At 36.8% G+C, this 576,716-nt stretch overlaps 1 protein-coding gene and 1 long non-coding RNA gene across 3 annotated transcripts; one reads left to right on the forward strand and one right to left on the reverse strand.

Moving 5' to 3' along the window:
- The first annotated feature begins 2,221 nt into the window (after positions 1 to 2,221).
- ADCY8 (adenylate cyclase 8) lies at positions 2,222 to 384,917 on the forward strand. Of its 2 annotated transcripts, XM_007488342.3 has the most exons (18): positions 2,222 to 4,061; positions 76,321 to 76,470; positions 169,744 to 169,874; positions 179,772 to 179,883; positions 196,171 to 196,298; positions 227,042 to 227,200; positions 240,477 to 240,747; positions 259,720 to 259,917; positions 276,295 to 276,395; positions 296,781 to 296,982; positions 298,581 to 298,670; positions 304,364 to 304,536; positions 324,974 to 325,055; positions 336,400 to 336,558; positions 351,407 to 351,553; positions 372,840 to 372,932; positions 374,796 to 374,910; positions 384,340 to 384,917. In XM_007488342.3, the coding sequence occupies exons 1-18, from the start codon at positions 3,096 to 3,098 to the stop codon at positions 384,825 to 384,827; spliced, it is 3,765 nt and encodes a 1,254-aa protein (XP_007488404.1). In that variant the 5' UTR covers positions 2,222 to 3,095; the 3' UTR covers positions 384,828 to 384,917. The 2 variants fall into 2 exon arrangements, with proteins under 2 accessions (XP_007488404.1, XP_007488405.1); XM_007488343.3 differs by lacking the exon at positions 259,720 to 259,917.
- LOC103092418 (uncharacterized) lies at positions 346,435 to 472,467 on the reverse strand. Its single transcript, XR_008917501.1, has 6 exons — positions 472,070 to 472,467; positions 444,266 to 444,382; positions 393,335 to 393,658; positions 391,244 to 391,422; positions 354,625 to 354,709; positions 346,435 to 348,347 (listed from the first exon to the last, which is right to left on the reverse strand). It is a non-coding gene; the product is annotated as an uncharacterized LOC103092418 (long non-coding RNA).
- Between the last annotated feature and the right edge of the window lie 104,249 nt (positions 472,468 to 576,716).

A 576,716-nucleotide genomic window follows, 5' to 3' on the forward strand; every position in this document is an offset into this window, starting at 1 on the left:
ATCCCAGAAATGTATAATTTAAGAAAGGGGAAACAAAGGACTCACTTCTCCTCTTTCCATATTAGAGGTAGCATTTTGCTTTAGCAATTTTCTAATGTACTTATACAGTATTTTGCATTGATGGGTCATTTGTGGAAGAGTTGTCACCTACTAGATTCTAATAAGCTCCAGAAGGCAAATAGGGAATCTTGTCTCCTCCCACAAGGTATTCTGCATATAGTAGATGCTTTAAAAATATACTTGGGACATGCATACACACAGGAGCACAACACAAAATAGACAGCCCTAGAGAGTCCAAGGGGACCCAATCCTCTTTTCTTCAGGACCCCAGAGAAGGTGAATTGCTCACTTAGGTAACAGAAAGGCCATTCCTTTTGGAGAGGAGGTGGGACTGATGTGTCAGCTAGGCGGTCATTTTTGCCAACAGGGGATAGGGAAAGAGCCTGAACCTGACGTTAGGAGGCATCAGCTGATTGTGTAGTCTCTGGCTCCACTGGTTAGGCAGTGGGAGACAGCAGCAGGAGCAGCAATAACAGTGGTTGTAAGCCACTTTACCAACAAGATCTCAGAATCAGGACTGCACCCTCTGCAGCAACCAGGAATTATTAGGGTCTCCTTGGCCACCCACAGGAGGGCAGGAAAACTGCATTCCTGTAGCCTCAGGTATCTGGGCTGAACTTGGATCTCAGAGGCTTAGTTTGACACCCTTCAGGAAAAAGCTGGAGGAGCTAGTTGAAATGCCAGTCTTGATATTCCCGGCTCCTCCCTTTGAATAGGAACTAACTTCTGAGAACATGGTTGTCTAAGGAAATGTCTTAAGCAGTTCAATGTCTGATCCCTTAGGAATTTCTTTCAAACCCCCTCTCCTGGATTTCCCTTGAAATTTTGGATGAGTAATAAAGTGATGGTCAAAGACTGTTTATATTTTGCTTTTTATGTGCATTGTTAGCTGTTTATGATTTGGGAAACTACTTTTACCCATACAAGTCAACACCCTTTCATCACACATACATTCTCTCACACACACTGGGTTATCTAAAGCATTGAAAGATTAAGTGACTTGTCCAAGGTCACACAGTCCATATGTGTCAGAGGGACTTGACCCCCGATTTCCCCTTGAGTTTTCATGGGGTCTAATCGTTAAGTCTTCAGAGGGGTATACTCCATTCGAGGCTGGGAACATATTTACTGTTTCCTGTGGTTCCTAATGGAAACTAGTGCTTTTGTGTTTTCCAAGAGATGGAAAAAAGAAAGTTGAATGAGGGGGCCAGAGCATGAGGAGACTTTTGTTGAACTATGAATCCTTCCTTCCACTCTGACTGGGGAAAGAGTATCTTTCAAGAAAGATTGGACACCAGCTAAAACCCTCCAAACTTCACATCTTGCAGATAATAGCTACTGTTGACACCTAAAGGGAAGGTATGGAATAACAGCCACTCACCAAATGAGAAGTTGAATTTTAAGGAATGGAAAGATAGCCTGGGAGTCTTTACTCATTGATCGATTTCACTCTGGAAGCAAGCTCTAGGTGCATTATATTTCTTATCTTCCACTGATGCCTATGTGGGCTCTAAAACAGATTTGGGAAGAATGTCAGCCTTCTTTAAGTCCTTGATTTACTTTTCCTGTGTGTACCTTTTTCATTTCTCTATGGTTTTTTAGGGTGCCAAGGGTGATCAGTTTCCTCAGACTTCGTTGAATAATGCAAATGGTGCATTTTCCCTTCAAATGTTCTTCTAAAGTGGCATATTTAGGGGCACACTTGTTCCCCAGTGCTAGAGACATCACCCTTGTTATCCCCTAGTGTCTTCTTTTTCTTCTCCCTACTACTTTCACCCTCTCCATTACCCAATCCTTTCTCACATCCTATTCTCAATCTCTTAAGGCCATCTTCTAGGTAAATGAATTCTGGAGGGTCCTAGTTTATTCTCTCTTGGGCCAATTTGCTTAGAAGACAATCAAGGCTCTTACCCCCACTCCCTTCTTGCTCCTCCCTCTTTCCATTCTTCCCTCTCCCACCTCCTTTTTCTAGCTTAATGAATCCAGGAGTATCGAGTGAAAGGAAATAGAACAGGTAGACTTGAGTTCAGGAAACTACAAGTGGAGTCTACACTTCTTATGAACTAGTCTGGGTTGTGAGAACCTCCTTTATCCTCTCCTCCCCTCCTCCATCCTCTCCTCCCCTCACTCCTCCCAACCCTAGGAGGCAAGTCTCCAGACCTAGGATATCCCTAACCGCTTTCACCCAGAAAGAGGAGAGCAGGGAAAGATACTGAGGAGAGACCAGCTTCCATCTTCCTCTCGCTAATTAACTGCTTTATGATTTACTAGTCCAGGGCCCATCTCCCTTCCGATCCCTCCAGTGGGACGCACAGCCACCCCCTCCTTTACCTCCGTCCCCCATACTCCTCCTCTCTCCTACCCATCTGGTCAGCCCGGTTTCCCATCAGCACTCAATGGAGTTCTCTGAGGTGCGTTGCCCCAGTGGCCGCTAGGAACTTCGCACCATCCACCGGACACCCCCCGAAAAGCCCCCATTTTTCAAAGGATGCAGCAGCGCCGTGGGCGTCTGGGAGACCACGGCTGCGGACAGACCAGCCTGGCGCACAGCAGAAGCAGCAGAAGCGGCGGCGGCGGCGGCAGCATTCAGGCACCGGGGTGGCTTTCGGGGAGCAAAGGCTTCACAACTGAGACAAGCCCTGGAAGCAGTGCCCCGGAGAGCCCCGGGCTCCACAAATAGCCCCGACTGCCTCGCACCAAAGTGGGGCAGCTAGAGGTACAGAAGGAGGAGGAAGAGGGAAGCACAATTCTTGGCGCTGGCGCACACGGCGTATAAAGATAGGGGCTGCGTTCCTCCAGGCTCCCCTTACCCCTACTGACTGGATCATGATCATCCTCACTGGCGTCACATTCCGAGGACGAAAGGACAGCTGTAGGCTAGACTAGAAGAGCTTGGCGCCCTTTCTCAACTCCGCGGGTTCCTTTTTCTTTCTTTCTTTCTTTCCCTTTTTTTTAAATAGAGAGGAACTCCCACCCCCGGGGGCGCTCCGCCACCTTTCCCTTCTCCTCCCCCCAGTTCCCCAGATCCTGGCGCGATGGAGTTATCCGATGTACGCTGCCTAAGCAGCACCGAAGAACTCTATACCATTAACCCGACACCCCCGGCCAGCGGCGGCAGCGGGGGGAGCGGTAGCGGCCCCGGCGGTGGCTCGCGACCCCAGAGGCTGCTGTGGCAGACTGCGGTGCGGCATATCACCGAACAGCGCTTCATCCACCAGAGCGGCGTCTGCGGCGGGAATGGCAAGGCTAGCGACCCGGGCGGCCCCAACCACCACGCGCCCCACCTCCAGCAAGCCCCATCCCTCCCCCTTTACCCTCTGGGCCAGCCGGGGCGGCTGTGCTCGGTCGGGAAGGGCGGTCACAACAACGGGGGTGGCCCCACCAAAGTATTCCCTGAGCGGAGCGGCAGTAGCGGTGACCTGGGCTTTCTGCACCTCGACTGTGCTCCTAGTAACTCGGATTTCTTTCTCAATTGGGGTTACACCTACCGAGGGGTGATCTTCCCTACCCTGCGGAACTCCTTTAAGTCCCGGGACCTGGAGCGCCTCTACCAGCGCTATTTCCTAGGGCAGCGGCGCAAGTCTGAGGTGGTCATGAACATCCTGGACGTGCTAACCAAGCTGACCTTGCTAGTGCTCCACCTGACCCTAGCATCGGCCCCCATGGACCCTCTCAAGGGCATCCTTCTTGGCTTCTTTACAGGCATCGAGGTGGTCATCTGTGCTTTGGTGGTGGTCAGGAAGGATACTACTTCCTACACGTACCTACAGTACAGCGGACTGGTGACCTGGGTGGCCATGACGACTCAGATCCTGGCTGCAGGTCTGGGCTACGGGCTCCTAGGAGATGGGATTGGCTATGTGCTCTTCACTCTCTTCGCTACCTACAGCATGCTGCCGTTGCCCCTCACCTGGGCCATCCTCGCAGGGCTGGTCACATCTCTAGTGCAGATCGTTCTGGAACTAATTATCCCCCGGTTGGCGGTGAATTCCATTAACCAGGTACCTCCCCCTTTCCCTTTCCCTGTCTCTGGCTTCTGGGGATTCTCGAGGTTATTTATGAGTGTATTCTTCACTGAGTGACGGGATGGAGCAGATGACCTCTAAGATCATCCTTCCATACCCGAGATTTTAGGCTTCTAAGAGTAATGCTTATTCGACCACTCCTAAACCATAGCATTCCCACCTCCGCCCCCCTTCACCCTTCCTCCACCTCTGGTTTATCTTTTGGCCCGCCGGAAAGAACAGAGGGGAGGTGCCCTTATTCATAATCTAATCCAAGAACAATAGAGATCATTAAAACAACAACAACAACAACAACAAAAAAACTGTGAGGTGGTTTACTAGAATATCTTTATGGTTTCTTCCAAGCCAAAATTCCTATATATATGAATGTATTGAAGTATTAGCTGTAGAATCCGAGAATCCTATTCAAATATTGATCGGGTTAATTATTTATCTGAATGACCTTGGGCATGTCACTTCTTTCTGGGCCTCAGTTTCCTCATCTGTAAAATGAAGACATTAAGCCCCTTCCATCTCCAAGTTTATGAATTCAGTTTCACTTTACTTTTATTTGTGATGTCCTTTTATACATTCTCAATCTACAATCCTAATATTACAATACCCCTCTCGATACCCCCTCCCCAATATTTTCCAACTGGGGAATACTTTTAGAGAACTAGACCTTCAAGAAATACAAATAAAGTAATAATAGTAATCTTTATATGTGTATTACATCTGCTTTCATGTTTATTTGTCTTTAATGAGGACCCTCCCCCTTTACTGGGTGAGGTTCAACTTTTTGATTTTTGAAGGTGGGGGGGGTGGTAGGATTGGTGTTTCCTAAGAGGGAAGTTTTATCTCAACGAAGTGAAATACATTCAGGCAAAAGGATGCTCATTCTACAAATCTCCTTCTTTAGCACATTCCCTCTTAACACAAGGTTTCTGCAAAGTAGTTGAGATATGGACCAAAGTTATCACTGCATGTGTAAAGGGAACTAATGGTGAAAGATTTCTTCACTTCATTCAAAGTAAACCTAGTAAAAAGAACAACTTTCCAACTAGTCCTTTACCTAGTACCATATTTGTAGTTGAAGAGTGGAGGGTGTTCTAAAGTTAAGAAAACCTTATACCTATTATTTTTCTATTAGAAGTCTGTACTTTTCCCATATTTCTCTTTTACTCCATTAAAATTTTTAAAAGTTCATTTTTTTTCCATGTGGTAATTTGGTTACATGGTACTTTGCATGCTTTTATTGAATAGACACTGACAAAGTGCTTAACATAAAATTCATTCAGTTGAACTGAATTCGTGTTTAGATCTTTAGTGCTTCAAAAATGCTTCACTCATCATTGATCTTCAGGTTATGTTGTCAGGTTGAGATTCTATTTCTCCTCTGATAACATTTGCCCTCATTGCTTATCTGACTGGTTGTTTTTAGAGTACTTTTTAGGGTTTAAGTGTCTTTCTAGTGGGAATATAGAATTTATAATATATGTGACTGCAATCACTGGATATGACTTGGATAGGTTTGTAAAACTGATATTAAAGCTTATATAAAACAATATAGGGGATAATTTATAGAAACCATAATTAACTTTCAAAATTATTTTCTGATTAATTTTCTATTCCCTTTGGGGAGTTATGAGGGAAAGGAAGAGAATACTTTAATTGACATTATTACAGTGTTTTCTTAAATGTCCTCATAGTCCTGTCACTTTGTGAATATAGATTCCAATAGTTTCAAATTGCTCTTTCTTTATTCAATATTCTGACATACATGACACTAAACCAATCATTGTGGTATGTATATTATAGAGACCAATGAAAAGATGGAAAGAGAGAGAGACAGAGACAGAGAGGAGAATGACTGTTGTTATGACTGTTGTTTCTTCTATCTGGTTATATAGCTATAAGCTATTATTTTGAAAAACTTTTTTTTCACATTATAGTCTTTCATAATAGTTGCAAACATTTTAAAGATGTTGCATTAAAACATTGAATAGCATTGAGAATGTGATTTTTTAGGTGCTTCCATGTGGCAAACTGTGAATAGTTTTAAAGTACAAAATATACAAAACTGTATAGTGTGTTTTATTTATACTGTGAAATAAATCCATAAAATCAATCAATCTGTACTACTTATTTTTACTTTCCATCTAAATATTACAGGTAAGGGGCTAAGATTACCAACCACCTTTTCCTTTACTTCCCATTCCAGACAATTCTTCAGTGAAAATTAAGGAATGTATTATGGTCCTTGGCCCATGAAATCCATACTAACAACTTCATTTTATTTATTTTTTGCTTAAAAATGCACATTAATTGATTGTTTAGCATGTAATGGCACCATTATTATTCTCTTAGCTGTCTGACTGCCCTTAACATTTGAGGAAAGTCTAGGGAGCTCTCCCCTTACTGTTGGTGCTGAATAGTCCTCTATCTCTTGCTTTGTAAAATTTTCCCTTTAGCTCCCTCTAGTGTTATCAGTGTCTTTACAAAATGTCCCTCCCCTGTGCTTTTAAATAGACTTGGAGTATTCATAATTTTTTGACTAATACTTTTTATTTTTAGCCATATTTTCTCAGTTCATCTTCTTGTCTTCTGTAATGCTCCAAACTTTTAAATGCACATTGGCCTCCTATAGTAAGAGGATAATTATGAATGTGGCATCTTCCTTGACATTTATAGCAGCTTCTTTCAGGTTTCCCCACCAAAGATCCTTAACCTTTTTAATGTATCAGGGACCTCTTTGTCTAATGAAGCCTATGGACACCTCAAAATAATTATAAATAAATAAAATGCAATTATCAGAATTAGAAAAGAAATTAATAATATTGAAATAGTTAAATATAGCTAGAGAGAGAAGAGAAAAAGTTCACTAATTGTAGGTTAAAAACTCCTATTATAGACTGTAAAATATCTTTTAGAAGTACCTTTTGCATATGATAACATTATCAAAAAGCCAGTGACCATATGATTAATAAATAAGAAAAAAAACCTCTGACTTGTTATAAAGCATGTATACTTAGAAGAGCTATGATTTTGCTAGTGAAATTTCTCAAAGAAAGTGGATTTCAAGATTCATCACTGCCATAGTAGATACTCTTCTTGAATTGTTGTTGCCCCCCACCTTTGTTCAATAATTTTGTGGCCCACCTGATCATGACACCATCTGAACTTCAGCTAGATTGGTTCTCAGATGGGTAACACAAATGAATTTGCCATTGGGTTATCTATCAGTTTATTTTCCTCTGGCATAGCATAAACACTGTTAGGAGCCTTGAGAGTTGAGCTTTAGTGGAGAATATAATTATATGTGCACACAAACATTCATGTAAGTGTGTTGAATGCAAACACCATAGGAGTCCAAATAGTAATTTCTGGATAATAACCCTTTGAGATATGCTCTGTTTGCTTGTGGATATCTATGAAATTTTTCACAAAGGAGGAACATGAAGGTAGCAACATATATGCTGCATGAATGAACATTTTACTGATGGAGCTAAGAAAAGACACTCTGTTAGATAAATGACTGCAACCCTGGCAGGAGGCTATTCTGCAGTAACTTCATCATCTCTCTCAGCAGGGCACAGGCTTATCATCTGACAGCCACAGACCCTGGGATCTCATCCTGACTCAAAATTAATTTTGACTTCCATTAAGAGAAGTGCTCATATTTAACTTAGCATCTTTAAAAAATCAGGAAACATAAAAATGCAGTTCAGAGTCAATGCATTTTAACAGCTGTTTTATCTCTCTGAAAATGCAGTCTCAAAATGCACAAATAATATCAATAACTGCTTCTACTAAAGTCAGTCCTGTGAGAAGTTTCTTCTTCCCTCCCACTCCAACAAAGAAATGAGATTTGTGACTGTATAAAATAATGAAACTGTAATTCTCTTCCTGTACAAAATGTAGAAAGAATAGGTCTTAGTGTTCTCTCTGATGCATAGTGTACTTTGCCCAAGTGAGTCAGGGGTAGAAAATGCTTCCTAAAAAAGATCACACAGGAACCCAGGAAGAAGGTTTATGTCTCCCCCTCCCCACTTATAAGTGAAAGATGAAGATAACAAAGAGTTTTTTCTTTGGGCAGATCTACCCTTCCTACCACTTTCTTCTTCTGCCGGGTGGAAAAAAGTGATTTAATTCCCCAAGGGTGTAGACAGTTCAAAGGGCTCCTTTATTTCTCTGCTCACCTGAACTCTGCCATTAGTTGAAAAACTGATGCTCCCCTGAGCAGCACTGTCTCCTTAAAGGTGGATCAGTTTCATGCCAACAAAGGAATAGAGTGTACCTGATACAATCCAAGGACAAACATTTCTTTGCCCTCTTTCTGCTTCTGTCACTGACTTCCTGTTCATCCTAGACTAGTAAATTGCCTTCTTGTTTTAGTTTATCCTTCTGTCAATTCATGACACAAAGACTTCTTATGAATATACACATAGGCACTAGGGGCTGATAATGTTGACTGGGCTATTACAAGAATTAGAGAAAATCTAAACATTGTTGCCATCATTATTAGTAATCTTTTAATTGCTGATGAGAATTATGAACTCTCTGGTATTTGACTGTTACTTAATTATCATTCAAAAGCTTTTTAGTGATGGAGTGGGGGGGAATCATTTTTACAGGTTGGACATTGATATGCACTGATAGTCACATGAAAAAACAATGTTTTGGGGGCTTTCCTTTGGTGGACATAAAAATGTACTTCATTAATCTTCCATACATCTTGGTAAGGTTGATAATAAGGTAACATCAGAGTGGTGAAGTGATTTGTCTTTGTTAAGACAGGCAAGTAAAAGGCTCTCCAAATAGGACAGGGCTAGTTCTTGACAATATCAAATTACATGGGGACTTAAATTTAGCACATAGCTTCTAATCTCATCTTTTATTTCCCCCTCCCCATCTAAATTTAGTCCCATAAAACAATTAAAAGGAAAAAGAAAAGACTCGGTTGACCTACCCTAGTAATGCTTTATATTATTTCCTGAACAATTTTTACATCATTTTTTGATCCTAGATTAGACCAAAGAAATTTGTGAGTATTTGTATGTTGAGCATATATATTACTTATACTGTGAATCAAGATGTGACTTGGCATAGAGATGAAAAAAGTGGAGACACAACCAACTTTTTTTTAAACCCTTACCTTCTGTTTTAGAATCAATATTGTGTATTTATTCTAAGGAAGATGAGTGTTAAAGGCTTGGCAACAGAGTTTAAGTGACTTGACTGAAGTCACATAGCTAGGAGGTGTCTGAGGTCCCATTTGAACCCAGAACCTAACATCTCTGGGCCTGGCTGTCAATCCACTGAGCCACATAGCAACCCTGATAACTAACTTTTAAAATCATTTTTTAAGGAAAGAAAAGGCCAATTTGAGCTTAATAAGTGTCTGAGATACCTTACTCATTCCTACTCATATCATATATACAAAATTCTCTACTTTGCTTAACAAATGTCATGTTTGTTAAATCACCTCAATTTGGATTTTGAAATAGTCTCTTCAAAAGAAAAAAAACTGAAATATTCCACAGCTGAGTAAGTCCAGGCCCCAGTTGAATTTATCACTACACTTTATAGAGTACATTTATTTGAAAAACCTATGGCACTCTGCCTGTACATTTTTCTTCAGCAAATTCTTAAAGGTTTTTAAAAATGATTGCAGCATCCCAGCATGCCAGAGGGAACAAAAATACCTCTCCAATAAACAGATTTGAGTGTCAACCTTCCCAGGGGGTTCCTATGGATGCCAGAGAATGGAAATATTATTCTTTTGCTGGTAAAAAATATCTTGAAACTATCCTTTTAAATTTTCTTTGGTGGGGGCAGGTTGGAAGGAAGGACTTTAGCTTATGATGACTTTTAAAGCATCTAGTTAAATCTCCCTAGATCAGTCTCTGACACCTTTGCCCTCCCATTTCCTAATGAGTTCAGATTTCATAGGTTTAGGGCAACTCATAATCTGATGATGCAGTTTGCTTTCCTCTTGATTGAATTATCAATTTATTTTCCTTCATATCCGGTAGCATCACCCAACTGATATCAGTGGTTCAGAGCATAATTATATTTGAATTGGGGGTTGAGCAGGGCTCCTTGTGTGAGGGGAAGTGTAAGTGTGTGTGTTGGGGGAGGAATGACACTTTTCTCCTGGAGCAGCTGCAGCAATGTCCTGTTTAATAGAGCAAATGCATTAGTCATATTTACACTTTGATGATTGATGGCATTTTAAGAGCTCATCAAAAATGAGTGAAACCGAGCATAAAAATGAAAGATGCACCAAAAAAAAATCACTTATCCCAAACTCAGTGCATCAAGGAAGCACTTGCAATCAAAGGTCACTACAGTGATCAAACTGATGTGACATTTTGTCATTGTCTAAATGCTTCCTGTGTCCACAATATTGTCATTTCATTAATCCAAATGTTTTTGGTCTGACCCAAAGTATATGCATGATACAAAGGCAATGAACATCTCAAACAAAGGTTGCCTTTGGGGAAGAAACTAGGTACATATTGACCCAGTGAGGGACCCATAGGTAGGATCTTATTAGGACTCTGTGGATGAGTTACATGCCAGTTCACTTGACATCCTGATTATGAAGTGTGGCTTCTCCTTCCCTTCCCCTTCCCCCCCCCCCCACTGATATTTAAAGCAAGAGGAAATTCAAAGTTGAGAGGCAAAGGATTTTGTGGTACAAAGGTTTTGACTTCAGTCAGTAAGAATGGATTATGCAAATCATTCCTTTTTCAGTATTTTTAGAGATATTCTGAGAAGCATAGGATTCATTGGCCTAAAATGCAACAATAGAAAATGGAAAGCCAATGTGAGAGTGAGTGAGCAATGCTTCCCAAGGAAATATAATTGGATTTACACACTCAAATTCTATCATGTGAGTTTTGTTTGTAAGGAACTATTTTAAGAAGTCAGGTTACTTAAGCAGCACTTCCTATGTTAGTTTTTCTCGCTGCAAAATTTTTCACAGTTGGCCCTACTGAGCAAAGGAAGAATGCCAAATAGATGAATTAACCATTTTGGTGCCAGACTAGCTGAAGAGACACTGCAGCATCCCTGTAAGAATAAGATCTATTAAAAAATCAACAGCTATTGACTTTTCCCAGCTGATGTTCTATCTGGGTCTTTTAATGGATTGTTTTTAGATGAATTTGAATTTGCTGGCTTCTTTGTGAAATGTGCTTTGGAAATTGAGTAAGAATGTATGTGACTCAAAACCTGTATCTCACTTATCTGGGCTGCATATTTTCCTGTCTGTATTGTTCACATGTCAGATCGTTGGAATTTTATAGACCTTGTTCCTGTCTGAGCTCAGGTGTTTCTAATCATGCAACTGTCTTGCAAGCAAAATTCTCTTATATCACTATTAGGAGATAAAGTTCTGAAGATAACATTCCAAATTTTGGCAAAGACATGAGGCTAAATCATACTGCTTTTGTTCTTCCCCACAAACCACCCTGGCCACTTTGGGATTAGTAATTCTTTAAAAATCATTCTCTATGGAAAGGTTATATAGTATCAAAGAAAAAAATTAAATCATACTTCAAGAACCATTCTGTTTTGAAAACAAAAGATTCTTTTTCATATTAGTTGATTTTATGAACAACTAGAAAAGGTAATTCAATGTTCTTTCTTTGTTATTTGTGATTACATTTGGATCACTTAAAAATGTGAAAAGATAAGGGAATTTAATTAAAATATTCCCCTAGCCTGTCTTAGAATGTGGAGGAAAAATGAACTCAGAGAACCTATTTTATGAGTAGATTTCTTCACAAAGGGTGGTATAGTGATGAGATTGACCTTGATGTCAGTCATATCTGTATTTAAGTATTGCCTCTAATATACTACTATAGAATATGGGTAAGAATGGACAAATTACTTAAGCTATTAGTACTACAGGAAGCTCCAAGATTATATAGTGTAGATGAGTTATTGATTTGCATTAGTGCAGAGAAATTCTAAATCTGGAATTCCCCATATCCAAGAATTCACAGTTATGAACAAAGAGGGAAAAAAAAGAATAAAGTACAGGGACTCAAGGTGTTTATCCCAGAGAAGAGAAAATATTTGAGGAACATGATAGCTGTCTTTAATAAAGTATGATTCTAGAAAGGCATAATGTATGACTAATGGATAGAAGATGTAGGAAACAATCTTTGGATCCATATAAAGAAGAAGTTAATAGTCATTGTTGTTCAAAATGTGTTTCTTTCTTTCCTCACAAGTTCCTTATTCCCAGAAGTCAAGAAGAGATTGGATGGATTGAGATTATGAGAAAAACATTTATTCATTGGCCATGTTATATATATATATATATATATATATGTATATATATGTATATATATATATATAATGCACCTCCTTAAGTTACTTCACCCTAAGAACTGCCACTCTGTTTCATTTATAGCTGCCTTTTATGACAGACATTTGAGGGAAAACAACACAATTGGCATCAAAGACCAAGATTTTGCAAGTATTTGCAATAAAGAGATCTGTGAGCTATGTCGTAGAGAGAGATTCTGGTACCAGGTGAGAAATTAAAGTCAGTTACCTCAAAGATCATTTCTAACCCCAAGAATCTATGAAACTAAGAGAAGAGTATATTAATCCTAACACAGAATGATAGCAACCTCCTCTTTGTTGGACAGAAATTTCAGGAAAACAAGTGTGGTATGTTAATGTATAGAAAGCATTAAGGAAGAAACATGATTTGAAGTTAGTGGGAGGAGGAAACAAAAGGACCTGTGGATGTTTATTTTTATTTTATTTTATTTTTTAGGTCCAAATTTTCTTCTTCACTTCTACCTCTCCCTCTCCCCTTGAGTAAATAAGAAATGTGATTTGAGATCATGAGAAAAACATTTCTTCATTGGCCATATATATATAATGCAATGCACCTCCTTAAGTTACTTCACCCTAAGAATTGCCACTCTGTTTCATTTATAGCTACCTTTTATGACAGACATTTGAGGGAAAACAACACAATTGGCATCAAAGACCAAGATTTTGCAACTATTTGCAATAAATTATGTTAAAAGCGTTTGATAAGTCTTGATGGATGTAAGTCCTCTTTCCTCCTTCCCCTACCAGCACCCCCGTCCCACCTTCCCCTGCACCTGTTGGCCAGAACAAAAGCAGCTATTTCACCTGATAGGACACTGTTACTTCCCATGCGGTGACCTGACAAATTCATGATGGATTGCTAATCTGAACTATACTGTCTGAACCATGCTAAGAACAATACAATCACGGGAACCAACTGCCTCCCCACTGAAATAACCAATGAGATTAATCCCAGATTACCTAATCCCTGGACTCCTAACTTTCCCAAACCCATAAAAACATTTCTCCTTGCCCAAATGAGACCCTTGGCTAGCTCTCTTAGCTTTGGGTCTCCCCTTTTGTCTTTGCTTTGTCTAATAAACCTTGCTGAATATCCCACTTTGTTCTCATATTGCCTCTTGTGTCAGGCCCGGACAGCTAGGACTGACAGTTCTAACTTGCTGACTTAAAAGTTTCTAATATATTCTGTGTGCAACCATTATTTGTCTTAGTTTAATTCTTTTATACAGTGCTCATACATACCCTAGGGATCTCTGAGAGACTTTCTTGACTTTGGAAGGGGCTAAACAGATACTTTCATTTTGTAAGGATTAATGACTTTCCTGAAGAGGGGGTTGAATTTTCCTGAACTTTCCCTCTTTTCCAAGTTAGACAGAGTCTCACTACATATATGACTGTTAACATACTTCCAATCCTTTCCCAAAGGAGAATTCCTCAAGAAAATAAACAAATGACCAAAACAAAACAAAAAAATTCTCTGTATTTTCACTGGATAGTTCCCCATACCTAGAATGCATTTCCTCCATTCATCCATGTTTTATCATCTCAAATTTTTGTTAGAGCTGCTCAAGGATCACTTTTTGAAGCCTTTCCCAATCTCTCCCAGATGTTATTGCTTTCCTCACATTCAAATTAAATCTATTAAAAACAAACTACACCTGTGATTCATATGTATAGGGTGTTCTCAGTGAGGAATTTCCTCTTTCAAGGCAAATTGGAGCCTTCTTTCAATGGAAGAGTTGCCTGAATTACAGAGCAGTCAAGTGACTTGCCTAGGGTCACATAACCTATATGTGATTCCAAAACCAGTTCTTTACCCAATATCCTAGCTAACTCATTTTATTTTGTATTGTTTGTGTGTATATGTTGACATCTCCAGCTAAAATATAAGTAATTCAAGGGCAGACACTGTCTCATTATTGTATCGGCCATTTTTTAAAGGAACCACTGGACTGGAAAAGGACATATTTTGTCTCAAATAGGTGAAAAGAATAGTCTACAAACAATACTATGGTGAATTTGGTCTTGCATTCTTTCAAAATTCTTATGATATTCTTATGGGAAGAGATGCAAATATTTGTATGAGCATAACTTCCCCATCATGATGTATCTGTAGCACATTGGAAAGAACATTGTATTTAAAATCAGACAATCTTAAATTCTGAATCCTGACTGGGTCATTTATCACCTGATTAGACTTTAATTATGTAGCTTAACTTCTCTGGACTTGCATTCTTAATCTGTAAAGTGAGGTGGTTAAATCAGATGACTTCAAGGTTCTTTTTTCTAGCATTAATTCTATGAATTTCTGAACTAGACCTAATAAATGGAATTTACCATGATATCTATTTCAGCTCAGTATAATTTGGTTCAATTTGATAATTATTAATTAAGTGACTACTTATAAAACTTTGTGTTTAGGGCAAGGGATATAAAGATGACAGAAGACTCAATCCTTGGTCTCTAAGAATTGGCTTATCTAGGGGAAATAAAACAAAATACAGAAATAATGATAATAGAAGATGTAATCTTTTTCAATACAAAATAAAGGTTCAAACAATAGGAAGAGGATATTTGAGAAGAAAGAAATTGTCTTATGGTTGAGGGGCATCAAAATTTATTAACAATTAGAGCTGGACCCCTGGAACCAGAGGATTTAGAGCTAGATGAGGAAATTGAGGTGAAGAGAAATTGTGACCCTCCTGTCAAGGTCATACAGTTAGGAATCAACCATTTATTAAATGCCTACTATGTTTCAGGCAAAATTCTAAATTCTAAGGATACAAAGAAAGACACAGTCCCCAAGGAGTTTGTATTTTCATAGTGGAAGTGACATGCCAATAACTATGTATATATAAGATGCATACAAGGTAAATGGAGGGTATTCTTAAAAAGAAGGCATGGAGTGGGAGATGCAAAGATTGGGAAAGGCAGACTAGGAGAATCTTCGTCAAGAAGGTAGGAATTGAGTGTTTTGTTTGTTTATTTTTTGAGATTGGTTCACCAAGGCCAGAAGTGCAATGGCTACCAGTGGCCATTCATAAGTGATAGACACAGGAGTTTTAATCTGATCTTTATTTAATCTAGACTAGTTTACCTCTTTTGAAGCAGTCTAGTGGCCCTCCTCTCATTGGGAGAGGAGAGGACTTATCATAACATGAGTTTTAACCCTACTGAAGTATAAAATTCCCCAACTGAAGTGACTCAGCAGCCTCAGTCTTTTCTATTATTAGGAATTGTAGACCTGTACCATTATACTCAATTTGAGCTGAATTAGAGAAAGCAAAAGCCAGGAAATAGAAAAGGAGTATTCCAGACCTAATAATAGTGTCAGGATGTATTTGAATCCAAGTCAATTGCCTTCATATATAGACTACTTTTCACTGACCAGTTATCTATAAGAGAAAGTGTTCAAGAAGAGGCTGTATGCCTACTGTCAAAGATATTATAAAAATAATTTAAGTGCTTGCTAGGGGTTTGATAAAATTGCCATGGAGGTGGCTTAGGACTTGAAGAACCAGTGATTTTGTGATCCTCTGAAACATATTCTATGAAAGGACTTATGCTCAATATCAATGACATGAAAGCAATAGGTGTAGAGTAAAAGTGACTAGGTAAGAGGGTGTTTTATCAAAGCAGGAAAGCATTAGCCTGATATAGGCAGTCAGAATTCATTCCAGGCTTTAGAAAGCAGAATGTAGGATTGAATGGACTATCACCTTCACAGGAGTGAGATTTGGATAGATATGGGTAATCTATAGTTACTGGGAGACTGGTCTAACCCCAAATACTCAGAAACCTTTGAGATTCATTTTTGAATGAAGTAGCTATTCACTATCGGTTTGCAGATGATATTTTTTAGGACTTTGGGGTTAGAACTGGAGGTTAGGAATAGAGAAAGAATGTTGTCATTGAAAAAGGATGTGGGGTCCAAAACAAGTTGAAAGTATATTTGGGAATTTGGAAGAGGGGAATAGAGGAATAATACTTGTTAACTGAAAACAAAATGAACCAACAAAAATAAAAACTTGGATAGTTGATTCACAACTCTTTCAAGAAAAAGAAAAATCACTTTAATAAAGGAATAAGGACACTTAAGTTCTATCTTCCAGGACTGACCTTTCCAACATACCTAGTCCTTCTAAAACACAACTTTCTGTATGTCCTGAGACAAGTCTCCGACTTCTGTAGGTCTCAGTTTTCTCTTTTGTAGTGGGAAGTGGTTGACTAAGTGCCCTTGCAACTTTAGACTTCTATGGCTCTAAAGATAGTCATTTTGATTATGTAAAGTTCACTCCAAAGGGTGAATTTGCCCCCAGTTTAATTGTTTCTCAAATCATCTACTATGACAAATAGTTTAAAGGTATTTTAGATCAAAGGAAGAACAGTCATGGAATGGTAAGTGCTCAAGTGCCCAATGTTTTCAAGATTGTGAAAACTAATTCTACAAATACTTAATCTTCTAATATTTTATTTTCCTAGTACAAGCATTCTATTAATTCTTGATTACTCCACTTATTGGTCAATTATCCCAAAATGAGATTTGATTTTATTGAATCAACTCACAAGCTTGTTAGTTACTGGTTATGTTTTCTGTATGGGAGGGAATATGTTCAGATTTCACTTTGACACTGTAAAGCCATTGCTAGCCACTTCCTCTCCTTTTTTCCTGTCCCATCTGTCCATCCATCTCTAGGTTAAGAAAAGGACAGTATAGGTCACTAAAAGGAAACTTTCTCCCCCCTTGGATGTTATTAATTATGCCTCTGGAATTAGTCCTCTGTACTGTTAATAGATAGTCATTTTGGAGCAGAAACCAGAATTGTGAAATCCTATTACATACATAATAGAGAAGTCATAAGTATAGTGAACTAAAATATGAAAACATAAAAGACAAATTGTATGAACATGTCTGTCTCTGGAACAGGGAGGGTGGGAAGGGAATGGGACACTTATGGATGGGATTTATTATGAGGATATGAAGACAAGTAGGCTATATAGAAGATGTTAGTGATTTCATTTATGTACAGTCTTTTTCTTTGTATATGAAAATGGTTGTTTTATTTGGTTTTGTAAAATTTGAAATAAAAAGGAAAAAGCCATAAGTATAGACTATAGAGTAGATGTAAAGAATTCATGCATATTAATTCAGATTACTTATTATTGTTTAAAAACAACTCAAAACAAAATGATGCTAAAAGAAAAAGAGTTTGCTGACTAAGCTAAATTAACTATCTTCCCTGAGTAGATTTACGAAATAATTGCTCATGTTTTCCTGACATTTTAATTTGCCTTTGTACAGATATAAAGTTGATATTCATTAAAAAAAAACTTCCTGAGCAACTAAAATATACAAAATATTTTGCTAGGCACTAGTACTAAATAAGACACAATCATTGCTTTTGAGAAATTTCTAGCCTAGCAGGAAATTTTTATATGTAGAGCAATGTAATATTGTAAAACAAACTAAACAATACAAAGTGAATACAATACAAAATGAATTACTAAAGTAAATGCAATTCATGGTAGTTTGTTTACAATAAAGGGAAGATATTAAGGAAGAGTGAAAAGGGAGGGAGAGAGAGAGAGATAAAGGTGGGGAAGAATATGACTGCAATGACTGCATTGAACATACAAGAAATCAGTACAACCCCTTCATTATTATAATAGGAAAACAAAGATCCACAGAGGCTAAATGACATGCTCAAAGTCCAAAAGGTAGTAAGTAGTAAAGGATTCAAATTGAGCTATTTTGAAATGGGAAGGTCACCTCAACCATCTTTGAAAGAAAAAGGTGGGGTCACTAAGTCAGCCTTTCACTCACCAACAGTGACTTTCTAAAAGGAAAGCAGTCTGAGGTCTCCTGCATGAGTTCCTCCAGGGTTGAGTTCCTCTTCCAGTCTCTCCTCAAGTGTCTGTCCTCCAGTCCAACTCCAAGTCAGAGTATGCCTGCCCAGAAGGCAATTAGTCGATTCTAATTCCTTACCCAAGACCTCCCACCTCATAATTAAGTGGGAGATTTACACCCTTGGTGATCAGATCTAACATGGGCAGATCTTTCCACTCAACTTCAAGTACTATGCTTACATTTCTGGGGATTAAATCAATAAATAGGCAGAGGATTACAATTCAATCTTCACAATCAAGGAAGAGCTAAGTACCTTCATTGTTACAATCAGGGGAGAGCTAAATCCAGTCTTCACATGTGGCAGACAAGACTATTTTTCAGATATTTCTTAAATTAAATGATAATTGCGAATCCTGTGAAGTTTGTAATTCTTTGTGTTTTCTGGGTGCTTCCTGAAGGAGATAGAAGGAAAGCTTCTTGAGAGCAGATAACATTGAATTTTTTGGTTTATCTTCAGTCTTTTATGATGCTTTGCACATAAGAGATAATCATTGTTTGTTGAATAGAATTGAATGAAAATGTCCTTAATTATGTGGTTTTGTGTCTTAATATACAGTAATTTTTTTGGTCAATGTGCCATCTGTCACTGAGAAAAAGGTATATTCATTTCTATTCCCATTCAGTTTTCTCCAGATATCTATCATATCTAGCTTATTGAAGATTCTATTTATCTTGTTGATTTCTTTCATATTAATTTTTTGACTAGATTTATCCAGTTCTAAAAAGGGAAATTTAAAAATTCCCCCATTATGATAGTTTTGTTGCATCTATAACTCCTTTATCTTTTCCTTTAAAAATCTGGTTGTTATAACTTATGTTTCATTTAGATATATTTCATTTAGATTTAATTAAAGTGACCAGTACTTTGTCTATTTTTTTGTTTTTTGTTTCAAAGTACCAGCTTCTAGTCTTATTTATTAAATCAAAGGTTCATTGACTTTCAATGTTATTAATTTCTCCTTTGATTTTTAGGATCTCTAATTTATTCTTTATCTGAGGATTTTTAATTTGTTCTCTTTCTAGTTTTTTAATTTGCATGCCCAATTCATTGACCTCTGCCCTCCCTAATTTGTTAATATATGAACTCAAGGATATAAATTTTCCCCTAAGTACTGCTTTGACTGCATCCCATAGGTTTTGAAAGGATGTCACATCATTGTCATTTTCTTCAATGAAGTTATTAATTGTTTCTATGATTTGTTCTTTAGCTAACTGGTTTTGGAGAATTGTATTGTTTAATTTCCAATTAATTTTTGATTTACCTCTCCATGTACCCTGACTAATTATAATTTTCATTGCATTTTGATCTGAGAAGGATACATTTATTATTTCTGCTCTTTTGCACTTGTTTGCAATGTTTTCATGTGTGAAGGTACCATGTGCTGTTGAAAAGATGGTGTATTCATTTTTGTCCCTATTTATTTTTCTCCACATATCTACTAATTATAATTTTTCTAAGTTTTCATTCACTTATCTTACCTTTCTCATTTATTTTTTGGTTTGATTTATCTAGTTCAGATAGAGGAAGGTTCAGGTCTCCCACTACTATCTGTTTTCTATCTGTTTCATCTTTGAGCTCCACTAGTTTCTACTTTAGAAATTTGGATGCTAGGCCATTTGGTGCATACATATTGAGTACGGACATTTCCTCATTGTCTATACTGCCTTTTATCAGGATGTAATTACCTTCCCTATCTCTTTTAACTTGATTTATTTTTACTTTGGCTTTGTCAGATATCATGATTGTGACTCCTGACTTCTTTTCATCAGTTGATGCCCAATAGGTTTGGCTCCATCCTCTTACTTTCACCCTATGTGTGTCTACCTTCCTTATGTGTGTTTCTTGTAGACAGCATATGGTAGAGTTTTGGATTCTAATCCACTCTGCTATTCGCTTGCGTTTTCTGGGTGAGTTCATTCCATTCACATTCAGAGTTATGATTACCAGCTGTGTATTTCCCACATTTTGATTTCTACTCCTAGTCCTGCCTTTTCTTCTTTCACTATTTCCTTCTACACCAATGTTTGTTTTTAATCAGTCCTCCTATTTCCCACCCTTTTTAAAACTTCCCTTTCTACTCCCCTCCCTTCTTCCCCCCCTTATTTTCTTTGCAGTCTTTTTAAAACTACCCCCCCCACCCTCACCGTCCCTTGTACTGCTTCTCTACCCACCAGTCCATTTGTTACCGTTCTACTCTCCTATAGGGCACGAATCTATTCTCTGCCCCAACAGATTGGATTGTTCTTTCCTTTTTTGGTCAATTTCAATGCACGTAAGAGTTGAGTATTCCCTCTCTCCAACCTCTTTACCCTTCCAGTGTATTGATGTTCTTCCCCCTCCCACCATGAGCTTCTTTGTGACATATAAATTTAGCCCCTTTTTGTTTCTTTTCCCATTTCTTTTAGTATTAACCTCTTTTTAGCTCTAGTTTTGTATATATATATATATATATATATATATATACACACATGTATATGTATTTATGCATCCATATATCTAAATACTTATTTATGTCTTGTCATTTCATTCTATACAGTTTGTCACTGTTCCCTCTAAGTGTAATTCTTCTAGCTTCCCAGGTGATAACAATTTTTAAGAGTTACCAATGACCTCTTTTCTTATAGGGATATATATTGTTTTAACTTATTGAGTTTCTTTAAAAAACTTTTGTTTTTTTGTTTTGTTTTGTTTTTCTTTTTTCCCTCTTTTTAATTACCTTTTGATGATTCTCTTGAGTTCTGTGCTTGGGCACCAAATTTTCTGTTCATGTTTGGTTTTCTTTACACATTCTTGGAATTTTTCTATTGTGTTGAATGACCATACTTTCTCCTGTAAGAATATAGTCAGTTTTTCTGGGTAGTTGAGTCTTGGTTGTAGACCTAGTTCCCTTGCTTTCTGGAATATCATATTCCATGCCTTTCAGTCCTTCAGTGTAGATGCAGTCAGATCCTGTGTTATCCTCACTGTGGTTCCATGGTATCTGAATGACTTCTTCTTGGCAACTTGAAATATCTTTTCTTTGGTCTGATAGTTATTGAATTTGGCTATAACATTCCTGGGTATTGTCAGTTGAGGATTAAGTACAGGAGGTGATATGTAGATTCTTTCAATCTCCACTTTTCCCTTTTGTTCTAGAATATTGGGACAGTTTTCTTGGATAATTTCCTGTAGTATTATGTCCAGGCTTTTTCTTTTGTCATGATCTTCTGGTAGACCAATGGTTCTTAAATTGTCTCTCCTCGAACGATTTTCTAAATCTTATGTTTTATGAATGAGATGCTTCATATTTTCCTCAATTTTTTCCATTCTTTTGATTTTGTTTTATAGTGTCCTGATGCTTTGTGAGGTCACTTAATTCAAGTTATTGTATTCTGGTTCTTAAAGACTGGATTTCATCCCTGGCTTTTTGGTCATTTTTCTCCTTCTGGTCTGATTCTTTTGGAGGTCATCTTTCATTCTCTTTACCTTATATCTCATCTCCTTTGCCTCATCTTTCATCTTCTTTGCCTCATCTTTCATCTCCTTTGCCTCATTTTCATGCTGGTTGATTTTGGTTTTTAAGACACTATTTTCTGTTTCCATATGACTTATCTTAGTTTTAAAGTTCTTTCCCCAATTGTCTTCAGCCTCTCTTAGTTGTGCTTTGAATTGCATTTTGAGTTCTTCCAAAGCCTGTATCCAATTTGCTGGAATTTCTGCTTCATGGTTTGGTAATCCCTCCTCCTTTGTGTCGTTTGCTCTTTGTTGCCTGTATAGAAGCTGTCGATTGTAATTTCTTTTTTCTTTCTTTTTTTTTGCCCATGTTTACCCCTTATTTACTCCCTGTATTTTTCTGTGTTCTTGCTCCTCTATTCTTTTTTGGTTTTGTGGTTTTCTGACAGTCACCCCTCTTGGATCTTTGTTAGGAGATCTCTCCGTGCAGTCTGTGGGGGATGGCTGTTGGAGTTTGAGCTTCCCTGTCCTCTGAAGATTTGATGTGATTAAGTTCAGCTGGGTTGGGCTGGATGTGCTCTGAGGCCAAAGCCTCCTGGAAGACTGGAGCAGTATGAAGGGTCTCTGCCTCTGTGACCAGACTGCCAGCTCTGTGCTCCCTCTCCAGCTCCTTCCCCACCACCTGTGTTCGATGTTCTGAGCCTGGCACAGCCCTGCCCACAAAGTACACCCCCCAGACCAGCACCTTTGCCCGTTCAGAGGTTCCTACTGCCACTGGAGGCTTATTGCTCTAGGTGGGCGGTGGGAGGGGTCCTGGGACCTTCCTTCTGCCTTCCCCTTGAACCTGAGTGTTCTCAAATTCTGGCGTTTGGGGGGTGTACCTTTTGAATCCAGTCTAGCCAGGAGGGTTCCTTGGCTCTGTCTTGTTGTTAGGTTTAATTTTCTGTCCGCAAATGCATTTAGTTTGTAATTGGTAAGGAAGGGTATTCAGAGGTCTGAACTTTTGTTGCTTCTATGCCACCATCTTGACTTTGCCTCAATTAATGTTATTAATACAATAAGTATTGTTTGTAAAAGGCACTGCATCTGTCTATAGAGATAAACATTTAAAAAAAATGATTTGGTTCCTGTGTCTCATTTCATCTCAAAATTTTAATGGTTATTGACCTCAAGAAGTCTTAAATTCTACTATTACAGTGTAGTTTGAATGCACTGTGGTGTCATAAAAAATTAAATTAAATTAGGGGACATGGTTTTACATGTCCTGGCTCTCCTGTGGAACCCTGAACAAGTCACAGAATAAGCAAGTAAGCTGGACAGGTTCAGTTAAATGGAATTATGTCTGGATATCAATTCATATGTCAGTAAATTATGAACATGATTTCACAGTGTGAAGTGATAGTCAAAAACCTTATGATGATCTTGGTGTCTTTTCAACATGTCCAATTCAAGTTCATTTCAGTAGGCATTTATTAAATGCAAAAAAAATTATGCTAAGTTCTGATGGTAAAAAAAATTAAAATAGCATAATCCTTGCCCATGGGAATTGATATTTTAATAAGGAAGTAAAAATAAGCATGAATCAGTAAAATAAAATTTACGAAGTGATAAATGCATAGAAGTCTAAGTGGAGGATAGCATTCAGTGTTAGGAAATGATAATTCCAATATATAGGTACATACGTATGTGTTTGGGTCAGAACATATATGCACTATCATTAATTTATCTTGGTGACCTATTTTTATTTTTTTTAAATCGTTAACCTATTGTGTATTGGTTCTAAGAGAGAAGAGCAGTAAGGGCTAGGCAACCTGGGTAAGTAACTTGCCGAGGATCACCTAGCTAGTAAGTGCCTAAGACCCGATTTGAACCTATTACCTCCCATCTCTGGCTTCCAATCCACTGAGACACATAGCTGCCCCTGTGCTCTATTTTTGGAAAGATATTCATCATTGGAAATATAGGCAAAGGCTATCACAATGGTGATGGAGAATAAAAGCCTGCCATATTTGGATCAATTAAATGAACTGGAAATGCTTAGATTACAGAAGAGAATAGGAGTGAGATAACTTTTTAATCAATATTTGATGAGGTAATACCGAGGAGGTAGATAGCAGTTATTCTGCTTCAACTCAACAGAGAGAACAAGGAGCAATGTGTCAAAACTGCAGAGAGGTAGATTTCATTTCATTATACATAATAACTCTGCAGTGTTCTATTCTGATTTTATTCCTTTTTTTTTTTTTGGCATGTGAGAGCATCCCTGGATTCTCAGAGACTCTCAGAAGAATATAAGTCCTGACTGGTTCTATCATATTTGAAACACTTTGAATCTAATTCCAGCAGTAGACTGAATTTGCCTTCTGAGGACCAGCCTAGCCAAGTATGGAGAAGCACATCTGCATAGTTGATAATGAAGTTGGCCACTTCATTATTAATTCTGTTGCCATGTCTTCCCATGAAGCACAGGTGGTAAAGTGAATAGACTACTGGACTTGAAGTCAGAAAGATATGAGTTTGAATCCTGCTTCGGATGTTTATTAGCTATATGACTCTAAATAAATCACTTAACATCTAGTCTCAGTTTCCCCATGTATGAAACAATGATAATAAAAGCATCTAATGAGATGATATATGTAAAGCAGTTCACAAACTTTAAGCCACTAAAATTATGATTCTGGTTCTGATAATCATTCTACAAAATTAATGGCATCCAGAGCGGTCTGATTCTGCAGTGATGGCAGAGCAGTGGAAAGGAGGGCAAAGGGTGCTAAAAACTATATAATTTTTACAGTTTAAGAAATGTTAATTTTTGGCACTCTCAATGGGAAATTATTGTTCAATGGGCATACTAATAGAGCAGAGGTTCTTTACCTCTTTTGTTCAGGGACATTTGACTAAGCCAGGCTGGTCTTTGGAAAACTTTAGACCTGCTCGCAGAATAATACTTTCAAATACATAGAACAAACTATTACATTATAAAGGGAAAAATTATATTGAAGTAGAGTTTTCACATTACTAAAGGGGAAAAAGTTCACATATGCCAGGTTAAAGATTCCTCAGTACTAGAGGAACTATATGTTATCATTTTTGACATTTTCACTGTAAACAAAAATCAGAAGGCAGACAGAAGTTGTAGCTAAATAGAAGCATGGCTCAAAGGTTCTCCTTATAGCAAGCTCAAAAAGAAAAGGGGGAAAAAAAGGTCAGCCACATTTCTTTTGTCAGAGGATTACAGAAGTCTAGAATTAAAATTGACCTTACTAATCATCTAGTCCAACCCTTATCCCAAAAGAGATTCCCACTTTAAGGTGCAAAGTCTTGAAGCTCCAGTGAAAAAGAAATCCAACATTTCTAGATACAGCCAGTTCTACTTTTAATTGTGTCAAATGGTTAAATATTTTCTGACTGTAAACCTAAATTTGTCTATTTACAACTTCTAATTACTGCTCTTGGTTTTGCTCCCCAGGCACAAATAAACCAAATTGAATGCCTCTGTCACATGATGGCCCTTCATATACTTGAATGAAATTATCATGTTTTTCTCTGATTTTTCTCTTCTATAGGTTAAACAACCGTGATTCGTTCAAATGATCCACTCTTTTTTTGGGGGGTAGAAAAGAACTCCACAAGTTCTGAAATTAGAAGAACTTGGTTCAAATCTTACCTCTCTTCTTATTACCTATGTGACCATAAGCAAGACACTTAATTTCAGAGGGCCTCACTTTCCTCATTTGCAAAATGAAGTGATTATACTAGATGACCTCTTGAGTTAACTTCCAACTGTAAATCTATGATCCAATGAGAGTATCCATGCATTCCAAGCCCTTCACCATTGGGACTCTCCTCTTCTGGATGATCACTAGTTTTTCAATGCTCTTACTAAATGGCAGCATTGAATAGAATGTCAGATGTGACCTAACCTAAGATGTGAATAGGAGAGCTATCACATCTCTTTTCTTGGAAGCTATAGCTCTTAGTGTAGTCCAATAGAGTAATTTAGCAATTCTGTATGCCACATCACACTATTTATTCATATTGAGCTTCTAATCCACAAAAAAATACTTGATTATTTTCAGAAAAAAATCTTTCCAACTCTACTTTTCCATCTTGTACTTGGGAAATTTGTTTTTGCACACAAATATAAGACTTTACATTTGCTTCTATCACCCCCCCCCCATTTAATTAGATTTGACGGAATCTCAAGAATATTTTCAAGATTTTGATAGAATACTAATTCTAACATCAAGTGAGTTAGTTATTGCCTCCAGCTTATAGACATCAGAAAATTTGATGAGTATGATATATCTGCAATATTTTTAAAAGTAAAATAATTATTTTTATTTTGAACTTAATAGACATTATGTAATGTGATAATCCCATCTTTCAAAATATAAACACTATAATTGTATACTATTATGAACTTCTCTTAGAATTCTTTTTCCTGTTATATTTTTGCAGCGTGTATATTTTTCCCTGTAATTTAAGTTTAATATTAGTTTTAATACTTTCTTGCTTGTCTGTTCCCCCTTCTGAACATTATTCTGTTTACTCTTTTTTATGATGTATTGGTGCCATTTTCTTTCCTTAATTCCCTTTTTTAGTATCACTATCATTGTTCTTTGTCATTACCCCCTTCCTCTCCTGCAAAATGAAAAATAAAAACCCTCCACTTGTGAAAGATAATAGTTCCAAATTCAGATATTACTTGCTTCTGAAAATTTATGTCTCATTCTCAATCTAATCCATCGTCTCTGTATCAAGAGATGAAAGTCATGTCTTGCTACCAGACTTTTTGCACTGATGATTGTTCTTTTATTTTGTTATCTCCCCTTGCAATGTTGTAGGCATTGCATTAATTGTTATGTTCTCATCATTCAGTTCACAAAAGTCCTCCAAGGTTCTCTGAATCTGTCCCTTCTATCACTTTCTACAGGATATTGAATTTCATAATTTATTCATTCCATAGATGATGAAAATTCATTTTGCTTCTACTTTTTCTACAACAGAATGAATTTCTTTCAAATATCTTTGTCCATGCTACTTTACTGAAATTGTTATTTATGATATGACCTTTTCATTTAGGTGCTCAGTGTAGTTAGAGTTTGTCTTGGCATATGGTATAAGGTACAGGTCTAAATCTAATTTCTGCCAGACTGCTTTCCAGAAATTTTTGTAAATAATGAGTCCTTATTAAAGCAGTTGGTAATCATAGTCTTATGAAATGCAATAATAATGGGTCATATGTACCTTGTCTGTTCCTTTGGTCAAGTTTTTTTTTCTTAAACCAGTTCATAATTGTTTTGATGATTAATATTTGTAGTATAGTTGAAATCTGGCTCTACTCAGTCTCCTTATTTCCTATTTTAAAAATTATTTCCTGTCAGATATTGATTTTTTATTCATATGAATGAATTTTTTATTAGTTCTACAAAGTAATACTTCAGTAGTCAAGTAATACTTCAGTAGCTTGATTTGAATGATACTGAATTTGTAAATCAATTTAGGTAATATTATTCTTTTTATTATATTGGCACATCTCAACTATGAACAGTAAATATCACTTCAATCATATAGTTCTGTATTTTAAAAGAATATTTTCTAGTTATGTTCATATAATTCCTGCATGCTTCCTAGAAGAAATATGCACATTTCAACATAAAAAAGAAGAAGGGGGCAGGTGGGTAGCTCAGTGGATTGAGAGCCAGACCTAGAGATAGAAAGTCCTAGATCCAAATCTGGCCTCAGCCACTTCCTTGCTGGGTAAGTCACTTAACCCCCATTGCCTAGCCCTTATTACTCTTCTGTCTTAAGATCAATCCTAAGGCAGAAGGTAAGGATTTCTTTAAAATAAAAAGAAAGAATTGTCTGTGAAACTGTGAACTTCCACATATTTTAAAAATGCATATTAAATATAATGGTAGATTGACAAAATTCTGGTGTTTTTGTTTCCCTTTTTGAACCAAAAATCTGTATTATGATTTAGTAGTTTATTATTATACCTATATATCATAATTCATTCCTACTTCTCATTTTTTGTGATTAAAAGTGTTGCTATAAGTATTTTGGTATAATTGGTATCATCTTTTTTAATGGCTTGGATTATACATATTGGGAACCTCTGGATTAAAGGAAATGGAAATTTGAATTACTTTAATTTTTCTCATAATTCTATATTGTTTTCTATAATGATTGTATCAGTTCACAGTTCCACTAACAGAGTATAGGTATGCTTGTGGAAAGCTCAATTTCAAAAAAACATTTTAAAAGCTGACATTATAAAGTGCTTATACAGTGTTGGCAAAAAAAGCATAATTCTTTTTCTCACCACAACCCTGTGAGGTAGTTAGTTTCTCAGGTAAACTAGAATTCACCTTAGTTTTCCTTTAATGAAGATTTTTTTAAATTTATGAAATTATTATATTACTACTAATATACTCCATTCTAAAAGGATATACATCTATTTTAATTGATTGTGTCATGATTAGCTCTGGTATCCTTTTGTGAAAGTCACAGATGTTTTTTAAAAGGGGAATCAAATAAGAGTATTAAGAGTTGCTTCAAAGAAGGGCTAGAGAGGCTTTTTTTTTTTTAGAAGATGCAATTCATGCTTTTATTCCCATATATCCAAACCTCCACCTCCACCTCTCGGTATATAACTGCTAGGGAAGTTAGGTTTAAAGATACCAAAGGAATCTTTTTTTCTAGTTCTTTCTCTCTTGTATCAGTGCTAATTAATAGGCTATGTCATAGTTAGTTATTATTGTATAGAATTCAACTACATATATGATCTGATGTTTGAAATAGCCAAAAAAAGTTGTGATAGTCTTTAAAATTAGGCCAAATAAACTAAATGTGTCATTTAAAGGTTGATTTATTTTTAAGATAACTGTCTATATTTGGGGATGCCTATTGCTAGATGATGGTCCTAACAGAATTATGTAGAAAGGAAACATATTACTTTTAAGATTATCCCTTTCAATGCCATGCCATCTTTCCTTTAAACTAGAGAAATCAAGCACAAATTTCCTGGCATAATTTGGAAAGATTTACCAAATCAAATGAGATAAAAAGAGAACATAGATAATGTTAACATGTTTTCTAAATCAATATTATGTCTACAAAGTTTAATGGCTCTATTTAATGGCCTTTCATTTCTATGTGTTTGACATGACTAATTTAAATTGGTGAATTACTCTTCTACCCTTCCTTTGCCCATTTTTCTATGCTAGTCACTTCCTTTTCTTAGTTTAGTTGGAAGTTATACCAACACTTGTGATTCTTGCGTGCAGAAGTTAATCTTATATACATATACTTCTTCCCACAGCTTTTAATTAAAGACTCCTGTTTCATCTTCTCCAGCCTCTGGAATCCTTTGGTCCCAACAAAATATTCCTTTTTTACTGGAATTTTCTAATTACAAATCTTTCCTCTTTAATTTACTCACAAAATGTTCTGCCCTTGTTCTTCCTCTATGCTATAGACACTCACTTGTTCTCTCATTTCCTAATGTTTTACTTTATCCAGTCCTCTCACTTTACTGCAATTATTTTCTTTGATACTTAGTCTCAGTTTATTAGATTTCTCACTTTTGCAGCCCAATTAATCTTCTTACTTGTTGAGAATATAATCTAACTTTACTTTTATTTTTTATTTTTTTTAAATAATATTTTATTTGATCATTTCCAAGCATTATTCATTAAAGACAAAGATCATTTTCTTCCCCACTCCCACCCGCCATAGCCAACGCATGATTCCACTGGGTATCACATGTGTTCTTGATTCGAACCCATTGCCATGTTGTTAGTATTTGCATTAGAGTGATCGTTTAGAGTCTCTCCTCTGTCATGTCCCCGCTGTAGTCAGGCAGTTGTTTTTCCTCTGTGTTTCTACTCCCACAGTTTGTCCTCTGCTTATGGATATTATTTTTCTCCTAGATCCCTGCAGATTGTTCAGGGACATTATACCGCAACTAATGGAGAAGTCCATTACGTTCGATTATACCACAGTGTATTAGTCTCTGTGTATGTTCTCCTGGTTCTGCTCCTTTTGCTCTGCATCACTTCCTGGAAGTCGTTCCAGGCTCCATGGAATTCCTCTACTTTATTATTCTTTTTAGCACAATAGTATTCCATTACCAACATATACCACAATTTGTTCAGCTATTCCCCAATTGATGGGCATCCCTTCATTTTCCAATTTTTGGCCACCACAAAGAGCGCAGCTATGAATATTCTTGTACAAGTCTTTTTTCCCCATTATCTCTTTGGGGTACAAACCCATCAGTGCTATGGCTGGATCAAAGGGTAGACTTTATTTTATCGCCCTTTGTGCATAGTTCCAAATTGCCCTCCAGAATGGTTGGATCAGTTCACAACTCCACCAGCAATGAATTAATGTCCCTACTTTGCCACATCCCCTCCAGCATTCATTACTTTCCTTTGCTATCATGTTAGCCAATCTGCTAGGTGTGAGGTGATACCTCAGAGTTGTTTTGATTTGCATCTCTCTGATTATAAGAAATTTAGAACACTTCTTCATGTGCTTATTAATAGTTTTGATTTCTTTATCTGAAAACTGCCTATCCATGTCCCTTGCCCATTTTTCAATTGGAGAATGGCTTGATTTTTTGTACAATTGATTTAGCTCTTTATACATTTGAGTAATTAAACCTTTGTCAGAGGTTTCTATGAAGATTTTTTCCCAATTTGTAGTTTCCCTTCTGATTTTAGTTACATTGGTTTTGTTTGTACAAAAGCTTTTTAATTTGATGTAGTCGAAATTATTTATTTTACATTATGTGATTTTTTTCTATGTCTTGCTTGGTTTTAAAGCCTTTCCCCTCCCAAAGGTCTGACATATATACTATTCTGTGTTTACCCAATTTACTTATTGTTTCCTTCTTTATGCTTAAGTCGTTCACCCATTTTGAATTTATCTTGGTGTAGGGTGTGAGGTGTTGATCTATTCCTAATCTCTCCCATACTGTCTTCCAATTTTCTCAGCAGTTTTTATCAAATAGTGGATTTTTGTCCCAAAAGCTGGGATCTTTGGGTTTATTGTATACGGTCTTGCTGAGGTTGCTTGCCCCCAGTCTATTCCACTGATCCTCCTTTCTGTCTCTTAGCCAGTAACAAATTGTTTTGATGACCGCTGCTTTGCAACATAGTTTAAGGTCTGGGACAACAAGGCCCCCATCATTTGTGTTTTTTTTTTTCATTATTTCCCTGGATATCCTTGATCCTTTGTTATTCCAAATGAACTTTGTTATGTTTTTTTCTAAATCAGTTAAGAAATTTTTTGGGAGTTCAATGGGTATGGCACTAAATAGATAAATAAGTTTGGGTAGGATGGCCATTTTTATTATATTGGCTCATTCTATCCATGAGCAGTTAATGTTTTTCCAATTGCTTAAGTCTAGTTTTATTTGTGTGGAGAGTGTTTTGTAGTTGTGTTCCGATAGTTCCTGTGTTTGTCTAGGGAGATAGATTCCTAGGGATTTTATTTTGTCTAAGGTGATTTTGAATGGGATGTCTCTTTCTAGTTCTTGCTGCTGAGCTGTGCTGGAGATATATAGAAAAGCTGATGATTAATGTGGGTTTATTTTGTATCCTGCTGCTTTGCTAAAGTTGTTGATTATTTCAATTAGCTTTTTGGTTGATTCTCTAGTATTCTTTAAGTAGACCATCATGTCATCTGCAAAGAGTGATAACTTGGTCTCCTCCTTGCCTATTTTGATGCCTTCAATTTCTTTTTCTTCTCTAATTGCTACTGCTAGTGTTTCTAGTACACTGTCAAATAGTAGAGGTGATAATGGGCATCCTTGTTTCACTACTGATTGTATTGGGAATGCATCTAGTTTATCCCCATTGCAGATGATATTAGCTGATGGTTTTAGATATATACTGTTTATTATTTTTAGGAACGACCCTTCTATTCCTATGATTTCTAGTGTTTTTAATAGTAATGGGTGTTGTATTTTATCAACGGCTTTTTCTGTGTCTTTTGAGATATTCATGTGGTTCTTGTTGGTTTGCTTGTTGATGTAGTCAATTATGTGGATGGTTTTCCTAATATTGAATATTGCATCCCTGGTATAAATCCTACTTGATCATGGTGGATGACCCTTCTGATCACTTGCTGGAGTCCTTTTGCTAGTATCCTATTTAAGATTTTTGCATCTATATTCATTAGGGAGATTGGTCTATAATTTTCTTTCTCTGTTTTTGACCTGCCTGGTTTTGGAATCAGTACCATGTTTGTGTTGTAAAAGGAGTTTGGTAGAACTCCCTCTTTGCTTATTATGTCAAATTGTTTGTATAGTATTGGGATTAACTGTTCTCTGAATGTTTGATAGAATTCACTTGTGAATCCGTTGGGTCCTGGGGATTTTTGCTTAGGGAGTTCTTTGATGGCCTGTTGTATTTCATTTTCTGATTTGGGATTATTTAAGAATTCTATTTCTTCTTCTGTTAGTCTAGGCAGTTTGTATTTTTGTATATATTCATCCATATCACCTAAGTTGGTGTATTTATTGCCATATAATTGGGCAAAGTAATTTTTAATGATTTGCCTTAATTTCCTCTTCATCGGAAGTGATGTCCCCCTTTTTATCTTTGATTCTGTTAATTTGCTTTTCTTCTTTCCTTTTTTTAATTAGTTTGACCAGTACTTTGTCTATTTTGTTTGTTTTTTCAAAGTACCAGCTTCTTGCCTCATTTATTAAATCAATAGTTCTATCACTTTCGATTTTATTAATTTCTCCCTTAATTTTTAGGATTTCTAGTTTGGTTTTCTGCTGGGGGGTTTTAATTTGATCTCTTTCGAGTTTTTTTATTTGTATGTCCAATTTATTGATCTCTGCTCTCCCTAGTTTGTTAATATATGCACTCAGGGATATGAATTTACCTCTTATTACTGCTTTGGCTACATCCCAAAAGGTTTGAAAGGATGTCTTGCCTTTATCATTTTCCTCGGTGAAATTATTAATTGTTTCTATGATTTCTTCTCTAACTAAATGATTTCGCGGTATCATATTGTTTAATTTCCAATTAGTTTTTGATTTGGTTTTCCACGTACCATTACTGATCATTATTTTTATTGCCTTGTGATCTGAAAAGGCTGCATTTATTATTTCTGCTTTTCTGCATTTGTATGCCATGTTTCTGTGACCTAGTGTATGGTCAATCTTTATGAATGTGCCATGTGGTGCTGAGAAGAAGGTGTATTCCTTTTTATCCCTATTTATTTTTCTCCATATGTCTATTAATTCTAATTTTTCTAGGATTTCATTCACTTCTTTTACCTCTTTCTTATTTATTTTTTGATTTGATTTATCTAAATTTGATAATGCTTGGTTCAAGTCTCCCACTAATATGGTTTTACTGTCTATTTCTTCCTTCAATTCTCCTAGTTTCTCCATTAGTAATTTGGGTGCTATATTATTTGGTGCATACATGTTGATTAGTGATATTTCCTCATTATCTAAAGTCCCTTTTAACAGAATGTAATTACCTTCCCTATCCTTTTTAATCAGGTCTATTTTTGCTTTGGCTTTATCAGATATCATGATTGCAACTCTTGCCTTCTTTCTGTCAGTTGAGGCCCAGAAGGTCTTACTCCATCCATTAATTCTGACCTTTTGGGTGTCTACCCGCCTCATGTGTGTTTCTTGAAGACAACATATGGTAGGGTTTTGGATTCTAATCCATTCTGCTATTTGTCTATGTTTTATGGGTGAGTTCATCCCATTCATGTTCAAAGTTATGATTGTTACTTGTGGACTCCCTGGCATTTTGATATCCTTCCCTAATTCTAACCTTTCTTCTTCAGCTCTAACTTTTTAATCCAGTGATTTATTTTAAATCAATCCCCCTTGTCCCCTCTCTTGATATATTTTCCTTTCTAGTCCCTCCCTTTTTTTCCCTCCCCACCGCACTCTTCTTCCTTCCCTTTTTTATGTTCCCTCCCCCTCTACCCCCCTTGGTTTTCCCTTCTTCCTACCCTTGTTGGGTAAGATAGAATTCAAGATCCCAATGGAACTAGATATTCTTCCCCCTCAGAGTTGATTTCCCTGAGAGTAAGGTTTAAGTAAAAACTCTCTTCCTCTCCTTTTTATAGGAGTTCCATCTCCCCTTTCCGTGTGAATCTTTGTGTGAGAAAGATTATTCTATTTGGTCTTTCTTTTCCCCCTATTTACACATTATGTTTCCCCCACATATTAATATACATAGATTGATATAAATATAGTCCTTATAGAAGAGAGTTTGAATAAAAGAAAAAGATAACATTTTTCTCCTTTTCCCTTTCCTTCATATTTACCTTTTCAGGTATTCCATGCTCTTTGTTTTTCGATATCGAACTTTCCATAGAGCTCTGGTCTTTTCTTTGCAAAAACTTGGAAATCTTCTATTTTGTTGAATTCCCATACTTTCTCTTGGAAGTATATAGTCAGTTTTTCTGGGTAGCTCATTCTTGGTTGAAGGCCCAGCTCTCTTGCCTTTCTGAAAATCATGTTCCATGTCTTATGGTCATTCAGTGTAGAACTTGCAAGGTCTTGTGTGACCCTGATTGGCATTCCTTTATATCTAAATTGTCTTTTTCTGGCTTCTTGTAAGATTTTTTCTTTTGCTTGAAAGCTTTGGAATTTGGCAATTACATCCTGGAAGTTGTCTTTTGGGGATTTAGTGTAGAGGGTGGTATGTGAGCTCTTTCAGTGGCTGTATTGCCCCCTTGTTCTAGAATCTCTGGGCAATTTTCTTTGATTATCTCTTGTATTACGATGTCGAGTTTGCTGTTTATTTCTGGCTTTTCTGGTAGTCCAATTATTCTTAAATTGTCTCTTCTCCCTCTATTTTCCAAGTCTATGATCTTGTCGGTGAGATATTTTGTGTTCTCTTCTAATTTCTTGGTCTTTTGGCTTTGCTTTATTAATTCTTGCTCGTCTTCTTCCAGTTGGCTGATTCTGACTTTTAGAGCCTGGTTTTCCTTTTCAGTTTGGTCAAACTGGTTTTGTAGATGCGTGAATTTCTTTTGCATTATTTCCGACTTTTCTTCCCAGAAGGCTTCCATCTTTTTGATCATTTCCTATTCAAATTCTTCATGGGTTTGTGGAGAGTTTCTGTTTCCTTTGGAAGGTTTCAGAGCATTTGCTTGTGTTTCCTCTTCTATCTCCTCTGTATTTTGTATTTTTGCTTCATAAAATGTGTCCAAAGTCGCCGCCTTCTTCTTGTTTTTCTTGGAGTTTTCAGGCTTTTCTGTGCTGTTTGCCATCTCTATCTGAGTGGGGAGGTCTAGCTTTTCTTATCTCTGTCTGGTGTTCAGAGGCTTTAGCCCTAGGCATATTGTCCGTGGGTGTTATTGCTCTCAATTCCCTCCCTATGCTTCTTCGTCGCCTTACTCTCACACTCTGAGCCTGGCTTTGCACTGAGTCCTGCACTCTGAGGGGGGAAGGGTCGTGGCTTCCCAGAGCTCCGAGGCCTCCTGATAGGATTAACTTCCCCTGTGTTGGATTTGGTGTGTCTTAAAGCAGGGAACTTCCCTGAGACTCGGATGGAAGGATCCAGCCAGGGGGCTACAGGCTTCCCTCTGTCTCTCTCTGTTTCCCTGGTGTCTGGGTGCCCCCGCAACTGGCTCACGTTATTTTCAGGGTGTGGCCTTCAGAATATCTTTGGGGTCCTTTTGCTGGCTCTTAGGCTCCCACTACTGCCTTGGAATCAGAGCTCTGGGTTGGGGGGGATGGGTCCTGGGACCTTCCTTCTGCCTTTCCCTTAGATCCAAGTGATCTCGGGTTCTGGCTTTTGGGGGGGCCGTACCTTTTGATCCAGGTCCAGGAGGAGGGTTCCTGGGATCTATCCTGGTGTTTGTTTTGAATTTCGGTGTCCTAGGAGCATACAGTTTGAGATCGGTAAGGAAGGGGTTTCCAGAGATCTGAACTTTAGCTCTCTCTAAGCCGCCATCTTGACCAGAACTCCTCCCTTTTATTTTTTTAATAGACCAGAATTAGTCTTTTGCTCTTTTGATGATTATTAGAATATGAAGAGTTTTTGTCTTGCTACTTATAAAATTTATTGGTACTATAATAATAAACATTGACATATCTCTTGTTGATTTACTCATGTAGTTTTCTTTGGTTTTAATGTTCTGTGGAATAAATTTAAATTTATTATTTGTTATATTTTCAAACATTTGGACATTTAGTTTTCCTATATGATATTTTGAACTATGATATACATTTATTTTTTATCACAATTTTTTTCCAATTTTTAACCTTATTTTAGGTATGGAATCTTTAATGTATAATTCCATCTTGTTTTCTTAAAAAAAAATTGCAGTTGCTCTAGCAAGTTAACATGCTACCTCTTTTTCCATTTTCTTATCAGCATTTAATTTGATCACTTTAGCCTGTCTGGTACTTGAATAACATTTTCAGAATAATATTTAGCTAGATTTGTCCTTAGTCTATGAAGAAAATTTGTTTCCAAGACCATACTCTTTCTAAAACAAGTCTTTCCAGCTTGATCATATCCAATGGAACTTCCATAGTGTGATGAGGGTTAAAGTAAAATTTTTTACAGAATAATTATCCTCTCTAAGCCATTGTTGTCCCACCAGAAACTATATTTGGATTATGTGTATGCTCAGGCTTAGAAACTAACTTCATGCAGATGTGTAGGGCCTTTCCATATGATCTGTCTTATTCATCTTACCTATGAATCTATTCAACTCCTTAACTTCTTTCATATTTGTTCTTTGGCTAAATTTATTTAGTTCTGTGAGGGGAAAATTAAAGTCTGTTGCTATTGCTATGTTGTTACCTATTTTCATATGTATCTCATTTATTTTTTCCTTTAAGAATCTGTATGGTGAAACACTTGGTGCATACAGGTCTACTATTGATAATGTTCCACTATCCATAGTAACCCCCTTCCCACCCTATTCAAGTTATTCATTCCTCCCAAATTTAAAAAAAAATAGTTTTCCATGTTTACATATTACATTTTCTTTCCTTCCCTTTCCCCCTCATGGATTCAATAAGCATTTCCACTGGGTTATATAACTGTTATCACTTATACCTATTTCCATATTATTTATTTTTGCAATAAGCAATCTTTTAAGACCAAAACCCCAAATCATATATCTATATAAACAGAGGATGTCATTTGTTTTTCCTCTGTGTTTCTATTCCCGCAGTTTTTTCTCTCAATGTGGATACCATTCTTTCTTATAAGTCCTTTGAGATTGTCTTGTATTAGTAAAGTCCATTAAATTGTATTGTTCCACAGTGTTTCACTTTCTGTGTATAATGTTCTCTTGGTTCAGCTTATTTCACTATGCATAAGTTCTTGGAGGTCTTTCTAGCTCATAGAAATCCTCCAGTTCATCATTCCTTATAGCACAACAGTATTCCATCACAATCAGATACCATAGTTTGTTTAGTCATTTTCCAACTGAGAGACATCCTCTCATTTTCCATTTTTTTTCTTGCTATAAAAAGAGTGGCTATAAATATTTTTGTACAATTATTTTTCCTTATTATCTCTTTGGTGTACATGCTCCTAGTGTACAGAATTTACAGCTGCTCTTTCTGTTACTAAAAGGAAGTAGAAATTGAGGAAGTGCCCATCATTTGGGGAATGGCTAGGATAGTGTCTGTGTGTGTGTGTGTGTGTGTGTGTATGTATACATATATATATATATATACATATGTGTGTGTAATTGAATATTCTTTCAGTGGATGAAATGATTAAATGGAAGTTTTCATGGAAATATGGAAAAAAATGTATGAAATAATATAGAGTGAAGGGAATAGAACAAGAAGAAAGTGGAGTATAACAGTATTTTAAAGAAAAGTGATTTTGGTTGCAGCTCCATGGCTCCATGGAAATAAAGTGCCAGAACTGGAGATGGGAGGTCCATCCTGTGTTCAAATTGAACTTCAGAAACTTCTTAGTTGGTTGACCTTGGGCAAGTCACTTAACCGCATTTGCCTAGTCCTTACCATTCTTTCCACCTTGGCACCAATACGATAACTTTGGAAAATTTAAGAATTGGGATTAATATAATGATAAACTGATTCCAGAGAACCATCGAAGACGTATATTGTCCACCTCTTGCTAGAGAGGTGATGGAAACAAAGTTTAAAATGATTCATATATTTTTGGAAACCAATGCTAGATTTTTTTTGTTTGTTTCACTAGGAATATTTGTTACAAAGGTTTTGTTTTTCTTTTCTTTTACCCAATTTTGGAGAAAGGTATAGAGGTAAGTGGAATTAATTACAGCTCTTTAAGAAGAAAAGAAAGAAGGTACTGAAGCCTTTTTTAATGAAGAAAAACAAAGAAAAAATAGTTCTAAAAATAGACAGGCAGAACAGTTTTGAAAGTTACACATTTAATTTATTATATAATTAAAAGCAAGAACAAGCTGAATGTAACCAAGACTCATGGCATATGTACAATCTTCTTTTCCTCTTTTACTTTGTATTTGAAAATGCTCCTTTTATTTAAGTGTTTGTTAAATTCAAAATAAAAACAATCAAGAAATTAAACAGGAGAGTTGCCTAGGACATTGAGTAATTAAGTGGATTATCCATGGTCCCACAGCATATATTTGAGAATCAGAACTTGAACTCAAGACTTCTTAGTTCTATAGCTGTTATGCAATATTGTCTTTTTGCTAGAGATATTAGATTATAGACTTGTAACTAGAGAGGACCTTAGTGGTACAACAAGAAGAAGAGAAACCTAAGGATTAGAAACTATCAGGGACTTGACCAAGGCTGTCCATATAGCAAATGACAAAACCAAGTTTCAAATCCAGATTCTCTTTCTCCAAGTCTGTCACTTTTTCTTCTATGCTTGTGGATCCAGTTTACCACTCTAGATAAATTATTTAAGGTTAGCTGGCACAAAGATCTAAGAATTATTTTGTGCTTAATGTAAAATAATTGGGCCCTGGAAGGAAGATGAGTCTAGGAGATGACCTAATTTGACTTTCCAGTTTCTAACTGCTAAAAGTTCTATTCAATACTTTTCTGTTCTGGGGATAGTAATTAGGAATCATAAAATGTTAGCTCTGGAAAGAATTTATAGAGTATCTATCCTAAACCTCTCATTTTGCAAATAAGAAAAATAAGGCTTAGAGAAATGTAGATCAAGTTCATAATATTTAGAATTAGAGGAGCCCTTAGAAAGCATTCAGTTGAACTACTTCACTTTACAGTTTATGTAACTAGGTGATATAGTTGGGTGGTGCAGTGGATAGAGCTCTGTACCTGGAGTCAGGATGACTCATCTTTCCTAGTTCAAATCTGGCTCCAGACATATACTAGCTGTGTGACCCTGGGCAAGTAACTTACCCAGGTTTAGCCCAGTTTTCTCTTATATAAAAGGAGCTAGGGAAGAAAATGGTAAACCACTCCAGCCTATCTCTGCCAAGAAAATCCTAAATGGGATCATGAAGACTTGAACACAACTAAAATCAACTAAGCAACAAACTAAAGATTATAGGTAAAGTAACATATTAAAATCAAAGAGAATTTATTAAGTGCCTCCTCTGTTTCAGGCATTGTACTAAGCTCTGAAGATACAAAGAAAAACATAATCAGTAAGTAGTAGAATTAGAATTTGAAGCCAGGTATTCTCACACATATTTTGGTTTTATTTTATTATGCCATGCAGACTCTTTCCACAAGATGATACATTTAATGATAGAATTAGAGTTAGAACTGGGCTATCTCCATTCTTATTCCAAGACAATATCCTCATTTAGTAGCTGTGTCTCTGTTAACTTGGATTATTTGGTCTTAAATATATGGTTTCCTTAAAGTAACAAAATCAATTTAATTAACTCTAATTAGTTTCATCATGCCTTATATGATACCATCATATCATAGGGATAGTTTCCTTTTGTGAGAGGGAACAGCTTCTTCTTTTGTATATTGATGCTATAGAGTGGCAATGGTAAATATTGCTACTTCACTGAAATTGTTTGAGTTTTTTAAATATCCATATTGTTTATTCTTTGTACCTTTTCTCCTTCCATAAGATGAGAGAATGGAGATATGAGCTGAAATTGCTATAGAAGAGCACTGGGAAAATGTGAAAGGAGTCTTTTCTTTCCCGTATTAAATAGTAGTTTATGGAAAAGATATTATCTCTTTTAAAAATAAGGAGTTGGTTTTTCTAATAAAGACTTGTTTCTTCTAGAACAAAGGAAGTCTTCTCATTGATAACTCACATAGAAATAAGTTCTTTGTGCTTTGGGAAACATGGAATCATAGTGCTGTAAGACACTTTTGTATACTCCCTTCCAGACTTAAGATAGCATCTAAAAACTTCAGTATAATAGGTGTCTAATAATAGAAGTCTAGAAAAGACAAATAGGCAATGTTCCCTCACGGTTGACCCCATGAAATAAATTCCATTGTTTAAATGATCTCAGAAATGGAAGGGACCACAGAGATCATAAAATGCAATATGTCTAAGACTCTATTCCCAAGCTTCATCCCCAGAAAAACTTAAGAAGGAAAAAACATAAAAAGGGAAGACACTTGTCTCACTATTTGCAGGAAAAGGGGACCATAGGAGTATAACACTGCAAACAGTGTCAGACCTTTTTTTAAGTTGGCTAACTTGGCTGAACTTTTTTTCTCATCTTTTTTATTGTTTGTTATAACACAAGATTAGATGGAGACTGATATGTTATAAAATGAAAGCAGCGTTAAGGCAAAATGCCAGAGGGGTTTATATTTCATATTGGAGGTGACAAGGAGCCACTGGAGTTTATTGCTTAGGAGGATGACATGGTTGCATCTATACTTTAGGAAGATCACTTTGAAGGCTGAGAAGAGGATGGATTTGAATGGGGAGAGTTTTGAGGAAGGCAGACCAACCAGCAGGCTATTTCAGTAGTCCACTTATGAGGTGATAAAGCCTGCCCCAATGTAGTAGCAATGACAGAGGAGAAAAGGAGAGACATCATATATAAGAGACATAATAAAAGGTAGATATGGGAGGTTAGAGAAAGTGAGGAATTTGGAATGACACACATGGGTTGTGGATTGAGTTACTAGGTAGATGATGGTACCCTCAATGGCAACAAATGGGACCCTAACTGGGAAGTTAGCAAGAAGGAGATCTGAGATGATATAAAAAGTTTTGTAAAAGCTATTGGGGCAAATGCGTTATTGGGCAAATGGGATTGAGGAGATATAAAAGCTTTACCATGCTGTGGTGAGATTATGTAACCAACTTACAGTGGACTGAGGCAGCACCACTTTTTTACTTTCTCCAGCATTGTTTAGTACAATTAGAGTCAAAACCAAGACAGTAGTTGGTGAGAGTAAGCCAAAGCTGGAGCTTGGCAAGGCAAGCAAACATATCAAAAAAAGCTTGACATTATTTGCAGTATTTCACTCCTATGGTCCCCTATCTGTGCAAATAGTGGGTCATGTGTGCTTCCTTTTTTATGCTTTTCCTTCTTAAACTTTTCGTTGGGACCAAGCCACAGAAGAGAGTCTTACACTTTGGATTACCTGATCTCTGTGGTCCCTTCCATTTCTGAGGTCATTTAAATGTGTGGTCCTATGGAATTCCTTGGACAATGACTGGACAAAAGGGAAAGACATTCAAGAGAAGCAGACAACGTAAGTTTGGAGTAGTTCACCAAGGTATCAAGATGAGGAAGGGAAGAGAGAATTGTCAACATATAGGCAGGTGATAGTATAGGAAATGATCATTGTGAGAGTGAAATGATCATTGTGAGAGTGAAAACATGGCATAGCAAGGAAGAGGGAGAAGTGGAATGATGATATTTATGATCAGATTTCAGAATTCATGAATATGGATGTGGAACATTTGTGGATCATGGTAGGATCAAGGGTATGACCATTGCTATGTAAGGCTGTTGTGGGTTGGAGGAGTGGATCATGGGAAGTAAGCAAAATGAAAAACTAGAAAGTTATTTGAACTGGTAGCAACATGCATGTAGAAGTCTCATAGTATGAGGACAAGGTCTCTATGGAAAAAAGAAGACTGTAAGGCGTTCACTGAGCTCATTAATGGAGGAAGGAGAGTGTCCTGAGGCCAGTCAGGGAAAAGTCACCAATGTCCTCACAATAACTCTCTGAAGTATGTAGTATAAATATGATTCTTTTTATTTCATGGGTTTAAAAGTGAAGCTTTGAGGTGATTGACTTTCCCATGGTTACACACCCCTATGGTAATGGGGTGGCTAGCTGTCTCAGTATATAGCATGCTGAACCTGAAATCAGAAAGTCTTGAGTTCAAATGTGACTTTAAACAAGTCACTCAACCTGTTTGCCTTGAAAGCAGCTAGGTAGCTCTTTGGATAGATCACTGGGTCTGGTGTCAGGAAGACCCGAGTTCATTTCTGGACTCAGACATTTAATAGTTGTGTGATCTTGGGCAAGTTCCTTAAGCTCCATTTGCCTTAATCCAATAGAGAAGAAATGGCAAAGCACTCCAATATCTTTGCCAAGTATGGTCTCCAGGAAGAATCAGATATGACTGAATAACTGAACAACAACACATGGCTAGTAAATAGCTGAGGTAGAATTTAAATTTGCCTCATGATTTTAAGCCTGATGTTCTCTTCACTGTATCATGCTAATCCCATTACAAGAAACTCAGTGATGGATATTTGTTAAATGCCTACCAAATACAAAATATTGTTCTAGTCACATGGAAACAAAGACCTAAATGAACTAACCCCTGCCTTCAAGGATCTTGCCTTTACTGGGAGGTGGAATGACATAGACAGATAATTGGCTTTTGCTTCTGTTTTGACACTCCATTTTCCTTTGGGAGAAATTAAAATACAAATAATGTGATGAGGAAGAGAGTGATGGAAACTGGAGGGGAGTAAGGAAAGCCAAGTGTAGAAGGTTATACCTGAAATGGCCTTTGAAGGAAGATAAAAGAATTGTGAGAGGCCAAGCTGTGGAGGGAATGCACCCTAGATATGGGAGATGGCTTTTCTATATGTACAGAGATAGGAATGAGTTTCAAGTTTCAGGACCTACTAATAGATTAATTTGCCTGGAAAGCAGAGTATGTGAAGGGAAGTAAGACTAGAAAGGTAGATTGGGTCAGATAGTGAAGGACACACACTAAAAAGCTTGAATGGATACTAAGCTCAAGGCATTTAAGCACTGATGATTTATCTTGGCACAGCTGTGGAAGATAGATATTTCAAGGAGGCATTGGAAACATGGAGACCAAATTCAACATTATGACAATAATCCAAGTGAAAGATGATGAAGTCCTAAAAAAGAGTGTCAGCCAGATGAGTGGAGAAGAGCTAGATAAAGAAGATGTAGTGACAGTAGAATGAATCAGTTCAATAGCTGATTGAATATTGGGGTAAGGGAGAAGAAAGGCATTTCTAAATCTTTTGAAAACCCACTGATATTATAGATCTTTTATCTATGAAACTCAGCAAGTGATCCAGTAGATAGAATGCTGGGTCTGGCATCAATAAGCTTCATCTTGAATTCAAATCTAGCCTCTGACACTTATTAGCTGTGTGACTGCAAGTTGCTTAACCCCGTGGGCCTCAGTTTCCTCATTTGTAAAATTAGCTGGAGAAGGAAATGTCAATCCACTCCAGCATCTTTGCCAAGAAAACTCCCCAAATAGGGGTACAAAGTCAGACATTACTGAAATGACTAAATAACAACATATATCACAATATTTACAGCAGCTTTTTTTTTTTTTTTTGTAGTAGCAAGGACCTGGAAACAAAGTAGATGCCTCTGGATTGGAAAATAACTAAACAAATTGCAGTGCACAACCTTCTAGTTTTTTTTTTTCAAACATTGGGAGCATATCAGCAGAGTTTTACATTTATCACTCACTTTTGCCTATATTGATGAACCCATTTCTTTTCTAGTCAAACTTTTCTGATTATATCTTTTACTTTATTTCTCTGGCACGATTTGTGTTTTTTGGTATGTCAGAGCCTATTCAAATTCAAGCCTAGCATTTATATGAATGTTAGGGAATATTACTATTTTATAAGAAATAATGAATACGAAGAATTTAGAGTAAGATGAGAATACGTGGACTGATACAAAGTGAGGCAAGCAGAATCAGGGAAACTATCCACTATGACTTTTTGTTGTTGTTCAGTTGCCTCCAACTCTTAGTGACCCCATGGGCCATGGAGTTTTCTTGATAAAGATACTAGAGTGGAAATGTTGGAAAAAGAATGCCAAAAATTGTTTTTACATTTAACAGGGAAAAAATAAGAAATTCAATGAAGGAAAAAAGATACTAAAATTGTTTGCCATTTTCTTCTCCACTGAATTAAGGCAAATAGAGGTTAAGTGAATTGCCCAAGGCCCCACAGCAAAAAGTTAATACATTTTCTAAGGCTGGTTTTGAACTTGGATGTTCTTTATTTCAGGGCCAGTGCTCTATCTACTGAGCCATCTAGCTGCCTTACACTATGACTACATCATAAATATAAAGAATATAAAATGAACCTAAATGGCCTAAAATTATAGTGACCAAGCTTAACCCTTGAGATGAGATGAGATGAGGTGAAAAGAGAACTTCCCTCCTTTTACTGACTAGGTCAGAGACTATAGGAATGGAATTTTGCACACTGTCAGATGTGATAGATCATTTGGCTACTTTTGATGAACTCTTTTTGAAATCATTGTTCCAATAGCTACAGATCATTGTCACAGGGGATGGGGAGAATGATCAACTGTGATGCAGAAACAAGATACCTCAATACAATTAAGATGAAAATAAATAAGATAAAATTGTCATATAACATGAAATATGAACATTACTGATAAATATCATCATCATCATTAGTCCCCGACTCAAATCCTAATCTATTGTCTCCTCCCATTGTAGAGAAAGGACCCTGGAACCTTAAAGCCTGCATTAGAATAGCAAAATGTCTTTGAATCCTATGGCTGAGAAAGCACGGATCCTTTCATGGACTGGGTGTCCCTATACTCTAAACCAACCTGTTTAATTAGACTCATCAGCCAAAGGTTAGCTGCCTGGATCATTTTTTTTTTTGTTTAAACAACTCATGAAAACTACTTTTAGGAAGTAGGCAGGTGACAATTTGTGTTAGTATTCACATTGATGAAATTACAGAGCTTTTGAATTATTGAAGAACTATTTCCTTCTTATGAGGAGGCTAAGACTTGGATGCTCTACTCCAGTAACCACTGTTCAGCCCACAAAGTGAAACAGCTTTCTATTTGAGGATTTCTAAAACTCTGGGGGCCAAAGGGAATGAATAGCCCCAGTGACTGTACATCAGCCAGGGAGTGACTTCTGAGATTACTAATTGACTAGGAAATGCCTCAACTCTTAGAGAAGGGGTCAAATCTGCCTGCAGGTAATTAGCGACTGAGAATATTAACTGACAGTTGCTTTCTGGACCTTCTGACAGGATCTGGTTCTCTTACTCCATGTCAGGGATGGCTCCCCTAAGAGTCCTTGTTTTCTGCCATCTCTCACCTAGGAGGTCTCATTAGGTAAGGTGAACAGGATGTATAACAAAAACCAGTTTGGAGGGGGTCTGATTTCTCCAGGATTCTGACTCTGAATCCCTAAATCTGTCTATTTCAGGGAGCCTCAGAAGCCATATGATCAAACTTGAGAAAGAATCCTTTAGGCAACCTGCCTGATAATTAGCCATCCATTCCCTACCTGAAGATCTGTATCAAAGGAGAAGCAAATGAATGACTAAATATGCATGCAGTGATCCTTTTCATAGACTTGTTTTCTTTCTTTCTTTCTTTCTTTCTTTCTTTCTTTCTTTCTTTCTTTCTTTCTTTCTTTCTTTCTTTCTTTCTTTTCTTTCTTTCTTTCTTTCTTTCTTTCTTTCTTTCTTTCTTTCTTTCTTTCTTTCTTTCTTTCTTTCTTTCTTTCTTTCTTTCTTTCTTTCTTTCTTTCTTTCTTTCTTTCTTTCTTTCTTTCTTTCTTTCTTTCTTTCTTTCTTTCTTTCTTTCTTTCTTTCTTTCTTTCTTTCTTTCTTTCTTTCTTTCTTTCTTTCTTTCTTTCTTTCTTTCTTTCTTTCTTTCTTTCTTTCTTTCTTTCTTTCTTTCTTTCTTTCTTTCTTTCTTTCTTTCTTTCTTTCTTTCTTTCTTTCTTTCTTCCTTCATTTAGTCCTTCTGTTTTGGAGTCAATACTGTGTATTGGCTCCAAGACAGAGGAGTGGTAAGGGCTAGGCAAGGGGGGGGGTTAAGTGACTTGCCCAGGGTGACACAGCTGGGAAGGGTCTGAGGCCAGATTTGAACCTAGGACCTCCCATCTCTAGGCTTGACTCTCAATCCACTGAGCCACCCAGCTTCCCCTTGTATACTTTTAAAGTTAGGAGAGGCATCTGGGTGGCACAGTTCGATGGCTAGAGCACTGGACCTGGAGTCAGAAGGATCTGAGTTCAAATTCAGAAAATCACTTACCCCCATTTGCCTCAGTTACCTATAAAATGAGCTAGAGAAAGAAATGACAAGCCATGCTAGTATTTTTGCCAAGAAAATCCCCCAAAATGAGATCACAAAGAGTCAGACACAACTGAAAAACTACAAAACAACAAAGTTAGAAGAGATGTTTGACATGTCCCAACTCAATCTACCAACAAAGCAACATTCCCAGCTGGCTATCCATTTATTTCTTAGATATTTAACATTTTTTCCTTATAAATTTAGTCCTTGTATCTAATACCACCTGTGAAATTAGAATCTGTTACCCCAAAAAACTACAATTCTCAGCAAAAACTATGATTCCCAGAACCCCACTCACTTCCTGCCGTTAAGTGCTGAGTAGACATCATAAATTGGGTGGAGTTCCGTGTCTTTCCTTCCTGTTGGTGGTTTTGGGGGAGCGGGGATTTTTCAGCAGGTAGAAAACTTAGTCACGTGGTTCTATTTTGTCAGATAATAAAGTTTATATAAATGATACTTGAAGTATTGCACATTAATTTTAATCTTATACATCACAAAGGCTAGATAAATCTATAAGTATATGTTCTAACTAAAGGCTACTGGATCTGTATAAAGTCACAATTAACATATATGAAGTGGGTCTCCATGTACCTGTTATTAAGGTTAATCAATATGACTCAAATGAATGGATATTTATTTACTGTCCACTATATGTGAGGCTCTTCTGGAAACAGACAATTAAAAAGAGGCAGTGAGATATTTTGTTTGTCTGTGAGTCAAAATCTAGTAAGAAACATCAATTTTTTGAAACATCAATCAATCTTACCTTCCATTTTGGAGTCAATACTGTGTATTGGCTCCAAGGCAGAAGAGTGGTAAGGGCTAGACAATGGGGGTCAAGTGACTTGCCCAGGGTCACACAGCTGGGAAGTGTCTGAGGCCAGATTTGAACCCAGGACCTCCCATCTCTAGGTCTGGCTCTCAATCCACTGAGATACCCAGCTGCCCCCAGCGACATCAATTTTAATAGATATAATGGGAAGAGCACATATGGCCTGGGTCCCTGGGGGGGGGGTCTATATTATTTTATTGGCTTGGGTCACTTGTGATAATTTTTAAAAATACATTTTCTGTTAAAGTCTGCATGTAAGATATAATCAAAAGCCCCATGTGTGGACAATGAACACACCTGTTTGCCACAATAAATGGGGCTTTTTGAATCAGTTTTTCCTTCGTGTGTCACTACTATCATCCTTCAGTCAAATGGGTTCATTGGGGAGGTAGCATTGTATAGTGGAAAGAGTACTGGCCTGGAATCAGGAATTCTATCTCTGCCACTAACCAGCAGTAAGACCTTAGGCAAGTCCCTTACCCTCACTGAGGCTCACCTTCCTCCTTTGTTGGGGATCTGGGTTCTATTATCAATGTATGACCTTTAGTAAACATTTCCAGCCTTGGATTCCTCACCTGTAAATTGAGCATTTAGACTAAATGAGCTTTAGTGTCTTTTATAGCTCTGACATTATATTCCAATTCAACAGAAAAAATATTTATTAAATATGTGGTTACTACTCAATAAAGGCAATAGAGGCAGTTAGGTTGCTTTGTGTGGGTAGAGTGCTGGGCCTGGAGTTAGAAAGACTTGAGTTCAAATCTGGTCTCAAATTTTATTAGCTGTATGACCCTGAATAAGATAATTACCCTTTGTTTGACTTAATCCATAAGAAAATGGCAAAACACTCCATTATCTTTGCCAAGAAAAAAACAATGACAGCATTGGTGTGCCATGGTCTATTGGGTCATAAAGGATCAGACACAACTGAACAAATGAACCAACCACTCAATGAAGACTTTTTTCTTTTAAAAATTATATCAATGTGGTTTCTTTTTACATTACAAACATTTCCAGGTCACCTCCCCTCCATGAGAGCTCTCTTAGTACAAAAGAAAATAGTTATGCAAAACTAAAAACATGGGATTCTCATTTGAAAGTGTATGCTACATTCTAGAACTGTGTCACCCCCAATCACTCTATTTTAAGGAACAATCTATTTTTCTCTCTACCCACCAACCAATTAAGAACAACAACAAATTCTTTACAACAAAATGCACAATTAAAACAAAATCCCTCCTTGGAATTTCACCTCTCTCTCTCTCTCTCTCTCTCTCTCTCTCTCTCTCTCTCTCTCTATATATATATATATATATATATATATATATATATATATATATATATACATATTGATATAAATATAGAAAAATAGATAGATAGATAGATAGATAGATAGATAGATAGATAGATAGATAGATAGATAGATGATAGATAGATGTCTCTTTGCATCTGAAATCCATCGGCTTTTTCTAACAACGTTCTAATTTAATTTGTCTAGAATAATGATGATCAATGTATTTATACTTATTCTTACAACTTTCAAAGTTGTTTATAATGTTATTATAAAAATTGTTCTCTTGATTCTGCTATTTTACTGTTCATCAAGTTATATGAGTTCAAAATTGTTCATTTTTACAATATTGATTTTATGGTATAAAATGCTCATCTCATTCTTCTCACTTGTCTCTATATCGTTTTTTTATAAATCTTTCCACATCTCTTTGAAATCACCTATTTCCTCAATTTCTTATAATATGGTAGTATTCCATCATATTCATATACTACTATTTTTTCAGTCAGACCTCAACTGATGGGCATCCCTTTAGTTTTTAGTTTTTTTGCCATCACAAAAAGAGCTGTTATAAGTATTTTCATATATGTTTCATCTTTTCTTGTTTTTAAAAATGTCTGTTGTGCATGGTACTGTATAAAGAGCAAAAGACTGAGGGTTAGAACACCTATCTGGGTATGAGTTCTGTTTGTGTCATCATGGATGAGTTGTTTTTCTGATCATCTTTTTTGTGTCACAGTTTCTGTATCTATAAAATGGAAGAAAATGTTTCTTATTGTGAGGTTAAAATGTGGTTCATTCTCCCATCTCATGTAATAATCTCCCTTAGTACATGAAATTGTTGTGTATTTAATCCTGTTCACATAATACGTTGTAAAACACTGTATACATGTGGAATATGGTAAATGAATTGTTGATGCTTTATTATACTTAAATGACTGCCTCTATTTTCTCATCTCTAAAAATAGAAATAATAATAGCACCTATCTTCTATAGTTGTGAGGATACAAAAATTCATGAAGTCCTTTGCAAAACTTAAAGAAGTATGTGAATGCTAGCTAATGCGATTCTAAAAATCAAGACTATTTACTATTTCATAACACTGAATTAGATTTTAAGAAGTAAATATAAAAAATTGCCAATGCCCACTACCTCTGAGATGTAAAAACCCCACATAAAACTAGCAAACTTAGTGTCCTCTTTCCTACTTAGCAAAAGTAGGCAGAGGTGCCAGGGTTGATAACAGGATTGACTGAACCTGATCCAGTTCTGTGACATATTTAAACCTGCTTGTTGAAAATATACGAAACATATTTTCTCTTACTCATGACTACCAATTGTCTTAAAACAGGAGAAGCATTAACTATTCTATTCAGTTATAAAAAGAAGAGAAGAAAAAATGTTAATTTTGACATTGAATGCAAATAGGAATCATTTGTGAATTTGCTAATTGTTCTTCCTTATGGGCTTTTGACAGTGTTTGCTTCTTCAGTGTAGATACATTAAATTTTTTTTTTACCTTTACCTTCAGTCTTAGATTCAATATTGTGTATCAATTCCTAGTTAGGAAAGCAGTAAAGGCTAGGCAATGGGAATTAAATGACTTGCCCAGGGTCACATATCTAGAACATATCTGAGCCCAACTTTGAACCCAGGACCTCCCATCTATAGACCTGCTTCTTAATCTATTGAGCCTCCCAGCTGCCCTAGTGTACACATTTTTAAAAGACTAGATTTTTTTTTTACTCTGTAGAACTTCATACTTTGCATATTGTAAGCATTCAATATTTGCTGAAAATAAATAAAAAATCCATTATTTGGAAAAATATTTTCCTTTCCTTCAGCACTTTTCTTGAGAAACTGCTGAGGGGTGTGGGGCTTTATGTTGTTCTTGCTTTTAAAGTATTTTACTGGACTGGATGATTTTATTTTGAACAATGAATCTCAAGTCTTGGCTACACCATCAAATACTTTTTTTCTTTGACATTTACTATTAAAGGGCTTTGTAATCACTTAATTAAGAACAATCCTAGTGAGAGAATAGTGACTATTTGTATAGTTGTTAGAAATTAATTGTTTATTATAATTAATATAAAATGCTTTTCTATTTTATAATGTTATGATTTTGGAAAATATTTCTTACCACTGCAAATATTTTGGGGATACCTGAAGAATGAGTCACAAAAAAAAGAACCTGATATTGGCTAAAAGGATGATTGAAACTTAGCCACTTTCTAAGTTCTAGACCTGTGAGTCATTGTTGCTCTTCAAATGGACTAAGAAGTAGAGACATCTGTCTCTCTGACCTTGAGGAAGAACTTAAGGGAAAGTGAGTAGTGGCAATAGATCAAGGAAGCAGGTGGACTGAGCCCTAGGGTTCCACAGGAAGAGAAGAATGTGGGACACAAGGAATCAGCTCTTAGGTCTAGAAATGTCTCCTGATGTTTAGCTGGGGGAAAGGCCTGGGTGTTCTCAGAGTACCCTATGGGTGATAGTGGAAGGGGACAAAATCCCAAATGAAGTAGACGAACATTTCAATTGTAAAAGAATTTTTTCCTTAAATTCTTAAATTTATTATATCTCAAATAAATTCTCTTTCCTTATGAATCCTGAGCAGCAAATGTATTGTAAAAGAAAACAACCTCATGGGAAGTGGCTATTTTTAGCTCAGAAACTAATGATGAATCAAGATGTTTCTGCAAACCCAATTACCCAATAAAAATTGCCATAGTAACCAACACATTACATGACATATTCTTCACACACTCACAAAAACTTCCTTAAAAATCCTTCTGCTCCCAACTATACTGCCATTTCTGATACAAAAGAACAACGAAGAACGGTGTAGAAGAAGCATGGAGAATGGAGGGTCACTGTGATTTAGTCAAATGATTGTAGGTCAACACAATATCAAGACCTCTTTCCCATGTCAACCAAGCATGGCACAGAGAAAAGAGTACTGGATATGGATTTTTTGAGCCCAGGGTGTGCCCCTTAATTATGGTGTGACCTTGGACTAATTATTTAACCTATCTGGGCTTCAGTTTCCTCAACTGTAAATTGATGAAAAATTGGAATTTGAGCATCTTTTAGATCCTTTCTATTTCTAAATCATTCCTCTAATAGTAACTTCCACCTTGATGTATATGAGCTCATCAGAGAGAACATTATAAACTATATAAATTGTGATTGTCTCATTATATATGCTTTTCTTGAGCATATTTCCTTTCTATGAGGAGGTGGGTAGCATCTTTTGTAATTGTGATGGGTCATTGCATTGAATGGATTTATTGTCTCTAGAAATTGTTTTTCTTTAAAATGCAATTATTGCATCCATTATTCTGGTTCTGCTCAATTCATTCTGTATTGACTCATATATATCTTCCTAGGTTTATCTGAAATGACTTCTTTCTCTATCTCTTAGAGCATAGGACCATATCCTTTTTCTACAGCCAATCAGGTTATCATATCTCTCTTGTTCCAGCTAAAGGTCTCTAGTTCTTAAAATTGACAAGTCACAGTTTCTAGCCCTTCATCATCTAGTAGCTTTCCACCAGGTACTATCCTGTCTAGCAATATGAATCCTAAAATGTGGCTCCTAGAACTGAACTGGTACAGATGTGGTCTAAAGAGGGCAGAATACCATGCGACTATTAGTATTATCAGTTCATTAGCCCAGGATACTTTGCCTTTCAAGGTAGCTAAAGATGGCATTAGCTTTTTTAACTGACATATCATACTATTTGGTAATACTGATATTGGATTCCACTAAATTTCCAAGACCTTCAGATTAGTAGCTGCCCTCTCTCTGTTCTATCATCTTTTATTTTACAAAGTTTTTTTTTTCAACCCAAGTATAGCACCATATTCAAATTAATATAATTGTTGTTATTAGTTTTTAGTCTGTCAAGATCTTTTTGGATTCTGACTGATGTTCAATGTGTTTGCTATCCTTCCCAGCTATGTGTCACTCTAGAAACTGATACTCATACTACTAATATGCATATTCCAGTTTTTGGTGATAGTACAAGGTCAAGCACATATTCCTAGGACTTTCCATTGGAAACCACTAGCCAGGTTAACATTGAACCATTAATGGCTACTCTTTGAATGGAGACCTTTAATTATTTCTAAGTCTACCCAATTTTCCCATTATCTAGCCTAGTTCTTCCCATTTTTCCCATGTGAAAATCTATCGGATGCTTTGCTTAAAATCCAAGTAAACTGGATATATACCTTGTCCTCCTAGTCTAGTAATTCTGTTTTATTTAAAGGAAATGACAGGATTGCTCACCATAATCTACTCTTCATGAAGCCATGCCCTTCTTTGATCGCTATTTGATTTTCTTGATATTCTTTAACCATTTCTAACATGTTGAAAAATTATCTAGGAAAATGAAGCCACCCAGATTGGCCTTTAGTGTGCAGGCTGCATTCTTCTCTCCTCTCATTTCTTGTTCTGTCTTGATACCTGTTGTAGTCTGACACCAGTGATATCATTTTTGTCTTCCTAGAGTAGAAAGGACAATTAACATAGTAGAAGTTTAACAAATATTTGTTAGGTTGGATTGGGGTCAAACGAATAAATAAAATATCTCTTTCACAAGACATTATTTCAAATACTTAGCATCATAGGATTATAGGTCTATGGCTGTAATTGATGTTCCTCAGAAGTCCTATTTTGCAGCCCCTTCATATTAAAGATGAGGAAACTGAGTCCACCAACATTAAATTACTTGTCTAGAATTGTACATGCAGTAAACATCAGAGTTAGGATTTGAACCTTGGACCTTTGACTCGAAATACTGTGCTCTTTCCATTTTACCACGTTGACTCTCCAGTTATCCCATCCCCTCTGAGGCTTCTACAGGACAAATATTCCAGTCCTTCAACTGATTTTCATTTGATATGATCTCAGTCCTTTTTTATTATTCTAATGGCTCTCCTATGGATGTTATCTAACTCGTCAATGACTTTACCACAACATGGTATGTGGAAATAAATACAAGAGTATAAATATAGTCTGACCAAGGGAAAGTCTGTAGCAGGACTCTCACTTCCTTAGTCCTGGACACTGTGTGTCCCTTAATGTTGCTGAAGATCTCAGTAGTAGTAGTAATAGTAATTGTTATTGTTTTTGACATTTTGGCAGTATTTTATTGTGGTTGCACCTTGAGATTTCACACATTAGGTCCATCCCTTCAGGGAGGAACCACATAAAAGCATATAAGAATGATGAAGGGGTCTATGGAGTGAATCTCTCAATCCCAAAACTTGTCCTATTCTTTCTGCCCATCTGTCAACCAGATAAGTCTATAGCAAAACTATCCTAGACTCAAAAGTTAACTCCATTCCCATATTAGTAGCTTTTTAAAAAGGTGGTCCTAGAAAGATTCACAAACTTCCAAGAAGGATCTCTTTGGGTTACGAATAGTTGTAGTTGTTCTGTTCATTGTGGAGTTGAGGAAGAGCTAAAGGAAAGGTAGGGAAGTAGGGAATTCAGTAAATGACATATTAGTGACCTGAAAGAAGGGTCAACCAACAAAGAAAATTATTCCATTTTTACAGGCAAAATCAAGTCCATAACCTCATTTCAGCTCTTTCCGTATAAAGCACCCTGAGATAAATCTGCTGACACACCATAGATGGAAAATTATTTGATTTAAGTCAGTGTCCACTTTTGGCTCTAAAGCTATTTTATTTATTTAGCTTGGCTTTCATGAATATATGGTCCTCATTTCTATGTTTACTTTGAAAAAATTCCTGCACAAAGGAAATCCTATTGTCTTTATTAAATACAACAAATGAACTCTTGGGATTTTAGAGTTAAAAGGAACCTCAGAGAGCTCCTTACTTTTTACACGAGAAACCTGAGACCAGGGTAGGAGGAAGTGATTTATTTAAGGTCATACAGTTTTGAAGTAATGATAGTTGGAATTGAAGGTAGCTCTTGGAAACTTGGTCTTTTGATTATACCATTACTTCTTTCATCTCTTAGGAATTTAATTCTTAACATATTATTATTTCCAGAAGAAATACTTTGAAGAAGAAAAGATTTTATTTACATAAATTTTGGGTTTTTCAAATTATTTTTTATAATCAGCAACAATATGCCATCTTTTCTTCTCCCTCTTCAATTAAATATGAAATAAACATGTATAGTGAGGCAAAAGACATTCTCCATTGAACATGCCATAACATAAATCTTAGACACAGATATAAATATTTGTATATTTACACATATATTTATAAGTGTATATGTACATAAATAAATGTATGCATACATCCAAATATAATATATAGATTTTTATACAATAAATTATGGTATACTACTGTGGTATAAGAAATGATGAAGGGAATTATTTCAGAGAAATTTCAGAAATTGTGTATTTACTGATTCTGATGGAAAACAGTGACAACAATTATGTAAAGAAAAACAACTTTGAAAGATTTAGGAACTGTGATCAACAAAATGATCAGCTATGGGAAAGAAGAAAGAGGAAATGACTCTCTCTATGATCCCTGATGATGATAGGATTCAAAGATTACATGTATCATCTCTCACTATTAGAATGTGAACAGTTTGTCTTTTTTTTTAGTACCTTTGTTTTATTAATTTTTTTATATTTCTCTTAAGTCATTTTAAACTGCAGCTTTTCTATGCAGCTCTGGGCTTTTCTTCAGAAATTATTTGAAGCCTTCTATTTCAGTAAAAAACAAACAAACCATTTTTCCTTCTCTAAGATTATACTTAGTATGATTGGTTATTTTATTCTTGATCATGAGCCTAAATTCTTTGTTGTCTTGGAATATTGTGTTCTAATTTCTCCTTTTCTTTATAATGATGAGTGTGAAATGAGGTATGATCATGATTGTGTTACATTAGTACATGAATTCTCTTTCTGGTTGCTTGAAATATTTTTCTTCTTTGACTCTGAAGCTCTGAATTTTGACAATAGTGTTCCTGGGAGCCTACATTTGGAATTATTATCAGAAATTAACACTGTATCCTTTATACACCCTCTTTTTTCTCTATTTCTAAGAGGTCTCAGCAGTTTTCTTTTAAGATTCCTTGAAATAGAATGTATAGGATCTTTTTTTATCATTTTTTCAGTTAGTTCAATGATTTTAAATATTTTTTCTTCAATTTGTTTTCCATTTCAATTGTCTGTGCTATGAGATACTTTGCATTTTCTTCTTTTTTCAGTCTAGACTTTGTTTTAATATTTCTTGTTGTCTCATGGAGTTATGGCTTCTATTAGGTTGCTCTTGTCATAAGGTTTTGTAGCCATTGTTAATTCTATTTCTTTTTTTTCTTCCACAGTTCTTGTTTCTTTTCTATTTTCCCTCTAGCACTCTCATTTTATTTACATATTTTTTAACATTTTAAAACACTTTTTTTCATCTCTTCTAGGAACCCTAGTTCCATTTGAGCATAGGATATTTTTTTGAGACTTTGCTTATCAACATTTTAGAGTTATTCTTTTCTGCATATATGTCTTGAACATCTCAGTCACCATAATGTTTATTTTTTTTTTGGAGTGAGATTCTTTTATTGTTTGTTCTTCCAGACTCCTTTCAGAGTGTGGACTTTATATTAGAAATGGTCTCTACACATTTCCAAAAGGAAGGCCTATACTGGTCCTGCTTCTAATTTCTTGGGAAAGTGAGTGTTATATTATAGTGACAACTGGACCTGTAAGCCTTTAGTGCTCCCAAAGTAGCCTGATCTAGGACAAAGTCTCATCACTGTCACCCTGGTCTGAGATTTCCAAGTTTCTGATCTGGGAAGAAGACTGAGAAACAGTAGATTGCTTCTGGAGACAGCCACTGTCAGTCATCTGGGAAATTCTGCAGGTTCAGAGTGACAAAACTGTATACATCCTTTGAGTCTGTGTTTTCTGCCCTTGTTATTCCTCTGCAAGCTTCAGTCTGGGCTAGAAATTTCAGCTAAGACCATACTGTCCTCCTGGAGTTAGAGCCATACAGCTGCTGCTTGCTTCTGAACTTGCTCTTCCTGGTAAAAAGTCCAGGGGCCCAATGGCCTCTGGCCATTCCTCATCCCATAAATAAAGGGACACAGGTCTTCTCAGGCTGCCCTGAGTTTTTAACTTGGAACTGAGTAGTGGAAGATGTGGTTGCCATTTGGGACATATTTATGCAGCTTATTCAGGTTTAGGCCTTTCAGTACTAGATCTAAGCACCCTTCTTGCACTAGTACATAACCTTACTCTGATAGAATGCTACAAAGAGCCTGCTCCTAGTCAGAATCAGTCCCCAGGGTATACAAACCTCTCAATCTGACTCCTTTTGCTGACACAGATTGGGAAAAAAAAAAGACTCTCTCTGACTTTTTCTTGGATTTCTCCATCAGGATTGTGAAGATGGGATATAGTGGCACATTTTTTTTAGTTCTGTTTGTAGACTTATTTTTTTTTTTTAATTTGTTGGTGGAGGGGGGCAGCAGTTTGAGGTAGAAAGCGTTTGTCCTACTTCTTGCTACTCTGACATTTTAGTTCATCTTGGTCTGTTAATTGTTCAAGACATTCCTCCCTTCATTTATATATTTAGGTAACATGACATGGTGGATAGACAATTGGTCTTGTAATTAGGAAGATCTGGCTTCAAGTTCTGACCAAAACATACTGGCTGTATGACATGGGGCAAATGACTCAATCCCCCAGTACCTCATTTTCAGAGGAATTATTTCTCTACCTAAGAGAATGGAGTTTCCCCAATGTACACTCCTTACCCTGATGAAATCATGTATCCACCACCCACCCAAATTTATCCTCTATCACACAGCATGACTTCATGCATAATTCATTTCATTTTGTTTGGGGGCCACCTATATCCCTGTGATTTATCAAATGGGAAATTCAGGAAATTTCACCCATGACATACACTGAGAAATTTGCTGAACTTACTGGCCCCAAGCTTTTCCCCTTGGCATGGAGATTCATGTAATTACCTTTCTTGTTCAAGTTCCAAGCTCAAAAGAGCCAAGTGAGGGTCATTTCTATGCACTCTGGAGAAAATAAGCATCCTGGGGTGAGAAAATCAAAGAGGAATTTCAGATTTAGTGGGATGAAGGAATAAATATATTCAGTGGCAAGGACATGGAGAGATTAAAAGGAGGCAGAAAGAAGGGAAAGAGAACTTTGAGAAATTATAAGGTGTAGTGCTTTTTCATTCAAAATGCCAGACTAGCTCTGGAAGGTGGGAGGGAAAAAGAGAAGGAGACATTTTGGATCATATAAAACTTTGGAAAACTTATATGGAAATTTGTTATTAAAATGAAATTTTTTTTTAATTCCAGATAAATAAATATTTTTAAATGTCAGATAAATAAATAATAATTTTTAAAATGCCAGCCTGGATAAATAAAAAAAAAGTCAGAATTAAGGTTACCAGAAAAAGTATTGACAGTCTTAGTTATGTAGATGATGATGATGCCACTCTGATTGCAGAAAGTGAAGAATTAAGGAGCCTCTTGATGAGGATTAAAGAGGAGAATATAAAAACTGGCTTGAAGATTAACATGAAAAAACCTGAAATCTTGGGAACTGGTCCCATTACTTCCTGGCAAATGGAGGGAGGAGAAATGAAAGCAATGTCAGATTTTATATTCTTACATTCAAAGATCACTGAAGACAGCAGTTGCAGCCATGGCATTAAAAGATATTTGCTCCTTGAAAGGAAAGCTATGGCAAATCTATACAACATAGTAAAAAGCAGAAACATCACTGCCAACAAAGGTCTGTATAATCAAAGCTGTTTTTTCCAGTAGCAATGCATGGCTATGATAGTTGGACTATAATGAAAGCCAAACCTCACAGACTTGATGCTTCTATATTATGGTGCTGGAGAAGATTCATAAAAAAAAAAACAACAAAAACCTCACCTCTCATCTTAGAATCAGTACTGTGTATTGGTTCTAAGACAGAAGAGCAGTAAGGGACAGGCTTTGGAAGTTAAATTATTTGTCCAGGGTCACACAACTAGGAAACCCCTCTGTAGTCCTGGCTCTCCATCCTAGCTGCCCTCTGGAGACTTTTGAGAAACCCTAAATCAGCAAGGAGATCAAATAAGCCAATACTTAAAGAAATTAATTCAGACTCTTCAGTGGGAGGCCAAACACTGAAGCCGAAAGTACTTTGAACACATGAGAAAACAGTACTGACTGGTAAAGGACCTACTTTTAGGAAAGATGGAAGGCAAAAGGAGAAGGAGATGGCATAGGATGAGCTAGATAGACAGTGCTGTGGAAGCAACGAACATGAGCTTGGACAGACTTCAGGAAATAGTAGAGGATGGAAGGACCTGGAGTGCCATGGTCCTTGGGTTCACATAGAGTTGCACATGATTGAAGAATTCAATAAGAGATGCTGTTAAAGCAAAGTTTTGAGGAATAATATTACACTGTACCACTCACAGGCTCTTCCTGCTCCACAAACATGAGTAAAAGACAGGAACTTGTGATATCTCGTAGGGAATGCCTGATAAGATGTATTCTCTTTGACAGATCCATTATTGATCTTTCTTTCACTGACAACATTTGAAACCTGTCCACATCTTGTCATCATATTGGCTTCTCTCTCATGCTTTTAAGTGAATGCCTTTAGGCAATACTTGGCACCTTCTGTGTTCTTTTCCATCCTGTCATTACAGAATCAGAAAACACTTACCCAGGATCTATGGGTATTCTATTTTTATCTGTTTCACTATTTACCAAAGAATCTGTTATCTGGGGATCAATATGCTAGTGATGAGTCTCTTCTACAATGAGCTATTGGTCAACAATTGGCAGACAGTGTGTTACTAGGAGATTACTGGGAACTTTTACAGCTTAGTAGGATTTACTGTTGTTTGTATTCAGCCATCATAGTCTTCAAGACCCTCAGAATCACCTTTATACCAAGGTGAGGCATCAAAGTAAGATGATTGTGGAGGACAAGATAAATGGATGAGAAGCAAAGAATACCTGGATCAGTTGAATGAAGGAGATCATTTGAAGCTGTATTCATCACTCATAAACAAAAGAACCCTCAAGGGTTTATTGTATACAGAACATGGTGCTGTAGATACTAGGGGATTTTCTTTTTTTAATCTTAACTAAGGAACAATATGATTTCTGCCTTCATAGAGTTTAGAGTATAGTTGGGAAGGCTTCAAGGCAGATAAGATTTTTTTTTAAATATTATTTTATTTGGTCATTTCCAAGCATTATTCTTTGGAGACAAAGATCATTTTCAACCCCCCCCCCCATCCTATAGCCAATGCCCGATTCCACTGGGTATCACAAGTGTTCTTGATTCAAACCCATTTCCATGTTGTTGGTGTTTGCACCAGTGATTTAGAGTCTCTCCTCAGTCATATCCCCTAAACCCCTGTAATCTAGCAGTTGGTTTTCCTCAGTGTTTTTACTTCCACAGTTTGTCCTCTGCTTGTGGATAATGTTTTTTCTCCTAGATCCCTGCAGATTGTTCAGGGACATTGCATTGTGTCAGTCTCTGAGTACAATGATTTTCTGGTTCTGCTCCTTTCGCTCTGCATCATTTCCTGGAGGTTGTTCCAGACTCCATGGAATTCCTCCACTTTATTATTCCTTTTAGCACAATAGTATTCCATCACCAACATATACCACAATTTGTTCAGCCATTCTCCAATTGAAGTGCATCCCCTCATTTTCCAATTTTTGGCCACCACAAAGAGCGCAGCTATGAATATTCTTGTACAGTCTTTTTCCTTATTATCTCTTTGGGGTACAAGCCCAGCAGTGCTATGGCTGGATCAAAGGGTAGACATTCTTTTATCGCCCTTTGTGCATAGTTCCAAATTTCCCTCCAGAATGGTTGGATCAGTTCACAACTCCATCAGCAATGAATGTCCCTACTTTGCTGCATCCCCTCCAGGCAGATAAGATTTCATCTGATTCTTTAAGAATGAGTATAAAGCATTATATAGAGGAATAATGATCATTCTGAGAAATAAAGAATGAAATAAAAGGTGAGTGAGAAATTGAAACCAGAACAGATTTTTTTATCATATTTAATAACAATGGTAATGGTGGTGGTGATTATTGTGGTAATAGTGGTGATTTTTCCAATGAATCACATGTAAAATTATTATTATATACATAAATGTGTATATATACATATATTAATTATTTATAATGAACACACCTATACTTAACAGTATAGATCTTGCATTTTTCCTAATACTCATAGAATATAAATTCTTTGAGAGTAGGGTCATATTTTGTACAAGATATATGTAATCTTGTTTGTAGATAGTTGTTTTCAAGTTTTCTCTTCTGTTAAAATGTGAACTTCTTGAGAGTATAAACTGTTTTTTGTCTTTCTCTGTATACTGATCTCTCAGCTCTGTGACTGACAAATAGTAGGTGCTTAATAAATGCTTATTGACTGACTGTTGGTGATAGTGACAGCAGTGTCCTCATAGCTAGTAGCCCACATTTATACAGTACTTCATAATTTGCCATTCACCATGTAAAATAAGTAGTGACTTTTTTTTTTAATTTCAAAGAAGAGGAAATTGAGGCATTGAGAAATTAAATTAGTTTCCCCAAATTACACAGATGCTAAGTATAAAAGCTAGGATGGAGAAATAGGTCTTCTCCCTCCAAGTGCAATGTTCTTTCTACTATACCATGCAGCCTGGAGTATGGTAGGGGGAAGGGTGTGAGGGAGCATGAATTAAAGCTGGAAAAGTAGGTTGGAGCCAGATTGTGGAAATTCCTGAGTGCCAAGCAAATGGGAAACCACTGATGTGACATTGTTTATATCCTTGTTTGTTTACTCTGTTATCATTATCAACTAATGGTAAGTAGCTCACTAACTATTCACTTATGGATTAAATATCCTGAATTTTTAGATAAATATGACAGCATAAATAGAAACAAAAGTCATTAATAATCCTGTATTAATTTTGTTTCCTGTACATTTTTTTCACGGTTTTCTTCTTTTGGTTTATTTGATATTATTTCCTCCTCTTTAAAATCTAAGCAATTTGAATTTACCAAGTGATAAGAAACATGAATGATGTGAAAAGATCAATTTCTCCAGGAAAAGAGAATCCACTATTTCAACAAAATTCAATGGCAACCATCCATCGTAAGGTTACCATCTGGCCATGGCATATAGCCAAGTTTTTCTGTGGAAATGATGACAAGTCTTTTGGAAGCCATCATCTTTGGCATTTAGCACAGAGCACTGAGGACTATTAAACACGGTAAAGTGTTTCACTGGTCCAGTTTGATGATGATGATGATGATGATGATGGTGGTGGTGGTGGTGAAGATGGTAATTATGATGGTGGCTGTGATGGCAATAATACATTTCTAAAACATTTTACCTTAACCAAGAAATTCAATTTGTTTTTCATACTGGTGGATGAAAAATTAATTTGAGCACTGTTGACATTTTGACCTCTATTTTTTTAAACCCTTACTTTCCATATTTGAATCATTACTGTGTATTGGTTCCAAGGCAGAAGAGTGGTAAGGGCTAGGCAATGGGGGTTAAGTGGCTTGCCCAGGATCCCACAGCTAGGAAGTATCTGAGGTCAGATTTGAACACAGGACCTTCCATCTCTGGGCTTGATGCTCAGTCCAATGAGCCACTGGGCTGCCCCTTTGACCACTATTTTTAAAGTGCTTCTATCAAGAAAATGTAAGCCCCTTGAAGTCAGGGGCTGCCTCTTGTTTTCTTTGAATCTTCAGCATACAGTATGATTCTTTCAAAATAGTAAGTACTTAACAAATGTTTGTTGAAATTAACTGAATTCCTAGCTCTATGTTAAGCCCTAGAAATAGAAACGAAAAATAAAATATGACCCTGCCTTCAAGAAGTTTACATTCTACTGGAGCTGAGGAGAATGCAAGATATATGAAGATAAGTATAAATGTGACAATAAGTGGATAATGAGATGATGCCAACAGCTGGAAGATTAGGAAAGTCTTCAGGAATTTATATATGATCTAAGCCTTGAAAGAAGCCAGAGAATTGGAGGTAGTGATGAAAATGAAATGCATTTCAGTTTTAGGGAACAATCTGTGAAAGGGCACAGGGGTGGAATTTGAGGAACATCAATTAGGTTAATTAGGTTGTAACTTACACCTCCTGGAAAGATGCAAGAGGCAAGGAATACAGAGAGAACTGAGCATGGGCATGGAGATGCCCCACTATAATCCTTTTGTTAGGACACTGAAGCTGATCACTTCACTTCTGGAGTTCTTATCTACAGGAAGTTAGGCTGGTAGAATGGATATTGAACTAAGTCCAATATCCATACAGTGAACCCACAGGAGTGGGGAATGGGTGGTAGCAATTATGTTGTCCACAGAGAGGTTAGAATAGAGCAGATCATATACCCCTGTGATTCTAAGTGGCAAAATTTGGTGCATAGATCAGAACTTCACTTCCAGCCTCAGCAAGATGAGTGGTCTCAGTGTTGGTTGGCTGATTTTTAAAGGACAGTGATATGTCACATATAGAAATAACTATAATTTGGTTTTGCTTAGTCATTTTTCAGCCATGTCTGACTCTTGATGACCTCAGGATTTTCTTAGTAAAGAAATATCCTGGACTGGCTTGCCACTTACTTTTATATCTCATTTTATAGATGAAGAAACTGAAGAAAATAGGGTTATATGACTGGCCCAAGGTCACACAGCTAGTAAGTGTTAAATCTGAGGTCTGATTTGAACTCAGGGAGATAAGTCATATAGCTATTAAGTGTCTGAGACAGAATTTGTACTCGGGTCTTCCTGACTCCAGGACTGGCACTCTTATCCACTAAGCCAGTTAGCTGCCACCAAATAACTATAATTAATATAAATATATTAATATATATTAATATATATAAAATATATATATAAATAATGGATTAGATAAGATAATAAAAGAGAAATATAAATACAGTGATATTTGAAGTTTGAGGTGGGAAAATATTATTTGTTACTGAGATCAAAGAAAATAGTTCTTTGGAGATGGGAAAAATAAGTCACTCTTTTCCACAAAATAATTCATCAAATTTTCTTTGATAGCCATTATCATTTCTAGACTTTATCTTCTCCGGACTAGATGTTTCTAGTTCTTGCAATTGATTTTTGGAAACACTTGTTTCCAATTCTTTAACTATCATCCTTAAGTCTGTGGATGAACTTAAAATTCTCAATATATCTTATAAAAATGACAGTTTCCTGTTTTTCATTTAATTTTGACTTCAAAAGTTTCCTTTTTACAAACATTTTTCAATTTTGTATAATCAAAATAATCCATTTTATCTCCTGTGGGTGCAACTACTTATTATTTGTTAATAATGACTTCCCCTATCCCTAAATCTGACAGGTAATTTCTTTCAAGGTCCCCTAACCTGTTTATATCACCCTTTATGTATACATCATATACTCATTTTGAGCTTATTTTGATATATTATATAGAATTTTGGTGTGTAGCTAGTTTCTTCCAGACTCCTTTCCAGTTTTCCCAATAGTTGTTTGTTTTTTTCAGACAATGAGTTTGTACTCCAGTATCTGGAATTTCAAGAGTTATCAAGCACTAGGACTAGGCTGTTGTGCTCATTTGCTTCTGTACATATTTTTTTTATACCCTTACCTTCTGTCTTGTTTGGCTCCAACAAAGAAGAGTGATAAGGGCTAGGCAATGGGGATTAGGTGACTTGCACAGGGTCACATAACTGGGAAGTGTCTGAGGCCAGATTTGAACCTAGGACCTCCTGTCTCTAGGTCTGGCTCTCAATCCACTGAGCTACCCAGCTGCCTCCTGCTTCAGTATGTTTAATACTTAATATATTCCATTGATCAACCTTTGCCTTATTCAATATTAAATTGTTTTGATGATTACTACTTTGTTTGAGATCGGGTACTGCTAGACTGCCTTCACTTTTATTTATTGATTCCCATGATATTCCCTTTTGTTCTTTTAGATAAATTTTGTTAATATTTTTTTCTAGCTCTGTAACCTAGGTATTTGGTAGTTTGATTGTCATGGTGTAAATGAGTAATTAAATTTTTTTTATTATATTGGTTGAGAATGTCCATAAGGAAATAACATTTTTCCAATTATTTAGATCTTTTTTTGTGTAAAGAACATATTTTGTTATTATATTTGCATGGTTCCGATGTGTCTTGGCACATAGACTTCCAAATGCATGATTCTGTCTTTAGACATTCTACATGGAATTTCTCTCTTGTTTTTAGTTGTTGTTTTTTTTTGTACTATATAGAAATATTGATGGTGTATGTGTGTTTATTTTATATCTTGCAACTTTGCTAAAGTTGTAAACTATTTCATCTAGTTCTTTAGGTGACTAGAATTCTCTAAGTATACTATTACATCATCTGTCAAAAGTAATTGCCTTGTTTTCTCATTGGCTATGTTTATTCAATTTATTTTTTATTCTCATGCGATTGCTAGTATTTCTAGTGCAGTATTACATAATAATGGTGATAATGAACATTCTTGCTTCACCTCTGATTGAAATGGAAAGGCTTCTAGTTTATCACCATTACAGATAAAGCTCATTCTTAGTTTTAGATGGGTGCTGTTTATTATTTTTTTAAAAGTTCCAGTTATTCCTGTATTTTTAATAGAAATGGATATTGTATTTTGTTGAAAGCTTTTTCTGCATTTGTTGATGTCATCATATGACTTGTTTTTGTTATTGGTCATGATATATGAGCTTTGTGGCACATTAGTGTAATCTCCTTCCCAATATGTTATATAAAATTTTTATATCAATGTTCAGTAGGGAAACTTTTCTATAGTTTTCTTACCCTGTTTTTACTCTCCTTGATTTAGATCTCAAAACCACATTTGAGTCATAGAAGGAATTTGATAGGATTTATTTATTGTTTTCAAATAGTTTACATTATACTTGTATTAATCTTTAAATATTTGGTAGAATTTGCTGGCATATCCAACTCAAATCAATTATTAATATGTCCCTAGAATTCAGTTCTTAAGAGAATCTATCCCATTCCTCTTGAGCTGTTTCCTTTATATATATATAATCTAAGATTTCCACTATTCAATAAACACCACTATCCCAAAATGCCTGATAAACTTTTGCATCCTGTGATTTGTCACTCAAGAGACTCAGGGTGTTGGCGAGCTTCAAGCTACAGGGCATTGAAATCCTGAATTAGGAAAACAAGTTATAACCCATTTCCCTACATAGACATGAGACAATTATAGAATGAAATAGCCAGCTGTCCTAGAAAAAGATGAACTTGGGAAAAATAAACATTCAAATTATTGAAGTAGTTAGTGCATGAAGCAGTGAAACTGAGCCTAGAGGGAAAGTAAAGGCAATAACAGATCCAAGAGGTGGAGGTAATTAACCAAGTCCTGAATCTCCTCCGAGGGAATGAATTGATTCCCCTTAATATTGCCTCATAATTAGATCTATCATTATTTATACTTTGTTAACAAAGCAGAGATTCCCCTAAGGACCGACAAGGATGACTGATGATACTTTGAAGGGTAAGGACTTCAATGTGACTTTGATAGAGCAGTTAGACCAACTTTTTTATCCTTCAAGAACAAAATTTCTTTCCTTAAATTCATAGAGGATAATGGGATTTAGAATAAGAAAGATCAAGAGAGAAAACATAGTGTATCAAGTGAATGTTGGATTTGCAGTCAGAGGACTTGGTTTGAAATCTTGCATGACCTTGGGCAAGTTACTTAACTTGTTTTCTCAAATAAAGGGATTAGATTGGATGACTTCCAAAGTTCCATCTAGCTTTAAAATGTAAGATCTAATCCTAGCCCTTCAACCTTACAGATGAGAAAACTGATCCCCTGGAGGAAAAGTTTGGAAATAGCAGATTCTGAATTCAAACACAAGTGTTCAGATTTTAAACAGAGGATCCATTCCAATGTACCAATGTTGCTTGAGAACTAAGTCACTTAACCAAATTCTGTGGCGAGAATCAGATGTATTACCCCTGATTTACTAGACTTACACTCTTAATGCTTGGCTACAGACCTCATTGCATTCTGATGGCTAAATTTGTTGTTGTTGTTGTTGTTGTTGGGATGTTGCCATCAATTTCATTGTCCTGAATTTCATGTAAAAAGTTCTTAGCTCATCAAAATTTTTCTGTGATCTATTAATTCACTAAATGCAGTGTGGTGTGGTAAATAGTGATAGAATTGGAAATAATGAAGAACTGGATTTATATTCTCTGACACATTCTATGTATCTCTGAATACATTTCTTTTTTAAAATTTGCTTGTTTATTACATTAAAGTTCCCAGATATGTACTTCTCTGTCTTTTCCCTCTCTTCACTAAAAACAGCATCATTTGATAAAATAAAATAAGCATATAGAAAACTATGTCTCCCTTTTATCCTATTTATCTTTCTTTAGAGGGGGATGTGCACAAGTTTTTATCAATTTTTCTGTTTCTGTATATAATAGTTGTCTTGATTCTTTTCATTTCACTCTTGATAATTTCATGTAGTTTTTCCCTACATATTTTTTTAATTAACCTAATCATCATGCCTTATGGTGTTATAGTATTCTATCACAATCATTTGCCACAATTTGTTTAGTTATTCTCCAACTGATGGACATCCCTTCAATTTCCAGTTCTTTGCCACCATAAAGAGAGCTGCTCTAATTATTGTAGAATGTAGAGGGTCTTTAACGTTTGGCTTGACCACCTTAGGAAATAAACCTAATGGTGGTATTGCTGGGTCAAAAGGTATGCAGTTTTAGAATTCTTTATGCAGAATTCCACATTGCTCTCCAAAGTTCACAGATCTATCAATATTGTATGTGTCCTCATTTTTTCTAAATGCCCTCCAACAGTTATCATTTTGCTCTTTTATAAATTTAGCCAATCTGATAGGTGAAATATAGTCCTGAGTAATCTTCTTAATCTCTTTAATTCTTATTTTACTCATCTGTAAAATGAAGAGAATATTATCTACAGCTTCATAAGTTTATTATAAGGAATAAATGAGATAATCCTTAGAAGTCTAATTTAAAACTGTAAAACACAAAAATGCTAGTTATTATTACTGTGCAAAAACTCAATGAAACAGGAACCAGGGGAGCTGGAATGTAATTCTGGGTCTGCCACTAATGAGCACTATGATCTCCTTGTTCCTCTGGACCTCAGTTTCCACCTGTAAAATGAAATGGAGTTGGACCAGATGGTGTCCTCAGTTTTCAAATTGTATATGCTATGTTTCTAAATACCAAAGAGTGTTCTGTTTTCAGAGGCCCCATACCATTTTAAAAATTAGCATCCTATTTATCTGAGAGCAGGCATACTGGTAGAGCAGGACAAATGCTGAGTAAATTGTAGTGTTGAGCCTAGATTATGCCACTGTGGGATTCTCTCTAACAGAGAAAGAATAAAAAATTCATAGCTTGTCATTTGTGCAGAAATAAAGCTGAAAGCAAATAAACACATTGCAGGCAAGTTTTTAGCAAAAGACAGAAGCCCCTTTTCCACAGGTCAAACAATGTAACATTTGTTACTGATTGGTGTCACTTTTCCCATTCTATAGTATTGACTGTGAGCCAAAAAAATAACCAGAAGCTAATGATGTCTCCTTAACCTTTCTTCCATCTGGCTTGTTCTCTTTTGAATGTTTCAAAGACTCCATCATCTTTGGTCCTCCTTTTCTCCCTTGTTAATAATGTACTATACATCATATTTGAAAATGATGCTAATGTCCTACCCTCAACAATAGATAATGAAGTTTGTCCTTCTAGCCATCATTTGAGGAAAGCATAATGGCTAAAGCCACAGCCATTAGATCCTATTCTATATATTTTCCCCCTGGAATCTCATTTAACTTACACCATTTATACTGCTCTTTTCCAAGTTCAGAAGAGACTAGCTGTTAGCCTAAGCTGTTAATAAGGACATTCGTTAATCTCTGGTTGTTGTTGTTGTTTAATCCTGGCAATTTTTGTATTGATAAGCATGGACTTCTCCCTGCTTAGCAGGGTTTATATTACTAACTCATTTCTCCTTGACTTGCCTCCATCATGGAACCCACTAAACAACTACAATTACCTTAAAAGGCCATTTGGGCTAGGTTAGATTTGAATTAATGTTTTTTTCCTAATTACCTAGGTAAGTTTGTCTTCATAGAAATAACTTATTTAGCATTTTAAGTTTTATGAAGTAAATGCATCAAGATTATCCTATGAGGTAAATAACATTATTTATACATATATATTTTTAATGAGGCACTAAAATCTAAACAAGTGAAGCAATTTACTCTACATTTTACAAAATTGGATTTGAACACGGTCTTCCCAACTTCAAGTCTAAAATAATTTCCATGACTGCATACTGCCTCTTGACTGGATGTTTCATCTGTGATAACTCTTAACTTCTTAAAAGCATGGCTTTAAGTTCTGATAGATTTTAAAATGGAGAGATCTGAGTTCAAATTCCATGTTAGATACTATGTGACTCCAGGAAAGTCATTCAACTTTTCTGACTCAATTTTCTCTTTTGTAAAATGTGGATAAAATCACTATTTCAAAAAAGTTATAGATTTCAAGTGAGATAATAGATGTAAAGCAATTTGCATACCTTTAAACACTAGATAAATTTTAGATGTTGACTTTATAGGTCACACAGGGTGGCTAGTTGATGCAGTGGATAGAATATTGGACCAGTATCAAAAAGGCCTGAATTCAAATCCAATCACAGATACTTAGTAGCTTTGTTACCCTGGGCAAGTGACTTAACTCTGCCTCAGTTTTCTCATCTCTAAAAATGAGCTGGAGAAGAAATGGCAAATCACTCCAGTATCTTTCTCAAGAAAATTCCAAATGGGATCATAGAGTCAGACACAACTGAAAGACAAACAGACAACAACAATATGCTCCATAACAATCAGGAAAGGTTTTGAATGTGGACCTTAATGATAGAATGTGTGACTGTCAATTAAGAAGCAGTTTAGCTCTATTTGTAGAATATTCTTATGAGGAGAGTCTCATGAGGGTGATGATGTTTTGGGCCAAAATAACTCATGAAACCATTTACTAAAGTGTGGAGGAACTGTGATCTACATCAATGAAATCACCAAGATCTCCAAGAATTGGCATCCATTTGTTCCACTCTATGAGATACTTTCAAGTCTTTACTTTCACAGAGCAGTTTTTTTTCTTCTGGTTCTTCTCTTAAAGACATTTCTTCCTTGCGATTCTTAAGTTCCATTGGATTCAGTCTGCAGTTTACTATTTTTTTAACCTAAATTTCCTAAATCTTTCTTGACTTAGGGGTTCTGTCTTATATCCCTTTTTATAGCCTATAGGAATTTGCATATATTAGTACTTTACCAATCAATACATGTTTCATGAGTGAGCTTGAATGGTTTCAGTAGGCAGTTAAGTAGATTCAGAAATCTTCTCCAATCTTACTTTTTTTTTTCCTTTTCAAACTTTATATATTCTCTGTCTCTGGTTTTATCTGTGCATATATATATATACATATATGTATGTGTGTACATATATGTATATATATATGTACTAGGTATACACGCATATGTGCCTTTTTGTATTTGGATATATATAACATGTTTGTGTGTCCATTGTATTGCCTAAATTTTATCTAAAGTTCACCATTTTAAAACCAAATCCTTTAACTTCATCAAATTTTATCTTCTTTCAGATCTATGGAGAAAGGAAGAATTTAAAACCAAGCAAGAGACAGAGAACATTATAAGATACAAAATGAATAATTTTCATTATATTAAATTAAACAGGTTTTATACAAATAAAACCAATGTGACCAAAATTAAAAGAGAAACAACAAACTGGGGAAAAATTTGTATAACAAATTTCTTTGACAAAGATCTAATTTCTCAAATTTTTAAAGAACTAAGTCAAATTTATAAGAAATCAAATCACTCTCCAGTTGAAAAATGGTCAAGGGATAGGAATAGGCAGTTTTCAGATTAAGAAATCAAAACTATCAATAATCATATGAAAAAATGTTCTAAATCCTCTTGGTTACAGAAATGCAAATCAAAATAACTCTGAGATACCACTTATACCCAACAGAATGGCCAATACTACAGTAAAGGAAAATAATATATGTTGGAGGGGATGTGGCAAAATTGGGCCACTAATGCATTGCTGGTGAAGTTGTGAATTGATTCAATTATTCTGGAAGGCAATTTGGAATTATGCCCAAAGATCTTTAAAAGAATGCATGACCTTTGATCCAGCAATACCACTACTTGGTTTGTATCCCAAAGTGATAAAAAAAAAATGGGAAAACATCTGTTTATACAAAAATATTTTTAGCTGTGCTTTTTGTGGTGACAAAAAATTGGAAAATGAGAGCATATCCCTGAATTGGTGAATGAATGAACAAATTGTGATATATGATGGTGATGGAATACTATTATGTTAAAAGGAATGATGAATCAATGGATTTCTATGAGAAATGGAAAGAACATACATGAACAGATGAGGAGTGAAATAAGGCGAACCAGGAGAACATTGTATACAGTAACTGAAACTTTGTGGGATTATCAAATGTCTTTGCTACAAATAGCAACGCAATGATCCAGGACAATTCTGAGGAACTTATGAGAAAGAATGCTATTGATATCTAGGAAAGACCTATGGGAGTAGAAATCTAGAAGAAAACATATGGTTCATCACTTGTTTATATGAGTATGTGATTTGGGGATTGGGTTTTGAAAGATTACTTTAGTATAAAAATGAATAATAAGAAAATATGAATAATGGAAACATGCAAAAAATTTAAATTAAATTTAAAATAAAAAAAAAAGTTAAAGAATTGAAGGAAAAAAAACACCTTCTCCCAGCTATTCTGTCTCTGGTGGCAGTGAGATAGCTTATATTCTAAATTGGAAATTTCTTTTCCAAAAAATTTGTAATTATACTTTTATATCATTTATAATCCCTCTCTTTCTCCTCTTCTATTTCCCAAAGAATTTCTCCTTATAATCAAAATTAAAAAAAAAAGAGGGAGATGAAAAAAGAATTAGAGATGTCTTTTATCTTTCATTTGGGGCCAACTTTGTTCTTCATGATTTTGCAGTATTCAATTTTTTTGATTTGTTGTACTTTCTATTTATATGACTATAATCATTGTGTATAACATTTTCCTGGCTCTGCTTGCTTCATCTTGCATCACTTCACAAAATTCTTTCCATGAATCTCTGTATTTATCATGTTCATTGTTTCTTATAACACAGTAATATTCCATTACATTAATTTACCACAGTTTGTTTATATCTTATCGAATCAACAGACATCTACTTTGTTTCCAATTCTTTTCTACTACAAAAGGCAGTTCTATAACAATCTTAGTGTGTAGTAAGCCTTTCTTTTGCAGTGACTTTGTTCAGATATATACCTCACAATAGAACCAATATATTTAAGTAAATGGAAATTTTCATAATTTGCTTTGAATAATTCAAAATTACAAATTACTTTCCAGAATGATTGTACCAATTCCCAGATCTACCAACAATTGAGCCTTTCTATAATTTTTCTAACATGGATTATTCCTGGTCTTTGTCTTTAATGCTCATTCCCTGAATATTGATTAGTTTATGTCAGTATAACTTTGTGCATCTCTGACTCAGTTAAACCCAATTTATTCATGAATCAAAAGACATCTCTAGTAATGACATTTTTGTCCTTTTTGACGATGAAGAACAATAATGAACCAATACAAATATAAGCAAAAAGAAGACAATCCTTACCCTTTGGAGTTTATTTTCTAAAGAAGGACAGCACATATAGGGGAGCTGGAAAGAGGACAGGTACCCATCAGGGGCAGCCAGGTGGCAAAGTATAAAGAGTGCCAGATCTGGAGTCAAGAAGATTCACCTTCATGAGTTCAAATCTGTCCTCAGCTAGGTGACTTTGGGCAAATCACTTAATGCTGTTTGCCTCTGTTTCCTCATCTGTTAAATGAGCTAGACAAGGAATGGCAAACCACTCAAATATCTTTTCTAAGAAAATCCCAAATGGGGTCACAAAGAGTCAGACAAAACTAAACAGCTGAGCAGAGTAAAAACTAAGAGAGGGCCTGCGAAACTATAAAGTTTTCAAGTCTTGGCACAGTACCTGGCATGGAGAAGGTACTTAATAAATTGACCTTCAAGCATTAGCCTGTGTGGAGATGCTCACTACCTAGAAGTTTGTCACCAGGTGGTAAATATTTGGGGTCTTAGAAAGACAAGAACATTTTTCTTGGACAGAGAGAGGTCATGATCTGAGCTTATGGAAAGGGAGCACTTAGTGATGAAATCTTTTAAATTACTGAAGCACCAATCAGCACTATCTCATAATATTCCGTTCCACTCTGTCAACTATACACACACTCAGCAATGAATTTCTCTCCCTGAATATATAGGATCAAAGATTTAGACCTGGAAGGGGCCTCAGAGCCCATCTAGTATAATCCTCTCATTTTACAGGTAAGAAGATTGAGGCTCAGGAACATTATGTGACTTTCCGATAGTTTCACAGGTAGGAAGCATCAAGGCAAGTTTAGAGGGTTCTAATTCATGTCAGTATTCTTTCTAGTGTACCATGTCAGCTTTTTACCATATAGAAACATTTGACTGAAAAACATGGAAAATGACCTGTGAAATGTGGCTTACCTCCTGTATTTAATAAATAACTTTATCCAGTTTTTTCCAGATTAAAGTACATAGAATAATAGGATACAAGCTAGAAAACACCTTAGAAACCATCAGACCTAAACTTCTTAGTTCAAATTTGGAAAACTGAGGCAGAGAGGTTTAAGTGAATTGTTTAGGGTCACATAGGGTACAAGTGATTGACTACATTGACACATTGTCCCGACATGAAATAATGTTGTGTGTGTGTGTGTGTGTTTTTTTTAATAAAGCACAGTATAAAAGAATGAAGTCAAATTCCTCTACATCCCAAACAATACACAGTTTGGGTGCAGAGAGCCCAGAAATCTAGCCTATAGCTCCTGTCTTGTTTGGCCCTGCCAATTAGGAACTGATCTGACCACTAATGTATCCTTCAGGAAACGGGTGCCACCCAACTAGCAGAAGGATGCCTTAAGAATAGCAATGACTCTTGGTATAGATAGCATAATGGAGGCATGGAAGCTCTCTTAGTTTTCATGCTGTCCCTCCATTTTTTCAGATATCCTGTAAATAGCTTGTTTTTGTACATAGTTTTCATGTCATCTCCCCATTAGACTGAACTTGAGAAAAAGGACTGTCTTTGGTTTTTTGGTATCCGTATTGTTTAACAGTTTTTTGCACATAGTAGGCACTTAATGTTTATTGATTTACTGACTGACTAATAGACTGACTCTTGGGGAGACTTATTTCTCCTAGAGTCAAGGTAGGTTATAATTTTCCCTATATTGCCTATATCTATGAAGGATTTTCACCTTTGGTGGAAGCTTTTGGTGAGGGCACTAAACAGAGTAGAACTACTATAGTTCAAGATCTAAATAACCAAAGAGAATTTTTGAATTTAATGTTAGTGAATGAGTATTTATTAAGCACCTACCATGTGCCCAAGTTTAGGTGTCAGGAAATAAAAGTCATAAGGAACTTGACAAATAAACTCTAGAGAATCAGAGCAAAATATAATGGGAAGAGTACTAGACCTCAATTAAGCAGAGATTTAGGTTTGAATCCTGTCCTGACACTTAAAATTTATGTGACCTTGAACACAAATCTCAATTTACTTCTCTGTAAAATGGAGATCATAGCATTTTTACTACTTCCTTCATAGGACTGTTATGACAAATGTGCTTTATGAACCTTAAAATGTTAAAGATGTGTAAATTGTTATGCCACAAGAATAAAAAGCAGGATAGAGTAATTAATAAATGGTGAATTGTGAATACTGTAAGTCAAGTGGCAATGGCAGAGGGTACTGTGGCATCAGGAAAAGGGCAGATGGGAGGTCACGATTAGCACCTAGGAGAGCAGCATGACAAAGTAGAAAGATTATGTCTCTGGAAGTTTGGGGAACTCAGTTCACTTCCTGGCTCTGCCTTTAAGTTGATGTGTGAATGTGGCCAAGTAACTATACTTTTTAAAGCCTCAGTTTTCTCATCTATAAAATGGAGATAATACTTATACTGCCTACCTCATAGGGTTATTGCTGAAGAAAGCTTTTGGAAGCTCAAAAAAAAAAAACATAGAAACAAGAGCTAATATAATTTCTTGAAAACCAACCAGGAATGGATAGGCTGGAAGCTCTTAGTAAGTAGTGGTAGCTAGATGGTACAGTGGATAGAGTACAAGGCATGGAGTCATGAAGACCCAAGTTTAAATCCTGCCTCAAACATTTACTATGTACCCCTAGGCAAATTGTTTAAATTCTTTTTGCCTTAGTTTCCTCATTTGTAAATTATAACAGGTTTATATAATAGGGATATATAATAAAAATATATACTATATATAATAGGATATACTAAGGACATAATAATAATACCTACCTCCCAAAGTTGTTGAGATAGTATTTGTAAAGTGCTTAGCACAGAGACTGATACATAGTAGGTGCTATACAAATGCAAATTATCATTTCTATCACTGGACTAATTTTTGCATCTAAATATCCAAACTGTGGAGGATGGAAAGATTGGAGAAGAGGTGAAAGGCAGAAAAGGAAACTCCGAATAAGTTTCTGACACTTGCTATGTAAATGGATAAATTGTCTAATCTCTCTGAACCTTAGTTTCTTCATTTGCAAAATGAATTTAAAATATCTGTAATATCCCAAATTATTGAATCCCAAATCCAATAATCACTTTAAAATTCAAAGGACCAAATATAAGCCTTATTACTGCTATTACGACTGTAGTTTACCACTACTACTACCAACACTACCACTACTACTGTTATTGTGGTTAAGGTGTTCTGACAGATCAGAAGAGAGAATAATTTCTAACTGTAATGAACAACTATATGAGTCTAGGACAGAGATGCCTTGGTAAGTGCTTGATAACTGGATTTCTGGAAAATATACATGTACATATATCTTGTACACTTGTTGTTTCATTATTTTTCAATCATGTTCTACTCTTTGTAACCCCATTTGGGAGTTTCTTCATAGAAATACTGGAGCAGTTTGTCATTTCCTTCTCTAGTTTATCTTACAGATGAGGTGGGAAAATTTGCCACCCACACAATATGTATGTACACATAAACACATGCACACATATACACGTAACCTGCATTATTAACATTTATCCCTCACTTTATGTCCAGAAAACTCAACAGCACTATAAATCAGCCCTTAATTTGTAGTATTTGCTGATTTCTCATGTAAAAATACTCACATTGAAAATTTGATAGTATATTCCCATAGGCACATGCCTATTTGGGTGTCATGTTTACAATTAGAGTTTACCAAATGTGTACATGACTACTCTGGATCCAATAAAGCATGATACAATATAATACTCAAATATAGAAATTAAAGGTCTTGAAGAACCGTAGGTTACATATGAATGAGTCATTTACAGCTTCAAGTAGTACTACTAAAGAACACTGGTCTAAGTATTGGACTGGGAGCAATCATTGTGAAACACTATAGAGGAAAGCTAAAAATAATTTTGAAGAGAGAGTAAATTAAATTTATTTTCAGGATCCATCCTGAGAGTGGGCCAGTTTTATTTTCATAGCTATATTAAAAAGTTTCTTGACATTGAGTTGCTACATTATATGTCTTTAAGGAATAAAAACTCTGTCTGTCTGTCTGTCTGTCTCTCGTTCTGTCTGTCTCTCCCTCTCTTCTCTTCTTCTCTCTGACTTTCTCTCTCCCCACCCCCATCCTTATTTCTCTCCTTTAAAATAAATGCTATTGAAGACATCTGACCAAGGTCATGTTTACTCCTCTATTTCAGATAGTGGCTCAGGTGGTCTTGTTCATGTGTATGAACACAGCAGGAATCTTCATTAGCTACCTGTCAGACAGAGCGCAACGTCAAGCTTTCCTGGAAACCCGAAGATGTGTGGAAGCAAGGTTGAGACTAGAAACGGAGAATCAGAGACAGGTACCAAATGGAAAACCATATATTAAAATTACGTTATTATTGTCTTTCTCTCCATTCTATGATTTTTTCCCAGCTTCCTTTGAAAACCAACCCTGACCTCAATAAGCAGCTTAAAGGCTTCCTTTTATCCTAAGAGTCTCTCTACCCTGACCCTTACTGATGGAATGTGTAAGCTCCTTGAGTTTAAGGACTGCTTTGATTTTGTCTTTGTCTTTGTTTTACTAAAACCAAGAACAGAACCTGAGACTTAACTAGATGTTTAGTAAATGTTAAATGATTAAAAGAAATGAATATGATTTCAGATTTTAAGTAGATCTATTGTTAATTAATTTTAGCTAACAAGTCTTCCTTCTATTATTCTCTCTTGTCTTCCATGCCCTACTAAAGGTTTGGTTTATTGAGTATAGAATGGTAGAGTTAGAGTAACCTTAGAACATGCAATCTTAGAGTTCTTAGAACAAAGTTAGATTAAATCCAGAGAGGTAAAGGAACTTACCCAATGGAATAAAGTTAGGACAAAACTGGGATTAGAAGCCAAGCCTTTGAATTTCTAGATCAATACTCATTCCAATGACTTTTGCTTTTGTATTTGTAAAAATAAGATAGAACAACCCTGTATTTTAGCGAGAAAAACCATGGCCTCTAATTGTGTTTAAAATGCAAGATATATATTCCTCTTCATACTATTTACCTTTTTCTTGGAGATTATAAACCAGTAACTGGTTCCCTATGTCATGTAAAAGTTGTTCTAATGTAGAAATCAAGGTCTTTAAAAGGTCAATGAGTACTTGGTCACACATTTGGTCTTCAGAAATCCATTCTGATTTTGAGAGGAGATGACTTTCCACCCCAGATTGGAGAAATGTTACTTTGTGAGTGACAAGGAAAATAATAGATTCATTGAAGTTCAATGACTAGCTAAATGGTATCTCTGTTGTGCAAACCCTAGCATTTCACTCAGGGTTTGATTTACCTCAGGAATATTTTTACTTTATGACCTTTCTTTTTTTCAGATTGTAGGATTGTGAAATCAAAGTTTTACATAGTTTTGATTTTGTAACAAAAACACCAAAATATAAAAATATCCTTCCTATCACAATGTTGCCATGTTTAAAATACTTCTAGAAAGAGTTTGAAAGGTTAAAGATGGAAGGTCAGAACTAAAAAACAAGGGAGTTGGACCCTAGAGTCAGGAAGAGTAACTGAATTCAAATTGACTTCACACACTATGTAATCCTCTGCAAGGGTCTAAACCTCTGACTCCTCAGTTTCCTTGTCTGTAAAATGTGTATTATAGCATTTACGTCTCAGAGTTAATGTGAGGCAAAAATGAGATTTTATTTTTAAAGTATTTTGCAAAACCCATTTTTATTTTTTACCTTTTTAAAGGGTAATATAAATGCTAGCTATTATTTTTATTTTTAATAAATAAATAAATAAGCTATTATTATTATTTTTAACATTGTTCTCATTATTTTTATTCAAAAATCATAGTTATTCAATTTTAAACCTGGAAGATCACTTAGAGATTGAACACTTTTACAAAATAGTACCCAGAGAGTATAAGAAATGGTACCAATCCTATTATGTTATAGTCACACTGCTTCTGTTTAGTTCTATGACTTATCTATGAATATTTCAACACCTCTACAAAAATATATTACTTCATTGGTATGATTGCTTCTTCTATACATGCTGTAGATAATTTAAATAGACGATAGAGATCATTTAAACAATGAAAAGAGAATTGCCTTTAGAATCAAAGGAGTAGAGTTCAAATCTCATCTTTGATGCTGACTACCTATGTGACCTTGCTCAAGTCTCTTAACTTCCCTGGGTCTCAGTTTCCTCATTAGAAAAAATGAGAAAATTGAAGTACTTGGACTTTGAGAATCCTTAGGTCTATATTTACATGATATAGTCTGAATGATACTGACTTCATTAGATATGAGGCTGGAAAAAAATATGAATCATCTGGTGTCCAGTCCTATAACGATGAGCCTTTCTGAACTTGGGTCATAGACTTTCCCTCAAATGAGATGGCAAACAGAAAATTTATCATATGCCCTCAAAGCTTTTACAGTTTGCTATAGGGCCTATGAGAACTTGGATTTGCTGAAAATAGCTTCTTAAAATCTACAATGATCTCCATGATGAAACAAATTTTAATAGGCAAATCTATGACTTGTTTTTTAAAGGCGTGGATCTTTGATTTTATCAGTACATGGATCTCACTATGGGAATTCCCAATGATTCAGATCAGCAAATCACTTATAATTTATGATTTTACAGAGCCTTTTGGAGCACTGAAAGTTTGGAGAATTGCTTATGATCATTAGCTAGTTTTGTGTTAGAGGCAAGACTTGAGCCTAGGTCTTACTGATTTATAATGTTTACTTTGACTATCCAGTACACTAAACGGTAAAATTCAACATTTATAGTTCTTCTAAATTTGATAATGTACAGGTATATCTTCCATATTATGATTGTCCCTATAATAATTTCAATATACTCCTGGTTGGCATGAAAAATTAAATGGGAATTGTAGGGGGTTTTGTGGACACTGCAGATGACACAAGAAAGTCAGCAAACAAGACAAAAAACGTTTAGAAACTCAGAAATGCATTAAACAGCCTAGGACAAAATTTTATAATATGGTACTGTAAACATCTCATAAAAGAAGAAGGGAAAATTCAGTCTTCTCTCATACAAAGGGAGGACCAAAATATTTTATGTGGGTTTTCCAGATCGCAGAGGTACTGTGCTCCTAACTCCCATACCGTGGAAAGGATACCTGTATTCTGATAGTTCAGGATATTCATGTTCTCATCAGATGATACTCTGTCTACCAGATTCTCTTCATTTCCCACCTGGATGCACTCCTTTGGATTATATGTACCATCCTGTAAGATCAAATCAGCCTTCCTACTCCCACTTCATCAGCACCCTTTTCCCCAGAGACTTCCCTGAATAGAGGATGGAGGGGAGAACTCCTCTCCAAATCTGCATTTAAGGAGGGCTCCCTCCTATGGCTGACCACTTCTTCATTTTCCATCCACTATACTCTTTTGCTGCTTAAATCTTTATACTTAGCACAATAGCTGGCAAATAGTAGGTGCTTAATAAATGTTTATTAACTGACTGGCAGTACAGATTGCTATCCATTCACGGCTTTCATAATGTGATATTTTTGTCAATATCCTTCCATAAATATTTCATAGAGGTGCCATCCAACATGCTGGAGGCCTCCTCAGAGCCTTTTAATATTTAATGGATAATATTTCAGCTTAAGATGGCTACTTGAACAGAGGCTGGCAGCCCAGCTCACACACATCTAATACAGCAAAAATCTTTTTCTTTAAATGGCATCAGCCAAAAATATAATAAAAATTCCGGTGAGAAACTACAACTGGTAAATTCATCTACCCTCCTCCAAAATGAACTAGAATTCTAGAGCCAGTGGAAAGGGGGACTCATCATAAAATGGAGTATCAGTGTAGGCAAACAAGAGAGAAGCCCTATAAGAATCTCCAGTTACCTATAGCCACCAAGAGGATGAACCAAGAGAGCCCACAGGAAAAAAGTCAGGATCTTCAGATACCCAGAGCATTCGTTTCAGAAACCACTATCAGAAGCAGTGAAGAGTATGGGTCCAGTGGTACTCAAACAGGGACGTCCTAGTCCATGGTTTCCAAAATTCCTTTCACTGTCATTTGAGGTGTCACAGAAGGCTCTGAAGGTTTGGAGCTCTGAATTGCAAAGATATAGGAGGGTGGAAAACCTATCAGAGATTTTACTTGGAAAGTAAGGTTTAGCACATGAAGCCAGGTGACATGGGTTAGGTACAAATTTCACCCAAAAATTCATCAAAAAGTAAAGTCTGGCCTTGACATAAAGATTCAGTTTAAGAACCAGGGTTAAAGATACAGTAGGACTTTGTTGTACATAAATTCAATGCACACAAATTGAGGTATATGGGATTAGAAGTAAAAACAAATAAAGGCAGAAAAAATACATAAAATAAAAATGTTTAATTACTTGCTAAATCTGCACCATTTCCCCAAGTGCTATAAAGTCTCACAGCAATTCACCCAATCAAGCTCATTCTTGCTCTGAGAAGCATTAGTGTGAGTCATTACATTGTTTTGCTCCAAATATTAGCTCTGGCATCAGTCTTTGTTTGGAGTTATTACTTGTAACAAGTCACGTCCTTGTCAGAGCGGTACTTCTCTTTGTTTTATTAATGCTTTTTAGTTATGAATAAAGGCTCCAAAGTACAAGAGTAGTGATGCTGGTAGCTTTGAGAAGCCTAAGTAAAGTCATAAAATGCCTAGGTATGTTCCATGTAAGAAATACTTATTAAATAATGTGGTTTGCTATTATGCACACTTGTCAACTTACTCAAAGAGTCTCAGAATGTATCGGTCACATAAAACAAGATCCTACTCTATATAAAGAGAAGTCCCAACCTATACAGACAATTACTCTGTATCCAGAGAGAACCAAAAATCCAACTTTGAAGAGAATAACCCCACAACAATTGCAAATAGATCTCCACAGTAAAAAGTCAAGAATGGATTGTCCACAAAAATACATAGAAAAATTAAGAAAGAAATGCAAAAACTGTAATAAAATCTCTAAAGAATATCATAGAGTAGAAAATAGTAAATATTACTTAAGTTTAAAATCTCTGAACATTAAAATAGACTCATCAGAATATTACTTCAAGAAACAAAAAGAAGTATTAGAACAAAATCAAAAGTTTGGAAAATAGAATAAAAGACAAGGTATTGGCTATCAAAGAGCAACTTACTGGAACAAAGTCTAAAGAGGAAGAATTTGACAATCATTACATTCATCAAAAATAGTGACCAAAAATGAAGAAGCTCAGACATTACTTCAAGAAATCCTATATTGTATATACAACTCATATATCCAAAATGATTAAACATGGGGGCAAAATAAAGGTGGGGTTCATTGATAAACTCCTGAAAAAAACTCCTTAAGGACAATTCCAAGGAATGTCATAGCCAAGATCCTATGCTTCTAGAACAAAGAAAAATAATATAAGGAGCAAGCAAGAATTCAAGTATTAAGCAACCATAGTTAGGATCATGTGAGATATGATTTCCTATAGAAATAAGAGGATATCATGAACTTTATTATTCCCCAAAGCAAAAGATATTTTTACAATAAAGAGTTTTACTTTGGAAAGCTGAGTATAATAGTTCCAAGGGGTGGGGGATCAGTATCTAATAGAATAAAGAACTTTTAGATATTCCTGAAGAAAAGACCAGTACTAAGGAAGAACTTTGAAAAGCAAGCACAAAAAGTGAAAAGAAACCTAGAAAGATAAGATAATTTGAAAAATTGGAAGTGGCTCTGTGATGAAAAATGTATACTAGAAGGAAGAAAAAAGAAGTAAACATTAGTATTGTTAAAGGGTATTATTAGTCTGAAATAAGATAAATTGACAAGGGGAGGGAAAGGGGATTGTTTCTATATTAATGATTTTCAAAGAGTAAAGAAAAGGGAAAGTAAAAGGAATATACTATTATTATTCTATTAGGCATTTTAGTTTTATGGAGTCCTTTGGGATAATAAAATGTTATGGACTTGCTAATGGTCACATAGCTGGAATGTATTAGAAAATGGAAAAAATGAATATAATGTTGTGGAAAGGAAGATGAAGGAAGTGGATATTTTGTTGTTCAGTTGTTTCATTCATATCCAACTCTTCATGTCTCCATTTGGGGTTTTCTTGGCCAAGATTTTGGAGTAGTTTTCAATTTCCCATTACAGCTCATTTTATAGATAAGGAAATGAGGCAGTGAAGTGAAGTGTCCAGGGTCACACAGCTAGTAAGTGTCTGAAACCAGATTTTAACTTCGAAGGAGTTTTCACGAAGTTAGGTCCAGTGCTCTACACTATGCAACAACTAATTCAAAAGAAGATTACTATTTCTCATAATGAAAAATTTCTCATAGTGAAAAATATGAGAATAGTATGGAGACCTGGAGAAAGTGGAAGGGGGAGCTAGCTTCAGAGGAGTGTCATTGTCATTTCAATTAATTCACATTTATTAACTGTCTATCTTGTTACCTAATGGGGAGAGGCAGGCACTATCAGGCACTGTACTAAGCATTGGAGGTAAAATAACAAAAGATAGTACATGCTCTTAAAGAGCTCACAAACTAATGGGTGAGACAAAAAACAAATATTTCCTGTATGAAATGCTGGTTTTTGGTGTGTTAAGGTCACAAAGTGAATTTATTAAAATATTTTGGATAGCAATGAAACCTCTGGCTTGCCGTATATTTTTTCTTGTGGCACTCAGAATTTTAATCAATCAATAAAATGAGATAATTTCTCCAAGTAAAACATCATTTATTAATAAAGACATGAATTCTATTAAAAAGTCAGGGTCCATCGTGTGAGGCACCATGGGAAAGATCCTGGAAAAGGAAGCTGATAGAGTCTTATACCAGTTGTATCATTCTTCTGATTGACCTCACAGTGTGTTATTTACATTTCCCCTGGCAGCGCCAGCTGGTGGATGCTTTAATGTGGAAGTGGACTTGGAGATCTCAACTTCTCCCCTATTACTTCACTATAGGGAGGAGAAGGACTATTCCTTAGATGGGTAAATCCCCACAGCTTCACTAACCTAGGAAAATGTAGCTAATCACCTTTTTCTGGTACTTTAGAGAAATGGAATGGCACCTAATTTATGAAACCCAGAATCCTCTAGCAGTCTTTGGCTAGAAAAATATGTTGTCTGAGCCAGGTTTTCATTGGCTATTTCCCCTACTGTAGATCAGGTCACCTCAAAATTCAGATGATATGTCCAGCAAAGATAAAAAGACATGCTTTTGCAAAGCTCATGGGGAGTCTGGATTCTCTCTCTCTCTCTCTTTCTCTCTCTCTCTCTCTCTCTCTCTCTCTCTAAAGAGTAGAGGCCTCCACTCTACCATGATAAAATACTAAGGTCCTATCCTAGTTAAATGCCTTGGGACCTGGGTGTAATTACCTTAACGAGAACTGAATTGCCTGACCTTCAGAGGTTGGGATTTGAGAAAATAAATGGATTCATATAAAACTATTGCTCATAAATGATGCAATTCAAAAATTAATTTTCAGTTCAACATTAATTTTTCTCATCCTCAGTCTTGTATCTTTTCTTATATTTCATATCACTTCTTATGTGTAAATCATTATTTCTAGTGTGCTTCAGTCTTCTTGTATAAGACTACAGCCATGAATCTTTCCTTTTTATTATATTTCTGAGATCATAGTAGTTCATTATTAAAAGCTATATAATATTGTTGGATAAATAATGGTGGACTTGAGTAGTAGAAAATGGCTTAGGACCATTAAAATATTGCTCATTTAACTTTTTAAATTTTAATTTTAAAATAAAAAACATTGCTCAGTTTTCCAAATGTAATTAAACTTTTCTTTTTCCTTATATTCAGTTGTGATTTTAGGTCACTGTTCCTCTGCAGAACCTGTCTAAGGTGTATATGTGTATAGTTGTGTGTATGTGTGGGGAGAGGAGGGGAGAGGGAAAGAGAGAGGGAGGGGAGAGAGAGGGAGAGAGAGACAGAGACAGAGAGACAGAGAGACAGGAGTGAGAGGGAGGGAGAGACCATTCAGATTCACCACCAAAAGGTAATCTCTCTTCCACTGGAGAGTGTACAAAATATTTTCCATTGCCATGACAAAAAAGAATGATATGACTTTGGTGAGCACTTTTCTTCCTATGTTATACCTTGCTTGATATTGATGACAAAGACTGCCATTTTCATAATACATTAAGGTTTACAAAGTACCTAACATTCATTATCTCATTTGAGCCTCTATGAACCCCAGGTGGATAGTATCATTATTGTCTTGCAAATGAGGAAATTGATGCTCTACAAAGCTGTAAGTTACTCTTGGTTACCTATTTTATAGACATCTAAGTGTTCAGACTCAAGTCTTTTCTTATTCCAAGACCAAGGCTTTGTTCCTGCTGCCTGAGGTTACTTGAAGATGTCTCTGTTTGTGTATATATGTCAAGAAATCCAGTATAATCTTAAGATATATGGGAAAGACATTTTATTGGAGAAGAGACTTTAAGGGAGATCCCCTCCCTTTACAAAAGTAAAGTTGAAGTTGTAGTACTTCAAGCAGATGGTTGAGGCATTTGATATTCTGCTCAAACTATAGAGTCACCTTTATCAGGCATGTTCTTTGTCATTTGTGCCCACCTATACATCTTCCAGTGACTGACTTGCTGAATGAAACCACCATGTTGATCATGCAGCAGAGACTCAACTTCAAGTTTCTCCCCAGGAGCTCAATAGCTTCCATCCTCAAGATTGGCACCCCAGTAGCACTGTAGATAGTTCACCTATGCCATGGTCAAGATGCAAAGCTAGGTCCTAATTAGTGACTAATGAATACCATGAATTCTTTTGAGGTATTCAAATTCAAAATCCCAAGTAAAATGTGGTGACTGGTTCAAGCCCACTGGAAATATGCAGTGCAGATTCAAATAATATCACCCCTTAATCAGATAAATTTATCACGCTAACCAGGACCTAACTTTACTTCAAAATCTGATGCCTTTTATTGCCTTTTATATGGCTGAGTCCCTTTGTACCAAACTAGTCTCCTCAGGAGAAAGTTCTCTTCTTTTTGTTATTACTGATGACTCTTCCAAGGACCTAGTTTGATTAGATCAATGTAGCAAGTCAAAAATGAAATGAGAAACTAATGCTGGGAGTTTATAAGAGTATAAAAATAAACTCCTCTTCTCCCAATTCTACCTTTCAGCTTTCAGTAACCATTCATCTAAACATTCATCACACTATTCCCATATGTCAAAAAAAGCTTTCTTTTCTCAAAGTGTTTACTTTTAAATACAGAAGTTTTATTAGCTTTTAAAGGAAAATATCATCTTTCCTAAATATTTTAATAATTTTAAGCAGTATCTTAAATTTAGGAAACTTCATTCAACATTGAATCAATTTCTCAGTTCCTTACGACTTACATTTCTATCCATCTCAATTCCTTTGAAACTACTGAGATTTTGCAGACCAAGAAAACCTGTCAGTAGAAGGGGAAAAATTCTTATTTGTTTTGATATATAAAAATATTCCATGATAGACTCAAACAAATATATGATTAAGCACATTAACAACTATATCATATTAAGCATATAACTAAAAAGCAAGTAGAGTGCTAGGGTTTGAGTCAAGAAGACTTATTTGACCTGACACTTAATAGCTATGTGACCTTGGGCAAGTCATCCAACCCTGATCTCTTTAGCTCAGTTTCCTCATCTATTAAATGAGCTAGAGAAAAAAAAATGGCAAATCACTCTAGTATCTTTGTCAAGAAAACCCCAAATAGTTGTTACAAAGAGTCACACATGACTGAAATGACTCAGCAACAACATATTAAGTCAAACCTATGCTTTTTCCAGTAGCAGGGTGACTGTGAGTTAGAAACAGCACAGAGCTACAGACTCGATGCTTTCAAATTGTGGTGCTGGAGAAGACTTTTAAGAGTCCATAGGATAGAAGGGAAATCAAGTATGCTAATATGTAAAAGAAATTAATTCAGTCTATTCACTGGAAGTCCAAACATTGAAGCTGAAGCTTAAGGACTTTGGCCACATAATGAGAAAGCAGGAATTGTTGGAAAAGACCCTGATATTGGAATGGGTTGAAGGTAAAAGGAAAAAGGAAATGGCAGAGAATGAGATGAATAAACAGTGCAATGGAAACAACAAACATGAACTTGGACAGACTTTGAGTGATAGAAGAGGCTGGCATGTGGTAGTCTGTGTGGTGTTACAGTTGGTCACAATTGAATGACTGAACAACAACTTTTATCTAAAACATTAATATGAGAAAATGGTTAAAACATGATTCTGGAACTTTCCATCAGTACATTTGAAATCTTCAGTATAAATAAAGATAATGACAAACTTTAAAAAGGAAATCATTAATAATGCATTTTGCCTTACTAAATTACTTTTAAATTAAAAAATAATCAGCACAGTGGGGTTTTGAATTCTTTATATTTCTGAATCAATTCTATTACTATGAAGATGTGACAAAAATGTGCCTATTTATTTCTGGTATTTTGTTAAAAATACCCTTGACGTATAGGTAATCATTTTCATATAGATTTTACAGCAATGAGGAAGTTGGTCAATAGGTCAGTGGTTCTTGATGTCTTTTTAGTTGCCTGTTCTGCTAAAAATAACATATATTGTCTTTTCCTTTCCTTTGGAATCTGCTTGAAATATCTTGAAAATCAATCCCATGGATCTTTAAAACAGTCTTTTCCAATATGGCTTTCTTCTCTGTATTTGGTGTGTTAGAATTAGTTCTTCCCTGTATAATTTTTGTGAGTGCCTTTAATCCTTCCTCACAAAGTCCAATGAACACTGGAAAAAAATTTAGAGTCCAGTTTGATAATTCCACTGGCATTAATTATGATGGAGATTGCTCTACAATAAGACTTGTTCCATTTCATGTCTATATATCTGTATTTCTTCTAGTTTCATCCATAAAGCCTCTTGGATGATCTAGTTTATCTGATTCTCATCCAAAGTTTTCTGAGGTTTCACTTTCCCCTACTGTTTTTTTTTTCCTGTTTTGTGAAATGATATGGAACGATCATCTTCCTTCTCTAATATTTTTCAAATAAGCTTTTATGTCACCTGGTATACTATTTCCATACCTCTCCATTTGGCAGGGAAATGAAGTGTGTTCTGGTTGTAGTAGTTTGTGTGTTCCTTTGGTTTTAATATAATGGTTATTTTACATCAATTAAATTTTCCCAAATATTCTGAGCCACTGTCTTTACTTTTATCCATTCATCTTTGGTCAGTGTTAGCAACCTGCTTAAATAGGTCAGGTTGAAGTTATTGATTTTGTTTTCATGATTTCCTCTTCTTTAGCCTTTTAATTTATTTTTCATTTAAATAATTTTTCTAACAAGTTGATCTGACCAAACAGTTTCTGAAACAACATCTATTTCAGTATTCATTTCAAATCTAAGATATTAATTTCTTTTTTGTGATTATGTTTGATGCTTCTCATTTTTACTGCCTTCTGATTCTCTTCTTTTTAAAAATAATTTTTCAATTAGCAATAATTTATTTACTCTTCCTTCTCCATCCCCCAAATCCACTGGGGAATGGAAAAGGAAAAAACAAGAAGATAGTTATTATAGAAATATTCTCCCTCTGAATTATCTATAATCTTTGCTCTCTCATTGTCTGAATCCTGAATCATATTTGCCAACTTTTTTTGACATTTTCCTTATTACCTATCTTTCCCCTTAAGGCATCTGCCATTAAGGTATAAGTTAACTTTGTTTAAACATCCTGTGAAACACTTTGCAGATTTTTTTTTCTATTTTGTTGTCTGCAATAGATATGCATGGTATATTAGCCATGACTGTTCTTGTAGTTGTCCTCTTGCCTACCTTCCTCATTTCAATGCAAGCTGAAATGACCAAGTAATTCATTATGTTAGCCTAATGACAGCCATATTTAAGCTAGATATTGGTAGAAATAACAGATCCCAGTACAAGAAAGTTTACCTAGCTTCACAAAATGATGGTTTCTGAGCTTGATTGTGCATTCATATAATCTGGGCTACCAGGGAGGAAGATGCTGGAAGATCTCTTGAGTTCATGAGTTCTGAGCTGTAGTGGAGTATGCAGCCATGGTCCACTGAGTCTAGCACCAATATGGTGAGCACTTGGGAATGGGGGGGGGGGCACCAGACAGCCTAAGGAAAGGCAAATTTGCTGAGGGGAGGGAAGGAAAGATAATGGAATATAGGAAGAAGGGAAGGAAGGAGGGAAGGAAGAAAAGGAGGAAGGGGGAAGAGATGATTATGATATGTAAAAAAAAAGGAGATATATAGAGAGTTCATGTTCTTGTTCTGTTGACTACTGACCTCCTCTAAAATTCCTTCCCCTCATGGAGAAATGTCCAATATAGTGCCTGGGACAGCTAACATAAGAGAGATTTTTCAGATGAAAAAAGGTCAAGGGGTCCATTCCCTGTTATTAATTTTATTCTCATATTCAGGACATTGCCTCTGTAGTTAAGTTACTCAAGTGATTCTCAAATGGAGTCCATATGACTGGGTCATGATGTATTCTTCCCTGTTTTGGAAACTTGTTTTGTTTGATTCTTTTCCTTTCTCTGTTTTGTGACTTTTTTCCCCATACACTCACTTTTGAGCTTTGTTTCCTTGACTCTACTTACATAAATTTGTATTATAACTATTACTTTTAGGTTACTTCTATATTCTGGTTCTATGCGCCATAATCAGTAATATTTGGGACTGTAGCAAGATCTGACCAAAATCCACTGCACCAATGAAATGATCTATCTTGTTTCCCTTGGACACCAAATAAAATCAACTCAATAAACTCATTTATTTATTTCTCTGATGGGAACTTTTGAGCCATCATTCAATTTTGCTATAACTTTTTATAGCTTCTAGTTTTATTTAGAGCAAACATCAAATATGGATGTGTTCCAACTTTTCTGGAGCATCTGATTCCAGACATTAGTCAATAGACATAGTGATGATATATTATTAACAGTTAAATTAATGCTCATTGATATTTTGAAAGCTTTGTGATTCCTCATAGTGTCAGCCCCCTTCTCTGTCACTTAGCTATTCATCCTTCATTTTCAGAGGACCAGTGACATCATAGAGTGATGTCTTGACTTGAATGTGAGTTTTATTTAAGAGTGGAATTGTTACACAAAGTTATCAGCCTCACTTTCTCTTCCAGAATCATCCAAATCCAGTGACAAGATAAAAGTCAATATGACTGGCCATGGCCCAGGATGCAGTGGATGACCTTGGTGCTTTTGATATCTCACAAAGCTCTAAGCACTCTATAGTTACTATTTCAGCTGACCTCTGTTATAAATAAAAATTAGTCTAGGAGACTTTATTCAAAATTCATAAATACTTATTAGTAAAGAAAGAAAAAGAGATATAAAGGTTTCCAGCCTTTCAAACATAAGTAGGATCCAGTACCAGATTCCAGTCCAGCATGGTCCTCTCTACATCATTGTTTGTCAGAAATTATAAGCCAGATAAAAAGCTGCAAGTATGGCTTCGAGAAAGAATCAGACCAGAGACAGAGACAGAAACAAAAAAGTTACTAAGCTTCCCATGCTGGCTTTTCAAACCTAAGCTCCTCCCTCTGGTCCTTCCATTGGCTAACAGCTTTCATATATCATGTGTCTGGCCTCTGTGTTGCTGTCATGTCAAGCCATCAGGCCATCAGTCATATGACTGACAGCCATGGTGAGTGCTTCCATGATTGGATTGGGTTAGAAGTCCCCAGATATTTAATTCATATACTTCATAATGTTAAAACAAATTATTCTCAACCACCCATTCTTCATGGGGAATTCTTCAAATGCTTGCGGTAGATACCCTCCTAACTCACTGATGGGTTTGAGACCTGTCAATTACCTTCAATCTGGTTTAGCCTACCTATTAAGGTGATTTTACTAGTTTGTGGTCATTACACATGCTTCTTGGAGCCACAAGTGAAATTTGGTTGAAAGTTGAAAACCAAAGATAGATTAGCAGCCCTGAGAAGGGCTCAGCAAACCCCAACACCAGAGGTTCTACTCCTCCTTGAATACCCAATACACACTACTCTATCATCATCACTGCAGAATCTGAAGAGGACCATGAAGGAATAGAGGGAAATTTTCCATTTTCATTAAGCATGTGGTAGTCATTTTTTTGGTGAAGATCTTTTCTTAATATAGATCAATCAGTCCTCTGACAACACAGGTAGTTCATCACAACATTTATGTTTTTTCACATTAACAGCAAAATGAAATTTCTTCACATCACTGTGAATATGTTTTCTTACATTGAATTTTGGAGAACTAACAGCAGTAGATTGGATAAGACAACAAGGTGTTATAGATAAATTCATGACTGAGTTCAAGAAGACCTGAATTCAGACGACACCTGTGTTACCCTGGGCAAGATGTCTAACTTCTTAGTGACCAAGGCAATTTTATAAGAATCCAAGTTGAAAACAAAGTACCTGCCTATGTTGATGAAGGCAATTCTTCTCGTGGTGCTCCAGTTTAAAAAAATAGTGAGCCAGACAGAATTCAGCTTGGGGAAACAATGAAATGAGCTGGAGAAGGAAATGGCAAACCACTCCAATATCTTTGCCAAGAAAACCTCAAAAAGAGATCACAAAGAGTCTGATATGACTGAAACAAGTAAATAACAATATAAAAAAAAGACAATGCAACTTCATTTTATCCAAAGTACAAAGAAATGCAATTGGATGGCAGATTCTATATGGACTTTAAGCTCACAGATTTTTGCAGACTGGACATCAAAGAACACAGAAGCAAATAGTTATGAAACTTTTTTAATACTTTTGCTCTTCCTTGAAAAAACACTCAAAGAAAAAAAGTTTAAAAAAATGGATTGGCTCTATGATAGTATGTGTGAAAGACTCCCAACATCATTAAATGTGGAATCACAAAAAAACAGAACAAAATTTATGAGTTAGAAGTGATCTCAGGAGATACTGAGGCAAACCCATGCATGAAAAAGAATAACATCTATGATATAGCTATTTGCTTGAATATCTCCAATGAGGAGGAACTCATTACCTTGAAAAAACAACTCATTCTGCTTTTACATAGTTTTAGTTATAAGGAAAGTTTTCCTTATATCAAATTTAAGCTGAACTTCTATCCATTAATCCTATTTCTGCCCTCTGGGTTAAAGCAGAACAGGTTTATTCTCGCTTTTCTTGGATAATTTTCAGGTTTTCTCCAGACCAACAGTTTTTAAAAGCCATTGTCATATGCCATGAATTTGAAGTTTCGCCATCCTGGATGCCTTCCTCTGAAGACTTCATGTTTTATGTCTCTCTCTCTCTCTCTCTCTCTCTGTCTCTCTCTCTCTGTCTGTCTCTCTCTCTCTCTCTCTCTCTCTCTCTTTCTCTCTCTCTCTCTCTCTCTGTCTATCGATCTGACAATCGACTGTCACATATCTATCTGTACCTAAATACATGTTTTGCAAAGTATGTGTGGGGTCGTTTGTGTGCATGTGCTTCCAGAACTTAAAATTTCACTATGAATTTTGGTACAAGGTTTATATATACACATAAGGTATGTTTATACACATATAAAACATGCAAAAACGATATAATATTGATACATATGTGCACATTGGTATGCATGGATATATGTGTGTTTCTCCCAAAATTCTTAGTATGGATTTAGCTTTAATAAATCAAATCTAAACTGAGGCTTTTCAAACATTCTTTCTCTGTGTACAAACCACACAAAGACATATACCTAGATTATTTAATTTTTCTTTTTGTATTTTCAGCAACTAGCATAGTTCCTGGCATGTAGTAGGTGTTTAATAAAGGACTGTTGACTGGTTGCTTTTCCTACTCTACTTTGAACTCCTCTGTACAACAGAACAAATGCCAGCCAAGCATGTCAAGTGCTTCTGCGGGAACTGGGCCAAGTCAGACAAGGATACTGCCTTTATAATTTATTCATCTGCTCCTGATACTGTGTCAGAATGAAATTCGCCATGAATGCTTTGTGTGCAATTTTCAGCCTTTTCAGGAGTTTTTAAGAAGAAAATTGAATTGAGGCACAGAACATATATGTATGTATATATATGTACTTTTTTGACCCTCTTGGCATTACATATCTATTTGATGATTCCTAGCAGTTTATTAGGCAACCTTGATGCAACACTATCCCATGGAATGATACTTTTCAGTTTGCATATGACCGTATGTAGTAGATAAATGAATAAGTGGGAAGGAAGGGTACTTCTATTACCACTACTACAAGCAACCTCCAATTTTTATCCTCCCCACCCCCTATCCCCTGAGCTCGCATTTCTTTAGAATTTTCATTATGACCATGTCTGTTAAGGAAAAAGAAGAAAATATTCTGAAACAAAACAAACTATAATAATTATTCCTCTGGATATGCCTCAATCATTCTGAAGAATAGCTGAACAAAATCTCCATGAAGCTAAGGTAGGCAGAGTGGATAGAGTGCTAGACCTAGAGCCAGGAAGACTCATCTGTCTGGATTAAAATTTGACCTCAGACACTTATTATCTGTGTGACACTGGGCAAGACACTTAACTCTGTTGGCCTCAGTTTCCTCATCTATAAAATGAGCTAGAGAAGGAAATGGCAAACCACTCCAGTATCTTTGCCAAAAACAAACAAACAAACAAACAAAAAACCCAAATGGCATCACAAAGAGTCAGATAAAACAAAATGACTGAACAATAACAACTGTTTTTCTCGAGTATAATAGTATTGGCAAGAGAAGAAAGAGAAATGGATTTTGAGTCAGAAGACAGATTCAAATCCAAGTTCCTGAACATAATAGTCCTATTAACTTTGGGCAGTTCTCCCCTCATTCAACCTCATTTTCTCAATTGTACAGTTTCTCAAATGTAATTCTCAATTTGGCCTCAGTTCTCAATTGAGGGGCTTGGTATCCTGATTCCCAAGGTTTCTTCCATTAACACAATCTACGAGATGATAGCTTCATATATCCGTTGTTCCATTTACTATGTAACCTTGGTGTATCTTAACCACTGTGAGATTCAATTTTACCTGTAAAATGGGAATAATAATATTTATGATACCTACTTCATTGTTGGGGCAGGTCAAAGGTTCTGTCTCAAATTTGCTCAAATTTGATTATGTATATATGAAGAGAAGAGAATCACATAATGAACAGAAAGTTAATCTCAGAACCAGGGACACCCAAGTTCAAGTTCAGTTTTCAACTCATACTAGATATGTGTCCCTGTACAGCTCACCAAACTGCTCAATTCTCTAAACAATACACTACGGCTACTTAGATACAGAGTGGTCGAGGAAGTTTCCTGATCTGGGAGTTCCCTATACTAATTAAACTTTAGTTCTAGGCTCTATCCATAGATATTGTTGTTGGTATTGTTGTTTGTCCTTCATTTTGAAAGAAGACCAATGACATCATGGGATAATGTTTTGACTCGTTAATTTGATCTAGGGAAGTATAATTTCACAAAGTTGTAAGCCTCATTCTATTCCAGAATCATAAAAATCTAGTGGCAGAATAAAAGTCAAGGAAGCTAGTCTAGCAATGGCCATAGGTATATTAAATGACCATGGCCTCTTTGGTATTCAGACCAACCTTTAAATACGCCATAGCACCTGCTTTAGCTGTCTTCATGGCCACTGGAAGAAACTGTTCTTATCTGCCTTTTCTAACAGGGGAGGTCTTCACTTGCTTTGGGTGGTGCACATCCCCCTAATCATCAATGGGTTTGAGATCTCTTGATTACCCTCAACCTACTTTAGCTGATAGACAGTTTTACCTGGGTGAGGCCACTGAACATGTTACAGCATTTGGGTGAAAGGTAGATAGCAAAAACAGATTTGCAGTCCTGAAAAAATTCTAGTCCTCCCTTAATATCCCATATACCTCAATTCTAAAGGCAGAAACTGAAGGTTTTGTCTCCCTCAATTCTACATATGCCATCTTGCCTGGTTTCAGTTCCATGGAACAAGCTTCCCCACACTGGTACCTCCTGATCACCCAAACCATTTACCTGACTCCTGTGGTTTGTTGTCTCTCCCATTAGACTGTAGCCTCCTTGAAAACAGGGACTATCTTTTTTTTTTTTTAATTATATACCCAATGCTTAGCACAATGCCTAGTATATAGAAGGCACTTAACAAATGTTGATTGGATTGATTTAGGTTATTATAAATCCCCTTGGTGAAGGTCATTATACAAAATTACATTATAATGAATTGTATTCTGTACTAGATTAATCTATGGCAATATCCAAGGGTTGCTCTGGATCTCTCTTTGGCCTATAAATTCATTCATATATACAAATTTAGACATGAGAATGAAGAAAGAGTCATTCCAAAAAACCCAATGGAGTTCTGCACTATATTTTAAGTTAGCATTAATTTAATATCCTAAATGTAACATTACTTATATATGGGGACCTAGAGTGTTTATTTTCTTCTAGAAGGTTTATTTGAATTGTGAGTATTCTAGACAATATCTATATCTCATATACTATCAAAAACACAAACAAAGGGGGCAGTTGGGTGGCGCAGTGGATAGAGAGTCAGGTCTAGAGACAGGAGGTCCTAGGGTCAAATTTGACCTCAGACACTTCCCAGCTGTCTGACCCTGGGCAAGTCACTTAACCCCCATTGCCTAGCTCTTACCACTCTTCTTCCTTGAAGCCAATACACAGTATTGACTCCAAGATGGTAAATAACATTAAAAAAAACAATCAAAACCATAACTACCTCTTACCTCTTATCAAAGCTAATAACCATTACATGGATTTTAAAACTGTAAACAACTTGGGAAGAGATATAAAAATTGCTAAATTACACCAATAATTTCAGGAGATATTAATAGGATCTTTACAATGGCAGATTTAGAGTTAAGGAGATCATATTTAATATCAAATATGAGAGATTTCCCTTTCCTTTTTACCCTGCATTTGTAATTTTTTTCCTTATAAGATGAAAGAAATATCTTAATTACCACTTTTGTTTGATAGATATTTAGGATAATTAATTAAAATTTTAACATAATATATTAACATATAGTCTATGGATCATTCATGTATTGAGTGACAATGTATGTAGAACATGGTCAAATTTATTCACCCACCATTAAATTAAATGTTAGGAATACAAAATGGAAAATAAGACAGTTCCTGCCTTCAAGGATCTTACATTCTATTAGAAAATATATTGTTATCAGTGGCAAAGAATTATTTATGATTGGGAATAGGAATTTCCAAATCATAGAATCTGAGTTGGAAGGAACATTTAAGAGAATTTGAAAGTGGAAGTCATTTAGTCTGATTTCCATCAAGACTGTCATATTGAATTAGATATTAACCTTCTTTTTGAACTTAAGGCAGGATGAAAGGCAATATGGGGATGACTAAAGTAGCAGATTTTGACTTGATGCAAGTAAAAATTTTGTAATATAGTTATACAAAAATATATTTGTCTGTCATGGAGTACAAGGTAATGGGATTGAAATTCATCATGTATGTTGCTACAATTCATGTTCAGATGTAGCTTGAATGAAATGGCCTATGAAATCCATTCCAATTCTGAGAAGAGTTGTAGTATTCCTATAATATAACATTCCTTTAGTGGCCATCCAATTTCTGTCAAAAGATCTCTGATGATGGGGAAATCATTCCACTTTTAGACCACTCTAATTATTAGGACAATTTTCTTTATGTTGAGCCAAAATTTGTCACCATGTCATTTCCACCCATTGTTTCCATCTCTGCTCACTCCAAAAAGAATCAGCATTCACAGTATCACTCACATCTGTTCCCTTCTTTGCATTCTCCTTGCCTTTCCTCATCTTAGGCCCTGATTTCTCCTTGTCTTAACTAATTTTAGTAGCTTCCAAACTGGTCTCCCTGTCGCTGCCTCTCTTCCTATCTTTAAATAATACTACTACTTTTAAAATAATCTTCCTAATATGAAACTCTCATCATGTTATACCTATGTTTATACCCAGTAGGTAGTCTAGTAGATAGAGAACAGGATATGAAATCAGGAAACCTTGATTCAAATTCTTTCTGTGTCTTGAGGCCAGATTTGAACTCAAAGAAATGAGGCTTCCTGATCCTAAGCTTGGTGCTCTAGCCATTATGCCACCTAGCTGCCCTGATTTAAAATGGAATCAATCATTAAGTGCTTACTTTGTGCAAGACATTGTTCTTTCTAACTTTTTATGAACTCAGTCTGATAAACTTGGATTATAATTACTTCAGTACTTGCTTAATCCCTATATTAAAATATAACTTGCTTCATCATTTTTTCATCTTTAAAAATTTCAATAATTATTATAATGTCTTGCCACAAAGTAGGAGAAGATTAAGGGTTTCTTGAAATAAATTGTCATGAAATTAGATGGAGGCAAAAAACCTTATAACATTGAAGGAATACATTGTGGGAAAATAAAGTCAAGAACTTTTTCATTTAAAATACTGTGGTATAATATAGTAGGAAGTGGACCAGATATGGGATTTGACTCGACACCTTCATGCCTTTGAGCCTCAATTTCCTCCTCAGTAACATATTCATATTACCTATCCTGTAGAATTGTTAGGAAAAACATTAATCATACTCCAAAGCACCATAGAAATACCACTATGACTATATAATAAATTAATGATGAGAAATTAAAATTTAAGAAAGTCATAGAAAAATCCCAACCTGCTGTTTCTCAAAATGTCAAAGGCAAGTGAGAAGCTGAGAGAGTATAGCAGATGTCAATAGCCAACCCAAAGAGAAGGCACTTCTGAACTGAGGGTATATCTAGAAGAAATCTGATTTCCGCAGAACTAATCTGATCAAGGTTCAGCTTAAGAGTCTCATGTTAAATTCCTTTGGACAGACAAGTAATTTGCCAAGGGAGTTTGGGTTAACAAAGAGGATGGAGAAAACTTGGAAATAGGAATATTGAAGGGAAATTTTTAATTATATATTGATTTTCTAATTTTCATAGATAACGATGAAGTGAAATGGCCAATGATATAATATGACACAGTTGAATACTGTAGAACAGGATTAAAATTTTTCTTCTAAATTACCAGGTTTATTGTAGTAACTTCTATTTTCTTGACTCACACATAAGAATGGGTAGACAGCAAACACTAGTAAAAAGATATAGGGGTGCACCGGAAACCATTTGCAAGCTAAGAAGCTGATGGTTAAATTTTCAGAATATTCTCCCTCTGTCTCTGCTTCTCCCTTACCTTTCTCACTCCCATTCCCCACCTTCCCCTCTGTACCTACCTTTTCCCTTTTCTCCCCTTTTCCTTTCCCTTTCTCCTCTTCCTCTCTCCATCCTCCTCATCCTCTTTTTGTCACTATCTTTCTCTCTTTATTCTCTTTCTTTGTCTCTTTATTTCTTATTTTATTTCCTTGCACTATACCCTATTGCAAATTTCCTTGCAACTTGCACTGTTTGTGGACAGATGCGACTATTTTGTCTGCATTCCTGGCAATCCCTTCAAAGGTAAGGATTTTATCTTCAGCTTTTTATTTCTGTCTTGACTGGTTTTAATATCAGGGGTATTCCTAAAGGAGGTATTTAATAAATTGTCTTCCCTTTAAGAGACTGAGTATATTTTCTAACTCTTTACCTCTGGATATCCAAGCTTTAGCTGATTAATATTAACTTACACTTTAATAAAGCTTTAAGATAGGCAGCATAGTGTAGTGGATAGAATATGGGACTTGTAATCAGAACAATTTGGGATCAAATCTTGCCTCAGATTTCTCAGATATCTACCAACTGAGGGATCCCAGGTGAGTTAGCTTGTTTCCTCATCATGAAATCTGAAATAATAATTGTTCACAGGGTTATTGGAAGGATCAAATGGGACAATACAAGGAAAGTACCTTGCAAACTTTATGGTGCTATGGAGTTTACTGTATTCTATAGTCTGTGAGCTGGTGAGTGACTATTGTCAAAAGTTTTGTCACCTAATAAACAACCTTTTCACATTAAGCTACAGAGTTGGTGAACCTTTTCCCAGTTTGAGTGCCCAGAGGGCAAATTCAAGCTGTCTGTTAGCCCCCAATCCCCAGATAGAGTTGAGGGAGAAAGTGCCTACTTTGTGTGGCTAGACAAAGGAGTGGAGCATGCAAAAAAAAAAAAAAAACCATCCTCAGGCACTGGGAAGAGGGGGGTGGGGGGATGGTGCAGCTTCCCTAGTGCTGGCTGTGCACAGGTACCACAGCTTTGCCAGTGAGGACCTAGGCTGATTTTTAGATCACAAATCTGAAAGTTAGACCCTGTCTTCTAAGCTTTTCCAGCTTGGCAGGAAGTACTAGGGCAGTGATGGGGAACCTTTTAGAGATGGAGTGCCAGGCTCACACTACCCTGCAGACTGTGCTGTGCTCATGTCCCCAGACCACATTCTTGTCTTTTCCCCCACTCAGTGCTGGGAATCCCCCCCTCCCCTTACTCCACCAGGGGAAGGGAGGAAGCACTCCCACTGGATTCCTGGGAAGGGAGGCTGGTGATCTAGTCAAGCTTGGGGAGAAGGACAAGCAAGGGGTGCAAGTACTCTACTCTGCTCCCTTCTAATTATGTGAGCTATGATCCTCTCCAACCTAGTTCCTCTCCAACCTGTGTGAAATAGAAATTGAGAGGACCTTGAAAATTTCAAAGTATACCCTCTTTAGCCACTATTCAAGGAACTGGAAACCATTTCAAATGCCATGTTTGACTGATAAAGAAAGAGGCAGCCAGAAAAAAAAAGCAAAAAAAGCCCCAGCTTACATGAAAACCCCTCATTTATAGGAAAAATATAACCCTCAGGTTAAATGTCATCATCCTGACACATTCACCCCATTGTTCTAGCCTTCTGTGAGAGAGTAATATTGAAGAAAAACCTGCAAGCCGAGGCAATGGATGGAAGTTTGAAGGGCTGTCCATCAAGGAGCATTCCAGAGGAGAATGTGACTGTGAGAAGGCAGTTAAAAGAAACACCCAAACTGCTGGAAAAATCTCTTTTCCTCCCGGCACTTGAAGGAAGAAGAACTGAGAAGATCCTTTCCTTGTTGGTTACTGATTTTCTCTCTACATTATCAAGAATTGACTCAAAAGATCCTTAAAACTTTAGCCACATTAGCCATGTCCCTCATCTAAGATTATAAGCTTATTACTCAATTTAGGATTTACTTAAGATCAGGGAAAGTCCTAACCCCTCTTTCTCCTATCCAATTTTCCTTTCCTTCCTCTTCCTTAAAATAAACCCTTGTTCAAATAACTTTAGAGAGTGAGTTATCTATCAGATATTCAGGCAACTTTCTCAGTCTGAATCCCAGTTTGACTTCGACTGAAGAGACTAACTGAAATGGAAGGGAAAGGGAGGAGGGAGACAGAATCTGATTCCGCCTTACCTCATTGTCATGTAGGCTTGCCCAGCAATCTTATATTACTACAATCCATCTAAAAAAACAACCACCTAATACAATTTAGTACCCCAAAAAGGTCTTACTCTATTCCCAAACAAAGTGAAAACTAAATAAAAAAGATGTTTCTACAAGTAGCATGTGGCATGATGGTGCTTGCTGTTATTGGGTCTATAATATTATGTATAGTGCTGTGACCAACTTGGTGATTATTGGACTTATATCCAATTCTACTTCCTTCATAATAGTATGCCTTTTAACAATGAAACCATGATATGGCAAATCCTCACACAGATATATGTGTTCACCATGGCCGCCATATAGACTTTCACGTATCTGAGAAACATTTGCAAGTTCTTGAGACCAAAGAAGGCAGCCCAGATTATGGTGGTTGATACAAACCTAGAACAGTTAGTAAAAACTATGTGTGAGGAGTTTCTGAAGAAGCAGGGATTGGATCAGGCTAAGATGGGAAATGTGCAGGCAGATAATGGACTTAAAGAGAAGGAAAAGAAAGCTAAGGGAAAAAAATAAGACAGGAACACATGACAGTGGAAAAGACAAGAGCACTGATAACAACAGGGAAACTGAGAAAATATTTCCATTAAAAGATAAGATTTAAGATAATTTAAGATAATGCAGGAGTGTTTCATTCTAAAGTACACAAACAATTTACAACACAAGAACTTGATTCCATCCGCCCAAGATTTCCAAAGTTTGTCTCTGTTTAAAATATTTGAGCCAAGTTTTGATGATACAGAGTTCCTTCTCCCAGAATTATTTAGCCCCCACAAACACAGACAATTCATTAAGAAGACTAGGACTGATAATACCCTTACTAGTTGGCCTGCAGAGGAACAGAGGGAGGATTTTGATTTTTTAAATCCTGCCTACATGACTTATCTCAGAAAGTATGGAGATGATCTGATCCAAACTATAAAAACATTTTGCTCTAAATCTAATGCATGGGGAAAATTTGACAAATTAGTGCAAGAGAAGACTGAGCATCCTGCAAACTTTATAGTTCACCTGTCTGAACCATTATGGGCATAGAAAAAGATTCAGAAGAGTCTGTCGCTCATGTAAGGAGACAATTCTTTAGGGGTTGCACATCACACCTAAGAATTTTTTTTAAGAACTATTTTCCCAAATATGACACCATTACTCTGTCTGAAATTTGAGAAACTGTATCCTACTTATTTGACAGTCATAATGACCAACAGAAACAAATGACAGAATTGAAACAGAAATTTCAAGACACTGAGGAAAATTTAAGACAAAAAGCAATTCAGGAAATTTAAAATTTGTTTAAAATCAAGACATAATCCAGATCCTCATACCAACAGAGGAGGGGACAAAGAAAAACTAGAAAGTGTTTCTTATGCCACAAAGTTGGACATCTAATAAAGGATTGATATTTGAAAAAGAAGTATGAGGCAAATAACAAAAGCACACAGGGAAAATCACATTACAAATCTAAGAAAGACATGCTATAAACATTAGCGATTAAGGACAGATGAAGAAGTGACTGATATTGAAGACATGTGTTTAGCTATTAAATTAGAAGCTAAACCCACGTATTCAGATGTAGTATCTCATGGGAAAAAAGATTTATGAAGCCAGGATCATAAGTTATTGAGTTTGATACAGAGATAGAAAAAAGATATTGCAGGATAGAGCAATCAATGAGGGATTTGATGGAGCAAAACAAAAACAAATACAGAAAAAAGAAAATACAAGGGTGAAACAGAAAACTAAATTTATTAAGTCTGTGAGAAATAATTGTGAAAAATCAAAAAAAATATTGAGTGAAAAGCAGAGACAAGTACATGAATTAAATGAAGAGATGGAAAATCTAATTGCACAGATGCAAGCTGATATTAGAGACTCAGACAGAAGGAACATAGTAACCAGTCATGAAAAAAGCAGGAAACAATTAAAAACATATTTAGAAAACTTTTTCAGTGCAAATTGGGCATAGGGATTGAATTTTGGACAAAAAGGATTCAGAAAAACTCACACAAACACAATCAGGAGTTGTTGAAAGAGACAGTGAAACAAAATTTCAATTCCCTACAACAAAATGACTATAGGAAAGGACAGACTAAGGTTCCTATTGCAAAAACTGTTATTGGAGCTATAAACAAGATAAAAAAAAAACTCACAGACAACCAGAAAACCCCACATGAAGGTGCTGCAAGGGCAGGTGCACTGGGATCCTTGGGGGCACTGAGTCATTGGCATGCCTGCCCACAGAGAGGTCTATGCATGCCATCTCTGGCATACCTGCTATAGGGTCATCATCACAGTGCTAGGGCTTCAGACCCTGTTGTCATATCCTTCAAGAATCTACCTCCCTTTTCTGTAAGATATAGAAGATTTGAATTATGGGACCCTTAAGGTCCAATCTTGTTTCAAATCCTTTGATCCAGTAAGCTAAACTATAAACTCTTGAGGACAGATGTAATTATTTTGTCTTTGTAGATCCACTTTTAGGAAAACTTCCTTACACACAATAGGTACTTCATAAATGCTTCTTAAATTGTATCTTGTCATCTCCAAACCATAATGAGGCATTAGAATATATAACTCCAAATCATTATCATTACTTACCAATAAAGTTTCATACTATGGTCTTCTATCATGGGACCCTACCCTACCAAACTAATTGGTCTACAATCAAGAATCACCTACTCATCAAAACTGACTACATACTTTCAGGGGAAAGTATGGGCATTTAAAAAATATAATATTCCCAAATATTCCTAAAGAAAAGACCAGAACTAAATAGAAATGTTGATGTCCAAATACAAAATTTAAGAGAGCCATAAAAAGATAACCAACAAGGAGGGGAAAAACATTTTAAGGGCTTTAGTAAGGTCAAATTGATTATGTTCCTATATGGAGAAATGATATCTACAAGTCTTAAAAACTGTTTTCATCATCATAGTAGCTAGACGAATTATTCATTGGCAGAGGTTGTGATATTAAGTTGTTTAAGATGATGTATAAAAAATTGGGGGGAAGACAAAGAAAGAGGATGGTTCTAAGAGAAACTTGGAGAAAGAAAAATGTGAAGAATTATACCACATAAAGAGGCACATGGCAGAGGTGGGGAAGACAACTGTTATAAGAAGGGGAAGAAGAGAATGGTAATAGGTATTACTTAAACCTTACTCTCAGTGGAATCAGTGCTGAAAGGGAAGAACAGCTAGATCTATTGGGGTATAAATTTCTATACAATACAAGAAAGTTGAGAGGAATTAATGAAAACAGGGAGTGGGGTGGGGAGTATTAAAAAAGAGGGAAAGGTGGGGGGGTGGCAATTAATAGACCTTAAAGAGAAATAAGAGGAGAATAATAAGGGAGGGGATGGGAAGGAACATAAAATAAGGATGGGGAAACAGAGGACTGATAAAAAGCAAAACACTGGTGTAGAAGGAAATAGTGAGAGAAGAAAGGGCAGGACTAAAAGAGGAAATGAAAATGAAAATGATGGGAAATACACAGGTGGTCATCATAACTCTAAATGTGAATGATGAATTCATCCCAAAATGGAAGCAGTTAACAGAGTGGATTAAAACTCAAAATCCTACCATGTGTTGTCTACAAAATACACACATGAGTCAGGTAGACACAGGGTAAAGGTAAGAGATTGGAGCAGAATTTATTGAGCAACAACTGAGAAAAAGAAGGCAGGAGTCACAGTCATGATATCTGAAAAAGCCAAAGTAAAAATAGATATTATTAAAAGAGATGAGTAAAGTAATTACATCCTGAGAAAAGACAGTATAGACAATGAAGAAATATCAGTACTCAACATGTATGCACCAAATGATATAGCATCCAGAATTTTAAAGGAGAAACTATTGGAGCTTAAGGAGGAAATAGTAAAATTATACTAGTGGGAGATATCCACATCATTCTTTCACGATTAGAGAAATCAAACAAAAATGAATAAGGAAGAAGTCTGAGGTATGAATAAAATCTCATAAAAATTAGAATTAATAGCTATATGGAGAAAAGTAAGTAGGGATAAAAAGAATTCTACATTCTACATTCACAAAGGTTGACCATGTACTAGGGTATAAAAACATTGCAAACAAATGAAGAAAAGCAGAATTAACAAATACAACTTTTTCATATCATAATGCAATAAAATTATAATTAGTAAGGGTCATGGAGAGGCAAATAAAAATTAATTGGAAATTAAATAATCTGATTCTCCAAAACTGATTGGTTAAAGAACAAATAATAGAAATAATTAATGACTTCATTGAGGAGAATGAAATTGGAGAAATAACATATCAAAATTTTTGGGATACTGAAAAAACAGTAATCATCAGCATTTCTAAACTCAACAGCAAGAGTTAGAAAGAGAAACTCTATTTAAAGTTATTCTGGACAAGATAAGATACCTGGGAATAAACTTGCCAAGACAAATTCAGGGATTATATGAACATGACTACAAAACTTCCCACAAATAAAACTAGATTTAAACAATTAGAAAACCATCAGTTGCTCATAGTTAGGATGAGCTAATATAATAAAAATGACAATCATGCCCAAATTAATTTACTTATTCAATGCTGTACCTATCTAACTTACAAAACACTTTTAAATAATTAGAAAAAATTATTACAAAGTTCATCTGAAAGAACAAAAGATCAAGAATATCAAGGGAAATAATGAAAAAAAAATGTGAAGGATTGAGGCCTAGCATTACCATATCTCAAAGTATAATATATAGCAGTGATCATCAAAACTATATGGTACTGGCTTAGAGATAGAAGGGTGGATCAATGGAATAGACTTGGAGTAAATTACAGAAGCAAAATAGTGTTAGAAAAACCCAAGGATCCCAGCTTTTGGGATAATAACCCACTATTTGACAAAAAAAAATGCTGGGAGAATGGAAAACAGTATAGGAGAAATTAGTCTTAGATCAATATCTTCCACCCTATGCCAAGATTAACTCAGAGGGGACAAATGACTTAAATATAAAGAGGGAAATTATAAGCAAATTAAGTGAACATAGAATAGTATATCTGTCAGATAGATCTATGGGAAAAGAAGGATTTTAAAATGAAGCAGAAGATAGAAAACATTATAAAAATAAATAATTTTAATTATGAAATTAAAACATTTCTGTTCCAACAAAACCAATGCAACCAAAATTAGAAAGGAAGCAACAAATTGGGGGAAAATTGTTATGATAAAAACTTTTGACAAAGGTCTCATTTCTCAGATTTATAAGGAGCTAAGTCAATTGTACAAAAAATCAAGCCATTCCCCAATTGACAAATAGTCAAGGGTCATAAATAGGCAATTTTCAGATAAAAAATCAAAACTATCAAGAAGCACATGAAAAAGTGTTCTAAATCTCATAATTAGAGAAATGCAAATCAAAACAATACTAAGGTACCACCTCAGACCTAGAAGATTGGTCAATATGATAATAAAGGAAAATAATAAATATTGGAGGGGATGTGACAAAATTAAGACAGCAATGGATTGCTAGAAGAGTTGTGAATTAATCCAGCCATTCTGGAAGGTAATTTGGAATCATGTGCAAAAGGCTTTAAAAGAATTCATATCCTTTGATCTAGTAATACCACTGCTGGGTTTGTACCCCAAAGAGTTAATAAGAAAAAATACTTGTACAAAAATATTCAAAGTCATACTCTTTGGCTTGGCAAAAAATTGGAAAGTCAGGGGATGTCCATTGATTGGGGAATGGCTGAACAAATTATGGTATCTGATGGTGAGGGATGTATATATGGGTATGCGATTTGGGGTTTAGGCTTTTAAAAAATCATTCTATAGCAAAAAATGAATAGTTAACATAGTTAACTATTAGTAATAGTTAAATATTTAACAAGTGACAACATTTGTACCACCCAGTAGAATTGCTTGTCAGCTCTGGGAGGAGGGAGGGAATAGGGGAGGGAAAGAAAATGATTCTTGTAAACATGGAATAATATTTTTTTCAAAATTAATTAAATTAAAAAGAATTACAATAGTTTTTATTATTACTTAGCCTTAAATAATGCTTCAAAATTTGTAAAGTTTCATATATGTTCTTTCATTTGATTCTCACAATATAATTTTAAAGCCTCTGAAAAATATGCATGTCCCATTAGACTCTATATACTCCTACTTCCCACTTACCACCAGTCTTCACTTCTGGGTAAGTGGGGAATCAGATTTCTTCATTGTTTTCCTTCTTTTCCTATGCTACTAAGATGGTCACACTTGAATATTCTATGATTCTGTGAAATTAAAAGAAACATCTGATGTCACTGCTGGTGTAACAACCTATACCTTCATTCCTTCCTTTTAGTGCCATGGCATTGAGTTAGGACAGAATCATCCACACAAGGGACAAATGGAGGTTAATTCCTCTAAGACCATCTCTCAGTATTTATGCACCAGAAAGAGAGATGCCAGATAATAGTATGAAAGTCCCCTGAATTCACATTGCTCACCCTCTAAATTTAGTAGGTTTTTTCCACTCTATTGGATTAATTATTTTGTCTAAACCTTCTCACCCTGGAAATACCTTCTCCTTGAGATCCATTTTTCTAAGTGGTGAGTCCTTAGCATTGGCCAAAATTTCATGAGGTATTCAGGCTTCATTCATTTCATTCCCGGATCTACTTCTTGTTATAGAGACATTTCTACTTCCTCACCATAAGCCTTATTCCCTTCCTTGCTCTGTTCAGATACCCACTTTCCCTTTTTTCTCCCCCAATGCTTTTCAAGCCCTTTTTTATGTATTGCCTTCCCCCATTAAAATATAAGCTTCCTGAGGGTAAGAATTGTCTTATTTACTTATATTTAATCCCTCAGCATGTTACACATTTCCAGGTGCATTCATTGTAGGTACTTATGTCATTTTTCATAGAAGCATTAATTTAACTTTTCTGTGCGACTTGGGTTCTACTTTCATTCTTTTATTTATATCTCCATGCTTAGCACTTAGCACAATGCTCTGCACATGGTTAGCACTTAATAAATGCTTTTTTAATTTATGAGGGTACATGGTACATCAGGGATGAGAGTGCTATCCATCTGAACTCCATTCAGAAGGAGTGTGTGTGTGTGTGTGTGTGTGTGCAGGTGTGTGCATGTGCCTACGCTGTGGTTACAGAGGTTTCTCTAGCCTAGTTTTGTTTGGTTAGTTTCAGATTTAGTTTCCACAGTGTGACATTAATTCTTCTCAGTCTGTTGACCTATATTTAATCATTTTTCAGGTCTTGTCATTTTTACCTTAGAAGTTTCTTCACTTTCCAAAAAAGTATTTATTCCTTCTTGTCTGAATTAATTATTAATTATTAATTAATAATTATAACATACATGTAAGTATTTTTACATATACTTATTTTACATATATATTATATGTATATGTATGTAGCTATGTATATATATTACTATATATAATGTTTATGTGTGTGTTTAAGAGAGATAGAGAGACAGAGATTGTGAGAGAGACAGAAAGAAAGCAAATCTGCAGTACCAAATTTTAGTGATATACTAGATCTGTGTGGGGACTCATCAGATCTGGTCTGGAGGAGGGAGACCAGGACATTGACAGGACCAGAGAAAATTCCATTCCAACTGGAATTGCTGGGTATATTTAGCTTGGAGAAGGAAGAACTCAGAGGTGCATGAGAGCTATCTTCAAGTATTTAAAAAACCCAAACTATTATGTGGAAGAGACATTGTTATTCTTGGACTTATTTTGGTTGGCCCTAGAAGACAAAATGCAAATTAATAGGGGGGACATTTCAGAAAAAGAAGATTTATTTAAAGATAGAAATCTAAAAAATAGAAATGGGCTAATTTATACTGGGTAAATAATATATTGACAATACTGAAGCAGGTTTTAAGTAATGACTGGATGGTCATTTCTTGCAAATGTCATAGAGTATTTCTATTTAGGAATAATTTTAACTAGATGAACTCTTGAGGTCCTTTCAAATTCTGAATTTGCACAAATTAATCAACAAGTTTTGACCCACTCTGTAGGTCATTACATACAGTGTGAGTGAAAAGAGAATGAAAAAAGAATTAATGTTTAGTCTCAATGATATGGGGGAGGGGGAATCTAGTAATTATATACTGCAAAGCTTTATTGGACAACAAATTGCTTTGCCCAGTAATTAAGGAGAGTGCATTATTAAATGTCCTCAGCATGAGAGTATTATAGATTTTCAGAGCTGAGAGAGATTCTGTTCATCCATTTAACAAATCCATAAATCAATACCCAGAGGAGATAAATACCACCACCTTCCTTGGCACAAGTTCTATTCTTATGATTTTGCTATGTTCTTATCCTCTCATCCGTATCTGTTTGCCTGATGCTCTTTTCTAGTTCCTAATATTCCCCTTTGGAATTCTTATTTTGTTGTCAACAAATTCTCTTTCATACACCCATTACTTCCTTTTAGCTTCTCATCCCACTGTTAGAGAGGTGCTCTCCTGATCTCAACATCAATGCATTTGAACAACAAATTGAATTTTTCTTCAATACCTATCCTCCCTGTCCTTTTAACTTGCTTATTCCTTTGAGTGGTACCACCATCTTCCTAAGTCATCTGGGCTTGAAACCTTGGAACATTTGTAGCTCTTTAGGATTAGAAGGAAACTCAGGGACCAACTAGTTTAAGCCTCTTATTTTTTATTTGAAATTGATGCCAAGAGAGCTTAAGGAACTTGTCCAGTATGAACAGAAAATACATGAGAGAGGTTGTATTTGACATGTCCTCCAACCTGACTTCAGAACCAATGATTTTTCCACTGTCCCATTCCACTGACCCCTCCATCCTATCAGTTTCTAAGACTTGTCATTTCTACCTTTAAATCTTAAATCTGTCCTTTCCTTTTCATTACTTTGCATTCAATAAAAAAGTTTTGTGGATAGCTAGGTGGCACAATGGATAGAGTGCCAGGTCTGATCTAGGAGAACCTGGGTTCAAATCTGGCCTCAGATACTTCCTAGCTATGTTACCCTGACAAGTTACTTAACTTCATTTGCCTAACCCTTGCTCCTCCATCTTAGAGTTGTACCTAAGTCAGAAAATAGGGTTAAAAAAAAAGACCTTTGTTACTTTTTGTTTTAATGTGACAGTTCTGACCCTGGTCTTTCCATTGTCTACCTCATTTTTCACAGCTGCTAAAATGATCTTCATGTTGCATAAGTCTAATAATGACATCTCCTCAAAACACACATTTGTATAATATATTTATGTATGTGTGTGCATTTATGTAAAAACAAACATGCAAACATATATGTGGTTGCCTACATATGTGATATGCATTTATAGCTAATTATACACATAGAACTCTGATCTTTATCTTTTACCAATCAATTTTAATACAGATCAATGAATATCAAAATTGAAATGGAATTTGAAACAGTCCCCACAGAGACCTCAAAACATGGACTGGTAGAGCATTGAACAGAAGACAATGGTTAGGAATGCAAGGAACCTCAGGAGAGAGAATCTTAGAAGATAAAATATTAAATGATTCTGCTGACAGGGATCTCAGAAGTCATCCAATCTAACTTCCTAACTTTAGAGATGAGGAAATTGAGGCTCAAAGAGACTGATACCTGATTTGCCCACTAGTGACCTCTCTAGTCTTGTTTCTGGGAGATAACATCAATTATCATCTGAATGTCTTGACTAGAGACCCAGTGGGATGGTACTGCTGATCTTCTCTGAGGTTTTTCCTATCCTGAGTTGACAGGATGAATTTTGACTGAAGAAAGAGAGTCTGTAATTGAAAACATGAATCATCACAATTACCAAGAGCTGAAGGGTTTGCATGTTGTCATCTTCTTGATACTGAAACCCAGTTATGGAAATGAATTATGAAAGTTCACATTGCTATTTAAATAACATTGAAGCCATTCTTCATTAGCAGGCAGAGCCTTCAAAACTGAGGCACCGACTGAGCAATTCACCCCAGCTTAGAAGACAAAAAAAGAAAATTGTTCAAGATGGAATGATTAGTTGGTACTTCTTTGGTTAATTTAACATTTGTCAAATACGTGGTCTATGCTAAGGACTGGGATAGGGAATGTTGGGAAAGGAAAACACATGATCCCTTCTATGCAGTGTCTGCTGGGGCGAGAGCCAGGCTAGAGAGCTATTCAGCTTGCTCTTAGTCCAAAAAGAGAACTCTAAAAGGAAGGCTCCTTTAGGGGCAAATGGATTTCATTGCAAGCCATAAGATGTGCCACTAGGAAGCAATGAGTTGATGCAATAGCTAGAAAGTCATTCTTCTGAGTCAGTGAGGTTTCAATTTAAATCCAACCCCTCCCCACCCCAGACATTTTTTTTACTATATAGTCTTGGACAAGTCTCTTAAACTCTCAGCCTCAGTTTCATCATTTAGAAAATGGGGATAATCATGGCATCAATATCTCAGGATTTTGATGAGAATAAAATGAAATCACATGTGTAAAACACTGCAAAATTTAATGAGTTATCTCAATGTTAGCTATTATTATTATTGTTATTTTAAAAATGAAGAAAAGCTAACTTTACTACCTACTTTGTAGCTATTTGTCTAGCAATTTTTAAAAGAGAAAATCAGTGGGACTGGGGACATCAAATTCAAAGAACGGGAGCTTAGCTAGATATAAAAATCTGAGCTATCAGCCTTAGCTTTGATGGAATAATCAAGCTAAGTGGGAGAAAGGAATGGGAAAATTTAAACCAAAGGCAGTCTAGGTCAAGCTCATGAAGACAAACAGAAACTTTCAGTGATTGTAGAGACAAATTTTCCCAAGGTTAACATAAAGTAAGTAACTTAAGAAAATCTTTTGATTAAGTGAAGCCTCTGAGTAGGTCATCCTGAAGTTTTGCAGAATCCCAGTTTATTTAGCTGGAACCCCAGCGTAATTACTCGCATATAATAGGCACCTAGTAAATGTTTATTGACTATGTGACATTAAAAAAAATGGCATCTGAATTGTGGAACATACAAGAACTCTCCCATGCATGAGTTGCCTGAATTTGGCACTGAGGAACAGGATAAGGCAAAGCTTCTTTGTTAATCTTTTGTAGGTGGGCACATTCTTACTGCTTTGCAGATCCGGCTGACCTTAAAGAAAGATCCAAGTGAACCCCTTTCATGGTAGAACAATATGATGGCTACAGTCTAGTATTCATGGGTAGCTTTCCTGGAGGGACTGTGTTTATATTCTCTTATGATATGTGTATCCCTGAGGAAGTTTTTTTCGTGCTGGACCATGTTCCTGAGTTACCGAAGGTCTTGGAGTATAGAGAACATCAAAGAGTTTGTTGCTAATTAAAAAAAAAAAATCTTATAACAAAGTTTGTTGAAACTTCATCCTTGAAAAAACCTTCTTGAACTTTCCCCTATTCTATTAGACATGCCTTTGTCATAGGACAAGTTAACCCACAGCACTGAGGGGATAGGTCACATTATTTTAAAAAAGAAAATTTTCAGGGTATTTTGGAAGTGCCTCTAATAGATCATCTTCTGATACCTTATCCTAATTAAGATGTATAACCTTAGATTCCCAGATGTTGAAGTTTAAGTTGTAATGAATCTTATCAGGGAAGGGGATAGGAAAAGCATTTTTTAAAGAACCTTTTAAGTGTCAGGCACTCAATAATGGTTATTTTTACAAATATTATCTTATTTGATCCTCACAACTCTGGGAGGAAGATGCTGATATTATCCTCATTTTGCAGTTGAGGAAATTGAGGCAAAGGGAGGTTAAATAACTTACTCAGTCATACAGTTACTTTTGAGACCAAATTAAAACTCAAGGCTTCCTGACTCCAAGTCTAGAGTTGCTAACCCCCTCTCTGCCTCCTTATCAAATTTGAAAGATACAAACCAAGTGACAGCATATAACTAGCATCTAAAGGTCAATCTATCCAAGTCCAATGGTGCATATCTCTAGAGTGATGGCTACCAGGGTGATGCTTTATTTTTAATTTTAGGTACACACACACACACACACACACACACACACACACACACACACACACAAACCCACTCATGCAGAGTGTTTAAATAAGAGCTTTACAGACAAATTAGGGTCAGTTTGATGAGGGAGTCAGTGGGTCACTTAAGCCCCACTGCTTCATCCTTGCCACTCTTCTGCCTTGGAACTAATACTTAGTGTAAATTCTAAGACTGAAGGTAAGGGGGTTATAAAAATCTACAACCTCTTTGCTGAAATCTTTTAATGAAGATAAATGCTTACATTTCATCATGCACTTCCATGTTTTCCCATAAGCTGTCCTATATGCTTGGAATGCACTCCCTCTTCACATCTACTTCTTAGAAGCCCTAGAGCCTTGCTGTGTATCTTATTTTATTCTTTATAACTTCCCTATTTCTGTGTACTGTTTACTTGTGTCAGCATTGGCTGATATCTGCATGGGAAATCACTTGATAAATCTTTTAAAGGTTTGGTTTTTGTTTGTTTGTTTTTTATGTTTGTTTTTATACTTCTCTGTTTATCTATCTATAAGAGACCTTCTAGATTTAAAGAATTTTTAATTTCTTCAAATATTAATTTTTGTTGTTTTACTACAATTGGAAATAAGACTAATGAAAATTAGAAAAAAAATTGAATTCTTTTAAAGTTGCATTATTTAGAGGTAGTGAGACGTAAGATAGTAGGAAACACTGAATTTCTATCAGAAAGCTTAGATCTAATTCCTGTCTCATCTATATACTGTCTCTGATTTCAAAACAAGTCACATAGTGAAATTAAGTACAAAATTATATCTTAAAAGAATTGATGAATGACCAAACAATGCGATGTCCTAGGAAGAAAATGTTACTTGTCCTTTATAATCTGCTCCACATATTACCACTTCAGCTTTCTTAGATCTTGCTTATCCCCATATACCCTATAATCCAATGACATTGGCCTCCTTACTCCTTGAACAAAGCACTCCTTTCTCACAATTCTAGGTGTATTTTCTGTCTGTCCTCCATGTCTCAAATGCTCTTCTCTTCAACTTTGCCTCCTAACTTACCTGGCTTTCTTCAGGTTCCAACTCAAATCTCATCTTCTAGAGGAAACCTTTCTGATTCTTGTGAATTCTAGTTCCTTTTTTCTTTTGATTCTTTCCACTTTATTCTTTATATAGCAGGTTTGTACATAATTACTTTATATTGCTCTCCCTATTAGATTATGTATGAGTTTAATATAAATTGTAACTCTTATCCCATTTGAAAACCATTTTGATCAGTATCAGCCTCACGCTTTGACTGGGCATGCACGAGTACAGTGGGAGGACCCCAGAGGTCTAGGGGCACTCTGGATTTAGGAAGAGGCTGGCTCCCAGTCTCACATGATTCCTGGCATCTGCCAGTCTGAGGTCCAACTGGTCCAACCAGAGAGTCACAGGAGTTACCTTATAAGAAATGGGACAGAAGAGGCCCTTGGTCTTTTTTCAGGGCTAGAGACTTTTGTGAACAGAGCCACTTTTTGCTGATGGGGGCAGTATGGCAAACAGATTTATTAGAAGTGGTCAGGTTATCATGTGATTCTCTCCCTCTCTCTTTAATTTCTCCAATAAATAAGTATAAATTTATATATAGGGTGCAGAGAACAATCAGAACAATTATGAATTCATCAAGACATAGGGATGGCATGTTACCTTTCTTTATATATCCAACACTTAATATGGTGCCTGGCACATTGTAGATACTTAATAAATGTGGGCCAAATGACTGAAAGGCTTTTTGGAGGAAGAAGCCAGCCTCCTTAAAGGGTAGTTAGTAATTCATCAAGTCAAGATAGGGAGAAAGGATATAGGATCAAAGATTTAGAGCTGGGACGAACCTTGGAAGGCAGATTCCAATATCTTAATCTGTTTGTTTATTCAAATTTTTATATTTTTTACCTAACAAAAATTGATTTTTTTCTCTCCTATAATCCTTTCCCAGTGGAGGAAAAAAAAAAGAAGAAAAACCATGTCCTTGGATGAATATGAATAATCTAGCAAAAATATCTTCTTCTTTGACCATCTACAAAATTATGTTTTATTCTTCACCTTGAGGCCTTCATCTCTCTGTGAGGTGTGTGATGTACTTTAGCATCCATCCTCTGGCGTCATGGTTAGTTATTGTATTGATAAGAGTATTTAATTCTTTCAATGTCCATTGTCTTTACAATGATGCAGTTATTTTATAGAGTTTAAGTGATTCTACTCACTTCTTTCTTCATCATTCCATGTAAGCCTAGACAGATTTCATGGAAACTTGATAATTTCTTATGGAACAATAATGTCCTTTATATTAATACACGATGATTTGCTGTCATTTCTCCATTGGTTGCCTTCCCCTTAATTTCTAGTTCTTTGCCACCATTCACACAAAAAGAACTATTATAAATATTTTTGAATATATGGGTCTGTTTTCTCTTTCTTTGTTCTTTTTGGTCACTCTTCTCTTTCCTATTACAGCTAAAGAAACTGATATGAAGAGATGTTAATTGATTTGCCCAAGGTCATGCACCTAGTATCTAAGGTAGGATATGAATTGAGGTCTTTTTGACTCCAAGTCCAGTGTCCTATCCATTGAACTATCTTGACAACACAGTGAAGGAATAGATGTAGGAAAACATAGTAGAGATTTGGCCAGAGTGGAATGCATGGAGGGGAAGAATATGAAATGAAACTAGAAATATAAAGTATCATTAAATAGTAGAAGATCTTGAATTCCAGAAAAAGACATGCAAATAACATATTCTTAATGAACATAGTTATTGATATCATTCTTCTGTTTCCTCCTAATAAAAGATATTCTGGTGTTGGTTATAGTCTCTTTTACTGATTTTGTTAAATTTCTGCCTCCAAATATTTTTTTCAAATCTGGTTTTTGTTCCCCCCCCCCCCCACTATAGCTTAAAAGAACAATAACTCACATTGGGCTCTTCTCTTGAGACTCTAGACAGACAAAAAATATTTACTGAGTAGAATGCAGAGAAGTAGGAGATTTCTGGGCTTCAATAGACATAGCGGATTATGGGTGGGGGGATTCCTGCACTGTGTAGTGCACATTAATGAGTAGACCAAGAATGCACAAACAAAAGGAATGTCAAAGGAGGAAAGACATAGCCAAGCTCCAGACAAGTGAGATCCCTCTTAACATTTTGACCCAATTCTTACAAATGTTTCATCTTTAAAATAACCTTTGCAGTCATCTTAGTAACCTGGTCTATTTTGGCAGAAGCATGCCCCAGATACATATTTTAATTCATTATCACCTAACTCTTTTTAAAGGACCTACCAGGTTTAAGTCTTTGTCAATTGACTTCCACAAGAGTAAATCAATGTCTAGGAAGCCTTATGAACTCATTGCTTACTAAATCTTTTATTTTTGGCCTTTTATGTCTAAGAATTATAAAATTAGGTTTTTCAAAGCTGCAAAAGCCTTAAGCCAATTTTAAAAAATCAACTTCAGCAGTTTGACTGACAGAAATTTGTGAGTCCTAGTTATAATACCTATCCCTCCTTCCTTCTATAACCACAAGTTCCTATAACTTTTGGTGCATTTGGTAGGTGGAATAGTTTAAGGTGTTTATTCCATTCTTCTCTTTACCCTTTTTTCTCCCTTTACCATGTATTTGGGTTTCCTTGCTGACTGTCTTTAAGGGTACAAACTGTCAAATTTTCTGTTTCCACTTCTTTTTTTCTCTTTTCATATCTAAATTTTATTTTATTTTTCCCCAATTACATGTAAAAATAATTTCCAACATTTTTCAAAGAATTAGTCTCAACCCACGTCCTCCCAATGATATGGCAATGTCATGCAAATTTTACATTTGCAATCATGTAAAATGTTTTTTTCTAGAATAACCCCTTTTTTAGAAAGAAACTCAAATTTAAAAATATTAAGAAAAATAAAAAAGTTTTCTTTGGTCTGTATTCAGACTATAACAGTCATTTCTTCTTTGGAAGCAGATGGCATTCTTTTTAATCACAAGTGCATTGAGATAGTTTTGGGTCATTGTATTTCTGGAAATTACTAAATTATTCACAGGAGTTCATTTTACACTATTCCTGTCACTATTTTTTGGTTCTGCTTATTTCACTCTGCTTCAGTTTCTGAAAGTCTTTCCAGGTTTTTCTAAGCTACTACTGCCTGTTATTTTTCTCAGCTCAATAATATTCTATTACAATCATATACCATAACTTACTCAGTCATTCCCCAGTTGAGAGGCATCCCCTCACTTTCCAATTCTTTGCCCCAGCAAAAGGATCTGCTTTAAATATTTTTGTACATTTGTTCCTTCCTCTTATTTTTTTTTATCTCTTTGGGATACAAATCTAGTAATAGTATTACTGGGTCAAAGTGTACGTACAGTTTTATAATCCTTTGGTTTAGGTCTGAATTGCTTTCCCAAATTATTTAATAATTTCACAATTCCACAAACAGTGCATTAGTGTTTCAGTTTTTTCACATTCCCTCCAAGATTTGTCATTTTCCTTTTCTATTAATAGCCAATCTGATAGGTATGGGGTGGTAGCTCAGAGTTGTTTTAATTTGCATTTCCATAATTAATAGTGATTATAAAGCATAGCTTTAATTACTTTGAGAACCACCTGTTCATATCCTTTGATCATTTACCAATTGGTGAATTACTTTTATTCTTTTATATTTAACTCATTTTTCTATATATTTGAGAAATGAGGTCTTTATTAGAGATTTGTAAACATTTTTGCACTATTATGATCATTGTGTATTTTTCTCTATCCTATTTACCCCAGTTTATCTTCTGATCACCACCCCTCTCAATTAGCTTTCTTTTCTATAAGCCCCCATCCTGCCATTTTCTTATTTCCTTTTGTTAGATTTAAAATAGTTTTGAGCATTAAATAGTTGTAGATAAGAGAGTGGGAGCCATAAAATGTGATAATTAAAATGTTTGGGTGCAAGGGATATATATAACAATTATGACCTCTGAAATATGTTTTCTACCGTGTCTTGGTTTTATATAAATATAAGATGGTCGCCAGGGAATATATTCCCAATTTATGAATATGCCCAAGCCAACTGGGTTTTATAGAGAAATTTAATTTATAATACACTGATTAATCAATAGAAAAAGAGAGAAAGTAAGAAAGGAATGAGAATGAAGGGCCTCAAGCCAATAAGGCCTAGACCTCAGTCCTAAGAGATAAATCAGTCAGTTGGCTTTATCACTCACCCAAGATCTCTCTAGGTAAGGCTTCTCATGCCAACCTCAGGCTCCACCTTCAAGAGAGCCTCCTTTCAAGAAATGTTTCCAGAGAATCCTCCTCCTGACTCCTCCTGAGTTCTCCTTCCACAGCCTCCTTCAAGACCTCTCCAGGAGCTCCCCCTCCAGGACCTCTCTCCTCTCAGACCTCCTTCAGAGCATCCACCTCTTCAGAGCATCCCCCCCTTCAGTCCTCAGACCCCACTATCTTTAAGCAAACAATCTAAGTTCCCTCCCCTCAGTTCTCACATCTACCAATCACTGTCGATGTCTCCCCTGTGCCAATGGTGGCTCTAGCTTAACCCAGGACCGCCCAGAGGTCTGCCCCCTTTGCACATGTCTGTTGAAGGTCATATTCTCAAATAATTAAATCTTGATCTTTGCTGCAGCCCTTCCTAAATCCTGTTATTCTGAGTAGGGTGGAGATTGTAGTTTCCAAGACCTGGTTCTGTCATTCCAAGTATCTCTATTGTATCAATTCTAAAATCAATCATGACTCAAAGAACTTCCTGTTCTATTCTTAAGCATAGGTCAAAGCCCTTTCCATTGTTTAGCAAAAGGTTTCTGTCCTAAAGTAGTCTTAAGTAGGGAGGAGAAGGATCCTCCCATGCCAAAGAGTTTCACATTCCAATAGAGTTCTTACTATCAGTAGGAAATTTTTTTTCAAGTATGAAATTTCCCAATGGGGAAATTTCCAACATTCATAAGTCTAAGAAATTTTAAGGTTTAAACTTTCCCTCTACTATCCTGTAGTGTATGATTAATTTCTATTCCAATCTGATTGTGTATGTTCTTCCCTCATTGAACTAATTCTGATGAGAGTAAAATGCATGTTCCCCTTCCCACCTTCACCATCTTCCTCTCCACTGTAAAAGCTCGTTCATGCTTCTTTTATGTGAAATAATTAACCCCATTCTATTTTCCCTTCCCTCTCCTCCCAATGCTTTCCTCTTCCTCATGATTTTATTCTTTTTTATCATCTCTTCATATTGAACTCATACCCTTATCCTCAGTCTATGTATGTTCCTTCTAATTGTGCTAATAAGGATAAAATTCTTTGGAGTTATAAGAATCCTATCCCTGCATAGCAATGTAGACAGTTTAGCCTTACTGAAGTTCATTTGATATCTCTTTCCTATTTCCTTTTAATGCTTCTCTTGAGTCTTGCATTTGAGAGTCAAACTTTCCATTCATGTGGGGTCTTTTAATCAGGAATATTTGAAAGTCCCCTATTTCATTGAATAGCCATCCCCCCCCCCACATAGGATTATGCTCAGTTTTGCTGGGTAAGTGATTCTTGTTTGAAGTCCTAGTTTGTTTACCATCCTGAATATCCTTTTCCAGGCCTTCTGATCCTTTAATGTAGAAAATACAGAATCTTGTGTTACCTGACTATGACTCCACGATATTTGAATTGTTTCTTTTGGGCTACCTGCCATATTTTCTTTTTGACTTGAGAGTCATAGAATTTGACTATAATATTCCTGGGAGTGGTCCTTTAGAATCCCTTCTACATGGTGATTGGTAGATTCTCTCAATTTCTATTTTGCCCTCTAGTCCTAGAATATCAGGATAATTTTCCTTGAAAATTTCTTGAAAGATGATGTATTAGGTCTTTTTATTAAATCATGGCTTTCAGGTAATCCAATAATTCTTAGATTATCTCTCCTTAATTTATTTTCCAAGTCAGTTAATTTTTGAGTAAGATACTTCACATTTTCTTCTTTTTTTCAATCCTTTTGATTTTTTTTAAATGTTTCTTAATGTCTCATGAAATGCCCAGTTCTAATTTTTCAGGCATGATTTTCTTGAGTGAGCTTTTGTACCTCCTTTTCCATTTGGTCAACTCTATTTTGTAAAGAGTTCTTTTTCCTCATTGAATTTGTGTACCTGTTTTTCCATAGATTCAATTTTTTCTTTTAAGAAGTTCTTCTCTTCAGTGTATTTCTAAATATCTTTTTCTATTTGACCAATTCTATTTCAAGAAACTCTTTTCTTTATTAGATCATGGTGCCTCTTTTCCTAATTGGTCTTTTTTGTTTTAAGAAATTAATTCCTTTATTATTTTTTGTGTCTTTTACCAAGATATTGACTCTCATTTCTTTTTCTCATTCTTCTCCTAACTTTCTTGTTTAATTTTTTAAAATCCTTTTTAAGCTCCTCTATTACTATTAATTTGTTTTGAGCTTGAGAGAAATTCATATTTTTATTTGAGGCTATTGATGTAGTAGTATTGAATTTGTTGTCCTTTGTGTTTTTGTTTTGGTCTTTAAAGCTTCCTCAGAGGGGAGAGAAGCTTTAAGGTAGGAAGATAGAGACAGGATAGAAGTTTTAAATACCATGAGGGGGATGATGGAGTCAAATTAGAGATATGAGGTGGCAGGAATGAGTCTTTATTAATTTTCCATAAGCCACAGCCAAGCTTTGATCAAAGGACCCTTCCGAAGGCTTTTACCAGTCCAGAGATCCACATTTAATACCACACAGGTCGGAGAGATGAAAGAGAGATAGAGAAGATTTAAAGATGGAGCTTGGCCAGAGGCCAAGCTCCTGCCAGGACAGCCATCAGCTAGCCTGAAAGAGAGAGAGAGAGAGAGAGAGAGAGAGAGGCAGAGCTTGCTGGGCTAAATATAGTCTTTGATATGCAAATATACACAATACATAGGGATGATTCTCATTGGTTAATGACAAGGTATAGGTGTGGTTTCTCTTAACCAGGTGAGCACAAAGAAATCTGTGTTCCCGCCTAACCTGGGGGAAGCTGGGGTCAAGGGTCAGAGGCTTTCCCAGGCATGTGCAATACTGAGCATGCTCAAGACTGAGCATGCTCTCTTCTAAGGCAATCTATACATACCAACTGTTCCCCTTGCCCATAGCTAGGGGTGGACTGCTACAGTCTACCCTATCACCAAAATAACTTTCTATGTTGAGTTTCTTTTTTGGTGTTGTTTACTCATTTTCCAGATATTTTCTTTTATTTTAATTTTATGAACTGAAAAAGTTAGGTTGTGTAATTGTGGTGAAGGAGGCACTGTTCAAAGCTTCAAGTTCTTTGTTCAGCTGCCTTCAGTGCTACCTCTGGAGAAACATTATCTTTCAGTTCTTCCAAGATGGTATGTGTAAGGAGAGCTGTGCTTAATACTCTTTAGGCCTGTTCTATGGTCCGGGATAACCCTAAGCATTCTTTTTCCCTTTGGAACTCTGACTAGTGTCCTCTACTTTCCTGTCGCCACAAGCTCTGTTGTGTGCCACTATTCTTCTTCCCCCTGAAAACCTTCCCCAGGACTGCATTCTGGATCTACAAATGAGCAGTGTGACAGGAGTCTTGCACCCAGAAACATCAAAGTGACCTTTTTAATATATTTCTGAGCAGCTGTTCAACCCCATTCCTCCTTTTCATTAGCTCATTTCTTAATATCATTTATCCAAACCACATATGTGCAGTTTAGGTGGCATAATGGATAGAGAGTAGTGCATAGAATCAGGAGGACATCTTTCTGAGTTCAAATCTGGTCTGACACTTATTAGTTGTGTGACTTTGGGAAGTTAACTTAACCCCTCCCCCCCAGTTTCCCCATGGAAAATTATCTAGTGAAGTAAATGTTAAACTATTCCAATATCTTTGCCAAGAAAACCTCAAGTAGATCACTAAGCATTATATGACTGAAAAATGACTGTGCAAACCATACAGTTTTTTTTTGTTTTCATCATAAAGTGAGTGCTACATTTGCTTAATTGGTGGCTTCCTGTATTTTACTCTTGCCCATTGTCCTATGTCCCATTTTTTTCACACAAAACTTCCCAACTAAAAAAAAGCATATCCATCTGCTCAAACTTTATTGTATCCACAGCCATGTCATTTTTTTTCTTAAAAGATAAAGGAATATTTCAAAGGAGAGTCATCTTCAGGCAAAGATTGGATAATAAACTTATTCCTGAAAATATAACAAATTGATGAGATTACAGATTCATTCCAGAACAAGGCATGATCCAACTATTTATGGTACCTAGCCACATCAAGAGGTTATCAGAGAAGTGGATAATTCCAGTATCATTTTTCCCTCCATGGGACAGAAGAACCCTGCTCCAAAGTCTTGTTACTATTCTTAGTATGTTACTAGAGATAAAAATAGGCAGCTATGAACTCTGGAAAGTAAATCAATATTGTACCTTAATTTTTAAGTTACAAACAAGTGTTTTCATAAATCAGCACTATAAGAAAGAAGCCCTTGGAATTTTTGAGGGTAAAATAAAAACATGTTTCTAATGCTTTTGGGGAAATTATTGTCTACTGGTTTTGGGGGCATGTTACAGAACAAAATTGACTCATTCATTGTCTGGCTCTTGTTCTTACTTAACAGCTTCCAGAACAGTTTAAAGCTTAATGGATTTAACTCTGTTAAACACTAAGTAAATGAACTAAGCACAATTAAAATCCTGTAGAGATAGAAAATATGTGTTTTATAAGGTAGTTTTCTTATAATAAAAAGATAATTATACTTGATGATAACTATTTTTAAGATGTGTATTTGATGCATCTAAGAAAAAGTGATTGAAGAGAAGGTAGTCTGGTTCTTTATTAAGAAAGATAATGAAAAATGCAATGGCACCCACAAAATATTAAAAGAACTAGAGAAAGCTTTCTAGATCACTGGGTTGATATTCTGCAAAGGATATATGGGAAACTATAGGTAAGATGATAACATCAGTGGAGAGATCTATTATCTTGCATGCAATATAGCCAAGACATAATGGAAAATGTAACAAGATTTATTAAAGCAGATAACTTTTGCACACTTCTAGTGATTCCAGTGGATACAAATAATGTTTCCAGAAACAAAAAAGTGTTGTTTAACAATGTCTTGGGTAAGAAACTACAGAGCATGAGGATAGGTTGCATTTTTCTTTTCCTTGCCCAAGGGACAAGAACATTTCACTGGAAAACTGGAAAAATAGCTTTTAAAAAAAGGTTGTTTCTTAGAATTAAATGAAAACTTTTATAGCAAAGCTTAAAATTGAGGAATGTCAGAGTGTAGTCAGAAATGGAGCTTATTTAACAATGGCTGGTAAGAATGACTTATGGTCCATCTAGCAAAACTAATCAAAGAATATAAATTAATGAGATGGGGGTGCCATCTATTATACATATTTACATATTATTTAACCCCAAGTTATGTTCTATAGGTTATAGCTAAAATGAAGAATATTCATGAAAGTAGGCAATAGAAAGAAAAAACATGCCTTTACACAAATGCCTATAGATTATGGATAAGAAAAAAGGAACTAGAGACCCTACTATAAGAAGGCAAATTTGACTTTATGAAACTTGATAGAATAAGACTCATGAATGAAATATGTGTCTGAATAGGTAGAATTTATTCAGAAAAAAACAGATGGATAAAAAAGGGGAGATGGGATAGCTGCATGTATTAAGAAGGGATAATAATGTGAATAAATCCAGGAAGGATTAACAAAACATAACTGAGAACATTGATGTGAAGATATGTGGTCATGGAAACAAATAATATTGTTATCAGGGCACATTACAAACCTCCTAGTCAGAATGAGGAAATAAGTGATGAATTACAAGGACTAGATCACAAGACCAGCACAGCAATATAGTAGCAAGGGGAAACTTCAATAATCCAGAATCTGCTATTTTTATCTCCTCCTCCTGCTCCTCCTTTTTCATTTTCTTCTTTTTCTTCTTTATTGTTCTTCTTTTTCCTCCTCTTTCTTTTTGTTTCTTCCCTTTCTCCCCCCAGAATCCAAGAACAGATAAATATCATCCCCAATAACAATATCTAATACCTTCCAAAGGTGGCTGATAAAAAAAGGGAAGATCTATTCTGATTCTAATTCTCTCAATCAGGGAGGAACCATTTGCTGGATTGGAAATGTAGAGAATGTTATTGTATATACTTAAGGTTCCTTCTTTAAGTTTGTGATAGAGGAATAGAGAGGGTGGCTAGTCTGATTTGCATATTTTAATGGGTTCAGAGGAAGAATTGATTAGGTAGGCATGGAATAAAATTATGATGGAGAAAAATAGCCTCAGGAGGGGGTGGGAATCTTTCAATAATTAATTTCTGAAGATACAAAGGGAAAAATTCCAATGAAGAAGACCAGTATCTGAAGCAACTAATGTGGATTCACAGGGAATTTATAAACCAGCTCAAATTTTTTAAAAAAAAGTTAAATGAATAAATGGAAAACAAGGATAAGTAATAGAAAATTTATGCAAAATAGTGGTAATGTCTTTTAAAAGTGTCAGAATTCAATTCTGAAGGACTTATGACAAAGAACTAACCTTCAGAGAAAGAACTGTCAGAATCAGATGCAGATCAAAGCATATTATCTTCCACATTAATTTATTTACAGTTTTATTTTGGGGTTTTGGTTTTACATGAGTATTCCCTTACACCAATGACCAATGTGGAAGTTTGTTTTGTATGATAACATGTATATAATACAGATAAATTGTTTACTATTTCTGAGAGGAGAGAGGGAGACGATTTGGTTCTTATCATTTCAGAAAATATATGTTGAAAACTGTTATTACATGTACCTGGAAAAATAAAATATCTTTGAATTAAAAAAAAGTGTCAAGATTGCTAAAGATTAGAACAAAATGAGGCTGCATAACGGAGAGGAAGAGAATGAGGATTTATTAAGGGTCTATTATTTGCCAGTAAATATAGTAGGTATTTACAAATATTATGTCATTTTATCCTAAGTAAGCACTATTTTTTTCCATTTTATAAATGAGAAAAGGCAAATAAAGGTTAAGAGATTTACCCAAAGACATATACAGCTAATAAGGATCTGAAGCTGGATTTGAACTCAAGTCTTCCTGAAAAAAAGGGGACAGCACTTCCATCCAGTAGCCACCTCACTATCTCAGGAATAAGACAACAAAAAAGAATTTCGGTTTTAGTTTTTAGGTATGTTGGTGAAAAGAGGAGACCCAAGGGAAAAAAAGGAATATGACTTTTAGGGTGATTAGTAGAAAGATGACTAATAATAGATAAAATGCAGAGCTGCTCAGTCTTGTTTCTATATTCACTACCAAGGGCAGTTGGGTCACACAGTGGATGGAATGCAGGCTGGAATCAAGAAGACCTTAGTTAAAATCTAGTCTTGGACACATATAGCTGTGTGACCCTGGGCAAGTCACATAACCCTCTATGCCTCAGTTTCCTCATCTGTAAAATGAGCTATAAAAGGAAATGATAAACCATATCTTTGCAAAGAGAACCCCCAAAATGTCATGAAGAGTCCGATGCAATTGAAAAACAAGTGCCTTTTCCTCTGGGAAGTCTTCCTTGGTAACTTACCAGCCACTGTAATTATTAATATTTTGTAGAATCGAGGTTGCACAGAGGATAGAACATTGGACCTAAAGTCAGGAAGACACATCTTCCTAAGTTCAAATCTGGCCCCAGACACTTACTAGCTGTGTGATCCTGGACAATTCACTTAATGCTGTTCATCTCAGTTTCCCCATATGTAAAAAAACCTGGGGAAGGAAAATACAAACCACTCCAAACTTTAAATGGAGTCAGGAAGTCAGAAGACACAATTGAATAATAAATTTTCTACCAAGGAGAATGAATGACCTTTGCCTTGTATATAATGAAACAAAAATGCTTAAAGGGAATTGACCCTCAAGATCAATAAGGAGATGGAGAGACAGAACTCAACAAGAGACTATCTAGTTGCTCTTCATAAATTCAAGTCACACATATCAGATAAATTGCATTACCGGTTCCTGAAAGACATGGTAAACACAATTTCTAAGTCTCCTTTTGATTTTTAAGTCTGTGAAAAATGGAAAGATACTGCAGGCCCAGAGAAGAGCAAATATTGTTCCCAATTTTCCAAAAATAGAACAGAACAGCAATCTATATGACAGTGAGATTGACTTTGATTTGTGAACATTTTAGAACTGATTATGAAAGAGATTGTCAGTGAACCATCTGGAAAAGGAAGTGGAGAGCACAAAGGGACAGTTAGGGTCATCAAGCACAGGTCACAACAGATGAATCTCATTCCTTTTTTTGATGGGGTCATAAAACTAGTCTATTAGGGGAATGCTGCAGAAATATTTTTACCTAAAGTTTGGGAAAAGGTGCGAGAAGCATCACAAATTCTTTTTTTTTAAACCCTTACCTTCTGTCTTAGAAACAATATTCTAAAGCAGAAGAGTAGTAAGGCTAGGCAAATAGGGTTAAGTGACTTGCCCCGAGCCACGTAGCTAGGAGGTGTCTAAATCCAGACTTGGACCCAGGGCTTCCCAACTCCAGGCCTGGTGCTCTGTCCACTGAGCCACCTTGGCTGCCCCATTTCATGTTATTCTTATGAAAAAATGGGATGGTGTGAAGTAGATGACAATACAATTAGATGGTAGAATGCTCTCACTGGAGGAATGTTCAAGAGCAGGAAAGCTATCTTTTATTGACCCTATCAATGTTGTCTGGTCTCCTACAATGTAAGACTTCTTAATCAGTGAATTGGATAAATAATAGCTTATATTTATAAATTGCTTTAAGGTTTGCAAGGTGCTTTACAAATGCTATCTCATCTTCTATCCACAAAGAAGATTTATCCTTCTAACCCAAGAGGAAGATGTTTTATATATGAGAAAAACTGAATCTAAAAAAGATTAATAATAATAACCAACTTTTATATAATATCTAGTCTATGCCAGTTACTGTGCTGTCTGTCAACCTGAAATAAAAACTTGCAACAAAAAGGGTCTTTAGTGAGAGCATAGAAATTGCAATATGTGTTCCCCAAACTATATAAGAGTGCCCATTTGGAAGCAGAAGGTGAAGGGTTTAAATACCCTGCATCAGAGTGGAGTGATTAGGAGGGGCCAGCAATGGGGAAGAGTGACTTAACATGTGATCAGATCAAAGACTCCAGGAGAAGCAAGTTTCCAGTGATATTATAAAACCTGTTGCAACCATCAGGTCAGGAAGGGCAAGTATCCCCTTCTGCTAATTGTAGTTAACACCTCATTTGGTCCTCAGGACAACCTTGGGAGATAGATGTTGTTATTATCCTCATTTTAAAATGGGATGAAGAAACTGAAGTAAATAGAGTTTAAATGGCTTGCCCAGGGTCATAGCCAGATTTTAAGTTGGGTTTTGGGAACTCCATATTTAGCACTCTATCCACTGCAACAGCTACCTGTCTATGATGGCATCTTTATCAAATTTACTTATGACACAAAACTGGAGGGATAGCCAGTGCACTGGGTGATCCTTTAAACTCTTAACAGGTTAGAGTATGCAATGAACCTATTTAGATTAAAAATTCTATAGAGATAAATGTAAAATCTTGAACTTGAGTACTCAATCAACTTCATAAATCCAGAATGGAGGTTAGCCAGCATAATGCTCTGAAAAATACCAGGAAGTTTTCAAGCTCATTTATCATGAAATGTGATATGATAACACATGCTAATATGTAGTTCTTGGGCTACATTAAGAGGTGCATAACTTGCAATAATATTAAAGAGATGCCAATCCATTTCTGCCCTAGGAGGACGTGACAACCTGGAAAAACAAAAACCCACCAAAGCAGTTACAAAAGATCTTGTCTTTAATCTGGACAAGGGAAACAATGCTCTTAGGACCACCACAGAGTCACATACATACAATACTACACAGAGCCAAGCTCATGAGAATGGGAACAATGTCTGGGGGGAAGGGAAATACCTTTAATGAGAATTTCCTTGGGTTTCTGTTTATACCTGATGGAATATAACCAAATAGAAACTACTGACTGGTTACTTAGGGACTTGGGAAAGAAGCTGTAGCCTGAGGTTAGGGTGCCCGGAAGCTGCCCAAATACAATAAAAGAAACTTAGAAGATAAAAGGGTACACTTGACTTCATCCACCCCTCCTCTCTAAAGGAGCCCAATGGGTGCTTGATGGCCCATTGGTCAGTATGGGGTAAGAGTCATTCTGGAGGTTTCTTGAAGGCAAATTCCCATGGGACAAGGGTAAATTTGGGACTTCATAAAAGCAAGGTTGTCTGACCATCTAAAAAATTATTGTTTAGTTCTTAGTATCACTTTCCTCCCAATGCTTCAGTCTCTTCAATTCACATACCCTCAATTTCCAGTCCACTTAAATAAGGAACAAGAGTAGTCATACCTTAGACACCCCTCACTCCTAATTGAATTTAACCCTCTCTCTCAAAGGCTGGTTTTCCTAGTTAAGATTCAACTGCTTAACCTGCTTTTTCTCTAGTCCTCAAATTTTGTGTGATTCATAGTAATTTCCATGACATAATTAGACATAACTACCTTTTCCCTAGCTTACAGAAGACAACTCTTGCTTACAAGGTGATCTGATTTTACTGTATATTCTTCAGAGAGGGTAGGAAAAAATCTGTTCTCAGGTGAAAACATGATGTCTGGAGGTGACAGTTATTTATGATTCTTTGACATGGGGACTGATTCTACTATGAGGAATAATAAAAGAGGAAGAATGCCATAGGTCTGTGTTGGCGAACCTATGGCACACATGCTAGAAGGGGATGCTCACCTCCTCCCTCTTCATGTCCTGAGAACATTTCTCCCATCACCTGCCTCTGCCAAGCAATTGAATCCTATCCTATCTAGGATAAGGGGATGACTCATATGTAGCATGAGAGTTGCAGTTTGGGCACTCAGTCTCTAAAAGGTTTGCCATCACTGCCATGGGGGAATCACTCCTTACTCTCTGTAGGGGTCTCTATGCTTTGATTGTATATACAAAGGTAATATGTTAGGGGGTTTTCTGTGTTAGATCTGCTAGAAACAGCAAAGCCTCTGATTAGTAGTTGAGAAAAGAAAGGTAACTAAATGACACCAAAGAGGTGTAGAGGAACCAGAACACCAATTTTGATCCTCAAGTCTCCGTCCTGGCTTTTTGACTTCCTGAATTGAGACTTAGTATCTGTGAGAACAAGCTCAGAAACACAGGAATACATTAAAGTAACCAAGGAAGGAAGTGTGGATATGCACCAATGATCCTAATCGATAACTTAGAAATGAAAAGGAATCCATTAAACCTTTTATTCCAATACTAGTCATTTGTCCTTTCACCAATTCATTCACTATCTACTTTATGTAGAGCACTGCCAATCTGGGGAAAAAAAACAAAAAACAGAACCACCAAAGCAGTTCTTGTGGTTGTATTTATACTTTATGGAGAAAAAGCAGAGAAACAATTGAGTGGCTACTTTAAGGCTTGGGAAAGAAGTTGTACTCCTGAGGTGGGTACCTAAAGAGAGACCTCAATACAATTTCAGAAGACCAGAAAGGGTACTTAAGGCTTGACTACCTCTTTCACTCCTATTCTGGGTGCTCAGTAGGTGCTTGATGGTCTATTGTTCAGTCTGGAACAAAAGGTTAGTCTGGGAGTTTCTTGAAGGCAAGCTCCCCTGGGAGAAATGAAAATTTGGGATTTCATTGAATAAGGTTGTCAACATCATATATGCCTAAGAAGATTCAATATATATCAGGTCTTCAAGTAACATATATATATGTATATATATATATATATATAAAATGTATAGCTCTTCTCATGGTAATCAAAGATAAATAGAATGGTGCAATTAAAACTCTTACTATTATGCCTTCAGTGACCTACTTAAAAACAAAAAATTAAACCTTCTATACCATGTCAAAAAAAAGTATATGTGTATATATATATATATATATATATATATATATATATATATATATGGGTGTGTATAGTTATTGCCCTAAAAGAGATTATGCTCTAATAGGGGAAGAGGATACAAAGATCGTTATGCTATACAATATGACATAATAAATGTATTAGAGAGTTGCAAAATAGTTTCTAAAAAAAGTCTTTATTAACTTGTGGAGAAGGGTAGGGAATTGAGAATCAAGGCACACTTCACAGGCAACAGTGGAATTTGAATTTGGCTTTCTAGAATGGGTAAGAGTTCATAAGGTAGATAGGAGGAAGAAGGAGATTCCAAATATAGAAAATATTTTAAGCCAAAGCATGTAGTCAAGACTGTGAAATTTAGAATCAGGAAAAAGGCTGTTCTATCTCAGCAGGAATATACAGTAGATGACAGCATAATATGTAATAAAGCTGGAAAGGTAGAGAGGTCCTTGATTGTAATGTAGTAGACAATACTGAAGAGTTTTGAGCAGAGGTCTAACAAGACCCTATCCGTTTAAAAAATGTAAGACAACATCAACTGCCCAAGAATTGTCTTGCTAGAAGATATATCAGACAAAGGCATTATTAAGCTACAATTTTTACATTATAGCTGAAATTTATGGGGAGCCCTTCAGATCCAGATAATAAATCCTGATGGTTTACTAGGCTTTAGAGGCATATGAAATCACAAATTGTTGAGATTGTTGCTTGGAAGAAAGGCTTAATTTTCCAGGATTTCTTCTTCTTCCCCAGCTCCACTAGAATATTCCTAAGGGCCCTTTTTTTCTGTTTGTGGGAAACATTTGCACATTGGTTATGCAGTTTATATATGCATATATTTAATGGACCCACTAGGTATCAGTGACTTAGAAGTGGCATGGGACATTGTACCCCCAAGTTGTAGAGGTGTTTCAGGCCAAACTGTAATCAAGAAAATTCCTTTGCTTCCTTGCATTATTCTGACTTACTAACCTTGAAATGTCTAAGAACTCCTGATAAGACCCCCACATCCAAGAGGAAGTCCCTTGAGAGAATCATTCTTCTTGGATACTCCCATAGGTTTTGAAATGGATACAGAGTTACACCTTCAGGCTATGCTTTGATACCATCAGGTTGTACCTAAGACATCTATTTGTTGTCTGTGTCCCTATAAATCACCCCCTATGTCTTCATAAGACAGCACTCTGATCCTGGTCAGATGATGCCCCCCCCCCACTTGTGTCTGAGTTCCTACCCTCCTCAAGTTACATATCACTTGCTGTAAAGAATATAAAAACCCCAGAATTGACCTCTAGGAGATGGCTTTCCATCAATATTGTCTTCCCAGCCAAATTAAACATTACCTTCAAAATTAATAAATGTTTTTCTTTTTATGTTTAAGCTAAGTTTTGGAGTCTTGCATTCTTGCAAAGAGTATACATCCCAAACTCCAGGGTTTCACTTTAAGGCTCCCACAACAGAAGGATGGCCCAAGTTAGACCAGAAGCATTGGTTTGAATGCCAGGCTCTTCTTTATATCAATATTACTAGCTCAGATGTTTTATACATAACCAACATTTTTGAAAATTACTTGATGGTCTTCTTATCAAAGGCTATTATGAAAGTACTAAAGATGTTCTGAAAAAATAAAGTATAATAATTCATATTTTTGTAATTAATTTTGTGTATGTCACAACATATCAACAATTCTTTTGGCTCAAAATGATTTTCCACTGAAGAGTATAATGGATAGGTTATTAAAAAGTTATATGGCAAAAATAATTTATTTCATCAGTTGTTAGGAAAACCCTTTCAACAACCCAGATTATAAATTTTCTCTGAATCATAAACTCACAGAAAGATGTCTTGGGTACTGAGATGCTTAAGTTGTATACCCAAATTCTTATATTTAATCACATTATCAGTATTAAAGGTGGGATTCAAACTAAATTCTATGCCAAAGCTAAGCTCAATACTCTATACACTATATATACTACCTTGCCTCTTCTAATATTGCTAATTAGCTATTGCTGATAATATAAAGCAAGAGTTCTTTACTAGGAGTATATAAATGTGGAGTTTAAAAAAATTTTTGATAAAAAAAATAAAATGGCCTCAGGTCCCATATAGCCCCTTTATACTACAGTAATGGTGACAAAGAATAGGATTTAATTTATATAATATATCATAATATGTATAAGTATTTTATTTACATTTTTTATTTCGAACTCTACATCATTATGAAACAAGTACTTCAATTATTATTATGCCTATGAGGTAACTAAAAGTCAGACAGTATGAATGACTTAGTGATGATGACAGAGCTACTAAATAAATACAAAAGGTAGGATTTCCTCCTGATTAGAGAAATGCAAATTAAGACAACCTTAAGGTATCACCTTACACCTAGAAGACTGGCCAATATGGCAGCAAACAAAAGTGATAAATATTGGAGGGGATGTGGCAAAATTGGGACACTAATTCATTTCTGGTGGAATTGTGAGTTGATCCAACCATTCTGGTACTCAATTTGGAACTATGCCCAAAGGGTGCTAAAAGGCAGCCTGGCTTTTGATCCAGTCATAGTACTGCTGGATTTGTATCCCAAAGAGTTAATAAGGAAAAAGACTTGTACAAGAATATTCATAGCTGCACTTTTTTTAAACAATATTTTATTTGGTCATTTCAAAACATTATTCATTGACAAATGAATAATGTTTTGAAATGACCAAATAAAATATGTGTTCTTGATTCAAACCCATTTCCATGTTGTTGGTATTTGCATTAGAGTGTTCATTTAGAGTCTCTCCTCAGTCATATCCCCTCCAACCCTGTAGCCAAGCAGTTGCTTTTCCTCAGTGTTTCTACTCCCACAGTTTGTCCTCTGCTTGTGGATAGTGTTTTTTCTCCTAGATCCCTGCAGATTGTTCAGGGTCACTGCATTGACACTAATGGAGAAGTCCATTACGTTCGATTGTACCACAGTGTATCAGTCTCTGTGTACATTGTTCTCCTGGTTCTGCTCCTTTCGCTCTGCATCACTTCCTGGAGGTTGTTCCAGTCTCCATGGAATTCCTCCACTTTATTATTCCTTTTAGCACAATAGTATTCCATCACCAACATATACCACAATTTGTTCAGTCATTCCGCAATTGAAGGGCATCCCTTCATTTTCCAATTTTTTGCCGCCACAAAGAGCACAGCTTTGAATATTCTTGTACAAGTCTTTTTCCTTATTATCTCTTTGGGGTACAAACCCAGCAGTGCACAGCTGTACTTTATATGGTGGCAAAAATTTGGAAAATGGGTGGGGGTGTCTATCGATTGGGGAATGTCTGAACAAATTGTGGTATCTGGTGGTGACGGAATATAATGAACTGGAGGAATTCCATGTGAACTGGAAAGGCCACCAGGAATTGATGCAGAGTGAAAGGAACAGAACTAGAGCAGTATAGAGAGACTGATGTATTGTGGCACAATTGAATGTATCAGACTTTTCTACTAGCATCAATGCAATGACCCAGGACAATCTAGAGGAATTTATAAGAAAGAAATGTGGGAACAGAAACGCAGAATAAAAACATGATTGGTCATATGGTTTGATGGGGATGTGATTGGGGTTTTCTTGTTAAAAGATCACTCTACTGCAAATATGAATAACATGGAAATAGGTTTTGAACAATGATACATGTAAAACCCAGGAGAACTGCTTGTCAGCTCTGAGAGAGGGGAGTAAAGGGGAGGGGGTCATGAATCATGTAACCATGGAAAAATATTCTAAATATAAAAAAAAAATTGGATTTGACCCTAGGCCTTCCTAAAGCTGGGTCTGGTACCCTTGCCACACCTTCCCTTTTTCATTATTTCTTATTTATCTTGTATATGGATTGTTTATATTTCTTTGCTCATTAGAATGTGAGCTCCCAGAGGATGAAAACTATATTCTTTTTTTCTTTTTGTATTTTCATACTGGGAGAGTTTTAATTGTTAGGAAGTTTTTGTTTTTTCCTAATATTATGCATATTTTAGCATTTTTGCACTTTATGTTCACTGTCCTTACTTTTATATCTAAATAAAATTCAATAACCAATTATTAAGTACCTGTTATGTCCCAAGCACTATGTTAAGAGCTGGGGACACAAAATAAAGAAAAAATGTAGTCCCTTCCCTCAAGGATCTTATAATATAATGGAGGAGACAACATGCAAACAAGTGTAATTCAAAGTAAGCTATAAACTGGATAAATAGGAAATAATTAAAAAGAATGAAAGCACTGAAATTGAGGAGTTAGAGAAGGCTTCCTGTAGAAGGCAGGATATTAGTTGAGACATAAAGGAAGTCAAAGAAGCCAGTAGTTGGAATAGAAAGCGGACAATATTCTAGGCATGGGAGACAGCCAGAGAAAATTTCCAGATCAGAGAGGTGGAGTGTCTTGTCACTAGATCAAAGAGTATGTGTCAGGGAGTAAATGTGGAGAAGGCAAGTTTATGGAGGGTTATGAAGGCCAAATTGAACATTTTTTATTTGCCTTTAGTGTGTGATTTTTAAATCTCCTCCATCTTGTTTGGTCTAGCAGCCAAAATTGTTCACACCCATACTACATGGGCATGTGCTAGTTAATGACAAATCAGAAATAACTAACTGCCCACCTGGGCTGTCCTAAGCCAAGCTTGAGCCATCATTGGCACATGTGAGGCACAGGAAGTGAGGTAGAGAATAGCCTCTGGAGTTCACTCACTTCCTGTGGACAGGGCTAGGTGACAGTTCCTTCTAGGAGCTTGAGCAGGGAGGAGGCCCGCAGGCAGTTTTCTTTCAGATTGGTCACATGAGTGAAGGACTGATTCTCTTCTCTACCTTGGCCTTCCAAGGCCTAAACTCCCCCTGGCTCTGACAGAAGGTTGAGTTAACCTCTTTCCTGGTCCCCTTCTTTTCTTCTCTCCCTCTCTTTCTTTCTTACTCCCATTGTGATTAAACTACCATAAAACTCCGTTCTGACTTGAGTTTTTCATTTAGGATTTTCATAAGTAAAATCCTTGGCGACCTTAAATTTGTATATATCAGTCTTTTAAAAGTGATTTCATTATCACAGTTTGGCTGACCATGAAAGTTTAACAAGTCCCCTCAATAAATTTCCTGAATTTTCTTGCCTTTCACTCTACTTTGTCCTTACTCAGTCACTCCATTTTAACAGCTAACTGGGCTTAAAGACACAGCTGCTAGAACAGGTGAGTATAAAACATTTTTTTCTCTCTTCTCTTTTCTCCTTAAGTTAAATTGGAATCAGCAGTTTTTTCCCCCCTTTTATTCTTAAGGGGCAGCTGGATGGCTCAGTGGATTGAGAGCCAGGCCTAGAGACAGAAGGTCCTAGGTCCAAATCTGACCTCAGATACTTCCCAGCTGTGTGACTCTGATAGCTAGATAGCTAAATCCAATTAGCTGACCCTTGTTGATTAGCAAGGAGGAAACTCTGGAAAACGGAGCCCTTGCTTCAATCTCTCCCAACAAAAACAGCTGAGTACAGCTAGTGAGCCAACTTAAAGTCCATTTTCCTGTTTCCTGGCCTCTCTAGTTTTAAAAATTTAAGTGGACTTTGCTCAAGGAGAATAGCACATGGTCCTAGAAGTTTTAGCTTGAGGGCTAAAGAAAGATCTCTGGGGATCTCTCCCATACATGCTATTGAAAAGGAGTCCTAGCTCCACACTTGTTTATGGTCTTTTCACTTATAATCTCTCCCCAAAGCGTCCTTTTTGAAAAGCCTCTGCCTTTAGGCACAGGGCATTGTCTTGCCTCCTCTTTTACTTGTGACTCCCTCCCAGACTTTTAAAAAGCCTAATCTAAGAGAAAAGGAAGGAGAATTTACAATAGAATAGACCCTTGGCAGTAGGCAGTAAGGAGAGCCACCTACTAACAAGAGGGAAAAGTTACCAGTGACTTAGTGTAATTGACTAAAAAAAAAAATGTCAATGTAGCCTGTACATGATTTATTTAAGAATTGGCTTGTGAGCTCCATAACCAAGTTTATGGATTTACTAATAGGTGTTTCTCTAGGTTGTTTCTCCAAGTCTCTTCTCATAGACTTTATGGCTATATGAGATCCTTGCACTCCTCTTCCTTGGGATAGTAATTGTTGGAGTTGTAATAATATATCTAATTTCCTATAACAGAGCCCTGGAAAATACCTTACATAAGATAGAGACACAAATAGGATTATGTCAGTCTCCCCCTCAAGACCATGTTTCCCAACCAAACCAAGTGCTTGTTCCTTCTATTACTCAACAATTTGTGGAACAAAATACTTTTATTACTCAACGATTTGTGGAACTCGAGAAGCTTATGGAGGAAAGATGGGGGGAGATGGTAGCTTCTATACAAAGCATTAAAAGAGACTTAAGGGCATCATGTAATAGGAGTGATTTATCTCTCCATTCTCCATCATTATCAGATTCCCTGTCCCACCCTGCCCTACACAATTTGACTCCTAGTTCTCAAATAGCAGCCCCCTCAGACCAACCAGCTCCTCTCCCTCCTGGCCAACCAGTTCCTCCCCCCTCCCCTGTCCATGCCTCCTGCCCCTCAACCCTATCCCCCCCCAATTCCTGATGCCTATCCTGCCCCCTTAGTCCCAGCCCCTCCCCTGGCCCATGCCTTCTACCCTGTCCCCTCAGCCCTCCCCCCTGCTCCCCCTGTTCCCTTGGCTGACCAACTGGTAGCTCCCCTGCCTCCTGTTCCTAGCCCATGTCCAGCCCCCACAGGTCTGCCTCCTATATGTCCCACGCCCTGTCTCCCCCCTCAGCCTCAGTCCCTTCCACCCATGCCTTTTACTTGCCCCCTCAGCCCTCCCCCCCACTCATGCTCCCATCCCCAACTCCCTTGGCCAGACACCCAACCATTCCAACCATTTCCCTTCTCTTACCTTTGTGACAAGGAAATCACTTTAAAAGACTGATATATATTAATTTAAGGTCGCCAAGGGATTCAGCTATGTAATTCCTAAATGAAAACTCAAGTCAGCAGTCAACCTTTTATGGAGTTTAATTACAAACAGGAGGAAGAAAGGTATTAGAGATAGAGAGAGAGGGAGAGAGAAAGGGGAGAGAAGGGAATAGGGCTTAAATACCCCTTCTGTTTAGGCTGGGCCAAAAGGCCCAAGCCTTTAGATAGCTGAGGCAAAGAAAAGAGATCAGTCCCTATCACTCATGTGACCAAAATGGAGAAACAGTCTCAGGGGCCTCCACCTCCAGCTTCCTTCAGAGCAAGCTTCTCAGATCACCACCTCTCAGAGCAAAAACTCTCCAACCAACCCCCCTAGTCCTCAGACCCCGCTATCTTTAAGGAAACCATCCAAGTGTCCATGACTTCCCTGTGCCAATGGTGGCTCTACCTTAACCCAGGACCACCCAGAGGTCTCTGGCTTTGCACATGTATGTTGAAGGTCATATTCTCAAATAATTAAATCTTGATCCTTTGCTGCAGCCCTTCCTAAATCCTATTACCCTGAGTAGGGTGGAGATTGGAATTATTAAATTTTGATCTATGCTGCAGCCCTTCCTAAATCCTGTTAGGACTGAGTAGGGTGGAGATTGTAATTTCCAAGACCTGGTTCTGTCATTCCAAGTATCTCTATTGTATCAATTCTAAAATCAATCATGACTCAAAGAACTTCCTGTTCTATGCTTAAGCATAGGTCAAAGCCCTTTCCATTGTTCAGCAAAAGGTTTCTGTCCTAAAGTAATCTTAAGAAGGGAGGAGGAGGAACCTCCTCAGCCATTGGGGTTCACATTCCAATAGACTATCAGTAAGAAATTTTCCAAGTATGAAATTTCCCAATGGTGAAATTTCCAACATTTATAAGTCTAAGAAATTTTAAGGTTTACAATCCCCCTTGATGATCATTGGGAGACTAGTCTCCCCATTGATCATTTAACATAATCATTTTATAGTTCTAAATTCACTTCTAACTAAAGATATACACAATATTCAATTTTCTAAGAGAAATTAGAATAGTGAGAGAGGAAATAGAAAAGAAAAGAAAGCAAAACCAATGTTTTGCTAGGCGCATTGACAGAAAGCCAAATTAGGGCCAGTCCCTTTTGGCATAAATGTGTACAGTTACAATAAATGTTCAATCAAAAGTTCAGTCCAATCAATCACATCCAAAGTTCATTCTTGATCTTCTTGATGAAGGGTAGGTTTTCGGCATCTTTCTGCAACAGTTCATTCTCTGGATATAAAAGTTTCAAGCTTCTTTCTTGAAGATCTTTTCTCAAACAGAATCAAAATCTTTGAATTTTTTTTATAACAGTAAAATCTTAAACAAAATTCTTGGATTTTTATAAAAATACAATCTCAAACAAAAAAAAATTCAAAAATAAAAAAAAATTCTTAGATTTTAAATTAAAATACAATCCCCCCTGAAGTAAGTATTTAAAAAAATATCAAGTTTAGCTCAAAATGCAATGTTCAGTTATGGGGGTGTACGTGTCAATTATCAAAAGAATAGAAAAATAATCAAAAAACATAAGAAAAATTCAAAATAGGCCTCGTATAGGTCCAGTTTAAAGTAATTTCTATCCCACAAGTATGTAGGACAGAATGCAGTAATATTTCACTTAGCCATTTGTAGCCAAGACTACAGGAAGTTGCCATAATATAAGAAGAAAAGAATTAGAATTCTATTTTGATGGGGAAATGTCATTCCCTCATCTGATTTTTTTTTCCATTCAGGGATATAGGGAGCCAGCATGATAGTCAAGCTTTGTACTTGTTTGAGTACTTTGTAAAGAGTATAGATACAAGGAAGTCCTATGACTTAAACATAAGTTAAGCGTTGCAACCTCGAGTCTCACTTTAATATTTCTTTTGTGCTCTATTGGCACTATCTAGGTTTAGTCTGTGCTCCTTGTTTTTATCCCTTTTCCACTATTTGATAAAAACTGCTGGGAAAATTGGAAGACAGAATGGGAAAGATTAGGCTTAGATCAACAGCTCACACCCTACACAAATATAAACTCAGAATGGGTGAATGACTTGAACATAAAGAAGGAAATTATAAGTAAACTATGTAAACACAGAATAGTATACTTGTCAGACCTTTGGGTAGGGAAAGATTTTAAAACCAAGCAAGACTTAGAAAGTATCACAAAATATAAAATAAATAATTTTGATTATATCAAATTAAAAAGTGTACAAACAAAACTAATGTAACCAAAATTAGAAGGTAAGCAACAAATTGGGAAACAATCTTCATAACAAAAACCTCTACTCAAATTTTCAAAAAGCTAAATCAATTGTACAAAAAACCCTCAAGCCATTCTTCAATTGATAAATGGGCAAGGGACATGAATAGGCAATTTTCAGTCAAAGAAATCAAAACTATTAATAAGCACATGAAAAAAAGTGTTTTAAATCTCTTATAATCAGAGAGATGCAAATCAAAAGAACTCTGAGGTACCACCTCACACCCTGCAGATTGGCTAACATGACAGCAAAGGAAAGTAATGAATGCTGGAGGAGATGTGGCAAAGTCAGGACATTAATTCATTGCTGGTGGAGTTCTGAATTGATCCAACCATTCTGGAGGGCAATTTGGAACTATGCCCAAAGGGCACTAAAAGACTGTCTGCCCTTTGATCCAGCCATAGCACTGCTGGGTTTGTACCTCAAAGAGATAATTAGGAAAAATACATATATAAGAAATATTCATAGCTGTGCTCTTTGTGGTGGCAAAAAATTGGAAAATTAGGGGATGCGCTTCAATTGGGGAATGGTTGAACAAATGGTGGTATATGTTGGTAATGGAATATTATTGTGCTCAAAAGAACAATAAAGTGGAGGAATTCCATGGGGACTTGAACCACCTCCAGGAAGTGATGCAGAGTGAGAGGAGCGGAACCAGGAGAACATTATACACAGAGACTGATACACTGTGGCACAATCGAATGTAATGGTCCTCTCCATTAGTAGCAATGCAGTGTTCCTAAATAACTTGGAGGGATCTATGAGAAAGAACACTATCCACATTCAGAGGAAAAACTGTGGGAGTAGAAACACAGAAGAAAAACAACTGCTTGAATACATGGGTTGAGGAAATACGGCTGAGGATGTAGACTCTAAATGATCATCCTAGTGCAAACATCAACAACATGGAAATAGGTTCTGATCAAGGACACATGTAATATCCAGTGGAATTGCGTGTCAGCTACGGGAAGGGAGGGGGGAGGGGAGGGAGGAATAGAAAATGATTTTTGTAACCAAGGAGTAATATTTGAAATTGACCAAATAAAAAAAAAGTTAAAAAAAAATAAAGAGCAACTTTTTTCTAAAAAAAAACAAAAGAATTTCAGAGATTCTAAAGCTCAGGTTGTAGTGAGGTTGACCAGAAAATCAAATGCAGGTAAAAAGCACTATTTTGTTTAGCTATATTAGGGATGTGAGGAGACTTAAGGAGAAGCTAGGTGTGGCAGAATAGATAGAGTTCTGGACATCAAGTTGGGAAGACTCATCTTCCTGAGTTCAAATCTGTCTTTAGATACTTCCTAGCTATGTGACTATGGGTAAATCATTTTACCCCATTTGACTTAATTTTCTATCTATAAAGTGAGCTGGAGAAGGAAGTGGCAAATCACTCCAGTATTTCTGCCAGGAAAACCTCAAGTGGGGTCATGAAGAGTTGAATATGACTGAAAATGCCTAACTGTTGCCAACAAAACAATAAATAAGAGTAGGATCCCTTCTGGGCCTTGAAAAAAGGATGAAAATGTATGATAGGGCCGAGTTACTTAATTTTTATTTTGCTTCTATTTGCTTACCAAGGATAATGATCTTTGGAGTAGAAAAGACGATACAAAAAATAATAGGGAGTTGAAAACAAACATCTGTAGGAAGGTACTAACAGTAATTATGCTGTTTTTTAAAAGAAATTTAATGGGTGGAAAATGATGTATGTGCTAAAGTACTAAATATAGTTACTTATTTTCTCAGGATTAATTAGACTATTTTACCTGAATATTTTGTCAGCCTATGTTTCCTTTCTTTTTTGGTGTGATTTACTTTTTCACTGTGAATTTGAATGATTTTTAACTTCCCTACAACATTAGATACTGCCATCTCCATAACAGTCTTGGAAGTATGCTCTCTAAGGATTACTATGTCTACAGATTTTCTTGGTGTAATATCCTTTCTTAAAATGCACAGAATTAAAACTACAATGAAAGACAGCAACAAAATACCCATGTATCATTTATGAAGTTCAGTATTTTCCTGACAGAACTAAAAGTTTGAGAAATCAACTCAGTCCAGTTTTATCTGACCAATATTAGACAGTATGAGCCATTCTGGTAACATTAGTAACATGCTTGCACACAAGATCATTGAAGTCACAAAATGAAACTACATCTAAATTGTTGCTTTTTACCAAATAATTAGCATACCACTTCAGGCAAATCATGAATTAATTTAATGGCTTAATCCAAATAATATCAATTGATCTGTCAATCTCAACTTGAAGGAGTTGTCTAGTGAAGCACTCCAAGAATCCTTCAGACTTTGCTGCTTAACATTTTTTTCATTTAATTTTTCTCTTTATGACCCCATGGATTATACTGTTCATGGAGTTTTCTCTTCTTCCTTCCTTCCTTCCTTCCTTCCTTCCTTCCTTCCTTCCTTCCTTCCTTCCTTCCTTCCTTCCTTTCTTTTTTCTCTTCCTTTCTTTCTCTCTTTCTTTCTCTTTCTTTCTTTCTTTCTTTCTTTCTTTCTTTCTTTCTTTCTTTCTTTCTTTCTTTCTTTCTTTCTTTCTTTCTTTCTTTCTTTCTTTCTTTCTTTCTTTCTTTCTTTCTTTCTTTCTTTCTTTCTTTCTTTCTCTCTTTCTTTCTTTCTCTTTCTTTCTTTCTTTCTCTCTCTCTTTCTTTCTCTCTTTCTTTCTCTCTTTTTCTCTCTCTCTCTCTCTCTTTCTTTCTTTCTTTCTTTCTTTCTTTCTTTCTTTCTTTCTTTCTTTCTTTCTTTCTTTCTTTCTTTCTTTCTTTCTTTCTTTCTTTCTTTCTTTCTTTCTTCCTTTCTTCCTTCTCTCCTTTCCATAAATTTTTCAGTTATATAATCCAATTAGACTTCTTCTTTTCTGCCCTCCCCACTCCTAGAGCTGGTAAGCAAATTAACATAGGTCATACATGTTTTATCATGCAAAACAGATTTCCATATTACTCATTTTTGTAAGTTAATAATATCATAAATCAAAATCCCCAAACATATACACAAATAAGCACATGATAAATTATATGCTTTCATCTGCATTCCTAATCCCAACAATTTTTTATCTGTAGGTGGAGAGCATTCTTTTTCATTAGTGCCTCAGAATTGTTCTGGATCATTGTACTGTTGAGAGTAGCTACTGCTTAACATTTTAAAAAATAAGTTACTTGGATAAAGACAAAAATGTTGTGCTTATTAAACTTGGAAATGTCAGAAAACTTGGAGGAATAACTATCAGACCATGTAACTGGGTAAGTTTCCAGAAAGATCTTGGCAGGCAAGAATTTGTGGGTCAAATTATCTAGGATGAAACTTAATTGGGATAAATATATAAAATCTTACACCCAGTCTCAGAAAAAGCAAATTCTTGTGTACAGTGTGGATGATGCATAGCTAGAGCATGTAAGAAAAAGTCTGGTGTTTGGGGGTAAGTGAAATCTCATTATAAATCAGTGCCAAGGCAGCCAAAAAAATACTAAGAAGAGCTACATGACCAGTTGACCTCCATTTCTGACCGTGGATCTCTCTAATGACATCTTTTCCACTGATTCTCTTGCATAGCACCTAATTGATAACATCCTAAAGTCTATTCATCATCACTATTTTTCTTTGCTTTACGCTTTTTGTGACCTATAGTTTTAGTACATTAGAAACACTGTCATTCTGTGATTCACAGCCAGATATTTACAGATGAATTTGGGTGTTGAAAAAAATGGTCCATTCTTTCAAGGGAGAAGCTTTCATTAAAATTATTGCACAATTTCCCAAGTGCAACATAGCCTACTTTCTTCATCCTTCCATTCCAGGCCCACTTTTTTGTCCATCTATGTCTGTATAAGTTATATTTACTTATGAACCAGCTCAATGGATTATCATTTCAATTTGAAAAATGAAAATAATGATATTTCACATTTGCTCTACAGTTTATTATGAGAAAGTACTTTCATATCCATTATTTCATGCAGATCAGAGTTGTTTTTTTACCTGTATCTATACCCTCACCATTTAGCACATTGCTTGGCACAAAATGAGCACTTTAATCAATGTTTGTTGATTATGTTAATAATTTAGTGGAATAATGTGAATGAGGAGGAAAAAGAAGTTGAAATACAGGGTCAACTATGTTTCTCTATTTGCTAACTCTGTCACTTCAGACAAATTGAATATCTTCCCTAGTTTTCATAACTCCCAATTGAATTTTGAAATACTTATAATGTACTAATCTAACTTTCTGTCTAAACTACAGTAAGGTATGTTTTAGAGTACAATATCAGGCCACAAACAGACTCCTTCATGAATCCGCCCATCTAAATAGTTAAAAATTCCTATGCCCTGCTCCCTCTCCCCACACACATATCTCCATTTAGCTCATCCTGACTCCTTCCCAATCCCTGACTTCCTCTATCTCTCACTTCCATTGTGGCTTCTGGAATCTCAGATCTATTTTTAAAGTGCTCACTTAATCCCAGATCTCTTCCTCTCATATTTTTCTCCATTATATTGCTAATTAGAAATCTAACTTCCTTCTTTATCTTTTTTCCATTCATTTATCAAGCTTTGAGACAAATTTAGCCTGAAAGTATCATATTCATTTCTTTCCATGTTCATCTCCAGCTTCTTCACCCTCCACTCTCACTCAGCAACCTCCTTGATGTTCACTCCCTTCATCTAAATTTCCTCATAAAAGATCTTGTGATCTTTTGTTGTGAAAGGCATCATATTATAGGGGAGAGATTGACTAGATGTCTCGTGAAAAACTAATGTTTCAATCCCACCTCCAAAGTTTATGACTTCTGTCACTAGTCAATTACTTAACTTTTCTCTACTAGTTTCCTAATCTCAGAAATTGGAATAATAAAACCTATAGTACCTAATTCATTGGAGTGTTGGGAGATTCAAATGCTGTATTAGCTACTATTATGTACATTCCTTCCTTCCTTGATACATTCATTACTAGGTTCATGGATTTCTAGTTTATTCTGACTCTTGTCTTCTCAGTGATTTTATTGTTAATTTTTATACCCTTCAGACTCTCTGGTCCTCCAGTTCATTCATTTTCTCATCTCTCTATACTCAGAGTGTGATTATGGGTAGGAGTGTGGTTAGGGTGGAGTGTACCGTGTGGTCAGTGAAGACGAGTACCTCTGGTATGAGGATTTGCTACATAAGTCGTTTATAGGGCTGCTTTCCTGCTTTGGTTTTAACTTGCCACCCAGCTCTCACCTATGTCTCTAAGAAGCTTTAGCATGCACAGCAGCCACATCCTAACAAGCCATCATACCAGATGGACTAAACTAGGTTGAGGATAACTAACAGACTTCAAACCTATCAGTGAATTGTAGAAGAATGATGTCTCTCATAGGCATGTGAAGACTTCCCTCAATAGAATGGGTGTATGAAAATAATTTGTTCCAGTGGAAATGAAGACAGTAGAAGAGGGCACTATTGAGTAATTAGAACTTTGTTAGACATCAAGGAAGCCTACGTCATCCACTGTATCCCAAGCCATTACCAGTCATCCTGACTTTTGTCTTGCCACCAGGCTTTGATGTTTGGAAGAGACAGTGAGATTGATGAGTAAGAAACTCTGCCTCATTTAAATCTATTTTATGCTGGAGTCAAAGGACCTTAACCCTAGTGATATCATTTTAGTCATCTTCTAATATAAAGAAGTACAACCAACCAACCTATACCTAAGACCTCATCATCATTGAAATCTTCTCCTAATAAGAGTCTTGAATTCTAAATTTTCCTTCTTTGATCACAATAGTTGGTCTCTTTCTATTGCCACATTACTTCTTTATTCGTCCTTCCTGCCCACTTTAACTTCCTGTCCCTTAACCTTTCCCTGTACTCCCAGCTCAATACAAATATTTTAGACTTACTTTTCCCTTTTCACAGTTTGGACCCTAACTAATTCAACAAGGTACTCTCATGACCTTTGAAGTCTCTTGTCCCTTTGTGTTTCAGTTATTGCATACTAATTCTCAACCCTCCATCTTATTTTCTACCTTTTCCTCCCAATTTGCCAGATGTTCCTAGAGAAAATACAGAATTAGTTCTCTACAAATTCTAATGTTTAAATGTTCTTTTTGCTGAATAGCAAACACTGAATTGTCTCTGCTCCATATCGCAATCATCACAATAACTGTTCCAAACATTAGGTCTCCTTAAGCAGAGATCTCCTTCCTTAGCAGATGACTTTGCCTGTTAATAGGGAAAAGAGCAAGAATATCTATCTTTATCTCACTATCTTCCTTTCCTCCACACATGAGAATCTCTTCACATTTTAAAAGTGTATCTATCCTTTCTTCCTTTGTTCCAATTTCAAAAAATGATTTTTTTAAAAGTTGAATCTTGCAGATTGGTGTGTGTGTATGTTTGTGTGTGTGTGTGTGTGTGTGTGTGTGTGTGTGTGTGTGTGTGTGAGAGAGAGAGAGAGAGAGAGAGAGAGAGAGAGAGAGAGAGAGAGAGAGAGAGAGAGTTCATTTAGTGGCAGCAGGTTCAATGAAATAAAGTATTTTTGTTGTCCTAAAAAAAAAAGTTGAATCTTTTCCCAGGTGTTCTTAGGTCTGACCCTTTCATCACCTACATGGCATTCTCTCCCTTATATTTTCCACTGATCCTTTCCCTGCTACCTACAAATAAACCTAGGCCAATCAAGATGGATTTTTCTGTCTTTATCTTCCTGGTCCTTTGAACCATTTTTAAAACCATAGATAACTATCTTTTTCTGAATATTCTTTCCACCATTGATTATCATAACATTATTCTCTCTTGGTTCTTTCCTACTGTTTCAATTTCCCATCTGTCTATGGTGATTCATACTCTTCTTCCCACTCCCTGAGTATGGTTGTCCCAAAAGTTCTGTTTTCTATTGCTTCACTTTGTGTCTTGATGATATCATCTTCTCTCAAGGGTGTTTTAAACAATTCTGCACAGATAATCAAATCTATATAGTCATCTCTAGTCTTTTCCATGAATTTTCATATTACATCACTAATTGCTTGCTTGATATCTCTATCTGGATACCTTATGTAAATCCCAAATTAAATATGTCTAAAACTGACTTCACCATCTCCCTGCACCCACTCTTTCACTTCCCTCAAACTTCTCTATTTTTATTCATGGTACCATCCTCCCAGCCAACCAGACCTGAAACCTTGTAGTCATCTTTAATTCTACCTCCTCCCATAATGCCCAGCACATTAAGATTAGGTATTTTAAAAGGAGCAAAGCAATATTATTTTCTAAAAGATATAGTGCATTAGCTACCAGATAGTAGCTTTTAAGAGTCTAAAGGATTGTGTCTTTTGCCAATCCCAATCAATTATATTTCCACATCTTGATCATTTGTCTCCCTTCCACCCTTACAAATCATCACCTTATTTCATGCTTTTGTTCATTGTCATCTGGATAATCTCCTAATTTTTTTTTTGTTTCCTCCATTAAATACTCTTCAAAATGGATTGGTTTCACTATGTAACTCCCATGCTTAAGAAATTTCAGTGGCTCTTTATTCACATGATGAAAAAAAAAATCCCTGCCAAGCTCCTTACTCTCATAATTGTCCCTTCCCCCTTTCTTTTGAACTGTTCAGAGGCCACATTAAAAAAAAATATATATATATATATATTTTTTTTTTTCTCCTTAGCACCTACCATAATGTCTTGTGACTAGAATAAATTTAATAATTTTTTTTAATTACACTGAATCCTGACTTTACCATTCACCATGTAAATTATCTTTCCAAGCTTTATCATCATCTAAAAAATCTAATATTGGTACATCTACACTTTAATTTGAGTCTTTAATGTAATGTTAAACAAAGGCTGTCCTTTAGGTACTCCATTAAATTCATATATTCACTTTGGCATTAAAGTATCAATGAGTATTCTTTGGGTCTAATCATTAGGTCAATTATTGAATTTCCCAAATGCATTGTAGTCTACCTCTCTCTGCCTTGGTCAGAAAGATGACTTGAGTGAGTTCTGTCAAATGCCCCATTACAATTCAGGTATATTCTGTATTTGGCATTTGTTGATCTGTGAATCTTAATACTTGTCAAAAAAAGTAATGGACTCTGAAATGACCATGATCTATTCCTAAAAAAGCCATGATGCTTTTGACTGATCATCAGCTCTGACATGATTTTTGAGAAGAGCTAAATTCTCTTCTGTTTTCTGACTGATTTCAAGTTCCTACTCTGTGCCAAAGATTTATCCTCTCCTATTTTTCCTAGACCATGAAAAATATCTATGGCAAAGAAAACAGGAAAAAAGCCTTCTCTCTTTTACCATATTCTCATGCCAGGTCCCCTAGAAAATGGTTCTGTCCCTTCATTAGTATTCATCTTGCCTTTAATTTTTCTAAAAAAAATTTTTTTTAAAGAAAGAAGTCCCCTTTTTGCTAGTATTCTTCACTTCATTCTCAGTTCATTCTGATTTTGCACATTTTTGTGTACAAGCATGCATCTTTACAATACTCATCTTTCATCACATGCCCTTGCTTTTACCTCCAACAATAAAAAATAGTACATTGATGTTCATTGTTCTTTAATATGGAATCTCTTTCAAAAGGCCTCTAACTTTCTGCTTCTAATTCCCTAATACCTTTTTCCTCATTGGGATCATTTACTTTTGTCCCCCCCCCATGTCATTTTTAAGAACTTCCTATCCCTCTAAATAGGGTTTCTTATCCCTTTTGTGTATCATAGACCACACTGAAAGTTTATTGAAGCTTATGGATACCATTTTCAATATAATGGGTTTTTTTCCTACATTCACAAATGAAGGAAATGTTAAATTTTAGTCAGAGGTTAGTGAAAATAAAGATTTTCTCCCCCGTCCAAGTTCAGAGATCTCCTAAAATCTATCTATGGATCTCACATTAAAAACTCCTGGCCTAAAATTTTAGTCTATGAGATCTCCTAAAACGTAAGTATCATATAGAAGATCCTTGCTTTTGTTCTCCTTTGGAAGGAATTAAAAGTTATTGTTGGACTAAATATTTTTGAATTTTAAGGTAAAATTTTTTGACAATTTAAAAATATTATAGCTCAAGTCAAATTGACTTTCAATAGTTTTATTTTCAAAGAGGTGGAAAAAAGTGAAAGAAGAGGAATGTAAAAGAGGGTAGAGAAAATTTATAGTCTAACACCCTAATGTTGCCCTGGTCCCTGGCTCAACCTACGCAGGGCTCATTAAGCCCTCAGCCAGAGGACTCAGTATTGAATTAAAAAAAGAGTTCAACCCACATGGCCTCCTCCAAAAAGGGGAGGCCTCTCTGGAACTAATCTCTCCAGAAGCCAGGAAAAGAGGCTCAGCTTTTCACTCAATCGAGCTGAAACTCTAAAGGGAGAAGATCCAGGAGGAGTCTTGCCAGAAGCTGTCCAAGAGCCACAGTCCCCCAGTCCAAGCTCCTCCATGCTCAAATTTCAGGCCAAAGACCTCTTAGACAAGAAATTCATCACCTTTTATACTCCTTTTTTAACATCATTTCCTGTCCCTTCCTCCACTTTACAGGGACCAATTACTGTGTATGTCACTTCTGAGTTGTCACCCAATTTAGCAAGTGGCTTGCAGACCTCCCCTACTTAGTGTTAAGTAGGAGTGTTTTCAGTTTTTGTTGATTAGTTTAAAAATAGGCAAGGGGAGAGTCAATGCTATCTTCACAACTTTATCATAAATTCTAAGACCAAGAATAAGTTTATGATTTATGCCAGGTTATAATCTATTTAATTTGAATAACAAAAGTTACAGTAGATGTCTTGATAGGTGAAGCTTCCTACCACCACCATATCATGCCTCCCTCCCTGATTTTGTCATGCTTTCTAAAATTATCATCCAATTACTTTTTCTATTTTGGTGATTTGTAGTATGCTCTCATGATGGTATTACTTCTGTTTTTTTTTCCATATGTTGTTTCTCACATAAATGTTAACCACCATGCTTCTCTCATTTGATGCTTAGATTCCTAAGATAAGTATATTTACAGTGCTATCTGACTACACTGTTAATTTGTTTGATTCTATTCCTTTCAAATCCAGAAAAACCCATCTGGAGACATATTCTGGGCATGAGGCCACCAAATGTCACTGATATTAAGTAATCATGTTAGATCTCTACTTCATCTTGTTTATTATACACATTTCTCTTTTTTCCCCCTTAAACCCTACCCTCCATCTTAGATTCAATAATATGCATTGTTTCCAAGGCAGAAGAGCAATAAGGACTAGGCATTTGGAGTTAAGTGATTTGTTCAGGGTCACATAGCTAGGAAGTATCTGAGACCAATTTTGAACCCACGACCTCCTGTCTTAAGATCCAGCTCTCTATCCACTCACCCACCTAGCTGCCCCTCTTTACATTTTTAATAAATATTTGAGACAAAATAGCTGCTATCTTTTTCTTTGGCTACTATGTCCTAGAAATTTCCTGGGTCTCTCCACTACTCTTCTGGTTATTGTCTGTGGTTTCAAGCTTCATGTAGGGAGTTTTCCCCCTTCCCTATTGTTAATTTAAACTCAACAACATAAAATATAGAATATACATATTTATCTTCCTTGGCCAAAAGCCTATAATTTCTGTATTTTAAGTTATGATCAAAGTTCTGATCAAAATCCTCTGGAATAGTAGTGGTAGTAGTAGTAGTAGTAGTAGTAGTAGTAGTAGTAGTAGTAGTAGTAGTAGTAGTAGTAGTAGTAGTAGTAGTAGCAGTAGTAGTAGTCATAGTCATAATCATAGGGATGTAATGATTAAAATTAATCCTACCAATTTCAATAGTGTTGGTATAAAAGAATCACCCTTAAAAGTTTAAATATTATATAAGTGAGATGTGAATATTTCTCCATCCAACATATTAGCTCTCTTTGCCTTCTCTCCCTAACCTTTTTGCTCCTCTTTGATCAAATGCAGTCCAGTGCTAGTCTTGTCTCCCTAATTATATTATAACTTCATTAAACATTATAGAGAATATATTTTTCTCCTTTTGATTACCACAGTGCTAGGCCTAAAGAAGATTTAACAATTATTATATGGAAAAGAACGAAAATTATTCCTCTACTACTAGCTCACCTAAAAAGATGTGTTCACTCCTTAATTGATTCAAGCCTCTAGGTTTTGGTTCAAACAACATAAAAAGACACAATTATTAAGCAGCTGCTACATGATAGGCACTGTGTTAAGAATTTTACAAATATTTTCTTATTTGATCTGCATAACAATCCAGTGGCATAGGTGCTATTATCATTACTATTTTAAAGGAGAGGAAAAATAAAGGGGACAGAAGAAGGTCAATTTCCTAAAATCACACCAGTAGTATCTGAGGTTGAATTTGAACCCATGTCTTCCTAGCTCAAGGATCCACATTCTATTTTTTTAAAAACCCTTATATTCTGCCTTAGAATAAATGCTCTGTATTGGTTCTAAGGAAGAAGAACAATAAGTGTTAGGTAATGGGGCTTAGTGACTTGCCCAGGATTGCAAAGTTGGGAATTGTCTGAGGCTGGATTTGGATCCAGAATCTTCTATCTCTACATTTGATTTGTCAATCCACTAAGTGATTTAGGTACCCTTCATGCCAATTTCTATTAATTACATTGTTTAGATCCTAGGTCTGAATTATTGGATAATTGATAATAAGAAAGCCTTCTTACTGCCCCACACATATCCTTAGCCCATTAGCCAAAGTACTTTTAGGAAAATCATCCCTGAGGAGTCTAGGTATTTAAGAAACAAATTGTTATTTCTTTTCAGAAAATAGTGAGGGAGAGCTGCTTTTCCATAATCAGTTGTCAATAATTGTTTCAATTGCTAATTCTCCTAAAAGCCCTTAGAGCAACCAATTGAAAAGCTGAAATCAGCATTTTGACAATGAATGTGAAAAGACTTGCTATTGATGTGCCCCCTTAATGCATCCCAAGGATGAAACAATGACCAACAATGTAAATAAATCACAACAGGGGGTTTATTAAACAAACTGCAGTTTGGGGTCAGCACTCTAAAAATGCCTGGAGCCCTGAGTCTGGGGCTTGAAGGTCCTTTTATACATTGGAGTGACCAGGAACTTTTGTGGTAGAGGGAGTGCACAGGAATTCCTGGGGTGGAGGGAGTGAACAGGAACTTGAAGGGAACTCCTGGGGCTGGGGTGTTATCAGTTACTGGCTTATGTCAGGAGGAGGAGTGATAGGTCTATGGGTGAGGGGGACTGGGAGGGGAGAAAGAAGTTTCAGGAGCTTGTTCTTCACCATATGTATCATTTATTAAAAGTGTGAAAAAAGATTGTTCACAGTCTCACTAGGCTTTCTTGCTTTTTTCCAAGTCACAAAATCACAGAAAATTCCTGTCAGAAAGAACTTCAGACACTATCTATTTCATAGTCCATCTCAGAAATGAATCAAAATCCCTTTATAAATAACGGATAACTGACCCTGGCTTCTTTTAAGTCCCAGTTAACATTCCACCAGTTATAAGAAGCCTTTCCTGATCCTCTCTTTCTCCTCCAGTGCCTTGACAATTGATCTTGTCCGTAGTTGTTTCCGTGTTGTCAAATCCTACTAGTCTTTGAGTTCTTTGAGAATATGGATTGTTTTGGTTTTTCCTTTTCCTTGTATATTGACACCATAGTAAACACTCAGAACAATAAATGTTTGCTGACTTCATCATCTAACCCTGTTTGAAGATAGATCTTCAATGAAGGAGGGATCCACTATCTTCCAAGTCAACCCATTCTTTCATGGCATTACTGTTCAAAGGTTATTTGTTTTCTTTTTCTTCCCATCTGCCAAGCCTCTCTTTTAGTAAACTTTATCCATTTCTTGAAATTCTGCCCATTAGTCCCAAGGGAAAAAAATTATAATCAGTCTTTCAGCTTTTCAAATACTTGGGATTTATGTATCAAGTGTCCTATACTTCAAGCCCTTTCTATTTCAGCTTAAACTATTTTATTTGCTTTCAAGTATTCTTTTTTTATTTATTTTTTAAATGTTTTAATTATTTTTTTCCATTTGAATTAGTTTATTTAGTCAAGTTAGAACTTTATTCCTTGGTTACAATAATCACATAATTTCCCTCCCTCCCCTCCATCCATTTTTATGTCATTTTTATTATGTTAGCTCTTCCCACCCATGAGCATTCAATGTTTTTCCAATTGTTTAGATCTAGTTTTAATTGTGTGGAGAGTGTTTTGTAGTTGTGTTCATATAGTTCCTGTGTTTGTGTTGGCAGATAGATTCCTAAGTATTTTATATTGTCTAGGGTGATTTTAAATAGAATTTCTCTTTCTATTTCTTGCCGCTGAAATGGGTTGGAGATATATAGAAATGCTGATTACTTTTGTGGGTTTACTTTGTATCCTGCAACTTTGCTATAATTGTTGATTGTTTCGACTGGCTTTTTGGTTGATTCTCTAGGATTCTTTATGTAAACCATCATATCATCCAGAAAGAGTGATAGCTTGGTCTCCTCATTGCCAATTTTAATTCCTTCGATTTCTTTTTCTTCTCTAATCACTACTGCTAGTGTTTCTAGTACAATGTTAAATAATAGAGGTGGTAATGGGCATCCTTGTTTCACTCCTGAACTTATTGGGAAGGCTTCTAGTTAATCCCCATTGCAGATGATGTTTGCTTATGGTTTTAGATATATAATCTTTATTATTTTTTAGGAATGGCTCTTCTATTCCTATACTTTCTAGTGTTTTCAATAGGAATGGGTGTTGTATTTTATTTATCAAAGGCTTTTTCTGCATCTATTGAGATAACCATGCGATTCTTGTTGGTTTACATGTTAATATGGTCAATTATGTGGATCGTTTTCCTAATATTGAACCATCCCCCTGCATTCCTGGCATGAATCCTACCTGGTCATAGTGAATAACCCTTGTGATAACTTGCTGGAGTCTTTTTGCTAGTATCCTATTTAAGATTTTTGCATCTATATTCATTAAGGAGATTGGTCTATAGTTTTCTTTCTCTGTTTTTGACCTATGTGGCTTTGGGATTAGTACCATTTTTATGTCGTAAAATGAATTTGGAAGAATTCCTTAAATAGTTTGTATGATATTGGTATTAGTTGTTCTTTGAATGTTTGATAAAATTCATTTGTGAATTCATCTGGACCTGGGAATTTTTTCTTAGCGAGTTCTTTGATGGCTTGTTCAATTTCTTTTTCTGATGGGGCTGTTTAGGTAATTTATTTCTTCCTCTTTTAGTTTAGGTAATTTATATTTTTGTAAGTATTCATTCATATCACCTAGATTACCATATTTGTTTCCATATAATTGGGCATAATAATTTTTAATGATTGCTTTAATTTCCTCCTCATTAGAGGTGAAGTCATTCTTTTCATCTTGAATACTGTAAATTTGGTTTTCTTCTTTCCTTTTTTTAATTAGACTGACCAGTACTTTGTCTATTTTATTTGTTGTTTCAAGATACCAGCTTGTAGTTTTATTTATTAAATCAATAGTTCTTTGACTTTCAATTTTATTAATTTCTCCTTTGATTTTTAGGATCTCTAATTTAGGCTTCATCTGAGGATTTTTAATTTGTTCACTTTCTAGTTTTTTAATTTGCATGGCAAATTCGTTGATCTCTGCCCTGTGACTGCGAAAATATGGGTTTCAAGACTGTGAATTGCCCAAACTGTAAAGATAATTTTTAGTGTCTTGATTTTATATCAAACATAAGTGGTCACCATGGGAAAAATTTCCAAATATGAAATACCCAAGTCAGCTGGGTTTTATGGAGATTTTAATTAATATAAATGAAGGAATTAAGAAAAGGGAAAGAGACAGAGTAAGAGGAAATACTAGGAAAAGGCTAGGGCCTAGGCCAATGTCCTAGGCCTTTCTCTTTAAGAGAGAAACTAAGTCAGGCTTTAATCACTCACCACAAGATCTTTCCAAGCAAAACTCTAGTGTTCAGAGACCCAGCAGCCTCCTCTGACTCCTGACCTCCAATTCAGATACCAAAGCTGAACTAAATCAAACTCCCTTGAACTGGTTCAAACAGCTCCTTTTAAAGAGAAATTTCTCTTGTGTCACCTCCCCTAAATTTTCAAGTCTACCAAACACAGTAGACTTTTCCTAGGATAGCACATTCGTAGTTTTTAGTTCTCACCTTCTCTGGGTAGATTATATCTTCTGAGTACTTCACATCTCTTTGTTAAGCTTGCCCCTTTCAAGTTGCCTGACCTTTTAGAGATTAATTTGACCTTCATAGGTACTTAGCACCCTTTTGTATTAGATCTAAAAATAGAGCTAGCTTAAGGGCTTTTGCCTCACTATAAGTATGAGTTAAGTACTTTTTCATTGTTCAGTAAGGAGTTTACAACTTTATCTTCCCCTAAAGTATGCCTAAGTATGGGTGGAGTAATGTTAGCATTCTCAATACATTCCTGACCAAGTACCTCCATTGTTTAAATGGGGAATAACCTTAACCATAACCTTAAGATAATGTTCCAAGGTAGAGTCTGAGAAATTTTAAGATTCACAGTCCTTCTTGATTTGTTAATATATGAACTCAAGGATATAAATTTCCCCCAGAGTAATGCTTTGGCTGCATCCCATTGGTTTTGAAAGGATGTCTCATCATTGTCATTTTCTTCATTGAAGTTATTAATTGATTCTATGATTTGTTCTTTAACTAACCGGTTTTGGAGAATTGTATTGTTTAATTTCCAATTAATTTTTAATTTACCTCTCCATGTACCATTACTAATTATAATTTTCATTGCATTGTGATCTGAGGTTGCATTTATTATTTTCGCTCTTTTGCACTTGTTTGCAATGTTTTTATGTCCTAATACATGGTCAATTTTTGTGAATGTACCATGTGCTGCTGAAAAGAAGGTGTATTCCTTTTTGTCCCTATTTATTTTTCTCCACATGTCTACTATAATTTTTCTAAGATTCCATTCACTTCTCTTACCTCTTTCTTATTTATCTAATTTGGATAGAGGAAGGTTCAGGTCTCCCACTAGTATAGTTTTTCTATCTATTTCATCCTTTAGCTCCACTAGTTTCTCCTTTAGAAATTTGGATGCTATGCCATTTGGTGCATACATGCTGAGTACTGTCTATTCTGCCTTTTATCAGGATTTAATAACCTTCCTTATTTCTTTTAACTAGATGTATTTTTACTTTGGCTTTGACAGATATCATGATTGTGACTTCTGCCTTCTTTTTATCAGTTGATGCCCTATAGATTTGGCTCCATCCTTTTACTTTCACCCTACGTGTATCTACCTTCCTCATGTGTGTTTCTTGTAGACATCAGATGGTAGGGTTTTGGATTCTAATCCACTCCGCTATTCACTTGTGTTTTATGGGTGAGTTCATTCCTGCTTTCAAGTATTCTAATAAGGCATAGTATCATGGCTGATTGGATTTGGTTATTAAAGAGTTATGGTAGACTGGTGTCAACCTTGTAAAACACAGAACCACCAAAGTAGTTAGAAAATAGCAAGTCTTTTATCAAGAAAAGTTAGTCATTGCTCTATTGGCCACCACATAGTCATGGGCAAGATACCTCACAAAGGGATGCTCTGGGACTCTGCGAAAATGCATCTTAAAAGGGAATTTTCCAATGATCTGAAGAATTTTGGGTCCCTATACACTCAGGGGAATTAAGGAAAGGAAACACACTGACTGGTTAAGAAGGCTCCATAAAGAGGCTGTACTCCAAGGCTGGGATACCAGGGAATGGCCTAAAAGAGGTCAAGAAACAAAAAGTGTTCTTAAAGTTTGAGTATTTCAATCACTTCTATTCAGGGTGCTTAATGGATGCTTAATGGTTCATTGTTCTGTGTAAGAGACAAAGATCAATTAATCTGGGAGTTCCCTGAAGCCAAATTCCCAAGGGATAAAGGTAAATATAAGAGGGGTTCCATAAAACAAGGTCATCAGTGGCTTATTTTATAAGTCTCAGTGCATTGAGTAGTGTAGAATAAATTCACTTGTAAAAAGCAGTTTTTAAGACTGACTCTAAGATGTGAATAATAGGTATTCCAAAGATATTTTTATCATTTAAGCTTTGGGAATATTGAATATACAGTAGGCTAGTCTTTATTCTCTTTTTCTGTATCACCACAAACATTTGCATGAAATAAAGATCTTAACTTCTAAATAGACATGTAGACTCCAGCTACACATTCTTCTCCTTTGAGTCTTACCTAGCAATTGATGAGTGTTGGAACTATTTTCATGGCTTGATGGGATCTTTTTTATGGGATGAGAAAGGAAAGGAGGCAGAGCCTTGATGCACTTTAAATTAAGTCAAGATCCTCTTTTAATGCAAATAGTATAGGCCTATGGAGAGAGAGAAATCAGAAAATATGAGCTATTAGGGAATTCTCTGTAATACAGTCTTCCTGTGTTTTGATTTCCAAAGCAAGTAAAAGCTATATTCCTTCTCAACAGGAACTATAAATTTGTACTTAAAGTGTGTTTGCCCTCATTTTTATTCATATAGTGTTCTCAGTATAGTAGGGCAGTATTTAATAAATCAGTGAATCATGTTAAGAGAAATGACAGGAGAAAGAGTTAAGGGTTGGTAAAATAGTAATACCTAGTGTCATATAATATAGAACTACCATCACAACAACCATACTGAAAGTGAAGCCAGAAAGAGGCCAAATGGGGTAAAGTACAAAGATATTTGGATTTGGAGTCCAAGTACCTACATTCCAAGTCTGACTTTGCCACCTTTGTTTGACTCAGTTTCCTAATCTGTGAAATGAGCTGGAGAAGGAAATGGTAAACAGTATCTGTGTTGAGAAGAAATGCTCTCTCAGGAATGACAGGCTCCAGTGATTATCTTTAAAAATAGAGAAATGTATTAAGTTGAATTCAAGTTGAATGATCAGGAGGCAGGTACAGGTTCCTCTCTGAAGAGATGGAGTTTAGGATTCTAACCCTCTAGAAGTTTGTAATCTCATGGGAAGTTCTAGTATCACTTCAAATATGGATTGTCTGGATGATTCTGGAGCCACTCATAATTTCTCAGCACCCCAGGTACTTCTTTAAAACTATAATTGGTAGAGTAGTTTCCATTTGGGGAATTCCACATCAAAAGTTCTTAATCTTTTGTGTGTGTGTCATGAACCCCTTTGATAATCTGTCTAAAGACCCCACTTCATCTCAGTATATTATTAAAGATTTTTTAAAGATTCATTGGGTTACAGAGAAAACCATTTATATTAAATCCAGTTAATTTTTTTAAAACCTTACCTTCCATCTTAGAATCAAAATTGTGTATTGATTCCAAGGCAGAAGAGTGGCAAGGGGAGACAGTGGAAGTTAAGTGACTTGCACAGGGTCATATTGCTAGGAAGTTTGTGAGGCCAGATTTGAACCAATGACCTTCTGTCTCTAAGCCTAGGTCTCAATCTACTAAACCACTTAATTGCCCCCTGAATACAGTTATCAAAAAAATTGAAAACAAATTTTTAGATCCAAAGGATAATTTATTTTGTTTTAAAGATTAAAAAAAAAAACTTAAGACAAGTTTTTGAACCCCTGCTATATAGGGCTAGACTTTTAAGCCAAAACCCATGATGTTTTAAAATATGTGTGCATATATGTATTCATGTTTATACATGCATTTATGTATGTATATATGCATGTATGTGTTATGTGTTTATATAAATCTTAAAGATACTATCACTAATTAGACTCATATCTTTGGACAAGTGATTTCACTCTCTAATTTTCAGTTTCCTTATTTGGGAAATTGAGGATTTAAATTGGTTCAATACAATTCAGCAGTCGTTTATTAAACATTAAATCCCAGAAACTGCACTAAGCCTGATAATACAAAGAAAAAAAAATAGAGCATTTTCTCTTGGAGCTTATATTTTTTTAGGAAGGGGAAGAACCACAAATATACAGAGAAGTCAATATGGAATGTATAAAAACAAATACAACATAATCGATGTCAGGGGAAATATTTCAATAACAACCAAGAGAATTGGGAACGACCCTCTTAGGACCCATTGATCTTTGAAGAGAGCTAGGTATTACAGACTGATTTCAGACATCTTATATCGCTAATAAGATCCCATGATGCCTTTTCTCATCAGTTACTGATTGTGCAGTAATGATGGAGGGGAAAAATAGAATCCAGGGTATATTTTTCAGAAATGACCAGGGTTGGGGGTGAGGGAAAAATACTTTTATGCAGTTGAGGATGAAGTAATATTATTTTTTCAAAACTCAACCCAAATGTCACCTCTTCTTTGAAGCTTGCCTCCATTCACTCCAGTTATTAGTTTCCCCCTCTTCCTCAGATGGTCTTATATTAATATTAATAATGTAAGTTTACCATAAAAAGAACTTAGTCATTTTTCATTGTACTCTGAGTAGACATGGCAGCTCCTTACTTAATATTTTTTAAATTAAATTGATTTTTATATTTCAGGAGGTCTTCATTTCAGGGAAATTTAAGATTGTTCTTTAGGGGTCAGAGGGGTGACTCAGTGGATTGAGAGCCAGGTCTAGAGAAGGGAGATATGGAGTTCAGATGTAGCCTTGGTCACTTTCTAGCTGGCTGATCCTGGGCAAGTCACTTAATCCCCATTGCTTAGCCCTTACTACTCTTCTGCCTTGGAACCCATAAAGAGTATTGATTCTAAGATGGAAGGTAAGGGTTTAAAAAAAGGTTATTTTTTATGCTATTGTATAATTCTTCCAGAAGTCAGCTACATGTGATCATTATTTTACCTTTATTTTAACGATGAAAAATAATAACCACAATAGCAACATTTTAAGTTTTGCAAAGTACTTTGCAATCATTATCTCATTTGATCCTCAAAACTACCCTGGGGAGTACATGCTTTTGCTGCCCCCATTTTATATATGAGGAAACTGAGCCTGAGAGAGGAGTTAAAATAACTCTTCCAGAGTCACACATTTAATGTGTCTGAAATAGGTTGTGACCTTGGATCTTCCTGACTTGAAATCTAGTGCTCAATCATCTATACCAGCTAGCTGCTGCTACCTAACATAGACATCTTAGGATATTGTAACAAGTTTTTCATAGAATCCATTTTAGAAATTGGAGTCTAAAATGGTTATTCCTGAACTGAAACCTGTCCATCAGTTAGCCCCAGACAAGTCATTTGACCATGTTTGTCTCAGTTTCCTCATCTATAAAATTAGCTAGAGAAGGAAATGGCAAATCACTCTAGTGCCTTTGCCACGAAAACCCCAAATGGGGTCCTAGATTGTCAGAAATGACTAAAAATGACTACACGACAATAAACATTTAATTAAATGCTTATTATGTGCTTGGAATTTCACTAAGAGTTGGGAAATGCAGGAAAGGGGAAACATGGCAGGAACTCAGAACTCAAGAAAATCATATTGTAATAGAGGACACAAGTCAACAACTAAATAAAAAGAAGGTAATGGGAGTATGGATGAGAGAGAATCTTAGAAAGCAAGGGAGAGGGGGTTAAACTGCCTAAAGTACTTGGCCAATGGAAAGTAAGAGTAAGATGTAAATGATAAAAGTGATAAGAGTAATAAAAAAGATGAAAGTGATAAAAGATAAAAATGATGAATAAAATTAAATGAAAAAAAAACCTGGTAGATACTGACTACCAAGTAAATTTTTATAATAATAATAAGGGTAACACCACCACCAACTACCTCTTATACTAGCACTTAGATGTACCAGGCATTGTCATGTGAATTTTAGATATACTCCACCCTGCTTAGTTTAACAAAACATTAATGTCTACACCCCTACTTAAGGGTTAAGTATTGAGAAGGATGGCCTATGACAGGCATGTGCTAGCCAATGACAAATCAGAAACAACTGACAGACCCCTGGGCTGTTGTAAGTCAAGCTTAAGCTACCATTGGTACATGTGAGATGCAGGAAAGTGATGTAAAAATGGCCTATATATTTGGCGTCACTTCCTCTCTCTGGCCAGTTTTCACGGAGAGGTGGCTCTGGCGGCAGCATGCTGAGCATCTTGGCATCTTGGCGTGGTGAAAGCTATTGTCCTGGTTCGATGATGAGAGTCCTTGATACACTACTGGGGAAGCTTAGTAATCTAGTTCAGGTGAGGCATATTCTCTGAGTTCTCTCGAAGTTTAGGCTGATTCTTTTCTCCTTTACCTTCCAAAACATTATCCTCTTGGGAAACCCTCTAATCTTCCGAAAAGACCTTATGGTGGAGGTCTTTGAACTCCCCCTGGCACAGGCCAGGCAGGAGAAATCCTATACCCTTTCCCTCTCTCTTCTCCTTAATTTCTTCCCTCTATATTAATTAAACCACCATGAAATTTCCAAACTGACTTGGGTATTTTATTTGGGATTCCTTCCCTGGGGACCAATTAAAATTAGATTAAGTCACAACCCTAAAATGTCCCCTTACAGTCATAAGCACTTCATAAGTATTCCCTCATTTTAGGCTCATAATGAATGATTCTGGGAGATATTTCACAGTTGAGGAAACTGAGACAAATAGGTTAAGTGAATTGCTCAAGGTCACACAGCTATTAAGTGTCTGAAGTGGAATTTGAACCCAAATTTTCTTGAAATAAAGCAAAACACTCTATCCACTGTGCTTCTTAGGTGCCTCCTCAGTTCAGAATTGAACTTGAAACTCAAGGTTCTGCACACTGTAGCATCATTTTACCTTTCCAACTTTATCTTTATATTTGTTGTTGTTGTTGTTCTTGAGTCCATTCTGTAGTGTCTGACTCTTTATGACTCCATTTGGGATTTTCTAGGCGAAGACATTGGAATAGTTTGCTGTTTCCTCCTCCAAATAATTTTTCAAATAAGGAAACTGGGGCAAGGATTAAGTGACTTGCCCATGTAAAGGATAATTTTAGCATTGTGACTTAAAATCTAAATTTAATTGGTTGCCAGGGAAAATCCCAAATAATAAAATACCCAAGTCAGCTGGAAATTTTATGGTGATTTAATTGATATAGTGGAGGAGATTAAGAAGGAAGAAGGAAAGGGAGTAGGATTTCTTCTGCCTGGCTAGTACCAGGTGGGAAGATTAGGAGATCTAGAAAGTAAGGTTTTGGAGTGTGAAGGAGGAAGGAATCAGCCTGAATTCCAAAAGGGCTCAGTCCAGATGCCTGAACCTGAATCAACTCAAGGGCAAACTCACCTCCAAACCCAGACAAATAACTGCAACCACTCCAAGATGTCAGAATGCTTAGCATGCTGTCAGCCAGAGTTGCCTCTCCAGGGAAAAAGAGCGAAGAGAGCCAGTGATGTACCTTATATAGATGGTTTTACGTCACTTTTCTGCATCTCATCTATACCAATGATAGGTTAGCTTGGCTTAGGACAGCCCAGGGGTCTGTCCGCTGTTTTCTGCACATGTCTGTTGAAGGCTATTTCCTCAGATAATTAAATCTCTGAGTATGGAGCAGATATTGCTGACCTTGTTAAACTGAGTAGGGTGGAGAAATATAGAGTTCCCACGACTTGATTCTGTTAAACCAAGTATCTCCAATGTTACTAATCAGGAAATAGCTAAATCAGATCTTCTTAAGTACGGTCTGATTAGGGTGGAAATAGTTTTAAAATTCACACCCAGAGTCACACAGCTAGTAAATGTCTGAGGTCAATTTTGAACTCAGGAAGATGAGTTCTTCTTGACTCCAGACCCTAGACTCTTATCCACTCCATTATATAGCTGAGTAATATGTTACTACTCTATGTTTGCTATATTGGACTAGTCACTGACTTTTAAACACATGTTTTAAAGCCTTTGCATATTTCAAGTACTGTATCCTACTTCTGTCTGGAACACCTTAAAACTATGTAATTTTATGCCATTCTTTAAAGTCCAATTCAAATGCCACTTCCTCCAAGAAACTTTCTGTAATTTTTTTTTCCTTTCTCCCATTTAAATATAACTTTTGCCTCATAAAATTTTACTTAGTAATTTTAATTCTTTGAGAACATTATGTATTATAACAATCTGTGCTGATATTTTGTTTTCCTATCTGAATGTAAACTATTTGAAGAAAAGGACTGCTACTTTTCCAGATTTTTCATGTATCCCTCTGTTAACCAAGGGCATGATATACTGTGAGAAGCAGATAATAAATAACCAATCCTTTTCTTTATAGCTTTTATAAGACATATGTATCTAATATGTGAATATATATGTAAATTTAATTCATTAAACTTTTATTAAGCACCTACTATGTGTCAGACTCTGTGCTAAGTGCTAGGGATACATATAAGGAAAAGAATACCCCTGCTCCCAAGGAGCTTACAATCTAATGGAGTAAGAAAATATGCAAAAGAAAGCTAGAAAGGGGGGGAAGGCATCTTATTCCATGAGAGAGAGAGAGAGAGAGAGAGAGAGAGAGAGAGAGAGAGAGAGAAATGGGGGGGGAAGATTATGACTGCATTGAACATACAAGAAATCATGATTGAATGAATGTTAAATGTTCAAATTTGATCTTTGCAAGAGAAAAATAATAAATAATCTTAGTTGATCTCAGGGATCATGGAACGTAAAGGATCAGAAAATCCTAGATTTGGAGATGTCATCTGGTCCAAACCCTTCATTGTAATGATAGGAAAACTAAGACCCACAGAGGCTAAATGACATGCTCAAAGTCCAAAAGGTAGTAAGTAGTAAAGGATTCAAATTGAGCTATTTTGAAATGGGAAGGTCATCTCAACCATCTTTGCCTCCAGGCGGGATTATATATTAATAACCTAACTATAGATAACTAGTTTTCCATTCTCTTTTTAAATATCTTTCTGAATACTGGTCTCATTTTCCCTCAGCAGCTTTTCAACATTCACTTTCTCTTATTGTTGATTTCTTTTCTATCCAACTTAGATCTTTCTTTCTACTGTTTTAGCCCACTACTTTAATTAGATAATACACATTTATTTATATGGTAACCCTGGGAATAAAGGTGGAGATGAGCATTAGGAAGAGATAATAAAAAGTGAATAAAAGGCAATGTCATTGCCAAAGTTTTAGAAATATGGGATGATAGCTTGTCATAGTAGATAGGGCTCTCAGAGGTAATCTAATTTAGCACACATAGTCAAAAATCCTTGTGCAGTCTAATCAACAAAAGCTATTCGATCTTTGCTTGAAATATAAAATACCCCTCTCTTTTTTGGTGAGGCATGGAACTGTCTTCATACAGAGACTAGGAATGCATCCATATGAGAATCCTCTAAAGAATTAGAGATGTTTAACCTGGACAAGGGAAGACAAGGATAGAAAATAGGTTGTCAAGTCTTTGAAAAAATCAGTAAATCAAGACTAGATTTTATTCAATTTTCTGTAGTTCCTCAAGGAATCCTCAATGTCCCCAAGTCACTCCATTCCAGTTTTACCTCTGTTATAACAATTTTGTTATGATAATAAAGTATTCCAGAGAATTTGACAAATACTACTAATGGTTATAAAAATAATAAAGTATTCAGAGTCTATGTACAGTTTAAGGTAGTATGAAGAAAAAGGAATGATGTTATGAAGTTACCTTGGTCTTGGGGTTAGAAGACCAGAATTAAAAAGTCCCAACTCCATCTATTAGAGAAAATCATACTGGTGCTATTTACCTCGAGGTGTTAGAAGGATCAGATTAATACTGATGCAGGATCACTTGGAAATGTATCGAATCATGTAGTGGTTGTTTGTGACTTTAGAAAGCCCCGGATTTGAAATTGGGAAGCCATACCAACTCAACAGAAATACATAACTGCAACACTATGGGCATGTCCTTGGATGGTTCATCTCAGAACCTCCATATCAGGAAAGGGCCCAAGACAGCTATGCTTCATTACTTTCCAGAGTGCCCTCTTTGCTCTCTTTATTACATCCTTTTTCTGGGTATCTTTGTCTCCTTGCTCATCCTTCCCATATACCTTTGGAGCTTCCTTTTTCATGCTGACTTTCCCAAAAGGAAGCCCCTAGAATACTTGGGACAATCTTTCTTCTTGTATTTGCATCCTAGTGTTTAGTACTTTACTTAACATATGCTTATTGATTGACCACTTTGATCTCCACTTTGAGCTTCAGATTCCTTATCTATAAGCCTTATCCTCTCCAGAGATTATCTAAGATTCAAAGGAAGTATTCAAATTAAAACAGTTTGAGAAACTTTAAAATGATATATAAAAAAGAACTGTCAGAGAAGGATAGGGACTGGACCAGTTATTTCACTAGAATAGAATTCCAAGATGAGTTCCTTTTTACCAATTCCGTCTGCATCTTCTCTTCAATTTATAGTCTTAGAAATTCATCTAGAGTATTAAGAGGTTAAGGGACTTGCCCAGGGTCAAACAGCCAGTATGTGCCAGAGACAGAACTTGAACCTCTATCATCCAGCCTTCAAAATCAGCTTTTTAGTTACTATGTTATGCTGACTTTCCATAATAAAGTACTGTAGTATTTTATTAGTAAAGTTCTTTTGATATTTCAGTGAGGAGAATAGAATTGTAGAGTTGATAGGAACTTGAGTCATCTAACCAAGAATATCTTCTACTTGTCTTCCAGACCAGAGGTGTCAAACAAATGGCATGTAGCCAACAATACTCCCTCAAACAGATTAAAATGTAATTGGGAAATTAAGTCAAGTTGTGACTTTCAGGGATCCTTAAATCAGGATCAGTGGACCTCATTTTTATTTGTGTTTGACATCAATGCTCTAGAGCAGCTAGATGGCACAGTTCCAGACTGAGAATCCGAAAGATTCATCTGGCCTCAGAAACTTAGTAAATGCATGACCATGATCCTTTTTTGCCTATAAAATGAGTCTGAGAAGGAAATGTCAAATCATTCCATTATCTTTGTCAAGAAAAGCCCTAATGGGGTCTGAAGAGTCAGACACAGTTGAAATGACTGAACAACAAACTATGGGTCTTCACAAATGATCATCCAGTCTGTATTTGAATATCCCCAAGAAATGAATACCAGTGATAAGGGTGAGCAGTGATGGAGACAGGACCTTGTGCTATGAAAATGTATAAAAGCTATGCTTTTAACCAGTTAACAAATATTGCAAAATAGAATGTAGAAAATTATATACTTTTCCTATGCTTTGCCCATGATATATATATATATCACCCTGTGCTTTTGCTGTGCCTTCCTCCTAGCCGATGAGCGCTTGCCAACATTCCAAACTTATAGAAGAGGGTACTCAATATATTTCAATCATCAATATGTGATGTTAAGCAGGACATGGGAGGAATAGAACACATGCACACTGAGTATCTTTTCTATTAAGAGGAAATCTTTATAGTTAAGGGAAATTCCCCAAACCCTAAGCATGCCCCCTTTCTTTTTTTGTGTCCTAAAGTTCATCACCCTTAAAGCACACCTCCTCCGGAATAGGTACCCACCTCCCCAATGCTCATTTTCCATTTTTTTTTAGCCTGGAATGCACTAAAACACCCAAGGGAGAAACATTCTGAGAAAAGGCAGAGAGTTTCCAAGAACAGGAGGAGGCAATCCCCTAGACTTTCTATAAATCTAGCAGCCTGAATACCCACAACAACTGCAACCATTCTATCACTTTAAAGGTCAATCCATCTCCTTGGGCCATTCTACCACTCTGTCTGTTTCCACTACCTCAGTCATGAGGTACTGCCTGTATCATCCTTAAATAAACATTTGTTAAATAAACATTTTCATGCCTTAAGATGAATTTAGTCTGAGCTGCCAATTCTTTGGGCCAGAACCCATCTTAGCTCTCCCATAACAAATTTTCTATCCCACAACAACCTTATCTGAAAAGACAATCTGTTATATTTTTGAACTGTCCCAAATTTTGGTGATTGTTTCTCTTATGTCTGGTCCCTATCTGAATACCTATAACTTATAATATTTAGAGCTGGAAAAGAAGGTAGAGGTCATCTATTCAAGATCTTTCATTTTTTAATTGATTTTTATTATTTATATTTATTATTTTATAGCTGAGTAAATTGAGGTCCAGAGTGGTAAGGGTCTTATCCATTGTCACATAAGTAGTAAGTTGCAGAGTTAGGTTTCAAATTGATGTCCTGGACTACCAATCCAAAATTCTTTTTTTAAAAAAAATTAATGGTTTTGAAGTTTTATTTTGGTTCCATTTTTTTTCTTTTTCTCTAACCATTTTTTAACCATTGAGAAGGCATGGAAAGATTCCCATTATATATATATATATATATATATATATATATATATATATATATATATATGAAGTAATGTAAAATATAGGAAGAGGGTAGTAAGAAAAGTCAAAGGAAAAAATATGCATTAGTTTTCAATCTGAGTCCATCAGTTCTTTGTCTGGAAGCAGATAGTATTTTTCATCTTGAGTTCTTTTAAGTTGTGGTGGATAATTGTATTGATCAAAGTAGATTAATATTTTTCAATTGGTAAAATTTAGTTTCTCTCTCCCTTATCTCCTCACTTGAAAAAAAAGAAAAATATAACATTGGTAATAAATATATATTGTAAGCAAAAACAAAAACCTCATTGGCCATTTTCAAAAATGTGTGAATTATCTCTGTCAGGAGATGGGTATCATTCTTCATTATTGGTGCTCTGTAATCTTGTTTTGTAATTGCAAGGTTCTTAGATCTTTCTAAGTTATTGGCCAAAGAATTCTTTCTATTGTATTGTGTTCGTGCTTCTTGAATTTTATAAAATAGACCTAGTCATTCATCTACAGGTGAGACCAGCCATTCCAATATTTGAAGATAGTAATTGGTCAAGTCAAAAGCATGAATTCAGAACCTAAAATGTGATAGGTGCCAAGAATATAAAACAACTCTTTCTTCCTTCAAGCTGTTGAGGGTAAATTTATAGGATTGAGACTGAATATATTATTTAATGGTCTCCAGGGATTTAAATTCTGAATCTCAATGAAATACTCAAGTCAGAATAGAATTTTATGGTGGTTTATTTATAACCAAAGGAAGAAATTAAGAAAGAGGGAAAAGTGTCGAAGATCTATTCTGGCCTGGCCTGAGCCAGGGGGACTTCAGAGGCCTCTGCCAAGGGGCCTTCCCAGAAGATTAAATCTAGTTTGGCTTCCAGCCATGAGACTGGAACCTTTAGAAGGGCCAAGGGAAAGGGAAGTCAGCCTTAACACTCATTATCCAGTTGCCTAAGGGAATCAGTCTCAGCTCTCCACGCTCCAGCCTTCCAAGTCAAGAATCACCACCAAAAGCCTCCAAAGACGCTCTCACAGGAAGTGACATGAAATATAATGGCAGTTCTTTACATCACTTCCTGTGTCTCACATGCACCAATGTTAGCTTAAACTTGGCTTAGGAAAGCCCAGGGGGTCAGTCAGTCATCTCTGATTTGTCACTTGCTAGCACATGCTGGTCATAGGACTTCCTCCCCCACACCCACTCCTTAAGTGTGGGTGTATACATGCCTGGTTGCTAGAATTCTAAAGACTAAGAAGGGTGGAGTAAAACTAAAATTCACAAAGCATATGAATATATGGAAAATATATGTGAAATTAATACAATGTGTAGGTTAAAGGGAGGCACCTAAAGCTGGGGAGAGCAAGAAAGGCTATAAGAAGTGACCTAGAAGGTGGTCATTGAAGGAAACTAGGAATTCTAAGAAGCTGAGATGGGAAGGGATAGTATTCCAAACAGGAACAGAGTGAGGAGGTAATAAAGGGCAAAACATGGAAACAGTAGATGGAATATTGCATTCAGGAGAGAACTAGAAAGCCAATCTTTTATAGGTCTATAGAGTGTAGAAAGGGGAGAAATTTATATTAAGGTTGGAAAGAAAATTGAAGCCAGGTTGTAGAGGGCTTTATAGTTAAAAAAAAAAAAAGAATTCCTATTGAATTTTCTCTCCTTGAAGCTAAGCATCCCCAGTGGCAGCATTCTGATATGAAAAGGACCATAAGTTAGGCAATCTACATTCAAGTCCTAGCGCTAATAAAAAACCAGCAAGTCCAAGAGGCAGACATAAAGAAGGATTGCATTCCAGTAATGAGGAGTGCAAAGGAGCAGAGATGGGAAGAATATCATGTGTAAAGAACAAGCAGGAGGGAAAGAGGAAAGAAAGAAAGATGTTTCCTTCTTTGTTCTTTTGGTCAGCCAGTGGTATGACTACATCAAAGTCCAAAGGGCATGAACTGCTTAGAACTTTTGTGTATAATTTCACATGATTTTCCAGAATGACTGGACCACCTCAGAGTTCCACCAACAGTGTTATCAGTGATCCTGTTTTCCTGAAGACTCCAACATTTGCCATTTTAAAAATCATATTTTCAATCTGATAGGTGTGAGGTGTAAACTACTAATTGCTTCATTTGCATTTATATACTTATTAGCTATTTAAAGCATTTTTTCACATGGCTATAAATAGTCTGAGTTTACTTCCTTGAGAATAGTTTGTTTAGACACGTAGAGATCATTTTTCAATAATAATTATTGCAGTAGCTAGAACATATATATAGCATTTTAAGGCTTGAAAAATGTTTTATAATTATCATCTAATTTGATCTTCACAATACCTGTGTGTTGTAGGATGGACTATTATAATAACATTTTTATACATCAGGAAAAGGAGCCAAATAAGAGTATAAGTGATTTGCCTCTGTTCACATAGCTATTAGTGTCTGAGGCCACATTTATACTCCAAAATTCTCAACTCCAGTTACAGTAATCTACCCACTATGTCACGTAGCTACCTAAATTTATTAATTGTGGAATAACTGCAATGCTTATAAATTTGCATAAGCTTATTATATATATTTGCAAATGATACCTTTATCAGAGAAACCTTCTGCCGGGGTTTTTTCCCCAGTTAATTATTTCTCTTCCAATCCTAGCTATATTTAATTTGCCTGCAAAAATTTTTTTTCAGTTTTATCTATGTTTAAAAAACATTTTTTATCTTTGGAAATTCTCTATATCCTTTATATAGTCATTAATTATTCCTGTATCTATAGAAATTATAGATTACTTCTTATTTTGTGACCTTTTATCTAGCTCACATATCCTTACTTATCTTGATAAAAGATGTGAAGCATTTGGGTATAATTAATTTCTTCAATAATTCCATTCAATTTACCCATCAGTTTTTAACAAATACTGAATCCTATCTCCAGTCTTTGTGTATATCAAATCCTAGGTCACTAGGTTCATTCTCTTTCATAGGATATATGCCTAATATTTTCTACTGATCAATCTATTTTTTGACTAATTCCATGTGGTTTTAATAATTACTGCTTCATAGTATAGAACTGGTACTTTAAGGGGTCTGATCTTGACGAAGTATAAATGTCAGGCAGAGAAGCATATATATTCAATTCCAAAACAAATAGGGAGCCATTGGAGTTAAATAAGCGAGAGGGTTGGGAGTAGTAATGACATGATCATACTCGTATTTTAGGGAAATAATTCTGTCAGGTGTGGAAAAGATAGATTGGAAGTGTGAGTAGCTTGAAGCTGGGAAACCAAGAGGGAGGCTATTTAAATAGTCCACAGAAAATTCAAGAATACCTAATTGATTATTGATAATATGACATAGGCAAGAACATTGATGCTCAATTCCTATGCAATAAGATATTTCATTGAATAATTTATTCACTTACCTTCTTCAAAGTGCTATATGAGGTAGACATGTATATGAGATTACTAGATGAGAAGACAATTAATATCTGTTATGTCAATAAAGTTTTTAGCTTCTTGACCAAAGACATAGTTTTCCCTCACTGATACATCAGTGATCTCAGCTTATAAGCCACTCTTTATAGGGAGGCTTTCTTTATTATCTGATTGGAAGAGTTCTTTCCCTCTTCCTCAGATTCTTATGTATAGATTTTTATTTTGCATGTTGCATCACCCTAGTACGATAAGCTCCATGATGGCAAGGGATGCTTTATTTTGTGTTCTGATTGTCTAGAACAGTGCCTAGAACCTGGTAGGTAATTATTACATGCTTACTGGATTGGATAGGATGAACTTAGAGCAGGTTTCATTTGGGAGCTTTGTCAAAAAGAAATTGAAATATCGTTCTTCACTTTATTTACTCCATAAATTTTTCTGTAGGATTGCCAATGTGTCTTGTTTCACAACATGATGAACAAGGAAATGTGTATTATATGATACTATAATTACAACCTATTGCTGGGAGCCATCAAAGCCACGCTGTTTGACGTGGTCACACGTAGAAATCAGGGGTTGCAAAGTGGCCCCCAGGAAGGATGAAAGCAGCCACTCAGCCCACCTCTGTGTGACTTCTCTCACTAATATCCCTTATTATTGGGAGTGTTCCCCAGGAGAAAATAGATGAGAGCAAAATGCTTGAAGGGTTAATATAGATGTCCTACTTTGTCCCCCCAGAAAAACACCAGGTGATCCCCTTATAAAATTAAACCTAAGGATTCTTATGTACCCACTTAGATAGGACCCTCTTTTCTAGGCATAAAAACTTCTGGCAAATTCCCTACCCCCTGTACATGCCAAGAACAAGCTTTGCTGACCTAAAACTGGACCATGTTGATTCTACCCTCTAACCCCACCCTTAGCATCAATGTTATGTTGATTATCCCTTAGGCTCACTTTTATTGTTAGGATTTATAGAAACATGTATTTTGAAAATGAAACTCTATGCCAATTAAATATGTAACCATGAGGGTATAAAAATAAAACCAAACCTGAAACAGGACAGAGCAGTTACTGTGATGCCTAAGGTAGAACAATTTCTCATGAAGCCTGACTACAGGTTGAAGCAATAATTGCTTCCCATTCATTATCCTCTGATGCCATCCCACCTCCAAGAACGCCATCCCCTGTGGGAGGCTGGACCACCCGCAGCAACCTATATCATATTACCTGCCATTTTGGTGATGGAGAGGGAAAAAGAAAGGAGACAGTTTTGGACATAACTAATGAGAGAAATTGTTTCTCTTAGAAACATCTATTATACTTTATTACATATTTATAATAAATACATTATGTTACATATTATATTGTTTTACACACACACATATGTGTATATGGCAATTAAAATGAAATTGTGGAAGCCATGGTCTAATTAATCCAACCTTTGCCTATTCTTTTGTTTCAGGAGAGATTAGTACTTTCTGTACTGCCTCGGTTTGTTGTTCTTGAGATGATCAATGACATGACCAATGTGGAAGACGAGCATTTGCAGCATCAATTCCACAAGATCTACATCCATCGCTACGAGAATGTTAGGTGAGAGATGGACCATGTACATGGACAGACACGCATAAGTTTGGGAAGTATTTTTTGTGGAGTAGTAGGTAGAGCCTTGGACTTGGAATCAGGAAGCTTTGGGATCAAGTCATTCCTTTGATATTCGCTAGGCTTGTGGTCCTGATTGCTCTTCTCTAAACCTCATATTTCTTCTCTCTAAAATGGAAATAATAATTATCTCATGCAGTTGTTTTGAGGTCCAAATTTGATCATATATACACATTTTGGAAAAACTTAAAAGGGTTATGTAAATATCAACTATTTTTCCATGCTGTCATGCATAGGAATTTGATTTATTTTTATGTTTAATGGCTTCTGCCTAAGATTAATGTTAGGGACCTTTTCACTTGCTTTGTTAATCCTTTAATTTAGAATTCATGTGAGGTCCTGATATTTCTTGGTTGAATAAAGATCTAATAACTTTTGTTTATGTATGTATGTATTTTTAGATCAGTAGAAACTTATCCATACAGATAAGCAGTTCATTTGTGACTTAAAAGTCAGAGAATTTTCTGCAGGTATTGAATGATTTCATGACTTGTCCATACTAATATAGGTAGTATATGGCAGAGGCAAGACCTGAACCAAGATCTTCCTGGCTTCACGCTTCCTGGCTCTACTCATTAAACTATACTACCACTCATTTGTTAGGATGACTTGTGACCTCTCTCGAATTTGTTTAGAACTGTTTGTTTGTTTGTTAGAGTTAGTCTTATTATTCACTTATTATTAAAATGGTGGAAGAAACATCAGTCTGTGATTTTGTCAATAAGTCCAAAATATAGACCAGAAAGGTTAATATTTATTCCCTTTGTATGCTAATTAATCCTCCTGTGTGATTAGATAAGCCCAGTACTTCTCATCTTAACTCCCTCCTTTTGGTAAAATAATTTCCCCTCTTCTTACAAACAGACCTCTTTTCCCAGTACCTGCTTTATTACACTTGGCACATCTCAATTTGAAACGCCTTTGTTAGCCAAGGTCTTTTGTTCTTTACTGAAAAGTGACCTCTTTGTGCAGATCACATCCAAGTCAGAAGCAAACTCCTTGCTTCAAGAGCTTAACGCAGAAATAACTCTGTACATAGTAGATAACCCACATAAGCATATATATATATATATATATATATATATATATATATATATATATATATATATATATATATATAGTGTGTGTGTGTGTGTGTGTATACACATGTATATTTGATAGTTATGGGCACCAATGAATCAATCTGGAGAAAGTAGTACTCAGAGGATTATTTTTGAGAAAATGAAAAAAAAGTATTGTCAAGTACTTGATACCATAAAAGAAGCACAATAGGGGGAAAAAAACAGAATGAAAAACCTATTCCCCAACTTCAAAAGAATGCATGCCCAAATAGCTCAGGACAACTGGGTTTCATAAATACCAGCTTCTTTTCTTCTATCATCCATTTCTGGAGCGCCCCTTGTTCCTGCACAGCTGAAGCTATTCAACCTTCTTGTTTTTAATCTCTGAGCTGAGCTCTCTGTGATTGAGCCCCTTTTGCAGAAGTTCACACTGCGCTAAATTAAAATTTAGTTTACTGCCCTACATTTTTCAGCTTCTTCAGTGATGGGAGCTGTTTCTAAGGGAAAAGAATCCACACGGAGCCCAAGCTGCTGGCAACGGGTCTCTCCCCTTCTTGCTATTTACAGCAGCAATGAATGCCAATGGTGTCTTTAGGTATTGAGGAATTGAAATCAACAAGCGGGTGTAAAGCGGCTCCTTCCCACTTGAAGGCTGTTTGGTGTTAAAAATACAATGATGTACTCTGTATTTGAGGAGCCTGGTCCCTCAACCTGCATCTGGGAGCCAACCTACAATCGCTGCTGAACCTACCTCTCCACCATTTTCAAAACAAGTCTGTGCTTTCACCCCCAAAATTATTCTTTCTTTTCTTTTATGTTTTATTTTCTCCTTTTCTTGGGGGTGGTTGTATTGATGTCATCATCCTTTTCTAATTGTTTGGCTCCAAATTTTAACTTTATTAGTAGAATCTTTCATTCTTTCATCTCAATTTTGCATCTGTATGAAGTAAATAGAGATGAAATCATAGAAGAGAAGTCAGTTTTTCACAATAGTGAGAACATTCAACTTTCTGGCATTGCCAATGGGATGGTAAAGGTGCATAGGGACAGATATGAGTCACAATGAACTGCCTTGGAAATTAATTGATTCTCCATTCCTGGAGGCCTTTAAAGGAAAACAGAATAGTTGTCAAAATTATTGTAGAGTGATCAGTTATGCTTTGAACTATGTGAACTCTTAAAATTCCTTCTAATTGTAAGAGTCTCTGCTTCTATGACCTTGGACAGGTCCCTGATAAGAGGGTTTTAGAATTTTAAAGTTGGAAGGTAATAAAACTTTCCATTCAGCTTTATGCTTAGAAAATAAACACCAGGGGGCAGCTGAGTAGCTCAGTGGATTGAGAGTCAGGCCTAGAGACAGAAGGTCCTAGGTTCAAATTTGGCCTCAGACACTTCCCAGCTGTGTGACCCTGGGCAAGTCACTTGACCCCCATTGACTAGCCTTTACCACTCTTCTGCCAATACACAGTATTGACTCCAAGATGGAAGGTAAGTTTAAAAAAAAAAGAAAGAAAGAAAATGAACACCAACAACAGGTAACTTGGCCTTTGTTTAAACACCTTCAGTTGAAAGAGAAATGCTTCTTCACAACATAAGAACAAGGCATGAACTTGTGATTTCATTAGTCTAGGGAGCTCCCACATGGGAAAACTCCTTCTATCAAAGTAGTTTGCCACCTTTTAGGTAACTTAACTATGTAGCTTAAGATTTGCCTGTAGCACCTATAGGATAAGGGATTTTTCCAGGGTCAAATCCAGAATGTGTCTGAGTCAGCTTTTGAACTCATGTCTTTCTGCCTTCAAAGTCAGCTCTCTCTACTTCTACATGTTACATCCCAGTTGTTAAAGCTATCCCATTCCATTTCTCCCCATGTCAGTCTACTTAGCTGTAAAGGCAAGACATGAACTAGATGTTCATCATCAACTAGATAAGAGTGCAAAAAACACTTCTAGTTCTGTGTAACACTAATTTTGAATTGATTTTTATAATGTCTGCATTCGGGTAACTTGCAAAACAGTGGTTTTAATGACTTCTTCCCCCATTTCCATTTTCTTCATTTATCCATTAACATTTAAGGAACTTGTCTTTTTATGTATCCGTGTGTGTGTCTGTGTGTCTGTGTGTGTGTCTGTGTGTGTGTGTCTGTCTGTCTGATGGAGTTTGCCCAACAATTCTGTTTCTATCTCTCTCTCTCTCTGTCTCTCTCTCGTTCCTTAATCTTCTATAGTTTAAAAACATGGGGACCTCCAGCATATTGGTTGCAGTTTGCAAAGTGCTTTGCAAACACTGTCTCATTTGATCCTCACCCAAACCATGTGTGTAAATGGCACAAACCCTTTAATATTCTCAGTTGAGTGAGGAAAATGCCAGAGCTCAATAATGTAAAAGGCTAAATCTCAAACTCAGGTCCTCTTCTAAAAAAAAAAAAAAAGGATTTTGGGCATGAAAACCTAGTTTCCAGTCCTGGCTCTGCTATTACTAACTGGGTGGCTTTTAGGTAAGATAGTCTGATTTGGTGGACCTTGAGATTCCCCCTCTGTAAAATAAGATAACAATAGCAGTTTAGGAATAACAATGAGGATGCTGATGACAGCTGACAAATGCATTGAGATTTTGGTGTTTGCAAAGCGCATTATCTCTTTTGAACTTTCCTGAGAATTTGGAACTACAAATATTTTTGCCTTTCTTTTAGAGATGAGGAAATTAGGCTTCAGAGAATTTAAGTTACTTGCCCAGGATCACACAGCTACTGCATATATGAGACAGATTTTGAACTCAAGTCTTCCTGATACAAAGTCTAGGACCCAGAGCCATTATGCTATCTATCTTCCACATAGCACTCCTTCTATCAAATTCACACTTTGTAGATCATAAAACAACCAAAAGATGTCTCTTACTACAATACAGAGTTACCTTGCATGTGAAATTCAGTAAATGTTTCTTTAGCACTTCCCCTGCATAGGACAAAACCTAAAATCTTAACCCTCATGGAGCTTACGTTCTCTGGAGGGCTACAGATAAATAAATGTAAGGTAATTTGAGGAGGGAGAGAGATCAGCATCAACAAGCAATCAGGAGAAGAAGGCTTCATGAAGATGATGTCATCTGAACTTTTTCTTCAAGGAAGGTAATTTTGATAGGCAGAGAGAATGCAATCAAGGCACAGATATTAGAAGGGACTCTTTCATAAATAAAGTGAAATACATTTAATTATCCTTAGAAAAAGATGGATGTCACTAATCAGCACAGACTCTATTGTGAATTATTATACTTTGGACTATCACAAGCTTAAAAGATGCTAAAACATAAGTCATTGGGTTGCTGTTTTTTGCATTTATTTTTAACAATCACATCAGAATTTATACATGTGAATGAAAACTGTTCTCTTTGAAACAAACATTTTCTTAGAAAATTATCCAAAGATGCTACCACCTCTCATAACTTTTTTAGGCTCTTCCCCTTTGAGACTTAATCTCAGTGTCTCAGTCCTATAATCTTTCACTTCTGGGGTCCTTTGACCTCTAATGGGTCACCCATTACCATTATACCCAAAGAATGGGTGTAAGAGCATTCAAATTTATTTTCCTTTCAATCATTAATATCTTTAAAAATATATATATATATACATATATTTCTTCATATCTTTTTTTAAGAGAATGTCTCTCGTTTGTAGGTATATATTCTTCTCTGGTTGTTTTAAAAAAAAATTTAATGAAAAAAACAGTGACCTATATTATCTTCTCTTTGCTTTTATTTCTCAATAGTCAAACCCCCATAAAACCCTTCTTTGAAGTAAAGACCTACAGACAAATTGATTGTGTGAAGATATATGCCTTGTTTTTTATCTGTAGTCTCTTTACTGAGTTAGTCATTGAATTGATTAAAATTATGAAGTCTTTCAGTTTTACTTTCCTTTAAAATTTTGTACTCATTGCATATGTAGTTCTCTTGACTTAATCTTCTTATTTGGTTCTATATCAGTCCTTGAAATCTCTAAATAATTTATGTTGATCACTGCCCACTCCTTTATTCTCATGCGTCTCAACCCAAATCCTGTCCTTCTATAATTTCTCCCTCTAGGGTTACCTGACCCTCAAACTGTGTTCTCTGGAATATCTACTCCTAACACTGTGCTCTTTGGAATGTCTGTTATTATAGGTAAAAAAACCTTATTTTCATCTTAAATATTTTCCTTCTATCTTCTGGCTCTCACTGAGATCATTTCTCTGTGTCACGGTCTTCCTGGATACTCTTTCTAGCACTTGTTGTACTTTCCCTTGTTCCTCCCCAATTCACTGGTCAAGGTGGGCCTTTTGGAATACCACTTGCTCCCCAAAGCTATTAGCAAACTTTCTTTCTACTACTGTCACTTAGTAACCTCTCCTCCTTTAAGGTTCACTCAATTTATATTTATTTTTGGTTGTTAGTCAATGAATCATGTTCAACTCTTTGTGACCTCATTTGAGATTTTCTTGGCAAATAAACTGAAGTTTGCCATTTCCTCACCAGCTCACAGAGGAGGAAACTGAGGCAAATAGGCATAAATGATTTGCCCAGGGTCACATAGCTAATATAACTAGGTCTGGATTTGAACTCAGGCCCTCTTGACTCCAGCACTATCCACTGTACCATCTAAATGCTTGTTTATTACTCAGTCAAAATTCTGGTAGTCACTGTATACTGATCTTCAAGACATTCATCTTCTTTCCACAATTGGTAAGTGCTTAATTTATAATCTTTCTTCTCTAACTCCTGCCTTCATATTAAGGTACTTCAACATGTATTTCAATGTTGCCTCATCCTAACCTTTCAGTTCATCAGCATATTCATTTCTCCTAACATATTCCTCCACCCCACCTAGAAACATATCCTAGATCTTGTGATCACCAACAAATATGCCTCATCTATCTTCCTTTTCCTAATAATAATATATTGTCATTTCAACTCTCTTGTCACCACAAACTCTGTGCTTTGTCCTCATGGTGACTTCCAATCACTTGACCCTCTCAGTTCTTTCCTAAGCTATCATTTCTGCACTGACTTTATTCTTTTCTCTTCCTGATCTTGGTGAGCCAGTTTAGCACCAAACTTTTCTCTTCTCTCAAATCTTTTGCCATTTTATCCTATTAAATATCTTGCCATGCCAAACCCCAACTTTGGATTACTCTCAGGATTTTCTCTCTTAGCTTCTACTCATGTGCAGTCAAATAAATCTGGGGGAAATGATGAAACAATGCTGACTGACAGTCTACTGAAGATTTATGTTACAAATTGCAACTGAATTCTCATCAAAGAAAGGCCCTCAATTCACTATCCTCCTTAGTACAGTCATTTCCCCACATCTTTTAATTCCTTTTCAAAACATCCGTGGCTTCCCTTTCCCCCATTTTCTCAGCTGAGAACCTTGCTTCACATTTGTCTGAAAAAACTCAAAATCAATTTATCTCACATCTCTTAAATGCCTTTTGCCACTATCTCTTTCTTCACATGATTAGATGGTGCTTCTTGCCTAGGCTAACCCTTCCATATGTGTGTGTGCACTCTTCCATCCTGTCTTCTCCAGTAGATTGTTCCTTCTGTGGTCCCTGTTTTCTCACTGATCTTCAAACTCTCCCTGTGCTACTTCCCTGTGACTTATAAATATGCCCATGTCCCCTCTGTATTAAAAACAAATAAGCAAACAAAAAATAACAATCTTACTTGATTTGTTTGTCTCTATTATATAGTTCCCAAATATCTACTCCTTCTTGTGACTGAAATTCATTAAGAAGACCATCTAAAAAACTCAGTCTCTCCAATTCCATTTCTCTCTCTCCTCTTATTTCTCTATAGTCTGGCTTCCAACATTATTATTCAACTAAAAGTGTTCTCCTTAAAGTTGCTAGTGATCTATTTGCTGTCAAATCTAATAGCCTTTCTCAATCCTCATCTTTTTCACCTCTCTGCAGCTTTTGACACCTTTAATTGTTCTCTTCTCATTGATATTCTATATCTCTCTAGAATCTCTCTAGGATCCGGGACACTCTCCCTCTCTGGTTCTCAGTCTCCTTTGCCAGATTTTCATACAGTTAATGTTGAGTGTCCCTCCAGGGCTTTTCCCTTGGGTATTCTCTTCTCCCTTTATACTATCATGTTTGTTGACTTCATTGAATCAATTATCATCTCTATCCCAATAATTTTAAGATCTACTTGTCCAGATTTAAAACTTCTCCTAACTTACAGACTAGGATCTAAAACTATTTGACATGTCTAATTGAATGCCTTAGAGACTTCTTAAACTCACTATCTCTGAAATAGAACTTACTATCTTAACCCCTAATCCTTCCCTCTTCTAATCTTCTCTGTTACTATTGAGATCATCACAATCTTTTTAGTCACCTAGGCTCACAAGCTAGATGCTATCCTCAACTAGTCAATCTCTTTCATCTCTCATATCCAATATGTTGACATCTTGTTGATTTTACATTTGTAATATTTTTAATATACTTTCTCTCCTCTGACACTGTCACTACCCTCCCTCAAGCCCTTAGCACCTCATCTCTGAAATTCAGCAATAGCTTAATGGTTGATCTCCCTGAGAGAAATCTCTCCCAATACTCCACTTAAACATGGAATTAATCTTCTTAAAGTACAAGTCTTATCTTATCTCCACCACCCTTACTCAAGAAATTCTAGTGCCTCCTCATCAATTCCAGGATCAAATATAAAATCTATTTTGCATTCAAAGTCCTTCACAATTCTATCCCCTTCTGTCTTTTCAGGATTCTTATACCTTGCTTATCTCCATATATCATATGATCCAATGATACTGACCTTCTTATTCCTTCCACAAAATACTTTCATCTCTTGACTCATAATGTTTTTTACTGTCTATTTAGTTCTCTTCCCTCATCTCTGCTTCCTATCTTCCCTGGATTCCTTTCTTTGAAGGAAGTCCTCTCTGTTCCAGAAAGCTTTTGGCTGGCTCCCTTCAAGTGCTAGTGTCTTTCCTCTTTTGATTATCTCCAGTTTATTTTGTCTATATGTGGCTGATACATGTTTATTTCTATGTTGTTTCTCACACTAGTCAGTAAAATCATTGAGAGGAGGGAATATTTTTTCTCTTTCTTTACATCTCGAATGCTTAGCAGAGTACCTGGCATATAGCAGGTGCTTAATAAATACTAGTTGATATAAATTTTCCATGGTATTGTAATGTACCATCATCTTCATCCTGTGGCCATACCACAGGGAAGAGTGTACTAACTCAAATCCTTTCATAAATCCCTGATGTTGTTAGTGAGAATGTTTCCCCTACCAATGTAATCCATACACCTAGCCAACTGTATGACTTCTGCCTCCTCATCTTTTTTGTAAATCTTCCTTAAAGGAAAGAGCCAAGATGGTAGCCATCTCCCAGTCACATTAACACAGAGCATGGATGGTGGTAACCATAACTGGAGCATGGTTAATCACATTTTTACTGGAGAGTGATCATATAATAGGATAAAGAGGGGCATAGGGCAAATCAACAGAAGTCTTAGTTTTGATGCCTGCTGCTAGTTAGCCATGGGCCAATCAGTGTTCTTCTTCTGAACATCAGCTTCCTCATCCATAAAACAGTGATAATTATATTTACTCTGCCTGGTTCACAAAATTGTGATCCCTCTGTGACATCTCTCTGGCTCTAATTATCTGTGTGGCTTTGGGCAAGTCACCTCACCTCACTGGCCTTAGTTTTCTGATCTATACAATAATTCTTCTTGATCAAAGGCTTTTAATTTAGATTTTAGAAGGTCTGTAAACTTAGAATTGGAGACAAAATTACATCTTTAATTTTACTTAATTCTACCTGAAATTTAGAATTTTTTTTCGATTATTTAAAAATATTATTTTGGGCAGAGATTCATAGTCTTCAACAAAGAGTCCAAGGTATTCATGACACACACACACACAAAAATTATAATTTTAATCCTATGTGCTCTCTAAAATTCCTTCTAGTTTTAAAATCCTTAATCTTAATTGTCCTATAGAGATTTAAACCATCATTCTAAGTTTTACTGTTTGCTGACTTGAGTAAATTAATAAATAGAAAAGTGCTCAAAATACTTACTACAGATTAGGAATACCATCCTAAGCACTGGGGATACAAATATAAGCAAGCAAGACCTTCCAAAACAACAATGAAATTGGAATGTAGAAGAGGATGATGAGTTGGTATATGGTGGACAGACTGATTTGGCAGTGGTCTGGAATTGCTTGGTGACTTGTGTTAGGTTCACCCTGCAAAGAAAGAGCTTCACCTCTCTAATCTCAGGGTCCTCAGGGAAGAGTCCTACTTGAAATAGGAGAAAGATCTCCATAGAAGAGACAGCATGGTTTGGAAATAGCTTAACCAACCAACTAGAATTATATAGCTTTGTTAAAATTTCACTGATTCTCTCCTTAAAAACACAAAACAAAAAAAAAATTTAATGGAACTTACTTTTGGAACAGAATTGGTGAGTCTTAGAAACAGCTCACAAATGCTCTGCCAGCAACAAGAATGGGAACTTTCAGTATTCATTTACACTTCCTGAGCCTGTGAATTGACCTCCTCCTGAATTAGACCTGGTTTAAATCCTGGCCATTCATTCATTCCCCCTTGGCTCCCTCAGCAATGCAAAGCTAGTATCTCAAACCCACAGTTGCTTTGTTTGTTTACATGGTGTTGATGTGTATCCCAGGATGGATTAAAATATTAATATGTTTTCTCCTCACCACCACCCCCCTTCCCTTTTGTGTTTAGTATTCTTTTTGCAGATGTTAAAGGATTTACCAACCTTTCCACGACCTTGTCAGCACAGGAGCTGGTCAGGATGTTGAATGAACTCTTTGCCAGATTTGATCGACTAGCCCATGTGAGTTGAATTTAATTCCCTCTCCATCTTCAGAAGGAGTATGAGGTTGCATGCTTAATTAGGGAGGAGAGGCATTTCAGCTACCATCACCAATCATGCTATCTATCCACATTCTGTCCTCTGAGCATTGACAAGAGACTCTCCGATCTTTTTGCTGGATCGATGTTGGTTAGTTAATGACTCTTGTTAGAAGATTTGCTGTCTAGTTTTTGCCCTTTTTTAGGCAGCTGGTTGAGTGACAGTCAGTTAAAGGCATCCAGGAGCCATCCAGGAGCCATTTCCTACTGCTTGCCTCCCCCCACCATCATTTCCCTGTCTATTTGGCTTACTGCCATCTATACCAGGAAACAGGAGGAGGCTTTATTCATTGATTATTGGGTGCACTCTCCAAGCCAATTCTGCCATTTGGAATGAAACTGCATTTTCTCAAGGTCATATTAATCCCCTAGATTTTCTATAGCTATAACCCAATTTTTCACTCTTTTGAGACTTCTCCTATTTTAAATATCTGCTTTGGAGCCAAGAACACCCTAGCTTTATTCTTCAGCTTAACTGGTTCAAAGTAATCTTAAATGGTGGCTTGATAGAAGGAATCTTGTTTGAAGATAGCTCAGATATCATTTAGTCTAACTTTTATCATTTTATAAATGATGAAATGGAGGTAAACCCAAAGAGAGTAAGTTGCTCTTTCAGTCACACAGGTAAAAAGTTGAGTCATAATTTGAACCAAGGCCCTCTGACCTTAGATCCACTGTTGCTTCCATTATAACATGAATGATCCCATTCTTTTTATCACTGAAAACCTAGATTCTGTGACCTAAGATCATAGAAATTACATTGGAATCTGACAACAACATTGAGTTGAAATATATTAATATTTAAGGGAATTCCTTTTATAACCATACCCAAGGGAATATGTCTATGGCAACTTCAATAATTCTTTATAAAACAGGTTGTCTCTAATGTGGCTTATTCTATAATGTCAACCCAATGAGCCCACTTATCATTCATTGTATATTTTCTTTCACAAAAGTGATTTCTACTGATGTGGTAAAATGCTTAGGCAAAACCAGTCAACTTGGAAAATTCCTCAATATCTTTTCATTTAAGAACTAATTCACTTTGAGGTCACATTGGAATTCTAACCTAGAGAATCAGAAGGAGCTTCCATTTTGTGATTCAAGCAACAAGATAAAGGGTAGCATACACTTTGCCACTTCTTCCTATTGCTTCCAGGATAAAATGCAAACTCCTTTTCTGGGCATTTCAAGACCATCATAGTCTGACTCCAACCTAACTTTTCAGATTGATTTCATATTGATTTCCACCACACTCTCTAGATTCCAACTAAATTGGTCTAATTATTGTTCCCTATACATAAAATTCATATTTCCCACCTTCACACTTTTGCATAAGATGTCTCTTTATATTTTAAAATTTCTACATCCTCACTTCTACCACCTAGAATCAAGACTCAGTTCGTGTTCCACCACCCACATAAGTTTTTTCTTGATCTTTTCAATTCTTGGTACTTTTCCATTCCCAAAATGACCTTGTATTTATTTTTTACTGATTTGTCTGATTTCATGTTGTTTTACCCAAAAGACATCAATCTACTTTGAGAGTAGGAACTAGGTTGTTGTTGTTGTTTTTAATCTGTGTATCTATATTGTCTGGCACAGTTCCTGGCCAATGGTATGCACATGAGAAATGTTTCTTGACTTGAAATTTAAAATGGATGAGTAGAAGTAACATGGCAGGTTCCATTAATATCTACTTCTCTACTCTTTAAAGTTCCACAGATCACCTGCAGGGGGGATTCTGGTTCTTCACTAAGTTAAATAATGCTTTAAAAGTTTGGACCAAATCTCCCCAGAGACTAGACATTTAACAATTTTAAAATATTCTACAGGAAATTCTTGGATTCTTCCTTTCTTCAGATCTCAGCAACACAGAGCCAATAGTATTGTTCTTTGCACTCAGTAAATGCTTATTGGGAAAAAGACCTAGTTGATTATTTAATTAATACTTTGATGATTAAATAGGTTTGTGAATTCATTAATTTGGGATCCTCTCCAGTTTTGCAAATCAGTATTCCACTTTATCATGTACAATGTTTGCTGAATAATCACCTACAGAGAAATTCCCCTCTAAGGCAGTGGTTCTCAACTTTTCTAATACCGTGACCCCACAATACAGTTCCTCATGTTGTGGTGACCCCAAACCAAAAAATTATTTTATTTTGGTGGCTTCTTCAAAACTAATTTTGCTACAATTATGATTCAGAATGTAAATACCTGATATGCATTATGTATTCTCATTGCTATAAATTGAGAGGTTGAGAACCACTGCTCCAAAGGCTTCTTAAAAACAATCCTTACCTCCATCTTAAAATCAATACTGTGTATTGCTTCCAAAGCAGAAGGGCAGTAAGGAGCAGGCAGTGGGGGTTAAGTGACTTGCCCAGGATCACACAACCTGCAAATGTCTGAGGTCAAATTTGAATTCAGGACCTTCCATCTCTAGGCTTGGATCTCTATCCACTGAGCAACTTAGTTGCCCCCACTCTAGGTCTCTTAAATACATGGATACCCCAAAGAAGCACACGATGCACTACCCATCTGTTATCCCCTCCACTTGACACATGATCATCTGACTTTCTTTTTTGATCAGATGTCTTTCTGACTGTATCATTTGTGACATTTCTTCTGTGTAGCTTTTCACTGATTACGTGTTGTAGTTTAATACAACTTTAATTTCAGAGGAAATGGTGGCATCCCTTGACTCTCATGTAACTATCATTATAAGATACTCTTTTCTTGGGCCTTTGTTTGACAGTCATTAAAGGTGTGTAGTTTTCCAATTGCGATCTATCATCCTCCTCTTTCAATTATCTGCTTAATTCAGAGGCAATTTATAATGTCCATTCAAAATATATGTACTGATGTACTAATGCAAAGACTTCTTACCAAATATATAGCAGGGCCTAGAGAGTAGAGTGCTTTATCTATTTAGATGCATCTTCTTGTACAGATAATTAGGCCAAACTCTTTTGAGTGATTGTGGAACTCACATGGAAGGCTTTTAGGCTTGCTTCGGTTAATACAAATTAGACTATATTCAGGAATATCAAGTAAATAAATAAATCTTTCCTGCACTGAACAGAGAATATGAAAATATATTTCCTGCAATGTATATAAATATGTGAATGTATTAAAAACAATCTAGTTCTACATGACTTGGGACATTTTATAAGTTTTATTCCTCTTAGATACCATTTACCTTTCAACAAAAAGGCTACAGATAAATAAATATATAGATATTTATATAGAATATATAGAAGTTTATAGAAAAATAAATAGAGAGATAAAGATAGATAATAGAGATAATAGAGATATGGATATAGATAAAGATAATAAACTATTCTTTTTTTTCTCTAAACCCATTATTGGTTCCAAGGCAAAAGAATGATAAGGGCTAGGGAATGGGGGTCAAGTGACTTGCCCAGGGTCACACAGCTAGGAAGTATCTGAGGCCAGATTTGAAATCAGAATCTCCCATTTCTAGGCCTGTTTTTCAATTTACCGAGTCACTTAGCTGCCCTCCAAAGACTATTCTTTTAAACTTTTTATTGATTCTTTTGGTTAGAGGCACAAATCATAACTCAGATGAGTCATCACTGAGTCAGTCATGCGTTCTGGTCCTATTGGTGATAAAACTATAAAAGCATTGAAATGGGTGCAGAAAAGTCTGCATTAATCAAGCGAGAGATAGGGACTAGACATGGCATTTCATTTCTATAGGGAACTCTCAGACGAGTGAAGTCCCTCTACCAAAGCAAGTCAGCATCTCTCTGCGATTTCCATTCCTGGAAATGTGCCTGGAACACCAAGAGATGAAGTGCCTCGCCCAGAAGCCTACAGCGAGGTTTTGTTCAAAGCCAGGCTTGAGCTCCCTGCTTCTTGTCTCCAAGGCCACGTCTGGGCTGCATAGATGACTAATACAATACCCGTGTATGTAAGCATTGACCTAGGGGGCTTCTGCACTCTAATACTTCTACTTGCTTGCTCTCTTTCTTAATGCACAAGTAGCTTCACTGTATAAAACTCTACCTTCTAGAGTAGACAGAAGAGTGGAGTAAATACAGTGTGTAGATGCAATAATGGAGCCCTGAAGAGTCATGTGGGCATGGGCTCTCCTAGGGCTCCTGCATGTACTATGAAGACATCCCCTTCAGTGCAACGTGATGTCCGAGCCCCTGACACGGCATGGGGAGATGGGGAGAGGATAGGAGTGAGAAGGGGCAGAGAAGGAGCCAATTTACATGCTTTTCTGCTTCACATTGCTGTTGTTACAGGGAGGCACGCCCAAGAGACGTGCCTTCTGGAGAATGGAGCTGATGAACCAAAGTTGTGTGTGTGTGTGTGTGTGTGTGTGTGTGTGTGTGTGTGTGTGTGTGTGAGAGAGAGAGAGAGAGAGAAGGAGACAGACAGACAGACAGACAGACAGAGACAGAGACAAAAAGAGTGAGAGAGAGAGAGAGAAAGAGAGTGAGAGACAGAGACAGAAAGAGTGAGAGAGAGAGAGAGAGAGCAAGCTAGGTGGCACAGTGGGCGAAATGCTGGCTTAGAGTCAAGAAGATCTGAGTTCAAATTTAGTCCCAGACACTTGCTACCTCTGTAGCCTTCTTCAGATGACTTAACAGTTTGCCTCAGTTTCCTCTTCTTTCAAATGAACTGGAGAAAGAAATGGCTAAACATTCCACTATCTTTGCCAATAAAAAACCAAATAGGATCATGGTCAAGTCAGCTACAACTGAAACAACTGAACAAGAACAACAACAACAAATATAATATTTATATATGTATGTGCATACATGCAAACACTCTCCTGCTTATATATGAATGGTTTTTAGCAAAAAGTTTGAAGTGAAAAAGTAGTTAGTCCTTCCATCCCTCTGGGTGTGTACTTTAGTTAATTTCTTTAGCTCTGGAATAACAATCAGTTCTGGTTATTTTTATATAATTATACAACCTGATTTCTACTCCTGTTCATTAGTACATTAGATTACACACACATACACACACATGTATATATACTTGTGTGTATACACAACACATGCATGTTGTATATTACACATGCACACAGATGTATTTTCTCTCTATGTGTGCATGTTTGCTAATGAATGAAAGCAGAAACCAAGTGTGTAATTGGACCCATGACTATTTCTTTGCTAAAGAAATGAACTAGAGTACAGTTCCAATCCCAGGGGAAGGAAGGAGTGACTGACTACCTACCTTGCACACTTTGCCAAAGGCAAAGAAAACCATATTATTTCCTTCAGGGCAGGCATTGGCCCCTCATCCATCCCAAACTGTCCTCTCACTTTAAACTCTGCTAGAAATCATTCATGGCAGTGATATATACAGTAGGCACGTGTGCATCTCACTCTTTTATGCCTGGCTTATAATGATAATCAGAATCAAGGAACAAAATGATTTTTCTTGTTCTGTCTTATAAGGAATATTGTGATTTTTTATGTCGTACTGGAGGTACTTTTTGGGTAAAGAACCTTTAGTCTCTTCTCTGATTCTTTTCTCTGCTGGTGAAGGTGACAAAATGTCCATCTCCTGAATTGAATACTTTTTTTAGTCAACAAACAAGAACCCCAATGGGATCTTATATTTGCTGTTCCTTTCAATCAACTGGAATATTCGATGCTGTACCAAAGAACATCATTTGCAAAATCCTGCTCGCCCTTGTTGATACTTTCCTCAAGGATGCCCTAGATAAAAATTCAAATCCGTCAAAATGGAAAAATAGACATAAGGACTAGTAGCTATTAATAATTCACTATTAAAATTTTGATATTAGTAAGGTCCTTTATTTTGATAAACATTTCTTATTTTTCCTTTTTTCAAGTATTGTCAGACTTTCTAATACCCTCAAAATTATATAACCTCCATAATGTACCATTTTTGTGGATACTTGGTCTATTTCAGTTAAACTTCTTTATTGCTTTATATTACCTTTTCTAATGCTATTTCTGCTCTCCTATGGAGCACAGCAGAGACCATAATGTTATATTTGAATTGTCCCAGTTCCATTTCTCTGATGATGGATAAAGTAATTTATTTTTAGAAATTATTTAGATCTTTCTATTACTTATTTGTTATCCTTCTAGTTTTATCTTTAAATGTCATCAGAATGGACTGGGTTGAATGGACTGGGTTGTCTTTCACAAAAAGGTCTATAGTTTTGGGGTTTTTTATGCCAATCTTCTTGAAAGTTTGATTATATGGCAGTACTCTTCGTTACCTCCCATTATCTTTCTCCATAAGATTTTACTCATATGTATTCTAAAGCATTTATTACAATACCTGGCACATAGAAAATGCTGTATAAATGTTAGCTATTATTATTAGTATTATTAGTATTAAATTAATGTCACCTTTGGCAGCTCTTTCCATTTGATAAGTTAGTCAAGTATTTGCTGACTAAAGCAATTTCTGAGCTCTTTTTAGTTTCCTTGTTGAGGTAATTCACTTGTATTAGTCAAACTTCTTTAGGAAACTGGTGATAGACCATATTAAGTTCTATTGGTTACCCCATTTCCCATTTCCCATTACCCCATTTCAGTATTAGCAACTAATTTAAATAGGTCTAGTTGGAGTTGGATTTTATGTCCCTTCTTATTTTTGTTTCTTCTATTCTAACACAGACTTTGGTCTTTGTTCTAACAAGCTGAGGTTCTGGTTACATATAGAGAGCTATAATTGAAATAATTAACTCATTAGTAATAGTCATGCCCTTTGTTAAAATATAATCAATTTTGTGCTTTATATTGTTGATTGCCCACCATGTCCAGTGCCTCTTGACTTTCTTCTTAAACAGTGAGCTCATGATGTATCTTTATAGTCTATAAGTTATTTTTGTCTCTTATTTCTCTCTCCTGAAAAATTTTATGATATATATTTTTGTTTTCATCCCTAAATAACCACCTTTTCATTGAAGCCACCCAGGATTGAATCTTATGTTGATTTAATATATAGGTTTTTATCAAGTTATTTGTGGTAATGGATCTTTCTCTCTCTCTCTCTCTCTCTCTCTCTCTCTCTCTCTCTCTCTCTCTCTCTCTCTCTCTCTCCCCCCCCCTCTCTCTCTCTCTCTCTCTCTCTCTCTCTCTCTCTCTCTCTCTCTCTCTCTCTCTCTCTCTCTCTCTCTCTCTCTCTCTCTCTCTCTCTCTCCCCTTCCCTCCCTCCCCAGACTGGTTTTTAGAAACAGATCAAATCTCTTGTTAAAAATATTAGATACAATATTAATGAGCACCCTGCAAAAAAAAAAAAAAGAGTGACCATGATATTTTAGTTCATTTTTTATAAGAATCACTGGAGGGGTGAGCTAGGTAACTCAGTGGATTGAGAACCAGACCTAGAGGTGGGAGGTTTTAGGTTTAAATCTGGCCTCAGACACTTCCTAGCTCTGTGACCCTGGGTAAGTCACTTAACCCCCTTTGCCTAGCCCTTACCACTCTTCTGCCTTGGAGCCAATATACAGTATTGACTCCAAGACAGAATGTAAAGGTTTCAAAAAAAGACTCACTGGAAGTAGAGATGCATAGCCAGAAAAGACTATTTAAGGGTGACATAGTAATTGTTTTCAATATATGAAGGAATAGCAATAAAAAAAAGGAATATATATGTTCTGTTTGGCTCAGATTGCTGATGTGGGGGCAATTGATAGAATGTGTGGAAAGACTAAATTTATCTTGTTTCAAAGATAAGCTTCCTAACAGCTAGAACTATCCCATAGTGGAAATGACTGGCTCAAGAAGTAATGGTTTTGTCAGCCCTGCAAGGCCTTTAAGCAAAGACTAGATTATCACTCATCCATGTTGTAGAAGGGATTGTTATTCAGACATGGTTAGGATTAGACCTTCAGAGGTTCCTTCCAACATGAAAGTTCAATAATTTTGTAGCTGATCAGACCCAAAATATTGAAGAATGCTTAAATATCAGGAACTATGCTAGAGTGAGAGAGATATTTGCAAAGTATGTATGTCAATCCTTATTAAATATATTGGTGGCATAAAGCTAGGTGGAATGCACAATACTTTCAGTGATAGAGTTGGAATTCAGTAAGAAATTTCAATCATGTAGAAAAATGCATGGAAGCTAAAATTAAATTTAATAGGAATTAATATAACATGAAATGTTAGATTTATATTAAATTATATTAGCAGGAGGAGAAAAAAATGATTGGAAAACAATCCAAGCCAAAAATAATCTCTGGATTCCTGGAGACTGGAAGGTTCAGTGTGAGTCACCAGTATGACATGGCAACTAAAAATGTTAATGCAATCTTGGGCTTCATTAAAAAAGGACAGATTTCTAGAGTTAGAGGAAGGATAATCTCAGTCTATTCTTCCTTGGACAGACTACATCTGAATTTGTATGGCCGGTTCTGGGTATCATATTTTCAAAGAGTAATTGATATTCTGGAATACCTCCAGAGAAGTATACAATATGGATTTGGAACAATACTATATGAGATCCAGTTGAAGGAAATAGGCTAATTTGTCCTGCAGAAGAAAAGGCTTAGGGCAGACTTGACAGCAATCTTAAAAGTATTTTTAAAAATTTTCATGTGGAAGAGAGATAAGTTTTATTCTGATTGGACCTATACAATAGAATTATAAGCATTGGTTAAAAATGCTACATACATAGTCTTGGTGCAAGGGGAAAACTGGAATGGGTTTTCTTAGGGTTAAAAAAAGTTTACAAGTCATTGCAATATTCAAATAAATATTCCTGTGTATGCTTTGTTAAATGTACTGCCCCAAACTGATAGCTCTTACACACACACACACACACACACACACACACACACACACACCACCTACAAGCACATATGAACACAGACCTACAAATCTTGGCTTATATTGAACTTTTCCACAATGTCAAGTACTGCTTGCACCATTCCATTCAAGAAAGTGAATCAAAATGACTGAGCAGTCTGAAGTTTCCATCTAATTGAGAAAATGTTCTAAATCCATATACTCACGATCATTTAGCATGTCATTCTATTAGAGTTAGAAAGGTGGGTCACTAGATTTTATCTTGTAGAATAAAATCTACAGACATTACTTTAGAGTCAGGGACTCTAGGCTTAAATCATTGCTCTGACTTGGGCCAGCCCACTAAACCTCTCTGAACTTCCATTATCTCATCTGAAAGAGGATCCATGAATAACTAAGTGTATCGCTACCTTCTCAGTGTAATCAAGAAGCCACATTCAGGATGCAACCAGAAAAGGAGCTTGTAGCTTCTCTATCACTTTTCAGTGCTTCCTATTCTATTTTATAATATGTTTAGCTGTTGTATAATAGAATTGGGATCAAAAAGATTGCAACAGGTTGGAATTCTAGGCTGAGCCTTATATAATGAAATCGGAAGCAGTATAAAGTCCTGCACTTAGGATCAGAAAATTAACTGTGTGATTTGAAAATAACATATGTGAAATGACCCAGGGTTTCTTAGTGGGACTAAATTTTACTATATCACTAATATATACTGCTATAATGCAACTAAGATGGACAAAGATGGTGAATACAAGAAATATGGAAAGATCTTTATGAATTCATTTAAATAGTTAAAAAGGTTGAAACATAGGAATGGAGCATAAAATAACCAGGATATGGAATTTATAATAAGGTTCTCTAACTCCAAAGACAGGAAGGTTGTTTGTTTTTTTCCTTCTTCTATACCATCTTCTTTGTTTAGAAAATCTCCCAAGTAAAGATTCTGCCTTGATATTTTTTTCATCTTGTACCTGGAAGAGAACAGCTCTTCTTTTAATGCACTGACTCTCATATTTTCATCTAAGTGCAGCTCAAAGCCAGAAATCAGACATGGAGGGAAATATACTTTCAGTCTCATTTCAAGATTGGCTCTTACGGTAGACAAGAGTTTGCCTCTAGACCAAAATGTATTCCACTTAAAGGTCTCCGTAATATGACTCTCTTCTACCTTTCCCACCTCATTTTGTATTACTTCCTTTTGATTTATTTTTTGGCCAAACTGTGTTGCTATACATTAGTCATACGTGACATCCCATCTTCATACTTTCTCATAGGTGATCTCGCAATCTGAAATTCAATCTCTTATCATTTTACCATGGGTAATCCCAATTTCTGTTGTTGTTGAATCATTTTAGTCCTGTCTGACTCTTATGATCCCATTTGGGGTTTTTCTTACAAAGATACTCAAAGAATTTATCATTTCCTTCTCTGGTGTATTTTACAGATGAGGAAACAGAGGCCAACTGGGTGATTTGTCCAGGGCCACACAGCTAGTGAGTATCAGGAGCCAGATTTGAACTTAACTCCCAGTCTGACATTCTCCATTGCATCATTTAGCTGCCCAAGGTCATCTCTAGCTACCTTCAAAACATAACTCAAGTATGTCTTCTTACAAAAGGCGTTTCCCTTCTCATCAACATATTAATGATCTTTCCCTCTTATAATTTAAATTATTTAGAATCAAAGATCTGAACCTGAAAGAGATTCAGAGGCCATCGACTCCAACCTTCTCATTTTACATAGTAGTAAATTGAATCAATCTAGGGAGCTTAAGTAACATATCAGAAGCAGAATTTAAACTCAGATCCTTTCTTCCAATCCACTGCTATTTTCACCAAGCCATACTGCCTTACATATCCTTTGATGTATTTATATGGGAAATTATTGCGTCCTTGAAGGCATTTTTGTCTTTGTATCCTAGGGCCTAGCACAATTCCAATAATGTCATAGAAATTTAGTAATGCTGTGCTGAATTGAATGGAATTGAATTGAATATGGGCTATTCTTTTCTATAAATGTAATAGCTCCAATCTATATGTTGTTTTTTGGCTACCCAGGGTCTCACTGGAACTTTACAAGGCTCCTGTGAGTTAGACATGGCAAGTATTATGATCCTCATTTTTTCCAGCTTAGAAGTGATGTTTCCTGTTGCTCAAGTTTAACCAGCATGTAACTGACAGAAAACGAGTCAGAACTCATTCAAGAGATGGGATGTAAGTAGATGGCAGATTGAAAAGTAGTTCATATGCCTCAATCAAGTCTTTTAGTTCATTGGCTGAAATTCACAAGATGAGGAGTTCCTAACCAGTGGTCTGTGAACTTGCATGGGAAAAAATACTTTGTTTTCACTAACTTCTAACTTAAATTCATTATTTTCTTCAATTATGAATAGAGTCAACAAACCATAGTGATTTTAGTAGGCTTCATGACTTTGTTTACAAAAGAAATATTGAATATTTTCATATATTAAAATTGTTGCATATATTTCACAAAATCTTTTATGCTCACCTTGACTTTTTCTAGTTACTAGATTATACCAAATAAGTAGCAGTCATCCTGTCTACAGGCTGTGTATTTCATTATAATTGATTTCCTTTGTCATCCTTTATATTTTATTTTATGCATTTAAAAATGTCATTCCGAGAAGGGGTCCCTTGATTTCCCAAGACTATCAAAGGTATCCCTGACACAAAATAGTTTAAAAATCTCTATATTGTACAGGTATCCATTTCATATCTCTAGGGATAGGGATATGGTGCCCTTGTAATCTGGAAAACCCATGTAAAATCTTTTGGCTTTCCTTTAGTACCGGAGAAGTCTGTAGTTTTTCTTTTTCTTTTATGAATGTTACAATGCCTTATTGTAAAATTTAGGTTAAGTACAGGCATGCCTTCTACACGACAGGGAAAAACTAACTTTTTATTTAATTTAACTTTAAAAAAGAAATTATATTTATTTATGGTATTAAAATATAAAATACATTGATATTATACAACACTACACATATATTTTATACATTTCTGAGTTTCTAGGTTCTTTTCTATATCTGGTACTAGCCTTTGTGTGTTGTCTACAACTTCTGCAAAACTCCCCCAAAATACCAATTTAATTTCTCATGGCAATCCGTGATACACTGAAACCACAGGAATGTCATGTTGTGGAAGGGAAACCTGTATTCACAGCTATATGAATACAAGCACACACCCACACATACCACACATACACCAATTTTTTAATACCCTTTTTTTTTTTTTAACTATCATGGCCAGTTGGATCAGGGAAATTAAATTTGGGAAGAGTTCAACAGAATTTCCTCCAAGAATTAATTAATCTTTTTGACTTGAGACATAGCACAGAGGACATCGAACTTCATGTGTAGTTTCTATACATATTTTTCACCAAAGCTCATAATTTTAACAAATGAACCATTCTCATGTATAACAAGTATTACTACTATGTAACTAGGAAGTAAATGTATCTCATTTTAACACAAGGTACCACGTTTGACCCTATTATACCTTGACTACAGATTGTTTGGACTTTTGTGATTTCTATTTCTCCAGAAATCATTAGCTTGAACATTTTTTCACTTCTTTCCAAGGTGACTGAGCTCAACATTGTTACTAGCTAGCTAGATGGATAGATCAATAGATAGACAGACAGACAGATAAGATGGTTCTTATGATGACAACTATGGTGAATAATAGACAAGTGAAGAGATGAATAGATAAGGAGTGAGAGATAGAGACAGATACAGAAACAAAAACAGAGATAGATATTAGAAATATCTGATATCAAATTAGATACACTTACATATGTTAAAGGAATAGTGAAATGGACCAATAATAAGTGTCAGGAGTCATTTAGATATGTCTCAACTTTTACAAACACATTATATTATAAAAATACTTGGGCACCATAAAAGTTTCCATCATATTTTATTTCATGATTACAAAACACTTTAAAATCTTCTGTTTTATTTGAAGCTGCATGAATCAATTGGTACAAGAATTACCATAATTTTATAGAAGAATCCAAGGCCCAGAACAGTTAAGTAACTTATTTTATGCATTTAAAAATGTCATTCCTAGAAGAGGTCCCTCGATTTCCAAGGCCACATAGATCATTATGTAATTAATGCTCAGAGTCAGGTTTTAAGTCTAACAGCAGTGCTCTCTTCATTTTACTACATAGTCTCTTGAAATAGAGAAAATATACAGAAGTACACAAAGCATGTGCTTATACATTATGAACCTCCTGGAAATCAAAGATTTTACAAAGTCTACAGCTTCTATTATGATATTTTAAAGATAATTTTGGGACTTGCTTATGTATATCAAGTTTTAGTTTATTTTTTTAAGTTCTCATCTTCTATCTTGGAATCAATACTGTGCATTGGTTCTAAGGTGGAAGAGTGGTAAGGGCTAGGCAATAGGGGATAAGTGATTTGCCCAGGGTCATCCAGCAAGGAAGTATCTGACACCAGATTTGAACTGATGATCTCCTGTGTCTGAGTCTGACTCTCTAGCTACTGAGCCACTTAGCTGCCCTCCAATATAATGTTTTTTAAAGATCTTTCACCCAGAACTTTTTTCTAAGTAATAATATGAACTCTTCAGAAAAATTACTATGGATGTGAATATTAATACTAATGATGGTAAATTTTTATATAGCACCTACTATGTGCCAAATACTCTACTAAGTGTTTTTCAATTACTATCTCATTTGATGCTTACAACAATCCTGGGAGGTGCTATTATTATCTTCTTTTTATAGATGAGAAAACTGAGTCACATAGAGATTAGTTGACTGGCCCAATGTCAGAAAGTTAGTATGTGGGACTGGATTTGAACTAAGTTCTTCCTAACTCCAGGCTAGCTCCTCAAGATCACTGAAGAGCATCAGAGTCTGACCTATAGAAGGACATCCACCTATATCTTTTAAAATCCTTTTTACACATAAAACAACTTGCATTTATATATTTAATATATGTAAGAATTGTACCTAAAACATTTGCCAAATAGACCAGTTGCTATAAAGTAGTTGCTGGAGGGAAAAAGAAAAAAATTACTTCAGGGGGGAAACTTAGATTTGTTTCTAAGGACAAAATCCTAGAACATGGTAAGGCAGCTATCAGTGGAGGATTAGGGTTATGGGATCATTGATTTAGAATTAGAAGAGTATCATGTGGCCACTTCATACTCTTCTCCCCCCAGCCCCTTATTTTACAGATTAGGCCCTGAGATCCTTGGAACTGTGTCCAAGGTCACATGGACAGTAAGAAGAAGGATTTCAATGTGGTTCTCTACCTCTAGAGCAGCTAGGTGGGCTCAGTGGATAGAGCAATAGACCTGAAGTCAGGAAGATTGATCATCTGGAGGTCAAATCTTGCCTCAGACACTTACTAGCTATATGACCCTGGGGAAATTACTTATACCTGTTAATCTCAGTTTTTTCATATGTAAAATTAACTGGAGAAGGAAAAGGAAAAGCATTCCAGTATCTTTGCCAAGAAAACCCCAAATGGAGTCAAAAGTGTCAGACATGACTGAAAAAAATCACTAACTCCAGACGAGTATTCTCTCTACTATATTCCACTTTTGGAATAGCCTGAGAAAGAGCTCTCTTGGATATGGGGTTGGGGAAGAGTGTAGAAGGGAAGAAAACATCTTGCTTATTTTCCGATTATTGATTTGACCCAATAAAGTAATGCAAACATTGTCAGTGTTCAAAATTATAGTCCTGGAACAAAGCCCTCTTGTCCTACTCTGATTACATCTCCTTTGTGCAGGGAGGTGACCTGAAGACAGAAGGCATATGACCAGTTCTCAATGCTGCTAGATCATCTGTGGCATAGTGGCAAGAGCATCAGATTTGGCCCCAAGGATCAGGGATTTAGATACCAAAAGGCACCTACTTTGATGACTGACCTTGAGTAATTCACTTCCTCTCTCTGGGTCTCAGATCCCTTATCTGCAAAAGAGAATACAGTAACCCTAAGATCTATTGTGGATGGCTAAAACTATGGATATAAGGGAGTACTTGCTGACCCCATATATACGTGCTCTCTCTCTGCCCTCCTCCTTGGCTCTCCCTAGCTTCGCATCCCTCCCTCAGCATAAGAAAACTTAAAAAAAAAATGAAAATGAAAGCAGGAAAAATGGATGGGCAAGAGAGACTAGGTGATTCTCTCAGCTTTGAGATTGACCATGAGTTACTTGAATTTGCAGTATAAGAAAACCATGCAAGAGGGAGGAGACTACTATAATCAGATCTATAATAACTACCTCACCAAATTGATCTTAAGATAAGGGGTTTGGTAATTTTGGTTACTGCTAAAGTCCCTTTCAACTCAAAAAATAGGATTTTTTGAACTGTACAAGACTGGATCAGTTATTATCCTAGCCAACCTAGCAGATATTTCCCTAGGGGTGAGAGGTATTAATGGAGAATCTTTTTGGCAGCAACAGTTAAAAAAAAAAAAACTTCGATGCTGCTGGTACAAAGCTGTCAAGCTTGACCAAGTCACATTATGCTCCAGCCAGGCAAGCTTCCAGGTCTCCACTAGTATATAGGGTCAGCCCTAGCTACTCAAAATCCCAGAAGCATTTTATTAGATAGCTATGGCCCTCCTCAAATCCCATTTTGATTTCCCTGTCCTCTCATCTTAAGGAGAACCCTTTATTGGAATCTATTTATTTATTCATTAAAAATCAATATCTATTGAATGTCTTCTATTGTATTAAGTGAAGTATACCTCTAGTGATAATAAAGGGCTACCAAATATCCATATCCCTTGAGCCAAAGATCCCATTGCTAGATATATATCCAAAAGAATTTCAAGATGTAAAAAAAAAGAGCTCATCTACAATAGCAAATTCATAACAACCCTTTTTGTGGAAGCAGAAAACTAAAAATTATATAAATGTTTATTATTTTGGGAATGGCAAAATGAACTTTGTTACATGAATTTGGAATATTTTAGTGCTGTGTGGAACAATTGAGATGATGAATTCAGTGAAACATGGGGAAAATTTTATGAACCAATTGTATAAGCATAACCAGGAAAACAATATACTTAAAGATTACATTAATGTAAATTAAAAAAAAAAAAGATCAAACCAATAGAGTGCAACTATAATGACCAGGCTCCTTCCCCAAAGAAGAAATGGGAAAATATAGCTTCTTCTATCCACTGCAGAGGTCGGGTACTATGGGTGTGGAACATTGCATAATACTACAGTGCAAGAAAAGAATGTCACTGGTCCTGGTTTCACTAACATGTTAGTAAAGTAAATTCAGTGTTCCTTTATAGTAAAAGTCTACAATATTCCTTCCTTTTATTCTCAATAATTCACTAAGGGGATTCTAAAAATTTAAGTCCTCTGCTAATCAATTTCTCTCCTTTCCCACTGTGTCAAATCCAGGAGCATCATTGTCTTCGGATTAAGATCTTGGGGGACTGCTACTATTGTGTGTCTGGACTCCCTGAACCTCGACAAGACCATGCCCACTGCTGTGTTGAAATGGGGCTCAGTATGATTAAAACCATCAGGTAATTTGGACTTTGCTCTTACAGATGTCTGATGTTCTGCTCAGTTATTTCTGGGTAGCTTTTAATCCTTTTCATTTTTATTTATCTTTTGAGAAATAGGCACTCTCTTACATACTACCTACCTTCTCTCCACTCCAGACAAATCTGTTTTAATTCAGTACACTTTAACAGCAATAAAGCAAATAACACTGTATTAATATATACATGTACATAGAACATAGAATATTAGATGTGGGGTTTCAGTGTCATCTTGACCTTCCCCTATTAAATGAAGTTCTTTGCTAAGATTGTCTAAATTGTCATCCAACTCTGTAGTAATTTTTAATGGACCATTTTCTCAGCAGCATCCTGAATATTATGAACTGGTCTCAAATATTCAAATAAATTGTTTTGCTCCTAGAATAATTTACTTTTCTTCTGCTTTCTCACAAATGGTGAATCTTGGTCATTTTCTTCCTAAAGTCAAATTTCCCTAATTCAGCTGGGCATCCAAAGGCTCACAGTCTGATTCTGAAAGGCTCATTTGGCAGAGAGTAGCTGATTACCAAAGAAAAAGGAATTCATTTGAATTCGGCAACATCTTTTATGTGCATGAGAGGCAAATATGGACTAGCAAAGAGAAAGTGCTAGTGTTGGAATCAGGAAGATCATGGTTCAGATACTGCTTCTGACACTTATTAGACATGAGACCTAGAAAATCCCTGTGATTTATCTACCAAGAAAGAACTGGATCACTGACTTCCACTCTTCAATGAAGTTGACAAACCAAAGAAATTACAACTTCTTGGCACTTTTTTCCCTGAACCTGTGATGTTTTTGGTATAGGCAACTCAAAATATGCCTTCTGTTAATACAGGTACATACCTGCTCTTTAATTTGTAGGTCTAGAGACTTGCTTGACATATTGTCTGAAGATAGATAAGACCTAGAACATACTCTCAAAAATCTTACTGTCTGATAAAGTATATATACAAAATAACTGTGCTGCAGAGGAATGGTAAGTTCCATGCAAAGGAAATATGTAAGAGCACTTATAAAGAAAAAGAAATCACTTTCAACAAGGAGAATCACTTCAGAAGTAGCCATTTAGGTTTAGCCTTGAAAAAAGAAAGAGACTTCAGGAGGCAGGAAAATGGGCACTCCAAGCCTGCATAAAGATGCATACAAAGGCAGAAAAAAAAATCTAGGATAGCAAGAAGACCAATTTGCAAGAATATTGTATAAAGTGCATTAAAGAGAGATGTGTTGAATGGATAAGTTGAAGTTAAATAATGGAGGGTCATAAATGTCAGAAAAAGAAATTTATACTTTAATAGGAAATAAGCTGTTTGAAGTTTTAGAATAGACTCATAAAATCCCAGATTTAGAAGGGATCTAAAGAGATCATATAGTTCAACCAATTCTAAAAGAATGATAAGATCTGGCTGATGCCATAGGAAAGTGACTTTCTCAATAGTGTGAATGCTATACTGGAAATAAGGAACCAGTTAAGATGATGTTTATAATAGTTTAGGTGAGAAAAGATGGAGGCAGATGTATGGCAGAGTGGATAGAAAGTCAGACTTGGAGTTGGGAGGACCTGGCCTAAGACACTTCCAAATTGTGTGATCCTTGGCATATCACTTAATTCTGTTTTCCTAGTCCTTGTCTTTCTGTCCTAGAGTTATTATTAGGACAAAAAGTAAGGGTTAAAAAAAAAAAGACGAGATGAAGGCTTGTACTAGGCTGGTTGAAATGACTCAACCTTGATGAGCTTCCTGACCTCTGTATCATCTGTTTCACTAGGTTGCTATGAGGATAAAATGAAATGAAATAATTATTTACAAATTTATTTATTACAAAATTATTTACTGTACCATATAAATAAATGTCTATTGTGACTATCATGATAATTATTGTTATTGAACAGTGGATATATGGGGAAGATATTGAGGTAGTAATAAAAGGATTTGGTGCCTGAATGTTAGGGAACAATAATAGAATGGTTTAAAGATGAATCCAGTTTCCAACCTCTATCTATAAGACGATGATGATGACACCCTCAGAAACAAAAATGAATAAATTAGTTGGTCAACAAATATTTATTAAACTTTTACTATGTGCTAGGTTCTGAGGGCATAAAGAAAGTCAGAAATATGGTCCCTGTCCTCAAAAAGCTCATGTTTAACAGAGGAGACAAAAATATAAATAATGAGGTACATTTATGTAAGTTCCCTAAGACTGAAATCTCTTGAACTTACTAGTACTGAGAAAAAGCCATTTTAATATAGAAAATCAGGTGTATGTGTATGCTGGGGATGGAGTAGGGGATGAGTTCAGTTTTAGGAATGTTTAAAGACCTCATTGAGGCAGATGTGTTGGCAGGATACCCAGAAGAATGTGTCCAGTAGGTTTTGGGAATCTGAATCTTGAGTTATGGGGAAAATGGTAAGAAACAGGGGCACAAATTTGGGAGTTTTCTTATGTAATGGTGATGCTAGAAGCCATGGGGATAGATTGTCCTAGTGGTTAAAAGTGTAAAGAATAAATGGAGTATAAGTGGAGAAAGTATAAAGAAGATTGCCATGAATGTTCATTCAACATCTATTAGGTACCTACTATTTGCAGATCATTGAGTTGGATGTTGTTCATAATGCTTACACTCTAGTATAGGTATAGGAAAGATTGGAAACTATCATGTACTATATAATAGGTGATAAGAGCAATAGAGATCTGCAAAATATAGTTATTTGCAAAGGCTCAAACAAACATAGCAAAAGTATCTAGTAAATAATTTGTTTCTAATAAATAATTGTTGAATTGTAACTTTTTTTTTAACCATTCAGAGGGATCAGGGGATATTTTATGTGCAAAATAACATTTGATTTGGGGACATTAAAGTATAGGTATGAATTCAACAGATGAAGTAGTCCCAGTGTCATCCTTAACTCTTCCCTCACACTCACACCTCATATCCAATCTGTTGTCAAATGTTTCTGTTTTTCACAACATCTCTTGTATGTGTATATATGTATGTGTGTGTCTTTCTTTCCATTCATACTGCCACAATTCTAGCTCGAATTCTCATTATTTCTTGCTTGGACTACTGCATGTCTCCCTATTTCATCTTTCCCTACTTCAAGCTGTTCTCCAGCTGCCAAAGTGTTTTTTTGTAAAGCATATCACCTCCCTCATCAGTGAGATCCCATGACTCCCTATTGCCTCCAGAATCAAATATAAATTCCTTTACAAAATATTTCAAATTTTTCATTTTATTCCTTTTATTCTGTCTTTTTTATCTTTTTTGTCCTGTGCACCACTCCACACACTCTACAATCGAGCTACACTGGTGTCCCAAAGGTATGTCAAATTCAACAAGTCCAAAACAGAACTTTCCCTGACAAAGTCTTCCCTACTCCAACTTTCCCTATTTCTGTAAAGGGCATTGTCATCCTTCCAGTCACCCAGGCTCAATGATCTCCAGTGGCTTATCATTACCTAAAGAAATGAATATAAATTCTGTAGCCCAGACCCAGACCTGCCCCCTTCCAGTCTTCTTATACTTTACAAACTTCCACATATTCTACAATTTTATTCCACTGGTCATCTTGTAGTTCCTCAGAAATTACACTCTATCTACCATCTGCATGTCTATTCATTGTTTAGACACCCATGCCTGGAATGATATGTCCCATCATCCTTATCTCCAGTTTTTCTGGATCTCTTCAAGATTCAGTTTAAGCCCCACCTTTTGGAGGAAAATATCTAAAAAACAAAATCATAAGCTGATTCTTCAGGTTGTGAGTTTCCTGTTACTTGAGCTGCACAAAAAGGAAAGCTATGACATCTTGTCAAAAATGGTTGGGGTGTTTCTGCATTGGTTAAGTAATTTACTAGGTGGCCCATGAAGTACCTGTGATTCTATAAACATCACATTTCAAATAACTGAGCTAAATATTCACAAGAGAAAGGACTGAAGTGAGAATACTAGATCTCAATAGAATGCCCATCTCCTGCTTTCTGTGACAGATGACTTCAAAGAGCTTATTGACAGAGTGGGTTAACACTGTTTGTTGAGCCAACAAAACTGGAGCAGATCTCTTTCCCACACTATAATTAGCCCCAGTACAATCAAGATGTATGAAAAACACCCTTCATTTAGACCTGGAATAGATTCTAACCATCATGAGTAGGTGTTAGAGGTGAGGATGCAGGAGGAGTCATAAACAGAAGGGAGAAAAGAAGAAAAAGAAAAGTACATTTTTAACATATCCTTGCTTGGCCAAAAAAAAAAAATAGGGAGAGGGACATATTTGAAACACCATAGCCCCGTGACTTCCACAAGCTGTGGTGAATAAAGAAGCAAGAAAGTGGCCCTGTGCCAAGTAATTAAAAATTAAGTTTGGACAGGGTGCTCTGCAAGGCTCTGGATTTACAAAGATACAACCCCCACCTTCAAGGAACTTGCAGTATTCTCAGGGGAAATAAGACAGAGGCATAAGTAGCTGGATCCAGCCCTGACCTCTCCCCTGATATCCACATTTACTTTTACAGGGTATCTCTACATGAATGTCTCACTGGTATGAACTCATTGTCCAAAAGTAAGCTAATCGTTTTTTTTCTTTCTTTTCCCCCCCTTCTTTCTGATTTCATGATTTCTTTCAGTGCTACCCACTATTCACCAGGTCACCTATCATTGTCAACTTGAACCCATCTTTGACATTTTTTCTTCCTCCTGATAGTGAATCAGTCACCACATAATGATTAATTCACTTCAATATTCTGCTCATCCATTCCTTCTTTATTTCTACTCCTATCACCCTAATATAGAATCTCATCACCACCAGTTTAGATGACTACAATAGCCTCCTAAGAACAGCACCATAGTGCTTGAAGAAGCAGTTGCCAGATTCCTTCTTTATAAAGGATGATGTTCCCTTATACAATAGCTACCAAGCTTGGGCTGAGAACAGGGTAGGTGATTTGGGGAGTACTTCTATACAGTTGATAGTCAGTTTGGAGGGGAGAGGAAGGCTGAAGTAGAAACAGGACCTGTGGTTTGGGGAGCGCTGCTATTCCTAGGACTTTTAGACTCAGGGTCCTGGACTGTCTCCATTAGGGTCTGAATGGAGGTGATGGCTATGGTGATTTGCCTCATATCTATAAGAATTAAATGTTCAATAATTCAGGTATTATTTTTTTATAAAATTTATTATCTGACAAAATAGAACCATATGACTAAGTTATTCTACCTGCTCAAAAGGGTCCAGTCCACCAAGGCTGCCAAGTGGAAGGAAAGAGAGCACTAGGCGGAAAAAGGGAGAATTTATACCCAGCCTACGTCAGTACATAATAACAAGAAGTGAATAGGGTGATGGGAATCATAGTTTTTAGAGTAACAGATTCAAATTACATATTCCCCCTGAGATCCTTTGGAAGAATTGTCTCCCCAATGGATTGGGTAAACATAACCAAATTATAAATTAAAGTAATTTGAGGATTAAAGGAAATAAAAGAAAAAAGAACAAAACCAATGATTTCTGCATATCCCTGGCACATGTTCCCTCCTCAGTTTCTCTTAGGATGCATTATTATTAGTTCAACGTGGTTGGCCTCTTTTCCCTGGTGGTAGCAGTTGGTCATAAGTTGCTTTTGATGGTAGCAATAATGGTGGTCCTACCCTTTATGATATCTGCAATGTATAAGATGTGAGCAGGACTGGTAGTCTAAGGTGTACTCCTCATCTTGGTAGTCTAAGGTGTACTCCTCACCTAGAGTCCTGGGCTCTGGACTGGCTCCAGTAGGGTCTGAAAGGAGGTGGTGGTGAGTTGGTTAAACAATACTCATCATTCTTTTCTCTAGTTCAAGGTATATTGCTTTTTCAGGTAGATTGACTTGGCCACCCAATTATGTAATATAAAACTCGAAATAGGAGATGGAAGAAATAAATCTTTGGAGGGTCTTAAAGTCCAGGATAGAGTTTGTGTTTTATTGAAATGTATTAGTAACTGTTTATATAGCCAATAAACTCTCCCTGAGAGAGTAGTATGGCCATACCTGTGTGTTAGGAAGATGACTAAAGTCAGGAATATTTTGACTAAGTCCCATAATTAAGTGCTGGAGATTTACATTCTAAGGGTGGAGTCGTGGTAGCCCTTGTCAGGAATTGTAACTAAGTCAAAATCAAGGTCATTACCTAGCAAAAGAACATTAGGAAGAAGAGAGTAGAAGCAAAGTAAAGTGAACATATTAAAGTTGGTTCTGAGGATTAGGATTTAACAATTAGAACCTTTTAAACCAGTGTTCCTATTGTCATTTTAATTTATTGCTCAACACTCTCCACCTCCCTTCCACTAGCCATTGTGTGCCCCCATGTGGTGGTTCATAGAGTAGCAGTCCTGTATTCTCTCTTGGAATTCCAAAAAGGTGGGTTCCTGTGTGGGGTCTCCTCTACTCTCAGAATTTTAAGGTACTATGGACCCTTTGACCCTGATGGACTGTGACTTCTATTACTGTCACATGTGAGTCCTCATCAATATGCCAGACCAGACTTGACTGTATTTAATGAGAAGGTTTAATGAGAATAGTGGGTACAAAACTAACCAGGGTACACTCTGAAGGAACACAAACTTGGCATACAAAATAGTGAGACTGATACATAGAAAGCACATGTGGCAAAGGGGTAGCACACTATGCCTGCTTATTTTATTTATTTTTCTTCCTCCATCAAAGGAATTTTCCCTAAGTGGAGCCTCTGTTGGGCTGAATATCAGTGCCTTGCTAGAGTACATAACCAGCTATCATTCTGCCTTAAAAGGTGACAATCCTTCTGGCCTCAGACACTTCCCAGCTGTGTGACCCTGGGCAAGTCACTTAACCCCCATTGCCTAGCCCTTACCACTCTTCTGCCTTGGAGTCAATACGTATCGACTCCAAGATGGAAGGTAAGGGTTTAAAAAAAAAAAAGTGACAATACTTAAAACTGCTTCTTCCCTGATGTAGCTCTCCTTTCTGTACCTATGTCCATGTTTGTCCTCAATATATCTGCAGGTTTTCCGAACTGGGAAAACCAAGTATCAGTTCTAAGGCAGAAAAGCAGTAAGGACTAGGCAAATGGTATTAAGTGTATTGCCCAGGATCTCAAGGCTGGGAAGTATCTGAAATCAGATTTGAACCCAGTCTCCCATCTGTAGACCTGGCTCTCTCTCCACTGAGCCATTTAGAAGCTCCCAAGATAAAGTTTTAAATGTCTAAACACAATGTTTCTTGCCCTGTAAGCTCTTTATCAGGGTAAACCTCTTAGATTGGGTCAAGAAGGGAATAAATGATTGATTAACCATATAAGTTAACCATGCCTCTGGGCAGTTTAAATAGATGAAAGACTTTCAGTAGTATGCATTTTAGAAACAAAATAGTGTATGTGCTACTAGTCTAGTCTCTCCTGTAACATGATCATGGAGAGCAGAGGAAAAGAGGAATATGACTCCCCCTCTGTACTCATAGCAACCTCTGATTCACATTCAGAGAAATGCCACCTCGAGGCAGCTCCCAGCCCACAGTCCTCACTTAACTATTTTCAGCTTTCTGCTGAAAGTCTTTCATCTACTTAAACTTCCCAGAGGCATGGTTCCTTACACGGTTAATCAATTGTCTATCCCCTTCTTGACCCAATCTAAGAGGTTTGCCCCAATGAAGAACTTAAAGAGCAAGAACTGTTGTATTTAGACATTTAAAACTTCATCTTGGGAGCAGCTAGGTGGCTCAGTGGAGAGAAAGCCAGGTCTGGAGATGGGAGCCTGGGTTCAAAACCAGTTTCAGGTACTTCCTAGCTATGTGACCCTGGGCAAATCACTTAATCCCAATTACTTAGTTCTTAATATTTTCTACTTTGAAACTGATTCTAGGTCTTTATCTTGCCTTTATACTGATTATATTACTTTAATTGTGTTGGGGATGTGGCATGCCTATAATATAATAACAATTCCCCTTACTATGCTTATTGATCAGTGTAGTATTATCTGTGAGCAAAGGAAATAATGGAGAGAGAGGATGTTGTTCATTTCTTTTGGTTGTGTCCAACTTTTCATGACCCTACTTGGGGTTTTCTTGGCAGAGATACTAGAGTGGTTTGCCATTTCCTTCCTCAGCTCATTTTACAGATGAGAAAACTGAGGTAAATAGGGTTAGGTGACTTGCCAGAGTCACACAGTTAGTGTTTGAGGCTGAATTTAAAATTAGATCTTCCTGTCTCCAGGCCCAGCACTGTAACCACTGTGCCACACAGATGCCCCAAGAGAGAGGCTGGGGCAAAGGAAGCTCCTGTAGCTTCCCTCCTATAGAACGGTTTGGGAAATTCCTCAAATCTAGGGACTGATGGTATCAATAGAAACTCAATAGTAACTCCACCTGGACAGATCAAAGACTGGCTGACCAGCTTGGAATGAGGCAGCATTTGGTAGAGTGGTTGGGTGAAGTTAGCAGTTGTTCACCACTTCCTAGGCAAAGGCGAGGTAGAACCACAATATCATCTATGTCTACTAGACTAGTAACGTCATATCGGTCAGGATGGGTTTTTTTTTTCCATTCTTTGTATCTTACAATTCCCTATTCAGTATTCTATCTATTACAGGTTCTTAGAACAGACTTTTTTTTCAAAGGGATTCATTTTGAGAATTAAGAAATGGGAGCAGCCATTGCTATGAATCAGTATGGGTCCTTTAAAAACAAGTCCTGCCAGACTAACCTCATATTATATTTTTAAGAAGATCTTAGGCTAAAAGATCTGGAAATACTGTGTAATGTAGACAGACAGACAGATATAGCAAGATAGATTAGACAGACACACAGACAGATAGATTATTAGATAGATGATAAGAGATAGATAGATAAGAGAGGTAGAGAAAGATAGAGAGATTAGACAGATAGATGAATTGATAGATAGTGGTTAGATAGATAGATGATTATATAGAGATAGATAAGAGAGAGAGGCAGAGAAAGACAGAGAGATTAAACCAACAGACAGATAATTAGATAGATGATGAGAGAGAGAGAGAGAGAGAGAGAGAGAGAGAGAGAGAGAGAGAGAGAGAGACAAAGAGAGAGAGAATCCATGAACAAACTACATTGATATAAGCTAGAAGATAACAGCAATAATTGGACTTAGAAGTAGCTGAACAACCAAAGAAACAGTATTGATTAATGGATAAGGGTTAACATAGAGGGAGATATCTAGTGAAGCCCTAGAGGGCTCTGCCCTCAGATTTTCTCTGTTCAATATTTTTATCAATAACTTGAATGTAGTCTATGTGTCATCATATGCGTAGCTAATATGGTTTTTAATGAAGCCATAGAAACTGTGTTTGTTTGTTTGTTTGTTTGTTTTTAAACCCTTACCTTTCCTCTTGGAGTCAATACTGTGTATTGCTCCAAGGCAGAAGAGTGGTAAGGGCTAGGCAATGGGGGTCAAGTAACTTGCCCAGGGTCACACAGTTGGGAAGTGTCTGAGGTCAGATTTGAACCTAGGACTTTCTGTCTCTAGACCTGGCTCTCAATCCAAGCCATTGAAACTGTTACCAATAAGAGAAGGTAATAATTCTTTTGGCTATTGTCACATCTCTCTGTATAATAATGACACTTTTAGATCTTTAAAAACATCCCTTACTTAGCAGTAATTCAAAAGAAATTATAATAATATCACAGATGTTGATATATTAAAGCAAATGCATGAATAATGAAAAAGATCATAATTCACATATAAACCTGTCTTAGACTCTCTCACCAATGCACTCAGTATCTCTGAGGGAACACAGAACCAGTGAGGAGAATTTAGGTTTTCAGGACAACTCAAAATTCTGTTACTGTAAACTTTAGTGCCTTTTTTCAATTTCAGGAACTGTTGTTAAAAAGCCTTGATGGTTGTAGCATCTGTTGAATAGAGGCTTCCATTGCTAAGCTAAGCTAATCAGTTCTGTGCTTGACTAACTCTTCACTAGCCATGACATTGCAGCTAGACTCATTTACCCACTGCGTAACTTGTATAATTCTCTGCTTCCCCATCTGTTCCTCTGCTCCAATAGACTTCCTCCTCAGCAACAACTGTAGTACAGTTATGATTTCCAGCTTCCAGCTTAGCTGATGTCATTCTGAAATCTGTCCTTTGGAGTCTCGTTCTCTCAGCTCTTATCTTTCTGCATTCAGACTTGGAGTCTTCTATGTGAACAACGGGACTATAATTTAGAATTAGTAATCAGATTCTCATTTTCTCTTCATAATCAGATAAATTGCATCTATCCCCAAATAAGAGAACAATTCTGCTGTCCATAGTTCTTCAATATACTACAGCTTGCCTCATTCAAACTCAGGAACTGTTTGTCTCAGAACCCTGAATCAGAAAGTAACTGTTTCAGTCATGATTCCTTTTTGGAATTCTGAGCAGACATAGTTCAGCAGCAATCCTTAAAGGGACAGTAAACTACTAAAGTAGGGAGAAAGCTGTCTTCTGAAGGTTGTTGACTAGGGCATGAATTGTGTAGTGGCCTATTATTAAGATGAAATCAAAGGGAGTGCTTTGATACCGTTCCTGATTTTTAAGTATAATAGTCAGTTTTGGGTGTCACATTTTTTGAAAGACATTGACGTGTTATTGTGAGTGCAGATGAGGGACAAAGACGCTGGATGTAGATTTTACTGGTCTAAAAGAGCTAATCATTCAATTTTCAGTGAAACTATATCTTTGGAATTGGGAAATGCTATGTATGGATCAGGGTTTTCTTTTTTGTTTTGCTCTTTATGTATATGTAAAAAAAGTGATGGAGAGAATTTTGAAGATTAAACTTAAAAGTGTGTCATTTTACATTATTAGTCACCTGCCCCACCATGGGAATATGGTTTTACATACAGGAAGCACTCAATGTGAGGTTAATTTTGATTTGTTTGAATTGCCCACAAAGAGTTAATACTACACTGACGGTACTGACATTATTTTAAAAAAGAAAAAAAAAAAAAGAATCCTGGCATCATTTGCGTACTGGCAGAATCTGACTCACTGAGCTAAAAAAAAAAAGAAAGAAAAGAAAGCACACATTCTGTGTTTATTACTGCTTCCATGGTATAGTTACAGCATTAATCCTTGCTGGATCAAAATGTAGTTTGGTCAGTCTAACTTCAATCCCTAATAAATTAGTAGAACCAACATTGAGAGAGAGGAGAAAGTCTGTGAACATCTAGAGGATAACAGAATAATGAGCAATAATCAACATTGGCTTATGATAAACAAGCCCTGATGGAAATATTTGATTGCCTTTGATTTTGTTTAGAAACTCCCTATGAGCTAGATGAATAGGAGTATGTCAGAGATCTAATATATCTTTATTTTTAATGAATCATTTAATACAGTATCATGGAATGTTGCTTATAAAAATTAAATTAATTAAATTTGGCTTAGCTATAAACACTGGTGTATAGATTAAGAAGCTATTCAAGATGCTTCATCTCCATGTAGCCTTGATTCTAATTTAGAGAGACACTGAACTGAACACCAGGTTCATGGTTGTATTGACTCTCATGTAATAGCTTTATTATCAATACAGGAAAGAATAATCTAAAGAAATTCTATAATCAGGGAAAATAATCATTTGAGCAATATTGCAAAAAAAAAAAAACCAAACAAGCAACAAAATCAAACAATTGTGGTATTACTGTGTTGTGAGTAGGAGGAGCAGTGTCTTTGAGCAACAGAATTGGCTCTGCCATTTGCAAGAGACCATTTACTATCTCCAAATCTCAAGTTTCTCACAATTACCCCATGAATAAAGTACAATGACACAAGCTGAAAATTTGTCCTCCTCTATAGAATGGAGATAGTAATATTTGTATGAATCTACTTCACAAGATAGTTACGAGGAAAGTACTTTAAAACTAAACCAATGAGTGCTACATAAAATATTATCTTAATCAAATGAGATCATGTATAGGAGAAGTCTTTATGTTATATGTTGTATACATGTTGTGTCCCAAACCGAAGGCTCTGGTTTCCATTTGTAAGAAGTCTCACAACTATCTTTGGTAGATGGTCCCCCCACTGTATTTCCCCTCTACCTAATCAAGGAATCCATTGTAAACCTTAAAATATAGTCATCTACAGATAAAAAATAACTAATGGACCTCACTTTCCATGCAAGCACTCAGACTAACAATATGTCAAGCCAAAACAGGATTTATTCATCTCATCAAAAACCATATCATGGGGCAGTGGATAGAGAGCTAGGCCCAGAGAAAGTCCTGGATTCAAATTTGGACTCAAACACTTTATAGTTGTGTGGCCTTAAGCAATTCTCTTAACTGCAGTTATCTAGAGAGCTAGGCCCAGAGAAAGTCCTGGATTCAAATTTGGACTCAAACACTTTATAGTTGTGTGGCCTTAAGCAATTCTCTTAACTGCAGTTATCTAGCCTTTGCTCTATCTGCCTTGAATCCAATATTTATATTGATTTTAAGACAGAAGGTAAGGGTTTCAAACAAATAATAAAAACATGAGAATTAATTCCCAATCATTGATCCTTATCATTTGCACTGCCACTACCTCCTAAAATCCTCCCAGCCTTAACATGTTTAAATTCTGCTAAACTTGAATTATTCATATAACCTGAGGATCCTGGTCCTTGTCATCTGATCCTCCTCTGCATCTTTATATCCTTAATATTTCTGGGCCTTTCCATATTCTCTGAACTTTCAATATTCCTTTATATGTTGTTTTGCCAAATTATACTGTAAATTCCTGGGGAGAAAAGATATTGTTTCACTTTTTAAATAAAATTTAATTTTATTGATTAAGAAATTTTTTCTATGGTTACATGATTCATCTTCTTCCCTTCCCTCCTCCCACTGCCCTCCCATAGTTAATGTACCATTCCACTGGGTTTTACAGGTGTCATTGATCACGACTTATTCCATGTTATTGATATTTGCATTAGGGTGATCATTTAGTCCACATCCCCAATCATATCCCTCCCCATCAACCCATGTGATGAAGCAGTTGCTTTTCTTCTGTGTTTCTACTCCCAGTTTTTTCTATTGATGTGGATAGTGTTCTTTCTCATATGTCTCTCTGAATTGTCCTGGATCATTGCAATGCTACTAGTAGAGAAGTACATTACATTAGATTGTACCACAGTGTATCAGGTGTATCAGTCTCTGTGTACAATGTTCTCCTGGTTCTGCTCTTTTCACTCTGCATCAATTCCTGGAGGTCATTCCAGTTCCCATGGAATCCCTCCAGACCATCCTTTATCTCCCCATATAGTATGCACTTAAGAAGTGTTTCATTTGTTCATTCATATGTTCGGTCAAGGGAGGTAGATAGTATGAGTTTTCATAATCCCTTTTTTTTTTTCAGGAGATAACAGGAGCTCAGAATATTTAAATTACTTGCCTATGTGCACACAGTTATTGTGTCAGAAGCAAGATTTTAATCCAGCCTCACTGATTCAAGGCCCAGTTTATAAATCATCCCCAATGCACATCAGTGCCCCCGGAGTAACTATAAAATGCTGTATATATGGATGCTGTAAGGAGTATTAATCATATATATTTAAGAATGAAAGGAATGTATCCACAATAGGATTTCTAATTCCACAGGCCCCCAAAATGGTCATATAGCTTCAAGTTGAAGATGTTCTGTGATGAAAAACTCATTCTTCCTGGAAGTGACCCATTCCTCTACTGATCATGTCTTATTGGCACCTTTTTCATATGTTGAATTGAAATGGGCTCCTCTGAAAAAGTCATTCATTATTTCTATAATTCATAATTTCTATAAATAATATCCATTATTTCCTCTTCAGGTATAGCTGGGAACATAGATAGGGAAGCCAACTGCAGTATACATGAACATTTACAAAGTCACAATTCCACTGAAGATGTGGAAATCCCTCCAAGGCCCTCCTGTGGCTCCAGAAATTGCAGTGGCTAGAGACAAGTGACTAGAAGTTCTTAAAGCATCTAAAAACTGGAAGCAATGGCCTTTCAATGGCAGAGAGGTTCCTAGATCCTGGAACACCAATCTGCCTAGACACAATGGAAGAGTTCTTGGATGAAAGCAAGGAATTCTTACTTAATTCAGAAGTTTAGCCTTATCAGGGGAATTTCACTCACCGGATGTCCAGGAAACACCTTCAATGTAAGAACAAAATGAATGGTAATGAGGACTTCACACCTCATTTAGAAGGATATCCATCTTGCCAGAAAAATATTTCCATTCAGTGTGGTGGGGGGGAGAGGGATTCAGCACTATGTCTAGGGACATATAATACAGGTATCTAATCAGTCTAGGAAATTAGGAACAAGTGTGATAGATAGAAGTAAAAGGAAAAAGAACTGTAGAGTTCAAAATGAGTACAATTCATATATCTCCTAATATCTCCCATCCCTTTTTTTCTTAGCTGCTCCCCATTTGACTTTGGATTTTATTCTCAAAATGCCCTCTTTTCCTGGTTCTTTATTATCCTGCAGAAGATTGAAGTCAGCTTTCAGGTCCTGCAGGGGTGGTAGAAGTGGTGGAGAACTTATTTTAGTTTTTTCACTCACAAATAGTTTCCATGGCACTGAAATAAGGCCCAGGGAAGTTATTTCTGGGTCTTTGAAGACCAGAGAGGCAATACAAAGGGAGGCTTTTCATAAGTCCAATTCTTTGCAAAGGTTTAAAACAAAATCAAGCTAAGTCTGTAGATATTTTTATTTCAATGCCCAATACACCTTTATTAATATATTTTTGAAGGAGAGGGAGATAGAAGATAAGTAGAAACTTCACAACTTCACAAATAATGTCTGCACTAAGCTGTGTACAACTAAATACAAATTATTTGATATTTTAATGATTATTATTCACAAATACATTTACAACAAATATTTAATAAATTTTATCAATCTGTTGGAGCAAAAGAAGCACAAGACTTAGAATTGCAACTAGTTTTTATTGTTGACTTTATATCTTACCATTTCACCTCCAAAAAGTCCCCTACCCTCTCTGAATCTCAGTTAAGAAATGGGGTTGATAATATTCTGCACCTCAGAAGCGATGATCATTAATAGCAAGCCTGGATTCATCAAGGATTTTTTAAAAAGTTTTGTGATAGATCAAGGGTTTTAAACTTGGCATCCACAGATTTCCCCTTGGGGTGAAGTAGAGACAGTGGATAGATTTCAGGTGCTCCACTTATTTGAGAAAAAAATAGATATTTTTTACTTTCAGTAATCTCTAACCAAAATTAAGCTTTTCCTTGAGTTATTTTAAAGCATTGTTCTGAGGATGAGTCCATAGGTTTCTCTAGATGCTAAAGAGGTCCATGATACAAAAAATCTCAAGAGCCCCTAGGGCTAAGGAACAAATAGTTGATAGAGAGCCAGGCCTGGAGACAGGAGGTCCTGAGTTCAAATCTTACCTCAGACACATCCTACCTTTGTGACTGAGCAAGTCTCATAACCCCCATTATCTAGCCCATACCACTCTTCTGCCTTTGGAACTAATACACAATATTAATTATAAGACAGTAGTTTTTTTTTGTTTTTTTTTTAAGAACCCTAGTATTAGACTCTTTATTTTCTTTTAAAAACCAGATAACCAGGGGCAGCTGAATAGCTCAGTGGATTGAGAGCCAGGCCTTGAGATGGGAGGTCCTAGGTTCAAATCTGGCCTCAGACACATCCCAGTTGTGTGACTCTGGGCAAGTCACTTGACCCCCATTGCCTAGGCCTTACCACTCTTCTGCCTTGGAACCATCCAAGATGGTTTAAAAAACAAAAACAAAAACAAAAAAACAGATAACCAGCCTGATAGAATTCTGCAGACACTGAATATCAAATTAAGAAATGCAAGTTGGAACTACTTGACTAATTCATATGAGTTCACATCTAATGGGGGAGACAAGAGTAAAAAAAAAACCCATGGACAAACAAGATATAGACAAGCTAAACTGGTAATAACCAATTGAAGGAAGTTCCTCCCATTCACAGGGGAATCAGGAAAGACTTTCTATAGAAGGTAGAATTTTAGCTTGGACTTAAAGGAACCAGGAAGGCCAGGATGTCAAAGTGAGGAGAGAGAGAATTTCAGGCATAGGCAATGACCACTGAAAATGCTCCTAATCTGTACATGGAAGATCTTGCACAAGGAACTCCATGGAGGCCAGTGGCACTGGGTTTCAGAGTACCTGGTGAGGAATATGGTGTAAGAAGACTGCACAGGTATTACTGGAGGCAGGTTATAAAGATTTGAATGCCAAACAGGATTTTATATTTGATTCCGGAGGTAATGGTGAGCCACAAAGAAGGTGATATCATATTGGCCCTTTAGGAAGATCAGTTTGACTACTAAGTAGAGAATAGTAAGGAACTTGAGGCAGGGAGAGCAACCAGGGGGCTATCAAAACAGACCAGGCATGAGGTAATGAGGAGTATCACTCTTCTATAATTTAGTCACTTTCACAATTGCTATAAACAAAAATGGCCATTGCCTTATAGCCACCCTGGTGATAAACTACTCCAATCTTTAGATCAGATGATCAATTAGTGTGTAGACTGGCACTAAGTCCATATTCTGAGCAGCTAGGATTTTTAGACTATTCCTTATCCTTGAAATAAGGAATATTCAACTTCATAAGTTCAAATCTGATTTTTGATACTTACTGAAAAATCACTTAATCTTGTTTGCCTCAGTTTCCATATCTGTAAATGAGTTAAGAGAAAGAGATGGCTAACTACTCTATTGTCTTTGCCAAAAAAAAAAAATGGAATCAGACATTATCACTCAGCTGAAAAATAGCAACAAGTTCATGTTCAAAATAAAACCTGCGAGAGCTTGTTGTTGACTTACAAGACCTGGAACACTCAGGGTCACCTTCGAATGATGATGAGGCATCAGAGAAAAATTGCTAGACTTGTAACTACAAAGTTATAAGCAATAAATGGCAGTTGTTATTTTTGTCCTCAAACCCTTTCAAAATCTATTTAAAATATGATTATGCCACTTCTTTCGATGATATGTTGGCTAAATTCACCATTTGCAATGTGACATAGGATGTCTGTTTCTTCATTTATCCAACCATTACTAAGAGCATGATTGCTTCATGTTGTGGAGGCATTCCCTAAGGCATTCCATTAATGACTTTTAAAGCCTGAGTCTATAACCTTTTACTTTTTGTTTTTTCCAGAGAGAAGACTCAAATTTCAGCCTCCTTTATACCAAATCTCTTCTATCTTCTCAACAGGAGAAATTAGTTTAGTTCATTAAAAAAGCATATTGCTAGTGGAGTGGATTCAGATCTTGCCTACAGTGATTACTGCCTATGTGACTATGGGTAAATCACCAAACCACCATCCTGAGCCTCAGTGTCTTCATGTGGAAAATGAGGATTCGAGACTAGATGCCCTCCAAGCACCCTTTAAGCTCTAGATCAATGATCTTTTTAAGTGGCCTTTTCTGAACCGTTGACCACATTCCTATCCTTTTGAGGTCAGCAATCAGGAAGTTACCTCTGCCATCTCTCAGCTATATCTTTATCAATGCCTCTGAAAGAGAGGCAGTGTGGAACTGGGGTGAAATAGTCATTGCTCTGACACAGAATAGCATTTTATATGCTCTCATTGCCTTTTTTCCTCCAAGGAAATATCGTGGGTTTTTCCCATGATATTTCCCTGGGCAAAGTGCTAGGATTTGCTCATGTGCAAAGGAATGTTTTTGGTTCCTTGGAGAACATTGGTACCTGAATAGCTTTTGCTTCATTTTCTCTGCATATTAAACATCTCTACCAACAGAGCCATACTTCCCAGGAGGTCTTATAGGATGACAATCTGGCCCTGCTGAATTTAGAATAATTACTTAGAAGTCTCCTACTGAAAAATAAATAAAAATTTAAAAGCCAGATACATTTTCAAGCCTGGAGATACCCTTCTGAAGTCAATTTAATTATCTATAATCCGTCTTGGATATTTTAAGACAGAGAAGGGAAGAGTACAAATGTGGATGGAGACTAGCCTTGTTCTTATAAGACCCAAAGTCTACATGCAAAAAGCATTGGAAAATTTAATGTAGACTGCTTGAATTGCCTTCCTAGTCCCTGGACATATCTATATACCTGTTGGTCTTTCATATTTTGGTGCTGCCTTTGGTTTTTGTGCTTCCTCTGGACACACCAGGGTAAGGGGCCAGCTTATCTTTTACCAAGGAAAGGAGAAAAAGATAAATGAATGAGAACAAAAGATTTAGGAAAGGGAAGAAAGGAAAAAGTCAGAATCAGAGTGGAGGAGACAGATGGTGCCCTTGAGAAGGTATTGAGTACTTTAATTTAGAAAGGAAGTGAAAAATTAAAATCCTATTTTAAGAATTACAAAAAACAATGTGTTATATTGGCACCTATATGGTGAGTAAATAAAAAACTGGGTCCTAGAATCAGGAAGATCCAAGTTCAAATCTGGCCTCAAACCCTTACTAGATCTCTGATCCTGAGCAAGTCATTTAACTTCCATCTACCTCCATTTCCCCATTTGTGAAAAGGAGATTAAAATAGTACCTTCCTTCCAGAGATATTATGTGGATGAAATTAGATAATAATTTTAAGGCACAAAGTTCAGTTCTTGGCACAGAGTAAGTACTATGTAAACGTTATTATTAGCTCATAATTATTTTGAACTTTGCCTTTCTTTGTATTCCCAGATTCAAGCACAATACCTGGCATATAGTAATAAATGTTTAGTGCCTGAAAGATTGATTGACTTGTCATACTCCAACAAATATGAGCATTTCTATATATGAAGAAGAATTATAGAATTGCATATAAAATTGCAGATTTCTTTATAAATAGCTTGGAGGGAGTGTATGTTGTGAAATGTGTAAGCTAAATGACTGATAAATTTTACCAACCTGATCTGAAGCTGGACCATTCTCACAAATTCCCTTTTCCAAAGTCAGCGGGACAAATGAATATTTTGGAATCCAATAGTGCAGTTGACACCAACTGCCTAAGATCTTTACAACACCAAGGCTTAGGTAAAGGCCTTTGGGATATTTCATAAGGCAGTTAAGGACAACAGGCAAGTCAATGGATCTGTGAAATCCTGTTTCTTCTTTTTCGATAGGGCCTATACGTTTCTTTTTGAACAATAAAACTCCTTCATAACCTTCCTTCTTCTTTTCTCTCCAAAAATTGTGAGCTTGGGGTGATAGAGGTGCAGGGTAAGGAAGAGGGAAAAAAGAGCATCTTGTAGTTTTAGAAATGTGCTAAGAAAATTCGCCACATTTATCCATTGGCTACACTCAATTGGCATGGCCTGCCCCCTCCTCCAGCTCTACCCTTGGCCTTCATCCATTGATTGACCCTTTCCTTCTAAGAAGTGTAATCATTCTACAGGACTATAATTAAAAAAAAAAAAACAACTTATCTTCCATCTTGGAATTAGTACTACTGTGTATTGGTTTCAAGGCAGAAGAGTGGTAAGGACTAGGCAATGGGGGTTAAGTGACTTGCCCAGGGTCACACAGCTAGGAAGCATCTGAAAACAGATTTGAACGCAGGACTCCCATCTTTAGGTCTCACTCTCAATTCACTGTGTTACCCCTTTGCCCCCTACAAGACTGGAATTTTGATTCTTCTGGATCACTTAGTAAATCCTCATTACAATACATTTAGGTCATCTCTGCTCACATCTAGTGATTTTGCTCTTCTTATCCACTCATGGTCAATGAATTGTATTGACCTGGTTAGTTATACTGCTCTCAGGATGGAGAAATATTATGTTATATTAATATTTGCATCTAAATAATGGAAAGAGCATTGGATGTGCTGTCCCTACCACACTTTCTAGTTGTTAGGATCCTGCCCAATCCTCTGAACCTCCATTTTCTGGGCTCTAAAATAATTCCTGTGATACCAACTTCACAGAGGTATTATGACCAGGATTATAATCATAACCGACATTTTATAGTATTTTAAAGTCTTCAAAGCAATGTATGTGAATAATTTGTATTTGCGCATCACAACAATGATTCAATGTGGCCGAAGGATTGTAATCCCTATTTTACCAGTAAAGAAAATGAAACTCAAATTAGGACTTGCCTATGGTCAGGAAGCATATAGTTATCAGAGGCAGGATTCAAACCCTGACCTTCCTCATTCCAAGACAAGCTCTCAATCTTTAAATGTAGGTGAATATTATTGTGCATATTCCCAACATAGAAACTGGGTTTTTATCCTTTTGTACTGAAAGTGCACAACTTACTCCTTAAAAAACCTTCTCATGAGTATAATGCAAGATGAAACTGAAGTATCTTGAAGGCCAAGACTGGGTAATAATTGTGAAATTTCCCCATCTATTTAAACCTCCGCTTTTCACTTCGAACTAACAACAGACATATACGTGCATTACAGGCCTTGTTCCTATCGCCGGTCAGTCAACGAGCATTTGTTGCACACCTACTATGTACACCAGGCACTGTGTTAATGATGGTACAAAGGAGAAAAATTAAAATTAAAAAACAACAATAAAAATGATTCCTTCTCGCAGGTTTTCACAGGCTAATAGGGAAAACCACATGAAAACTACTTCAATGCACTAGTTCAAATGCACTATAAACAGGATAAATTGGAGATAATATCAGAGGCAAGGAACTAGCATTAAAGGCCATCCAGAAAGACTTCTCATAGATAGAATTTTAGCTGGGACATGAAGAAAGTCAGGGATGCCAGGAAATAAAGATGAATAAGGAGAGCATTCCAGGCATGGGGAGATAGAGCTAATAAAAATTCCTGGAGATAGGAGATGATATATCTTGTGTAAGAAACAACAAGGAGGTCAATGTTGATGGTCTGTAGAGTGTGGATGTCAGAAAGGGAAAATTTGATGTCGGATGACTGGCAATATAGAAGGACCCAAGTTATAAAGGGTGTTGATTGCCAAACAGAATTTTATTTGATCCTAGAGGTGATAGGGAACCACTGGTGTTTATTAAATGTGTACTGGGGACTGGGGGACTGACATGCTGAGATGTGCTTCAGGGAGATTAATCTGACAGCTGAATGGAAGATGGACTATAGTGTGAAGATATTGTGTGAAGAGGCAACAAGACTGGCCAGAAGGCTATTGAAATAGTCCAGGTATGCAGGGGTTAAGACTTAAATCAGATGGTGGTGGCAGTGTCAGAGGAGAAAAGAGGGCATATGTGAGAGAAGGTACACAAATGGAATTGATAGAACTTGGTAACAGATTGGAAATGGCTTACAAAAGAGTAAGAAATCAAAGATTCACTTAAATTGTGAAGTCATCCAGATGACTGGGGCAGAGAGTGGTGTTTTGTTGCTGCTCAATCATCTTTGTCTTTTCTGACCTTTTTTATAGAAATAGTTTACTATTTCCTTCTCCCTTGATTACAGATGAGAAAACTGAGGCAAACAGGGTGAAATAACTTTCCCAGGGTCACATAGCTACTACGTCTAGATACGAACTCAAGAAGATGAGTTTTCTAGACCCCAGTCTTCACTCTCTCCACTGTGCCACCAGATAATAGTGTACTCAATAGTATTAGGAAAGTGAGGAAGACCACCTGGGAGAAAAGGGTACTGAGCTTAGTTTGAGATATGTTGAACTACACCACTAGTTAATTAAGAAATGCTTATTGATTGTGTATTATGAACAAAACATTATATTAGCCACATTGGGGAGCAAGAAGAGATAAGAGATAATATCTGCTTTCAAGAGCCTGATAGTATATTGCAAAAAAATATATGATACCATATAGTCATTCAAAAGATAACTAGGAATACAAAGGAGAAGACTGGGTACTGACCAGTTACTTAGATCCATTGCTTCCTTGTGCTCAGGGATCCATGTCTGCTTCCTATCTATTGCATTCTTCTTCAGTTTTACTCCCCTCCATAAACTCTCTGATCCAGCTAAATCTGCTGCTTCTTACTTGCTGCTTCTTACATACTCCACTTCATCTCCAGATTCTGCTTTTTCAATGAATGTCCTCCATGCCTGAAATCCTCTCCCTCTTTGTCTTTGCCTCTTGGCTTCCCTAGATTCTTTTACAACTCAACTTACATCCTACCTTCTACAGAATAACTGTTGCCGTCCTTCCGAGATGATTTTATATCCCTCCTACAGTGCTGGGTCTGAAGTTAGGAAGACATCTTCATGAATTAAAATCTGGCCTCACATGCTAACTAGTTGTGTGACCTTGGACAAGTAACTTAACTCTGTTTTCTTTAGTTTCTCATCTATAAAATGAGCTGGAGAAGGACATGGCAAACAAACCATTACCGTATCTCTGCCAAGAAAACCCCAAATGGGATCATAAAGAGTTGGATACAACTGAAAATGCCCTAACGATGACATGTACCCAATTATTTGCAAGTTGTCTCTTTTATGAGAATATGATTTCCTTAAGGGCAGAAACTAACTGTATTTTACTTGTTTGTTTTCTTATATCTTTAATTCTTAGCAGAGTACCTGGAACATAGTACACATCAAATAAATGTTTATTAACTTACTAATATAAAGGAAAGTTCTCCTGCTTCATCTTACTATCTCTCTGAAAGCCATCTATAATTCATCTAGACTTAATATATATATATATATATATATTCACACACACACACACACACACACACACACACACACACACGTGCATCACATCATTGACTCCTCTCCATTTTCCATCTGCCTTAGTCAATACTGTTAGCAAATCAAGAAGGTGGGACCATTAAACTAAGAGAACAAGAAAATGTTGCCAATAATCTCAACAAGGGCATCACTCTCTTCAATGTGAAGGCCCTCTGCTGCCATTATACAGACTCATGGAATACCCTGGTGCTCTTAACCTGGGTCACACTGCTTTTCTTGCAAGGCTTATTGTTTTGATAGGAGGGAGAGTAAAGAAAGCCAACTGTGAAATCATGGCAGAGTGGTATAACACTAGAGAGTTTGATTCCTTCTGTGGCCTTTGTGTATTCTCTTGTATTGTTATACCTCTCTGAAAGTTTTTTATATTGGGCTTTGCTGTAAGCTTCCTGAGGTCTTTGTTATAAAACGAACCTCGGAGGGCTGAATGATAACTATTTCCCAAAATTTCTGACAACAGCCCCCCTGATAATAACAACAGAGTTCTTTTCTTTTATCTAGATTATGCCCCTATTAGACCACAGAGCTGGCACTCAGAGGTGTTGGGAGATTAATAATTAACTACCATCAATGTCCACTGTTTTGGTAAGAAATTGGCAAAAGGATCTGAGTAAGGACATGAATAATTGCCAAATGGAGAGAGCATAGTTGGGCAAAAGCCCATCTTTTTATATCAATATTATGCCAATGCTGTGTTTGGCAATGAGATACAGAATATGGCAGCCTCCAAAGAGTTAAAAATGAACCCACAACGAGGGCAATGGAGAGGTAAAAGGTGATTATGTAAAAAAGATAGCATATTACTAATAAGAAATCCCAAAGAAGAGTAGAGGCAGAAAACATTAACAAAACATTTTAAAATAAAAGATGAGTCATTCATATGGTAAGGATGAAAAATGAACAGGTAGACCCTGCTGTCAGGAAAAAGGAAGGAAGGTTGAGGGGACAAGCAAGTTGAGGGGAACTTCTATGGAAGACTTGTGGAAAGAAATAGACAAAAGTCACCCAGGATAAGTATGTATAGATAGGTTACGATCTGTGTCATTCTATGTAATTTGCAATTAAATGAGATTTCATATGTTATGGAATATTGAGAATACGTACAACATAAAGTTCCAGGACATGCACTATATATAACCATATACTATAAGATAAGAAAATGATCTTATGGTCCTAGTGTCTTCATAACTGCTACCTGACAATCAGTCAATAATCACTTTTGAACTATCCACTATGTTCCAGGCATTGTGTTAAGCACTAAGGATTCAAAGAAAAGGCAAAAGATTGTTAACTCCCTCAAGGAGCTCACACTCTTAACAACAATGTATTTACTGAGCTTTTAATATTTTATGGAAAGTTTTCTTCTCTTTGCGATTTCTTGTAAACCCTTGGCCAAAGAAGTTTCCCTCTTTGTACAAGATCTTCGACTCTCTTGGTGGGACTTAGGTTTAACCAGGACTTTCCTATAGAAGTCTTTTCGAGGTCTCCAATCACAGTACTAGTGATTTCAGTCCTCAAATTGAAAGCCTCAATCTGAAAAGATAGAATAATTTTTCCTATTCCCAGAACCACCATTAAAGTGTTGATGAGAGCACAGCAATTTGTCTTTGGTTCACACAAAGAAACATTTAGTCCACTACATTCCAGAGAACAGCCAGGCAATATTCCCTCTTCAGTGTTTGTAAAATGCTTTTTAAGACTGACCAATCACAACACGTGACTTCCATAAAGGGTCAATGTGAATAATTAATTAGCTTGGAAATAATTTCCTATCCGTTATTCACTTCTTTCAAATCTCAAACTTACTATAAAGAAGCAGCAGCAGTTACTTCACACAATTATATTTCCTCATGATATTATATTTCTTATGTTGTCCAATTTGCCTCAATCTCCTATTAAAATGTTCTAACTAATATTAATGACCTATTGAGTTTAATGTTATCCAGATTTCCATTTTCATTTCCTTCCCATTCATGTTCTTTCATCTTTTTTATCTCTTTTCATATGATATCATATTCAATATTTCCAAAAATATATATATTTAGAGCTAGGAGCTTAAAGGCCACCAAGGAAGGTTAATGTCAGCCAAATAAGACAGGCAGTAAATGAGGAAGTTGGGAGTAGACTGTACTTGTACCTTGTCTTATTCATTTCATTCACTTATTCTTCTGGAGTACATGCCTTATCTTTCTGTACTATAAACTCTTTGAAAATATTTTGCCTTTATAATAATAACAATATCCAACAGGTATATAAAGTATTGCTTACAAAGTGTTTTGCAAATATTATTGTTTGAGCCTCAAAAGAATCCTGAGGGTAAATGCTATCAATAGCCCCATTTTTACAGAAAAGCAATCTGAGACTAATGGAGATTAAGTGACTTGCCCAGGGTCACGCAGATAGTAAGTTTATCTATGACAGGATTTTAACATAGGTCTTCCTAATTCCACATCAAATTCTCTATCCATTTGGCCATCTGGATGTCTCATATCTTTACTTATCCTCTCCACCAGCTAAAACAGTGTTTCACACATGTTATGAAGAGATAAGAAATCCCAAAATTGAGGCACATCAGACCACAAATAAGAAATCCCTTGCAAAATGTCTCTGACAGGAGGTAATCTAATCTCCCCTTGTAAACCTTCAGCAATGGAGCAGAATTACAAAACCTAGATTTGGAATGGATTCCAGCAACCATCTGGTACAACCTCTATGCAAAGAGGAATCCTCAAAATAGTTTTCTTTATGAGAAGTCATCTAGTCCCAAGTAGAAGACCTTTAAGGAAGAGGTTGCCACTTCTCATGGCAGATCATTATATTTTGGGACAACTCTTATAAGAAACTTTTTCTTCACTTTAATCTTTGCAGCTTCCACCCATTGACGCTAGTTCTCCCTCTCTGTGACCAAACTGAGCAAGTCTAATCTTTCTAAAGGTAGCTAGGTAGTGCAGTAGTAGTGTAGCTCTGAACTTGGACTGGCAAATCAGGAAGACTCCTCTCCCTCCATTCAAATCCACCTTCACACACTAACTACCTATGTGACCCTGAAGTCACTTAACCCTTGTAGTGAATAAAATAGTTGGTGTCATAAACTGTAATAATTAAAATGGTTGTGGCTGCTAAAAGAGTGGATGAGTAAGTTGTGACCGCAGGAAATTTGTTTTCACTACAGTGTTTTGTTTTTAAATCAAACATAAGGTGGTCGCCAGGGAAATATTCCCAATTATTCAAATATACCCAAGTCAAATGGGTTTTATAGAGATTTTAATTAATTACAAATGAGGATTTGATGAAAGTGAGAGAGAATAAGAAAGGAATAAGTATGAAGGGCCTTAGCCGAAAGGTCTAGACCTGCGTCTTAGGAGAGAGATCAGTCAGTCCTTAATCACTCACCACAAGATCTGTCCAAGCAAGAATATAGACACCAGTTCAGCCATCCTTCTCCAGAGAGGGATTCTTCTGACTGTCCTCAAGAGACTGTCCCAAGAGCCTGTTTCCAGAGCTCTCTCCCAACAGCCTCCTTAGAGACTGGTCTTTCTTTTAAGAGCCTGTCATCTCCTTATATAGGGAATTTTCTCCTATGTCACCTCCCCTAACTTCTTCCATCTACCAATCACAGTAGACGTTTTTCAAAGGACAGACCATTATTAGTCTACACCTAAGAAGGTGTAAATTTTTGAGTAATTCACACCAGGGAAGCTCTGAGTAAGTTTCTCAGCTCTTTGTTCCTTGTAAATTCACAGGTTGCTTGACCTTCATAGGTACTTATTTTAAGAACTTTTTGCCTTATTATAAGTATGGGTTTAAGTATTTTTCATTGTTCAGAAAAGAGTTTACAACTTTATCTTCCCCTAGGGCAGACTTAAGTAGGTGAAGTAGAGTTCTCACATTCCTGATCTAAGTAGAGTTCACTGCCCAAATGGGGAATGGTCTTAATCCAATCTTATGAAGTAGAGTCTGGGAATTTTTAAGGTTCACACCCTATTTGCCTCAGTTCCCTCATCTGTCAAATGAGCTAGAGAAGGAAATGGCAAAGCACTTCATTAGCTTTACTAAGAAAACTCCAAATGTCAGACATGACTGAACAACAATAATTCTTATTTTTAAAAGTTTTTTAAAACTTTTTTATATTTTTGGGGAGTTTTACATGTGTTATCATTGCAAAACATATTTCCATATTGTTCATTTTTGTAAGTGAATAATCAGAACCACCAAACATATACCCAAACAAGCTTTCATCTGCATTCCAACTCCAACAGTTCTTTCTCCATAGATGGATAGCATTCTTTGTCATAAGTCCCTCAGAATTGTCCTGGATCATTGTATTGCCGAAAATAGCTAAGTCTATCACATTTCCACAATATTGTTCTTACTGTATATAGTATCCTCCTGGTTCTGCTTTTTTCATTCTGCATCAGTTCATTTAGATCTTTCTGAAATCATCCTGTTCATCCTTCCTTGTTAGTACAATAATATCCCATCATCATCATATACCACATTTTAAAATAAGTCTAAAATAGTTGTCATGTCTCTCCTGAATCTTTTCTTCTTAGTGTTAAGCATTCCCGATTTCTTCAGTCTATCCTCATATGACATAGGCTTATGACCAATCATGGTTGGTCTCCTCTGGACACTCTCCAAGTTGGCATTATTCCTCTTAAATTGTTGTGCCTTGAATGGACTTGAACAGAGTGTACCAGATTTGGTCCTGCCAAGGCAGAGTACAAAAGATTTATAGTTTCCTATTCCTGGAAGCTTTGACTTTCTTAATGCTGCCTAAAATTCTATGCCCAAATCTGCCTCAATCAATCAGTGAGTGAGGTTTTTATATATATTTATATGTATATAAATATATATATATATATATATATATATATATATATTTTAGGCACATGTTATATGCTTGTCACCTACTAGGTGTCGAGAATGCAAATGCAAAAATCAGATATTCTGTGCCCTCAAGGAACTCTCCACTTTCCACTTTTTATCTCCAATTTAGCCTGATTTCGACTCCATGGAATAAGTTGCCCCTCCTGGGATAAGCTGATCACTTGAAAGCTCATGATTATACTTTTTAACTCAGCCTAGGACACTCAGCACCTTCCCCACTCTCTTAGGTTCCTCTGCTTCATGATAGGAAGACTGAAGGATGGATCACTAAACTCCTCGCAAAGCTTACCTTGAAAGAGGGCAGGATACTGACTTTCCAATTCTCCATCTTCTATTTGCTATTCTGCTTGGTCTGAAAAAAAATGACCACCCCTGCTTCCCAAACTCCCTTTCCTGCTTCCTTTTGGGTTTGTCCTCCTATATTAGATGGTACGTTCCTTGGGAGAAGGAACTGTTTTCTTATTTGTGTCCTCAGTTCTTGGCACACTTCCTGGCACATAGTAGGTATTTAATTCATGTTTATTGAATTGATGAAGGACCTTCCATTATACTACTAGGTAAGAAAACCGAATAATGCATGGAGGCCTGATCGGGAACTAAGGCCTTCTGTGAAACTGACAATTTTGAGAGGTGAGAACATTTCAGCCTTGGGCAAAGAGATGCCAGGTTATCTAGGAGGAACTGCAAGCAGGGCAGTCTGGCTGGAACACGGAGTTCACAGGAGGAAATCCTGGGTAAACAGCTCCGAAAGAGAAACTGGAGCCAGATTGTGAAGAAGTTTAAGTACAAACAAGAATCTGAATTTTTACCTGAAGGCAAAAGAGAGTCACAGAAGATGGTTAAGTAGAGGCACGACATGGTCAGGCAGCACTTTAGAACTATTGCTTTGAAGGACATGTAGAGGATAGAGTGAAGAAGAACCATGTTACAGAGAGACAGAGAAGGCTAATGCAATAGGGTTTGGTCTAAGGAAATTTCAATGGAAGTGGAAAGAAGGGAATAGATCCACTATGATTTTATCAACTGTAACTTATGTAACTTTTTGAACTAGATAAAGGAATTCTACTGTTTCTTCCCTCCGAGAGTTAGCACATAATGATGCAAAAAGAATTGTAATGGAAAGCCAAGAAAGGTCTAAGTTTAAATATTTTTTCTGATATTTGCTAGATATGGGAAGTCATTTAACCTCTCTTGGCCTCTATTTTCTCATCTGTAAAATGGGGATAGTACCTATAGTGCTTCTCTCACAGGGTTGTGGTTAGGCTCAAATGAGATACTTTATTTAAAGCAATATAGAGTTTAAACTATATCTTATGGCCAGTTGCTATTATTTCTATGTGATAGCCTTAAGCAAAGAAAACTATTAAATCAGAAAAGAAAAAGAAAAGAAACAAACCTGAATCTGTAGTCAGTGTACCTGATTTCAAATCCATTCTCTGTTATGTACTCTTGAGGAGACTGTTTTTTTGTTTTTTTGTTTTTTTTAAACCCTTACCTTCCATCTTGGAGTCCATACTGTGTATTGGTTCCAAGGAAGAAGAGCAGTAAGGGCTAGGCAATGGGGGTCAAGTGACTTGCCCAATGTCACCTGGTCAGTATTTTTTTTAAACCCTTACCTTCTTCTTGTAGTCAATACTGTGTATTGGCTCCAAGGCAAAAGAGTGGTAAGGGCTAGGCAATGGGGGTCAAGTGACTTGCCCAGGGTCACACAGCTGGGAAGTGTCTGAGGCTAGATTTGAACCTAGGACCTCCCATCTCTAGGCCTGGCTCTCCATCCACTGAGCTACCCAGCTGCCCCTTCTTGAGGAGACTTTGGAAACATCGGTTCACCTTTAAAGATTTCATTTTCCTCATCTGTATTATGAAAGAACTGGACTAAATGCTATCTAAGGACTCTGATAGTTCTAAATCCCTGATCTGACTACTCTAGCCTTAGAATTAAGGAGAACTGAGTTCAAATTTGTCTTCAGACACTAACTGGCAAGTTACTTAACATTTCTTTGTCTCAGTTTTCTCCACTGTAAAGGTAGGGATAATACAGGGGCCACTAGGTGGCTCAGTGGATGGAGAGCCAGGCCTGGAGGAAGGAGGCCCTGAGTTTAAATAAGACTTCAGACACTTCCCAGCTTTGTGACCCTCAGCAAGCCACTTAACCCTGATTGCCTACCTCTTACTATTCTTCTGACTTGGAACCAATACACAATACTGATTCTAAGGTGGAAGGTAAGAAGGGTTTAATAAAAAATAAGGGTAATAATAGCACCTACCTTGCAGGATTGTTGTGATGATCAACCAACATAATAGTTATAAAAAAAGCATTTACCACAGTGCTTGGTACATAGTATATTTAACATAAATGCTTTTAACTTTCCCCCCTCTAAATATTCTTTTATAGGTTAGAAATCCTTCATTCCTTTACCCTATCATTAAATGCCACAATACTGAGTGCCCACTCCTTTCTGGACTGTATCCTCTAAATTATTTTTGTATATATGAATAAATGAATTAATGTAGAATGCTTTGATTAGGAATTGAGTTTTAATTCATCTTCAATTTTTTGGATAAAAGGTATTCTAACCTCTCTCCATCCTACACCCTACTCTTTTTACAATTGAAAAAAAATGATGTCAAGAAAGAATAGTGACTTGCCAAAGATCACACAAATACAAAATTGCCCAAGCCAGGTGTCCAGGTGGCTAAGTGATAGAGTATTGCTACTAAAGTCAAGAAGACCTGAGTTCAAAGTTGACTTCATATACTTCTTAGTTTTGTGACCCCGGGAAAGTCACTTAACTCTGTTTGTCTCTGTTTCCTCATCTGTAAAATGAGCTGGAGAAGGAAGTGGGAAACTATCCAAGTGTCTCTGCCAAGAAAACAACAAATGAGGTCATAGAGAGTTGGACATAACTGAAAAACTACTGAAAAAAACCTGATTCAAAATTCAGCATCTTTTCTACTGAAAACCCAAGGTTTCCATTTACTAGTTTTAATTTCACTGTCTGTGCTTGTCTTTTTCACCTGTTCTGTGCTATTTATATTTCCATTCTCCCTCATATGAGAAAACACAGAAAAAATAGAGGTCATCTTTCTTATCATTTTTTGTTTTCACATGTTCCTCAGCTCTTCATAAGGGCTCCAACAGCACACTGATGCTGAGAATGAATTTCTTCTCTTCCTAATATGTGTGTGTTGACTTTTCTGAACAGGTATGTTAGGTCAAGGACAAAGCATGACATTGACATGCGGATAGGCATCCATTCTGGATCGGTACTTTGTGGAGTGTTGGGTCTTCGGAAGTGGCAGTTTGATGTTTGGTCATGGGACGTGGACATCGCCAATAAGCTAGAATCAGGTGGAATACCCGGGTAAGCTGCCCAATGACCCTCATTGTTTATTTTTATCCTTGTCTTATAATTTAAAAAAACCAAATACATAGCCAAAATTTTGAAAATTCTCATTCAGAGGTACATAAAAGGCATTCAATAGATTCCCATTGACCTGATTTGACATGAATGACTTGTAGGTAGTTTGTGGTAAAGCCAATTAGCCACTAAACAAAGAAATAGTGCCTGTTAAAAATTTTCATGTAAGAGATCTGTATGAGCGAACTCTTGATGTTTGGTATTCAAATGTTCGTTGTCCCGTTTGTTAAATTCTGTGTATCTGAGTTCTTTGCTTAAGTTGTTGGTCATTAGGTGGGAGCAAGGAGTTCTGGAACATATTCTGTCTAAGACTGATCTTGTCATAGACAGAATATGTTCCAGAACAACCTTCCAGAACACCTTGAATATATTCCAGAACAACCTTCCCAAAACCCTTCCTAAAAACCTAGATTTCAGTCTCTGTTGAATGTTATTGGCAGTCTGTTATATCTGAATAGCATAAATTTCTTACCCTTTCACTCACCTGCCACATGCCTCTCACTTTACTTCACCCTAGAATGAATTTGATCCAAAGCTGACTTTATTCTTTGAGTGGTTTATTTGAAATGTGTCACATTAATACAGTATTTTATTTTTTGTGCTGAAATGCCCTAGTAAAGCAGAAAATTATTTGAAATATTATTCTTATATGGTATTTTTTCGTTCATTGGAATATGTGTCCAGTCAACAGACATTTATTAAGCACTTACGATTGTTCCAGGTACTGTGCTAATTAAAGAACTCTTTAAAAATCTAGCCTTCAGGGAGCCAACAATCTAATGAAATTCACAACTTCATCCTAGGGAAAAGTTTCAGAACAATTGCCACCTCAGAGAGATGACCTGGCTTCCTTTGGAGTTGCCAGAGAATGACATCTTCACTTTTCTGATACTTGAATTCCTGCTCCAAGGGAGCAGCTCAAATTAGTTCATGATAATCAATTGTTAAAATTTCTGTGTGGGCTTTTATACTTTGGAAATCATCAAATACTACAAATCAGGGCTTGATTTATTGTTTTCTCTATTGTCTAGATCAGAGATTGGCAAACTAAACCCTGAACCTTACTCTGTTTCTAGCCTGTGAACTAAGAATGGTTAAAATAGGATGAAGGGAATAGGAGCTTACATGGCTCAGTGAATGAGATGGAGAGAGGAGGTCCTGCATTCAATTCTGGCCTCAAAACCTTCCTAGCTGTCTGAGCAAGTGACTTGACCTCAATTGCCTAGCCTTTATTGCTCTTCTGTCTTGGAACCAACATATAGTATTGATTCTAAGACAAAATGTAAAGGTTTAAAAAAAAAAAACAGGACAAAGGGGTTATAATTTGCTAACTCCGATCTACTTTAAGAAAGTAATAGAGAAATATTAATAATTCAGATTAAATTTAAAAGTGTGTTTTCTGCACTTTTTTTGGAAATCCAGATGTTAAATATTTATCAACAAACCATCAATATAAACAATCACACACCAGTAATCTGAGATGGGGAGATGCAGATGTATCACAATTGCTTACTGTCTACCTTCACACAAACAGTTCACCAAAGAGAGACATCAGTTTAAAGGGGTGTCTTCTCTAGGATCCCCCTACAGTGATGCTGAATCTTTTCCTAAACCACAAAGAATTTCTTTGGTTTAATCATCTCTTTCCTATTATGTATATTATACAGATTAAGCCTAGTCTTCATCATCAGTAATAGTAACTTATTTTTCTCCTTCAGTGACCCAATTACATGCTGACTTGTGTAATTGAAAAGTGATTTGGATGTAATCAAGGTTTAAGTCTTTCAGTACATATAGAGAGAACAAGAATGGAAGCCTCTCTACTCAAAGCAGGGTTGAGGGGAGACAGCTAATATAATAGAAGAAAGGTTTAGGGATGGTAAGGAGAGGACAGCTGATGTTTAGGGTTGGCTCAGAGAGAGGAGAAGGGGTTTGAAGATTTTTCCCCTTCTACCTTCCCTCCTTAGCTATGTCTGCTCTCCCAGATTTGCTCTTGTTCCTCTTGTCCTCCCTCCACTGAGAGACCAAAAGGTTTCTTCTTAGGAAGATGTCTCTCCCCTTGATCTGTTCACTCACACTTAATTCACAACTTGGGAAAATATAACTACTTTAATGTCTACTCAGTCAGGGTAATACAAAGGAATAAGTGGCAGGGAAAGAATGAGAAAGGAACATGGGATAAAGGGGATCCCTGTCTCTATCTAAAACCCTTTTCCTCCCTCCTCGAGTTTGGGGGGAACTCAGGCCTTGGCAGCCTAAGCCCCCTGAGAGGAAGTCAGGTTGATCTACCCTGGGTTTGGCCCCATGGCCACAGTTCAGACCCAGGGCAACAGGAGTTGAGGTAAAGTCTGACAGAGATTCAAATTGCCTTTTATCAGGTTTCTCTTCTCTGAGTCTTTTCAATTGGGAAGTATTGGGGGACAAGGATTTCCAGTCACAAGCAGGAAAAAGTGGGTAACCCTCAGGAGAAAGTCTTATTCAAACTTCTCTCTTCAGCTTCTCCTGACTTGGAGACCAACTCCTCTACCAGCCATAATCTTCTGCTCCTCAAGATTCCCATCTCCTGGGGCCCATCCCCCATCAATGTGATAAGATCCACACACTCTTCAGCCTGGCACTTTTCTTATGTGCCAGCCTCTGTCACACTTGACATACTAAAATTACATTATAGTTACTTGCTAAGTGATCACAGACTTTCTGGGGCTCTGGTGGGATTTCTCTACTTCTAGTGCTAATAAGAAAAAGAATTTGATACTTAATTGCATTCCTAGATAATTTAAAGTTGACCAGATATCCCCTTTTCTTTCAAACATTTTGTTAAAACATCTTTTGCGATTGTATTATTCTACTTGACTACCATATTGAAGTCTAGATGGCAAAACTGTTGGTAATGTTCCAAAGTAGAATGGATTTGGTGATCTTTGGAACCCTTTTTCAATCCATAAATTCTATGATAGCCTAATCACAGCATCAATAGTGGTATTTGGTCTTTTTTATATGATTAAAATAATAGAATTCCTCTGATTGTTATTCTCCATAACAGTTCTCAGGTGTGGTATGTATGTATGAACTAACATTTTATTTTCATACAACCCCCTCTCATTTACCCTGATATTCTAAGAGAAAAAAAAATTCCCCATTCCAGAGTCTATGTTCTTCCTCCATAATGCAAATGTCCAGTTCTAATTGGAGTTTCTTTGAAATTGAGTCTCCAAAATAACATATTTTGTTACCTCATCCTAGAGGGGATTATCAGGAACAGCTCTTTTAAAGTCATGGTTCAAGCATGGAATATTCTGGTTAATAAAGCATTTAGATCAACAGCTGCCTTGTCAATCAGAGGAACTATGGTTATAGAGGATTAGCACTGGTTTTTTGGAGGACTTAAGAGAAATTTATTTTGTTTCTCTCTAGCTATACAGACAGAGTCCATGGATGACTGACTTTCTGAAAACTAGAATACAATGAGATTCATCATACTGAGACCATAATGAGCATAAGTTTTCATTTCAAAAAGCTGAAGAAGGACTTTATGAGTACAACTAACATCCAAGAGCTTTAGATGGTCTTACCTAGGGAATGCTAGTCAGTGTAGAGCATTGCTTCTTTGCTGATTAATCCTGCTTTTCTTCTGAAACAACAACATCCAAGATCATAAAGTTGACCAAAAATTGACAATATATGAAATATATCCTACCTTAAGATTGTCAAATTTCCTCATTTGGAAAGAATAGAAAACTTGGTATTCATGTAAGAAGAAAAGAGGAAGAAGAAGAGGAACTAAGAAAATATTTGCCTTTTGAATCTCAGGAATTCAATTTCTGTAGGTCACTATGTATATTTCATTACTGTCAGTGGCTTCTCTATTGCCAGTGAACACCATTTTGGGAAGGCTACGATTTTTAAGTCATAGGCTCATATCTACTTTATGGACTTACAGGACACTGAATATACATAATGTCTTTTGCCCAAGAGTTTTTTTTTTAAAAGGGGAGGGGTCAGAGGCAGCTAGATGGCTCAGTGGATTGAGTGTCAGACCTAGAGATGGGAGGTCCTAGTTGCAAATCTGGCCTCAGATACATCCTAACACTGTGACTCTGGGCAAGTCACTTAACCCCAGTTACCCAGCCTGTACTGCTCTTTTGCCTGCTCTTCTATCTTTGAACCAATACATAGTACTGGTCCTAAGACAGAAGTTAAAGGTTTTGATAGGGACCAAAGCCACCCTTTCTCCAATCCCTGCTGCAACCAATAGGATACCCCATCCCCTGGGCACCTGTCCAAACCATGAGACAGAGCTCCAGTAAAACTGGACAGGACACCAACACTTCCCTGTCAGGCCTAGACAATTGACCTCCTACATCACTGACCATTAGGCCTGAGTGCTTCCCATCCCCAGAGACCAAGAATCCCAACCCCCTCAGGATCATCCAGTGAACTTCAAGTAACTCACCTGAACCAATAGAGGTAACATAGATTACATCATCCTAGACAACTACCCTATAACAGATTTCCCTCCTCTCCATTGCAGTGGTGACACATAGCCATCCACTGTTTTCAGGCTCCCTCCTAAATCTCCCTTCCTCCTCCTCCCCCTCCACTCTACTGCCACTTTCTACTGCCATCAGCCTCCCATTACCCTTTGTACCCTTTTTTCCTCTAAGAAAGCTTTACTATGCCACCACTTCATGCTCACCTCATTTGCCTCAGATAAAAAACTTTGACCTGGGTCAAAGGGGCTATAGTTTGCTAACCCCCCAATCTTCTTTAAGAAAGTGAAAAAAAAAAACCATAGTAATAATTCTGCACTTTTTTGGAGATCCATTTGTTAACATGCCACTAGCATCAATAATCGCACAGGGTTTTAAAAAAGGGTGGGGGTGAGGGGGAAAGCAAATCAAGATTTCATGTCTTCTTTACTTTGGTATAGGGAATAAAATGGGGAGGGAATAAAAAGAATTGACTTTCAAATTGGCTAATAAAACAAATTTAATATATAGTGAACTATATTTTATGGTTTATTAGTATTCATTTACTTCTCTATGAAGACCAATATATTAATTCTTTATTGTCATGGATACTTAAGAAATTCCAATTCAATTTTGCTCCACAAATATCTCTTAAAGGCCACTTGTGTACCAAGGGCTGGGAAAATGAAATAACATTTGCCATCAGTGTTGCACTCTAGTAGGAGGGAAGAGATAAATGCCTAAAAAATCCTATTAAATTTTTTATCTGTAGAGGTATAACAGAGACCAAATGAGTGCCCCAAAAGATTTCAATATGGGAAGGATCAGCAAAAGCTTTCTTCATTTTGAATATGTCTGTATATGTCTTGTATATCTTATACATAGCTGTATAGCCCAAAGGAGACACTTAATCATACTATGAGGTTATTTACACAACCAGTCAAAATAATTCAGACCCTCAACTCTTCACTGGAACTAGAATCCTTTAAAGTATCTTGAAAGACCTATTCTGTATTACTTTAATAACATCCCAAATAGGAAGTAGGAATGAATTAAAGTGGCCTGAAACATTTAACAATTTTTTTTTTATAGTGAGCTCATTTATTCAGTTCTTGACTACTTAAATTCAATTTGATATATTTAATATTTATTGAGTTACCACTATGGGCAAGGCAGTATATTATATACTACCAAGGGGAGAGAAGATATATTTCATATATAGAGTAGGATATATTTCATATAAAATCAAAAATGAATAAGACACACTCACTACCCTCCTTAAACCTTCTTGAGGAGTGAAGTGGTGGCAAAGGTGATGGGAATAATACCACAAACATTCAAATCATTAGAGAATAACTTTTGGTGTGTAGATCACTGTATATATTTGATTTACTAATTAATAAGTTGAAGTGCCCTCTGTCTTCCCCTCTACTTTTTATAATATCTAGCTCCCTCTACTAGGCTAAATGTAAATGCCCCTTATTAGAAAATATCTTTCTTGTCTAACCCTTCCTCATTCTAGTTGTTCCTGCTTTCTTCTCTCTGAAAATGGCTTGATATGTGTTTTATATTTATTCATGATACATGTCATTTAGCTTTCATTCTTATTTTCATATCCCCTATGGCTATATTAAAAATATTGATCGAACTAAATTTCATTGAATTTAATTCTATTGAATGAGATATCCCACCAAATTCCAATCAATACAACTAAATAAAAATGTATTAAGTTCTTACTGTGTTTGTTAGTTTGGGGAGAAGATTTTTTAGTGGTAAGGAAAGTTGGAGGAAGAGCAAAAACTGTACAATTGAAAAAATTAATGCATATATAATTAATAGTTTTGGTATGTTAATTATGTGGTTGGACTGACTATTTAATTGGTCTCCAGGGGTTTAATTTCTAAATCCCAAAATGTAATAAAATAAATAATAAAATAAAGTAAAATGTAATTTATGGTAGTTTATTTTTACAATAGAGGGAAGATATTACGAGAGAGAGAGAGAGAGACAGAGACAGAGACAGAGACAGAGACAGAGACAGAGACAGAGACAGAGACAGAGACAGAGACAGACAGAGACAGAGACAGAGAGACAGAGAGAGAGAGACAGAGAGAGACAGAGAGAGTGATAGAGCTCCAGCTTCCTCTGAGCCAGGTAGAAATTCTAAGGCCCCAGCCAGGGGAAAAGAGTCTTAAGACAATGGGCCTTTTCCAGAGGCTCATGTCTCCAGAAAGGGCAAGGAAGGAAGTCAGCCTTTATACTCACCACGTTGTCAGTTCAATCAGTAGATTCTTTTTTAGCCTCAACTCCAGCAGGCTCCACTCCAAGTGTGTCTCCTTCAAACTCCAAGTATCCCTCTTCACTCCAAGTGTCTCTTCACTCCAAGTCTCTCTTCACTCTGAGTCCGAGTGTCTGTCCTCTGTGTGTCTCTTTTTCCACTTTTCAAGACCTTTTTCTCTTGTGTCATTTCCCCCAAATTTTTACGTCTACCAATCACAGCCTATGCTCCACTCCAGGACTGCCCACTCTTTCACACGTGGGTCACAGACCTCCCACTCAATGTATGAAATGGATGTTCACACCTTTTTGTGGTTAAAATATAAAATGTATAGATCTCCATACTCAACTTTAAGTACTGTGTTTACACTTTGGGGATTCAAATCTAGAAATAGACAGGGGATTACAATTTAATCTTCACAATCAAGGAAGAGCAAAGTATCTTCATTGTTACAATCAGGAGATAGCCAAATCCAGTCTTCGCAAGTCCTTTCATTGCCATTTATGTAGCACTTCAAAGATTTTGGAAAGCTTAATTAATTATTTTTAAATATTATTATTATTAAGTAAATTATTTTCTCATGTTATCCTCACAACAGCTCTGAAAGGTAGGTGCTATTAGTATTCTTATTTTATAGATAAGAAACCTGAGGCAGAAAGGTTAAGTCACTTCTCTAAGGTTATACTTGCAGTAAGTGTCTAAGGTCAGATTTCAACTTCCAGTCTCCTGAGTCCAAGTCAAGTACTCTACGCATTGTGACCTAGCTACCAGGCAAATGGTGGCATTACCAAAGCAAGAAAAATATTATAGAATGAAGAATCTGAGAAATGCCAAAGTTGCTCATTATTTCCTAAATACACCCTGCCTTTCTTTCCCAATGTACTGTGATCTGACTCAATCAAGAACCCTGATCTTACCTTTTTCTCCTTCCTAGTGAAATCTCTTTTGCTTTTTTGGAATTTTTCCCAAAATGTTATCCAAATAAAGTAAGCATTTCCATATGTAAAGAAAAAGAAGATAGTACACAAATGAAATCACAAATCTCCTGTATGTTTAGCTCATTTTTCCATATCTATATTATAATTCCATTCCATTAGTGTCCCAGGCCTTCCTCATTCTCACTACATTATAAAAGATATCATCAAGGTAGCCAACATATAAATAAAAAATGAAGTCTTTCATATTTCACCTTTCTATTCACTTTCTGGAGGTAACATTCACCATTCCCCTCCCCACACCCTCCCCCCAGGATTAATTCTGTAATGTGTATGTTTTTCTCCTGCTTCTTCTCATTTCACGGTTCTTCTCTTGTGTAGTTTTCCCCAAGTTTTTTTTTTTCAGTCTGTTTATCATTTCTTATGGCATAGTAGTATTCCATCAAAATCATATGCCACCATTTGTTAAGCCTTTACCTAAATAATGGCGATCCCCCCAGTTTCTAATTCTTTGCCACCACAAACAGTGCTGCTATAAATATTTTGGAACATATGGGTTCTTTTCCCCTTTCCCATATCTCTTTGGAAAACAGACCCAGAAGTATACAGTTTTATAACTCTTTGGCAATAATTCCAAATTGCTCTCCAAAATGGTTGGATCAGTCACAGATCCACCAATAGTGTATTAGTGTCCCCTTTTTCCTCAGCTCCTTCAACATTTATTGCTTTGTCCTTTTGTCATTTTAGCCAGTCTGATGCTACACCATCTCTTAAGGAGACTAGGTAGCGTAGTGGATAGAATGCCAGGCCAGGAGTCAGGAGGACCAGATTTCAAATCTGTACTCAAACACTTCCTAGCTCTGAAACCCTGGGCAAGTCACTTAAATCCAAGTGCCGAGTTCTTGTCATTCTTCAGTCTTGGAATTATTACTAAAACAGAAAATAGAGGGCAGCTGAGTGGCTCAGTGTATTGAGAGCCAGGCCTAGAAACTGGAGATCCTAGGTTCAAACCTGGCCTCAGCCACTTCCTAGCTGTGTGACTCTGGGCAAGTCACTTGACCCCCATTGCCTAGCCCTTACCACTCTTCTGCCCCGGAACCAACACACAGTATTGATTCTAAGACAGAAGGTAAGGGTTTTAAAAAAAAAACAACTAAAAGAGAAAGTAGAAGATTGGAACACTATAACTGAGCGAAGAGACAAGAAGCCATATTTGAGTTCAGCAGATGAGGATATTCTGACCACTATGACCATCTAGTACTAGAATAGGCTGCCTCTAGGGAACGTGAGTTACCCTTCTCTGGAGGTGTCAAAAGGTTCTGATAATTAGTAAGTAATTACTAATTGTATAATCTTACTAATAAGTGATAAATAATTGAGAGAGCATTTGCTAGCCAGGAGAGAATGAAGAGATTAAGGTCATTATCCTGTCATAATGTCCCATTTCAAAAATTTAGAAAGCAAAACTAAAAAGCTATTTCAAAGCTAAAACACAGTAAACCTCCTCAAAAATAAAATATTGAGGAAACCAGGCAGTCAAATATGGTTTGAACTCTGACCACCTTCTTCTCAAGTAAAGATGTCTAAAATGTTTGTCCCCAGGACAAGTTTCATGAAGTGTGCTTTGAATGGAGAACACAAGACATTTTGAGAATACTGCTAGGGCCATTATGGCAGGGGGGAGATCAAAGGATCAGAGCTAGATCAAGGAGGAATTCACCTAGAATGGGTTCCCAGAAAAGATAGTGTTGGATACCTTCCTGCTTAAACTACTAGATGCTAATGAGATGCTCAGTTATTTCTATGTTACTGAAAGATTGAACTAGTTGTCGATGCCCTCTTTAAATGTGTGAGTCCAGGGAAAACGTTCTGGGTATTTCACCACTCAGTGACTCATTCTTCCTTCTCCCCTTTGATGAGAATTCTTAACCTTTTTTTGTATTGTGGACCCTTTTTGCATTTTGGTGAAGTTTATGAACCCTGTCTCAGATTGTTCTTTAAAGGAATAGAAATAAAATGTATAGCATTACAAAGGAAATCAAAATAGTTCTTTTTTAAACTAAAAACTAATTTACACCACCCCCCCCCCCAGATGATGAACTCATTTACTAATATTGTGGTTAGTGCTTAGGCTTTGTTTTTGGCCTTTTCCTCTCCCAACAACACTCCCTTAATCTAATCCTTTTCTATTTCTACACATATGTCCTTGGTATAGAGATTTCTCCCAGATATATCTCTCTTAACCCCTGATAAATGGGATGCCCAGACCTAGAGACTGAAAAGAAGAATTGTGGACAATGCCATTGCATGATGTATTGAAAATGAGGCTTGATTTAAAGAATACTTCGGCCCAAATCACGCCGTCATTGTGAACTAATTGTGTGACCACTGGGAAGTCATTTACTCTCTCTGAGCTTTGACATCTATATCTATAAAAGGGAGATACTAGAATCTGCAGGTCCTGCCTCACAAGCTTGTTCTGAGGATTAAACTGGATAAAACATGGTAAGGATAATCCTACACAAAGAGCTATAAAATGTCATTATTTTTATCAGGTACCTTCCCTCAGCATCTCACAATCTGAGAGTTGGAAGAGACCTCAAACAACTATCTTCCAAACATCTTTCAAATGTTCTCCCTTCTCTCCTCTGACATTGCCATCACCTTGGTGCAAGCCCTCATCACCTCATGCCTCGATTATTGTAGTGGATATGATAGTGGATTTCCTTTCCCAAGTCTCTCCCCCACTCTATGATTTCCTTCACTCAGCTCTCTTTCTAAAGTACAGAACCAACCATGCCAGTTTTTATTCAGTAAACTCCAGTGGCATCCTATCCCCTTCAAGATTAAATATAAAATCCTCTGTTTGGTTTTAAAGCCCTTTATAACCTGCCCCTTCCCTACCTTTCTTATGCTTAATAACTCTAATGCCTAATGCCTTATTCCTCTCCACTTGTTCTCAAAACTAGTTTTCTTCCAGCTGTCCTTAATACCTGGGATGCTCTCCCTTTTCATCTCCCCATCTTGGCTTTATTGGCTTCTATTAGATTTCACCTAAAGTCCCACTTGTGCTAGAGGACTTTCCCAACCTCCCTTAATGCCTTCCTTTGTGACTACCCCTGATCTCTCCTGTCTATACCTTTGATTATTTTATTTTTGTTACAGTACTCACTTTATTTCCCTCTCTCCCCTCCACCCACACTTCCCGCAGCTGACGTGCAATTTCATTGGGTATTACCTGTGTCCTTGATCAGAATCTATTTCCATGATGTTTGTACTAGGATGTTCATTTAGAGTCTACATCCCCAACCATATCCCTTCGACCCATGCATTCAAGCAGTTGTTTTTCTTCAGTGATTTTATATAGTGAACATTTATACCTTAGGAATTTGAAAATTCTACAATCTGGGCTGAACTTTACTGTTTTGTTGATTGTCTAGACTTAAGAAATTAATGGAGAAACCATCAATAATGCAAATTAAACTTCTAAGTGGGTTTGTGTATGATTTTTCCTCAAAGAGTTCATTGTTAAAATTAACCAGCATACCCCTATACACACATATTGTATCCCCTAATAAATTCCTTCAGAATTCTGGTTGTTTTGCTTTTGTTTGTGTTTACATGCTCAACAAGTAATAGATGCTTTAAAAAACTAATTGAGTTATTGGTTGCTATAGTATATAACAAAAGGCTTATGGCACTCCGAGAAGATAATGTGACATTACATTCTGAGGCCTATGCCCAAAATAACATCATCATTGAGTGATGAGGGGTTTGAGTCTTCTCACGGGGAAAGTAGCCTGAGAAAATGAATCACAAATGTTTACCAAAAAACCTGACATTCTTCTAAATTAATGATGAAAATAAAAATGAAATACCAACCAATGTTTGACATTAAGAGTGACATTTTCTCTTGACTCTCTACTTTATTAGTCTCCTGTCAGTTCAATGGGGATATATTTGCATCTTCTGAGTCAATATTATATTTCCTATGATAAAAAATACCTCACCTTTACTTATTACAGTCTCTTCTTCTGAAATTATAATCAATATCCATTTAAGTATTTTGATAGGGAAATGGTTTGAGATTTTCCATCTCACTCATGTTGTTATAAAATTATAGACTCTAAGACTATGGGGTGTTGGAAATTCCCAAGTATACAATTCCAAAGTTAAATTTTGTAGCAAATGATTCTGGCTATTTTTAGGCAACATTTTTCTGAATGGAATAGAAAATGACCTGACTATTTGTTATACATACATACATACATATATATATATATATATATGTGTATATATATATGTATATATATATATATAATGTCCATTATATATTATATAGCACACATACACACATATATACAATCATCCCTTAATATTTTTGAGTTTCACATTCATGGTTTTGATTATTCACATATTGTCCATTGATAATTAAATGGGAATTTTTGGAGATTTGTGATGTACTGTTGAAAATTGCAGATGATGTATATATGTAAGGAAAACTTTAAAAAAAGTCATGAATGCATAAAATCTGTATATTATTAATATATTTTATCACTTTCTACTATAATCATATACACATGTATGTATATATATTTATTATAAGCAATTAAATTTAAAAATGTCTTTGCTCTAAAGAACCATGGGATATCCACTATTTGAGAATGTCTCCTCTTTGTCTCTCCACCAGCCAGACTCATTCACATGATTTTTTTCTCATCACTAGTGACCCTTGTATATTGTGCTTTACATAGAAGAAGGATATCTGTGAAGAAATTGGTGTATTTTGATCATATTTATTTAACATATAAAACAAGTAAAACAGCTCACTGCACTGATTAAAAGCTGCAGTTTTTACATGAGAAAGATTAGTATCATGCACACTATGACAATGTTGCTACAAGAAAAGTGATGATAACTTGCACAATTATTTGCCCAATTAATTTTAAAGATAGAAATATGATCCAAAGTTAAGAAATAATTATAGAACTCACATACACAAGAATATTTTAAATTCCATTGGAAAATGATTTAAACTATGCATCCATTTATTTAGAGGCCTTCATGCTGTCTGTGGTAGTCCATCACATATTAGTTATTGGTTTGGCCCAGAAAGGAAATGGATTAAGATGGAACAATGGATAAAATTGTGGACTTGGAGTCAAGAACACCTGATTTCTAATCTGGTTTCAGATATTTACTGACTGTATGACTCTGAACAAGTCATTAAACCTCTCATTGCCTCACTTGCCTTATCACCAAAATGGATACAATAATAGCACCTATCTTCCAGTTTTGTTTTGTGGACAAAATAAATTATTTGTAAATTACTTTCTAAACCTCAAGTTGATATGTAAATATTAGGTATTATTATTTTTTAATTGAGTGCCTTCATAGTACCCCACATCCAATATAAATGTTGTATCTGAGTGGAAAAAATAACAAAATGAAATGTGCGCAAAGCTAATATTCCTGCCATGGGGGAACAAGAAAGCATTTATCAAGAATTTCCATTGACTCCTGTTTTGTGCATGCAGGAGGATTCACATCTCCAAAGCAACGTTGGACTGCCTCAATGGTGATTATAATGTTGAGGAAGGACACGGTAAAGAACGAAATGAATTCTTGAGAAAACATAACATCGAGACCTATTTAATAAAGCAGCCTGAGGAAAGTCTCTTGACTTTGCCTGAAGACATTGTCAAGGAGTCAGTCAGCTCCTCAGATAGGAGAAACAGTGGGGCCACATTCACAGAAGGATCTTGGAGCCCCGAACTCCCATTTGATAACATTGTGGGGAAACAGAATGTAAGTCAAACTTTTCTTAATGTCATTAACTATAAAAGCATGCCTGAATGCATCTCCATAATGGAAGACTCAGAGGAAACAAATTCATCTTTAACCTTTTCTCTAATATGCATTTATTACTTCGAATGATTAAACATATCTCCTTAGGAAAGAATTAACCTATGCATCCGTTCCAGGAAATATCAGAGGGTTTTTGCTTTGGCTTTATAGATTAATTTTTTCCTCTTCTTCATTTTTTTTTGAAACCAACTAAAATTTTAATGCTATTCAATGTGATGCCATCTTTTCTATACATATACACATATGTACATATCCCTATGAGCATACATGTTTATTTGTATTCATATGTATGTATAAAATCCTCAAATATGTGAGAAGGGAGAATTAATGATACTAAATTGGTAAAGAAAAAGTCCCGGGCTGTGGAAGTAACCTTTTAAGTGGTAACACAAAAAAATTCCTGAGTGTTTTTTTTTCCCCCAAGGTCAAGGGGGCTTTTGTTATGCTGGATATAGAAAAGTTAAAGGGAATGATGCATGAGGTTTCAGGAATAATATACAATTTCCACCATAGCTTCATTATTCTTCTCTTATATGCTTTCAAATGAGAAAAAGGCAACTCAGATCTATGATAATGGTTGCCTGACAAGCAATTTCTGGAATCTTAGCTAGCCAAGCATAAGCTGGAAATGATAATTGGTATTTGAAGAAAAGAGAGGAAATCAGGCTGCTTTAATGACATCATTAGAGTTAAAATGACAAAAGGAAAAAAAAATCCTAGATTTGAAAATTTTGTCTTGCCATAGAGTTGTGAGATCTTCTTGCCTAGAGAAATTAAACATGGAAAAGGTTTAAAATCTTCAGTATTAGGTTACCTCTCTTTCCTCTGCATCCAAAAGACTGATGGATCTCAATGAGACAATGCCAGGCTAAGGCCTTTATATTTGTCTGTAAAAGAGTGGTGCTGGCATAATGCATAATACAAGGTTAGCTTGCAGAAGCTGATGGTTAAACTTGGCCAAAATTAAGTGTTTATGTTTCTATTACTTTGTTGTGATATTTTCAGTCTACTCCAGAGTGTTTAAACCCTCATATGTCCCCCTATTTTTCTTTAAAAGGTAATTTCTCTTGCCTCTTGGTGCTCTATATGGCACATTTTGCTTTGGTGATAGAATCTGATTTGATATGAGATATGAGATATATGATTGTGTGTGTATGATTTGCTGACTGAGAAATCTCTCCCAGCTTTCTTTGCAAAGTGTTACCTGTGGTCTGAATGATGATTACTCAGTGAAGACAGTCTGTTTAGTCTAGGTTATTGTTCCTAAAACTATTTTTCCTTGATTTTTACCACTTAAGACTTTTGTTCACACACACATACACACATGCACAAACATGCACGCCCAATTAAATCATCTCACCATCTCACCATCTCATTGTCTACTCTAACTGACCTCGGCACTAACAATAAAGAGCAAAATGGAGGTAGACAATAGAGAACAACTTGTTTTATCCTAAAAAATAATTTTCTTCAAGGTTGAACACATGAACACACACATTTTTTTTTATTTAATGTCTTGGTTTTTTCTTTCCCAAACTATTTTTTAGCATTCATAACTTAATTCATTTTGAAATCTTACCTTCAAAAAGGTGCAACTGATGTAACTGTATTTTAATGAATAATAAAATCTTAGAAGTAACTGGGAACATTCCAAGTTTTTCATAAGATTAGGTTAATAGTCATAAATTCATTTCTTAGGACCTAGATGAGGGTTTTTAAAATTTGAAATAAACCAAGAAGGAAATATAGTATAGCATAGCTGAGTCAATATAAAGCCAAAATCTTTACTTGATTTACTCAAAAATTCACTCACTCTGAGAAGCTGGAACCATATGTGTGTGTGTGTGTGTGTGTGTGTGTGTGTGTGTGTGTGTGTAGATGCAATACTCAGATGGTAATTAGCTGTTATTGGCTGTTTGCTTTTGTTTTTTTAACATTTGAACCAACCCATTGTTTTAGACTTTTGTTTCCACAGCTCATATTATATAGAATCATTGAAGTAGGAATATATAGATAGACAGAGAGATGAAGAGAGAGATGGAGAGACAGATAAATAGGACATTTATTAAGCAAAGTATGCAATGCACACACAGAGGAAAAGTTATTAATGAGCTGAATAGTATCAAGAGAAGGTCAGCCAGGTTAGAGAAGTGCTGCTCAATACAACCATATACAGGATGGTTGAAGGATTTGGAGACCTGCAAACTAGAAGAGTTAGGAGAGAAGTGATGAGTATTTAAAGAATTGTCATTTAGTAGAGGGTTTAGACTTGCTCTACATGATCTCAAAAGGAAGGAAGCTTAATGGATGAAAGTTACAAAGCAGCAAATTTAGGCTTGATGTCAGAGAAACTTCATAGCATTTAGATAATTCAGAAGTAGATTCAATCTCCACTGACTGTGAGAGAAGGGAGGGAAGGAAGAAGTAATGAGAGAAGGGGAAGGAAAGAAGGGAGGGAGGCAAAGGGAGAGAGAGAGAGAGAGAGAGAGAGAGAGAGAGAGAGAGAGAGAAAGAGAGAGAGAGAGAGAGAGAGAGTTAATTTGGGCAATAAATTAACATTTTTATTTCATTAGAGAGAAATTCAGGAGACTTCGCTTCAGTTCATGTTTCTACAGGAGCCTTTAGAGATAACAGTCTATATATAATCTTGTGTTTCACATCCTCATGATATGAAGAAGGAAAGAATATAAATGTATTTCGGGTACTTCTCATTTCTCTTAGTTTTTGGCCCTCACACTGAATATTTCGGGATCTGGGTATTCTGTTCACTAAGACTAACTCCACCTTTCCAAGCACATGGTTCATAATATCACAGAAAAAAAAGTTTTATTAAAAGAGAAAAAACAAAACAGAGACCTAGAAGTGAACAAACATCTCAAAATGTATCTTACTTCCCAGAATTTATGCTTATTCTTATCACAAATCTCCTACCTACTTCTTTCTCCTACTTAAAAGAGGAATGAGGAAAGGGGACAGCACAAAGTTATTTTTTTCACTCTATTTTCATACCAATTATTTGGGCCCTATGACTTCCCAGGCAATTCAAGAAAAGGTTCCAAGTTTCTCTAATTTGTGATGTTATCTCCCCCAAGTACAAATGAGCTTAAAAATTCATAGACTTTTCCCATCTCTAGGTAGCAATATGCACCCAATCTCAGACTTTCCCCTATTATTTCTCTCTAGTCTTTACTAAATTTTTGAGCCACACATCCTCAGAGATAATACTTATAAACAGCATTTTAAGTGAAAATAATCAATACTTGTAAACAACTTTGCAAATTTTAGTGTATTCTTCAAATGCTTGCTATTATTTTTATGACTATATACCTTTCAGCGTATCTTAAGTATTCTTAATTATTCAAATGGGAATTGTGTAGGAGAAAGAAAGGCTTCCAACTGAGTATTGCAAAAGCCTCATTTCTTTTGCACATTCTTGTGATCATGCAATAACCTTTATCATACTTGTCATCATTGTCATCATCATCACTATCATCCCTATGATCTAACATTTATGTACAATTCACTTGTCAGAGAAATGCATAAACACTTTCCTAATTTTCCTCTGCTCCTTTAAATATATATTTATAAACTTCACATACTCACAATTTCCTTAGACTATCACCCTTTCTACCTATTCTATAAACTCAAATTACCTATTTAAAAGTTGAAGGTAAATTGGTATCATACGACACAGTTCCTACTAAGATAAAATGGACACAGATACATCAATGCAAAATCAAGCTACTGTATTGTACTTTGATTTGTCAGTTGCCCAAGGAAAGATCTGTAGTCTAAGTAAAGAAAACCTTCCTAACAAATGGAAATGTCTAAAACTGGAATCGGTGGCTAAAATGACAAGGGCAACTAGAGACCATAATATGCAAGGATTAAATAACCTTAGAAAATAGATAAAAGATGATGGACAGGATAACTAGACAAGAAGAACTGGTAAGACATTGATAACCCAATGAAAATATTTGAAAAGCTGCCGCAGGAAAAATGTTTATGCTTGCTCTGTTTGCCTAAAAAGAGAGAAAAAAAAACAAATAAACAAGAAACAGCTTTAAAAATGTAGAGATAGAGTGATGCTTGATGAAATTTTTTTTCTAATATTTAGAGCTGTCCCAAAATAAAAGAGGCCATGGCATGACTAATGTCATGATTTCCCCAGTTCTCTCAACATTAGGGCAACTCAGTGACATAAACGGATTAATTACTAGACTTGTAGTCAGGAAGATCTGAATTCTCAGATACTTACTAGCTGTATGGCCTTGGACAGTTCATTTAACCTCTGTTTGCCTCAGTTTTCTTAAGTGTCAAAATGAGATAATAATAGTACCTATCCCCCAGGGTTACTGTGAGGGTTGAATGATATAATATTTGCAAAGTTCCTAGCACATAGAAGCACATTAGAAGTACTCACTCCCTTCCCCTTTCCCCCCTTACACTGAGTGACCACTTAGCAGAAAAGTCATAGAAGGGATTTCCACACATTCACAGGTTGATCTAACTGGCTTATCTCTGAATTACTGTGATCATAAAATTAACAAATCAGGTATTATTTTTAACAAATCAAATGTAATTTGAAATGCTATTGAGAAAATTAAACTACCTAATGAATCTTGGACAAAAAACTATTATGAAATCAGAACTTTTTTTCCCTCAGGTAACAGCTTTAGTGGATGAGAGTAACTCACTGGGCAGCTAAATTTAAATAGAAAGGGACCATCACTGGCCACATACTGACTTTAAAAACTGCACATTTACATGATTTATGTTATGGTTTATTTTTATTTGTTTCATTAAATTTTTCTCAATTACATTTTAATCAGATTCTGCTAGGGGAGTTTGACTACAAATTGGACTAGAGTATGTCATGAAATATTTAAAAGCATCTCACCACATCTATTCTAAACTTTCTGAAAATAATAAAAGTTATTCTTCCTTGTGATGAAAAGCTGAAGTCTATAGGATGTCAGTTCTCAAGATGACCTTTTGCTTCCATCATAGAGCTTTGTGTCAGGAGGAAACCAGATGAGCTGGACTTTCTTGCGTACTTTTGGTTTCTATTAATGCTTGGGCCAGCTTGTGATTTGACCGAGATTGTTTCCCTCTCCATCGTGCTCACTGTGTAGACAAGTGCCATGGAGTGTTAAAAAGCCAGCTGTGACTGTATAATAGCCTAAGATTGGAAAAATTTGTTTCACATATATAGGTCTAGAAGTACCTGCTGATGTGGTAAGCACTAAAATAGGGTAGAACGAAAAATGAAGAATATTGAATGGATGGAGAAATTTGTGGAGAGGGGCACGAAGGTTGGAACTTAAAGAAGGGTCCAGTTCTAAAAGGAATTTTTCTCTATTAAAGGGATCAGGTCCTTCTTGTGTTTCTCCAGCAAAGAGTGTATTTAACAACCTGTCTTCCATATTTCCATAAAAAAAAAAAGATCTGATTGTTTCCCTGCCCTATTCCCTATCATTAACATCCAGAGGGTCCCATTTGGTAATTCAATGTTTCCCAAATTGATTTGAACACAGAATGCTGAGGTTGTAAATAATCATTTTGCCAACTTTAAAGCACTATAGAAATATATCCTTTTTATTAATAAAGATAATAGTCTCTAGAATATTAAATATTAAAGAATAATAACATCATAACTTTCCCCAGGGCAAATTATAGCTAAATTCTGTAAAAAAGGATGAAAATCCAATTTTTGAAATATTATTTTAAATTAAGTAATATGAATTGATAATAGTGATGATTGTAATGGCAGTGACCATAAAAGTTCATTTGAAGGATATGAAATATGGAATATTATCAGAATGAAGAATAAGTTGGAAGGGAAATAACCATTTAAACAGCATTCCAAAAGGATATGAAAGTATGGAATATTATGAGAAGGAAGAATAGTTGGGAAAAGAAATAATCACTTATAGGGCATCTGTGCTATACCTACTATAGGACAGGCAGTATGCTATGTTTTCTTTTTTAAGCAAATATCTCATTTTATCCTCACAATAACTGTGAATGATAAATTATTATCTTCATCTTATAATTGATGTAACAGAGGCAGAGATTAATGACTTGTCCACGATCATATAGCTAGCAGGTATATGAAGCATAATTGGAACTCAGATTTTCTGACTCCAGGCCCAGTATTCTATTCACTACCAGCTTCCTCTTTCCCTAGTTGAGGAAATTTTAGATCTAAATGGAGAAAATTAAGTCAGTTTTAATTAACTCTAAATGTCATATATAATAAGCATTTTAATGCATGCTTTATTTTATTTTTAATATTTTGGAGAGGAAAATATAACTAGCATCAAAATTCTCTCCCAGAATCCCTCTTCAGATCATATCACCATATTTCTTAGAGAATTATTTGTGAAATGATGGTATATTCTTTAGAGTTCTGGATTTTGAATTCTTATCATTTGGGTTCAAATCTTGGGGGGGGGCACACTTTTGAGATGCAATGTATTGTAGCAGAAAGCTTTGAGTTGGACATCAGAAGACTTGGGTTCCAATCCAAAGTGTGACACTAACTACTACTGACTTATAGCAAGATACTTGTCCTCTCCGGACTTCAAATTATTTCTCTATTAAAAAAAAAAAGTTGGACTTGAATTCTCTAAGCATACACCTCTTCCTATGATTCCATTTGAATGATAGGGTAAGCCCAAAGGCAGGACACTGTAGTGACCTACAGATACATTAAGCTCCAGTCACATCCTGCCCTCCTGAATGTCACACACCATTTGTAGTTGTTTGCCTTTATCCTTGTTACTACATATGCTACCTACATAATCGTTTTTCCTTAGTGATTTAAAAGATTCAGCATATATCCCCATGTACAGAAGTTACTTTTGGAGAAACATTTTAAGCATCAGGTCAGGACTAAAAGTGTTCATATTTAAAGTCATTTAAGTCTCTGTATCTTTTATCTTAGGCAGAGTAGTATATTAAAAATGAAAGCAAGGGAAAAGACAGGAGAGAGAGAGAGACAGAGAGACAGAAAGAGACAGAGAGAAAGACACAGAGAGAGACAGAGACAGAGACAGAGAGATAGAAATGAGATAGAGACAGCAGACAGAGAGATAGAGATGGAGAGAGACACACACACACAGAGACAGAGAGAGAGACAGACAGAGAAAAAGAAAGTGACAGAGAGAGAGAGAAAGACAGAGACAGAGAAAGAGTAAAGGGGAGGAGAAGAGAGATAAATATAAATACACACACACTCAATTGGGGCCCCCCATCTATGGTGAATACCTTTCAAAACCTACCATGGATAGCTGAAACTGCAGATATAAGTAAACACTCACTGAACCCACATATATGTGTGCTTTCTCCCTGCTTCTGCCCCTTAGCTTGATGGTCCTTAGCCCCTTTATCAGCTTACTCTCACCAAAAAAACAAACTACTAAAAAAAAATGAAAATGGAAGCAGAAGAGATCACTGCCAGAGGACAATTATTCCTCAGTATTGTGGGGTGGACCTCCAGCACTTGAGATTGACAGTGGATAATCAAAATCCAGGGGAAAGTATTTTATGTGCATGCATGTGTGTGTGTACATGTGTGTATGCATGCACACATATTTATTTAGTTAGGTTTTCAAAGATCTCCAAAAATATCCATCTCCAAAAAAATCCAAATCATTGGTTAAGTAGCATCTATTTAGTGCTTTAAGCTTTGCAAAGAACTTCATAAATATTAATTCATTTTATCCTCACAACCAACCTGAGAGATAGATGTTTCTGTTATCCCCATTTTACATATAAGAATACTGAGGTAAACAGAAGTTGAGCCACTTTGCCCAAGATGCCATAGCTAGTTAGTATTTCTATCAAGGCTGGTTTTAAAGTTGGGTCTTTCTAAATCCTATCTAGCCTTCTATCCACTGCACCAATCAGATGCTAAGTGTTCAATCTGCTTAGGTATTAGCCAGGATTTCCAAGTTTCTGTTAAAGAGTAATTGCTAACAAATAGACTTACCCCTCAGAGCTCTGCAGAATATAAATTTTCCTATTTCATTAATACATGGAATAAATAGCATTATGCTTATTTGATGAGGAAATGCTATTTTTCCAGGCAAACTCATCTAACATTTGAATCTCAGTTTATTTTTTTAATGTAGGGAATCAAAGACTTTATTTTTGAAGAGCTATTTCTAAATTTAAAAAAAATCTCCTCTTACTGTAGGAGAGGCCAGAGGCTTGATGTTGATTAGACAGGACACTCGTAGGTTCCTGGTCCGGAACCTAGAATGCTTTGTTCAGAAATTTCCCTGAAGTAAATCTTAAATCTTCCTGTAACATTTCTCCTTCTGACATTGAAAACCCCAGGGCTAATGTTAGTTCTGACTCAAAAGATAACTTACCACTTAACAGATTTCAGCCAGGAAACAGTCATTAAAGGTACTCTACTTTTTGCACTTTCTTCCCAAAGTTAAGTGGGTTTGAAACCTTTCCAGGAGTTTTGAGTGGATTACACCAGATAATTGGATCTGTTAACAGTGAATAATATTCTTTGGTTTCCCCAAGCCTCCAACATAAAGGAAAGAGTGGTGGGGAAAGAGACAAATATATTTTTTGCACATTTTAGGGGCTATAAATATACATCAAAGTCAGACCCAGAGCATCTATCTAGCTGGCAAACAATGCTTATATAATACCCATAGGAGAGTTATTGAAAACTTTTTAAAATCACTGTTAACAAATACAAACAACCTGTTTAAATTCCCCCCACTCCACCCTCTGAAGTTGTTTTGTTGCTCGAGACAGAAGGGAAACTGGAAATGTGTTAATTGGCCAGTTCATATGGCCAAAGATATGAAAATCATTTGTCAGGTGGGGGACGTGATTAAAAGGGAAGGATGGAGAGATGAAGACAAAGAGAAAGACAGAGAATCAGAGACAGAAAGAGGGGAGAGGCAGAGAAAGAGACAGAGAGACAGAGAAATCTAATATTTCTTCCTAAATGCTACTTTCACCCTAAAAGAGGTGGGGGCAGAGCAATAAAACTTTTTAAAAGCATTTATTTTTTACCATTCACTTTGTACTTCCCTAAATAATTTTTAATGAATATTCAATAGGAAATTTATGTTAAACTATTTAGAGTAAGCATTATAAATCTGTTATACTAAGGCCAAGCTGTCCCTCTTCTACCTGTGATCTATATTTAACTTTATGAAGCCCAGGAAGTCATACAACCTTTTAAGGGTCCCCAGGAAATTCTCTAGAAGTTGAAGAGTAGGTACTGAACAGTTCTTGTCCTCAAGAAACTTGCATTCTATATGAAATATAACATATATGTCTTTAGATAGAGAAATAGATTCATACATATGCATACATATTTATCTGTAAATAGAGATGAGTACATGCAAGATACATACAGATCAGGTAACTTTAGAGATCAATGCACTAGCATTTAGGGGGACCAAGAAAGTTCTTCTGAGGGAGGGAGCTCTTAAGCTGTCTTAAAAGAAGCCAGGTGTTCTGAGGGGCACATTTTTTAATAGAAGAGCATTCCAAATGTGAGAGAATCCAGTGAAAAGACATGGAAACAAATTACTGGTAGTGGGCTCAGAAAATAAATGATTAGACTAAATAAATTATTAGACCAATCAGACCAAGGTCTCCCCATCCCAATGGTCATAACTTAGGTGAGGCAGACAGAGAACCCGTCCCTGTCTTCCTCACCCAGGAATTCTCCATATCAATGAAATCACGGGTATCATTCTTGTCCCTTACCTTTCTAAAACTCAATGCTCTCTATATCTAATTGAAATTATGAGTAGCAGGATATTCAGAAGAAATAATAAAACATAGTAACAATATCTATTTTCCTAATATACTAGTGTTTTATTTATCCTCACTTCCACGTCTGCTTAATAGATGGCAAAAACAAAGTTATCAAGTTGGAAATCTTCTCATCACTTTTGGAATCCATGACTCCATCTGTGTGGTCACTCTTCTATATTTTGGGTCCTTGTCTTCTGGAGGTCTTGTCTTCTATTGTGAATAGAAAAGGAAAAAAAAAATATTTGATGGCCAACCTCTTTGAAATGAGATTCTCAAAACTTATCTAGGATGGTCCTCAGGCACAGAATGTAAAGATCTTTGACCAGCCTGCTAGAATTGGATTCTATTGGCATAGTCTTTAAGAATATAATATTGTACTATTCGGGCCCCTGGTGAAAGCATTAATTGGAATATTTACAAGAATCTTAAAATACCAAATGTGTAATCATTGTTTAAATAATCTACTGTGCCAGAAATCATGTTTTTAGAGCAAAGTTATGCTCAATATATAATCTTTTTTTTAATTTACTAAACTATCAGTGACTTTAGATCTGCAAAGGGAGATAATTCAATTTATTTCAGCCTAAGAGAACTATTAAATATCTATTTCCTTCAGTTCTTTAACCAAAAAAAAAAAAAAACCTTACTGGTATTACATTTAAAGTTATTTTTTCCCAAACTGTTCATTTCTTCCTTCTCCCCAAATGATTTTACCTCCAATATTTCAAAATTTCTAGAAATTTTACTTGTAGTATTGTTAAAAAGAACTGAATAATTCAGACCAAAAAGATGTTTCTTAGGGTTGTTCTTGTTTGTATAAGATGTACAGTTTACCAATTTCTAGGTATCAAGTTAAATAGATGATTATCCTGTTTCCAGTTTACACTGTATCTTACAGGAACTGTCAGTGTTCTGGAAAGTAACAATGACTCTCATTTCCCAATGATGATCTTAAATTTGGTGTCATGGATCCCTGGATTACATATCAGATTTGTTTCTGAAGAGCTTAGTAAAATCAAGCAGAGTCATGGCAGGGAGCACAAGGTAAACTGAAAGGAAAACTTGTCTGCCAGGCCAAGGCAAAGATAGGACCACTTAGTCTCTAAAAGTCTTTTGGTGAGCCAGCTAGGTAGCACAGTGAATATAGCACTAGGGCTGTAATGGGAAGGACCTGCCTCAGACACTTCTTACCTGTGTGACTCTGGGCAAGGCACTTAATCCCAATTCCCTTGAGTATCAATTTTAATACAGAAGATAAAGTTTTAAAACAAATAAATAAAAGTTTCAAGCAGGTTATTTGAAATCAGTGATTTTTTTTTAAAAGGACAACTGTTTGTGTTTTTAGAAAATTGAATTAATACAGGACAGACAGCTTGTGGTCTTGGCCATTAATATCCCTATCCAGAGATTAGTGGCATTCACCAGGACATGGAGGCAGGCCATGCAGGCAGTCTTTTAAGAGGCAAAGGTGGCTAGATAGTAGACCCAGAGTTAGGAATACCTGAGTTGAAATAGATTTCAGGCACACAGAAATACCTTGGTTAGGTTCTAACTCTGGAAAAGTCTTTTAAGCTCTGTTTGTCTCAGTTCGTAAAAATAGGGATGATGATACCATCTACCTCTCAGGATTGATTGGTGGGAAGATAAAATGAGACCATATTTGTAAAAGTGCTTTATAAACTTAAAAGTGCTATATTAGTGCTAGCTATTTTAATGTTGCCTCTTGTCCAAATAACAAAGCAAGAAAACTAACATGGACTGTGGGTGGGAAGTATAATGTCAAAAAAAATTCTTGTTGTGAGATTAAAGCACTCTCCTATATTCTGGGATGTGAGCTCAGCTATCAATGAGAAATGTGGGGTAATCCTACCTACAGATTGTCTTTGATTGTCAGAGAGAAAGTTTGGGGTTCAAACAGCCACTATCTCTTTTTACATGATGTCTACTTGAACACTCAAATGTATCTGTGATCTCATCAGTTTAAATTCCCTCCAACAATGCATTTACAACCCATCCATATCTGTTCATCCTGTATAACTATTGTCTGTGTCCTTCTATATGCTCACCCCAAGAAGTCCGTGCAAAGTGCTTGAGTTGGTTTTCAATTTCTCCTGACATTGTGAGGATACCAGTTAAGTAAAACATTCAGGTTGGCTACCTGTCATCTCTTACCATTGCCTATAGCTAACCCATCTTCTCTTCCTAACCTACATTTCTCTGTTCGTGTTTTCTACTCCTTTTTTTATCTTTGAAGCTACTCATTGGTTATATGAACCTCTTTAATACCCCCTGGGTATCTAATCTAGTTCAAGTCAACAAATATTGTTAATAATCATCTAAGATCCTTATGAAAGGCAATTTGAGGATATAAAAGATTTAGATAAAACAAAATCTATCTTCAGAGATGTCTAGTTGGAGTAGTTACTAATAGTTACTATGAGAGTATAATATATAAACATAACTGCATTAAATAAATATACACATGAAATGTGTTTTTAAAATTAATAAAAATGGCCACCATGTGAGATCAATGACCAATAGGGGGAACCAAGAATTCCTTCATGAATGAGTTAGCTTTCGATTTGTACTTTAAATCATACATAGCAATTCAATAAGTTTAAGGTCCAAGGAAGCAATAGAGGAATCAGGGAAGACTTCAAGGTGGTTGCATCATTTGGGTAAGAATTCATCAAGTAAAGAGAGGGAAGGAAGACATCTTTGGATAAGGAATAATGCAAGCAAATGCACAGAGGCATGAGAACTTAATTCATGACTGGGTGGGGAGTGGGAGAGGGAAGAAGAATAGAAAATATCCTGACTGAAGCATAAAGGAAGATAAACTTAGATTAAGTAGGTTGTTGATATGTTGTGGAAGGTTTTCAGTTTAACATGTAGTCGATGTCTTTGGTGCAAGGCCTTGTCAAAACTGTGTGAAATCTTATTTTTTGCCAAGTTTGTACAAAAACATGAACGTCTTCCCTAATTCAGCAAAAATTTTCTTTGAAAGAATGTGTACCAAAATCATCTTTTTTCCAAGTCAGAACAGAATATAACAATAAGCATTTTCTGAGTTTTTGGACCTAGAAAAGCTTCATGTTGGAAATAGAGTTAAGGAAAGGTCAGTAACTTGGCACAAAGAATGGTAGCCCTTGAATGAGATGGGATGGTGAGCAAATTGGTTGATGAAAAGATTCAGCCTGCATGTATACTTATGGATAATTAATTCATCAGGGACAGAGGACTGAGATGAAATATATTCTCATGGAAATGGGAGTAGTAAATCTCAGAAGAGAAACAGTCTAGTCAGCCTGCACTGGTAGACTTCTTGAGTTTAACATTTCTCAACACTGAAGGCAGCATGACTCTGGATTCAGAGTAAAGACTCTGGAAACTAATGATATTGCCCTCAGAATCAGAGGACATGATTTTGATTCCTAGCTCTAGTTCTTTTTAGTTATCTTGCTTTAGATGGCAGTTAAATAATATAGCAGATAGAGCCCAGGTGTGGAGACAGGAAGACCTGAGTTCAAATAGCATGTCAAATACTTATTAGCTGCTTGTCCCTGGGAAAGTCCTTAACTCCTATTTTATTTGTCTCAGTTTCCTCATCTGTAAAATGGGAATAATAATAGCACCTACTTTCCAGGATTGTTGTGGAGATCAAATGAGATAATCATAAAGCTTGTAGCCTAGTGTCTGGCACATAATAGGTGCTACATAAATGTTAAATATTATTGTTACTTAGTTGGGATGTAGTAAAACCCAGATGTGATTTGACTGTCATTTACATTTTATCCAGTTGTAGATATATGTATAACAGAGAGAAACCAAAAAGATTTCCCCTTGAAACACTGTCATATTAAGAATTGCTGAAGGAACTAAAAAGAATTATCTTGGAAGAGGGAAGACTAAGATTCGTATTTCTATAATGTTATACTTGTCTTCAAATATTTTAAGGGTTTCCATTTTGTAAAAGGAATAGTTATTCTGTCTAGTCTCTGAGATTAGCATGAGGACCACTGAGTAGTTATTTGCTTCCATAAGGATGACCTACCCAATAATTAGTGTTATGCATTATTGGGATAAACTACTTCAGAAAAGTAGTGAATGTCCAATCTAATTGAAGTATTCAAGGAGAGTCCAAATAAACACCTAATGTAGCTATTGTAAAAAAGGTTCCCATGTTGATGATCGTATTAGACTAGATGACTGTTGATGTAATTTCAAGTTCTCAAATTCACTGGTTCTATAATTTATTGTAATGAGACAATAATTTGCTCAGTGATTCCTTGAAACTCAATGGCAGAAATACATACAGCTAACATTTCTAAAGACTCCCTCACTAGTTGGATCTGGTTTGATCAATGTCAAAGTCTGTGATGAAGATGTGTACAGAAGGTGAGTTTTCCATAGATAAGACAGGAAGAAAAAAAGTTACAATTGGCCCCTTCAACTACATAAATTTTATGTCCTAAATATGAAATTGATGGTGTCACAAATGTCAAATTGCCATAAATCTGACACAAATTCTTTCAAGCTCTACAAATCTGGAAAGACTTTGAGTCCTGAGCACAGTTATAAGATAGACTCGAACAGCCCATTGGAGGGCAGAGATGCTCATCTTCAAGGGAATCTTTACCAGGGAATGATTATTGGACAGGGTAAAGGGTTCAGGATCAGAACACTTCATGAAGTCCAGAGACAAAGGCATGGAACAGTTTCAAGTTGCATTTATGTCCACAGCCTCTTTTTTTTTTTGAAGTTCTGAAAGACACATGTGAAATATAAGTATCTTTACTAATAATCTTAGTTTCTGATGGTTGTCTTAAAGCCTTCAAGCATTGGAAGAAATTTTTGTACTCAGAAAGTAAGATTCAAGAAGGGCTATTTTGTTTTCCTTTTAAGTTGTGCCAAGGGCAGGTCTGCATTAGGAGACAATTACAAATTTCCTGATTGGCAAAAATGCTATTCTCTGTCACCAGAAGCCAGGGTTAAGCCAGAGTACTGGTTTTGGCATCTGAAAATGTGGGTGAGAATCTCAGTTCTGCATCTCATCATTTGACCTTAAGAAAGCCCTTTACCTCAATGGTCCTAAGTGTCTCCATTTGATAAATCAAGGGGTTGGGCTAAGTAAACTCTGAGGTTCCTACTAGCTCTAAATTTTAAATGTTAAATGTAATTTTTTTTTTTGCTGTGTGCCTCAAATGTAAGAGGCCAGCTCAGTCCCAAACTCTGACAAACTCCATCTATCATAACCAGTATTTCTCCATGTATAGGTGCAAATTTATCTAGAAAAATATTTATATATACTTCATGACATTTCCTTCCATCTTCATCTTTCCATTTCTTTTATTTTCCCATTCCTGAGCCAATTACGTAAATTGGTCATGGAAGGGATGTTCACAGTTCACAGGTCAGTTTCAGTGGGAAATAGTATCGGAAAACTGGTGCTATTATCTAGCATGTTTCTGAACTAACTCAATATTTTATTTCTGTGAACTGTTGAAGATAAAGCCAAATGCTGCTGCTAGAAATTTTATTCCAGGATGAGAAGAGCAGAATAAATAAGGAAAAATACAAATTATCCCAAATACTATTTGAAAATCTTCCCCAGTGAAGTTAACAGACAGGAGTTAATTCTTTTTCCTTCAGTTATCCTTGCTAAAACTGAATGTGTTGGACAGGTATGTAGCTTAGTGGATAGAGAGCCAGACCTGGAGACAGGAGGTTCTGGGTTCAAATCTGACCTCAGATAACTACTTGTGTGACCCTGGGTAAATCACTTAACTGTGGTTGCCTAACCCATATCACTCTTCTGCCTTGAAACCAATACTTAGTAGCAATCTAAGAAAGAAGACAAGGATTTTTTAAAAAAGCAAATGTATAGTCAACTCACAATTACCTCTAGAAAATAAGGGCATCATTGACACTGGATAATTCCAAGCCACAAATGGTACATAAATTACTGATTTATTTGAAAATATTATGGGATTACTTTGACAGTATACCATCCTGCCCATCTTACTTCTCTGTGTCACTTAAACTAAAGTTAATATGATTTTACTTTCCTTTGGCATAAATCCACTATGCAAGTTGGATTAGAAAACTAAATAGCCAATGGTGGGCAGTACTTTTGAACCAATGTGTGTCTCTGATGATCCACAGTATGTAGTTTTCACATAAATAATTGAGAGCTGACCTCTTGTTCAAAATATCTGGCCCTAATCTCAAAAGAGTAGGTATGATTTGATCAAGAAAGGCATTCTGATTTGTCTTAGTAGTTTTGACAACATGGGTTTTTCATAGCCCTCTGCAAAGAACCTTTTAACAACTTTAACCAAAAGTCCCATTATTTGTCCTGAAATGAGCAGTTGCATTTGGTGGATCTCTTCAAAAAGGGGATTTCCATTGGCCCATTGCCAGAAGCAATAACAACCAATGGGAACAAAGCCCTTGGCCACAGAGCACTTGTCCTTACTCTGGATTTCATGCTAGACTCTCAAGGTCCCAGAGGCATGTCATCCTTTCCATCATATGCCTCAGAATGAGTCTGTGAGAACATGTAATTGAAAAGCTAAAGCAATATATTTCTGTTTTTCAGAAGGAAAACTTGAAAGGGGAAACATCTATGTTTTGAATATATATGGTGTATATATTCCATTCCATGCCCTACTGCTAGCCACCAAAGCTACAAGTGATAGTCTATGTCAGCAGAATCTTCATAGCTGTAAGCCTCTTAATTAAAAGCCCAATCAGAGTTGAGTGCTCCTTCTTCATACTTCCTACAAAGGGAGCAGAATAGCTTCAGTCACCTGCCTGGCGTTCCAGAAAAACTTTTCCCCAAGTAATCAACAGCAAACCTATGGGACAAGAACAGAAGTTGCTGATCCCTTGCTTCTAGTGAGGTTTTTCTAATAGTATTGAATTCAGTAGAGGCACACTCTGCTCTCTGTAGCACCCATCTTTTCAGTTTACCAAGACTTGCCTCTGTGTCTGAGCCCTCCTTTCCCTCTCAGAGTGCCTCTATGCCCCTCTTGTCCACCGCCCTGAAACATAGCTTTTTTCCTTTTGTTCGGAAGGTAAATGTCACTAGTTCAATGGCCAAGAACAGCCTTTGCCTAAATATGATCACAACTTCAGTAAGTTTTAGACCAAGGATAGGAAGGTTTCTTCAAATTGTCCTGGAATTCTGATGCATATTACTTAAAGGACCTGGCGCAAGTCATTTATAATCTCCCTTTGCCTCTATAAAATGAGAAGAGTATCCTATATCGCCTCTGTGATCCCTTCTCTGGGATCTATAACCCCATAATACTATAACAATAGCCCTACTGGAGCTCCTAAATTACAGTATAACTGAATATATTTCCATGAAAAAAGACAGGAGCCTAAAGCCAAGTGAAATTCTCTCATTTGTTCAGTGTGAACTTTGGCTTAAAAATGATGAAAGAATATGGGACTGGGAAGTGCAAAACCTGCATTCTACTCCTAATTCTGTCGCTCCCTGGCTGGGTGACCTTGCATGTGACCACCTCTCGATCTCAATTTTCTCATTTTCAAATGTGAATGTGGTGGCTCTGGTCACTAAGATCCCTTCCAACTGTGATTTTGATGATTATCTGAGAGTCTTCTCACTAAAGCTGAGGACTGACTGGGGTACCAACTCTGACTCTTAACAGAATGACCTTGGGCGGGTCACTCAATTATCAGGTCCTTCATCTGTTAGATGAAGACTTTGACTCAACTGATACATTGTAGTTTGGAAATTCTCTCACTCTTGACACTTTGTCCAATATCATTTGTACCCTTGAACAGAGTGCCAAATGAGAAAGGAGTAGGTGAGTCATGCAGTGATCCAGCTTTAGTCTCTTTCTCCTCCCTTCTCATCCTGGGTACTTGAAGTACAAAATGCCCATCCCCTAGGGAAAGCTCCTCAGGGATGAAGAAGCTCCCTTATCTCTGGATCACTCTAGTCCATTTTGGCCTTTTTGTCTCTTGTTTTGAGATGGGCTGGAAGCCATGGTTGTCCATTCATTCAGCTTGGATAGAAGGTGCCCCCTCATCTTTGATTGTCAGTTTTTGTACCCATTAGCAACCATAGCAATCATACCATCTCACCTACAAATGCCAAAATGGCAGCAAAGTGGCTCTTTATATTTCTTCCCTCAAAGGATATGCTCTAGATTTTTATGGGCATATAAATGTATAGTGACTTTTATGCAAAACTCCATGCTCGAACACATTTTATATTAGATGTTAATTATCCTGGTGCCATGGAAGGGGTTTAGATTCAGAAGACTTGGGTTCAAGTCCCAACTCTACCACTTACTAATCAGGTGCCTCTGGGCCTCAGTTTTTAAGGTTAGAAATGTATGCACTACCTACCTCACAGGTTTGTTGTAAACTGTGAAATGTTGCAGAAATATCAACTGTGTACATGAACATTTTTGTGGCCATCTATCCCTAAAGGGTGCCTAAAAATGAGAGCCAGTTCCAGGTAGAAAAAATGCAACATGGTGCTCTGTAAAATTATCTCCCCCACAGCCAAATGAAAGACCACAGGAAGCTGCAGAATCCAACTCTGATTTCATGTTGGAACAGATCGCATCTGTGGACTTCTTGGAATTTGCCTTTATTTGGTTCTTTGCTTTATTTTTCCTCTTTCTCTCATACCAGTGAAGGGACTTCTTAGAGACCAGGCCCAGATATGGGCTTGGGCAAGCCCCTTCCCTGTCTGGGCCTCAGATTCCTCTTGGCCTACATGATCTCTAAGGTCCTTTCCAGCTCTAACATGGTGTGTGTGATGCTATGATTCTATTTTCAAGCATACCAACCTTTAACCAAAGGAATTCAGTGCACCTACACAGAGGGAGAAGTGCCCTCTCTCAAATGTGACATAAAAACAACAAATCGTGCATGTAATGTTTCTCTGAAAAGATTTCTGACTTTCCACTTCCCGTAGGTTTCACTGAATAAAACTGCATGGAATGCTATTACAGTTTGCAATGCGACATGATCTAAAAACATTGCATTTTTAAATTTTTATTTTATTTTTTTAACCCAAAGGGGACTAGCAGGTTTATTCTTTGTGCATGTGCTTTCCCCTAGACTCTGGCTGCCCTAACAAGAAATTCAATAAATCTGCTTCCAAACCATCTTGCACAAGCTTTGCATGTCCAGTCTGGGCCTGAGGAAATTAACAAGCGAATAGAGCACACCATCGACTTACGGAGTGGCGATAAATTGAGAAGAGAGCATATCAAGCCTTTCTCACTGATGTTTAAAGACTCCAGCCTGGAGCATAAGGTAGTGGGGTCATGGTAGCCGCTTCTGTTTTACCAACGTAAATTGTTGTAAATGTCCATGGGAATAAAGACAGTGCTAGGGCCTAGTCTTGCTTTTGTTCTGGCTTTTCTTTTACTTTTTTTCTGTTTTGAAATCATGAGTGGACTAAAGGCCATGGAAGGAAATGATGGTTCTTATCATAGCACCTATAGTAATTGAAGCATCAATGCCCCCCCCACCCCCAGCCCAGAGTAGTCATTCCCTATAACAAGAAAAGAAGGAATGTTTCTTGGGATCTGCATCATTTCTCATTTAATCAATCAATAAATCAATCAATTAATCAAGTTAATTAATGGATGGGTAGCATGTATGTTGGAATAAAATGGGACTAATTTTAACTCTCCCTATTCCACCATCCCACCAGGTCCCTCTTCCACAGGGGTCAAGTCCAGTGTATTCACTCCCTCCCCCAATTTTTATTTAAGTAAAATGTTTGAGGCCTAGATGTGGAAAGAAGCCAAGCCTGGAAGTCAAAAGGACCTGGTTTCAAATTCTGTCTCTGACCTATACTGACTGTGACCCTCAGCAAGTCATTTTTTCCCTCAATGCCCCAGGCAATTAGCTAAGATTATATGAGACAAAGCAAGTCCCTGCTACAGAAATGGAAGGATTGTCAACACAGATTTTCTGACTCCCATGACGTCTTAAGTCTAATACTCCTCACCAAAAAGAACCCTCTGTCATTTAGGATATACATATATATCCTAATATAATAATAATATCCTAATATAATAATAAAAAAATAAAAGAAAAAATATATATTGATATATACATATATATAGATATATATTTTTTTCTTTTATTTTCTTGGTTTTTACTCAGTCTCAAAATATCTTCCAGTCCTTAATCAGGGCAGTGACTGACTGATGACCTTCTGTGGGAAAGGGAAATAGGGAAGGTAAGCTCTCCCAATCTAAGGGAATAGGATTCCTCCTTGGCACTGATTATTACTGATAAGCTTAGCTCTGAGAGGCCAAGGGAGCCCATTATCTGCCAGACTCCCCCCTTGTGAGGGAGCAGAGGCCTCAGGGAAGAACAGCAGGGTACTTTCCAGCTCAAGGAATTTAGTTTTAAGCTCTGCTGAGCAATTCTGTACATCTTACTCAGCTGCCACAGTAACCATCCATCACTCAGTTTAAGGACCATCACACCAAGTTGCATATGCACAGACAAGTTCATGGTAGACCCAGAGTTTCCCCTTAAAGCCATCTCAAACATGAAGACTTGGAGGAATCTTCACTCATGTTTAGTTCCCAACTTGAAATGCCTGAGCAGTAGTAAGGCAGAGAAAAGGCAAGACAGATTACCAAAAATCCATATCCAAGTCAGCTAAAAATATTAAGAATCGTTTGTCCCCTGAGTATTAAAATTTTTGTTTTCACTTGGGGGGGGGTGTCTAAAGAACTGTGAAAAAAGTGATAGTTTGTTTTGCTTTTTAACAAGGAATATTTTAGATTAGTCCTTCTAAGACTCAAAAAGAAGGAATGTATCTTGAGATAATCCAATTTCTATATCCTGTTTGTTATGTGGATTCAGGGTAGGAATAAGCATTTATTATAAACACTGAGAGTTTATCAAGAAGTTTATTTCATCACTTATAACTTCACCAAAGTCCCTGTGAAGTAGGGGCTATTGTGATCCCCATTTCACAGTTAAAGAAACTGAGTCAAGCAGAGATTAAGTAATTTGTCCAGGGTTACACAACTAGATAAATGTCTAAAGCCAGATTTGAACTCAAACTTAACCTTTTCTTTTTTTTTCTGCCTTAATAACTACTCAAAGAAAGAAGGGTAAGGGCTAAGCAAATGGAGTTAAATGACTTGCCCAGGGTCACATAGTTAGGAAATATCTGAAGCCTGATTTGAACTCAGGTCCTTCCTCTATTCATTGTGCTACCTGGCTGCTCCAACAGAGCTAGTCTGAATCCAGGCCCAGATGTCTATTCTTTGTGCAACTTAATAGCCCTATTTCTATAAAAGCGGTGTTAAGAATTACTTGGGTTTGGAAGACTTGAGTTCAAATACTACTTTTGAAATTTAATAATTGTTTGATCCTGAGCAAGGAATTTCTTCTGTGTGAACATTAGATGAAGTTCTTTCCAATGCTCCATGTATAATCCTTATAAAAAACTACATATTCAAGGCAAACAAAATATTGAAAAATATATATTATCAAAGTAATTTTTGGATTTAATTACATTTAGTTGGTGGCTCAATGGATTGAGCACTCAGCCTGGAGTTAGGAAAGTCTGAATTTAATTACAGCCTCAGACTTCCTTGGGCAAATCATTTAACCTCCACCTCCCTCAACTTCCCCTACTATAAAATGGGGATAATAATAGAACTTACATGCTAAGGTTGTTGTGAAGATCAAATGAGATATTTGTAAAGTGCTTCCTCCCCAGAGTCTGGCACATGGTAGTTGCTTAATAAATGCTTCGAGTTTGTTAGTTTGTTTTGTTTTTTTAATGGTGTCAAGTGTGCTATGAAAGAGGCTTGTGATTTCCTCAGGGAAGTATAAATGTGCAGGATTGGAAACTCCCAAGTTTCCCTGTAATTATCCATGGGTTAATTGATTTTCATATACTCTGGATGAGGAAATTCTGGGTTGCAACTCTACAATCCATTGGTTCATCAATAAACATTTATTTCGTGGGTTATGCTATGCTCATGGGATACAAAAAAGAGGCACAAGATAGTCCCTGCCCTCAAGGATCTTACTGTCTAATGGGGAAGATAATATGCAAACATAGACAAAGAAATCAAAGGGAAATAAATGGAAGGGTGTAACTTTTTATACACATAGCCAATTCAGATAATTTTGGGTAAAGTACAATCCCACCCCATTCCCTTCAGAAATCTCTTCGTTAACTGTGTAAATGGACCTTCCTGCTGCTGATGCTATATGACCAGCTCTAAAGATATGATTCTCTGCAGCAGTGTGCTGCTAAATGTCTAGCGATGGCCTCTCAGAGAGTTATATCTAACATATTTTAAATTTTAATGTTATTAACATTTTCTCCATCACTTTCTTGACTATAGACAACCATCAAAACAAAAAAGGCAAGCCCTGATACACAGCGTGTGTATTTCTTAGGCGTAAATGCTTATAAGAAGATATAAGTACCAGCAGCCCCTTCCAGCTGTCTCCAGCACACTGCTGTCCCCTAACTCTAGGAATGTCTAGGTTCTCATATGCCTGGAAGATTACAAGACCTTAGCTGAATTGGTTTCATCACATTGCAGGTGTACTTCTTTGCTTTGAATATATTCTCTTCTTCTCCAACCCGTTCCTCCCACATCTGACAATTTCCAAAGCAAATTAAAAAGCAATTTTTTCCATTCCAGAAAAATGTCATTTTTATGTGATGAGTTTAGAGCAGCAGGTCATTATGTAAAAGTGTATTTCCTAGTAGGGAAAAGTGAGAATGGAAATAATTTACCTTAGTAATTTTCATGGGGAAAAAGAATATATTGTATTTGAACAATGGCATGAGGTAATTTAATGTGACATACTATGCCTCCTTTTCTTCTTTATTAATGAATCAAGGTCCAAAAACCACCATCACAACACACACAAAAGATTTATAAGCCTTATTCACATCATCCTCATAATTAGACACTTCTATTTCATAAAACTGGAATTTCCACTAAAAATATTGTGTAAAAATAGGACTTTTATTCACAGAAATGGAATTAAGAAACTTAAATGAATGCCTATTTTCATTATTTTATTTCTATAGGTATTATATTTTTAAGGGAAAGCCCTATAAGGCCAACATATACTAACTGCCGGCTCCTCCTCTTCTGGGCCCATACTGATATTTAGTGATGTAATTTTAGGTGGGTGAAAGCAAAGTGATTTGTTCAATACCCATTTGTTCCTATTTAGTTGAAACTGTTGGTGGGGTGAAGATAAAGAAATTAGTATTTCTGAAGATTTCACTTAATAGTTTAGATGCCCACACTTTGTAAACTTTTATACCAGATAATTCAATTTAGCAAATATTTTTTAAGAACCTACTATTTACAAGACACTTACTAAGTAGCCATAACAAAGGGCTCACCAGCATTTAACAACTCTATCATTAAATGATTTGATTTTACTATCAAATTCTTATGATGTTAGGATGAGAGGGAATTGAGACTACTTTGTATCACTATACAACCAAGTATATCAAGGGAATCCTACTGATCTTGGTGAAGATCCACTTGGAAATAATATGGATACAAAGTGGAAACAATACAATTTCAGAAGGAGCACAAGCAATATATCTGACAAATATTCATCTATTCCTCTAGTTAATTCCAAGTGTTAAAAAGGTTTGTTTAATATATATATATATATTTTTTTTTTGGTTGTTGCTGTCATTGTTTGTTATGAAACTTCATTTTTCCTCCACAGCTTTCACCTGTTGTTTTTGATTCTTCCCTCTGGAGCAAAAGAGAACCAATTAAATCCCTTGCTCTCTCCACAGACCTTTCATTTATTTCAAGTCACATTTATTATTTTCTCCTATCTCCTTTAACTCTTCTGATCTGCGGTCTAAACATGTCCAGTTCCTTCAGTTAGATCTTTCACCTCAAAGTCTTAAGAAGGTCTCTGATAGTTATAGAAAAAAGAAAACTATGAATCCCAAGTCTGCTGAGTTCTTCTCTATGCCTCATACCCCCCAGCCAGGCTATCTCCATTTCCCGTGAAAGGAAATGTAAACTCCCTGCTTACCTTGAGACCAGAAGGATTTCCTGCTAAATCTCAGGGTTTAGAAGTTAGTCTGGTGGGATTCCTAGTTTCTCACCACTCCTGGCCCTGATTCAGAGGAAGACTAAACAGAAGGACTATCAGTGAGATTTTCAGCTGAAACTGTACCAGATATCCTATAAGATCCTATTCGTTCAGAGGACTTCCTCAAAATAGATGGCCACATTCCATGTCTACAAGTCCCTCCCTGTGGAATTTTTCCCTACCAAGCCAGTTGTAGTCATTTCCTTCCCAGAAGATGCAAAGATTTGCACTTGGTATCCAAAGGTAAACCACTTGGTCTCTCCAGCCCCTCAAACTACTTGTTTAATAGTTTCATTCATGTTTGATTCTTCATGACCCAACTTGGAATTTTCTTGAAAGAGATATCAGAGTAAATTTTCATTTCTTTCTCATTTGACAGATAAAGGAACTAAGGAGGGGAGGGGGGGGGAAGAAAGGGTTAAATAACTTGCCCAGGGTCACACATCTAGGAAGTATTTGAAGGTAGATTTCAAATTCAGGTCTTTCTGACTGTAGGTCCAGGGTTCTATCTACTTCAATGCCTCGCTTATCCATCTAACTGTGAATTGCACTAAACAAGTGATTTAAAGTAGCTTAGTCCTTAATATTACTACATTTGTGTTAGCCCTGTATTCCCTACCCAAAGTGGAGACTTTATAGTTTAAGTTCTGGACTTGACAGACTCTACACCAACACTGGCTACATGTAATTCTCTTTCAATTTCTCTGTTAGCCTATTCAATGAACACACTCTTTGAGTAACTACAAACAAATAATGCACCTGTAAAATGCTTGTACCATTAGGTGATTTCCCTAAGACTTATCATCCTCATGATTTCCCATAGGATGGGAATTAGACCTGTCATTTCATTTGTAAAGTAAACAATCAAATGAAGAATTTATCTCTCTCAATGTAAGGTAGTAACTTCTCTGAGACTTAAATACTTTATGTTCTGCCTAGGTAACAGGAAGATTGAATGACTTGTCCAGGGTCATGCAATCAGCATGTGTCTGAGATAGAATCCAATTACCTTTCCCTGCTTTCATAACCAGCTCTTTGTTCACTATTCTGTGTCATTGGAATATACATTACTAGCTAAGTCATTTTCCCTCCAAGAAGTCCCTTCAAAATGCTATTCATTTTCTAAATGACTGTTTTGAAAGGGGCTAAAAAGATTCATCCAAGATAAGAGCTGGAAAAATTCATTTTAGGAGGATTAAGTGTCATGAGTTAGAAGAGAGGATTATTTAAGTTGTTTTTTTGGGGGGGTTTTGTTTTTTAATTTGTTTTCTTGGGGTTTTGCTGTGGTTGTTAAAGTAAGGACTCTACACTATCCTCAGTTCCTTTTGTTGCCTTTACAGGTATGATTTTTCTTATAAACTGAAGATAAAATCATTAGTCCCCTGATGTCCAACTGACATTTCAATGTTTACAAAAGATTATACTTTTACATTTCTGTCACAACTCCATGATACAGGTAGTCAGAATATTCTTTATCCCATTTTACAGATAAGGAAATGAAGGCACAGACACCTAAAAAGATATTCCTAGGTCACACTGCTAGCAAGTATTAGAGTTAGGGCTTGAAATCAAATCAACTAATTCTAAAACAGACATCTTGCTTCTGTTAGATCTACTTCCCAGAATGGTCAACTATTAACATCAATTATCATTGGCTGCCATTGTGATCTATAAATTCAAGCAAATGCTCCTTTTCAGAGAGGATTGTCTTTTTTCTTATAGTCAGACTAAGATTCCTCAGGAGAATTCTTTATCTGTACATCAATAGAAATGTGTAGTAAAAGCTAAAGTTAATAATGGGTTTATACATACACATTTATTTATTTAAGAACCTTTATCTTCTGATGTAGAGTCAATATTGTGTATTTGTTTCAAGGCACAAGAGTGTAAAGAGCTAGGTAATGGAGGTTAAATGATTTGCCCAGGCCAGGAAATAACTGGGGACAGACTTTAATCCAGGATGTCCCATCTCTGGTCCTGGCTCTCAATTCACTGAGCAACTTCTCTTTTCTGAGAATTATTATGGCCAATTGACCACTTCTACCATGCTGATACATTCTTACTGTCTTCTTATATGGAAGTTTTCTCAACCATTATTATAGCATTTTCTTCTATAACCAATAACCAATAGCTCTAGTGAGAAATCTTTCATTTAAAATAAAACCTTCCCATTTTCATTCTTTATCTTCTTTGTGTTTTTTGTAGGCTCTTTTTGGGGTAGCCTAGGGAAATGAGTGTTCAGATATTAGGCCACAGAAAATCTTGAAACATAGTGAAATTCATTTTCTTTTACCTATGACTACTAATGGTATTAAGTAATGCAAAACAATATATTTAAATCAATTGATTTAAGAAATGAAGTGAAACGATTCTATTCCATCTTTTTGCTAATATTCATTCTCATTAGTTATCAAATAAGGCAATATGAAAAGTCAACATGGATAATTTCCACATCAATGATCCACATAAAAGGTTTTAAGTTGAACCCAGCTCTTTAATGAAAAATCTAAGAAATATGAAAATCTGAACTTCCTTCTGTATAGTCTATGAAATCGAATACCCAACTATCTGCCTAGGCACATGTGTATGCTACTCATTTGTTTGTAAACATCAGAGCTACCTATTCTATTCAAGTTAAGTCAACAGTCATTTATTAAATACTTATTATCTGTTGCTCACTATGTTGTATCTCAGGGATGTATTTGGTGACCAAAGTATCATTAGCCATAAATATCCTAAATAATCTGGATTCATCTTTAATGTGAAAAAGTAATTTCTTACATGTCACATAGTAAGCAAGCAAATCTATGATCAAAACTTTCAAAGGGTTCCATAATATAAAAGACATTCTAGATGTAAAAAAATTGGTGGTCCGGTGGATATAGTATCAAGTCTAGAGTCCAGAAGACTCATCTTCCTGAATTTAAATCTGGCCTTGACACTTTTTAGCTGTGTGACTGTGGGCAAGTCACTTACCTTTTTTTTCCTGTTTCCTTATCTGTAAAATGAGCAGGGGAAGGAAATAACAAACCACTACAGTATCTTTGTCAAGAAAACCCCAAATGGAGTTGCAAAAAATTAGACACAATTGAAACAACTGAACAACAACAAAATCATTTTGTTCTTCTAGCAAGCATCAAAGACCAAACACAAATGACAGGCTCTATAATCCAAAGCCTCCAATCAATCTACAAGTTCCGAAGGTTTTGTTCTAGTTGATGTTTTAAGAACTTATCTGATTTGTTATTGTTGATGCTAAGTTTCTATCAGTCCACATTTAGGAAGATAAATTCAAGTAATTTGGATCCCTAAATGTCTGTGGTCTCTTCTCATTTGGCCCCACTACTATGGAGACAAATTTGGACTATGCCTACACAACTAAGGCATAATGAAAATGAAGAGATTTACTTAATAAAGTGACAGTTAATCTCTATGTAATTTTAAATGTTCTGCATAATAACACTACTTTCTTCGTGTGATTATGTTAGCTAAAACTAGATATTTAATGAAATGAAAGACAATTGAAATTCAAATTTTATCCTGGAAATTCACATGCATTTTCATTTTTCCCATGACCAATAATGACCTTAATTAAAGCATGATGAATTTAATAGAAGAAACAAAATTGAAAACTGTGAATTTGATGGTATAACTTTTTCTTAGCTATTTATTTCATCTTTAGCTATGATAAATACTACAAGCATATTTTTGTGTTAATATAGACAAAATCTCTAATGGTGTTATTTATTAACAAAAATAATTTTATAAGAAAATTATATGTTAATATCTCTGTTGCAAACAATGATTAATTTGACTAGTTATAGGCTAGTCTGCATCATGAAATGTGAGTACGTTAAAATGGTGTTCCTTGGCCCTGAGAGGAAGATAATCTATGTCTTATTTATTCTTGCTCCCAAGGATACCTCAAACCTCAAATGGGGTCCAGAAGAGTCAGAAATAATTGTACAACAACTACAAAATTGTTATTATTATTATTATTATTATTATCTGTATTTATAACCCCTGGCAAATCGCATCTGTCTCTGAATTGCCATTTCGCCAGCAAAATGAGTGCTTAGTCTGAAGATTCCTAAAGGTTTTTTTTTTCCTATTTTTAAAATTCTATGTTCTTTTGACCTTTTCAGTTCTAACATTCTATGATTTCATGAAATACATATTTGGGATTCTGATTGTTTTCTTCTAGAGAAAACATGTTCTAATTTGGAATCTTGGAATGACCCTTTCAGGAGTCACAGTATCTCTGCCACTACCCTAATTCATCTTTCCTCCTCTGTGATTTGAAAGTTTCTTCATTTACAATATGAAGGTGTTCTACCAGATGGTTGATAAGGTTTCTTCTGCCTCCAATAGCTTTCTTTTGAACCTTTGTGTGGTCTGTCTGGGGGATCTTTTCTCAAATATGCTTTTTTTATATTTTACTCTTTCCAAAGAAACAAGTCATCTTATGTCTTAGCAGTCAGTTTCAGGGTTATAAAAATCAAACAATACTAAAACCTGTTCATTTCTTGATTTCTCTTCAAACCAAATCTTGTTGCCCAATTCTCGGATAGCTTTATTGCCTTTTAGTATCTAGGATTTGCAGACAAGCCAATCAAAAAGTCTACATGATGCAAAACATATTTCCACTAACATTCCAGGTCTAGAGTTAAGAAGACCTGAGTTCATGTTGGGTTTCAGACCTTTACTAGTTATGTGTCCTTAAGCAAGCCATTTAACATTGCTTACCTCAGTTTCCTCATCTGTAAAATGAGCTGTAGAATCAAATGGAAAACCCTAAATGGAGTCCCAAAGAATGAGACATGTCTGAAGCCATTAAACAATGGCAACAGGGATCAGGAGAACAATAGAGTGTGGGAAGCAGTGGGAAGTAGAATGGATGCCAAAGATGGGAAGCCAGAAGATTTGACAACCTATGGGATGCATGCAATGGAGAGAGAAAAGTAGATTAGATTACAAACCTGAGTACCTACAAGTGTCACGATGTCAACAGAAATAGAGGAGTAGAAGGAAAAGTGGATATCAGAATTTGGGGGCATATTGAGTTTGAGGTATCATTGGTATATTCATTGAGAGCTATTGGCAAGATATTTAGATATGTTATCCTGGAATTCTGGGGATGGATTAGTGATAAAAATATAGATTTCAGAAACATTTTAGAGTTGTTAACTCAAATAATGGGAGTGAATGAGATTTCAAAGTATGAGTAAGAAGAGAAGAGAAACAAAATCATGGGGATGACCTCTCTTTCAGACAAAGGAGGAACTAATTATACAGGACTGAGATAACAATAAATTAAGACCAACTCAGGGTTGTGGGAGGAGAATTATGAGAAGGTCCATGACATGTAAATCAAGGAAGGAGAGGGGATGAAGATTAATAGGATGATCAACAGTGCAGAGAGATCAAGGAATCAGAAAAGAACCAATTTATGTGACCAACTGCTTTTCTACTATTTCTTATAGCATAGTATGTGATAGTTTCAAAATCAATCAGTCAATTAGAATTTATTAAGTATTTGTTCTGTTCCAAGCATTATACTAAGTACAAGTACAAAAGTAAGTCTCTGGCCCCAAATACATTCTAATAGTAGAAACAATATATGTATTTATAATAGATTCAAAAGTGAATAAAAGATAATATTGAGTTGGCGTGATCAAGAAAAGCTTTATGTAGAATAGGGTGCTTGTATTTCATCTTAAAAGAAATATGAATTTCAGGAGGTAGAAATGAGAATAAGGTACATCCCAAGCATGGAAGATAGCCAATGCCAAGACAAGGAAAAGGGAAGACAAGGACATCTATGCCAATAGGCATAGGCAAAGACATCAATGCTAGCTGTCTTTTGGCATTAGAATGAACAGCACACATATACTTCCTGTACAAATCCAAACCTCAGAAGAATGAACACCATCCTTCTGCAAAGATCAGTTGCCTTCTCATTCCATTTTTTAAACATTTTGTGGATTCAAAATTATGTCCCTTCTTCCTCTGGCACATATTCTTTTATTTAAGAAATTTTATTTTAATGTGCTATTAATCTATTTTATCCAGGTAGCAAAAATGATTCTGTCCTTTGCCTTAACATGATTCATTAGGCAAAAGACCCACAACTTGGTTGATTTTGGAAATAAGAGCACTTTTCTTCTTCAAACAGTATGTCTACTTCTATACTTATTATCCATGATGATACAAGATTCATTCTAAATAAGATTTTAACCTAACTTCTTTTAATATCTATTCTTTGAGTCAATCCTTTCTATGAGATGACTAAAAAGTGCTGGTGATAGAATAGAAAAGATATTAACCTGATACTTGAAAGCCCTAATATCTAGTTTTATCTCAGCAATTAATTTGCTCTGTGACTTGGGATAGCTATTCCTCCTTTCTAGGACTCAGTTTCCTCCTCTGTAAAAAAAGGAATGTATAGGTCTAGATCATTTCTAAGGTTTCTTCCAACCTAACATTCTAATACTGGCAGATATCATTAAATGAGGACTTGCTCTGTCAAGATATTGTGCTAGGCACTATGGAAAAATGCTTCCCCCCCAAATTAATTCAATTAACTTAAACTTGATAACCATTTAATAAATGAAAAGATAAGGGAATAAACTAGAAGCAGGAAGTCCAATAAATGCATTATGTAGTGAATGAAATCTGAAACAACTTAGGAAACAAGAGTTTGAGATTCTAAGTATATAGATTAAGTAATGAATGTCAATTGCATAATAAATTAAGTCCAAGCCTCCTCAGCTTGGCACTGGATCCCAAATACATGAGGAACAGATTTTTATGCATTGAGAAAACAATTAGCAGGGCATAAACCAGGATATGAGTTTAGACAATAAAATTTCTAATTGAAGAAAGATTAAGTCCTTTCTATTTTGGAAGGGGTAAGAACAAACAGGTGTAATTCCTTGAAATTGGAAAAGGAGATGTCCTACTAGTTATCAATTGTCTATATTCAATCAAAGGAACAAAGAAGTAGTAACTGATTGACCAGTAGAGGGCCAGCTTTCAGATAAAATATATGTGTTATTTGAAATGTATAATTGTAAGAAAACTCCTTGCATCAGTCATCAGATCTGCCTGGGTTTCTGGTCAGCATAACATTGGTCCTTAGTTAAAGGTCTCTAAGGAACAGGTAGAGGTGGTCTAACTTCTCAACAATGTAGAACTAGATTCAAACAATGCAATAAATAAATAAATAATTCCATAAGTAAATAAAGTTTTTCTCATAAGAAAGAATTTTAACTAGGCCTATAATTGAATACAAAGGGAACTGGGTTAGCAACAGAATTGAGTTACAAGATGGAATCAGAATAGTTTCCTCAGTTCCCATAATTCCTTCAATTATTACAATAATCTAGATGGCCAGTAGGCCAAGATCAAAAGGGAATGGTTGTCTCTACCATGTGGGAAGTGTGGAGGGAAAAAAATGAAAAAATAAAAAAATGTAAGATTCCTGCCTCCTGGAGCCTCTAGTAAGGTTGTTGAAACCCAGGCACAAATTGCTTTAATGCAGAATTGGTCATGATAAAAGCATGAGGGAAGTAAAAAAATATATATTTTTTGTGTATGGTTCAAGGAAGAGGTTAATTCTGATGGTGAGATGAGGAAAGGCTTCTTGAAGGAGCCCTGTAACTTACTCTTGAATGAAGGGTGAACTTCTAAATGGCATTTTTGAGAGACTCAACACCACCTTAGGTTCTTGAAAAAGTATAAGTTGAAGAGAATTCAGCACAAATATATGGTAACACCAACTGAGGAATCAAGACATGCAAAGCCTTTGGTCAGATCAGGAGGATGAAGGCCAATGTCATCTTATGATGGGTCAGAAATAAATATAAATATGAATTCAGATTTTCAGAGTTTTGGAAGGAAGAATTAACCAATGATGACTCAAAAGAAGAATTAAATCATTTCCACACAGTGCAGTGCCAACAAGAGAGCATTTGAAAGCAGAGGACCTGGCTTATTACCTGTGTAGCTTCAAGAAAATTACTTACTTTCTGAGACTTTGTAAAATGAGGTAGTTGGATTTAATGATCTCTGAAATCTCCCAGTTCTAAATCTATGACCACTGTGCCAGTTGACCAGTTAGGCAAACATTAAGTAATTTCAATATACAAGCCAAAAATTAGGCAGCTACATGTTGTAGTAAACAGAGGACTGAACTTGTAGTCATAAGATCTGAGTTCCAGTCTAGTCTCAAAGACTTAACTGCTGTGTGACCCTGTGCAAGTCATATAACCTCTTCCTGCCTGAGTTTCCATGTTTCTAAAATGAGATTACTAATAGCACCTACCTCCGTGTTATATTATGAGGATAATATAAGATACATATTTGTAAATTGTTTCAAAAACCTCAAAGCACTATATAAATGTTAGCCATTATTATTGTCTTTATGACTCTGATAGAAAATGTTGATATTTCTGAATTAAAAAAGACTCTCCTAAAAATCATCTTTAAATTGTTTTATGACACTCCTTGGAGGCAATCAGATACAATCTTCCTTTAAAAAATCATAATTGCATCCTTTACACAATCCCATTTGAAAAGAAAGAAGAATGAATGAACCTAATTAACAAATGATTGTTAGAATAGATACAAGGAAATGCTCCTTTTACCAAATGTAAGGGTTTTTGGTGTGTTCTGTCCTTCCAGAAATACCATTTTAGCATATTTCCTTGTGCATGATAGTATTGCCTCCTGAATCAACACCAGTCATACTAACTTTTGTTTTGCCACTGGACTTCCATGACTTTGGTAAAGCCAGTGAGGCCAACTCTTGTACAACTCTTCCTAGCTGAAATCCAAGTCATGCACAAGTCAAAATATCATGTCATATTGGTTTTCTTTGGAAATGAAGGAAGACAACAACAATGTTTAAAATGTTAAATAATTCAAAAGATTTATTCGGCAAAAATTTATTGAGCATTTATGTGCAAGACACTAAGAGAGTTGTGAATATATAATATTATCCTTATTCTTAAGGAAAATACAGTACAATAGGGAAAAGAATGTGTACAGAAATTAATGTTAACACTTAATAGAATACAGAAGGTGCTGTAGAATTTAAGTCAGAGGAACTGGATTCAAATCCTATCTCCAACATTTGCTAGTTCTGTGACTGTGGTCTTCAGTTTCTGAGCCTCATTTTTCTCATCTGTAAGACAGGGTTAATAATAAAACTGCTACTACCTTCCTTGAGTTGTGTTGATGTTATGAGGAAAAGATTTGCTAATCTTTGAAGTTCTCTATGGAAAGAGTATTGCCTTATGAACAGAGAACTGACCTATGAGTTAGGAAGAGACTCAAGTTCACACCAGGGCGTTGACCCTTGGCAAGTCACTTGATCTCTCAGATATCCCAGACAATTTTCTTAAGACTATACATTCCAGCACAGCTGCTGATCTTCTCTGTAAAGGGAGTGTTCTCACAGAAGCTCTCCACCTTGATGAAATATGAGCCTGAACACACACACACACAAATACTACAGAAATAAATGTGAACTATTAAAAGAAATATAAAGTGCTAGGAGATCAAGTGAGTGGGAGACCATTTTTAGTTGGGGAAAGCAGGGAAGTGTCCATGGAACAAATGTTATTTAAATGAAGACAAACTGGGTTTTATAATAGGACATGAAATTTATGTTGTTTTTTTTCCAGGAGGCAGCATGGTGCTATGGAAGGAACACTGGATTTGGAGTCAAAGGACCTGAGTTCAAATCCTGTCTCTGCCACTTACTACCTGTGTGACCTTGGGCAAATCATTTAAATTTTCTGAGCCTTAGTTTCCTTATCTCTAAAGTGAGGGGGTTGATATGGATGGCCTCCAAGGTCCCTTCCAGCTCTCTAGTTATAATCCCATGAGTAAGGGTTACTTACTATGCCTTCCTGATCCCTTTTTGCATAGTTGTCTAGGATAAAGGGGTTAGTCTTCCGTCATAATAGCAGAGAATGAAACTAACATTGCAAGAGAGTGATGCTAAATTTCTTACATTTGATTGAGCCCATGACCTTAGTCTCATTAGAGCAACAATCTAACCCACTGAGACATTAACTTCACCCATGAACCCCTAGTCTGGAAGAATGCAAAGAATGAAAAGAGAAAGGGAAAAGTCAACTAAGAGTTGAACTTATTCTCACTAAAATAAGTACCAAAAAGCTTTTTTAATTCCCACTATGTCGATAGTTTTCCTCTCATCCAGATATGACCTCAGGTGTCCCATTATGTTCTATTTTCCCAGCAAAACTGGCAAAATTTCCCCTTATTCTAAAGAAGTTGCAAGATTATATGTCAAATGTTTGCTAATGAAGTACATTTTGTGTTTTGCAAATCTGAGCCTTCCTGATGCAATGGGCAATTTCAGTATAAATCATACTGTCTTGGAATCATATACATTATGACTGGACTTGGTCCTGCCCTCATACTTGAAGCAAAGGGTTGCATAAAGAAAAAAATTTCAGAAGTCTTTAAAGTTAGACAATGGCTTTGCTACATCCCCTAGATAAGCAAAATAAAGTCATTGCCATCCTGGAGGGTGTCGACAAGCAGATGAAAGGAAATATAATGTATATAGTACTGTATCAATTTTCCATCCCTTTATCCATAAAATAAAGAGGCTGCTCTAAAGTGAAGTTGTCAAACTACCCACAAGCAAATGCTAAACTTTGAACAAACAGATGAAAATGTAACCTAGAATTGTTTAACAAAATAAATAAAAATATAATACAACACATATAATGTATAGTTTTCTAAGTCAATACACAGCCTGTAGGGATTCATTTCTTTTTTAGTTTGACATACCACTATTTTAGACCCTTCTAGAAGCTTGAATCTTCTTTGTTTCACACAGAATCCTTTATGTACATCAGAATAATTTCAGGCTAAGAAGAAAAAAGAACACTACCCCAATTCTTGTCACTAAAGTCTATGCTAACTTTGGCAGGGCATTTTACTTGTCTGGACTTCAATTTCTTTTCCAGAAGATGAATTAGGTTGACCAAATGATCTCTAAGATCCTATCCAGTTGTAAAATTCTGGGTCTTATGAATCTCCAAATCCTCCACTCCCACACACAAAAGCATAAACCACTCATGATCCTTCAATGACTTTAAATTTACTCATGAAAAAGCTGTGTGTATTTTATTTGCTGCTTCTGTGGTGATATGTTTTCTATATCTTAAAAACAAGCATTCAATTTAGAGAAAGGAGAAAAAAATAGTATGATGGGAGGGGGCGGGGGGGGGGGACGACTCTGCCTGCTCCTTCCTCTTTCCTCCCCTGAATAAGAAAGTAAGTTCTGTTTGCTTCTGGGTTGTGGTTGGGAGAATGTCCTATGCCTCTGTTTTAAATGGATCATTTTCAAAGTTTCCTTTATTATGAGAATTTCCATTTAATTTTTCTAAAAATGATGAATTGATGTACCCATCTTCTTGCTCATTTCTCTGAAACTTTGGGTATAGCTTTATTCCTCCCCAAGGCAAACTCTAAGCTTCTAAGTAACTCAATCTTCTTTTTTCATTGCAGTATTCTCAAATGAGGGATGAAGTATTCAAATCAAACTTGGTCTGTGCATTTATCGTGCTTCTCTTTATCACCGCAATCCAAAGTTTGCTTCCTTCTTCAAGGTAAATACAGTGAAACTGAGTTGTGATGAGAAATGTCATTCAAGTAACTTAAAGATTCTGAGCAGGTTGTTTTGCCAGATTTCTCACATTTCCAGGAGATCTAAATTCAGAATAATTGGGTCTAGAATTTATTCCAAAATGTTTGGCACTAGTATCAGAGTCTTTTCTAATTATATTATTCTGCATCCTTATTCTATTACCAAGCCATTGCAAGTCTTTCATTCCTTCTCAGAGAATGAAGGGGGATATAGAGCATTTGAAATCTTGTGCCCCCAATTATTTAAAACTGCATTAGACAAAACAGACAGAATCAGAGTCTCAGCACCATTTGTCTTGCTGTTTTTGTTCATTATCTCTGAGAATGTGATGTGCCCTGTCATATCGTGTAACATGACGTCTCTTCCTCAAGCAGGTTGGTTTCTATATTTCATGCTGAGGTATTCGTAGCCTGAATGGAAGAAACAATGCTTTTCCATGAAAACATTAAATGGAACAGGCCAGCATTCAAGTCCGAATCCACAAAAAGCCTAGTCATAAAAAAAAAATGTCTTTATCAGGCCACTCTCCTCTCTGGAGTTCGTAAAGGACAGAGAGCTATGTATGGAACATTCACGTGGTTCACAATGGCACGCAATTTTTAATTACTTTGTAGGCTACAAAAGAGAATCAAAATATGACTTTAATTCTGGTGATCCGGCTTGGGGGTCCCAGTGAGATCCTGGATGTCCTTACGATATAGTAAGGAGAGGAGTAGGGGATAGAAAGCTGCCCTGGTAGTCATGAAGCCAGGCTTCCTGGCCCATCTCTGACATAGCCTGTCTGTTAGCCTCTCAGTGGCTCTAAGGTACCTCCTCTAAAACTATAAGATTATATGGTGCCAGAACAACTACTGTTCTCCAGTGGCAAAAAAAGTTTTTCACTACAGTGATGATTTCAAAGGTGTGCTCCTCCACTAATTCCTGGAGTGATTTGTCATTTTCTTCTCCAGCTCATTTTATAGATGGGAAAACTGAGGCAAGGGGGGTAAAGTGGTTTGCCCAGGATCACACAGCTAATAAATATCTGAGACTAGATATAAACTCAGGAAGATGAGTTTTTCTAACAAAAACAAACAAATAAATTTAAAACAACAATAAAAAATAAAAACATGAATAAGTTATTGAATTTGGAAGATAACTAGAGGTTAAATGCCTTGCCCTCCTAGTAAGTATGAAAATTAATAAAAGGAAATATCCAGAAAAAGAGTATTTATTTTAAGGTAGTCTGTATATTTGAAGAAGATTGTCTGGATTGAGGAAGGTGGTGGCTACTATAGAATTCCATAGCATGGGAAGCATGAAAGTAGATGGCCAATATCTAGATCTGAAGAAGTAGAAAGAGTGGAAAGAAAAAAAAAAGGGACTCTAAAAGCAGGTGTGGCATGCTTGGCAAATTTCTCCAACAGCCTGACTTTAAGCCTTGAACCTAATATTTTGCTTCTTTTACAGTGATTCTAGTATAAGAGCAATCATTGATAAGCAGCTTCCAGCTTGATTTGGTCCATAGATATAGTACTGGGAGTGATTTCACTCCTATATTTCACTCCCAATCTTCTTATTTCCGAGATGAGGAGACTAAGACTTAGGAAGGTTTAATGACTTGCTTAAAGCCTTAGTAGATGTCAGAGGTAATATTTAAACATGGGGCTCAAGATCCTGAGAGAGTTCTCTGTTCTCTATTCCATATTGCCTTTCTTGCATTTTCTAACTTGTGAGGTCTTCACATAGGGAAAGAGGGGGAGAAAATTTGATACTTAGAGAATTAGTTTGAGAACAGTAAAAGAATAAGTGGGTCCATCTAGTAAAATACCCAAAGAATGATTCTTCTTAGCTTGTCTATATTGGTTATATTATCTTCTACTTTGAGGAACTAGAAATGTGAATTTATGGCTATCTATGAAACATCAGTATGGTAACCAAACTGATAGACCTATTCTTGACATAGTATCTGTAATTCCTTCTTACAATGGAATGTCTGATTGTTGTTAGTTATTCAATCATTTCATTTGTGTCCAACCTTTTATGACCCTGTCTGGGATTTTGTTGATAAACATCCTGGAGTGATTTGTCATTTTCTTCTCTAGCTCATTTTACAGATGAGGAAACTGAGGTAAATTGAGTGACGTGGCTTGCCTAGGGTCACATAGCTAATAAATACCTGAGGCTACATATAAACTCAGGAAGATGAGTTTTTCTTTTTCTTTTTCTTTTTTTTTTTTAATAAAAACTCTTATCTTCCATCTTGGAGTCAATACTGTGTATTTTTGACTCCAAGGCAGAAGAGTGGTTAGGGCTAGACAATGGGGGTTAAGTGATTTGCCCAGGGTCACACAAATGGGAAGTGTATGAGGACCTATTTGAACCTAGCACCTCCCATCTCTAAGCCTGGTGCTCAATCCACTGAGCTACCACGCTGACCCCTCCCAACATAGATTTTAAAAGAAGAAAGCTTTTTGTTGTCCTTCACTTCCCTTGGAAGTGTTTACCAAAGAGGTTGGCACATGGTACATACATATTTATTAACTGATTGACAACTTCAGCTTATTTGAAGTTTTAACATTTCTGACAATAGTTTTACAGAACTGGGTCATGCTTTTACAGTCATTCTATTACTTTTCTTTTTATGTCTAAACTAGTTTGCAATTTAGATTCATATCATTTCAGACAAATCTCCTCCTCCCTCCCCATCCCACCCAATTGAAATTGTTTGCCTTTGATTTTCAATGATTTCATTATTGATAATATCTCATCCCTTCTAGGTTGACTTTCCCATTTTAGTCCATGAGAGTGTACTTGTCTTTCCTCTGAACCCTTTGAAATCTAATTTCCTCAAATCTAGGTTACAAGATCGACAATTTCCCCATTTTATCTCCTTTTCCATCACAAATTCTAGGAAAGAATTGTCACTTTTTCGCTGGGTTCCTATCACTTCTATCCCCAAAACTGTTCTTTCTCTTAAGTAAGACTAAAATCCTGAATAAAATCTCTCCTTGTGATTCCTTTGCCTTTTGAAGAATAACTTACTACAAAGGCAAGTTTGGGAGCTAATAGCTTCCATTTTCCATCAGCTACTCTATATGGTTTTTACACTGTGGAATAACTTCCTCCCCAGCTATAAGCCATCCACCTGAAATCATCACCATGAAAATTGAAGCTGTTTTTAATACCATCTTCTCAGCATCTCCATTACTTCTCTCCTTATTGGAGAGCTGGAGGAAGGAGCAATAAACTCCAAACAGAGCCTTTCTTTTATAGAGGACTTGGAATTTTCCAGGTAACTCCATTTTCCATTTTCCATCAGCTTGCTCTGTTTAGTTTCAATTGAATCATAACCCCTAAGTCGAGCCTCTAATAGTTCCCCCTCCCATCCCTTCACTTTTCAAGTTCCTTTTGTGTATTGTCTTTCTTCACTACATTGTATACTATTTGAGGAGAAGAACTATTGTCTTTTTCTTATTTGTAGTCCTAGCACTTTTTACAAATGAGGAACTGAAGCTGAGAGAAGTGATGTGTCCAGAATTTGAACTCAGGTCTTCCTGCTTCTAGGCCTAGTACTCCATCCACTGAGCCATTAATTTAAATACCAATCTACAGTCATAGACCAGTCATAGAAGTTTCATCCTATTAAGTATGATTGACATCTATGGGATCAAATTTGCCTCCTTGCATTAGGATTTCTAGGTCCTCTTCTTTGTTGCCTAAACTTTGAGTATTTGTGTATAAACTTATAATTCCATGCATCTTATATTACTGGCTCCTTATATTTTGTCCATGTGAATTTCTAGGTCTCTCAGTTGTCATTTTTCTATGTAGTTATATATACCTATCTTTAAGTAGTCTCCTCCTTTTTAATGAGAAGCCCTTTCATTTTTCAAGTTTCACAAGACATCAAGCAAATCCAGTGTTACCAACCTTTGCTTGGTGGACTCCATCTTTTGCCAGGAGCCTGTCATTCCTATATTTTAAACCATGTTCCAGATATCCAGATAACATTTTCAGACACTGCTTCTTAGTCAATTGTTCACTCAATGTTTTTTTCTCTATGAGTAACAGTGAAGAAAACATAACCTATGTTCCTGTTTTCTTTGGTTTTCTGACCAAATTGATTGCCCCAAACTTCATAACAATCGGCAATATATTTTAGGTTCCTTTTAGTAGTGCCATTTGTGCTAATATGACTCACTAGAAGTGGGTAACTGTCATCTATCTCATTTACTATTAGGAGGTTTTTTTGTACTGTCTAGGATATAGGTTTTAGGAAGGCAACATACCTCCATATTGTTATTATTGGATCAACATCATCTCAGTACCCCAGGTCAGGAATTACCATTCTACTCTTGATTCTACAGTTATGTGTGAACCTATTCTTACTACAGTGCCATCACTTTGAAGGTGGTAATGTATCTGTCTTATTCATCATAGTTTTCCAGCATTGATCACAGAACCTCATGCATGATAGAGACTTAGGATATTTCTGTTAAATTGAATTAAAATAAATCACACAATTAAAGTTAATTCAATAAAGCTGCACCATCCTTTTATTTTTTTCCCTTTTAAACATTATTTTATTTGGTCATTTTCAAACATTATTCATTGGAAACAAAGATCATTTTCTTTTCCTCCCCCCACCTCCCACCACTCCTTCCATAGCTGACGCACGATTCCCCTGGTTATCACATGTGTTCTTGATTCGAAACCATTTCCATGTTGTTGGTATTTGCATCAGGGTGTTCATTTAGAGTCTTTCCTCAGACATGTCCCCTTAACCCCTGTAGTCAAACAGTTGCTTTTCTTCAGTGTTTTTACTCCCACAGTTTGTCCTCTGCTTGTGGATAGTGTTTTTTCTCCTAGATCCCTGCAGATGGTTCAGGGACATTGCATTGACACTAATGGAGAAGTCCATTACATTCAATTGAACCACAGTGTCTCAGTCTCTGTGTACAATGTTCTCCTGGTTCTGCTCCTTTCACTCTGCATCACTTCCTGGAGGTTGTTCCAGTCTCCATGGAATTCCTCCACTTTATTATTCTTTTAGCACAATAGTATCCCATCACCAACATATACCAAAATTTGCTCAGCCATTCCCCAATTGAAGGTCACCCCCTCATTTTCCAATGTTTTGCCACTACAAAGAGTGCAGCGATGAATATTCTTGTACAAGTCTCTTTCCTTATTATCTCTTTGGGGTACAAACCCAGCAGTGCTATTGCAGACAGTCTTTTATCACCCTTTGGGCATAGTTCCAAATTGCCCTCTAGAATGGTTGGATCAATTCACAACTCCACCAGCAATGAATTAGTGTCCCCACTTTGCCACATCCCCTCCAGCATTCATTACTTTCCATAGCTGTTATGTTAGCCAATCTGCTAGGTGTGAGGTGATACCTCAGAGTTGTTTTGATTTGCATCTCTCTGATTATGAGAGATTTAGAACACTTTTTTTGCACCATCCTTTTAGAACTAGTCAATCACCAAAACATTCTATTATGCAATTCTCTAAAGTCACATATAAGAGTACATTCAAATGATTTAACTTTTATACTTTTCATCCTTGACAAATACATACATATACCAAGATGATTTTGCCATTGATTGTTTGGATATTCATCTTAGAAAGGCTGAAAATGCTCTCAAATTTCATCCCTTTTATTTCACAGAAAAGCTGAAATAAGGAAGCCTAAAATCCAATATTTTACCAGACTGTCCACATATTATGAGATATGAGTGGTCTAAATGTACTGGACTCTTAAGTCTTCCTTTTTCTGGTCCTAGTTTCCTACCCAACTCACTTTGTCTCTCTCAGATTCTGTGTCTAAACAGATGGTAGGGGTCAAATATTTACATTGTTTTCTCCAGACAAATGTTTAGCATCCTGCTTTATTATCCATAGCTAATTCAAATCTTGGAACCGGTAGGAAAGGGGGAAATGATCTAGGCAACCAATGAAAGAAAGAGTAATCTCTAAATATTTTCCTTTTTCTTTTATCCTTCTTGATTTGATTTGATTTTTTCCTCCAATTACACATAAAAACATTTTCCAACATTTTTCAAAGGATATTGAGTTTCAATCCCTCTTGACAGTATGGTAAGCAATCTCATATATATTTTAGATATACAATCATGTAAAACATTTTTCCATATTAATCTTTTTAAGGAAGGAAATCAGAATTTAACAAATAAAGAAAGAAAGGGAAAAAACTTTGCTTTCTCCTGAATTCAGCTCTTTTTCTCTGGAAGCACTTCACATTTTTATTATGATAAAATAGTTTGGATCACTGTATTCCTGAAAATAGCTATGTTCTTCACAGTTGGTCATTATATAGTATTCCTGTTACTGTGTACAATGTTCTCCTGGTTTTGCTTATTTCACTCTGCTTCAGTTTGTATAAATCTTTCCCATTTTTTTCTGAGTAATTCTTGCTTGTCATTTCTTTCAATACAACACTTTCCATTACAATTATATACTGTAACTTATTAATTCCCCCAATTGATGGGTGTCCCTTCACACTTCAATTTTTTGCCACCAAAGATATTAGTGCCAAATTGTTCTCTGGAATGATTGAATCATTTCACAACTCCCCAAATAGAGCATTCATGTCTCAATTGTCCCACATCCTCTCCAAGTTTGTCATTTTCCTTTTCTGTCATAATAGCCATTCTGAGGTATGAATTCATTCCCCAGAGTTGTTTTAATTTGCATTTATCTAATTAACAGTTTTTAGAACATTTTTTGCATGACTAAAGAGAGATTAAATTACTTTGAGAACTGCCTGTTGATTTCCTTTGACAATTTATCAATTGGGTGATGACTTTTATTCTTATACATTTGACTCTTTTTTTTGTATTTGTAAAACGAGGCCTTTATTCTTATTAGACTTGTAAAATAAATGCATCATTATAATTCTTGTGTAATATTTTCCCTCCTATTTTCCCCTGTTTAGTCTCTGACCACCACTTCTCTCAATTTGACCTCTTGTCTCTTAGCCACCCCCTCCCATTTTGAACTTCTCTGTCACTCAAATAATTTTCCATGATGACATTCATTTTTCTTGTTTGCTCATTTTCCATTCTTTGTTCTCTTTTAATTTTAAAAACTGATCAAGTTGGGTACTGTAACTATGGTGAAAGGAGGTTCAGGTTCTTTGTGCAGCTACCTTCAGAACTGACTATGGGATCTATCTGCTTTCAGATCTTCCAAGGGGGTTTGCTGTAAGTAGAGGTATGTTTAATATTGTCCTTGCCTGTGCTCTAGTCTGTGGGTAACCACAAGCACTCCTTTCCCCCCTTGGAATTGTGACCAGGGTCCCCTGCTTCCCTGTCATGTCAGCAAAAGGCTAAATGTAAGGTTTTTCATGTCTTTTTGTAATCATTCATTTCCTCATTTCTTACAGTTCAATAGTTCTTCACTTCATGCATAAAGCACAACTTAATTTAGCCATTCTTCAGTTTTGGTGCCAAACCCACCTCAGCTCTTTTTCAGGGATACTGCTTCTCAATGGTTTTTTCCTGTCTTGGGCTTATTAAGTCAGTTTTTGAACCCAACTTCATTCATATTCATTCCAAAGAAATTTCATCTTATTCCACTTAAACCAATGTTTTTTCTTTCAATATTTATTGAATAATCACTCTTATCATTGATAGCCATCTCTCCCAGCTTTTTATCATTTACAAATATGAAAAGGTAACATCAAGCTCTTAACTAAGTTGTTAAATTTCATTTGAAATCATGGGGCCAAATACAAAGTTTTAGTACAGTTTTGAAGACTTGCTTCCTGAGTCATATCTAGTTACTAATAACTACTCAGGTTCTTAATACATCAGTTCTCAAACTACCTAATCTTACTCTCATTGTGTAGCTCAGAGGTGTAGCCTACAACACGCTAAAGTGAGACCCAATCCAGATGAAAATAAAATTGGGAAATGACCAAGAAAACACAATAAAATATAGATATTACATTTTAAAACTGTCATCATACAGGCTGTAGCAATCTTTATGGATAGATTAATAGCCTATTTATATTTGAGTTTTATATCACTGGATCTAACCAAACTCCCTCTATAGTTTCCACAAAAATAGAATGAGAGATTTTATCAAATGTTTTGCTAAAATCTGGATAAATGATATGATGTTTCATTGGTCTACCAATGGAAAGAGTTTGTCTAAGCCAGGCAAAATAAACTTACCAAGGACATCTAGGTATTCCCTTACTTCCCTCTTATTTATCTTGGATATCAAATCTCTTAACTATTGTTTTTGGTTTGTTTTTTCCAGTTTTAAAAAAATCATTAGCAGAATTATCAGGCATAGATCATAAATAGAAGCAAAATAGGAACAAGCAGCTGAAATTCCATCTCTGTAATGAAATATCATCTACCCTATCCCTTTGATATTTCTCTCTTTATCCACAGATATAAATATGTACATATATGCATAAAGATATGTGACTGGATTGATACATAGTTTCATTAATGTAGACTTACTTCAAATAGGGACGTCCTCAACCATGCAGATTAATACCCTCTCTGCAATTTACAGCTTTCTGAATTTTCTCCAATATAACTAAAACAAAAAAACATTTTTATGCTTTTCTCATCAACATCAATTTGAGTTTTGTCATTCTTGATATCATTCATATAGTTATATACCATGCTTTTTTCACATCCTGTTTCTTATTGTCATCTCTGTGTACCTCTTCACAAAAAAAAAAAAAAAATAGTGTTGATTGATGAGGTCTCTTTAGACCTACATTTGTCTCTCCAAACAATCCTATTTTTCTTCCTTATTAGAATTGTCTGTTTTTTTATCTTTAGAATTTCATTCTTGAGAACTTCTCATTCTTTCTGGTTTGATGATCTTTATAAAATTGTCATCCATGGAATCTTTCTACTAATTCATGATGCCCCTCATTGAAGATTTCCTCTATGTCCAGTACAAAGAAGACACTTTGGGAGAAATGAGGGAGAAAAAGAAATTCACAAGACAAACTCTTTATCCCTTTCAAATCCAGCTGGAAAGTTGGGATTAATATGCTTCAGTGGATCTGTAGTCTCATCAATATGGGTCCCCTTTCCAGTAAAATATGAAACAAGTTATCTATGCCTCCTCATATAGTGCAATTTTAGAATGTAGAAATAGTTAAATGCCAAAATTTGTAGCATAGTTTAATTTTACGAACACATTAATCATCAGCTATGTGTAAGAATCCTTGAGATATACAAAAAACATGATAAAAGAAAAATGAAACAAAATCCTAGTCCCAAAGCAGTTTAATATTTAGTAATATAACTATAGCTAATATGCAAATAACCATATTGAACCTCATGTGTCAAGGTAGGGGCAAGCAGCAGTTACTGGAAGTCATTCTGATTGTAAAAGAAGTTTGCCTGTTAGGTCCTTTGTTATATGTGTGTGTGTGTGTGTGTGTGTGAGAGAGAGAGAGAGAGAGAGAGAGAGAGAGAGAGAGAGTAAGAGAGAGAGAGAGAGACTGCATCTCCTTTGCTGTCAGAGGAGATGTGGCTTTTCTGAGATATGATGGTTATCCAATAAAAATAACTGTGATTTGAAGAGATGGCTGGGGATAGCTTCATGACCTCATTACTATGGATAGATTGTCTGACAAAGCTCAGCAATGGCCTGAACTTAATAGAACTGCTCATTATTTAGTTCTATGTTGGCAAAACTATGGCATGTGTGGCTAAACATGCTGGAGGGGACTACTCCTTTCTCCCTCTCCAAGATCCTGAAAACATTTCTTATTTCTCACATCACCTGCCCCTCTGCCTAGCAGCCCAATGGAAGCACTTTCCCCCTCCCCTGTCTCAGCTAAGAGGGGGACTCACATGCACCATGAGAGTTCTAGTTTGGGCACTCAGTCTCTAAAAGGTTTGCCATTACTGATTTAGTGTAACACATTTCCAGCTCTCTGCCAGGAGTATCTACAAAAAAAAAAAATCACCACTGCTTGCATATCCAAGAGGAAATGCAAGAAAGTTCTAAGGACCAAATTGGAAGCAGAGTTTGTGGATGGCCTGGGAGGTGCTGTTATTCACTGGAATTTTGGATGCCATATCCAAAGCTGCCTGTACCTGAATTTGAGGGGACATGGATGGTCAAAGTTGTGGCAGTGGTTTGGTTTACATGCTGCTGCCTCCTACAGTTCTATCAGATCTCTTTTATACTTTCTCTAAGGATGTTTTTCATGGCATTCAGGGGCAGTTGGCATTTGTAATGATGATGAGAATGGCTTTTAGAGGTTACTTTGCTATGGTTATGAGTCTATGAGGACCAAGTTAGAAGGCTAATGGCCTAGGTAGCAATACTCTTCTGGGGATCTTGAGTCTGGAGACCTTTGTTTACTACATCTGGGTCTGAAAGAAGGCTGGTTGGTAGGAAGTGGTCTGGCCTTCTTAGAACATGACCATTTTCCCTCCAAAATACTTAAGAGGAGCATTTTTTTAAGTAGAAAAGAACTAGAAAAAAGCAAGTGTTCATTATTTGGGGAATGGCTGAACTGGTAGTAGTATACAAATTAGGCTATAAGACAATAAATATGAAAGATTTTAAGATTTTATTTTATATATATATATAAAGGTTGGCCAATGGGCTGATTTATTTTGTTCAATCATACTTATTTGCTATCACGAAGGGCTCTGTTAAGAGTTGGCAACAGTGAGACAGTAAAGAGGGCTAGAGATATAAAAAGAAAATAAAACTATGCCAGTGAAACATTCCAAAAATGCACAACTGAAAATAAAAAGCAAATAATATGGTTTTCTTAATACTTAAATTAAAATTAAATATGCATTTAAAAATTGGAGTAAATGCTTAAAACTTGATCCATGAAGAGGCATTTAGTTGGCTGAGTGGGTTGAGAACTAGGGCTCAAGATGGGAGATCCTGTATTCAAATGTGGCCTCAGATACTTCCTTACTATGTGACCCTGGATAAGACACTTAACCCCTACTGTCTAGCCCTTGCCACTCTTTTGCTTTGAACAAATATACAGTATTGATTCTAAAATGAAAGATAAGGAATTTGTCAGTGCAGACCTTCCTGGGTGTCTGAAGCCATGGACCATAGTTGAACTAAGAGAGAGACATGGAGAACCAGAGGGAGTAGGAAAGTTTATTCTTTGTTTATTCTTCTTAGCAGAACAGCATGCCTACAGAATTCCTTTCCTAAGAAAGGAGCCTACCAGCTGTAAGGGTTTCCTAGCTTTTATTGCTCAAAATCATATAGTTCAAGGTGAGGTGTATAATGGTCAGTTCTAGAATAAGGCTTAGGGTCTTCTAGAAACAGACTGGGTTGGTGGTTCTGTCATAATAGTTGTTTTCTCTGGATAGTGCCTGAGACTACTCCCATTCTGGGTTCAGTTGGCAGTTGCTATTTCTCAAGCTTAGCCATAGTTACACAGCATTGTTGTTCTGTCAAGGTTCCATAGGATCAGAGACCCCTGGAAAGAATGGAAGCTCAAGCAAATCTAGATTAATATTATAGTCAATATTCCTTTCATTTTCACAGTATATAAGAATACATGCATTTTCAAAGAAATTGAAAGTCACAAATTAATGGTTATATAAAATTAAAGTGATAGCCCTACTGTATTCTGCCCCCAAGTCCCCAAGTATAGGCATCCCTTGGAGATATTGCAGGTTAAGCTCTATACTATCTTGATGAAGTAAATATCACAATAAATCATGTCATAAGAATTTTTTTATTTTCCAATGTATATAAAAGTTGTTTATACTATACTATAATCTATTAAGTATGCAATAGTATCATATCTAAAAGAATAATGTTCCTACATTAATTTAGAAAGATGACTAAAAAAAGGTTAATGCCCAGCTGAACCTTCAGTGAGTTGTAATCTTTTGCTGGTGGAGACTCTTGCCACAATGTCGATTATTTCTGAATTGCCAGAGTAGTGGTTGCTCAAGGTTAGGGTGACTGGCAGTTTCTTTAAATAAGACAACAATGAAGTTTGCTGCATTGATTCTTCTTTTCATTTGAACACAGAGACCATTGTAGGGTTATTAACTGGCTTAATTTCAATATTATTCTGTTGGAGGGGATAGTGATCCCAAGGATAGGGAGAGAGACTGGGGAATGGCCAGTTAGTGAAGCAGTTAAAAAACACAGCATTTATAGAATAAGTTACCCAAATTATATGGGCATGGTTCATGATTCCCCAAACAATTACAATAGTGACATTAAAGATCACTGACCACAGATTACCAAACTAGACATAATAAGAATGAAAAAGTCTGAAATATCATGAAAATTACCAAAATGTAACACAGAGATATGATGTGGGTATACATTGTTGGGAAAAAATGGCACCAACAGGCCTGCTTGATGCAGGGTTACCATAAAACTTCAATTTGGAAAGGAAGGGAAGGGAAGGGAAGGGAAGGAAGGAAGGAAGGAAGGAAGGAAGGAAGGAAGGAAGGAAGGAAGGAAGGAAGGAAGGGAGGAAGGGAGGGAGGGAGGGAGGGAGGGAGGGAGGGAGGGAGGTAGGGAGGGAGGGAGGGAGGGAAGGGAGGGAAGGGAGGGAGGGAGGGAGGAAGGAAGGAAGGAAGGAAGGAAGGAAGGAAGGAAGGAAGGAAGGAAGGAAGGAAGGAAGGAAGGAAGGAAGGAAGGAAGGAAGGAAGGAAGGAAGGAAGGAAGGAAGGAAAAGAAGAGAAATGAAAAGAAAAGTAAGGAAAAAAAGAATATCTGCAAAGCTCAATAATAATGAGGCATGACTGTACTAAATTCAGTTGTGAATACCACATTTTAGGGAGGAAATAATTATCTGTGAAATATCTACATGAGAAATCTGGAAACTACTGCCCTCTATTTATATACACTCACCCTCTAAATGTGATTATTACATTTTTAATACAATAAAACTTTAAACTCTAAAAACAATTTTAGCTCACTGGCAGCAGGCCAGATCTGGCTTGTGATTTTCTACAACAAACTAACAGTATAATTGCAGACTGAGATATGAAGAATGTAAAATTCTTACTGTTTAAATCTTTATAATTTGTTTTAGTATCTGTTCAAGGACTAAGCAATTGTGGTTAAGTGACTTGTCCAGGGTTACCCAGCTGGGAAGTGTCCAAGACCAAATTTGAACCCAATACATCCTGCCTCCAGATCTAGCTCTATTCACTGTGCTATGTAGCTGTCCCTTGTTTTTCTTGATTTTTACAGAGCACTGGACTTGCTCTTTGTGGCCCCCAGTAGTGAGACTGAACCCCATATTGCAAGTTTCTGACCAGACCATGGCTTCCCAGAGACTTTGCAATCTGGGATTCACTCACTACTGGGGGCTATGGCACCTGACAGATATGACAGCAAGGCCTTTGTTCAAAAATGCATTCAGTGAACACCCAACTTTCTCTTGAAACTAGTGAATGTGTCTCCATTAATTCACAAGGCACCCTCTTCTACTTTTAAATGGTCCAAATTGTCAGGAAGATATTTTTTCCTTACACCAACTCAAAATCTGCCTCTCTGCAACTTCCACATTTTGTTCATAGGTCTGTCCTTGTAGGCAAGAAGAATAAGTGAATTTTCTTTGCCATGGGGCAGCCTTTCATCACTGAAGGAAGCTATCCTGGTCTACTCTCAAAATCTCCTCATCTCCAGGTTTAATGCTTCTTCAACTAATCCTCACATCCAATAATCTCAAGAGCCATTTCCCCACAGTAGTCACCCTCCTCTGGTGTTCTCCAGCTCACTGATGGGTCAGCTCTTCCAGGAGCCGACATTTGAAGAAAAATGTACAGACTAGAAATGCTCACTCTTCATTTCTTTCCAGGCTGTAAGCCCGGAGTCTGACAGTTTCTTTCTCCACCATCCCCCCTCCTCTCTAACCCTGACCCCACTTTTCAGCCAGGATTAGAGATGGGAAGTCTTCAGTTCAAATCTGGCCTCAATCACTTCCCAGATGTGTGACTCAGGGCAAATCTTAATCCCCATTGCTTAGTCCTTACCAAACTTCTGCCTTGGAACAAATACATAGCATTGATTCTAAGATGGAAGGTAAGAGTTTAAAAAAAAAAAGTGTATAAGCTTTCAAAGGTAGAGACTATCTTAATGCTTCTTTTTATATCTCTAGAATTTAGCATAGTACTGACCCATGGTAAACCCTGACATATATATATATATATAATATTTTATATTAATATATTATATAAAATTTATTATATACTTATGTATAAAAATCTATATCATGTGTAATTTATGTATAATCTGTTATAAAACACATACTATTATGTTATATAAATATATCATAAAATATATGAGATATATTTTATATATTATACAATATATACAATAAATTATATATCATATATATTTATGTATGCTATATATTGTTATATAAATGTATAATGAATAAATTATATAATAAATGTTTATTATATAATTTTTATTTATAATATATCAATGTATATAAAAATTTTAACCCTTACCTCCTGTCTTAGAATTGATACTAAGTAGGAGTTTCAAGGCAGAAGAGCATTGGGGTTGACTTTCCCAAGATTACACAGCTAGGAAGTGTCTGAGTTCCCATCTGAACCCAGGACCTTCCATTTCCTTGCCTGGCTCTCTATCCAATGAACCTCCTTGCTGCTCCCTGAATGACACTTGCTGACTCAACTTGGATATCTGAAATATAGCACCTAGAATTGGACAGAGTAGTACAGATATGGCATGGTCATAGCAGAGAGGGAGACTCTGCCACGTCTCCAGCCCAGAGTTATAAACAAGAGGTTCAGGCCTCCATCTGCACTACTGCAGGGTAGACCCAACTCTTAGAGAAGAGAAGGATTAGAAGCCTCTTCCCCTACCATGTCCTGCTCTACGCTTTCCCATGAAAGCTACCTGTGGTGCAAGGAAGAATGCCCTTGACAGCAATGGCACCCTCAGGGGCTTCTCCCACCTCATGTGGGTGCCTCCCAGCTCCTGCTTGGCCTGACTCTCCCACAAGGACAGCAGCCACCTCCAAAATGGTCTCTCTCAATGGTAATTCTTCTTCATTTTGTCTTAAGTACCAGAATCACAAGTTAAAAATGTGACCATGTCTCACTTAAGGAGGTTCAGAAATGAATGCTTTCAGTCAACCAGGATTTATTAAGCTCTTATTATGTGTCAGACATTGTAGTAAACATTGGTGAGCCCAAGACACTTGCACCCCAAGACCGTGACTTGGGTCCCCACTCATACCTCTGCCTACAGCTCTGAAATAGAGATTTTCTTCCTCAAATGGCACACTGCTTTGACCATTGGTCAGTCAGAGAGGAAAATGATAAATACCTACCAAGGTCCTTTTGATTCTTTATTAGATACTTTACTTATTTTGATACTCAATATTTAGTCCCTTGATTATATTTATAACTAGAATGAACTCAGTTCACTGTCAAAGCCTTCGTTCCTTCCAAAGATTATCACATATAATCCATTTTCATTTTTTAAATTCTTACTTTCCATTTTAGAATCAATACTGTATATTGGTTCCAAGGCAGAAGAGCAATAAGGGCTAGGCAATGGGGGTTCAGTGACTTGCCCAGGGTCACACAGTTAAAAAAGTGTCCAAGGTCATATTTGAACCCAGGACCTCCCACCTATAGGAGTGGCACCTAATCCACTGAGCTAATCCCCTCCTCATTAATGTCTTTTGATGATAATTTCTTAAGTTGTGTGTGTGTAGGGTGTGTGTGTGTGTGTGTGCGCGCGTGCGTTTATGTATCTGTCTGTGTGTGTAATCACTTTGGCTATCTGGAGAAACCATTGACCCCTTCTCAGAATAATCAATGGAATTTTAGGGAAAGAGTAGTCAAATTAAAGGTGTAAAATTTTTCCCCATCTGAGTTCAAAGCCTCCCTGAAATCTATGAATGCTGGTCTCTAGTTTAGGAACCCCTGCTATAGTCTCAGAATTATCCATGACATTAGTGGAGAGAGGAACAGACTGGGAGTGAGGAGTTAGGCGAGACCTGACTCCAAATCAGGCTTTAACCCTGCCATCAACTTTTACTATCTTTGTCAACCTGGACTAGTGGGTTAGCCTACCTAAGCCCCGGTTTTCAAATAAATAAAAAGAGTAAAATAGAGTTACGATTACTTACATCTCTTGCCTTATTGGGGCACTTATAAGGAAAGCATTTCAAATATCTTAACGTCTGTCTCTGGATGTGTATCCCATGGCCCCTTTTCCACCAGGATTGTTGAAATGCAGAAGGGAAGAGGAAGGGCAAGAAACATTTATGAAGAGCTTATTATATGCTAGGTATAATGCTGGCGTCCTTTACAAATATTATTTCAGAGGGACTGTGACATCATTTGGATTTTTGTCCATGTTATGAATCTCTCTGCCCTTTTCAAAAATGACCATATGCTGTGGACAACCCTCCCAGTGATGAGCCTGAGCCCCTTAGTACTTACTTAGATTAGTCTTCAGACAATAGACAATGTCTATTGCAAGACCTGTCCTACTTAGCAAAAAAAAAGAAAGAAAGAAATCCAGCTTTAGTACTATGTTGACATCTGCTTTAAGACCCCAAGGACACCTCTATGCCCTAAAAAGAGGGACCCTGTCGGTGATGCCCTCTAAAAATTCACCCATGAGGGAAAATAGGACAAAGCAAGCTCAAAAGAATTCATTAGAAATGACCCTAAAACATTTTTAAAAGCCTTTCTAAAAGTACTGAGAGGGCCAAATAGGTGGCTCAGTGAGTAGAGAGCAAGACCTGGAGACAGGAGGTCCTGGGTTCAAATATGGTCTCTGACACTTCCTAGTTGTATGACCCTTGGGCAAGTCACTTAACTCCAGTTGCCTAACCCTTACTGCTCTTCTCCCTTGGACCCAATACTTACTATAGATTCTTAGACAGAAGCTAAGGGATTAAAAATAGATAGATAAAAGTACCGCGAATAAAGGAAAATTTTGGAAAAGGGGTACAATTTTTTTTTATCTCTGGGACAAGCCCAAGAAAACAAATTAGGTGTTTTTGTTCCATCTCAGTGCATCATGCATAATAATACTTTCCATAGGTACCATGGATGCCTGCCTTCATTCGTTTAGGTAAGCTTTTGCATTCTGGTTATGCTCCTGATTTCCTTTATTATTAAGCAGAAGAGTTTCAGACCAGTCAATTATTTGTCTACCCCATGGCTTTCCTTCTTAAATCCTTCTGTCTTATTTATAATGGAGATGCTACAAATAGAGTCTGAGTTTGTGTATGTGCATAAGAATGTGCAACACAGATAAATAGAAAGTCATAGAGAAAGAGAGAAGAAGGGAGTGAAACAGAGGCAAGGGAGAGAGATAGAAAAAAATTAAAAATATTTTATAAAGAACGAAATAAAAAGAGGATAGAGTGAATTGAAACCACTAGTCTTCTTTTAGTCCTATGCAACCAGAGACAGCAGGCTCTTCAGGACCATGATAAAAACATTTCCTTTAAGAGAATTATCATTTAACTCATTTTCCAGGCATACATCACCTTTATTTGTTTAAAATGCAAACCTAATTCCATTTTTTGGGTTATATTAAAATATATCTTTGTCCGACAAGTGAATGTCTACAATGGTGTGCATTCCCATGTTTAAGTTGAGAAATTACGAGGGTTAGAAGGTTAGTGAGGAAGACACAGTCAGAAAAGGACCCTTAAGAAAAGCTTTGAAAGAGTTCTAGCCCAGGGGTTGCCAAACTATGACATATGTGCCATAAACTGTGAATGGCATGTCAGCTCGTCTTCAATAGTGAAAGAACTGATTTTATTCAGCTCAATAAGTATTAATCACCTAGTATATATGATGTAATCTGGATAAAACAATTAAAAGCAAGTAGTCTTTCCTTAAAGAACTTATATTCTTCTGAAAGGAAACAACACAAAAATAAATAAGTAAATAAAACCTGTTTAGAAAATGAAGGAAAAGTAATTTTGAGAGGACATGCACTAACAGCTGTGGAAAATAGGAAAGTCCTTTTTTTTCCCCTTACAGATAGCACTTGAGCTGAGACATGAAAGGCGATATGACTTTCAGGTGAAATAGGTGGGGAAGGAAAGCATTTTGGGTAATGAGGTAAACCTATGGAAAAGCGAGAAGATGGAATGTCATTTGTGGGGAAAAGCAAATAAGACAGTATAGGTGGAATATAGAGCTGGGATAATACATTTAGGTGTTTGTCTTTTAATTAATCAATACGAATTTATTAAGTACTTGCTACATGCCAGCTATGCCCTAGGTATAAAAAGACAACATTAAACAGTTCCTGCCTTTAAGGAGTCCTAGCTGCCTTCGGAATAAAGCAGGTGGCACGTAGAGACCATGAAGTATCAATCCCTTGAGGCAGATGATAGAACTAATGAGGGATGCAGAAAGGAGAAAAGAGTAAAGACAATGAAAGCTAGAGATGGAACACATTGTCCCCAAGGTTAATACTTTGTATAGCTATATACACACAGAATTTGACAATTTTTTTAACATGTAAGGTGAACAGTTCCACAAAACCAATGCAATGAGGTATATCAAGCTAGTAAGCTATCTATTGATTTAAAAAAAAGGGGTGGGGGTCTGAACCAAGAGTTCAGAGTTCTGGGTTCCAGTCCTAGTTCTGGTATTTGCTAAGTATATTAAAACCGTGCCAAGTTATTTGGTTTCTTTGGGCCTTAATTTTCTACTCTAAGATGAGAGCTTCTGCTTGATAATTTCTAAAGTTCCTTCCAGCTCTAACAATGAATAATTAAATAAATGGAATTTACAAGTTACTTTGATTTAAAAAAAAACATAAAGTATTTATTATTACCATTATGTAACCTACATCTAGGTAGTTCTGAGAAGTTGCAACTATATAAGAAAGGAGTTCCAGCACTGAAGAGATCATTGAGATACTACTAAACAATAGAAAAATCCCTGCAGTCTGAGTCAAAGGACCTGAGTTCAAATTCTTCCTCAACTACTACTTATTGTAACAGTGATTAATATGAAAGTATATTTTTCATGATAATAAAAAATGAAATTTAAAAAATACTACCTGTGTAGTCTTGAGCAAATAATTTTTGCTGTCTGAACTTCCGTGTTCCCATCTGTAATGTGTGGGCCTTTAGAATGTCAATCCATTAGTCACTCTGCATTCATTAAGTACACTAGGTGATAGTCACTGTGTTGAAATCTTATGATACAAAGAAAGGAAAAAAAACCCAAACATAGTCCCTATTATCAATGCCCTCATAATCTAATAAGAGAAACAACTTGAGAACAATCATGTGCAAGCAAAGTATGTTGGGAATAAACTCAGAGAGACAGCACTATAATTGAAGAGAACTAAGAAAAGCCTCTTACTTAAGGAAGGACTCTTTACATAAGAGTTGAAGGAAGCCAGGGAATTTAGAAGGTGAAGGTGAGGAGGGAGAGTTACAGGCTTGTAGCACAACTAGTGAAAATGCCTAGAGTCAAGAGATAAATGATCTTTAATGTCTCTCCCAGTTCTAGTTCCTATGAACATATGACTAGATAGTGTTTAAGGATCTCTTTAACCGTATCATTCTAATTTGGAGCAAAAAAAGATTTAATTAAGAAGATCGTAATTAAGTTCTACAGAAGAAGAAATGAATAAACCCATCATAATGACTCTAGAATGCTAACACCTGAACAAAGTGTAAAACTACCAAGGATCAGTTCATATCAGAATCTGCCCAAAAGAAGGCAGAAGAAAACCAGCAGGTGAAGAAATTTCAAAATATGCTCAAAGAACTTTCCATCTATCTTACCCCTGGCCTTTTTAGGAAAGCAGATTGAACTGAGGGCCATCAAATATCTGTAGGCACAGTCAGACGGCTGGGATTTTCCTCTTGCAAAATCCATGCTGCTACTTGTGACAAAAATAGAGTCCAGGGTTGGCATGGAGTTTGGATCTAAGCATCTGAGTAGGTGGAGGCTGACAGTGCATTGTGAGCCCCACATTTTGGGGCAGAGGGCATCTCTCCAATTCCTGTAGCTAGGATATTGAGATAATCATCCCAGCAAAATGTTGCCTTGGCAGCCGTTGCCTGGTGAGATGAGCAAATCAGAAAATGGGAAGGGAAATGGGCAGAAGCAATAAATCTAAAACAAATATTTATTTTTCATGGCAAAGTACTCAACAAGGAGAGAATATTCTCAACCTAAATATTACCCAAGTCTGTTTCCTACTAATCACTTTTTTCTTGAATAAAGGATAAATGGAAAAGTGCTTCAGCCCAAGAAAGGGAAAGTATCTGATGAGATAGCTAGTATCTGGTGAGTTAGTGGTAGTACCAAGAAAGAAGAGTTGACTTGTATCAAATCACCTAGTGTTCTGTTCTTCTTTACAGGATGATGCCAATGGTCATTCAATTTTCTCTCCTGATTATGCTGCACTCCGCCCTTGTTCTCATCACCACAGCAGAGGATTATAAATGTTTACCACTTGTGCTGCGGAAAACTTGCTGTTGGATTAATGAGACCTATCTGGCCAGGAACGTCATCATCTTTGCCTCCATCTTGATTAATTTCCTTGGTGCCATCCTAAATATTGTAAGCATCTTTAAATTGGAGATAGTGCTATCTAACATATGGGATGAGAATGTTTCAAATTCTACAGATTTCTATCTCCCTTTAACAAAAAAACATCCAATTATTATGATCCCAAACTAACCCTATCCCCTATACACCTTAAAACCATAGGATAAAGGGAGTTATACTGTCAGGTCCTGTCACATCTGCTGTCCCTAAATTAGTAGCAGTCACTTCTCATAGGATGCCATCAATCCATTACTTTCCCAATCAGAAAGTTTATCCTTAGGCTGCCACTGCTAGCCAGTTTATATCATTATGTGACTTCCCAAGAATTGACTATTAAAAATAGAATGCACTGCAATCTGAATTCATCACCATCCTTGGAATAGTTGTCATTTCTCTGTCAACTTGATATATTATTTTTTAAGAATTTTACTTACTCTGACCAAGATGGGAGCATTACCATTTTCTATGAATATTTCATATATACAGATGTTTTGAGTTTTCTGGGCCACATTTTGGGGATGATTATTTTAGTCCTAGATGGTAAATTAGTACTTTGAGTACCTGTTTTGGGTGGCTACTAAGGTCATTCTCATGGCATTGAATAGAAATCATAAATCTCTTAGAGTTAGAAAGTGTTCAGACTTCATCTGGCACAACCTTTGTCTGATGGTGTGATGTGCTTAGAATCCTTGCCATGTGGTCATTGGCTTGGATGCCTCCAGTGGTGAGGAATTCACTAGGCTAGTTCATTTTCCTACTTGTAAATTGAGGAGATTGGATTAGCTAACCTGACCTTTCTCGACAGTTCTAAAGTTCTATGACCTCGAGATAAACTATATCATTTTCACACATTCTTAGGAAGCTCTTCCTTGAGTTAAGGTGTCATCTGCCTCCCCCCACTATTTTTGGTTCTCATCTCTGGAGTCACAAACAGTCCATATACCCCATTTCCCTAGATCTTAGAAGACATCACTCACTGTCAGTTGGAAGGGACCATCTCAGAGGCCATTCAATTCAACCCTTCTGTTTAGAAAAGATCCCTAAAACATAAATGGCAAGTGCATCTCACCTAAACCTGAAGACTTTCCCATTTCTTTCAACTAAGTGCTGAGGCTTATCTCTTCCAGTTTTTACATATTATATGAGAATATTCTATAATCTAAAGTTTCCTTTCTTTCTGACAGTCCAGTATGCTATGTTTTTAGCATTCTCTACTCTATAAGTTCTATTTTATGTTCCACATCCTAAAGTAATATATCCTAAGGTCCTTTATAGCTCTGATATTCTATTTTCTTCTTTGTGTTAACATTGCACATTCTAGGGTTTCTTCCAACATGATAATCTCTATTCTACCATTATATATTGTAAGGTCTCTTTTAGCTCTAACCTTTTGTGTTCTGCATGCTAACATTGTGTATCCAAACTTGTATCCTAACTTACTTTTACACTATGTGGTCCTGATTCTTTAAATGGCTAAGCGTTCCATCAGAGCATGTGGCCAAACATCTTCTAGCCTATTCACATAAGAGCAACAAATAGCACTCTGTGTACTCTTAGTCTTGCCCAATGACTTAGTGTTCTTGTTTTTGTTTGTTTGTTTGTATCCCCAGCTGTGGTGTGATTTTGACAAGTCAATACCCTTGAAGAACCAGACTTCCAATTCCTCGGCTGTGTTTACAGATATCTGCTCATACCCAGAGGTATTTATAAGCTCCCTTTGGCAAATTGTGGGCATACTTAGTGCAACATGACTCTCTTTTTAAATTAGTACATTTGATGGACAGGCCTCCAGGAAACAAGCCAGTAAGTCGCTCTTACTAAAAAAAATAGAGCTATATTTAAACTGAAGGAGAGAGAGTAGAGATAAAGAGGGGCCCTGACAACCACATGGCCACAGGAAAATCCCAATGTGAAGAGGAACTCTGGTTAGCTCCTTAAAAGACTGTTGGAGCCACTTGGGGATATTGGAGACCAAAAACCCCTATCCATTCATTTTATAGAATAGGAAATAGAGATCCCAAGAAGTGAAATAATAGTTATAATTGCTCATATATACAAAGTCCTACATCATTACAAAAAACCTGACACTTAGTAATAATTTACATTGATACAGTATTCTAAGATCAGTTAAATTGTTGCAGCAAGATTACAAACCAGATATTGAATGCTGGTGGAATTGAACTCAGAAACACTTGAGTTCTAATCTTGCTTCTACTTCTGTGACTGGGTAAGTCACTTTTAACCTCTTTCAGTCTCAGTTTCTTCATCTGTAAAATGGGGATAATTGTAGCACCTATCTCACAGGGTTATTTTGGGGGGGATCAAATAAGATAACATAGAGAGAGCACTTTGTAAATCCTGAAGGACTATATGAATGCTATATACTTGCACAATTATGTTTATTCTCATATTATAGATGAGAAAACTAAGAGACTGGCTGACTGCCATTTATCTAGGGTGGTACCGTTAGTAATGAAGGTAGTCTATGATCCTGGGTTCTCTTTCTCCTGCTCTGCTGAAACCCTTAGTTACTGAAAGAATTATAGTACCACAGAGTATAGGTTGGGGATCTTAGGACACAAAATGTTAGCACACAGAACACAGAATGTTAGAGCTAAAAGGGACCTCAGAATGTGCTCTTCCTGCTGTATCGTGCTGCCTCATTGAATTAGATCAACTTGAACCCTGCAGTCACTCTGTGACTGTTGTTGTTCAGTTTTTTTTTTTAGTTGTGTCAGACTTTGTGACCCTTTTTTTTTTTAACAAAGATATTGGAGTGGCTTACTATTTTCTTCTCCAGCTCATTTGATGGATAAGAAAACTGAGGTAGGCAGCGTTAAGTGACTTGCCCAGGATCACAAAGATAGTGTATATCTCAGGTCAGATTTGAACTCAGGTTTTCCTGACTCCAAGTCCATCACTTTATCCACTAAACCACTTAGTTGCCTACTCTGTAAGGTAGATAGAACAAATATTATCACCATTTTAAAGTGGAAGGGATTGACTCAAGGAGATTAAGTGATTTACAAAAGATACAAAGCTATTTATCAATCAAAATTCAATTATTAAATGCCTACTATATGCCAAGTACTGTACTAAGCATAGAGATATAAACAAGATATACCTCAGAAGTGTTTTTAATTCTAATGGGAAAGGCACTTTTATAATGAACACAAAGTCACGTTGAAGGGGAGGGACCTAGCTCTGGGGACCATCAGGAAGAGTTTCATGTAGTTTAGAAGACAAGTCCTATTATGAGTTTTGAAGGACAACAGGGACCACAGGAAGCAGAGATGAAAAGGGATTATGTTCCAGACATAGGACACAGCCAGCCCAGAGGGAAGGAGTCAAAAGATGGAGCATTGAATGATGAGGAATAGCAAGTAAACTGTGATCATGGGCCTTTAAAATGGGGGGAAAGAAAATTTAAGAAAACTGGAAATATAAGAAAAGGTCAGGCTGGGAAGAGTTGTTAGTGCCCACTTTGCCCAAATGCCAAATTTTATAGTTGATGCTACAGGCCATAAAGAACTACTGGAATTTAATGATGAGGGAATTGACACTATCAAACTTAACCATTATGAAAATCGCTTTGCTGGGTGAATGGAAGATAAATGGAAACAGAGAGAGATTTAAAGCAGGGAAACTGCATGGGAAGCTATTCAAATAGTCCATGTGAGAAGCAATATTAAGTTTAGATTTGGTTGCAATGCCACAATTGTAATCCAGTTTTCCTTATTCTCAGTGGTGTTTACCTTCCACTACAATAATGCTTTTTTAACCCATTCAGCATCAACCCATGCAATAATTGCTTTCAAGAATCAAACACCATTTTCTACCACAGAAAGAAATCAATTCCCTCAATGAAAAGTCTGCTCCTCTCCTCAGGCTGCAGAATAAAGGAGGAGCAATAATAAAAAGGCACCTTCCATTGAAGCCTACTTTAGTCCCAGAGGGAGAAATGTTAATCATTTACATTCAAGAAACATTTATTAATAGTGAGGTATATACAGAACCTTTTGTTAGTGATTGGGATGGAAGCAAAGTACTTTAATGCTATAGACCCCAGTTCATTTACCTATAAAATGGGGATTGCTTGCAATACCAGGTGAGCAAAAATTGGAAAAATAGAAAGAAGTTGTCAGGTGGCAAAGTTAAGATTGATAAAAAGAAAATTTTCCCTGTAAGTTGAACTATCCCAATGTAGACTGGGCTCCCTTAGAAGGGAGCAGGTTCCACCTCACTAGGGGTCTTCCAGGAGAAGATGAATGTAGAATCAGAGTTAGGGAATCACAGAGATGGAATGGATTTTAATAGCTGCCAAGTGCTATCCATACCCAAATAAATGCTAACAAATTGCCATCCAATCCTTGCATGAAGACATCTAATGAAGAGGAGCTTTCTACTTCTCGAGGCAGTCCATTCCATTTTGGGGCAGATTAATTATTAAGATATTTTTCTTGCCTTCAAGCCTAAATTTGTTTCTTTGTAAGTTCTACTCATATCCCTCTGGAAATAAATAGAACCAATCTAATCCTATGATAGTCTTTCAGATACTTGTAGGCAGTTATCATGCCCCATCCCCCATGTCTTTTCTTCTCCTGGCTAAACATATGCCCAGTCCTCATATGACATGGATTCAAGGTCCTTCACCATACTGATTGCTTTCCTCTGAACACTCTCCAGGCTATCAAACTGTGGAAACTCTGAAATATACAATATGACACATGAGGTCTGATCAGAGTAAAGAACAGAAGGACTCTTCCTTATTCTTGGAAGCTGTGCCTTTTACTAAAGTTCCCGATTGCACTGGCAGTTTTTTGGGTTGTCATTACACTGATGATTCACATCATGTATGAAGCTATTGAAACCCCAGACCTTTTCAGATCTCCTATATATCCATGACTCTCCCATTTTATATTTGTGAAATAGTTTTTCACTCAAACTGTAGGATTTTATTTACCACATTGTCATTGTATTTCACCTTATTAGATTCAGCCTAATGTAACCTATCAAGATCTTTTTTCATTACCAACTCTATCTATAATTTCAGGTTCCTGTTATTTGCAAAGTTGATAAGCATGCCATCTATGCCCTTCTATGTGAATTTAATAGGTATTGAGCATATTAAAACGTGGATTTTTTATCAAATATTGGTTGCATTATATGTCCTCCAAAAGCCCTTTCAATTCTGAGATTCTATGAGTCCTACCTCATTGTGTTGTTATGACGCACATAAAAATGATTTGAGGGGCAGCTATGTAGCATAGTGGAAAGAGTGTCAGGACTGGAGGGGGGAAAACTTGGCATCAGATACTTCCTAACAGTGTGACCCTGGATAAGTCCTTTAACCCAAATTGCTTTGACACTCTTTTGTCTTAGAACTAATACTAAGATAGAATGTAAGGGTTTAAAATAAGATGACTTGAAACCATAAAGTATTATATAAGTATGAGAGGCAATATGGCATAATGGATTAAGTACTTAAGTTGAAATCATGTATCCTTGAATTCAAATTCTTCCTCTGGCATTTATTATTCTTATGATCCTTGTGAAGTAACTTAATTCTATTCAGGAAAATCTTTGGAACTTATCTACTGTATCAAAGATTGTTTATTATTTGCCTTCGTAGAGAAGGTTACCACATCAGGACTTCTTAAATGAGTCATGAACTCAAGAAATATGGGAGTTTTCTTTCCTCTAGTCTTATTGAACATAAAAAATCTTATTAATGAGTAAAAATTATAGTAGGCCTTTTGCATAATAATTTATGGCTGATGCAGCACTCATTCTGCATTAGTGTTTGGATGATAACTTATAGAAATGGTAAAGAACAATTTTACTTGCATAGAAGACCTGTACATGACAATTGGGATGGACCCATTAGATAGCTAAAGGTTGAGGTTAAACAGGGAAAGAAAATAGAGCTCATTTATGCAAAAGAAAATGGAATCAATAATACAAGTAGAAGAATTAATTTACCAAGGTAGTAGAATTGCCATATCCAATTTTTTCACATGGACCAAAAGAAGAGAGGATTGGTGATGACAAAGAAAAATGTTTAGACAAGAGGAAAAAGTACGAACAAGTATAATCTCAGTTCTCCCATATGATGGGGAGTAAGGTCATTTGGTGAGGGGGTCGCTATCAAGAAATTGAAGAAAGATGAGGTTTGGGGAAAACTATTGTAGGATAGGTGATAGTAATTGAATAAAAGGTCTGTAAAGGACATGTTAAGATTGGATGAGCTTAATTTCTAATGGATGAATCTTTATGATTTTGTAATTTCTACTAAATAATTAAAGGAGAGAGAGAGAGAGAGAGAGAGAGAGAGAGAGAGAGAGAGAGAGAGAGAGAGAGAGAGAGAAAGAAAGAGAGAGAGAAGAGAGAGAGAGAGAGAGAGAGAGAGAGAGAGAGAGAGAGAGAGAGAGAGAGAGAGAGAAAGAGAATGGTAGAACTGATTACTAGAAGTTGAAAATTAATAGAGAAAGGAGGCCAGGGTTATGCAGGGATCAACCTTGGTTGATCACATGGGCAAGACTGAAGGTATGATGAAAATTAAGGAAACAAGGAGGAAATGCCCAACTACAAGTTGCAAATAAGAATGAAGTATACATGGGAGATTCTCTGGGCAAACAGAAGCAATGACAATGAAAAAAAAATTTTTTTAAGTAAAAGGATTATAATCTGAGAAAGCTATAACAGAATTCAAGATATGAGGTAGAACAGTTTGGGGTGTCAAAGAGGGCTAAATTTTGACTTGTGAATAAATGAGACATAAGTTATGGTTATTTGGGGTAATGATAGCAAATTGTTCAATAAGACATCAATGGAAAATCATGATGGTTGAGGTCAGGAGTTGGAGTACAGAGAAATATTGTGAGCCAGTTTCTGAACTCATCAATAAAGGAGCGAAAACTACCTTGATTTTGGCAGGTGACAGCAAGGAGTTCCACATTGAAATCTAGTGTTTCACTCCCAGATTGGCTGGATGTATGGATAATTTTGAGCAAATCACTTCATTATGTCTCAATTAGCTTGCTTGTAAAATGACAGGCATGGAGTAGATTATCTCTAAATTAGTGTTTAACTCTGAAATTCTACAATTTGATGATTGTGAGCATGTCTAGAACATAGAAGTTGACCTGGGAGAAAGCAGAAAACAAGAAAGACAGTGAAAGATGCAAAGAGGTAGTGACCTTAAAAGGGTCAATGTGTAAATAGTACATATCACCAATTTCTTAGGCAAATTTGAATTTCACACAGAAGACACAGAGACCTAATAAGGTCTCCAAAAGGAGATTAGTAATTTGTGATATTTAACCATTATACATCAACCCTGAATATTCCTACTCATATGATTACTGAATTTGATCATCTCTCCCGTCTCTAGTATTTCGTCTTCACGGGTGTGTTGGCCATGGTGACCTGTGCAGTTTTCCTCCGACTCAACTCTGTCCTGAAGCTAGCTGTGTTGCTGATTATGATTGCAATCTATTCTCTACTGATGGAGACCATTTATGCTTCCCTCTTTCTGCACTACGACAACTTTAATCACAACGGAGAGTAAGTGCTCATTGTCACATCTTTTCTTAATCCTTTCTTTCTTTCAGTTTAGCTTGCTGACCTTTTGAAGATCATGTCCAAGTATTTCTAATACTACCTAGAGCACTGCTGTACATACAGGAAATATTTGCTAAGTAATCATGTGAAAGATAGTAGATGGAAGGAGAGGGTTATATTCCACATTTAATGTTTTATGAGACTGACAGAATAATAATAGAAACTGAGTAGTCATACTCCAGAAAGCTTGAAAACTAGAAGGGTAAGAAACAGGGTTTTTGGGGACAGGGAGAGAAGATAATGGGTGAGCATATCTGGCAACTGGAAATAAGTAATTACAGGTAGTACTTATGAGCATTAATAGGCTGATCGTGTTGGCGATTTGAGTTTGGTCTCCAGAATTCTAAAAATATTACACCATTTGTAGTAGCCAAAGTTGAGACTTGTTCAAGGCTTTAGCACACACACGTGTGTGTGTGTGTGTGTGTGTGTGTGTGTGTGTGTGTGTGTGTGTGTGTCCTGAGATTCATGGGATGTTAATTTGCTAAGATCAGAGTTCTGTTAAAAATAAAAAATCTTGGGTCACCAGATTATTCATGAAATGCCAGTAAAAATTTGCCTAAGGCTTTTCCGCATAGTGTATACTTGAGTAACCATGCTGGGAATCTTTCTTTCCTTATAGCAAAGGAATGTAGCAGTGAGATTCATTCTATCTTAGAGTTCATGGACAAATACTCATTTGTGAAATTTATCAATAATACAGTACACTTGCATCTGGCCAAGACTTAACTAATGGTCTCCCCTCAATAAAATTTTAACAAAACAGGAAGATATCTAAAGAAGAGTAACTTTGAATCTAGTAAGATCATAGAAGGAATCAATATATCTATGAGAATTTGTTAAAACTAAATTGAAGTCCTGGTTGAACAGCTGAAGGCTAAGTCGAGATTTGTGCTGTGGGAAAAAAAATGCTGAACTTTGACTCAGAAGAACTGAGTTCAAGTTCTGACTCTGAAATTGATTAGAAGTAGAGCCATCAGTGAATCACTTCTTTTCTGAGCCTCAATTTCTCCATCTCTAAAGTGGGAAATACAATAATTATGCTGCTTAATTTACATCATTGAGTGTAACATCCAAACTTTAACCTATATATAGCCTGCATTTCATTTAGAGGAAAGTTCAAAATCATATCTCTTGGGCAATGTAATAGTACATGGAGAGATGGCTTTGGAGCCAAGAAGAGCTGAATTCAAGTCCTACTCATAATTATATGCCTGCTCTCTGGCCCAAGGCAAATCATTTGACATTTTCAGTGTTTAGGTAACCATCTACAAATGATAAGAATTTGCAGAAAAAGAGAGGGTATGTGCTTTAGTAGAAGGGCTGTCCTCATGTGGGAGTTCCCGAACTAATGAAATCACAGGTCTATTTGGGATTTATCACATGTATGTAGAATGAGGCCCAGTTCCTATTAAAAGACTCAAGGTATAGATATAGATGATATAGATATAGATATAGATATATCTTAGGTATATGACAGCCTTTTAATTCACAGAAGACACAAAAAATTTTAAAGACATAAAAATCTCAAAAATCCATAAATAACTAATGCAATTATTTTCCCTTTTTACTGAGTCTCATCATTCCTCTGTGCTCTGTACCTTAGATTTGTGAAACCACCCTGAGTTTTAGACTCCCCTAGGAAGAGAAATAAATTTGGTGCCACTAGAGAGACAAACCTCAGCATTCCAATGAGTCTATTGGTAACCCCAAGGCACCATAAAGGATTCCAACATTGTTAGCTCATCCTAAGACTTAGATTTTATGGAAACTAGGTGGAATAGTAGATAAAATATTGAGAAATACTCATTTTTCTGAGTTTAAATCTAGCCTCAAACACTTAATAACTATGTGACCCTGGGTAAGTCACTTAATCCTCTATGCCTCAGTTTTCTCACCTGTAAAATCATCTGCAGAAGGAAATGGCAAGCCACTCTAGTGTTTTTGCCAAGGAAGTCCCAAATGGGGTCATGAAGACTCCAACATGATTGAAAAAGACTTAGCAAATACTTAGATTCAACTCTAGAAGATATTTGGACTGCAGGTTGTTAGAGAAATAATCAACTTCCTATTGTACCTGAACATTCCAAATAAGATGAAGTAATAGAAAGGAAACTGTCCAGATCTTTTGCTACCCATATCATTTCTTTGCTTCCTGTAACTTCAGGAGCCACAAACATGATCCTCTTTTTCCCTAAAGGGTAGCTCTGTTCACAAACTCCTCCATAAAAGTATAGGATCACAGATTTAAAGCTGGGAGAAATGTTAATGGTTCTAACTATTTCACTAAATTACAGATAAAGAAACTGTGGAACTTCCTAGCTATATGACTCTTTCAAATCTCTTACTCTTTCTGAATCTGAAGGTAATATTTTGATTTTTGACTATAATTACCTACATAGTGAAATGGATAGAGCACTAGCTTACAACCAGAAGGACTCGTCTTCATGAGTTCATATCCATCTTCAAACTCTTTCTAGCTATGTGATCCCAGGCAAATCACTTAATCCTGTTTGCCTCAGTACCTCACCTGTAAAATGAGTTAGAAAAGGAAATGTCAAACCATTCCAGAATCTATGCCAAGAAAACCACAAAATTGAGCACAAAGAATCAGACACGGCTGATCAACAACTACCAACCTTTCAAGATTGTATTTAGGGCCTGGGGCAGCTTGGGGATTCAGTGGGTTGAGTGCCAGACCAGAAATGACAAAGACTCATTTCCTAATTCCAAACCTGGCCTTGGACATTTACTAGCTATGTGTCACGTCACTTGGCCATGTTTGCCTTAGTTTCCTCATCTATAAAAATGTGTTGGAAAAGGAAATGGCAATCCATTACGGGAACATGGCCAGGAAAACCCAAACTGGGTCATGAAGAGTTGGACATAACTGAACAACAACAACATTTAGGAGCTATCTGAGAAGAGTGCCTGTAAAATACTATACAAAACAATATGTTACAGCAATGGCAGATAAGTAGAGTGGCATAATGGAATCTATCTCAGAGTCAAGAAGATCAGGGTTCAATCCCCTTCTCTGATATATTGGCTATATGACCCTGGGCAAGCCAATTCATCTCTCACTGTCCCTGGCAACTGTGTAGAACATTCAATTTCTGGAGCAGGTGCCAATAGGAATTAGTGGAGGAAGATTCTTTCATGGGAATTCTTTGCACCAATAAAATCACAAGTTTGGGTCAAAAACAGTTACTATTAGACCTCACCAAGCTTTGTTCATCTTCAACATAGTTCTTTAGAATTTAGGGCTGTCTTTAAATCACAATGAAGAAACAAAGCAAGAACTGGATAGAATATCAAAAATGATATCGAAAAGGTATAAATAGCCTTAATTCTGCATCAACATACTGCTGTTCATCAAATCACCAAACAGGAGAACCAAAAGATAACCACTGAGATTGGAATGGGAGCTTTTGGGAAAAGTGACAGGAAGTATTTCTTTACACAGCAGGTACTAAAAAGAGGATCTCATTTTGCAGAACCAATACATTCCATGGCCTTTCATGTGAGTTGAGAATGACACATAATAGTAAACCTCATTATTTAATGTTTTTTCTTATTCAAACAGGCCTATGTACTTTACAATTTTTTTTTACAACTATTTTAAGCTTACCAGATATGTTACCAGCAGAAACTCTGGACAAAGACTGATTGATGCAGGAACTAATATTTGACCCAAAACAATGTAATGACTTGAACAAATGCTTCTCAGAGAGAAAATGAGTATAACTAGACAAAATGCTTTGAGACTTTACACCATTTGGGAAAATAGCAAAGATTTAATGCATAATTAAATTGTTTTGATGCCTTTGTTTTTTTGATTACCAATTGCATATACCTAAATTTCTGTGTGTTGAGTTCCCATAAAATGAGGTCCCACTGTAGGTGAAACTGATTAATCTATAAAAGCTAAAAGTATATGGAGCTGTTTTTTTTTTTTAAACCTTATCTTATGTCTTAGAATCAAAACTAAGTATTGGTTCCAAGTAAAAAGAGTGGTAAGAACTAGGCAACTAAGATTAAGTAACTTGCCCAGGGTCACACAGTTAGGCATTATCTGAGGTCACATTTGAACCCAGGACTTTCCAACTCCAGACCTGGTATGCTATCCTCTCAACCAAATATATCTGCCCCTATAAAAGTTTATATGAGTTTAGATGAAATCATCTTTTTTTTTTGGCTACCATTTATTTTTATTCATGTATAAATATATGTATATAATAGTAATTTATGGAACTAACAGTATTATATATTTTTTCTTATAAGTATATAATATATTATTATAATTATGCTTATCCAAGAAAAATAAATTCTCATATTAGCTATGTCCAAAAATCTACATCTTGTTCATTTTTCTTCTTCTTCTCCCCACTTCCCTCTCCCCAAGAAAGCAGATAATATGATATAAGTTGTACATATTTGATAATTTTTATTTGATTATTGGAAGAGAACTAGAATCAAATGCAAAAGACCTAGGCCCTTGTCCTTGCTATGCAACTAGCTATCTGTATTCCTTGAGCAAGTCCTATTCTGAGTCTCTGTTTCCTCATATGTCAAATTAAAGAGCTGATCTCTGTGATCTTTTGAATTTCCATCCATTTCTATAGTTTAAGATCCTTCCAACTCTGGGATTCCAAGACCTATATTCTTGGTTGGAATGATAGCTCTGCTTTAAAGCCCAACGTCAGCCTCAAGAAGTGATTAAGTCCCTATCACTGTGTCTTTGAGTAATTGCTCTATGATGATTTTCCAGATATTCTGTAATGGGCATTCCTTTTCAGAATTAATTTGACCAAGAAGTGAAAAGAGGAAAGATCATAGACTTAGAGTTTGAAAGTGGTTTAAAGACCATGTGGTTCAATGCCCTCTTTTGGCAAATGTAGAAACTTAGCCTTGGGGAAGTTAAATGACTTGTTTTGGTCACACAGGAATGAAGTGACAGAGGTGTGATTTGAATCTGCATTTCCTATCTCTCAAATCCAGAAGTAAAGTAAAGGTGATCAAGGGAAGGGAAGAAAAAAAGGAGGCGGGAGGAACAACATGCTGATCAGGTCATTTGTTCTCAGTTTCATCCTCTTCAAAATCAGTTCAGATTAATTCATCTTTAAGGTCTCTTCAAGTTTGAGAAATCCTGGTTCCATGAATATATATATATATGTATATATATATATATATATATATATACATATATATATATATATATATATATATAATTAAACTGGTCCAACCCCCAGTTATCTCCAAAGAAATGACATTTAATTCCCTAGAGTCATTGAATATTCAATACAGGAAATAGAGATTCATGTAATTATTCAGTTTCTCAGCAGTGAAATTTCAGTGTTAAGTTTCTTATTTGGGATCCACAGGAAAACTTGTAATTAAATTCCCTTCCATGGATGCAAAAATAAACATAATGTCAAGCTCATGGCTGATGATTTTGGAGTGTGAAAGGAATGGACAATTGAATGTTTCTACAGATTCTTCCTGACTTACGGGTTAATTAATTGGCTGGTTTTTATTGACTGACATTTTGCTATCAGCTAAAAAGAATGAAAAAAAGACCAGCAGACCTTTTCAGCACCTTAACTCGGTCCCACAAATCATCCATTTAGTCATTATCATTAATCAAGTCAATTGCACATGGACTTCTTGAAAGATGTGCCCATTTCCAGGGAATTAACTGATTGTATTTTGTGGGCTTCCTTTAATTGATGGATGACTAAATCTTTAGGAGTTCTTTTGCTATTCCAGGGATTTTGTCATTTAGATGATTTTGTTTCTACATACAAGTCTGTATAGTAGTAACATTTATGTAACATCTACTATGTTCCAGGCAGCACTTTATACAGCCAATTTCCAATGAGATGCTAGAAAGAATCTACTCAACTTCAAATGAATCTAAAAAAACAGGGCCAATAATCATGATTTCACATTAGGCAACAGTGAAAACTTGATAACATTAAACTGCATTATGCTTTAAAATGGTTTAAATAAATAAATAGTATCAATATATGCACAGAATGACAGAATCTAAAAAATTTTAACTAATCAAACTATAAGAAGAAATAGACCAAAAAAACCCAATCATTAGTGCTCCTTTTAGAGCCAGATAAATCTACAAAAACATATAATAAAAAAGGACTTAAGAACTTCAATTTCAGAGAAGTGAGATGTAATAGATTTCTGATTACTACATGATGGGAATTATAAGAAGCATACACATATCTTACTTGACATTTTATAAAGTTGACCATATTTTAATCTGGGGCATAAAAAAACTCACAAATGCAGAAAAGGAGAAATATTTAACATCTCCTTTAATGACCACAATATGATAGTACTTTTAATCAATAAGGAGCATTTGCAGAAAAGTTTCAAATTTAAATGCAAACTAAGCAATATATTCTTTTTCAAGTTAAATTAATTTAATTTTTTTACTGTCATGTAAAAGCCCTTCCATATTGGTCATTGTTATAAGAACATAATCATACATAACGAAAACCTTGAAATACAACCATAAATACACTGATGAGAAATATGACTCTTAAAAGTTCATTCTTTGGAGGTAGACAGCATTTCCCAAGAAAAGTCTTTTAGGGTTGTCCCAGATCATTGCATTGCTGAGATTAGCCAAGTTTTCATGGATAATAATTGTCCAATATGAGCAATATATTCTTAAAGAAAATTAACACATTATGACGACATAAAAAAACGCTTCTAAGATCTAGCCAAAATTTAGGGGAAAATGTATATTTCTATAAACATTTTCATCTACAAGACAATAATAAAGAAGAAATCAGTGAATTTGTCATGGAGCTAAAAAATTGGAAAAATAAAAAATAAACATGAAATTTTAAAAACTCCAAATAACCAAAAATAAAAATTGCTGGGGAAAAATAAGAAAAAGTCAATAATTGTATAAAGTCAGATACTTAATAAAATAAGAACAGTTTTAACTCATAAAATGAGCAGAGAATTAGCTGATGATAGTTTAAGATGATAGATAGGAAAATTGAATTATGAAACTCAAAAGGAAAAAGGTAGAACTTACAAAAAATGATGAAATAAAGTAAAATGCTGGAAATTGTTTTGCCCAGTTATTTGCCAACAAAACTGATAAATAAAATGGATGAATATAACATATTTTCATAACATATACAATATAAATATTATCTAATATTATCAATAATACTATTTTGTGAGGAAATTGCAAATTAAATCTGGAAAGTAATAGTTGACTTTCATCTTTTTACCTTCTTCTGGACCAGTATAGTAAACATCATAGGTGCCTTCCCTCAGATGAAAAAATGTCCATTCTCCTTGCAAAGGAAAACTCCGTATATCAGCTTTAATCCCAGTTTATCCAACTCTATCTCTAATCTTCAATTTCTCTGTGTATTTTTTTCTCTATTGCCTGCATACACATTTTTGTCTCTTCTAATCTTAAACAACCCTCACTTGACCTATTCCTAATAGTTATCATCCTCTATCTCTCTTCCCTTCAATGACCAACTCCTTGAGAAAGCAGGCTACTATCAATGCTTCCACTTTCTCTCCTCTTACTCTGTTCTAAATATTCTATATTCTGGCTTCTAATATTATCGTTTAATTGAAACTACTTTCTCCAAAGTTATTGTCACTTAATAATCAAGTCTAAAGCCCTTTTCTTAATCCTCATCCTTCTTGATTTCTCTGCAGTCAGCCTATGGAAATTTTTTGATCACCTTTTCCTTGATACTCTCTCCTCTTTAGGCTTTCTTTCTCTCTTCCTTCCTTCCTTCCTTCCTTCCTTCCTTCCTTCCTTCCTTCCTTCCTTCCTTCCTTCCTTCCTTCCTTCCTTCCTTTCTTTCTTTCTTTCTTTCTTTCTTTCTTTCTTTCTTTCTTTCTTTCTTTCTTTCTTTCTTTCTTTCTTTCTTTCTTTCTTTCTTTCTTTCTTTCCTCCTTTCTTCCTCTCTCTCTTTATTTCTTTCTTTCTTCCTTCCTTCCTTTTTCTTCCTTCCTTCCTTCCTTCCTTCCTTCCTTCCTTCCTTCCTTTCTCTTTCTTTCTTCCTTCCTTTCTCTCTTTCTTTCTTTCTTTCTTTCTTTCTTTCTTTCTTTCTTTCTTTCTTTCTGTATTTCTTTCTTCCTTCCTTCCTTCCTTTCTCTCTTTCTTTCTGTCTTTCTTTCTCTTTCTTTCTCTTTTGTTTATTTCTTGTTTGCTTTCTTGTTTTTGACTGGGGCAGGGATTGAAAGATATCTAGGCTTTCTTGATACTACTCTATTCTGATTGTCCTCCTACCTATCCTCCAGGTCATTTCCTGTAAAAGTCTGTCCTTGGCCATTCTCTCTATTGATACTATCTTGACTGATGTTTTCATTTAATTATCACCTTTGTGATATGGAAATCACTTTAAAAGACTGTTATATATTAATTTAAGGTTGCCAAGGAATTCAGCTATGTAATTCCTAAATGAAAACTCAAGTCAGCAGTCAACCTTTTTATGGTGTTTTAATTACAAACAGGAGGAAGAAAATTATGAGAGAGAGAGAGAGAGAGAGAGAGAGAGAGAGAGAGAGAGAGAGAGAGAGAGAGAGAGAGAGAGAGAGAGAGAGAGAGAGAGAGAGAGAGAGGGAAAGGGAAAGGGAAAGGGGAGAGAAGGAAATAGGGCTTAAATACCCTATCTGCTTAGGCTGAGTCAAAGGCCCAAGGCCCTGGATAGCCAAGGCAAATAAAAGAGATCAGTCCCTATCACTCATATGACCAAAATGGAGAAGCCATCTGTGGGCTCCTCCACTCCAAGCACCAGGCTCCAACAACCTTCTTCCCTCTACCCAGGAAGTCCCCAGAACTCCTGAGCTGTCCTCTACCTCATTTCCTGTCTCTCACATGTGCCAATGGTGGCTGTAGCTTGACTTAGGACTGCCCAGAGATCTGTCCTTTTTGCACATGTCTGTTGAAGACCATATTCTCAAATAATTAAATCTTGAGTCTTGCTGCAGCCCTTCTTGATCTTGTTACCCTGAGTAGGGTGGAGATTGTAGTTTCCAAGACCTGATTCTGTTATTCCAAGTATCTCTATTGTTATTGATCAGGAAATAGCTAAATCCCATCTTCTAAAGAATGGTCTGAATAGGGTTGAGTAGTTTTGAAATTCACACCTTTATGCAAGTGATACTTATACTTATTCCTAGTCTCTCAAACTGAATGACTCATAGACATTTCAAACTTTGTATATCCAAAACAAGATTTATATCCCCTCCCCTAAAATAAAAAACAACACCTTTCTGTCAATGTCAAGGGTACCACCATTCTCCCAGTCATTCATGTTTGCAAGATCTCACTTGTACATACACCTACAATATTGGATCTGTTGCCACATTTTGTTGTTTCTACCTATCACAACATCTTTTATGAGCATCTCCTTCTCTGTCATATAGCAATCAGCCTGATAAAGGCCCTTATCAAGTCTCTCCTAACTCATTCTCATCCCAGTTACCAAACTGATATTTGTAATGTGTAAGTCAAACATCTCCACTCAGTAAACCCCCATGACTCCTTATGACCTCCAGAGACAAATATTAAATAATCTCTTTGTCTTTCACAACACAATTTTTTTCTGCCTTTCCAGTCTTCTTATACTTTACTCTCTTCCAATCAATCAGTTTGTCAACATTAATTAAGCATCTACTATATACCAGGCAACATTCACTCTATAATCCAGAGACACTGATCTTGCTCACACAGAACACTCCATTTCCCAGCTGCGTCACCCACATCTGTAATTCTCCACCTTCTCATGTGCACTCCCCAGTTTATCTGGATTTCTTCAAGATTTGGCTCATAGTCCATGTTTGCAAGACCAACTAACCCTCTCACCCACCCTCCCATTGCTAGTGCCTTCCCTTTGAGATTGCTTTCCTTATTGTACTATCCGGTTTATATCCATAGTTGTTTTCATGTATTCTCCCCATAAGAATGGGAAATCCTTGAAAATAGAAATTGTTTTTGCCTTTCTTTTAATATCCATTATTAAGTTCTTTGGGGCAGCTAGATGGCACATTGAACAGAGTACCTGCCCTAATCTTGCCTCAGACACTTACTATGCTTTGTGACTGGGCAAATCTCTTAACCTCATTTGCCTTAGTTTCCTCATTTATAAAATGAACTGGGGAGAAGGAAAGAGCAAACCATTCCAATATCTTGCAAAGAAAATGGAAAATGGGGTCACAAAAAGTTGGATATGAATCAAATGACTCAGTAACAACAACTTGGTATGCTATCTCCAGCAACTAGCACAGAACCCGGCATATAATAATCACTTAATAAATACTTGTTAATTGATTAATTGATTGACTGTCTTTGCAAAGATATAGAGGAAAAATGTTTAATGGACATCAAGTTGGAAAAGCATCAAATAAGCCAGTTCACCTGGAATACAATACAGTATATGAAGGGGAGCAATATGAAATATGTCAGAAGTGATAGCCATACCATGCCTGGTGTGGATGGGATAGATACCTAGTAAATGTTTGCTGTTAAATAATTGATTGGAACTAGAATCAGAAGGACTTTACATGCCATATTAAGGAGTTGATATTTTATGATGAAGGCAAAAGGAAGTCATGCAGATTACTTAAAAAGAAAGTGACATATCCAGATCAAAGCTCTGGCAACTGTTTGAAGGATGATTTGGAGAGAGGATGATTTAAAGCAGGGAGAACAGTTAGTTAGTAAGCTGTTATAATACACTCAACAAGAGATAAAGGCCTAAATCTTCTACCATTTCTCCTCCCTTCTTGTATAAGTTGTACGTGTCTGGAATGTACTTCCTTTTGAACCTTGCCTCTTAGAATCCTCAGCTTCCTTCCAAGCACAGGTTACATGAGGCTTTGCAAATGACTCCAGTTCTTAGTATTCTCTTCCTCTGGCTATTATTGTGTTATTGTACATTCACTGATCCCTCCCCAACCAAAAAACAAAAATGTAAGTTCCTTGAAGACTGATGAGTTTTTGTATCCCCACACCTAGCACAGTGTCTCTCACACATAATAAATGTTTACTGAATTTAATTATTTCACAGACAGCATGCATAATGTGGTGCTCAGCGATGAAACATAGCTAAAATTAATCTTTGAGCTTAGAAAACAGCTAGGTATAGTGGGAAGTGTTAGGAAACTTGGGTTATAGCCCTGTCTGAGGTGCTAATTTGTGACCTTAAGGACATCACTTCTCTCTAGGGTCCCTGCTGGCTTTAACAATTGAAAATTTTATATTTAGTGTCTTTCATACAGGCTAGCAAGGTCATTCAGGTGAACAAACCACTACAGGGTCTTTGTCAAGAAAACTTCAAATGGGGTCATGAAGAGTCAGTCAAAAAACTGAAATGATCAAAAAAAAGAGGGAGATTTTCCTTATATCAAACCTAAGTGTGACTCTCTCCAGCTTCACCCCATGATTTCTAGTTCTGTCGCTCTGCAATCAACTTCTCTTCCACATAAAAACCTTTCCAACACAAATATTGTCCAAATTATTCTATGACCTAAACCTAAGAACAGATTTTATTTTTTAAATGGGGAGATTTGGGACCTTACCACCAAAACAAAACGAGTTTTCTTTATAAGGAAATTTTATCTATCAGATCTCCTACCGTGAACCCCTGGACTGAGAGTCAGAAGTCCTATACTTTAATCCCTCCTTTGTCACCAGCATGCTATGAAAACACACACCAGTCACCTTTGCTCTCTGGGTCTTAGATTTTGCATATGTAAATTTAAATTGGGATTTTTAAATGTGTCTGTGTTATGAACTCCCAATAACAATCTGATGAAGCCTGTAGACCTCTTCTCAGAATATTGTTTTTGAGTGCATAAAATACAAAATATTTCAAGGAAAACCAATTATATTAAAATATGGTTATCAAAAATATTAAAAGTTCACAGACCCCAGATTAAGAACACTGGTATTAGATTATTTTTAAAGTCTGACCTGCTCCCAATCCTAGAAGCCTATGAAATCCAAGGCCCTCATTTAACAGAGTATGAGATTAATTTTCCTAAAGGCCTTCAATAGATTTTTAGGGAAAGAGTTAGTGATTTTTTTTTAAAGACACATTGTGAAGTTAAGCAAGCAGAAATACCAAGCTCGCTCTCTCCCTGTCTCTCTCTCTGTCTCTCTCTGTCTCTCTCTCTCTGTCTCTCTCTCTGTCTCTCTCTCCAAGTATGTATTTGACTGTATCTTTGTTTCTCCCTTTCTCTGTCTCTGTCTCTGCCTCTTTTTCTCCTCTCCTCTTCTCTTCACCATTGCCTATCTCTCTTCCTCCCTCCTCTCTTTGTGTTTGGAGATTTTCCTTTTGTACAAAATAAAAACTTAAATCTATTCATTTTTTTTTCAGAATGTATTCTAGGCCTTCCTAGGAGCCCAGAAATGCTTTCCTCGAATCCTTTGTTGCTAATTATTTTTGGATTACTTTACCCTGGTAAGATACCTCATGCTGAGTTGAATTAGATGAGAAGTCGAGGCAGACAGGGTTAACATTAAAAAATAAAACTCTTTTACTATTGCTTTTCTGAATTCCTTTGACTGTTGGAGGTATTGTTAGTGACTAAATAAGTACCCTCTTCCTTACAGCCCTGCCTCCCTTTCTGCTTGATCTGATGGAGGATGTTGAAGTATGGCTCCATGTCACCACAGTGTATGTCCGCATAAATTTGTATCATGCAGAAAACTAGCCTTTGCAAATTCCCTCCAGGTGGGGGATGCTTTTGAGAGAGAATAGTTCCTCTGTACAATGTTGGGGACAGCATTGGGAGGAATGGTTTTTAAGAGAACAACAGTATTTGGACCTGGATCCTTTTTTATTTTCAATATTCACTGCCCTGGGAGGGGAGGTGCCTATGGGAAACAGTTGATCATGGAAGGCAGTTCTTTTTATCACTGACCAGAGGTAATATGGTCCTACTCTACAGCATCAAACAAAGTAATTAATGACATTCCAAGAAGCAGCTTGATACAATGCTCCTGACTTTGGGCTTGGAGTCAGGAAGAATTCAATTTGAATGCTTTATCAGACATTCAACAAATTGTCTGTCTCTGTCTGTCTGTCTGTCTCTCTTTTTCTCTCTTCTCTCTGTGTGTGTCTTCTCTTCTCTCTTCTCCTTTCTTTTAGGCTCAATTTTCTATTCCTTAAAAAATGGATAAGATAGCACTTACCTCACAACATTACCAGGGGGATAAAATGAGATTGATTACATATGCAAAGTGTTTCACAAATCTTAAAGTAATATACACATATTAGCTATTGTGGTTATTGTTACTTTTTGCCAAGACTTCATGAAATGGAAGAGAATACAAATAGAGGATATTTCCCCCTAGCTATACACCTGAGCTCACTGAGACTCTAGGGAGTCTCAATAATTTATTCCCCAGGGTTAGGATCTAATAATCTCAATTTTTTTTAAAAGGAAAGCATTTCTATTTAGCATAATAACATTTTTTAAAAAAATCTTAATGACAAATTTTTCTATGTGCCTATTTTTCTATTGGTTTACTTCCTAAAATACCACCACTGACCCTCTTTACCTTGTAATGGTAGCTAGCAAGGCTTATTTTTTTTAAACATGTCCACATACTTTAAAAAATATTTCATTTCTGAGATTTTGCAATCCATTCCCCATTTGCTTTTTGAACTAATTTCTGCATATCATGTCTGACATGAAGAGATATAGTCAAAAAACCACTGACTGTCATTATAGCATGTGCTTTCAAATTGTGCCACCAGTGTATATGACTTATATGACCTTGGGTCAGTCATTATCCCATCTTTGGACCCTAGGTTCTTCATGTGTAAGATAAGGGGAAAGAAGGGTAGACTGGATAACCTTTAAGTTCCCTACTAGTTTCTAGTAGGTTATATTCGGAGAATATCACCCAATAATTTTGATTCTTTACCACAACAGAATTGCAGTTGGCTAGTCCATCTACAAATTCACTTTCTGCTAAACTTCCTTTATAATTGGTAATGACTATTCTTCCTTGGATATAACAAGGCAGGGAAATACAAAGAGGCGTAGTTAGACTGAATGTGACAGAAAGAATTATTTCTTAATAATTAGATCTATCTAAAAGCTGGAGGTTAAGTTACCACTCATTAATCAAACTGCAGAAGGAATTCTTATTCTTATTTATCTCTAAGGTTAGATGACTTCTGGGTTCTCTTTTAAAGAAGTTACTTTGTAATTTTTGGATTCTGAGGAACATTTTCTTCTGATATAACTGAGTTACACTGCTTGAGCAATTTGTTGAAAACTGTGCCAGTTAGTTAGGCAAGGTGGCACACTCCTGTAGTCTATGATGCTGGGGAGGTTGAAGTCAATTTATCATTGAGTTCACAAGTTCTGAGTTTTAGTGAATTAAGTTGATCAGGAGACCTCACCTGCATCTAGTGACCTTCTTGGTACCAAGGTGGCAAACTTAGGGAAGTGGAAGGACACCAGGATAATTTAGAAGGAGATAACCAGCTCAGGATGAAAAACCAGAACAGATAATGGTTTTATGCTAATCAGTACTAAAATCAGGCAAGAGAGAGAGAGAGAGAGAGAGAGAGAGAGAGAGAGAGAGAGAGAGAGAGAATGAACTATATGTCCATATAATAAAGTAAGAATAGGGAAACTAGTTGACACAGTGGATAGAGTGCCAGGTCTGGAGTCAGGAAGATGAAATCTGGCCTCAGACACTTACTAGCTGAGGGATCCTAGGGAAGTCATTTAACCATGTTTGCCTCATTTTCCTTATCTGTAAAATGAACTGAAGAAGGAAATGGCAAACCACTCCAGTAACTTTGCAACAAAAATCTCAAATGGGATCACAAAGAATCAGACATGCCTGAAAATGATTCAACAAAGCAGAAACAATACACATTAAATTTTCTCCAAAAATTCTGTGGCATATTATCCCATAAGTTCATAGTAGAAGGAAAAATGGGCTTAAGTTTAGAGAATATGTATATAAATACTTAGAGAACATGCATATACATATATCTACATGTGTATATCAACATATATGCCTATATACATAGCTATATGAATGTATAGTTATGCAATGAATATTCATTCATTAGGGGTAGATATGTATATACACATGTGTATGGATGAATATACTATACATGTGATTATTGGTCATGTTACAGATAAGCCTTTTCCTCAAAATAATCCCATGAGGCATGTTATAGAAGTACAATTTTGCAGGTAAGAAGCCTGAGATTTAAAGGACTAAAGCAATTTCATATGGTCATGCAGTATGCATATGGCAACGCTGGAATACTAGGCCAATGTCCTTTTCATTGGACAATGATTCTTCTTTCCACTGTTTGTGTGTTATGGGAGAAGTGAAAAGATTTAAGACACAATTGCTGAGATGACTTTTCTGTTTTCCATCTCTTGGTACCATCTTAACTGGCACATGATCTTTTAAGTTTTTAAATTCAGTGGTGGTGATGCATTCAATAAAAATCACCATGGCAACCTCCTCTACAGCTTACTAATTATATGACCTTGAGCAGGTTGTTTATGGTTTCTGGAATTCTAAATCTTTAACTATAAAATAAAGATAACAGAAGTCATACCATTGTAATACTAGAGCTAGAAGAGATACCCTATTAAAAGTACTGGGAAAGTATACTCATGCAAGAAAATCTAGGAACTATAAAGGAGAAACGTGGTGGAGAGTACATGTTGTTAATCATCAACTGAAGTGATTTTATCATTAGACCATCAGTCATAAAAAGGACTAAAATGAGGAGTTTAGAAAATTAGATCACAAGCCTGACACCAAGGCCCTATATAATGGTAATGGGTGATTTTGGTTACCCAGACATTTGCTAGAAATCTCTGCCAAAAGCAACATTATTTTTCACTTTACTTGTTTTAGTTATCATTTCACATTCCAAAGATGAAAGAAACAATGCAGGAGAATTTCATTCTGGAGCTAATTTTCTCTAACAGAGAAGAACTTATTGCTGGAATGAATGGAAATGGTGGGAACCTTGGAAGAAGGTGATAACTCTCCTCTACAGTCTGTGATAGAGGGTAGAGAATTAGGAAACCACATTTTGGAAGAGCAAACCTCAAACATCAGAAGAAAGATGAGTTAGAATCTCACAGGAAAGAGAACCTTAGAAGAGGGAGAAATACTCAAGAATGAAATTCTGAAGAAACAAAGGGGAACAATTTCACTAAAAAGGAAGAGTGATTTGTCTGAAGAGATTGTTGTGGCTTTTAAAAAGATTTTTAAAAGAAAATATAGAATGAAAGTACAGTATGAACACTCACCAGCTATGTGACCCTGGGCAAGTGAGTTAATCCTATTTGCCTCAATTGTCTCTCCTATAAACTTAGCTAGGGAAGGAAATGGCAAACCACTCCAGGATCTTTGCCAAGAAGATCCAACTGGAGTATCAAGGAGACAACACAACTGAAAACTACCAATAAGCAGAATGCATGAATGAAATGTAACAGGTGTTAAGGGTAAAATTAGGGGGTTTTGACTGAATATATTATACTAGTGGTTACCAGGGATTAATTTAATCCCAATAAATTCCTCAAGTCAGTTTGGGATTTTTATGGTGGTTTTAATTACAATAGAATGAAGAGATTAAGAAGAGAGAGAAAAGGGAAATTCTACTGCTCTGGCAAGCCAGATAGGAGTTGGAAGTCAAGGAAAGGAGGAAAGGAGAAATACGTCACCTCACCAAGGACGTTCAGGGAAGATGCCTCACCAAACCCATTCTACAGAGCTTCTTCTAGTCACCTCATTGGCAAGCCGCAAACATCAGACCACCAAAACACCAAGCCCCCTCCATGAGCTCCCAATGCGCAAAAGCCCGTCTCCGCGAGAGACAGCAAGAGCCAATGCACAAGTGAGAGAGAGAGCCCAGAGAGAAGAAATGATGTGAAATATATAGACCGTTCTTTACATCGCTTCCTGAGTCTCTCATGTAGCAATGGTAGATTTATCTTGACTTAGGATAGCCGGGGGGGGGGGGGTGTCAGTCGTCGTTTTTGATTTGTCACTTGCTAGCACATGTTGGTCATAGGCCATCCTCCTTAACACTTAATCCTTAAGTAGGTATGTATACATTCCTGGTTGCTAGGATCTTAAAGACTAATCAGAGTGGAGAAAATCTAAAATTCACATAGGTCAAGAAATAAGATTAATGTACCACTTAAAAAAATCCTGGTAGAAATGCAAAACCTCAGAATGAGTTAAGGTTTTCAAAGGAAGCTAAGAACAACAAAACAAAATTTTATTTATATTTGGGATAAAATAAATTAAGAAGGGGCATGACTTTTGCTTGGGGTGAAAGGGAAATGATTATTTGCAATTGAGAAAAGACAAAGCTTCTTGAATTTTGCAAAGGAGGCTGAAATTTATGATGAAAATGAACAAACAAAAATGGCTAACTGGGAGTTGATTCCTTGGATAATTAAAGAGATAATAAGATACAACCTAGCTAACCTTAATGATTTCAGGTCACTAAGTTCATTCATCTTTAGGTATTGAAAGAATTGACAAACATGGATGCCGAATTGTCAGTGATATTTAAAAGATCATGATGATGAGAAAGAAACCAGAAGCTTGAAGAAGAAAAAATATTATTCCAATCTTTAAAATAAGGAGAACAAAATCTGCAAATGATAGGCTAGTAAACTTATATAGATTCATTCATCACTTTCTTCCCAGGTTCTCATCATTTCTACTTCAACAACAATTTTATGAGGTAAATTGGTAGGCAGGAGAAGACTCAAGGAATGAAGTCATCACCAGAAAACCTGGTTATTGGAGGCTAATAAAATTATGAATGATTAATAATAATAATTGACATTTATATAACACTTAAAGGTTCCATTATTTCATTTGAGCTTCACCACTAAACCCCACCACCATCCTGCCAAATACATTACTGGATATGCTTGGCAAAATGTCTAGAAAGGAAAGTAGCAATTAAAAAAATATAGCATGGTTTCATCACAATCAGATAATACCATTCCCTTTCCTTTTTTTGGATTAATGAACCATTTTCCCTGGATATTGTTTGCCCAAATTGTAGCAAAACTGTTGGGAAAATATCTAATACTATTTTAGAGATGAGAGATATGTATACTAGATAAATGGTATCAAAATCAAATGAAAACAGGGGCCACTAAATTATAAATAAGGATCCCTCAGGGCCACATATTGACTAAGAAAACCACATCTTAATATTTTTATTTATTTTATTAAATGTTTCCCAATTAAAATTTTAATCTGCTTTGGGTTGCAACTAAGGAGCATGCTTGACACCTGTATTACTAAAAGATATGTATGTATGGCCAGACTTTTTTTAAAAAAGGTATTAATTATTTCTTGTTACTATAGCAAAAAGTCTCCAATGGAGTACCCCAGGTTCAATGCTTGATCCTGTGCTGTTTAATGTTTTTTGTTTATTTTTTAGCAATTACTTGCATAAAAACTTTGATGGATAGCTAGTCAGATTTTCATATGACCCAAAACTGGAAGGGGATTATCTAGTTAATACAGTAGATAAGAGAGTTGGGTTCCAAAAAAATGCGGAGGTTAGAGTATTGGGATGAATCTAATAGAGATTAATGTAAACTCTTACATTTAGGTACAGAAAAAATCATTTTCAAAAGTGAAATATGGGAGAAGAATAGATAGAAAGCAGTTCTGAAAGGTTTGAGAGGTTTCAGTGTTTGTGAAGCCAAAATGAATGAAGTGTGTGACATGAGTACCACAAATCTGATGCCAACTTAAACTCTTTTAAGAGAAGGAAAACATTCATGAATTAGGACATGGCAATTGCCGGGCACTTTGTTTTCATCAGAACTCATCTGGAATTATATGTTCATTTGAGTTCCATAATTTTTTAAATATTTCATTTTCCCCCAATTACATACAAAACACTTTTAGTATTCATTTAAAAAGAATTTTTGGGTTCCAAATTCTCTCCTTCCCCTCCCCTGAGACATTAAGCAATCTGATATAGATTTTACATATGGGCACAATTTAAGAAAGGATTCTGATGAGCTAGAGAGCCCAGAAAAAGGCAATCAACATGGTGAAGGGCCTTGAGTCCATTTTGTAAAAAGACTGGTTGAAAGAACTAAGCATGTTAATATGGAGAAGAGAAGACTTGAGGAAGACATGATAGCCATCTTCAAGTATCTAAGGGTCATGGGCTAGAAGAGTCATACTAATTCTATTTAGCTCTAGAGGCCAGAACCAGGAACAACAAAGGGGTCAATTTAATTTTGATCTGAGTTCATGATGAGGGATGGGGGGAATTTTCATTCCTAATAATTGTTGTTGTATAGTCATTTCAGTAGAGTCCAACTCTTCATGACCCCATTTCCTTCTCTAGGTCATCTGATAGATAAAGAAATTGAGGCAAACAGGGTTAAATGACTTGTGCAGAATCACACCATTAGTAAGTGTCTAAGATTAGACTTGAACTCAGGTATTCCTGACTCCAGGTCTAGCTCTTTATCAACTGTGCCACCTTGCTGTCCATTCCTAACAATTAAGATTGCTCAAAAAGTAAAAGGGGCTGCCTAAGAAGTGAATGACACCCCCTCTTTGGGGATCTGCAAGTGAATGCTGACTGGTCACTTAGGGCCTTTATAAGGATCCTTTTTTCATGCATGTTAACCTCTTCAAATTCTCAAAATTCATGATTTTATTCTTATTTTATAGACAGAGAAATTGGGTTTAAGAAAATTGAGGCTTTGTCCCAGGTTACACAAGTAGTTAATGGTAGAACAGGAGCACAGGCCACTTGACTTATGATGCTTTTTTGATTATTCTGATTTCCCCGCATGCACTATAATATCTAATATTCTTTTACCTGCCTGAAAGTAAGGGATTTGGAATCAACAACCTGGTATCCTTTAAGAGCACTGAATTTGGAGTGAGGAAAATCCTGAATTCAATTCCAGTTCTCCTATTTAACATCTCAATATTATATCACAGCAACTAGAAAGAGGAAGGATCTTAGATAATATCTCTTCTACACTCCTCATTTGATGGTGAAAGAGAACAAAGACAAAGTGACTTACCTGTGGCCACCCAGATATATTTAATAGCTTCAGAAATCACACTGGGGTCCTCCAACTCTAAATTCAGGGACATTTACACTACACCATTCTTTGACAATGGGCAAGCCAATTCTTTGGGACTTAGTTTCCTCACTTGTCAAATGAAAGTCATAGTAGACAATTTGTAAGCTCTCCTCCAACTCTAGATTCTAGAATTTCTTCAGGTCTCTTCCAACTCTCAGACTAATGTTTCTGTGATTATTAGTGATCCTATATCAATTTTTTTGTTCTACAGAAGGGATTTCCTGGGAACGAAGGAGGCCTCCCTGCTTTTGATGGCCATGTTTCTCCTTGCTGTATTTTACCATGGACAACAGGTAATGGGAACATGTTGTATTCACATCCAATTGATCAGTTTTTGTTTCAGGTTCTCACAAAGGGATCTATTACTCTTTGCCATTTGTGGCAATTATCTACCTAAGTATATAAATATAATATCTTGTTGGGTTCTGATTTCCCCAGCATCTTTAGTCTCTCCAGAGGTTAGAGTCCTATCCTAGAACTTGCCTTCTTAGCTACACCTGGTCCTTCCTACTTGGACAGCTAGTTATCCCCTATTCCAGATACCCCAAAACTATATCCCTGCCTGCCTATCTAAGACTATTATTTCCTATTTCTGATGTCTCCTGTAATTGCCCAACACACCCTACTTAGTCTCTCATATAATGAAGGGAATGAATCCTTCTCCAGTTTCCCTTGGCAATAATGCTCCAGTATCTCCTTGAATATTTAGTAACAAGAAACTCCTTACCTAATTATACAATCTACTCTTATCCCAATCAGCTCTAATTGTTAAAAAGTTTTTTTTTTTCTTTTTACTAAACCAACATTGACCCATTGCTCTCAGATCTGTTTTTCTGGGAAGAAGGAGAGTACAATAGGGCGCTAGTACATTCCAAGACCTATCATGGATGCCTGAAACCAAGGATAAAAGCAAATACCTGCTGACCACTTAAATAATGTGATTTTATATATATATGTATATATTATATATACATACATATAATAAAATCTAATTGATAAACACATAATAAGGCATTACTAACATTAAATACAGTAATAAAAAGTACATTGTACATTATTATATATTACAGTATAGTACTCCCATCTTATCTGGAGGACGTACATTCCTAGATCCCCAGAAGATGCCTGGAACTGTGACCAGTTCTTTCTTTAACTTTTAACGCCTTTGTAAACTTTTTTATAGAATATTGTGCTCTCCACACTCCTGTCCTTTGATCTAGTGCCCCACTGCCTCCAACCCTACTACTCCCACCAAAAAAAAAAGCAACCTAAAATGTTGTCAAAGCTTTTAAAAAATATATGTATGTCTGTATTATATATATGTATATGTTCACAAATTTTCCATTCCATCAATTACCATTAGATCCATGTCAGGCCAGCTTGCTTTTGCTGTCTGTCTTTCTCTCATTACTTTTGCACTCATGTCACAAGAAGGCATCAAAAGAGAGTACCAACAAAAAGAAAAAGATCCAAGGCAGAACTTAAATGGGAATATATCAGAAAGAAATTGCTATGGAAACGGGAAGTAATGAACTGTGGAAGGAGTTGCAGGAGGGGTGGGAGAATAACATAGAACTGTTTTTTTTCTTAATGAAACTAAAAAGGGAAAAAAAAGGTATGTTTTAAAATGTAGACCGTGAAGAAGGGGTAAATGAGGGATTGAATGACAAGTTAGAAGAGTAAAATGTGGTTTAGTGCTGACAAATGTCATACAGTGTAGTATGTAGACTAGAAACTTAATATGCCATTTCTCTTGATGTCAATGAAAACCAAACTGAAAAATTCAATTTTGTTGCCATGTGTTTACACAATTCTATTTTTATTACTATTTTTCCTGGTAAATATTTTTAATGTTATTGCTATCTTTTCTTTTTAAATCACTTTCATTTCTGAATATACTTCCCACCTCCTCTACTAATTATTCCTAAAATCATAGACTGCTAGGGTAGCACAATAGATAGAGCACTGGAAGTCAGGAAGACTGCTCTTCCTTTGAATCATCCTGGTCTCCTCACTATCACCTCTCATCCCTCATCTCCAATCTGTTAACCAAAGTCTATCAATTTCAACTTAGCCAAATCTCTCAATATTCTCCTTTTGTCCTCCAATTCTGCTACTGCTCCAGTGTAGACCCTCATCACCTCACACCATGAGCCATCTGGTGAGTCTGCCTGCCTCCACTCTCTCTCCAATCTAATTCATCCTCCATTCAGCTATTGAAGTGATTTTCCTAAAGTGCAGATCTGTTCAGGTCACCTCCTTTTATTTATTTTTATTATTTATTATTCAATAAGTTCCCGTTACCAACCCCCTTTTGCTCACAGGATCAAATATGAAATGCTCTACTGGCATTCAAAGTCCTTCATAATCTAGCCTCCTCCTAATTTCCTAATCTTCTCATAAGTCTTTGATCAAGTGACATTGGCCTCCTGGTTGTTCCATGAACAAGACACTCTAGTTTTTAATGACATTTTTTGTAGCTGTCCCTTATACATAAAATGCCTTCCTTCTTCTGTTCCATTTACTGACCTTTCTGGTTTCCTTAGAGTCCCAACTAAAATCCTTTTTTTTTTTTACTGGAAGGCTTCCCCAATTCCTCTTAATTTTAGTGCCTCCCCTCTGTTAATTATCTTTTATATGCTTTGCATATAATTATTTGCATGTTGTCTCTCCTCTCCTGTTAGACTGTAAGCTTCTTTAGGGCAGAGACTATTGTTTTACTTCCTTTTGTATCCCCAGCATTTAACATAGTGTCCAGCTCCTAAGAAGCACTTAATAAATGTTTCTTGATTCATTGATTGAGGATCAAATGAGATAATATTTGTAAAACACATGGCACAGAATGTGGCACATAGTAAGCACTATATAAAATGCTTGTTCCCTTCCCCCTCATAACAAGAATAAAGGAAAGGAAAAAGGGATTCAGCAAAATCAATCTGACATCAACCTAATCTGACAGTATACACAATTTTCTATACCCATAGTGCCTAATCTCAGCAAATATGGGAGGGATAGGCATTTTCTTATGTTCAGGACCAAGTTCAGTCATTGCAATTACATAATGTTCAAAAGTTTGGGCATTGTTTTATTTTCCATTTCTATTTAAGTTGTTGTAGTCATTATGTATATTGGGGTTTTGGGCAGTGATTCTTAACTTATTTTAAACTTAGCTAATGAGAATTCTGGCCAAGTCAGAAATAGAAAAACACTGCCAAAAAACTTAAAAATGAAGTTAGAGGAAATGAAGACTTGTTTTTGTGGATCGTCTGAAGTAGAGTATTGAAATGAATCATTTCATTCCAGATGATTCAGATCAAATAAATTCCCATTAATAATGATAATGGCTTGGAGACAAGATTTCTATCTAAGCCTCATAGGACAGCTGGAGTCAAATCTTGCTCCTGTCATTTACTAGCTATTTGACTATGCAAAAGTCATTTAACCTTTTTGAAACCCAAGAAACTTTCTAAGGCATTTAATAAATTATAGAGCTCTAATGGTGGTAGAGAGGTTCCCAGGAGGAAAATCAGATGCCTCACATCTTTTTTTCTAATTTAAACTTATTTATTTATTTGTTACTGTTAAAATACCCAGGTAACTCTCTTCCTAATTGTCCTCCCCATTATAAAATGCATTATTTGACAAATAGATATAAATATATATGTGTGTATATATATATATATATATATATATATATATATATATGACTGTCTTGATTATTTCTATTCATCAGTTCTTTATCTGGAGGTACCCAAAAACTACTTGAACATAATTATAAAATGTTTTTATACAAATAAAGTTAGATATAAATAATTGGAGTAACATTCATTGTTCAAGGGTGGACAAAGCCAATATAATTCAAATGACAGTCCTACCTAAACTAATCTACTTATTCAATGTCATCTCAATTAAATGATCCTTGACCTCTTAAAGCAACGATTATTCTTTATATTCATTTAATATTCTACAACATATGGGATATTTTCATATGTATACTCTCATTTAAATAGGATAGAAAGATCTGTTTGATTGGTGTTGAAATTGAGGATTATAGACATTAAATGATTTGCCCAAAGTCAAGCACAGCTCATCAGAGGCTGAGCTGCAATTCAAACCCACCTCTGGCTCTCAGCCTAGTTACTCATAGCCTGTAGAATATTATTATATACACTTTTTGATGAGATGATTTGAGGATCAGAAAGTGTACGTCATACCCTAAACATCAAATACATATGAATTTCTTTATTATTCACCCAGAATCTCTCCATCTCACTTCCCCATTATCAACACATCCATCCATCCATTATTCAGCTAGTTTAGAATAAGTACATTAAAAGAGAGTGAGAACTAAATGGTATACTCAGTAGTTCTTTAAAGAGAGCTATAGTGGCACTCTAGGTATCCTAGCCATGACCTAAGCAGTAGAACAGTGAATATAACACTGGGTCTGAAGCCTGGAAGACTTTACTACAAAACTCGGTCTCAGACACTTGCAAGTTGTATCACCTTAGGCACGTTACTTTGCCATTGTCTACCTCAGTTTCCTCAATTGCAAAATGAGAATAATAATAGCACCTACCTCATATAAGCACTTACATATGTATATATAATAGATAAATATATTTGTAAATTGCATATGTTCTATATTAAATATATTTAATAATTATATATGATATATGAAATATTTAATATATAATATATAATAAATAGATCTTGTATTAGTTTATTTTTTTACATCTATGTAACTATTCCAATGGTATATCTATCTGTGTGTATATAACTATACATATAGAAGGATATAAATAGATATAGATATATCTATCTATAACCATTCATATGTATGCACATATGCATAGATATTATGTTGTTTGTCATATTTATATGTATAAGTAAAACTATAAAGACAAGTGATGGGATGGCACTAGCATTTGAATTCTAGGAAACAAAGGGAAAAAAATTCCTTGTGTAGGAGATGATACTTGAGCTGAACATTGAATAAAATTCTGGGGATTCTTAGAGGCAGAACTCAGGAAGGAAGTACCTTCCAGGCAACTCGAATCAGGTGATGAAAATTGTCAACTAGTAGAAATACCATGTGTGCTTTATGTGATTTTACAAAATACTCCAGGACCTAACTCCTGGATTTTTTTCAGTATTTTTGTATACTAAAAATTAAACCAAAATTTGAGAATCCATCTAAATTCTTCTTGAGTCAGCAGCTAAAAATAATAGCCTTAGTTGAAAGAACTAGCTCCTTTGAAATTCCCAGTTTATGTTTGAGATTCTCCATCACTCCATCCCAAAGCACCCACATGTGTCTATATGAATAATCTTTGAGGGACCGTGTCTTGTACATCTTTGTATCATCTCTTAGACAACAGAGCACAGGATATTGAACATGAAGAATGCACAGGCATTCTTCAGTATAACTACTTTCAAAACTATCCTTCAAAGAAAGTCAGATTAACTTTATGATTGATAACTAGGGAAGAAGACAAATAATCCTAGGTCACCTTTGAGGTTTGCAAGAACACCATGAGATGGATAAGACAAATGTCACTCTCCCAGTTTTCCACAGGAAGGAATCAAGGCTTTAAGTGCCCTACCCATGGCCATGTACATGGCTAGTATCTAACAGAATTGAAGCTTAAACCCAGATGTTACTACAAAATTAAATCACTGCCTCTACCCATGGAGTCCTTGGTGATAACCAAGGGGCAATAAAAGTTAAGGATATGTTAAGGAAGATCTATTCATTCAATGAAGAAACATGTATTTATTACCTGATGTGTACCTGAGTTCAAATCCAACTTCAGATACTTACTAGCAATGTAACCCTGGGCAAATCATTTTACTCTATTTGTCCCAGTTTCCTCATCTGTAAAATGAGCTGGAGAAGGACATAGAAAACCACTCCAGTACCTTTGCCATGAAGACCCCAAAAGGAGTCATGAAAAGTCAGATATGACTGAAATGACTCACCAACAAAATATTAAGTACTCTACAAGGATCTGGAATAACAAAAATAAAAGTTCCTGTTCTCAAGGAGCTTCTGTTCTTTCAAATAAGTGAAGTAAAGCCAATAGAAAGTGCTATTAATTTGTACTTTTCAGGTTTTTTTCTTCCTTTGAGGATAGTGAGAGGGAGACAGGATAAGGAACTTGCCCAAGGTCTCATGGCTGTTAGTTATAGAACTGGGGCTGGGATCTGTGTAGTCTTTTGAGTCCCAGATAAGTACCTCTCTGTCTTAAACACAATCCTCCTCTGAAGTACGTCATGCTAATTGTCATCTAATTATAGAGTATGCCAAGTAACTATTCATTGAATCCCATACAGAGCAGTCTGCCCACTCCCGAGTTTGTTACCTGGTGCCCTTCTTTTCTCTTTGTGACTCACATGTCTCTCAATTTTTCTTAAAGTGCTAAATAATACCCATTGATCTCTCATACTCAGAAATATAGACTGTAGCAGATGTAAATAGAAATCTGCAAAGTCACCAAGGCAGTTATATAACTCAATAATTGGGAGATTTAATCTAGTATTTAGGTGAAAGTGATATGCTAAATACTCCCACCTCCAAGGCTAGGGAGGGAAAATTGGATGGGGAAGCAGCACATTTTGGTTGCATTTCCAGCCTCAGATGACTCACTCAGAAGCCTTGGGGACTTCAATGCATGAGAGGGTCAAGGAGTGAGCAGGGGAGGGAATCATCCTCTACCCTAGCATCATCATTTACCATAGATGGAAAAGGTACCTGCCATGCAACCCCATTGAATATGACAGGGATGAATGAGGTTATTTACAAGACACTTTCAGGTCTCCTAAAGGAAGGCATGGAAATGGGAATAAGATGGAATACAATTGTCATTTTATGACCTCTTTCTAATATCTCTGATGTTTCTGTGGGCTGGGGAAGACTGGAGACTTTCAATTTGAAACTCTTATGTTAGCCCTTCCTTTTCTTCCAAGCTTTTCAATTAACAATTAACTTAATTGGGACTCTCTCTCTCTCTCTCTCTCTCTCTCTCTCTCTCTCTCTCTCTCTCTCTCTCTCTCTCTCTCTCTCTCTCTCTCTAGCTCTCTGCCTCTGTAGCTCTCTGCCTCTCTATCTGTCTCTGTCTCTGCCTCTCTGCTTCTCTCTCTATCTCACTCAGTCTCTGCCTGTCTGTCTCTGTGTATCTCTCTCTCCCTCTCTGTCTCTATCTCTCTCCCTCTCTGCCTCTTTGTTTCTCTGTCTCTCTGTCTCTCTTTCTCTCCTCTCCTCTCCCCACTCTCCCCAGATAAGTAATACCAAAATGGCTAAAATAACCAGTGAGAACACTTAGAAGTCTTTAAAGCTAGGTAGGCTTCTGAGAACTTATACTAGGGATTTGAAATTATACCTTACTTTCTATGAAAATAATAAATCTCATTTATATAAAATTTTAATACTAAAGTTGGTGCCTTCATTTTAAAGATAAGGAAAATAAACTTCATAGGATTTGGAGTCCTTAGAGATTATCTATGCCAAGGATCTGTGTAATTGGAATCTGAACCCCCCTCTCCTTCTCACATTAATCTCACATTAAGGGCAGACTTGGCAGGATATAAATTTTGTGTAGCCCTTCTTCGATTCTCGATCTCTCTTCTTGTGATCTTAGGCAGCAGTAGAAGCAGGCTTTTTGAAAACCAGGAGAACTTACTCAGTGGGTTTACTTTTGTTAGATAATTAGGTTTTTATACTTCTCTTTCCTTTTTATTCCTTATAATTCAAGTGATTATTAATAAACTTTATAAAATTAATACTTGGACTTTTGGACATTAATTTAAATCTTACAGATCCTTAACCTGGAGTTCACAGACTTCTGAAGAGTCTGGATAGATTTCAGGAGATTTGTGAACTGGGATGAGAAAAAATTCATTCCTTACATTTTTATTAATTTCTAGCATTTCTATCAATTATTTGAAAACTTTATTCTGAGCAGGGATCTGAAGCTTAACTAGACTGCCACAGTTTAAGAATCCCTTATCTAGGCCAGACCCCTTCCTATGACTAATTCTTTCACTAAAGAAAGTTGAGTTCCTGAGTAGGTGATTTTTCTAAGGTCACACATACCAAATATCAGAGATACGATTTCAATCCATTCTGTCTCTTCTGACTCCAAGTACAGAGCTCTGTCTGCCATGTTTATGAACCCCAAAAGGGCCTGGCCTAACTTACTTCTAACTCATCAGTGCTCAAGAATTAATTATATTTTACTTTCTATTTTTAGCATTTTCCCAAATGTCATTGTTTTTGAGTTGTCAGATTATTGTTTATTTCAGAGAAAGTTTCTAATCTTCATAAATCTTCAAAACATCTGGACATGTTTTGTTTCGGTAGATATTCCTGGAGAAATCACTGTGACACAATGGAAAATAATAAAAAAATCTTAATGTCATAAATTTATGTTTTTCTTTTTTTCTTTTTTTAATATTTTTATTAATGAGGTAAAATGAAACCTTTGCATTCTAATAGAAAGTGTCCTAGAATACAAAAATCTGATGCTGAGTGTCATATTATTGCAGTCAGCCTGCATTATAATCCAGTAATAGATTATTTATATACCTCACATGTTAACTAATTTCTACCTATTGAGTTTTTAATAAAAGCATATTTCCTTGACTTAATTAAGTTTCTTCTTGGAAAACAGTTATTCCCTGGAGATGAAAAAATTATAGATTTAAAGCTCAAGGGGATCTTAGAGGTCACTCAGTACAATCTCCTCATTTTACAGTTGAGAAAGTTTAGGCCTAGGGAGGTTAAATGACTTTCCTAATGTCATTCAAGTATTAAGAATCAGAGATGGAACTGGAACAAAGTTCCTTTGCTTTTAGTTCTTTCCATTATAGACTCTCTCTCTCTCTCTCTCTATTTCTCTCTCTCTCTCTCTCTCTCTCTCTCTCTCTCTCTCTCTCTCTCTCTCTCTCTTTTTCTCATATTTCCCTATTTCAATCCCTATTACAAGTGACATTTAGGGGCAGCTAGTCCAGTAGATAGAGAGTTGGACCTGGAGATGGGAGGCCTTGGGTTCAAATCTGAACTCAGATATACTGTGTGACCCTGGTCAAGTCACTTAACCAAAACTGCCTAGCCCTTCTTCACCTCTGCCTTGGAACCAATACTTAGAATTGATTCTAAGACAGAAGGTAAGACTTTGTTTTGTTTTGTTTTGTTTTGTTTTGTTTTGTTTTCATAAATGTGGAATTTAGAGTTGAGAGGTGCTACCCATAACCTTCCTCCAATTACACAATGGTTGATCCAACTAAGCATGGAATTATTTTAATCTCTTTGTCAGATATTCTTGTTACTATCTTTTTAGAAACCTTAGTCAAAATTTATGCTCTTAAACTGTTAGAAAAAGAGCTACATGATAAAGTTTCCAAATATCTGACAAATTATCTGACAATTTTATTAGAATGGTAAAGATGACAATAAAGGAAAATAGATAATATTGAAGGACTACACCAATACATTGTTGGTGTAACTGTGAGTTTGTCCAACCAAAAGACACTAAATTCTAGAAGCACAGCCTTTAAAATAGCAGCATCACTACTAGACTTTTTTTCCCAAAGTGCTAAAAGAAAAAGGAAAGTATCATATGTAAAAAATATTTTAATAGAACTTTTTGTTTTAATAAATTACTTGAAATTATGAAGATACACAACAACTGGGCTATGGCTAAACAAATTATGGTATATTCATATAATGGAATATTACCCTTTAAGAATTACACATGAGTGGTTTCAAAGAAATATGAGGAGATTTGTATGAATTGATGAAGAACTGACCAGAAACAGGAAAACAGTTTATATAACAACAACTACATCATTAAAAAAAAAACGTTGAAGAATTAAGAACTCTGATCAAAACTATAATTATAACTCTAGATTGTAAATTATAAGGAAGCATGCTACATATCTCCTGAAAGAAGAATTGTGGGCAGTTCTTTTTTAAATAAGGTTTTTTTTATTTATTTGTTTGTTATAACTCCCCGATATCTCCATCTCCACATTAGAGAAGGCATCTATTGAAAAAAAGATAGATGTGTATATAACCTATAAAACTATGTTTTACTTGTTTCTATTTATGAGTTCTTTCCCTGGAGGTGGACATACAGAAATTATTCTTCAAACGATATTTCTGTTGCTATATTTATATCCTTTTAGTTCAGCTCATTTCACTCTTAATAATTTCACACAGGTCTTTCTGTGTTTTTTTTAAGTTAACCTACTCGTCATTTCTTATGATGCCTTAATATTCCATCACAATCATATACCATAACTTATTTAAGTATTCCACACTGGTAGACATCCATTCACTATCCAATTCTTTGCCACCACAACGAGAACTGCTATAAATATTTTTGAACATATTAGTCCTTTTTCTTTTTCTCTGATCACCTTAGGAAATAACACTGATAGTGGTATTGGTAGGTCAAAACCTATACATATTTTTATAATTCTTTGGGCATGATTCCAGATTGTTCTGAATGAAACAAGTGTATAGATTTGTTTTGCTTGTTTGTGGTATTTTGTTACAAGAATTGAGCTTTTTTGGGGGGGGGTGAGGTGGACATTCAGGGCAGAGAAGAGAGATAAAAGGAAAAGAAAAAAAGATGTTAAATGAAGCATTTTAAACTGAATAGAATAGATGGAGATACTGACAAAACAGAACAGCTTTGAAAGTTTAGCATGAAATCTATTATGTACTTTTTTTTAAAAAAGCAACCTATAAGTAATGTATTTTCAAATGTGATCCTTTATTCCTGTTTTTCTTTATCTATGGAAATGGGTTTTTAATGTTTGCTTAATTTAGAATAATTTTTGTTTACAAAAATGACAGAAATAGAGAATCATTGAATTTCAAAAGCGAAATTAACTCTATGGACCATCTAATCTAATTCAAACCTGCAAATCAATTCCCTCTGTGATATGTACATGGTTCTATCTCCTACATAATTAAATAGTTTTTATTCAATTCTATACATATGTGCATGGATAAGAGACTTTATGGTACAGTGAAAAAAAAGAGGGATAAATCTTGAGTTAAGAGGTAAAGGGATAGAATTTCAACATTGAAAATAACTTCAAAGCCCATCTAGACTAACCTTTGAGTATCCAGAGGACAAAACTAAAACTAATGAAAAAGTAACAGGAATTAGATTTCTGTTCCTATTATAAGCAATCACATCCTAAGGATTTGTTAAAAAAAAATAAAAACAAATGGGCTGTCATAGGCACTGGTGAGTTTCTATCTCTGGAAAAGACTTAGCAGTGGTTGAATGAATACTTACTACGAATGTTATATAAGGAGAAGGGATTCCTCCACTGAGTTGGACTAAAATACAACTGTGAGGTTCTCTGATCTCATGTCTTCCTTCCATTACAAGAGCAGAAAAAGATCTTAGAAGAAAACCTACCCAATGTTCCTACTTTTCAGATTGTGGCCAAATTGAATACAAATGAAACACTTATCTAACAGAAAAAAAAAAAGGAACTAGAGAAAGAAGTCTTGCCATCTCCCTACATGGATTTAACTTGGATGGCTAAGAGTTTTACACTTTTTCCTTTCTGTTTCCCTCTTCATCATTTTCCTCCCTCTCTTAACACCTACAGCTGGAATATACGGCTCGTTTGGACTTCCTCTGGCGCGTTCAGGCCAAAGAGGAGATCAATGAGATGAAAGAGCTGAGGGAGCACAATGAGAACATGCTTCGTAACATTCTGCCAAGTCACGTTGCTCGACATTTCTTAGAGAAGGACAGAGATAATGAAGTAAGTACTTCTACATCTGGGCAGGATGGTATTATAAAGTTCAACCTTTACTTGCATATTCATGCCAAGCTAGAAAGAAAATTGGTGTTGATCTAAAAGAAAACAGAACATGGACAAGGAGAAACTGAAATAATTCCAATCTCATAACATCTAACCAGCCAAGAATTATCCCTGCTCTATAAAATGCATGTTTCTTGAGGACAATGGTTAGATCATTGGCCTTGAAGTCAGAAAGACCTGAGTTTTAACCCTTGCCCCAGACACTAACTAGCCATGTGATCCTAAGCAAGTCACTTACTCTTAGGCTCCCTTTCCTCATCTATAAAATGGGAATAACAACAACAATAATAATACCTAAATAATAGGGTTGTTTTGAAGATCAAAGGAGATAATATACATAAAGCAATTTGTAAATATTTTTTAAGCCCTTACCTTCCATCTTAAAATCAAACCCATGTATTGGTTCTAAGGCAGAAGAACAGTAAGGGCTGGGCATTGGAGTTAAGTGTGTTTGGAGTTAATTGGTTAAGTAATTAACCAATTACTTAAATAATTGGTTAAGTAATTAAGTTAATTGGAGTTAAGTAAGTAACTCCAATTGTAATTGGAGTTAAGTGACTTGCCCAGGGTCACCCAGCTAGGAAGTGCCTGAGACCATATTGGAATGCAGAACCTCCCATCTCCAGGCCTGGCTCTCAATCCACTAAGGGAGCTGTCCCCACACTTTGCAAATCTTCAAGCACTAAGTAAATGTTATTTTTACTGTTTTATTTTGTTGTTGTTATTAAACGGGGACTACTACCCTGGCCCCCATTGCCGATTATGCATTTACATTTTCATCTCTCCCTAAGAGTTCTCCAGTAATGTTAAAGAGTTTGAGGATATCTAGGTCCTCTGCAAATGGCCCTAGACTCCACTGGGGTATTCCCTCAAGTGTAGGAGGGTCCCCTATACTTCCGTTCCATTTAATCACTAATAAGTTAGCTTTTACAAAGAAATATGTATTTTTAAAGGTATAATAAATATATAAACTGCTTAGCTCAGTTTCCATCGAGCAATCCCAGATCCAACTCCCAAACCCACACTGGGTTCGAGTTCCCTTCTCCCTGGCTTCTCCGGGCTTCCCTTTAGGGTTGGCCAACTACAATTTCCCTTGCTTTGAGATCACCATGACTCAAACTTTCAGGTCAAGTAAGAATTGCTGCCTCTTCCTGAAAATAAGGAAAATAAAACAAAATAGAAGAAAAAGAACCCGCTCTCAGGCTTGTTTCTCTGATCCAGTTTAAAAGAGACGTGGTGAGAAAGTATCCTCCCTCCAGTGCCGTTCATCATGCCCACTAGGTGGGATGAGCTGAAATGCTCACACTTTGGACAGCGGCAAGAAAGCAGGGGCAGGAAAGAAAGCAATTGTCCCAGGCTGGCCACTCTTAATGACACAACCTGTTCTGGCTCTGTAAGGAGTCAAAAGAGGCTACTCCCATAAAGAGAAAGGTGCCTCCATATTAGCTGCTCTGGGCTTGTGCAAAGTACAAGGCAAGGTCCCTTAAAATGACCGTCACTCTTATCCTCCATATCAATGTCTTGCATGTTGTTTTTATTTTTTACAAATTAGACTTTTTCTTCCTATTTTTATTTTGGTGGCAGGAGGAAAGAGTTAGCATTTTGTTGTTATAGGGAGTGAATTGGGAAACTGAGAAGTCTAGTGGCTTGCCTTGAGCTACACAGTCAGTACCATGAGATGCAGGACTAAAAACCAAGTCTCCCTGACTCCAATGCCAGATCTCCATTCCTTGCAAAATGCTGCTTCTTACATGGAGTTGAATTGAATCAGGTACCATATGCAAATAGAAACTGAAAAGGGTGTCTAGAGAAGATGGCAATGAGGTTGAGCCTTGAAGTTGGACAAGGATTTCAATGGACACAGTTAAGAAGGGAGAACATTTCAGAAGTACCAGAGACAGCTGGTAGTGCAGAAGATAGAGTGCTGGACCTGGAATCAGGAAGACGTGAATTCAAATCCAACCATAGACACCTACGAGCTATATGAACCTGGGCAAGTGACTTCACCTCTCTTTGCCTTAGTTTCTTGAACTAAAAAATAGGGATGATCATTGTGCCTAAAATGCAGAGAATGTTGTTGGGAGGAGAAAATGAGATAACATTTGTAAAAGCACTTAACATAGTGCCTGGCACAAGGTGGGCATCATATAAATGCTTATTCCATTGCCTCCCTCCCATTCAGGAAAAGATCATCTGGATTAACATGAAAAGGAGGAGAATTTAAAATGAAATTAGGAATCAGTTCTTTGGTTTGTCTAAAACATAGAATAAATAAAGGAGAATTCAATAAGATATCCTTAGGAAAGGTAGGTTAGAGGCAAATTAAAGAGTCACTCAAATACCTTAACAAGAAGTTTATATTTTAATACAGTGAGCAGTTACGGTAGGGTTAGGTTTTTTGAGCAGGGAGTGAAATGGACAGATTTGTGCATTAAGAAGATATTCCTAGCAGTTATTTGAAGGATAGATTAAAGCATGGAAGTGATAGAGACAGGGAGATTATCCAAATATTTTTCAGCCTTTTTTCTGACTTCATGACTCCTTTTCAGGTTTTCTTAGCAAAGATACTATAGTGATTTGGCATTTCTTTTCCAACTCATTTTACAGATAAGGAAATTGAAGCAAAATGGGTTAAATGACTTGCCCAAGGTCACATAGCTAGTGGCTGGGGCCAGATTTGAACTCCTCTGGTCTTCTTGACTCCAGGCTTAACACTATTACAATAGTATGAGTGAAGTGTAAGGAAATCCAGACTAGCATGGTGGCAGTGGGAGTTGAGATTCAAAAACAGACAGTAGAGATACTTTTAAGGTAGCATCCACAGGACTTGGCAACTTCTCATATCTTGGTGGTGTGGAAGAGGAAGGAGCCAGTGACACGGATGTTAATACAATAGAGATAATATCAACAGCATGTCAAAGAGCTCTTTTGAGAATCTATTTATCCATTCATTTATTTATTCAACTTTATTGAGCCCCTTTTCTGCACCAGGCTCTAAAGTAGGCATTAGGATTACAAAATCAAAAATGGAATACTGCCCAACCTCAAGCAGCTTGCGTTCTAATGAGAGGGAACAATATGTTTGATGTAAATATGAAATAATTCAGAAAAGGCTTCTTATAGCAGATGTCACCTGAGTTATACTTTGAAATATTCTCCCTACATCATCCTTGTTTCCCTGCTCAGTTTGTTCTGTTTCTACACCAAACTACATGTGAATCCCCAGTGCTTAGCCCAGTTCTTGGCACATAGTAGGTACTTAATAAATGTTTATTACTTAACTGATTAATATGTGTTCAACTCTTCTTTGTACTTTTCAGATATATTCTTCTTACATGCACAAATTATGAGAAATAGCAAGTTCTTATTCCTCCTTTCCACCCTAGTGCATAACTATTATCTTTCCTTTTCTTTCTTCTCTAAAAACTTTTAAATCAAAACCAATCAACCTTGAGGTCTTGGATCTTGGAATCTTCTGTTTGTTTATTTTTTGTTTATTTGACTTTCTCAATGTCTTTTCAAGAAATTAAGATTATACATGGCATCAGTAAGGCCTGGTTCAGATCTTATCTCAGACACTAGCCCTCTGAACCTGGGGAAAAATGACAACCACTCTCACTCACAATTTCCTCTTTATTAGAATAATTGCAGCCCCAACTTCAGAGTTTTAAGGATCAAATGAGATATCATATTTAAAGTACTTTGTGGATTATATACAATGCTACCATTGTTATTATTCTTTCTTAGAAGAATGTTAATACTGCATTATTGTATGGCCCCTTCAGGTTCTTCAAATACATTTTTCTTTTGGGGATTTCTCTTGGATTTTATTTTTACATTTCAAATTACTATTCAGTATGATCTTTAAATGAAAAATGTTTTAATGCACTCTATTCCATTAAATATCTGTTTCCTCACATACACCCATGAGATGATAAACAGCTTTTCAAGGTAAGTTACTCTAAACATGCCTTGACCTTTGGAATATTGTATTCTAAGATGTCCCTTCATTTGTAATAGACATTTCCAAATCTTTCTTGGGTGACCCTAATTATAGTTCCTGGGTCACTGAACTTCTGGAAGTCTTTTTTTTTTTTGGTTGTTGTTTCTTTGATGTGGGAGCTCTGGATTTTTCCTTGTGATATTCCTGAAGCTTTTCCTTTTGGGGTTCTTGTAAATATCCTCTGGTTCTAATAGAATTAGGCATTTTTTATTTCTGCTTTATTAACACATGTCTAAACTTCTTTTCTTAACATGGTTTTTGAGGAGCCAATGATTCTTAAATTCTTTCTACTTGGCCCTTTTTCAAGTCTAATTTGTTTGATGTCAGATATCTTACATGTTTTTCCCATTTTTCCATCTTGTGATTTTATTCTAATATGTTGTGCTATCTCACAAAGTACTGATTTATGTTTTGTCTATTCTAGTTTCCAAGGAATCCATTGCTTGGGTAAGATTTACCGCTTTCTCTTATAGGCACTTATTCACCTTCCAATTCCTTCCTCTAAGGCATTTGTTATTTTTTTAATCTCTTGATTCATTTCTTCTAGGTATTCATGTAGTTCTTGTAGAAAATCTTTATTTCTTTTCCTCTGACTCACTACTTACAGTCACTTTAAAGTATTCTCTCCTTTGAAGAATTTGCAATATTTTTTGATACTGGTAATGTGTTTTCTTTGATTTTCTCAACTCTCCAGCTTTAGTTCCTGAATTTGGGGCTTTTTGCTGGGGCCAATCTCCATGTCTTGCCACACTTCTTAATCTCATCCCAATTACTCTGGGTTCTTTTAATGACCTCCCACCCCTAAGAACTACTTCCCCTTTCTTCCAACACCCTCTGTTCCCCTGCAGCCCTCATGGATCTTTGAGATTTAGATGACTGACATCAGGGAATTCTATGGCTTTTCAGGACAAAATGCTAAGGATATCAGTGTACCCTCCAACCAAGCTCTCATAGTTTGAAAGTTTTCATGCTTCTCTGGTCACTGTTGTACCCATAGTGATAGCACCTGTTTGATGCTTTTTCTCATGGGCCCCTGCTGTAGTCTTATAAGCACTCCAGAACTTTCTCAGAAAGGGTTCTTGCTCAAAATTGTGGGATTGGGCAGAGGACCCCATAGAATACATTTACACTCTTGAATGTACTGGAGAAGAAGCCCTTCTCTAGTAGTTTTTGAAGGCTATGGACTTATTTGCACCAGCATTGGCTTTTCTGTTGGCCTCCATTCTTTATTTCCTTTGGGCTGCTGGATAACTTTTTATGCAGTTCCAAGTTAGAAAAAATCATTTATTGTGGTTCCTCTTTGGATATCTTGACCATTATTCAATCTGATGTGAACTTCTGGTTTTAGCTAGAGTTAGTTCAGGAAACTGGGCAACCTGTCTCCATTCAGACAGTCATCTTAGCTGGAAGCAATAAGCATTTCAGACAAGGACTATAGCATTTCAAGTTTAAAAGGTATCTTTGAAGTCATCTAGTCCAACCCCCTCATTTTAGAGATGACTACATTGAGATGAATAAAGGGGAAGTAACTTGTCCAAGGTCATAAACTTATTTAATGACAGAGACAGAGTGCAGAGTCCTTGACTTCTACGGAGGTGTTTCTTTTTTCTACAACACCCTCAACATATGATATTATGATTTTTATAATTGTGAAAGTATAAGTTTACCCATCCATGTGGGCAGGAATAGTATCCTTATCTGAGAAATGAGGAAGTTGGAGTAGATGACCTCTAAGATCCCTCCCATCTCTGACATTCTAACTTCCAAACTCTTAACATCATATTACTCAATGAATTTAAGGGGGAAGCCCTATAAATTCTGCTTACTTTTAGATGATATCTCACTATTTTTTGCTTTTCTCTCTACTCTCAATACTCAGCACACTGATTGGCACAGGGTAAGGATTTAATGAATGTTTGTTGACTAATCAACTGATTTTCTACAATTAAAAAGGAAAGGGGATCAATAGCTAGGACATTAAAGATCAAAGAGAAAGTGAGAATACTTTTTGATCTAAGAAACAATGATCTCCATTCTTAGGATGGAGTAGGGAGCAGAGAAGAGGTGACCAGAGGGAGTGAATGGAGAAGCTAGGCAGCTGCCCAATCTTCCTGACTGAGGTTAACACCTTCATTACATAGTAATTTTATGAAATTCCTAGAGTGTCAAATGCAACCATATTCAAATATTCAATAGAAAACCTATCCCAAAACCAATTGCAAATTCTTCTTGGATCCATTTTAGGATACCTCTCTAAAATTCCTCTTCCTTTGGTTACAATGATAGAATTGAGCATCATGCCTACCTAGTTTCTCAATTCTCAAGTCCATCTCCAAGAATTTTCCCTGGCTGTTCTCTATTTCTGGAATGCTTACCCTTCTTCTCTGCCTCCTGACTTTCCTGGAATCCTTCAAATCCCAGTTAAAATTCTACCTTCTTCAACTTCTTTAATACTAATGTTTTCCCTTTTATTTATATGTAAAGTCATGTTTGTACATGGTTGTTTTCATGTTGTCTTTCCTGTTGAAGTACAAATTCTTTCAGAGCAGAAACTGTTTTGTTTTGTTTTTTACTTTCTTTGTTTTCCCAATGATTAGCATGGTGACTTACACACCATATACTCTTCATAAATGTTTCCTGGCTTGATTGATTAATGCTATTCTCAGGAACCTATAGGCTGGCTGGATTGACTGATACTAAAGGGCTAAAATTGGGAGTGGGGGTGAGAAGGAGGGTGGAAATACTATGCTTATTTGGATATATCCTCCTCTCTTCCTTGTTTACTAGGTTCTAGTTTACTAGGTTCTAGACTATACAATTTTACCCCATTAGAATAATTCCTTATGAATGGTATGTCAGAGTTCTCCTTAACAATTGAACAAACACTTAATAAAAACCTACTGTGTAAAGAGAATCATGCCAAAACTAACATTTTAAATGAGTTATAAACCCTTCCCTGGTACATTAGAAAAAAATGCTGATTATGGTGGCAGCCACTTACTTCCAATGTGAACTTGCACAAATCACTTAAAATCCCTGACTCAGTTTTCTCATCTATAAAATGGAAGGATTGGGTTAGAGAGCCCATAAGGTCCATCCAAAACTTGATACTATGTAGATACATCAAGAAAGGATAGGTCACTTACGACACTTTGCATTCACTGATAGTCTTGAGGGACAAGGCTGGGGGTAAAAATTGGTGACAGGTAGAGGAGAGAAGTCAATATTTCTAATCATTGGTCTTCTCCTAAAAACTCAATTCATTTATTCTTTCCAGGTCTCTGACCTGCTTTCCATCTAGGTATCTATATGCCTATCTGTCTATCTGACTTCTCAGAGGAGATATTTGAGAAGTTCCTACTCTAGGAATCTGAATCTCCAGAGTTAGAGGTGTGTGTGGCTGTGTGAATGTCTGTGTGTCTGTCTGTGTCTATGTCTGTATATCTGTGTGTGTGCATGTGAAGATAGCAGGTTGAGTCACACAGTGCTCCCATGACCAGAGCTTCCAATTCTGGACCCTAGCCACAATCATGCCTATTTACTCAGACCCTAGCTCTAGCCTTATACTTCCTCTGCTGTGGGCATATATCATGCACTGGTTACAAACCCAAGAAAATTGGGCTGGAATATTTGTGACTTCAGTTCCTCAGCACTCTCAGGGCTATGCTTATGGCCTTTTGCTTTCCAGCAAGGGCATTTTCCATAGGGATTACACCTGGGGAATATTTATGAATGAAATGGTAGCAGCAGCAGCTGGCAGGCTTTGGGGTAATCCTATGATTTAGAGCTGGCCACCAGGCTCATTCTCTTGCTCTCCAAAAACCATTCACTAAACATGTATCCTAATCATCCCCTGGCAGATTTGTTTTCTTCTCTCCTACTAACACGCTCAGGCTGCCAGAGGCTCTGACATAGACTGGGTCAACCATTTCCTCCAGCTGCTTCTCTCTCATAATATTAGGCTTAAAAACTGCCTGTCTGCCTGGCCATGGAGTGAATGCCACAGTTTATGTAATAATTCACTGTGTAGCACTATCATGGGGCTCTGACCCCCTTCATGCCAACTGATGCTGAAAAAACTGTTTTATTTGATGCTTTGGCATCATGGTAAAGTGAACATCCTGACTTTGGAGCAGGAAGACCCATGTTTAAATGGTAAAGTTATAAACTTTACCTTAACTGTTAGCATTATAGATGTGAAATCCTTGTCCAGGGACCAATAAGTGGATGTAATATTTAAAGTTTGATTTTGGATCATGCAAGTTGCCCATGCCCATGATTCTGGGCAAGTGATTTAGTTTTTCTCTCCCTCAAGCAAATATCAAGGGTTTTAATTTGCAGAGAAGATGCCAACCAGTACTGATAAAAGGAATATCCTCCTGGATCTACCTGTTTTAATAAAAGCAGAAGTCCAGCCCTGATATCTTAGGCCAGCTCAGTGCCTCTTCCCCCATACATTGGATTCACGCTACCACAGAATTTGATGCGTGGCGTACACAGTACCACATGAATCTCATCTGAACTCATCGTGATCCACAGACATGAGTTTATAAGTCATTGGCTTCTTTCATTTTTTCATCTTTATCTATGTTTTCCAGCCTATTTTTCATTGCCTTCCCCTAAGCCCATCTTTGCATTGAAATCAATAATTAACAATCTAATTTGGGAGATCTGATTGAGCTCTTCACAGAATTTTTCTGCCTCTTCTTCTTCTGGAAGCTACGTCCTCTTTGACAATGTCTATCATGAGCTGTACAATACAAGATGAAAATGACCAGATATCCCATGAAATCATGCTTCTTTTTGCCTTTGAATAAGCACAAGTACCAACTCCACAAACTCCTTTATATGCTTCTCCAGGGGAGAATCTATGAGCCATCCCTCCATTTAGATGCAACTTCCTTTTGTCTTCTAATTTCATTTATGGCAAGAATGTCAACCATGCTAAGATTCAGTTCTTTAAATATTACATCCACTCATTGGTCCCTGGACAAGGATTTCACATCTATAATGCTAACAGTTAAGGTAAAGTTTATAAGTAGTCTAAAAGCTATGAGTTCTGGCATCCTCTGCTGCCATCAGTACAGAAGTAGAATAGAGACAAACAGAACTGAGGACCATTTTGTATTTTTTCCAATGGGTTTCCATGATCAAAAAATGTGCCACACAGTGGCCATGTCATTGAAAATGAGGCTTCCTAGAACTGGTGAGTTGGTCCACAGAAAGCAGACAATGTCTTCTCACCTGCATTTTACTCAATGCCTTCACAGTATGGTAGAATGTTATAAAATCGGAGTTTCACTGGTGTGGCTTTCTATATACCAGGATAGCTTCTATTGCAGAGGATGTTCTAATTATATAATAATAATAATAATGCTATTAATCATGAGATTAAATGAAAGGTAGGAATTTGCTTAGAATCAACTGTCTTTTAAACTTGAAAAGGGACTCAGTTCATTCTGTATCTATGACATTTATCACCTTCTTATTAGAAATACAAAGGAGCCATATGTAGCATGATTTAGACTTTAGAATGATGGGACTAATTTGGGGCCTATGGCTTCTCTCACTAGGCAGAACAATAGTTCATTCCAAACCGTGGGAAAGGTGTGATTGCTATCATTAACAACAAGTAGACTTCATACCTTGAACCAGTTTCCCAAGACAAAGAACCCTTAAGTTGTTCTTAATTAAGTCATGATGAACAAGTAATGGACTGATTCCCAGGGCTTAATTATGGCCTAGGTGACTCTTGACACTGATCACCCAAAACCCCATCAAAAAAACTCAATTGGTCATTAATCCCCAGGAAATTCCCTGCACCGAGGCTATGATTGCTATTTGGAGCTTAAAACAAAGATTAAAAAAAAAAAACACTCAGAGTTGCATATTTGCCTTGTGTAGGCGATGGAGCTGAAATTGGTTTGGACAGGATGTTTCCAGAGAGCCAATGCTTTGTCCTCTTTGTGTTTGGACTGTCTGAATCATCTCTTAGCATCACTCCTACACACACACACACACACACACACAGAGAGAGAGAGAGAGAGAGAGAGAGACAGAGACAGAGACAGAGAGAGAGAGACAGAGACAGAGAGAGAGACAGAGAGAGAGAGCCTCAACTTATAATGTTTATTAGCTAATAATAACTAGTTACCAAGTAGATAAAGGCAGGGCTCACCTTATCCTCCCCCCACATTTGATTATAGTGAAAATGGAAATATCTTGGCATCCCAAAAATATTTTCCCTCTTTTAATGCCTAGACTTTTCCTGCCAAACATTAAGGCTTTTTTCTCCATTTCAATGCAGTAAATCATGCTTTGAGGCTGTTATTAATCATTTACACCTCAGTGTGAATGAGAAATCTGAGAAAATGGCTCAATGGGAAAGGCAGTATAATGAAATCAATAGCATGTAGGACTTGGATTCAGAAGACTTTGATTTAAATCATATCTACCGATACGGGCTAATATTATGACTTGGAAAAAGTCATTTAACTTCTCTGTATCCTTATCTGTAAAATGTAGATAACATCTACTTCCCAGAGTTACTGTGAGGATGAGATAAGATGTTTCTAAAACTATATAATGTCAATTCTTATATTGTAAAATACATTGGTGAGAGAACTATGCATGCCACTTTGTCCTAAGGAATGGGTCCCCCAAAAAAGGGCTTAAGAAAGTTGATGACATACTTTATTCATATCAGAGTTCTAAAGAAAGACAATAATATTTCTTACCTTTGCAGAGCTCTCACTTTAAGTTTACAGAGTAAATTGAAGATAATCTCAAAGAAATGGCACCATTATGGTGGAGAGTACAGGCAAGGGTAACTTTAACTAGATTGAGGACAGAGAGGCCAGAAAAAGTAGGATTTGAGCTGGGTTTTGAAGATTAGGAAAACTACCAAAAAGAGGGAAAGCATTCTGGCTACATGGGCTAGCCAGTGAAAAGGCACCAAGAAGATAGTGTTCTATGTGAGTAACAGCAAAGAGGTTAGTTCTTTGGATCACAGAGTACATAGAAACATAAGAATATTGAAAACATAGGAAAGGGATAAGACATCAAGGACTTTCAAAGGTCACCAACAGATATGATCCTGGAGGTAATAAGGAACTTTGATGGTTTTTAGGGTAGCAAGGTGAAAATTACACTGTCAGTTGAATTGAAGATGGATTGGAATGAAGAGAGATTTGAGGCAGAGAGACCTATTGCATTAAGCCAATTATCAAGTGATGGTGGCCTACACCAAGAGAGTAGAGAGAAGGATGTAGAAATGAGAGATGTGAATACAGAAATGATACATAGATTGGAGATTTGAACTTAACCCAGGCAAGAGGGATGTGTTCTAGGGAACTTAAAATCCACTATAAAACTATGTGAAAATTGTAAAGATAGAAGAGACCTCAGTGATCACCTCATCCAATGCCTTCCAAATTGGTTAGTTGTCTCATAGACCAAGGTCAAGTTAAATCTTTGGCTGGGCCAGTCGGCATCCTTTTGCTCCAAAGCTACAGACTACACAACTAGCCTCTGCAAGCCCAATCAAAAAATAAACACCAACTATGTCTTAGGCAATGTTCTAGGCACTGGAGATGCAAATACAACAGTAAAACAGTCAGCTCTCAAAAAACTTACATTCTTACTATCATGTACTCCTTGTCACATGTAGGATTAGTCAAGAGTCTTTGTAGTCCATAGGGATCAATATAAAAATCCATGTCCCCTGCTGCAAAACAAAACAAAATCACTTGAAATGTATGTTCTCCTGATGGAGGCTTAGTACATTATCTTTATCCTTGCCTTGATGCTTAATGGATCATTGAATACATGAAAGCATATTATTAATAAATTTGTTATTATTAAATATTCTTAATAGTCAAGGTAGACTTATAATTGGGTTTTATATTCTTTTTAACAGAAATATGAAAATATGTAAGAAGACAGCATAATATATATTAGGTGTAAAACTCTGAACTTAGTTTTATCCTTGCCAATGGTTCTAAAGCCTTCATTTTATTTTTTTTACCCAATAACCCTTTGGGGGATATTCTATAGGCATTATTATCCCCATTTTACACATGGGGAAACTGAGGCTTAAAAAGGTGCCACATAACTCACTGGTCACTCAATTCATAAGGGTCAGAGGCAGGACTCCTATCTCTTCCTGAATCTGGACCTAGTACTTGATCTGTTATAATAGTGGTTTGGGGACTGTTGGGAGTAACTGAGACCCTTTCAGAAATCTAAAAGATCAAAACTACTTTCAAAATAATATAATACTAATACATTTAAATTTCTTATATGGTAAATATCAACAGATATAACCTGAATAAACAAAAGCTCTTTAGAGTGGGGTCCTTGATATTTTTAGGAGTATAAAGATGTCTTGAGACCAACATGAGAACTTCTATACATTACCAAGTTTCCTTTCTGAGAATTTCTATTTCTTTCCATTGATAACCTCCTTCCAATGTCATACCTTTCTTTTTCTTTAATTTAATTTAATTTAATTTAATTTTCCCCCTCCCCAACTGCATCCAAAAACAGTTTCCAACATTTAAAAAACTCTCTCCTTCCCACCCGTCATACCTTTCCAGGGTATATTTTTCACTTCTATTTATTTTAATCTCTTTTGTTCCACCCTAAGTGTTAGGGAGCAGGGAGGTTGCAGCCAGATCCTCCTTTAAGCAGGATGCAATGTGATGGTCTCCTCAGAGTTTCAAAGTATTATTGGTCTAGATCATACATAATATGTTCCAAAAGTCATTGTGCAGGTGTTAAGTTATTAAAGCTTAACCTTTTAATAGTGAATTTTCAGTTATTTAAATTTAACACTATAGAAAGACTTTGGAGGCATCCTGTATTGATTGCTATTTATCTGCTGTATTCTTTATTTGTTTACATGTCCATTCTGTCCTTTACTCCAGTAGAATGTAAAGTTCTATAGGACAAAAATAGTTTCATTTTGCTGTTTGCATTCTAAACTGATAGGGAGGGGTGGGAATAAGTGTCTGTGTGGTACCTACTATATTCCAGGCACCATGTTAAGAGCTTTTTGCAAATATGATCTCATTTGATCCTCATAACAACACTGTGAGGTAGGTGATATCTTCAGAGACTTAAGAGACTGAGGTTGAGAGTGGTTAAGTGACTTGCCCACAGTCACACAGCTACTAAGTGTCTGAGGTTGGATTTGAACTCAGGATTTCCTAAAATCCTGTCCCGCTCTCTGAGAAGTCAAGAACTTTGATTTCATTTATACATATGAGATCATGCAAAACATATATACATATTAGCCACGTTCCAAAAGAAAACAAAATAAGAAAATAAAGGTATAGGAATTTTTAAAAAATATGCTTCCATCTGCATTCAGAGTTCACTTCTTTCTGGAGGTAGATAGCATTTTTTGTAAAGGGTCTTTTGGAATTGTCTTACATAGTTGTATTGCTGAGAGTAGCTAAGTCATTCACAGTAGTTCATTATACAATATTGTTGTCACTCTGTAAAGCCTTCACTTTAAATGGTTCCTTAACTAAAAGTTTAGCAAAACCTTTATAGTAAAATCACTTATAATGATTTCTAAATAACTTAAAAGTGAATGCATATGTGTTAAATGCCTACATATAGAAATCTAAAAGCATGGCAAAAAGTTTTACTCAGCAAAAAAGGATGATTATCTTCTATCAATAAGAGTTTAACCATTGAGAAGAATATTGAATATGATGACTCGCTTTGTAAGGTGCCTCACAACAATTTTCATTTTCCCTTATGCTTTGCATAAACCATCAGGGATTTTTTTCGCTTGATCACATTTACTTTTTAAAATTCAAGAGTTTTCAAATTCAGAATACTTTGTAAATTCCTCTGTAATGTTGTCAGCACTGTGGAACCTTTTTTTAAACATTTGGTAACATTACACACATCGTGGTGCTTGCTGTGGTTATATTTATGTTCCGCACTTGGGATTTGAAACATAGACGAGGCTCAGGGATGCTTGTTTCATCATTTGTCTCAATCTTTAACAAATTTTCTTTCTTCTGAATCCCGGCTTCCTCATTTTATTCAATAATGCATAATAGCTATTTGTGCAATAAACTTTTATGGGGTTCTTTTTTAAACTAAGAGAGTCTGGGCTTGGAGTCAGGAAAATGTGGATTTAAATCCCACCTTTGATTATTGTTAGTTATTTGACTAAGTAGAAATCACTTAGCATGAAGGGGCATAAATAATTCTTTAGGCCATATCTACTAATCTACAACTGTGGAGACTGCTTCCACATTGGGAATTCCCTACAGTGACAAAGTAACGGATTCTGTGAGTATTTACATATAAATAAATTGTTGTTAATTGTTTTACAATACTAAGATAAGGGAGGCCAATCAACAACTGATTGTGTCTCCCCACATTCTGAGACTCATTCAGTTATTGCCTCCAGACCATAAGAACTTTTGGGCTATGGGATTCATTTCAACCAGTGATCCTAATTGCCAACATTACAACTGACTGACATAGCAAAATGCTGTGCATGTATTTGTCCTTCATTATAAGTTATTTTTTCTCCATAGAATCTCACTCCAAACCCCAATTCCACAGAGCTCATTTTGAGGAATGATGGATTTAATGGTCTCAAAGGTCACTTAGAGATGCTAGATGCTCTAACTTCCTGGATTCTTTCCATATTTATTGAGGGTGGGGGGTGGGGGAGAAGGCATAAATATAACTGCGTTGTTAAAATGATTTCTCATACCATATTTCTCCCTGTTCTCCATTATTCTTTGTATCTAGGAGCTGTATTCACAATCCTATGATGCTGTTGGTGTGATGTTTGCCTCAATCCCTGGATTTGCTGATTTTTATTCTCAGACAGAAATGAATAACCAAGGAGTTGAATGTCTACGCTTACTGAATGAAATCATTGCTGACTTTGATGAGGTAAACCTTAGGACTCGAGGTTTTATTATTAAATACCAGGGTCAACAAAGCCTAATGTCAATAGAATAATCAGCTAAACAAGTTCATTCATTGGGTCAGGAATGATAAGGTGCTCTAGGGATCCATGAAACATAGCCCAGCACATTGCATATGATAAAAATTTATGTACACATGCATTTTCCTTTTCATGATCAAGCCAGAATAAGTGTAATATTTGTAGGGAAAGATGGGTGGATATGAAGAATAGGAGATACGGAAGGTTTGTAGCAGGGAATGGAGGAGTTAAAGGGAGTAAGGGAATATAGCTGCTGGTGAGGCAAAAGGAGAGATACGCCCCCTGCTGAGAGACTATTTTTGAACAAAATGGGATATCCGAGAAATGTTCCACTCATGATAGCCTGCAGGGATGTCTTTTCTATGGATTGATGCTGAAGATGCTCCAGAGCAGGTAAACTCGGACTCTCCTGAGGGACAAGCCTTTCCCCAGACTTTAGTTGCCCAGCAGCGGTCCAATAAGGACCATTTGTAGTTGAATGACTGTCCTGAGGCTTAGCTCCCTCTATGCCCCCTGAAAATATAGTCCTCTTATATGACTACAATATTCAAATAAGATAAATTTTATTAACCAGTTCAGATTGGAGAGGTATCAGGGAAGAGGGATCTCCCTAGGTAAGGTTTGAGTCTCTCTCAACTTTGGAGCTGAGGCCAGGCCTCACAGGCTGATGGAGGGTTTCTCTTACTCCTGTCTATGCTATATCTGTTCTAGTTTTCTTAATTTCAAAATCTTAGCACTAGACAGCAAGGAACAAGAAAAGTTCTGACTTTCAGAGATGGCTGGGCCTGTCTCTTCAGGCTGAAGAAAATAGAGGCACTTCAATCCAGAGATGGGGAAGAAAAAAACTCCCACTTCCCAGGCCAGGAAGGAAGTCACAAGACCAACTGCCTCTCCCAGTTGCCCCTTCCCCCACCAACTGTCAGTCTTGTCAATTTCTTCTCTCTCTAATATTCCTACTGTTGCTTGTTCCAACACAGTGGCAGAAAGTCCCGAGCTTGTTTTAGTTTCCTTTCCACAAAAGCAAAACACAATTCCATAGAAAACAGATTTATCTTGTCAAGCCATGACAATAAAGTACGCAAGTGCCTTCTCAACCATCCATTCCATCAAGCTCTAAGTATTCTGTCCAGCCCCCTAAACTGTCCAACAACAGTTCCTCAAGACCTCCTTCACTGCCCATTCCCACCTGCCTTCCAGCTACACAGAATGATTTCCTTATCTCAAGGTAGGACCCCAATGGATAATGATAACTTACTTATATTCATTGCTCTATCATATCTTCCCCATCCTAGAGTTTCTGAACATTATATGCCACTGTTCTCTATTACTTACTGAGCACTCCCTTATCTTCATCCCTATCAACTCGACCCCCATAACATCTTGCTCTAAAGCTATTTACTCATTCTACTATCCAAAATACATGTTCCATAGGCAACACATTTTCATGTAAAATCTTTCTTGCATCCTACATCATCGTTTAGTTACTAACTTCTTTTTTGCAACAGTTTTTCTAGCTACTCTTTCCAGCACTGGTTACACTTTCACTCATATTCCACCTCCAAGTCACTCATTGTAGTTTAGGAATTCGAATACTTTTTGGTCTCCATTTCCACTTCCAAGTTCTCTCTGTATCACCACCAGTCAGTAACTCCTCCTTTGAAGTATTTAAATGGCCTTTACCCTCTACTCATTGATACTCATTTCTCTCTAGATCTTAAACTCAACATGTCCAAGATTAAATTCATCATTCCTCTCAAATCCTCCTACCTTCCAAACTCCTATATCCTATAAAGGATACTGTCATTATTCCAGTGATCCAGCCTAGTGGCAACCTAGATATTATTCTCAATTGTTTCCTCTCCTTCCCCCACCCCCTCTCATTTTAACAATTACCAAGTTGTCATTTCTACCTATGTAAAATCTTTTTCTGACACTTCCATCACTCTGGTGTATATCTTTATCACTTCACACCTGAGCTAAAATAATAACCTTTTGGGTGACCTCAGTCCAGTTCTTTTTCCAGTCAGCTGTCATCAAATTGGTCTTCCTTAAGCAAGGTTCTGATCATGTCAGTCCCCCTGCTTAGTAAACTTCCATGCTCCCTCCTACCTCAAGGATCAAATATAAATTCCTCTGTTTTACTTTTAAAGCCCTTTGCAAACTGCCCTTTTCTGCTTTCCTGTTTCCTTAAACCTTCTTCTCTCCTACATTCCCTATGATACCATGGCCCTGGCCTCTTTGCTATCACTCATCCAAGATACTCCATTTCCCAATTCTAGACATTTTCAGTTTGTGCTCCATTCCTGAAACTCACTCCCTCCTCAACTCTTGACTCCTGATTTCCCTGGCTTCCTTCAAGTCTCAGCTAAAATGCTACTTTCTGCAAGGAGCCTTTCCCATACCTATTTAGTCTTCGTGACTGTTGATTATCTCCACTTTACACTGAATTTTTCTTGTTTATACATAATTGTTTGCTTATAGTTCCTCCCTCTTTAGACTGTTAGCTCCTTGTGAGTAGAGTAGAACATTTCTTTTTGTACTCTATGCTTAGCACAGTACCTGGAATATAGTGGTGGTTTAATAAATAATCATCTGACTGATTAACTTTTTTCTTTAGATAAAATATTTTAATTGTGAATGAATAGCAATTATTAACTATTAACTATTTACCATGAACTATACAAAGGACTGAGCATACAAATGCAAAAATGAGACAATCCCTATAGTCAAGAAATTTACATTTGAGTTGCAGTAAACAACATATATAAGGAAATTGTGACCAGGGAATGGGGGGATGTTTTCATCTAAGAAGTTATAAGGCTAATGAATGGAGTCTAAGGAAATTAATTAAATTCCCTTTCCAATAGTAATTGTAGGAATGACTTCATTAGAATTCCCATGGCAAGGGAGAGGTGGAAGGAGGAACTATAGGGAAGAATACACAAAGATAATTTGAGGAAGATGAGCGGGATTTAATCTTGGGTGGCTAGATAGCATTGGCTTTGCCCTCACTCACCCATAAAGACAGCTGAATTCCAGGGAAGAAGTGCCAGCTGAGCAGATATGGTTTCTCATGTCATGTTCTATGGAGGCACAGTAGTCTGAAGGATACAACAAGTCAAATGTCAAGAAGATAAAAGTGGATGGCTGCATGTAATGTGAAACAGTGTCTGGGACAAACTATCAGTTATTTAACAATAATGTAAACTCTATAATAATTAAAATTTATTGATAAACTATAATATAAAAAGATTTTTTTTTTAATTTTAAACATTATTTTATTTGGTCATTTCCAAACATTATTCACTGGAAACAAAGATCATTTTCTTTTCCTCCCCTCCCCCCCTCCCACCACCTTTCCCTGTTGTTGGTATTTGCATTAGAGTGTTCATTTAGAGTCTCTCCTCAGTCATATTCCCTCAACCCCTGTAGTCAAGCAGTTGCTTTTCATCAGTATTTTTACTCCCACAGTTTATCCTCTGCTTGTGGATAGTATTTTTTAGATCCCTGCAGATTGTTCAGGGACATTGCATTGACACTAATGGAGAAGTCCATCACCTTCAATTGTACCACAGCGTATCAGTCTCTGTGTACAATGTTTTCCTGGTTCTGCTCCTTTCGCTCTGCATCACTTCCTGGAGGTTGTTCCAGTCTCCATGGAATTCTTCTACTTTATTATTCCTTTTAGCACAATAGTATTCCATCACCAACATATACCACAGTTTGTTCAGCCATTCCCCAATTGATGGGCATCCCCTCGTTTTCCAATTTTTGGCCACCACAAAGAGCGCAGCTATGAATATTCTTGTACAAGTCTTTTTCCTTATTATCTCTTTGGGGTACAGACCCAGCAGTGCTATGGCTGGATCAAAGGGCAGACAGTCTTTTATCACCCTTTGTGCATAGTTCCAAATTGCCTACCAGAATGGCTGGATCAATTCACAACTCCACGAGCAATGAATTAGTGTCCCCTAATTTGCCACATCCCCTCCAGCATTCATTACTTTCCATAGCTGTCATGTTAGCCAATCTACTAGGTGTGAGGTGATACCTCAGAGTTGTTTTGATTTGCATCTCTCTGATTATAAGAGATGTAGAGCACTTTTTCATGTGCTTATTAATAGTTTTGATTTCTTTGGCTGAGAACTGCCTGTTCATGTCCTTTGCCCATTTGTCAATTGGAGAATGGCTTGATTTTTTGTACAATTGATTTAGTTCTTTGTAATTTTAGTAATTAAACCTTTGTCAGAGGTTTTTTTGAAGATTGTTTCCCAATTTGTTGCTATCCTTCTGATTTTGGTTACATTGGTTTTGTTTGTACAAAAACTTTTTTAATTTGATGTATTCCAGATTATTTATTTTGCGTTTTGTAACTCTTTCTAATTCTTGCTTGGTTTTGAAGTCTTTCCCTTCCCAAAGGTCTGACATGTATACTATTCTGTGTTCACCTAATTTTCTTATAGTTTCCTTCTTTATGTTCAAGTCATTCGACCATTTTGAATTTATCTTGGTGTAGGGTGTGAGGTGTTGATCTAAACCTAATCTTTCCCACACTGTCCTCCAATTTTCCCAGCAGTTTTTATGAAATAGTGGATTTTTGTCCCAAAAACTAGTATCTTTGGGTTTGTCATATACTGTCTTGCTGAGGTTGCTTGCCCCCGGTCTATTCCACTGATCCTCCTTCCTTCTCTTAGCCAGTACCAAATTGTTTTGATGACCACTGCTTTATAATAGAGTCTGAGATCTGGGACTGCAAGTCCCCCTTCCTATGTATTTTTTTTCATTATTTCCCTGGATATCGTTCATCTTTTGTTCTTCCAAATGAACTTTGTTATAGTTTTTTCTAAATCAGTAAAAAAAAATTTTGGAAGTTCGATGGGTATGGCACTAAATAGATAAATGAGTTTGGGTAGGATGGTCATTTTTATTATATTGGCTCATCCTACCCACGAGCAGTTAATGTTCTTCCAATTGTTCAAGTCTAGTTTTAGTTGTGTGGAAATTGTTTTATAGTTGTGTTCATATAGATCCTGTGTTTGTCTTGGGAGATAAATTCCTAAGTATTTTATTTTGTCTAAGGTAATTCTGAATGGGATTTCTCTTTCTAGTTCTTGCTGCTGAGCTGTGTTGGAATTATATAGAAATGCTGATGACTTATGTGGGTTTATTTTGTATCCTGCAACTTTGCTAAAGTTGTTGATTATTTCAATTAGCTTTTTGGTTGAATCTCTAGGATTCTTTAAGTAGACCATCATGTCATCTGCAAAGAGTGATAACTTGGTCTCCTCCTTGCCTATTTTAATGCCTTCAATTTCTTTTTCTTCTCTAATTGCTACTGCTAGTGTTTCTAATACAATGTCAAATAATAGAGGTGATAATGGGCATCCTTGTTTCACTCCTGATCTTAATGGGAATGGATTTAGTTTATCCCCATTGCAGATGATATTAGTTGATGGTTTTAGATATATACTGTTTATTATTTTTAGGAATGACCCTTCTATTCCTATGCTTTCTAGTGTTTTTAGTAGGAATGGGTGTTGTATTTTATCAAAGGCTTTTTCTGCATCTATTGAGATAATCATGTGGTTTTTGTTGGTTTGCTTGTTGATGTGGTCAATTATGTGGATACTTTTCCTAATATTGAACCAGCCCTGCATCCCTGGTATAAATCCTACTTGATCATGGTGGATGACCCTTCTGATCACTTGCTGGAGTCTTTTTGCTAGTATCCTATTTAAGATTTTTGCATCTATATTCATTAGGGAGATTGGTCTATAATTTTCTTTCTCTATTTTTGGCCTGCCTGGTTTTGGAATTAGTAGCATGTTTGTGTAATAAAAGGAGATTGGTAGAACTCCCTCTTTGCTTATTATGTCAAATAGTTTGTATAATATTGGAGTTAGCTGTTCTTTGAATGTTTGATAGAATTCTCTGGTGAATCCGTAAGGCCCTGGGGATTTTTTCTTAGGAAGTTTTTTGATGGCCTGTTGGATTTCTTTTTCTGATATGGGATTATTTAAGAAATCTATTTCTTCTTCAGTTAGTCTAGGCAACTTGTATTTTTGTAAATATTCATCCATATCACCTAGGTTGGTATATTTATTGCCATACAGTTGGGCAAAGTAGTGTTTAATGACTACCTTAATTTCCTCTTCATTGGAGGTGAGATCCCCCTTTTCATCCTTGATGCTGTTAATTTGCCTTTCTTCTTTCCTTTTTTTAATTAGATTAACCAGTACTTTGTCTATTTTGGCTGTTTTTTCAAAGTACCAGCTTCTAGTCTTATTTATTAGGTCAATAGTTCTGTCACTTTCGATTTTATTAATTTCTCCCTTAATTTTTAGGATCTCTAGTTTGGTTTTCTTCGGGGGGGGGTTAATTTGTTCGTTCTCAAGTTTTTTAATTTGCATTTCCAATTCCTTGATCTCTGTCCTCTCTAATTTGTTAATATATGCACTCAGGGATATGAATTTTCCTCTAAGTACTGCCTTGACTGCATCCCATAAGGTTTGAAAGGATGTCTCGCCATTGTCATTTTCTTCAACGAAATTATTGTTTCTATGATTTCTTCTCTAACTATCCGATTTTGGAGTATCATATTATTTAATTTCCAATTAATTTTTGATTTGGCTCTCCATGTACCCTTACCAATCAATATTTTTATTGCCTTGTGATCTGAAAAGGCTGCATTTATTATTTCTGCTTTTTTGCATTTGAGTGTCATGTTTCTGTGACCTAGTGTATGATCTATTTTTGTGAATGTGCCATGTGGTGCTGAAAAAAAGGTGTATTCCTTTTTGTCCCTATTTATTTTTCTCCATATGTCTATTAACTCTAATTTTCTAAAATTTGATTCACCTCTTTTACCTCTTTCTTGTTTATTTTTTTGGTTTGATTTATCTAAATTTGATAGTGGTTGTTTCAAGTCTTCCACTAATATGGTTTTACTGTCTATATCCTCCTTCAATTCTCCTAGTTTCTCTATTAAAAATTTGGATGCTATACCATTTGGTGCATACATGTTGATTAGTGATATTTCCTCATTGTCTATACTCCCTTTTAACAGAATATATTTACCTTCCCTATCCCTTTTGATCAGGTCTATTTGTGCTTTTGGCTTTGTCAGATATCATGATTGCAACTCCTGCCTTCTTTCTATCAGTTGAGGCCCAAAAGGTCTCACTCCAACCTCTAATTCTAACCTTGTGAGTGTCAACCCGTCTCATATGTGTTTCTTGAAGACAACAAATGGTAGGGTTTGGGGTTCTAATCCAATCTGCTATTTGTCTACGTTTTATGGGTGAGTTCATCCCATTCATGTTCAAAGTTATGATTGTCATTTGTGGATTCGCTGGCATTTTGATATCTTCCCCTAGTTCTGACCTTTCTTCTTTAGCTATCTCCTTTTGAAACAGTAATTTGCTTTAGGTCAGTCCCCCTAGTCCCCTCCCTTGAGATGCTTCCCTTTCTAGCCCCTCCCTTTTTGTGCTCCCTTCCCCTCCCCCCTCCTCTTCCCTCCCTTTTTATGCTCCCTCCTCCCCCTTAATTTTCCTTTCTTTTTTGCCCTAATGGATAAGATAGAATTCAGGATCCCACTGGATCTAGATGTTCTTCCCTCTCAGATTTAATTTCACTGAGAGTAAGGTTTAAGTAATTCCACTTCACGCTCTCTTCCTCTCCTTCTCATATGAGAGTTCTTTCCCTCCCCTTCCCATGTGTATCTTTATATGGGAAAGATTATTCTATTAAGTCCCCCCCTATTTCTTGAAGTAAGTCTTAGTATTATCGATGGTTCCCCCCCTCCCTTTTCCTTTCTTTTCCCCCACTTTCCCCAAATCTTCTTAATGCCCCAATCTTTCCCTATGCATGTTTCTTCTAACTACTCTTATGATGCTACAATTTTTGAGAGTTACACAAAACATTTTCCCCACATATTAATATATATAATTTGATGTAAATGTAGTCCTTATAGAAGTGAGTTTGACTTAAAGAAAAAGATAAGATTTATCTCCTTTTCCCTTTCTTTCATATTTACCTTTTCATGTTTCTCTTGCTTTCTGTGCTTGGATATCGAACTTTCCACAGAGCTCTGGTCTTTTCTTAGCAAATGCTTGGAAATCTTCTATTTTGTTGAATGCCCATACTTTCCCCTGGAAGTATATAGTCAGTTTTGCTGGGTAGTTGATTCTTGGTTGGAGACCCAGCTCTCTTGCCTTTCTAAATATTGTATTCCATGCTTTGAGGTCTTTTAGTGTGTTAGCCGCTAAGTCGTGTGTGATCCTTATGGGAGCCCCCTTATATCTGAAGCTCCTCTTCTTGGCTTCTTGTGGGATTTTCTCCTTTTCTTGGAAGCTCTTGAATTTGGCAATTACATTCCTAGGGGTTGTCTTTTGGGGATTTAGTATAGAAGGTGTTCTATGAACCCTTTCAATTTCTATTTTGCCCCCTTGCTCCAGAACATGGGGGCAATTTTCTTTTATAATCTCCTGTAGAATAATATCGAGTTTATTGTTTATCTCTGGTTTTTCTGGGAGACCGATAATTCGGAGGTTGTCTCTTCTCCCTCTGTTTTCCAGATCGGTGACCTTCTCAGTGAGATATTTTATGTTTTCTTCTAATTAATTAATTTTTTGGGTTTGCTTTATTGATTCTTGCTGTTTTATGATCTCACTTTCTTCGAGTTGCTTAATTCTGGTCGTTAGGGACTGGTTTTGCTTTTCAGCTTTGTCTGCCCTTCTATTGGATGCTTCAAGCTCTTTTTCCAATTGAGCAGTCTTATCTGTCAGACTGCTGATCTCTTTCTCCCATTTTTCTTTCCAGGTTTCCATCTTTTGGGTAAGCTCCAGTTTGAGATCTTCCAGAGCTTGTTGATAGTTTCCATTTTGGGAGGCATGTTCTGATTTTTTTTTCCTCCTCATTCTCTTCTTTTCCTTGGGTACTTTCACCATAAAAGTTTTCAATAGTCACCTTTTTCCCTTTCTTCCTGGAGGCTTGATTTTGGGCCATGTGAGCCATCCCTTTGGTGGTTTTATTCCCCTTTCCTTTTTGGTCTGGGGTCTGGGTGGTATGGGCGGGTTTTCTGTGAATTTAGGTTGCCTCAGACTAGTTCTTCCCAGTCTCCAAGGTTTCTTAGAGTGCTGGGCCCCTGATCACAGCCACACTGCCCAGGTGTTCAGCTCTGCCCAGATAATCAGCTCGTGGTCCGCCCCTGGTATTTAGCTCCGCGGAGATGTTCAGCGCAACCGCCCCAAGTACAGCTCCCCTGACCCCCGTGCTCAGCGCTGGGTTCTCCCGTGAAACCGTCCTGAGACGTTTTTTCCTGGAAGTCCCCAGATCCCAAGGACCCTGGAGTGCCCCCCCCCCAGATAGTGATGTTCCCCACTCACTCGCTGTCCCGGTGAGCGCTCAGGTAGCTCACTTTGGTTTGGTGGGGGATGTGGGGGGGGGAGGGAGGCTCAGTTCACATTTCTGTGCAAGCTTTACCTCCTTCTTATTATAGTGTGGAAATGTTCAAACCCCAGGTACCTTCGCCTCTGTGGAGTACTGGGGAGTACTGGGGTGTCCTTCTGTTCCTCCAAAGGTGATTTTTATGCTCCTTTGATGTAGTCTATTTTGTTCGGTGCCGGGGAGAGGAAGCATGTGGCATCTAGATTGCAGCCATGATTACCCAGAAGTCCAATATAAAAAGATTTTATCATATACCTGCTACATTAGAGATATAGTGACAAAAATTACAATAGTCGTGACCTTACTGAGCTTAAATTCTACTTGGAAAATACCATATATAGTTAGATGGATAATTTCAAAATAAATAAATATATTCATGATAAATCAGAAGATTTCCTCTAGAACTCTGAAAAAGTTCTTACATAAGACTAGAATATCAGAAATCAGTATGTGAAAGAATGCTTCTGGGGGAAAAAAAAGAGACAAGCTAGTCCAGAAGTGCCTTTCATAGCTGTAAAAACAAATACAATACAGACATTCTTCATTGTATTTCCCCCCATGCCAATTGGTAAAGAACTATTTCCTGTAGTCATAGTAGGCAGAGTCAAAGTATCTGGTCCTATAAATCACAGCTCAATCCCTTGATGTTCCTCTTGTAAAGGGGCCAAAAGTTCTATCAGCTTCTTCCAATGCAGTTAGCTTTGATCCAGAATTCTCTCTTCTTTTTCTAAATAACTAGATTCCATACCCCTCTGCTTTCTGAAAATTTGGTTCTCTCTTCATCTTCAGAAGGCTAAATCCTGGTATCCTCTTCTTTCCAGATACTAGAGAGATGAAAGTCAATGTGGTAAAGTGGAACGGGTGCTAGATTTGGAGTTACTGGAATTGGGTTCACATCTGGTTTCTGTCACTTGGGTATCAAAAATTCCTAAGAAAAAGTGTAGAGTCATGACATATATTTAGAGAATGGTGAGTAATCCATTGAATCAGAGAGATGATTCATAGGGCTATGTACATGTGAGATAATAGTGGAGGGATAATTTGAAGCCAGATTGCTAAGGACTTTGAATGCCAGGATAAAGAAGAACATTGAACAAATATGTTTTTAGAACAATTGAGAGGGCATCCCCCTACAAAGAAGATCTCAAAATAATCAGTATTATAGTGTTCTTTACTTTAGTTTTCCCTCTATTGAAGAACCAGAGCTTTTTCCCATTTTGTCCTTTATTTCTAGCTATTTAATTAATAAAAAATCTAATTAAGGACTACATCATACCACAAACACTTTCAGCTAAATAATATATTAGGTTTGCAGCGCACATATTAAATGGGATATTATGGTCCCTTGCTAACTACTAATTTACTTTTGGTAGACAGATGCAATTTGCATCAACCCAAGTCTGGCCTATAGCCAAATGACTTTATATCAAAGCAGATCATGCCAAATGATTCCATAACAGAAGAGAGAGCTGTAAGAATCCAGGCATAGGAAAGGAGATTTTAGTATTTTGAATATCATCTATAGTACTACTCAACAAACTCCTGTTAGTGATACCTGAAATATATCAGATTCAATAATAGCTTACACTTAGAAAGTGCTTTCCTGACCACAACTCTGGGATACATATTGAGCAAGAATTGTTATTCCCATATTATGGAAACAGAAACTGAGGCATCAAAAGTTCTAAGTAAATTTCCCAAGGTCAGAGATGGCCAGTAAGTGTTGGAACTTAGACTCAAACCAAGGGCTTTTTTGAATATTTGAATATTAATAATGGCCTTCTTCCTCTCAGACCTTTCTTCCTTCCTTAGTTTCCATGGCACTAATTTCCATCTATTATCATCATTTATATATTACCATTTCCATGTAGGTGTCCCCTATGGCTCTGCATTAGGCTCTTTCTCCCTTTCTTGTGAGGCAGCAAAGGTGCAGATTTGCTTCAGTTTCCTCAAATGAAAAATAAGGAAAATAACAGCATCTACCTAAATAGGATTGTTGTCAGGATCAAATGAGATTTTTGTAAAGTATCTAGAATAGTCCCTGGCAAATGCTTGTTCCTTTCCCTTACTTATTAACCATATCTATCCATCCATTCTGGGTATCTTGATATCTTACCTGCCTTAGCAATTGCCACCACCATCCCCCCCAAAATAGCCCCCTTCAGAACAGAAAGGATCTATTATCTTTTCCCCTAAAGGACATTTCCACAGACCACATCCCCATTCATTTTGGAATTCTTCCCTGGTTTTGAGTCATCGTACCCTGCATCCCTACCTTTTTCTACCCCTTCACCACTATTCCCTCAACTTTCTACATCTTGCTCTTCAAATAGACATAAAATCAATACTACCATTGTTTTTGGAGAGTATGTATCACCAACTGTCCTGATCCTAAACTCAACATCTTTATGACTCCCCACACCAAAGCAGCCTTAACTAAATATCACTTCTTTATACATATCTTCTCCCCTACAAAAATATAACTTTTTGAAGTCAGGCACCATGATTTTGTTTCAATAGCATAACACAGAGATAGTATTTCATAATTTTTTTAAATTTATTCACCTTTCTACATATGTATATATCTGTACATGGAGCCCTGATCTCTCACCTAGATCTAATTAACACATGCCCAGTTAATTTTGCTAGACATTTCCTTTGTTTATTTTCAATTTCAACATGCCCAAAATGGAACTCATTTTCATCCCTGTAAAGTCAGTCTTTCTTCAAATGAATCTATTTCTTTTTAGGACACTATTAATTCTTCTAGTCATCAGGTTGGTGACTTTAGAATTACAAGGGTATTAAGATTCCTTTACAGAATCTTCCACATTTCACCCTTTCTTTCCTCTCACATGGTTGCTACCATAATTCATGTATTCATCATTCCTAATCCTGATTTGTCTAAAGTCTTCTAACTGGTTCCTTGCTTCTAGTCTCTGATCTTTGGTATAGAGCTCTCCAACATACCTGGAATATACTCCTTTCTCTCAATATCCTTTGCTTCCTTCTGTTTTCAATTCATCCTTTATGTCACCTTCTACATGAAACTTCCTCTTGTCCCCTTCTACTTATTATGGATCTTTCCCCCATGAAACTCCCTTATATTTATTTATCTATGTAAATATTGTATTCTTCACTAAAATATTAGCTCCATTAGGACAGTGTCTGTTGTGGTCTTGGTTTACTATCTCCAGAGTCCAGCAAAATGTCTTGAACATAGTAGATCTTTGATGCTTTATTTTTTATTGTTGCCTTCTCTAATAAAAACCAAGAGTTCAATATAGAATCTCAGAATTAGAAAGGCCTCAGAAGCCATCAAGCCCAACTCATATCTGAATGTCAACCATTCAAGTCAAGTCAATACACAATGAGAATGACTCTCCTCTACAGTATACTTGACAAGTAGCCAAATTGACTTGGCTCAAAAGTTGTAAATTAGGCATGTAGGTCAACAATAGTTGTTATTTTTTAATCATTTATGAAGGGTAATAAGATCCTTAGTATTTTCCCCCTGGGGGTTTATTATCTCCTCTTTTTTCAGATATCTAAATAAATAATCTTCTAGAATCCTTAAAATTGCATCATCTCTACAGTTGTTGTTGATAAATGTTTAACAACCAGTTCTCTGAAAAATACAGGACATTTTTAAGTTTAAATCTACATTATTAATTTCTCCATCACTTTCTTAAGTCTAGATAATCAACAAAACAGTAAATAAAATCTTGATTTGTAGTTTGCCGATTCTGTGATATAAATGCTCACAATGAAAATTTAATAGTTAGTCCTAGCAAGCTGATAGGCACTAACTCTTATGCCCTTTGAATATATATTTGTCTCATCTAGTACCTCCTGTGTTTTTTTTTTCTTTTAGAAACATTTCTACTTTCTCATAAAGCACACCAGAGACTATGAGTTTAGAATGCAAATATGGAGGCTAACTCTCATTGATGAAGAAAGTTTGTTATTAACATCCTTCTAGACTGTGTTCATTTATTTTCAGTTCCCTTCTGTTTTCCTCCCTCCTTTGGCGATGATCTGACTTAATTGTGTCCCTCACTAATCTTTTAGTAAACTGTCTATTTTTCACTTCTCTTTTATGTTTTATGAAGAACTATACCTCATGATCTTCTAACGTCTTCTAGTGTAGGATTTTGTGAATGAATTAATATTCTAGAATAGTTTTCCCATTGGTGGTTATAGCTTTCTCTTGGCAAGGAGATAAAATTTTTGCCTGCAAATGTGATATGTAGGCTCTTTTTATCTCATTTCTGTGATGTTTCTACTGATTAAATTACCATAAAAAATAATGATAGTTTGTGGTAATGGGTCTTTTTTTGGTAATTTCCTATTTTTTGGTGTTAAGACCTTTTTAATGGGTTAAATTAGAGTTTCTTTAGTTCCATGCAGTATCTTCTTTTCATTTTTTTTTCTTTTATGCTTTTACTTTAGATCTTTGCTCTGAAGAGTTGATTGTTTAAATATACAGAAATATTTTATTTGGAAATGCCTTTCACATCAATAGCCAGTCATTTCTTGTCCACTAAAATATAAGTAATTTCATTTCTCGTCCTACTCATCATCCTCACCATACCCATTGTCTCTTGATTCTTTTCCTGATTAAAATATTCATGATTTGCAGGAGTGAGGCTTCTCCATACATCTGTAAGTATTTGGCTCTCCTTTTTAATCTAATCTCAGTTACATTTTTTTTTACTTTCTTTTTTATGCCTATCTTTGCATTAAAGTCACTAAGTCTGAAAATATTTCATGATTTGATTTGAATAGAATTATCAAGTTACTCATTAAATTTCTCTACCTCTGCACCCTAAACAACCAATTTTGGCACATAACCTTCAATTATTTTCATGGTAATATTTCATGGTGATTCAAATGCTTGCCATGAGCATGCATGATATGAATAAATGTCCCATGAAATTATATTCTTTGCTGCCTTGGGACACACAGTAAATTTGTTTGCCTGTCTAACAAGAAATACTGAGACATCCTTCCATTTATCTGTAACTTCCTTTGATAATATGATTTCTTTTGTAGTAAGAATTTTAAGGTTGGTCTTCAATAGTATGAATGATCATCAGTCATTGGAAGAAGATAATATGTTTTGAGTATCAAGATTTAAGTGGTTTTATAGTCTTAAAACCATGCATTTCTTAGCATCTCCTTTCCCCTCTTTTTCCACTCTGCCATAGTCATGATATAGACGTAGGAGAGACAGGAATGAAGTAGTTTTGTGTTTTTTAATGAGTTGCCTTGAAGAAGTAAGTCATCTCTAAAATGAATTTAATAAAACTGTAGTCTTTCTATTCTTAGCTAGTCTGATCCTCAGAAAGCAGTTATAATTCGTTGTAGGGCCATATTAAATACATAGTAAGTGGTTGTTAAATGTTTCTGAATTTTTTAATTGAATTTCTCTTAGGTCTAAGAATTGGAAGGGACATAATGAGTCACCTAGTCCAATATCCTCACTTTTCAGATGAGGAATATTGATTTCCAGAGAGGCTAACTAAATTGTCCAGGTTCATATGTAGGAGTGTTCTGAAGCGAGTCCTAAGTGGTAAGCTCATTGTTTTAGTGAACATTTTATGCCACAGAAATCCCAAAGGCAACAAATCAGAGCTTGGTTATCATGTTGTTATTTGTTTACTGTCTCTAGATTTAAGAAAGTGTTAATAATAATATGTATATGCATATAATTTTAAAAATAGAAGATGGAGAGGAGAAATGTACCTTTTCAAAGGTAACAAAAAAGGGGAGAAAGGAAGAAAATTTTCATATTTTCTCTTAATGTGTATGAAGAAAATGCAACAAATGGTGTTTTACTTCAGAAATTACACAATAATGCAAAGAGCACTGAATTTGGAGTCAGAAAAATAGGTTTCAGTCCCAGCTGTGATGCTTGTTACATGTGACCAGAATTAAGTCAGGTAACCCATCTAGAAGCTGTTAGGTAAGACAGTTGAAAGAATAGTGGACCTAGAATCCAGAAGATTTGAATACAAACACAGCCTCAGATGCCTACTCTGTGGCCTTGGGCAAGTCACTTAACCTCTGTCTGTCTATGTTTTTCTCATCTAAAAAAATGCATAGAATAAGAGGACCTAATTCTCAAGATTGTTGCAAGGCTAAAATGAGAATATTGGTAAAGCACTTTGCAACCCCTGAAATACTATACAAGTGCTGGTTGTAGTTATTTTACTGGAATCACTTTCCGCAATTGTAAGAAAAAAGATGAAAAGTTTGTAGTACCTGCTACACGGTATTGTGAGAAAAAATATTTGCAAACCTAAAGTAGTAAAGATATGTGTAAATGATTATGTCATGCATCAAAAGATATTCTTTGCCTATTCTTAAATACATTGAATCATCAGACTAAAAAAATAATAATTTCCCTTAAAATCTCCATGAATCTCATAATGGATTGAAGAGATTCTAGGTTTCATTTTTTTTTTAACCCTCACCTTCCAGCTTGGAATCAATACTGTGTTTTGGTTCCAAGGCAGAAGAGTGATAAGGGCTAGGTAATGGGGGTTAAGTGACTTGCCCAGGGTCACACAACTGGGAAGTGTCTGAGGTCACATTTGAACCCAGGACTTCCCATCTCTAGGCCTGACTCTCAGTCCACTGAGTCACCCAGCTGCCCCTGTTAGGTTTCATTTTAAACCTACCAGGATTAAGAATCTCTTACTGCTCTCTGGGAGATGAATCACTCAATTAGCAAGCATATATTAAGCTTCTTCTACATGCCAGGTAAAAGGATAAGCCCTGTGAATACAAAAACAAAATATAGCCCTCTCTGCTCTCAAGGAACTATTAGAGGAGACAACATATATTAATTATATTAATTATAAAAAGAATATGCACAAATTAGTACATAAAATATTCATAATAAATATGAAGTATTTTTGAGTGAAAGGGGGCCCGGGGAGATCAGGAAAAGCTTTATGTAAAAGGTGGTGTTTGAGCCGAATCTTGAAGGAAACAGGTCACAAACGAACACCAAGCAGCTTATTTCTAATGCTAATCTAGTTTCCAATAATCATAGCACCTAAAAGCCAAGTATGACATATATATCTCAGTAAAATTCACATATTACTCCCTGTCATTCCTGGAAACCTGCTGACTTTTTAAAAATATAATATTCAGGTTTAAGGGAAGAAAGGTATAGGAGCAGCCAGCATAAGAACTTGCCCTGTGGCTTCTCTGTCTGCACATGAAAAATGGGGTTCTTTTTACTTTAGTGGCTCCTTAGGAGGATAAAACAGCATGGATAAAATTAAAATATGAGAAAGTATGTGATGCTATTAACCCAGGTTTCTATTTTCAACTCTGCTATTAACTTTATACAATTTTGAGCAAGTTCTCTGCAACTCAATTTTAGGTAGGAAGGAAGGAAGGAAGGAAGGAAGGAAGGAAGGAAGGAAGGAAGGAAGGAAGGAAGGAAGGAAGGAAGGAAGGAAGGAAGGAAGGAAGGAAGGAAGGAAGGAAGGAAGGAAGGAAGGAAGGAATGATGGATTATCTCCAAAGACTTCTATTTTTATGATTCCATGGCCTATTCAATACTTAACTTTACCCACTGCATTAAATTAGCACTTTTTAAAAATTCAGATGTTTATAAAGGTTGCCACTTACTGAATAGACTCAGTTGGAGGTTAGGTGGTCACTTGTGTCATTTGTAATAGAAAGCATTCCTATTCTTTTTTTTCCCATTTGAATAAGTTTATTTAGGCAATTTAGAACATTATTCCTTGGTTACAATAATCACATTATTTCCCTCCTTCCCCTCCACCCACTCTTCCCACAGCCAACACACAATTTCATTGGGTATTACATATGTCCTTGATCAGAATCCATTCCATGCTGTTGTTTACACTAGGATGTTCATTTAGAGTCTACATCCCCAACAATATGCCTTCAACCCATGTATTCAAGTAGTTGTTTTTCTTTGGTGTTTAAGCATTCCTATTCAAGTAGGGTTTGAGTTAAAGAATCTCTGAAGTCCCTTCCAATTCTATAGTTCCATGATTTGACTCATCATACATAAAAAATCATGCAATAATGAGTCATATTACACTAAGGTCTACTCTATTAAGGTTTCCTAAAGGTGATTCAATGCAATCATATATACAGCAAATGGAATGGGACTTGGTGGATAATTAGAAAAAGGAAGGAAGATTAAATTCTTTTGGCTCCTTTCCACGTGGTCAATTCAACATGAGATAACTTATCATTGTTTTCTCATACTCAGAGTTATGAGTAGAACCTTCAAAATTCAATTCAGCTTTTGAATTTTTTTAAAGTGTTGTCATTTTGGAAGCACATTAAAACATTGTCTTCATCTTCCTTGAAGTGAGTAAGTGATATTTCATTGGATTCAATCCAATTAGAATTTATTGTAGAACCTACTTTATATTAAGTTCTGATTGGGGACCAGGAAGCAAAGATGAAAACAGAACCACAAAAGCTCAGAGTTGTAAGAAACTTCAGAAAATATCTGGTCCAACCCACAGCTGAACAAAGGTCTCTTCTATGGCATATTTGGCAAGGAACTATCCAACCCTTGTTGAGAGTATGAATTAGGTAGAACACAAAACTCCTTAAAAGACTTATTCCATACTGTACACAGTAACAGCAATATTGTACAATAATGGACTATGAAGGACTTAGCTATTCTCAGCAATACAGTGATCCAGGATAATTCTGAAGGATTCATGACAAAGAATGCTATCCACCTCCAGAGAAAGACCTGTTGGTATCAAAATGCAGATCAAAGCATACTATTTTTCACTTTATTTTATTTTTGTTTTTATTTTGGAGTTTTAGTATATATGATATTCTCTTAGACCCGTGAACAATATGGAAAATTTTAAAAAGACATTCCAATTTTGGATGGTTCTAATTGTTGGGTTTTGTGTTGATGTTTTGTTTTTTCACATAAAACTCTGCTTTGCCACAGGCAGGACTGATGTTTTACCTAATGATAGCACTAGATGGTGCTACTTGAGATAGTTAACCAAAGCACTGTATCTGAGTAAATGGTACTGTAGACTCCAACTGAGTTCCAACATTTTATCACCAACTCCATGGGACATTTTATACAGCTCACCTTTCTCTAAACATTTTCAGCTTAGTCATTTCAAAACAGAACTTCATTATCTTTCTCCAAAAACTACCCATCTTCCATTCCCTATTTCTATCAAGGGCATCATCATTATTCCAAAAAGGAAAGAAGGCTGGAAGGTGGAGATGACTACTACCTCAAGAAAGGTCCATGCTATCAGAGAAGCAACACCTAAATGATGATTTATAGACAGTGTAAATGTAAGGAAATCTCAGAGGGAACTGTATAAATGGAGATTTTGAACCTTTGACTTAATTCCCCAGAAGTTCTTGGTATTTCCCAGAATTCCCCATAATCTTTCCTGGATCTCCATGTTGGCAAGATCATGTTATTGGTATTTAACTGGCAGTAACGCCTCCCACATCCTTTTTTTTTTGTATGATGTAGCATCAGCAGCGATGATGGTAAGGTGGGGAAAATATGAGAATAGCTAACCAGTCATGGGTATGTGGTTTTTATTTTGTATCCTCTTTATTCCTTGATTTCTAATAATTCTTAATAATCCTCATAAAATATATTTTTATTACTTGAGATATAATTTTAGATTTTACAGACTGTACTAGCAGCAAGGGGAGCCTGAGAAAAGCAGAAGGGGGTCTTGAGCTAAAACTTGAAGAAAACTAGGGGGCAGAATTGAGGGGACAGAGTATGAGGTATGTTGGCTCTCCGTCAGTACACAGACCTCACCCACCAAGACAGGGGATGGAATATCTGCTCAGGAAACTGCAGCAACTACACTCCAATGTAGTTTCACTAACAGTGTTAAGTGAGTCAGCTCTGTGCATTAGAAAGAATATCTTGCCAGTTCCATGGCAGATAGGCTTAGAGGAAAGGGTCCTGTAAGGAAATTTCTTAAGAGAGCATAATAATTGTTGAGGTTAGAGATAATAAGGACTTGAAAGATTAATGGCAGCCTGAAATAATAAGGAAAAGATGTAGTACATATTTAAGAGGTAGAATTTCCAGAATTTGCCTTCTTATTAGATATATGGAATATGGGAGAGGGAAAAGTTAAATATCCCTTCAATTTTCTAGCCTGGGTGATTGAGAAGGCAGTGATGCCTCCAACAGAAATTGGGAAATTTGGAAGACTATATTTTTATTATTATTATGTATATAATATTATATGTTAAAATAATTTCAGTTTCAGATACATTGAATAAAGCATTTATTGAATGCTTCCTTTGTGAAAAACCATCGTGTTTTGTTTTGGGAATACAAATAGAAAAGCAAGATAAGCCCTGTTCTCATGGAGCTCGTGTTTTAATGCAGGAGAAAACATAGATAGAAGCAGCTAAGTGATACAGTAGGCTTAGAGGCAAGTAGATATGAATTCAAGTACAGGTTCAGCTACTTACTAGTGAAGTGACCCTGGGAAAATCACTGAAACTCTGTCTGCCTCAGTTTCCTTATCTGTAAAATGGGAGCATTAATAGCACTAAGCTCCTGAATTGTTATGAGGATTAAATAAGATAAGCACTAAATATAGTACCTGGAGCATTATTGTTTTTGTTGAGTTGTATCCAACTCTTCATGACCCCATTAGGATTTATTTGGCAAAGACATTGGCTTGATTTGCCATTGCTTCCTCTACCTCATTTTATAGATGAGGAATTGAGACAAGGAGGGTAAAGTGATTTGCCCAGGATCATTCTGCTAGTAGACCAGACTTAAACTCAAAAATATGAGTCTTCCTGCCTCCAAGCCCAGCACGCTATCCACTGTGCCATCTAGCCTTCCTCCTTGGAATATAGTAAGCACTATATAAATGTTAGCTGTTGTTATTCTTATTTATTATGACTAGGTGTGTGACCCTGAGCAAGTCATCTAATCTTTGTTTGCCTCATTTTCCTCATCTATAAAATGGAGATAATAATAATAATACCCACCTCCCAGGAATGTTATGATAATCAAGAGACATAATAATTGTGAAGTGTTAGTATAATGCCTGGCACACAATTAGCACTATGTAAATGTTATATATTATAATTATTTTTATTCATTTCATCTACAAATCAGATGGAAAGGTCCTAGGGTCTTTGGAGGACAGCAGAAAAGCAGATATTAATACTTCTTCTTTAATGCCTTTTATACTTTAAAACAATCATCTGTTTCTAATGTTGAACCATTTCACAGGACCAAGAAATGTGTCATGAGAACATTCTTTTCTTTATTTTTGGTGGTTGTGGCTATATCACCTTTAGTAGCAGTCGCAATGGAAGCTATTTCCCATGATTATGGCTGGAGGCACTGGGCTGGAAGCATTGTCATTCTCAAGACTCTTGGGTTCAAGATCCTTAACTGTCTCCATTCAGGGTCTGAGAGGAGATGATCATGGTAGTAATGGCATTAGATTTGCCTGGCATATACCACCTCCTGTCTCTCCATCAGGCCAGCCTAACTTAAGCAGCAAGGCATCATACTGGCAATCAGAGTGATAAGCATCCTAGTATTAAGCATATAATGAAGTAAAACACAGATCTCCTGACTCCTGTCAGGAAAAACGATATTTAAAAAGCTCAGTATTCAGATAGACTCCATGATGTCCACACATGACTCCCATTTGTTCACTCTCTTCCATTTTCAGGGGTAGATAGTACTTACAAAAATCAGAAACTAACATCATTGTCTTTTATTTCTTCTAGTTATTGGGTGAAGACAGATTTCAAGATATTGAAAAAATTAAGACAATTGGCAGCACTTACATGGCAGTATCGGGCTTATCACCTGAGAAACAGGTAAAGAACTATTTTCTTCCTTATTTATGTTCATTCTTAGTGTATGTTTCTAAGTGAAGTCCAAGAAGCTCTAGATTGTTAATAAAGGGCAGTCATATCTTTCAATCTGTTCCATAATACCGTGTTCCACACAGGAGAGGTAATTTATAAATGCTTGTTGAATGAATAAATGCTTGGGGGGAAGGCAACATGCAGGATTTGGACAATTATAAAAAAATGATTTTTTAAAAATAATCACTGAACCGACTCCCTTCTTCACTAAATATTTCTCTAAAAATGTGTACCTTTATTTTCCCATCTTAATAATTAAAATCTAAGGAATTCTAAATGGCATTACTCTCAGAAGAAAGAGCTAGGAAGAAAAATGTATAATGAATGACCGGATAGTGAAATGGTATTATAAGATAAAATTATGAGGAGTTAATATTGTCAAAATGGCAAAAACATAATTCAGATGAGTGTGTAAAAGAGAATCAGAACTCAGTTGAATTGAGTGTGTATTATCAGTGTACGGTGTGCTCAGGACAATTTTAGAATACGAAGCTCAGTTTCTCAAAATGCTAATAAATACCCCAGAAGAAAAAGCCCCCTTTAAATCAGAAATGTTTTTCTTCTCTTTTCTTCTTTTTTTCTGTTTTTGAAAATACCTTTCTTTTCCTATCATCTTCCCTTCTTGTCTCTTGTCTTTTTCCTAATCCCACCTCACCAGTGATCAAAAGTTGTCAAGTTGGATGGACTAGTAGCGTGTCTGGCTTTGTCTATTCTTGCCTTGTCTTCCCAGTTTTAAACACTTACTTACGTTGAAGGCTCCTTTCTGATATTCAATCCCCACCACTGCCCTCTTGAAACCTTTGGGCCAGAAAATATAAAGGTCTGTTTGATGGGACTAGAGAACATGCCACACAAGGGTCAATTAACCAGGAACCAGAAATGTTTGTCCTGTTATGCAAAGTTGGAGGGAGGAGGGAGGAAAATGGAAAAATGTATACATATACAAATGCACACACACATATGTATACACACATTTTGGTCTGGATCAAAGATATCATTAGCATACAAAACTTTTCCCATTGAGGAAACTCCTCCATCAACTCAGAATGGCAATTGTTTTGAAACTTATAATAAGCATATATGCAACCCTTTGGTGCCCAGATCTATGATGTCATCTATGCAGGAAATTCCCAGCATAGTTCCCACTGATGCAGATCAGAAACTTCATAGCAACTTATATTCTGAACAAATTTCCTGGGGCACCAAGTGGTAAAGTGACTTATCGGTCATCTCCTAGCTCGTATGTATTAAAGATAGGATTTAAGCCTAAGTTTCTGACCCCCAAACATCACAATGCCTCTCCTATCTATGACGTATAAATTAAATAAATGTGTGGATTGGAGAACTTTGTTCTTTCTTAATAACAAAAAAAATATGGGCGAGGTGAGACTTCAGGAATTACACTTGACCATATTTCATTCTGAACATAGAATATTAGTACCTTAAGGACCATCTTAGTCCAACCTCCTCATTTTACATGTGTGGAAACTGAGGCTCAGAGAAGTGGAAATGACTTGCCAAGGGTTCTACAATCAGACAGTAGAACTGTATCCAGAACTCAGGACTCTTGACTCCCCAGTCCTGTGCTTCTTCCACTTCAACCCAGCACATACTGTTCATCCATGCTTTCATAAACCACTACTCATTGTTAGAAAAACCGCTACTGCCTTGAGTAAAGAGTTGTAGGTGAGGGTTGGAGGTCACCAAATGAAAACAGACTCTAACCAAGCAGCAAGCACACCTGCTGAGAGGTGGTCATTTTACAGGCAGAGGCCAGCCACGTTTAACAGGCTCTGTTTCTCTGTTGTTTAGCAATGTGAAGACAAGTGGGGACACTTATGTGCTCTGGCTGACTTCTCTCTCGCCCTGAATGAAAGCATACAGGAAATCAACAAACACTCATTTAATAATTTTGAGCTCCGCATTGGTAAGTACAAGATGAAGCTGCCCACAGAGAGAAGAGCCTGGATGGCATTCCAGGGCTTCTCAAAATCAATTTTAATAGCTAATCATAAATAAAATGTATTTGTGGAAGCCTGTGCATTTATGAATATTTCCAAACATCTTATTGATTGATAAGTCAATCTGTACAACAATCTAGGGAGGAAAGCAAATTCCAAAACTACTATTATTCCCCTTCTCAAATAAAGAAATTGAAGCTTTCAGGGGTGAAGGGACTTGTCCAAAGTCAAGAAGTGCTTTGTATATAAGACTAATAATAATAAACTCACCACCACCAATAATAGTGGCTAATATATGTATTGTTTAAGATTTACAAATTGCTCAAAGTAGACATTTAAATACATAAGGTATACAAATATAAAATATATGTATTTAAAATATTTTTATTGGCTAATATGTTTCACAAAATTTACATTTGCTCAAAATTTACATTAAAATATATAAAATATACAAATATGATATGCAAATGTATGAATATATTTTTAAAGTATTATTTCAATTGGCTAACCTCTATATAGTCTTTTAAGGTTTGCAAAATGATCAAAATTTACCTTAAATATATAAAATGTATAAATATATGATATATAAAATATATAAACTTATTTAAAACATACTATTTCAATTGGTCCTTAAAACCTAGGGAGATCAGTACTATTATTCTCTCCATTTTATAGATAAGGAAACTGAAGCTAAAAGGATTTAAATGACTTGTCTAGGGTCAAAAGGCTGGCAAGTGTCCAAATTAGGATTGAATTTATGTTTTTCTAACTCTTAAGTCCAGCACTATGGACCTGAGTATGTAGGAGACATATAATGAATGTTTGTTGAAAGTGAAGTAGTAGGCCTGGAATCTGAACAAAGAACTGGATAAAAGGAAGGGGAAAAAATTATAACATGGTTGGCATCGAGGCCAAGCAAAATTGAGAAATAAGCAAAACTTTTAGCCCCTCCTCTTTTTCATGGAGAAGCTTTTCAGACTTTTCCCTTTTTTCTCATCTTTAATCACTACTCATCCATTCTATAACACCCACTCAATACCTACTCTGATGAGCTCACTAATTATCAACTGAGTCATGCTTTCTTTATATGAATCAGTTTACAACTCATGGGAGATTAGAACAAGTATGGAGTAATAATAAAAATAGTTATCACTATTATTTAAAATTTTAAAATTTAATATTATTTAAAATAGCATTTATATAGCACTTTGAGATTTACAAAGTACTTTACAAATATTTTCTCTTTTTGTTGCTAAAATTATTAGGGGAGGTAGGTGTTATCATTATCCCCATTTTACAGTTGAGGAAACTGAGATTAAGTAACTTGTTCAGGTCACACAACTAAGGAGTATCTGAAAGTAGATTTTAAGTCAGTTGTTCCTGACTTCAATTCCAGTGTCCCAACCATTATACCACCTATCTACTTATACTAATAGGTAAATACAAAGTAATTTCAAGAGCACCTAGCACAGCTGACTTAATAAGTGCTTAATAAATACTTGGGCCTGTAGGTAGAATACTAGATAGAGCTTAGAATCAGGAAAACTCATATTCATGAGTTTAAATCCAGCCTCAGACACTGACTAGCTGTGTTTCCTTGGGCTAGTTACTTAGCCCCCTTTACCTCAGTTTCCTTATCTGCACAATGGCAAACAACTCCACTATCTTTGCCAAGAAAATCCCAAATGGAGCCACAAAGAGTTATACAGGTCTAAAATGACTAAACAATAATGAACACTTATTGAGTTAAAATAATTAGATTGAACTAAATAATCTTTAAGTCCCATTTAATTTGAACTTTCTATGATGGATTACCACACAAGTGTCATGCAATTTGATTTGAACCTCTGAAAGCGGTGCTCTCTCCCAAACTTAAATGTACTGCTTGAGATAGGGTTGAGTTCTCCATTACTAGAGTCTTCAAGCCAAGATTGGATGACTATCAGGGAAAGTGAAGCATCCGTTTGGGCATAAAATAAGGACTGAGATAGATGATCCCTGAGTCCTCCTTCAGCTCTGAGATTAAACTCTTATTCGTATCCTCTCTACAGTCCCTTCTGAATCTAAAATTCTGTCACTAGGTAGTGAGTCTCACATAATTTGAGTGTGTGCCAAGCTTCATTCCCTTTGTGGTCGCCAACTGTAAAAATTAAATCTCTAATAAAAATGTTATATTTTAAGAGATTTATTAATGATCATTAGAAATCAAGGAATAAAGAAGATACAAAATAAAGACCATGTGCCCATGGCTGATCAGCCAGTTCAAACACCTGCCTTACCACCACCAAGCTCAGGACAGAAAGTAAAGAGGTGGCACCTTCCATATCCCTGCCTAATATTCCCTATCTACAGGAAGTATGTCATGACAGAAAGTCAGTGAGCTCCCGGGAAAGGTACCTCTTTTTTAGGATAACAGATTTTCAATTATACATTCCCAAGGCTAGCCCTACTTCTAGCTCTAAAGCTCTGTGATTATGCAAAAAATTCTCCCACAATGACTCCCTGTCCATGGTCCCAGGTCCCAGGCCCATGAAGCTCTTACTTCTTCATTGTCACAGTCCTCCTCAGGCAGAGCCACAAGCATTCCTGTTGTCAGACTTCCATGTTAGCAGCCTTTTATTCCTTGCTCTTTAACCACATGTCAGTCTACCTCAACATAAGGGAGCTCTGGGATGACCTTGGAAGAGATACAATGAAGGATCCCCCAGAGAGGGCTCAGCGTCTGACCCTGTGGCTAAGAATAATCACAGTGAATGACACTTCTCAAACTGCATGTGACTTCACCAGCTTCCTGCATGTCGATGAGCACAACTTGAGTCCCTGACAGCCAGCTACTATTCCCAAGTCCAGGGAAAGCAAAGAACTCAGCAATTTGAATCAATTCAGGGAGCATCTTTGACAGTCAAAAATCAGAACAAGGCACTGTGCAAGGAACTTGATGTTTTCATTGTTCTTCAGTGGTATCCATCTCTTCTTGATCCAATTTGGGATTTTCTTTGCAAAGATACTGGAAGGTGTGCTGTTTCCTTCTCCAAAGACAGAAACACAAACATGAAATGGTCCCTGCCCTCAAAGAGTTTACATTTTACCAGAGAGATTCAACAAGTATGCAACAATAATTGTTAATATTATTTAAAGTATAATTTATATTGTACTTTAAGGTTTGCAAAGCACTTTACTAATATTATCTCATTTTTTAAACTCTTACCTTCTGTCTTGGAACCAAAATATGTATTGTTTCCAAGGCAGAAGAGCAGTAAGGGCTAGGCAATGGGGGTTAATGTGTCTAGAGTCACACAGCTGGGAAGTATCTGAAACCAGACTTGAAACTCTAGGTCCAGCTTTCAATCAACTGAGCCACCCAGCTGCCCCCTAATATTATCTCATTTTACCCTTACAACAATCCTAGGAGGTAAGTGCTATTATCATTGTTTTCTAAATGAGGAAACTGAAGTTAAGTCACTCATCTGTGCTACACCATTAATATTGTCTGAGGCTAGATTTGAACTCAGTTTTTCCTGACTCCAGGTCCAGTGCTCTATCTACTATACCACCTAGCTACCTACAAAAGTTAGCAAATACAAAGTAATTTCTTTTTAAAAAAACTCTTGCATTCTATCTTAGTATAAATTCTAAGACAGAAGAATGGTAAGAGCTAGGTAATTGGGGTTGAGTGATTTGACTAGGATCACATAGCAATAAAGTGTCTGAGGCTAGATTTGAACCCATGTCCTCTTGACTCCAAGACTAGCACTCTATCCACTGTGCTGCCCAGTTGCCCCATACAAGGTAACTTCAAGAGAGAAAAATGTAATCATGACTTGAGGAATTATAGAGATATAGAAGGAGGCACTTGAACTGAGCGTAGAATGAAGCCAGGGATTCTATGAGACTAGGGCAGGGGGTGGAGGGTCAGAAAGTTAGAAAATGCATTCCAGACATGAAGAACCACTCAGTTCAAGGATATATGTACAATTTTTTTTTAATTTTAATATTATTTTATTTGGTCGTTTTCATACATTATTCACTGGAAACAAAGATCGTTTTCTTTTCCTCCCCTCCCTCCCCCCCCCCCCCCCCGCCTTTCCCTCTCCCATAGCCGACGCATGATTCCACTGGTTATCACATGTGTTCTTGACTCGAACCCATTTCCCTGTTGTTGGAGTTTGCATTATAGTGTTCATTTAGAGTCTCTCCTCAGTCTTATCTCCTCCAACCCTGTGGTCGAGCAGTTGCTTTTCAGCGGTGTTTTTACTCCCACAGTTTATCCTCTGCTTGTGGGTAGTATTTTTTTTTTAGATCCCTGCAGATTGTTCAGGGAAATTGCATTGATACTTATGGAGAAGTCCATCACCTTCGATTGTACCACAATGTATCAGTCTCTGTGTATAATGTTTTCCTGGTTCTGCTCCTTTCGCTCTGCATCACTTCCTGGAGGTTGTTCCAGTTCACATGGAATTCCTCCACTTTATTATTCCTTTTAGCACAATAATATTCCATCACCAACATATACCACAATTTGTTTAGCCATTCCCCAATTGAGGGGCATCCCCTCATTTTCCAATTTTTGGCCACCACAAAGAGCGCAGCTATGAATATTTTTGTACAAGTCTTTTTGTCCATTATCTCTTTGGGGTACAAGCCCAGCAGTGCTATGGCTGGATCAAAGGGCAGACAGTCTTTTATCGCCCTTTGGGCATAGTTCCATATTGCCCTCCAGAATGGTTGGATCAATTCACAACTCCACCAGCAATGAATTAATGTCCCCACTTTGCCACATCCCCTCCAGCATTCATTACTTTGCATAGCTGTCATGTTAGCCAATCTGCTAGGTGTGAGATGATACCTCAGAGTTGTTTTGATTTGCATCTCTCTGATTATAAGAGATGTAGAGCACTTTTTCATGTGCTTATTAATAGTTTTGATTTCTTTGGCTGAGAATTGCCTGTTCATGTCCCTTGCCCATTTGTCAATTGGAGAATGGCTTGTTTTGTACAATTGATTTAGTTCTTTATAAATTTTAGTAATTAAACCCTTGTCAGAGGTTTTTATGAAGATTGTTTCCCAATTTGTTGCTACCCTTCTAATTTTGGTTACATTGGTTTTGTTTGTACAAAAACTTTTTAATTTGATGTAATCCAGATTATTTATTTTGCATTTTGTAATTCTTTCTAATTCTTGCTTGGTTTTGAAGTATTTCCCTTCCCAAAGGTCTGACATGTATACTATTCTGTGTTCGCCTAATTTTCTTATAGTTTCCTTCTTTATGTTCAAGTCATTCATCCATTTTGAATTTATCTTGGTGTAGGGTGTGAGGTGTTGATCTAAGCCTAATCTTTCCCACACTGTCCTCCAATTTTCCCAACAGTTTTTATGAAATAGTGGATTTTTGTCCCAAAAGCTGGGATCTTTGGGTTTGTCATATACTATCTTGCTGAGGTTGCTTGCCCCCAGTCTATTCCACTGATCCTCCTTTCTGTCTCTTAGCCAGTACCAAATTGTTTTGATGACCGCTGCTTTATAATATAGTCTGAGATCTGGGACTGCAAGACCCCCTTCCTTTGTATTTTTTTTCATTAATTCCCTGGGTATCCTTGATCTTTTGTTTTTCCAAATGAACTTTGTTATGTTTTTTTCTAAATCAGTAAAAAAAATTTTGGGGAGTTCCATGGGTATGGCACTAAATAGATAGATGAGTTTGGGTAGGATGGTCATTTTTATTATATTGGCTCGTCCTACCCATGAGCAGTTAATGTTTTTCCAATTGTTCAAGTCTAGTTTTAGTTGTGTGGAAAGTGTTTTGTAGTTGTGTTCATATAGATCCTGTGTTTGTCTCGGGAGATAGATTCCTAAGTATTTTATTTTGTCTTGGGTAATTTTGAATGGGATTTCTCTTTCTAGTTCTTGCTGCTGAGCTGTGTTGGAATTATATAGAAATGCTGATGACTTATGTGGGTTTATTTTGTATCCTGCAACTTTGCTAAAGTTGTTGATTATTTCAATTAGCTTTTTGGTTGAATCTCTAGGATTCTTTAAGTAGACCATCATGTCATCTGCAAAGAGTGATAATTTGGTCTCCTCCTTGCCTATTTTGATGCCTTCAATTTCTTTTTCTTCTCTAATTGCTACTGCTAGTGTTTCTAATACAATGTCAAATAATAGAGGTGATAATGGGCATCCTTGTTTCACTCCTGATCTTAATGGGAATGGATTTAGTTTATCCCCATTGCAGATGATATTAGCTGATGGTTTTAGATATATACTGTTTATTATTTTTAGGAATGACCCTTCTATTCCTATGCTTTCTAGTGTTTTTAGTAGGAATGGGTGTTGTATTTTATCAAAGGCTTTTTCTGCATCTATTGAGATAATCATGTGATTCTTGTTGGTTTGCTTGTTGATGTGGTCAATTATGTGGATAGTTTTCCTAATGTTGAACCAGCCCTGCATCCCTGGTATGAATCCTACTTGATCATGGTGGATGACCCTTCTAATCACTTGCTGGAGTCTTTTTGCTAGTATCCTATTTAAGATTTTTGCATCTATATTCATTAGGGAGATTGGCCTATAGTTTTCTTTCTCTGTTTTTGGCCTGCCTGGCTTTGGAATTAGTACCATGCTTGTGTCATAAAAGGAGTTTGGTAGGACTCCCTCTTTGCTTATTATGTCAAATAGTTTGTATAATATTGGGGTTAACTGTTCTCTGAATGTTTGATAGAATTCACTGGTGAATCCATCAGGCCCTGGGGATTTTTTCTTAGGCAGTTCTTTGATGGCTTGATGGATTTCAATTTCTGATATGGGATTATTTAAGAAAACTATTTCTTCTTCTGTTAGTCTAGGCAATTTATATTTTTGTAAATATTCATCCATATCACCTAGATTGGTAAATTTATTGCCATATAGTTGGGCAAAGTAGTTTTTAATGATTGCCTTAATTTCCTCTTCATTTGAGGTGAGATCCCCCTTTTCATCCTTGATGCTATTAATTTGCCTTTCTTCTTTCCTTTTTTTAATTAAATTAACCAGTACTTTGTCTATTTTGTCTGTTTTTTCAAAGTACCAGCTTCTAGTCTTGTTTATTAGCTCAATAGTTCTGTCACTTTCTATTTTATTAATTTCTCCCTTAATTTTTAGGATCTCTAGTATGGTTTTCTTCTGGGGGTTTTTAATTTGTTCATTCTCAAGTTTTTTGATTTGCATTTCCAATTCCTTGGTCTCTGTCCTCCCTAATTTGTTAATATATGCACTCAGGGATATGAATTTTCCTCTAAGTACTGCCTTGGCTGCATCCCATAAGGTTTGAAAGGATGTTTCGCCGTTGTCATTTTCTTCAACGAAATTGTTAATTGTTTCTATGATTTCTTCTCTAACTATCCGATTTTGGAGTATCATGTTATTTAATTTCCAATTAATTTTTGATTTGGGTCTCCATGTACCCTTGCCGATTATATGTACAATTTTAATTAAATTAAATTTGCTTTCTTTTTCTCTAGAAGAAGCAGTATGGCATAATGAATTTTTAAAATACTGGCCTTGGAGTCAAGAAAATCTGGGTTAAAAACCTACTTCTAACAAATATTGACTCTGTGACCCTGGGCAAGTCACAACCTATCAGTACCCAAAGCATATGTCTACCATAATAATTTGCAGAGAAAGAGTCAGTCTGCATGGGTAGACAGAATTTCTATATATATATAGGAAGGCCCAAAAGTAGCATCTAGATAGTCCAAGTTGGCTTGGTATTGAGGTAATATAAATTTAATATCATGTCAGACACTAGATTTGTATCCTTGGACAAGTCACTTCTCCTTTTTCAGCCTCACTTTCTTCATCTGTCAAATGGGCATCAAATGACATACCATTTAAGGCACTTTTCAAACCTAAAAGCACTTCTCTAAATTTCAGTTTTATCAATGAAATTGCAGGAGCAATTATTTTTCCTATCCTGCCTTCTAAACCCACAGTCAACAAAATTAAAACAGAAAATAAAAATTTAATAGGACACAAAAAATATGCCAAATGAATTCTGAAAATGCTCCTCTATAACCACAGCTACCCTTAAAATGATACATTGGCAGAATTAAATTTTCTTAGCAGTTAGAAAATTCATTTCTTCTCATTCTTTCTAAAAGATTTGACATTCATCTATCCATAAACACATACATATAGAGATAAGTCATCTAATAATGTTCCCTACCTTCACACAGTTATCTAACACTTTTTTATACTTTGAATCATTTTCCCATCTGACCTCTCAATTAATCCTCACAACAACCCTACAGAGGTAGGCAGGGCAGGAATTGTGATCTACATTTGACAGATAAAACTACTGACTCTCAGAGAAGCTAAGTGACTTGCCCAAGTTCACACACCTATGAGGCTTAGACCATAAGTCCCTGCCTTCTGATCTGGGGGACTTACTTCTACCTGCTCTCTGCCTCCCTAGCAATAGATGGATGTTAATACCATTTATAAGGAGGGGTTTGAAATGATCATGGTTTTCAACTGAATTCAACAAAAATGGAGGGAGGGAAAGGGAGAGAAAATAAACATTTATTAAGCACCTGCTATTTGCCAGGCACTGTGCTAAGAAGCACTTTACAAATAGTATTTCATTTGATCTTCAGAGGGATTGAGTAACCATTTTGTACAAGACTTTACGTAAGATTCTGGGTAGGTAGATGTAAATAAGAAATAACGCCCCACCACCAGCACCACCACCAAGGAATTCAAAATTTGGAAGATAAGACATGCACTAATATAAACGAGTATCCATCACTATTAAAGGCGTACTACTAGTATCATGTCATGTTGAAAGACTAGGAAAGGATTTAGATGTGTTGTCAAAGTACTGATGTTGCTGACTTTGAAACATAATCATCATCTCCTACCCTTCTGGTTTCATCTGTGTCTAAGATGGGGGCCCTTAACCTTTTTTTATGTTACAGAGTTATTTGGTAGTCTGTGGGACCCTTCTCTGAAAAATGTTTTGGCTTTTCATTTTTTGAGTGGAGGGGAAGGGAAAGAAGTGATAAACTTCAGTTAGAAGTTTATGAAAAGGAAGTTATTTTTTTTTTGGCATCCAAATCCAGATCTCCTGATTTCCCTCTTATCACTACATTTTGCTCTACAACCACAGGATAAGAATGGTAATGGATTACTTCAGAGGGTATCCATTGGCCTCCTCCAAGGCTTAGCCCTGCTTTACAGACAATGATACCAAATAATAGAAAGTTATGTAGCCTAATTGGGGCAAGAGGCAGACGTGACTGCCTTCCTTCTCACATAGGTGGATCATCCTTCATCATTATTTACAGGGATAAGTAAATACCATGGAATTTCAGAGATAGGCAATCATTTCTAAATCCTTTGCCCTTCTACTTCCTTTATAGGTATCAGCCATGGTTCTGTGGTAGCAGGAGTTATTGGCGCCAAGAAGCCACAGTATGATATCTGGGGCAAAACCGTCAACCTCGCAAGTCGTATGGACAGCACAGGCGTCAGTGGCCGGATCCAAGTGCCTGAGGAGACGTATCTCATCCTAAAAGACCAGGGCTTTGCTTTTGACTACAGAGGAGAGATTTATGTCAAGGGCATCAGTGAACAGGAAGGAAAAATCAAAACATATTTTCTTCTGGGAAGAGTACAACCCAATCCATTAATCTTACCACCAAGAAAACTGCCTGGACAGTACTCCTTAGCAGCTGTTGTCCTGGGACTGGTACAATCATTGAACAGGCAAAGACAGAAGCAAATACTCAATGAGAACAACAACCCTGGCATTATAAAGGGACATTATAACCGACGGACTTTGTTGACTGCCAGTGGATCTGAACCAGCAGCCCAAGCAGAAGGCTCTGACAAATCTGACTTGCCATAATAAGCATTTTTCTTTGTGTTCCTTTTTTTTGTATTTCTTTTATATATAAAAAATAAATGTACTAATAAAAAGGTTTAATTTTTTTTAGAATAAGGATGCTTTTACTGATCTTTGGTGGGTACCAGAAAGAAGAGGTCAGTGGTAGAAGCACAGAGGAAAGGGAACCTTCTGCGATCACATAGTTCAGTAATGGTGAACCTTTTAGAGAACAATTGCCCAAACTGAAACCCTCACATCTCATGTGAGCCCTCCACATTACTCCAGACAGGCAATGGAGGAAGTGTTCCCATTGTGCTGCTAGACAGAGGAGATAGGTCATGTGAGAAATGTCCACAGGCACACATGGAAAGGGGGAGGGAAGCAGCCCCTTCTGGTATGCTCCAGCATATGTTTCATGTGTTCCCTAAAACAGACCTAGACTAACCCTCTTATTCTGAAACAGCTTGCCCAGACAAGTTAATGGCAAAGCCATGATCAAAGCAGTCAAGCCCCAAAGTTTGTAAGTAAGGTTTCATCCACTCCACCATATTCTCTAACAAAAGTCTTTTCATTGCTTTTTTCTATTCTCTAATTTCTGTTTATGCCATCTGTAAATATATAGATTGCAGTTGTGGCAGAAATAGGACTAGTTTGAGCCCAGAGCAAATCCTACAAGTCTCTTGAAAATAGTGACTTTTGCCAAAGAAACATGATTGGCAAGTCTTTAGCAAAAACCAGATATGAAAAGAGACATGGGAAGGTCACAGTTGACTATACTTTTCATTTTGTAATTATGGATAACATTTCATGCATAAAATCCTGGGATTATTTGTGTGCAAACTCTTGCCTCACATAGTTATATCTAGGCTGTAAATGTGAATAATGTTTCCAAATTCAAAGCAATAATAAAAATACCTGAAATATATATGACACTTCACAGTTCCCAAAGCATTCTCACATGTATAATCTCCTTTGATAAGGAAAATGTGTGGACTGGAGAAATCTAAAAGGTAACAGCTCTGAGATAAGACATAGAAAGATGCCAGGAGCTCATTCCTATTGGTGAAGAATTAAAGAAATCATTTCTGCCCCTATATGAATGCTGGTCCTTAAAGAGACCATTACTTTGATAAATTCTCAGGCATGGGTGAAAGCCACTTCAAAATGCATTTGTTATATTTGATCTTTGAAAAATGACAGATAAACTCTAGGATTATAAACCCATCATTGCTTTATTAAAAGATACCACATATATTTGGGCAAAAAATAATGGTATCAACCTTATGTTATTCAAATAAAACTTGACAGTTTTTAGAGCATGTTCAAAAATTTTTTCTCTCTTGAATCTAATAATAATCCTGTGAATTACTCAAGAGAGGTATTGCTATCCCTGTTTTGTAGATGAGACTCAAAGAGATGTAACTTGAAAAATTTCACCTCTCTAATATTGAAATTCAATACATTTGGTTGGATTCAAACCCAACAAATTGGACAGAGGATTCTCCATGAAAATAGGAGTGTATTTTTTCAGGCACACAAAATTCAACCATGCATTCATTCAGGAAATTTTAGCACAAAATCAAATATGAAAATTTATAAAATAATTCCTTTGCATGAAGAATTTTAGTTTTAATGTGAAATTCCTTATAATGCTCATTCCTATACTAAAAATACAAAGAAATTGGTTAGAGATTGTCCCATTCCAATATTCTGATTAACTATTTGGAAGTTTTATGCAGCAGAAGTCTCAGAAATGAAGGTCCTATGAGTTGAATAAAAGTTTTCAAAAGCTACTGGGGAATTATTCCCATCCTAAACACCTAAAAGGGCCTTATTTAAAAAGAAAAAAAAAAACTTCAAAAAGAGATGGTCCTAACTTCTCTCAGAAGATTCTAGCTCCCCAAAGAGTTTTATCCATTTAGGGGAAGAATATAAACCTATAATCCCAAAAAGTTGAAACAGGTTAGTTAATGCATTCTGGATTTTGAGATATGAGTTAGAGGATCTAAATTCAAATCTTGGCTTTGTCATATACTATCCATTTGATGTTGGCCAAGTTAGTTAACATTTCTGGGGATCAGTTTCCTCATCTGTAAAATGAAGGGGTTGAAATAGATGACCTCTAAAGTATTCTGTAGTTCTAAACCATTGATATTTGTCCCCTACTCAGATAAGGAAAGACTTTACTTTTAATGAAAAGTTCTTTATATCTAATAAATTCTAGTCTGATAAAACATTGCTCATATGTCATAGATCAAAGATTCCTAAGAGAACATCTGAGTCTAGCTCACTCATTTTTCAGATTCAGAAACTGAGGCCCAGAGATAAGCAGTGACTTATCTGAAGACAGAATTCAAACACAAGTTCTCTAACTCTAGATTTAGTACTTCTATAATAAAAGGTCTCGTGCCTCTACTATCTTTATCCCAATATTTCAATTTCATTCCTCCAAGTTTCTACTTCATTTCAACCCACAAAATCTTTTCATTGTCTAGTGATATGGTGTCACCAGAGAAGAATGATGGAGGGAAATTCTCTATCCTTCTTATACCATTTTGTTTTCCTTCTTCCATGCTTCATAAGAGTTTATTTCAAGGGGAAGCTGGGTGGCTCAATGGATTGAGAGACAGGCCTATAGATGGAAGGTCCTAGGTTCAAATCTGGCCTCAGACACTTCCCAACTGTGTGACCTTGAGCAAGTCCCTTAACCCCCATTGCCTAGCCCTTACCACTCTTCTGCCTTGGAGCCAATACACAGTATTGATTCTAAGATGGAAGTTAGGGTTTTTTAAAAAAAGTTTATTTCAAAAGCCCCTTTACTGAAAAGATAACCCAAAGTATTTTCCAGTTTGTCAGAGTTCTTCCTAAAAGAATGGTGCTCAGAATTGGACACAATGTTATAGATATGAACCAACCAAAAAGTATACAATATAATAAACACCTCTTTCACCTGAACAGTAAGTAGTGCTGTCCCAAATTATATTGTGTGCTTTGGTTTCAATGTCATCATACAAAGATACTTTATTCTTCTCCCTCATTGTCTCCATATCAACAGACAGATGTTGACATTATTCATATTTCAAATGAGATAACATTTGTAAGGTGCTTAGCACAGTGCCTGACACATAATGGGTGCTTAATAAATACATATTCTCTCTTCCATTGCCAAAATGCATATTCAAAATGAACTGGGAATTCCCATTACTCCACTTTTAACAAGGAATCATCCAGGATTTGACTGGACATCTTCAGTAATCTGAAACTCAGAACTACCTAGCTAACAAAGTACCTCATTCCATTATCCAATTATTTGTTAGAAATAAAAAAAAAACTATATTGAGTAAAACTTTGTTACTTTGTGTGAAGATTAGATTTAGCTATCTCCTGATTGTAACAATGAAGATACTTAGTCTAACAAAATCAGGGATGTCTTGGGAACTTTACATTACTCCACCCTACCTTAGTCTAACAAAATCAGGAATGTCTACACCCATACTTAAGGAAATTAGGAATATGGCCTTTGATAGAGAAAAATGACAAATCAAAAACAGCTGACAGACCCCTGGGCTGTCCTAAGTCAAGCTTAAGCTATCATTGGTACAGATGATACACAGGGAAGTGATGTAAAATTGTCTATATATTTTGCATCACTTCCTCTCATCACTCTTTCCTGGTGACTTCTTATGAGCAGGCTGAGTTCAATTCAATCCTGGAATTCGAGCCTGGAGGAGCTCCCTCAGACAGCTTGCTTGAGATGGTCACGTAGTGAGTGATAAGACTGACTCCCTTTCCCTTGGTTCTCAGGGGAGGCCCCCTTGGCCAACACCTTGAACTCCTGCCTGGATCAGCCTGAGATGGAGCAGTTTAAATTAACTCTCTCTCTCTCTCTCTCTCTCTCTCTCTCTCTTAATTTCTTTTCTCTATATTAATTAAAATCACCATAAATTTCCAGCTGACTTGAGTATTTTATTATGGGATTTCCTTGGTGACCTAATTTAGATTTTAAGTCACAATGCTAAAATTATCCTTCACATTTGTTTACTAATTACTTCTACCCACAGATCCTAGTTCTGGTCTCTGCAGCTAAGTAAATCAATGTCACCCCCTTTCCACAGGACAAACCTTCAGATTCTTAAAGATCCATAATTGTATACACCTTGTCCTTTCTTCAGCAATCTAAACATCTTCACTTCCAATAGCTGATTGTCACACCTTGAATGCTCCCAAACTCCTGTTCTCTGGGCACATTCTAGCTTGTCAATGCTTTAAAATCCCAGAACTGAACCGAATACCTTAGATGTTTCCCTTTGGTCCTTTTGATATCATAATCCTTTTATCGATCTTATTGTCACCCAGCCAGGCCTCAGCACTTCCATAGGATTTCATTAACCTGCCAGGTATTCTCAATACAATTAACTTGTCCAATCTTCTAGTCTAAGAAAGTCTTGTCCAATCTTCTAGTCTAAGAAAGGCTTCCCAAAGCCACCAGCATGATTTCTATTCATTTTTTGTCAGTAATTTTATTTTTTTTAATTTTAAAATCAACAAAGTTCTCTCTCTCTCTCTCTCTCTCTCTCTCTCTCTCACACACACACACACACACACACACACACACACACACACACAGGTATTTGATTAATGTTGTCTCCATTCTCTCTTTTTTCCCTCCTAGAGTTGACTAGCAATTCCTCTGGGTTATACATATGTTATCATTCAACCATGTTTTCTATTCTAATGACAGTCATTACTTACCTTCTGTCTGCTGATTTCATTTATTTGAGGAACATGAAATGCAAGACTACTGAGGAACTAAGCATTGCTTCCATTCCTGAGGAAATGCTAAGATGGGAACCAGCTGAAAAGTGCGCTTGGTGGAAACTAATCTTGCTTCTTTCCCTCATGGCCCTTGCAGAAAAGATGTCAGCTCTGATCTTAGGAACACCAAGACAAGTTTCAATCTGAACTTAGACAGGAGTATCCAGTGACTAAACCAGGCTACCGGACTATAGAAAGTATTGATTTAGTTAGATAAAGTCCTACTCTCAAAGTGAACATTGAAATTTACAATTATAGCCAAGTTCCTAAATAGCACTTCCATAGTCCTTTAAGGTTTATGAAACACTTTTTTAAAAAAAAATCATGTTACTTCTGAAAGTTCGGTGTTTATATTATCTCCAGGAGTTAGATCTTCTGGTTCATCCTAGAGGGCAGAAATTGAAGTAATTGAAGAAATTTCAGAGGAGCAAATTTTGTTTCAATACACAGAGGAAAAGAAGCATTGTGGAATAGTGGATAAAGGAGCTGGCCAGGGAATCAGATGGCTTCATGACTACTTACTTCTGACTCATGTTGGTTGTGTGACCCTAAATAAGTCATTTTACCTCTCTTAACCACTTAACCAGGCTAAGTTTAAGTCAGGTAGAAACTTGTGTTAGCTAGAGGAAACACCATATAGTTTCTGTACTAATTAAATCATAAATCTGCTAGCATATACATATATATATACACACATATACACTCTCACACAGTGTATCAAAATTTTAATAGTTTAAACCTGCCCTAAGACTTTTGAGACATTATAGATATATAGATATATTTATACACACACATATATATGCATATGTATACAAATACACATATATGCATATGTGTGTGTGTGTGGCACAGTGAATAAAGAACTGCTCTTGGAGACAGATCTGAGTTCAAATCCAGATTTAGACACTGACTAGTTGTGAGATCCTGAGTAAGTCACTTACTCTGTTTATCTCCATTTCCCCTTCTACAAAATGAGTTGGAGAAAGAAATGTCAAACCACTCCAGTATCTTTGCAAAGAAAAACCACTAAATAGGGTCACAAAGAGTCAGAGACAACTGGAAAATAATACAACAAAGTTCAACATTAGTCAATAATATGAAATGGCTGCCAAGAATACTAAATACTCTCTGCAGCATAAATGGGGGGGGGGAGAGAGACACAGAGAGAGAGAGAGAGACAGACAGACAGACAGAGATAGAGAGTGAGAGAGAGAGTGAGAGAGTGAGAGAGAGAAAGAGAGAGAGAGAGAGAGAGAGAGAGAGAGAGAAAGAGAAAGAGAGAGAGAGAGAGAGATAAAGGATATTTAAAACTGGAGATTATTAAGTCCTGCCATATTCTCTTCTGGCCAGACCATAAATGGAGTTCATTGCAGGCTACTGCCAAGCAACCAAATGTCTAGAGGGCTACCAGGATAGTGAATTGCCTAGAGACTATACCATGTAAATAAAGATGGAAGGAACTAGCCATGTTCAAGTATTTGATAAGACCTACAGAAGAGGGAATGGATATGTCCTAAAAACTAGAGAAGCAAAGTTACGTTCATCTTTTAAAAAATCCTGATAATCAAAGCAATCTAAAAGTTGAATGGAATGTCTTAAATTCATGTGTAGTCATTACATACCCAAATGTAATAAATTTCTATCCATTAGAAATTTTCAAAAAGATGGTCATTTGTTGTCCCTGGGATCCTTGGTCAAACACAGATTGAGTTAGATGGCTTCAGATATTCTTTCTAATTCTTAGATGCTGGAATTCCGTAATTCTGTGAAATCAATTAATTCACTTGGATCCATCATCACCCTATAAGATCAAACAGATGTTGAAATTAGCAAAATCTTACTCCTTTCCATTTCTCTTCTAACAAGTATATGTTGCATCTATTTCTCAAGTTGGTAGTTGGCCATTCAAGTTGGAAATATATGGTTTATTTCTTTATTTGAATACCCTGTTTCTGGAAGTGAAATTACCTGAAGGGTCATTGGCCTGACCAGTGATATGGGCCACTGGACCAGATCCCATACTCCTGAATCTGATTACATTCTGTTATGATATCTTATTAAATATGTGAATTATTTCCTGATTTAGTAAACTGCATCTAAAGGACCTGGTTAACCACTAATTATTCATTTACCAGAATATAAAATGAAGTCTCAGGGAAGTACTTTGTATCAGTAAATATAGACTTTAAAGGGAAAAAATAGCATGCATTTCTTAATTATCAGTTCTGTTTATCTGTCATGCTAGCTTCTCATGGGGTGGGTGTAATGGAAACAACAAGGCTTGGAGTAAAAATGTCTAGGTTTGAAAACCCCTTCTGCTTTCTGGTTATGTCACCCAGGGTAAGTCATTTAAACTTTCTGTGTCTTAATTCCTCTTCTATGAAGGAAGAAGAATACATCTGTATAGCAGCTATGTGCACAATGGATAGAGTGCCAGTCCTGGAATAAGATTCATCTTTTTTAGTTCAAATCTGACCTCAGACACTTAGCAAGTCACATATTTATGTTAGTCTCAGTTTCCTCATCTGTAAAATGATCTGGAGAGAGAACCGACAAACCATTCCAGTGTCTTTGCAAAGAAAACACCAAAACAGGGGTCAAGAAGAGTCTAGCACAATTGAACAACAAAATAACATTTGTGTGACCTACTTCACAGGCTTTTTATGAGAATCAAATGATATTTATTCAGTTTGGCTCTAAAAGACAAAACAAGGTGCAAATTGGCAGCAATTATATGGAGCCAGATTTTAGTTCCACTAAAAGGAAAATCATCCAAAACATTAGAACTCTGAAAAACAGAAAGGGCTGTCTCAGCGAGTAGTGATTTTCCCCATTACTAGAGGTCTTCAAATGGATGCCAGGTAACTTTTTGGCAATATGTTTCAGGAAACCTATGAATTTGAGGAGGAATACTGCTATGTCAGAATACTACTGACATTTGCAGCACTAAAAATGTGTATCATGCAAAGAACAATGGACAAGTGCATAGTGAGTATAAGCAAGCTGCAGTGGAAATCTAAAAAAAAAGGAGTCAAAGGCCCTATCAGGAAAACTTATCTAGTATAATTCAATAAACATTTATTAAGTGCCTACTTATATGCCAGACATGGGAAACTACGGTGAAGGAGGTAGAGTGTCATGTTGGGACTCAGGAAAATCTGAATTCATATCTAGTCTTAGGCATTTACTAGCTGTGTGACCTTAGACAAGTCACTTAATACTGTTTGCCTCAGTTTCCTCATCTGTAAAATGAGCTGGAGAAGGAAAAAGTGAACCCATATGGGGTTACAAAGAGTCAGACACAACAGAACAACAATAAATGTCCCAGGCGCTGTTCTAAGTTCTGGAGATATAATTAATAAAATGGATAGTCCTTGCCATCAAAAAGCTTACACTAAAGGGGAAGACAACATATAAGAGGAGTCAAGAAACTGGTAAGGTGTATCAGAGGGCATCTTGTTCCATGCAATTAAAATGTGGCAGAATAGTAGAAGCAAAGTGAAGAGAATTAAGATATCAGTTAGCCCTCCAGTTCTCCAGGCAGAGGAAAGAGAACGTCAAAGGTGGTCATATCAACGTAGACTTGACTTAGCAGCATGGTGATGAGTTTAGAAGGGATGAATTTATCCTGGGAGGGAGCCCTTGCTTCCTAGAGTTGAAATCAGGCAGAATGGCAGATGCAAAGTAGAGAAGGGAGAAAATTGTCTACTCACATGGCAATAATGAGAGATGACAGGTGTTGGACAGCCACAGTGCTCTGCTGTTACCTTCACAATGTCAGAGGAAAACATGAATGGTCTGGAGCATATTGGATGGACCCCAAATGATGAACTCTTGGGAGAATACAGACAAAAGCTGCACAGGATAGCCAAGCATGGGTGTTATCATCTGTATTTTGGAGGGGAATTTTCCAATTGATGAGGTCACAGATCTATTTGAATATTTAAGTAAAGCAATAGCACTGATTCCTAGAAGACCAAGGATTTCCCTTCAGTAGCTTCCTTTGGGCCAATAGTAACTGAGACGAGTGACTGCATCTGGAAGTTATATAATAGATGAATGTAAATTTAGTGGAACAAAACTGATGGAGGAACTGAACTGTGCATCCCAAAGTTATTGGGGGGAGAGGATATTTTTATTTTGTTTTTGTTATATATTTAAATGTTTCCTTTGTAAAGACTAATTTATATTAAGTAATTAACTTAAACTGCTCATTGTAGCTAATTATGGGAGAAATGCAATCAGTGATGGCTTGAGCCAATGACAGTAGAAAAGACATACCAAAAGCTTCTTAACAGTCTCTAAAACCTATAGGGGCAGATGTAGTCTGCCTGGCTTTGGAAGAGTAATCAAAATATACTTGTTCTGGAGGTCCTGGGTTCAAAATTGGCCTCAGATATTTCCTAATTGTGTGACCATGGACAAGTCACTTAACCCCTATTTCCTAGCCTTCACCATTCTTCTGCCTTGGTTACAATACACAGTATTGATTCTAAGACAGAATGTAAGGATTAAAAAATATTTGTTATATTTATAATATTCAATTTTACATAAACATATTTTGGAGAATTATAAAACTAAGGGTTAGATGAAGGCAAAGAAGAAAGACATCAAAAACCAAGTCATCAAGTACATCAAGAGGATAAGGGAAATCTTCATGAAGGGAGAGGTATTTGAACTCTACTCTAAATTAAAATAGGAATTCAAAAGTTAAAGAGAGGGAGGAATCATTCTAGTTATAGAAAAGTGTTAGAAAAGGGCTGGGGGTTCAGAGAACACAAGTCATATTCACAACAACCAAAGATAGACCAGTATGACCAAAGCCCAGCTAATATGATGAAAAATTCTCTATGGATATTTTCCTACAAAATTAGTCAATAAATTCAAATGACAAATGTTAATAACTAGCTAGAGAGTACAGTGGATAAAGCATTGAGTCTGGAGTCAGAAAGACGAGGTCAAATTCTGCTTCAGACACTAGTTATATGAGACTAGGCAAATCACTTAACTTCTATCTGGCTCACTTTCCTCAACTATAAAACATTAATAGTAAAAGAACCTATTTCATTGGATTGTTGTAAGGATAAAATGAGATTATATTTGTAAAACTCTTAGCACATCTGGTCTATATTAGGCATTTCATAAATGTTTATTTACTTCCTTCCTTGTCAGTGAGCTCTAGAAAGAAAATATATTGGGTCTGTTGGATTTCTTTGGTAGAGGAAAACAGGCTATCTTAATAACCAAGGCTCCAACTCTGGTATGTCAAAAATTCTGGCTTTAGAATTAATGCCCTTAGGACTTCAGGGCAACAGCTACAAATAAGCTTAAGCTATGGTCAGGGTCAGCTCTGTGCTAATGGTCTAGATGTCTAACTCTGCAAGGTAATAAGAGGTGTGATAACAGTTCATGACTCTATAATCCTTGAAGGCACATATAAGCTTTTCTCAGGATGATTCTGAGGTCGATAGTGTAAGTATTTTTAAACTCACTCCATAATAATAACAACAGATTGGGGGGCAGCTAAGTAGCTTAGTAGATAAGAGAGTCAGGCCCGGAGATGTGAGATCCTGGGTTTAAATATACCCTCAGATAACAAAGTTCATTTGGAAGAACAAAAAATCAAGAATATCAAGGGAAATATTGAAAAAAAAATGTGAAGGAAGGTGGCCTAGAAGTACCAGACTCAAACTATTCTATAAAGCCATGGTCATCAAAACAATATAGTACTGGCAAAGAGAAAGAAGGGAAGATCAGTAGAATAGACTTGGGGTAAGTGACCTAATTAAGACTGTCTATGATAAACCCAAAGATTCCAGCTTTTGGGACAAAAATCCACTATTTGACAAAAACTGCTGGGAAAATTGGAAGACAGTATGGAAGAGATTAGGTTTAGATTAGAGAGAGAGGTTTAGATCAACATTTAACACCCCACACCAAGATAAACTCAGAATGGGTGAATGGCTTGAACATAAAGAATGAAACTATAATTAAATTAGGTGAAAACAGAATGGTATACTTGTCAGATCTTTGGGAAAGGAAAGATTTTAAGACGAAGCAAGAGTTAGAAAAATTACAAAATGTAAAGTAAATAATTTTGATTATATAAAATTAAAAAGGTTGTGTACAAACAAGACTTTTGCAACCACAATTAGAAGGAAAGCAACAAATTGGAAAAAAATCTTCATAACAAAAAACTCTGACAAAGGTCTAATTACTCAAATTTATAAAGAGCTAAATCAATTGTATAAAAAAAAATATCAAGCCATCCCCCAATTGATAAATGGGCAAGGGGCATGAATGGGCAATTTTTGGATAAAGAAATCAAAATTATCCATAAACACATGAAAAAATGTTCTAAATCTCTTGTAATCAGAGAAATACAAATCAAAACAACTGAGGTACCACCTCACACCTAACAGATTGGCTAACATGAGAGCAAAGGAAAGTAATGAATACTGGAGGGGATGTGGCAAAATTGGGACATTAATGCATTGCTGCTGGAGTTGTGGATTGATCTAACCATTCTGGAAGGCAATTTGGAACTATGACCAAAGGGTTCTAAAAGACTACCTTCTTTTTGATCCAGCCATAGCACTACTGGGTTTATACCCCAAAGAAATAATAAGGAAAAAGACTTGTACAAGAATATTCATAGCTGTGCTTTTTGTGGTGACAAAAAATTAGAAAATAGGGGGATGCCCTCTGATTGGGAAATGGCTGATGGAATACTATTGTGCTCAAAAGAAACAATGAACTGGAGGAATTCAATGTGAACTGGAATGACTTCCAGAAATTGATGCAGAGTGAAAGGAGCAAAACCAGGAGAACATTATACACAAAGACTGATACACTGTGGTACAATTGAACGTAATGGACTTCTCTACTAGCAGCAATGCAATGATCCAGGACATTTCTGAAAGACTTATGAGAAAGAATACTATCCACATTCAGAGGAAAATCTGTGGGAGTAGAAACACAGAAGAAAAACAACTTCTTGATCACATCTGTCAATGGGGATATGATTGGGGTTATAAATCCTAAATGGTCACCCAAGTGCAAATACCAATAATATGGAAATAAGTCTTGACCAAAGAAAGACACATGTAAAACCCAGTGGAATTTTGTGTCAGATATGGGAGTGGGTTGGGGGGAGGGGAGGAAAAGAACATGATTTTTGTAAGCCTGGAAAAATGCTCTAAATTAATGAATTAAATAAAATTAAAAAAAAATAAACAAATAAATAAATAAATATGACCTGACATTTCCTAGCTGTGTAACCCTGAACAAGTCACTTAATCCCCATTGCCTAGCCTTTACTGCTCTTCTACCTTAGAACCAATACACGGTATTGAATCTAAGATGAAAGATATAGATTAAAAATAATAATAGCATATATCTTCACCATGTTTTACTAGACAAGGAAAAGGAAAACCACTCCAATGTCTTTGCCAAGAAAACCCTACATAGAGTCACAGTCAGACACAACTGAATGACTGAACAACAACACCATACTGTTTTATGTATATTATCTCATTTGAAACAGCAGTTCTGTCGAGTAGGTAAAATAATTGTTTTCTGTTATATCTATTTTAGAAAAAAACTGTTAAACTCATTCTACAGTTAAATGAAAAATTATAAAGTGCTTTGTCAAACTTAAAGCATCATTTATTTATATAGCTAACATTTTATCTATAGATATTTATTATTATTAGAAATGAGGAAACTGACTCAGAGACAAGTGATGTGTCCATAGTCAATAAATGTTAGTTGGGATTTGAACCCAAGTCTTTCTGAATTCCAAGTTCAGCCTTTCAAGTCCACCATACAGGCACTTAGAAGGGAAAAAGGACTTCTCCATTGTCACACAATCAGCAAGCATTACTCAGAACTAGCCTTTGATTCCTATGGCACAATGGTGTGAACTAGAACATTTAATATTGATTCATGTGACTTTGTTATAAGAGTGAATTCTGGTTCTCACCTAAAGAATTACTACTCATACCCCCCTTCATCTTAAGGCATGGTAATTTTTATTCAAAGATGTTACATATGGTGGGGCCAATGGATGAAAATGGTCCAGGATGATGGAATAGCCCAGTTAGGATGGAACTGTAACTTCCCCACACATGCAAGGGATTCAGATTGTTACATTTTATTTAAGGTCTGGGACATTACCTCTCCCATCCTTGGGAATTCTCTGCCCTCCCTCAGATTATTACTCTCATGAGTATGTCATGGGGTGTTCCAGAAGAAGAAGCAGGGAAGGGGCACAAAGATTCCCCCATATGCCTGAATGACATTCCCTCCCATGTCCTGTTTGTCAGACTTTCAAGGTTGTTTTGATGCTTGGGTATCCTTTCTCAGCCTTGTAAACTCTTATCAAAAAGGATAAAGGCATAACATCCTTCAAGTTAACTCAGGTGCTCCCCCCTCCCTTCAGGCTTGGGATGTCAGTCAAACCTATATCAATTAGGAGGAAGGGCACAGGGAAAACAGTTTGAGTCCATAGTCTAATTGGGAATATCTGTTAATTAGTAAAAAACATAAGATCTAAAACCATCATTTTTTAAAAAGGATTTCAAAGCACTTTTTACTATTGCTCAACCTCATCAAATTAGATTCATAAGCCATTTTTGCTATCTCCTTGGTAATCTAATCAATCAACAAGCAAACATTTGTTAAGTCCTTACAAAAAATACACAGAGACAACAATGAATCCCTGCTCTCAAAGAGCTTATATTTTAATGACAAGTCCATTCTCCTTTCTGAATCTCTGTTTTCTCATCTTTAAAACTAGGACATTGGATTAGATAGTCTCTAAGTGGTTCTTTTCCAACTACAAATCAAAAAGTCCCATGACTTCAAATCCAGCATTCTTTCCACTACGACACAATGAAGAGTCCCAGTTACCAGAAACAATTTTTAACCTTTATTTCCTAACATCTCACAATCCAAATTCTCTCCCTCTCTGTCTTCCCCTTGCTATCATGCAATACTTATTTCCATATTCCTCTTCTTATGAAAGAAAACACATCACACATTCAAGAAAAACTCAAGAGAAATAAATTGGAAAATTATATGTTTCAATCTGCATTCAGATTTTATCATTTCCTGATATGGCAATGAATTGCCTTTTTCATGACTCTCTCGGAGTTCTCTTGAACTCCTGCATTGTTAATAATAGTTGTTATTCATAGTTGACTATCTTACTTTATTACTGTTCTTGTGTACAATGTTCTCATGGATCTGCTTACTTCATTTTGCATTAGTTCATAGAAGTCTTTCTGGGCTCTTCTAAAATCATCCTGGCTTCCTTTTCTTAAGGCACAAGTATTCCATTAAAATCATATGCCACAACTTGTGTAGTCATTCCCCAACTGATAGATGATGCCTCAGTATTCAATTCTTCATCATTACAAAAAGAATTATTATAAATATTTTTTGCATAAGTAGATCCTTACCCCTTTCTTTGATCTCTTTGGGATACAGATCTAGTCATGGTATTGGTGGGTCAAAGGGTATGCACAGTTTAATGTCCCTTTTGGCATGGATCCAAATTGTTCTCCACAATGGTTGTATCATTTCACAGCTCCATCAACAGTGTATTAATGTCCCAGTTTTCCCACATCCCTTCCATCATTTATCATTTTCCCCTATTTTTGTCATATTAGCCAATCTGATAAGCATAAAAGAGTATCTCAGAGTTCCTTTAATTTGTATTTATCTAATCAGTACTGACTTGGAGCATTTTTTCATGTGATCATAGATAGTTTTAATAATGAATATTCTTTCTATAGCCTCACATAGTACGTGGAATTGGGGGAATGTCCAATCCCAGTAGAAATAATTAAGATAAATCCCCAAAGGTTTTGTGCACTCTACCATATTATAGTAAAAATAATAAGAAACAATCTTTTCCCCTAATATATTTTCATTTCATTAAATATTTATCAATTACATGTAAAATAATTTATTATACATATGAAGTCATATAAGCAAAGAACAAGAAATATCGTTGAAAACAATCATTTGAAGTAGATGCTTTTATCATAATACCTCTTCCGTATGGAAGTGTTGAAATGAGAAGTTCTACAATCAACCTAAAGAGTTTCCTGGGAGGTGGTCTTAGTTTCAGGTTTGAAGAGAGAGATTTTTCCAATGAAAGGTGACCATGCCCAGAGGGAACTTGCTGTTAGAGAGAAAAAAATCTGTCCTTATTAAATGTTAGGGTGAGATCTATTAGCTGGTTTGGAAATAAGCTCTGGTGCCCTAGAGGATGGTTTTATGGCCCCTAAGATGAATTGATTGCCTCAGACTCTTTGGCTCCTAGGAACAGAGAAACCCCTCCATGCCAGTTTATAGGGGATCTGATACCTTTTTTTTTTGGCTTTTCCTCTTTTACCTTTTTCCCAAAGAGATCTCGACTGGACAGCAATATAATACCAAACCCTTCCCATCACTCTTCACACCCCTATATTCATTTGGGAGAGGCAATAATATGCTTGTTATGTAGCTGAAAGAAAAGAGTTTATGACCTCTTATTCTTTCCTTTTTTCCATTTTCTGAGATTAGGCCAGAGATCAAAGACCCGAAAGCTACTGCTCTAAGGCAGCCAAGTGGCACAGTAGATAGAACATTAGGTCCAACAGCAGGCATTTAGTAGCTCTCTGAGCATTGGCAGTTACTTAAACACTCTGCCTCACTTTTCTCAGCTGTTAAATGGGGATAATAATAGTACCTTCCTCCCACAGTTGCAGTGAGGATTAAGTGACATAATAATTATAAAGTGCTTAGCACAGTGCCTAGAACATACTTGGTACTATATAAATTTTATCTATTACTGTTACTATTATTATTATCATTAAATGAGAAAATATCAGTAAAGTACTTAGCACTGTGTCTGGCATATATTAGGTGCTGAAAAAATGCTTGACAAAGAGTAGTCTTGGAGGGGAAGAAACAGATATGCACTGTTCCAAGTGGCCTGCTTGGAGATACACGCTCTTCTAGCTCTCTAGCAACCCTATGGCAGAAAGTCCTAGAATATGACCTTCTAGCTAGAGAGGGGAAACTACCTAAATAGTATGATTCGAGGATCTAGCTTTCTAGCCACAGAAAAGGAATATCCTCCAAGGTATTATGCTCCAGGGAGTGAGAGGAGTATCATTGATACCTTTCTACATTCACCCCTACCACCACCTCCACCACTGCTATCACTGCTCACTATCATTGCTAGAGAAATATGGTACTAATGGTGTAACATGAGGGGACCCCAAAATAGGCTTTGTTCTACACAATTATATAAAATTTTCAGATTTACAGACCAGATATAAAGGGGGTTCTCTGATAGCAAATCTCAGAATGTGCTTCCTTTCCAAGAAAGTCTAAACTCATTGTTGTTGTTCTTGTTGCTCAGTCATTTCTGACTTTGTAAACCTAATTGCCATTTTCTTGGCAAAGTTACTGGTTTACCCTTTCCCTTTCCAGATCATTTTACAAATGAAGAAACTAAGGCAAACAGGGTTAAGTGACTTGCCTAGGTCACATAGCTAGAAAGTATCTGAGGCCATATTTGAACTCAAGAAGATGTGTGCTCCTGACTCCAGCTCTGGAGCTTTATCCACTCTGCCACCTAGCATCCTTAAAGGATCTCTGTGAGGAATAGGGACTCCATAGAGTGTAGGAGTATTGCCTAACAGTCTCAAAGTGTTTCTCTTCTGAAGGTTGTCCAAATCACAAAGTGGGGCTGGAAATCTGAGTGGGACTATACAGGACTCTATGGAAAGGTAAAGTCCACTAATTAGGAAGGAAAATTTCATTGATTATTTAGGCACTACTTTTTTTCTAAATTTACTTAGGATCTGCATTTTCTGCACTATCTTTTGGAGGGAAATAAAGTCTGAGATGTATCAAATAAATGCTTTTGTTACCTTGGTTGTTTATATGGGAGCTGTGGGTCTTTTTTCTTGTGTTAATAGAAATCTAGAATTTTATATTCAGAAGTTAATTCACATTTATGAAAACCTAGAATTTATATTCAGAGATTTTTTTCCAAGTAAATTCTGAAACCAGTAAATAGAGCACTGGGCCTGAAGTCAGAAAGTCTCATCTTTCTGAGTTCAAATCTGGCCTCAGACACTTACCAGCTGTGTGACACTAGGCAATTCACTTCACCCTGTTTGTCTCAATTTCCTTATCGTAAAAAAAAACCTGGAGAAGGAAATGACAAATGACTCCAGGATCTTTGCCAAGAAAACCTCAAAAGGCATCATTAAGAGTTGTAACAACAAGAACTAGAAAAAGTAGAGGTACTGATAATTTTTCAGTAGTGGGGTAACATCTTAAGACCTACATTTTAGACATTTCAATTTAGCAGTTTTGTGGAAGGTTTTTTGAAGAGTAACGAGTCTAGAAGGCAGACCAATAAGAAGACTGAGGTAAATGTTTAGGTGAAAAGTTAGGAGGGCCTAAACTGTGGTAGAAACTGTGAGTGGAAAGAGAGAGAAGCAAAAAATATGAAAGTAAGACTGACCAGATTTCGGCTTTTCTTAATACTAGATAAGGGGGCTGAGGGAGAGGAAAGAATAAAAGATGACTCTAAGACTGTGAACTAGCTGACTGGAAAGATGGTGTTGCTATTGGGAAGTCTGAAAGAGAGATGAGTCAGGGAAGAGTAAAAGTATTGCTATGGGCAATAAGGGCCAAGTTGAGATTAGATAACAAATTTATAGTGAATTCAATAGACATGGTTGTATGACTTTCTCCAGGAGCATTCAACAGTATGTGAGTAGGGACATAGAAGATAGATTTAGAGGTAACCCAGGGCTAAGATCTGGCAAGACATAAATGATCATTTGCCAAAGGGCCAAGAGACTCAGTTCTTGTTACTACAAATACCTAGCACATCTAAATGTAGAGAAATTCTTATTTATTCTCTCTCAATCCACATGCTGAGACTCCCCAGTGTGGATGAGTGCATTTCCCCTTCAAGGTTCTAGTGGTATCCCTTAAGAGTAGTGGGATTCTTCCAATACTGTTGGCGTGGGCTCCCATTTTGGTATATTCCTTACAATATCATCACCAGTGTGTTAATATTTCCTCAATATTATTGTGATTAGTGGCCCCCCATCATTTTAACCTATTGATTTCTCAATAATATTAATAATGAAATAAAATCATTTAACTTTTGTGTAACCCCTGTTCCAAAGTCCATTGGTATAGGACTCTCTTTATCAGTGGAAATGAATGCCCGTTTGGGTGAGAGATGGGACAGAGTTGGTGAAAGGTGAGAGCTTCAGTACCTTTGGGGACTCTTGAAGTAGGAACACCCCTTCAGTAATCTTTAAGCAAGAGTCTTCTTTAAGGAGCTTTCAGTTTTGAAAGAAAAGATAGAAAAGGTTAATCCCACTTCAGGTTGCTGAATGAAAAGACTATCCCAGCCTGCTATTCCAGAGGCTTCAGGGAATTTCCCTTGGGGTAAGATCTAAGATATTCCCTATTGGTTGAATTAATTTACTCCCAATGGAAGAGATCCTTCCCTCTGTGTTATCTGGTATATATTCTCCCAAATAACCCCCATTAATATTTGAATTTCAGTAAAAGCCCTATTGCTGCTAAACTATCCACACACATTCCCTAATGCAATGCCTGTCATTTCCACTGTTATTGGCAATTGCTTTAATTGATTCTGAGTTAGAAAGGATTTTGGAGATTATTAAGTTTAATACCTTTTGTTTTACAAACCAAGGCCTAGAAAGATATGATCAACACAAATGCAGAATAAAGAACAAAGTCAGGATTTAAAATAAGTGACTTATTCTGATTCCCAACCCAGTATTCTTTTTTCTCACCATAGTGAATTCTTTAGATCAAATTATCTCCATAAGGAGATAATATATTACATTTTAAAACCTCAATATTATTGTCAATTCTTCCTTCTCCCAAACTAATTCACAGGTAACTGGTCACCAAGTCCTGTTGAGTGGAAATCTTAGGCATTGGCATTAACTGCAAATGTCTCTCAAGGTGCCTCTCTGATCAATAGGTCAATCTGCTGGTCTTCTGGGCTCACTAGCAATTGCAGCTTTTTTCCATCTTTAGCCACTGATGAGCCAAAGAATATTGTATTCTCTCCAACTGGAGTATAATTATATACTCTTTTCTGCTAGAGTACTACAAAGCTCTTTTAGCAAGGGCTTGGCAATGACCCTTAGTTTAGGATTGGGGAAAGTTTCTTCTCTCTGACTTTCACAACCTCAGTCCCAAGGATGTTTGTTTTTTCCTGGTCAGGAGATGACAAAAGACTTGCTTCTCCTTTTAATAAATTCTTCCTCACTCAAAAGCCCCTTCCCTCTCACTTCCACGTTCCTGTAGAGTGATTAGTTTCAGTTCAGTCTTTTTTTTTTTTAATTCCCATAGTGCTTTAGGAGTCTTTTGCCTGATATAAATCTTACATAGTGACTAGGAACAATGGGATGAAGAAATGAACACACTGGCTGAAAATGAGCTCATTGTCTTACTTACCTCTTTATGTACAATCAATCTATTAAAGTCTCCTACATGTTCTAGAATAGGGAATGTCTATTGTGACTATGAAAGCTTCCCTCTTTACATTTCCATTTCTCTGTCTTTTAGCCTCCACAGATTTTGCTGATGCCTATCTGGGGCCCCCCTTCTTATACACAGAGAGGGCAGGAAGAAGGCCCTGAAGTAAGGAGTGGGGGTACCAGGCTAAAGAAATGTTCCTAATGAGCCACTCTGGTCATCTCCCCTTTGCTCTCCCAAACCATTACCCCTACTCTGACTTCACTAGTCTCCTTTTCCAATCTTGATTTTATAGCTGATGATATATAGTTAAACAATGTATAGTTCTTAACCTCTCACATCTCTTGACTACCTCATCCTATTACACCTCATCCCTTGCTATACTCAACCCTGGATTATACATCTGCCTTCTCAGGAACTACCAAAGTGGGTCAAAGGAAGTCAAATGGTTTACATGAATCCACAATGAATTTCTGATCTCTAATTTCATCTGAATACCTGGTGCTACTCGGCAATTCTTTTATGCCCTAACAGACTCTCTAGCACATTCCCCATAGTAGCTGTTTTAAATCTTCTCATCTCAAACCTCCTTATACCACTCCTTCCTAGCAGAGAATGTTGCCTCCTGCTTACTTTACTGAGAAAATTGAGGCCATATGCCATGTTCTCCTTTTTCTCCTCTACTGTATATTTGAAAGCCCTTCAACATTATTTATTTCCAGTCACAAAATCTAAGATGTGGTGATCACTTACGCATCATCCCCAAGGCCCCCAATTATTCTATTTTAGCAGCTTATTCCTCTCTATTAGAGAGAATCAGATCTCGACCCTAATTTCACAATCCTTTGAAGGATTGAATTATAATTAAAGCAAATCAAAAGTTATTAGGTGCTATATATGTGGCAATGAAAGAATTCAAATGTTTAAATAAGTCTTCCATAATGTCAGCGTTTTTTAAAATTTCAATTCAATACACAATTATTTGCCTACTATATGCAAAGCATTCTGGTAGTCACTGAAAAGACTGATATTTTTATGTGTGAACTCATCAATATGAGTATATTCTTAGATAATGTAGATTCTCCCTCTGAAACTTCTCTATTTCCATAAAGGGCAGTGCTATTCTTCTAGGCTTTTCATTGTTCTTTAGCTCAGCTATCCAATCAATGGTCAAATCTTGTAATTTCTCCCTCCAAATTATTTCTCACATCTGTTTCTTTCTCTCAATTGAAATGACCTTCACTCTAGTTCAGACCCTCATCACCTCTTACCTGGACTACCATAATAACCTCCTAGTCAGTCTCCCTGCTTCAGGTTTCCCTCTCCTTACTCCAATACGTCCCTCATACAGTTGGCAAAATAATTGTCTTCCAGTGTAGCTCTGACTATGTTGTGATTCTGTTAAACTCCAATCACTCTCTCTTACCTCTGAGATTAGATATAATATATATATATTTACATATACACACATAATATAAGCTCCTCTGTTTAGTTTTTAAAGAGCTTTACAATCTACTTTCCAAACTCATTAAATATTAATCCTTTTCCCCCAAATCCATTTACTGGTAGTAGAGGGAGATCCTGGAAGTGATAATGGGGAGTGAAGAATATCCCAGTTTCCCCATAGTTACCCAGCTAATAAACATCTGAGATGAGGTCTTTCTGACTCTCAAGAAGGAATACAATTTCAATCATATCAATATTCATGATACTCTGTTCTAAAAAAGTCATCTTCATATTAGAAAAGATTAGGAACCATTAGACTATTAGAAAGATTACAGGACTCAGATTCAAGTGACTTGAGTTCACGTCTTAGTTTTAATAATAGCTGAAAATCTTGGGCAGATGATTTCACTTCTCTGAAGTTTCCATATTTGTAAAATGGGAATAAAGAATACGTTATGCTACTTAGCTTTTAGTAATTAATGCTTACACTACTTAACTATTATGAGGTTCAAAGAATGTAAGGAATCTTTTTTAAAATCTCATTAGAAAAAAAAAAACATACTTGTTTCATAACCAAAGTATTCTGTAAGGTATCCCAAAAGTCTCAGTGCAGTTTGAACCTATTAAAGACTTTTGAGACACTTTGTGTACTAACAAAAGCTAGTATGTGTCAAAATGTACATTCATTCCTTCCTAAGTAAAGGAGAAAAAAAAATCCCATTTCCCAGAAAACCACTGGTCTAACAAATGAGAAAACATGTGGGCCCTCCAGCATCAATATTAGAAAGCTGGCTGCTGCTATCATTCTGACTCACTTAAACACTCATCCAGTAACATCCTAGACACATGCTATTATTCTCCTTCATTGTCAATGAAAACACTTAGCATTCATTTCTGCCGTCCTTTCAGGGGATGCTGGTTTGCCCCCCTCCTTCATCTTTATTCCCAGCAAGGTCATCACAAACACTTACAACTTGACTTCCTTTTGTTACAATAGATTGTGAATATTGATGTAGGACCAACTGCCTCACCCCACCTCCATTTTAAAGAGCACTTCAGAGCATCAACACTGCATATAGGAGAGCATCTGGCATCATATTAATCTCTGTAAATGTTCAGCTTTGCTGGGATCTAAAAGAAGACCTAGAGCTTGCTTATGCCATCTTCTGGAAGAAAGAGAGAGATTTTCCTAGGAATAGAGACCAAATGCTTGGAATTGACAATTTGTGCCGTAGAATGTTGAAACTGGAAAAGACTTGAGAACCCCCAAAGTATGCACAGAACATAAGAATGCTAGAACATAAATGTTCTCAGAACATAAGATGTTCATGTTGGAAGAGCCTTAGAACTGAGGTGAGCTGGTAAATATTTGACAACTGATGTTCCAGGAGAAAATACTATTCGGGACACACTTTTAAGTTTAATTTGAATCATTAATATTTTCTCTGTTTGGTGACAAAGTGGATAGATCCCTATCTAGCCTCAAGTTAGGAAGACCTGAGTTCAAATCCAGCCTCAGACACTTACTAAGTAGACAAGCAACTTAAATCTTTTAATCTCAGTTTCTTTGTCCTGAATATGGAAGTTATAATGGTACCTGCCTCCCAGGGTTGTTTTAAGGTTCAATTGAAAAAGCACTCCGCATAGTGACTGGAACATAGTAACTATTATCTAAATGTTAGTTATTATTTCTTAAGTCTAGATAACCAACAACAAAATAGATTAAGCTCTGATGTTGTATTTGCTACTTTCCATGGTATAAATGTTAACATTGAAAATTTAGCAATCAGCCATTGGGAGCTACTCTTGAATCTATAATGAATATCCCCTTCTCAGAGTAAAGAGTGATGGAGGCTGAATGTATCTGATCTGCCTCCATGAAGCCTCCTGTAATACTCACTCTCCTGGGGATGCACATGCAGAATCTTAAAACAATAGAATGCAAGAAGAAAAGTTCATTATTTTTCATTAAGGAAATTGTCACAGAATGTGGGGTATGGAAGGAACTTTAGAGATCATTAAGGTGAATTTCTTATACCATAAATGAGATTCAGAAAGAGTAAATGTTTTACTAAAGATTGATTATTCTAAGAGGCAAGGTGAAGATTTGAACACAGGTCTTCTGATGCTTAGTCCAATGCAATAAAATGCTGTTCATGGTGGTTCAGTCATTTCAGTTATTTCCAAATCTTTGTGACTCCATTTGGAGTTATCTTAGCAAAGATACTAGTGTGATTTGTTATCTCCTCTTCAGTTCATTTTATAGATGAGAAACTGAGGCAAACAGGGTTAAGTGACTTCAGTTCTTGCACTCTCTCCACTGAACCATCCAGTTGCCCCAAATAGTTCTTAAAAATCACAAAATCTCAGAGTAGAAAAGGGCTTCAGAGTTCATCTTAGTCCAACCCTTCCTGAACTCTTAAACACTGTCAAGTCAGTAAGCACCCACCAGGGATACAAAGAAAGACAAAAGACAATCCCTGTCCTCATGGAGTTCATAGTCAAATGGAGACAACACACGAGCAAAAGCAACTGTGTACAAACAAGCCATATACAGGATAAATAGAAAATAGGGAACAGAAGGAAGGCACTAGAAGTAAGGGAAGGTGGAGAAAGATTTCCCATAGAAGATGAAATTTTAGCTGGGCCTTAAAGGAAACTTACACCCTAATGGAGGAAGAAAATACATAAAGAAGAGCTAAAGAAAAGACAACAAAGCTTAGAAATATATATGAAGTGACATGGTAGCCTGGAACTGAACAAAAGAAGGAGAAGTACCATATGTCAGAGCCCAAGGGCAGAGTCCAAGTTCAATGAGAGGAAGGTGAGAATATGTGGGAAATCTATGTAGAAGCTCGATGGTCCCAGGGATACCAAAAGTTGGAAGTGATGATGGAGAGCATTCCAAGAGTGGGGGGATAATTTGAGCAAAAGCATGAAGGTGAGAGATTAATAATTTTTTATGCAGAAAATAACTGGTAGGCCAGTTTGGTTGAAAAATAGAATCCATGATGGAGAAAAGTGGTAAATCAATTTAGAAAAAATTGTTTGCAGCCAGATTATGAGCTTTAAAAATTTCTAAACACAGGTGTTTGTATTTTATACCACTGAAACTTCATGAATGGAAAGTGACATAATCAGCCCTGTGCTCTAAGAAAATCACTCTGGTAGTATATAAGATGAGGGGCAGCTAGGTGGGATAGAAGATCAAGTATCTGACCTGAAATCAGGAAGACCTAAGCTCTAATTCAACCTGAGACATTTACTATTTGTGAGACCCTAGATAACTCACTTAACCCTGTCTGCCTCCATTTTCTCATCTGTAAAATGAGTTGGAGAAGGAAATAGCAAACCACTCCAGTATTTTCTTCAAGAAAGACTGGGGTTACAAAGAGTCAGATACAACTGAAAACACCTAAACAAGATTGGAAAGGAGAGGGGCTAGAAGTAGTAGTCCAGGTAAGAGATGATGAGAGTCTGAATCATAATGGTTATCATGTAGGTAGGAAGAATGGGATGGATATGAGAAACAAGTCAAAAGCAACAAGATCTGACAACTTATGCTGGAAGAAAGGGAGAAAGATCAGGAAAGAACTGAGACTGACAACTTAGGTGACTTAGAAAGCTAGTGGCACCCTGGACAGTGAAAACTTTCTCATTCTTATTCTTTAGGAGGAGAGTTTTAGTATACACCTGCTCAAGCAAATTGGCATGTATATTACTATTGGAACCCCAAAAGAATTTCCTTTGACTTCTTTCTAATGAGGGAATATTTTGGGGGATGTATCCAATGGTGAGAAGAGAAATAGAAATAGAGGCACAAATCATCCCCACACTGTCACCTTAGCTGTGACTAGCTAAAATATCCCAAGATATCTCATTCAATTTATTTCCTACATGAATAATAATAAAATGGCAAATGCTTCATTTCCCAAAGATCTCAATGGAAAAACCCAAATGATTTTAATTCACCTCTAGTTCGATCATCAAAAATCTCCAGGGTTTTTTACTTACTGTTTTTTATTTATACCATCAATTAATTGAAGAAAAACTACTGAAGATACAGGAAACAATTAAATCAATGATATTATACTTTTCTGAGCCTTCTAGGGAAGCATATTTGAGAACCTGAATCCATTAGAAATGAGAGAGAGGAGAGCACAGAAGAGCCAAGTGAACTAGGCCTCTGGGCACCATTTATGACTCTCACTGTGTTCATTTCACAGCTCTTACCCAGAAAACACTCTTTTCCACTATATGTTATCCCCTGGGGTAAGATAGATCTAGCATTTGAATGTAGGAAGTCAGTTTCAGAGGAAAAGCTAGCCCTCAGCAAAGAAGCCTTAGAAGGCCTCCACAATATCTCTGGGTCCTCAGGACAGTAAAATGGGACCACTAGGCACCACAGCAGCAACAATTTTCTGTCATCTTACTTATGTGTTTATACTATAAGAACTAAAAGCTCTTTGCTCAAATTCTAATTGTCTTTATCTTTTTAGTTGGGAAAGTCAGGGCTCTTCAGGCTGCTGCTGTAAGGAGGTTACAAGGGTGATTGGAAGTTCTGCTTCCAAATCACAAAAGAGGAGGAAAGATCTCTTCTCAGACCAATGCTTGTCCAAGTCCTGCTGAGCACAAACTCTACTAAAGACAGGCATCCAAGCTCTAAGGCAGATCTATGATCCCAGAAGAAAAGATGGTAAATACATAAAATACATATACACATATGTGTGAATGTATTGCTGTTTAGTCATTTTTTTTCCATTGTGTCCAATTCTTCATGACCGCATTTAGAATTTTCTTGGCAAGATCCTAGAGTAGTTTGCCATTCCTTCTCCAGATCAAATCATTTTACAGATGAGGAAACTAAGACATACAAGGTCAAGTGACTTGCTGGGTTCTCACAGCTAATAAGCATCTGAGACTGGATTTGAACTCAGGTCTTCCTGACTCCAGACCCAGTGCCCCATCTATTTTATCATCTAGCTATCATAAATAAAATAGTCAGGATAGCTGAATATTTATTCATTTGACCACCTAGAGGCCCATAGTTAGCATACAGGGCTTATTATGTGCCAGGAATGATACTAAGGGCTTTACAGTTATTATTTCATTCCATGTTCATAACAACCTAGAAGGTGAATAGTATTATTTTCCTCTTTTAGGCATAAGGAAGCTGAGGGAAACAGAGGGTAACTGACTTGCCCAGGGTAATACATCTAGCAAGTAACCTGGATTTGAACTCAGGTCTTTTTGATTTTTTAGTTCAGCTCTCTATTCACTATGCTACCCAGCTCCCTCTAAATTATAAATTAACTATGAATTATTTATTTAAAAATAATACTGGTGTGGTATAGTAGAAAGAGGGGTAGATTTGGAATCAAAGGACTTCTGTTTGGATTTGGTCTCTTAAAGTAATAAGAGTTCAGCTCTTATTAGTAGCTGCAACTTATTAGAAATCTGGTTTTGGGTAAGTTATTTATCTCTCCACGTCTCTGCTTCTTGTCGTCTAGCACTATGTTCATATGGCTTATGATCTTTCTGACCCAGATTAAGTAATTTCACTCATGTAGGTCTTTATTTTTCTCCCTCCTAGTTTTAAGTCAATGATCCCATGGTCCTATCACTTATTAATAGAATCAATAAGTATATGACCTTGAGCAAGATATTTTCCCCCAAAACCTCAGTTTCATCATCTATGATATGAGAAAGTCAGGTCAGTTGAGTTCAAAGAGTGTCCTTCTACCTGTAAATATAGAATTCTATAACATCTTCCAGTTTGTGAATCCAATCCTCTGTCTTGATTTGGGAAATGCCACAGCATATGTGAGGTCCCTCCAAGAGGTGCTCAGTTCTGCTATGTGTGCTCCCAGCTTTAGAAGAATAGAGGGTATGGTAGTGCCTAAGGGGAAGTAGACCTCAGGTACCTTAGACTTCATCAATCTTATAAAGGCTAAAATGAATGGTTAGACAATGATTATATGAAATTATGTGATCACCAGTAGTTATTATATCTTGAGTCAGAAATTTATTTACAACTATTTACAAGTAGAGAGGAAAAAATAAAGAGGAATGTGAGGGAGATAGAGAAGTTGTCTATCCTATCAACCTAAATGTTTTGCTCTGGGTCTGCTTAATCTAGGCAGAGATTAATTAACTCTCAACCAGGAGGGTTGGTAGTGAGTAACCACGTGGTCTCCAACAAGATGGAAGCTAGTCTCTCCAGAAGCTAGGAAAAGGGTCAGCTTTTTACTCACCCAATGAAGTAATCCAAGAATCAGAGTCCAAGTAGAAGCTATGTGCTGAGCCCATAATCCAAGCCATAGTCTGCAGCAAAACTCCCTCAAAGACTATTTAAGACTATATCTAGAAGGCAATCTCTTCAGATTATCTTCTCAAAGACAATCTGCTCTGAAGGAGTTCAGGGCTTGCTTTTTTATGGTGACTTCTTGTACCTTCCCCTCTTCACAGGGGCCAATCACAGCTTCCAAATTGTCTAGCATTGCCCAGGATGCAGTGTCTGTAGGATTCACTTCTCACCTTCTGAAGGTTAAAATCTCATCAAAAAGATTCACAGATTCCTGGCTGATTGAATTTCTAAAGGCATGAATTCTCTAAGTACTATGCTAACTTCTCAGCCAGTATTAAGTAGGGTATTTAATTTCTTATTGATTCAGTTCAAAAGTAGACAAGTAACCCTGTCTTCAGTATAGTGAGTTACTAAGGAGGGGTACTTAAATTAGTTTTAACTCTAGATAGACAATAAAGAATTCTTTTTCACAATCTTAAGTGAGCTAGAGAGGGACACACATGTGTCTCCTTTAAAAAGTCTCATGGTTCTCACACTTATGCACTCACCTGTCCCTTTAGTGATGCCCATTGACTCTCTGGAGTAGTGACCAGTCTGATAAAAACTGCTTCAAAGGACATGAAAATAAAACCCAGCTTTCTGTGATTATCAGCTAGTCACTAAAATCTCTAGGGAAAAGTTTCCTAATTTGAATGTCCTGTCCAAGTTTATAGAATGAGTGATGGAGAAAACAATATATCCTAAATGTCAGCCTCTGGTATTCTTTCAGGTATACCATAGGAAGGATAGTTAGGGAAGAATCAGATTATAAGGAAGATATAAGTTTGCAAGGGACGATATGTATGTAAGTATATGTAATGTCAATATACATATATATACATATAGCCTAACCTAATATTCTAACTATAAGGTTATGAAGCACTGAGAATTTGTATTCAAATTTAGATTTGTATGAGATAGTCCCTGAGGTTTCATTTAATCTTAAAATTCAGTGACTCTTTGTGTGACTTCTTGATGAAATAATAAATCCTTGAAGTCTTCACATATTAAAAGTAAGATCATATTTATTATTCTAGCTGCCGTGGCATACTAAACACTCAAACTGGGCTTGTAGTCCCCTAATTCTTCTAGATCTTCTTCATATAAATTGACTTTTTAAAAAATCTCTACCACTTCCTAAAAGTACAATTTATTCATTGAACCTACATTCAGAGCTTTACAGGTAACCCTATTATATTTCATTTTGTCAATTTTAATTCACTATCCCAGCCTTTTCAGACCCCTTCTGGATCCTCACTCTGTCATCCAGTGCATTAACTAGCCCTTCTGGCTTCACATCATCTACAAATCTGATAAAAAAAATTCTCTTTCTGCTTCCATTATGTCATTGATAAAGATGTTGAACAGAACACAGTCAAGAACAAATCCCTGGGGCTTCCAAAAGAGACCTCCCTCTTACTTTAGATACTTTTTAATGCATCTATGATCTCACCAATGTGAGCAGACCATTTATTTGTACAAATCACAACTCATCCCTGACTTCTCATCATATGCAGTTCTTGCCAATGACTTTCCATAAATCTCTTATAATTGATCTATCTACCCAACTGGCATTGAAATAATTTTCTATATTTTGTGGGAATTTTGAAAATATATCATGCAGGTAGCACTACATCTAAGGATCAGTGAGGAAATTGTGAGAAACAAGAAAAGAAAGGGAAGGGAAGAGGAAAAGAAGAAAATTCAATCAACAAATAAACATTTATTAAGAACTTACTGTGTTGCAGGCACTGCACTAAGCCTTAAGGATTTTAAAGAAAAAGTAAGATACAATCTAAAGAGGGAGACAATATGCAAACAAGTCATATACAGAAGAAATTAGAGATAACAGAGAGAAAGCACTGGAATTAAGTAAGAAGGATTAGAAAAGGCTTCCAGTAGATTGGTGAAAGGAAAGAGGAGGAGGAGGAGGAGGAGAATACTTGTGATAGAAATTAAAAGGAAGAAGGGGGGAACCTACTCCTTATGTATTTTAAGAATTATAAGAGAATGATTAATAAGGATGATGGTATTGACTGGTGGAGAACCTCCTTATTTGAGCAATAGAAGAGAAGGTTGGAAAAGGGTAAGGAAAAAATAATTCGGAAATGCAATAAAATCAATAGGGAACTGATCTGGGAAAGGGTGAGGGAGATAATGAGGCTTATGATAGTGAGTTGAATTAGGTAGGGAATCATCACAAACAAAACAAACTTCATCTAGAGAGGATTGATTAGAAAAAAATGGGGAGAGGGAAAATAACAAAACCCACTGATCTCTGTCTGGACTAATGAAGGTGGAAGAAAGAGAACAATTAGAAATAGGCAACTCCAACTTCAAATAAGTAGTCTAGAATTTATTACATTTTCCCTTTTTGGTTTTTTCTTCCTTTTGAGAAGGTGTTTTTAATAATTATAAAAGAATATGCATGGGATGAAACACATAAAATGGAGGAAAGTAATGGGACAGATCATAAAGCAAAATTCTAAAATTTGTTGCTTGAAAGTACACTTAAAACATAAAAATTGTGTGAATGCAATGGAATATTATTGTACCAAAAGAAATGATGATATGAAAATTTTGACAAAATTTGGAAAATCTGTATGAACTAATGCAAAGAAAAGTAAGCAGAACCAGTAAAACAATTTCTATCATGATCATAATAACATATGAGAAAAATAAGATTAAAAGACATTAGTATTATGGTAAATTCAGTGATAAAGTATGACAAAAATTGATGGCTATGTCTCTAGGCTCTCAGAAGAGGTATGAGTTACCACAGATACAAAAATAGAACATATGTTATAAGCTGTGATCAATGTGTTCATTTATTTTGCTTTATTATACTTTGCAAAGAGGAGTTAAATTTGGGGATGGGAAGTAGTAGTCAAAACAATATAGAAAATGCATAAAAGAAGCACATTATTAAATATATAGAAAAAGTATAAATGAAACATTTATGTTACAAAAACAAATTATGTGTTGGCAATTACACAGACTGTCCATTGATAATCCCTTGTTTTTCTTCATTATAAAGTTTTTTTTAATCCCAGTTCCTTGTATTATATATTTATACCACTTCTTGTGTATAAGCAATATTGTCAAAAGGCTGAAACTCACATACGCTGACTATATATATATATAAATATATATATATCACTATTGCCTTTTGGGACAACCATAGTTATGCTTCTTCAGAGATTGTAATGATTATTCCATGATTTTGAATCAAGAAACATCAGTAGAAGAATACTTGTGATAATTTTTTTTTTAATTTTTAAGTTTTTTTTTTTCTGTAAGTAGCTAGGTATTATTCCAAATGCTGCATGATTTTTCACAAGCCATCTAGTCTTCTTCATCCTTCCTATTCAATTCTGAGCCTAGATTATTTTCCATTTTCAGTCTCTTTTGAAGTTATGCTGATAGAATTACAAAATGAGCTGCTCACCTTCATGTCATAAACTGGTCAATAGACATTCTTCCTCCATTTAGTAACATTTGTGTTGATTGCTAGGTCATTTCCTTTTGACTTGTCAAGGATCTCATTTTGGAGGCTCTAAGGTAATCTTGGACTTGATTAAATTAATTCAATACCTTAAACAGACACAAATTGGAGAAAACCTCGGATACAGGGCAAAAGAGTTTAAATTCTATTGTGTGGGTGGGCACCAATGAAATGTTTTACCAAAAGAGAGAATGGCTCACCAAGTGATGATTCCCTAGGACCTGTTGTATTGTACTGTATTGTATTGTACAAAGACTTGTATAATAATTTAAAAAATAACAGCTCATATTTATAAAGTGTTTTAAGGTTTATGAAGCACTTCACATATGTTATTTCATTTGATCCTCAGATATTAAGGGCAAGTCATTTTGGAAATCAGTTTTAAGCTAAAAGACTGTAATTGAGAATTCTTGGGATAATCAATATGGCCTAAAAAAACATCTACCTATATAACAAGTGTCTTGATTCCTGAAATCAGATGAACCTTTAAACTCTCTTAAGGAGGGGAGAGAAAGGATGAAGTGCAACCAGTTGGAAGATTATAACAATAGTGTGGAAAGGGATGATGAAGCCCTAAAATGGAGCTATGGCTATCTGAGTGGATAAAAGAGGGGGAAAAGTAAGGTATGGGACAGAAGTAGTGTCCTCAAGACATCAACTGATTAGAAAAGGAGACCGAGAGAGAAAATGAAAAGTTGAAGATGCAGGCTACAAATTTAGGCGCCTAGAAGGGTGATAGTACCATAGTCAGAAGAAGAGAAATTATGAAGGAGATGGAGTCTATGGGCAAAAATTAGTTCTGTTTTGTATATACATTTCAAATCCAAATGTTTATGGGTATCCAGTTATTTTCTCAATTTTCTCATTCATCTTATCTTTAGTTTCTTTATTCAAGTCTGTTAGTCATTATAGGTATTTTGGAGAGTATTTTTAATTCTTTAAAACTCTTACACCATGCACAGCCTTGATTAATCCTCTAACAACTCAACCAGGTTAACAAGACACTTCTGTCCACTTCCTTTCTCATCCTCAAGGGGAAGAACATAAGCTATAAGATGACTAAAAATATGCCCCACTGGTCACTTCAGACACCACACTTTCAGAGCTGACAGACTCCCAAAGCTATCCTTAGGGGATCATTTTGTGGCCCAGAAGGTATACAGAGATGTTGGGGCTGTTTTGATATGTGTGCATTGTTGTCAGTGATGATGTTTGGAATTGCTTACTTTTCAAAGAAACCTCCATCCTGTTCAGCTATAGTTCTGTTGCAGAGACAGGAGAAAAAAATTTCCCCTCCCTCATTAGACTCACTCCTGGCCTGCCTCATTTCAATTTATTTTCCCTGTTTGTTTCACTGAAGCCACAGCAGAGAGGCTGCCTAAAGCAGCATGGGGTCCTCCTGGCTGGCCCCTTTCCAAACAGTGCAGAGGAAATGCCATTAGCCTGGAATAAACAGTACAGGAAGGTAGGACATGTTGCTTTCTGACTCAAGGCTAAAAATATGGAGCAGAAGACAAGCAGTAGGAAAGAGAAAAGCTGGTTGGATCTGGGCTTTCTTAAATTCTTAAAGAGAAATCACATCCAAAGTTAAAGTGAGAACTGGGGCAAAAGAGAAAGATTATTTAAAGGGTATTCACTATTGGTACTTAGAGTAAATGCATAGGTTGGCATGGGCATAGGAACGGGATAATGTCAGGCAAAAAAAGATCATTCACAGTCTCTTTTGAATTTGAATTTGACTGAAAAGGGTTAAAAATTCAAGAGAAAAGGATGGAAAATTAGAAACAATTGTGGATTAACCTTCTTTCTGTTGCTATTTCACACCCATAAATGCAGGAAGTTATTTCCAGGAATGGCTTGAAGCAGTAATATAAACATAAACCAATGAGCACAGTGTCTTTCCAAGATGGGGCTCTGAAATAACCGTACTATTGGATCTCTGTAAATGGCCCCACTGTGGTCACAACCAGCTAGGGTCTAAGTGATAAACCTGTGTAGTCAAGAAAGCAGCAGCTGCTTGTCAATGGTCCTAATAAGGGCACAAACCATTCTCCTCCTCTGAAACTGAGTATAGACAACAGACAAAAGAGAAGTCAGAACCTAAAGGCTGATGTTTTGTAAGCGAGCCTATTATATTGAGGTTACAGAGTGAATTGTCTACAAAAGAGAAAGAGAGAATCTTGCTCCTGTGCAACCTCAGGCAAGCCACTGGATACATTTGAGCTGTAGTTATCTCATCTATTTTTAAAAATGGTGATAATAATACTGGTAATAATACCTTATCTACCTCCCAAAGTTGTATACTGTTTTGTGACAAAAGTACTTTGTGAAGCTTAAAGTGTAATAGCAAAGGTGGATTTTATTGTTCATAAAGTACTTGCACTGTTTACCTTTTAAGGTTGTTATAGGAATTAACTGAAAAAAAAAGGGAAAATGCTCAATTTGGAGTCAAAAGCCCTGGATTCATTTCCTGTTATTTACTGACTGCATGACTTAGGGCAAGTCTTCCCTGGGCATTAGGTTATTTATCTGAAAATAATACTACTAACAACTGAATTTATAGAGAGTTTCATGAATTGCACAGCAGATCACATGTATTATTTTATTTGATCTATGCAACCCTGTAAGGCAAGGGTTTTTAGTCTTATTTGTGCCCTGGAACCCCTTTGGAAGTCCAGTGAAATCTATCAAACTCTTCACAGAATATTTTTAAATCCATCAAAAAGTACAGAGGATGTCAAAGTAAACCAATTACATGCAAAACAGATTATGTTACATAGATAGATATGAGGGGAAATTGATTTCCCATAAGAAATGATGAATATGGAGTATTCAGGGAGGCATGAGAGGATGTATGAAGTGATACAGAGTAAGATAAGCAGAATCAGGAAAATAATATATAAATGACAACATTGTAAAAGAAAAAAATAGCAAAATCAAAGCTGAAAACTATATAATTATAATGACCAAGCTTGATCCCACCTTTGTAAAGATGGGGAGATGAGGGATAGAGAATACTATATATACTGACAAATTTAATTAATGTATTGCTTAGTTTTGCTGAACTGCTTCTCTCCCCTCCTCTTTATTATTCTTCATGATTGTGGTCTCTGTGGGAGAAAGAGAAGAAAGAAAAAGGAGAAAATCTTTTCTACTAGAAAAGATTGTGACATAAAATCAAAATATAACAGTAAAAAATACCAAATGAGCTTGTAGCATTTTATCCTAATAGAATGCTATATAGATATTAATCATTCACCCTTCTTCCACCTTCTCCCAGCACCTAGGTAGGCCCAGCCTCGAGGCCAGGAATTAGGGAAAGCTTTGTTCAGTTCTGCTCCCTCCACCTATGAGGAGTGGGTCCTCTTTGAAAAGAGGATTTGGGTCCAAGCCAAGGTCACCATACAGGCTCAGATCCTTATTGGAGATAAACCTCCTGATCTTCCCAATGAGAACTGTACCAGGAAGGCTTTAAAGTAATAGGCAGGAACTTTAATTAAGCTGCGCATTGGCTCTGGAGCTCAGGGAGCAATTAGAGCTCCACGTTTCCTAATGCAGTGATATTTGTCTCCCTCTAACTCACAGTTGGAAGTCTGGATGCCCTTGAAAGGCTTTGTCCTAGGTCTTGGGTTTGCTCTTTCTTTTGCTGCTATCTGGTGGCAACATCAAGAAATAGCAACATGGTGTTTTAAAAGGACATACTATTTACTCTCTAGCAAAAAGCTCTGTTTTCCCACTGAGCCTGGTCTCTATTTCAGGTTAGATATGTTTGTCTCCATTTTGCAGATAAGGAAACTGAGACTCAAAAAGGTCAACAAACTTGCCAATAATCACACAACAATTAAGTATTTGAGGCAGGATATAAACTCTTATGTATAGATATGCTCAGCTTAGACTTTACAGCCACATGTGTACATTCTGAAATTATAGGATCATTGAGCTGGCCAGTGGGCCTAAGTCCTGTTTTTGACATATACCAGCTATGTCTGGACAAATCACTTAACCTCCCAGTGTCCCCAAGCACCTGCAGTTTAGCTGGTTGTCCTTGAGAAGATCTTAATTCCTTGACTTTTCTATTTTAACCAGGCTATTCTCAGGCCCACCCAATAGTGGGAAGTCTTTTATTATACATCTCAGTAGCAAAAAGGAACAGCTGTGCCAGCTTGGAACTGAGTATCACATCAGCTCAGAGCTTAATGGACTCATTAGCTCTGTCTGGCAACTCTATGTGGATATTACCCCAAATGCAACGACATGGGATATGTGAGCCTGGCCCATAGGGGTGCCAAGCACTTTGAAAGTCCCATTTTCAATGTGTTAAAATAGAAGTTTCTATTTTTACAGACTACACAGCCACTTAAATTATTGAGTTTCCTTACTTTATAAAAGCAGATTCTGTCCCTAATTGAATCTTTGAACTTTTCCATCAGGGAAGGAAAGACCCAGGCACCATCTAGGCTCCATCCCCAATAAATCCCCTTCTAGCAGAGGCTTAGTAGGCTCCCTTGTTTGCCAGCTTTGGTAATAACATCTCTAATTACAGGGACAGTGCTATGTAGTAGAAAGAACAATGGATTTAAAGTCAGAACATCTACTACACTAGCTATGTTACCCTGCATAAGTCATTTAATCTGTCTGCCTCAGTTTCATTACCTGTATAATGGGAGTAATAATAGGGCACAATTCCTAGTGTCATGAGGAAGAAATGAGACTGTATTTGTAAAACATTTGGCACAGTTTCTAGTACATATTAAGTACTTAATAAATGTTTCCTTCCTTCCTTCTTTTCTTCCTTCCTATCTAATGCACTGCCTCATTTCCCACTTTACATATATGTGTTATAAGGGGGGGAGGGGTAATTTATTATATAAAAGTGTTGGACTGGATTATATTTAAAATAGGGTTGCCAGGAATTTATATTAATTCCCAAGAGAAGTATTTACAATTTATTTACAAAATATAGAAAGAGTTAAGTAAGAAAATCAGAGAGAGGATAGGGTAAGATATCTAGCCTAAGCACTAAGTAATTTACTTCCTGCCCCTGACTCAACTCGGGCAAGAAGAGTTAGTTCTTAACTGGTTTTGGCAAAGCCAACAGCCTGGGGAAGTCTCTCTCAAGAGGTAGGTCTCTCCTGAGGCTAGTAGGTTTGTTTTTGTTTTTGTTTTTTTCAGAAAATATCTAAGAAAGGAGTCCGCCTTTTCACTCACCAAGTGTCAGTCAAAAGGAAGAGATTTAAGAACAGCCTCACCAGGAATAGGGCCTCAGGTCCAGATAGCAGATTTTTCTCCAGTCTCAACTTCAAAGAATGAAGAACTGCCTCTCACAGGAAGTTCAACTCCAAGTAAAAACTGCATTTAGGAAGTTGTAACTCCCTTTTAAAGACACTCTCTTTTGCATCATTTCCTGTGCCTTCCCCTAATTTTACATCTACCAATGACAGTTGAAGCTTTACTTTAGGAATCCCCAGGGGCAGCTTAATTCTGATTTGTCACCCACTATTGCACACATGGGTCAGAGACCTCCCCCACTCAAGTGTGAATGGAGTGTTTAATACCTTTGGTGATTAAATCTAAAAATGGGCAGATCTCCCTACTCAACTTTAAGTAGGGTGTTTATACTTTTGGTGATTAAATCTAAAAATAGGCAGGGGGATTAATTTAATTTTACAATCAGGGGAGAGTTAATTTCATTTTCACAATCAGGGGAGAGTTCAATTTAATCTTCACAATGTACATGTGTGTAAGTATTATAAGACTATCTCTTCATTTACAGTATGTATGCATTTATCACATATCAAATAAACATGAAGGCATACTAAATCATATACTTAGAGCTACAAGGGGCCTCAGAAGTCCTCTTATTCAAGCTCCTCATTTTACAAATGCGGGAATTGAAATGCAGAGAGATAAAAAAAATCTTCAATATTGGACAGGTAGCAAATAGCAGAGGCAGGATTTTAATGTAGGTCATATGACTCCAAATCCAGCATTCTGTGCACAAGCTCCATGTTCATTTTATAGACTTAATATATATACATATACATGAAAATTAAGAACATATATGTATATGTACACACACATGCAATGAGAAAGGTTTTCAATGCATTATAGTCCAAGAACCAAAACTCCAAATTCTGGGCTTTTGAACCTTCTTATTAGACCTGTTGTCTCCAGCCCATCCCAAGAAATTTCTATGTGAATATATTGAATATTCTATATACATCTTACTTCTAATAAATGTAAACCTTAAAATTTCTTAGACTTATAAATGTTGGAAATTTCACCATTGGGAAATTTCATACTTGAAAAATTTCCTACTGATAGTCTATTGGAATGTGAACCCCCCTTTGGCATGGGAGGGTCTTTCTCCTCCCTACTTAAGATTACTTTAGGACAGAAACCTTTTGCTGAACAATGGAAAGGGCTTTGACCTATGCTTAAGCATAGAACAGGAAGTTCTTTGAGTCATGATTGATTTTAGAATTGATACAATAGAGATACTTGGAATGACAGAACCAGATCTTGGAACTTCCAATCTCCACCCTGCTCAGGGTAACAGGATTTAGGAAGGGCTGCAGCAAAGGATCAAGATTTAATTATTTGAGAATATGACCTTCAACAGACATGTGCAAAGCCACAGACCTCTGGGAGGTCCTGGGTTAAGCTAGAGCCACCATTGGCACAGGGAAGACATGGACAGTGATTGGTAGATGTGAGAACTGAGGGGAGGGAACTTGGATGGTTTCCATGGTTTCCATGGATTTCCATCCATTACAAAAATGACAGTACCTATTAATATAAAAATTTGGAGGTATCCTTCATTCCTCAATGCCCCTACTTCTTCAGCTGCCATATAATTGTCAAAGAATGTAGTACTCATTTATATATATATATATATATTTTGTAATTTCACAAAACACGTGGGGAGCAGGGCAAAGCAACAAACTTTCCACAGGGTTTTTTTTTCTAATGCAGGAAGTTGTTCCTTAAGGGAAAGGATATTTAGAAACAGCTCTTCCAGCCAGGACTTTAGAGTCCTGTTGCTGAGATTTAAAACAGCTATTTTCTGTCTATCAGAGTCACACAGCTGGGAAGTATCTGAGGTCCGATTTGAACCCAGGACCTTCTGTCTCTAGGCCTGGCTCTCAATCCGCTGAGCTACCCAGCTGTCCCTTAAGATTAAAGGGAAGAAAAAGAAAAAAACTGCTGATTCCAATTTAACTTAAGGAGAAAAGAGAAAAAGTTTTTTATACTCACGTGTTCTAGCAGCTGTGTCTTTAAGCCAAGTTTTTTGTTTAAAAAAAAAGGACTAAGTGGTGAGACGGTATAGTAAAAAGGCAAGGAATTTCAAAAGTTTTATTGAGAGGATTCTTTAGACTCCCGTGTGGTCAACCACAATGTTACAAGGGAATTTTCTAAGCCAATGATTTGAACTTATCGTGTACCTAGAGTGCTTACTTATTAGCCTTTTGTTATTATTATTTTATATTTCATTATTTGAAGACAATTTTACTGGGTAGAGAAAATGAGAGCAAAGTAAGAATCAATTATTTCCAACTCTGCTCATTTTAATAGATTAATCATGTGCTCTCTCCCTAACATACACATGTACACATTCCAATAGCTTTTGAAACTCAATTTGTCACTAAGTTCATTTAATATTTGATTTTCTCCTTTTTATGTTACTATCTCACTCTTTTGTATTCATCTTTAGTTCCCTCTGCATCCTTGTCTTGTACATATTACCACAGATCCATAATTTCATTTATGGACAATTCTCTTTGCCAGTGCAAATCACAATCCACCCATCTTGCCAATGACTTTCTATAAATCCTTGATAGAGAATCTACTCTGTGTTTCACAGCTTTTCTTTTAAATCTTTAATTACTTCATGGATACCAGGACAACAACAAGTCTGTCCATTTATAATCTTTATTATTGCAATATTAATAGCACACACTCCTTTCTGATGAGTTTAATGGTTTTTCATACTACTTCTCATGGGTGTGGCATCATTTGTCTACATATAACTATCATTCATTTTCTGTATCATGGTATTCCATCATTGGTAATCATATTTTAATATGGAATTTTTCTCATCATAAAGCTCTCTGTGTCATTAAAAAAAACATGCAATAAGAGTATGATATCTAAGATTGTAGGGAATCAATAAAAAATAAATGAGACCAAGAGTGATTCTCCCATTAGAAAGTAAATTCTTTGAGTGTAGGGACTGCTTTGCTCTTGTCTTTGTACCTTCAATGCTTAGCATAGTGTCTTAAATAGTATTTAATAAATACTTCTTGTTTTGGTTGGTTGATTAATTCATCAAAGGAGAAGTATTCAAAGGATATTAACAAAGTAGAAGTAGAAGAAGCATTGCTAGACCTTCTCACAAAATGAGGGTTCTAGGACTCAGTTTCAAAGTAGGGTTATCACCAAAAAAAAAATAATAATAATATCATACAACCAGTGTGAATATGCCACAGGTTAGGTTGCCATTGAAGAATGGCAAAAAGTCTTGGCAATAAATTAGATGTGTGGAAGGAGAATGAAGAATAATAGTAATAGGGCATTTTGGAAGGGGAGAAAAGCTGGGGGAAATAATGAATTCTGCTTTGAATATTCTGAATTTAAGATGCAATGATAGGGGCAGCTAGGTAGCTTAACAGACTAAAAGCTAGGCCTAGAGAGAGGAGGTCTTAGGTTCAGATTTGACCTCAGATGCTTCCTAACTATGTTGCTCTGGGAAAGCCACTTTATATCTATTGCCTATCCCTTACCACTCTTCTGTTTTGGAACTAATGAACATTATTAGTTCTAAGATGAAAGATAAGGATTTTTTAAAAAAATCAATGAGATACTGAGTTTGAGATTTCTAATGTAAAGATGGAGATATAAGGCTGAAAGTCAAGAGAGAGAGAGAGGTATGGAATGGATAAGTTAGATAATACAAAAGGAAAAGAGAAGAGGGCTAAGGAGAAAGTCTTGTGGGATATATTCATTGTTAGTGGGTATGGCATGTATAAAGAACACCAAAGTAAATTGAGGAATGGTCAGACAAATATAAGGAGAATCAGAAGAGAGTAATTATTGAAACCAAGAGAGGAGAGAGTACTCAGAAAAAGAATGTGTTCAACAATGTCAAACACTGCACAGAGGTCAAGGATGAGGACTAAGAAAATGCAAATAGATTTAGCAATTAAGAGATCATTGAGATAGAGAACTGAGTCTTATTTATAAGAATACAAAGCATTTCTCAATTGACTAATGGTCAAAGGATGTGAACAGGAAATTTTGAGATGAAGAAATTAAAATTATCATTTAGTCATATGAAAAAAGTGTTCCAAATCACTGTTGATTAGAGAAACAGAAATTAAAACAATTCTGAGGTACCATATCATACCCATCAGACTGCCTAGCATAACAAAAAAAAAGAAAGAAAAGTGCTGCAATTGGTAGACATAAAAATTTAGGGAAGGTGACACAAGAGAAAAAAGTCTTTAAATAGAGGAAACAGAGGCACACAATAAAAAATGAAGAGTGAAGAAGAATCAATTAGAGGAGAGATCAAGGTCATTCAGGCATTCAGAGTTGGACTGGAAGACAGGCACTTGAGGAGAGACTAGAAGATAGACACTCAAACTTGGAGTGAAGATACTTGACTGTGGAACTGGACCCCTGGAAGAGCTCGTGCAGACTGCTTTCTTTTTTAGAGGGTCACTATGGTGAGTGAAAGGCTGACTTAGTTTCCTTGTCCTTTCTGGAGGTGTGAACTTCTGAGAAAGTCCCATCATCTTGAAACTCCTTTCCCCTGGCTGGGGCTTAGAATTCCTACCTGGCTCTGAGGAAGCTGGAGCTCCATCTCTCTCTCTCTCTCCCTCCTACTTCTCCCTCCTTTTTCTCTCTTCCTTAATATCTTCCCTCTATTGTAAATAAACTACCATAAATTACATTTTACTTTAGTAATTCATTTTGGGATTTAGTCATTAAATCCTTGGTGACCACCTATTTAATATTCAGACCAAATATAAATTTAATACATAGATCCCTTCCAGCTCTTACAATTCAATATTTACATATGTGACCTTAGCACCTTTGTAGTCCTGTGGAATAGAAACTAGGTCTTCACAAACTTTTGATTTGTATCACAAAGAAAAAAGTTCATTTTTTAAAATGTTCTATGCAATAAAAAAGAATTATAGTAAATTATAACTTTCATTCAAATGCTATACAAAAATTAATCTGATAGGAAAGGGGACCCTTCAAGTAAAGTGGCTGCCAATGACCAGACATGTAGCCTTCAAGCCTCTGTGCCTAGAGACAAGAAAAGAGGGTTCCTCTGAGAAAGTCCCTGGGTGGGAACATTGGAAATTTGAGGGAATTGTAAGCATGAAGCCTGTATGTTACCACAGTGCAGAAACCATAATATCTCTGCCCAAGGGCTCTGAGATTCCCCAACACTTTGTCCTGAGACACCAGAGAAGTTCCTAAAGATTTAGTACTTAGTATCTTGGAAATGATAGACAATCTAAATTTGGGAGATCCAGTTTAGAGCAAGAACTCAGAGCAACCAAGGATCAGGATCAAGTAGAGCAAACCACTCTCTAAAATGGCAGCAGGGAATGGAAAACAGCAACACACAAGGAAGGGAATTAACATTTATATAGAGTCTACTATGTGCCAGGTCCTGGGATAAGTATTTTTTAATCAAATATTATCTCATTTGATACTCACAAAAACCTTAGTAGACAGGTTCTGTTATTAGTCTCATTTTATAATTGAAGGAACTGAGGCTATGTGACTTGACCAGGGATACACAGCTAAGTGTCAAATGTTATATATGAACTTGAGTTTTTCAGCCCAGTGTTCTACCTACTGAGCAATCTAGCTGCCCGGCATTTATAAAGCACCTTCTATGTTCTAGGCACCGTGCTAAACACTTATAAATATTATTCCATTTATTCCTTATAATAACCACACAAGATAAATATAGTTATAATCTCCATTTTCCACTTTAAGAAACTTAGATAAAGAGAAGTTAAGTGACTTGTCCATGGACACATAAATGTCTTAGGCTGGATTTGAACTCAAGTTTTCCTGACTCCAGGACCAGCACTCTATCCACCAAGCCATCTCTCTACTTCAGCCATCTTCAGAATAAAAAAAAATGTATTACTGTAACTCCATAACAATTGCAAAAGAAGATTATATTTTTAAAAGGGGGAATTTTCCACAAGTTCTGCCTGAATGCCTAGAAGACATGAAATAAGACATAAGAAAAAAAACCTTAAAAATAAAAAAAAATAGTAGCAATGATAAGCCTCCCCTCTGTAGGATTTAAAATTAATATGTATTACTTCAAGTATTATATTTATAGTTTATTATGTGACAAAATAGAACCATGTGACTATTTTCTACCTATCTCAAATAGCTCCCAGTTTTAGGATGTCTTTTCTTTCTACCATTCCTAGGGGCACTAATCCTTGGAAGGAGAGATTCATCTCCCTACACCCCATTGCCATTCTGGCCTGCCCACTCTCTACAATATATCCAATATGGGATTCCTCCACACTATGCTCAGTGTGGAATTCTCTCTCACTATGGGAGATCTCAGAGGTGTGACAAAAGTAACCTAAATGAATAATGATCCTGGGGAGGGGAAGGAACCTTAAAATGTCTGGAGGTAGATTTTTAAGCCTTTTCAGATTCCATTGTTTTATGGAAGTCTCTGTCTCAGAATTGGAAAAAAAGTACTCTTGAATTCAGTTCCTGTATCCTGTCACATATATTTTATTTGTGGATTGCTTGTTTCAAGATTTTATTTTGTTTGTTAATTTCTGTTATACTATGTCACTTTAAGTTACTGTGTTTTGACAACTAGCTATATGTGCTGTTACATTGTCTTTATTTATATCTCCCCATATGACTGGACTTGAGAAGATACCATTATAAAAGTACCTTTGAGTTATTTGTAACAAGAAATAAGGGTCCATTTAGTAGATGAAGTGAAGTATTATAGCACTAATCCCTACCTTTTCATTTATAAAAATGTAATGGATGAGACATATAAAGACATGCCTTTTATAGCTATTATAGTTTCATACCAAAGGAGCTGGGAAAGTTTTCCTAGGGGGCATGGTATCCCTAGATGGCTCGCAAGATGGAGCGTTTCTCATGAAGCCTAAGTAGCTTCTGGATGATTTTTAACTCTTCAGCTTAATCTACCTCAACCAGAATGATCTAGATTCTTGGGGATGTTTAACACACAAAGGTTTTCTTGAATTAGGTGCTATACCACTATTTTTTATTAAACTGTTTTCTTAGTGAAAATCAATGTATCCTGAGTTGATCCGTGTGTTTGTCAATACCCTCCTATGCTGAAGGGGACATCCCCCAATTGGCTTTTGGTAAATGCACTTAGTAATCATTGGTTTTGTTGTCTTTCCCTTTTATCCTCCAAATTGTTGTAATTTATAAATTGGTTATATTTACGAGATCCATTGGGGAGACTAGTCTTCCAAAGGATCTCAGGGGGTGATTGTATATTAGAATCTGTTACCCTAAAAACTATGATTCCTCAGCAAAACTATGATTCCCAGCAAAATTACAATCCCCAGCAAAACCACAATTCCCAGAACCCCACTCACTTAGTCTCATGGTTCTATTTTGTCAGATAATAAATTTTAAATTAAATAAGACATAAGAAAAAAACTTAAAAATAAAAAGATTAGTAGAAATGACAACCTTCCCCTATGTAAAATTTAAAATTAATGTGTAATACTTCAAGTATTATATTTATAAAGTTTATTATCTGACAAAATAGAACCACATGACTAAGTTTTTTCTACCTGCTCAAAAGTCCCACTCCACCAAAGCCAAGATAGGAAGGAAAAAAGAATGAGAAAGATGGACCTTCACCCAATTTATATCCTGTCTATGTCAGCACATAACAATAGGAAGTGAGTGGGGTTCTGGTAATTGTAGTTTTGCTGGGGATCATAGTTTTGCTGGGGAATCATAGTTTTTAGGGTAACAGATTCTAATTACACAATTCCCCCTGAGATCCTTTGGAAGAATAGTCTCCCCAATGGATCTTGTAAACATAACCAACTTATACATTATAATAATTTGGGGTATAAAAATGAAAGAGAACAAAACCAATGATTGCTAGGTGCATTGACAAAAAAACCAATGGGGGGAAATCCCCTTCGGCATAAGAGTATACATACAAAATAAATGTTACAACCCCCATAGTTCAATTTCATTACAACCCAAACTTCATTCTGGATCTTTTGGTGCAGTGTGATGTTTCCACAGGCATCCCATGGCACCTTTTCCAAGCAGTTCACTTCCTGGATTCTGGGAGAGAGCAAGTTTCTTAACTTTTATAAAACTAGAATTTTGTGACAATTATACAGCTCCACAAAAAAGACAATTAAAAGATTTCTTAAAATACACAGAAGATAACAGAAGGAAATGCAAAGAAGCAGGACAGTTTTGAAAGTAATACATAGAATTTATTATGTATTTGTATTTAAAACAAGCAATATGACATGAAAATTCAGTTTAATATAGTATTCTTCTGTTTTGATATATATGGAAATATTCTTTTTTTGGTGTTTATGTTTGAAATTACAATAAAAATAAAGTACTTCTTTGGTCAAATTAACATAATTATTGATAGGAAGTAAAACTATTTCAAAAGTTATCATTGTCCCTTGGGTCAACATAGTCAAAATTAACAAAATAAACAACAACAAAATAGGTGGTAACAGGAAGCAACAATGAGTGATCTTTTATTATCATCCTTCAATCATGATCCCTGTAGCATCTTCTAGCCTGTCCTCTACTAATCCCAATGGAAATAGGCACCTTGTTTTTAGGGACAGCATGAATCTTGAGCCAAAATTTAGACCCTAACCCTAAACCTTTAATTTAATCTTTTCAGTTTGTAAATGAGGAAACCAAGGTTCAGAGAAACTAAACAATCCTGTTTGGCAAGAGATTTTCCTACCAACAACTCCATGATAGAATTATTCCCATTTTACAGATGAGGCTTTCAAATATGACAAGAACTGTACACAGCTTCTCACTGTTGGAGGCAGCCATTGAATTGGATGTCTTCTGACTTTGGATACAGTCATTATTATTATTTTAAAATTTAACTAATATTTACCAAGCCCTACTATGTATAAGTCAATGCAGATAAGGAGACAAAAAACTAAGTAGTTCCTTTCCTCAAGAATTGTATGAGATTACCTCATTCCAAATGGGAGAGCTTCTCAGCTCTTTAGTATCTCATACATAGTCTCCTGGATCCTGATTCTCCCTAATAATATCATAATAATTAGATGTTACTTTAGGGACAGCTAGGTAGCACAGTGGATAGAGCACCAGGTCTAGAATCAAGAAGATCAAGGACCAAGTCAAGGCACCGATACTTCCCAGCTGTGTGACTCTGGGCAAGCCATTTAATCCCATTTGCCTAGGCCTTCTCACTCTCCCATTTTAGAATTAATATAAAAACATAAGGTAAGGGTTAAAAAAATTAGATTAAATTTGAGCATATCCCCTAGATTAGTAATGTTAAAAGGAACAATAAATATAATTCTAGTCCTAAGTACCCCCTCTCTAGTGGTTTCTAGCCACAATCCCCTTATTTCCTCCCTAGAAGGAAATAAGTTGTCCCTTTGAGAGAAGAGGCTAGAAATGTCTATTCTGTTTCAAGCCATATAATGACAGGCCAAACTACATGTGGGGATAAGCCCTTCACAACATGTGGACTTCTCTACACATGGAAAATGGCTTTGAAATACAATGTCCTACAGAAATGTTATCTCTTCTTCTCCTTTTGAACTTAAGGAGAAACCCAAAATAGTCACTGTAAGGGCTATTTTATCTTAAAATGAAGCCTAAATTTTTAACAAATCAAATTCAATAAATTAAAATGTAAATGGAGAACAAAGTCTTGACAAACTGACAAAAAGGAGAAGTGATTTCTTTATTAATCCCAGAGAGCAAACTGGGAAGTTCTCAGAGTAACCTCTGAAACATCGATATATCTTTAACAGATTTTGAGATTTCAATTGATTTCAGTCATCTCAAAAGAGAAACTAATGGTTCAAAGATGGGCAAAGAAACCTACTGAAACTGTAGACTCTGTCCACCTAGAGCCTCTGACTCAGATGCTACTAGGTACTAGGTAACTACTATGCATGTATGTAGCTACTCTAATAGCAAACTACCATATCCACTGAGATTATGACTTGATTTCTGACTATACCCGGCCATGTATTTAATGTAACTTCCTTGAATCTGATTTACCCTCTAATTTAGGAATAGAAATTCTCTGACTAGAAAGTGCAGTGAATAGAGTGCCAGGAAGACTCTTCTGAATTCAAATCTAGCACTTACTAGCTCAGCACTTACTAGCTGTGTGACCCTGGGCAAGTCACTCAACCCTGTATGTCTCAGTTTCCTCATCTGTACAATGAGCTGAAGAAGATAGGCAAACCACTCTAGTATCTTTGCCAAGAAAACTCTAATGGAGTCATGAAGAGTTAGGCATAAATGAAACAACTGGACAACAAAGACCTTGGTTTCCATTTCACAGAATCATTAGTAATTAAAACATTTTAGAGTTGGACCTTAGGCATCATCTAGTCCCCCCCCCACCCCAAACATGCAAAGGAAGATGATAAAAGGAATAGTAGCAATATCACACATTGTACATTCAACTGCTAATGTCTCAAGCATGTTGCTAAATACCAACAGGCAGAGGCAGTGTAGACGTACTAGATTTCCATCAGAGACAGGATAAATGCAGTCAGACTAAATAACAAGAACGATGGTATCACAGCAGTGCAAATCCCTCGTCCTGCCTTGGTTATTCAGATAAATGTAGCAAGCATTGCCCAAACTTCAAAGGCATTTCTTCGAGGAGCTGTGTCACTGCATTATTACTGGGTGAGTGAGTCTCTGGGTCCTCAATCCTTCATGAAAGTTAGACAACACTTTTCCTTTCTATAACTATGAAATCATGTTCTTTTTTCCTCTAGACCTCATGTCATGTACCTATTGATTTTTCATATTTAAATGTTTCCCTTGGTTTCTGTTTTCTAGATCACATTTTCACACTGCTTAAATGTTCACAGAATGTTTCCCTCACAACAAATCTACGAGATAGTCAGTGCACATACTACTATTGTCATCTCCATTTTACAGATGAGGATACTAAGGTCCAGAAATATTTAAATGATTTTTCTAGAATCACACAAATGTCTAGCCACAAAAGCAAGAAACTATCCCCTATTACTCAATCTAGTGTTCTTTCCATTAAAGCTCTTTATTTTATCAGCCAACCTGCAGGCAAAATTCAAGACCACTCATTTATGCCTAGAGTTACAGAAACGGTAACTAGTTTTTCATATTCTAGCTTTCACTACCTTTAGCATCAATATTCTAAAATGCCACAAGATGGAGATATTATGCCATAGACTATAGAGGAAGAATAAACTTCTCTGTTTTTTAGACGAGGAAATTAGGGGTTTTCTTCATTGAGAAATGTATTCAAGAATGTCAGAGACGCTTCCAAACCTCAGGGAGGAGTATCATTCTTTAGAAGAACTTCAGGCATTATCCATTACCTTCCTCAAATTTTCCTTGAACAATTTGTTTGCATTTTTCTGTTTTCCCTTGATTAATTCTACCTTACTGGCTCAGTACATGAGGTGCCAGCAGAGGTCCTAAATTCAAATACTACCTCAGTGGTGTATTTTTTGTCATTGTTGTTGTGGGTAATTGTTATTTAGATATTTAATAGAATTGAGAATCCATCTGGCCCCGGGGGATTTTTTTTCCTAAAGGAGTTAAAGTACAATTTAGACAAAATTCTTATTCCTTCAGTATTGTTTATTGGGTTTGTTTGCTTGTTTTGTCACCATTCAAGCTAGATCTTCATTTCACAGGCTTTTGAAAAACATCAAAAACATGTCTCTTTCACTTCCCCATCCCAACCTGTTTCACTTCCTTCCCATCTAGCCCCAACCTCAATTTTGTTTCACTTGCCTTAACTGTCTAAAATATAGAATATATGTACATGTATGCACATGTATATATGTATGTTTGTATATATGTGTGTGTGTGTGTGTGTGTGTGTGTGTGTATGACTTAAAAAAAGTTTTCCCTCATTCACTTTTTCTAAAGGTTCAAATGAGCAATTTATCTGTAACTTTTAGTGTTAGAGAGCAACTTGTGGCGTTGAAAGAGTAATCGATGGTCCACGGTCATGCCAGAGGTCAGACTATAGTTTAAAACTATCTGCCAACTGAATTTCTTAATTAACACTCCAGAAAGGTGACTCCTGCCCTTCCCAGCCAGTAATTTTTTATATCCTTAACAAGCAAGCAATAAGTTGCAAGGCTCACTGAATCTCTCTCATACACACACACAAAAAACCAATTTTGCCATTGTTAGAGGCAGGTCTTCCTAACTCCAAGACTAAACACCAAGTTAATGCACACAGCCCCTAAAAGCTCAATTTCTTTTCTTTTTATCTATGTATTTTTCCTGTATGTCACCATCTCTCAAGAAAATAATTCCTTAGCCCTACTATAAGAACTTTACATGCCACAATAGTTAATAATAATAAATATAATAGCAATGGAAAATAATAACTTAAATAATGTTTAAAGGTCTGTCAAGTACTTTACATAAATTCTTTCATGAAGTGAGTGTTATTAATATCTCATTTTACCTATGAAGAAACTGAGGCAGATAGCAGTTAAGTGACTTGCCTGGGATTACACAGTTTGTAAGTGTCTATACGTCAGTATGTGCCAGTATGATTTGATTTCAGATTTTCCTTACTTCATGTCTCAGACTCTCTTCACTATGAAACATAGCTCCCATGGTCTCCAGGATGCTCACAACCACTTGCTTTGAGGTAATAGCATTTTCACATGACAGAAAATTGTTTTCCCATGATTTGATTCCTTTGGAGCGACTGAGTCCTCTGTCACTAGGACATTATTTGTGGTATAAATACTGCAGATGAGCATGATATTAAAATACGGAGACAAAAGTCTTTCCTTAATTCTCTTTCTCCTTTTCTCCTTTCTCCTTGAATATTCCCAAATATTATATCAATTAAAAGTCATCCCTGGGAGAAGCTAGATGGTTCAGTGTCTTGAGAATCAGGCCTGTAGACAAGAACTCCTAGGTTCAAATCTGACCTCAGATCCCTGGGCAAATCATTTAACCCTATGTGACTAGCCCTTACCACTCTTCTGCCTTGGAACCAATACAGTGTTAATTCTAAGATGGAAGGTAAGGGTTTTTTTTTTTAAATCATCCCTGAGATATGATTGGGGTTTTTATGTTAAAAGATCACTCTATTTCAAATAGGAATAATATGGAAATGGGTTTTGAAATATGATATTAGTAAAACCCAGTGGAATTGCTTTTTACAGGGGAGGGGGAAAAAGAATCATGTAACTATGGAAAAATATTCTAAGTAATGTTTTTTTAAAAAAGTGATCCCTGAGAATCTCACACCCCACACCAAGAAAAAATCAGAATGGGTGAATGACTTGAATATAAAGAAGGAAACTATAAGCAAATTAGGTGAACACAGAATAGTATACATGCCAGATCTTTGGGGAAGGAAAGATTTTAAGACCAAGCAAGAGTTAGAAAAAAAAATCACAAAATGAAAAATAAATAATTTTGATTATATGAAATTAAAAAGTACAAGCAAAACCAACGCAATTTAAATTAATTAAATTAAATTAAATTAAAATTAGAAGGGAAGCAACAAATTGGGGAAAATCTTCATAACAAAAACCTCTGACAAAGGTCTAGTTACTCAAATTTATAAGGAACTAAATCAATTATACAAAAAAATCAAGACATTCTCCAACTGATAAATGGGCAAGGGACATGAATAGGCAATTTTCAGTTAAAGAAATCAAAACGATTAATAAGCACATGAAAAAGTGTTCTCAATCTCTTATAATCAGAGAGATGCAAATCAAAGCATCTCTGAGGTATCACCTCACAGCTAGCAGATTGGATAACATGACAGCAAAGGAAAGTAATGAATGCTGGAGGGGATGTGGCAAAGTAGGGACATTAATTCATTGCTGGTGGAGTTGTGAATTGATCCAACCATTCTGGAGGGCAATTTGGAACTATGCCCAAAGGGCGACAAAAGAATATCTACCCTTTGACCCAGCCATAGCACTGCTGGGTCTGTACCCCAAAGAGATAATGGACAAAAAGACTTGTACAAAGATATTCATAGCTGCGCTCTTTGTGGTGGCCAAAAATTGGAAAGTGAGGGGATGCCCTTCAATTGGGGAATGGCTGAACAAATTGTGGTATATGTTGGTGATGGAATACTATTGTGCTCAAAGGAATAATGAACTGGAGGAATTCGATGTGAACTGGAATGACCTCCAGGAACTGATGCAGAGTGAAAGGAGCAGAACCAGGAGAACATTGTACACAGTGAATGTAATGGACTTCTCTACTAGCAGCAATGCAGTGATCCTGAACAACTTGGAGGGATCTATGAGAAAGAACACTATCCACATTCAGAGGAAAAACTGTGGGAGCAGAAACACAGAAGAAAAACAAGTGCTTGATTACATGGGTCAATGGGGATATGTTTGAGGATGTAGACTCCAAATGATCACCCTCGTGCAAAGATCAACAACATGGAAATAGGTTCTGATCAAGGACTCATTTAAAACCCAGTGGAATTGCACGTTGGCTACAGGAAGGGGTGAGGGAGGTGAGGGAGGGAAAGAATATGATTCTTGTAACCAAGGAATAATGTTCTAAGTTGACTAGATAAAATATTCAAAAAAAAAAGTAATCCCTGAGAAATAGTTTTTCAAAAAAATTTTGCTGGTTTTACAGATTCTTGGATACTATAAAATCTGTTGTAAGGGAATAAAAATGCTTATCAATTAAATCTTATTTTAAATGCCCTAGGGAGACTCTCTGGTTAAGGGAATCAGGGTTAAATACTCTCTACACAATAAGTTTAATAATTTCTATTTTATGACCAGTAAAGTGAATTAATAGCCTATGATTCTTCATAATAAAAAAGTTCAAAAAATTTTTAAACCCTTGTCTTCTCTCTTAGAATAAATACATTGGTTCTAAGGCAGAAAAAGTAAGAAGGGCTAGACAATTGGCATTAAATTAACTTTCTCAGTGTCACACAACTAGGAAGTATCTGAGGTCATAATTGAACCCAGGACCTTCTGTCTCTCTGCCCGGTTCTGAATCCAATGAGTCACCTCACTGCCCCTTAAATTCAAGCAGTCAATTTACTAGCAATATACTTCTCCTTAGTCTTGTGCCCCAGAAGAAACAGGCCTTTACTCAAAGTTTTCTATAGTTTTTCAGGATCTTGGCCTTTGTCCAAATCCCACCTTCTGCAAAAGGTAATCCCATGATCACTACCATGCTATTACCTTTCCACCAAGATAACTCCCCATTTATTTAGTATAAATTTTATATTTATATAGATATTTACACCTTGTCACTTTCCTTAGACTATAGACTCCTTGAGGATAAGGTCTTCCTTTTACCTTTCTTTGCATCCTCCCTACTTAGCACATTGCCTAGCACGCAGTCAGTACTCAATAAGTGCATGTTGACGGGGCAACTAGAGTTAAAGAGCCAAGCCTGGCAACAGGAGGTCCTGGGTTCAACTCTGACCTCAGATACTTCCTAGCTGTGTGACCCTGGGCAAGTCACTTTATCCCCTTTGCCTAGCCCTGACTGCTCTTCTGCCTCAGAATTAATATTTAGTGTTGATTCTAAAAGAGGAAGTAAGAGTTTAAATTTTTTGATTAAAAATATTTTAATGGATATTGACTGACTACTTCTTCCTAACAGTTAAAGTAATTTTTAAAAGAAATTTTTAAAAGGGCTAGAAATGTTAGGGACCTGTGAACTTTAAAAAAATTCTCAGACCCTACTTCATCAGGTTAGGATTGTGAACCTTAAAATCTTTTAAATGCCACAGACCACTGGTCCTTTGCATCTTAATGGGAACTACCTAAATGAGATTGCTTTTCACTGTAAGACCTTTATAAGAAGGAATAGGCAGTTGTTTTATTGGAAAGAGGAAAAAAAGATGTTGAAGGAGTAATTCTGGAGCAGAAGGATCTTGGGTACAGGGGCACTGGGCAGCCAGAAAGCAGCACTAGTGTAATATAGTCAGGAAGTCCAAGGAGAGGTTGTCAGGAGAAGAGAGGAGACAGAAAAGAGAGCTGAGAAGACACCAAATAAGAACTCCCAACTGTCTTGAGCTAGAGCACACTTTACTTTAATGTTTCCTGTTTCCAACCATCCTCTAGTCCAGGATTTGCCATGTGCCATTATTTCCCCTTGGTAGGTCAAGGTCCCCCTTGAGAGCAGGGAATGTCTTATTTTTATATCCCCAGTACCTAACACAACGCCAAGCACACAGTACAAGCTTTATCCCTTTCATTTCTCTCTAGGCGCCTACACTGACTCTCCAGACTTCTTTCTCCACCATTTCCAAGACTTTGTCAGCATTTACTAACAGCGTTTTCATCCTAGAAGATCCCTCCACCCCTGTGGCTATTTCCTCTGACTGACTGATTCCTCTTGAAGGGACTAGTTCAGCCAGAAAAGAGTCCAGTTGACCCTTTCATTACTCTCCAGGTTCCATCCTTTACTTTCACAATTTCTTTCTCCACCATGTCTAAGTGCAGGCATCTTCTCTTTTCAGCTCTTTAGCTTCCTTTTGTGTTGTGTTTCCCCACATTAGAATGTTAGCACTTTGTGGGCAGAGTCTTTTTTGCTTCTATTTCTATTCCCAGAGCTTAGCACAGTGTCTGACACATTTTAAGTACCTTATAAATGCATGTTAAGTTTCCTTAACTTGTTGATTGCCTGACTGTCTGATTTTAAACAGCTGGATGAAGATGTGCTGGTAGTCATAACCAAAGTAGTCAAACTTAATTTGGGTCTGCCAAGTAAAGCAAATAGGTTTTTAATCCATCTACTGCTTTTTACATGCAATGGATATTATTGTAGAAAACAGAGAATTTGTGGATTAGCATACAGTCTACATTTTCTGGTAAATGCTACAGAACTGGCCACTAATAACCCAAAAATGAAGCAAGCTTCCTGAATTTCTTTCTCTGAAATATCTGTCACCGTTTGTTCCTCAGTGAGACATGGGCATATATTTTTAGCTATATGATTGCCACATTATTATTGGGAAAGGCATCTGATGTCATAGGGGTCTGATAATCAGGAGGAACAAACAGTTTTCAATATCCCCTAAACTTGTGGTAATTCCCTTTTCAATTTCCATTTTGGGCTCCCTTCATGGAGAAAATTGGCTTAGTTAATAGTCACTATAGAGTGGAAAGTGTAAAAATCATTGCTATGGAGTGAGTGGGGGGCAAATAGAAGCATTCTGCAGAGACAATTTTTTTGAGATGTGGAACTCTAACTGAATTAATGAATGGGGGACTTTTAAGAAATTGGTATTCTTGAACATAATTATAGCTAGACGGTGCAGTGGAGAGAGTGCCTGACCTGGAGCCAGGAAGTTCAAATTTGTCCTCAGACACTTACTAGTATTGTGACCCTGGGAAAGTCACTTAATTCAGTTTGCCTCAGTTTCCTCATTGGTAAAATAAGCTGGATTATCTTTGCCAAGAAAACTCCCAAATGGCATCACAAAGAATCAGACATTGCTGAAACAACTGAACAATAGAAAGAAGCAAGTAATAAAGAAGAGATTGAAGATCCATAAACATGAGGGAATGACTGCTCCTCAAATAGGACCTAGCTCTTGAGGAAGTAGGAAGGAATGGATAAAGAGCCCTGGTGGAAGGATTTGTCTTAACAAGTCATAAAGGAATCTCTCTTTCTATGATATTCTCCCATTTATCCCCTTCTGTCCACTCACTTAGTACCTGTCTTGTTCAATACTACTCTAAGCAAGTCCAGAGGCAGCTAAATAATGGTAGATAGAGCACTGAACCTGAAGTAAGGAAAAACTAGAGATCAAATCCCGACTCAGCCACATCTTAGCTGTTTGACCCTGGACAAATCCTGATGTTCCCATTGTTTATACTCTCCTTCCTAAATATTCTCGATACTGTAGTTTTATATGTGCATCAATGGTGTCAAATTTGAATATAAATAAATACTTTAGGGACACATTGATTTAGGAAACTACAAATTAATATTTTCTATGTGGTTTCATGTATCTCAAACAACCCACATGTCTTATTTGAAAACTGGCCTCCTTCTTATCAGTTATTGTTTCCATGTTCCTTAAATTTAATATAGGCAGTTGGGGAGGAGTGGGACACTTCTTTTCCTGATTTCAGGGAATTGTACCCATTGACTCTCCTACCCAACTTGGAAAGTTCCTACTCTTTTCTCCAATAGAAATTAGGTTTTGTATCCTGGTTATGGTCTTTTCTTTTAATGAATTGATCTCATTTAATGAATTATATTTAATTTTTAAAAGTCTGTCTCCATTTGTATATGGGGCTAGTAGCTCAAGCCCAGGAGATCTGGTCCTAGTTTTTTGAGCTATTGGTATGATTTGCTTGGTAAATCAAAATATTGAGAAGGTTGAACCTTTGTTTTCTCAGTCATTTCATCTTTTACCCACTGCAACTCCCATGGGAAGGGAATAGGTCTTCTGAGGATATCAGTGCTTGAAGGCCAATCCCAGTTCTTGTTAACTTGTTGAGGTCTGAGTAAGAAGGAGGGTGTATTCATTTTCTGATTGATATTCTTCAACTTGTTCTATACCTGCTGATTCACTCATAACACACTAGTACTTGGTGTTATTAACTGGGCCTTCTCTGATACTAGTTAGTCCTCATGGACTCCTCAAATCATTTCCTACAACATCTATTCTAACTCTTTTCTTCTCTCTCAAATAGTTAGAGAATGTTTTGACTCCTGGAGTCAAAGAGACTCCACTGTCTCCCTCCATTCCTTGAACTATCTCAGGGTTGTTTTCTTCCCATCTAGTGAATTTGGTTTAATTTAACATTAACTACCATCTATCATGTAGAAGACCATGGAGGTACATAAGGTACCAGATACCCTATTACCTTCAGGAGTTCACATTCTTCTTTTTTTTTTGGGGGGGGGGCAAATGGGGCAGAGAGAACACCACATGTATGCTAGAGATACTACCTACCCAAAACAATATTTTGTGACCAAGATGAAAAAACTCCCTAGCATCCTGGATCTGACCAGGTTTCTGATCAACATAACCTAGGTCCTTGAGCACTGAACCTGAAGTAAGGAAAAACTAGAGATCAAATCCCGACTCAGCCACATCTTAGCTGTTTGACCCTGGACAAATCCTTGGTTAAAAGTCTTTAGGCAGGAATGAGAGGTGGTCCAGTTTCCTAGATAACAACACAGGGTTAGGTTCAAACATTATAATAAGGTTTTCTCTCAATTCCCCCAACTGAATAAGTTTTATCACAAAACAGAATTTGGACTAGACCTATAACTAAATAGAAAGGGAAGTGAGCCAGCTCCAGAATTAAGTCACAAAATGGAGTCAGTGTGGTTCACTCAATTCCCCAGTTCCCTCAGAGTATAGAGATTTCTATCCTCACATCCTGCAGTCTTTGGTCCAAATAAAAGGAATGAAGAACAAACTGACTTAGCTACTATGGAAAATATGTATTGGAGGGGACTAGAAACAAGAGCAGAAAAGAAAGACTTCAGGGTACTTGTTGGTAGAAAGCTTTGAATGCTACACTAAGTTTATTATTCCCTCATATATACAAAGTAATTGATATTGACATTGCTAACTCCATACATAAAGCATAAAACTTGTCTCTGAAGTAATTTCCATGGTGGTAAGACATTTGATGACAACACTTAAATTAATTTTTCTTTTTTATTCACCAGATACAAAAAGTTCCATAAGTGCATTGTCTATTAATGGTTTACCAATTAAATTGTCCTAAAAATGAAGATCAGTTTTCCCTTCTGAGGTATTAAAAACTACCCTGAACATGATATTGCTATATTTCAAAGTAGAAATTCCCTTCCATGCAATAAAAAAGAATGTTGACCCCTTAAATTTGTCTTGATATTAAGTATAAAATTACAAGGGAAGGAAATCATAAATCATTACCCCCAAATGGAATTTTTAACGGACCCTACTGGAAGAGCATGTTACTTACGCACCAAGGGTCCCCAAGTCAATGAGGATAGCTTTTGAAGCAGATGATTTAACAGAGCCTGCACTACAGAGAAAATGAAATTCATTGGAAGAAGAGTGAATTTTGGGAAAAGTTCACATGAAAAAACAGGCACCTCCACCTGTCAATTCCTCTACCTAAATATTATTAAATTTAGTACATATGACTACTGAGATAATTAATATTTTTAAAGATTGCACACAACTAAGTAACATTTATACAACACACATGTGAAAAGAAAGTCAGAAAGAATTAAACCTTACAGATCATATTTCTAAGGGAAAAAAAAATATATGATTCCACCTTCACCCAGGTAGAGCCAATTCAATTCAACAAATAATTTAAAAGATTCCTGCATATATTTTTGGCCCACTAATAACCATATACCTCAAAGAGGTCAAAACAGAAAATGTGTCCATTTGTCCCATGGATTCAATTATTATCTCTATGCTGGTGATTCTCAAATCTGCTTCATCAACCTTAATTCTCTTTTAACCTCTGGAATTGCACCTTTAACTTCCTTGCACATCTCCAGCAGGAAGTCTCATAGATATTTTAAACTCTGTGTCCAAAATAGAATTTATTATTTCCACCCAAATAGTGCCCCCTTTTCCTGGCTTCCCTATTACTATTAATGGAACCACCATTTTCCTAATCATCCAGGCTTGTAACCTAGTTGTCATCCATGACTTCTTACTCACTCTCACCTCCTCCCACCCACGCCCCATTCAATCTATTGCTGAGGTCTGTGGATTTTTCCTTCCTAAAATCTCTCACATATGCCCTCTTCTCTCCTCTTATATAGCCACCTGGATTTTTGCAAGAGCCTGGTAGTAAGTCAACCTGCCTCAAGTCCCTTCCCGTACCAATCTAATCAACTTTCAAAGTTATCTTCCTAAAGTACAGTTTTGACCCTATCATCTCCCTGTTCAGAAAATACCAGTGACTTCCTGTCTTTTCCAAGATTAAATATAAAATCTTCTGTTAAGCATCCCAAACTCTTCATAACCTGCAAACTCCTCTCCAATATTTTCAGTCTTCTTATTCCTTACACACACTCACACACACACTACCCTGTGCCTTGCAATGCAATGACATTGGCTTCCTTGATCTTTTTTGAACAAGACATTGTATTTCCAAATTGAATGTTTTCACTGACTGTCCCCCCATGTCTGAAATGCTCTCTGTCCTCATCTCTGACTCCTGGTTTCTTTGACATCCTTCAAGCCACAGCTAAAAACCCACCCACATTCTTAATTCTAGTAACTCCCATGTCGATTATTTCCAGTTTATCTCATACATAGCTTGTTTGTGCAGACTTATTATTTTAAGCCCCTACTTTCTTCATAGTAACAACTCTAAGACAGAAGAGCAGCAAGGGCTAAGTAATTGAAATTAAGTAACTTGCCCAAAGTCTCACAGCTATGAAGTGTCTGAGATCATATTTGAACCCCTGACTCCAGCCTTGGTTCTCTATCCACTCAGCCACCTATCTGCCCTGAACATAGTTGTTTGCCTCCTCCTCCTCTATTAGATGGTGACCTCGTCAAGTCTAGGGCCTATCTTTTGACTTTTTTGTATCCCTAGTGCTTAGATCAGTCCCTGGCACATACTAGCAGGTACTTAATAAATGTTTATTGACTAGGAGACTAGAGACTCACTTTGGTACAAAAATATCTATAGTGGCACTTTTTGTAGCAAGCAAAGAACTGGAAACAAAGTAGATGCCATCAATTGGGGAATAGCTACACAATTATATGAATCAACAGAATATTATTGCATTGTAAGAAATTACAAATATGAAGAATTAAGAGAAACTTGAGAAGACATACCAAAGCAAAGTGAAATGAAAACAACTTAAAGGAAGACTATCATAATCTAAAGGAAAATTCCATCAAAAGACTTCAGAGTTGAGTCAAAGTCTTGAGAAGAAATAGGCCTCCTACCTCTTGGCAAAGAGCTGCTTAACCAGTGAACTAGCATGAGATACACATTGTCAAGACATGGTTTTGCTGGATTTGCTCATTTGTTATAAGACAGACTTCTGTTGTGGAAGGTGAGTTTGCTAGCAAGTAATAATAAGAGATTGAGGATAGAGGGAGAGAAAGAAAAGAGAGCCAATAAAATTGGCTTCCCTTATCATTTTTCAGATGAGGAAACTAGTTACAGAAAAATTAGTGATTTACCTAAAGCCATAGAAGTAGTAAGTGGCAGAAGTGAGATGTGAACCCAAGTCATCTGAATTAATTTGATTTTATTAATCCTTATTTTGCTACAAACTGCCTATCTTTCAGGCAGGCAGTTAGTCAATAAATATTTAGTTTCTTATTATATGCCAGTCACTGTCCTAAGTGATGGAAGCACAAAAAAAAGGCAAAAGATGGTTCCTGCTGTCAAGGAGTTCACAATTTAATGAGGGGGGAAACCTACAAATAACTACGTACAAACAAAATATATACAAGGTAAATTGGAAGAAGGGGGGAAACATTTTAAAGGGGGAACAAGAAGCTTTTTTACAAAGGCAGGATTTTAGTTGAAGGCTGAAAGAAGCCAGAGAAACCAAGAGGCAGAGATGAGGAGGGAGAGCATTCCAGACATGAAAGACACCTAGAGAAAATGTTGCATTTGGAAATGAAGCATCTTGTGTAAAGAACAGTGAGGATCTCCCCGCTCCCACCATCTGGGTGACCCTTTTTAATTATGGGACTAAACTCATCAAATATCAGTGCACACTACAAGTCCACTACTTTTTTTTAACATTTTAAGTTCCCAACTTTCCAATGTAGTAGATGATTCAAAAAAGAAATTTCCCCCAAGAGACTCAATTAGGAAGTATTCCATTTGTAAAGTTCTTCACCTGAAATAATTGACACATAGAGCAGAACAGTGACAATGATTCCTATGTTTTCCCCAAGGAGCCTATTTTCAGAACCACTCTGATTTAGTCTCCTTCCCATCCAAACTCACCCAAATATCTCCCTAGTGTTCATGTCCCACCAACTAGCTGACTTCAAGTACACCTGTCATTCACCAATAAACAGGACAGCTTTGCAATTTATAGTTGGATTATATAAAACAAGTCATAGATAATAGAGATGGGCAGTTCTATGTATGTATAATCTTCTTCTTTTTCAATTCTATTTAGTATATGGACATGTTCATTTTATTTGATGTTAAGGTCAAAATTCTGAAAATACAACCAGAATAAAAGAATTAACAGGTCTATCAGACCTTATTTGGAATACTACATTCAGTGCTGGACATCAGGAATTAAGAAGGACATTGACTTTTTCACTTAACTTTTCTGAGACTCACTTCTTTCACTTTTAAACAGAAATGGATTCAATGACTTTTAAGGACCCTTTTTATTCTATATCTTTGAACATAAAACCATTGGTCTATCTGCAGCCTATTCCTAACCATATATCAGCTATCATTTAGTTCACTATCAGAATCCTGTTAATTATTTGATGGACTGATTAAGTATAGGATGTTGTTCTCGAAGCTGAGGAAAATGAAAAGTTTAGGTAAAAAAAGGAATCTTTACCTTCATAGAGCCTATAGTTCCTAGGATTTAGATATCTTCTCTATGCAGATCTTTCCATCTTCTTAACACCTTGCTCCTAAACCTGTACTCTTCTTTCCGGTGACACTTCTCTCCTGGCTGTTTTACAAACAAGACATACAGCATCTCAGATCCCAGCATTCATTCTCTCTGGCTGTCCCTTCATGCCTGGGATGTTCTCCATCCTCAGTTCCAACTATTGATCTCCTTCTCTAGCTTTGAGTTCCAATCAAAAACCTATCTTCTGTAAGAAGGCTTCCACAATTCCTTTTTTCCAATGTCTTCTTCTATGAGTTATCTACTATATATATACCTTGTATGTAGCTTGCTTTGCACACATTTGTCCCCATTAGACTGTAAGTTCCCTGAGAGCAGAAATTAACTTTTCCCCTTTTTTGCATACTCAGTGCTTAGAGCAGTGCCTGACATATAATAGGGTATCAATAAATATTAATTGATTGATTGCAATGACTCTTAGATTTATATATATTCATTTCTATTCCTCCCTCATCATGTCCCATGGATTCTGTTATCATCTTTATGTAGATTTATCAGTTGTGCAGTCTTTATTTACAATTTAAACTTTAATATTTATGCAGTTATAATATACATACATATATTCACCTATATATGGGTATACTTATATGTGTATGTGTGTATACATATATGTATGTTGGCAGGAAAATTCTGGGGAAAATGTGCATTAGGATAGCAAAAAGATAATTGTAGAAATTGAGTAAACCACATTGACTCCATCTTATCACTTAATTCAAGAGCTAGTGAATTTCATTTCTATTCAATTATGACCTTAGTCTAAATTCTATCTTTTGAGAAAATTTTATTCAATTATGGAAATTGGGAGAAAACAATATTGCATTGTTTGAACCTAGACTTATGCAGCTGGGAAACTAGACCGCCTAAAGCTGCTGTTTGGAGATCCTTAACCAAGGACTTAGGTCAGTGTTGGCAAAGTATTGGCATACATGCCAACTCCTGCACAGGGCAACTGCTCCATTCACCCCTCTTCCTAGTTCCAGGGGAAAATTTTTTTTTTAATTTAATTAGATGATTTAGAATATTTTTTCCACGGTTACAAGACTCATGTTCTTTCCCTACCCTCCCGCCACTCCCTTCCCATATCTGATGCACAATTCCACTAGGTTTGTGTCATTGATCAAGACCCATTTCCATATTATTAATATTTGCACTAGGGTGATTGTTTAGAGTCTACTTTCCTAGTCATAGCCCCATCAACCCATGTGATCAAGCAGTTGTTTTTCTTCTGGGTTTCTTTTCCCACAGTTCTTCCTATGGATATGGATAGTGTTCTTTATCATATGTCTCTCTGAATAGTTCTGAATCACTGCATTGCTACTAATAGAGAAGTCCATTACATTCGATTGTACCACAGTGTATCGGTCTCTGTGTATAATGTTCTCCTGGTTCTGCCTGCTCCTTTTGCTCTGCATTAATTCCTGGAGGTCATTCCAGTTCACATGGAATTCCTCCAGTTCATTATTCCTTTGAGCACAATAGTATTCCATCACCAGCATATATCACAATTTGTTCAGCCATTCCCCAATTGAAGGGCATCCCCTCATTTTCCAGTTTTTTGCCACCACAAACAGTGCAGCTATGAAGATTCTTGTATAAGTCTTTTTCTTATTATCTCTTTGGGGTACAAACCCAGCAGTGATATGGCTGGATCAAAGGATAGGCAGTCTTTTAGCACCCTTTGGGCATAGTTCCAAATTGCCCTCCAGAATGGTTGGATCAATTCACAACTCCACCAGCAATGCATTAATGTCCCAATTTTGCCACATTCCCTCCAACATTCCTTATTTTCCTTTGCTGTTATGTAAGCCAATCGGCTAGCTGTGAGGTGATACTTCAGAGTTGTTTTGATTTGCATTTCTCTGATTATAAGAGATTTAGAACATTTTTTCATGTTCTTATTAATCATTTTGATTTCTTTATCTGAAAATTGCCTATTCATGTCCCTTACCCATTTATCAATTGGAGAATGGCTTGATTTTTGGTACAATTTATTTAGTTTCTTATAAATGTGAGTGATTAGACCTTTGTCAGAGGTTTTTGTTGTATAGATTATTTCTCAATTTGTTGCTTTCCTTCTAATTTTGATTGCATTGGTTTTGTTTGTACAAAAGCTTTTTAATTTGATGTAATAAAAATTGTTTATTTTACATTTTATAATTATTTTTAACTCTTGCTTGGTCTTAAAATCTTTCCTTTCCCAAAGATCTGACATGTATACTATTCTGTGTTCACCTAATTTACTTATTGTTTCTTTCTTTATGTTCAAGTCATTCACCCATTCTGAGTTTATTTTGGTGTAGGGTGTCCAGGGGACATTTTTTGCACATGCCCTGCCCCTAAGTCCAGGTACCCAAACCAAGCATTTCCTCCATCTGCTCTCTCAGATAATGGAAGGGGTGGGGGGCAGATACAGGACTCACCAACAACTTGAAGTTGCCCTCTGGGCACCTGAATTTAGAAACCTTCCCCAATTCTTGACCTGGCTTATGTTGACTAGAAATGCAATCAGATCAAAAGATTAATATAAGGAATTATCTCATAATTGTACATCTCAAGCAACCCATATATCTTATCTGAAAACTGGCCCCATACTTATCAATTGGGTGTTGTTTTCTTGTTCTTTTGATTATTTACAGATACTTGAGGAGGAGTGAAACTCCTCTTTTTTCTAAATTCAGGAAAATTGTACCTACTGGATTTCTCCCTCCCAACTTAGATAATACATAATATTTCATCCAATTAGAAATTGGATTACCAAATGCTGTCTAGTTTCCTTTTAATTAATTGGTTTTATTTGATTAATTGCTTTTACTTTATAAAAAATCTATCTTCCCCATATTCATGGTTCTGCTCTAAACTGAGGAAGGGGCTAAGTTCCGATTTGTTGAGCGATCAGCATGAATTATTTAATAAGTCAATATGCTTAGAAGATCTAATTTTTGTTTTCTAAGTCATTTCATCTTTTTCTAGTTACAATGTATATGTGTGCGGATGTATATATAAATTATCCCCATGCAAATTATTCTCATATACACATGTATATATGGGTACACCTATATTTATATATGTGCATTTACACATGTTTATATTCATATGTATACATAAATTATAATCTCTACACAAAGTACTCAGATATATAAATATGTATTGCATGTATCTATATGCTCATGTAAATTTATATATGTGTGTGCATATATGCATATTTAAAATATTTCTTTGCAAATGACTGGAATATACACATTCATGCCTACATATATGTGTATACACATGTGTATATGTATGTATGTACTAATAGCTCCAGTCCTACTTTACCTCCTCAGTTCCAGTCCCACATAAAAATGGTATATTGGACATTTCAAACTTGCTGCCTGAGAAGCATCTCAAGTAAAACTTGTCTTTGGACAAAACATCATCTTTCTCTCCAAATCAGCCCACAATGTCCTTCTTTGTGTACAGTACAGAACACCACCATTCTTCCTTCCATCTACTATCTCTGTGCCTTGGCATTCCCCATCTCTCATACTCAAAACATACTCCCCTCCTCGACTCCACTTTGTAGAATCCTTATCATTCTTTAAGTCACCTACTGCAAAGGTTCTTAACTTGGGAGTGAGTTATTTTATTTTTAGAATATTTTTCCAACTGCATTTCAACAAAATTAATTTCTTTGGTAATTCTATGCATTTGAAAATAATCTTCTTCTTAACTGCCACTAAGCAGTTAAATATTATCTCATTTGATCCTCACAACAACTCTGGAAGGCAGGTGCTATTCTTAACCTCATTTTACAGTTGAGGAAAATGAGGCAGATAGCAATTAAATGACTTGTCCAGGGTCAAGCAACTAGTAAGTATCTGAAGGTGGATCTGAATTCATATCTTCCTGACTCCAGGTCTAGAATACTGTCCATTGCACTACCTAGTTTCTTACTCTGGTCTAAAGGTTCATAGTCCTTTACAAGAGTGCCTATGATATAAAAAAGAATCAGAACACCTAATTTAATTCAACATTCTCATTTTATAGACTCTAGTGACTTCTGGGATTCATTAACTCATTAACATAAAATAAAATCTTGGTCTAAGAGATGACCCCTGGTGAGTTCTCTATTTGAGTCCTGGGTCTGCCACTAATTAGCTGACTGATTTTGGGTGAGTTCCTTCATCTACAAGGTCTCAGTTTCTTCATCCATAAAATAGGATTGAATTTAAAAGACTTACCTCATGATATTATTGTAAGGAAAGTGCTTTATAAATTTTAAAGAACTATAGAAAAAGGAGTCTCTCTCATTACATTCCAAAGCTGCCTCTCCTCATGGTTCCTGTAAACGCCAAAACTGAAGGATAATTTTAGTGTTTTGACTTAAAATCTAAGTAAGTGGTCACCATGGGAAATTCCCAAATATGAAAATACACAAGTCAGCTGGGATTTATGGAGATTTTAATTAATAAAGAAAGAAGGAATTAAGGGAAGGAGAGAAAGAGAGAGAGAATTAATTTAAACTGCTCTGGCTCAGGCTGAGCCAAGCAGTAGTTAAAGGCTTAGGCCAAAGTGGCCTCCCTGAGCCTAAGGGAGAGAGAGTCAGTCTTTATCACTCACCACAAGACCATCTCCAAGCTGGGTTCTTCCACTCCGAACTGAAATTAGCCTGAACTAACTTTTTACCCTTCCTTTTAAAGAAAAATTTCTCTTATGTCACTTCCCCTAAACTTTCATGTCCACCAAACACAATAGATGCTTTTTCCAGGACTACCCATTCTTAGTTTTTATCACTCTTTAGTTCACACCTTCTCTGGTTAGATTACATCTTCTGAGTATTTCACACCTCTTTGTTAAGCTTGCCTTTTATATGTTACATGACCTTTTTGTGATTAATTTAATCTTTACAGGTACTTAACACCTTTTTGTATTAGATCTAAAAATAGACCTAACTTAATGTTCTAGCTTTACTATAAGGTATGAGTTAGGGACTTTGATTGTTCAATCGGGATTTTACAACTTTAGGCTTATAGGGTTATAGAAAGAGCACTGAGTTTGATGACAGAGGATACAGGTTTAAATCCCTGATGTGCTACTACTTACTATGAAGATTGGAGTTAGCTATCTCCTGATTGTAACAATGAAGATACTTAGATCTTACTTTATGGTGAAGATAAAATTGTAATCTCCTGATTATAACAATGAAGGTACTTAACTCTTACCTTATAGTGAAGCTAGAACTTTAAGTTGTCTATTTTAAGATCTTCAAAAAGGCGTTAAGTAACTATAAAAGGTGAACTTCACAGGGGCAGCTGGGTAGCTCAGTGGATTGAGAGCCAGGCCTAGAGATGGGAGGTCCTAGGTTCAAATCTGGCCTCAGATACTTCCCAGCTGTGTGACCCTGGGCAAGTCACTTGACCCCCATTGCCTAGCCCTTACCACTCTTCTGCCTTGGAGCCAATACACAGTATTGACTCCAAGACGGAAGGTAAGGGTTTTAATTTAAAAAAAAAAGGTGAACTTCACAAAGAAGTGTTAAGTAACTCAAAAGATATAATCTAATCAAAGAAGATGAGAACTAAAGAATGGGCATTCCTGGAGAAAAGTTCTCTGATGTGATTGATAGACATGAAAATTTAGAGGAGGCACACAAGAGTAAAAGATCTATAAAAGAAGGACAAAAAGTTCAGATTGATTCAGTCATTGTGAGAAAGTACATTTGTTCAGACATTTCGAGCACTGACTCAGAGGAAGACCAACATCCAGACTTCTTGAAGACTGTCACCATTGGTGAGTTGAAAAGCTGACTTAGTGACCCCACCTTTCTGGAGTCATGAAGCCTCCAGGAAAGGCCCAAACTTCTTGAGACTCTCTTCCCCTGACTGGGGCTTGGAAATTCTAACTAGAAACCAGTTTTCTCTCTCATTTCTTAAATATCTTTCTCTATATTAATTAAAATCACCATAAATTTCCAGCTGACTTGGGTATTTTATTTGAGATTTCCTCTAGTGACCAAAATTAATTTAGATTTAAGTCACAACCCTAAAATTATCTTTACATTATGTAGCCATAGGCAAATAACCTCATATCTCTGAGACTCAGTGTCTTAATTTGAAAAATAAGGTCGTTAGATTAGATGACCTGGACTGAAGGCAAATTCCTCCCTTAATCCCTCTCTCTTTTATCCCTGAACAGTAGAGGCTGAGTTATTAAAAGCAAATGAAAGCATAATGTCAGGCTGCTCTCAAGTTTTCTAGAAGTCAGATTTAGATTTGGGTAGGGATAGGACCACAATTTATATTTGAAACAATGGGATCATAATCAGACTGTCTATGGATCTCCCCAAGGGTAGCCTCTGAAGTATTCAGAAGAGCTACTTCTTTCTTCCCAAAGTCATATTTCATCAAAAACATCTGCTGTAGCTCCCTGGAGGACCAGACAAAGAACTTCTATCCTCAGTCTTGGACTGTTGTCTCAGTGTGCCTCATTTTGCCCACTCTCAGAGAGTCAGAACAGCCTCTGCCTCAGACATTGAGAGACAATAGGACTGATGGAGCATGAGATGAGGTATCAAACTACAACCCCTCTGCCAAGAGTTTGCCATAGAGAATCTTTTCCAGTTTGATCAATTGTTTTGAATTGTCTCTTCCTCCTTCCCCAACTTCTCTCCTTTTTCCAGGCCTTTCTCCTCTGGGAGAAAGGAGACAGAAATTAGCTTGTGTTGTACTTGTAAGTATAAATAAAATTCACCGAGTCATTGGAAAGTTTAAAAATCTTAACTGATCAACCTGCATAGTTTGAAGCTAATAATACATCTCTCTCCTCCAATCATCTTCCCCCAGCCTATCCACTTGAAAACTAAGAGAGGTGTATGCTATCTGATTGTCCCCTATTTTGCTCTCCCCATCTTTATCCCAAGTCATATCTGTCTCATTTTATTTAGTTTTAGGATCTTCAGTATTCCTTAATACATAGTACCTTTTCTGTAAGTGGCATTAACCAATGTGAAAATAAATTGGCAAGTTATAAAAATAAAATATTTAGATGAAAAAACTGTTCCAACATAGGTTCAAAACTTTTCAAAACTCAAATCAGCCACTTTACTTCTTATCTCGCAACTAATAAAACAATACTTATTTTCTAATATCATCCTTACACCAAAAGAGCCCACTGAATGCCCTTTGTGGTCTACTATTGAACACTGAGCTCAGAAAACCTAGGTCCAAGTCTTAGCTACTAATAATTAGATGCATGATATGGAATGAGTTCATTCACCTATATCTTATATATGTTTTTTCAACTTTAAAATGCAGATGATATTTACAGTACATGCTTCTCAGGCTCTAGGTATCAAAGAAGTATTAACTATCATTGCAAAAGCACAAAATTTTAGAAACAGAAAGAATCATATATAGGTGAATATATGGACCTATATCACATAAGATATGGGTCAAACATATATGCAGTTTCATCAGCAATGAAAGGGAAAAAGTTAAAGGATATCTCTGAAGGGCTCTAATAGAGAAGAGGCTACCTACAACAGAACCAGGAGCAATGAAAGGGAATTGTAAAGGTTTGATGGTAAAAATAAAATATAATTAAATTAAATTAAAATATCCTGGAAATTGGAGCTGTCCAAAAAAGGAATGGACTGCTTTGAAAGGTGGCAAATTCCCCCTCCAGTAAAGCCTTTAAGCAGAGGCTGGAGGAATACAGGTATCCATAACTTTTCCCATTGTAGTTTTCCTATATTGTGAGTCAGTATAAAAAATTAAATGAGAATTTGGGGAGGAGTCTTATAAAACCTGAAGATGGCAAATGAAGGTCAGCAGATGACACAGAAAAAGTTTAGAAACAGAAATGTATAAATATGTTATTTTAAATATAATTTTTATTATCCCTTATATAGTATTATATAATATCAACATATATTTTATACCATAAATGTATAGAATTTCTTGTTAAAAGTTGAAATAAGTAAAAAATTGAAGTTTGCAAAAATAGGAAAACCAGCAGATGACACATAAAGGTTAGAAATGTAGAGATATTTTAATACTGACCTACATATAGCCTATAAACAAATATTTAACCCAAATTTTACAATAAGATACTATAAACACTCCATAAAAGAAAAATTAAAAATTCAGACTTCTTCTCTGGGTATGGAGAGCCAAAAGTTTTATGTGTATTTTCCAGAACATGGGGGTGCCACACCCCAGTCAGGATTCTTTTTGCGTATGACTAGATGGCTGCTGGAGTCCTTTCCAGCTTTGAAACTCTGTGGTTCTCTGAATTGATGTAAGCTAGATTCTACATTAAATTTCCTGTCTGATGATCAGTTAGACTATCCTCTATTTATATGAAAGCTTTGTCAGAAATATTCTAAATAAGGATCAAACATATCTGAGTTAGAGATCAAGGAACATGAGAAAAATCAGAGAAATTCTCCACCCACCTCACCTCCACCACTACCAAGGATAGGAAAACTCACTATGGATATAAAGTTTCAGGAGCCCCAGTGGCAAAATCAATAGGCAATGTACAAGTACTTATGTCAAAAGAGTTAGCCATAAGAGGTGCTGAGAAAAGCTAGAAGCAAGGTTAACAGTGAATTGTGGATCCTTGTTCTAACAAATAGAGGGGAAAGGGAATTTCTCAGGACTTTTCAAAGATTGTGCTATGAGGAGTTCCTACCAGTCTTAAGAACTGACAATGGATGTACATTATGTGTCTCTCCTAGAAAATGTTAGAGGGCTCTAGGAAAATACCTCTCCCCTCTAGGGATCAGAAAAGAGGAAGTGTTCTTTGAAAGAATTAAAGTACTGGGGCAGCTGGATGGCTCAGTAAATTGAGAGCCAAGCCTAGAGATGGGAGGTCATAGGTTCAAATCTGGCCTCAGATACTTCCCAGCTGTGAGGTGGAGCAAGTCACTTAACCTCAACTCCATGCCTAACCCTTATCACTCTTCTACCTTCTAAGACAGAAGGTAAGATTTTAAAAAATAAGAATGAAGGACACTGTCTAGTCCTGGGGAAGATATAAAAATAAATCACGCAGGGTATTAATCCTCATGGAAAATGTTCTTTCATCACTATTTCCCCTTGAGATATGACCAATATAAATTTGGAATTATATTTCTTTTTGAAATGAAAAATTAACAAGTCACCTTTTTGGTCTTCCACTGTCATCACCTGCCTGTCACCCTCACTGACATCCCCTCCAGCATCAGGTTGGAAACAGCTGTCCCTAAATAACTACACAGGTCAACATTGTGCCTTTTTGGAATAACTTGGTCCCTTTCAGTAAGACTTTTATCTACATATTTTGTCAGACCATTAAATGCTTATTGAGCTCTCTATATATTCTAAGCATGGGACCAAATTTTAGAGACAGAAAGAAAGGCAAAAATATTATCCTCACCCTTAAAAAGCTCACATTCCTATGGGACAAACAACCTGCAAATAACTTTGTACCTACAAAATATAAAATTTGGGATCAAAGTAAAAATTTAAGTATGTTCAACTTGACATATCTTAGGTGGTGGTTGTCTTTCATACTTAAAGAGGACCAAAATAACATTATTAGGTTGGGCTCAATATACAATGTATCTGACTATGACTGATCAGACCAAGAAAAGTTTGGAAGGTTCTACCATAAGTAGGGCATAAAAAGCCTGTTAGACCTGACTGACAGACGTTCGATGCAAGGGACAATATGAGACCAGAGAGGGGTGATACAGCAAGGTTTATTAGGCACAGCAAGACAGAGGGAAGAGACCCAAAGCTGAGAGTTAGACAGGGGGTTACATAGGTTTTTATGGGTTTGGGAAAGTTAGGGGTGCAGGTTTTAGGTAATCTGGGACTTGTCTCATGCACTGTTTTGGGGTGGGAAATAGCTGGTTGCCATGACTGTATGGTTCCTAACATGGTACATGCAGTATAGGATCAGAACATTAATCCATCATGGATCTGTTGGATCATAGCATGGGAAGTAACAGTGTCCTATGGTGTGGAACAATTGCTTTGTTCTGGAGTTCCAGCAGGTGCAGGGGAAGGTCTGGGGTGGGGGGGCAGTGCATGCTAATCAAGGAAAGGAGAAAGTGGGCTTTGATCCCATGATCTGTCATAGCCCATATGAATATTTGGGATGGAGATGTCTATAAATGTGTGCATCTTATATTTCTTTGGGCTACTGCAATTCTGCTTTGTTCATAGAGCACAGCACTTTCTTTGATGTGAGCATGCTATACAATGTGTCACAATCACATTAACATTCTTCTGAGATACCTTGAGAGTGTCCTTTTGTTATTTCTTGTGCCCTCCATGTTTGCTTTGTGTGAGTTCTTGGGTGAATTTGGCATTTGAACAACATGGCCAGCCCATTGGACTTACACTCTCTGAAGTAGAATCTGATTGTTTGGCAGTTCCATTCAAGAAAGGACCTGTGCCCAGTTCATTATCTTGCTGGGTGATCTTCAGAATTTTCTTAAGAAAATTCAAATGGAAGCAATTCAGTTTCCTGGCATAGCTCAAGTTCACTGTCTAGTGTAATAATTAAAGTAGTGGAAGACATAAACTGTTACAGATAAAAGAGTGGTTTGTCTTAAATTGTGACCACAAAAATATGGTTTCAAGACAGTGTCTTGTTTTAAATCAAAATATAAAGTGGTCGCCAGGGAAAAATTCCCAAATATGAAATATACCCAAGTCAGCTGGGTTTTATAGAGATTTTAATTAATACAAATGAGGAATTAAAGAAAGGGAGGGAGAGAGAGAGAAAGGGAATAATGAGAAAAAAGGCGAGGCCAGCTTAGGCCAGCCTTAAGAGAGAGAGAGATCAGTCAGTCTTTTATCAACTCACCACAAGATTTGTCCTTCAAGGCAAGATTCTAATGCTCAGAGAGACACCAGTTCAGCTTTGAATGCAAGCTCAATCTCCATAGAGAGAATTCTTCTGAGACAGCCCGAGAGAGACCCAAAGCAGCTTTGGCCAGCTGCCTCCTCCAATTCAGCTTTCCCAGCTGAATCTCCCGAGAGAGACCTGAGAGAGAGTGTCCTCTCTCAGCTTTTTATCTCCTTTTAAAGGGAATTTTCTCCTATGTCACCTCCCCTAAGTTCTCACATCTACCAATCACAGTAGATGTTTTCCAAAGGACAGACCATTCTTAATTCACACCTAAGTAGACTTAAACTTTTGATTAATTTCACACCTGAAAAAAACTCTGAGTAAGTTCTCACCTCTTTGCTCCTTGTAAATTCACAAGTTGCCTGACCTTTATAGGTACTTAGCACCCTTTTGTATTAGATCTAAAAATAGGCACAGCTTACGAACTTTTGCCTCACTATAAGTATGGGTTTAAGTATTTTTCATTGTTCAGCAAGGAGTTTCTTCCCCTAAAGCAAGCTTAAGTAGGGGTGGAGTAGAGGTTTCACATTCCTGATCTAAGTTCCTTCATTGTTTAAAAGGGGAATGGTCTTAACCAAACCTTATGAAGTAGGGTCTGAGAATTTTTGAGATTCACAATCACCCCTGATGATCATTGGGAGACTAGTCTCCCCATTGATCATTTAACATAATCATCTTGTAGTTCTAAATGCACTTCTAACTATAGATATACACAATATTCAATTTTCTAAGAGGAAATTAGAGTAGTGAGGGAGGAATAAAAAAGCAAGTAAGCAAAACCAATGTTTTGCTAGGCGCATTGACAGAAAGCCAAATTGGGGCAGTCCCTTTTGGCATAAATGTGTACATTTACAATAAATGTTCAATCAATGTTCAATTCAATCAACCATATCCAAAGTTCATTCTTGATCTTCTTAATGTAGTATAGATTTTTTGCATCTTTCTGCAACAATTCTTTCTCTGGATTTAGGAATTATCAAGCTTCTTCCTTGAAGATCTTTTTGCGAACAAAATCAAAATCTTGGATTTTTATAAAAATACAATCTCAAGAAAAAATCAAAAATCTTGGATTTTAAATTAAAATACAGGTTTCACAGGAATGTAACAATAAGATCAGAACAATAGCTCTGGTAGACAGTCTAAAACCTCATCTCCTGTGCTTTTCTTTGGAATCTCCCAAACACTGAGCTAGCTCTGGCAATGAATGCATCAACCTCATCATCTATGTGTACATACCTGGGAAGTATACTGCCATGGTTAAAGAACTTATCCACAGCATTCAAAATTTCTCCATTTGCTGAAACTAGTGATTCCACATATGGATGAAATGGTGCTGGTGGGCTTTTTGTGTTAATTATCAGGCCAAAATTAGCACAAGTGCCAGAGAATAAATCCATATTCTATTGAATCTTAATCTCAGAGGCTGCATTGTATGTACAATCATCTTCAAACAGAAAGTTAATTTTCAAGGTAAATAATTTGCTATTAGTATGGTAAGCTAACAATGCCATTTTCATCCCCATTGAAGGTTTCTGACAATATCGTTGAAAATATCAGGCTAAAAAGCTTAGGAGCAAGCACACTCTCCTGCTTTACTCCATTGGTGACTGGAAAAGCACAAGAGCATTGTCCCTTATCCAGAACCCATATAAGCATGCCATCATAGAGCTAGGGTATAATACTAATGAACTTCTCCAAGCAACCAAATTTTGCCATCATTTGTGGCATGGAGAATTTTAAGCTAAAAAGATAGAAAAGATCTTATTTTACATTTGAAGAAACTGAGGTTCAAGAAAGTTAAATTTATTCTCCTGAGGTTTATCCTCAGGGTCAGAGGTGGGAATTGAACCTAGATCCTCTGATTACAAAACCAGTACTCTTTCCTGAGTTTGAATCCCACCTCTGATACTTTCTTGAGGTAAAAACACAGGTGAATCATTTTACTCCATTTGAACCTGATTTTCCTGATCTATGAAATGGTGACAACAATGCCACAAGTAACTAGCTACCTCACTGAGTTGTTATGACGGTTAAATGAAAAATTATATTAGATCACTTTGCAAACCTTAAAGCACTATAAAAATAGAGCTGTCAGCAGCAAGTCTCCTTGACTTTGGCACTACATTTGGACCAACAATGATTTTTTTACTATCCCCTTCTATTTGCATAATACCCAAATCTAACACTTCATGAAACCCAGAGAGGCTAGATCACAGCAATAAATATACACAAAATCTATAGTCAGGTATCTAGGTGGCATGGTGGATAGTGTTGATCCTGGAGTCAATAAAACTTCAGTTCACAAGTAGCCTCAGACATTAGCTATGGAACTCTAGCAAGCCACTTAATCTCTGAGCCTCAGTTATCTCATCTGTAAAATAAGGATGATGATAGAGCCCACCTCTTAGAGTTGTTGTCAGGAACAAATAATATATTTAAAGCTCTTCACTTTAAAATATTATATAAATACTTGTTATTGTTTATTTCAAGATGCATGACTATGGCTAAGGAACAAGTTCTTCTTCCCTTTCCATTTCTAGGAATATACAGAGACAACCAGCTTCATTTCAGAAAAATCTTTGAATTGCTTATCTCTTTCACTTCTCTTCCACTGACAGAGCTCTTCTCTCACAATCTACAGAAATGTATTTGCTGATATTTTTAGACTATTGCTACTGACCAATCATGATATGAAGAGGTAGAAATGGAGCTCCATAAAATCTCTGGTAGCAAAAAATAAAAATAAAAAAAAACAACTCCCAGAATTGGACTAGGCAGTATCAAAGGTCAATTCTAAGGTTTGTGACTCAACTATGTCAAACTAGTATGTTTGGAGTATGGAGGAAAGTCCAAGGACTATGAAGGCATGAAAGAATCTTTGCAACCTTCAGGAAGCAGTTTGGTATTCTATTTTTTTAAAGTGATGAGAGCTCTGTTTGTCTGGCTTTGCACTTTTCTTTGATATGTGGGAGGGAAAGTTAGGTAGGGAAGGCAGTAGAGACCATGTGCACTCTGCAGGCAGGCAAGTTTCATCAAGTAAATGAGAGCAGAGGAGCCAGAGTGAAGGGATGGGAAGGGTCCTGTGGTGACAATGATGACAGCAAGAAATGTTAGCCTACTGAGGAGAGAAGCCTGTCAAGAAGTACAAGTATTTAGAAATCAGCTCACTCTTTCCATAGTACATGGGAAGAAGCAACTATCTTTCTCAAACTTACAACTTGTGAAGTTATTGTTTAGTTGTTTTCAGTAGTGTCGGGCTCTTCATGACACCTTTTGGGGACTTTCTTGGTAAAGATACTGAGTGTTTTGCCATTTCCTTCCCTAGATCACTTTACAGATGAGGAAATTAAGGTAAAAGGGGTTAAATGACTTGTCTGGGGTCACACAGCTGTTAAGTATCTGAGGTCAGATATGAACTTGGGTCGGATTCCAATCTAGGTACTCTCCACTGTGCCACCTAACTTCTCTACCTTGCAAAAACAAAGCGAGGAAAAGCACATTATTTAAGGCTAACCTAGTTTGATATTTCTCTAAGATGGAACATTCATAGTATGAAAGTGAAAACAAGAATGGTCAAAATTAAGAGAAATCTCCTGATTTATTGAGACCAAGTTTATAATTGTAGAATGAACCAATGATCTAAGCCCTATCCAAAAGAGGGAGTGGTACATTTCATTTTGGCAAAGAGTATTGTGAAATTAGAAAAAACTTATTTTCATCTTATACTTCAATAGAAGAAAACAGTTGACCAGGAGGCTTGGAAAGATGAAATCAAATAGAATAGTTTAAAAATTAAATTCCATCTAAACAGGGACTAGGTAATTTTCTTTTAGTTATACATATAATTCCCTTTCCCCTATGTGAGGTACTTACACATTCTTGATTTTGTACATAGTTTCTTTCCCATTGTAAATGTGAGAATTAATTTTTCATAAACTATATGTTAAATCTTATATCAGGACTCCAGAATAGAAAGGACCCAAATCAATTCCTGTATATTAGGGAGAATTGCTGTGTATGTCTGGGTCAGAGATTTCATACAGTCTACTGCTTTTTTATATTTTTTTGTCCTTAGAAATTCCAAAGAATGTCTTCCTTTTTTTTTTTTTAATTTGAAAACCCTTACCTTCTTTCTTGAAGTCAATACTGTGTATTGGCTCCAAGGCAGAAGAGTGGTAAGGGCTAGACAATGGGGATCAAGTGACTTGTCCAGGGTCACACAGCTGGGAAGTGTCTGAGGCCAGATTTGAATCTAGGACCTCCCATCTCTAGGCTTGGTTCCACTGAGCTGCCCCCTAATGTCTTCCTTTTTTAACAGAATTTGGTTAATAAATAAAGGGGAGAGTTCTTTTCCTGCCTACTGTGACCTGTCCACCTGTGGAGATAGGGAGGGATAGATGGTTTGATAGACCATCTCTTAATTAGTTATCCACTAATTAGAAATGTTTTGGGATGTTCAAGGTGGGAGTTGAATGAGATCCTAAAACTATTTATTAAACTGCCTGATCCAATTTCCAGGTCCCTGATCATTTAAGAAAACAATAGAGACTTTATGTGTCACTTTTATTGATTATGATGCTAGCCTAACCAATAAGCAGAAATATATTCAATAATAAACTAATATTTTTTACCCCAAATCATTCTTTTGAGATAAATGTAATCACAGCATAAGAAAACCACAGAAAGAGCCCATTCTCAGTTTCTAAATGAGGAGAGACAAGAAAAAAGGGAAAAGAGAAAACAGATAGATTTTTAATTAAGTAATTGGTTAGGTAGCAATTTAAGAAGGAAGATAGGACATTTGGAATCTGGTGGGACATATTTCTGAAACCTGAGATCTAAGCTAAGCTTAGGAAGGGACTGCCAAGGTTCAGATAGCTCAGTGTCTCAAGCTTTAATTTACTGATCAGTAAAGAAATTAGGAAAAGGCCTGATGTGCAAGGCCCTGGACTAGTTCTAAACAGAAGATGGTGCTTCAGGAACCCAGTGTTTGATGAGACCTATAGTTTAAGGCTGGATCCTCCCTATATAGTTGCCAGGAGTTGAGCTGTTTTAATAATATCACCAGAGGGAGAAGAAACTCAAGGAAGTATGAAAGAATATTTTACAGAAAAGAAGGTGAGTAATTGGAGAAAAGAAAAAATTTTGGGTATAGTATCAATGTTTTCCAACACTAGAAAGGTTGTATGTGGAAAATAAAGCCCTCTTAATGGGGATCCAATGGGGAGAACTAGAATAAAGGGAGGAAGCAAGGTAGATTTCAATGCATTCTAAAGAACTCCCTAACAATTAGAGCTATTGAGCTATCAAAAATGGGGACTTATAATCTTGTTAGATAGAGATCTATTCAAGAAAAGCCTAGATCAGTGACAGGAAACATTTTTGAGACTGACTGCCCAAACTGCAACCCTCACACCAGATGCACACCACCCCCTTACCCCAGACAGGAGAGGAAGGCAGCACTCCCATTGAGCTGCTGGGCAGAGAGGTGGGTGATGTAAGAATTGTCCTCAGGTGCACATGGAGAGAGGCAAGGGAGCAGCCCCCTTTGGTATGTGTGCCATAGGTTTTCCAACATAGGCCAGGTAATTGAATAACTCCCTCATCAAACATCCTAAGAGGAGATTGCAGGGCATTAGACTAGACAGCATCTAAGGACCCATTTTTAAAATTATATGTTCCTATGATTCTAGGAGGAGAACCTTCTCCAAAAACCATATTCTGAACCCCAAGTTCTATGATGTTTGGGAATGACATATGTTTCTATCACTCTGTGGACTGGGATAAGTCTTTTTATTAAAACCTTATCTTCTATCTTATAATGAATAATGTGTATTGATGCCTTAAAAGGGTTCTCTGAGTATTTTTTTAATATATTTTCCTCAATTTGTTGCTACCAGTAATTATTGTTACTTGTGAGTCAAGTCCTTAAGGACAGTATGGGAATATCTTAATTCCTAATTGCTAGAAATATAGGAATTATTAGATCTATATGATATCATTAAGAATATAATGTCAATTTCCTAATCATTTCCACTTCTTTTCCTGAAGAGGGACTATTTTAATACTTTTCTTTCCTTACCACTTTTCCCTATCTAAAGGTGAATAAGGGAGGAAATTAAAAGCAAAATATTCCAAGTCCAAAACTGGCAGCTGTTGCATTAATATAAAATGTAAAACTTTTCAAAGAAGAAACTTTTTTTTCTTTTTTTCTTTCCTTTGTACCTAGCCTAGTGCCTTATACACAGTAGGCACTCCATGCCTATTGAATTTTTGAATGGAAAAGTATTCTGGGTGATAAATTCAATGTAACCATTAAGTATTTATTAAGTTATATAATATTATTATATGCACGATGCTGAGGATACAAAAATGAAAAAGACAGTTTCTGCTCTTGAGGAGTTTAGAGTCTAGTGTATTTTACAAATTGTCTAATAGAATATACATTCCAATGAAGAAGCCCATCAAAGAGATTCTGTCTAAAATAGTGTGTAAGTCTTTTAACCATTGATTTTGTTTTAAAAAACCCATTTCTCTTCATCCTATTGGTCTGTCTAACAAGGATACAATTTTGGTGCTCAGAGAAAAGTTTCCTGTCACAACAGTACTAAGTAAGGCAATCAATATGACTTTAATAACACATCTCCCCTGATACATAATTGAATTTATACATTGAAGAACTTGGTACCAAAGTTCAATTCTTTGCAACAGAATGCCAATTTGCTCCCCATTCGGGCCCTGCACTTATTCAGATGGAAAGTCTAATTATGGTGTATAAAATTATTCCCAGTACATACACCATATACAAGTTAATAGCACACCAAGGACTCACTGTTCTCTCTGCTCTTTAGAGCAGTTGTTTATAGATTCCAAATACAGGGGGTACCAAGGATATCTTTCTTCAAGCCCCAGAGGCAAGGGCTGTATTGGGTACATTCTTGAGCTCCTTGATCATGGGATACATGAGTGAGATAGATTCAATACAACATAGCACCAAGAAACAGCCCTGAGAATTAGTCATCCTGGTATATGAAGTAAGGAGGTCTAGTATGACCATATTTGAATGAAGATACAATACATATACATGTATTACTTAATGAAAAAGTGGTATATATTTCCAGAAAAAGTTAATCAAAATTAAATCCAGTTCATTACATTCCACAAACATAAATTAAGCATCTATGTGTGAATGATACTGGGTACAAAGGAGATAAGATACATTCTCTTCCCTACCACATTCTTAGCTGCTGGACTTCAAAACCATTCCTCTGCCACTATTTCATCCTCTAAGTTCTTTCAGAGGTTGACACTTCTATTCTGGAACATAAAGTTATCCTTACAGCCATTTCAATTTGGAATATTCCTCTGAAAGACCTGCTCCCATTCCTTCTCCCACTAATGATTTCATTCTATGGTCTACATTTTGTGAAGGAGCTCAGGTTGGTCTTCATTCTCCTCCCAACGTGTTTCAGGTTTCCAGGCATGATAGTCATTCATCCATCATCCATTGTCCATTGATCCATTCATTCAGCCATGTCCCTTTCCCTCCTACTTTTCAATTCTCCCTTATGAGTTATCTTCCTCTTCCCCATTAGAATATATGCTCCATGAGGACAGGGACTTCCTTTTTGCTTATATTTCTATCTCCAACACTTAGCACAGGACTTGACCTATAGTAAGAGCTTAATTAATGCTTGTTTCCTTCCCTCTTGCCTGCCTTCAAGGAGCTTATAACCTAATCCTAGAGAAATGGAGGTGTGGGACATACACATAATTATTATATATGGCAGAGTAATGTGAAGAAAGAATTGAACTCTCTTAGTTTATTTCCAATGTAATCAATCTGCAACCTTAAATTTAATAAAATCAAGAACTTAAAGTACCCCTATTTAGCACCTACCTAACCATTAAGTGAGAGAGTTCACAAGTCACTTACTAGAGAAAGTTCACACCTCCAAAGGCTACTGCCCCCTCCCCTGGCAGCGCTAGGCAAATTAGGAAGCTATGATTGGTCCCTGTGAAGTGAGGAAGCAACAGAAAGTGATTTAGAGAAAACTGCTTTAAAAAGGCCAGCCTGAGGATTCATTCATTCATTCTGTGTTGGTGAGCTGGGCTGAAGGGAGATTCTTGGAGGCTGGAGCATTCTTCACTGGAGAGGCTTGCTGGGTGAATGACTCAGGATGAAGGAAGAGGCTTGTGTTTGTGGATTTCTGGCTGAGGGCCACTGGGAATTCCACATGCAGATCAAGACTTGAGGGAGCCCTTACCAGGTGCTGAACTGAACTTCACCGGATCAGCACTTAGGTTGGTAGATCAGACAATTTTCTACCTCCTTCCTACATTTCCCACGTTAATATCTCTACCTTGTTATAAATAAAAGCTGCTAACAGTTTTTCTGACTTAAGGGTTAATATTTTATAAATGACAACCACAATACTACTTTTATAACTCATATTTAGTCAAAACCAATTTTAAATCTTACAGTAAATATAAGTACAAAGAGAAGATCAACGTGCTCCCTTTGTGCTTTACATATTATTTCATTTTTATCTTCGCAATAACTATAGCAAGGGAGTAGTATTATTATCCTAATTTTACAGATGAGAAAACAGGCTGACAGAATTTAAGAGTTGGCCAGGAGTCGCATTGCTATTAAGTGTCTAAGGCAGAATTAAAATTCAGTTCTTCCTGACTCTACATCCTACACTATATCCACTGCTCCATCTAGCTGCCTAATATGGTAAGGGAAGGCTTCAAGATGAAGCTGGCATATAGTTTGGTCTTTGAAAGAAGCAGAACATTCAATAGACAGAAGGAGGTATATCTGCTTCAGAGAGAGAATCTATTGTGATCCAAGGTATAGACATAAAAGAGGACAAAATGAGAATAGCAGGTGGAATCAGTTTATTTAACAGGAGCATAGGTAAGGGGGTAGGGTGAAATAAGGCTAAAAAGGTAGGCAGGAGTCAAATTATGGAGGGCCTTGAATTCTGAGATCAGGGAAAGGGAACAAACATTTATGTAGTACCTACTGTGTGCCACACATTATGCTAAGCATGTTGCAATTATCATCTAATTTAATTTCATAACCACCCTGTTTGGTAGGAGTATCCCTCCAGAAGTCACACAAAGAGGCAAATTTGGACTGGAAAAAAAAAAGAAGCAATCTCCTAACAATTGGAACCATCCAAAAGTGGAATGGACTGCCTTGGGAAGCAATGAGATTCTTGGAAGTGTTATGGACAGAATCCTGGCTCAGATGTGGGTTCAATTCAATTCAATGAGTATTGATTAGGCATATATTCTGTGGAAGAAGTTCTGCTAGGTTAAATGGCCTCTGTGCTCCCTTCCAACTCTGAGCATCTCTGATTCTGTGAACCTATTATCTTTTCTCCAGAATCTAGCTCTTCTTACAGGCTTCTCTATTAACAACATGACAATTCTCCCAGGCACCCAGACTGGAAAGCTTAATATCATCTTTGACTCATCCTTCTTCCTTCACATCCAATCAATTATCAAATTCTATCAGCCAAGCACAATTCAATTTAATTCAACAAACTTTTACTAACCATTGTGTAAGTCAATATATTATGTGCTAAGAATACTGAGATGAGAAAATATATTGTCCCCAATTCAAGGGCTTTATATTCTACTTTGCAAAAAATACTTATATTCTACATGTCTATATGACATATGTACAGACAAATAATCATGATAACATCATTTCCATAGTGCCTTAAGATTTATAAATCACTTTATAAATATCATCTTATTTTTATCTTCACAACAACCCTGGGATGGAAGTGCTATTATTGTTCCCATTTTACAGATGGGAAAATTGAGGGAGGCAGAGGTTAAGTGACTTGCCTAGGGTATATTCAAATGATCTAGGACAGCATTGGTGAACATTTTCGAGAATAGGTACCCAAGCTGCACTTTCAAGCTGTCTGTGAGGACCCCCCTCCAGCACCCTCACCCCCACATTACCCCAGATAGTGGAGGGAGGAAGTGCTTGCATTAGGCTGCTGGGCAGGGTGCAGGGCATGTGAAAAATGTCCTCCAGCACACTGGGGCACCCATGCCATGCCTTAGCCAATACAGATCTGGGGGGTGGGAGCTAGAGCTCCAATAGAGCCAACAATAGCCCCAGAGTCGCAGCCTTTGTCAAATCCCATTCTTAGTATTGTGTTCAGTTCCCAGTTTTGGAAAAATATTCTTAAACAAGACTGTTTCCAGAAGGGGATAAGCAAATGGTGAATTGCCTCTCATTCCTATTATATGTTTTATTTGAAAGAACAGGAAATATTTAGCTTTAAGAAGAGATGATTTGGAGGGGGAGAAAGAGGTTAAACAGGACATAGTAGCTATATTAAAATGTTGAAAAGGTTGTCAAATGGAAGACTTCCCAAAGCAGTGGGGAGGAGGAATGAAAAGTTAGTGACAAATTCCTCCCATTGCTCTTGCTTCTGTTTTGCATTTTGGCTCTCACCAGAGAAATTTCAAGGTTATAGAAATCTGCTTATCATCAAAATTTAGAATATGAATAGGAGGAGCCTGGTAGCACAGGATGCTCTGGCAAATCAGTAAAAAGAAAACAACCATACTTTTTTTTTTCTAGAATGTTTAACAAAAGAAATCCATTTGCCTAAAGAACTTAAGACATTGCAATTCTGAGATTCTATAATCTGCTTGGGTTCAGACTCAGGAAGTACCCAGTCCAAGACTCTTTTTATGGTAGTAGCATTGAGAAATCATATTTTTGAAAGACATAACAGTTTTTTCCCCCTGATTTTATCCTCAAAACCATACCTAAAGTTTCAGGACAACTCCATGGAATACAATGAAAAAGATTATCCAGTGCCATAGAAGGAACTGAAAGAGTCTGAATGCAGATTGAAACATACCATTCTTCATTTTATTTCCTCCATGAATTTCTCTCTAGTGTAAGTGATCTGAGTCTTCTTTCACATTGATGAATGTGTAAATATGTATTGTATGATAACACATGCACAACCTATATCTTATTACCTCATGCTTTGAAGAAGGGAGGAATGGGAATGATAGAGAGAACATACATTGCAAAATTCCAGAAAATTACTGTTAAAAATTATATCAAATAAAGTCATGGGTGAAGCAAAGGTACCCATTATCACCACAACTATTTAATATTATATTAGAAACACTAGCTATAGCATTAAGAACAGAAAAAAGAAATTGAAGGAACAAAATTATCACTCTTTGCAAATAATATGATTATATACAGAGACCCCAGAGAATCAACCAAAAAAGTAACAGAAATAATAGTAACTTTAGCAAAGGTGCAGAATACTAAATAAGTCCATATAAATCCTCAGATTTCTATTTACTACTATAATTTTCCCCCATCCATTACACTACTAACAAAGTTTAACAACAAGAGATAGAAAAAGAAATTCCATTTAAAATAACTGTAGACAACATAAAATACCAGGGGTATACTTATCAAAACAAACCCAGTAACTATGTGAGCAGAATTATAATACACTTTTCACACAAATAAAGTCAGACCTAAAGAATTGGAAAAATATTAATTGCTCACAAATGGGCCACAATCCTATCTAAATTTATTTACTTATTCAGTGCCATACCAGTCAAACTATGCAAAAATTGTTTCCTAGAATTAGAAACATAACAAAATTCATCTGGATGAATAAAATGTCAAGAATGTCAAGTTAATTAATGAAAAAAAAATACAAAAGGAGGCCTCACCATACCAGATCTCAAATTATCCTACTTAGAGTAATAATTATCAAAATAATCTTGTACTGGCTAAGAAATAGAGTAATGAATCAATGGACAACATTAAGAAATCAACACACATTAGTTAATGACCATAGTTACCTAGTGTTCAATAATTCCAAAGATCCAAGCTTTTGGGGAAAGAACTCATTATATGGCAAAAACTGCTGGGAAAACTGGAGAAAAATATGACAGAAACTAGACATAGACTGCCATTTCACACCATACACTAAGATAAAGTCAAAATGAATTCTCAATCTAGAAATAAAGGGTGGTACCATAAAGAAATTAGTGGAACATGGAAAAGTTTACTTGTCAGACTTATGGATAAGAGAAGCTTTATGACCAAACAAGACACAGAGAACAGTACAAAAAAAATGAAATGCATTATTTTGTTTTTATCAAAGTTTTTATACAAACAAAACCAATGCAAAGAGAATTAGAAGCAAAACAACAAATTGTGAGGGAGTTGGTGGTGATTTTATAGGAAATTTCTCTGACAAAGATCTCATTTCATAGAGAACTGAGTCAAATTTATAAGAATACAAAATATTCTCCAATTGATAAATGGTCAAAGATATGAACAGACAGTTCTCAATTGAAGAAATTAATATGCATAGACAAATAAAAAATGCTCCAAATCACTACTGATCAGAGAAATAAACACTAAAATAACTCTAAAATGCTATCTCATACCTATCAGATTGGTCAATATGACCAAAAAAGAAAATGATAAATGTTGGAGTGGATATTGAAAAATTGGAACAATAGTACAGTATTAGTGGAAGTAAGAATTAATAGAATCGTTCCGGAGAGCAATATGAAACTATTCCCCAAAACCCATAAAACTCTGCATACCCTTTGGTCCAGCAATATTATTACTGGGTCTGTATCCCAAAGAGATCAGAGATTGAGGGAAAGTATCTACTTAGACAAAAATATTTTTTGGCAGCTCTTTTTGGAGTAGCAAAGAATTAGAAACTGAGAGAGTCTCCATCAACAGGAGAATGGCTGAACAAGCTGCGGTATATAGTTCTAATGCAATATTATTGAGTGATAAGAAATGATTAGGAGATTAAGTTTAGAAAAATCTGGAAACATTTATATGAACTGATGAAGTGAAGTGAAGTGAATAAAACAAGGAGAATAGTGTATATAGTAACAGAAATATTGCACTCTGAAGGACTAAACTATTGTCAGCAAAACAGGTTTTCAAGATAACCCCAAGGGACTCAATAAAAAATACTATTCATAATGAAAGAAAGAATTGTTAGAATATAATTGCAGATAAAAGCACACCCTCTCACTATTTCTTTCATGAGTTTTTTTATTATATGTGTCTTCTGTCCTAGCATGAGGAATATGAAAATAGGTATTCCATGAAAGCCTTGGTATAACTAATATTGGACAATTATTTACTACCTGGGGGTGAGATAAGAAAAAGAAGGAGAGAATTGGAATCACAAAATGAAAGGAAAGAATTGTCAAAAATCACTTCTACATATAACTAAAAAAAATTTAACTTTTAAAAAATTTATATCAAGATGCAAAAATTTCTCATTTAAATTTTAAAATTAGATCTGAAGTTGGAGAAAAACTTAAGTCATTTAGTTGAATCCCCATTTGAGTAATAATCTCATATAGAACATACCCCGAAAATCATTCGTTGAAAGCCAAGGTTCTTAACTTATTTTGAGTCATGGAACCCTTTTGCACTCTGGTAAAATCTATGGATGGATCCTTTATCAGAATTATATCTTTAAATACATAAAGGTGATACTACCTAAGTTGAACTTTAAAGAAAAATAAAAATTTCAATGGGCCTCAGAGACATGGAGGGAAGCAAGTGAGATGAGATTGAAGAACATAGAGTAGAACAATTAAATTGGGATGTAGAGTATGTGAAGTAGAGTATTATAAAATTAAGTTGGAAAAGTAATTTGGGACCCAAATTTTGGAGGTTCTAAATACCAGATTAAGGAGTCTGTGTTTTATACTATATGAAATATATATATATATTTCATATATATATTTATATATACATATAGAAATAGAGTTACAGATGGTTCTCAAGAAGGAAAGTGACAGAGTAGGACCTGCACATAAGGGTGGTGATTTGGGAAGCTATATGAAACTAGAATAGCAAAGGGCAAAATTAGAAACAGAAAGATCAGTTTAGACAATATTAAAGTAAACCAAGTGAAAGACAATAAGACTCTGAAAAGGGGTAGCAGCAACATGAAGGGTAAGAAGGGAGAGATAAAATAGAATTTATAGCATTTTGAAACTGATAGGATGACACACGGGGAGGGTCAGGTTGTGAGAGAAGAGTTAAAGATAACTAACTCCACCATTTTAAACCTGGTGGTTGGGGAAATTGTGTCATTAATAGAAATAGGGAAAGTGACAGAAAGGGTAGGTTTTTAGTGAGAAGGAGATGGGTGGGGAGGACATTAATTCACTTTGATCATGTCAGTTTTCTACTAGTGTAGGACATGTCAGTAGGACATATTTATCAGAGATTCATAAATAAGGCAGGCACTTAGAGTAGAGATTGAGGCTGAACATATAGATTTGGAAGTGATTAAAGGAGAGCTAGTCATTGAAGTCCTAAAAATGAATGACATCACTAAAGAGTGAGAAATAAAGAAGAGAAGAGGGCATGGATCAGAGCCTTGGGAGACTCCCATCCTTAGGAGACTAGAAGAGGATGATAAATTGTCAAAGGATACCAAGTTGGAGCACTCAGACTGATAGAAGGACCAAGACAGAATAGTGTCACAAAAGCCCAGGAAAAAATTCCAAGGAGAGGGACAGCTAGGTAGTACAATGGATAGACCAATGGACGTAGTCAAGAATATCTGCCCAAGACACTTAATAGATGTATGGTCCCAGTTTTGACATATGTAAAATGGAGATAATAACAGGACTCTCTTCCCAGAGTTGCTGCGAGAATAAAATGAAATAAGGTGCCCTACAAAACTTATAGTACTATAAAAATGTGGTGATGATGATGATGGTGATGATGATGATGAAAGAATGAATCAATGGGTACAAAAGCTAAAGGAAAAGTTAGATTTGGCAATTAGGAAGTCACTGGTGACCTTGGAACTCTTTACAAATTTTTCAGGTTCAATCAAATGATAGTGGAAGCCAGATTTGGGAGGGAGTAGAGGAGAGAAAGGGAGCTTGAAAATGAATGAAGAATAAGTAATCAGTCCCATTTAGCTTAAGAATATTCCTCTATGTCTCCTTTAAAATGAAACCCAATTTCAAAATCCTTGAGCAAGGGAATGAATCACTGGCAGCTGCCTGCTTTTAAGGTAGAGGTTGGGAGGGGAAGCAGATCAATGACTGTTATTCTATCTATAAACCCTTTGTCATGAAAAAGCTATGTCGGAGCAAAGCCTCCAATTGACAAACAAGCGTGTTATGCCATTAACCATAATAGATGCTCTCTGAGTATAGCTAAAGTTGCCTCTCGTGCTCCAAGACATTCAGTCAAGCTCCAACTAAGCAGGAGTCAGGAAGAGCTCTCTAAAGAAAAGTCTTGAGCCAGATGGATTTCTCAGGCATGCAGGTGTTTCACTTCAAATGCAAAAGTACTGTAATAATAGGCCTAAAGCTGGAAGGGATCTTAGATGACATCTTATTCAACCCTTTCATTTTAAAGATAAAGAATCTGAAGCTCAGAGAGGGAAAATCCAAGGAGTACTTAGTTCAGTGCAGGCTCCTAATCACAGTGCTCTTGTCAAGAAGAAAACTAATGCTAATGCTTAAAACTAATGCTAATGCTTAATACTAATATTAATATAAAAATCAATTATATAGTGCATTAAGGTTCACAAAGAGTGTTCTAAATGTTATCTCATTTGATCCTCATCACAACTTCAGGAGGTAAGTTCTATTATTATCATCATTTAACAAGATAATGAAATAGAGGTGGACAGAGGTTAAGTGACTTGTCCAGGGTCACATAGCTATAGAAGTATCTGAAGCAAAATTTGAACTCAAATGTTAAGTGACTTGCCCAAGATCACATGGTGACAATGGCAGAGGCAGAAAACCCTCCCTTCTCCCAGCCCTCTCATTTTGTGGTACAGTCTTCAGTTTTTCTAGGATGCTTTGAAATACACAGACAATATTAAGATTCTACCACCAGGTGGCAGGGGATCTGTTGTGTCCTGGCTGGATCCATCAAGCTTGGAGAAATTAGCCAATCTAAGTTGTGCACTACACTCAGAACAAAAATATATGTCTTTATCAAAATCACTCAGTTTAGTAAATTTTAAAGGAAGTTAACAATTACTTTTTTATTTCTTCCTTTTCTTTCTTCACTCCATGCCTTATATGAAGGCTAGCATTCAGCTAAAGAAATAAATAGCATTCAGCCTCAGTTTCAGTTGATTGCCCCTATTGCTAAGAGTCAAATAGAAGGTATAAGCTATATTGGCAAGTGTCATTAAAGGGGTGATTTATATTGGTATTATCATATAGGACCCTTAATCAGATATGTCTGTGTGCATATGCCCCAGAGAGACACTGAATGAAGCAGAAAGACAAAAACAAAAGCAAAGAGAGAAACAGTGCATGTCCTACAGCAAAAGGGCTGGTATTTAGATGTTCTAAAGGTTATGGTTAAGGAGAAATGCCAGATTCATAAACATTTCACTGGACATTCTTGTAGGAACACTGGAGGAAGGATAAAAGATACTTTATCCTTTTGTTCTTTGTGATGAAGGTATCAGATGCTTTAATACTGGAGGCCAACCATCTACCTCCAATGTTTGGGATGAAATAATAGGAAAGCAATTATGATAGAACTTGAGAGGCAGGATTACACAGCTGATGGCTTACTGAGCCTAGAATCAGGGAGATGAGATCTGAATTTAGCTTCTCTCTATATATAGTGCCATTGTCACAGGCATTGTGGGAATCGTTTGAGACAGCCAATGTAAAGACAGAGCTTTGCAAACCTTAAAAGTACTATGTAAATGGTGACTATTACAAATATTATTATCTTTATTTTCTAGCTGAGATAATTGAGGCTAGAGAATTGAGAAGACTTACCCATCATTTCCTTTAGTTGCAAAACTGGGAGTGGGGATGGAATACATGATCTTTAATGTTCCAGCTCCAACCTTCTTCACTCTTTATTCTTGGAGGTTTCTACTGTTCCTCTAGCTGCTCATCTTGGCTTTCATCTTCACAGACTCTTGATAGATTGCCAATTCTTTCAACTTACCCTCTATTTTAACTTGGCATCAAAATCCTACTTTCTACTATTTCTCAGCCTGAGCTAAGGATTCTACAGTTTCCAGAACCATTCTGTGTTTGCCCTCTTTCATACACTATTTCTAAAAGATTTTTTCCATGAGATTTCAGCTATCTCTGCCCCTCAGCCTCCTTCTACAAGAGTAAGGGAGGAGGACCCACAGGGTCTCTCTGCTTCCTGTCCTAACAAAGCCCAGAGGCTTTACCTGTGTTTGTTGTCATAATCCTCTATGAGACTGTTCTGAGCCATATAGACAGGGACCCTGCCTGACTTGCATGCTATAGTTACCTCCTAAACACCCAGCACAGTAATCTCAGCACATAAATGACACCTAGTAACTATCTGGTGTTGTCTCTTGCAAAGATTGACTGATGAATCAATTGATCAATTGATCTCTCTCTCTGTCTTTCTGTCTCTCTCTCTCTGTCTCTCTCTCTGTCCCCCTTTCTCTCCCCTCACTCTCTCTCTCCCTTTCTCCCCCTCTCTCTTTCTTCCCCCTTTTCTCTCTCCTTCTCTCTCTCCCCTCTCTTCTCTTTCTCTTTCAATCAAACAATAGGTCAGCAGGTCATTTCTCAGTTTGCTCCTTGAGTTAGCATTAGACACAGCTTTCAGGAGTAAAGGGAGGAGTTCCAAAGAGACTCAATTTAAAAAGCAAATTGTACAATATAGTAATAGGTTCTACCAGAGTACCATAGTCCTGAATGCATTATTACACATGTCAGAGGGGCTTATTTCAAATGCCAACCCTGCCACAGGCTAGATGGGAAACTCTGAAGCAACTGGTGGCACATGGAGTAGAGATATGGCTCTGGGATCAGGAAGACCTGAGTTCAAATCTAGTCTCAGTCACTTGCCAGCTATGGGATTCTGGAAAAGTCACAACTTCTGTTTGCCTTGGTTTGCTCATCTGTAAAATAAGAATACACCCACCTTAGCAGAATTCATGTGAGGATCAAATGAGATAATTATTGAAAAACTTTTAGCATAATGCCTGGCACTTCCCTTCCCTGTGAGCTAGTCACTGAATCTCATCTGAAAGATATTAGCTCATTTTGTAAGACAGGTAGCTAAGTGGCACAGAAGCTAGAGTGCAGGGCCTGGAGTCAAGAAGACTCATCTTTCCAAGTTCAAATCTGGCTTCAGACTAACTCATGTGACCCTGGGCAAGCCACTGAACCCTATTTGCTTTAGTTTCCTCATCTGTAAAATGAGTTGGAGAAGGAAATGGTAAACCACTACAGTATTTTTGCCAACAAGACCCTAACAGGGTCAGAAAAAGTTGGACATGACTGAACAAGAAGACAATAAGGAAAATGTATCCTACCCACCTCATTAGATCCCTGTGAGAGAAACACTAAACCATTGAACTGTAAAGTACTATAGGTCTCTCTCTGCCTGTATGTCTTTTTCACTGTGTCTCTATTGTCTGTCTGTCTGTTTGTCTCAGGGTGTATCTCATTATGAGTAAAGAATTCCGTATATATTTATATTTTCAGAATAAATCATTAGTTTCCTCCTGGAGGAGTAACAAGATATAGTTTGGCAGAATAGAAAGTACCTTGGATGAGGAATCAAAAGGGTCTGGATTTGAATTCTGCCTCCATCACTTTTACCTATGTGACTGTAGCCAAGGTATTTAAATTTCCCATGTTTATTTTCCTTATCATTATGCAGTGAGTGGGCATAGTGGATAGAACAGTAAACTCAGAGTCAGGAAATCCTGGATTTGAATTCTGCCTTAATCACTTACTATCTATGTAACTCAGGAGAAGTCACCAACTTTTGTGCCTCAATTTCTTCTATAAAATGGTAGAATTGGTCTTGATAGGCTCTAAGATTCCTTCCAGCTCTAAATCTATGGTCCCTTAAGCCTCTAAGTCAATTTACTTCCTGTAGTCTCAGTTACCTTATCTATATATGTCAATGTTAGTGCTCGTGCTATCCACAGTGCCAGATCAAATGAGGACACATACGTAAAATACTTTGGAACTAAAAATGTGTTCTAACAAAAATAAATGTAACCATACTTTCAATACCCATTGGTATGGGACTCCCTAGTCATTGGTAGAGAACAATACCCTAAGCCTACATTAGGGGCATGGCAGTGTTCGGGAGAGAGGGACAGAGGATAGATCCTATCTCTTTGGTCTATTGACTTTCTTCAAGTTTCTTCAGTCTTTTGGGGTTCCATTGTTGCTTCTGGATCTCCTGGCTTCCAACTTCAAAAGAAGATCAACAATGTCAATCCCATTTCAGATTGCTGAAGACAGAACAGGGTTCCGGGAAAAAGTCAACTTGAGAATGGTTGTCTCTATAATGTCCCCATCCCCAGCTTGCTATACTAGAGACTTCAGAGAATTTCTCCTTGGGTAAGAACTGCACTCTCTCAGTTGGCCTGATATCTCACTCCTAGGGATAGAACTCCTTCACTTTGTATTATCTGGTATATATTCTCCTATGTATACTTTCTCTGGTTTCTGTTTTGATATAAACTTAGATAAATAGATTCCTTTGCTATTTCCTATATATGTTCATTGTAGAACTGGTATTTAATGGGGAGGGAGTCAAGACTTAGATATAAAGCTTGGGGTTCTTCTTTCTCCATAATGAGCAGCAAAAAGAAGTTTAGATTGAACCTATAAACTACATTCTTTTGACTAAAAATTATTTCAGTGAATGAATATATATAATATATAAAACTCTAGACCAATATCCTCTCTGTATTCTGGTTCCAGACTCCTGCTTCCTCTCCTAGCAGGAAACAAAGCCTCTCTTGGAGAAGAGTAAGGGAAGAAGCTAGAGATGTCTATTCTCCCTCTTCCATCAAAATAATGCAATACCCTTATATTACATGTTGGGGACAGTCCTCCTTACATATGCTATTATTTTTTGGTATTAATTATTTTGGCATTAATTACATTTGGTGTTAACTGTTTTACATTAATTAGGCTTGCATTTATCAAGCTTTTATATTAAAATTATTAGTTAATCTGCTATGGACTTGTGATCCCATTGTTTTAGAAACTTTCTCCATCACATCTTGCCTAAAATATTAACATCCCCCTAACTCCAACCATGTGAAGACTTCCCCCAGTTGGAATGATAGATGAGAACATTTTTTTCCAATGATGTGGTTGAAGCAGGCATGGTGGAGCACCTAGAATTTGGTCATACCCCGAAGATGCCAAGGTTATTCACTGAATTCTGAGCCATCACCAGTCCTCTTGACTTTTTGCCTTGCTACTGGAATTGGATGGCTCTGGAAGAGAGATTGGGACTGACAACTTTGTATAGCTCCAGCTTAATGAAATCCAATTCACTATAAATCATGACACTAGTGATGCCATTTTGTTCCTCTTAGAGTTCAAAGGATGACAACCAATGCCTTTGAATTTCCACAAATAAACTTGACTTTTTATACATCAGACTTTTTAGGTGATTACCATCAATTCATTATGTCTCACTTCCACTAATAATAAGTAGCCTTCACAATGATAATACCCAACATTGAGAAAGCACTTTACATGTAATGCTATTTCTCATTTAAACCTCATGACCACATTGTGATGGAGACATTATTATTATCATCATCATCATCATCATTTATTATTATTATTATGAAGATGAGGAAGTTTAAGACTCAGAAATATTAAGTGACTTGCTTAGGGTCACACAGCTCACATCAAAGATAAGATTCAAAGCCAGGCCTCTCTGGCACCAACTTAGATACCCTATCCAATACCCCCACATCATCTCTTAAGAGAAATAGAAACAAAGCCAGGCTTCATGGATTTGCTAATTGTTTTTCCTGTTTTTTTGGTCTTTAGCCATAGCAGCTGCCACACATCAAAGACCTAGGAAAGGAGTTGGCAGTGGGACAAATGTAAGATGAAAGAAGGAATTGCTCTTATTTCTTTAACCATTCAAGTCATATAGCGATGGAATCAAACTGTAAGGCATTATTATATCTTCCAAGAAACGGGAGGAAAGAGGAGTGGGAGGACTTTTCCAAAGGAGGTTGAAATAACATGGGCACCTGGTTTCAAATGAAGCCTCCCCCATCATGGACTCAAAGCCCCTTTGAGTGCCTCCTCATTGGGGGCACAGGAAGCATACACTTTGTGTCACAGCTGGCAGGCCTCTAGAGGATACAGGGGAAGGAGGAGAAGTCTGGCACTGGGCATAGAATGTGTCTTGGTCTCACCCAAAACTAGAAACATCATCAAAGATTATGGACCTTCTACAGCAGCTCAGCTGCTATCTGTTCCCCACTCTGTACCTTTGGTGCCATGCAATGGAAGATGGTGAAGGCAGTGAAAGTGGGTTCAGTAAGGGAGGAAAGTTGAACCTTAAAAATCCCATGAGTGGGTAAGGCCTTGAGTATGTGCATTGAATCTGTTGATTTAGAAGCATGCACCCTCAGAAGGCAGGAACTATATCTTCCTTTGGTTAAAGGGACTAGCAATAGTGAACATGGCAAAGAGAAGACTCAGGTAGAACATGATAATTGTATTCAAACATTGAAGGGTTGTCATGTGTAAGAGAGATTTAGACTTGTTCTGTTTGGCCCCAGAGGATAGAGCCAGGAACAATATGTGAAAATTGTCAAGGGACATTTTAGATTTGAAGTAAATTCTTAATGATTAGAACTATCCAAAAATGAAATAGGCTATTTTGAGAGGAAGGGCAGTTAAATGGCACATTAGATAGTCCTGGACCTGGAGTCACAAAGACCTGAGTTTAAATCTGACCTCAGACACTTACTAGCTGTATGACCCAGGACAAGTCATTTAACCCTGTTTACCTCTGTTTCTCATCTGTAAAATGAAATGGAGAAGAAAATGGCAAACCATTCCTGTATCTTTGCCAAGAAAGCCCTAAATGGAATCATGAAAAGTCAAATACAAGTGAAACAACTGAAGGACAATTTTGAGAGATAGTGAGTACTCTGTCCTTGAGAGTCTACAAGCAGATGCTGAATGACCACTTGACAAGTGAATGTTATAGTGGGAATTCCTTTCATGTATGAATTGGACTGGATGACTGCTAAAGTCCCTTAACACTCTCAAATTCTGTGATTCATTTCTGCATCCCTTGCAACAGCTATTATAGATCCTTGCACATATGAGGTGTTTCATAAATGTTGAATTGTCTCTCTAATACATTTCTTATTGAACTTACATTTTTTACATTTATTTTTTCATTTTTCTTTTTTATTAACTTGTCATCAATGAATGCAAAAATTCCAATGTTTTAAGAAACAAAAAAGGATTACATATGAAACTAATTCAGAGATTTTCCAAACCACTATTGCATGGCTTAGTGACCATGGCTGTTAGAGAGTTCATCTTCATATTGATCTCCATTGATTCCTTGTTGTGCAGTTGTTCAGTCATGTTCAATGACTTTTCATGACCTGATAGACCATAGTGGACCAGGCCCTTCTATCCTCTACTATCTCTCAAAGTCTATCCAAGTTCTTCATGTCCATTGTTTCCATGACACTGTCTATTCATCTCCTCTTCTGCCATTCCTTTGGTCTCAAGTAGTGGAGGGGTGACAAGAGGGACAAGAGTGAATTGGGGAGAGCAGCTTTAGCTAAGGAGGGAAGGTAGAAGGGGGAAATCTTCAAACCCCCTCTCTATCTCCCCTGAACCCCACTTTGAGAAGGGGGGTCTCCACTCTTTTCCCCTCTCAATACTGAAAGTCTTAACCCCTTGGTTACAAGTTAACCATCCATTTTTATACATATGGCACCCTAGATTTAAAAGAATCCCTTTATAAAAAAAAAAAGGCTGACAGTTGTGAATTTGTTATTAATTACAATTCCTGAGGCTAGCAGCCTTTGTCGCTGACTCTGCCTAGGAGTTTCCACACAGGAACAAAAACATCTTGATTCCTAGTTGGGGGGGTAGAAGTCAGTTACCAACTGCCACTCTGGTCAGTTACAAAACTGAGGAAGAGAGGCTATTGTAAAAGGGAGGCTGTACTAGGGCTCTCAGCTTATAGGATCTAGACATCTTATATCCTATCTAGCTGGAAACAAAGCTTGTGGGGACAACAACCATTTTCTAACTCTTAACTTCTGGCAGTTAGAGCCTAGAAAAGATCTAATGATAAACATGTTACAACTAATACTGTGGCCTGCTGTGGTGGGAGTAATTGCCACTTATTGGGGATACTGTATCATTTATAATACAGTGGCAGGGATGATGGACAATTTTCTGGGGACATTAGCAATATGACTATGAGATGGACACATTTACCAATGAATTAACTAGATGTGAATTACCTCTGGCAAATCATACCCCAAGTCTATGCTGTGTTTGTGGCAGTTACTAACATCTTAAAGAATATCGAATCTAATGCCAAACTGATCTTCCAAAACAAAACTGTATATGTTTTAGTCATTGATAATAGATTAGTGGCATTGTTTGGTCAGGTCCCTATTATAACTGAGATATGCCATGATTACATGCAGAGAAAATAAGGCATGGGGAAGGGAATCAATGTGGAGACTGAGGATGTGACAGACTAATGAGGATTCTGTAGTTACTAATACTAATACTGGGACACCATTAGGGGCAGTAGGGGGAAATGACCTTGTTAATAACATACAGGCACAAAACTACAAGGCACCAATTAATGCATCTGCTAACAATCTTTCAAATGCATCAAAGGCTCAAAAGATTATATCTTTGTGTGATGTAGCTAAGGTCACTGATAACTCTGGCATCTTACATGCAAAGGTTCATAAGTCAGTCTTTACATAAATGCATGCCTAAATTTTTATTAGAGCCTCATCTCGAAATTAAAGAACTAAAGAGAGCATTCTGCCTCTATGAACCAGATTTTGAGGATGTAGAAATTCTTTTAGTTGAACTTTTTATACACCAGGAACTAGAAAAGATTCCTCACTCATGAGCTGTCCAGAAGTTTTTGAAGAGCTGGATTTTTCTAATCCAAGACAAATTACTTATCTAAGAAAATACCATGAGGATCTATTGCAGTGAATGAAGCAATTGTCAGAAAGACCCAATGCATGGGGAAAAGTTGACAGATTGTCCCAAGAAAAAAATGAACACTCAAGCTCATTTATCAATCATCTTATTGAAAAAAAACTGAGGGAACATTAGGCTTTAACCCTGATTCAAAAGAATCAGAAGCATGTGTGAGGTGACAATTTTTCAAAAGCTGTGATAAACACTTGAGGGATTTCTTCAAGCACTATTGCCCTAAGTTTGACACCACCTTGCTTAATGAACTTAGGGACATTTCCACCTATCTCCATGATAACAAAGTAGATCAGGAAAAAAGAAAAGAATAATCTAAAGAAAAAGCTCCAAGAGACCTCTGATATATTAAAGCAGAAAGAATTAGAAGAGGATAAGAACCTGGCTACAATTAAGACATTTAACAGACAAACCACACAGTATAGACAGACACCCCAAAGTCAACAACGGGTGCAAAAAGATACCAGAACTTGCTTTTTGAGTTCTCATCAGGGACACATAGTAAGAAACTGCCCAATGAAACATCGCTATGAACAGGGCCAAAATAAGAGAGATGGGAAAGGTCAAAATGCATATTATAAAGGAAAAGTATATAATAACAAAATCTATGGGAGACAGGACTCTAATAGCAAGCAATGTTGCTCTCACTGCAGACTTAGAGAACAGGAGACCCCAGACCTGAAATCCATGGAAGCAGCAATAGCGTCTGGAGCAAAGCCCTGTTATTCAAAAGTTGTAGTGAGGAATAATCATTATATTGCATGATGCCAGGCTCTAGTGTTATCTAGTTAAAAAGAGATGAATTTGGGAGGTACCCCAGGGAGGAAACATGAGGGCATAAGCATAAAGTGCAAAAAGGGAGATAGTAGAAAGGAAAATGAAAACTTTAAATTTTTAGTGGTGGAGAAACAGATAGTTGGGCAAGATGCCAAGGGAAGCAACTTAAGTACAAAAAAAAGTCTAGAATTGAGGTGGAAAATGAAATCTCACAGATAATAGCAGACATGAAACATGCCATTTATGGTTCATTATACATGGGCACACAAAACTGCATGGAGAAAAGCAAGGAACAAATTAAAACCTTTTTGGAAAATTTCTTAGCTTGCAGAATGGGTCTAGGGAGTGGAAAATCAAACAGGGCTAGCAAATCTTTAAAACAGAACCTGTGTCCACACCATTCTGACAAGATAGCCACCTGAGCCATTGTTTCAAGAGACTTTGGAGCTGATACATTTATACATATAGGAGGGGAAAGAAAGAGAAATGAGGGGATAACTAACTTAAATCCAAAAGCCAAAGACTTTTAGCCATGAAATCCTATAACACTCAAAGATACCAGTCCTGGGAATGGGTTTAGCACAGATCCATACCAAAATTCCAATGACTGTCTATTCCCTGAAACAGAGACTGTAAAACAATCTAAGGGGGTGGGAATCAAGGAATCTTTGATAGTGAAACATCACCCAAGCAGTTCTTAAACTGAAATGAACACAAACACAAACCTTTCCTCTGAGCAAGCTGTTAGCTCACAGAAAGCAGTGGTTCAAGATTCTATAGAGCTAGTTAATAATAATGCATAGAATGGATGTGGAATAACTGAAGAGGGAATGGTGGATTACACTATAACATCTACAAAACCTGAAACATCTGCTATTTATACATTATATATTATATGTGTGTGTGTGCATTACAAACCCTGGGACAAGAAAGTAAAGATGATATTTGGAAATCTGTGTATGTAAAAACCATCCTAGCTAATTTACAAGAGACTCCAGAACCATATCTTGGGACAGAAGTGAGAGAACAAAAGTACAAACCTCTCAGTGATACAGGGCAAGGTGGATCTGTATTGAAGTCATTCCCAGAAGAAAACACCATAGAGGGAATGGTTTCTTTATCAACAGATTCACAAGAGGGAGTAGATAAACAAGTAGATAAACCTGATCCAAAACATGTGGTAGAACCTGTGCACTTCAGTCACAAAATAACAGATTCACAAGAGAAAGAACTAAACCCACAAGAATCAAATTTGTCACCACATAACACAGAATTAGAGCACATTACTGAGCAACAGCTAGAAAAAGAATTGGGAAATATAGAAATCACTGAAATAGGTTCAGACCAAGACGCAAAAACTGATTTAACACCTGACACAGAATTACATGTCACTGAACAAAAGCTAGTGAAAGACATGTACAGAAATCAGTGACCAAGAATCACAAACCCAGATGATACTGTACCAAATGGTACAATAATAGTTGACCAAAACAGTGATAAAGAACAAGAACCATATCAGTACTTTAAGCTCTATGATAAAATTCACAAAGATTTAGAAGAGTGGGAAACAAATTGGCAGAGTGAATACCTGAATTCAGAACAATCTTTTCCAAATCTGATTCTGGTGAAGCAATTAAAAACATAGGAAACTCTTTATCAGTAGAAGAAATACTGTATATTACAGGAGTCAATAGTTATGAATAATTTTATAAGAAATATGACTTATGGGACAGTGACACTGGAGTGGAAGTAATTTGATAGAGATCAAACTGAAAAAGAGATAAACAATGAAATGCTATTATCACATCTGCTTTCTCTAAAAGGCATCCCGTAACACAACAGTTACCATCAATTGAGAATACTTGGTACCAGGACTGGTTTGAGTTCCATAGGGTAGCAAACAACACAAATCCTTATAAGAATCCAGACTGGTACTAGGCTTAAGATCTGATATATGATCCATGAAGAAACTATAATCAAATTAGGAAAACCCCTAAGCCCATAATGGCAATCCCTGGCTGGAAAAAAAAAATTAGACAAGTCCACAAACCCTAGTATATGTAGATAGATAAGAAAATCCAAGATGCGGTTGAAGCATCTTACCCAAACAAAAATTATTGCATGAAACCAAAATAGAATAATGTCCAAGACAAATAGTATGAATTTGGGTTAGTTAGAACAGAGAGGATTAGCATAGCCTGTGAAACACAGGAGAAGTGGTTCCTTGCAGAACCTGGGAGTTTATTTGGGTGGATTTAGAATCCCTTAGAATTAGTAAACATGTATACAAATTTCCATCTCAAGCCTAGACTAAAATATCATTAAACTCTATAATCAACCACAAAGGAATATAATAATTGCTTTACTATCACACATTAAGAAAGATACCTACATTCATTACAAAAAAAAATCTCACTTGCACACATGAAGATGGCACAAACATCCTGCATAAAGTTTCACTCACATGCATTGACATATTCACTCTTACATGCATGCACACATTCAGCTTACACACACATGATCCTGTAGTGTGAGATGACAGGAACGTATGTATCCTGTAAAGGAGAAGGTACCCTGGACCAGTAACTACTTCAAGCAATACCAAAAGATGGAAGACACATGGACAATTGGAAAGAACTTCAAATCAAAGACATTATGGGGAATGAACTTCAGGAAAATGGGTCACGTAAGATTAATCACTGATCACATTAACTTCATATATAGGGAAGTACATCCACATATACATTGGAATAAATATACATCTACCACAACATATCTAGAACATGAACAAATTTCACACTGACATTAGGGGCTGCACCTTAAATAAGGACAGCCTATAAATTGTATATCTGTAAATAGATCTTTAGTGCCAGAAAATGTATACATATGTGTATATATATATATATAAAACATGTGACATATGTATGTGTACAGATAACTCAGACATATACATATGTAGGATACTAACGATCTGATCAACGTATATAGATAAAAAGGAAAGAGTTAACATACTAACCATTAATAGACAGGGACAGAATAGCTTAGGGTTGAAAAGGGAATGTTGTAACTAGAGAGGTAACATAGGGACAGAATAAATCAGATTTCATTAGATACAAGTTAATATACATATACATATATCTAATTGTTATGAATTGTTACATTGGAATTAGCATTACATAAGGCATAAGATAGTTTAATTTTACTTAAGAGTTAAATCTTATATTGATTTCAATAGGAATAACCTTTCTATTAAGAAATTGTTACACTGTAAAAACTTTGTTGGCTCATAATCCTAACCCTCTTCCCACAATTCAGTCTTAGCATAAGATAGGAATTTAGATTAGCAAATAGACATATTAGGATAAGATTTATTGTTTTGGGAGGGGGAAGGTTAGATGGGAACAATAAGTAACATAGATAGATTAGAATAGACATAGAAGGTAAGTAACTGGCCTGGGCCAGACTGGCACCATGTGAACAACAGGAAATGGAGCATTTGTGACAGAGGCTGGCACTAAAGAAAAAGTGCCAGGCTGAAGAGTGTGTGAAATTGATCACCTCAATGGGGGAGGGGCCCCAAGGGATTGGAATCTGGAGGGAGGGAAGACTCTGGCTGGTAGAGGAGTTGGGCTCTCTCAGTCTTGAGAAGGGTCTCAGTCTCCTCAAAGGGAGAGGGTGAAAAAAAGACTTTCTCCTGAGGGTTAGCCACTTTTCCTGCTGGTGACTGGAAATCTTTCCCCCCAACACTTCCCAATTGAAGGGACTTTCTGAAGAGAAACCTGAGCAGACTTTACCTCAGCTCCTGTAGCCCAGGGGTGAGTCAACTTGACTTTCTCTCAGGGGCTCAGGCTATCAAAGCCTGATTTCCCCCAAATTTAAGGAGGGAAGGGAAAGAGTTTAGATAGAGACAGGAACTCCCTTTCCCCACTTTCCTTTTCCCATTCTGCCAGGCCCATCATTACTTTTGTATTACCTGCTTGAGTTGACATTAAAAGTTATCTGTTCCCCAAGCTAAGTGTGAGTGAACAGATCAAGGGGAGACCCTTTGGTCTCGAGGAGTGGAGGGGGGACAAGAGGAACAAGAGTGAATTGAGAAGAGCAGTTTTAGCTCAGAAGAGAAGGCAGAAGGGGAAAAATCTTAAAACCCCCTCTCCTCTCTCTGAGCCAACCCTAAACATCAGCTGTCTCCCCTGTACCCCACTTTGTAAAGGGAGGTTCTCCTCTCTTCCCCCCTCAATAATGAAAGTCTTATGCGCCTCAAATACAAATTAACCTCCCCTTATAATACACATGACACTGTCTATTCATCTCCTCTTCTGCCATTCCTTCTCCCTTTGCCATCAATTTCTCCCAATATCAGGGTCTTTTCCAATGAATCCCTCTTTTCATTCTGTGGCCAAATTATTTAAGCTTCAGCTTCAGCATTTGACCTTCTAGTGAACAGATGTGTTCATTTCTCTAAGTATCGACTAATTTATTAATTTATCTCCTTGCTGACCAAGACACTCTCAAAAGTCTTCTCTAGCACAATCAAAAGCATCGATTCTGCAGTTCTCAGCTTTCTCCAACTCTCATACAAGGTCTTAACATAACTAATAACTGTGATGGTATGGTTACTGATCTAGCACTAAACATACTGGAAAATTAAGTCAAGTGGGTCTTCAGAAGATATGCTACCAACAAAGCTAGTGGAAGTGCCAGAATTCCAACTGAGCAATTTAAAATCCTAAAAGATGAGGCTGCTCTAGTGCTGCACTCAATATGATAGCAAATTTGGAAAGCTTAACAATGGTCACTGAATTGGAAAAGATCAATGTGTGTCCCAACCCTTACGCACAATACAAAAGAACATTGGGATTACTGAATAATTGCACTCACTTCACATGCAAGAAAGGTTATGCTGAAGATTCTGCAAGCACCACAGGGTCACACAGCTAGTAAGTATCAGAGGTGGCATTTGAACTCAGATCTTCCTAACCCCAAGCCCATCTGCTTAGAGGACTGGGGCTATCTCATCCTACCCTCTGAATTTCCCAGATGAGAAAACTAAATCTAGTTGAATTTGGAAATTAACATATGCCAAAAGTCCTTTAACAAAAGCTTCTCACCTGAATGGTTTAGGGAAAAGTTTGAAGTTTTTTGGCCAGGAGTCAGCATGACCACCTCCCTTTGCCTGCAGCTCACCCACATGTGCCTTTTGCAAACAGAAATCTACATTCAGCAAAGGTTTGGTTCTATTCATAAAGAACCACAAGGTGGAAGCAGGTGGGAGTTTCCATCTACCTCAGACTGCTAGGACATTAAGGAAAGGACCATTCACTTAGGAACTGCCACGGAGTGAGGAAATAATAAACACACCAAAGAACGTTCTGTGATTTCAGTTGCGTGGGGATCTCCTGGTGTGGCAACTCCTTCCACTGGTGAATACAATCTGCTCATTCATAATAGTAGTAAGGCATAGAATGTTGCCTGAGCCACTAGAGGTTAAAGGGCTTGACCAAGATCACACTGGTAGGGTCAGAGGATGGATCTGAACCCAAATCCTCCTGACTCTAAGTTCAAACAAGCTAGAGCACACATAGGATGGCAGGTTTAGAGCTTTAAGGGACCCTAAAGGCAATTCTCTATATTTTATAAGTGAATAACTGAGTCCCACAAATGATTTACCTTTCCCAAGTTCACAAAGGTTAGTTAAACAAGTTCCTTGGAATCCAAATCCAATACATTTCCCCAATTTCCCCAGTTTCTGTGGCATAAACTATGACATGGTCAGTGATGATTGGATTAAAGTTATAAGGAGGGCTCTCTCCCAATATGAGCTTGTGAACAAAAGAAGAATCTATCAAAAATATTTTATTTGTTCCTTGCTGGGTGACTCTGGGCAAGCCACTTAACTCCAGCTGCCTAGCCTTTACTGCTCTTCTACCTTAGAGTTAATGCTTAGGATCAATTCTAAGACAAAAGGTAAGGGTTTAAACTTTTTTTAAATGCTTGTAAATACTACCTGATAGAGCTGAGTGAGTAGATCAAGTAGATTTTAGCTCAAATAAATTATGTTGCTTTTTAGCTAGATAAAAATTGGAAACTGAAACCAATTGTATTTAGAACTTAATTATGCAGCTTTGTGGTAGTGGATAAAGAGCTAGGCTTGAGTTAAGACCCAAGTTCAAATCTTTCCTCAGACACTTAACTAAATAGGTGACCCTGGCAAATTACTCAATTTCTGTTTGCCTCAGTTTCCCATTTTGTAAAATGTAAGAAATTACTTTGTAAACCTAAAAATATTATCAAAATTGGGGGCAGTTAGGTGGCTTGCTGGATTGAGAGTAAGGTCTAGAAAGAGGAGGTCCTGGATTAAAATTTGACCTCAGACACTTTCTAACCTTGTGTCTCTGGGCAAATCACTTAACCCTCATTGCCTAGCCCTTACTGCTCATCTGCCTTGGAACCATCACACAGTGTTGATTCTAAGACAGAAGGCAAGGTTTATAAAGCAAAACACAAGAAAAAGAATGATCAAACTAAGGCACAGGGCCCTTGCTAAAATGCTAAATTGGGGTGAGGTCAATATATCTAGCCACTTTACTGGTCATAAGACTGATTTACCAGTATGTTCTTGGTCCCTCACATCATGTCTGAGCAAAATAAGAGGAATTGACCTGTGGCAGAAGTGGGATAATATGGGCAGTGAAGAGCCAGGAACAGGTGGCTTGATTGTGTATTTGACATTTGGTTTGTACAGGGGCAACCAAGTCATCAATCCAGAAAAGGAACTAATTCCATATATGGCAGACTTGATCACCCCAAGAAACATGCTCACATAATGACAGGCCCAAGAGCCAAAAACAGAGTCAAGAGCTGGCATATTCGCTGGCAGCCAGGAACAGGAAAAGCCAAGACTGGGTACAAGTGTCAGAGCCAAGTCAGAAAATCAGCAGATCATTTAGGGTTTGAGGGAAAGAATTACTTTGGGTGGTCTTGGCAATTTACTTGTCTCCACTCTGCTTTTAAAGTAGCAGTTTAATTCTGCTCGCCCTCTAAGGCAGGGAATTAAAGGGTCCTTTCTCCTTTGGCAGCCTAAAAATCTGATTTTTGTTCTTGTTGTTTAGTAGTGACTGATTCTTTATGACTCCATTTGAAGTTTTCTTGGCAAATACACTGGAGTTGTTTGCCATTTCCTTCTCCAGCTCATTTTATAAAATGAGGAAACTAAGGCAAACTGTGGCAAAACTGTGAGGACTTGCCCAGGATCACATAGCTAGTAAGTATCGGAGATCAAATTTAAATCCACATCTTCCTGATACCAAACCTGGCACTCTATCTACTGATCCATCTAGATATCCAGGAACTAAATAACTATCAGATTGGATCGAAGGCAGTCTAGCATCCTGAATTCTGGCCTATGTGAAAAATATCATTGCTCAATTCCAGTAATAAGAATGTAGACATTTACAAATTAAAGAACAAAGAGAGAGAGAGAGAGGAGCAAGAGAGAAAAAAGGGGGAGAGAGGAGAAGGAAATTAATCAAACATTCAAGTGACTACAATGAATTAGGCACCGTGCTAAATGTGAAAATACAAAAAGAGATAAGTCCCTAACCTCAAGGAGTTTACATTCTAATGTAGGAAATAACATGCAAATGAATATATATTAAGCTATTTACAGGATAAAGAGGGAGGTATCAGAAAGAGAGAAAAGGGATGGATGCAGGGACAGAGAAGATAGGGAGACATAAGAGAGAGGGAGATGGAAATGGTGCTAGTAGAAGAGGAGGGAGGCAGGGAGAGGTGGAGGAAGAGAAATGGAGGGGGAGAGGAAGGGAAAGAAACAGAGGGAGGGAGGAAGAAAGAGAGGAGAGGAGAAACAGAGAGACAGAGAAGGAGAGGGAGAGGGAGAGAGAGAGAGAGAGAGAGAGAGAGAGAGAGAGAGAGAGAGAGAGAGAGAGAGAGATCATAAAACCACTATTATTAGAAGAAATGAAAGTCACTGATCAAATCTTATTAACTCTTGTCACATGGTGCCCAAGTTCATGGTAAAGACTCATCTCCCATCACTCTAACACATGTCCCTGCTTCCCCACTTTTCCCATCATGCATGCATATATAGATACACAAATAAAATAACATGAATGAAGTATGTGTACAGAAACAGGATTCATATTAAAACAATTATTCAGAGACAGAACAAGGTTGTTGTGTTTTGTGTGTGTGTGTGCTCTCCTCTCTCCTCACTTAGCTCCCAGCTAAGATTCAGAGTTTGACAGTTCATTGCTAGAGAGGCAACTGTAGACATGAGGCATGAGAGAGTTAAGAATTAAACCAACAATGTAAAACTAGATGGTTCTAGAGCTGCACTGTAGAGAGCTCTGCTTTATCAATCAAGGTGAATGTCAGGAGTGAGCCCACTGGAAGTTCTTGCTTCCCTTGCCCACATATTCATCACCTCAGCCATACTCACTCCTACTCTCAGCCTTTCTATAGTTTTCTTGACCTCTACTCTTCACTGAAAGCTGACTGCCTCTGTTGCCCCCAGTCCTGGCCCTGACCCTGGGATAATTTTCAGGGAACTCGGAATGAATGAGAAACTTTAAGGACCTCTAAGGATGGATAATATTTGATTACGTAGCTCTTGCTTGGAGTCAAAAATGAAAGATCATAGCCAGAATAGACTCCATCTCTACCACCCCCACTTTCAGGTGACTTAATGGGAACGAATTTTGAATAAGTTATTTTCCAGTTTCTGAATAGGAAACTGGTACTCTCCGTCGGATTTAATTTTCTGGGGCCTGATGACAGATTGGCCTCACTATTTTACAAAACGGATTTAGCTATGTGACTCTAATTGGGATTCTCTCATTTCAGATTTCGTCTGTGAAGCTGTGGGAGAAACAGACGGCAAAAAGGATTGTCTTAATCCTTCAGGACCAGAAAGACCAGTACATTGGAGTCTTGCCATTAGGGCTTCTTGGTATAGAAATGAGGGGTGGGAAACCAAATTGAATTCATTGGTGAATCTGATCCAATTCACTGACATTCAACCAGGACTAGCGTTATAAGGAATATGTTCAGAGACAGAATAAGGTCTGAAAGGGTTTCGTCACCTCAGATTGGACTATTAAAATAGCCTCCGATTTAATCTACCTTCTCTCCTACCTCTAACTACCCCTTCCCAGAAAACTGCTATGGTTCCCATTGGCTCTTGGATAAGACTCACCTAAACAATTAAAGCCTTCTATAACATAGATCCAATTTACCTTTTGGTTCGATTCAATAATTCAACATTAATCTTTAAGAGTCTACTTTAATATTGATCATTTAATAAGAAATACAAGGCAGCATGAAAGGTGTTGAAGAGACACAGGCAAGAAACTCTTTGCACTTTGAGGCCAAGGTCTGGCTCATTCCTATCTTGGTATCTCTGGAATTTAGTGCCCAGTGCTTGGCATATATTAGATGTATAATAAAATCTCATTGAGGTGAGATTGTGAACTAAGGTACTTCTCAAATTGTCTCTAACCCATCTTTCCAGTTGTGTTTCATGTTCCTACGTACTTTGTGTTCTCCTTTTAGAAAAGCTGGGCTACTAAGCAGTGGTATGCCAGTGAATGTTTAACAACCAGTTCTCTTAAAAGTCATGATACAGTTTTAAGCTTAATCTGCATTATTAACATTTTCTCCATCACTTTCTTAAATCTGGACAACCAATAAAACAATTGATCAACCCCTTTGAAGTTAAGAAACCTATGAAACCAAGAAATTATTATGAGGCAACTAGGAGGCATTCTAGAGAGAAAGAAGGCAGAAAGGCATTGAAGCAGTTCCAGTATAATGAAAAGTACAATGGTTTTAGACTCCGACGAGCTGAGTTCAAGTCCCGACAATCATTTTCAACCTATTTTTTTTTTACCATGGATGAGTCATGTAAACCCTTTTGGGCTATGTTTCCCCATCATCAAAATAGAGAGAGATACTACCTGGGGTAGCAAGCTCTAGTAGAGTGGGAAAAGAATTAGATTTGTAATCAGAAGACCTGTCCTTAATTTTGGTTATTAGCTTTGTGAACTCTTAGTAAAGCAAGTATTGACAATTTTCATATTTTTTCATTAAGCAAATTCAATTTTGGGGTGATAGGGCTCTGGCTCCCCAGATGCAGTCACAGAGGGTTGGAGAACTTTGAGGGGAATGGGGAAGACTTGAGAAGGGGACACATATTCAGCAATGGCTCTATTCTTCAGTTTCTCATCTGCTGATTATGACTGTTGGTTGTTGAATCATTTCAGTTTTGCCCAACCTTTATGACTCCATTTGGGGGTTTCTTGGCCCAGATCCTGGAATGGTTTACCATTTCCTGCTCCTGCTCATATTACAGATGAGGAAATGAGACAAATAGTTAAGTGACTTGCTCAGGGTTACATAGCTAGTGTACATCTGAGGCTGGTTTTGAACTTGTAAAGATGAGTCTTGCTGATTCCAAGCTAATTACTCTGTCCACTGTGCCTCCATCTTTAATTTTTTAAAGTCTTATTTAATTAATTAAATTAGAATATTTTTCCATGGTTATAAGACTCATGTTCTTTCCCTCCCCTTCCCCAAAACCCCTGCCATAGCTGATGCATAATTCCACTGGGTTTTACATGTGCCATTGGTCAAGACCTATTTCCATATTACTGATATTTGCACTAGGGTAATCATTTAGAGTCTACCACCATCTTTAAAATGAGCATAATAATATCTGTATTATTTATCTTACAGGATTACTTAATAATTAGGAAATATAACCAGTAAAAAATATTTGTAAAATGTGAAGCCTAGATATAATGTTTGCTGTTATTCTAGGGCTCACAGCAGGCCCTTGAAAGTATACACTGAATTGAAAGCAGATTTTGAGTACCTAGATTGTACAGAGTAGCATATTATGGTTCCTTTTTATGTAATTCTAGAGGGAAACATCTTGTGTGGATGCACTTGGCAGTGTTAGAATAACATGGAAGATTGAGCAGCAAGATGCTAAAATGAGAGAGTACAGGTGGGGCTTGTCAGGAGCTTGCCTGAAATCTATATTTTCCAGGACAACAGTCATGCGTCATACATAAGCCGAATGGGCATCAAAATCATAGTATCACTGGTTTTCTCAGTTTCCTAATAGATGAGGAAATGAGAATCTAGAAATGTGAAATGTAAAGGCTATTAGTCCGTCCAGTGTATTTTCCACCATACTAGCCCTTTCTACAATATCATACTCTATAACAAGGAGGAGAATCGGTTACTGGATGCCAATATTGGTGGTTCAGAAAAATGGTTCAGAAAAAAATAAGTCAAAGTACTGGGGGAGGAGGATCTGTGAGAGCAGACCATTAGAAATAAAGAAAAGAGTGAGGGATTATTGATCAAGGACTGGGCTCAAATTTCCCTTCTATCACTTTTTATTTGTATAACTTTGGTCAAGTCATTTAATTTCTCTGGGTCTTATCTGTAAAATGAGGGGTTGGACTAGATGGCTGCCAAGTTCCTTTCTGGCTCTGTATTTTTGATCTTGTGACTCTATATTATTATTAAAAGCAAAACATCTGGAGGTAGAAGACCTGAGTTTAAATTCTAGTTGTTGTGTAGTCATTTTTCAGTCTTGTCTGACTCTTTGTGATCCTATTTGGGGTTTTCTTGGCAAAGCTACTAGAGTGGTTTGCCATTTCCTTCTCCAGCTCATTATACAGAAGAGGAAACTGAGGCAAACAGGGTAACTTGCCCATCGGCACATAGCTTGTGTCTGAAACCAGATTTGAGCTCAGGTCCTCCTAATTCCAAGCTCAGAACTTTATCCATTGAGCTACCTAACTGACCCACCACTATTCAGGGGTGTGACTGAACAAGACACTCCACATTTTAGGACCAATATATCAGACTGGACCCAGGCATGCTTTACTTTACTCTCCAACCACCTTACTGATATCTGAATAATCTCCACCTTTTCTGGAGCCAGAGTTGAGTCAAAATTGCCATGAATACTAAAAAGTCACCATCCTTATAAGTTTCCACTCTTTATCTACCACTCTCTTGTGTGTTGCTTCTCTCTATTATATATAAGTTTAGTGAAGGTAGGAATTGTTAAAGTGCTAATATAAATGCTTAATTGTTTTTCCCCTTCCCTTTTTTGCTTTTAAATTTGTGTCCCTACTTATCCAATAAAACAGGGAGATCAGCTCTTAGGGTAGCATTTAGCACAGGGTACACAATTAAATTATTTTTCATTCATTTATTCATCCTTCATTTTTCTCATCAGCCTTTTTGATTAGGTCAATAGTCGTTAATCATTTTGTGCCTTGGTCCTCTTGTTAGTCTCATGAAACCTATGGATCTCATTGCATAATAATGTTTTTAAAAGCAAAAAGCACATAGGATTCTAAAGAAAAACTGAATTACAGATGTCAAAATGTTTTTAAAATAAGTTCACAGACCCCAGGTTAAGAATCCTTGGGCTAGGTGACCTCTATGATCTCTCCACACTTACCATTATGCTATGATCCTGCTCTTGTCACTCACTCACCAGGGACCAGCATCTGACTGGAGTATCCCACTAGGGACGGGAGAATCAGAAGGCAAGCCAGGGAGGCACTCAGAATTCACAGCTTTGGCATTTCAAACTAAATTAAAACCTCTTGGCAGCCAGACCCACTTACCCTAATCAAATCATAGCCTGCTTCTGAAGGCGAAAAAGGAGCTTGGAAAGGTGTTATAGCAATTGCTTCTTGGACATCAACAGGCTGGGAGGAGCCAATGCCGGGATTTGATGACCTAAGTGAAAATGAGTCAGGAACATGTGGATTGCATTACCTCTGACAATTAGAACAAGGGGGGAAAGGCTGAGAGAGTGCATCTTGGGTTAGATAAATCCCTGTGGCCAGGGGATGGTTCAACAAATCTACCCACATTAAATAACATGGAACCATACCAGGTCCTTACTCATTCAAATTCAAACATCACAAAAGGTCTCCTTTGTTCAGGCAAATGTGCTATCAATCAATAAACAAGCAAGCATTCATTAAGTGCCTACTGTGTACTTGGAGCACTCTACACTATGATCATAGTGTAGGGAAGATGAATCAACTTACCATACCACTGAGAGTAGAATATTCTCATATCAAAAACATATACATTTATATATAATCTACACTACTATATTGTAGTGAGCTATGAGTTATAGGAGTCTCCAAAGAATAAAAAAATAAATACCAAACAATGAAAAGGAAAAACTGCCTAATGGGTATGCACAGTCTACAACAATCAATGAAGGACCCTAAGATGAAACAGTAGTAAAATGCCATTACCAAGAAATAGTAAAATAAAAAAGCGGAAGAGGAGGAAGAGAAGAAGAAAGCATTTAGATAGCATTTTAACATTTGCAAAGCAATTTACATACATCTCATTTTATTTTCTCAAAAATCATAGGAGGTAGGTGGAATTAGTATTGCCTATATTTTACAGATGAGGAAACTGACATAGACAGTAGTTAAGTGATTTATCAAGAGTTACAGAACTGGTAAATGCCTAAAGCTAGATTTGAACTCCTTATACCAGGTCCAGTGCTCTATCCACTAATATCTAGCTGCCTCAATGAGCCTAAATGTTCCATTTGTGTCTTTATGATACTAATAAGAGCTAACAGGTAGCACTTTAAGATTTACAAAGCATTTCATATGCATGCTATCCTATGGCTCTAGTGCTATTATTGTCCCCATTTTATAGATGAGGAAACTGAAGCTCAAAGAGGTTAAGTGACTTATCCAGAGTCACACAGTTATTAAGAGTCTGAGGCAGGATTCACTCAAATGTTGCTGGTTCCAAGTCCAGCCTTCTATATATACCATGCCACCTAGCTGCCCCTTGAAGTCAGGAGAAAAAAAAAACAGCCTTTATCATGCTGGGTGAATATCCTGTAGCAAATTTATGGGAGGATAGAGTAAGAGTCACCTGGCATGCTTGATCAGATGGTCACTGGTAAAGGTCTACATGTTAGAGGGAATTTCTGAATCCATGAGATCACAAGACCATCCAAGCATGAATGGATTTCTAAAATGGAAAGCAACAGAGTCTAAAAACTGCTAGTCTTGGATTCAGGAGGACCTAGATCCCACTTCTGCTTCTGATGCATACTGACTGGGACCCTGGGAAAGTCATTTGGCCTCTCAGTGTCACAGGCAACTCTCTGAGACTATAAATTGCAAACTAACTGCCCAGATACAAAACTAAAGGATGAAATCACAGATTAAAAAAAAAATTCCAAAGAAAGTCTCTTAAAAAAAAACACCTTAGGTACAAAAACAAAAACAAAAAAAACCACTTATAACAGGTTATTGTATGAATGTGTTAGCAAAAAAATGGAAATTAAAGGGCAGTCTATCAATGGAAGAATGGCAGAACAAGTTGTGATATATGTTTGTGATGGAATACTATTGACTGAGAGAAATTATGAAGAGAGAGTTTCAGAGAAACCTGGGAAGACTTCTATGAACTGATGTAAAGTGAAGTGAATAGAACCAAGAAAACAATTTATGCAATAACAACAATATTGTAAAGTCAAACAGCTTTGAAAGACAAGAATTCTGATCAACAAAATGACCAACCACAATTCCGGAGGATTCACAGTTAAATATGGTACCCACCCTTCTGAGAGACAGGTGAGAAATGATAGGGCATATACTAGAATAGGCAGATGAATGGATAGATGGATAGACAGACAGACAGACAGACAGACAGACAGACAGACAGACAGATACAGACACACATACATGGGCAGTTAGGTAGCATAGCAGATAAAGACTTGGATCTGGAATCAGGAAGACTTCCTGCATTCAAATCTGGCCTCAAGCCCTTGAGCAAGTTACTTAATCCTGTTTGCTTTAGTTTCCTCATCAGTAAAATAATCTGGAGAAAGAAATGGCAAACCACTCCAGTATCTTTGCCAAGAAAACCCTAAATGGGGTCATGAAAAGACAGATACAACCCAACTTATTGAACATGTGTGTGTGTGTGTGTGTGTGTGCATCTGCTGGAGTTTGTTTTGTTTGAGTCTGCATGTTTCTAATGGGTTTTTCTTTTTCTTGTTTTCTTAGTACAGGGGAAGTGGGGCAGTAGATAGGGAGAGAAGGAAAGGAACGGAAATTGATCTTTTTAAGTGGGTCTCTCATAGGCTTTCCCTTGGCAGAATACCTCTGTGGTTAACTCTAGTACTACCTCCTGTAGGGAAGTCTTTCCTTCTTCACCTAGTTTGTAGCTTGACTTCAATCAAATTATCTTGTTACTTGTCTGAATAAATATGGTACCCACCTCTCTTCCCCCAGGAAAACTTCAACTACTTGAAGACAAAGACTGAGTTTTATTTTGATTATGAAACTTGAGCTCTGTGTAGTTAAAAATTCTTGAACCCCTAAAAACTACATTACCCAAAATTCCTTTCTCTATTATCTAGAATCCTTTCACCCTTTTCCTGTGTCCTTGTGTTTACATGATAGTATTTAAGTTTGCTGTGACTCCTTCCACTCTCTCTTCTCTTGCAACTAGGCTGGATTTAGGTAGTTCTTTTACTTTAGTTATTATTAATAAAACTTTATAAAATATAATCCTTAGTTATTGGACATTAATTTTAAAATCCACAGCTCCCACCTACCATGAACGCTAATAGCTTGTTGAATGTTGAGTGAATGACTTCCTGGCCTACCCTGATCCTGACTCTAAATTCTGAAATCAGTCTGGAGAGTGGAGAAAAGACTTGTTGTCTCCAAACTCCTTCCCTATCCTGCTGTTAGATGCTCTTTGAGAAGCTTCCTTCCTGAAGCTGCCTCCCTGCCTCATCTTGAGAAAGATATCTCAGAACTGAGCCATTTCTGTCTGTGGGACAGGCCATTTACCTAGGAAACATAACTGTAATAGGCCCAGGGCCTTGAGAGTGCAGCTATTAACCTTTATCTCCAAACTATAATTTGAGTTTTTTCTAGTAATTCAGCTACTCTGACCATAAAGCAGCCAACTTCTCATGGGCTGAAAGTCTATAAAAAATGTGAAAATTAGTTACAAACAGGCCCTGTAACCTAATTCATATGCGCTTTAAAAAAAAATCAGGCATATGCTTAATTTTCTCTGGACTTCCAAAACCAATAGGACAACCTTTCATCTGTGAGCTGAATTTATCACATTGAATTTCTACCCAAGCACCAAATTCTTCCCTAACTTTGTTAGCCTAAGGAAAAATTCCTTTGTTTCACTGGCCCCAGAGGGAAAGAAAATTGCTGGGTTTGGAAAATGAACAGTGACCTGTGGTCAGAAGCTTCACATAGTAATATCAGACAGAGATTGTTGAGGAAACTAGGTCATGAATTTTTCCCAGTTACCCATTTATCTTCCTTTTTAGGACTCAATGAAATAAAATGACTACTCAAGGCAGCCTAGGGCAATAGAAAGTGTGTAGAGATTTAAAAAGAATATCTGGCTTTTAGCCCTAGTTTTTCTACTTAACCCTTGTGAATACACTGATTGGTAGCTTTTGGATACTCTCTTCTCTTTAGGTTTCAGAACACCCCTCCCTCCTGGTTCTCCTCCTACCTATCACTTTGCTCCTCATTCTTTTAGACTGGATCTTACTCAAAGTCATGCCCAAGGGATTTTCCAAGGTTCTGTCCTGGGTTCCCTTCTCTATCTCTTCTCTAAACTCTCTTTCATGGTGATCTCATCAACTCCCATAGATTCAATTATTTCAATAAATATGGTTTTCAGACCATACTCTAGCCTGAGTCACTCTACTGAACTAAAAGCATGCATAGACATCTTGAACTAGGTGTCCTCTTAGGCATCTGAAATCCATCGTGTCCAAACAGGAACTGATCTTTTCCCCAAAACTCTCCCTTCTTTCAAATTTCCTTATTACTATCAAGAACACCTTCATCCTCCCAATTACCCAGACTCACAATCTATTATTCTTGACTCTTCACTCTCACTCAGTACCATATTCCAAAACTTTATTATTTCTACCTTAACAACATTGTTCATACATTTCACTTCTCACCTCTGATATTCCCACAACCTTAATTCAGGTCCTCATTACTTCCAACATAGGCCACTACAATAGATTTCTAATTGGTCTCCCCGCTCCAAGGCTCTTTCCCATTCCACTCCATCCTCCACTCAGTGGCTATGGTGATTCTTTTTTTTCCCCGCAAAACATAGGTTCAATCATCACCATGGCTACTCTTTTTCAATGATCTCCATAAGTTCTCTAAGTTAACTCCATAATCAAATACAAACTCCTTTGTCATATCAAGCCCTTCATCATCTTTCATATCTTTCCAGTCTTCTCATACTTCATTGCTCTGGGCATACACTCTGTTTCAGCAACATTGATCTTCTTGTGATTCCTTAAACATGGCTATGCCATCTTCTGTCTCTATGCCTTTACTGTCACTGCTACCCTTATCTGGAATGCTTTATAGCCTCACTTTCACGTCTTAGCTTCCCCAATTTTCTTCAAGATTAAGTTCAAATCCTTACAATCCAGACCTTTCCAACACCCCCACAATTTCTAATGACTTTACCTCTCATAATATCTTCCATCTATTCTACATATATTTTATATGTTCTTAGTTGTTAATATATTATGTTACCCTATTAGAATATAAACTTCTTGAAGGCAAGGGTCTTGCTTTTTGCTTTTCTATGTATCCATAGAGATTAGCACAATATCTTACATACTTATCTTGCATATCTTTCATGTTGTTCAGTCATTCCATCTATTCATGATCCCATTTGGGGTCCTCTTGGCAAAGATATTGGAATCATTTGCCATTTTCTTTCCCAAATATTTTACAGATGAGGAAAATGAGGCAAACAAAGTTAAGTGAGTTGCCCAGGGTCACACAGTAAGCAACTGAGGCTGAATTTGATCTTAGCTCTTCTTTACTCCAAGTCTAGACTTCTACCTATTGTGCCATCTCTATGCACATAGTAAGCCCTTAATAAAACATTGTTGATCATAGAATTGAGATAATTCATCAGAGAATTGATCAAGTATTCATTATGTACCAGGCACTGTGGTCTTTCTGAGGATGGAAACCTGAAAAAACAAGATGGTTCTTATTCTAAGGCATTTATATCTAATTGTTATTTGACCTTCATTTTCTTTATGCTTTTCTACTTTAATTGTTTTTATTTAGTCAATTTAGAACATTATTCCTTGGTTACAAGAATCATATTTTTTCCTTCTTTCCCCTTCCCCCCCCCCTTCCCTTAGCTGATGAACAACTCCACTGGGTATTACATGTATCCTTGATCAAAAACTATCTCCATGTTGTTGATGTTTGCACTAGGATGATCATTTAGAGTCTATATCCCCAATCATATCCCCCTCGACCCATGTAATCAAGCAGTTGTTTTTCTTCGATGTTTCTACTCCCAGAGTTTTTCCTCTGAATGTGAATAGTGTTCTTTTTCATAGATCCCTTCAAGTTGTTCAGGATCACTGCATTTCCACTAATGGAGAAGTCCATTACATTCAATTGTACCACAGTGTATCGGTCTCTGTGTACAATGTTCTCCTGGTTCTGCTCCTTTCACTCTGCATCAGTTCCTGGAGGTCATTCCAGTTCACATGGAATTCCTCCACTTTATTATTCCTTTGAGCACAATATTATTCCATCACCAACATACACAACAATTTGTTCACCCATTCCCCAATTGAAGGGCATCCCCTCATTTTCCAATTTTTTGCCACCACAAAGAGCACAGCTTTGAAAACTCTTGTACAAGTCTTTTTCCTTATTCTCTCTTTGGGGTATAAACCCAGCAGTGCTATGGCTACATCAAAGGGCAGACAGTCTTTTATTTCCCTTCGGGCATAGTTCCAAATTGCCCTCCAGAATGGTTGGATCAATTCACAACTCCACCAACAATGCATTAATGTCCCAATTTTGCCACAGCCCCTCCAGCATTCATTACTTTCCTTTGATGTCATGTTAGCTGATCTGCTATGTGTGAGATGATACCTCCGAGTTGTTTTGATTTGCATCTCTCTGATTATCAGAGATTTAGAGCACTTTTTCATGTGCTTATTAATAGTTTTGATTTCTTTGGCTGAGAACTGCCTATTCATGTCCCTTGCCCATTTATCAATTGGAGAATGGCTTGATTTTTTGTACAATTGATTGAGCTCTTTATAAATTTGAATAATTAGACCTTTGTCAGAGGTTTTTGTTAGGAAATTTTCCCCCAATTTGTTGCTTTCCTTCTAATTTTGGTTGCATTCGTTTTGTTTGTTCAAAAACTTTTGAATTTGATGTAATCAAAATTATTTACTTTACATTTTGTGATTTTTTCTAACTCTTGCTTGGTTTAAAAATCTTTCCTTTCCCAAAGATCTGACATGTATACTATTCTGTGTTCACCTAATTTACTTATAGCTTTCTTCTTTATATTCAAGTCATTCACCCATTCTGAGATTTTCTTGGTGTAGGGTATGAGATGTTGATCCAAATCTAAACTCTCCCATGCTATCTTCCAATTTTCCCAGCAGTTTTTATTGAATAGTGGTTTTTGTCCACTTTGGGCTTATCATAGACTGTCTTGCTGAGGTGACTTCCCCCTAGTCTATTCCACTGATCCTCCTTTCTGTCTCTTAGCCAGTACCAAATTGTTTTGATGACCACTGCTTTATAGTATAGTTTGACATCTGGGACTGCAAGGCCACCTTCCTTTGCATTTTTTCCATTATTTCCTTGATCTTTTGTTCTTCCAAATGAACTTTGTTATGGTTTTTCTAATTCAGTAAAAAAGGTTTTTGGAAGGTCAATGGGTATGGCACTATATAAGTAAATTAATTTGGGTAGGATTGTCATTTTTATTATGTTAGCTCTTTCTACCCACAAGCTGTCAAAGTTTTTCCAATTGTTTAGGTCTAGTTTTAATTGTGTGGAGAGTGTTTAGTAGTTGTGTTCATAAAGTTCCTGTGTTTGTCTCCGCAGATAGATTCAAAAGTATTTTATATTGTCTAGGATGATTTTGAATGGGATTTCTCTTTCTAATTCTTTCTGCTGAGATGCATTGGAAGTATATAGAAATGCTGATGACTTATGCGGGTTTATTTTGTACCCTGAAACTTTGCTAAAGTTGTTGATTATTTCCACTTGCCTTTTAGTTTATTCTCTAGGATTCTTTAAATAGACCATCATATCATATGAAAAGAGTGATAGCTTGGTCTCCTCATTGCCTATTTTAAGTCCTTCAATTTCTTTTTCTTCTCTAATTGCTATTGCTAGTGTTTTTAGCACAATGTTAAATAATAGAGATGATAATGGACATCTTTCTTTCACTCCTGATCTTATTGGGAAGGCTTCTAGTTTATCTCCATTGCAGATGATGTTTGCTGATGGTTTTAGATATATACTGTTTATTATTTTTAGGAAAGGACCTTCTATTCCGATGCTTTCTAGTGTTTTCAATAGGAATGAGTGTTGTATTTTGTCAAAGGCTATTTCGATAATCATGTGAATTTTGCCAGTTTGCTTGTTGATATGGTCAATTATGTGGATGGTTTTCCTAATATTGAACCATCCTTGTATTCCTGGTATAAATCCTACCTGGTCATAATGAATGACCCTCGTGATTATTTGATGCAGTCTTTTTGCTAGTATTCTATTTAAGATTTTTGTATCTATGTTCATTAGGGAGATTGGTCTATAGTTCTCTTTCTCTGTTTTTGACCTTCCTGGCTTTGGAATCAGCGCCATATTTGTGTCATAAAAGGAATTTGGTAGGATTCCTTCTTTGCTTATTCTGTCAAATAGTTTGTATAATATTAGGATTAGTTGTTCTTTGAATGTTTAATAGAATTCATTTGTGAACCCATCTGGTCCTGGGGATTTTTTCTTACAGAGTTCTTTGATGGCTCATTAACTTGCCCTTCATTTTTTAAGAGGACCAATGACATCACAGATGTGATGTGCTGACTTTTGAGTGAAGTGGATTTAAGTGAGACTGATTACATGAAGTCATCAGTCTTTTTCTTTCTTCCAGAGTTATTGATGTCAAATGACAAAGCAAAAGTCAAGACAACTTGATACAGCATACAATTTGATACAACCAGGATACAGCAGTGTAGTGGAAAATCCTCAAATATACCCCTTAAAGGACCCACCATGCTCTAAGGACTGGCTTTGCAAGGCTGACACACCCAGAAACTTGCTGCCCATAGCCCTTCCTTCTCCTGCACCTGCTGGAATAAAACAGTTGTTCTACTTCATAGGGCACTGGTACTCCCCATGCAGTGACCTAACAAATCCATGATGGATGTCTGTCTTTTTCTGTGTTCTAATGCCCATCCTTGCCTGTAATGTTTGTGTTCATAACCCACAGAAACCCCTGATTGTGTATGTATTATGAACCCATGGAAACCCACACAAACCCCTGATTGTATATGTATCATGTAACAGATGGAAATTCTCCCTGATTGATGGTGTATAAAATACCCAGAGCCCCTTCCCTTGGAGCCCAGCCCTTTGAATGATCCAGGCTGGGGTTCACATGTGCATGTGTAATAAATCTCCTTCCTCCCTTCCTTTTGAGTGACAATGGTAGTTTCCTGCATGGCTAAACTGAAAATTTCACAACAGTAGATAACTCTAATGTCTTTGATATCTATTCTCCTTCTAAGTTTTCTATAGTACCTACTTCAGTTGCCTTCATGACCATTGGAAAAAAAAAACTGTGCTCATCTCCCTGTTCCACCTTAGGGAAATCTTCATGTGGTTGGGGTACACATCCCACTATGGATGGATTTAAGGCCTGTTGGTTACCCTCAACCTGGGCAAGCTCCTCTGCCAAGCTTCTCAGAGCAAAAGGGAAGAGTTGGGGGAAAGGTGAGCACCAGCAGTGGATAGGCAGTCTAGAACACCCCCAACAAAACATAATAGGGAGGTGGCCAGGAGGTCCTGCTAATGAGAAGGTGGGTCAGCCCAGAGAGTGAACAGAACAGGCCTGAAGTAATCATGATACCCTTCATGAAGTGGGAAGGTGAGCCAAGGACTCACTAATGAGATCACACTCCAGGACAGTCATCTCAACATGGATGAAGCTGCTAGTGAGGAAGTGGCAAAGCCAGGAAAGGGAGTTGAGCTGGGAAAATTCTATATTCTTAGGTCTCTCCCAACTCAAATATACTGTGTTCTAAGACTCCTCTCAGCTCTAACATACTATCTTCTAAGGCCCCTCTCAGCTATAAAACATTCTGTGTTCTGGGAGCCTCCCAGCCCTAACATTTAATGTTCTGAGTACCCTCTTAGCTCTAAAATTCTATGTTCTAAGGCTACTCCTAACTCTCAACATGCTATGTTCCAAGGTTCTTTCAAGAATATATAAATCTATCATATGAACTTTCCCCCAAAACTACCAACATAGGTCACTGAGTATGATTTTATCTGGAAGAAAAGATCAGCATGCCCAGAACAATTAGAGATTCAAGAGCAGGATATAATCATGAGCCAGAGGAAAATGCTCTGGGAAGATAATGATATGGGTTTATTCTGCATCTTGTATAAATCAAAGGTGTTTGTTCGCAGGCTCTTTGGGGGAAATTTAGGGAAATGTTTAGTATAAGGCAATCATTTCCTTCCTCCCCACCTCCCATACACACACACACACACACACACACACACACACACACACACACACACAGAGAGAAAATTATTATCATCACAACCTGGATCCACTACATTAGTACTCAGCTGCCATTTTGGATGTCAAACCCTGAAGTGAGTCTTTAGGGCTAAATGGACCATTCCTGCACCTAACTGGGTATTCCAAGGTAACTCTGATGGAGTGCCTTGCTTAACATAGCAGATTGGGCCTTAGGCAGCAGATGTTACAAGGTCCATTCTTGAAAACTTTCCATCTTGGTGAAATCCTCTTGAATTTGGCTCTACTGACATAGGTTTTAGCAACCCAGGGTCATCATGAGAAGACTCCAGAGTAAGGCTATCTTGGAAGAATCCAGCATAAACCAAAATAATTACCAAAAATTACCTATAAAGATATTTTTCAAGCTTCTTTCTCCCAAATTAAAAAAAAAAGTTGTATTCATTTTTTTCTTTAAAAATCATTCTTTTTATCTTCCTAACCTTTTCTGAGATTGTCTACTAAGAAGATAATTTTGGTCATATTTAGGTTTTAAACAAGCTAGATTTAAGCAAAAAATACAGTACATATTTGGCCCAAGATAGTATTACATTGTTTGATTTTTACAACTCTATAAAGTAGATATTTCAAGTATAATTTTCCTCATATTACAAGATGATGTTGAAACTCTGCTTAAGTAGTTTGTCCATTAAGGGGTAGCATTGGGATTTGAACCCAAGTTCTGACATTACTGAGTTTGCTTGCAGTGAAGGGGTACAATTAACAGTCAGTTTTCTAAAAGCACTCCAGGGCCTTTGACAATTGGCCAATACAGTGCTATGAATAAGAATGAAATTTCAATAAAATCCTGCTCACACATTTTTTCTCAAGAAAAATCTATTTATAGATGACCCGAAACTAAAATAATTTCTGCACATGAACTATTTGGGAAAATTTTCTAGATCTCCAGAATAGGCAAATTATAGCTAAAATAGCAACTATAAATGAGAAATCTACCTTCCTATGAATCTATAAATGGTAAATAATGAAACATGGAAGCCCTCTGCATCACTGGAGGGAGTACTGATAATCAGTGAAATCACAGATCTTTCAAATCATCAAAGTAAAAGGACAATAATAATCCTTGGCCTATCATTGATTGTGTCCAATCAATACGATTTAAAGTGAAACCTTTATGAGACTTCTATCTGCTTTTTCTTTTATTTTGATTGGTATCTTTTTAAATCTAACTTTCATTTCTGAATATATTCCTTTCTCTACCCATGGAGTCATCCTTATAACAAAGATTACAAGGCATTGGCAATTGGTTAATATGCTATAGTTTATGTCCACCCTATGTAATATGTTTCAATTCCATTGCTAAATCAATAAACATTTATTAAACAGCCAGTCAATATACACTTATTAAATACCTACTATGTGACAGGCTGTGGATTAAAAAAAAAAAAGCTAACAGACAGTCTCTGCTCTTAAGAAGCTCATAAGTCTAATGGGTGGGACAACCTGCAAATAATTATGTACAAACAAGTACAAAAGGGAAATTATCAACAGAGGAAGAGCACTAAAATTTAAGATTGACCGAGAAAGGCTTCTTACAGAAGGTGAGATGTTAGCTGGGACTTGAAGGAAGTCAGGCAAACCTGGAGGCAAAGATGAAGAGAAACAACATCCCAGAGGTGACCCACAGTTTAGATTCTTTTTTTATTCAATCAGATTCTTTTTTTATTCTATCAGTCAGATTCTTTTTTTAAATTCTATTAGTCAGACTTTTATTATTATTATTATTATTTTATCAGAGGCTCATAGCCTCATTGGAAGACTTTTGGTGTTTAAAAAAATAGGTTTTCATTTTAGGAGAGGTTTGGAATTGTAAGTGGTACAGAGTTTCCTAGATGCAATCTCACTCTCTGTATCCCTCCAATTAATGTCTGTGCTCCCTGTCCTACTGCAGCGTATGTCTATGGTGTACATACCAGTGGACAAGTTCAATCAGCTGCTCAGTCAAGTATATATCATATTAGAGGAAGTCACATTCTTTTTCCTCTTGGCATTTCTTCTTTGGAGTGTGTCTGTCCAAACTCTTTGGAGTACTTGTGGGTTTCATTAAGAAGTTCTATAATGTTCCAAGGCTTAATATAATCAGTACAATGTGGACTGTGAACAAAAGCTTCTGGAGGACCTCAAAATCTTCAGTGAATTCCTCTTCCCTTTGGACTCTATGCTGGGCATCTTCCCTTACAGCAGCAACCACCTCTAATGAGCATTTCTCTCCCCGTTATGTGTCTTGCTTGCTATTAATCATCAGTGTCAGTTGTCAAACAAACCTATTTCTGTTGTTGTAATTATCAAGGAATGTTGTGTGATATTAACATATGCATGGGAAACATCTCATTGGAAGCAGCTTTTAAGGCTTTATTCCGCTCTATTGAAAGCAAACTCCTTTTTAAAAAAATCAAGAAATAAGTCCTGAGGGGATTTGTTTTCTCTGTGTTTTTCAGTCAATTATGTCTGTGAAGATGTAGTTGGCTGTAGGATATCATTTATGAAAGTCTCTGCATGCAGCATGGCCCTCCAAGAAATGACGTCTTCCCCCACTCCTTTGTGGGAGGAGGGAAGGGGAACCCATGGCGAGATGCTCTATATCTTCAGAATTTCTCAGTGTATTAATAAATTTTGCTGATTGTACTTTTTTCTTTTTCCCCTTTTCCTTTTTTGCTTTTAAAACTATTCTTTGTTAAATAAGAAAGCTGAGAGGGGAAAGGGGATAACTGGGGCCATGTAAAAATAAAAGATATCAATAAAAATCCATTCTTTTAAAAAGGAAGTCTACTTATTCCCATTCACATTTTCAATAAAATTGGCCAAGTGGAAAACTCATTCTGATAAAGACTTTGAACAAGTTGTTGCCATAGGTTTGTAATCCCTACTTCTAGGGGGAGGCTAAGGCTAGCAGCTCATTTGTGCTCAGGAGTGAAGAGGAGCAGGAAGACCAAAGCTGATCACAGGTACTCATGAAGCCCAGCAGCAATATGGGAAGTCCCTGAGAGGAGGTGTCCAGACAAATCAACCCAGGGTAGGTGAAACAAAGCAGATTAGAGCTTCTATTAAATCAGCAGTGGAACCAGGTGGGCCCATGAGTGGCCACTATATCTCCAGCCTAGATGTGATGGGGAGGCCTAGTCATTAATAATATTAGTAGCACTACTATTACTAATAATAATACCTAACATTTGTATAGAACTTACTATGTGCCAGGCATGGCTCTAAGTATTTTATAAATATTATAGATACACAGATAGATAAATAGATTCATTGAAGGATGGATAGCTAGAGAAAGAAAGAGGGGGTGGAGGGAGGAGGGAAGGAAGGAAGGCAAAGGAAGGAAGGAAGGAAGGAAGGAAGGAAGGAAGGAAGGAAGGAAGGAAGGAAGGAAGGAAGGAAGGAAGGAAGGAAGGAAGGAAGGAAGGAAGGAAGGAAGGAAGGAAGGAAGGAAGGAAGGAAGGAAGGAAGGAAGGAAGGGACTTGTATAGGTAGGAAATTAAGCATATGGGTTACTGGTTAGTGATTTCCTCTAAACTTTTTTTCAATAATGATATTGCCAGTAATTTCTTCCCTCTACTGGTAATATCATAAATAGAAGTAGAAGGGACATTGATTGGGCATCTAGTCTAAATTCCTGTTTTACTGATGAGAAAAGTAGGTCCCAGGAAGGTTAAGTGACCTGTCCAAGGTCACATAGGGAATAAGCATTAGAGATGGTGTTTGCAAGCAGACTCTCTCTTCCCAGTACACTGCATTACCCCCCTCTTTTAGTTATCTTGAGGCTTCAATGCCCTCAAAATTGTACAAAATTATATTGCCTCCAATACAATTCTCCTGTCTGTGTACTTGGTCTGCTCCCCACATCTGTTTTTTTCCAGGGTCAGCTCTACTTCCTTATTCAGCACATCAAAGACTGCAGTGGTAAGGATCTATCCTGGGTGGGGAGGGAGAAATGGATGGGTTCTGCTGTCATTGATGAATAGTTTGATACAGAAACATCGAAAGAAAGATTTTTTTCCACTTTTCTTTTGCTCATTGCCCTCCTTCCAGTTTCAGCTGTAAATGCTCTTAGGGTGGTCTGACTTGATTGGGTTCATAACAGTCTTCAAACAGTTTTCCCTTCATTGCTCCTCACTGTCTGTGGGTCCATACTGCTTGTAATCTTCAGCATCCTCTTCTGTTGAACTTTTGAGTATAATTTTAGGTTGAAGAATGACAGAATCTGAGAATAGGAAAGGTCCTCAAAGACCATATATTATCTAGTACAATTTGTTCCCAAACAAGAATCCCTTCTCTGCCTCAAATGAGGAACATGGTGGGAACACCAGGAATCCCTGCTGCTAGGGGAGGCTGAGGCTGGGGAATTGCTTGTGCTGGGCTGTGTTAAAGTTAACACTGAACAAATACCTTCTGTTAAGTCTAGAACTAACATGGTGGGAAAAGGGGCACCAGTCTGCCTATCCAGGAGCAAACTGATCCAGGTCGGAGTTCAATCCTGGCACCATTTCCAGACAGGCTAAGATAGGGATATCTTGTCTCAAAATTATTTAAACGTCTCCAATCTACTTCTCTACTAGCAGCAATGCAATGATCCAGGAAAATTCTGAAGGACTTAATGAGAAGGGAAACTATCTACATCCAGAGAAAGAACTGTGGGAGCAGAAACACAGAAGAAAAACAACTGCTTGAATACATTGGTCTACGGGGATATGATTGGGGGTGGAGGCTCTAAACAATCACCCTAATGCAAATAGTAATAATATGGAAATAGGTCTTGATCAATGACACATGTAAAACCCAGTGGAACTGCACATTGGCTATGGGAGGTGGATGTAAGGAGGGGAGGGAAAGAACATGAATCATGTAACCATGGAAACATATTCTAAATTAATTAATGAAATAAAAAACATTTTAAGACTAAAAAAAAGTCTCCAATCTTTCTGAAATTGGGTCAGCTAGCCTTTGCTTGAATATTTCCACAGAGTAGGAACTCACTACCTAGGTAGACAGTCCATTCTGCTTTTGGACTGCTATCATTGTTTAAAAGATTCTTTCTGAAGGAAAAAATTCTTTCCTTGCAGCCTATATTTTTATAAATACCATTCATTGCTCCTACTTCTGCCCTCTAAGCTGAGAAGAACCAGCCTATTCCTTTTTCGACATAACAACTTTTTAAATTCTTGAAGACTGTCATCATATTTCCATCTCTCTTAAGTTGTCTCTTCTCCAGACTAAGAGGGAAAGAAACAAGCATTTGTGAAGCACCTACTGGGTACTAGGCACTAGTCTAAGATCTTTACTGATATTTTCCCATTTGATCCCTAAAACAATCCTCAGATGTAGGTGTTATTTTATCCCCATTTTACAGATGAGGAAACTGAGGAAGGCAGAAGTAAAGATATTTGTATAGGGTTTCATAGCTAGTAAATGTTTAAGGTCATGTTTGAACTCAAATCTTCCTAACTATCCACTTTGACACTTAGCTACCCAGTTTTTTCTACAGGTTTCTACATGGCATCATCTTAAAGATCTTCATTATCTTTGGACACACTCCAAGTTATCAATAGTCTTTCCAAATTGTGGTGCACAGAACTGAATATCATATTTTAGATATGGCCTGAGCAAACCACCCAGAGTATGGATTTGCCAGTCGTAGACACTGCCTCTTTCAATAAGGCATGATCTTTTTGGTCACATATCACATTATTAACTGATACTGAGCTTGTGGACCACTAAAATTATTAGATCATTCTTAGAACAAATTATGTCTAGTCAAATCAAGCACCATCTCATTCATGCTTAAGAGAGTAACTTTAAAATTTGACCCCGAAGCCAGGACAGTGAGAGAGAAATCCCTGGTAAATCAGGCCACTAGAGTCTACGTGAATCAAGTGTGGGTCACCGTCCTGGCTTCAGGGTCAAATGTGCAAGCCCAGAAAAGTAAATTTCCTTTACACATAGCACTTAGCACAGTACCTGGAACATAGTAAATTTTTAGTAAACCTTTATTGAATTGAATAGAATTTCTGTTTGAACCTAAGAAAATAAAATTCATTAGGGGTGACTGTAGGGTCTTACTTTTTTTTTAGTTTTTGGTTTTTTAAATATTAAAGTGAACCTCTGAAGTGTAAGATGTGACCCTAGACAAAAAAGTTAAGCTTCCAAAGCCTTAAGCAAGTCTCTAAGTAAGTCTCGATGTAAGAGAAGGTACCAACCTGCAGGGATAGAAAGAATTTCCTCATCCAGGCATTGCTTATACCCATAAAGTCACAGGTATAGTCTCTGTCCCTTTATTGAGGCATTACATTGACAAAGTACTTTGTCTGTATTGCTCATTTATTCTTTATAATGCTCCCCCATGAAGTAGATAGGGGAAATATTACTCCCATTTCAGAGATAAGGAAATTAAGACTCAGAAAAATTAAAAGATTTGTCTGGAGTCAAAAGTAGTTAGAGACACAGCAGGGATTTGAATGGGTGTTGTTTTTTTGTTTGTTTTTTTGTTTTTTTGTTTGTTTTTATATTGAAAGTTCTCATTGTCTGGATTCAGTTTCTCTGGGAAGGCAAGAAAGTTTGGACAGGAGACAGAAAAAGAATAAGAAAGAGAAAAGGGCCAAGATATGGCATCATGTAAACTATTAAGATGGAAACCCCTGTGTGTTCACTTGCACTAGAAAATCACACTAATGAGGCATTCATTAGCAATATTTATTCTCTTTATTTTTATAGTTTTTATTGTATATTTACATATACACTTTACAAATGAGTGAAAATGGAACATCTGTCCCATAAATGTTGTTCATTAAAGTGTGATACAATCATTCTAGCCCTACAGACAATCTGCCACAGGAATGTGTTTTTCTATTTCAATTCACAAAACATTTATTAGCCACCTACCATGTGTAAAGCCCTGTGTTGGGTGTTGGGAAATAAAGATGAAAAACATGGGCAATGTTCTCAACTGACTATATCGGTCATAGAATTTAATATGAAATAAGAAGCATGGAATCTCCAGGAGGAGCAGAATTTCTGAGGTCATCTCATTAAATTGGAAACTAATCAAAAATCTCTTTTACAATGTCCTTGACATATCATAATCAGCCTCTGCCTTGAGGACCTCTAGGAGGAGGAACTGACTATTTCCCAAGTCAGCCTAGCTCTCTTTTCAGAAACTCTATTTCTTAGGAAGTATTTCCTTCCACCGAACCTATATCTGCCTAAATCTACAACTCCAACCCATCATTCCTGTTATTCCTTGCTTTATGAGGTCATGTGAAATAAGTCTAATTGTTCTTCCATAAGCGAACTTCAAATACTTGAGGTCAGCTAACATCCCCCTGAGTCTTCTCTAAGCTAAGCTTTCCAGGTTCTTTAAACTAGTCTTCATATTGTCATCCAGAGAACCACTATTATGCTGGTTTCTATCCTGTGGATACCCTTCATCTTACCACTGCAAATTTTAAAAGGAAGTTCCCAGAAATCAGCAAATTTTTTGAGATATAGTCTGAAAGGACAGGAGATCCTGGGTTGAAATTTTACCTCAGACACTTCCTATCTGTGTGACCCTGGGCATATAACTTAACCCCTATTGCCTAGCTTTTACCACTCTGCTACCTTGGAACCAATACACAGTATTGATTGATGTTTTAGTACAGTAATGGTGAACCTTTTAGAGATGGAGTTCTGGGACTCACCCCTACCCCACCCCCCAGACTGAGTGCCATGCTTGCGCCCCCAGAGACCACATATTCTGCCCCTCTACCCCCACCAAGTGGTGGGCATGCCCTGCCCCCTTACCCTACACAGGGAAGAGAAGAAGCATTCCCATTGGGCTGCTGGGCAGAGGGGTGGGTGAAGTGAAGAATGTCCTCAGTGAGTGTAGAAAAGGGAAGGGAGTGGCCTGAGCTCTCTGCTCCCCTCCAACTCTGCCATCTATGAGCCACCCACCTTACCCTTTGTGCATTCCAATTGGGCTGCTGGGTGAAAGGATGGGGTTGCAGGGGGGAAAAAAATATCATCTGGCACAATGGAGAGGGGGAGGGGAGTAGCTCCGCCCCAGTCCTTCTGCCTTTCTACAAATGAACTCAGGGAGGCTGAGTGCCCATAGAGAATACTCTGCTTGCCATAGGTTCACCATCACTGTTTTAGTATGACCAAGAAAGAACATGGGAAGGCTATCACCTCCCTGGTTCTGTGTACTGTGAACCAATATAGCCCAAGTTTGTACTAGCTTTTTGTGACTGAAATGTCATATGAGTGTAGGAGCACCTAAGTAGCATAGTGGATAGCTGGATCTGGAGTCAGGAAGACTTCTCTTCCTGAGTTCAAATCCAGCCTCAAATACTTACTAGCTGGGTGACCCTGGTCAAGTCAATTAACCTTGTTTGCCTCAATTTCCTCATCTGTAAAATGAGTTGGAAAAGGAAATGACAAACCCTTCTAGTATCTTTGCCAAGAAGACTCCAAATAGGGTCACAAAGAGTTAGGCAAGTCTGAACAACAGCAAATGACATTGATAACTCATATCAAACTAGTGATCTATTAAAACCCTCCAGATATTTTTCATATAAGCAACTAACCATAAGACCAAAGAATCACTTAGTTTCCAATCAAGAAGAGATCTCAGAAGCTACCTAATCCAACCCCTCATTTCACAGATGAGGAATATGAAGCCCAGGAAGCTTTAGTATCTGCCCCACCACATGTAATCAGCCAGATAGCAAATTTTTCCATCTGTCCCTTTACTCTCTTACATCCTTTCTTCTCTCACTGCTCACAGGGGCATCATCCTTAGTCCTACCTAAGACTATTGAAATGACTTCTTAATGTTTTGCCCTTCTTCAAGTCTGTCTTTCATACAGTCATCAAAGTGACTTTCCTTAAGCAGAGGTCTGAACATATAAATCCCCTACCCAATAAACTCTACTGACTCCTTGCTGCCTCTCTGACCAGTTGTAAACTTCCCTATTTGACCTTTAAATCTGACCTTTTGCATCCTTTACCCAACTTACCTTTTTAAACTTATTATACCTCACATCCCTTTCCACATTCTATGGTCACGTCAATTTGACCATCTAGCTATTCCTCACACAGAGTCCTCTACCTCCCATCTATCTACCTTTGCATTAACAGACCTGATACGTGGAACACACTTTCTCTTTTATATGTTTATATTTATTTTATCCTTACCCAGTTACATAAAAAAGCAATTTTTAACATTTTTGAGTCCCAAATTCTCTTCCTCACTCCCTTCTCTCCCCGCTCCCTGAAATGGTAAGCAATCTGATGTACATTTTACACGCGCACAATTATGTAAAATGTTTTTCCATACCACTCCTTTTATGGTAGAAAATTTAAACAAAGAAGAAAGAAAGTGAAATATTTTTGGTCTGGATTCCAACTTCATCAATTCTTTCTCGGGAGACAGATGGCATTTTTCATCATGATTCCTTTGGGATTGTCTTAAATCACTGTACTGCTGAGAATAGCTAAGTCATTCAAATTGTTCATCCTATAATCTTTTTGTTGCTGTGTACAATGTTCTAGTTCTGCTCAATTCACTTTGCATCAATTAATGTAAGTCTTTCCAAGTTTTTCTGAAATCATCCTGCTCATATTTCTTATAGCACAATAATATTCCATCGCAATCATATTCCACAACTTAGTCAATCCCCAATTAATGGCCATGCATCCTCTCACTTTCCTTTTCTTTACCATAACAAAAATAACTGTTATAAATATTTTTGTACATATATGTCCTTTTCCTTTCTGTTTTTTTATCTCTTTGGGATGAATGCACTCTCTCTTCATTTCCATCTCATATAATGTTATATTTAGTTCAGAACTTAACTTATCTGTGCTACATGAACTTTTCCTGATCCTTCCTTCCTAAACTAATGAGCTATCTTCAAATTGTCCTATATTTACCTTATTTTAAAACTTTTATCTTCCATCTGTGTATTGGTTCTGAGAGAACTGAAAAGAAAAACTATCTCACTCTCTGATCTTTTTAAACTTTATTTAAAGAAAAAACACACCAGAGTTCCCTAACTAAAATTAACTAGAGCCACTACTACTCTGAATCTTGTCAGATTCAAAGGTCTTTCCCAGGCACAGGATTGGTCCTTATATAGACCAATTCAGCACCAGGAAGTGGGAGATGTGGCCCCTCCATAGCATGGAATTGGTCCAATTTAAGACCAATCCCATGCCAGGAGGTAGGTGTGTGGTCCCTCCCCCAGCAAGAGATTGGTCCACTCAAGACCAATCCCACACCAGAAAGTAGTAGGTAGGGTCTCCTGAGGCATCAGTTCCCCTAGCCACAACATTTTGCCACAAAACTCCCTATGATCCTTTGGGAGACTAGTCTCCCCAATGGATCATAACAAATATAACAGATTAAAGATACATGCATTCTTGTAAGAGGAAAATATAACAATCTAAGATTAATAAAACAAAAGAGAATCAAGAACAAAACCAGTTGGGGGAAATCCCCTTTTGCACAACAAAGTACATATAAAACAAATGCAATTTTAACAAAACAAATTAATTTATCCCCCCAAAGTTCAATTCTGCACATCTGATTTGCTCAGGATCTACTGGAACACCTTACAGTCTCCACAGGCATCTTCATGGCATCTTCTGCAAGGAATTCAGCTTCTGGATTCTGGGATGCAGCAAATTTCTTACCCTGAGGCACACTGGGAATGCAATTCTCCTGGCCACAACATTTTGAAACTCACAGTTACAAGACAGAAAAGCAATGAGGTCTAGACAATGAAGGTTAAGTGACTTGCCCAGAGTCACACAGCCAGGAAGTATCCTGAGGCTAGATTTGAACCCAAGATCTCCTATCTCTAGGATTATCTCTCAATCCTCTGAGCTACCTAGCTGTTCCCTCTTATATTTATTTTGTATACATTTCTATATCTAAATGGTGTCTTCCCTGATGGAATAAAAACTCAATAAGACATCAGGATCTATTTTATTTTCATTTATGGTGCTTGGCACTTAATATATGTTTTAAAAAGTCTTATGATTTACTTGCTTGCTTGATTGCCTGAGGTCACACAGGTAAGGGATTAAGAAGAGAATGAGAGTAGAGAAAGTGGAGGTACTTAGCTTTTTCAAGGAGTTTATCTCAGAAAGGACCAAAGAGATATAAGATGATGGTTAGCAGGGATGGAGGGATCAAGTAACAGATTTTTCAAGAGCATCTTAATTTTTCAGGTTGGTGGAGACATGGATATATTTGTGAGGAAATAAGCCAGTAGGCACAGAAATATTGAAAATAAGTGATAGAGTAGGAATAAGAGAGGGGGAAATTCTGTTGGAGGAGACTGGATGGAATGGGATAGCTTGGGCAAAGAGAGGGATTAGACTTAGTGAGAGAGGGGTAAAGGAAGAGAAAGTAACACAAAGTTCCTGAGTGATAGGAGAGAGGAAGAAGTCCTGGAAAGATATTTTTACATGTTGACCCTCCCAGTCATCTCGTGTGTTGTCTATTTTTTCCAACTTTGTGTCCTCTGCAGATCTGATAAATATGGTATCTCTTTATTCACCCAAAGCATTGACAAAAATGTTAATATTGAAAGAAATGTTAATCAGATGTCAATGACCTACAGGTGCTCTGACAACTGAAGGCTAAGTTCAATTTTTAAAATGTTCTAAGACTTAAGCTATTATGATCATTGAAGAAGTACATACAGAAGGTTTCCTAACTAGTTGATACCTTTGAGGCCATTCTTCAGACATGAATTTGTGCTTAATAAATATGGGTTTAAAAGATTTGGTAGAATATAGTCTGTCATTCAGAAAGAGCCTCTAAATAAGTATTGTTGAGATGACACGCTGAGGCCTAATAGAGCCAAAAGTAAGTACTAATCTTAGGGTAGTTAAGTAAGAAATTCAAAACCTGTCCAACCAAAAAGCTTATGTTCACAGAGAGAGAAAACATGCAAGATCTCCAAAGACCAGCAGGGTCAGGATCACAGAAAACAAACAAAAAAAAAACATGTCTACCTTCAAGTCTTTTTCCCAAGAAAAACCTAGAATCACAGCATAAGGGGGGGATTGGGGACTGTTCAACAATTGACCAGTCCTTAGAGTATTCACAGTAGTTCTTCCTTCTGCTAATAATCCACATGGAGGCTTAGTAAACATGCTTCCAAAAATGTGTGATGGAAGACCTTTTCCCTCCTGAATTCAAAGTCTGCAAAAGCATCTTGATTGCTGCTAACTTATTGAAAGCTGGCTGCTGAACCAAAAATAGTGATATATATATATATATATGTATATATATATATATATACATATATATATATATATAAAGAACAGAAGAAATAGCTTGCTCTTCTATGGTGGTTTTCAAACGATAAGGAAGAAGAAATATTAGGAGCATCCCAGTAGGGGCTATAAAGGTAGGAGCTGACATGCTCTGGGAAAGGGAATATCTTGACCTGGAAGTTCCCTATAAGAATGAAATCACAGATCAATTTCCTATTCCTCTATCTGCTCCATATTGCAGTCTAGCCATTCCTACCTCTGTGCATTTAAATGAGCCATAAAGCATTTTCACCTTCCATTTTCTCCTATAGAAATCCTCTTACTTCAGGGCTCAGTTCATTCATTCCTTTAAAACCATCCCTAATCTTCTGGCTTGAAAATGCTCTCTCCTTTCAATTTTCTCTTGAGCTATTCTTTTCTCTCATCATACTCTATCATATTTATTTGTATATGTATTGGATCCCCACTATTAAACTGTAAATTCATTGAGGACAGGAACTACATCATTGTCTTCCTCTTTGACCCAGCACAACAATATTAATTTGTTTAATAAACACATGCTGAATGAATGAATGAGAAAAAATAATGTGTTATATTAATGTTATGAAACAAAAGGGGACCATCTGAAATAATATATGTAAAAGCAGATTTTAACCCCAAAACACATAGAAACATGCTACTATTTTTATGTAGTTCATAGATATGTCAGGTCAACTAGATTTTATTATGTACATTGTCGATGCCTAGTATTATATGAGCCACTGGGGGCAGGGCAAGAGGGAGGGAATGAGATTATAAAATAGCTATAAGATTCCATTTGTACCCTCAGGTAATTTATGGTATTATAGAATTGTCGGAAAAATTCCAGAAGAACAGCATTGTGGGTGTGCTCAGTCTATTTTGTTTTATGAACAATGTCAAAAGCAAGAAGATAATTGACATTTCTACACATAGAATTCTATGGGATGTTTTTCCTCATATATTTTTATTTTTCATATATAAATAACATAATATGTAATATGATAATATAATGCATTATTTGTTATAAATATGTAATAAATTATAATAAACTTGCTTATCCAAAACAAATAAATTCTCATATTAGCTATATCCAAAAATCAAAGTTATTCTTTTTTTCCCCTCCTATCCACCTCTCCCCTCCCCTTTCTCCCCCCCAAAAAACAAGTATAGAACATTTTATCTTGAGTGAATTACCTAGAGGCACATTACACAGGAGGCACATGGAGAAAACACTGAATCTGGAATCAGGAAGACCTGAGTTCAAATCTACTCTCATATGCTTACTAGCTGCGTGATCTTCAGCTAATCATTTAACTTTAGTTTAATTAGGAGCAGCACAATGCCAGAAGCAACTAGTTGGCACAATGGATAGAATGCTAGAAAGAACTGTCCTCAGACATTTGCTAGTTGTGTGACCCTACTCAAGAAACTTAACTGTTTTCTGCCTCAGTTTCCTTAACTTTAAAATATGAATTACATTTTACCTACCCCTCAAGTTGTTGTGAGGATCAAATGAGATCATATTTACAAAATACTTTGTGAACCTTAACATGAGAAATAAATGCTAGCTATTGTAAGTGTCCAGTACTAGGAAGGTGATTTTCTCTGGTGCTCTGCCCTAACCTGATCACATCTAGACTATTGTGTACAGCTTTGGTGCCACATTTTATAAAAGGCACCAATAATGTTGGTTTTTAGCTTCACAATCATGCTATATGAGGTTTGGTTGAAGGAACTGGTAATGTTCAGTCTAGAGAAGAGATGATTTGAGGAGTGAGGAAAAGAGACAGGATAATTGTCTTCTTGTGTTCGAAGGGCTATCACTTGAAAAGGGTTCTGATTGGTGGCAGAGACTAGACAGGAACAGGCTGTAGGAGGCCAAAAGAAGCAAATGTTGGCTTGATGCCCAAAAAATCTTCCCATTACAGAAGTACAAACAAGAAATGAACGTTTTCAAAGGATTATAGGTTCCTGCTCATCAGAGGTCTTCAAGCAAAGGCTGGATAAGCATTTGTGGGAGAGGTGGGAAAGGGGGATATTACAAGATAAAGGTTTGGATAAAGTGGTCTCTGCAGTCCCTTTGAACTCTCAAAGTACTGTGATCTCTGTTTGACAGATTAAGCACCTTGGAGAGATGAAGAGATGCAGCTAAAGTTTGTAAGTGACAGAGCCACTTATTGAAAGAAGCTTTTGTACCAGACCAGTGCTCCTTATACCAGAGGCACTGCCTCTTCAAGAAAATGATGATTACAGCTCTGTGTCTAAAACCCAAATGATGGAGGGAGAAGGGGGGAGGGAGTAGCCAATTGGCAGCTACTCCTCCCGAAAAAAGTTGGACTGTCTCAAAAGCAGATCAAGATATAAGGGTCTTAGTGTTCATACATGTGCTTTGATCCAGTGGTTAATCTCCTCTTGCTTCCTTTTCTCTCTGACTTGCACCAATCAGAAAAGCCAATAAGTTCACTAAAAATCTAACCAATTAGACAGTGCCCAGGCTTTTGAAATTCCCTTTGGTTTATTTAAGTATGGTTTGCAGTCACTGCTTTATTTAATCTCCCATGTCACTACAGTTGTATATTTGGTGACAAATCATCCTTTCTAACACAGTAATTATTACTCTTGTCCTCAAGCTCAAGTCTGGGAATTTCTCCAGGTGGTTCCCATTTTTTTGGCACTGGAGAATTACCACTGACTAAAGGGAATGAGAGTGGTGGGGGGGAGGAGGGTAAGAAAGGGAGAGAGAGACCTTGGGGAAAGAGAGAGGGGGGGAAGAGAGAGAGAGAGAGAGAGAGAGAGAGAGAGAGAGAGAGAGAGAGAGAGAGAGAGAGAGAGAGAGAGAGAGAGAGAGAGAGAGAGAGAGAGAGAGAGAGAGAGAGAGAGAGAATGATCATTGTAATTAAAGAATGGATATACAGAGCCAGGTGTTATGAGATCTTTAGATACCAGAGTATCAAAGAATATCTCTCTGAGACATGTTCAGTTTATCAATAGGCTTTCATGACTTATTGAAGATAGGCAGATCAGATCCAGATTAATAACTTTGGTCATTTTTATTAAGACCTGAGGGTTTTTTTCAATTAAGGAGAGAAAACATGAACTTGTCATCAGAAATAGTTGGGTTCAAATCCTGCTCCTGACACTTGCTAGCTGTGGGAACATGGCTAAGGCACAACTCCTATAAACCTGTTTCTTCTTCTGCACAATGATGATATAATTCTTACAATGTTTTCATAATGAGTTTTTTTGAATTCCAATGAAATATTCCATGTAATTACACTATTAATTCCATCAAATTACACTATTAATTTCAGTAATTGTTCTTTTAGTCTTGTGTCTTTTTTCTTATTACTGTGTAGCTGGAAGGTGTAGTTTGCCATAACTATGTGGTCTTCTTGGGTTGCTATGTTTGACAAATAAGTATTTTCACCCAGTGGCCAAACCTGTCATCATGGCAATTTCTTTTTTCTTTTTTAATAATTTTTTATTTGATCTTTCCAAGCATTATTCATTAGAGACAAAGATCATTTTCTTTTCCTCCCCCCCCCCATAGCCGACGCGTGATTCCACTGGGTTTAACATGTGTTCTTGATTCGAACCCATTTCCATGTTGTTGGTATTTGCACTAGAGTGTTCATTTAGAGTCTCTCCTCAGTCATTTCTCCTCAGCCCCTGTAGTCAAGCAGTTGCTTTTCCTCAGTGTTTTTACTCCCTCAGTTTGTCCTCTGCTTGAGAAATTTTTTTTTCTCATAGATTGCTGCAGATTGTTCAGGGACATTGCATTGCCACTAATGGAGAAGTCCATTACCTTCGATTGTACCACACACAGTGTGTCAGTCTCTGTGTACAATGTTCTTCTGGTTCTGCTCCTCTCACTCTGCATCACTTCCTGGAGGTTGTTCCAGTCTCCATGGAATTCCTCCACTTTATTATTCCTTTTAGCACAATAGTATTCCATCACCAACATATACCACAATTTGTTCAGCCATTCCCCAATTGAAGGGCATCCCTTCATTTTCCAATTTTTGGCCACCACAAAGAGCACAGCTTTGAAAACTCTTGTACAAGTCTTTTTCCTTATTATCTCTTTGGGGGTACAAACCCAGCAGTGCTATGTCTGGATCAAAGGGCAGACAGTCTTTTATCGCCCTTTGGGCATAGTTCCAAATTGCCCTCCAGAATGGTTGGATCAATTCACAACTCCACCAGCAATGAATTAGTGTCCCTACTTTTCCGCATCCCCTCCAGCATTCATTACTTTCCATAGCTGTCATGTTAGCCAATCTGCTAGGTGTGAGGTGATACCTCAGAGTTGTTTTGATTTGCATCTCTCTGATTATAAGAGATGTAGAGCACTTTCTCATGTGCTTATTAATAGTTTTGATTACTTTATCTGAAAACTGCCTGTTCATGTCCCTTACCCATTTACCAATTGGAGAATGGCTTGATTTTTTGTACAATTGATTTAATACTTTGTAAATTTGAGTAATTAAACCTTTGTCATAGGTTTTTATGAAGATTGCTTCCCAATTTGTTGCTTTCCTTCTGATTTTAGTTGTATTGGTTTTGTTTGTACAAAAGCTTTTTAATTTGATGTAGTTGAAATTATTTATTTTACATTTTGTGACTCTTTCTATGTCTTGCTTGGTTTTAAAGTCTTTTCCTTCCCAAAGGTCTGACATGTATACTATTCTGTGTTTGCCTAATTTACTTATAGTTTCCTTCTTTATGTTCAAGTCATTCACCCATTTTGAATTTATCTTGGTGTAGGGTGTGAGGTGTTGATCTATTCCTAGTCTCTCCCACACTGTCTTCCAATTTTCCCAGCAGCTTTTATCGAATAGTGGATTTTTGACTAAAACATCTGGGATGTTTGGGTTTATCGTATATTGTCTTGCTGAGGTCACTTGCCCCAAGTCTATTCTATTGATCCTCCTTTCTGTCTTTTAGCCAGTACCAAATTGCTTTGATGACTGCTGCTTTGTAATATAGTTGGAGATCTGGGATTGCAAGGCCCCTTTCCTTTGTATTTTTTTTCATTATTTCCCTGGCTATCCTTGATCCTTTGTTATTCCAAATGAACTTTGTTATGTTTTTTTCTAAATGGGTAAAGAAATTTTTTGGAAGTTCCATGGGTATGGCACTAAATAAATAGATAGTTTGGGTAGGATGGTCACTTTTATTATATTGGCTCATCCTACCCATGAGCAGTTAATTTGTTTTTCCAATTGCTCAGGTCTAGTTTTAGTTGTGCAGAGAGTTTTTTTATACTTGTGTTCCTGTGTTTGTCTCGGGAGGTAGATTCCTAGGTATTTTATTTTGTCTAAGGTGATTTTGAATGGGATTTCTCTTTCTAGTTTTTGCTGCTGAGCTGTGTTGGAGATGTATAGAAATTCTGATGACTTATGCGGGTTTATTTTGTATCCTGCAACTTTGCTAAAGTTGTTGATTATTTCAATTAGCTTTTTGGTTGAATCTCTAGGATTCTTTAAGTAGACCATCATGTCATCTGCAAAGAGCGATAACTTGGTCTCCTCCTTGCCTATTTTGATGCCTTCAATTTCTTTTTCTTCTCTAATTGCTACTGCCAGTGTTTCTAGTACAATGTCAAATAGTAGAGGTGATAATGGGGATCCTTGTTTCACTCCTGATCTTATTGGGAAGGCATCTCGTTTATCCCCATTGCAGATGATATTAGCTGATGGTTTTAGATATATAGTGTTTATTATTTTTAGGAAGACCCTTCTATTCCTATGCTTTCTAGTATTTTTAATAGAAATGGATGTTGTATTTTATCAAAGGCCTTTTCTGCGTCTATTGAAATAATCATGTGATTTTTGTTGGTTTGCTTGTTGATATGGTCTATTATGTGGATGGTTTTCCTAATATTGAACCAGCCCTGCATCCCTGGTATAAATCCTACTTGATCATGGTGGATGACCCTTCTAATCACTTGCTGGAGTCTTTTTGCTAGTATCCTATTTAAGATTTTTGCATCTATATTCATTAGGGAGATTGGTCTATAATTTTCTTTCTCTGTTTTTGACCTGCCTGATGTTGGAATCAGTACCATGTTTGTGTCATAAAAGGAGTTTGGTAGAACTCCCTCTTTGCTTATTATGTCATATAGTTTGTATAGTATTGGGATTAACTGTTCTCTGAATGTTTGATAGAATTCACTTGTGAATCCATCAGGCCCTGGGGATTTTTTCTTAGGTTCTTTGATGGCCTGTTGGATTTCATTTTCTGATATGGGATTTTTAAGAATTCTATTTCTTCTTCTGTTAGTCTAAGCAGTTTGTATTTTTGTATGTATTCATCCATGTCACAAAAATGGTATATTTATTGTCATATAATTGGGCAAAGTAATTTTTAATGATTGCCTTAATTTCCTCCACATTGGAGGTGATGTCCCCCTTTTCGTCTTTGATGCTATTAATTTGCTGTTCTACTTTCCTTTTTTTAATTAGATTGACCAGTACTTTGTCTATTTTGTTTGTTTTTTCAAAGTACCAGCTTCTTGTCTTATTTATTAAATCAATAGTTCTATCACTTTCGATTTTATTAATTTCTCCCTAAATTTTTAAGATTTCTAGTTTGGTTTTCTTCTGGGGGGTTTCAATTTGGTCGCTTTCGAGTTTTTTTTAACATGCATTTCCAATTGATTGATCTCTGCTCTCCCTAGTTTGTTGATATATGCACTCAGGGATATGAATTTACCTCTGATTACTGCTTTGGCTGCATCCCAAAAGGTTTGAAAGGATGTCTTGCCGTTGTCATTTTCCTCGGTGAAATTATTAATTGTTTCTATGATTTCTTCTCTAACTAAACGATTTTGGAGTATCATATTGTTTAATTTCCAAGTAGTTCTTGATTTGGTTTTCCATGTACCATTACTGATCATTATTTTTATTGCCTTGTGATCTGAAAAGACTGCATTTATTATTTCTGCGTTTCTGCATTTGTATGCCATGTTTCTGAGACCTAGTGTATAGTCAATCTTTCTGAATGTGCCATGTGGTGCTGAGAAGAAGGTGTATTCCTTTTTGTCCCTATTTATTTTTCTCCATATGTGTATTAATTCTAATTTTTCCAAGATTTCATTCACTTCTTTTACCTCTTTCTTGTTTATTTTTTTATTTGATTTATCTAAATTTGATAATGGTTGGTTCAAGTCTCCCACTAATATGGTTTTACTGTCTATTTCTTCCTTTAATTCTCCTAGTTTCTCCATTAGAAATTTGGGTGCAATATTATTTGGTGCATACATGTTGATTACTGATATTTCCTCATTGTCTATACTCCCTTTTATCAGGATGTATTTACCTTTCCTATCCCTTTAAATCAGGTCTATTTTTGCTTTGGCTTTATCAGATATCATGATTGCCACTCCTGCCTTCTTTCTGTCAGTTGAGGCCCAGAAGGTCTTACTCCATCCTTTAATTCTGACCTTGTGGGTGTCAACCCGCCTCATGTGTGTTTCCTGAAGACAACATATGGTAGGGTTTTGGATTCTAATCCATTCTGCTATTCGTCTACATTTTATGGGTGAGTTCATCCCATTCACGTTCAAAGTTATGATTGTCACTTGAGGACTCCCTGGCATTTTGATATCCTTCCCTAATTCTAACCTTTCTTCTTCAGCTCTACCTTTTAATCCAATGATTTACTTTAAATCAGTCCCCCTTGTCCCCTCCCTTGATATATTTCCCTTTCTAGCCCCTCCCTTTTTGTTCCCTCCCTCTCCCTCCTCTTCTTCCCTCCCTTTTTTGTGTTCCCTTCCCCCTACCCCCTTGGTTTTCCCTTCTCCCTACCCTTGTTGGGTAAGATAGAATTCAAGATCCCTATGGATCTGGATGTTCTTCCCTCTCAGAGTAGATTTCCCTGAGAGTAAGGTTTAAGTTAAAACTCTCTTCCTCTCCTTCTTATAGGAGTTTTCTTCCCCTCCCCTTCCTGTGTGAATCTTTGTGTGAGAAAGATTATTCTATTGGGTTTTTCTTTTCCCCCTATTTACACATTACATTTTCCCCACATGTTAATATACATAGATTGATATAAGTGTAGTCCTTATAGAAGAGAGTTTGAGTAAAAGAAAAAAATAACATTTTTCTCCTTTTCCCTTTCCTTCATATTTATCTTTTCAGGTATTCCATGCTCTTTTTTTTTTCGATATCGAACTTTCCACAGAGCTCTGGTCTTTTCTTTGCAAAAACTTGGAAATCTTCTATTTTGTTGAATGCCCATACTTTCCCTTGGAAGTATATAGTCAGTTTTGATGGGTAGCTGATTCTTGGTTGAAGGCCCAGCTCTCTTGCCTTTCTGAGAATCATGTTCCATGCCTTACGGTCATTCAGAGTGGAACTTGCAAGGTCTTGTGTGACCCTGATTGGCATTCCTTTTTATCTAAATTGTCTTTTTCTGACTTCTTGTAAGATTTTTTCTTTTGCTTGAAAGCTTTGGAATTTGGCAATTACATTCCTGTGAGTTGTCTTTTGGGGGTTTAGTGTAGAGGGTGTTCTGTGAACTCTTTCAGTGGCTGTATTGCCCCCTTGTTCTGGGATCTCTGGGCAATTTTCTTTAATTATCTCTTTTATTACAATATCGAGTTTGCTGTTTATTTCTGACTTTTCTGGTAGTCCAATTATTCTTAAATTGTCTCTTCTCCCTCTATTTTCCAAGTCTAAGACCTTGTCAGTGAAATATTTTATGTTTTCTTCTAATTTCTTGGTCTTTTGACTTTGCTTTATTAATTCTTTCTCTTTTACATACTCGTTGTCTTCTAGTTGCCTAATTCTGACCTTTAAAGCCTAGTTTTCCTTTTCAGTTTGGTCAAACTGGTTTTGTAGATGCGTGAATTTCTTTTGCATTATTTCCCACTTTTACTCCCAGAAGGCTTCCATCTTTCTGATCATTTCAGATTCAAATTCTTCATGGGTTTGTAGAGAGTTTCTGTTTCCTTTGGAAGGTTTTGAAGCATTTGCTTGTGTTTCCTCTTCTATCTCCTCTGTATTTTGTATTTTTGCTCCATAAAATGTGTCCAGAGTTGCCCCTTTCTTCTTGTTTTCTTGGAATTTTGGGGCTTTTCTATGCTGTTTTCCATTTCTATCTGAGTGTAGAGGACTAACTTTTCTTATCTCTGTCTGGTGTTCAGAGGCTTTAGCCCTAGGCAAATTGTCCATTCTATGCAGTTGTTGTTCTGTCTTCCCAGGTAAGCCAGGAATTGCTGGTGTTTCGGTGTTACTGCCCTCCTCAATTCCCTCTCGATGCTTCTCCGTTGCCTTACTTCCACGCTCTGAGCCTGGTTTGGCATTCTCCACAAGGTATCTCAGTGCCTTTGAGGGCCAGAAGAAGGCCAGAAGAGCCTGCACTCTGAGGGGGGAGGGGCTGTGGCTTCCCGGAGCTCCAAGGGCTCCTGATAGGATTAACTTCGGCTGGGTTGGACTGAGTATGCCCTGAAGCAGGGACCTTCCTTGAGACTCGGATAGAAGGATCCAGCCAGGGGGCTACAGGTTCCGCCCCCCCCCCCGTCTCTCTCTATTTCCCTGCTGTCTGTGTTGAGTGCCCCCATGACTGAGTCAGGTTGTTTTCAGGATGAGGCCTTCAGAATAGCTGGCCCTGAGGTCCTTTTGCAGGCTCTGAGGTTCCCGCTGCTGCCTCGGACTCAGCGCTCTGGGTTGGGGGGGATGGGTCCTGGGACCTTCCTTCTGCCTACCCCTTAGGTCCAAGTGATCTCGGGTTCTGGTTTTTGGGGGGCCGTACCTTTTTATCCAGGTCCAGGAGGAGGGTTCCCGGGTCTCTGCTGTTGTTCGTTTTGAATTTCGGTGCCCTAGGAGCATATAGTTTGAGATCGGTAAGGAAGGGTTTCCAGAGATCTGAGCTTTAGCTTTCTCTAAGCCGCCATCTTGACCAGATGTCCATCATGGCAATTTCTGTACTTAACCAGGCATTGCTTAAACATAAACAGTCTTTCACTGAGCCTATGTTAAAAGCTTCTAAGAAACCAAGGATCAATACCATGCCACAAAGGTTCATGTGAGTGAGCAGAATTATTTTTCATAATTTTATTAAAATTAATGAAGGATTGTAAGGTTTTTGGTGTTTAAAACAGAATTTTTAAAATAAACAAAATGTATATTCATACCCATTGTCTCATTTAAGCCCCATAATAAAGCAAGCAAAGTCATGGGTATGACGTGGCTTCTTTAAAAACTACTCAAACCAGACTAACTTTGTTTCTTTTTTTCAATGCAATTAATGGCCTGATTTGGAAAATTGCTGAAAGATTTTAGTTTGTCTAGATCTGAGCAAAACATCTGGCAAAGTTTATTTGATTCTTATGGAACAGCTGATACCTGACTAGATGATGGTACAAGCAATGTTTTGGGGTTTGTTGAGTCATTTTTGTTTGCTTCTTTACATAATATATACATTCCAGAGGCAGTGAAATCACTTGTTTATGTTGTACCTAAAGTTTCCATTACTATGCTAATAATCTATAGCTTGATTGGGACTCCTTGGAGTAAATTTTGTCCAATTAATGAAAAGAAGATCCATCACTTTAGTGTCCTTGAATCTTTGGCTTACTGATTTTTGTGATTTAGTTTTTTGGTTCTGTGATTGAATCCTCCCTGCTACTCTTTGTAATAATTAAAATTTAATAAGTCTGGTTGTAGCTTAATAACTTTATTAAATTAAAAGTAGTAGTAGTGAAGAGAAGAAAAAGTAAGAGCCAAATAGAGAGGTACTTAACCTTTCTAGTCAGTGGCTGCTATTATGGGGGCTCCTTCCTACTCTCAATCTACTCTTTCACAAGCACACCCAAAGACCCAGACTTCATCCTGGTCTGAACTTATAAACTTTTATCCACCCACTACCTCTCATACATCACATCTCAGGAATCAATCATAGTTTCTTAATTTTCTTGAGCCACCCTAGGGTTGGGGGGCGGGGGGGAGGAGTGCCTGTGTAATCATTGTTCTCTATCTTGCTGGTTCATAGGTTCTTTAACTTCCTTTTTCTGGGGGCTCATCTATATCTGGATTTACTCATTGGAATTTGACTTCTAGGTCACTGAAAAATGTCATCAAAAGGGAGACACAGGAGAGAGAAAAATTCACTTCCAACATTTTGAAAAACATATTTCAATTCAAATCAATTAAAAATTCATTTGTTAAAATTTTGATATTCTACAGAGCATTGAAGGACATAACAATGTTTAGTTGAAACAATGGAAAGAACCATTGGATTTGAAATTGGAGAACCTATGTTCAAATCCCAGGTTTGTTACTTTTTTTTTTTTAGGTATGTGCCCCTGGTTAAGTTACTTAGCATCCCTAGGCTCAATTACCTCCTTTATAAAATAAAGGAGTTAAACTAGATGGTCTTCAAGGTTCCCTTCCAATGCTAAATTTATTAGCCTCTGAAATAAGCTTACTGTACGAAACAGGCCACATCCCAATTTGCCCCAGTGCTACAGAACTTCATACAGAGAAAAACACATCTCTCTGTCTTACCTTTCCACTGATGCTGAAAAATATTGATCTACCTTTGTCTTTATTGTTTTTTGTTTCATTTTCATTTTGTTTTGTTTTTAATTTTTATGATATATTTTAAACAAAACTTTACTCAGGCTTACATAATACTTCATGTTCAGAATTGGAACAAAATATATCACTCATAGGCCATTCAACAGTGAACAAAAGGAATCTTGGCCAGCCATAGCACTGAAAGTATGTATACTCACTGAGGACAGTACAGAGAGACCTTCAGAGTGTCCTTGTATCATTTCTTCTGACCTCCATGTAAGTACTTGCCTTGTATGAGTTTTCTGTACAATAGTCTCTTAGACAAAGGGACACTTGGTATTCCAATAATGTGATCAACCCATTGGAGTTGTACTCCCTGCAAAAGACCTTTAAATCTTGTCAGTTCAGCTCAAGAAAAGATCTCAATGTCTGGAAACTTCTCCTGTCAGCTGATCTTCAGAATTTTCCTTAGGGCATTCAAATGGAAATAATTCCATTTCTTGGCATGGCACTGGTAGGCTGTCCAGGTTTCATAGGAATATAATATTTAGGGCAGCACAATGATTCTGTGAGCCTTTAGTTTTTTTAGGCCGCTTAAAGATTCAATAATTTCCTCTGGAGCTTCCTAAAAATGATCTAGCTCTGGCAATCCGTGTATCATTTGAAGGAATTGAAAGGTTTAGGACAATGAGTGATTGTGAGAATTGAGTAAAACACACTGACTCTATCTTGTGACTCAGTTTTGGAGCTACCTTAGTCCCTTTTCTATTCAGTTATGGATCTAGTCCAACTTCAGTCCTGTGAGAAAAGTTTATTCCATTGTAAGAATTATGAGAAACACCTTATTACATTGTTTGAACCTAGCCCTATGGGGCCAGACACAGGAAAACATCTACCTACCATGTAGAGTTCTTTAATTACGGATCTGGGTTTTGTTGACCAGAGTCATCTTCTAAGTCATATTCTAAGACTGATGCAAAGAGTTTCTACATAATTGTACATCTTAAACACTCCATTTGCCTTATCTGAAAACTGGTCCCATCCTGGTCAATCAATGATAGTATTCCTTTGATTTTTTATGCATACTTGGGAGTGGAACACTTCTTTTCCTGAATTCAGGGTTTTCATCTGTTCATTATTCCCCTTCCAACTTAGAAGTTCCCAACTTGGAAGTTCATAATCTTTCCTCCAATTAGAAGTCATATTATTAAATATTATACTGTTTCTTTTTAATTAATTGATTCTATTTGATCATTTTAAATGTATAAAAATCTGTCTCCTCCTGTATTTGGGGTCCAGCCCTAAAGTGATAAAGGTCCCTGATCCCAATTTGTTAGGCAACTGGAATACATTACTTACTAATTGAATATGCTCAGAAAAATAAACCTCAACCTTTTCATTTTTTGCTTATTATACAGCCTCATTATCTATCTGGATATTCCTATAAAGTATACTGCTTATATAAGTGAACTTATCCACAGCATTCAAAATTTATACATTTGCTGTAATGTATGTATGGAGAAAAGGTACATTTTCAGACATGAGGAGATGTAGCTTCTATCCTTAACTAGGACCCACTGATGCCACAACTAGGATGTACTAAAGCGGAAACTTGAATCCTTATCTTTGTGGCTTTGCCATTTCTCTATCCATTATGCCACTCTGTCTATATGATCACGTAATTATTCATTTTTGAAACATTAACTTTTCATTTATGTTCTATTCCATTTTTATTTATCTGTCTTACATTATAGAATATTCTAAGATTTACAAATGACTGATCTTGGGTTTAACTGATTTAATGACTAACCCTAAAGCTTCATTTTAATTTTTATATGATGGATTTGGGATATCTTCCAACTCCCCGTGTTGTTTTATAAATTTTAAATAGACTGTTTCCTTAGGAAAACAATCTTTGTAGATTCATTCATTTAACAAAGAGAACATGATCCTTGATGAAGTGGAAGATACTCTTCTCTCGAGGATTTGACAGTCTAGTGGGTAGAAAAAAAATAATATATCATTCAACATTGTACATTATGATGTCCAAAGGGAAAGTTCACAACTAAAAGAATCATAGAAAGTTTCCTGAAATATGTGAATTTCAGTTCGGCTTTAAAGGAATAACAGGAATTTGGCAAAAGCAAAAAGAATGGAAAACAATCCACACATACAAAACAGGATATAAAAAAGACATTGAGACCAGAGAAATGGCAAGAAGGTGGGAGAGAATGTTACTCAGAGAGTATGAAGTATGATGATAAATTATAGGATTTAGCATTTGAAATCAACTTGGTGAGCATCCCATCAAGCTCCCTCATATTTACAGATAAGGAAGCTCAGGCTCCAAGAGAAGTGATTTATATAAGGTCACACTGGCAATAAGTAGCAAAGATATAAAGATGAGACTTTGGAGGAAGACCTTAGAAGCTACCTTATCTAACCTAAAATACAAGGTTCTTGAAAAGTCTTTCTTCAGTTTTAGGCTAGTAAGATGTTTTAAGATATTAAAGCTCAATACTGCATGAAGATTTTTGGGACACCCTGTACAGGAGTATTGAATCTCCATTCCTTTTTCCCATCATTTTGCCATATAACTTCTTTTTACTCCTACCTTCTGTTTTAGAATCAGTATAAGTATTGGTTCCAAAGCAGAAGAGAGGTAAAGACTAAGGAATTGGTGTTAAGTGATTTGCCCAGAGTCATGTAACTTAGAAGTGTCTGAGGCCAGATTTGAACCCAGGACTTCTTGACTCCAGATCTGGCTCTCATTCCACTGAAATACCTACATCCCCCATATATTCTTTTAAAAAAATATCTTCACATAGCACTTTACCAGTCCAAATAAGAGAAATGGATCATGAAAAAATATTTTTTCTTAGCCCCATGATAGTTGTCTACACTTTCAAATTAGGAAAACTTATTGAATATTTTTTCTCTTTAAAGACCAAAAGGGAGTATGCAAAATGAAGAGAGAGCTAGGTTGAGAGCCAGACCTGGGTGTCTAGTTCTATCTCTACTAATTAGCTCCATGGCCTTGGAACTGTCTATAAAATGAGAAATTAGGCCAGATAATATCCCTCCCAAATCTAAATCCCCAGGACATAGCTTGAACTTTAAATATCTGGACCTTTGACCTTACCATTCCAACTCTCTTCTATGCCTGTCAAAATCTTATGCATCTTTCAAGACATGGAATAAATAACTCCTCTTTGAAATGAGGTAGTCACCAATGAACTCCTATAATGCTATCTATACCTTTCATTTGTAACCTCATAAACTACCTTGTGGTACATTATCTTTGATATGTATTTGGCTTCTTTTTCCAATTAGATTATAAGTTCTTTGAAGGGAAAAAACTCTGCTTTCTTTCTCCTTTTGTTCTCTTCAGCTGTTAAGAACTTGGATGACCTCTAGCCTTAACTTTCCCCTCTTGAAAAATGGAGTGATTGGAGGCAGACCCAAGATGGTGGCTTAGTATCACCAAAAGCTGATACCACTTTGACAATGATTCTAAAATGAAGTGATTGCACTAGATGACCCCAAAGGGCCCTCCAAGTTCTACCATTCTAGTATATTCTAATTAGAAATAGGTCATTTGTGGGTTTTTTTTCAGATGGATTACTTAAATCGTTCTCTATCTCCCAATGATATTGGAAGTCAGTCTTTAAAACTTTACAGATAATTCTATTTTGGTGAAATAATTTTGTGAAGAAGTATACTATCCTTTCTTAATTAACTATACTTAGAGAGTACCTGCCTGTTTGATCCATTGATATTGTTCAATTATTTTTTAGTCACTTGGGATTCTTTGTGACCCCATTTGGGATTCTCTTGGCAGAGATTCTGGAGTGCTTTACCATTTCCTTCTCCAGTTTATTTGACAGATAAGGAAACTGTGGCAAACAGGATTAAGTGACTTGCCTAGGGTCACATAGCTAGTGTCTGAGGCCAGATTTGAACACAAGAAGTCTTCTTGACTCCAGGCACAGGACTCTATCCACTGCACCAACCAAATGCCCTGTTTGTTCCACTAGGTAGTAGCTAAAGCAACCTCACTCATTTGCAGATATTCTGTCCTAATTTTAAGAAAATTATCTAAGAGGGAAAATGTAGCCTTTTTTACACTGATATTGCAGCCTCAATTTAAGTGGCAGGAATGTCTTAGATAGAGGCCATATTTTTTTCCTAAATTAAGGTATGTCCCAAAAGATAATTTTTGTGGTCCTACATTCCATGGAAAAGGAAAAAAGTATCTCCAAACTCAGTCCCATTTCCAGCTGACTGTTTGGTATGCCCTAGTGCTCTTTATAGTGTGTTTAAATTTAGTCTCCTTGCTGCACACATTCAGTTCTATAATGGCCCATCAAAGATTCATGACTGAACCCTCTCCGCAGGACTGCCCACTGATATATACCCAATGATGAGTTTCCCTAGAGCATTAAATCCATTAGATTTAAGGGGTTGCAAATGTCTGGACATTTTTCTCATCACATCCTTCACCCCATTCACATTCTAGCAAATGGCATTCAGTATATTTAAAGCCTGCTCATCTACTTCTACAACAGACAGTGCTCTCAATAATGTCTACGGATTAAAGATCTAAGGTGCCCTAGTCATATCTGTTTCTATTCCCCAAGCATCTTCCTGAGTGGAAGACTATGTATGGTATACTTCAGTATCATGTGGAAGCCAAAGGACAAGAGGAAATAGCACAAATCTCTAGAACAGAGTTTTTAATCTTTTCTGTGTCATGGACCCCTTTGGAAGACTGGTGAATCCTATGGACCCCTTCACAGAATAATGTTTTTAAATGCATAAAATAAATTACACAAATACAAAGGAAACCCTTTCTGTAAAAATAAGAACTATTTTTTTAAGTCCAAGGACTCCAGGTCAAGAACTGCTGTCCTAGCATCTGGCACTAATTGGAATAGCCCATTCTGGGACCAGGACTTTGCTGGGAAAAGGGACAAAGTTGTGTGCTTGAAATGTCATAAAAAGGATAAGTTGTTCAGAGTAATGGACCAATGGAGCAAGGTAATGTGATGCAAAAAGAACACTGGATAAGAAAGATCAATATCTAAGATGTGGCTCCATGTTTTATTATTGCCTTTTGGCTAGTCTCATGTTTTCTCATCTGTAAAATTGGTGAGAAATAGCTCTCCCATCAGATCATTGTGAAGAGCCAATGAGAAAAAAAAGCATATGAATATATTTTGAAATTACAAATCTTTATGTAAATGAATAGATAGCATGAATGATAGAATAAAGGAACCAGAAGGTCTGAATTCATATTCCACTTCAGATGAAAACTAATTGTGTAATGATAGGCAGGTTATTTAGCTTCCCAAACCTCAGCTTACTCATTTTCACTTCAAGGAATCTGTGATTTCATCAACCCATAACTCTTTAATGTGTATATGATCTTTATTTAGAAGGCTCTGCAGTGTTTCAGGGTTTGAAGCACTTGGTAAATCTTACCATCCATAAGAAATCCTTCCAGAAGCTTCCTTTAGCCTATCTTGCTTAGACCAGGCCCACCATAAGACTTCCAAGCCATCCCCATGCCATACCACCAACACTCTAGCCCAGAGGTGTCAAACATATGGCCAATGGGCAACATGTGGTCTACAACACTCTTGAATGTAGCCTCCAACCAAGTTAAATGTAATTGGAAAATATTGACTTGTTTGTTTGGGGCTTTTTCAATTAATTTAATTTATTTTCAGATATCTCATCCCTTCCCTCCCTTCCCCACACCATGAAAAGCATCATCTGGCAAACAGATATGTATATATAGATTATGTTTTTCATGTTTCCATTTTTCTCTGGAGGTGAATATTCACAAGTTCTTCTTCAAGTGTTAAATCTTTATCTGTGTGTAATGTCTTCTTAGTTCTACTCATTTCATTCCTTATTATCTCATTTAGTTCTTTCCAAGTCTTTTTAATGTTAATCTACTCATTGTATCTTATGGTACCATAGTATTCTATCAAAATCCCATGCCACAATTTCTTCAGCCATTTCCCAATTGATAGATATCCCTTGATTTCCAGTTCTTTGCCACCACAAAGAGAACTGCTGTAAATATTTTGGAACAATCTGCACTTGGAACAGTATTAGACATATAGTAAACACTAAATAAATGCTTTTTTTCATTCATTTACCCATTTTGAGCTCTATTCTGAGTCTCCTTGTGACAGAGGCAAGCATAGACCTGTTTTATGCCTCACCTGATATTAATGATCAAAGAGTTCCTGAACAAAGTAATGTTTATTGTTATATCTTTTAAGGAACAGTGTGATTTTGACATATGTGTGGGAGATACCTTGTCAGAGAAAAACCTTTAAGGAAGGCAGAATTTTCCCCCACTGAATCAAATGCTTTTTAAAATCAGCAAATAAATAATCAGCACAGTGGGATCTTGTATTTTCTCCATCCTTCAGTCAATTGTGTGATTTTAAAGCTGTGTTCTCCTATGGCAAATCATTTGCAAAGGACTGCCTGTTCCCTTCTCATATCTACTTAAAGGATGCCAAGATGGATGCTATATTTATCTTATAAAAATTTGAATGGGTAGAAATGTAAGTATATGGATGTCAAGAAGAATGAGAATTGATGGGGGCAGCTAGATGGCTCAGTGGATTGAGAGCCAGGCCCAGAGATGGGAGTTCCCTGGGTTTAAATCTGGTCTCAGATATTTCCTAACTGTGTGACCATGGACAAGTCACTTAACCCCATAACCCCCATTGCCTAGCCCTTACCACTCTTCTGCCTTGGAACAAATATACATATTGGTTCCAAGAGGGAAAGGAAGGGTTTAAAAAAAAAGAGAGAAAGAATAATAATTTTAAAAAAACCTACTGGACAGTTAATTAAAAGATCATTGGTAACTTTAAAGAGAGACATTTCCGTAGAATAACCAGGTCAGAAGTCAGATTGAAAAGAGTTAAGAGTGAAAGAAGAGAAATATTTTGGACAGCCTTTTAAAGGAGTTATCTACAGAGAGCTGAAGAGATAAGCATGATAGTTACCAAGAATGAAGGGATCCAAAGAGTGTTTTCGAGGATGAAGGAGACATAGACATGTCTGTAGGCAGAAGGGAAGCAGCCAGTAGACAGGGAGAAAATTAAGAGAAGTGAAAGAATGGCAATGACAGAGGGAGAAATCTTTTGGAGGAGACAGAATGCTCTTGCAGGTAGAGGAGTTAACCTTAGTAAGGAGTAAGGCCACCTCTTCATGTGAGATCAGGGTGAAGGAGAAGATAATGGAAGAAGGCATATGAGTGATATGAGATGAAGAAAAGGAAAGAAGAGGTAGCTCCTGGAAAATGGTCTGTTTTTTCTATAAAATATGAGATAGGATTCTCAATAGAGAGGGGAAAGAGAAGGGAACCCAGAAGAGAGATGAAAAGTTTTGGAAATGCTGCCTGTGGAGAGTAGAATAGTGAGTTGAGGTATAGTAGGATTGCCTAGCAGCAGCGAAGGCCCACTCTAGATTATATGGCATAAATGTGTAGTGGACCCAATCAGGACAGTCATGTGATTGTCTCCATCTTTATTTAGCAACATGTATAGAGTAAAGGCAACAGATAGTGGAATGATTCAAGGCTGAGGCTTGCCAGGTTGCAATTGGAGAAATGATAAGGGGACCAGGGATTCAAAAGAAGAGGACATCATAGAGTTGAATTGAATTCACTCAAGGGTCAAAATGAGAAAAAAAAAAGGAGAAAGTGAGTAGTGTAGGATTGATAGACTGGAAGATAACTGAAGGGTGGAGGAATTGGAGGTCATATTATAGACAACAAGTAGGATTCAGCAAGGGAAGGCAGAAGGAGAAGTGAAAAGCTAATAAATTATAGTCAAATAAAGGGATCTGGGAATTCTCAAAAGATGAAGGTAGTATTCTAATAACAATGTATGGTATTCTCCAGGATTCTATCCTGGAACTGCTTTTTTTCTCCCTCTAAATTCTCTCTTAAATTTTACTATCATCACTCTGCAAATGACTCGTAAATTTAAATATCTATTCCAAACATCCTCTAACCTTCAGTCTCATATCACCAGTATCAAATTGGATGTAGGAGAAATAACTGAAACTTTACATGTCCAAAACTGAATTCATCTTTCACCAAAAAAAACACTCTTACCTTCTTCCAAGTTTCACTAATTCGCTGGGAAGTATGAGCATCTTTCTAATACCTTGGTTTCATAACTCAACATTATCCTTGATTCCCCATAATCCTTCATAACACATACCCTCAGTATTTAGCACAGTGCACGGCACACAGTAGGTACTTAATAAATGTTTATTGACTGATGCTTTTTCATTTGATCCTCACAAGAACTTTGAAATGTATTGCTATTATTATCCGTATTTGTAGAAAGGAAACCGAGGCAGACAGAAGTAGCCACACAGCTAGTAAGAATCTGAGGCCAGATTTGATATCAGGTCTTCATGTCAGTCCACTGTATCACCTAGAAACCTAATAAATAAGCATAGGCATGCAAAACAAATTCAAACAATGACATTTCTGAAATTATAGGTTTCACTCTGCACCTCTATCACCTCTCTATCAGCAAGTAGATAATATATTTCAATAGCAGTTCTACTTCACTCAGCTTCAGTGCAACCAAATGTTATGACTACATGAAGTGGTTCCATCCACCATATAGGGTCTCACACTTCTCACATACAACGTTTGGATACCTGTTCACTTTCTGTGCTGGCTCACTCACTCCAACCTGTCCTCTAACAGGCAGATTTAATTTCCGAAAGAAGGACTCTAACACCCAACCCTTCTGGGTCCTGGGAGTAATCCTATTACTCCCTTTACTCATAACTTAGCTCATGAGCCCCTACTGATATGCTTCCATTTACACAAACTAGACATTCAAAATACTGGCGCTTTTATATTTCATATAAACAGTTGCATATAACATATAGCATATAACACATTGCATATAGCAATAACAATAAAGGTACCCATATTAAAGAAAATTAAGGAATAGTAAATATAAGAAAAAACTGATTTATAGTCTCCAAAAAATACACTTATTAGCTTTGGAGGAGAGTGAGTACACAGAAACCTAACAAAAAGAACACAAGAGAAAAACCCATATACAATTTTGGAATTATAAACTTCAATGTTCTGTTTCTGATATTATAGACCTATCCATAAAAGTTCCTTGATGAACCTGGCTTTTGTTTTCAACAGATATTCTATTGCTATAGTTTAGATGATCCACTCCACAGTTGACAAAAACTTCCCTAGACATGCAATCTCAGAAAAACTATTCAAGGCTGATTGACTTCTCTGATTCTCTCCTTTCAAAATATTCTTTGCTCAAGTAGCTTTACTCCTTAAAAGAAACTGTAGTATCTATCACTTCTAACTTGAAGTTTAACTGATGCATTTCTGAAATCTGTCCTTTCACCCTTCTCCATATGATCTTTCAGAATTTAGGCTCTGGGCCCTCTCTGCAAACATCATTTTAACTCATGGATAATAGCTCCCTTCTTGTCTTATTTCTATGATTATATAGATAGAAATAAGAACACTAAAACTGATTTATGAAAATGGGACAAACAACATCTTGTCAAGATTGTAGAACAGTAGTATATAATATTCTCCACTCATTCTAGTACTTACAATAAATAAAATAAGCAAAATTTGTCTCAAAATTCTGCCTGAGCAACTGTTTTTTTTTTAAAGAGAAGATCTATGCTCCTAGACAAGTAAACTGTCATTGTAACAACTCTAAAACTGCTTTTCTCAGGAGCAGACCTGCCAAAGACAGTATTTTTTCATGTTGTTTGCTATCTTCTTCTGTTTACTCATACTTTCACCTTCCCTTCCTAGTTTGGGATTATATTCTAGGGCCAAATTTCACCCTATCCTATACTGTTGAACCCTGATAATTAGCCTTGATTTTTATTTCCTGGGTTCCTATTCCTGGCTTTAATTTTGTAGACAAGGCACTGACATATTTCAGGCTCCAATGGACCAACCAGCTTCTGAGAAATCAGAGTCTATACATTTTTCTGGAGCATCTGGGGGCAAAATATTGAAAATTTTCTCAGTCTAAATGCTGCTGGCTTCAAGTTCTTTATTTTATGATCAAAGCTTTCAAATTGCATCTGTATAATCATTCTTGGGATTCTTCCATCAAGTACTCAGGGCTTCCTTCCTATATCTGGGTGTAGCATGTTCCTTGAGATTATATGGTCTATGTTGGGAGGCTTCCTTATTGTTTACCTGTTCTGGGTTTTCTGACCACACTCGTTTCCCAGTGACCACCAGCCTTTTGCTGCCTTTTTGTGAAGCCCTTGACTAAATGACAAGCTTGCTTGAGTTTCTTTTTGAGTTCCTTCATTATTATCTAGTCTTGTATTCTTTTTACATATTTGCTATAATATATGTGTGATTGTAGGACTCCTCCACAGCCATTCATATAGCTAGCTTGACCATGCCAAGTTATTTTAAAACTTGTATTTCTCTCCACTGATTCTTGCTGCTTTGCAATGTGGCCCTCTTCATAATCTTCCCACATTCTTATCCACAAGATTTTACACAAAAGTTTATAGGGAATGTTGCCCTTAACTGTCATCTTTCTGCTTGGTAAGGAAATGAAAATTTAGCTCACTGACATGGTTTCTAGGTTCAGCTGCTAGAAGTTGTGATAATTAAAAGACTAAAAAGCCTAACAACTTCTTTAGATAGTAATTGTAATCAATGTCAAAAGCCATTTCTCAACTGAAAATTGAAAATAATAATTACTTGAGTGCCTACCTCAGATGGTTTACATCATTGCAAGATGTCAGGATTGAATAGTACCTCAGAGGCCATCTCATACAACTCAAATACAAACTATTATTTCTATAATATAACCCACAAATTGTCATCTAAGTTCTGCTTGAAGACCTCTAAGGAGAGAGGAAGAACTATTCCACACTAGCACAGCTCCAATTGTTAGAATCTTTTTATTGGCACCAAACCTACATTTGTCTCTTTTCAACTACTATCCATTGCTACTGGTTTTACCCTCTGGGGCCTGAGAGAACCAGTCTTCCTGCACATAACAGCCCTACAAATAATAAACGACAGCCATTATGCCCTTCCACTGATTCTTCTCTCCTCTAGGCTAAGCATTTCCGGTCATTTCAATTGGCATGAACTTGAAGCTCTCCATCATCCTAGCTGCTTTACTCTGAACAGAGTCAGTGAAAAGAAGTAACTCATCTGTTGTTGTATGTCTAAGAAAGCCTTCTTCGTTATTGTGAGGAAAGCACTTTACAATCCTTAAAGCACTATAGAATTGCAAGTTATTATTAGTATCCATAAGGGCTTATGGTTATTATATTATGAATTATAAAATGAGGCTTAAATTAAAAAGTAATGATACCACTGATCCTTAGAACATGGTGTTGAGCTAGATAAAAATTGAGGGAATGCTTTATGTATAATTCCCAACTAGGTATCATAATTCTTATTTCTATAAGACATAATAATAATTATAATAATGGCAATAACAGTATTGCCTACCTCACAGGGTTAATCCTTCTTAACAAAGTACACAGAGATTATAATCAGACCCAGATAACTCACTTTTTCTTCTTTTCCCCCTTCTCTACAATCCATATGCATGCAGAACACATATTTAGTTACTCACCTCATAGTGTGTTCCTATAATTTACATGAAAATCCCTAAATCTCTTTACATAAGATTCTACTATATGTAAAAGAAATGAACCTTTCTGAAATGTGAGCTATATGGAAGCTGGAACAATGTCTTGAATATTTTTATCTCCCCCAGCACCTAACATTGTGTTTTTCATATAGTAGTTACTCAATAAATTATCAAATAAATAAGAGAAAAGTCTAGGTCAGTGATGGTGAACCTTTTAAGGGAGCAGGTGATGTGAGAAGTGTCGTCAGGTGTCTTTGGAGAGGGGGAGGAGAGCAGCCTGGCCCCACATCTCTCTGACTTTCTAGTAACAAACTGGTGAACTCTGTGCTGGGGTGACAGTGAGCATGCCTACAGAGAGGACTCTGAGTGCCATCTCTGGCACATTTCCACAGCTTCACCACCATGGCCTAGGTATTAGTGGTTATACATAATTCCCAAAGCCCATTCACATTTGAGAGAAATGCTCAGCTTGCCCACAGGATAATAAGCATCTCTGGATTGTCTGAGGTAACAAAGTATCCTGAGGGAGAAACAGGAGGTTTTAAACAGGTGCCAGGATGAGGTGAACCATCACCACCACCTCATCCTACATCTTCCATCAGATTCAGGTGGGAATAAACCCTGGGAATAAGCAGTGACTAACATACCACCATCACCACTACCACCTTGCTTCCAGGCAGATTCAATCCTAGCAACTACTTCTGCTGTTTCTAGAACAAGACATTCCATCTCTCAACTTTATACATTTTTACTGGCTCTTTCTCCATGCCTAGAATTCTCTCCTTCATCCTTTCCTCTAGGATTCCCTAGCTTACTTCAAGTCCCAGGTAAAATCTCACATTCTAGAGAAAGCCTTTCCTGATCCTCCTTAATGCAAGTGTGGACTCTGTTGATTATCTCTAATTTATCCCATATTTATCTTCTTGTATGTTGTCTTTCCTATTAAGTTGTGAACTCCTAACAGCTGGGTCTGTCTTTTGCCTTTCTTTGCAGACTCAATGTTTAACACATTTTTGAGCACATAATAGAGACTTCATGAATATTCATTGTAGTCTATTTCTCCTCTCCCTTTTTTTTTAATCTTTACCTTCTGTCTTTGATTCAATAATGTGTATTGGTTCCAAAGCAGAAGAGTGATAAAGGCTAGGCAATGGGGTTAAGTGACTTGCCCAGGGTTACAGAACTAGGAAGTGTCTGAGGTTAGATTTTACCCAGGACCTCTCATCTCTAGACGAGGCTCTCTAATCACTGAACCAAACAGCTTCCCCCTCAATCTCTTCTTAATCCCTCATATCTGGTTTCCAATCTCATCATTCTGCTAAAATCTTCTCTCTCCAAAATTTCTAATAATCTCTTAATTGCCAAATCCAGTCTTTTCTTAATTCTCATCCCCCTCTATCTCTCTGAAACCTCTGCAACTGCTGATCACCCTGCTCCTTTAATACTCTCTTCTCTCTAGTTTTAGGACACTTTTCTCTCCTAGTTTTTGTCCTACCTTTCTGAACACTTTTTCTCTATCTCCTTTTCTGGATCCTCCTCCTAATCATGCCTTCTAACTCTAGGCATCCCTCATAGATTTTCCTGGGTCCTCTTCTTTTCTCTCTATATACTGCTCCACTTGTTGATCTCATCAGCTTCCATGTACTGACTTATTATTTCTATGTTGACAATTCTCAAATCTACCTATTCTGCTTCAACCCCTCTTCTAACCCTCAGTCTTATATCTCCAATGGCCTCTCAGACATCTTAATATGGATGTCAATTAGACATCTTAAAACTTAATATGTCCAATAGTAAATGCATTTCTACCTCTAAACCCTCCCCACCTCCTATTTTCCCTCTTACTTAAGAGCAATGCCATCTTCCCAGTCTCTCAGGCTCACAACCTAGATGTCATGCTTGCCTCCTCATATTCTCTCATCTCACTATATCCAATCTATTGCTATGGTCTATGACTTTTACCTTCATATCTCATGACTATTCCTCCTTCTCTCCTCATACTATCCCTCTGGTGCAGATCCTCATCATCTCATACCTTGATTACTGAAAACACTATTTTCCTAAAGCACAGCTCTGAACAGGTCAATCCCCACTCCCCACTCAAAAAACTCCACCAGTTCCCTATTCCTCCAATATAAAATACAAAATTCTCTATTCTGGTGTTCAAAGGCCTTTACAATTTACTTCCCACTCTACTATTCTAGTCTTCCTATACCTTTCTCCATGCCATGTGCTCTTCAATCCAGTGAAACTAGATGTCTTGCTCTTCCACAAACAAGATACTCCATCTCTCAATTCCTGGCATTTTCTGTCCTTTATGCTTGAAATTTTCTCTTGCCTTATCTCCATCTCCTGGTTTCCTTGACTTCCTTCAAATTCAAAATTATTATCTTGGACCCCAAACCCAACCTTCTTCTAAATATTTTTCTATTTCTAGTGAAGACACTGCTATCCTTCCAGTCACCCAAGTTTAAAACCTAGGAGGCATCTTTGACTCTTTTACTCTCTCACTCCCAATATCCAATAAGTTACCAACTCTTGTCAAATTCTACCTCATTTTTTTCATATCTGATCCCTTTTCCTCACCCTCAAACAACCTCATTCAGGTCCTTATCACCTATTTTGTCTATTACTGTCAGAGACCATGTGTGGGGCAAAAACTTATGACCAAGAATAAGATAATTGTCAGAGACTATGTGTGGGGAAAAAACTTATGACCAGGAACGAGATAAGGGTTTCTGAGAATATGAACAAATAGGTTACCTCCTGGAAACTGGCGTCGTTAAGACCAATGGCCACAAACCATAAAAATTCTTCACATTCCCTTTCTATTACAACCTGTCCTTAATCACCACCCCCCCTCTACTTCAAGTGTATATATTCTCGCCCTGCGCCTGCAATAAACGAGCCTTGCCACTATCAGACAGACTCTCTGTCTTTCTTGCGTGCTCGGTCTCCTCTCTCTCCCCCTATGGTCTTTTAGGTGGCTGCTTCACGGACCCCACGATTGTATCCAGCGGGACCCGGATATCTGGCGCCCAACGTGTGCGGGTTTGAGTAAGACAGCTTACTGGACGACTGAGAAACAAATTCCACGGACACATTAACGGTAGAGGCTGAATGGACAGCCTTGAGATAAGGGTAAGTCGTCCCATTCCCCATAGGCATAAAAAATTGAGAGTGATTACCCCAGAGTGACTGTAAGTGTGACTGTGTGTGTGTGATTGCAGAGAGGAGAGGAAAACTCAGTCCACGATTCGCATACGAGTAACAGGGCGATCTCCTAACAGGGCGATCTCCTGATGGGGGTTTATACCATCCGCCTAAGCTCAAGCGACGTGGTCCATCCCGTTCTGGGGTGAGTGGAAGGCCTTGGCCGGACCGACTTTGACTGAGCCCTCGAATCGCTCACGAGTGTTGACCCATTAGTATCCATTTCTATACCCTGGCGAGAGGATTGGCGAGAAAGTGGGGAAGCGTATGTGATAACTGTGTGAATGAGATGGGGAAGACACTCTGAAAAGAAGCTCTATTTGTTAAAGAGTTAAAAAATAGTCTCAGGGAGAGAGATATTAGGGTAAAAAAGAAAAATTTATTTAAGTTCTTCTGCTTTATAGAGGAGCGTTGCCCCTAGCTCATTCTACATGGCCCAGGAATCCACCCCCTTACTTGGAACAAAGTGGGCAAAGAACTGAACGGCCTAATAAAATCAGGCCAAGAGATCCCCGATGAATATTTTTCTTACTATGGACTAATCCATGATATTCTTAAAGAAGCTGACACTAATAAACAGGTCTCCCACCTCCTTAGCTTAGCTGAAGATGCTATCTTAGACCATAAAACAAAAATTGAGGAGGAGGAAATACCACCAGAAAAAGACAAAAGCCCTCCTTCTCTCTTAGATGAACCAATTGAAAATCCCTCCCTTAGGGAACCTCTTGTCCTTTCCAAACCCAAACCCCACCTTTACCCCGTTCTATATACAAACCCTGATTCAGAAGACACACTTAATCCCGCTTATCAGACAGAGCTAGAAGAAGAGGCCGCCTGCTATCAGGACAGTAATCACCTGGAAAACAGGCCTCCCCCGCAGTATAAAAACAAGTCTCCCCTGTACAATCTCGGCGGCAGCCTCACCCCTCCTGTTTTCCCCATACTCCCTGGCTCTGAGAATCTTAAAGAGGCCACAAAACAACTCAGCCGGCAAATTGCTGACCTTAAATATTTCTTAGGACTTCAAAAGGAGGTGCATACATTAACTAACCAATTACATGATATACAAATAGATATTTTCCGGCCTCTGATTCCTAAGTCCAAGCCACCTCGATTAAAAGATAAGACCGCTCTCGCCTTCCCGGTTGTTACTAGGCAACAACAGGCTGCTCAGATTCCACCTGAGGACATTTCCCTCCCCCCTTCTGCCGAATCCTCTGACTCCAAAGGAGCAGAGGGAGATGAGACCGGTGGTGAATGCCCTACTTCAAGCTCACCACAGTCCCGTACTCCGATCTATAAAAAATTAAAATTCAAAAACATTAAAGACCTCCATTCAGCTGTTAAAAATTATGGCCTTAACGCCCCATTTACGCTCTCCATTCTGGAGGGGCTTGGAGGAGAAGAACATATGCTCCCCTCCGAATGGTCCAAGGTAGTACAATCTGTCCTCTCCAGGGGACAATTCTTAATTTGGAAGGCAGAATTCCTTGAAAGGGCAGAAAATCAGGCTAAACTTAACTCAAAAAATGCCCAGACAGCCGTTTGGACGATTGATAAAATCATCGGTCGTGACCGCTTTGCATTAGAAAACCAGCAAATGAGACTACCCCCTGGCTTGCTCATGCAAACCGCGCATGCTGCTATGGCTGCTTGGCGGGCAGTTCCTGCCGCTGGGTCAGTCACAGCACCCCTCTCAAAAATTCTCCAGGGACCCAATGAGCCATACACTCAATTTGTTGCAAAACTTTTAGAAACAGCCGAAAGGATCTTGGGCCAGGATGGAGCAGATAACCCGATGGTGAGACATTTGGCAATCGAAAATGCTAATTCTGCCTGTAAGGCTGCCCTAAGAGGAAAGGCAAGAGAACTTGATCTAGATGGGATGATCCGTTTATGTAATGATATTGACGCTTATGATCATAAAATTAACAAGTCCATCTCCTGCCATTCAGGCTTCTCGCCCCAACACCCCCTGAAACTGCTTTAAATGCAGGCAACCTGGCCATTTTGCACGTCAATGCCCATCCGGACAAAATCCTAGGCAGACCCCCGCACCAATAGTAGCCCCCCCCAAACCACCACCTAGCATTTGCCCGAAGTGTAGGAAGGGCCAGCACTGGGCCCGAGATTGCTGATCCAGAACCATCTTTGATGGGCAGATACTTCCCCCCGTACAGGGAAACGGGATGTGGGGCTCCCTCGGGAGCCCCTGTCCAGCTCCCTTACTCGAGCCACAGCAGGTAGCGCAGGCCTGGACCTCTGTGCCTCCACCACCAGAATATTGACACCTGAGGAAGGCCCAATAGTCCTCCCTACCGGCAAATTCGGACCACCACCCCCTGGTATGTTTTTCTTGGTCATCGGCAGAGCGCTCACCACCCTGCAAGGTGTTGTGGTGCATCCCACCCTTGTCAATAATGATTACAAAGGGGAAATAAAAATTATCATAGAATCCCCACATGGCCCTGTCACCATCCCTGCAGGTAGACGCTTAGCTCAAGCCCTCCCCCTCCCCCTCCCCATGATTGGCAATTTTCCTGCAGTAGCCCACACACAGGGACCTTCTTCCCCAGGCTCCTCCAATATTTACTGGGTGCAGCAACTTACTGAGTCCCAGCCCACTCTCCAGTTGAAAATCGAAGGGAAAACCTTCACTGGATTACTAGATACAGGAGCGGACTCCACTGTTATCTCTCAGGCTCACTGGCCCCGCTCCTGGCCCCTTCAACCTTCATCTACCCATCTATCAGGAATAGGCCAAGTCCAAGACACCCTTCAGAGTTCTAAGGTCCTTACTTGGCAAGATACTGAGGGTAATAGAGGCACCCTACGTCCATATGTAGTTGCAGGGCTTCCTGTCAATCTCTGGGGCAGAGACATCCTAACCCAAATGAGACTTCTCATGGTTAGCCCTAGTGACCCTGTCACCACCATGATGTTAAAATCTGGATACCTTCCAGGAAAGGGCCTTGGAAAAAGGGAACAAGGCCTCCCCTACCCCATTTCCTTTCGACCTCATAAGGACAGGGAAGGTCTGGGGTTGCAAAGTTTTTCACAAAATTTTTCGTAAGGGTCACTGATCCCCCTGCACTCCAGGCTGATAAAATCACGTGGAAATCTGACTCCCCTGTCTGGATTGATCAGTGGCCTTTAACATCTGAGAAGGTTCAGGCTGCCATAACGTTGGTGCAGGAGCAACTTTCCTTGGGCCACCTCGAACCTTCTACCTCCCCTTGGAACACACCCATTTTCGTTATCAAAAAGAAATCTGGGGGATGGAGGCTCTTGCAGGACCTAAGAGAGGTCAATAAAACTATGCTTCCCATGGGGGCTTTACAACCAGCCTTCCATCTCCAACTGCCATCCCAAAAGGTTTTAGAAAAATAGTCATCGACATCAAGGATTGTTTCTTTTCCATTCCCCTTGACCCAGCCGACAGTCCCCGCTTCGCATTTTCTATCCCTGTAGTCAATCACATTGGGCCCAACCCTCGGTTCCAATGGCGTGTCCTCCCCCAGGGAATGGCTAACTCCCCCACCTTATGTCAAAAATTTGTAGCTCAGTCCATTGACCCTGTAAGAACACAACACCCTTCAGCTTACATCATTCATTATATGGATGACCTCCTTATAGCAGCTTCATCCTCCCCCTTAACACAAACTAAAGCTCAGACCATCATATGCGCACTTCAGGCCCGAGGCTTCAGAATAGCCCCTGACAAGGTCCAGACCCAGTATCCCTTCACCTTCCTGGGATTTCGCCTTGAGCTTGACTTTTTATTTTCACATAAGGTTTCACTCATACGCTCCACTCTCAAAACCCTTAATGATTTCCAGAAACTTCTAGGGGACATTAATTGGCTCTGCCCCTATTTGCAACTTTCCAAAGAGGACCTTCGCCCTCTGGAGGACATCCTTCGAGGAGATGCTGACCCCTCCTCTCCTCGTTCCCTAACTCCAGCAGGCGAAGCTTCCCTTAAGAAAGTAGAGCAAGCTATAGCTACACAGAACATTGGATATTTTTCTCCCCACCTTCCTCTTTACCTTCTCATCTTTCCCACTGAATTCTCCCCCACGGGACTTCTATGGCAAGATCCCTCTCCCCTCATCTGGATCCACCTCCCTATGTATAACCGAAAAATTCTTGCCCCTTATCCTGACCTGATCGCCCGATTAGCAATGGTGGGTATCCGTCTCTCCACCCGGCATTTCGGCCGCTCCCCTGACCATGTGGTTTCCCCCTATAACAAGGAGCAACTTGACTGGCTCAAATCTCAAAATGATAATTGGGCTATACTCATATCTACCTACCAAGGCATCTTGGACAACCACATGCCCAGTAATAAATTATTGCAGTTTTTCTCTCTTACCCCCTTCATACTTACACGCCAAACCCGATTCTCACCTATCCCGGGGGCACCCACGGTCTTCGTGGATGGCTCTAAAACTGGCCTTGCCGCCATAGTTATGAATAACCACCCCCGCTCTATCAAAACCCCTTATGAGTCTGCACAGTTAGTAGAGCTTTATGCTGCTCTAACTGTCTTCCATTCCCTGCCTGTTATCCCATTTAACCTCTATTCAGATAGCAGATACTTTGTTCAATCCCTGCTCCGACTCGAGATTGTTCCCTCTGTTCAGCCAACAACCGCCACCTTTTCCCTTTTTTCCCAGCTTCAACAAGCCATTAGACGGCGATCCTGTCCCTTTTTCGTGGGTCACATAACTGCCCACTCCGGCCTCCCAGGCCCTTTGTCTTTCGGGAACGATCATGCGGATCAACACACTCGTGTAGCTGCCTTGGTTACCGCAACTACCCCCTCTTCCCATCCCTCAACTGACCCTGTCTCCCTTGCAACAGAGGCACATAGACTTCACCACCTCAACTCTCAAACCCTTCGCTTGGCCTACAAAATTACCAGGGAACAGGCCAAGTCAATTGTTAAAGGTTGCAAGAATTGTGTTACTCTTTTGCCTGAGCCCCATCTAGGAATCAACCCCCGAGGCCTTCTCCCTGGCCATCTATGGCAAATGGACGTTACTCACGTCCCCTCTTTCACTAGACTCAAGTATGTCCATGTCTCCATTGATACGTTTAGCAGCTTTCTTTTTGCATCCGCGCAACCCGGCGAAGCCACTAAGCACGTTATCAAACATGTATTCCTTGCTATGTCCATGATGGGGAAACCCCTCTCCATCAAGACAGATAATGGCCCTGGCTATACTAGCCAGGCCTTTAAACAATTCTGTTCCCAGTTAGGCATAAAACATGTTACAGGTATCCCTTACAACCCACAAGGACAAGGTATTGTCGAACGAGCACATCAAACCCTCAAGAACACCCTTTTCAAACTTAAGACCCAAGAGACCCTTTACCCATTATGTGGCAACCAGACCCTGCTAATTGCACATGCACTTTTCGTTCTTAACTTCCTCACTCTGGACGAGGAGGGGTGCTCCGCTGCTGATCGCCACTGGCATCCACATACCACATCTGATCTGGCAAAAGTCCTTTGGCAAGACCCACTCACAGGCCTGTGGCAAGGCCCTGACCCTGTCCTCACTTGGGGAAAAGGCTCAGCTTGTATCTTTGATGCCAAGGTGAACAATGCCCGTTGGGTCCCCTCCCGTCTGATAAAGACCTTTGACTCCCCTGCCCCTTCCCTTAACACAAACCCTCCAGGGGCCTGCCCCTGAGATTTCTTTTGTTTGCTTTTCAGGAAAATACAAAATGATCCGGATTTGCTTGATCCTGTTCCTGAGCATCTAGCCCTGAGAGCCCTCATCTTCTCGTACACCAAACATGGGAACTCATTAACCCTATTAATCAACTCACCATCACCTCCATCTCTTCTTCAAATTGGCCGCGTGGACGCTGGTTCCCCGATATCACAGTTGATCTTTGTACCCTTGGCATTCCCTACATCTCGTCACTTCATTATTGTTCTCCCCTCGTGCCTGGCACCCAGATTCAGGATCAATGGGCCCAGCATACCCAATTCCCACTATACGGGTGCTCTGGCTTTGGACAGCCCGCTCACTGTGGGGGTCACTCAGATGGATTCTGTGCCACTTGGGGATGCGAGACAATTGGCACAGCCCATTGGATTCCCCAAGATAAAGACCTTATCACACTCGCCCGCAAAGGCTCCAAGCCCAAACACTGTTCTTTCAACCAGCCCAATTGCAACCCTCTTATTATTAAATTCACCAACAAGGGTAAAACGGATCCCCATTGGACGGATGGACTCACCTGGGGACTGCGCCTTTATAAAATTGGCCCTGATGATGTCTTTCTCTTTACACTCAGATTGCGTGTGACCCCTGTTACCACTCCCATGGGTCCTAATTTTGTTCCTACAGACCAACACCGCCTTGGATAAACTTTTGTCTTCATCCCCTTGGGTTGAACGGGAACCCCTCACTACTATTGCCATTATTCTAGGTATTGATGGTCTTGCTGCAGGCATTGGCACCGGCACCACCGCTCTCCTACAGACCCAACACATCACAGCTCTACATTCTGCTATGACATCTGACCTTGAAGTCCTAGAAAAATCTGTTTCTGCTTTAGAGAAATCCCTATCCGCCCTCTCAGAAGTTGTACTACAGAATAGACGAGGCCTCGACCTGCTTAATTTAAAAGAAGGGGGATTGTGTGCAGCCCTTAAAGAAGAATGTTGCTTTTATGCTGACCACACGGGCGTAGTCAGAGAGTCAATGGCAAAATTAAGAGAACGCCTAGCCCTTAGAAAAAAGGAGGCCGAGGCCCAAGAAGGATGGTACAATAACCTTCTGAGAAGCTCCCCTTGGCTTTCAACCCTAATTCCCACGATAATAGTTCCCTTTATTATCATCCTCCTAATCCTCACCTTTGGCCCTTGGGCTTTCCAACACCTGACTGGATTTATCAAAGGATTTATCAAATCAAATATTGACACAGCCCTTGTCAAGTACCCTACGGTCCAATATCATCCTATGGAAATAGCAGATACTGACCAACCACACACCCCGTTTGATACCAATCGTCTCCAATTTAATAGCAGGGCGGTAACCCAATGACGGGAATAGCACAGGTCCTCGACCCCTGATGATCGAGTAACTCCCCCTGTGTAGCCTAAGACAGGGGCCGTCGCTGCGGTCCTGACTTAATAACCTTCCCTCTAATAAAAAAGAAAGGGGGAATTGTCAGAGACCATGTGTGGGACAAAAACTTATGACCAAGAATAAGATAATTGTCAGAGACTATGTGTGGGGAAAAAACTTATGACCAGGAACAAGATAAGGGTTTCTGAGAATATGAACAAATAGGTTACCTCCTGGAAACTGGCGTCGTTAAGACCAACGGCCACAAACCATAAAAATTCTTCACATTCCCTTTCTATTACAACCTGTCCTTAATCACCACCCCCCCCCCCCCCCCCCCGCTACTTCAAGTGTATATATTCTCGCCCTGCACCTGCAATAAACGAGCCTTGCCACTATCAGACAGACTCTCTGTCTTTCTTGCGTGCTCGGTCTCCTCTCTCTCCCCCTATGGTCTTTTAGGTGGCTGCTTCACGGACCCCACAATTGTATCCAGCGGGACCCAGATATATTACTGTATAAGCCTCTTACTTGGTTTTCATGCCTTATGTCTATTCCCACTCCAATCCATTCTCCCCACTGCTACTAAAGCACAGGCCTGACCATAGCTGCTCAATAAATATCCATGACTCTCTATTGGCTTTAGAAATAATTATAAACTCCTCTAGGTGGCATTTGAACCTTTTACAGACTAGTTCCAACCTATCTTTCCAGCTTTTTAAAATTTTGCACTCTGTCTTGACCTCATACCATCTTTAGTTCAGCCAGACTCATATTTATAGTATATTACTTAAAATGCATTGAACTTGGTTAATATGGAAATGTTTTGCATGATTTCATATGTATGATGAGTATTGTATTACTTGACTTCTTTCTCAATGGGGTGAGGGAGCAGGAGGGAAAGAGAGGATTTAGATCTCAAAATGTTTAAATGAATGTTAAAGAATTTAACAGAATAAAAATAAACAGGATACACCCATTATCCCCTTTGGAGTATTAACTCCTTAAATGAAGGAATTGTAGCATTTCTGTCTTTTTAACCCCATAACCTAAAATGTCAATACATAAGACCATAGATTTAGAACTAGAAGGGACCTTAGGACCATCTAGTCCATCTCTCTTCACTTTGTAGATGAGGAACTGAGGCCAATAGAGTTTATGTGATTTGGCCATGTCATAGATCTTATAAGAAGAAAGGATAGTATTCAAATCCAGGTCCTCTATCTCCAAATCCAACATTCTATCAATTGTGCCATGTTGACTTTCTATTTTCCACATTCTCTGATGATCAAACTAAAACCCATAAGATTCTGAGACTAAAATGCTGCCTACTGTACTGTGAAAGGTTTATTGAATACATAGCAGGTATGCAGCATGCAATAAATGTTTCCAGATCGATTGATGTTTGTTTATAGGGAACAAATAGAAGGCAATAACAAAAAGTACACAATAGTAATATTAAAAATGTCTGTAACCGAGATCCAGAATAAATAGAAGAGATGATAAATGTCATAAAGGAGACATGTCAATGTTGGTAATGGCCATTCATTCAATAGATATTCATTAAGCATAAATTCTGTTCAAGGAATTGTGAAGGATACAAAGATGAGCAAGACGCAGTCCTTGTCTTCAGAGAATTTGAGAACTAGTAGTAGAGATGAAATGTGCACACAAATACGTAAATATGAAATAGATCACCATATGCACAAAAGCCACACAAAGTCCTCCAGAACTCTGAGAGGAAGGATGGATCCCAGGATCAGGAAAATTTCAACAACAGAGTCACCATTTGAGCTCTATTCAAAGTTCAGGGAGGCAGCTTGTGACTATAAAGCTGATGTTGCTATTAGAAGGGATACATGAGAACCCAGAACTCTTTTTCACTTCATAGCAGAATATGTAGACTCAGGTAGCTTCCCCTGTGTGTCTATGATCATTTCTTCCCAAGGTAGTATGATACATCCCTGAGAAAGTCTTGTACAGTGAGCTGTGACAAGCTCCCTCGTTTCTTAGGCTGTCCAGCAGATAATGATTACTGTCAAAAAGGTGAATCATTTGATCATAATTGACAACATGGGAAGGATGGATTAGAGAACAAAGTAGAGACAGAGAGAGTAGTTAAAGTAACACGAAAATTGAGACAAAATTAATGAGGGCAAGTACTGGAGTAGTGGCTGTGGTAATTAAAAAAGTAGAGATGCATGTGAGAGAGACTTGGCGACATGTCCTTGGCAACAAATTCAAGCTAGAATTGGTGTAATGGGAACATCATTGGATCTGGAGTCAGACCCAAAGTCACCTGAGTTTTAGTAGTGCAGGTCTGACTGAATTTTGTTTAATTGATAAGATCCTTAATCTTATTTGGCTTTTTCTACAACAGGCAAACTTGATTAATTGCCTACAGAAAGTGTAGGTGATCATGATACAAGAGACCAGATAAAAAGAAGAGCCAACTTCTCTTGTCAATTGTTTTATTCAACTCCATGTTCATTAAGCAACTATTATGTGACAGGAGCTGTCCTAAATTCTAGGTGCTGGACTCCATGGCCATTAACATGCTTTCTTGATTATAATTCTATGATCCTAAGTTACAACTCTTGAGTTACTAGAAAACTTGTGATTGCTTTAACAGTAAAGGTGGGAGGAGCAAGTTTTGGGTGAAATTCTTTGTATTTTATACATATTGAATTTGAGAAAAAGTTACATTTGATGTAAGGTAAAACTTGCCAACAACTGTAATTATCCAAAAAGTTGAATATGCCAACTGAAGAGTTGAGAGGTTGCCACACACTAGAGTTAGTCAAACAAGGGAAAGAGAGAGAGGGAAAGGAATAAGCATTTATAAAACATCTATTATGTGCCAGGTATTTTGCTAAATGCTTTTACAGATAGTGCATCATTTTTAGAAACAAAGTCTGGTTGACTCCAGGGATATCAGGGATAGGGAAATAGAGATTCTTTTTCACATATTATTTTGGCTTAGAAGACCTCTGAAGACCCTTCAAAGACCTTCTTAGATTCTGGAATTTGGAGATGCCAAAGATAACATCCAAATGATGTCCAACAAGCAAGTAGTAAAATATCATCAAAAAATTGCTGAGGGAAACTATTCTTAATATTGAATCATTTGATTTTAATGTTAACCAGTAACATTGGTTTGTTTTTTTTTTCTGACTAAGCTCAAAAGAACTTTCCACAATATTAGAAATGTTTTTGCATTCCTTTTCCTATAGCAGAGCTGACCTAAGCCAGATATTCCCAGGGGTAATAGGCTATGTCCTTGAGATCTCTATTGATGTGTAAAGCATAGGGTGGAGAAAACTTAACCAGACTGAGATGGATCTTTCCATCTAGATCCCAGAAACTATTGGAATCTTATGACCAGGCCTTGAATCCACTACCACCATCACCATGAAATAATTAGGGAAAATTGGAAAATATTAGCCTACCTCCTCACTAAGTATCCATCAACTAGAGGTGTCTTTTGATGAGCAGGGTAGGATTTAATGAACTATCAGAACTGTATTGAACTAGTCCAGAACCTAGAATTCTTTGTTTTTGATCACCAAGAGAGATCATTGACAGTTTGTTGATTCTTGCTAGCCTAGGTAATAAATTGATTTTTCAAATCCAGAACCCTGAGTCCAACATGGAAAGAGAGCCAAGATTTAGATGAAACATGGTCCCTGAACTCACAAAACTTAGTCTAGGAGGGGGAATGACACCAAAACATCTATATTACATTTCAAATGTATATGATATTTATTAAGCATAGGGGCTAGATCAGCGGTTCTCAACCTCTCAATTTGTAGCAATGAGAATACATAATGCATATCAGGTATTTACATTTCGAATCATAACTGTAGCAAAATTACAGTTTTGAAGTAGCCACCAAAATAATTTTTTGGTTTGGGGTCACTGCAACATGAGGAACTGTATTGCGGGGTCTCGGCATTCGAAAGGTTGAGAACCACTGCCTTAGAGGATTGGGTAAAAAAGATGTTACCTAGGAAAAGAATAGACTCAGCTGTCTACAGAAAGGTATCCAAGTCAGAGAATTGGTAAGAATTGTATCTAAAGCTGGCCCTTTCTCTATACTATTGATTTTGACACACTCCTCATTGCCTAAAGTATTGTAAACCTTGAAAAACACAGAACCATTAAATTAGTTATAAGAACAAGCCTTTAATTAAGACAAGGAAGACAATGCTCTAATTGGCCCTACACGGAGTCATGTGCTAGATACCACACAGAGACAAAGCTCTGGGAGTCTGGGAACAATGTCTCTGAGAAAAAGCACCTTGAAAGGAGATTTTTCCAATGAGCTGAAGAAGTTGAGGTCTTATATGCCTTTTAGGGAATTTTGAGTTTTTAGATGTAGGTTCAATTCCTGTTGTTCTAGAAATATGGGGCTTTCAACCCCTATAATTTATCCTATCAAGATAGTTCTTTTGTCAGACATATTTCTTATATTTGTGGGGGGTTTCTTGATAGTAAGTAAACAAATCAGAAGCAGAGAGCTAGTGTAACTGGTAGGAAGGTTAAATTGATTGGCTTTACAATGGACACAAGGGAAGGAGGAGTCATGGGAGAGGCTGATGCTTTACAATGGATACAAAGCAAACATGATTCCATTCAAGGACTGGATTATCTGGGAAAGATCTCTGATACAGTGGAAGAAACTTCTTACACAAAAAGGTACTTAAGATTTGATTATAACTATTAATTCCATCTAAGCTGAGATCATTGGTACTTTAAGGTTTATTGTTCAGTCTAAGACAAAGTCAGCCTGAGACTTCCCTTCAGGCAAGTTCCCAAGGGACAGGGACAAACTTGGGGATTCAATTAAAAAAAAAAAAGCTGACAGTAAGAATATAATGGTTTAGACAGACCTGAGAGAGTATTGCTGTGAAAATTTAGTCCCTAGAGGTGATGAGTCAAATATTGGAATAGGAGTCAGGAAACCTAGTTTCTCCCCTCTCTTTCCCTAGTAAAACCCACACAGGCTACCTTCAGATTCACAGACTATAATTTCTTCAGAATCTGGAAGTAAAATCCAGTATTGAACTGCTTCTTCCTTGGGAAGGAAATATAGTTCTTCTACCCAAAGCTTCAGGTCCCTCTCCCTAAATATGAGCAGCATTTGATCTATAGAAACAGCTATTTATTCTTGAGGAATACTCAAAAGGTAGAGTAAGTGAGATTGTGGGATAAGGTAATGGGAAGGCGGGAAACAGGAAGTTCCTAAAGATTAACAATTGAACCTCTTCCCAAATCCTGACTTCTATCTGTCCTAGTTATGATATGAAGTTCAAGGACTGCTATAGAGGGATAGAGAGGAAATCTTCCTGGGATGGATAACTTTATGACAAAGTCCTATCCACTCCTGTTGTCTTCCACTGGATTCAGGGGGTCTGGATTCCAAGAAAGATGATCAAGTCTCAGACCAAGCTCTCTGGAGGGCTTCCCAAAGAGAAGTGAGGTAACTGCTTGGATCTTCTCACTTCCTCTGTTCCTTCTCCAGAATTCTCTGTCCTTCCTGCCCTTCCCCTGTTTGAGTTGGTCTTCCAGAGTGATGAATCTGCTTTCCTCTCTTACAATACTTATTCCCTATGTATTTTTGTGAGAGAATTTGAGATTAATCCCGGGCCAGGAAGGATGCTCTTTCAATGAATTGACAGGCTGCAATAATTATCTTTAGAAGTAGAGAGCCTATTAAGATGAATGTGAGTTGAATGGCCGGGAGGCAGGTGCAGGGAAAAGACTGCCTCCTTGAAGAGAAGTGGTCCAGGGTTTTTATATCTTACAGGGACAGGGACTACATGACCAGAAAAAGGACTGGGTAGAGGAGGGAGTGATATACAGGTGGGAGGTAAAAAAAAAAAAACAGGTGTCCCTGATCACAAAGGATCGTGAATTGCTAGCAAACAGAAGGTACATATCAGTGCTACAAAGGAAATGCATCTCTCAGAGACTACTTTTGTCATATAATTCCTTCATTTCCTTTCAGATGGGCTTTCTTTAACCAACAGTGCAGGGATGTAAGAATGGGGAATTTCTCAAATACTCTTTAATCTGGGATTCCTCTGGGGACTCAGGGTGCCCGAGGAAGCCCTGTACTCCCATATCATGACCTTGGACAACTCATTTCACATCTTAGAGACTCAGTTTCTTTATATGTAAAATGAAAGAGTTATACTTGGTCATTCCTAAGGTCCCTTTCAACTCTGAATCCAAAGATTTTATGAGAAACAGGGGGCTGCATTCCTGAAGGCATAACCACAACTATGGTTTCTTTTCCAGTTTTAAAAAGAACACACACCCTACACAATTCAATTTAACAAACCCCTGGGGTGGTAGCAGAAAAGGAAGGGTGTTAACAGCCAGCCAGCTGCTTTCCTGCTGCAATCGACCAGAACAATTCTTTAAATACTGCATTTCTTCAGTGCATTTAAACTGTTGTATTATACAGTTTTAAATCTCAAGGAACAGACACATAATAACTATTATTTAATAATAACAATGACTACCATTTATTAAGTGCTTTAAGTTTTAAGAAGCACTTTGAAAATTAGCTCCTTTGATTTTTACAACCCTGTGAGGTAGTTCCTATTGTCATCCCCATTTTGCAGACCAGGAAATTGAGACTGAGGTTAAGCATTTTGCTCAACATCTGATAGCAAGTTAATGGTCAATAAAGCATTCAAATTCCAGGTCCAGAACTCCATCTCGGCCACCCCACCTAACTTTCTCCACACCCTCCTCCAATCTCTTGAAGCTACTGTTGAAACCTTCAGTCACACACCAAGAAAAGGATACAAGGAGACAGTGCATGTACTTCACCACCACCCTTAGGTCAGAGTAGTGGTCAAGTTCTGGAAAATTAAAGCACGTGTGTTAACTGTGACCCAGAGAAATCGTCTTCCTACAGACTCTAGTTGGATTTGGATGGGCCTGAAATAATCGAGGTTTTTCTCCATTATTTTTTTTATCAAAGTAGACAAAAGGAGCTTGCTCTTTACAAATGCACCAATTGAAGGTAAGCTAAATCAAGATCCTTTATAAATACCAATATGTCATTCAGAAGTAGGACAGAGAGGGATAAACAGAGGGGTTAGTAGAATCCCTTTGGATTCAGAGACTACATTCTGATTCATTAGCCATTCCAGCTGTTTATGTCCATATTCTAGCTTTATATTCATTCCTTCCCCAATTCCATCCCAAAGGACCTGGCATGATCATAAACTTTGATGCAATTTACCAAACTTTATTGACTCACAGCTCATAGTTTTCTAGGATATGACTCAGCTTTCAGGGAAACAACTATTGTTTATAGAGCAACCTACTTATAGTAATATGTATTGAAGGACATAGAATTGAAAATCTAAAGCTGAAAGGGACCTCAGAAGTAATCTAGTCCAACACCCCTAATTTTGGAAACATGACAAATAAAACACCAAAAGATAGAGTTCTGGGTATGAAAAATAAAGTTATTGGCTCAACTAGCAATAATCAATAAATTAATGGTCAATGATTCTCTCTGTAATTGAAGGCAAAACTGTAGGATCCTGAATCATTTAACTACAGCTGTTGTCTTTCTGAGAGCTCATTATTTAGTCCTCTCCTGGATGACAAAAGATATCTCTAACTGATGAACTCTTGATGAGAAGGTGGGCTAATATTTTCCAGCCCACCTAAATTATTTCATGGTGGTAGGGGAGTTATATGAAGAGTTAGGCCTGGTCATAAGATTCTAATAACTTCTGGTAATTGAGGCACAAAGATCCTGTTTGCCCCAATCAAGCTTTACTTCCATAAGCCATGTCACTCTACACTACAATGGTGGAGGCAGTGGTGGGAGGAGGAGGATCAAGGACACTAGCCCTCTAGCCCAGGGAGCATCTGGTCCAGGTCAGCTCGGTTGACAGAGAAAACAAAACTCAAATTCTCAGTTTAGTTACAGTTTTATCCCAATCTAGAAGGTGCCTTAGAACAATGAAGGCAATGACAACTCCAGGACTATCAGGAAAAGCTCTTTGGACTTGCAAAACAATGTTTATATAGCATTAAAATTAATTTTCCTCAAAAATGAGAGCCAAAAAGGTTTATCCAATATCACACAGGTATTATGTGGTAGAACTAGGATATGAAATCTGGCCTCCTGATTTCAGACTCAAAACTCTTTGCCCTTACACCACAAACATGAAGAAGGCTAAAGAAATGTATGTGATAAGCCATCAAGTGATGGCTAATAATAATAGTACACTTAGAGAAATGCATTAAAATGAGCCATTGAAACACCTTTTGCCTTGACTGTCTGCTTTGGTCCCTTGGAGCAGCTTAAACCCTGGAAGAATCTAGAACGTAATTGGATCTCAGAATTGGGAAGGAGTAGATCACTAAACATGACTTTGCTTCTCCAGCCTCCATGCCTTTTATAGGCTATGTCTCTCCCATGACTGAAATTCCCTTGAACCCCATGTCTGCCATTCCTAGAATCTCTACTTTCCTTCAAAGCACAATTTAAGCATTATCTCCTATCTCTTCTAGTTGTCAACTGCCTGTGGTCCCTTCCATATTTCCTCATGAATGTACTTGTGTCACTGTGGATATACTTTGCATTCATTTGTCTGTGTTTACATTGTATTTCCACACTACTTCTTCAGTAGAAAGTCAACTTCTTGAGGGCAGGTATTGTTTAATTTTTGTATTTGTCTCCCAAGTGCCAAACACAACCTGTAAACCTTAAAATTTCTTAGACTTATAAATGTTGGAAATTTCACCATTGGGAAATTTCATACTTGAAAAATTTCCTATTGATAGTCCATTGGAATGTGAACCCCTTTGGCATGGGAGGGTCTTTCTCCTCCCTACTTAAGATTACTTTAGGACAGAAACCTTTTGCTGAACAATGGAAAGGGCTTTGACCTATGCTTAAGCATAGAACAGGAAGTTCTTTGAGTCATGATTGATTTTAGAATTGATACAATAGAGATACTTGGAATGAAAAAACCAGGTCTTGGAACTTCCAATCTCCACCCTACTCAGGGTAACAGGATTTAGGAAGGGCTGCAGCAAAGGATCAAAATTTAATTATTTGAGAATATGACCTTCAACATACACATGCAAAGCCACAGACCTCTGGGCGGTCCTGGGTTAAGCTAGAGCCACCATTGGCACAGGGAAGACATGGACAGTGATTGGTAGATATGAGAACTGAGGGGAGGGAACTTGGATGGTTTCCTTAAAGATAGTGGGGTCTGAGGACTGAGAGGTTGTTGGAGAGGTTTTGCTCTGAGAGATTGTGCTCTGAGAAGCTTGCTCTGAAGGAAACTGGAGGTGGAGGCCCCTGAGACTGTTTCTCCATTTTGGTCACATGAGTGATAGGGACTGATCTCTTTTCTTTGCCTCAGCTATCTAAGGGCTTGGGCCTTTTGGCCCAGCCTAAACAGAGGGGGTATTTAAGCCCTATTCCCTTCTCTCTCTCTCTCTCTCTCTCTCTCTCTCTCTCTCTCTCTCTCTCTCTCTCTCTCTCTCTCTCTCTCTCTCTCTCTCTCTCTCTCTCTCTTTCTCTCATACCTTTCTTCCTCCTGTTTGTAATTAAACTCCATAAAAGGTTGACTGCTGACTTGAGTTTTCATTAAGGAATTACATAGCTGAATTCCTTGGCAACCTTAAATTAATATATATCAGTCTTTTAAAGTGATTTCCTTGTCACAAATCCCTGGTATAGAACAGGTAGCAATGAATGTTTATTGAACTGAATAATATAACCAATGTTTTTATTTTGCAAATGACAATGGTACCCTGAATAAGTGACTTCCCCAAGGTCAAACAACTAATTAATGACTGAGCCCAGAGTTAAACACAGGTATTCTGACTCCCACCCACCTACACTATTGTCTTTTCATTAGAGAGTCTTAACCTGGGGGCCAAAGACACAGTATTTCAAGGGCTTCATGACTTTAGATACAGGGGGGAAAAAATCTTCATTTTAACTAATCTTGTAAAGATTTAAAAGTAATAAAAGATAATATATAATACAAATATTAGAATATCAGATTTTATGTGTAAAAAATGTAAGATTAAATGTAATGTGATGTTTCCTTTGTGAAATGTTGTATTTAATTGTATGTATTTACAACCATTTTGAGGAGTCTGTAGCTTTAATAGACTGCAAAAGACACACAAAAAGCTTAAGCATCTCTGTTCTATACCATATATCACCTCCTTAGAAGCCTGCCCCCAAACTTTCCTTTAAGATGATCTTTAAAGCAGAAACAAGGACAGAAAACTTTTACAAAGCAGATGTGATTTTTCCAAAATATTTCATTGATGTTATTCAAGAATGTTTAATGAGAAGAGATGGGTTTCAAGGTCACACTTATTCCAGTTTTCTCCTCTAAACATAAGCTTCAGGAACAATTGAGTCCTCTGAAGCAAGACAGGAGCAATATAGCAATATAGCCTGGCCTTAGCATCCTTCACTAGTTAAAATTCAGAAAAATTTATGTTTCTTTTCTACTTTTCTAAGGTGCACATCAACCAACCTATTCAATTCAATAAATTCACTGTGTAACTTGAAGCAAGTCATTTCCTTAATCTAAGCTACAATTTACTTACCTATGAAATGAGAGGTTGGATTAGCTTGTCTCAATGGTTCCTTATGGATGTAGCACTGAAATTATTGTAGGCGTGATAATGGTGTGGAAAGCACAACAGAGTGGAAATGGAGATGAGTTTTTAATTGTGCCTCAACTACTTATTAGTTTTGTAGCCGTTGTTTTTGTCATTCATCCTTCATTTTCAAAGAGGACCAGTGGCATCAATGAGTGATGAAGACTTGGTCCTGAATTAGATTTAAATGAGCTGAGTTGCAGTCACTGAAGCCCAGTGGTACAGCAAAAAATCAAGATGACTGGCAATAGTGCAAGATGCAGGGGGCAACTTTGGCTTCTTCAATGTCTGACCAAGCTCTAAGGGTTCCACAACACCTGCTTCAGTCACCTTCATGGTCAATGGAATAAATTATTCTCATCTGACCATTCCAGCAGAAGTCTTCATGTGCTTCTGGTGCACGCCTCTCACTTACCTATGGATTTGAGGCCTTTTGGTTACCTTCAACCTGATTTAACCCATCTGTCAAGATGATTTTCCCAGGGTATGGCTCTTGAATAGAGCTTCTTAGAGACAGTCTGGTGAAAGGTGGAAACCAGAGGTGGATGAGCAGGCCAAAAAAGGGCTCAGCAAACCCTCACACCAAAGGTGCTAGTCCTCTCTAAATACCCTATACATCCCTCTGTGGCAGTATGGTGCAATGGAAAGGGGATGGGCTCTAAAGTAAGAGGATCTGAGTTCAAATGCTGCCTCTGATGCTATCCATGTGTCTATGGGCAAACAGCTTAACCTGCTTGTTCTTCAATTTACTCATTTATAAAAATCAGGGGTCTGGACTAAATGGCCTCTGAGGTCTCTTCTGGTTCTTAATCTATGTTCTAAGTTGTTCTATTACTTTCCAAATGAACCTTGTTTTCCTCATCTATAACATGGAGAAAAATAATGCCTGGTCTGTCTATTACACTAGAATTGTAAGGAAAGTGATTTGGAAACTGAGAGTTAACAATATAATGATTCTATCCTTTGAATGAATTAATAAAAAGGCAATTATTAAATGTTTATTATGTGACAAGTCCTAAGTTAAGTATTGTGGATACAAATATAAGCCAATAATTTAGTTTCTGCCTTTGAAGAGCTTACATTCTAATAATGACAATAGTTGGCATTTATATAGCACTTTGAGGTTTGCAAAGCACTGTAAATATTATCTCATTTGAGCTTCACAACAGTGCTGAGAGGCAGGTAATATTATTATTCTCTTATTATAAATCAAGAATTGGAACAAAGTTAGATTGAGTCTCCCAGGGTCGCATAGAGATTAAAGTCATATTTGAACTCAGATCTTTTTATTTTTTACTTTTTTAATAATTAAATTTTATTTTATTTCATTTTTCCCCAATTACATGTAATAATTTCCAACATTTTTCAAAGAACATTGAATCTCAAATTCCCCCCTCACTCCCATCCCACCCACCCACACACAGGTTGAGATGGTAAGTAATCTTATATAGATTTTATGTGTGAAATCATGTAAAATATTTCCCCATATTAATCATTTTGTAGAAGGAAACCAGTAAAAATACTGAGAAAGTGAAAAAAATTGCTTTGGTCTGGTTTTAGACTCTATAAGTTCCTTTTCTCTGGAAACAGATGGCATTTTTTATCATAAGTCCTTTGGGATAATTTTGGATCATTGTATTGCTGAGAAAAGGTCTTATTTTCAATTGTTCATTGTCATTGTTTTCAATGTTCTCCAGGTTCTGCTTATTTCACCCTGCTTCAACTCATGTAAGTCTTTTCAGGTTATTCTGAGCTCCCCCACTTGTCACTTCTCACAAAAGAACAGTATTCCACTATAATTGTATACTATAACTTACTCGATCATTCCCCAGTTGATGGGTATCCCTTCACTTTCCAATTCTTTGCAACACTACCCCTCAAAAAAAAAAAGATACTTTAAATATTTTTTTACACCCAGCTCTTTTGATTTTTGTTTTTGTTTTTGTTTTAATCTATTTGGGATACAAACTTAGTAATAGTATTGCTTAGTCAAAGGGTATGTATTGTTATGCTCTCCAGAATGGTTGAATCTGTTCATAACTCCCCCAACATGGCATTAGTGTCCCAACTTTCCCATTTCCCCTCCAAGTTTTGTCATTTTTCTTCTCTGTCATATTAACCAATCTGAGCTAAAAGGTATGGAGTGGTACCTCAGAGTTGTTTTAATATTCATTTCCCTAATTTATAGTGATATAGAGTGGGATTTTTGTATGACTACAAAGAGCTTTAATTACTTTGAGAACTCTAGAAGTCTTTGCTGCTGCTGCTTTAGCTATACCCAAGGTCTATTATCTTCATCACTAGCTCCATCATGATGGCCTAAGTTGTTTTGTGCTAGAAAATTACTTCACCTTGTCTTTTTGTGGGTTATGCTATTCTAGAATTCATTCTCAGGCATTATATCATAATTTTTAGAGGGTTATTTGGTAGAGAACAAAATGAGAATCTGTGCATTCTTCGAACTTTGTTCTTCTTGACTCAAAAACCAGTACTCTAACCACTACCACCTATCTGCCATGCTAACAGAGGAAGGTAATAGATCTAAGGAAGTGGTGATCAAGAATGCATACCAGAAATAATAAAATCCAGGCACAACTGATTGTCATATACTTGCTAGGTAGGGTCATGTTTACTTTATTCTCAGAGCAAGAGTTGGAAAGTGAAAATTGTTGGAGACAGGGAAAAAAAGAATATATATATCCTAGAATCATGGAATGGCCATGGCCAGGAAATAATATGAAGAGTTTGTGTCAGGTATGGAGATTGGATTTAGCTATATCCTGATTATAACAATGAAGATACTTAACTCTTCCTTTATAGTGAAGCTAGAATTGTAAGCTACAATTTATTTTTAGATTTTAACTACAAAAAGGTGTTAAGTAACTACAAAAGGTGAACCTAACAAAAGAGGTGTTAAGTAACCCAAAAAGATATAATCTAACCAGAGAAGGTGAGAACTAAAGAGTGAGCAGTCCTGGAAAAAAGCATCTGCTGTGATTGGTAGACATGAAAACTAGGGGAAGTGACACAAGAGAAAAAGATCTTTAAAAAGAGGACCAGGGTCAAGATGGCAGCTTAGAGAGAGCTAAAGTTCAGATGTCCGGAAACCCTTCCTAACCGATCTCAAACTGTATGTTCCTAGGACACCGAAATTCAAAACAAACAACAGGATAGATCCCAGGAACCCTCCTCCTGGACCTGGATCAAAAGGTACGGCCCCCCAAAAGCCAAAACCCAAGATCACTCGGATCTAAGGGGTAGGCAGAAGGAAGGTCCCAAGAACCATCCCCCTAACCTAGAGAGCTGAGTCCAAGGCATCAGCAGGAACCTAAGAGCCAGCAAAAGGACCTCAGGGCTGGCTATTATGAAGGCCGCATCCTGAAAACAACATGAGCCAGTCGCGGGGGCACCCAAACAGCAGGGAAACAGAGAGAGACAGAGGGGAGCCTGTAGCCCCCTGGCTGGATCCTTCCATCCAAGTCTCAGAGAAGGTCCCTGCATTAAGACACACTCAGTCCAACCCAGATGAAGTTAATCCTATCAGGAGCCCTGAGAGCTCCAGGAAGTCGCGGCCCCTCCCCCTCAGAGTGCAGGCCCTTCTGGCCCACAAAGGCTCTGAGATACCTCGCAGACAGTGCCAAGCCAGGCTCAGAGTGTGGAAGTAAGGCAACGAAGAAGCATTGGGAAAGAACTGAGAGCAGTAACACCCAAGAACGGACAATTCGCCTGGGACTAAAGCCTCTGAACGCCAGACAGAGATAAGAAAAGCTAGATGTCCCCACTCAGATAGAGATGGAAAACAGCAAAGAAAAGCCCCCAAATTCCAAGGAAAACAAGAAGAAGGGGGCAACTTTGGACACATTTTATGGAGCAAAAATACAAAATACAGAGGAGATAGAAGAGGAAACACAAGCAAATGCTTCGAAACCTTCCAAAGGAAATGGAAACTCTCCATAAACCCATGAAGAATTTGAAGCGGAAATGATCAAAAAGATGGAAGCCTTCTGGGAGGAAAAGTGGGAAATAATGCAAAAGAAATTCACACATCTACAAAACCAGTTTGACCAAACTGAAAAGGAAAACCAGTCTTTAAAGGTCAGAATCAGTCAACTGAAAGACAACGTACATGTTAAAGAGCAAGAATTAATAAAGCAAAGCCAAAAGACCAAGAAATTAGAAGAGAAAATAAAATATCTCACCAACAAGGTCATAGACTTGTAAAATAGAGGGAGAAGAGATAATTTAAGAATAATTGGACTACCAGAAAATCCAGAAATAAACAGCAAACTTGACATCATAATACAAGAGATAATCAAAGAAAATTGCCCAGAGATCCTAGAATAAGGGGGCAATACAGCCACTGAAAGAGCTCACAGAACACCCTCTACACTAAACCCCTAAAAGACAGCTCCCAGGAATGATATTGCCAAATTCCAAAGCTTTCAAGCAAAAGAAAAAATCTTACAAGAAGCCAGAAAAAGACAATTTAAAAATAAAGGAATGCCAATCAGGGTCACACAAGACCTTGCAAGTTCCACTCTGAATGACTGTAAGGCATGGAACATGATTCTCAGAAAGGCAAGAGAGCAGGGCCTTTAACCAAGAATCAGCTACCCATCAAAACTGACTATATACTTCCAAGGGAAAGTATGGGTATTCAACAAAATAGAAGATTTCCAAGTTTTTGCAAAGAAAAGACCAGAGCTCTGTGGAAAGTTCGATATCAAAAAACAAAGAGCATGGAATATCTGAAAAGATAAATATGAAGGAAAGGGAAAAGGAGAAAAATGTTATCTTTTTCTTTTATTCAAACTCTCTTCTAAAAGGACTATATTTATATCAATCTATGTATGCTAATATGTGGGGGAAATGTAATATGTGAATAGGGGGAAAAGAAAGACCCAATAGAATAATCCTTCTCACACAAAGATTCACACGGGAAGGGGAGGGGAAGAAAACTCCTATAAGAAGGAGAGGAAGAGAGTTTTAACTTAAACCTTACTCTCAGGGAAATCAACTCTGAGAGGGAAGAACATCCAGATCCATAGGGATCTTGAATTCTATCTTACCCAACAAGAGTAGGGAGAAGGGAAAACCAAGGGGGTAGGGGGAAGGGAACACAAAAAAGGGAGGGAAGAAGAGGGGGATGGGGGAGGGAACAAAAAGGAAGGGGCTAGAAAGGGAAATATATCAAGGGAGGGGACAACGGGGACTGATTTAAAATAAATCACTGGATTAAAAAGTTAGAGCTGAAGAAGAAAGGTTAGAATTAGGGAAGGATATCAAAATGCCAGGGAGTCCACAGGTGACAATCATAACTTTGAACGTGAATGGGATGATCTCACCCATAAAACATAGACAAATAGAAGAATGGATTAGAATCCAAAACCCTACCATATGTTGTCTTCAAGAAACACACATGAGGCAGGTAGACACCCACAAGGTCAGACCTTCTGGGCCTCAACTGACAGAAAGAAGGCAGGAGTGGCAATCATGATATCTGATAAAGCCAAAGCAAAAATAGACCTGATTAAAAGGAATAGGGAACGTAATTATATTCTGTTAAAAGGGACTTTAGATAATGAGGAAATATCACTAATCAACATATATGCACCAAATAATATAGCTCCCAAATTTCTAATGGAGAAACTAGGAGAATTAAAGGAAGAAATAGACAGTAAAACAATATTAGTAGGAGACTTGAACCAACCATTATCAAATTTAGATAAATCAAAAAAAAATAAGAAAGAGGTAAAAGAAGTGAATGAAATCTTAGAAAAATTAGAATTAATAGACATATGGAGAAAAATAAATAGGGACAAAAAGGAATACACCTTCTTCTCAGCACCACATGGCACATTCACAAAGATTGACCATACACTAGGTCACAGAAACATGGCATACAAATGCAGAAAAGCAGAAATAATAAATGCAGCCTTTTCAGATCACAAGACAATAAAAATAATGATCAGTAATGGTATGTGGAAAACCAAATCAAAAACTAATTGGAAATTAAACAATATGATACTCCAATATCATTTAGTTGGAGACGAAATCATAGAAAAAAATAATAATTTCACCGAGGAAAATGACAACAACAAGACATCCTTTCAAACTTTTTGGGATGCAGCCAAAGCAGTAATCAGAGGTAAATTCATATCCCTGAGTGCATATATTAACAAACTAGGGAGAGCAGAGATCAATCAATTGGAAATGCAAATAAAAAACCTCAAAAGTGATCAAATTAAAAACCCCCAGCAGAAAACCAAACTAGAAATCCTAAAAATTAAGGGAGAAATTAATAAAATCAAAAGTGATAGAATTATTGATTTAATAAATAAGACAAGAAGCTGGTACTTTGAAAAACAAACAAAATATACAAAGTGCTGGTAAATCTAATTAAAAAAAGGAAAGAAGAAAAGCAAATTAAGGGCATCAAAGATGAAAAGGGGGACATCACCTCTGATGAAGAGGAAATTAAGGCAATCATTAAAAATTACTTTGCCCAACTATATGGCAATAAATATACCAACCTAGGTGATATGGATGAATATTTACAAAAATACAAGTTGCCTAGACTAACTGAAGAAGAAATAGATTTCTTAAATAATCCCATATCAGAAAATGAAATCCAACAGGCCATCAAAGAACTCCCTAAGAAAAAATCCCCAGGGCCTGACAGATTCACAAGTGAATTCTATTAAACATTCATAGAACAGTTAATCCCAATACTATACAACTATTTGACATAATAAGCAAAGAGGGAGTTCTACCAAACTCCTTTTATGACACAAACATGCTACTGATTCCAAAACCAGGCAGGTCAAAAACAGAGAAAGAAAATTATAGACCAATCTCCCTAATGAATATAGATGCAAAAATCTTAAATAGGATACTAGCAAAAAGACTCCAGCAAGTGACCAGAAGGGTCATCCACCATGATCAAGTAGGATTTATATGAGGGATGCAGGGCTGGTTCAATATTAGAAAAACCATCCACATAATTGACCATATCAACAAGCAAACCATTATTTTAGACATGATTATCTCAATAGACACAGAAAAAGCCTTTGATAAAATACAACATCCATTCCTATTAAAAACACTAGAAAGCATAGGAATAGAAGGGTCATTCCTAAAAATAATAAACATTATATAACCAAAACCATCAGCTAATATCATCTGCAATGGGGATAAACTAGATGCCTTCCCAATAAGATCAGGAGTGAAACAAAGATGCCCATTATCACCTCTACTATTTGACATTGTACTAGAAACACTAGCAGTAGCAATTAGAGAAGAAAAAGAAATTGAAAATTTCTTCAATCAAAATATCAAAATAGGCAAGGGGGAGACCAAGTTATCGCTCTTTGCAGATGACATGATGGTCTACTTAAAGAATCCTAGTGATTCAACCAAAAAGCTAATTGAAATAATCAACAACTTTAGCAAAGTTGCAGGATACAAAATAAACCCATATAAATAATCAGCATTTCTATATATCTCCAACACAGCTCAGCAACAAAAACTAGAAAGAGAAATCCCATTCAAAATCACCTTAGACAAAATAAAATACCTAGGAATCTATTTCCCGAGACAAACACAGGCAGTATATGAACACAACTACAAAACACTTTCCACACAACTAAAAGTAGACTTGAGCAATTGGAAAAACATTAACTGCTCATGGGTAGGACAAGCCAATATAATAAAAATGTACATCCTACCCAAACTTATCTATCTATTTAGTGCCATACCCATTGAACTTCCAAAAAATTTCTTTACTTATTTAGAAAAAAAACATAACAAAGGTCATTTGGAAAAACAAAGGATCAAGAATATCCAGAGAAATAATGAAAAAAAAAACACAAATGATGGGGGCCTTGCAGTCCCAGACCTCAAACTATATTACAAAGCAGTAGTCATCAAAACAATTTGGTACTGGCTAAGAGAAAGAAAGGAGGATCAGTGGAACAGACTGGGAGCAAGCGACCTCAGCAAGACAGTACACAATAAACCCAAAGGTCCCAGCTTTGGGGACAAAAATCCACTATTCGATAAAAACTGCTGGGAAAATTGGAAGACAGTGTGGGAGAGATTAGGAATTGATCAACACCTCACACCCTACACCAAGATAAATTCAAAATGGGTGAATGACTTAAACATAAAGAAGGAAACCATAAGTAAATTGGGTAAACACAGAATAGTATACATGTCAGACCTTTGGGAGGGGAAAGACTTTAAAACCAAGCAAGACATAGAAAGAGTCTCAAAATGTAAAATAAATAATTTCGACTTCATCAAATTAAAAGGCTTTTGTACAAACAAAACCAATATAACTAAAATCAGAAGGGAAACAGCAAATTGGGAAAAAATCTTCATAGAAATCTCTGACAAAGGTTTAATTACTCAAATTTATAAAGAGTTAAATCAAGTGTACAAAAAATCAAGCCATTCTCCAATTGATAAATGGGCAAGGGACATGGATAGGCAGTTTTCAGATAAAGAAATCAAAACTATTAATAAGCACATGAGAAAGTGCTCTACATCTCTTATAATCAGAGAGATGCAAATCAAAACAACTCTGAGGTATCACCTCACACCTAGCAGATTGGCTAACATGAAAACAGAGGAAAGCAGTGAATGCTAGAGGTGATGTGGCAAAGTAGGGACATTAATTCATTGCTGGTGGAGTTGTGAACTGATCCAACCATTCTGGAAGGCAATTTGGAACTATGCCAAAAGGGCGATAAAAGACTGTCTGCCCTTTGATCCAGCCATAGCACTTCTGGGTTTGTACCCCAAAGAGATAATGGGGAAAAAGACTTGTACAAGAATATTCATAGCTGCGCTCTTTGTGGTGGCCAAAAATTGGAAAACGAGGGGATGCCCATCAATTGGGGAATGGCTGAACAAATTATGGTATGTGTTGGTGATGGAATACTATTATGCTAAAAGGAATAATAAAGTGGAGGAATTCCATGGAGACTGGAACGACCTCCAGGAAGTGATGCAGAGCAAGAGGAGCAGAACCAGGAGAACATTGTACACAGAGACTAATACACCATGGTATAATCGAACGTAATGGACTTATCCATTAGTGGCTGTGTAATGTCCCTGAACAATCTGCAGGGATCTAGGAGAAAAACACTATCCATAAGCAGAGGACAAACTGTGGGTGTAGAATCACCAAGGAAAAGCAACTGCCTGACTACAGCGATTGAGGGGACAGGTCAGAGAAGAGACTCTGAATGAACACTCTAATGCAAATACTAACAACGTAGCAATGGGCTCGAATCAAGAACATATGTAATACCCAGTGGAATCACGCGTCGGCTATGGGGGGGGGGGGAGGAAAAGAAAATGATGTTTGTCTCTAATGAGTAATGCTTGGAAATGATCAAATAAAATATTATTTAAAGAAAAAAAAAGAGGACCAAAAGGCAGAAGGAGATGATTCATTTGGGCACTGAATTGGAGGAGTGACTGGAAGACAGACCCTTGAGGAGTGACCAGAATACAGACACTCAGATTTCCTTTAGATTGTCACCTTTGGTGAGTGAAAAGCTAACTTAGTGACCCCACTTTTCTGGAGGCATGAAGCCTCCAGGTAAGGCCCATCTTCTTGAGATTCTCTTCCCCTGGATGGGACTTAGAGATTCTAACTGGTATCAGAAGAAGCCAGAATTTTCTCTTTCTCCCTCATTCCCTAATATCTTCCTTCTATTATAAATATTGTAAATAAACTACCATAAATTCCATTTACTTTAGTAATTCATTTTGGGATTTAGAAATTAAATCTCTGGTGACCACCTAATAATATATTTCAGAGTCCAACCACAATTAATTTTTAACACAGGGAAAGATATGGTGGTTGCTCACCATTTGTAAGCCCAGAGTACTAAAGGGGAAAGAATCTATTTATACAAAAATATTCATAGCAGCTCTTTTTGTGGTGGCAAAGAATTGGAAATTGAGTGGATGCCCATCAATTGTGGAATGGCTGAAGAAGTTGTGGCATATGATTATAATAGATTATTGTACTATAATAAATGATGAGCAGAATGATTTCAGAAAAATCTGGAAAAACCTATGTGAACCTATGCAGAGTGAAGTGAGAAGAAACAGAACATTGTAAGCAAAAATAGCAAAATTGTACTATGATAAACAGTGAATGACTTAGCTCTTCTCATCAATGCAATGATCCAAGAAAATTCTGAAGGACTTATGATTCAAGATGCTATCCACCTCCAGAGAAAGAACTTATTGAGACTGAATGAAAAGCTAAGCAAATTATTTTCATTATATTTTTGCATGGTTTTTCCTTAATATGTTTTCTTATACAGTATTATCAACATGGAATTATGTTTTGTGTGATATCACATGTATAAGTAATATAAAATTGTTTACCACCTCATGCCAAGAGCTCAGGTCCAGCCCCATTCACAGCACCAGGGATCCTCATAAGGTGGAGTGGCGAAGGTAGAAATGAATGATGGAAGATAGCTGTTTGTCTGTATCAGCCAGGGGCCAGGCTCTGCATGGAATGGCTGCTTCACTTGGTCCAGGTTTGTATTGGTTTTTATTTTTATACCTATTGTCTTGGCACACAGCTACATTAGTCAACATACATGTTCAAATGCAGATAATAGGGTGACATATTAGCTTTTGACAAATCATTTGATTAACATTCTGTGATCATTCTATACACTTATATTGTAACTATGGATTCTGACAGGATACACAAAAGTTTTACACAAGATAAATGATTTCATCACAGGTGGCTTAATTTTCTCATTAACCTGTGAGGAGCTTGAGCTTACAGACAATCAAGGAAAATCACTTATTACTTTTAATAAAAATAGATAATCAAGCAGAAATTTTAGAGGCAATAAACAATCAGAGTAGTCAAGTGGAGAAATCAAAGGGATGCTAGAAACACAATTCAGATTTAATATTAGACTAATCATTTTTCAGAGTTTGTTGGGAAGTTTCCAAAGAAGGGTTTTGGTCGGTAAATCAAGTCACTGAGGCATGATATATTAAGGCGTATTGTACAGACCTCTCCTTATGAATGATTTATGTACTGGCTTTGGAGAATTTATTTCTGTATTGTAGTATTTAAAAATTAGTTTCTCTGCTAGAAGTATTATATTTTTAGAGGTTTATTAAAGATTAAGAATTTAAGAAAGTACAAATAAGAAAGCACATGCCTAGGAGGGCCGAAAGGCCCATTCAATTTCACTTACATCATGAGAGACGCATCTGCTTGGAAGCAGAAGTAGGAAGAGAGCTCAGTAGGCTTTTACAGACAGCTAGAAATTTTGATCTCGCCCAGGTGGAAATCTCAGTGAGATTAGAGGGCATCTCAGGAACTAGAACAAGGACTTCTGGGGATTGAAGTCCAGGGTTCAAATCTCCATTTTTACAGTATATAGGAGTAGGGGATTTCTGGTCATGGCTTTTGTTAGGAATCATATACCTAAGCAAAAGTTAACCCATGATTGTCTTTTGGCTTTGGTTTTGTGAGTCTGATCTTTTGGTGATATTTTGGGGAAATGGTGTACAAGTATTTTGCTCTTATATTATTCCTTCTGGGACTAGGGAAAAAACAATAATCATACCAATTCTATTAGTAAGGGATGTTGATGAGTGAAGTCACACAGAGGGGGATAAGTGGATGATTCCATCCTGCCAAGGAGCCACTTTGTGACCTCCTGGCTTCCACGTGTGACCATGTCAAGACATCTTGGCCTTATGGCTCCCAGCAACCTCAGGGAGTGGAGAGGTGAAGAAGGGAAAGAAAATTTAGATCTCAAAATTTTATAAAGAAGTATATTATCACTTATTTATTTGAGTATATGAGTTGGGATTTTGGGAGGAAGAAAACATGAATCATGTAACTTTGGAAAACTTGTGTGTAAATTTGTTATTGGAATAAAATAAAGATACATTTTTAATTAAAAAATAAAAAAGAAGTCCAGAATCCAGGATGGAAAATTGAGGTAGAAGCTGTAAGGAAGATGTAAAAGATTCCTCTCTATAACATAACTGACAAGTGAAACTATATCTAGACAAGGGAGACAAGATCAGCAAGAAGAATGAACACTATTTCATAACAACTCTTGGTTCAGCTAAAGGAAATGGGAAAGGTTTTGCCTAAAGAATTGAAAGCTCAAGGGAGATGTCATAAGGTACTTTCAACTATCTGGAGATCTTGGATATGAAAGAAGGATCAGTCTTGTTCTAATTGACCACAGAAATCAAGACCAGAAGCATAGATATTGCATAGAGGCAAACTATTCAATAATTAAAACTGTCTAAAAATAGAATGGGACACATCAGGAGATAGTGGATTCCACTTCAATGGAGGACTTCAGAGAGTGGATGACCATTTATTTTGTTATGTTTGGATCATTGCATTGATGAGAAGAGCTAAGTCATTCACTGTTTATCATACTATGCCCATCTCTCTTAAGGCAACCTTAGACAGCATTCACTCCCTTTTCTCTTTCCCTTACCCCTTAGACTGTGAGCTCTATGTGAGACTATGTGAGACTGTGAGATCAAGGACTGTCTTTTATTTTTCATTGTATCCCCAGCACTTAGCATAGTGTCTGGTTCATAGTAGGTGCTTAATAAATGCTGAATGATGGACTCATTGACATCCCAATCCACTAGTATCTCCAAATATTTTTTTTCTTTTTTAATCTTCTATTTTTTCCAGATTACATCAACACAATTTCTTAATAATCAATTTCTGACATTTTGCGATCCATGTTCTCTCCTTTCCTCCCTCTCCTCACCCCTCCTGAAGATGTACATGGCTGATATACAATTCATATTTCCATATTTGTTAAACTTTGAAGGAAGATGCATTACACTTGAGAAAATTTTATGGAGGAAATAAAATGAAAAATAATATGCTTCAATCTGCATTCAGATTTCCATTAGTTCCTTTTATGGCAGTGGATGACATTTTTTGTCAGGAGACTTTTGGAATTTTCTTGGATGCTTGCTTTGCTGATAAGTTAAGTCATTCACAATTGATTATCATATTTTATTGTTGGTACTGCATACAACATTGGCCTGGTTCTGCTCACTCCATTTTGTATCACTTCATATAAGTCTTTCCAGGTTTGTTTGTTTGTTGGTTTTTTTTTTTTTTGTGACCATTCTGTCCCAGATCTTTATTCAAAGAAACTGTTTAGTCATGCCTGCATCAGAACAAATGAGATTTTTTTTTAAACATGTAGCATAGTTCAGTACACATAGTGCTTAATAAACTGTGTGTTCCCTTCTCCGGCCATTTTGTACTTGTGAAGTTGACTTTTTGACTTTGATCTCAAGATTGAACTCTTCTCTGTTTCTCACACACACACACACATATACACACTCATCCTCATTGCTCTGAAAGGAAAGTTGACACAAGTAGAGTTGATACTAGCAGCACAAACATAAATAAAAGAATTCTGGCCTCTGTTGCCCTGGCTCCACAGTTCAACATCTAGTCCTGTCTGAACACTTCAGCAGAGAAAATCAGATCCTTTTACTCACAAGGTAGCACCCTGGTCTACATCTGCCATAGAAGCTCCAGATGTTGGGGGAGAATTTTAAATTTAGGTCTTGATTCTCCCCCTCTCTTGCCCCCTCTCAGCCACCCTAGGAAAATGAATCACTCAGATCCTTTCTCTGGGTTCCAGCTATTGAAAAGAGCCCAGGCTTTGTGTTGGCTGACCTTCTCTATCTCTGTAGGATTTCACTCCCTCTTAATTTAATAGCCCCTGGAAACTAAATGCACATTTTGATTCCTCTAGATTGCTTCCCTGTTTTTAATGAACACATGAAATGAAAAACTGGCTTCCCACTGATCTCTCAAGCTCCTTTGCACACTCTGTTCCCTTCCCCCACTGCTCTTTGACAAGCTGCCAGTTCTGACTGCCCTCTCCTTACACTCTCCTCATTCATAAAACAGTGATCCTGGCCAAAGCACTTGGAATTCATTTCCCTAGCAAAGCAGTTTACAAACCTGGCAGGTCCCAGGCTTTAAAGGTCAGGTTTTGCAATCCAGCCCCTGGATGATCATCACCTGAGGATCCCAAAGCAACAGGACCCAGTCAGTTAGACCGACTCCTTCAAAAGGGAGTGCTTTTAGGACCTAGTTTTTAGTGCCACTCCCAGAGATCCATCCAATCTCATTCAAAATAAAAGGAATGTGCTCATTATTTAGGTAAGGAACAAATTGTAGTAGATGAATGCAAAAGAATATTATTGGACTGTAAGAAGCAACAAATAGGAGTTCAGAGAATCTTGAGAAGACATAGATGAGCTGATCCAGGACAAAGTAAATACTATAGAAATACATGCAATAATAACTAGCATTATATATATATGCATATATATATACACATACATAATAACTCAGTACTTCAAGTTTGGAAAGCACTTTACAAATATTAACTCACTTAATCCTCACAACAACCATATAAAATAGATGTTCTTATCATTCCCATTTTATAGATGAGGAAATTGAGAAAGGTTAAGTGACTGTCCCAGAATCAATCACTTGGCAAGTATCTGAGGCAAGACCTCAACTCCAGTCTCCCTCATTCCAAATACAGTGATCTATATATCCACTGTGCCACCTAAATGCCTACTATAAATAGCAGTAAATGCTATCAAAAATCTAATCAATGAAACACTTAATTTTGATTCTAAAGGCCTGTTGAAAATATATACCTTCTTACTCAAAAGGTGAGGCTACCATCAGTACAAAATTAGCCAAAAACTCAGACATGATGAATATCGGTTTGTATTGGTTTATTATTTTTGACTAGGAGTCAGGATGACCTCAGTTCAAATTCTGCCTCATATACATGTTACACTGTAATCCTGAGCACATCACGTAACTTCTTCAGCCTCAATTTGTTCATCTGGAAAATGAGAAGATTAGACTAGCTGGCCTCTGGGGTCTCTTCAATGATCCTATGATCCTATCAGAGATCTAGTATAAGTTTCTCATTTTAAAGATGAGAAAACAAAGATGCAGAGAAGAGAAATTACTTTCCCAAGATCAAGGTCATGTCTTTTCTCTGAAATTCAGTTACTAAATAGAGCACAGGCTTTGTGTTGACAGACCTTCTCTATATCTGTAGGGTGTAAGTGATAAATATCAGAGATGAGGTTAAATTCTCTACCCTCAGACTCCAAATACTATTCTCTTTCCACTAAGCCAAAATGGTAGGTCATAGAAGCAAAATGGTTTGGCCAGTCACAATGATTCCATGTGATGGAGCTGATACTTAAAATTAAATCCTTTAACCCCCAGCCCAGAGCTTCTTCTAGTAAGCCATGCTGCCCTCCACAAAATATATGGGAAGCAATTAACAAAAGTTCAGTTGTCACAAGTCAGAAGAAAATGCAAAAGTTCTTACTTTAATTAATCAACTAGAAATCTCCAAATTAAGTTTGGGTTATCACTAGCCAGGTAAGTTGGGAGAGGGAATTGTCATTAAGGAATTGTTTGGGCAAGGTGTTCTCTGAGGTCCCTTCAAATCTTAAGATTCTGTAATTTATTGTGTCTTTATTAAGTATGTTCTATATTCTCTGTGCTCTGCTAGGCACTGGAACAGGAGAGTATAAGTCTTTGCCTTTAGGAAGTTTATAATTCAGTTGGGAGATCCAATACAAATGCACTTGAAACAATACAAGACTACAATCCAGTGTGAAATTATAGTATATGGTATTGTGATGAAGGATGGAAAAAACATACAAAAATCTACTTTATTGGTTTGGAAGGGAAAGGAATAACGGCTTAGGGATTTACTTATGCTTATTCTTATTTAAAAACTAACTAACTATGCTAACTAGGTTACTAAACTAAAACTTAATCAAGATCCCAAATCTTACTCAGCAGGGGTCCAAAAAACCAATTAGAGCCAGGATCTGTTGTTGTTAGATGTCCAAGCAAGTCCTGATGTCCAAGTGAGACTGAATGCTGCCAGCAGCTCAATATAGGAACCCTTCCTCAGTTCAACACAGGGAAAATCCTCTTAATATCTTCCTCTTGACTTCCTCAGGAGACCAGAAAAAAGTCCATTGGGGCAAGATGGAGTCTTCCCAGATCCTCCTGCTCAGGCTCCCATGTGACCCTTGGTCACATGCCACTGTCAATCATACCTAGGTTTGCACTTTTGAGTTTTTGAACAGTTTTGCAAATTGCAAACCTTTCCATCCTTTATCGCAGTATCTAGTTCTACAGGATTTTACAGAATCTTAGAACTTCAAGTTTGGAAGCCATCTCTGAGCCCATCCCATACCAACACAGATTTGAACAAGAATTCACTCTATAACCAGCATGGTACATTATGAGGAACATTGGATTTGAAAGAAGGAAGGAAGGAAGGAAGGAAGGAAGGAAGGAAGGAAGGAAGGAAGGAAGGAAGGAAGGAAGGAAGGAAGGAAGGAAGGAAGGAAGGAAGGAAGGAAGAAAGGAAGGAAGGAAGGAAGGAAGGAAGGAAGGAAAGAAGGAAGGATGGAAGGAAGGAAGGAAGGAAGGAAGGAAGGAAGGAAGGAAGGAAGGAAGGAAGGAAGGAGGAAGGAAGGAGGAAGGAAGGAGGAAGGAAGGAAGGAAGGAGGAAGGAAGGAAGGAAGGAGGAAGGAAAGAAGGAAGGAAGGAAGGAAGGAAGGAAGGAAGGAAGGAAGGAAGGAAGGAAGGAAGGAAGGAAGGAAGGAAGGAAGGAAGGAAGGAAGGAAGGAAGGAAGGAAGGAAGGAAGGAAGGAAGGAAAGGAAGGAAGGAAGGAAGGAAAGGAAGGAAAGGAAGGAGTAGGAAACATTTATTAAGAACCTATTATGTACTAGAGAAGCTCCATAAGGATTTATTTAACCAACAATTTCAATATCATTCTAGGAAATCACACAGCCTCATCATGCTGAGCCTGAGGTCAACACCACCAGCCTATTTGATTCACAAAGGACATTCCTTCATCTAAGGGTATTGTATTATAATTCACACCACCAAATTTCATCTGTCTGAGGGTATAGGACATATCAGAGGTTAAAAGTCAAACTCTCCTAGGCTGCCTAATACAGTAACCATCTTTTCTGTCAAGAAGCAGGAACAAGCCAATGGGTTAAGACAGGATATGATACTACAACATCACCAGATTGCACTGGTATGTGCTAGAGGAGGAGGAGGCAGATGAGAGGACCTATTAATTCCTTCTTGTAATCATTCAAAATTAAAGATTGTGAGAGGTGAAAGGGATTTAGCAGTCAGACTGTGATAAGGTAGGAAGGGCACTGGATCTGAAAGCAGAGGTCTTGTATTCAAATCTTGACTCTTAAACTACCTACTTGTATAAATTTGGATAAATTACAAACTCCCTTTGCTTCAACTTCCTCCTCTATAAAATGAAGAGATGGGCCCTGGATGGCACTTAA

This window comes from Monodelphis domestica, chromosome 3 (assembly GCF_027887165.1).
Source record: "Monodelphis domestica isolate mMonDom1 chromosome 3, mMonDom1.pri, whole genome shotgun sequence".
In the NCBI taxonomy this organism is placed as follows: Eukaryota; Metazoa; Chordata; class Mammalia; order Didelphimorphia; family Didelphidae; genus Monodelphis; species Monodelphis domestica.

Excerpts from the sequence above, each read along its gene's own strand:
- ADCY8 (XM_007488342.3), top strand. The coding sequence starts at position 3,096 with ATGGAGTTATCCGATGTACGCTGCCTAAGCAGCACCGAAGAACTCTAT. Across the intron at positions 76,471-169,743 it reads AAACGGAGAATCAGAGACAG|GAGAGATTAGTACTTTCTGT; the intron begins GTACCAAATGGA and ends CTTTTGTTTCAG. Across the intron at positions 196,299-227,041 it reads AGTATGATTAAAACCATCAG|GTATGTTAGGTCAAGGACAA; the intron begins GTAATTTGGACT and ends TTTTCTGAACAG.